General features: G+C 40.3%; 6 protein-coding genes and 1 long non-coding RNA gene across 23 annotated transcripts in view; 5 read left to right on the top strand and 2 right to left on the bottom strand.

Annotated features, from left to right (window-relative positions):
* TMEM71 (transmembrane protein 71) overlaps positions 1 to 185 on the top strand; it is a 14,996-nt gene extending 14,811 nt beyond the window's left edge. For both annotated transcript variants that reach the window (XR_010470809.1, XM_021298869.2), the window contains one exon: positions 1 to 185. This exon is cut by the window's left edge and continues 1,395 nt beyond it. The gene's annotated coding sequence lies outside the window, so the exon portion shown is untranslated.
* A 7,040-nt stretch (positions 186 to 7,225) lies between these two features.
* Positions 7,226 to 45,256, top strand: DNAAF11 (dynein axonemal assembly factor 11). The gene is made up of 12 exons (XM_065054436.1): positions 7,226 to 7,287; positions 10,551 to 10,718; positions 13,546 to 13,623; positions 15,739 to 15,911; positions 16,883 to 17,082; positions 18,232 to 18,423; positions 20,346 to 20,423; positions 22,596 to 22,661; positions 24,889 to 24,958; positions 27,074 to 27,169; positions 34,367 to 34,452; positions 44,652 to 45,256. Exons 1-12 carry the CDS (start codon positions 7,278 to 7,280, stop codon positions 44,836 to 44,838), a joined length of 1,404 nt encoding a protein of 467 aa, XP_064910508.1. The 5' UTR covers positions 7,226 to 7,277; the 3' UTR covers positions 44,839 to 45,256.
* A 46,194-nt stretch (positions 45,257 to 91,450) lies between these two features.
* Positions 91,451 to 306,418, top strand: KCNQ3 (potassium voltage-gated channel subfamily Q member 3). 2 transcript variants are annotated; one of them, XM_065050202.1, is made up of 16 exons: positions 91,451 to 92,124; positions 267,362 to 267,452; positions 268,825 to 268,951; positions 270,673 to 270,845; positions 272,781 to 272,936; positions 274,141 to 274,251; positions 275,450 to 275,545; positions 276,724 to 276,818; positions 278,504 to 278,530; positions 282,276 to 282,332; positions 289,746 to 289,933; positions 291,014 to 291,116; positions 293,447 to 293,578; positions 297,268 to 297,366; positions 298,902 to 298,986; positions 299,943 to 306,418. In XM_065050202.1, exons 1-16 carry the CDS (start codon positions 91,784 to 91,786, stop codon positions 300,675 to 300,677), a joined length of 2,616 nt encoding a protein of 871 aa, XP_064906274.1. In that variant the 5' UTR covers positions 91,451 to 91,783; the 3' UTR covers positions 300,678 to 306,418.
* Positions 306,419 to 309,545: 3,127 nt separating this feature from the next.
* Positions 309,546 to 329,518, top strand: HHLA1 (HHLA1 neighbor of OC90). 5 transcript variants are annotated; one of them, XM_065054433.1, is made up of 18 exons: positions 309,546 to 309,802; positions 310,023 to 310,085; positions 311,397 to 311,480; positions 314,304 to 314,407; positions 315,848 to 315,907; positions 317,019 to 317,099; positions 317,565 to 317,648; positions 317,742 to 317,822; positions 319,240 to 319,323; positions 319,890 to 319,946; positions 320,054 to 320,137; positions 321,284 to 321,376; positions 322,591 to 322,788; positions 323,448 to 323,519; positions 323,743 to 323,811; positions 328,463 to 328,619; positions 328,948 to 329,030; positions 329,238 to 329,518. In XM_065054433.1, exons 4-18 carry the CDS (start codon positions 314,332 to 314,334, stop codon positions 329,279 to 329,281), a joined length of 1,323 nt encoding a protein of 440 aa, XP_064910505.1. In that variant the 5' UTR covers positions 309,546 to 309,802; positions 310,023 to 310,085; positions 311,397 to 311,480; positions 314,304 to 314,331; the 3' UTR covers positions 329,282 to 329,518. The 5 variants fall into 5 exon arrangements, with proteins under 5 accessions (XP_064910505.1, XP_064910502.1, XP_064910507.1 ...); XM_065054430.1 differs by having other exon boundaries at positions 314,299 to 314,407; XM_065054435.1 differs by lacking the exon at positions 323,743 to 323,811.
* A 2,380-nt stretch (positions 329,519 to 331,898) lies between these two features.
* On the top strand, positions 331,899 to 355,174 carry OC90 (otoconin 90). 3 transcript variants are annotated; one of them, XM_065054427.1, is made up of 16 exons: positions 331,899 to 332,147; positions 333,304 to 333,399; positions 337,043 to 337,108; positions 337,322 to 337,381; positions 337,650 to 337,824; positions 341,308 to 341,420; positions 342,776 to 342,904; positions 344,359 to 344,400; positions 345,128 to 345,184; positions 347,742 to 347,792; positions 348,112 to 348,168; positions 350,063 to 350,212; positions 351,066 to 351,164; positions 351,941 to 352,115; positions 353,571 to 353,677; positions 354,487 to 355,174. In XM_065054427.1, exons 1-16 carry the CDS (start codon positions 332,120 to 332,122, stop codon positions 354,795 to 354,797), a joined length of 1,716 nt encoding a protein of 571 aa, XP_064910499.1. In that variant the 5' UTR covers positions 331,899 to 332,119; the 3' UTR covers positions 354,798 to 355,174. The 3 variants fall into 3 exon arrangements, with proteins under 3 accessions (XP_064910499.1, XP_064910501.1, XP_064910500.1); XM_065054429.1 differs by having other exon boundaries at positions 331,961 to 332,164; XM_065054428.1 differs by having other exon boundaries at positions 332,144 to 332,245.
* Positions 349,989 to 356,414, bottom strand: LOC110364972 (uncharacterized). The gene is made up of 3 exons (XR_002424105.2): positions 356,281 to 356,414; positions 351,030 to 351,152; positions 349,989 to 350,191 (listed from the first exon to the last, which is right to left on the bottom strand). It is a non-coding gene; the product is annotated as an uncharacterized LOC110364972 (long non-coding RNA).
* Positions 356,415 to 361,465: 5,051 nt separating this feature from the next.
* Positions 361,466 to 447,085, bottom strand: EFR3A (EFR3 homolog A). 9 transcript variants are annotated; one of them, XM_065054420.1, is made up of 26 exons: positions 446,841 to 447,070; positions 441,176 to 441,229; positions 436,202 to 436,291; positions 428,703 to 428,779; positions 426,775 to 426,902; positions 424,637 to 424,787; positions 408,711 to 408,832; positions 404,671 to 404,820; positions 398,293 to 398,430; positions 393,203 to 393,281; positions 392,175 to 392,310; positions 390,430 to 390,594; positions 386,689 to 386,800; positions 384,800 to 384,851; positions 383,068 to 383,240; positions 382,550 to 382,625; positions 379,626 to 379,787; positions 378,295 to 378,426; positions 377,717 to 377,784; positions 376,423 to 376,550; positions 371,036 to 371,124; positions 366,878 to 366,926; positions 365,822 to 365,925; positions 365,171 to 365,220; positions 364,341 to 364,435; positions 361,466 to 362,659 (listed from the first exon to the last, which is right to left on the bottom strand). In XM_065054420.1, the coding sequence occupies exons 3-26, from the start codon at positions 436,212 to 436,214 to the stop codon at positions 362,655 to 362,657; spliced, it is 2,454 nt and encodes an 817-aa protein (XP_064910492.1). In that variant the 5' UTR covers positions 436,215 to 436,291; positions 441,176 to 441,229; positions 446,841 to 447,070; the 3' UTR covers positions 361,466 to 362,654. The 9 variants fall into 9 exon arrangements, with proteins under 9 accessions (XP_064910492.1, XP_064910495.1, XP_064910496.1 ...); XM_065054423.1 differs by having other exon boundaries at positions 398,293 to 398,427; XM_065054424.1 differs by lacking the exon at positions 436,202 to 436,291 and having other exon boundaries at positions 446,841 to 447,085.
* Positions 447,086 to 472,500: the final 25,415 nt, after the last annotated feature.

Raw genomic sequence — 472,500 nt, 5'->3', positions numbered from 1 at the left:
TTAAATAATCTCCTGGAAGAATAATCTGGGAAATGAGTTCCTATACTGAGAGAAAAGTCTAAGATTGGAATTACCCTGCAGTCACTGAAACGATTATGCTGAAAACTAGAAAAACCTGAGTTTGCTGTAAACTAGTTAGTTCACCGTAAACTAGTTAAAATAAATAAATAGTTAAAAAAAGCTGATTCAGTTTGCCAAAAATTTGGTCTCAATTGATTAATCTGTCTGTGAGTAAATATGAACTGTAAATTAGAATTGTTGTGAACTGAAGAGGGGGCAGTTCTGGGGTAATTTGGCATTTGGAGTTCAAGGGCTGAAAAGAAGCTGCTTGGGCTCTGTTCAGATCTGCCCTCCATGATCTCCAGGGATGTTGAATTTATGATGTGTCGTGGTTGAGACGGACAAACGACATAGACCAGGTTCTTCCAGGATGAAAGTAGTAGATGCCATTTATTGCCACAAGTGCATTTTATACAGTTTTACCAATTCATGTGTCTCTTCATTATTGGTTACAAGTTGCAGCAGTAACATCTCATTGGCTAATTTTGATATCATCAATGTTACTCTTTTACTCCCTTCTCTCACACAGGTACATCCTTAACATCTCCGGATACTCCTTTACTCCCATCTTTCTCATGGGTAGGCCTTAATATCTTCGAGGCTAATTTCTGTTTCCATGCCCTCTGTCAGGGAATCCACGGACCCACCGTAGTCCCCCACAATGATGTTCTATTTCAATGACCAGACTGGCTGGTTTTGGCTGTTCCCTTCCATATATTCCAACAGATGTAAAAACAAGCCTTGCGTTGTGTCTCTAAAAAGAGACACAATAGTATATTCAGTCCTGTTGGATGAAAAATTAAAGCCAGGATCAGTCTGATGAAAAATTGAAGGCATCATTTTCTAACCTAAATGCTGAAATCCAGACTTTCAGAGGTAATTTGTATCTGCAGCTTCTGTTAATTAGAGTGTCAAGCTTAGGATAATCATGAACAGTAATCCTAGCAAAGTAAAAAACACTTGTTGATTAACGATTAACTGATGCATTTACAGAGAGGACAACTAGAATTTCATGTTTCTGTCCCCAGTGATTACACTCTTACTCCACTTTAATATAGCACCTTATTTAGAAAAAGAGAATAAAAAATGAATTTCAAGGTACGTGTTTATAACCCCCTCTACCTTATCTCATACCTTCCATTACTATCATTTTGTTGTCATTACACCTTGTCTTATATTATCCCATTTCTTGCTGTGTTCCACTGAACTTCAGGGCCACTCTTGAGTATATATCACACAGTGCTTAATGGTGCAAATGTTCATGTTGAGGGGAACAGTAGCACATGCAATGATATTTATAATATCCCTCATAATGTTCCTAGTCTGTGAGCAAGTTTGGTTTGCATTTATCCTGAAAGCATTACTCATAGAAGTCAAACTGCACAAAGATTAACATTTTTTAGTTAGAATTAGTTCTTTGATGTATTTTTTTGTGAATTACCTGCAGTGTTTTGTAAATCTCTGTGGACATGTTAATATACGCTGAGCAGAACTGTTCTTTAATTTTTCTATTATTTTTTTTACAGTTGCTCATGCTGCTTTTTTGTTTCCTTATCTCTGGCATGTACATATCAGTAAAGTTGTCCCTGTTTGCATTTCTTCCTGTTTTTGAGACTATTCTCAATAATTAAGATTATTATTAGGAATTGCATATATCCCAATGAATATTTGTGAGCTTATGTCCTGCCCTGTAGATTATGTGCCCTTTGGGAGAGGATTTATTGGTACTTTGGTGTGAACATGAAAATCTCATTTTCTTACAGTTATTATTAACACCATAGAATATAACAATAACAACAACAACAAAACCACTAATAATAATTTAGTAGGAAATAAACAGAAAGGTGGAGGTTCAGATTCTGAGTGGGTATCAATCAACTGATTTCCACCAGTTTAGACTCTGACCTGCAGCATTTTAACACCTAAGATTTGTCCACAGACATCAATTTGCTAGAGCTGTAGCACTTTACGTGAGTCTATAGTGATGGAGTGAACACATATTCAAATACTTTCAATGCACTGTAATAGAATCACACAGAATCACACAGAATCGACTGGGTTGGAAGAGACCTCAGAGATCATCGAGTCCAACCCTTGGTCCAACTCTAGTCCGTTTACTAGATCATGGCACTAAGTGCCATGTCCAATCTCAGTTTAAAAACCTCTAGGGACGGCGAGTCCACTACCTCCCTGGGCAGCCATTCCAATGCCTGACCACTCTCTCTGGAAAGAATTTCTTTCTAATATCCAGCCTAAATTTCCCCTGGTAGAGTTTAAGCCCATGCCCCCTTGTCCTATTGCTAACTGCCTGGGAGAAGAGACCAATCCCCACCTGGCTAGAACTTCCCTTCAGGTAGTTCTAGAGAGTGATGAGCTCACCTCTAAGCCTCCTCTTCTCTAGACTAAACAACCCCAGCTCCCTCAGCCTCTCCTCATAGGTCTTGTGTTCAAGTCCCTTCACCAGTCGTGTTGCTCTTCTCTGGACCCGCTCCAGCACTTCAATCTCTTTCCTGAACTGAGGGGCCCAGAACTGAACACAATACTCCAGGTGTGGCCTCACCAATGCAGAGTACAGGGGAAGGATCACTTCCCTTGTCCTGCTGACAAGGACATATATAAAGCTTATTTTATAAAGCTATAAAGCTTATTTTAGAAAGATATTTTATATTGCAATTAACAAATAGACTCATATTAAAGAGTTAAAGTGACTTTCTTCAGGGAAGGCATGCCGGATGGAACCCCTTTCTCTCCTTCCTCGAGTCCATTCTCCTGTTTATAATGTGGCTTATTACATTGTCTCTGTTGTGTACATTGCTTCAAGCTAAGAATTTGGGTTTGCGCTACTTAGAGCTCCTAGTACATAATTTGAGTGAAAAATAGCTGCATGAAAATAATTAACATAATATCAATGTGTGTAAATATAAAATTTCTATTTCATTTGAAAATAAATTAATGCAAAAGTCTCTTGAGAAGACGTACAACACCATATCTGCAAGTTCATCAAATTTTTGGGGTTTGGATTGTGTTGATGTTGTACAGGCTGCAAACATTTTGTTGCATGAAGCATATTGTAAGAGCAGCTCACACATAGGCCTCTGTGCTCCAAGCATAAATCATAGAATCATAGGATGGTTTGTGCTGGAAGGGACCTTCGAAGGTCACCTAGTTCCAACCCCCGGCAACGAGCAGGGACATCTTCAACTAGACCAGGTTGCTCAAAGCCCCATCCAGCCTGGTCTTGAATGTCTCCAGGGATGGGGCATCCACAGTTTCTCTGGGCAGCGTGTTCCAGTGTGTATGTGCTGGATTCATGAATTATCATTCTTTCACTTTCTACATAACAGAAAATTCTTCTGAGTGTATAAAATCCAAAATGCTGTTAAGACTAAAAACATTTGGGCTTATCTGAATTTATATGTGGTCAAAGTGAAGCTCAAAAAGGATTTTAATTTCTGAAGCTATGTCAGGGTTGAGTTCAATGTATCCCAAGGGCAATGAGACAATCTGGCAGACCTCTTAGCCTTTGAATTGAGCATATTAGAAGTCAGAAACTACAACGCACAACTTGGAGAGCCATATTGCAATGATATCCTGAGATTTTGAGACCCCAACTATCTTAGCACAACACCTCAGGTATGCAAGGATGGTATATCATGCCTTTTCACTATGTCATTATTCCCCAACAAAATTAAAGTCATGGATAACAGGCCTTGTCCTGAAAACCCTGCAGTTTTAAGGACAAGAAACCAATGTGATTATTCTGCTTCAGCACCTAACTTTGCTCCACGCGTGCTAGGCCACCAGGTTAGGACCAGGGTGTTCCAAACGCCAGCTCCCAATTTCTTCTCTCTGACTTACTGAATAGTTTAGCCCTGAGTCATAAACAAAGCTGTTATCCACCAGAGGAAAACAAATCACTCTGAGAGCTTTTCAGTCACTGGGATACAGAGAATACCTCTCTTATTCACCTCTCATGTGCGAAAGTACTTGCTCAAACAAGTAGTCCTACAGCCTGACTAAATTTGGCAAATCAGAAGTGTCCCATCCCAACAGATGGGAAGAGGGATGAGTTAACTCTAAGTGCGACACGCGCCCTGACTCAACAGATGGGATCAGGTGTGAGTTAACTCTGGGTTAATTCTGCGTGGTTATGTGAAATGAATGACAGACAATCACTCCAGGAGTCCAATTCAATTATGAGTTTAATAAAAGCAGCTGTTGGAATACTAGGTACAGCGATTAGTGGCTTGGCAAAAGTGTAACAGCAAAAGTCCTTCTGCAAATGGTGAATTGGCTTGTGCTGTCTGCACAAGCATCTACCTTGTCCTGCCAAAGTAACAAAACCCAGTCGTTTAAGGCATAACAAGGCCCTTTGTTCTGCTCATGATGGGGGGGAAGCACTTCAGGGTTGTCACAAAAACCTGCATAAATACTGGATATAAAAAACTGGTTTAAATCAGGACATACAGGTCCAAGACTTGGGAGTGAAGTTGAGCCAGAGGTGGGGAAATGTGTTTGTGCTTTTTTTTTCTGCTATTATTTCTCATTATCATACTCTCTTTAATTGTCAAGAAATTAAATTAATTTCCCCAAGTGTAATCTGTTTTGTCTGTAACGGTAATTGGCGAGTGATCACCTTGTCTTATCTCGATCCATGAGCTTTATGTCATATTTTCTCCCTGTGTCTTGTTGAGGGTGAGTGAGAGAGTGGCTGGGTGGGCAGCTGGTGGCCAGCCAGGCTCAACCCATCACACCTTAGTATGCAGCAACTTAATTCATTGAGGATTTTGGGTTTCTTTCTTCAGAACTATCATAGAGAATCTCTGCAGAAGGGATAAAAACCCCCATGTATTTAGCATAACAAAATAACATAGGTATTTCTGTGCTATACAATGTAGACACAGCAGTTAAAACACTGGACGCAGTAAGAACAAGATTTCTTCTTCTTTGTGTTGAAATTGATTACCTTGATGGTATGATTGAGCTATGGTCTCAAGTTAAAAGTTAAAAGCCCGAGTAAAAGGTGCAGCTATAAAAGTCATTTTTTGAAGGGGCCTGCAATTTAATATGAAATAAATAGGTAAGTAGCAGAAGGCCTTGTCAGTGGCCCTTCTTTAATCTCTGTGGCTCTGTGGAGTGACCATGGGCCACACCACAGTGGTACCATCCAACCAGCTACATAAAACATCCTTGCCCTCAGCGTGGATTTGTTCCTTAGCCAGTCAGATAGACCAAGACAAGTACTAGGGAGTTAAACTAAAGTGCATTAAGTACTTCTGCTCCTTTGTGCCTCATTATTTCCACAAAACTTAGTAGCTTTAACTCAATGACCCCTCTTTTCTCCTATTCTCCTACTCTCTAAATAGCAATACGATCAGAAAGTTGCACAGTGGCTGTGGAGAGTGCCACATGTTACATTAGATGTAAATGATTTAATGAATTAATTTTTTCACTTTGAAAAATTCCTACAGTCTTGTTTAAAATTATATGTGAATTTCCTGTTAGCAGAAGATCACCTTTAGGTTTGATTAGACTTTTAGGTTACTGAAGACCTATGTTAGCAAAGACATGTGAAATACATACTGACTTCCCTGATGTTTCCACATGGATTCGGTGACAATTGTGCCAGTTTCTGTTCTGTAACAGAAGTTTCAGAGTCATTGATGAGAACTGGTACAAGACTGTGATCAAGGCATGGTGTGGCAATGAACAGAACATCTAAACTTAAAAAGAAAAAAACAAGAGTTTAAACCTAAGTATGAAAAAACCCCCAACTGCATTATCTTGTGATCAAATGTACATTTTGTTGGAATATTTCTCTCACTGCTGAATTGGACTGAATTCAAACTGGTGATCAGCAGGTCAGGATAAGATGAAGGAATCCATAAAGCTCCTTAATGATGTCTTGAAATGCGTAGTCACATCCAGTTTCTCTGAGGTTTTAAGGTGCCTAAACTTCACCAGTTGGGGACTTAATTGGTATGTGAAGCAGTGCTGCATCATTATATTAACTGGAAAACAGAAAACGCCAGACATGAGACTTTCTGTAGCTGTTTGAACAGCTTCCTGAGGCCTCCACCCATCACTCTTACTCATTAGCTATGTTAGCAGGCAGCTCCACCAAAGTTGAAGTTATAGCAGAGTAATGGCAGGAGAGAATCCAGAGAAACCTGCAGGAAGGTCTAGTATCTGTGTTCACAGCATGAGAAATTTCATGCTGGTGTCTGAGCTGATCCATGAATTAAATATATATATTTAAGATGTATTCTGAGGTGACAACCTGAGGGGGAGAACTTCCCAGGTGGAAGGTGAATGACAGGAACATTCCCTGTGTGTAAACATCACAGGAACAGGTTGATTCCACAGGCTGTGCCGCTGTATGATGGAAAACACATTTTTAGCCCAAAATGTGTTAGGCAAACTAGCTGATGAATAAGCAGGAGAAGAGCTAAAATATCGTACAAGGGACAGGTGAAAGATACCTGCCTTTCATATATGATTGCCCAGGTAAAGAAAGGGGCCAGGAGCAGCTGGAGCAGTAGAAATCTTACTTCTGGATTATATGAAAGCCATCGAATCATAGAGTCATTTTGGCTGGAAAAGACCCTCAAGATCAAGTCCAACCAATAAAGTCCGACTTAATAATGTCAATAAATGATATCCCTAAGAACCACATCTATGCATCTTTTAAACACCTCCAGAGATGGTGATTCAACCACTTCCCTGGGCAGCCTGTTCCAATGCTTCACAACCTTTTCCATGAAGAAATTTTTCCTAATATCCAATCTAAACCATCCCTGGTGCAACTTGAGGCCGTTTTCTCTCATCCTATCACTTGTTATTTGTGGAAAGAGACCAACCCCCTCCATACTACAACCTCCTTTCAGGTAGTTGTAGACAGCGATAAGGTCTCCCCTCAGCCTCCTTTTCTCCAGGCTGAACAGCCCCAGTTCCCTCAGGCGCTCCTCGTCAGACTTGTGCTCCAGACTCTCCCCAGCCCCGTTGCCCTTTTGTTCCAGGGCAGGCACACAAGCGCTGCCGGCTGCTCTGGCGTAAGGACCAGCCGAAGCGGGTACAGAACAAGCACAAAACCCGACCGAACGCCGGGCCGTGCGGGCCCCGGGCGGGGAACCGGCCCTGCAGCCTCCCTGCCGTCCCGTTGCCATGGCAGCGCGGCGGCGTCCGGGGCCGGCGGCTGCGGGGAGCTGAGGGCGGCCATGGTGCGGAGTGAGTGTCGCCGAGAGCCGCTTTTCTCCCCTCCCCCGCACCTCTTCCCACCCCCGCACCCCCTCACTCCCCTCCAGGACCTGCCCCACTCCCTGACCGCCATGTTTCCTCTCCCCACATTTGCCCCCCTTCCCGCCATCCCCCCCCCGGCAACCCCTCTCCCCTCCTGCCTCCCTCATTCTCCTCACCTGCCTGGATTGTCTGTTTTCCCTCCTCCCTGCTAATAATAAACCATTTTATTTCACGGAGCCCCGCATAGAGGTGTGCTTGCCTCCCAAAACAGCCCAAGTGGGGATCCCCCGTGTGTGGGCAACCCCTGCGAGGGGGCGTGGAGGGGGTTGGTCTCTTCTCTCAAGTAGCAAGTGATAGAACAAGAGGAAATGGCCTCAAGTTGTGCCAGGAGAGGTTTAGATTGGATATTAGGAAAAAATTCTTCAAGAGAAGGGTTGTCAGGCATTGGAACAGGCTGCCCAGGGCAGCGGTGGAGTCACCAGTGGTTTAAAAGACGTATAGATGAGGTTCTTATGGACGTAGTTTAGTGCTAGAGTTAGTTTAGGTTATGATTGGACTCGATGATCCTGAGGGTCTCTTCCAGCTGAAATGATTCTATGATTCTGTGATTCTATTCCATGATTCTAGATGCTTTCATGGGATGTCTCATGTCTGGGCCCAGAGCTGACAGCATTGTCCTTTCCCTTCTGTTTTTTTCTACCTGACAATATGTGTATATATGTATATATGTATGCGTAGAAGTAGCCAATGCAGACGCTTTGTTGGAGCTATATAAAAACCCTGAACAAGGGTAAAATATCCTATACTATTACTCATGAAGCCACAATCTTTTAGCGGTAAAGCGATGTGATCTAAAAGACTGAGTGCTCACATTTATCACTCAGGAAAAAAAAAACTACTGAGGAATTCCTTTCCTCTATGGTCTTCTCTACAATCTGTTTTGATTGTAGATCATCACAGGGCTGCCAGTCCCTTGCTGGGCTCAAATATTGCTTTGGAAAGGGATTCCTTCGCTCTTCTTGGGGCTGGCAGGTGTCCTCTCCTGAAGGAGAACGGCTTCACCTCCTGAGCAGCGTGGTATGAATTTGAGTCTTAAAATGGTGGTTGAACACTTTTCTATAATGTAGGTTCCCCTGCTAGTTCTTGATACACCTGCAGCTGTTTATTCTTTCCATTTTGTTTAGTGCTTTCCTTCATACCTTCTCCTTTTTGAGTAAAACATGCCAGTTTTGGAAGCCCAGCTATAAGATCTTCAAGATTGGTTGTTGTCTCCAGCTGACTGATGCCACCCGTCTTCCTGCTGTGTTCATGGGCTCACAGGAGAAGTTGTGACCTCTCAGGCCACTGGTCCATTCTCCTGTTACTGCTCACAACATCAGATAATCTTATTAATGAGAAGTAATGTTACAACGTGTTCTGTCGATGTCCTGGAAAAACCTTTATTTAAAATTTATTGTTCTCTCTTGCATGTTTTGTTCCTTCATTCCTCTTAAATGAACTAGATAAGAAACAAAATGTCAAATATTCACTCAGCTTCTTACAGCTGGTCCCGAAAATAGGTCTCTAAAGCTCCACTGCAACTTCTATTGGGAATGATTGTCTCTGCTTTGCAAAATCTGTTAATGAGAGTGGACATTTTTGCATAATCACTGTAACAAACACTTCAATTTTCTTTTCATCAGCAAAGGGAAATCTGCCTGTAATAAAACTCTCTCCGGAATAGTTTGTATGACTTCCCTTTGTGCGAAAGATATAGAGCATCATGTTGTCTCCAGTGTGCATGTATGTGAATTGTGGAATATTGTTGTTTTCTTGCTTAAAAATATCTCTTTGCACTGGAAATACTGTCACTGAAAGATCTGCCACGTTAGTAAGCAGACCATTTTTTTTTTTTAATTTCCAGTAGATTTGCCAAGTAATTTATTAGAAATGCCAACATTTTCCATATTTTCTGTGAAGACTAAAATATTTAGTCAAAATTATTGCTTTTTTTTTTCTTTCTGTTTTTTCTATTATTTTAATCAGGTTTCATCAATGGGTTGTTGAAGGGAAGATGGCAGCAAACCAGCCCGATGTGGTTATGAAAGAGAGACACTTACCTTTCCTAATATGGTTTATGTGCAACCAGGATCATCTCTTAGATCAATATCAGCATTGCTGCTATATAATTCTGTAAATCATGTTAGATGAAACTCTGTTGAACAGGAAAGAGATTTAACCCTGGTAATCTGTAAACAATATAACATATGACAAATCAGTTTCACCTCTTTCCCAAGAGCTGTAGGAAGAAGAGCTGCACTGACACGTGTGGGTTGGGGTTTACTTATTTTTCTTCAGAATACTTTTGAAAGGCTTGCTAGTCTTTTTTTCTTTTTGGCTTTAACAATCATGAAAATACCTATGCTAATTCGATAAAACTCCAGGATTTTAATCAATAATCACTGCAGTTCACTGCTTGTCAAGGAGAGCAAAATGCTGGTGCTTTTTTGGTGCAGTGAGCTGGAAACAAAGTAATAGCATCCAGCTCAAGAGTGAGCACTGGGTCTCATAGAATTTCAGTACCTTCATTATTTAGAGCCTTTTCAGTGTTTGAAATATTTCCTGGTATTAAATATTACTATGGAATAGAGAGACCTGAACCCAATTCTCTGGTGTCTTTGGGCCACTGAAACTCCTTTGCTGGGCTTCTAATGAGCTGGTAGCACTTAAGAAATACTCAGGATTAAATTTCATTCTAACATAAACATTTATTGGCATGAATTAATTATGGCTTTGCCTCAAGCACTGAAAAAGTAAAAAATATCTGCCCACTTTCAGCATCCATCCTGCTTATTTCTCTGCACATGGTGCTGGTGGAAGAATATGATGGCATACTGTAGTTGATTCACTTTTTGTGAACATCTGGCATCAGGAAATAAAAGCAGAATACACTCCATTGCTTGTCTACATGAAATAATAGACACTGGATTAATTTCTGCAAAGGTTCTATCGCACTTTTATGGAAGACTCTGCAGTTTTTACATGGATTTTTCTAAATGTTACAGGTGACATGAGTGTGCTTCACAAATGATGTTTGCTGTGGCAGAATGGGCTGAAGTTACTTGGCGCTTGGTGTCTTTTCTAACACATTTTATTTCTGTTGGTGTATTTGGTATGGTGGAACAAAAGATTTTAATGATTTTGTAACTTGTTCATAAGTCAGATGGTGGAAAATGACTAAAGGGAGATTTGACGTCTAATGTTTCTTTCAGTCACCGAAGACCTTGTTAGAAGACGTGCAGAACATAATGACTGTGAGATATTTTCACTGGAGGAAATCTCTTTACATCAGCAGGAAATAGAAAAACTGGAGCATCTTGACAAATGGTGTCGAGATTTAAAAATTCTCTATCTTCAGAATAATCTAATTCCAAAAATTGGTAAGTGTTTTCTGGATATGTTTCTTTTAAATGGATTGACATGCATAATTTTGAAATCAGAAAAAAAGAAATTCTGTTAAACTTTAAGGGAATGTGGAGTGAGCAACGACAGAGAAGTTCCTTGTGGACCTGCTCCTACAAGGTTGCCTTTCCCTGTCTCTTTGGTACGTTTCTAAACAGCTCAGAAACTTGCAAGAGAAATTTTAAATGAAAAAGATAGTACTGAGATACAAGTCATTAGAATGTGAGTGTGGAACATCCTTTATTGATTAAAATCTCATAAGTCAAGATATAACCTAAATATCCTATCTTTTTGCCAAACAGGGCCAAACAGTTTTGGATATACTGTGGACTGTGATATCATAGGAGTAGCTCTCTTCATGCTCATTGTTAAATTTGTTTGTTATACAAATCTCTTAACAATGAAATAATTTTCATTCAGATAAAATGCTGTTATGCATAAAGTCTTAATGGTCTTCCAGCACCACAGGAGAGGTATAATTTCATATGGTCTGTGTTTTGTGGTGTAGCTTCATGTGTTTGCTGGGCTCCCTGCAGAGAGAGACACCAGGCCTTGGGCCCTAGTTTGTAGATGAAGAATGGAAAGTCAGAAGTGCTGAGGAATTATATTATCCTATTTCTTTTAAGTTCTTTAAAAGGAAAAAAAAACCTCTAAAATTTTAGGGTGAAATTCTGTGCTCAGGACTTGTAGGCAAAGGCTTTGCAATCTCTGGAGGGGCTCATCAGGGAACTCCTAGGGAATATCTGCACCAATAACATCTGCATTTCTTTGAGTGGAGGAATCTTCTCCCATAGAGAATAAGGCTTTTGAAACTGCTTTATGCTGTTTTGTCCCATCAAAAATGGGACAAAGTTGTTTTTCTCTCTTTTACTGTGCCCTTAGTAATGTACAAGACTTAACTAGTTGTTTTGTCAACACTCATACCTCCTCTAGATTAGCACAATATATCATATTACCATTCACATTATTGCTTTTTGGACACAAGATCTTTTCAGCAAACTCTTTTCCAAGACTTTCAATTTTTATCTAAGTGTAGGAGTTGGAAAAGTATACAACTTTCTAATTCATATATTCTTGTGTAACCTAACAGCTTTCCAAGATAATGCCTTAGTAAATAATGATAATGATAACAATAATAATCACCATGTAAGCAGTGAACAAAAGGGCTGCCAATAGGGGTTGTGTTACAAAGCACTGAATTTGAGAAGCAATTCCTCCACGTGAATACCAACATGTCCATGCAGAGCACACAGCAGTTCCAGGCACACTTCAAAATATCCTAGCACAATAGTTTGTATTGATTCTATTGGGATGTGTCTTTTTTCCTCTTAAAAAAGTGTTTATGCAACCCCCAAGATCTGACTTGCCTGCTAATCAGACAGCAAGTTGCGAGGTGCCCACTGTGTGAATGAGACCTGGTTCTTTTGTGTTCTATAAACGGAAGAAAACCCACAAGATGCCATTGGCTTCAACATTTGTCTTGCCGACATCTTCATGTGTGCAGGCACTGCCGGTACAGAAACACCATAAGTAAAATACACAACCAACCTAAGCTGCTCAGGTCCTTTCTGAGAAATTAATTTCATCGTGTTTGTGAATTATGAAGAAAATATTTCTCCAAAGTCTTAGCAAACTAAGTGGCAGGATTCATGTCACCAGACTTTTAGACACCAAAGTCTTAGACAGTTACCGTAGCCTCCCTTTATCACCAGTGTTGAAGAAAAGGCATGTTTTTGAGCATTATTTGGTTCACTGGTTCCAGACAGTCAAATTAAGATATGATAAACTGCACCTTGAAGAGCTCATTTACTGGTTATAGAGGAGCCTGGACGCCTAACTCGGGTGCAAACTTCATCTGCTCATATTCCTTTGTTTGTCGCAGCAGGGACAGTTTGTACAGCAGATAATCAGTGTGAATTGTGAATTAAAGTTTGGGATAAACTCTATGATTTTGTAGGACAGGTTTTCCTGTCAGATCTTCAAAACTTCTGGTGACTGGGGAGAAACTGGTGGACTGTAACATGAATTACACCATGTATTTTGTCTCAGATTTGTGTCTCTGACCTGTGCATCATGTATCTCAATGGTAGTTGCATTTTTCAGACATTTTTGGGACTGATGAAGAACATTGCTACCCTATTCCCTCTTTACCCCCTTTCTGTATTCAAGGGAGAAATTCTACCATTCTGACGCACCCCTACACATTGTGAACCTGCTGATTTCAATAGTTCATGGTGAAAATAATACAGATTAGATTCCAGATTAGGAGGAGGGGTATGTGTGTGTGTTTGTTGTTTTGTTCAGCCCGAAGCCATATAAATTCTTATTCGCACAACTTTTAAAAAGTGAGGGGAAAAAGTTACTTGTATTAACCCTGTGGATAAAAGATCTTTAAAAAATAAATATATACTAAAGAAGCCAATCTTTTCTGTATAAGTGAGTGTAAAACTCTAATTTTATAAAGCTTGAATAAGTATAGCCTGATCCTCTCAGAGTTTAATGACAAATGAAATGCTTTTTAGCCCACCATCACGCATTATGTGTTTTGTGTTTTATGGATTTGTAATAAAAACCAAGTGTTTATAACCTTCTTTATTTCTTTCTACATTTTTAAATTCTTGTTTTCGGATAACTCTTTGGCGTTTGTCTTTTCAGTAGTATTAAAATATTAATGCCCAGTATTTTGATACATGTTCTGATTTGTCCTTCCTGTTTTTCTCCCTTTTTTTTTAAAGTAAGCAAGTAAAATGGTAATGCCCTTTCCAGTGAAGAAAAGTGAAATAACAGACCTATGTTTTGTTGCAGAAAATGTGGGGAAACTGAAGAAGCTGGAATATTTAAATGTAGCTTTGAACAACATCGAACGAATTGAAAACCTGGAAGGTCAGATTTTAAACACAACATTTTGTCTTTTCACATTGAAACACATTGTTGTGACTTAGTGTAAAAGAGCGTGGAAACCAGTCCATATGTCCACTAGTAAAGGTGCTTTGTTGAAACTCAGAAAGAGCCTTTTTGTGTACAGCACTCCAACAAAATCACAGAATCACAGAATCGACTGGGTTGGAAAAGACCTCAGAGATCATCAAGTCCAACCCTTGGTCCAGCTCCACTCCATTGACTAGATCATGGCACTAAGTGCCATGGCCAATCTCAGTTTAAAAACCTCCAGACAAATGCTTCGTTTAGCAAATGCTTCCAACTGCTGCAGTTTAGTCATTGAACTGTGTTTTATTAACATTAACTGTGCTTTGCTGACATTAATTGTGTTTTGTTAACATTAACTGTGTTTTAACTCCCTTTTTCCTTACTCTCTCACCAGTGTTGGCAGCTCTAGTCTTTAATACTTTACAAAGCGGGAATCCAGATTTTTCATTAAATTGGTATTTCCTCACTGTAAAGATAAGATAATTTGTTGTCCAGGTTAGCTGGAGCAATGTGTTTTTCTATTTTAATGCTATGCAGGCTGCAAAAATTATCTCTTGTGTAATGTTCAGCAGCCACCTGCAGCAACCAAGTGTCACAGACAAGAAGGTTCTTCTCTGCACAGGTTGCATTGGCAGATTGGGGGGTTTTAGAGTCTTTCAGATGTTACTTTCCTTTGTCATTGCCTGAACTCATGTTTGCGTTTAATCCTTTATCCTGTCACTCTAATTACATGTGCAAAGATCTAGCGTTTTCCAAGACCAAAATCTAAGACTTAGAGCCACCCATAAACACATTCCATATTACTTGAATAATTTCTGACTTGATTTCTTTCTGTTTCTTGATTCTGATCAGGCCAGTTGCTGTATCTTTAAAATGTTCACCTTGACAAGGGAACAATTAAAACCAAAAGGCTTTTTGTTTGTTTGGTTTGGATTGGTTTTTTGTTGTTGTTGTTTAAGTCTACAACCTGATTCAAGAAGACGATTTCAAACAAATAACATAAATAAGCAATTAGTCTAAACACAAATTTGTAGAAGTTGAAGAAACGGGTAGCACATTACATGTCTGGCAATTCATTGAAAATCTTGCATCTGTTTTCATGCCAGTAAATGTTCTTCTGTCAGACTGCATTATTTATTACTGTGATTTGTTGTTTGCTAGGGAGCCAGAACCTCTGTGGATGAGGCTGGCAACAATTTGGATTATTTAAATCCCCTAATAAATCATTTTGAGTTGTCTATTTTCTTTCAGCTCCGTTATGCATAAAATACTTGCCAAATAAACCTGCGAAGGACAAGAAGTGGCTACAGTGATGAGCACCAAAGTTGAGCTTGCTCTTACCTAAACTTTTTTAACCTTAGAGTCAAGATTCTGATTCATAGTCAGATTATGATAAAAGGAGAGGCTGATAAATTTGGGATCCAGATTTCCCGGAGCATTTTGTTGGTTAAATTAGAGTGTCTGTTTATAATGAATTGTTTTGTTTAACAAACAATGTTTTTTCACTAGTATGTACAATTTAACCACTAATAAAGTATTTGCAATGATAGCTGAGTCCATAGTGTGGAAAACCTCATTTTGACTTGCAGTATATTTTTAGAAAACCTTGTCTCTACACTTGAATAATATTAGCTAAGGTTAACAGTACACAGAAATGAAACCCATAATTGATCCTGCTCTCCTGGAGAATTACACACTCTTTTTTAGCCATATGGTGAAGATTCAGTTAAGGAGGGGGAACATTTAATAGCTCATCTAGTACAGAAGCACTGATCACAAAGTTTTGATAGTGATAAAACCAATAATAGCTTTTTGATATTTTGTACTTTATTGAGGTTTTTTTTTTTTTTTTCTATAAATACTGTGAGCTCATAAACTGAAGTTGTGAGTCACTCTTTCACTTGTGGCTTGGAAAAGATGTATTCTGATAGGATGAAATTAGCATTTATATAGACAACAAATGCAGACTGTTTGATATCCGTGTGTGTGTGAGTTTGTGTGCACATTTATGGTGTATATCATGCGTACATTCATGTTCTGGACAAACTGAGTTACATTTCTTTCAAACAGGCTGTGAAGAACTGAAGAAACTTGACTTGACAGCAAATTTCATTGGTGAACTCTCCAGTATTGAGGCTCTAAAATGTAATATACATCTGAAGGAGCTGTTTCTAGTGGGTAACCCATGTACTGAATTTGAAGGTTATAGACAATTTGTGGTGGCAACGCTTCATCAGTTAAAAGTAAGATTTTTAAAATTGAATTTATATCCAAAACAATAACCAGCATTGTTCACTGAACATACTAATCGCAAATGAAATAAATGCCTGTGGCAGGAAAAGTTGGAACATTTCTCTTATTGTCCACAGGAAATTAAATTCTATTCTGAAGAATAAGTGGCAACAGTAAATAGTGTGATAATTAGTTCATTTTTTATTAAATCACATGTATTTGTTAACTTTTCTGTCATTTTCTTTGGAGATCCTTAAATAAAGCACTGAAAAAATAAACACACTGTACAGTTCTGACTTTCTTGTTATTTGTTTTTATATACACGATATATTTTAAAATTATTTTCATTATTGCATCAAGTTGGTACCATACCAACAGTATGTACCAAACCAACAGTGTAAGGCAGTAGAAAGACAGAAAACGATATAAAAATATACTATATTGCATTGACTGTAAATAGATACTTTGAGGTTTCCTGTAATGATGTACAGAGATAATTATTTCTTGCCATTGACACTGACAATCCCAGTCCTGAAATACACTCCCACAATTTCCCTTGGAGAAGCACAGACTCTTACTTATTAAGAGTCGATTCAACTCAACTAGTTGGCAGTAAGCTAACACATGAAAACAAATAGGTTTTTAATAGTCTCATGAGCTGAATCAAGGTCAGACAAACATCAGGAATGGCTGAAGGGACTCTCTCTGCTACATACTCTAATAAGACCAATGGCAATTTCTGGAAAATACAAAAGCAGCTCCCAGACACATGAAACCATTTTCAGATCTGAATACAAACTTACTATTAATTCTGTTTGATATAATATAACTTACATAGTGCTATGGAGGATGCAAAGGTGTATTTTTGATTTTCTAAAAAAAGTAATTTATCACAATTAACATACAGTTTAATGCTTGCATTGATTTGAATCTGTTTAAAATTTCTCATATATCTTTACTGATTTATTTTCCCTTTGGGAAGTGTTTGGATAGTAAAGAAATAGAAAGATCGGAGAGGATTCAAGCACTTCAAAACTATCCAGAAGTGAAGCAGAAAATCAGAGAACAGGAGCAAGTTTACCTTCTCAAACGGGCCAGAGAAAAAGATGAGGCTCAAAGGAGGATGCAAGAAAGAGAAGACAAGAAACAAAAACAAATGGAATCTAAGCTTGGATTTTACAGGTAAGAGTAAGCAACAACAGTTTGTGAGTAAACAACATTCTTCTCTTTCTCCATCAAGAACGTAGTTTTTCCTCATTAGATAGTTTATACAATTCCAATTAAATATTTTTGTTTGTCTTTTTCATTGATTCTAACAGAGTTATTTCTCCTCATGCATGTTACCTCTAAAGAAAAATATAATAATCTACAAACATAATTAATTAATTAATTACTGACCTGCAGATAGTACAATAGAATTTTTGTCCCAAAACTCCAAGCTAAACTGTCTGGGTGCCAAAACAGTGTAAATGACAACTTGTTTGAGGAGAACAGCTGCAAATTATTATTTAGGGTAATGTAGGGGTCCAGAGAAAGCACTTGTTCACCTGTAATTTCTTTTGCTTTAGCATTGCTAGATATGAAAACTGAAATGGAATATTGCAGATCTTTTGAGATGTAAAAGGAAGGAGTGCTGATATCTATGCTTTTTATACCAAATATCACTGAGGTTACCTAGAGACCAGAAAGATTTTTGTTTGGTGTCATCTTCCACTGCATTTGCCATCCATCTTATTTTTAATGTAGTAGAGTCTGAGTTCCATGCAGCTGGCTATGGAACTTTGTCCTCATAGATAACAGCTGTATCATAAATTTAGTTTTCTGTCTATATTGATAACGAATTTCTGAAGACTACAGTGTCTTTGGACTGGGGGGAAAATTATTCAAGTTCTAGGATGACACTGGAGGAGATGCCTAAATAAAATGTTGCTACCCTATACATTTCTAATCTACTGTTGGCTGCTGTTGGGAATACTTAAACATCACACGGACTGAGGGTTTTTTTTCACCTGGAAGCTGTGAATATATCTGAAAATTCTGCTCCTGAAAAAAAACTGTTGAACTACCCATCAGGATTTTCAGAGAGGCAAAACCATAGTATCACTTCTTAGTAAAGTCAATGGAAAATATTATGTCAAAATATGTTTTGTTGATTGATGAAAGAAGCAGAGCAGAGAATGTTGTCCAAATCTAGAAGATACTGTTCTTGGTAGCAATCATACAGCTATTAGTATTGGGTTAAAAAAAATATATTAATGGAAGAATTCATTAGCAAGTATTGTTACTTTTCCTTCTTTTCATTGGGATAATATTCCATGTGATCTTATGCAGCCCAGACTCCCCACAGAACAAAGAAAACCATCAGGCAGAAGGACACGGAGAACAAGAAACATGGAGAACAGTTGAAGATGAAGATGAAGAAGACAGAAGATTTTGGGAGGAGCCTACACCATATACTCCAGAATCGAGATTAGAAACTCACAGATATCTTGAAGAAAAACGGAGAGCTAAAGAAAATACAAGGTATGTTTTTGGTTTAATATACTCTATGAATTGAGGAAGGGGAAATTTTCAAAGGTGCAATGTAGAGGGAGGTGACTGCCTCACATTGAATGCTACTAAGAACTGGCAGCTTAAATCCCTGTTTCCCGTGCAAATATGCTTATAAAATTTAAATAAAATATGCAGATTATTCACTTTTCTAACATTTATTTATGATACCATTCATCTTGTTTTTCCTCAAATAGAGTTTTTAAATGTAATTTTTCAACTCAATTTTGTGGACTTCAGAAATTTCACGTTTCTGTTAGGTAACGAATATGCTTAATTTAGTTCAATGTCTGATATTCTTGCTAAAGGCATTTATCAGGACTGCAGGTTGCATTATATAAATGCCCTACAGGCCATCTTACAAAATTTTTGCACAAGTGACATTTCAGGCACCTTTTCTGTGTGTCTTAGATTTTTTTCATGTACTTTATAAAAAATATTAGTCCTGAGTATTAAAATTCTTCATATTATCTATGCTGTTAGACACAGCGAATGTGAAAATGTCAGGGCTCTGAAAAGCTTTTAAAACTTTCTGAAGTTGCCACTGGTTTTGCTGACCATGGAAAATTAATACAGACACAACCAAAAAAGTTTTATTACTGCTGGCTTATCAGTACCACAAGCATTGTAAGGAATGTCCTTTTTTTCTTTTTTTCCGGCCCTTTTTATATTTTTTTTTTTCTTTTCCTTGTGTAAAAGCCCTTGTACCAGATCACAGAATCACAGAATCGACTGGGTTGGAAAAGACCTCAGAGATCAAGTCCAACCCTTGGTCCAACTCCAGTCCATTGACTAGATCATGGCATTAAGTGTCATTTCCAATCTCAGTTTAAAAACCTCCAGGGACAGAGAGTCCGGCACCTCCCTGGGCAGCCATTCCAATGCCTGATCGCTCTCACTGTAAAGAATTCTTTCTAACAGCCAGCCTAAATTTCCCCTGGCAGAGTTGAGCCCATGCCCCCTTGTCCTATTGCTGACTGCACAATATATTACTAACTGCACGATATATTACTGGCTGTTCTATTTAAGACTTTTCTTTTTCATGTTGCTAAGATTCCTTACTCTTCCTTCCATTTATACAGGAAAATGCCAGTAACACAAATCTTAATGATCTTACAGTGATTTGCTTTGTTGTGGCAGACACATTTAAGGTAGTTTGTTTATTGCATTAAATCAAAGTCAGATATAGTTTCACTGCTGATAGCTGGATATTTGTAGTGAAGATTAAAGTCTCCATCAGTAATACGTATTATATTTTTTGAAGGAAGAACACAGCAAAAAATGTAATAGATGCATCAACAAATAATCTATATTTATGTACTTTAGTCATGTTGTATTCTATTTGGTGCTAATTGTAATCTTTTGATGATTAAAATTCTTTTTACTGGTGCAGAATAGTGACTAACAAACACGCTATTTAGAGATAAGCCAAGCATTTGTTCAGTAAAAGTAATTAAGTCACATGAATAAAAATTTCCTTTAGGATTGCTTGCATGTACATCAAATCAGTTAACAATAATGATACGTCATGATTAGTAGGACCATTCATAACCAGAAAAACATCCCATTGCATATGTTTAAGCAATCCGCTGACTTCTTAAGATACACCAAATAAATTTGATATATTTCTGTTTGATAATGGTCATTGTGACATGCAGAAGTTATTATCAATGTAAGATGTGATTTTACAAAGCATTTGCTCACCTTTAGATGATGCTTTTAATGTATGATTGGACACCTGATAGGACCTGTTTTGTTCCTGGAATAAGTTGTATTCCTAACATCAAATACCAGGTAATTCTTGCCTCTTGCCTTCTGCTGCTTCCTTTTTGCTGTCACACGTAAAAATACCAGAATGTGAAATTCTAAACCATTTTTCTTTCTGTTTTGTTAAGGGAATCAAAAAAGAGAGAGAAGCCTCCTCGGACATTGGTCACTGCAGAAGGAAAAGCTCTGAATGTGAATGTTCCTAAGTATGTAAGGTTAAGAGGTTAAACAGGGGAACTCCTTTATAGTTAATTTGGGCAACTATTTTAAGATGTGTGACCATACAAAGACACATGACAAATTCTTGTTGTATAGCTGGTGGAGAAACTGACTTCTAAAATTATATTCTGATGCTAGAAAAATAATTAGTTTTCAGTGAGTAATGTATTGAAGGCTATTTAATTGAACATCTTAGTTTCTGATGATTGAAGAACTTGGTTTTGCATAAAAGATACAAGATGTTTTATTCTTTTCCTTTCTATGGTAGGTCTCTCTTTGAGCATCTTGCTAAGAGTGGAAAATTTTAACCTGTTTGATTATTGAAGATAAATGTGTATGAGTAGCCACTTTAAATGTGGAAAACTACATCTAAATAATATTTCTGGACAAAGTCATTCTGTCCTCTCATGACAGATGTAAAACTGGCAGAACTGGGAAGATTCATTCACTTCTATGGCATGAAGTCCATTGTCACTGAATGAGGTCTCTAGTAACAGAGGCTGGTGATACCAGGAAGTCTCTTGTATTTTAACGTTGACAAAGGCACCTGGGTATTCAAGTGTTTTGGAATGAGTTTCCAGGGATATCAGCCATGCGTTACTGTTGGTTTCACTTGGACCAAGCTTTACTTTCCTAAAGGAAAACAGGAGATGAAGAGAGCAAACGTTGTTTCCTTAGAAATGGCTCCCCAAAGAGCCTCAAAAAGTGGCCTGTGGCCACTCACGTCTGCTCTCCTCTGCATAAGTTTTTCCATCTTTAGATTGATTTAGCTGTGTAATCAAAGCTAAGAACATGCTTATTGTTAGCATGATGAATGCTTTCTAAATCCTGGAAATTTATAAATCCATGTAAACTCAAGGAATTTGAAAACCAACATTACAGGATCAGTGCATAATATTCAGTTATAGAGGGAAAATTAAAGGTAGTGTCAGAAGAGCTCATGTTTATTCCATCTGTAGCAGAAGATACATACCAGTGTTGACTGAAAAAAATCTTACATAATTTTCTAGTTCAAAGGTGACAAGCCTGAAATAGTTCAAATCTTGTGTTAGTGGAATTTCATGATGCCTCCAAAAAGCAGAAACCTGTAGAATAAAGCTCTAGCTATGGATTTTTAGAAGGAGTACAGTCCACTAGAGTTCACTGTTTTTGTCACCTGAATTTTCTGGATTAGAATGCAGGCTGCAGATGTGCACACATAAAGCCAGATCGATGAGCAGTTTTTGTCATGGCTTCCTCAGGAATCTCAGAGCTCTCCAGTGCAATCTGGCAGTGTATTGGAGAGACAGAAATAAAGACATGCAAGCAGGCAGATGGTGTTCTCCCAAGTTTTTGTTTCAATGTGAAAGTACAATGTCCATAGCCATGTCCAAGCTTCTCTGAGGTTCTTTTGGAAGGTTAGCAAGAGGAATGGCTGCACCCTAATGAGAACAAACATGTGAAAAGTTTGAGTACATGAGCAGAACTTGTAAGACTAGACTGGATCTTCTTACGTAGTAGATGTTGTTTTCAATTTATAGTTGGTAAGATTCTTTCAGAGTTTTAAGGACTCGGCCAGTAGATCACAAATATGCAGCTAATACAACCTACAGGCTCATTTTTGGCAAATATTATAAAGCTTGTAGAATTGAGGATGCTGTGCAAATCAAGTTTAACTTTGGAAATGCACAGGCAGATATTTGTCCTCTAGGGAAATTAATTGCTACCAAGAAAGATGCAATTTTTTTAACGTATGATAAGGTTAGAATTACAAAGCTCCAGACTCTTCATGCTTTTTATGAACTGCTTTTTTCTTACTATTCTTATATCTTTTTAACAAGCAGATGTAATAGAGGAGACAGATTTCACCAGCAGATGTCTCTCTTTCTGCATCAGCAGACTGATTTTAATTTTAACCAACCTTCAGCAGTATTTTTTGTTTGTTTGTTTCTTGTGGTTGGGTGGGGAAAGCAGAGAACAAAAGTAAGAATGACTTTGATTCAGTTGCCAGTATTTCTTTCTGGGCATGAGGAAAATTGCTACTGTTCCTAAAATGATCATGTAACACACCATCTAAATGGTATTTGTATTAATCTACAATTGTTAGCAGTTGAATTTGAAGTATGTTTATTCACTCCAATTGTGTTCATCCTGGAGGTGTTTCTTGTCATTATTACCAGGCTTAATTTCTCTCTGAAAGATGATGAAGAAAACAACCAGCTGATCTTGGATCTTGCTGTCTACAGGTCAGTTTTTTTCTTCCTCTTAATTTTTACCACAGTGTTTCCAATATACTCCTCTCTGTAATAGGGACTTTTAAAGAGGAAAACAAATAATGTAAGGGGTTATTGAATCAGTCTTGAAGCCAGTGCCAAAGCTAAATAAACCAAAGACCCTTCAGAATGTTCTGTTACCCCTGAATGACTGTGTCCAACAGTTCTTCTTGGAACTGATGTTTTCTGCAGTCCACGGGCAGGTTTCCTCCACATGTGTCCTTTTATGCTTATGTAAAATCTTTTCCATTCTTCATTTTCGGATTAGGGTTGTAGGATATGGGGGTTTTGCCCATTCTCTGTCCCCAGCAGTGCTCTAGGGCAGTTCACCTCCCTCTAGTTAAATTCTTCTCCTCCCCAAGACAGAGTAACGGTAGCCTAGTCCTACTTTCTTTGCTTACTGGAAAGAGCCCATGGCCCAGCGCATTTCCCAAACTGTGCCAGGGCATTGCCTGGAAAAAAATGCCTGAACCAAGCCAAAATATGACAAGGAAACAACAATTTTATAGTATATACTGCTAAGCAGTACAGTGGCCTTGCCCACACTTCAGGAAGGGGCTGGAAACCCAGAAACTTACCTGTAACAGGAACTTAGAATAAAGCTTGAACTGCTTTTATAGCATGGAAACACTATTCAGGCCAGCTGTCCTTCCCTTAAAGCTCATTGATTTCCCTCAAAAGAGACCTGTTCCATGTTTCTAAATTATAAGAAGATTTTTTCAAATCTCTATTCAGGCATAATAAAATGTTGGATATGTTCACAGTATCACAGTATGTTTGGGATTGGAAGGGACCTCAAAAGATCATCTAGTCCAATCCCCCTGCCAAAGCAGGAACGTCTAGGTGAGGTCACACAGGAACGTGTCCAGGTGGGTTTGAATATCTCCAGAGAAGGAGACTCCACAACCTCCCTGGGCAGCCTGTTCCAGTGTCTGTCACCCTTACTGAGAAGAAGTTTTTTCTCAAATTTAAGCGGAACCTCTTGTGTTCCAGCTTGATCCCATTACCCCTTGTCCTATCATTGTTGGCCACCGAGAAGAGCCTGGCTCCATCCTCATGGCACTCACCCTTTATATATTTATAAACATTAATGAGGTCACCCCTTAGTCTCCTCTTCTCCAAGCTAAAGAGCCCCAGCTCCCTCAGCCTTTCTCCATAAGGGAGGTGCTCCACTCCCTTAATCATCTTGGTTGCCCTACGCTGGACCCTCTCCAGCAGTTCCCTGTCCTTCTGGAACTGAGGGGCCCAGAACTGGACACAATATTCCAGATGTGGTCTCACCAGGGCGGAGTAGAGGGGAAGGAGAACCTCTCTCGATCTACTAGCCACCCCCCTTCTAATACACCCCAGGATGCCATTGGCCTTCCTGGCCACAAGGGCACAGTGCTGGCTCATGGTCATCCTGTTGTCCACCAGGACCCCCAGGTCCCTTTCCCCTACACTGCTCTCTAATATGTAATTTCCCAACCTATACTGGAACCTGGGGTTGAATGTTGTGATGCTCTGTGCCTACTTGTAAGAAATGCAAACTAAAAAGTTTGAAAAATTCATCCGAGAAGTAATATTATAAAAGAAGGGAAACAGGGAATATGTGCTTGTGCATTCACTAGTAGGTCACAGGAACATGAGTGGATGTGTCATCTCATGAAGAGCAGATGTTAAAGTGGAGTATTTACACGTCACAAACGTTGTTTGACAGTAGTGAAATTTGAACTTACTGTGTCTTCCGTGAATGTAAAGTATTTCTATTCATTGTTTTCCAGAGAATTCTGTGAAAAAAAGAACTCTTCTTATAAATTTACTACTTAAGCCTTCAGAGAGAAAAGTAGTAAAATACTTCCACAATTTTAAATAGCAAATAGGTTAATTTTCATATTAATGTAAAGCACTAAACTAATAGAAGAAAAACCTTTTCCTTTTTCCAGAAAGGTTTTGAATTCTTGCAGTTATACAACAGCTGATGTGGTGGACTTGACTGAATTTAGATGTGATTCTAATTGACATTTGTGAACACACAGGAAGATCATGTTTTCTTCCAAAGACATTAAATCCTAATAATATTTCATATAACTTAATAAGTGAAATTGAAGCTTGTAGTTTATGAACGATGAAATCATCATTTAAGAGCTACATGGTCTGCACTGCTTATTCACTGGACTGTATTTTAGATTGATTAATTTATTTATATTTCCTTCTGAAGACATTTGGACTCTTCTCTGCTTGATGTTGATGTCCAGCCAACCTACATACGAGTCCTGGTGAAGGGAAAGGTCTGTATTTTCTTACTACATTGGTTTCAAATCAAGAGTTAATGCTTACCAGAGTTATTCAGTGGGCTCTGGATCTGGATCTGACTTTTACCAACCATGTGCACTTGTGCAGGAAAAATGCTCTTTCATACTTGCAGTATTTTGGACCACACATACACTGTGGAACTCCTAACCAGAAGATATGCAAAGCCTTCAATGAAACCTTGCTCTGTCTTTTTTGTTCTCTCCCTCTCTTTTCTTATTCCCCACACACAGTGCACCAGAATTCACTTAAGAACAGAGCTTGCTAGTTGCCCTAGGCTAGAATTTAGCAATTCATAATCTGGAATTTACAGCTGACAGAAACAAATGAATGTATACTCTTTTGAAAAGGCATTTAAAATGTCATTCCAGTTTTCTCTCTTCTCAGTGGTTTTAATTTTGTCATCAATTTTTTGAAAACTTCGAAATACTTAAACTGTAAACCAAAAATCCCTATTTTTTACTGTACCAACTGCATATGCAAAACTTCAGATTTCCTTTACTTCTGAAATAGTCTGGATAATCTTTCTCATTTAATTGCTAATATAAGTCAAGCATCATTTTATAACCTTCTTTAGAAATGTCACTTCAGGAATGACAGCAATTCAGGAATAAACATATGACTATACTTGTAAGTAAAAGCTGTTTAGCATGCTAATCATTTATTAGGATTAGTAATACTACATATAAAGTGAGAGGATTTAGACCTATACTCTCCTTAAGATCAAAGGCACATGCAAGACAACCAATCAGGCCCAGTCAGCATGGGTTTATGAAAGGCAGGTCCTGTTTGACCAACCTGATCTCCTTCTACGACAAGGTGACTCACTTAGTGGATGAGGGAACGGCTGTGGATGTTGTGTGCTTAGATGTCGGTAAAGCCTTTGACACCATATCCCACAGCATCCTCCTGGAGAAGCTGCAGCTTATGACCTGGATGGGTGTTCTCTGCGATGGATAAAAACTGGCTGGAGAGCCGGGCCTGAGGAATTGTGGTGAATGGAGCCAAATCCTGTTGGTGGCCAGTCATGAGTGGTGTTCCCCAGGGCTCAGTATTGGGGCCAGTTCTGTCTAATCTCTTTATCAATGATCTGGATGAGGGGATTGAGTGCACCCTCAGTAAGTTTGCAGATGACACCAGGTTGGGTGGGAGTGTTGATCTCCTGCAGGGTAGGAAGGTCATACAGAAGGGATCTGGACCAGCTGGATCAAGAGACTGAGGCCAGTTGTGTGAGGTTTAACAAGGCCGAGAGTCAGGCCCTCCATTTGGGTCACAACAACCCCACACAACATTACAGGCTTGGAGAAGAGTGGCTGGAAAATGCCTGGCAGAGAGGGATCTGGGGGTGTTGATTGTCAGTGGCTGAATGTGAGCCAGTGTGTGCCCAGGTGGCCAAAAAGGCCAACAGCATCCTTCCTGGCTTGTATCTGGAATAGTGTGACCAGCAGGACCAGGGCAGTGATTGTCCCCCTGTACTTGGCACTGGTGAGACCCCACCTTGAATCCTGTGTTCAGTTCTGGGTCCTTCACTACAGGAAATACATTGAGGTGCTGGAGAGAGTTCACAGGAGGGGACGAAGCTGGTGAGGGGCCTGGAGCACAAGTGTGATGAGAAGCAGTTGAGGGAACTGGGGCTGTTCAGCCTGGAGAAAAGGAGGCTGAGGGGAGACCTTATCACTGTCTACAACTACCTGAAAGGAGGTTGGAGCATGGAGGGGGTTGGTCTCTTCCCACAAATAACAAGTGATAGGACAAGAGGAAACGGCCTCAAGTTGCACCAGGGAAGGTTCAGATTGAATATTAGGAAAATCTTTTCCACCAAAAGGGTTGTGAAGCATTGGAACAGGCTGACCAGGGAAGCAGTTGGGTCACCATCCCTGGAAGTGTTTTAAAGACATGTAGATGAGGTTCTTAGGGACATGGTTTAGTGCCAGTATTAGGTTATGATTGGACTCAATGATCTTGAGGGGTCTATTCCAATCTAAATGATTCTATGATTCTATGATAGTGATGTTTCTGCATGTGTTCTGTCCAGATAAAATATATATATATATATTAGCATTATATACTTCAATCCCATTATTTTCTCATAGCCATTTCAGCTTGTTCTCCCTGAAGAAGTGAAGCCAGACAGCAGCTCTGCTAAAAGATCACAAACAACTGGTCATTTAGTTGTCAGCATGCCAAAGGTATGTAAAATAATCTGAGGAGATATCATACAAAGATACTTGAAATGTTGTGAGTACTTTGGGGAGGTTCTGAGATACAGGTAAAATCTGGCTGCCTAAAGTCTAGTCTTTCCCATCAGGACATATTTTCCAAAGAAGGAACATTCCAGAAAGACAATTTAATCATAGAGCCAAACCTGAGGATTTAAGACACTTTAAAGGAAGATTATGAAAATAGTATTCATAGAACTATTTGTATTTCCTTTATTTGCAACAAAACCAGCTTTTATATAAGAAAAGAAACTCTGCAAAATATGCGGTATTGTGCAAATGTGTAAGAAGATGGATTTTTTTAAATAACCGAAAATAAGCAACTTACCTACTTTATTTTTCCACCTGTGAAACAAAAAAATAAATAAATTTTTCAAAATTTATGTAGCATACATATGTATGAAGGTTATGTTTCCGTTGAAGGGCAAGGATGATCAAGTACTCTCACATCTCAGGTGATCAGAACAAGAGTTGCTTAATTCATTTTCCCTTCATGCTCTCCCTGGCTGGAAAGGATTCACAGACTGGCTGTACCAAGTATATGTAATCATAGAGCAAGAGGGTTGTGGCAACATGGTGTTTGAACTAAAAAATGCTGTGCAACAGTCCCTAGTACTTAAAGAACATGGGTAGAAGTGATATTCCTCTAGTATTCCTAACTCTGTGCTCTCCAGTCTCACCTGTGCTCTGATGTTTGCCTGCATGGAATCACACTGATCACAATTTGAATCAATTGAGCATTCTACTGGCAAGTAAAAGCAAATTGCTTTAAAGTGGGTTTTCTACTCTCTCTTTCCCTGCTCAGCCCAATTCTTGCAACGTAAACGAGAGCAAACTGTTGGGTATGTTCACTTCATTTCCTCTCCACCATTCATCTTCCCATGATTTCAGTAAATGTAGCTGGTACACTGGATACGTAAGTGACGTTTTGACTTGTGGGATAACATAATAAGCAGATGAGGTAGAATATAAGGTGGAATGAGCACATCTCCTACCCATTCCCACACTTCTTCCAAAAGAATAGAGAATAGAGAAGGAATGACCAGTAATGAGGAGCACTCAAAGACATGGAGGTCAGCTTGTCTTACTGAAGTACGCAATGAGGCAGGTAGCAGGTGAGCAACCAGCGGCCAGTGGAAGTTTAGGGGGCATTAGAGCTTAAATCCAGGGAAGATGCAGCAATGTGAACCAGAAAAGAAAGGGCAGAGGGAATCTGAGTGGCAAAGGTATCTTCAGGTTTGGGGCATAACTGGTGAGATGCTGGCAGAAACAGGAAGGCATTTAAGATGGGGCTTGATGTCATCTGGTGCAGGACTGGGCTCTTGGGCCTGCAGAAAGAACAGAAATTGAAGGGCTTGGAGCAGAAAAGGAGCTGGAAATTTTAGGAAGGCAGAGTTCTGGAGATGAAAATAGATTATATGGTGAGGTTCTGAGAGCTGTGGGAAACATTAATCAACTTCAGTACTGTGCCCTTACGCCATTATGCTTTTGGAGGGTTGGGCTCCTTTTAAAGCCTCTAGGACTACATGATATATTTTTGGCTTTCAGAAACAGGGTAACCCTGTCCAAGGATAGGGTTTTTCCATAGGAAAAAAAATAATTCTTGCCACTCTAGCCTTACCCTTCTGGCCTCAATGGAGTTCCTCTGCTATGTAGGAACAGTGCCACATGGTGCTATGACAGGCTGAGAGAGTTGAGGTTGTTCAGCCTGAAGGCGGCTCCATGGAGACCTTAATTGTGGCCTTTCAGCACTTAAAAGGAGCTTATAAGAAGGATCAGGACAGAATTTTTTGAAGGATGTGTTATGACAGGACAAGGGGTAATGATTTCAAACTATTATAAAAGAGGGGAGTTTCAGGCTAGACATGAGGAAGAAATCTTTTGCCAATGAGAGTGGTGAGACCCTGGCCCAGGTTGCCCAGAGAGGTGGTAGATGCCCCATCCCTGGAGACATTCAAGACCAGGCTGGATGGGGCTCTGAGCAACCTGATCTGGGTGAAGATGTCCCTGCTCATGGCAGGGGGTTGGACTAGATGAGCTTTGAAGGTCCCTTCCAACCCAAACTATTCTATGATTCTGTGATTCTAATCTACCAGAATATATCAATTACATAATTTTCTCCTGAAGGAAGAACCTTCAGCTGCTATTTAGGGTCATTTATTTCTCTTTGTGCTCTGATTTAATCCCAAGACTATGCATCTAGCAGCTTTAACTACTTTTGCAGCTTCTGGCTTTTTCCACTTGTGTTTTCTTCTAACGCTCCAGTCCCACCATCTATCTTTACCTACATGGACATCTTCTCATTAAATCACAACTGTCACTCTAGCATCAAGCACGCAGTTTCACCAGGAGTTTGAAGAATGCTTAAAATTGTACTAATTTGATTAAGAGTCGTATTTTGTTAACATTCAAAATTCACTCAGATGAGAATTTACGTGTTCCTAATTTTATTTCTTTGAAACTGAGGCCTTGACATTTGCTAATTGGATAATATTGTTTTAAAATGTTTCTAAACAGTTTTGTTTACTTTTTACTTGTTTTTTTTTTTTTTATATATATTTTAAGTACTATCGGTTTTCTGCTTTTATTACTCATGCATCTTGCTAGTCTCTTCATGGATGGTAAGTGTCTTAGAAGGTGTAAATATTTCAAAGAGTCTCTGGATATACTCAAAACTGTTCCCTGCCTAGAAAGTCATACCTGAATCAGCAAAACCAATATTATATCTTCATATTGTGATTGACAACAGCGTTTTTCTGTTATTAAGTTTCTATTTCACCTACATTTCACCTACCTTGATATTTTAGCTACACCTATATATTTTATCTAACCTGAGGGTCTGCAGCCTGTTTCATTTCAGGATGCTCAGGATGTCATGATTCACAGATATTTGTGAGACCTGAGGAGAGAGAAGCTCTATAGACTGAGTGGGTGTTCTACGCTTTGCCTTAGTTTGGTCAAAAACTCCTTGTGTATCTGGGACACAGAGAGATATGCGTGAATGAAATGCATAATCTAACATCTTCCTTGTCAATGAATCCAAAAATTTGCAGCTTTGCAGGTAAGGACCTGGGAGTCTTAGGGGACAGGAAGTTGAACATGAGCCAGCATTGTCGTCTTCTGCCAAAGAAGGCTAATAGTGTCCTGGGCTGCATTAGGAGTGTTGCCAACAGGCTGAGGGAGACAATCCTTCTCATGTGCTCAGTGTTAGTGAGACAGATCTGAAGTGCTGTGTCCGGTGCTGGACTCCCCAGTACAAGGGAGAGATGGACATACTGGAGAGAATCCAGCAAAGGGCTACATAGATGATTAAGGAGCTGGGATGGAGCCAGGCTCTTCTCGGTGACAGCTAACGGTAGGACAAGGACTAATGGGTTCAAATTGGAACACAAGAGGTTCCACTTAAAATTGAGAAGAAACTTCTTCTCAGTAAGGGTGACAGACACTGGAACAGGCTGCCCAGGAGGGTTGTGGAGTCTCCTACTCTGGAGACATTCAAAACCCGCCTGGACACCTTCCTGTGTAACCTCATCTGGGTGTTGCTGTTCTGGCAGGGGGATTGGACTGGATGAGCTTTTGAGGTCCCTTCCAATTCCTAACATTCTGTGATTCTGTGATCTCTCCTATGAGGAAGTGCTGAGAGATCTGGGACTGCTCAGCCTGGAGAACAGAAGACTTGAGGGGATGTTATCAACACATGCAAACACCTGAAGGGAGGGTGCAAAGAGGATGGAGCCAGACTCTTTTCAGTGGTGCCCAGTGACAAGACCAGAGGCACAAACTGAAACACAAGAGGTTCTCTCTGAACATCAAGAAACACTTTTTAACTGTGAGGGTGACTGAGCATTGGCACAGAGTGCCCAGGAAGGTTGTGGGGTCTCCATCCCTGGAGATACTCCAAAGCCACCTGGACATGGTCCTGGGCAACTGGCTGTATGTAGTTGGCCCTGCTTGATCAGGAGTTGGACCAGATGACCCCCAGCAGCCGCTTCCAGCCTCAACCACTTCATCAGTCTGTGATCCTGTGAACTTCATGGATTTGTGAACCAAAGATGGATTTGTGCTACTTCACATCAATTGCATGTAGCAGATAAAAACTTAACATTCTTTGTTCTGTATTACAGTCACAGAATCTATTCTCTTCCCCCAGGACTGAATTAGAGTGTGCAAATTATATTTTTGGGATACATATCCTTTTCAGATGCTCTCTTTCCATGCAGATTGTATTGGTATTAATAAGATGTAACCTAAGAAGCAAAGTATGATGAATGAAGATCAGTAACAACTGGAAGGTCAATAAATACTTTTCTTCCAGATCAATATGGCTGAGATTATCAACAATGTTTGAGAATACTAATAGAGATAATCAGCTTCATATGAATTCCTTTTAGTAAGATAATAAGAAAAAAGAGTTTCTGCAACTTCTTTCAGGCTGTATCATTGACAAGACGAATCTAGTGACTACATTGCACTATATTTAATCTTTTGTTTCTGATACACAATCATTTTAAAAATACAATTATTTGTGACTTGATAGATGGCCTAGCACATTCCTTCAGTAACTGAAATGTTAAAAATGCTATTAACTTAAAAATAGTCTGCTATAATATGCTTTTTGTAATATTATCCTGGAAAGACCTCTATCTTCTCAGTAACAGAACAGAAAGCTGGCTGGATTCAGTAAGGGGTTTTCACTTGCTTTAGTGAGTTTCTGATCAGATTACTAAATCTTTCACCATTCATCTTCCACCTGATTCATAGTTCCCTCGCCTTTAAAATGAAAAGCAAAAAGCCTCTTTACTTGCCTCTCCGATGACCTTGCCATACCCCATACATAGGAGATAATAAATTCCACATGAAGTAAAAGAAAGCAAATTATTTTCACCTTTTCTGAAAGTATTTTTCTTAAATGTACTATTTACTGCACAGCAAATCACTGCGGAATGGGTGTCTTTCTAAGGCAGAGCCTACCAACATTTTTTGGAAGGTCATCAGAACAAACTGAAGGACACAACATTCAGTGAAATGATATAGTGACACTTTAAAAGTGTAGTGTTTATACTGTAATAGTCATCTACACGAAGATTTTGTATGAATAAGGAATTGAGAGCGAGTATGTTGTACATGCTTCATTTTTTGGTAAAAATATTTGTGACATGAAGCTTTACAGACTTTGAACTTCTATGCTCTGGCAGTGTCATCTTTGTGGATAATGCGGGAAACTAAAACCTGAGAGTTTCTTTAGTAGACTTTGACCAAAACTGACATATTAAATCAGTGATTTTGTAAAATGTCATCAGTAGGTTACATCAGTAGCATTTTAATTAATGTCTTGGAAACAGGGTCAAAAACCAGTGTTATTAGCAAGCAGTTTTTATTTAGGGTTCTGACACATTCTGTGTCAAGTTTTAAAACTCCATTTTCTTTATTTTAGTGGATCAGAGAGCAAAATCTGGACTTTTTGATTAATTCTGTATTATATAAGCATTCACAAATGAATTTTGACAGCTTTTTGTTGCCTACGTCTTCAAAAGCATCTAGAAACATGAAGATCAATGAGAATTAGATTCCTTATTAATTTAAAACCAGGAGTGGTATATATTATCCACATCAGAGCAAAGGTTATTTTATAGAATTTCATTAATAATTCTCACTTATCTAGGTATGGTAAATACAGTAATATGTCATTACCATCAAAGGCATGTGGAGACATAGAGCTGTGGAACCCTAGAAATCTGTTCATCCTTCAGGATAAATGTGTTTCAGGGGAACTCTGTTACTGTGGAATTCCTGTTGCAGAAGAGGAAAGACATCATAGGAAAAAACTGTGACTGAAAAGATGACTCAGCTTAAAAATGTTTTCACATATTTATTTGATTTTCTCAAGTATGTTCCAGATTCTATTTAACACATCCACTTCTAGAATGCTCTGATAATGATCTTAAAAGAACTGTCCTTTTTGTCTTCTGATTAATGCAAATATTAGCTATAGTTTCATAGAATCACTTTCAGAAAGCTGTTTTACACTCATTTAGTCTGTCTTCTTGAATATCACAGGCTTTAAAATTCATACAGTTAGCTACTGAGCCCAAAGTTTTATAACTGGCCACAGTTAAAGCTGTGGCGGTTCTGTTTTCCAGAACAGTTCTCCTCACTTGATCAACGTCACTAAGAAATGGACAGTCAACTACTGGCTTGACAAAGATCACATACCATTGTGGAATATGGATTTGTGTTTCAAAACCAGGGAAAAAAAAGAGAGTATCACATAATTTTTTCTTGAACAGAGGCAGGAGGGCATCTTTTGAGTAAAAGAGCTCTTATGTCAACCAGTATTTGATAATTGATAGTGGATAATCTGCAAGGCAAATCCTATCCCTCCCCTAAGTTCCTGAATTGCTCCTTGTTGAGGAAGAATCTTCTGTTGATTGAAGAATCAGCAAATTTCATCACCAACTTTGATGGTGTGCTCTGAGGGTAAAGTAAAGAACATTAATCTCAAGAGGATGAAAGGAATGAGTTGTTGTTGTAAGAACAGAACACCAGAGGGCTCCTGAGGAGAGAGGGAAGGTCCAAAGAAACAAATTTTCCTTCACCTGAGTACATACAGAATCAGAGGGCATCAACCCCTTGACAATGAATTTCAGAAATGAATGACAGAAGCTACAGGATCTGTTTTATTTCTTGCAGATTTTAGAACGAAGACTTTAAGGAAGGGTCTGCAACAGACTACTTTCAAGTCAGTTGTACTAGGAAATAGTCAATAAAATTAACTATATGGTAGAGTTTTTGTTCTCCTCCTTTCTTTTCAAATCCTTAATGAGTCCCTCTCCCATGATGTTATTGAGAAGGGAATGTGTATTATTAACATAGTATTGCACTAGACAGCATGTACTTAATGACAAATATATGTATATATTAAAATACTGAAATAGATATATGTATACTTATATATATATTAGTATAATTCCATTCATATCTTTTGGTTAAAACTGTCTTGTACATGTGTTCCATGCTGAGTGTTAAAAATCTAACAGAAAGAGTAAATATCACAAGAGAAAATTTATCCAGACCCTCTTAATTCCTCTGGTATTGAGATATTCTTTAAATGCTTGTGAGCATAAATATCAACTATTGAGACTTACTTTTGTGTTTGTTTTATTTTAGGCTAAAGAAGTAATCTTGACTACGCAAAAAGTATCGACTTCAATTAAACATTCTGACTGCAATACATTGCAGAAAAATTCAAGAAGGTAATTATTTTTCGTTGTTCTCATTAGTTATCTTTTTGTCTGTGTGTTATTCACATGCCAGAATATACACTTCTTATTATGTTATTGTTGAAAGTATGAAAATATTGATTTGTAGAAAGCAAAACTATGACTAAAAGCTTTAGACTAATGGCTTGTCTGGTGCTGTTTATAAAGCGATCTGCTCCAATAGCAGAGCCAAAAAAGCACTTATTTCTACTGCTCACTTTGTGCCATCAGGTCATTCAGATTATTAAACTGGTATATGCTAAAACTAAAACACCACCTAAAAATTGCCTCTGCAGAGCTCCTTGCTATGCAACTTGAGTTGGAAAACCATTTAGAAAGCCACGATTTTGAATCTCTCTCATGAACGTATTTGCTCACTGGTGTAAATGTTGAGCTATTACAGTAATAAATAGGTTGAAAAAGCAATTCTACAACATTTTGTAACATAGATACATCCTAGTAAACGTGATGTAAACTCCAGCTCTTGAGTTATCATGGTTCATGGCTGCCAGAAACTAGAAAATATCAGTTATGCACTATATTTTGTTTTTACTCTTAGCAAGTGTTATTAGCCATTGTTGTAGATAGACACTAGGGTTGGTGGGCACTTGGCCTAAGTACAAATACTACGATATATCTTTTAATCTTTCCTTTTCCTCTTGCTATAGGGAATCATATTCACACCAAAATAAGATATAGTAACATCAAAGTTTGTTAAGCCGTGTATCTGTTTATATTTGAAATGTTGCATTTGTTTTCTTCTTTGATTTCATTGTGAATGTTGATAGAAAGGCTAAGATGTTACTGAAAAAAATAGCATTATGGATTGTCGGTATTCTCCTTGGTCATTCTTTTTAGTCTCCTTATTTAGGATACTGGCAAAATGGCTCTGCAAGAGTCAGTTGTCATTAATTCTGCTTTTTATTTCTTAGTTTTAATAAATATCAGTCATGACTTCTTTTCTTGAGTGATAGGGCAACTGCAAGAATTTGTTGAGATTCCCAATGAGCCACAAACACGACTCCTTCTCCTCAGGCAGCAGTGATTAAAGCAGTGCACCATCTTGATTGCTGAGTAATTCAAATATTTTTAAAAGGTCCAAGCCAAATGGTGGATACTTACTCTTCATGATATTTGAAATGGCAGTCAGGTGAAGTCCCTGATGACTGGAAAAAGGGAAATGTTGCACCCATTTTTTAAAAGGGGGTAGAAAGGAGGACCCCAAGAATTATCGACCTGTCAGCCTCACCTCTGTGCCTGGGAAAATCGTGGAATGGATCCTCCTAGGAGGAGGATCAAAGGAGCATTGAAAGGAGCATGACCAGCAGGTTGAGGGAAGTGATTCAGTCCCTTGACTCCACTCTAATGAGGTCCCACCTGGAATCCAGCCCTGGAGCATTTAATTCAGGAGCTGGGTCCAGAGGACAAAAATGACCCGAGGGCTGGAGCAGCTCTGCTATAAGGACAGGCTAAAAGAGTTGGGGTTGTTCAGCCTGGAGAAGAGAAGGCTCCAGGGAGACCACTTTTGACCTTTCAATACTAAAACGGAGATTATAAGAAAGATGGTGATAAACTTTTCAGTAAGCCCTGTTGCCGTAGGACAAGGGATAATGGTTTTAAAATAAAAAAATAGTAGATTGAGACTAGATAAAAGAAAGAAATTTTTCACCATGAGGGCATTGAAACCCTGGCCCAGGTTGCCCAGAGAGGTGGTGGATGCCCCATCCCTGGAGACATCCCAGGCCAGGCTGGATGGGGCTCTGAGCAACCTGATCTGGGCAAAGATGTCCAGGCTCATTGCAGGGGGTTGGACTGGATAAGCTTTGAAGGTCCCTTTCAACCCAAACTGTTCTATGATTCTATTCTGTGATTCTACTTTACAAAATGAATGTTGTTGGTTTGTTTGTTTGTTTGTTTGTTTTTCACACAGAAGTGCAGTTAATGCTTTAGACATATTAAAAGAAATCAGTTAAAAAAAAGTCTTATCTTTTTTTCAGGAGAAACTAGATCTTCCCTTTTTAGGTAACTGACATTATCTCTCTCCCAAATGAATTCTGCCAAACAGCAAAAGAGTTGGCAACTTGTGGATTAGGAATATATATTTCCTTAGAACCCTTTGTATACCTTTAGTTTTGGCTACACAGTAAATGTTTAAATAGAAGTAATAATGGGAACATGGATTTAATGGAAATAATGGTGTGAAATGGTCCACTTTCCTGCTAGCTGATGAACTTAAGATGCTCCATGGCATAGCAAAACTCCAATACTTCGGTTTTTATTACATTGCAGTTTTAAGTAATTATGAATAAGCTTACTGTGGATTTTCGCACAAATTTCACTGCTAAAATATTACAGAAATATATATCACCAAAGTAGAAGTAGGAAAAAAGTCGTTGAGTTACAGTTCTTACTAAATATAGTAATTTTTGACCTCTTCAGTTGAAAAGTCGCTGACTAGCCAGATGTTAAAAATTTGCTGAATAGTTGTCTCTTAGATTACAGAAGAACATTCATTACCGTGATTACACTTGACAGCTGCAGATGTCTTAGCTAAATGCTGTCAGACATAGAATCTGCTAAGCACTACATCTGTAGTGCTTTAAATCTCTTTAATTCTTGTTAGCTAGATTACATGATGATACTGTCGTTAGTTCTGCCACATAAGAGAGATTTCGTCTGTGACTGTATACAAAACTGCAGTTCAGACCTTCAAAAAGACAAGTTTTTATGGGAGGAATTTGACAGATTGATTTATGATATTTATAAAGCCTCTATTAATGTCATAGCTGAGTTTGCTGTTCTTTACTGTAACTGGCCTCAGAATTCATCTGTGAGATACAGAAGTTGAGCTCACCATGTGAGCGCAAGAGGAATTCAGATGTAGGTAGGAACTGACTTCTCTGAAGTTACACTGGAGTTATTAAGAGTAACAGTTACATGAAGTCAATAATCCTTGTCTCATACTCTCAGATTTAGACTATTCTTCCTTTAACATGTTGGAAAAGAAAAAGCATAAATAAAATTCAACATGTCTCTAAATGTAGATAAACACACACTTGAATTCTTCCAGTAAAGAAAGTTACATGGGAATATGTGAGAGACAGTTTTTTGGTTTTGTGGGGTTTTTTGTTTGTTTATTTGGCTGTTTTTTTGATTTGATTTGATTTGATTTTATTGTAGATCTTTAAATAGAGAGGTTGAGAATTACAGCAAGGTAATGGATTATTTTTAAGAGTCAAACGAACAGAGAAGCAATTTTTAGGGTACTTCACAAAGCAGAATTAAAAACAAATCAGCAAGTTCTGGTCTGTACACACCTTTTGTGTAGAAATAAGGAATCTAAGGTAGAGGTGATTTCTGTTTGAGTAGTTCAAGCATTGCAAATCTGGCTGCTATATGTGTCTTACTTGTCTTAGCTAAGTAAAATTGCACTGGTTGAGTAAGCCAGTAGGTGCTCTAGAAAATAATGTGTAATGCTTTAGGTTAGAAATCTGATTTACATTCAACTGGAATCAGGTCTTAGTGACAGTATATAATTTCTGGCTTTTTGGGGGCTAGTGTTTTTTTTTGTTGTTGTTTGGTTTGGGTTTTTTTCATTGTCTTTGTTTGGTTTTGCTTTTTTATTTTATTTTATTTTTTTTAAAATCTGGGTTCTTAACAGGAAAACAAAAAGAAGGATGCTGCTGGAATGTCCACCATCTGCTGCTACACCCATAAATGCTTTTGAATATGTTATTCAGTTTCAGCCACATTTCACTAGTTGGGAGAGACACTGAATATAAAAAAAATGCCTGCAAGTGATGTTGAACTTGAGGCCAAAATCTTGGATATTTTTAATCACTGTATTGGATTTTAAATACAACCTTTTCCTAGCGAATGTGTCGTCATAAGACTCATTGACAGAACTTCCTTTATGGTTTATAGTTTCACAAGGATAAACAAACATTAATTTACTTTTCTTGGAGAACTTATTATTTTTAGTTGAACTTTTCTCCATTTATTAAGAAGGAAAGGTTAAAGACTTATTGTTCAAAAAACTCTTTACATTTGTCTCACTTGAGATGTAGGAGTGTTGCTGAAGACAGGACATACTTCAAAGCTCTGGTTTACTGGATAATCCTGATTTAGGTTGGTTCATCTTGGTGGAGAAGATGCACTGAACAAATTTATGGGAAAAATTTGTAGATGTAAGGGTAAGAATCTTTCCTGGGGAGTGGGGAGTCCTAATTTGGATCCTTGAAAGAATCCTTGTGAAGTGTGGGAATACTCCCTTTCTATTAATTAATGGCTGAGAGTCTCTCCCAGTCTTACATTTCTACACACAGAGGGATAGAGGTGTGACAAGTTGGAAAGGAGGGAACTTCATGTTGCAAAGAAAAATACGGTACGAGAAAATGAGAAATTTCCTCAAGACTTGGAACAGGAGGTAAGATGAGGCCAGAAATCGAATGGAGCTGTAGGCAACCTCACCTGAAAGAACTGCAATAGGATTTACGTGGTCTTTCAAAACCCAGATTCACTTCTGTGTCTAAACCAAGCACAAATATTTTAACTTGAAGAAAGCTCAGTGCATCTGAAGTGTGGCCTGCATGAAAGATGAACTGATATGTGGAAAGATCACAAATGGCAAATCAGTTGTCAGTTCTACTGAGAGGTAATGTTTGCCTTCTATAAATACCTGGGAGATGCTGGTAAATCTTGAGAGCTGAATAGATTTGCAGAAATAATAGTTTCAGGCTACACAGTTTGTTAGCTGTCGTGAAGACACTGAGAATTTTTACAATACAAGTTACATTGTCTGGGAAAGGAGGAATCATAAGAACTTGGCTTCTTAACCAGAAAGTGGAGTCAGGTATGACTAAGCAACATATTAAGAAGGCTTTTTATTCATATTAAAGTATAGATCCATTTGCATTCTTTTGGAGGCCTGGAGTGAATCAAAGGAGAGGGTACACATCTCTAGCATTTGACTAATGAGGAGAATAAAAGGTGGGATCCTTTAGAAGTGATTTGAAAATGCATTTGCACGCACAGGCATCTGGTAATCCACAACTGTAATAAGGGCAAGAAGACTTCAGGAACGTGCCCTTCTGGAGAAAAGTATTTTCAAGAATACTCTTCAGTTAATTCTTGATCACTGCAATCTAAAGTAATGTCTGGTTGTCCATATGTGACATGGACAAAAGACCAAGGGCAGAGATGTACTTTAATGTCTCTTTGTAACATTCCACAACTTTATAAACAGTCTTAACACCTTGCTAGAGTGAAATGTATTTTCAGAGTAAACTTCCATAATGTTTAAACATTAGGGGCTCAGCTTGAACTGACAAATATAACAGTGCTTTTTATTTTCTACAAGTTATTCAAGGAGTGAAAATAAGATGGTATTATAGCCAGATCTAGAAATTCAGGGTCAATTTCCATATTGCAGGTATTGCAGCATATTTCTTGCTAATGAGCAGGGTGAGTTCGAAATTTACTTTACTGAAGTGCAAAAGAAGGCAAGGGATAGAACAGTGGAGTTGAAAATGTCACAGTGACTATGATTTTCTGTCTAACGTTTAGAAACTTAGATGCCAGTATTACATATGTGCTCAGACCGATGAATCCAATTTGCATGATGTTTTTTTCTTTTAGAACAGAACGACCTATGCATTGTCAGCCTTTTCTTTATCAGAACTTTTTACGAGTGATTTGTTAGTTCTTCTTGACTGTAGTTTAGTCCTTGAAAAATGAATTTGATTCTACCAGCCATTGTGCATTCCCATCTTCCCAATGATCCACTGATTCTGAAGACACCAATTATAGGTTCATTTCAGAGAGGCCACTTACATGCTGAAAGATCGCAGAATCACAGAATTGACTGGATTGGAAAAAACCTCAGAGATCATCAAGTCCAACCCTTGGTCCAACTCCAATCCATTGACTAGATCATGGCACTAAGTGCCATTTCCAATCTCAGTTTAAAATCCTCCAGGGACAGTGAGTCCACCATCTCCCTGGGCAGCCATTCCAATGCCTGACCACTCTCTCTGTAAAGAATTTCTTTCTAATATCCAGCCTAAATTTCCCCTGGCAGAGTTTAAGCCCATGCCCCCTTGTCCTATTGCTGACTGCCTGGGAGAAGAGACCAATCCCCACCTGGATAGAACTTCCCTTCAGGTAGTTCTAGAGAGTGATGAGCTCACCTCTAAGCCTCCTGTTCTCCAGACTAAACAACCCCAGCTCCCTCAGCCTCTCCCCATAGGTCTTGTGTTCAAGTCCCTTCACCAGTCGTGTTGCTCTTCTCTGGACCCGCTCCAGCACTTCAATGTCTTTCCTGAACTGAGGGGCCCAGAACTGAACACAATACTCCAGGTGTGGCCTCACCAATGCAGAGTACAGGGGAAGGATGTATTAATATACCAGATATATATAAAACCATGATTATTTGCTTAGATTACCTGGTAGATTTTTGTAAGCCTGTTTTCAAAAGTTGAGACCAAAGTATGGCAAGTGCCTGACGTTCATAATCAGTTTTTAATGTACGTAGATAAAGATTTGTCTTTCTCAAAGCTCTGAAAGAATGTAAAATTTCATATACTGGAATCACTCTATTTTCTTATTCATTGCTTTATTTTCTTATTCATTGCTTTATTTTCTTATTAATTTCTTATTCTTATAAGTACTTTTTCTAAGTTGATAATGACTTTTTTGCTGTTTCGTTCACAATTTTAGAAGACTGGAAAAAGTTCCTCTCCAAAGCTGTTGTTTGTAACTTATGAATATCTTTGGAAATTCTGATTCCAGAAAGGAAACTTTCAATCAAATGTCAAAACCATTATATTCTGGATCAAGCATATGAGAAATCTTTAGCAATCTAAATTTTATTGAAATTCAGAAGTTGAAACAGGGAAATATAACTGTCAAATCATTAAAATATCAAATATGGGTATTAAGAACTGTGTGAACAAAAGTGTAAATTGTAAAAAAAAAAATATCAAATTATCAGATATGTGCTCTGTCACACACCAGATTGTTCAGCAGGCTGCGGTAGTTAGGCAAAATGGAAAGACTGACCTTCTTTATTATGGAGTCTTTTAGTTTTCTTTTTTAAAAGCATTGTTGATCTATGTGGAGATAGAAATAGCCTTTCCAAGGGACTAAAAAAAAAGCCAGGAAAAAAAGAAAGGATTTAATCCACTATTATTTATTTTTGTACGGCGCTCTATTCTTTAGACCATAAATCTCACTTGAGCAGAGAACACTCAGCAGTAGCTAGCAGTGTGAAAAACTGTGAACTTCATTTTGTTTAAATGCCTGAAATTGAAATAATTTGCAAACATCGAGATTTCCAGATGTGCCGCAGCCAGTCCTGCAAGAAGTATTATTGTTTTCATCACTGTCATCTTACTGTTGCTCATGGAAGAGCTTCAGCAACAAGATTATTTTTATTCTACTAAGTAGAATTGCCTGGAAAAAATGTTTAGATGACTTAAAACTAATTCTTTTTTTTTTTTTTTTTCAAAAATGTTAGTCCTAATGTAATCAATACCCAGCTTCTTTTTGCGTAAATTACATTATGAGAGGGGCAGATTCTCAGCAGATGTGTTGTCACTGCACTGACTTCTGCATAACCAAGTCTCGTTGTCAGCCAACTGCTTGTATCATGGTAGCTGAGAAAGCACTATGGAGCTTTACTAAACAAGGATGGAATGTTTGATCCTGTGCATATAAGTACGTAAAAATCCACTTCCTTTCTGGAAAAACTTCACCTGAACTTGATTCTTGGTCTTTCATTGTCTGTTGTTAAGAGATACTTCTCGATAACATGTGCTGATTAAATTTGGAGAATGAACTGATGTATATAATCATAATATAATTAATTCCTGATGTATTGAAGTTTAGTCTGATACTAAGCAAGGAGACATTAAAACTCTATAGAGTTTATTGTATTTTCATGACTAGCGATTTGTACAATTTTAGAGCTGTTGAACAAACGTAAAATACCACTACTAATGAAAATACTTTAAATCAAGGAAAATATGTTCTAACATGTGAGAGAAGCACAGGCTGAGGGTAATTCATTTTCATATTTATGCCTTATTTTTGTTCTGAGGTGCTTCAGATTAGTGGTGACATTAAGAGTCTAGACAGTGTGCCCTCTTTGGGATCTCCATAACAGCTATGGATAAAGTGATTCCACGTCACAGCACATTTTATAAATTACACATAAAGCAAAAATATCTCTTACCTTTTGGAGACGAACATTTTCTAGAATGTTGCCACAAATTGAATCTACTTTTATTTCCTTAAACTGTATAGTATAGGAAAAAATTTAGCCTTATATATTAAAGAGCATTCAGGGTAAAGAAAAAGGAGTTTTCTTGTATCTGTCTTCATTACCGATAAAATTCTCCACCTAGTTGTTTTTGTTTGTGCCATTTTTTGGAAAAGGTTATTCTGATTATTAATTCAGGGTGTTTCTCTGGTCATTTTTCACTCCACAAAGTGATCAAATAATTTTTATAGCACAAGAAAAATCTAATGGCATAAGGAGAGAGGAGGAGAGGAGAAGGGAGATGGAGAGGTAGAGGGAAAGGGAGAGGGAGAAGAAGGAAGAGAAGGATTAGGAGGAGGAGGAGGAGGAGGAGGAGAAGGAGAAGGAGAAGGAGAAGGAGAAGGAGAAGGAGAAGGAGGAGAAGGAGAAGGAGAAGGAGAAGGAGAAGGAGAAGGAGAAGGAGAAGGAGAAGGAGAAGGAGAAGGAGAAGGAGAAGGAGAAGGAGAAGGAGAAGGAGAAGGAGAAGGAGAAGGAGAAGGAGAAGGAGAAGGAGAAGGAGAAGGAGAAGGAGAAGGAGAAGGAGAAGGAGAAGGAGAAGGAGAAGGAGAAGGAGAAGGAGGAGAAGGAGGAGGAGGAGGAACCTCCCATGAATCCCTCTACATCTCTTCTCTCCAGGACGGTGATCCCGCACACAGGTATGGGCTGGGACATCTGCTCAGATCTCATGGAGCCTTGATGGAGAGGCGCTGGCAGAATTCAGAAGCTGCTTGGCAAAACTGTCTTCATTTTAACAACTAAAGATGGTGTATTTTCATTTAAAAATCTTTTAATGTACTTCATTTTCATTACCTGTGTTGTCATAAAAAAATACATTATTTCATCCTGTGACTTTGCTACTTTTTTTGGTTATCTTAGTTCTAATGAGCCTTTCTAATCTCTGGGGTAAAAATGTAGTTTTCTCACAACTTTTAAGAGTGACACACTGTCTTTTGTAATGTTGAGCTTGGAACTTTGACCCAAAGTAGTACAAAATGAAAATTGGTATAGAGATGTACAAGTCATGTTGGAATTTGCAGAAATTAGAACATCCATTTCCATTTTGCCGTTTTTCATGTAAACAATTACAAATTACTTGAAAACAGGCTAGATTTTTTTTCTATTTAATTGTTGACCTCCTGTGTTAGAGAAGAACAGTGGCTTTAAATGCTACAAGACAGAAAGTATAAGAATATTTCAAATCTTTGGTCATAATTTGAAGTGGATAGGTTGCCTTAATGAGTGGCCTGTACATATTTCTAAGTGTGATCTAAAAGAATATCCTTAGCAGCAACAGAATCTGGAAATTCTGTTATAACTCCAGCCTTTCTTATAGATATACATATGTACTTCTTTTCATAATACAAATATGGTGAGGATTCATATTGCCAAAACATAAGAATTGGCTCATAAAAGAAAATAAGTTAATACAGTTACATTTACTCTCTAAATAAAAGTATTCCTGCTTTCCAAAGATGGACCTCTCGCACAGTCTGAAGGATCTGTGTTAAAAAGAACAGAAAAAGAACAAAAATCCAATTAGATTAAAAAAAAACCTGTCATACCAAAAGCCAACCATTTGTAATGTGATACCAGCAGTCACCATGTTCTGATAGAAAGCAAATTACAGATATCAAAAAATTAACTTTCGATGTTTGTAGGCCAAAGATTCTTTTGTAGAAAATGTTAGAGGTTTTATAATACATTTCTGTGTTTACACTGAGTTTTTTTATAACAATCCATTTTCAAGCTATAAGGACACTTAATTCTGGTTTAATTGGACTCAGTAACAACTCTTGCACTGAAGTCAACAGGTTTATAAACAGGCATCCAAAATAGTTATATTATCTTTGATACTGAAAAAAAGCTTTTTCCATTTGTTTGCCTCTTGTTGCAGGAGTGGACAAGTTGAGAAATTAGAAGTGGATCCTAGTAAATATTCATTCCCTGATGTGACAAAGATAATCCAAGAAAAGGAACTAGTTGGGCAGGGACCTATTAGGCTACAACCAGAGAAGATTACAAGGACTGAGAAGAGTTATGTTGATTTTGAAAATAATGAAGAAGTTCCTCCCTTAATTTGAAACACTGTTAAACATTCCCTTTATATGTGGCATGTATGTTTGACATGTTTCCATGACCCCATGTGAAAAGTAAGTATAATATAGCTGAAGTTGGAAATATTATTACCTTTCTTATCAATAACTTTGTTATGCCTGTGTTTTCTGCAGTGTTTTCTGTTATTGTTACCTTCCTTATGAATAACTTTGTTATGCCTGTGCTTTCTGTGTTTTTTTCTGTTACTATATTACTATAAAAATTCTTATTTTCTAGATTGTTTACTTAGTAAGTCTCAAATCAGAGTGGGAGCCATGTAAGTCGGACTTTGTCATTTCTTCAAAGAATTTACAGTCTAGCTTGAAAAATGACATATTACTGTAGAAAAGAAAGCACTTGTAACAAGATTTATGATACTTCTGACTAAACTGAAGAGAACAAAAATCTGCGTGTATCCCTTCAGTGTTTTCTTTTTCATGAGGACAACACTAAAAGAAAACAATGTATTCTGAGAGTGAGAGATGTTGCTCTAAGCCACCATGTACCAGTGAATTTTCCAGAGTAATGCAGAGCTCCTGGATTCTGGAGCTGGTATAGCAATGCCGCTCCTTGAAGATTTTGGGAGAGAATAATTTCAAATGCAGTATATCAGCTGTGGCACCACAGGGAAGCTGGGAGATATCAGCCAGATCATTTTTGTTCGTCTTCATGCAGCCTCTCTAAACGGCTCCAGCTTTTTCAGGATCCAATCAAAGAATCAAGACTCATTTTTAGCTGTTGGAGAAAAATAGCTTGAGCAGCTGTAGTGGGATGAGCTTCTTCTTCCCTGCCCTCCAGCCTATTTGTAGCAACCAGAAGCTCCATTAGCATATATTTTTCCCTCAGTTTCTGGACTGCCCCATGAGTCAAACAGGCAACATCAAAGAACAAATGTATACCGGGTTACATTAAAAAATTATTGCAATTTAGCAAGACCAATTTTCTTCTGTTTTTCTTTTTATTCCTGCCCTGATTTCCTGCAACAACAAGGCTTATGTAATTCTTAACTCAGTGAAAACCATCACTGAGTACTAAACAGGGATTCTCTTGATGCAACTGCTGTTGGGGAGAGACGACTCAGCCATTAGGTGTTCCAACAGGAGCCACTCGATTTATCAACATGTTGGTGACAACTCTTTGTGCAAATTGTCATTCTTGCCCAGGTGGTAGTTAAAGAAAGTAGGAGTCACGACGATAGGGTTCTGGGAACCTGGGGGAAAACTGAGGAGAGTGTGGGAAGTGTTTAGGAAATATGATTAGACCTTGAGTTACTATGGAAGGAAGAGGTGGACATGGAGAAGACAGTGGGATTTTGCAGAGGCATGGTCACAACATATATTTCTCAGTTGGGTGGTTGTTGAAATGGGGAATATGTAGGGGATGTATGACATAAAACCATAGGAAATCAAGCCTTGTTAGCTCTGTTGTTTACAAAACAGTGGATTTAAGGAGATATATGTGCTTGAAATCTCTTTGTCTCTTTTGACCTTTTACTTGGGCAATGAACATTCAACGCTATAGTAAAAAAATATAGATTTGGGCTTTTTTACAAATTTTAAGGCCACTGTAGTTTCAAAGAAACATCCAACAACAGCAACAAAAAGTGATCTATGACCTACATTACCTTGCTAATGGATTTAAAACTGGTTTTCTGTAAAGGAAGAATTTGTTTGGTCCTCCAGAAGGAAACTGCTACTGATTTAAACTGGCTTTTGCTTGCAGTCAAAAGGGACAGAGCAAGTGAATTCACCTCAGGTAGAATCAAAGAATATTTTGTGGTTAGATCTTGTTTTCATCCTTAAGGTAGAAAATTAATAAGCTGCATTTACAACGGAACCATTAAAACTCCATCTCAAATATGTTGTTTAAGTAGCAGTCTCGGTTCAGATTGTACCCATAATATCCCTCAGCACACAACCAAGTTCATGATACATTATTTGAAAGCTGTCTACCGAATTGTGAAAACCATTGTGCAAAAAACTCAGCAGTTAGAAAGAAAAACATTGCTATTAAATTCTGAGGTTTTTTAGCCTCTCTAAAGTGCTTTATGAGTCCCCACAGATGTTTAATGTAAGATAAAAATGAGTAGTTTTTCTTGAAGTGTACTGAAGAGAAGCAGAATATATCCATCTGTTTAGGCTGTTGGGCTGAACTGATGCATTTTCTTTGTTTGCAATTAGAAATGGATATAGGATAAAAAAATAAAGTTTCATACTAACTCTGCATATGATAAGAACTGAAAAGAAAATGTATATATCATAAAGACACAAACCAAAGTTGAGTTTGAGCATCGTCTGATCTATTGTAGTATCTTCTTGGATTTTTCTTGTGCACCAACTTGATTTTTTCCAATTCCAGAGTAAATTATTTCATAGTATAAGCCTCTCAACCCTGAAATCTATTTAATCAGCTCTACTCTGGTAATTGGAGTATAAAAACATCCACTTCTTTTGCAATATACTCCTAGTCGCTATAAATTCCTAATCATGTGGGCTAACTATGAAAAAGACAGTATTATGTTTTACTTTTTGGTGTCACTGAAGAGTTATATGACCATAAGGATGAATATGGATCTTTTTCTGGTTTTCACATCAAAGCGTCCACATTGGAGATGGTACATGGTGTCTGTGCCCAAGTGTTGGCATCAGGGGCTGCAGGGACCACTGTGTGGAGAGGCCGGGGCTGACCCATAGTGGACACAGCCGGTCCCAGATGGTTCCAATGGCCCCGCAGCCAAGACGGAAAACAAGCAACAGATAATGTCATTTTTAGCAGTCAGATGGGCAATTTCTGTTGTAATTCCTTTCAAGTCTACTTTCTTTTTTGTATGTGCGTAAATATGAATTTTGCTGACCCTGGGATGGGTGAAGAAAAAAGGCTCCGCAACCTTTTCAAAGATAAAAATCAGCCGATTTTGGCAGTAGATACAAAAATTTGCCTTCCCTAGTGTTATTGATTACTGTGGGGATTTCCCGATATTTCTAAAAAGCAAACATATTGAAGGCCTTCATCTTTTTCTTCATTGATTATTTCTGAAAATCTTGTAAGTACAATCCACCTTTCAGACATCCAGCCAATCTGGATGAACCTGTCAATAGTTTCAGAAGGTTGTGGAAAACAAGCATCCATACAGTCCAACCAAATAAGTTTATTTCATGTTTTGCTAAGCAAAGAGCTGTACAATTTGACCTTCGCTATCAAACCAAAGGATAATACAATTGGATCTTTCTCCATTTCAACTCAGTTCTCTTTTTCATTTGGTTTCTTAGCAGATATATAATGCTCTGTTTTGGGAAAGAAAGAGCAAGATATACTGAGATACAGTTACGTCCCATAGGAAAAACTAATAGCAGGTGCCAAAGACATTCAAACCCGCCTGGACACCTTCCTCTGTAACCTCATCTGGGTGTTTCTGCTCCAGCAGGGGGATTGGACTGGATGATCTTTCGAGGTCCCTTCCCATCTTTAACATTCTGTGATTCTGTGATTTGGAACTGCTGAAGAAAGAGTTATTTCACATGGTACTGTGATCTTGGGGTCCAATCTGAAAATGGAGTATATTCTGTGATTCAGCTTCAGTAAAATTCTCAGTGTGTGTATAGGCTGTGGAGAATAGAAGCAGAGGCTGAGCACAGAGGATCAAAGTGTACAAGCACAAGGTGATACCACAAGAGCATAAACACACTTCACAAAATATTATTGATCACTAGGATAATGCAACTTTGAGAAAAGAAGACATAAGAAAGAGGACAAAGAACATGGGACCAACATAGATAAAATATCCCTTGTATAGTGAAAATGCAAAGAAGATAACAAAAGAAACAAAAGAGAGTTAAATCCCCCGCAATGAAAAGATGAGCAAAGAAGGAAAAATAGCACCCGCATTGTCTCTCCCAGTGAAGGACCTGACAGCTGATAAACCGCTGTGCATCTGCAGCAGATTGCTCCTCCCTGCAGTAGGAATAAAAGTGCTGCTTTTTGATTTGCCACTTGCCTCATTCTGCCACTGCAGACTCAGCAATTGCATGTACAGCATTATCTCTTACTACGTAATTGGGTTAAGTAGATTAACGTTTCAGAGAACACTGTGTGCATATATATTGTGATATTTCACCTCTGACTAGATGACTGGATGAATTTAAGCAGTATGCAGTGGATGGATCTATTCGTCATCCAGTAGACAGGAGGTGGATGGGGTTAATGACAAATTCTAACATTACTGAGATGAAAAAGGATATACAGCAGTTCAGGAAAGCACATGGGTTTGCCACAAAATCTTCCTGTTGTTTTAAAACTGGGTGATGTGATGTAAGTTTTGGATTTCCACAGTCAGAACAAGAGACTTTTGTTGTTGATATGAAAGACAAAGGAGTCCAGTTGCTCCCAGGGCTGAGTAGATTCAAGTAGGTCCTAAAATAGCAAAAAACATGAGAGAATCTCTTAACTATTACAGTATAAAGCAACACTGCACTTACAATTACAGCTGTCTGGCAGAAGAACATGCACTAAAATAGCAAAGCTCGATTCAGGACTGCCTTTTGTCTTACAGTCATAGATGCTCCATGTGGATATCTGAATGTACCCTGTGTGGGTAACAGTATTGGACATGCAAAATGTGCTTTCCCATTGCATGTTTCAAATGATAATTCCCATAAGGGCAAACTAGAGAGTAGCAAATACATTTCTTACTGGTTAATGTATAGTGAAAGAAAGCCATAGGGTAGCCTGAGCATTATTATTTTTCAGAATTGTTGCTAAGGGCCTGTCACTGGGCACCACTGAAAAGATCCTGGCTCCATCCTCTTTGCACCCTCCCTTCAGCTATTTATATGAATTCATAAGATCCCCTTGATCCTTTTGTTTTCTAGGCTGAGCAGTCCCAGCTCTCTCAGTCCTTCTTCATAGGAGAGATGCTCCTGTCTCTTCATTGTCTTTATGGTCCTTCGGTGGACTTAAAAGATTGAAATTAGAAGGAATGAGGAAGGAAGGGAAATAATGATGTTCTCCACTAACCCAGCCATTGGAGATGTTACTTCTGTTCATGGTTTCCTGTAACATAAAGTGAGTTAGACAGACTGGACAGTTACTTCTGACTTACAAGCCCTTCCTGTACACTGCAACAACATAGCCCTTCCAAGGAGCAGAATCTCTAACAGAAAGTGTCCATGAAATCCACACATTCATTTGAAGAAATTCTACCCCTAGAGCTCCTCTATAGAAAAACCCTGACTTGATGGGAATCAGCCAGAAATCAAGAGTCAAAAGCCAACTCATTTAAGGAGATGGTGTATTACAGGACCAGCCCTCTACTTTGTCTAGACGTTAGCATAAGAACTAGTCCTTGGATGAGTTCAGATCTGCACACAGTGGCAATTTTTCCATATAGGTCACTGTATGAATGTATATCAACCTATAAGAGATTTCTTTTCCCCTATTTGACAACAGCTTTTCTACCATGAGGCATAGGGAACTCATAATGACCAAGTCCACACTGGGAGTTGTACTGCTGTTACTGGGAATAAAACTTTCAGTATAACACAGCTTTAGTGTCTGGGGTAAAAGTCTCTGAAGTTATAGTATATATTATATAAACAGAAACAACTTAAAGCTCCACGGTTTCAAACTATAAGCATCTTCCTCCTCAGAAACTTCACAGAAAATATGTGTGTAGAAGAGGAGACTGGTGAACATTTGGTTAGAAAGATGAGATTCAGTCAGGCTATGCTTTGACCCTTGTTTTTATGCTCTCAGTGCTAACCATCTGCAAGTCTACCGGCAGCATAATTATGCCTGTTTTACAGCGTACATAAATTAGTGTTGGCTCCTCTGGTTTTGCAACCAGGCAGGCAGCCATCTGACTTTTTAATTAAGGATTTCACTGAGAGTGATAATAAAGTTCCAATATGCTTCCACATTTAGATAGAAGTGCATCAGTAGTGTAACATTTTCAAAGAGAAAACATCCACAGAGATTTATCAGTCACCTGTGAAGCACAGCTGAAGTGAAGCATGACATCAGCTATGAAAGAAATCCAAGCTGTCTGTTCTGCACAGAAGTCCATTCTGCAGTGGAAATCCTCTAAGAGAATCAAGTCCATTTTATTCACTCATTTTATTTTTATTTCCATTAACCTGTATTAGACTTCTGAACATTTAAAGATGCTGATTTACATAGTTTTCAGAACTTTCTGTGTGCTTATCCTCAGCATCTAGTTACAGTTTCAGTTATTTAAATGCTTAAAAAAAAAAACCACCCTCCACTATGTGTATATTAAAAGCTGTATTAATCTCACTAAAACTACTTTTCATTATTCTAAATAAAAATATATATCTATTTAAATTTATGCTTATGGTTTAGCTCTATCTGGCAATTCATGCATGATACTAAGTCACTGTCAAATATTCTTAAAACTTTTCTAGGTGTGTCTCTAGTACAGGTCTATAATATTTTAGATAAATCACAGTATCACAGTATGTTTGGGATTGGAAGAGACCTCAAAAGATCATCTAGTCCAATCCCCCTGCTGGAGCACGAACGCCTAGGTGAGGTCACACAGGAACATGTCCAGGCAGGTCTTGAATGTCTCCAGCGAAGGAGACTCCACAACCTCCCTGGGCAGCCTGTTCCAGTGTCTGTCACCCTTACTGAGAAGAAGTTTCTTCTCAAATTTAAGTGGAACCTCTTGTGTTCCAGCTTGATCCCATTACCCCTTGTCCTATCATTGTTTGCCACCGAGAAGAGCCTGGCTCCATCCTCGTGGCACTCACCCTTTATATATTTATAAACATTGATAAGTCTCCTCTTCTCCAAACTAAAGAGCCCCAGCTCCCTCAGCCTTTCTTCATAAGGGAGGTGCTCCACTCCCTTAATCATCTTGGTTGCCCTACGCTGGACCCTCTCCAGCAGTTCCCTGTCCTTCTTGAACTGAGGGGCCCAGAACTGGACACAATATTCCAGATGTGGTCTCACCAGGGCAGAGTAGAGGGGAAGGAGGACCTCTCTCGATCTACTAACCACTCCCCTTCTAATACACCCCAGGATGCCATTGGCCTTCCTGCCCACAAGGGCACAGTGCTGGCTCATGGTCATCCTTTTGTCCACCAGGACAATCAATCAGACTTCCCCTTTCCACAAATCCTGATTTTCAGTCTGAACATTCTCAATGTGGTAGTGAAGTGTCAAAGGCTCCTGAGACATGTTAATGCGTACCTTATAGATGTGAACATGTCATCAGATTACTTTGTGTTAACTGTGCTGGGGTGATTTCTGTGGGGCTGAAGGTAATTTCTCACACTTTATCAGCTGTGGTGAGACACATAATTACATGCCTGTGATCTGTAAAGCAAATTCTCCCTCTTTATCAGTGTTTGACAGCAGACTCTTAACAACCTGGTTAATCAAAACCAGCTTATACTGATGGAATTAATGAGGCATCAAAAGGGTTTAATGACTAATGAAAGCTTTTCAAAGCCTGTTTCAAAGAGATTACTTCGTTTAATATTTGCTCATAAGTAGAGAGAAATGTTTGGCACGGAAGTCTTAGTTATTCAGTCAAATGAATTTCCCTGGGTCAGCTTGACCCTGATATCTCATCATTGAAAATCTTAGATCTAATTCATGTTCTTTTGATAGACAAAAAAGCTCTTCTTTCCCATTTTATTCATTCAGGATTCAGTGTAGAGGATTCAAGGACACCTGGCAAAATGACCATTGAAATCAGCTTGCGACTGAAGTAGAAGAGACTATTATTGAGAATAAACTGGATATAATACGTGAATCACAAGATTAAAGCAAATTACTACACATAGAGACAGAGAAGTCTACCTTTTGTATGAGGTGCTGAATTAGTTTCAGCACCTGTTAGCTCTTGAGATACCAGACCTTGAATTTATCACTCGGCCCTCATATCAGGAAAAAAAAATGCATATTTTGGTCAGATAGACCGAGATTCCAGGTTTCCCTCCTTGGCTGTACAGACTTTGGTATTCTATGACCTGGAGCTTCTCTCAGATTGGGAAAGAGGATCCAAAATACTGCTCAGTCTGTCGAAGGAATGAAAACCTGTGTATGAACACAAGTATAAGTGTTCTACCCAATGCGTGTGCGGCAAAATGATCTCACCACTTCTGTACTTCCTTGTGAACACTGGGTCATGACAATGGGTCTTTTCAGGTGGTTTTAGGAATCTGTTGCCTGCCATTGCAAACAAAGGCACAGCAGTGGAGACAAGCAGGAGACTCACTTCAAAAGTACCGGCCAGTTCTGAACTGAAACAGGCTCCATCAGTCCATTTCCAGGCTACTCTTGCTTGGGAATGTGGTGCTGTTTTGTACCTTTCATGTTGATTTTAAGATTCTTGTTTTATGTTCATTTGCCATTTGCTTTTGTGAAAGGAATTTGAGTAAACAGCTCGCTGTACAAAGTAACTCTTAAATTCTGCATATAACATGGTTTATTGCTAGGATCGACTTCACTTAAGGTAAATGCCTTTGCAATCAGAAATCCCCAGGAGTCAGATCCACAAGTCCTTTGCTTCAGGACCCCATATATCATACCCTGCAGTTTCCCAGGAGGATCCAAGCTTTACTGTTTTATCAAATCTCTCCTAGATTCCCAAGGAGGCGTGGAAGCTCAGCTTCATTGACACTGAAATTATTGGTTAACCAAGAGTCAAAAGATGTCCTCATTTCATGGGGGAGCACATGAAGAATTTTACATGAAGTGACATATATCAGTCACTCAATCCTACAGTGACAGAGCTGAGGATATAATTCAGGAGAGCATCACTTAAGGACAGGAGGCAGAAATACAGTGATAGATTTCTTGCGCCATTGAGCACAGCAATAGGTGTAAGGAAGGCCAGATGAAGCCTGTGTCAAAAATAACATGGTCAGCAGGACAAGGGAAGTGATCCTTCCCCTGTACTCTGCATTGGTGAGGCCACACCTGGAGTATTGTGTTCAGTTCTTGGCCCCTCAGTTCAGGAAAGACATTGAAGTGCTGGAGCGGGTCCAGAGAAGAGCAACAAGACTGGTGAAGGGACTTGAACACAAGCCCTATGGGGAGAGGCTGAGGGAGCTGGGGTTGTTTAGTCTGGAGAAGAGGAGGCTTAGAGGTGAGCTCATCACTCTCTAGAACTACCTGAAGGGAAGTTCTAGCCAGGTGGGGATTGGTCTCTTCTCCCAGGCAGTCAGCAATAGGACAAGGGGGCATGGGCTTTAACTCTGCCAGGGGAAATTTAGGCTGGATATTAGAAAGAAATTCTTTACAGAGAGAGTGGTGCAGTACCAAGCAGGACATGTCATATCTCAGCAAAATGCAGCAAGTGGCAACACAGCTGCCCCTCTGGAGGGCTGTGTGTGCCTGCTCCTCCATGCTTGCTCACCATTTTAGTGGAGGCAGGACTAAGCCTGTGGTTCTCTTGCATGCTCCAACTTAGCCCAGTTCCCTCTCTGTCATGCTGGGAGAGGAAAAATTCAATTTTGCATACCCTGCTGGCAAGTACTGACCCTGTTCTACACAAGAAATGTTGAAAATAGAGATCCTTCCCTGATACAATCTCAGCCAGCAACTGTAGGATATCCTGGCCTAGGGACTAACAATCCGTCTTTGATGGAGCACTCCTCCATGAATCTGTGTAGTTGTTATTTCACACGGGCTATGCTTATTAACCTCCATTCTGTATCCTGTGGCTACAAGCTTCATGCTTTAATTCTGCATCTTGTAAATACTGGCCTTTGTTTACTTTAAGCCTATCAACATTTCCTTGGGGATTCTTAGTTGCTTTGATTCTTTCTGTCATCTATCTCAGAACCTTTTCTACTTCTATTACATGCAGGAATGACTGGGAAAATATATAAGAAGTTTGCTGGTTTTACAGAGCACCATGTTATCTCTCACTTTCCTACAGATTCTTACTGGTCTCTTATCTTCTGAATACTGTCAAACACTGATCTCACGTATTTATTGAACTTTATTGATACCTGCACAGAGCTCAAAACTTGCTTCCTATACAAGAACCTGCCACTAGCTACTGATAGATCAAGCTGGTTTAGGTAGAGATATTTTCCCCTTTGTATTTTGTGACACTGAACTATCATTGAATTCAATCACCCAGACACTTGATATTTTCAGAAATCTTTGCGGTCTTCTTAGGCAGTTTGATATGCGACTACTGCAAGTCATTTTACCACCTCAAAATTTATCTAAGTGAATGCTATAATCTCATTGCTCTTCTCTTTTTCTGGACCATTTGAGGTGTTGAGCAGCAAAACGTAGAGCGCGGGCCTCTCTGAGGATCCACAGATAATCCTTCTCCATTGTGAAAACTGACCATTTATTCCTCCTGTTTCCTGTCTTTAAGAAATTCGTAATCCTTGATGTGACCTTCCTTCTTTTGCCGTGACATCTTAGCTCCCTTCTTAATCTTTCAACCTTGTCAAAAGCTTTTTGAAAAACTGAGTGCATTATATCAACTAGAACGTCCTTTTCCACATGCTCACAAAAAGTATTTCTACTTGAGTTAAAATATTGACAGTGAGACTATCAAGCAACTAGTGACTTCGGTTGCTCCCATTTGTTAGTATCTAATCTGAGATGCCTTTAGAGGGTAGTGATTTTTCACTTTTTCAATAAGTGCTGAGACCCTACCTGTTGGAAAGATAAAGGACTCAGCACTCCGATTCAATGTGAATCACGCAAAGCCATTTATTACAGAAGCAAGCCTCCTTATATATGCAACTAGTCTCTGATCACGCATCCATGCTCCAAGCATGCATTCACTAATTAGATATCATCTATGTTCATGAGCTGTCCATGCGCTGAAGTCTCACTGCTGATAGGTCCATTGATTTACATCATGTTGAGGCCTTGTTATTGTAGAACTGCTTCTCTCCCATGGCAGGTCCTGTTTTCAGCGTTCTAAGTTGGTCTTGAAATTCCTTTGGGCCTAGCTGGTTCAACAACAAATCTCCATCTAACAGAAACCCCTCCATACCTACCTTAAGTCATTCCCTTGAAGGCGTTTAAACTTGAACCTGTGGGATCATCAATTCTTGCTTAGAAACTTGGTTTACGGGGAAACACACAAACAGAAAATAGAATACTGTAGCATTTCTGATTATACTAAGGACAGAAGCTGTTGCAAACCAAAATGATAAGGAATTTGGAAACACGTCTCCCAAAAAGCACAAGAGACACTCCCTATCCAGGTTTTGTCAAATTAGATAAATTAAATGCACAAGAGTTTTCTCCTGTACAAGCAAATAAGATGAAAAAGGTACTATGACTTGCAGAGAAAGCAGAGGAGAGAGTGAGAGTCCTCCCCCTTCTGGAATGGCATGGAGGAGAATGCAGAACATGCTGAGATGCCAAAGGCACTAAAGTGTGAAAATCCTTCAAGCACTTTTGTCCATGTCCCTTCCTGACAGTGAATTGCTGGGATCTTTGCAGGACAGGTGCCAGGCACCTGCCATCTTCACTTCCACAGCGATCTGGCTGTAAAACCTTTATCAAAAATGTAATTTTCAATTGGAAGGGCATGCCAGCTTAAAAATCCTCCAACAGCTAGCAATGCAAATTTTTACTTTTACCTTTAGAAATGCGTTTCCAAGTTCTTTTTTTTTGTTTCCCAAAGGTAATGATCTCTTACTCTACACTAGCAATGGAAAGAGCTGAATGTTCTCTTGTTCCATTTAGACTTGAAAGAATGCATCATTTGCATGTAAATATTCTTTAGTAGATCTACTTTGTGCATCATTTGCATGCCTTTCACTCTATGACAATTAACAAATTAGTATCTGCATGTGATGTATTTTTCTGGGAAATGGTAAGAGGTTGGTGAGATGCTTTACCATATCCATCATATTCATTGGCATTTCAGGGAGAAGCAATTACCGTGGCTCCACTAAATTTATTACTGCACTCTTTTGGGGGATTCAGACCATGACAGTTTACCCTTGAATATTCTGATAGTGTAACATAGAAATATGGCTGAACATAAAAAATGCAAGAGTTTTTTAGTCTATAGTCAAGAAACTCATTGTGAATTCCATTATAAAGAATTTTGGAGTGACGCATGACCTCGGAGTCTAAATAAAGCCTTTCAAATGGAAGTAGCAAATTTATCAATGAACCTGAGAACATCAGTCAGGACAAAGTTGTGGTATTAATACAGGATTTGCAAACAGGTGTGAATCCTTCTTCCACTAAATCCTCATGAACTTGGGTAGTTTTTACTGGTCTCCTCCATTTGGGTATTTCAAGACAAGACAAACTGTGCAGTCAAGAATCCAACCACATGTCCATGTCTAAGTGTTGAAACCTTGGCAACAAGGACTCATATGAGCCCTTATAGTGGCTGTACATATAAATCCACTCATGCACCACTAATTGGTACTAAGGATGTATGTGTCAAACCCTGTGCAAGTGTGATAAGAAGGATAGGATAGGGTAGGATAGGATAGGATAGGATAGGATAGGATAGGATAGGATAGGATAGGATAGGATAGGATAGGATAGGATAGGATAGGGTGGGAGAGGGGAGGAGAGGTGAGAGAGGATGATTAATTTAACCCTTAATATGGCATAGAAAGGAGGGGACTGTTGAATTTCCTCTATAGGACACTATCTGCTTCTCTTGCCTTATCTACCCAGACAGCAGTGCTGCTGAAAGCTTTGTTTCTGTCACCACCACCCTGTAGCCATCCTTCAGGTCTGTGCAGGACTTCACTGTTTGCAGAGCTGCAGGTGTTTTGCGGGAGGGCACTCATGCAGAGCTTGCTGCAGGATGGATGCTCAGCCTTTCTGCAGCTCCAGCCTGATTCCTGGCATTGTTTTCAGACTCAGACAATGTGGCCTTGCTAAAAGTTTTGTCTTTGTTGCTCCTATTTTTTTTTTTTTTGACATGTACCCTGCAGCTTCCAGAGATCACTTATACCTGTCTCTTTCTCATTGGCTCCTTGCTACAGGAAAGACATTGAGTTGTTGGAGAGAGTTCAGAGAAGGGCAACAAAGCTGGTGAAGGGTCTGGAGTACAAGTCTTATGAGGAGCAGTTGAGGGAACTGGGGCTGTTTAGCCTGGAGAAAAGGAGGCTGAGGAGAGACCTTATCGCTGTCCGCAACTACCTGAAAGGAGTTTTTCACATGGAGGGGGTTGGTCTCTTTTTCCAAGTAGCAAGTGATAGGATGAGAAGAAATGGCCTCAAGTTGCATTAGGGGAGGTTCAGATTGGATATTAGGAAAAATTACTTCTTAGAAAGTGTTGTCAGACATTGGAACAGGCTGCCCAGGGCAGTGGTTTAATCACCATCCCTGGAGGTGTTTAAAAGACATGTTCTTAGGGACATGGTTTGTTGTCATCATTAGGTTGGTTGTTGGGCTTGATGATCTTGATGGTCTGTTTTAACCAAAACTGTTCTATGATTTTATCATTCACTGATTCTATAAACCTCAGAGGGCTGATGGAGGTACCTGGTCGTGGTCCTCACTCCCTCTGCTTCCTGTTTCAAAGTAGGAACATGTGGGTTAGGCAGCAAAGTTCCTGCTTGCAGTGACAATAGTAGAGAGCGCAGTAGTGCCCATACTATGGCTGTCTGACAAATTCATGTCTTCCACTGGGAAGTTTTCCTAGTTTGCTTTTAGATAAAATTCTGTCCATGAAATTGAATTTACAAAATTGCTGAAAAACAGAAGGGTTTGCATGGAATGAAAATAATGTCAACAGTTTATTAGGCTGCTTTTGAAAATATGACTTGTCCTTTATTTGCCCTCTAAGTCCATGTTTCTAGTATAAACACAGGTCTTTTCTAATTATGAGCTTGCTCTGCTTTTTCCTAGTTGTAGGATTTGATGTTTCGTTGACAGAAGGACCTGTTTTCATTCATTTGTTTTCTTTGGTATTTTTTGCTGTTTCTGGGATGAAGCTCATGCTCTCTACAGATAGTGGTGAGTCTGAGATCAAGACAAGTGTCGTAAGTGCTAAGAGACAGATTTGATGCTAAATGTGTCAGTAGAGTGCCAAAGCACATGAAAGTAGTGGTCGAGAAAGTGCTGGCTCCCACCCTGGGGAACATAAAATCTAAAGACTTGCTTTCTTGGGAAAGTGACTGCATGTAATCTGTGAATTGATGTCATCCTTGCTACTCCAAGCAAAATGTCATCTTGAGAGGTGAATACAGGCTATGTTTGAGACACAGTGCTTGATAATCAGCACAGAGTAGTTACTGAACTCACTACAGAAATTACTGATAAGTAACTTTTTTTCTTTTATAGGCAAGATAGGGGAGAAGAGATGCAAAAATATAGTCAGAATTAACTTTCTCTGCCCCACGTCCTGCTTCAGAACAAATCATGGCTCTTTCAGAGAAAAAAATAATGTAGTTTATCTCACTTAGATATAAGTGATGAGACTGAGGTCCCTAATAGTACTTGGAAAGACAAAGGATCTTCCAGAAAGTTTCCCTGTAGGGTGAGTAGGCTCCTAACCTGGACACTTGGATGGGAATACATGTCTAACTTCTTACACAGACAAATCCAAGTATTGTACAAGTGATTTTTTTTTTTTCCCTGGTATCTCCACACCATCTTTCCCATTATATAAAGTTTACTATGAAAATGTTTGGAGATCTCCATGCTGTACCACATGGCCAAAGACAAAAGAATTTTGAAGGAAATAAATTTTCCAAATTCTTCTTACAACTATAAAATGAACAGAAATGCATCAACTTTATCCATCTCCTTTGGACATTTCCACGTTTAACAAAGTGAGTTCTAATGCAGAAAAATGCTGATTATTCTTCTTCCCTATTCACTATCTTGTAACTTTGCGGGACGAGAAGAGATGGGCCAATATTGGAAATGACCTAGAAAACATTTACTTGTACCTATTGATCCAGCAAAGGAAGGTTTCATAATCAGCACAATGGTGTTTCTCTTCAACCAGCATTTTTTCCTCTGCATTTAAAAATACATTTCCAGGCTAACCTTTACTACGGGAACTTCACTGTTTGGAACAAAGCCAAGTGGTTTAAGGGACTGAAGCATAAACAGAAAGACCTCCATGCCCTGCTTGGTTCTGATACTACCTTTGTTTTGGGATTGTGAGTATGAAGAACAGGCTGCACCTCGTTGGAAGGATTGGATTTGGTCATCTTTCATGGAAAAATTCAGCAGGCATCTTCTACAAGAGTGTAGAGAACAGAATTGAGGCAGAATGGAGGATCTTGCTGGAAATGATTGTGACAGCCTGGAGGACAGCTGGAGCAATCATAGGAAGCCCTCCTTTAGACATACAGAGGATGTGGATGCACAGAAAGGTTTCAGATAGGTACGAGAAAGGGACTTAGGGAGAGCCGGGTGTGTTAGCAGCCTCCAGCTGTCTTGTGCTGCATTTCAGAAGTAGAATCCAGTTTTGATCAAACATTCATGGCTTCTACCAAGCCCCACTTCAGTGTCGACAACATCAGACTTCAAAGGTGACAGCTAGATTTCTGGTTTGGGGCTTGCATGAGTGTTCATACAGGAAAGATAAAGAAAGTCTGCAGCATCCCAGGCACTTGTTTGAAGACTTTTGACTGGTAGTAATGGAGGGGGCTTGGCAGGGGGTGCCTCATTTTGAGCTGTTCAGGCAATGGGAGTCAGCTGGCGAGTGACACTGGAAGGCTGAAGGCAAGTTATTCACAGCATGCAGTACTCAGCCATCCTGAGCACCCCTTGGTCTTTCATAAGAAGGGAGGATTTGCAGACAGTATTGGTGACATTAGCTCATAGAAAACAAAGCTTTGCTTGTTAAATGCATGACACATCACTTGTTTGTACATGCATTTAATTAGCACTGGATTTGAAGACATCTCTGGGGGGAGCCAGAGGGTAGGGGAGGCATCACAGTCTGCTTGTTTGTCACTTTTTCTTTGTCAAATCCATGTCATTTATGTTAAACGCCTTATTAGCCACAGCCTGACTTTCTGACATGCAAAAATACATCCCTTTGAAACTAAGCTGTCCGGATTATGTAAGACCCTAGACACATTTCTTCCAGCCTTGCAATGGATTAGTCTCTGTTACCAGCTCAGTGAATGCTGACATCTTTTTTGTTTGATAGCTCTACATATTTATTTGCTGAGCAAACTGAGATCCCATTTTTTTTTGCCCTCCGGGTGCAGCCTCAAGGTGCAGTCAAGCAGTAAAGCCTTTCAGTCAGGTATTTTGTGGAAGAATTTGAACTTGGTTATGTCTTCCATATATTCAGCCCAGTTCACCCTTGTTAGTTTAAAATCCAAAGAAGTCTTTACATTGTACCATTTTAATTGAACATCTGTATTTTTATGGGTTCAAACTGGAATGTAAGAGCTTCTACTTAAATTTGAGAAGAAACTTCTCAGTGAGGGTGACAGACACTGGAACAGGCTGCCCAGGGGGGTTGTGGAGTCTCCTTCTCTGGAGACATTCAAAACCCACCTGGACACCTTCCTGTGTAACCTCATCTGTGTGTTCCTGCTCTGGCAGGGGGATTGGACTGGTTGAGCTTTTGAGGTCCTTTCCAATCCCTGACATTCTGTGATTCTGTGATTTTTCAAGTGTCTCTTCCTACCTCAGCCAAATCTTACTTACATGAAAAGCAGTTTCAACAATCTTTGCATAGGCCACAGCACATCCTAAGAACTCTCCTGAAGAATTGCTGCGTACAGTGCAGCCTCATGTTGTGCCTATGAATGACCTAAACAAGGCTGCTTCACCAGTTTGTCTCCCCCTGTCTCAGTATCTTCTAAGGATGGAATATCTAATATGTGTAGTACCATTACTGACAGTCTAACAGAAATAAAAGATTTTGCAATCTATTTTCTGCTGGGAAACTGTAAAAGGACTTCACTGCTATAGAGAGCAGGCACTGCAAATCCCACTGAAAGCTGCATTTGCACAGGAGCCAGAGGAAGAGAGTACGAAGGAGCCAGATTGGGAGCATGAAAAATGGCACTTCAAAACGCCAGTCACCTTTGAGAACACAGGCCCACAGAGATGAAGGTCGTCCAGGAAAATGAGAGGTATGTCCTGTGAAAAATTCATCAGAAAGATGCAGACATGCTTGCAGAAGTTATTCATAGAGCTGTTGTAGTCAGGCCATGATGTTTAAAGGATGTGTACTTTGCCAACAGGACACATGAAGAGATCTGAAGGCCAATGGCATCCTGGGGTGTATTAGATGGGGGGCAGTTAGTAGGTCAAGAGAGGTTCTCCTTCCTCTCTGCTCTGGTGAGACCACACCTGGAATTTTGTGTCCAATTCTGGGCCCCTCAGTTCCAGAAGGACAGGGAACTGCTGGAGAGAGTCCAGCGTAGGGCAACAAAGATGATGAAGGGAGTGGAGCATCTCCCTTATGAGGAAAGGCTGAGGGAGCTGGGGCTCTTCAGCTTGGAGAAGAGGAGACTGAGGGGTGACCTCATTAATGTTTACAGATATATAAAAGGTGAGTGTCATGAGGATGGAGCCAGGCTCTTCTCAGTGACAACCAATGATAGGACAAGGGGTAATGGGTTCAAACTGGAACACAAAAGGTTCCACTTAAGTTTGAGTAGAAACTTCTTCTCAGTGAGGGTGACAGACACTGGAACAGGCTGCCCAGGGAGGTTGTGGAGTCTCTTACTCTGGAGGCATTCAAGACCTGCCTGGACACCTTCCTGTGTAACCACATCTGGGTGTTCCTGGTCCGGCAGGGGGATTGGACTGGATGATCTTTCGAGGTCCCTTCCAATCCCTGACATTCTGTGATTCTTTGATTCTGTGATCCCACTATCGGCATATCACTGGTAACACACTTCCCAGAAGCCTCCATCTGGGGATCTGTGAGTGCAGTCAAGTTGCATTAATTTATCCTCAGACTCTCTAGAAATAGAGCAGATCTGCTTCACTCCTATTCTAGTGCAAAGTTGGGCAAAATATCTCCCTGACTGTGGTGTTTTGCTTCCTTTGGATCAGTCTCAAAAGGAAGTAAAACAACAAAAATCAGCAAGCCTGAAGGAGCTCAGAAGCAGAGTGGTTATGGCTGATACCATCTTAAGCAGGCACATTTTTTGGTCATATGAAAGGCAGAGCTGACATTTCACCTCATGATATCAGTAAAAATTTTCAACTATTCCAGTGATTCTTCAGCTCAATGTAAATATTGTGCTAGTTCCAGATGTCTGGTTAGCACCAAATTGCTGAGTAAATAAAAAGCCTCAAAATAGAAAAAGAAATGAATGGAATATCAAGCACTGAAGAGACAAGGAATTCCAAAAGACAAGGTTGCTCTCAGAAAATCAGCTCTTTTCTAGTTCACGCATCTGGCTATCTTTATTCAGTCTTCCTTGTCTTTATAATGAAGGAGAGTAAGAACGAATATATGTATAATTAAAAGATAGGGCTGAATTTGCACTGAAATGAACCATCATCATTGTAGGAATTCCTGATTTTTGATGTGCCTAAAATATCTTCTTTGAACCATACTTGCTTTAATCTTATTTTTGATTTATTTATTTCTGAAAAATTATTTAAACTCCAGAGATGCCTTGAAAGAATCCACAGACAATTATATAGTCCTGCTTAATATTCAGAAGAAAGAGAAAAGAAACTGTTAAAACTATCCATGGTCTGTGCCAGAACTCCAAATGTCTTCTCTGAAAACTAATTACATCTTGGCATATGGAGTCCTGGCAAAAGTGTTGCAATAAAAATAGAGGACAAGAAAAGAATGAATTCTCTCCATTTAAAAAAATAATTCATAGAGCAAAACTCCTTGGTGTCCTGCTGCTTGCAAGCTGTTAACATAGAGCAGAAAGGAACGTTTCCTAATTTAGTATGGACTTTTATCTAAGAACTGCCAATTTTTCAGATGCTGGGGGAGAACTAGAGTAGCAGAGCTGTCCAAAATATCAGAGCTATAATTGTTTTGTCAGTCTCTACTGCCTATCAGCAGAGACACTGGCAAGTAATCCAATTAAATCAGGCATCTCTTATTTGGAGACTTGAACCCTAACAAGGAAATCCAGGCTTCAATGAAGGAAATGGGAGTTTGCCATGAGCTTTAGTGAAGCCAGGATTAAAAGAATTGGCCTTGATTTAAAAAGCATCAATGGGCAAGAAGGACATTTGAAGTATATGCTTAAAACTAAGCCATTATTTAAGTCCCACTGACTTTAATTTAGGTCATTATGTTGGAAGTGTAACCATCAGACACTTTGGGGAGATTCATCTCATCTACCTTTAGATTTCTACTGTGTAGGTGTCTGTCTCTCTCCTAGTCACTCTTTATACTTTCATAGTTGTGGAGAGAAATAAGCAGCTTAAAGATGTGAGTCATCTACTTCTAGTGTTTAATACAAAGTGCCCATTTCTCCAGATTAACTAGAAGAGGACTCTTGGGCTACATTTGTGCTGCTAATAATGTTGAATCTCCAGTCTCAGGCTGTGGAAATTGTTCTTGGTGCATTTTCTGCCTGGGCCCAAACAACATGTTCCCAAGTAGGCCCCAGACAGAACTGAGGAGCTGCCACAAGCCAGGGTTGCTCCCCATGGGCACTGTGGATGCAGATATTCTATTTCCAGGGGAAATAATTTGTACATACAGAAATGGGCAGTTGCCATTTATGACAAATAGCCAGAATATAGGTATGACCTAGAAGACTTGTTCCAGTTTAAAGGTGAGCTTTGGAGACATACACAGTCAGCCACATGAATGCCACTTGTACAGCTGAGAGTAGCTGAAATGTTTTTTTTCTTCCTCACACAACAATATTCTACAGCACAAAATTAAATCCTAAAATGGCAAGGGCAAACATGGCAATCAAGCAAATAGCACCATGTGATGTAAACCAAGATTAACAAGAAAGTACTGTCAGCAGCAACAGAACTGAATTTCCTTGAGTTTTGGTGCAGTCTTCATCCTCTCTGAGCCTGGCCTGGCAGCAGAAATCTAGAAAGTCTAGAAAACAAGTTCAATATATTGCGTTTACTGTGCAACCCTTGATCTGTGTTACTCAGAGCAAATGGGAACCTAATAATATGCTTAATGCATGTCTGTATGAGAACTTCCAGTGTTTGTTTTACTGCATCTGGCTTTTATACAATAACAATGCAATTAGTATTTTGACATTCATGTAGAAGGAAGGAGAGTCAAAGCTAATAGATACAGACCTGTCACTTGGTGACCGCACAGTCCTGAACATTTCTCAGATTTCATACACTCTGTGTTTTCTAGTGCTCAAGTATTTTTCTTCACAGATTTATTTAGAAGAAAGCTAATCTTGAAACACTTGTGATTTTGGGAATGTGTTCATGAAATTCAATTTGACATAGAATAGAGATGTTTACCTGACATAGAAAATAGAGTTTACCTAAGCCTATGAACAAAGTCAGCTTCAGTCATGCCAGTCCCAGATAAGTTTAGAAGAGTGTGATTTTTCTAGAATCTGAGTAGATATGCTATATAAAGGATAAAAACAACATTTGGAACATCCAAACAACAATTTAATGAGAGATGTTTTTCGGAATTAACCAAGAGATTGTAATCCCCATGCAAATGAAATAAAAAATGACAGGACTTAAATCATCAGGACTATGTAAGAATTTTAATTAGATTGCATCTTAATATATTTTACCTATGTTATTTTTCAGCAGGAGTCAGTTGGAAAAGATACTCCAGCATCTTTAAACTATTTTCATGACATATAATGGAAGTATATAATGCAAGTATATTATTTTTCATTTTAAAGCAAACAAAAAAATCAGTAAACTGTTACTGGCTGTGCTTCTAGTGATTAGACCAAGCTCTGTTAATGCTTGCTACTTGTCCTAGTTTAGGTTTTGATCTATTGAATTATTGCATGAGTTTCTAGATTCATTTAGGCTAATATTCAGAGGTAGAGTCATACCTGTTGTGCTTGAAATCAAGGAGGTATGTACTTTATTCAACTTAACATCTCCTGCATTAATAAAGATGGCATTATAACTAGGAACACCACCCTGGAGAGAACACCAAGGAACTAGTCCCATGTATTGATTACATACACACATAAAAATTATTTACATTTACTACAATTTTATCAAGATAATATGATTTCTACAGCTTCACCTTGTATTTCATTACTAACGACACTTGTAGCAAACAGTCAAAATATTCTCATTTATGCTGATCTTTTTTTTTAATTTGCTTTTCATTCAGCAAACCGAGTTGTACTAATCTGCCTCAGCAACAGGAACACTTGGGTCTATTAATAGAACTAGATGTTCAATGTTCAGCTGTCAAATGACGTTAAGCACATTTCTTATTCCAGAATTAAACAGTAATGAAAAGGAATAGAGGGTAAAATTTAATTAAAAAAAAAAATTAGATTTACACTAACAGAGTGACTGAAAATTATGAGATTTGTGAACATCTCATGAATACCTCATGGCTCCTCTCATGTTTGCAAAGAGTAGACAATAGGGAACCAATCAAAGTCAGAGAATAAAGTGTGTGTGAGATTCACAAGCCAGTGAACTGGGTTTAATGAGAACTGCATGTGGTCATTCAGGGAAAAGAAGGGTGGTCAGTGACGCTTCTGTAAGAACTTGCAGAACATACTGAGCAGGGTTTGAGTTCTGACAATCACACCCTGCAGTGACAGCCCTGGAGCCACTCTCCACATGGGGAGCCCACAGGCATTGCTGAAACATTTGCTGACAGTCTGTAAGCAGGTCCCTAAAGAGCTGACAGACAACCATGGGCCCTCTAATCCTGTGGGTAAAAGTGCATCAAGACCTTGTGAAACTGAAACTACACTGCCAGGAGCAGAAAAATGAAGCCAATGTTCAAATAAGAGAGTGTTTAGTGATAAATCAGATAAAGTCATCATCGTTTCAGGCTTTTAAACCATGGCTGAACGCCTTCCACTATAAAAATCATAGGTCAAGTTTCAGTTAAGTCATGGTATGTGCTGTGTCTTATGATATGATATTAACAACAGAACTATTGACCCCTTCCCTATCTACACATGGAGGTACTTACATTTTTTGAGTAAGATAATTTAAAGTTCCCTGTAATCTGAGTTTCATGCTTTGCCCTTCTATGTTACTTCCTTAACAGTGATTCGTCTTGAAGACCATCATGAACTTCATTGCTTGGCAGTGCAGACAAGTCCCACTGCTTGCAGATGTCCCTTCCATGGGCAGAGCAGGAGAGGAATAACTTGCATTTAAACAGGGAGAACTGGGTCTGTGGGTGAAAGTCATGTCAGTCACATTATGATTCTCTGGGAGCCATCAAGTCCTCCTACTGAAGTCCTCTTGGATTATTTAATCTAAAGACTGAGAGAACTGGTGTGAAAAGAAACGGGATCAGCACTGAGTGGCATGATCACAGGCCAGGGTTATGTGTCACTTGTGAGTTAAAACTTAGACTGTCAGTGAAGCTTAAAGGCATCTCATCTCCTTGAGAATAAAATTAGGGTTGCTGTGCATGGTGCTCGGAAATAGCACAATATGTAAATGCAATTAAACCAGTATCATTGATGACTCTGAGAGGCTGTGCCAGCAGAAGAAGACTGTGGCTGACTGAGTCCCCTCGTCCAATTCCCTTCTGGAGCAGCTACTCTCAAGGGAACGAGACGTGAACAGCTATAAAGATTATGGTCTTTTGCCCCTTAATGGCTGATGTGACTTTTAGGCTTCATCCCAGTGTGGCTCCACTGTCAAAATCTTCCTGTGCCCACCCTCCCACCATTGGATCAGCATCTGGTTCCCAGCACCACTGCACTATCCCCCAGAGTCACGGGAATTAAAGCACTGAAGGCACACAGAGACCTTTTGCAGTTCCCCAAGCTCAGAACAACTGTACCCATTTTTTTTCTCAGGTGTTTGCCCAACATGCCTTTAAAAGCAATATACAGTGCCATGCATTTTACCTGCTATCGGTTTAAGGCATCACTATTTTTTTGCCCACCAGAGTGCAGAAAATGCTGCTTTTCACCTCCTCAGCATGCTTTCCTGTGTGCCATGACTCCTAAAAGGTTCAGCTAAACTTTTCCACTGCTTCGCAGTTGATGCTTTCTCCAAAACACTGCCTTTCTTTGGGCATCTTGATCTAGATACTCTTTCTCTTTCCAAAAGCTGGTGTTGGAGTTAAACCTGATTTGAATTTGAAATATTATTTTTCATAAGGGCTGTGTAAACATATGTGGAAGGTAATCTCACCTCAGCTGAATTCAGCTACACTCACCTACCCGCAATTTTCTTCTGCCTAAAACTAGGCCTTTCTTTTGAAATAGTACCAGGAAGATGAGTAAAGTGTTTGTTATGTCAAAGAAGACGAAATCAAGGAGTAGGATGTTTTATTATAATTGCTAGCATTCAATCACTGCGTGGGAAACGGAGATTTCCAAAAACACAGGATTCAAGAGGATTCTATAGACATCCCAACTACTTGACAACCAGTACAGAAAAAAGGACAGCATGTGAAGGCAGCGATATTTTAATAGTAGGCCTTGCCAAAGATCCAGACTGAACTGTCCCACTTCAGAAATGTCTTTTTAGTACACAGAAAGAATATTAGAAAAATAGTTTAAATTAGGATGCTCTACTTCTATTGTACTCAGTTTTGGAAATGCACTGATAGCAATTGTGAGTACTAATGAGTTTACAGAGAAAACTGAAGAACTTGCAGGCATTTAGGGCGTTATTGATCATTGTTGATCCCAGATAGCTGACGGGCATCCAACAGGCACAAATGGCAGAGCCTTTACTAGCTAAAGTCCTCTTGGAAGTTAACAAAAAGAGCAGGAAATAACAAAATGGGACTTAGTGATAATGTAAGTGCATATATGTGGGGAGAAATAAATCAGCTGAAACACTGAATAGGAGACAGTGAGAAGGCTATAATTATGAAGAAGGCATAAGTGAACCACAAGAAGTGCAAAGCAGTAGGAATAAAACTTACACTTTTATAAAGAAGCCAGTACAATTTTGGACTGGAGATCCAGATTTCACTTACTCCAGGCTGCAAGGGAAGTAGTTGTGAAACAGCAGCTCCTAGCTTCTAGTATTTGCAGACTTTGGTCTCCATAATGTTCTCCTCCTTCCATTTACACATTTCAGGGCTCATAAGCCTATTTGCATTATCAAATATAAGTTCGCATCTCTCTGTTCAAAGCTAATGATATATTGATATCACTCTACTTTCAGGTTTCTTTGGGCATTTTTATTCTAATCCGTTCATGTGTAATGACGAACAGCCCTTTTGAAAGTTCTGCTAACATGCAATACAAATCTTTATGAAGCCTGTATAATTCAAGTTTACCACATTTAGCTGAAGTTTGAAGGACTTTGATGTTCACAAACCATTTTCAAAACACTCTCAGAAAGTTTCTTGTCTTTGGTGCCAGCCCTAATGGAGTTCTCATGTGTGTACTGAATATGCATAACTGTGGACTGAGCTTGATCTAATTTGACTTCTGCAGTGTGCAACACATTGAGAATGGCAAACATTGCTTTTTCTTTCTCATTGCTTATGCTCTTGTATTGCTTTAGTTCTCAGACTGAACTGCATTCAGAAAATTTAGGCAAGTTGAAATCAAGTAATAACATAATGCTAGGAAGATTTCAGCAGAAACAAGTGAGCTTTGGAGGAGAAAGCAATCACAGTGGGAGTAGATTGAATTTGGTGACTTAAAGGAAAAAATATGAAATAATTAGACAAATCCTAAATTAGCCTAGTCAGTCCTTACCCCTGTAGAAAAACTTCCAGTGATCTTCCAGTCAACTGTTTTAATAATGGACACTTAGAAGCATTTAGAACCCTAGTTTGCTTTTATTTCAGTAATCAGACACCTAAACTCCTTCTACGAAGTTGAGTTGAAAGAAAACATGATAACATCTCCTTCCATGTTAGTTTATATAGGAGATGATTCCCTGCAAAAAGCCTTTAGTTTGAGGAGTGCTGTCCTGGATGGACATGAAAGCACAGAGTCCTTGTCACAGTCTGTTTTGAAAGACTGGGAAGAATGTGTCGTATCTATTTTGATCCAAAGTTGAGTGATAAAAACAAATAATAAAAGCCAGTGATATGAGAAATCAAAACCTAAGCCTAGAAACAGGATTTGTCCAGGTTGAGCTGTCCACTTTACCTGTATGTGTGACAGTTATTCTGCATAGTATGAATTGTCACGGAGAGTCCTCGCAGGTTAATTTAAGGGACAACAGAGTCCAAAACAACTTTTATTAGACCGGCGAGGAACAGGGTTTTAGCCCTCCAAAGTGACTTAAATAAAGGTTCGGATATCAGCTGAGGAAAATTATTAAGGGGCAGCAACTGATACAACCAACAGGCGGTCCACAGCGTGCATACACGTGGCTTCACTCAAAAAAAATGCCGGAGCTGGCCCTGAGTCCCGGAGAAGTACACACTTGCCTAACATGGTGCGGGATTATTTTTAAAGAGATACACGCACTCGTAGTGAGTACGGGAAGTGTACACTCGCGATTCCATTAGGGTAAATTTATAATACACCCGCAATCCTGCGAGAGTTAATTTACTTACACGTGCAAGTGTGCACGGAATCCTACACGTGCTTACGTGGAAGCACGGGAGGAAAATACACTCGTGATTGTGCGAGGGGCTCTCGGCGGCCACTCGCGATTGTGCGAGGAAATAATTTATACACGTGCTCGTATTGGGCACAGAAAGTTACTCGTGCAAGTGTGCACGGAAGGAAAACACACTCGCGATTGTGCGAGGAAATAATTTAAAGTACGCGTGCAAATGTGCACGGAAAGTTACACGTGCATATGTGCACGGGAGGAAAATACACTCGCGATTGTGCGAGGATTAATTTTACACTCGTTCATATGGAGCACGGAAAGTTAAACGTGCATATGTGCACGAACAGTATAAATATACTCGCAATCCTGCGAGAAGTTTTACTTACACCCGTGGTGGCGAGGCAAGCGGGGTCCCCATCCCGGGGAGGGGGGCTCTAGGCGGCAGCATCTTGCTTGTGCTCCGAGAGACCCGCGACAATGGGCGGAGTCTCGACGAGAGTCCCGTTTTTATACTGGCTGATCAGATCTGACTGTAGGCATTCTAGAAGCTTCTCTGCACCCCCACACTGTCTGTGGGTGCCCCTGAAGCCTCCAAAGATCCTCCATGCTGGGCGTGGCTCAGTGTGCCTTGGCACTCCCTTCTCCTAATGGCCCTGGCCAGGGTGCTCTGGGGCCAAACAAAAGAAGCTGTTAGCCTCAAGTAGTAGAGAAAGAGGGAGATGTGCCCACTCCTTCCATACTGAAGGAGGGAGGGGGAGAGAGGGGGGGTTGCATTCTGCCACAATGAACAACCATGTATATATAAGCTTATATAGGTATATAGTCATATATATGTATTCCAAATCATCAACACGTCTGCCAACAAAACTAACCAAATACCGATACTACTGCAGCATTATCTGTTTCTTCTGCAGGCAGCCCAAGCACATCCCTGAATAATGTCTGTACCTGCCACTCATTAGTAACTTTGTTGATCGTAGCTGCAATATTTTTCTCCATTAGGGTAGTTCTGATATGACCTGTTATTCACAGGGCAAAGTGTGGTCCCTGTGCTAAAGAACATTGAAGGAGTATAAGTGTAATCACAGACATGTGTTGCCTGTTTGAGTCCTGGAGCTGACTAATAATTGTAAAGCCTAATGTTGAATGTAGAAGATAATACTAATAAAAACTCTGCTACTGATGGCATTGACAGGTGGGGCAGCTGGGGAGGTTCCACAAAGTGGGGCAAGAAAAGAAAGAGGCAAGGGAATCCAAGCCAATTTGGAAAAGAGGAAAAGGTGGGAAGATGTACTGCAAAGGATATTAAACATTATAGCAAGTGGAATATGTTGGAAATCACAAAGATATTTTCAGAGTTTTCTCACCTCAGGAATGCCTTATTCTGTCCTTGATCTTGGGGCAAATTTCGGCTTGACATCAGTAGGAGACTCTCTTGCTGTCTTTATCAGCCTGAGGGCTGTCACTAAAAAGGACTTTGCTGATCACTTCTCAGTGTCAATCACTATCCAAATCAACATAATTCCATTTAGAAATTGTACTCTTTCTGTTCATCCACTTTTACCCCCCTATTGATACATCAACTTAATGACGGCAGATTTTGCCAACTCTTCTAACCCAGAAAGACCATGGGCAGCAGTGATGCAGCTTCTCTCCGCTCTTCTGCTATTAATAATATACCTGATTTCCCAAAACGAGGGACCTGCAGAGAGCAGAAAGAATATAATTTCTGCTTTCCTTCTGTTTATGTTGCTAATGAAAGAAGTTCATGCACACATTCATTCTGGGACACAAACACCTCTTTTTTGAGAAATGAGACTGAGAGCATAGCTCATTTTTTCTGGGTAACTCATCAGTAAAGATAATCACACCTGTGGTCGAACCTCCAGGCTGCTGGCACCATTCCTCTGGGGGGTTTACGGGAAGGCAGGGGAAGCTGTGTGACAACTTTAATTAATGCAAGAGCCTGTGCATAACTCCCTGTCTGGGAAGGGGACCAGCTGCAACCAGAAGATGCTGAGAGAGACAAGTATGCAGAGTTAACCAGCATATATACAATGTATGTAGTACATATCATACAGCTGGTGGCACTTTGTCGAGGTCTTTTGGTCACAAAGTGGCCAAGTTAGATGGTTTCTATGCCCACACTAACGTGCTGCATCAGCCATGATAGTGGGAAGGCACAGGGGGACAGACTAAACCCCCTGAACCCCCAATTCTGCTCCCTACTAGGTAAATGCTTGCTTGAATCCTTTCTTTTGGCCCATGAGCATTACTTTTGCCTTTCTTCATCACTGTGATCCTGTCCCAGCTGATTTTGGGAAAGTGATTGTCTACAGTGCTCACAAAGGGCTTTGGGTTTATGCGGTGGAGACTCTTCCTAACAACAGAGGGAAAGTTGTGGCTGCAAATAATAATTTTTAAAAAAGCAGGTAATTCTATTTTCTACAAAGAATACAAAGAAGAAAAATTCCATGGAAACATTTCTCAAACTGTTTTCCTTCCACCTTCTAAAAAACATGAGAAATTTTTCTAAGAAATGCATTAGTCAAAAATATACATGAAAATAAATCACTGCTTAGTATGCAAGTGGCTGGAGCAGAGGAGTTCTGTCCTTCGCTGGAAATCTGAAGCTGGTATTGTACCCTAAATGGTACTGCTGGGTCCTGTGAACAGCTTCTGCCAACATCTAAGAGTGGTTGTTCCCTTTGGAAAACTGCTGGAAATGCACACCTGTGATAACCTAACCAGCCACTGAGTGTCATCTTCGCTCCACAAACCCAGCTGAAAAATTACTTGTCTGACAGAAACAAGAAAGGATGCTTGACCCTTAAGGAGAGCTCAGATATAACTGTTAGGACCCAGGCACAATCCTAGTAAACTGGAGAACTTTAATTAACACACCTGCTTTAATAACACAGCTCTCAGCCTCTGTGTTCTGCAGTTTCTCTCTGATGTAAGGTAGGTATTTGACCTCAAAGATCACCACTTCCTTCTGGAGGAGGAAAAGACTAAATTTCTTTCTGCTGTTGATTCTACTGACCACAGTTGTGTTAAACTAGGGGTGGATTTGACCCAGTGACTCACAGGTCTGAGCTAATGGGCACCGAAGCAGTGCTTTTCTGTCTTCCTCCTCATACTTAGTGGCTGGATCTCACAATGCAGCAACTGTTCTGTTTCCCTCTTAATTAATTGCAGTATGTAATTCTGATTTGGCCTTTTTTGTGTTGCAACAGATAGCCTGACTTGTATATTTTTCACTAAACATTGACCAAGGTTTTCTGTCCAAGGGTCAAATGCTACATCATTTGAACCAAGAGTCTTAATGACCATACCTCTCATAATGAACTCAGCCTCATTCTCAGCTTGTGCTAGATGGGCTTTTGGGGTGCTCCAAGTCTGTTCCCTGCCAGCTCATAGAATGCTGCCAGGACCTCAGGTACCTGCAACATATTTCATGGCTTGCAAGGAAACAAGCTGCACCTTTTCAAGTTACTCTCAAATGATTTGGGACTCTCGACAACCCCCAGCATGTGTCTCCCAGACTCTAGTTGTGGTTCTACATAGCCATGCACAAAGCCATTTTCAGCTGCACTGAGATGTTCAAGACCATTAGTCTGCTGACACCTTTGCTTTTGCTTAGCTGCAGGACTCTCAGCACCCTGGTTCTCTATTCCTAATCCCTCTACCATCTCAAAATGATCCTAGGCAGCACCTCCTCTTCCTTGCTGTATCAAGAGGTACAGCTGAGCACTGCTGCAGTAATCAAATTGTATTTATTGGTTTCTTGCTGCTATATATATAAGCTGTTAGGAAGTTTGAATTCCTGCTGGGGCAGATCAGGAAATCATTAGACTGAAGCAGAAGAAAATTAAATTCTAGACGGTACTGTTCTTCCTAAAGTGTACCATACGGATGCAGAAAAATGTGGAGATTCATACAAGAGGAGGATCCTTGATGACAGAGGAAATTGTCCCTCAAGAACTTTTGATGGATGGAAGAACAGAATCATGGCAGTGTCTGTGTGCATAACAGCCATTTCAGTTTGATCTGTGTATCTTCTGTGCTGATGTATAAAGAGTTACTGAGTTACAACAGCCAATTAACAGTATCTGGTTTACCCCAGCAATTTATCGTTGGCTAATTGTGGCAGAATGCAAACCCCCCTCCCTCCTTCAGTATGGCACATCTCCCTCTTTCTCTGCTACTTGAGGCTAACAGCTTCTTTTGTTTGGCCCTGAGCACCCTGGCTCCAGGGCCATTAGGAGAAGGGAGTGCTGAGCCGCTGGGCGCCTGCGGCCAGTGTAAGGCTTCAGGGGCACCCATAGCCAGTGTGGGGGTGCAGAGAAGCTTCTAGAGTGCCTACAGTCAGATCTAATCAGATAAAAACGGGACTCTCGTCGAGACTCCGCCCACTGTAGCGGGTCTCTTGGAGCACGAGCAAGATGCTGCCGTCGAGAGCCCCTCTCCCCGGGGTGGAGACTCCGCCTGCCTTGCCGCCACGGCTGTGAGTAAAACTTCTCGCAGGATTGCGAGTATATTTATACTTTTCGTGCACATATGCACGTATAACTTTCCGAACTCCATACGAGCGCATGTAAAATTAATCCTCGCAGAATCGCGGGTGTATTTTCCTCCTGTGCACATATGCACGTGTAACTTTCCGTGCACATTTGCATGCGTACTTTAAATTATTTCCTCGCACAATTGCGAGTGTATTTTCCTTCCGTGCACACTTGCACACATAACTTTCCGTGCCCAATATGAGCACGTGTATAAATTATTTCCTCGCACAATCGCGAGTGGCCACCGAGAGCCCCTCGCACAATCGCGAGTGTATTTTCTTCCCGTGCTTCCACATAAGCATGTGTAGGATTCCGTGCACACTTGCATGTGTAAGTAAATTAACACTCGCAGGATTGCAGGTGTATTATAAATTTACCCTAATGGAATCGAGACTGTACACTTCCCGTACTCACTATGAGTGCGTGTATCTCTTTAAAAATAATCCCGCACCGTGTTTAGGCAAGTGTGTACTTCTCCGGGACTCAGGGACGGCTCCAGCATTGTTTTGAGTGAAGCCATGTGCATGCACACTGTGGACCGCCTGTTGTATTAGTTGCTGCCTCTTAATAATTTTCCTCAACTGATATCCGAACCTTTATTTAAGTCACTTTTGGAGTGCTAAAACCCTGTTTCTCACTGGTTTAATGAAAGTTGGTTTTGGACCTTGTTGTCCCTTAAATTAACCTACGGGGTGCCTCCGTGACACTAATTAAAACCATAATCTCTGAACATCCAATGGGACTGCTGTTTTGCAAGAGGACAAATCTTGCCAAAATCTGAACAATGGTACCTGAAGGTGCCTGAGTTACAGGGCTTTCATTTCAGCCAGCTGGCAATGGACTTATCTCAAGAACATATCCCAGTGTCAAATATATTGGTCCAGTCTCGTAGACAGAGATCTTAAACATGAAGTCTGGCTTTAATTTCTAGGTCCTCTAATGACCAGTCTTCTCTCTTGTCTTGCTCACCATCCCAGTAAAACTTGTGAATAGTCATGTGCTTAAGAATTAAGTAACATTGTGTGTGCTGAAGATTTGAGCATGTCAGATCTGTAGTACAAGTCCTCAGGTCTTAACTGGGATGGAGGCAGTGACCTTGAAGTGTGACTTAAGAGAATGTTTTATTGAAGCAACCAAGAAAAACCTCCTTTCACCTTCAGAATGTAATTGTACAGTGACTGACTTTCAGTCAGGGAATATGTGAATGCCTTTTTGCATCCAGTCTCTTGGCAGGTTGCGATATCTGTATTTCACAAAATCACATAGTAGCTGAGGTTGGAAGGCACATCTGAAAATCATCTAGTCCAATTCCCTGCTCAAAACAGGGTCAACTACAGCGGATTGCCCAGGGCAATGTTCTGTCGGGTTTTGAGTATCTCCAAGGATCACAGAATCATAGAATCACTTCAGTTGGAAGAGACCCTCAAGATGGAGAGTACACAATGTCTCTGGGAAAAAATCCATGTTCAACCACTCTTACAGTGCAAAGTTTTTTTTCTTACTTTAAATACAATTTCCTGTACTGCCTGTTGCCTCCCTTGCTGTCACTGAACACCACTAAGGCTCTGGTTCCATCATCTTTACTCCCCTGAACAGGTATTTATACACATGGATGAGATCCCTCTGATCCTTTTCTGTTTCCTGCTGAATAGTCTGAGCTCTCTCAGCCTCTCTTTGTATGACAGATGTTCCAATCTCCTCATCACTTTTGCAGCCCTTCAACAGACTTGGTCCAGTATGCCCATGTCTCTTGTGTACTGGGAAGCCCACCACTGGACACAGCACACAGATGGGTCCCACCAGGGGTAACCATAATTAGATCATTTTTAAAGGCAAGACCTAGAGTCATGTCACTGATCCAACAGCTACAAGACAGAACAATCCAGTGTGGAGTTAAACACTACTTGCCTTTGCACCCAAGCTGTTTCCCCTGGAGCATTTTGTCATTATCTCTGATTACTTAGTTATAAAGATTTAAGGAATAAGGACAAAAACCCTGTCTTCTTGGTAAGCCTTAAATTGGTACAGAGCTTGCAATGCCGATATTAATAAAGGGCTGCAACAGTTCAGCTATTAATACATTTTCTCTGGCAGAGCTTAGCAGAATGTGATGAATTCTGGGTAGAGTATGTTATGCTAATTAGCATAAATATAGGAAAGACCTTTTTCCCTTCTGAATCTGAGAATACTCCAAATGAATACTGTAGTTAACATATGCACACAGGAACATAAGATTATATGTATCACTGGCAACATCATCTTATTAGCTACGAACATATGTTTTGTACAAGGAGAGGCTCTGGTTGTTAAAGGAAGGGCAGAATATTGGCAGACGAGGTGAGGAGAAGCACCAAGAGATGGAGCTCTTTGGATACGGTTCATAGAGACATCCTTGGAGACTTCTTAGAACAAAAACTGCCTGTTTCTATACAGTATATAGAACAATGTCTTCAGGGTCTTTTTTTAGGGAAAAAATGACCCATGTAGCTCTTCTCCATCATATTTATATTAGCTAATTAATGGAACTGCTTTTTTTCCTGCCTTCTAGTGAGAGCTATCCTGCAGAGGAAAAGGGGAAAAACCAAGCCACCAAAAGATATCTTTCTCCCCAGTATTCCAAGTATTCAGTTCTACATAAATGGACTGCCTTGCCTTAAATATTTCCCTGTATCATTCCCAATAATATAATATCCCCACAGGAATAAATGGTTATGGGTATTTTTTTCTTTAACTACTGCCTTGAAATGACAAATAGTGAAGCTTCCAACGCTTTTGTAATCAATTGACAGGATTGGCTGCTGTGTATGAAATTATGAAATATTTCTTTTAGAAAGATAACCAGGACCATGTCACAGTAGGAGCTACAGTAGGATAATGAAGCACAATTCTTCTAGCTACAATACCAAAACAAAACAAAATGCCAATGCTTCTTGAATCACACATAGTGCACAGACATAGTAGATATTGTTAAAGGTAAGGTCTTTATATCTTTCCCCTTTCTTTTAGTGTTCTTTTAAGCCAACAAGGAGTTCTCTGCTACTGTGGATACTCACACAAACCAGAGTTTGGCTCAAGCTTATTAATGACACTGATACAAACTGATATAACCACTGGAATCAAAAATAGGGATTTAATGAGAGTTTTGGATTTGATGGCATGCAGGGGCATAAGGTTGGGTTAAGGGTAATCTCACAGAAGTGCGAGGGTCTCTATCACACACTGCTAAAATTTGCTCCTCTTGGTACTGCACTGAATTTACTGCAGGTTTCAGTGAAACTTTTGTCAAGCATCTGGTGGAAAAGTCCATTAGGAATGGTGGAATTACGGTGGAAAAACCTCATGGAGAGGTTTTTCTATTTACGTGAGTTTGAATTGTGATTTCTCTATGAGTGCTTATGAACAATTTTATATATGAGACTAACGAGAGGAAATAGAAACAAATGGACAGCAGAAGTTCTTTTGATTTTTCACCCACAAACTGCCAGAAAAGTCTAGAGTTTTACATATTTTTTTAAGAATGAATGTTTCAATTTGACCTGTAGTGTGGTGCTGCATCATAAAAAATTAAGATGAATACAATATCTTCTATTATTCAGTATTACCTTGAAGATGCATCAAATGGAGTATGTTTTCCAAACACAGGATGGTCCGTCTGCTGTTACTTATGTTGCAGTAAATTCTCTGGGGGATACATTATATGACTCAGAATCAGTTTGAAATAACACAGTCCCACTTGGTTCCTGGTAATCACATCGGAGATGCACTTTGCACTATGCTATGTGCGGAACGTCTTGTCTTATTCAGATCCATCTTTTTAGCCTCTGTTTTCTTTCAAGTACACAAGGCACAAGGGTAGGACAACAAAAGTTCAAGTTTTGGTGAGACAGCATTTGTGACTGTGGTTCTAGCCTGTGTGTTTGCAGTAAAAGGAATACATGGATATATAGCTACACTATAAGCCTGACTGCTCCAGGTTTATCCTTTCTTTTCCAGGTTGAAGGAGGAAGGAAAGGGGAGGCAGAACTGAATGTAGCCAGTAAGACAAAAAATGCTAGAACTTTTTTGTTGTTTTTTAACTAAATCTTAGATAACTTTATTTACAAAATGCCTCTATTGCCTATTCTTGATCCAGTCACTACAGACTTTTATATTTGATACAGTATAAGTGTGATAAAGGCAAAAATAATCTCCAAATTATTTTGCAGATCAAATATCTGCTTATTAACAAAAGTGCAATGCCAATAGAGGTTGTCCAGTGAGGTGGTGGATGCCCCATCCCTGGAGACATCCCAGGCCAGGCTGGATGGGGCTCTGAGCAACCTGATCTGGGTGAAGATTTCCCTGCTTATGGCAGGGGGATTGGACTAGATGAATTTGAAGGTCCCTTCCAACCCAAACTATTTTATGATTCTATGATTCTACAACAATAAGTTGCAAAAGTCTTTGGCTATTAAGAAAGGTACTTCAGAGAACAAGTATTTCTCCTTCTGTCCCAGCAACATTTTATTGAATATGTCTATCTAGAAATATAATTAATGTCTTGAAGAGAGCCACAGACAGCTGCTCCAATCATATTCTCTATCATTTTGATTACTGGGATCCAAGCATAAGACCTGCAGTGCGTGGATGTAGTTTTTTGAGCTTCAGGGTGACTCCTACAGTCCTAAAATTAAGTAGTCTAAGCTCCCTAACAGTTTTTTGAATTTAATTGTTCAGAGGCACATGAGGGTTTTTTATATGTTATAGAGATGTCCTGAATATTGTACTTATTTTTTATTTACATATGTTTTCTGTCAACCAGATAAAGTTAAGATTTCCTCTGTCTTACTGGTGCATTGTAAACATTGGTTAAGTGAAGAGCTGGAAGTATTTAATTATTGTGATAATATGAGGCCATTATATCTCATTGATTGTAGGTAGCTGGCTCTAGGGAATGCACTCCATAAGCATCTGAAGTGCTTTCCAGATACTAATTATTGCCACATCATTCCCGTTTGAAGGTAGGGAAATTAAGGCATGGATCAGTAAGCTTTGGGGCTTTCAAACATGACAAATACCAGTCTAGATGCTGAAAACCCTACTGAAAATCTCTGCTTCATTACAGTATTTTATTATTTCTAAGCTTGCTGGGAATCTGTTGGGGAAATACAGAGGTATTCAAAAGACCTGAATGAGGCCTTTTGGTTTGGCTAAGTCATCCTCACCCTTAGATTTCAATCAGTTCTCTTTGTGCAGAGCTTCTGGTGGTTAATACAGCTTCTGCTGTGATTTAAGGACAAATGTTGGAAATTGTGGGCCAAGCAGTTTGCTCCTCACCATGCTGTGAGCTGCTGGGTGAGACCTGGGAATTCCAGACTCAGCCTCCCAAATCTCCTTCCCTTCCACCTTTCAGTCTCCAGCAGCACCAAGTCACACTTCTAGTCCAGCACAGCTGTGTCACAAACGGAAATGCCAAGCAGCAGCTGAGGCAGTGAGGAGGAACATGGGCTTCTCTCCAACGTGCGCAAATACGTAACGTCTCACTAGTGCATTTAAATTCATGCTCTTGTAGCTTCCTGGTGAGGACAAAAATATCTAGTGGTGCTGGCACTTTCCCTTTTAGCAAACACTGATACCTCCAAAGAATGAGGTCTTGACAGTCCGAAAGAATTAAGCCTCTTTTCAAGCAGAAAGATCAGCTACAGGTCAAGGAGCTGTACTGAGAATACCTTTAAACTGCTCTGTCACTTACCTCCATAATGAATTTCTGTGAGTTCTTTCTCCAAGGCTAGATATATTTAGAGTCTCCATGATACATCATTCTTTTAAGGGCAGAATGACTGGGCTAAGGTATGAGCAGATCAGCTGTAATTTGGCCTGAAAGTAGACAGTGATCTGGCAAAATGGATCCTCATCTGCAACTCTTCCACTTAGCTCTTTTTCCTGTAGTAAACCTGCCTTTGTTGACTAACTGGCCTCTGTGATGAACTCTGCTACATTCACAAGTGCCACCAGGACTCAAAGGAACAAGAAAACCTCCAGGAAGATAATTTAACACATTTAAATCTCATGAATTGGTGAGATTCAAACATAGGCTGCATGAGCCTGCTGAACTGGAGGCTGTAGTATTCTCCTCTGCAAGCAATAGTGAAGTCTTGGGATGGTCTCTGGTCCTTGCAAGGGACTGTAATTTCCAAGAACTCACATTGTGGCATTAAGAGAAAGTGGTCCTTTCCAAAGCAACCTGAAATCATATTCCCCCAAATGGACCAAACCTTTTAAGCATCATCTTTTTAACTTAATAGAGCAAGGACCAGCTTAGATAACCAAAAGCTACAGCTACAGCAGAGTCAGAAGTCATTTCTCTGAAGGCAGAATTTAGCTCGTTTCTGCACCATAGCACCCTGAACTCCAGCTGCTCAAGCAATGACTCTTGGTCATCATCAGTCTTTGGTGGGTGAGGTTTTGGGTATCTGAGATTGTTAAGATGGCACAACTACACCAATGGATTACATTACAAACTTGGGGAGAAAGAGGTGCCCCATTGGAAAGGAATAAAAGGTGGGTTTTGGATGCTGTCAAGTTGCTGAATGCAGAGCAATGCAGTAAAAAAAGTCATGCAAATTCAACTTCATCAAAGAACATAATGCGACTTCAACAGTACTGCAAACAATCTCAAGGCTTGGAAAGGACAGTGGGAGCAATTTGTTTCTGTCTGGTCAAAATACTACGTTTTGGCTTTGGCCAAATTTCTAATTTAATTACTATTGGTTTGAACCCCTGAAAGAGAACTTTGGAATGGTAAAACACACTCTTCAAATTAATCTTAATATGAAAATTTCTGACTCTGTCTAATCTTCTACAAAAGAGGTAAAAGTCCTCCACTTCATTTTATCCTTGTCATCATTTCCCTGCTAACATTTTCTGAGTTCGACCAAAAAAAGTTTCCCCTCAACTCAGCTTGAAGCTCCATCATGAACTCAAGAGGCTGAATCCATTAATCTCACAGTTCTTTTGTTCTTATAGTTTACTAGAAACGTCTACCAAAAAATGCAGCATCAGGATTCATCGTGAATCTGGGTATTAGAAACGATCTGCCTAACACAGAGAATCAAGCTGGAATTAAGTTTGAGTGCTCTTCAATTTGGCTTCAGTCTCTTACAAAACAATCTCCAGCTGCAGTCAATGTCCAAACATCTGCTGCTGTGAAAATGAGGTGGGACAGCTTAATGAACAGACAAACAAGCAAGGAAGAAATATTTTGTTTTTCATTAAAAAAACAGATAATAAAACTGATGTTTAGCTTGGGAGCCCAGGAGGCTATGAAATGCATCAAGTCTTCCCAGCTTACAGGCTCCACAAGTCAGAAAACAGACATTTGACTGACTGGGAATGGCCTGTTCAGTCCCTGCTGCTCGGTGATGCTGCCCTGGCCAGCGTGTCCTCAGTGTCCACCTTAAGGAGGAAGCGATGCCCTGGTGTAAACCTCCCTGAACCTCCAAGCATGAGGACTGCTCATATAATGAAGCTTTGAATAATTGTTTGCTTAGCCTTTAATGACTTCTTACCAAACATTTCATTTTGTTGTTTTTATTTTGTTAAATTGAAAAAGAATCAGCTTTCAAACAATTTTTAGTGGACAAAAAGTGATTTACTTTCTGTACCAAAACTTATTTCCAATAAAGAATAATAATAATAATAAAAAGAGCTTAACTTATCATGTATTGATAAAATAATTGCTTTCTCTTTTTTTAATCTGTTCATACCATTCAAAATAAAAGTCTGAGAGAGTCTCTATTGCTGAAGAATTTCCATGGATTTATAGTCCTAGGAAAGTTTTCAAGTGTCAGAGCACTATTCCCATATCTGGGATGTGTCCACTACTCAGCAAGCCCTGAACTAAATTACCGATGAAATAAATGACAGTAACTTTGGGGGCTGAAAGGAACCATCTGGTGGAGATGAGACTAACAGATGTGCTTTCATGGTTGGTACCTCATAAGAACTGCATTGCTATCTGCTTCTCTGTTCACCTGCTTATTAATAATGTAGCATTTCTGTTCCTGCAATGCTGAGGGATCCTATTCATCATGCCAGGTCCTGGGTAGTGCCAGGCTTTGTAGTCTCAAAGCACTAAAGCCCTAATGTTCCAGTGAACTCTGTGCACTGGCCTTGGAAGAAAATGAAACACAGGACCAAGTCCTAAGGAACCGAGAGAACATCTGCTCCCTGAATGGGACACAGAGTAATATTGATCCCAGCCACATGGGGAATACGTAATAGTAGGAAAAGAAAGCAAGGTCTTTCAAGTGCTACACCTATGTATTAGTTGCCGAATTAGCTCTTGTCCTGAACAGATGAATGCAAATCTTATTCTTTCCTACAGTGTCTTCTAGACATGCTTCCTCTGATCACAGTTACTTTGGATTTTCCATTGTGAAATCAAGCTAAGCAATAATATGATTTAAGGAGCACATTCATATTGTCACTGGATGGGTATCCTGGACTTGCCCAGACCCACATTTACAATGTTCCAACAACTGCAGCTTCCTGGGTAGGCAGAGGTTTGCTCCAAAGCAGAGCCTTGCAACCTTGTTATTACTACATCCTAATTAGCTCCTTTGAAGAAAAACAATGTTATTGGCAGTAGAAAAAGGATGCTTGATGGTGAAGGATCCCACATCATTCAAGGTGGGAGTTGTGGACATTTACTGTCCAGGAAACAAATATGCAATTTGGCAGATTTCTAGTGCATCGCTTGTTTGCTAAGCTACAAGCATTATGCTATAGCTGGGACCTGCAAAATGAGTATAGTCGTGCTATAGCTACTTACCTGGAGTTGATGTTGGTACTGTGCTGGTTGATCAACATTCATCTTTGTGCAATAAAGTGCAACTTTCTACAATCAATGGTAATCCATTTTTGGTACTGAAAACTAGCACACAGAAAGTGCTAATCATGAAATAGAAAGGCAATATTTGAGACCAACAGAAACCATAGATTGGGGAGCATCAGTCAAAGCAGATGTGTGTATTAGGGTAGGCTGTTTCAGCTGCAAACCAAGTAGAAAAAAAATCTGTGAGCTCCTGACATCGTGCAGCTCACTGTTGTCTTCAGCATCAAGAGACAGAATGGGCTGGAAAGATGTGCATGTCTGTGCAGAAGAATGTCTGCCCTGAGAGAAGCCATCTGAAAACTGGAGTATGTGTGTGGTGTGGACTTGAAGGCTTTTGTAGGTCACAGGGCAATTTCTTTCTGTGCTTGGGGAAGGTGATAAGTGGCATCACTGAAAGACGGGAGTGAATTCTTGCTGCCACCAAAGACAATGAACAAAAATCTTGCCCACAGGATCATTGCCAGCCTACAGGCTCTTTCAAAGGATCTTCTCTCAAGGGCTGCATGTGAAACAGGGATGGGATAGCTTTGCAAAACAGACCTGGGTTCCAGATATAGCTGACAGCTGTGAATCATAGTGGAGTTCTGGGTTAAATTCCTTAAAATTAAAATATGTATCAGGTACTTTGATCGGTCCTTTGTGTGGCTGGTGTGGGGGACTACGGTGGGTCCATGGATTCCCTGATGGAGGGCATGGGAACAGAAATTAGCCTTGAAGATATTAAGGCCTACCCGTGAGAAAGATGTGAGTAAAGGAGTATCCGGAGATGTTAAGGATGTACCTGTGTGAGAGAAGGGAGTAAAAGAGTAACATTGATGATATCAAAATTAGCCAATGAGATGTTACTGCTGTAACTTGTAACCAATAGTGAAGAGACACATGAATTGGTAAAACTGTATAAAAATGCACTTGTGGCAATAAATGGCATCTACTACTTTCATCCTGGAAGAACTTGGTCTATGTTGTTTGTCCATCTCAACCACGACAGGCTGGGTGTTCAGAAGTGAGAAATGAGGTAATATTTAATTGTGGAGTCTCCAGCCTTGGAGATATTCAACATCCATCTGGACATGGTCCTGGGCAACTGGTTCTGGGTGGTCCTGCTGGAGCAGGAGGGTTGCAGCAGGTGACCTCTAGAGGTTCTCTCCAACCTCAATCAGTCTGTGACTCTGTGGATCTGTGAGCCTGTGATCCTGTGAATATCTTCCTATCCAGCAGGGAGAACTCCAACTGAAGTTATCAGAAATCTACTCGAAAAGAACTATTGAGTGTTGTAAAGCAGACTGGACCATGATGCTTGACAGCCAACATCACTATTTCAATTTGTGTTATGCTTTCTACAACCACTTACGGGCCTGCTCAGAGCTGGTGGTGAATTTGTACAGTATTCAGTCATCCTCATGTTTTGCCAACAATGATGGAGCCCATGTCATGGAGAAACACAATTCAGGCACCAAAGACACTCAAAGCAAAGGCCTCTTTTGTCTTATTCCACTAGAAGGAATTGTCTTATTCCACTTGACTGAAGAATTTGCAGTGAAACAGTTTATAGCAATTATAAATTAATATTCAAATTTTTCTCCCATATGTAACCGCCCTTCCTCTCTCTTTTCTATTTCAAATCATGCCATGTGCCTATTTCTAGTCTGCATAAAATTAGAAGCATTGGATAAAGATTTCCAGAAAATACCCCAAAGATATATAGTTTACTAAGCCAGCCTGCTTCCTTGTTTAAAAGTAGACAGCATAAAGGAAACAAGTGGGTATGTTGCCTGCTAGACACATCATTGCTAACATGACTTCTTCAAGTCTGAAGGCAAAGAGCAAATTTGGTAGAAGGCCTTTGTAAAAGCAATTGCAGGCTGCACCTCCTTGTATCTCTAGAGTGACCTCGTTTGTTGTTGAATCTGCAGCATGATCAGATATCCACTACTGACATTTCAATTTGTTATTCTGATGCTAAGCAAAAATATCCAATTGATACACTCACTCTAACAGGGAGAGACTATATTACATTAGGCACAATCTGGAAGCTTAAAAACTATCTGAAAATAAATGGAAAAAATCATTTTGATAAGTAATGATTACTTTATATATTCCTCAGAGTTTCCAGATGTAGTGATGAGAGTTCAAACATCAGGATTTTGGGCTGATCCTGTGGTGTCCCAACACCTGGAAGTGAGACTCTCACCTTACTTTCATTCACTTACAGTCAGGAGGGAAAGTGAGAATTTCCAAGCGGCTTAGTAAAAGTTGTAAAACATTACATTAGATGAAGGAAAGTGAAAGACTAATGATGACCCTTCTTTATTTGCTTGCTTTCCTTCCCTGAAGAACCACATTATATTGTCAGGCAGCCCTTTGACTTTTAATATTACAGTGCTGCCATGCCTTGTATGCTAAAGGGACATGCCTGGAAATGAATCATGGTAATGCAGAACCAAAAGCCTGAAATGGTTTGCTCTGTTCAGCAGGTTGAGGAATAAAAAGGTTTAGGGCAAGTATATTTTTCAAGAAAGTCAAGGACTAGAAAGGTCAGAGCTTGCCAGAGCTAAAAGTCCAAGGTTTGGAGATGTTGATACAATGTACGAACCTTGCTGGCTGAAATTCCTCATTGTGTCTCAAAGACAAGGACTGTGCAGAATGATGGGACAAGATTATGGATGCACACGTGCTTTCTGAACTGTGCCATGGATTCAGTAAGGTGAGCAGGAGAGAATTACAGATGCTCTTTTGATTGGTTTGCAACGATCTTTTAATGGCATTGAGACGGTGTGAAGTTACAGTGTATTGATTTTCTTTTGTCCAAGCAGTAATTTGTAGTGGTGGAGATTTATTTCCCTCTTTATGTTTTCCATGAAGCTGGAAGGCAACGAGGCCACTGGCAGCTGGAGTTGATTTCCCATTCCTATGGGTGGCATGAGCAGCCACCTCTTGTGCTTAAATGATCGTTGAGTGCCGGGGGACTCAATGCTTAGGGAGAGCAGGGTTGGCATGGGTGATTTCAGAGGACTCATTCCCACCGCTGGCAGGCAGTGATATTGTCTGCCGGGTCAAAGCTGCTGCAGTTGCAGTCCGGGGAACATTTGGCCTGTCAGCTCTCAGACCAAGGGACCTGTCTTGGTAATGTTGTCTCTCAGGCTTTGAGGTTTCATGGACATCTTCATCCATCTTCCCTCAGCAGATTTAAAGAGTAGACACTGATTTCAGTCTCCTGACCAAGACTCTTGCATGTCCTGCTACCTGGCTTGGTTTCATGTAGCTTATGCAAAGATCTGGAAGCCAGGAGGTGACATTTTGATCACTTTGACCATCTGCAGATCACAGGCCATAACTTCAAGTTAAACTAGGCCATAGCATTTAAAAATAAAGACAAAGAGTGTTTCATGCCTGACTAGGCTGTTACACTGATTGACTGTTAGGCTTCATTTTGTGTTAGTTTAGCGGGCAGAAGCAATGACTGCAGCTTAGATTCCCTCAGTGCTAAGCCCTAAGAAACAAGCCCTAAAAAAAACCAGCTTGATGTGCAACTATAAGGAAGAAGGAGAACATGGATGCACAGAGGAGAGAGGAACTGCTTGAGTATATCTATGCTGCTGAACACTGAAATGAGCGCCCACGAGATAGGCTGGATGTTTGAACAAATTGGCTGTGGCAGCACAGAGCTGTGTCTGGGATAACAATTCCTTAAATCAACCCTCATGGGGATTCAGGTCTCTTTTACTGCTAGAAGCTACTGCTGCCTGAATTGCTTGGGGTATCAGTGTTGCCCTTTGTACTTACACTGCCTCTTTGGCATTCGTCAGTAGGTGCTTCCAGACTGTGCACAGGCACACTGGTTCTTCCTCAAAGCATTTGGAACTTCAGAGGAGAGAGCATAAGGGTGCTTGCTGGAGCTTCTACCAAAGGTTGAGTAGAGGCTGGTGTTAGAGACCAGCTAAAAATGCTATTAGATCTCGTCACCCTAAACGAGAAATGAGAAGCCTTGAAGCACTGCAAAAATTTTACTTGATAAGACAGAGGATCCAGGAGAAGGATAAAAAGAGAAGGGCAACAAAATTCAACACCACTTTCGTGCTTACACTGAAACTAAGATTCTACTTCTGTGAATATATAGCTTCACTCACTGTGTGCTGGGTCTTGTTATACAGAAGTCTTCTAGGTCAAGAGGTCCTCAGGCTTCAAATCATTGATCTCAAGAAATGACCCCTGAGGTTCTGCTCTTTAGCACCTTCTTCAAAGCATGTCCTACTAAAGTAGGACATGCCATTTTAAGGACAATTTCACTCACGCTATAGACAGTGTTGCTTTCTGTTCTGAATTCCTAGATAGTCCCCTGACTATTTTTTCAAGTGCCAAATCTCTGTTCCTCTGTCACTGAAGATCATGAGCATCTGTTTGTCCCTTTTGCTTCTAAAGTCTTTTGCAGAGTAACTGGTTTTCCATTTGCAGTTTTCCTTCTCATAAACATGATCCAGATGTTCCAACTGAATGTTCATGTGGCTCTACTAAAACACCCTCTATATGTTTGTGTGTGGTTTACCAGACACCCCTGCGCTTTGTCATCCACAAGAATCCAGCTGATCTGTGACTAAGCCAAGATAAAGCCATATTATCTTCACCGACAGATATAATCCCCTCCAGTTTTCCTCTGATTTTAGGCTATAACTTCTCCAACTGATCGAGTTTTGTGTTTCACAAGGGCCAGCATAATCTACTGGGACATACTTATCCCTGGACCCTCTGCACGCTCCCAGCAGAGGCTGTTACAGCCTCCTGGCTGCAAACTCCAGCTCGGCAGAGGCACTTGCTTTTGATTACAGACATCTCCAGTGTCAGCCAAGGAGGTGGATATCAAACCTGTGCACGTTGGGTGCTGCCAGCAACACATCATAAATAATAGTAATGGAGCATAATTGCTCATCAAGCCAAATCATAGCCTGGAGTGCTCCATCTGGCCAAACTCCCGTTGACGTCAGTGGGAGCTTTGCCAGCCGGTGTGCAGTAGGACTGGGGTCCCAAGCAGCGGTACCAGCACCGAGGTCCTGTTAGGGGCTGATTCAAAACCCCTTCTAACCTCTGGCTGGTTCTGCACTGATTTAGCAGACTTTAGCTAACTCTCCTTGTGTTACACTGCATCCCAGCCAGTACGGCTACATCTGCTGAACAGTTATCCCAGATGGAGCATGGAGGAGGAGAATTCCTGACACTGCGTGAAGGGATTTTGAATTTAGAGAGGAGATGGAAACTCTTTCCTGTTGTGTCTTAAAAGGTGTTTTGTATGGGGGTGATTTTGGACTTAAAAACATCAGAAAAGCCTGCCTTTTGCAGGATGCAACTGAAAAAACACCAACATGTAATTGATGTTGAAAAGTCTTGTGTCCCTAGTGCAAGGGCTATAAAAGCCAAACAATCTGATGTGCCGGTCTATCAATCACCCGTTGCTATTTGACATTACTACAACCCTTTGCAAGTAAAAATAATTTACTGCCCCACCCCTGTGAAGATTATTTACCATCCTCCTTTTGGTTTGAACATTTACTGTTGTGGTTCAAAACTGCAATGAACCGGGCAGCTATAAATTTTCTTTCCCTCCCCCTTCTCCTCCCACCTTTTCCTATGTAATGCTAGGATGAAGGTTAAGGCATAGGATGCTACCTAAAGTTAAGTGCTCTATTCTCAGTGCCCCATACATCCTTGCTAATGCTTATAGCTCCCCTGTGGCATTGGGAAGTATCATCACTATTGTTCTGAGGTAGAACAGGAGCTGGAGAGAGATAAATGGCCTAGTTATCAAAACTTCCTAGCCTCCCACAGCCCTCCCTGGGAATACAGCTATAAATGACATTCAAATGATGCTGATAGATGTTAACTGAGTGGGGAGCAGAACGCGTGCGCTGCCGGTGCTGTGCTCGGGCCAGCTGCTTCTTACTGATAGTGTCATGGAAATCTCGGCTAACCTGATGCTGGCTGCTGATGTGATAGCTGTGTGGGTGAGATACCTCACATCTGCTTGTGGAGAAATCCCTCGGTGTTGCAAAGATTCAAAATCAGATGGTTACTGAGATGTATTAATGCTGGAGCTTGCAAAGCTGAAGGCAGAGGTGTTTTTTCTTCTTTGACACAGAATCTGCACAATTTGGACCTTAAGAGGATCAAATATTGGAGGGGAAACAGCCCTTTTTCCACCCAGAGTGCAATGACAGAAGCGTCATCTTTGAGTGACCTGTGACATTTCTAATAGGGGTCTGTAGTCTGGTCCAAACTCTGCAGCCCTGTGGTGGGTCCAAAAATCACCTCCAGGATCACCCTTTCCATCTGCTGTGCTTCCTGGTGTGTGAAACAGGAGAGGGACTGCTCAGATCACAAATCCCTCGGGGAACGGAACAGGAGCAGCTGGAGTAGGTGGCAAATCTGCTTCTCCTATGAGTCTGGAAGGACTCTCAGCTGTCTTGGCATCTCTTCAGGAGATACCAGGAAAATTCCCCCATCTGGAGGTGGAGGAGGACCTCTCATGAAAACAACCAGGAATCTGTAGGGCTATGGTTTTTTGCCTTAAAAAAAATTATATATATTTTTTAAAAAATACATTTTATTTTACTCTCTGGCAAGAAAGGAAGGTTAGGTTAGATTAGACCCTTTGTATCCTCCCAAGGTGTAGCTATGCAAATGCTCAGCCCTGCAGGCAGGGCTTTACTCAAGAGCAGCTCTAAGAGGAGGGGGGATGTTTCTGGTGTGTTGTGGCAGAAATCCCAGGGCATCAAGTGTGCAAGGCATTCAAAAGCTGTATCTTCCCATCTTCGTTGCAATCAAAATCACATTCCTTCAGGACTTAGGTCCGAGATTGGGTTGGGGTGCTGGTACACACGCTGAGGAAGAGGAGGGGGAGTTCTCAGGTCCCCTCGGGACTGCAGCTGGGCTTGGTCCCCGACGCTGCTCCTTCTAGGAACCACTCAGGTGGGGACCGCAGCCCGGGCTGGGGCAGGAGCAGTTTGTCCCGCAAGACACCCGTGCAAAAAGCTGCTCTCCGGGGGGCCTGGGGGATGCCCGGGCGTGCTGCCCCCTAACCCCCCACCCTCCGCGGGCGGAGGCTCCGGCTCGGCTCGGCTCAGAGCGAACCGCATCGGCAGGCAGCGCCTCCAGCCGCCCACCCGCCGCCTCTCCCGGCATCCTTCATCCCCATCCTCCGCTCCTTCCTGCTCCGGCGGCGAAAGCAACCCCCCGCCGGGGGCCGGGGATGCCCTCCCCCTCCTCTCCCTCCCCTCCAACCGCAGCGGGGGAGGGGGGCTGTGATGCTGCAGGGGGATCCCCGGGTGTCGAGCGGGGTCTCCCCTTCCGCTGGCTGCCGGGATCTCCCCGCTCGGCGCCGGCGGCCCCAGCGGCAGCAGCTGAGGGTTGGCAACTCGGGGGGGCGTGTAGGGGGCAGCCCCGTGGCGGAGGGCCGGCGCCGGTGCCCCACGCACCGTGGATGACTAGACACCCGGGGCTGGGGGAGCGGGAGGGCGGGCGCCCGGCTATTTGCTGGCTGCATACAATGGGCCACTCCCTAACGTGAGGGCTTGGGGGGAGGCAGGAGCTGGGAGGAGGAGGAAGAGGAGGCGCGGGGGGGAAGGGGGGGAGGGAGGAAGGGGCTCGGGCATCGGGCTTGTAAATAAACTCCGCGATGATTTCCCTCCCTTGCGCCGGCCCAGGTGCCCGCTGCGCTCCTGCCTCCCCGCAGCCCGCGGCGAGGATGACCTGACGGGGATGTAACAGCCTCCCCCTACCCTACCTTTTTTTTTTTACCCCCCTCCCGCCACATATATATATATATATATATGTATATATATATGAACATATGAAGAAATAATTTCTGGGGGGAGGGGCGGGGAGCTCGGATCATGGCCTTGGGGCTCCCGGGGCTGCCGCCGCCGATTTGCAGCTCGCCTCCGGGGCCCGGCGGCGACCATGGGGCTGAAGGCGCGGCGCGGCGCGGCGGGCGGTAGCGCGGCCGGCGGGGCGGCGGCGGCGGCAGCGGGGCGGCGGGGGACGGCGAGCGGCGTTGGCGACCCCGAGCAGGGCTCGCTGGCCCTGGGCACCGGCGCCGACCGCGACGGGACGCTGCTGCTGGAGGGCGGTGGGAAGGAGGAGGGCGGCAAGCGGAGCCCGCCGGGGCTGGGGCTGCTGGCGAAGACCCCCCTGAGCCGGCCGGTGAAGCGGAACCACGCCAAGTACCGCCGCATCCAAACTTTGATCTACGACGCCCTGGAACGACCCCGCGGCTGGGCGCTGCTCTATCACGCCTTCGTGTGAGTACGCGGGCGCGCTGTCCCCCGCGGAGCGCGGAGCGGGAGCGCGGAGCGGGGCTCCCCCGGGGGCGCGTCCCGGAGCGGCGGGGTCTGCCCCGTAGGTTGCCCCGTGCAGACGCGCCCGGGGCCGCCGTTTTGCTTTATCATTCTCGCCGTAATGCGCTCCGGGGGGCTTGCTCCAGCAGCGGTGGGGATGGCAAGGATCTTGTTATGGTTTGATGCTGAGTGGTTTTATCTATTTTTTTTTTTTTTTTTTTTTGCGAACTGAGCAGCGTCTTTTAAATCTGTGTCTCTCTCTTGTATGTACGCCCGCGTTGCCTTGGAGCGGCGTGCCCGAGTCTGTGTGTCTTAGACCTGGAGAAGGGATGCCAGGAAGACCAGGCTCTGAACAGTTTTAAGGCTCGAAGTGCTTAAGGGGACACTGCCGGCTTCAGTTCAGCCTAGAGCGTTCGTGTGCGGTTCGATTAGCTGCTGTAAACCCCGAGTGTGCACTGTCTCTTTCAACAGCTGAAAGTGTCAAATGAAAACCAATCGGGTTTGGGTCCAGCAAGCATCACCCTGCAGTGTGTGAAACCTGAGCATTGCAGCACTGCTAACCAGAAAGTTAAACTGGCCACAAGCGAACTGAGACAAAACAAACTCGCTCTGTGGCCCAAAGGCTTTTCACATTCCTAAAATATTCTGATCCTTTAAGTTTTAGTAAATAAAATAAAAAATAAATCTGGTTACGACATATAGTGAAGTTGTCAGAGTCCTATCAAAATAAATGTGGTCTTCAGTGTTGTGAATGTGTTCGAAAAGCCAAGGGATTGTCAGTGATCATGATGCTACTGTTTTCCTTTAATGCTACAACATGTACAGAGTTCTATGTGACAGAGGATTTAAGCAGTGATTTCTGAAATTGGTTTATTTGCCAAAGACAAACAAAGTGCTCCAGGCTGCATGGGCTGTGAGCCTGGAGCTGGATCTTGGGCAGTCCTGATCACTGGTTTAGCCATTGCACTTGCAAACAAACACCTTGTGTTTATTAGTGTATGTAGGGCTGTGATTTTACCTTCAGGCAAATTTCTCGTTGATGTTTGCAGGGATTTAGCCGTGGGCGAGGAGTAAAAGACAGCATTCAGTACTGAAGTGCTGCTGTATACCACTCACTCCTTGCTGCTCCCCGCTTTTCAGTGGTTTCATTAAGTGTGTCTCGGGACACAAGTTCCTGCTTTCCAGCATCATTCTTGTGAAAATGTGGACATTGGGTGCTGTGACACTTTTTCCGCTCTTTCACCCTTTCGCCACAGGAAAACTTACGCTAGGCAGCAGGGAGCGACAGCATTTGGGCGTGTTATGCTGGGAAGACTCTTGGGTCTGAAGCTTGCTGTTCAGTCATGCTCAGTATTACATAATGCTGCTTTTTGTTGGGGAGAGCCATGTCTGGATGAAGGGGCACCCCATTCATCTTGCCTTGATTGGCTCACACACACTGCACAAGTGAGGCTGTAGCACATATCAGAGCGTTCCTGAGCACTTGACATCTCTCTGTTTGGGGACAGCTGTGGCAGCTGGGCCAAGTCCACGACTGTGCTCATGTCTAGATATAAACAATAGGACAGCGGATGAGTCTACAGAGGCTCAGGTGAGCCGAGAGATTCACATTTATTTACAATGGTATAAGAATGTCCAAGCTACAACATTCATTTTAGATTGCTCTCTAGATATGTGGTTAACCTTAAGATCCTTATGCGATATGGATCATAGAATGGGAAAAGAAATCAATATATTTGTAAGGTTGGATCCTTCTTAGCAGTGGATCTGATGCTTTATGTGGACAACTTGTCTTTGGTGCAAAACACTTTCAGGAATCCTTATCTTTAAGGGAAGTAAAATCCACAAGTCTAGTCTGCCACCCCAGAAGAGACACCCAGTCCCAGGACACGCAGGGGGCTCAGCAGTCCAAGGCTTCTGTTTGCCACACTGTGTTTCTGTTAAGTCTCGGCTCCTTCTGAAGCCAGTAGAAGTTGTGGGCTCTTACCTCGCCGAGGGATCGAATCTGACAAAATAAATCTGCTGAAAGTGATGGAAGAGCATGCTGAGTTCTCGCTGACAGGCTTCAGAGCTTGTTCCTGCAACTGGAGAATGAAGATCTTCTCGAGAGCAGAAGTGCAGTGGGGAAAAAGCACCTAAGCTGTTATCCAGAGTCTTTGTTCTTGCTTTGAAATGAATTGTGTTTTAACCTTTTTCCATCTGAAAAAGAGTCTTTGCAGGTGCTACTGTGACACTACATAGTGCCATCCTAGTGGTCCACCAGTGCTTCTTTTCACACTAAAACAGTTTCCTTTCCTTTCCTTTCCTTTCCTTTCCTTTCCTTTCCTTTCCTTTCCTTTCCTTTCCTTTCCTTTCCTTTCCTTTCCTTTCCTTTCCTTTCCTTTCCTTTCCTTTCCTTTCCTTTCCTTTCCTTTCCTTTCCTTTCCTTTCCTTTCCTTTCCTTTCCTTTCCTTTCCTTTCCTTTCCTTTCCTTTCCTTTCCTTTCCTTTCCTTTCCTTTCCCTAGGTGAGAGATTCCCATAAAATCTTACAAATGTGATACTGTTTTAATTCCGAAGAAAAGTCTCATTTATCCTAATGACAAGTCACACTGTCTGGGTCTTCTGAGTAACTTTGCAATAAATACTATGCAAACAAATTAAGAGTAACAAGGCTGCTCTGATATACAAAAATAACCCCAGAGAATAAACAGCTTAGGGTCAAAATGAATTGCAACAGATCCAAGCATTCAGAAGTGTTTAGGGAAGAACTGATGCAAAGGACTCTGGTATGTCTGGATTTAGGAGGTGGGAAGCTGGTGATGGAAGAGGGTTGGCAACTTTCAGGACACACTGAGGGTGTTGTGTGGAGGCAGAAAAGGGCTTTGTAAAGGTCTTTGCAGGAGCTTTGGATGCCAGGACTTTTAAAAGGGTGATACAGATGGGATCTCATTAAAACATACAGTGATGCCCATATGGCTGCAGAGGGGTCATGATGCTTTGGTATCTCACTCTTATAATGTGCACATAGATAAGGCTTGATGCAGTCCCCGCTGTAAACACTGACTTTGGTCTAGGTGGGGTTAGATCTACTGAAATGATTAAATCTACTGAAATACTTCAATGGAAATGCAAAAACATGACGAGGCCCCACCAAGCCCTAGGGACGAAGATCCAGGGGAGAAAGGGAGAAATTCCCTACCCTAATTTTAGTGTTTGGCTTTCATTGGCACTGATTTACAGCGAGTGACATGAGATATTTTTCTTGTGAATCTTCCTCCATCCTTGTTCTGCACAAGTGAGCTTGTCCAAGCCCATCCTTATAGCAAAGAGGAAGGTGATTCTGTCCTAAAGAAGCTGACTCTGTTTCCTTCACCATCTGAAAACATTTATTCTCTGGCAGCTCTACCAGACAGATTTACATAACACCCGTGAAATTCCCCTCTGCTAGAACACCAGGGTTCACAGACTTCTTGGCAATACGGCAATAACTTAATGATATAATTGGTAAGACGAAATTGATTTTTCCGTGAAAAATTTCACCTCTGTAAACTAAAACTCCTGCTGAACGTTTTCATTTAAAAATAATAATAATTAAAAAAAATGGTTTAAGCTTTGAAGTTTTTATTAGGAAATTTCTCTTGGGGGTTGCAGGTGAGGCTAAAATCTATCCCTGCTTTTTCTGAGCTGGTCTCCCTGTAGGTGTAACCACTGTTCCTGCGATGTGCTGTATTTTCCTTTGTGTTGAGCAGTGCAATATATTGCAGGAAACCCAGCAGTTGTGCCTCGTGGGATGTGTACTTTGGCCAGAAAGCCTGACTTGAGACCTGTTCATCTCCACGAGCCAACCAAACACTTCATTTATGCACAGAACTGAATTAAAAATTGAAAACAAGTAAGATTTTGTTTTTACAGTTTGTTTTTGATTATAAGCACAAAATATTTGGTGGCTAATGGATAGAGTCCAGAAGAGTAACAAAATACAGATCAACTTTGTAATCGCAATTTGTGGAAAATTTTCAACCTGACATGAAGAGAGACTGAAGGAGAGGTAGCTAGGAGATATTCTTATTTTCATATCATCCTCGGAAAAAAAAAAAAAAACCAAAAAAAACAGCCGCCTTTACTTTCATGGAAAAATAAGACTAGGAAACGCTTAGGATTAGATTTTCTTTTTTGGAAGAGTGCGCAATATCGACTGCATGGTGGAGAACACAATGGTGTACCTGCTGACGAGAGAGGGAAACCATGAGTAACACTTGAAACCCCTTCCTTCTTTGCCATACAATCTTATTTCAATATCAATTAATACCTGGAAGAGAAAGAGGAGGCACAGCCATATCATCCATCAAATCATTGGTATTTCTGGGAAGCACTGGCGAGCTCCTCTGTCATGGCTGAACGTGAGTGGGTTGTTTGCAGGAAAGATTGTCAAGGGACTAGGGAAACAGGTTGGAGGTCTGGGGACTTCATTTTCCTCTTTACCTTTTGGGACGTGCTGTGTAAGATGTGCTGATCCGCCAGCCTGTGTCAGCCATCTGGGGTGAGATGGGAACAGGCCCAGGGTGAAAAGAAAGACAATATGAATCCTTCCTTGGCCTGTTTGGCATAGACTTGTCTCTAAGTGAGTCCCCGGAGCAGCAGAGCAAGCCTGGTCCATTAGCAAGTGTCCTTTGCTTATGTGTTCGCCAATACGAGTTCTGTTTTAATTATTTATGTTAATTCATCGTAATGCATGGATAAATATTCTGCAGTATACTTTGTAAAAAATAATGAAGTCTTAGTCATTGGAGACCTCACTACACACTTCTGCTATTGCATCTCCGTTCAGGCTTGTGGAGTCCGCCATGGGTTTGTGTGCAGTTTAGCGAGACGTGACTGTAATCTCAGCTGCCGGGATCAGCCAACATCACAGGCTGTGGTCAGCGGCTGCCAAAAGCTGGGGTTTGCTGGCAGGAATGAGAAATGGCAGCAGAGCCTGGGGAGTCATCGAATGTCCTGAGTTGGAAGGGACCCACAAGGATCATTGCGTCCAATTCATGTCCCTGCATATGACAACCCCACAGTTCACACCATGTGTCTGAGGACGTTGTCCAGTCTCTTCTTGAACACTGTCAGGCTTGGGGCCGTGACACCTCCCTGGGGAGTCTGTTCCGGTGTCCAGCACCCTCTGGGTGAAGAACCTTTTCCTAGTGTCCAACCTACACGTCCCCTGGCACATCTTCCTCCCTGAATAATGTGAGTGGCTTGCAATTGCCAATTGTAGCTCCAGAGCCTCTTCAGCAGCTTGCAGGTGCCTAGCACTTGTTTAAGCACCTGAACTATGTCTGAAATCACAGACCTGGCACTTTGGTGGGAATAGGTATCTTTTCACCTCCTGCCTTATAACTCCTTGCTAGGGTATTGGTGCTAACAGTGAGATGCACTCCTGGAGCGGTTGCTCATGGGTTGGGTTAGTTCAGGCCATGTGCTCAGTGTTGCCGTGGCTACACTGCTAACTTGCTGAGTTTTGGTGCTGCTTACACCTGCTTGATGGGCTCACCTGTGCTTCAGTGTCCCCAGAAATCCTGGAGACCCAGGTTCCTGAGTGCCTTTCTGTGAGTGTAAACCCTTGCTCACACCGCATGAAGCAGCAATGGCAGCCTCATCTGGGTAAGTGGCAAGATGGTAAAATCCATAGAATCATTAAATCATTTAGGTTGGAGAAGACCTTTAAGATCATTGAGTCTAACTTTAAATCTAACACTGCCAGGTTCACCAGTAAACCATGTCCCTTAGTGCCACATTTACACATATTCACCACAGCCAGTGATGCGTGAGGGTAGAAGCATTGGTGGGAAGCATCAGTGCCACCAGTGACAGCAAACACATGGTGGCCAGTCTTTCAGTGCCATCAGCTGAGCCCAGGAGTAAGCCCCTCTGAAAAAATTCAGAACCCCTGATATAATTTCCATAAAAACAAACAGTCCCAAATTTCAACATTTTGAACAGAGATGATATACCAAAGCCCCTCCAGCAGCCAGAAAATCATGTTTTTCTTCTCTTTTGAGAAACTTGGTATGAAGATTAGTGCCTTGTCTGTGCTGACCTTGCAGTCCTGAAGGCGCCATTGGCAGTAAAACCCAGGATTAGATTTTTTGCAACATCTCCAGCACAACAGCGGAGAGTCTAGTTGACGGTATCAGTTTGTAAAAACCATCTCAGTTTCTTCTTGTTCCTCCCTTTACTCCTTGCAGCAAACTCGAGATCCTCATGGAGCTCAGCAGGGTCTGTGCACTTCCAGGTCAGCTGCCTGGCTGAGAGGCCATGTAGGTTTTACTTCTTGATTTAGTCTAAGATGGAGATTAGGGAGACATTTAAAAATTATCAGAGAGAGACTTTTCACTCCCATTTTTCTGGTTTCGGTGCACAATGTAGAAACATCCAAAATAAACCTAAATGAAAAAATAGTAAATAAAGACTACCCGTGTTAACAGCTGGATTAAAAAATAGTCACATACATAGAATGCCAGTTATATACCACTGTGTGCTTGAATGTGTACAAGTGAACATGAAGGTGTCCCAGCAGTTCCTACATCTCCCAAACATTACCCCAAAGGCTACTCACCCAACATCTTTCTGTTCTTTCTTTGAGGCTTCTCATCTTCAAATATGACTTGATTTAATCCACTTTATTTATGGGCTATCCAATGTACACACTTGTGTGTGTGTGTAGAGCACATTTTTGTGTCTCTTGAACAGCAGAAAGTCCTTTCCAGCATTGAGATGTACGTGCAGGCTCAGGTGATAGCACGTGTATTCAAGGACAAGGTATGAACTTCAGTAATTTAGATCTAATTTAACATCTGTAAGAAACTTTCCAGTAAAAATCAGTCAAGTGAGTGTTAAGATCGGTGACCTTTGCTACAGCCAGGCAGCTGAATGGCTGGGTACAACCATGATCAACCTTGCATGGTATAAATAAATGATAATGTTGACTCTTGTATTTAGCAATGCTATGTTCCCTTCTTGAGTGTGGAACTTTGCAGAAGGAATGGAGCCACAGAGACATTGCATCTGCTATTGCTTCTGGCAAATACTCTATTAAATAGGATAACTAAAATATTAATAGCTTTACAAGGAATATGGTCCACAAAAGCTGTTAAGTATATGCTGCCTTCTGTTTTAGGATGATAGTTGGGAAACTTAGCATTTTCTGTGGAAAGAGGGACATGCCCAGGGATATTTAGGTTCATAGTAACCTACTTTAGAAGAAGGCACTCTGGGAGAACTTTCAGGCTGTAAATCCCTAAATTGCCTTCCCCAGCTTTAAGCAAGCAAACAACTTAAAATCATGTTTGACTTGGAGAAAGGTCTCACTGATGTCATCAGGAACATATTCAAGGTGACACTGAGGTCATCCAAAGTAGAAGAGTGTGACTGAGATTTGGTGGAAAGTGGCATTAGATATCACCATATTCCTCTGCACAACCCACTTGCTGCTCTACTTGGGGTGTGAGAGATGCTCCTAATCTACAATTCTCCACAGGATCTGTCACAGACCTTCATTCCTTCCGTGTCTTAATAGTCACCTCTGATTATAGTCACCAGGATAAAATCTTGTCCTCCTTATAGATACTGCCTTTTGCTCATTTGCATGGGTTTTAAAAACCATGCTGAAGTGGAGTAGCACATCTCCAACACTTCTAAATCTCAGTTTAATGAGATGCTGAGACCCTGACATGAGAAACATCCAGTGTTTCTTAAGGTGCATGTGCTCTCACTCCCTTCTCCTACATGCATTAATCTTGACAAAGTCTTTCCTACTTTACTTTTTCTAGGTTGCTGGTACATGATGCTGGAGCATTACAGGTCCGTTGTATGGCAGCATCAGCAGAGGAATCCTAATCCCATCTAGGTCAGCTGTTAGCTTTTGCTTCCTTTGACTTTACAGACTTTATTTCATATTATGGGTACTTGCATCTTGTTTGTCCTCCCTGTTTTCAGAGTTGTTGCTGAGAGCTGTATGGCTGTGTTTTGTGTTCCTTTGTCAACCTGTATTAGCTTGTGATTGTTGTGTTGACTTTCCAGTGGTGTTGTTCCAATATCAGATGCTTTTCTTATTTCTTATTTTCTGTCCTCACTGGTGTTTTACTCACCTTCCAGATTAGAACCTCATAATTTTATTAACATTAAATGTAATTATTTTTATAGATCATTAAGGAAGCACTTAATAAGACCAGAACTAAGAAAATCCATTCAGCATTTCACTAAATAACAGCTTCCCTGCTTCCTGGTTAATATGATATCATTTGTTATGGCTTTATTTATAGCTCTGAAGCCAGTTTTTAATTTCATATAGTTTCTCCCAGTCATCTAAATTAATGCTAGAACTAAGATTTTACGAAACACTGCGTCTATGTCAAAACAGCAAATATTTCCCCATTTCGTTTTGTTCAAACCTGATTGTCGGACTATTTTTTTTTTAATTTATTCCAGTGATACATCTTTAATTGTTATCTTTCCCAACTCAAATTTTTCATGCTTTTGGCATGGCAAATGTGTATCTCATATAAAAAATAATTGAGTGTTCCTAACACTGTCCACCATTAGAGCAGAGCTAAAGCAATGCTGAAAGCTTAAATGCCACTGTCTATCCAAGCCCTAGTTCTTATATATTTTATAGGAGCCATTAGATTGGGCTTACACCTAAGTTCAGGTGAAGGATGGAAATGTTCATCCTAAACCAGAAGATTCTTCACAGGGTACTCTCTACTGACTGTAAATAAAGAGTTTCAAATCTTCTGTTTTGAAGGGGGATGGAGGAGGAACAAGTACAGCTGTTGAGGGACTGATAGTGAAATTCCCAAAGCACACAATGGGGAGCTGCCCACCAGGCTCTCGGCAGTGCAGCATCAGCTCTGCTTATCTTTGTTCCCCTCATGCCTCTCCATGAACTGCTCGGAGTGCTTATGAGGGGGCATTACACCCTGAGGATGGAATGTCAAGAGCCGCTGATTGAAATTGCAGGGGAATTAATTTAGAAAGGTAATTACACGAACTGGAATTTGCTCTTCTACCTTTGCTAACACTGCTGTTCTTGTGAGATGTGCTGGAGGAATTTGAATGCACACAACTGGCTGAAGCTCCTTGATCAGACCTCAGACACCATCTGTGCAGTGGCACTAGATGGGTAGGGCCACAGCTCAGGACCATCTTTGCACTGCAGGTATGGCAGCAGCTTTTTTTGTGTCTAGAGTAGTCATTAACTATGTCTGGACTAATTGACAAGGTTGTGCAGGGGATGTTTCCAGGCAGTGATACACACCGGCCAATAACACAACATCGCTGGATGATCCATGCCATGGTATTAGTCTGAGACAACCAAATGACTGGGCTCAGATCAGCGTTGTTGCAAACCTGGGACCATTCACAGTAACATTCTGCATGTGGTTGCCACTTTGGAGGCAACTGAGGCCAGTGGTAGGGACACTGGTCATGCCAGCTGGTCTCATGGACAGAGAGCAAGACTGGGCATCTTTGGGTTACTAGAACAGACATGATTGTTATATGTGAAGTCTTACCACTTTGAGGATATATCCTCCTAGGTCTATGTAAAAGTCACTTTGCTTTGGCATAAGAGCTTTCACTTAGATAAAGACCCAAGAAATCCTGCCCCATTGAAATAATATTAATTGCACTCTGTGTCTCAGATCACACATTTCATTTTCTTTATCCTTGCTTTTTCCTGTTCATGGGACTTTTTTGAGGGTTTTGCCTCTTCTTTTTCAACACTTTTTGTGCTGATCAAACTCCCATGGAGGTTCAAACACTTCATCCCCACATCTTGGCATATTAACAAAAGGATAACTTGTGGTACTAATACAGGAGGAATACAGGACCTCACTGATCATTCATTACTGAACTTTTCATGCTTTGTGTAAAACACAGAAGAAGATATTGCTAGTTGCATTGTTGCTGATATTTGGACATTTCTCCTGATTCTGTGTCCCTCTTTATTGTAGATGTCACTCCGTTACCTTGTCAGGTCCTGGGTGCAATGATACTGCACAGAGGTGGGACCTGACAGATGTATGTTCATGGCAGATTCTGCTCTCAGAATATGGCATTATCACATAGTATAATACATTCTCAAATACACTTCTCTCTTCAGTGCTAAATTAAAACAACAGTATGTCCCTGCTTTTCCTCAGAGCTCAAAATTCACAATGGGATCCATCCATCTAATGTCTTGACTGAGGTAGCTGTCTGGTCTCTTTTCAGAGCTGCGGAAGAAAAACAAGAGATAGGAATTTATGGAATGCAATTAATCTCATCCTAAAGATGATTCTTAAATAGGTGAGATTAATCACCTCTTGCAACATCTGAAATTTTCACAGACTACAAAGGAGACCTTGAGTGACTAACTTGAATTTAGGTATCTACAGTGAAAACATCTGAGGGATGGTAATCTCTTTGCCTGACCTGTGAGGCAAGACTTAAAGCCCCATTAAGATAACTAAATTTAGATATGTTCATGTACAGTTCTGTATGTGCAATAAGTATTTAAGTTCTCTTTATAGTCAGTGGAGATCTAGTCAATACAGTCAATAGATTTTATGGTGCAGTTCATCCAACCAGACGTAGAGGTCTGCATTACATGGAGATAAATCACAGCTTCTGCTCCATTGAGCAACACTCCATTATCAATAGCAGGAGCTGAGGTGACTTGATCTCTGGTAAATGTTTGCAGTACAAACCACTTGCAGACAGACAAGTCCTACTTTGAAATGTAAGAGGAATATGATTCTTATTATTACATAGGCTTTTATTAGTATTAGTTTCAACATAACATTCTAATTCCCTTTTCTCAAGAGTTGTACACACGTGACAGGCCTACAGTCATCCCTGACATTATCCCAAAGAAGAATATGATGGCATAATTGATGTCTTCATTTTCATTGTCCTACTTATGCTGCTGATTTCAGTAGCTTTAAGATTTTTCCCTGGTTCATAGAATCATAGAATCGCAGAATAGTTTGGGTTGGAAGGGACCTTTGAAGGTCATCTAGTCCAAACCCCTTGCAATGAGCAGGAGTCTTGAGTTTACCTTTCCACCTTGCCTCTGTTCTCTGGTTTGCTATGGGGTCTATCTCCTTGAGTCCTCCCTTAAATTTGCTCTCAATTTATAATCATAGCTGCAGTTAATCTTGTGGTCATACTCAAACCCAGACTTAACTACCTCTTGTGCCAAGACTCAAATCCAAGGGCTGTGACTGAAATTGTTTTCCCTCTATTTTTTTGTGTCAATGAACAGACAACACTGCTTTCTCAAAAGTGTCTTTTAGGGACCAGGAAACACTTTGTGAGTGGTTTGGACATTGTCTGTAACAAATATTGAAGGTCAGTTTGAATGGCCTGAGATGAATGGGGGCAATTGTGAGGGTCATTCATAAGCTTTGAGTGTTTCATATGTGTTATGGTTTCCTTTGCAAAACTGGAGACTTTATAGATATGTAAGCACCATTTAGTATTTTAGAGTGCATACTCACTTCCACACACCAGCTGAATCAGTAAACTGGCATAATTGAACATAATACTGAAATCATCAGAAAACTGTACACAATTTGAAAGCATGAAAATGCCCTGACAGAAGGAAGCATTTTTGGGTTGTGGTGTATTCCTGTAACAGCTGCTCGTTTGTGTTTTGCTTGTTTTTACAGAAATACTGAGCCAGCAACCTCTTTTAGTCATGTCAGTACAAATGTAGAGTAAATCTATTAAAGTTAAAAGAACAAATGGATTTGGCTGCTGTACCGTGAGCTTGTTCTGGACCCACTACAAAATCTTTTCATTTTTTACTGATATTCTGCTAGAGCGAGAGGCCAAAGTCAAGGTCCTGCACCTCTGGTGAGGTATTTCCCTGCCAAAGCAAACTTGCTGTCCCAGTAAGGTAAGACAGCTTGAGGAATGGGGGAAATAGGAGAGATGGAGATCCCCTGGCAAGATAAAAAGTGAGCACCAACCTGTCCCAGAGGTGACAGTACTCACACCATGGTGTTAATGTCTTGTTTCCTTTATTTCGGGAGCTGGATCATACAGGCATGGGTTTTTTTCCTTAAGAGGGGATTTTTTTCCTCCTCATAAATCACAGAAACATAGAACAGTTTGGGTTGGAAAGGACCATTAAAGATCATATAGTTTCAACCCCCTGTCATGGGCAGGAACCTTCCACTAGACCAGGACACCCAAAACTCATCCAGCCTGGCCTTGAACACTACCAGGGATGGGGGCATCCACAGCTTCTCTGGGCAGCCTGTTCCAGGGCCTCACCACCCTCACAGTGAATAATTTGTTCTTTATATCTAATCTGTATGTACCCACTTCTGGTCTAAATACAGTTATTTAGTTAACAAATACAGTGCAGATAAGCTGGAGAAGTTGTGCAAGCAAAGCACTGTCTTTACACTCATTTCTTGGTGTAGGTCATGTCTGATGTTGGGGCTGTAGGAAGGAGTTGACATTCACAACCATAAACCTGTTTGGTTTGGAAGGATTTAGAAGTCTCCAGTCCAATCTGCAGAGCAGAGGTAACTTCAAAGTCAAATCAGGTTGCTTGGTCTGTTTCCAGTTAGGTTTTGTGCATCTCCAAGATTCGAACTACTTCATATTGCAAGCAATTATAGATTTGTTTGCACTTCACAAAATATGTTATTCTATGCATTTCTCATAATGGGCAGACTTCTAGGCCCAGAGTGATGGAGACTCTCCTTCTCTCCTCACTCCAATCCTGAATTGCATGGACAGAACTGAGATGTAACATCTGGACAGAGGCGCTGGGCAGGCCAGCTTGCAGGAAAGCTGCTTGCTGCTGGGCTAAATAGCACCAGTGTTGTTTGTGTTTGGATTACTGACACTGGGAAATGCTGGCAATAATATTTAGTGTTATCAGTAGAGTTCATTGAAAATAAGAAATATTTCCCAATTACTTCTCATTTTTTTTACTGATGTTGTTGCAATCGGATATTTCAACCATTTTTTTTTTTTATCATTTAGAAGAATCATTCAATCTTCAGTAATTTATCCCTACTCTATGACTCCTCCTTACTTTTCCATCTCTTTTTCCGTGTCCCTTCCTCAGTTCCATCTTCTCTCCTTCCTCTGGTGGCACTCATCACCTCACTACTGAAGGCACCAATCAATGGATCATCGAGTTGTGCTTTCTGTGTGACCCATCATCCTTTCACACTTTATGTCACACGACAGTAGAGTGCAGTCTGACTTAAATTCAGTTGACCTAAGCACTGATAGCAGGTTGATGGAGCTGACATGACAATTTGTCTCTTACCCAGACATGCTTGTATCTACTTTTTGGTATTTTTTATACTTTTTATAACTTACTGGACTTTGACATTGAGTTAATTTATTTCAACATTAAGATTGTGCCTCTAATTCCCTCAGAACAGGGACTAAGTAGGAATTAATTTGTCTACATGGTGAAAGGTATTACTTTGTCTACATGGTGCAGGAATTATTTCTGAATCTCCTCATGTTTCATCATCGTTAGTGGTTTTTTTCATTAGTGTTTTTTTTTTTTTTTTTTGGTTGCACCGTGCCCCGAATTCGAATTTGACACCTGGTAATAAGGTACTTCTGCTGGACCAGTCTATGATTTTGGGCATCCCCGAAGTTAGAATCCCTATGCAAACAGTATCACTGTAGGAGCAGCTCTTAGAGTTGTTGTGATTCAGACCTACACAATTCTGAGTCACTGCTCCTGATCGCTGTTTGCTCTGGGGGTGATGGTGGTGTTAGGGAAAGAGTGATTTATTGATGACCTGTGCAGGTAACATTTCTTGTGGTGACTCAGCTGTTCTCTTCAGAAAGGTGCAATATGAAGTGGAGGTGGAGATCCATCTCTCTTACCAGAGAGAGTACAAACTGAGCTAATACGTGTCCCTTGAGTTTTTCCACATTCCTGGTCTCAGTAGTAGGAGGAAGGACTTTAGGAGCACCACTTACAGGCTAATCCAAGATCTGCATCCTACTTCACACACAGCCTGAACCACAACTGCAGCCATTGCTCCTAGAGTTGGGATAACACAAGGTCCTGCTCTGCAGGTCTATTTGTTACCAGTGTTGATAACCAAGAAAGATAAAGGATGGGATCTCCTGATGTAACAACAAACAGACAGCAACTTTCTCTAGCAAGTGAGCATACAGACAGGACTGAATACTATGTCTTACTGCCTGAATCATCACATTCCCCAGTAAATGGTAAGAGAACACAACATTATTCCCAGAGCAGGACATTATCACCTCCAAAGCAACATAGATCTGGAGACCACAGAGAAGTTCTTCTGTTATAATGCTTATAGTTTTCTGGAAAGAGTAACTCTAAAGAAACCATTATTACAATGAGTGAAGAAAAGACACTTTGGGGGGATGGAAACATGTCAATGCGCCTCTTCATTGGTGGTGCTTGTTTTCACTTATTCTATCATGAGTTGAATTCCAAGCAACTTGAAGTAGATAATGTGTTTATAAGCATTAATCTGGGTGCTCCATCGATGTTTGTTCCAGGCTATGAAGACTGGGAGTTTCTTTTACACTAGAGGGCTTTTTAATTGCATAAATTATGATATAGCAATGGTTGGGAGATGATGCAAGATAAATTCAGGCTATAGATAAGATCTAATGGGGAGCAGAGATCTGCTGGAAGAATTTTCACAAGAAATTCTCAATTTTCCACTTGTCATTTTTAAACCCAACTTGGAGAATTTTCCGAAAGACAGCTGTAGGTTTCAGCTTAGCTGCAAAATATGGGTTTAAATCATATTCTTTAGTGGTGCATATTCTTTAGTGGTGATTAAGCAGGACTTTGAGTTATGATTAGGAATATATTTTGGCTTTGTTTTGTTTTAATTTAGCAACACATAAGCAAACAAGTGATGAATTAACTCAGGAAAAAAGAGATTCACTTGTTTCTTAACTAGGTTGTTAACTTCATAATGTAACATAGCATAAGTAGTATTAACAGCAGTAATAGTTATTGGGGTGGGATTCTCAGGACTAAATGTAGATGTATTCCTTGCAAGAGTATAAACATAGCCAAGTCATTTCAATCACTTCAGTTGCCAGTATAGACCACTGCTTTAGGAGTATTGGTGAATATTCAACTCATTCTGAAGTAAATGATGACACTGATAAATCACACCTGATTACTAGAGATGATACCAAATAAATAGATAGCCCTTGGTTATAACAGAAGCTTCAATATGTGGCTTAGATGTAGTCATGTAACTTATAAACACTATCGTTAAATGAGATGAATCTCATTCTAATCACATTGTTAAAGGACTTGCGGGGATAATAATCTTACAAAGTGCTCTGGGCAGGAGGCTAAAACAGAGCCATCCTTTTTGGCCTTAAGATGACTGCCCAAAACATTAAAATCTCATACAGTCTCAAACACCTTTCTCCAAGCAGGTAAATAAATGAATGAAGAACATGCAATTTCTGCAGCATTGGAATCTGAATCAGTTTTGTACATAAACATTGTTATTGTGACTCGGGTTCACCTCGTATTCCTATGGGATCTGCTGATATTCCCCAGGTTCCACATGCATGCACAAACCAAAGCTTGAGCAGCATGGTTTTGCAGGACTTGGGGCAGAAATTGTTACTGGTTCCACTGGGCAATGCAGTCCCTACACTGATATCTAAATAATAATTGACAAAATGAGGGGATTGCTTTTTGTCTGGAAAGGGCCCCAAGTCAATGTTATCCTCTCCAGAGCACAAATATCTAGCTCTATGTCTTAGTTATTTTAAAAAGTAATTACAATATGGTAATTCATTCAGAGCTGTCAGCTCTGTTGAAGAGTGGGATGTAATTTTTGTGTGTCCATGTAGTCTTTTTGCCACTGATCCTGCAAGGAGAACAGATGGACCTATCTGGATTCTGCTTCTGCCTTGTCCAGAGGGAATAAAAAAAAACGGTCTTCAGCCTACTTGGTTTAAAAAAAAATAATGCACAGGGGGCAAAATAAGCAATAAAAATAAATTTGTTTTAGAGTGAGGTAAGAGCAGCAAGGGTGTGGGGAAGAAGCCAGCAGCCGTGAACACAATTTCAGTGATGATGACAAAACAGCAACCGAGCTGGAGAAGGAGGCAAAGGAGACGTTGGAACTAAAGCTGTAAAAGGGAGAAGGAAGGGGAGTAACTGTAACGAGAGATAAAACAGAAGGAGGAGGGGAATTAAGGCTACATCATCATGTAGATGAACCTTTGGAGCTACTTAATGAAGGTGCTGCTTTGTAGAGAGGAAACAACCTAATTGCCCTCCTGGTGCTTTGGTGCCTGTTTCAGGCAAGTTGCCTATTTTCCTCTAATAGCAAAGTGTCTTTGGTATAAAACCTGTTGCTGCTGTTGACCTACAGAGGAGACTCTGTGTGTTCTGGATGGACTGAGGACAAGCCCAAAACCTGGCCAGCAGCGAGGTGTCTTGGCCAGGTAGTGGTGGAAAATATTAATAGCTGTTTATTTCTTGAGCTACTGCTGCTCTGTGGGCAGCCAGGGGACCATGATTTCTGAGGTGTATCCATCTTCACACATGTCACGGTTGTCATCTTCACTTGGCAACACAGAGCTATGAGTTACACTCCAGTACCCGAACAGCAGGAGAAGAGATTTAAGAATCATTTGTTATTTTAGTGCAGAGCACAGCCCTCAGAGCTGAAATCCAAGGACAGGGTTCTTTGTGGCAATTTGGGACGGATCCTGGGGAAGTGAACGTCCCTACATACTCATGGTTTAACTTAAAATCCTGAAGAGGGTCTAAAGAATAAAGCGGGAGACTAAAGAAACAAGATATTTAGGGCATGTTAAATGTAACTTCATAGAGAAAAAAGAGGAATAGGTTAATCGACTCTTGAGCTATAAAAAGGGATGCCAACAAGACAAAAGACAGGTTGCATTCCTGCTTAAAGACTCTCCAGGAGCAACCTCGCTGTTACCTCAAATAACAACCATGCAGGAATATCTACAAAAAGAAAGCAAGCTTAGAGCTTTTACCCCTTGATTCAGAAGTATTTAGTAGTGTAGCCCTGGAGAGAGAGTATCTACCATTGATCCTGCATGGAAAAGCAGTGTCATGTCATGTCTTCATGTCAAACAAGGCCCAAAACCATGCCTGGTTTAGACATTGCTGATTGAAATGGCTACTTCTGAGAGGTTTTTGCTTTCCAATTAGATTGTGGGTCTTCAGGCTGGTACCACATTGTCAGGTATTCCAGATTTTCTTTGTAACAATGAAGCAAAAAATTTTACTTGTCTCTGTCTCTTTTTCATATATATATATATGTATGTATTTAATGGAAGCTGCCCCTGCCATGACATATCTTAGCTCCATAAGCTGGGAGTAAAGGGAAACAACAATAAACCTAAGAATTTGCAGCACTGTGAACGGCATGCAAGTGAGGTTATAATTTTAGCCATTCTGTCTGTTCTCACGGCCTGACAGTGCCTCTCCAATACGTTGCTTTACTTCTGTGACTCATTTGATGCTTTATCCTGCAACATGGTATCAAGGTGCAAGACCTTTTCTAATTCTCTCCTTCTGGTTTTATACCATCTGTAGGCTGCTCCTTCCATTTGGTACTTTGTTTTTTATTTGGTTTTTCTTTTATTTTAAGCTTCAGCAGGGGAATGTCACTGGTGTCATTCTGAGTCGGCAAATCCAACATAAGAAAAGGTTTTTAGTTGGAGATTAATGTTCATGCCATGGTGCCATGAGTCCATTCGGCGATGGACTCATGATGGTTCTTTTACCTTGATCTCAAAGTGCAAAAGTAAGGCAACCAAAATGCCAAGGGCTTATAATTCAATCAAACAGTGTTAATTTATTATTTTGCCTGTAAAGCAGCATGTGATAGTGAGAGAAAGAAAAAGGAAAAGGGAAAAGAAACAGGGAAAGAAAAAGAAAAGTGGGAATGAGGATTGGTCTACCACCAGGCGAGTTCCAGAGGCGTCCCTCTGGTCTCTGGTCCCATAGAGTCCTGTCATGGTTCGGGATCCTCTGGTGGGGAGAACTCAATGATGTCCAGTCAGGAACCATCTTTTATGCTTCTTCGCCCCACCTTGCTCCCAGACTCCGCCTTGGTTTCGCAACCCAGGCTTAAACTGCCCAGGCTCAAAAAGTCTTCGCCACTCTTGCCAGCGCTTGTCTGCGTTTGCATGGCCTGCATTCAGGGGTCTCTCTCTGGTCCATTGGGTGACCTCAGGACCCTTGGCAAGCTTCTGGGCATGCTCTTTTCCATTGGCCTTTGTTTGAGGGAGGAAGTGGGGGACAAGGCGTCAGTGAGGCTGCAGGTGAGAATCCATCTTCTGTACAGCAGCTACTGTCTCTGGGTCGGAGAGACCCATATAACAATCCCTTTTAGGAGGCTGGGGCTGGCTTGGCTGAAGCAGCAGGCAAAGTCCATACAGCAGCCATTGCTAGCAGTAGCCCTCCGGGTCAGAGAGACCTGTGGAACACAATACTTCTCCTCAGGCCTCTCTCCAAGTCATTGTCCATCTGTTCTTGATGGCAATGTTCAGGCAGATACTGTTCTTTGGACCGACTCTTACACATGGCATTCTTTTTAAGTTCCTGTAGAATTTTTAGCGGAGGTATGGAAAATATCAGCAGTGCACAGTCGTGTGATAAGCTGAAATAAATGGGACATGAATGTGATGGCAAAGGTTATGTCTGACATACCTATGAATGTATGTTTGAAATGACATAGGACCACACAGTCACTGCAGCTCATATTCCTATTTGAATGCAGTAAGTGCCTTTTTACTAACCCAGAAATTATTTATAAAGTATTTGTACACACTGTAGAACTACCTTCAGGGACAAGCAGAGAAGACAGATCTTTGGACTACGCAACATCATACCTCCCAGCGTACCCAGGCTCCTTCCAGCTCTTCTAGGTCCAACGACATTGCTTCCATCAAACCTCCAACCTTTTCCTGAGAAACTGGTGAGACTCAGACACACCTGAGCTCCTCAGCAAAGCGCAGTCCACCCTGCCCAGCTGTGTCTCTTGTGTTCTGTGTTGCGCATACACAGCATGGAAGATCTTTGCCTCAAGATATATCCAAGTTTGTATATAAAAAGACATGGTAAATGACTATGATTACCAGCTGGGTCAGACATAACTTAACAAGAAGACAATTATGATTATTGTAATAATCTGTAGTCTCAGTGCTCCATTATTACTAGTGTTTTATACGTGTGGCACAGACAAGCCTCTTGCAAGGGAAGACTGGAAGAAGCATAGTGCTGGATTTACTGATTCTCACAGACTGCTCCTTCCTTGCTCAGGAGACAGAGTGAAAAGAACAGTATGAAAAAAGTGCAGTAGTAAGTAAGAGAATTTGTATCACTGGTGGAAAAGAGAGTGGTATCTCTCCAGGGATAGCAATGGTTCAACATCAGTAAATATCCTCTGAGAACTGGGGTTTCAGCCCTTCATGATGTGTTCTGGGAAGACATTGGGACTGAGAAATCAGGGACCACTAGAGACACTGTTGCCTCTAACTGTCCTTGAAACACAACACAAAAAAGCCATCTGCAAAGCTGACATCCTTATTAGTCGAGTCTTCAGTTAGGCCATAGATTAAATGATTTTCTTAGGCTACTTCTGCTTTGTCACAGTTCCTGCATGGGTGGACTCCAAGCCCAGATGGGGCTCAGTGGTAGTGAAAGGTGTGGACACACAAACTCATTCCTTATGCTATATTTACTCTCAGGGAGAGAAGGCAAACCAGGCTGTCATGTTTCAGGGCTGCTAATTCAGCTTCTTTTATACCAATTCAACTTATCAGGGATGAAGGAGCAGTGGATCTCAGGACCTGGCTGTCCCACTCATAGTACTGGAGAGAGCGTGGTATAAAAGTGATGGCGTTCATCCAAGTACATATGTCAGTTTATGACCGACTCCTCATATGTGGTCATGTCACTGTCTGTACTCCTATGCAGCTGGCTGCTCACACACAGCGTGTGTCAGGTACAATATTTGTATCTAATACACCTGCTTGTTGGTGCCAGTGTGGTTTGTGTTTCTGACTGGTCTGGTGGTCCCACCCATCTGGATTCTCAAACCCTGTTTTCAGCCATGTTTCGCTCAGATTCTTATACAAGCTCCACATAGATTAGGCAGATTTGTTCCATTCACTTACCTGAACTCTGCTGTTCTCTTGTCTTTCCCTGGGCTGACTGACACTGGGGGACTGAAGAACTTAGGAAACGCAGCTTATATGCATCTTGTGCCCCCACCTGTGATCTGTCACTTCTCTGCCCTTCCTGGATTGCAGTGGCCCATCATTGATGGAAATGCAGAGGATTTAGGGAAGTGATTAAGAGGGGAGAATTGTATAACACTGAGATTTTCTTCCATTTCTGGGCTGCTGTGAGCTGGTGAGCAATACTATTTCATGGCAGCTGCTGCTGCATTTTGGGAGATGTATAGGCTAAATCCTATGCACAAATCTGAAAGTGGGCTGTGATCCTTCTGATGGGAAGTGCTCAGCTCATGTATGTTGTTTATGTTGTTGACTGATGCAGATGGGCTGTTGCTGGCTCTGTTTCTGGCAACTCCAGAAAGCAAAACCTGATTTTTGTGTGTCTGGATCAGCCCGTATGTGCTGCTGCTCTATGCAGAAGTGTGGACAGAATTTATACAAGTGCTGGATTCCACCTGTCTGTCTAGTTCTTGCAGGCAGCAACTGGCATCTTTTCAACAAGGAGGTCTTGTTAACTAGGGAGGAAAGCTACAGCAAGATGGACCAGAAGGGAAGGGAAGGCACTAGATTGATTTTGTAATTTCAATGGCCAAAACAGTGGAATGATGCTGATAATTGGGATACAGAGGGTCAATGGCTGAATTTTGCTAACTTTTCAGTAGTTAGGGGAGGAGGAGCAAGAAAGGAAAACAGAAGACCAGTTAATCAAAAGTAGGACTTCAATTAAAATGTTGGTGTTGCAGCAGTGACAAGAACCTAGTCACGGTCTGTGATCTCATTGGGCTAAAATCTGTTCAGACTCAGAATAACAATCTGGTCTTTGCCCCAAAGACCTTACAATTTCAGTGTAATAGAGGAATCAACAGTTGGATCCAGAGGAAGAGTGGTGAAACCAGAATCGCTGGCAGTACTCCCAGTGTGCCCACAGTATGAACTGTTAATAAATCTGTATATGGCACAGGAACTGGTAATTTGAAGAAAAGCTGTTAGATAAGTAAGTAGCTTCATGGATTTTTGCATCTTCCAGCTTATGTGAGTGCAACTAATGCGTTTGGGGTATGTGTAACAAAGATCTGACACGTGGTCGATGAGACCTGGCACAGATCTGGGAGAAATTGCTATTCCCAGCAAGAGGCAAGAGAAAGCACGGGGGATCATGACTCAGAGGCACGTTTCTCAGTCAAAATGGTCTCCTAGATCTTGAGCTCCCGCATCGGCGCTGAAGCTCAGCCCTTAATGGTGGAGCTTTCCTAAGGACAGCGTGTTGAGCTTTGCTAACATAGTGGAGTGCTGCTAGTGGGGCACTTCTGCTCCTCAGTCTTAGCTGTGAGACATAGGGAGGTTCTGGGGATGAACCTCGCAGGGCTCCAAAGAGCTCCCTTCAGTAATGTACAAATTAGCACTTTGTGCTCTAAGAGGCTTGTTGTGTCTCAGGAAAACAAACAAACAAACAAACAAACAATGAGCCCCAATACCTCTCGATTCAGCTACAGATGGTTTTTCCAGAAGGATCCTTGTCTAGTCTGTTAAAGCCTTAGAGGTTATCACTGACAACATAAATGAAAGGAAAACAAGTCAGCAGCTCTGAATAGCATGTTGAAGGGCTCTCAGAAGAAATGGTGGCATTGCCATGTATCATAAGCTGATATGGAAGTTGACTGGATCTTCTGGTGAAGATGAAGTGAACTAAGGAATAAACTTGCTGCAGAGAGGTCTGTAGTGCATAAACACACTAAACATGTTTCTGGTAAAGCCATAAGACATTCTGTGTCTCAGCATCTTTTGGTGTTGTGTCCTTTGGGTTTGTGGTCTGACTACCACAGGGAGAAGCAGAGGTTTGAAATCAGAATTATCGGTGTGCAACTAATTTTAGCAATGCTGATATGGCACACTAGTTTATTTAAAGCTCTGGCTAGAAAATTGCTGGTTGTGGGGGAATGAATAAAGAGAACTTATTCTGCAGACAACAGTTGAAAAAATATTAAAAATTAGCTGGATAAAATGTCTTTTGGATTTCCACAATTTCTTGTACCTTTCAGCTTAAAAAAGACCACAGACAACTCCCTCCAAAAAACCCCAAATGCTTTCAAGATACCGAAAGCTTTTATGCCACAATTCTGACTTGGCAAGCTGAAAAAGTACCAGGAGAACCCGTTCAGTTTATCTACATATGGCTTTAACTGGGAAGTGTAACTGTTTTAATGTTGCCATTGATTTACAGATGATTCTATTGGTGTTGAACAATGTAGATGGATAACACATATTATAAACAAGAAAAATCTGATTTCTTTTTTTTCTCCATTTTGTCATGTTAAGGCAATGCCATTAAAACAGCTATTATCCTCCATTGCTAAACATGATGTCAGTAAAAGTTTCCAGGATGATAATACAATGCTAATATCTCACCATGGATAGTAACTATCTAACTTATTTCCTGGTATATAATGTACAGGCACTGTCACTTATGAGGACAGCCCTGCAAGGCAGAGTCAGCCCTTCACGTCTCAGAAGGGAGACGTTTCCAGGTTGTCATCTCTCTTTATGCACTTCTTTTAATTAACTTTAGCCACCTATATGACTATTACAGTCACCTCTTGGGCCCCTTTCTGGCTGTGGGGGGTGCAGGAGAGATGATCACAGAATGGTTGGGGTTGGAAGTGACCTCTGGAGATCATCCAGTCCAACCCACCTGCTAAAGCAGGTTCACCAGAGCAGATCACACAGGAATGTGTCCAGGTGGGTTTGAATGCCTCCAGAAGAGACTCCACAACCTCTCTGGGCAGCCTGTTCCAGGCTCTGGCACCTTCAGAGTAAAGAAGCTTTTCTACATATTCAGATGGAACCTCCTGTGCTTCAGTCTGTGCCTGTTGCCCCTCACCCTGTCATTGGGCACCACTGAAAGGAGCCTGGTCTCATCTTCTTGACATCCACCCTTGAAATATTTATAAGCATTGATAAGATTCCCTCTCACCCTTCTGTCCTCCAGGCTGAACAGACCCAGCTTTCTTAGTCTTTCCTCATAAGAAAGATGCTCCGGACTCCTCATCATCTTCATATCCCACTGCTGGACTCCCTCCAGTAATTCCTTGTCTTACTTAAACTGGGGTGCCCAGAACTGGACACAGTGGTCCAGATGCAGACTCACCAGGGCAGAGTAGAGGGGGAGGAAGAACCTCGCTTGACCTGCTGGTCAGACTTTTCCACATGTCCCCCAGGTACCATGGCTGATCCGTAGCAGGGACACGGTCCCTCTGAGTGATGTCACCTTGTTGTGGCTCCTGTGCCTGCAATCCCACCGGCCCTCCACGGGCCTCTGGTGCAACCCAGGGCAGTGCTTCCTTATAAGCTTCTTCTGTTTGACAGGATACTTAATTTAATGAGATTGTTGCCAAGCTGAATGGGTGGTTATGTGAATAGTGAGCATTTGCTGTTTTGACCACAGGTGATATAAGCCTCCAAGGCAAAGAATATTTTACCCAGAATTTTTATTTTCTGCTTAAAGCTGTCATTGCTTTTTCAAACATAATGTTTTTTATACATTGATTTTTTCTAGATACAACATTTTGTTGGGCATGAGGTGTTTTGTTTAGAGGGGGATTTTTCCTTGTTCTTTAGACAGCGTAAATCCTTCGATATATGAGCACTTAAATTCAATGTAAGGCAGAATGTTTTTAACAAAATAGGTTGATAATCCAAATTTGCTAGACCACCTGGGGAACAGTGGTGAGTAAAAAATGTGGTTACCAGAGCTAGAGGAGAGCATGTAATGGAGCACATATCTTTTGCTATTGCGAATTGAGTGATTACTAGGCAGGTAGAGGCTGGAAACAATTGGCTATAATGGGTCTGTTGGGATTTTAATAAAACCTTTAAAGCAATTAGAATGCTTTTATTGAAAACAGATTTGGGCATCTTTTCTAAGGAGGTTTTAACTGTAACTGCTGTTTGAAATGTTAATTATGATTTTGTGAAATGTCTCTTTGCAGCAAGTGATATCAGTGTAGTGAGCTCTGCAGTCAGGACTGGATCCCACAGCAGAGAGGAGATCTGGTATCATCACCCCGTGCCTGTGAGATCCCTGGGCACAGGACTCCTCTCTGGTTTCTTCTTGCCCATGGCCATGTACGTTCTCCTTGAAATCCAGACAGCTCAGGAACTATTTGTAAACTCCTCCTGCAGACTCCCTGGGGTATCTACAGCATGTAGAGATGCAAGGGACCTGTGGGTATACTCTGTCATGTGAGGGACTATTTATAGCCAGGAAAGCTGCAAATGCAGGTATTGAGAATAAGCAGTTCATATAAAGATCAGTCAAAAATTCCAGTTTTCCTCTAGGTTATAAAGCAGCCTTTGTTAAAGCAGAAAAGCACAGTCTTTAACGTATATCTCTATCTTACTGGCATTGCCTGTACTTTACTGTTTGCAGAAAACACAGGGATATTTCTACAAAAGTTGGTTTCATAGCTATTTTTGCTAGCAGATATTTAATAGTTAAAAGTTGCAAAGGGATTTCCAAACAAATCTTTCTTTTGTGTGTGTTCTTAATTAGAAAAAAAAATCCCTTTAGACCTATAATGACTCTATTTTATCACTATTAAGCAATCACACTTTAAAAGGAATTTCAGCTCATTTGTTTATTGAATTTTGAATTACAGATGACTTGGCTATCTTTTAATAAATGTCTCTTAGTGATGCTCATTCTCAGTTTCAGTACAGATTGCAAGATACTTGCAGTGTTTCTTCCAGTCCTAATCACAAGAGCCCTTTTGTGATAATTATAGCAGCTTTTTACATATATGCTAATCTTTATTCTTTTTGCCTTTGGAAAGTTTAAGTTTCCAAGCAGTCACAGAGATGTATGTATAAGCCTTTCAAGATACACAAATGAGAAATGAATACTTTTTAAAAAAACTTTGATAAAAAAGAAATCATAATCCTCTTTTCTCCCAGAGACTCGGTTCTGATTTTGCCTGGGAAGTGTTGCTGCTGTTGTATCTTTCCAGAAGAGCAAAAAAGCAGAAGTTTTTTGAAACATAACAGGTTCAGAGTCTAAAAAAAAATGGTGTGGGTGAGATTACAAGTGCAGAAAGAGAAATAGCTGATGTGGTTAAGTGGAAAAAGTGACAAGTCTGTTCAGTATATATTGTGTGAGACAATATCCCATTTACTTGTGTGATATTATAGGAGCACCTGGAAAGGGTCCTGGTGAATTAGGATGACATGGGGCTGCATGTTCTACAGCCACAGGGTAAAACTGGATCCTTCCCTGGTGTGCTCTGCCTTCATTTGGATATCAGGGGAGACTTTATAGCCCTCAGACTCCCTTGGCAAGCTAACAACTGAAATATTGGGATGAAGGAGATTTTAATTTGTTTCTCTGAGGCAGCCAGCAATATAAGAATCCAGGACAGAAAGAAAATCTTTGCAGGGTCTGAGTTCTGTCCTCTTCTATCTGAGGCAAGCACATAATGTCATCTGTTCCTTAAACGAATAAAGTCTTTGTGAAAGCTAATTAGAGGCTGTCCGTACCAGACTCCGAACAGGACTGCAGTGCAGAACTGGACTGGCACTAGTTTTGAATGATGAGCTTAGGTATCAGAAGCAGCGGAGAATGGAGCTCTACAGGAGCCTTGAAGGAGACTGAGAAGGAACCAAAAAGGCTGAAATACTCAGCAAATTAACCCGAACTGAGGTCCATGCTTCTGTAGCCAGGCAGTTCCCAAGAGCGAGCAGTGTACAGAGAGCCTGGGCACATCTGCACATCACGGCCGGGTATGTGGATCCAGCTGGTTTGCTCCCACGGCTGCTATTTGAAGACTGTTCAAGGCTTTTGCTATTTTAGTGGTGCAAAACCTTTCAATTCCATATCTATATTTATGCACAGCCTGTGTATATTCATTTCTGTCTTTTGCCAATGCTGGTTTTCAGTTCAAACAGCATTTCTGCTTCCCCCAGTCCTCACTTTCCCAGCATAATTAAAGGGAGCAGTCATCTTCTATCTTAACAGCTTACTGAAGAGATAACTTTTCTGATTCTAAGAGGAAAAGGCACTAAAACCAACCTTGTGCCTTTTTTTGGGCCTTTTCACAATTTTTGCCACCTTGTTCAATAATATATGAACCAAAGTCAACCCAGCCAGACTCTTACTGTCTTGTGATTTATTGACATCTGGGTTTTTAAGTCCTCAATCAAGACTAGACTTATGATTTCTTAGGCAGGGCATAAGCACACACCACAAAGACTCTCCTTTCTCTTGCCCAGTTTATGAATATAACAAATAAGAGAGATAACAGAAATATTGGGCATAAGAGACACTGTTAATGGATGTACTCGCTTTTCTTCAAGGTTTTTTGAGAATAGTTAGTTAAATTTAAACTTCGGTTCTTTTTGTTCCCTTATGATTTATTGTAGGAGAAGTAATATAGCCAGGAGGAGTGCCTAAAAATATACATATTGCTTTTGTTCTTACTTTATACCTTAGAATATTGGAAATGTCAAAGCTAATCTTTGCTCCTCTGGTGGAGGCTCTGGCATGTGTTGGGGCCCAACTGCTGAAAACTCCTGAGATCTCCACCTAATTCTGTTATTTGAGTTCTGGGAAGCAGAGGCAGTGGCACTGAGGAGTACATTGGTGGCCAGTGTCTCCCTGAGACCCCACCTGTGTCTGCAGGAAAGCCTGCAGGTCTTGGTTCACTTGCTTTACAAAAGCAGGTTACAACATCCATTACCTACCAGTCCATTGAGCTGGTGCCAGTGAGTTTGGCTATCTGATTATCAGTTCCCTGTGAACTCCATATGAATTCTCATAATCTTCTCTATGAATTCCCATGATTTCCCTCATGAACTCCTCCAAACTGAAGATGTTCCAGGTATAATTCTGGTGATATTTTGCTCTTTGTTTCATCAATTTCTTTAACATCTTCTCTTTAGATACTTCTATGCTTGATTTCCACTTTTCCATATTGCTTAAAACAGATCAGTATTTCCTCTCAGTGATAACCTTAATGAGACAAATTCACTTTTTGTTTTAACTTCACACTGAAGGACACAATACATGGGGTTGTTCAGTGAAGATAAGCCCCAGATTTAAGAAAGGATCAGTTAAACAGATTATCTTTGTACAGACATCAGATTTATAGTCTTCCTTTACCATAAACTGCAGAATTAATCCCAGACATGGGCTAAGGTGTGACTGAGATTCACTGATGATTCATGGCCGGAACAATCTGTGTTTGTAGCTGTCAGTAGAGACAAAGTTGCTCTATGTTTGTGACAAGGCTGGGCACTGATTTTACTGCATTAATTTCAGACAGTGGAAATGCACTAATTACAGCCTCCTCCTTGATTTCTTCTTGTTCTTGTCACAAGGTAGTTGCAGAGGTGGGGAAAATACATAAATTATTTTGCATGAGCACTGAAGACTCCCATCAAAATTTAACAAGAGAAGTGCGACAGGTGATAAGAGCAATGCACAAAGGGGAAGCATCTGATGCTGCCACGTACAGCTTTTGTTTTTAAAGTTGTGCAGATAAATGATGACAAAGAGATCAGATAAAAATGACTGTGATTGACTAGCCCCTTTGTGTTAAGTTTGGAGCCAATGATTTGATGGAAAAGGAGGAGGAAGAAACCCCAAGTAACTAATAGGCATCCAAGATATTTTTATCTTTTTTTTTTTTTTCTTTATTAGAATCTAGTAGATTATTATCTTGTGTTATGAACAAGCTTCACTAGACTGGAGTGGAGAATGGAGTTTAGAAACATTAAAAAGCCACTGTAGTGTTGTAGGTCTGAGGAAAATATATGAAAAGTAACCTTTTCTCTCATCTGGAGTCCAGTTTTATTAAACCAGCTTGGCTGGTCATTTTTCCACTTTGGAAGGAAATGGACTTTGGGAGGAAGACTGTGTGACACCTGTGTGAAAAAAAGTATTCTACCTTTTTATAGCATTTGCCTGAACTCCCCACAATCTTTTCATTTTCTTCTGAACACCAGGATTAAATGTATTCTAGAGAATACAGACAGTTTCCCCTAACCTTAAAATACAAGACGGGGTGGGACCTTAGCAGGTCATCTAGTCAACTTCTAAACCAGCAATGAAAGCAGATCAACATATCTGTGCCATTTGTGGAAGGTATTTGCCCAACCTCTTCTTGAATATCTGAAATCTTGTTGAGTGAATAATGCCTTAGACCATCAACCTCTATTTCATTACCTTTCCTCTTTGACAGTTTTCCTCCACGTCTATTTGAAATCCATTTCTTCTTACCTTTGTCTCTATATTTGCTCACTTTTGTTTGATATCCCTCTTCTTATAAATAATACATCACCTGCTCCATTTTATTACTGCAGCAAGAGTTCCTGTTATGACCATAATCCATGAAGGATTTCCATCTGAATCACCTGATCTGGGCTCATGGTTGGTTTTGTAGCAGTGGCAGTTGATGTATTTTGTGGTGTTGATTTGTTCCCATTACTTCCTACCTACTGATCTGTGTATCACTGCAGACTTTACTGATAAAGGCAATCTAGCAGTGACCATAGTCATAAAAACAAAAGAAGTGCTAGATCAAGGACCAGTTCTTGGGAACTTCTAAAAAATGTCTTCCACTAACATCTATCTTTTGAGGTCTGTCAGGAAGCCAACCATAACCCATTTATTGTATGTTACTGCAAGTTTTTAAAGTCCAAGTGCTGTGTGGTACTAGGTCACATGTTTTTAAATACAAACACTATAATTAATTGATCAATTGTTTTTTAATCCCCCCAAAAAAGGATAATTTGAAAAATCCACTTGCCATGAGATCATGCTGAAAGGGTTTAATTACATTTTTCCTTCAAATTTTTTATTTATATAGTATAAAATTCAGCATTATATTATTGTCCCAGGATCAGAATCATCTTGGTTTGTAACTCCCTAGTTCATGCCTTTCATACTTTTCAATATTCAAATGATGTTGGTAGCCTTGCAGTCATCTGAAATTTTCTTTGTTTCCCAAAATTTGTTGAAATTAACTTTACTGGGAGTTCTTCATCTCTTAAAGGCTCTTGGTGCAAGATATGTGTCTGTTGTTTTTAAAAATGTTTAATTTTAGTAAATGCTACCTCACATCCCCTTTCCATCACAGATGGCAATCTTTCTGTTCCACCCTCGGTATAAAATTCCTGCTCATTTTGATATATAGACAAAAATATCCATCCTTTGAAAATTTCTACTTTTTCTACTTGCCTAAGAAAAATTTTACTGTGTGCCTCTAGCAGTAACTCACATTGAAAAATATGCTATAATTATTTCATTTCATTGTTTCCTTCATTTTCATTATCAGTCATGTGTTTTGTAATTTATATTAATTGCCATTTCCTTTCCATTTTCTGCCTGACTCTACAAATATATAAAAATTAATGCCTTATTGCCACTTACATATCCCATTTCAATATTTTAAGAAGACGATTTTTTTCCAGCAGAGCACTCCCATGTGTGGGGGATTCTGGCTTTCTGAGCCTCCAGCAGGAAATTTGAGAACAATTCCCACTACAGTCTTCTATTAGGATTTCTTGCTTTACAGAATCACAGAATGTTCTTCCAATCACAGGGATTGGAAGGGACCTCGAAAGATCATCCAGTCCAATCCCCCTGCCAAAGCAGGAACACCCAGGTGAGGTTACACAGGAATGTGTCCAGGTGGGTTTGAATATCTCCAGAGAAGGAGACTCCACAACCTCCCTGGGCAGCCTGTTCCAGTGTCTGTCACCCTTACTGAGAAGAAGTTTCTTCTCAAATTTAAGTGGAACCTCTTGTGTTCCAGTTTGTACCCATTACCCCTTGTCTTATCATTGTTTGCCACTGAGAAGAGCCTGGTTCCATCCTCATGACACTCACCGTTTATATATTTATAAACATTAATGAGGTCACCCCTCAGTCTCCTCTTCCCCAAGCTCCAGAGCCCCAGCTCCCTCAGCCTTTCCTCATAAGGGAGATGCTCCACTCCCTTCATCATCTTTGTTGCCCTACACTGGACCCTCTCCAGCAGTTCCCTGTCCTTCTGGAACTGAGGAGCCCAGAACTGGACACAATATTCCAGATGTGGTCTCACCAGGGCAGAGTAGAGGGGAAGGAGAACCTCTCTCGACCTGCTAACAACCCCTCTTCTAATACGCCCCAGGGTGACATTGGCCTTCCTGGCCACAAAGGCACAGTGCTGGCTCATGGTCATCCTGCTGTCCACCAGGAGCCCCAGGTCCCTTTCCCCTACACTGCTGTCTTTAAATTAGTGTCCCTGCCAGTGATGCTGATAATCTCACCTGGTTGGCAAAAGGTAGCCCTGTTAAAAATTCTTATACTGCTGGTGACTGTCATGTTCTGTTTGCACACAATAAATGTCATCAGATCATCATCATAATCATCAGTATCTAAGCAACCACTCATTTTTAGGTCATCAATTGATTTTTCTTTCTCCTTCTACATGAGGTCTAGTATTATGTTACACTATTCTAGGTGGAAGATTTCCTTTTTCAAGAAATTACCTGTTATTTTTAGAATATCTGGAGAAGTTTCATTACTGATTGCATTTGTCCAAAAAAGGGATCTCAAATGAGGTTACCTGTAACGAATTTTTCTGTGCAGGCTGATGCCTAAAGATCAGGTCCCTTAATCCTCTAGTGAGATTCAGAAACTGCTAACAGGTAGTATACAGTTCTCCTTCCTCATGTGGAAGTATCATCCAAAAGGCTGAAGTGACTTCTTTGTTGTCACTCAGTGAGTTGGTGGCAGATTTAAGAGAACTTACTCCTACCCTGTTACCATTCTACAGCTGGGAAATATCAGCATACTGAAGCCAGAGGTGGTGGAAGGTATCAAATACATATGTATATATATATATTTTTTTTTTTTTTTTCAGTGGGGTAAGATGCACCCATATCCTCAAGCAAGGCTCACCAAGCTGAAGGACTTTACTTTTGTTTGTTTCAAAAGATTTTATGTGCCCATTTCTCATTGCAGCACATAGCTCATTAGCTCTTTCTCATTACCTGGAAGGCACAGAGAAGGTGAACCTCATAAGCTTCCAATCTGAAAGTCTTCTTTTCAGCCTTCTGAACATCAAATACCTCTTTCAGGCAGCAGAGATTGTTGGAGAGGGGCCAGAGGAGGCCACCAATATGATCAGAGGGCAGGAACAGCTCTGCTATGAGGACAGGCTGAGAGAGCTGGGGTTGTTCAGATTGGAGAAGAGAAGGCTCCAGGGAGACCTTATTGTGGTGTTTCGGTACTTAAAAGGGGCCCATAAGAAAGATGGGGACAGACATTTTAGAAGGGCATGTTATGACAGGACAGGGGGTGATGGTTTTAAACTAGAAGAGGGAAGATTCAGGTTAGACATGAGGAAGAAATTTTTTACAATAAGGGCGGTAAAACACTGGCCCAGGTTGCCCAGAGTGGTGGTAGATGCCCCATCCCTGGAGACATCCCAGGCCAGGCTGGATGGGGCTCTGAGCAACCTGATCTGGGTGAAGATGTCCCTGCTTATGGCAGGGGGGTTGGACTGGATGACCTTTGAATGTCCATTCCAACCCAAACTATTCTGTGATTCTGGATACATTGTGGTGGTGCTTGTTTTCTTTGCAGAGCGCTCCTGCAGCAGCAAATTAGAGCTACTGCAGGCTGTTGAGCTATTTCACTCTCAGTAGCTTGGGTGAGTCTTCACATTTGATGCAATTTCTCATATGTTTGGTAAATATTCACCTAGGATATTATTTGGAAAAAGACACTCTTCCATGTGAGACATCAGGAAACCACCAAATTACTGAATACCGTGAGCTTTTGAGGCCTGAAGTCCAAAGATAAGTGTATCCGTAATAGAAGCTGGTACGTGACATGGGATAAAGTTCCAGAGCTGTTTTCTGATGCATCTTGAGACTGTTGGGGAAAGCTGGAAAGATGGATCTCTAGACTTGACTTCATGTAAACAGCATCAGGAGCACCTCCCAGGGGAGAGATTAACACCTTGAAGGAGCAACTCATCACATGCATGAGATGTTGCCTGGATTATGCTGTTGAAGCATCAGCCTTTCTGTTGACAACCAAGGCATCCTACCTGGTTTACTCATGCAACCCTTTTGCTTTTGGGCACTGTGACTTAATGAGTTGTCTGGTGGCAACCCAACTTGTAGGTCATGAAACATGTCCAAGGTCACACAGAAATTAATCGCAGACTTGCTAGTTAAACTTGGGTCTCTTGATCCAATTTAACACAATATAAGCCTGGAGTCTCTCTTTTACGCCTTTTTCTTTGCCCTGTCTGTGGTGTCTGGTTTGTATGTGTATGTGAATTTGCCACTCCATCTTATTCTTGGCACACTAGGGATGCAAAACCAGTTCTGCTCCTGAAACTCAAAAAAAAATAAAATATTTAGACTCACATTTTTTATTAGGTACTAATTAATATTATGGATAAGGGATTCTAGGGGATTTGGGGGGGAATGATTTTAAATAGGCAAATTATTTCATTTAGAAGTACATTCACTATACATAATAATGGATAGCTTTCTTATGGTGCTTTGCAACTTCAAAGTGCTTTGCAACTATTAATTAATTAACATGCATGCTCTTTTGGAGGTAGGAAACTAATTATTAACAGCTCTGTCTTGCATACAGGGAACTGAATGATAAACATTCATGTTATTTAAACAATTTAGCCATTGTATTGCATGCCTAATTTGTCTCTGCCAGTACCACTTCTTCATACATAATGTGGATTAATGCATATGGAAATGAATAAGTTAAATAGCTACATTCATACAATGCATGGTGATCAGCATGCGTAATTGTGTGCCCAGTGCTTTTTATCTTATGACTCCCTTAAAATGACAATCAGTCATTCTTTCTTGTGTTCCCTGAAAGTAATTTGATATTTATATTTGTCCCCAAATGGGAGATGAAAGATGACATGAGCCAAGAGGTGTCCAGGAGGGTGGTCCCTGATGCAGAAAAGTTCTGGAGCAAACCCTATATCACAGTGCGGAAAGAAGCTTAGACTGTCTGAAGCCAGCGGTGCACACAGTTACATATACGTTTGTGCCAAAAACTCCCAACACTGTCCCAACTAAGATGAAGGGAGAGGGATGAGTAAAAAATTCAGCCTCAATTTATTGGTGACAGACCAGAGACATGATGGCTCAGTCAACGCGCTGTGCCTGAGCTCCTGTCTCTACAGGTAGCCTAAGCTAATCCTTTTGTTAGCCTGTGTCAAAATCCTATCAGCCTTGTGGCAAACAAATCTCAGGGTAATTTTAGGGAGCCCTTGTCTCTGCCAAACATCAGTCAGGGGACAATGCTGTAAAGATGGATGGGACAGATGGTGCTGTTGGAAGAGGGGCTGAGCACCAGGCTTGTTCTCCAGCCAGGAAACTGTGCTCTTGTGGATCATTTGAGAAGGGTACACTTGTATTTCATCTCCCAGGACGACCAGGTCATCACCCAGGATGTGCAAAATGTAGACAGGCAGCAAACCCAGATTCAGGTTGTCCCTGCAGAGCAGCACCAGCAAAACTGGAGAAATTAAGTGACCTGCTCAGGGTCCAGCACTTAAACATTTTCACATGTTATTTAAGGCAGGTTTCTAATTTTCCCTTCAAACTGTTGTTCATTTGAGTTTTGAGATGCTGATGACGGGGGACAATTTGCATCATGGACATGAGCACATACACAGCTCATCCTGTAGTTCAATTGCCATGCGTGCCCTCCCACTGCCAGGAGCAGAAGGCAAAGTGTGCAACTTGTGATGAACTTATACCTCTTTGATGAGAAGAGAAGCTGCACTGTGAGATATAGGACTCGCTCAACAGAACAGAAAGGACATACGGAAAGCTGTGGAAAGCATCCTCAGGAGGGCACAAAAGGAGTGTGACAGCTGAGGGAGGAAAAGCAAGTGCTAAGTAAGCAGAAGCATTTACCAGGCTCAGAGACTTGGATAGCTTAAAAAAGGCAATGGGAATGAAGCACCTGGCAATGTGCTAGAGCCTGTGGGATCTTAAAAGAAGTGAATCTGTGCAGACCCTCCCCAGGCTCCCAGAGCACCCAGGCTGTGGGCTGGTGAGAAATCACCAACACAATCTTCTGATCTCTGCATGTGTTCCCGTAAGGCTATCTCTGCTAGAAGGTGGACTAACCTTATCTCAGCTCCTGACTGTTCAATTAACAGTTTACTTCATTTTCTATATTTGTCAGTCATCTGACTTCCTTGCTCATGGTCTTTTCTAACCCAGCATTGCCCGTTACCCTTTGGTCTCCCTTCACCTTCCCAGCAACTTCCACACTCTTTAACTCACCCCACAAAGAAACCCATGACTAGATATTCATGACACTTGGACAAAATTTGCAGCTCTCCTTGCAGCTCTCCTGTTCTCCCTCCCCCATATTTTTCTGCCTCTTCTGATGCTCTCAGCCCATTCTGGTGTACATTGCCCCATCCTCTGTTCATACAGCTCCAGGCACGCTTGTTTCTGATATGAGCTGATGTCTCCAGGCATTGCCTTCATAGTGATATTATTATCAATAATGATTGCATAGCTTTTTAATTTCTTGGTGCTTTTTTAACAAAACCTATGTTTAGCTCTTAATCCTGGTGTAGACAGTGTGTTCTTAACCATAATTGGCCTATTAAGTTATGGGTACAGCTGAGTAAATTTCATGCTTATAAAAATGTTTGAGCAGGCAATGCATTTAGCTGATGGCAGACTGGTATTTGTGTAGTTCCAGGAGAGTAAATAGGCCTATTCGGTGGCCATCATTATAGCATTATTTTCTCTCCCGCCTTCCTTCGCTCTCAATTTGATGCAAAGACCCAACCTCAAGCACAGTTGTGCTTCCCAGAGGGTATTAAATTTCTTCAGCTGCTCCTGAAATGAATGGCTCAGGGGATGTTCCTTATCCTTTAAAACCGGGCTCCAATTCCCAAAAAATAAGTCTGAAAGATTACGAGGCTGTTTCTAATGTTCATTTCCATTGCAACTGGTGGTGGTCAGTGTTCAGACTGATTTTAACGTTGCCTGCCCAGCCCATTTTGTGGACTGTACTGATGACACTCATTATCTAATTCATAAAGTGATACACACACCAAATAGGGGAGCATTTTGGTGTGCTGGGAAAAATCAAGGTTCCACATTTTTTGCTTCTAACCTTTATGCTTGGAATGACTTTATTGATTCTACTTTCCTCATCTTGTAAGTTGTTTACAAAACAGCCTTCTACAGGAAATACTTATTTTGAAGTCATTACAAAGACAGATACACCACCTGTAACCCTTAGGACAAGTTTATGTTCTTGTTGAGATTAGTGTTTGAATTCCAGCTTTGTAAAGCACTCAACTAGTGCTTCGCTTTCTTTCAGTTTTAGCAACTTAAGTTTTGTGAATGGACCTCTTCTAAACTTATGGGTAGGTTTAAAAGTAACCACATGCCTATAATCAATGTCTTCTAGGTCTGGGTCTTCAAAAAGTGGTCCCAGGTGTAAAGTGAGCAAGTGGTTCTTCCCAAGAAAATGCAGTCTTTCTATCTATTTGGGAAAAAACTTTAATTATTTAGGATTTCTTCTGTCTTGGTGCTCAAAATAAGATGATACAGGCAGAAGTGAAAGCATATACATGTACTAAAGTTTGTTAAAATAAGATTAGTAATGACACTCAATAGTGTAATTGTAAGAGACTGACACTGATGGAAGGTTTGTGGAGCTAATAGGATCCGGGCAGGTGCTAGCACTTTGGAATTACCCTTTGCAATTTGCAATGGAGATCAATAGCTTATTATTGATTATACCAAAGCAGTTGCTTGGTTTAGAGACACCAAGTACCAAACTGCAGACATACCATATTTTGCTTGGACAAATAAACTGAAATTAGGTTGTTTTGTCACGTAAAGTGCTTGTAAAAGAGTATGTTTTGGGCCCCTCATCATAAGAAGAACATGAAGGTACTAGAGAGAGCGCAGAGGAGGTGACAAAGCTGCTGAAGGGTCTGGAGCACAAGTCTGATGAGGAGCAGCTGAGGGAACTGGGGCTGTTCAGCCTGGAGAAAAGGAGGCTGAGGGGAGACCTTATCACTGTTTGCAACTACCTGAAAGGAGGTTGTAGCATGGAGGGGATTGGTCTCTTCTCCCAAGCAGCAAGTGATAGAATGAGAGGAAATGGCCTCAAGTTGTGCCAGGGGAGTTTTAGATTGGATATTAGGAAAAAAATTCTCCTCATAAAGGGTTGTCAGATGCTGGAAAAGGCTGCCCAGGGAAGTGATGGAGTCACCATCCCTGGAGGTGTTTAAAAGAAGTTTAGATGAGGTTCTTATGGACATGGTTTAGTGCTAGGGTTATGTTTAGGTTACGTTTAGACTCGATGATCCTGAGGGTCTTTTCCAACTGAAATGATTCTATGATTCTATGTGGAGCCTGAGAAACAATGAGAGAGGTGATCAATACCTCCAGAAAGAGGAAGACAGCTGGAAGGACAGTGAGCCTACATAAATAGCCAACAAATCAGGTAAATACATGACAGCATGAACAACATCTCTGCTGTAGGTTACACACACTTGATTTTATGGCTCCAGCATTCCCCAGCCTAGCACAGCCTTTTATGAGGATTCCCTCTGACTTTCACCATGTTGCACCAAAAGTGTAGCAATGACACTGACTGGCTTCAAACTTTTTGGCTTCCATTAGCACCCAAATGTTGTTTTACAAAGCATTTTTTTTTTTTTGCTTGAAGCTTTTTTCTCTCTTTCAACAGCTGATATGCCATCTCTACCAGTAAGTGGAGAAGTACCGCACTGCAGTAAAACTAGAATAGATGTGGGGAGTGAAGCCCTTGTGCACAGGGACAGGCAAAGTCATGTCAGCACAGTTTGAACTGAAGGAAAGGTCCATGTATTTGAAGTGTGAGTGATTAACTGCTAGGACAGATCAGCCGTGGAGGTGCATCCAAATGCTGGCTGCCAGCAAGTCTTTTCGCTGAGAACAGCTCTCTTTTTATTTTGCTTTACCAAAAATAACTGAATTGGATTCCAGAAAATTTGTGTGTTAATTTCTGCGTTATGCCACAAAATCAGGGCAAATGAACCTAATAGTCCCTCAGAGATTTTCCTGCATTCCTCCATTACAATCAATCAGTCTGGCCTCTCGCATCGTGCAGATCGGGGCTTTCACTGTAGAGATTTTCCAGCATCAAAGCAGTTGCTTCTGATCTCCAAATCAATGCTTCTGACTCTTCACGGAGACAGTTGGTGCTTGGAACAGAGTAATCCAGATCTCCCCACTCCCACACCCCTGCTGTGGTGCCACGTTCACTGTCCCTCATATAGTCCAGAGCTATAGGCAGCAGAGCAAACACACAGATCAGCTCTTCTGGCTCCAGGGAGCTGGTGGTTCCTCTTTGGCTGCACACACTTAGAAAAGCCAGGGTGAATTTTTCACGATGAATAATTTGAAGTGAGATTCATTGACCTCATTTTCTATATGCATCTCCTAGCAGAAAGTCGAAGCTAAAGTCATTTGTCATGGCTGAATGTAAATCCAAGAGGAGCAGATGGGGGTTTCCCCGCCATGTAGCTGTGCAGGCACCGTATGCATGAAAATGGAATGCCTGGGATAAGGCAGGCAAAACCTCCACAGAGGAATACATAGCTGTAGCTAAATTTTCCAAAATTGACGCTCTGAGTTTACTAGTGGGGCCTGGTTCACTTGGGAACCTAGTCTAGGTTTCAGTTAGCTAGGAGGCAATGCCTTCATCAATTAATTAAACTTGATTGTTTATGTTTTTCACTTTAAATGTTTATTGCTGTCCAATAAATTGTTTCTCCTTCTGGCATCTGCTGGTAGTAGCTTTGCAGCAGACCATGGAAAGGGCTGCGGACACTGCTCAGATTTTAGTTGACCAGCTGGTACTTATGATTCCCTTCATATCTGCATCACTAAAATATGCTGAAGAGATCTGGGTGTTTTTTAAGAGGGTGGAGGCTGCAGTGCCACATGGAGGATTGCTGAGTGTGTTTGAATGCTCAGTTAGAAACAGGACCAAAGTGGAGAACATCTTTCTTCTGCCATCATGTGTTCTTTGTGACCTTCAAAAGTCACTTCTTTGACTCAGAATGCAGTTGTTTGTGAAATGGGTGCAAAACAGTTGGTCTGGCTAGAAGTGTCTTTACACCTTTAACATCCAGTCTAATGTCTTTTCAAAAGATACATTGGAGCTCCATTTATGGACTCCATGAAGAAATTATTATCATATTGTTAACAATCCTTTACCAGTGTAGTCCTAATGGTGATAGAACAGTTTTCTGTTTTCCTGGGAAGCCCCAGTTATCTTCTTTTAGCTTTCATTACTGTGCATAACTGCGTAGCCTGCCAAAGAGCAATATCGATTCCAGCGCATCGAGCAGATCAGGGCTTTGTTTGTTGTGCAAATAGCAAAACAGCAGCAGTATTGCAGACAGTAGGAGCAAAGCGAGACAACGCTCTGTCTCAGGCATTTGAATTTATTCATTATGCCCAGTGTTTGCAATGCAGTGTGACGAGCTGCTGTAGTCTCAATGCATGTTTTCCGTATGAGCTTGAGGCTGCTTTATGTGGGGAGTTCTGGCTGTTCGCTGCAGGAGGCAGCGCTCGCTGGAGCGTGCCCTTGGAAAGGCTGACAGGAGCTCTTAAGGATTAATTATTTAGACACCCTCACAAGCATCTTCTCGCCAAAGCTAAAGATACATCTGTTTGTCATGGGCAGCCATAAATCTGTGACGAGAGCAGAGGGGTTTCCCTGTGACACAGCCCAGCCTGTTGCTCACTGCTGCAATGCTGCACAGCTTGAATTACAGGAAGGGTAAGAAAGGGAACACTCTCCCCATACCAGTCATTTGCTTCGGATCACTGTTACAATAGGATATATCACAATGTGAGTTTCAGATGAATTAAACTCTTGCATGATTAGACTGGGATTTTGCTGATCAAGCACAGGACTGAGGTCTGTTGTGGTTCTAAGCGAAAGGTGTTGGTACTGGTACTGTCACTTGTGCCACCTCTAAAATAGTTTGCACATACAGACAATGTCTTTTAATCTGAAAATAGACTCTAGTGGGGTTTGCAGCAGTTTAAGCCCTGTGCCGAGCCAGTGCAGACAACTGCATTATGGATTTTCCACTGATGTGGTCACATTGTAGGGAACTTCAACAATATAAAGATGGCCTGGATGCCTTAGGCAAATCATTTAGCATGCCTATCTCCTTCAGCTGTCAGATCAACAAGGTGCTACTTGTCTGTTTGGGTGAGGAAGGCTGCTTCATCATTTTAACGTTAGCTTTCACATAACACAAGGTTACAAAGAGAATTTCCTTGAGGTTACATTCCTCTGTTCTGGGTAGCTGTGAGATTTCTTATACCTTCCTCTGAACTCTTCCGTGGGAGACGAGATGCTGTAACTACGGAGACCTAAGGGCTGATCTGAACTAGCAGCTCCTCCTCTCCTGCTGGTCTGGGAATTAATGAATATTTTTTGCTTCATGTGCAAAGGTAAAGCAGAATGCGATGGTTAGGTGTTTCATCACTGAGCTTGTTTTATACTTCTTGGTATAAAACCTATTTTTGAACTGCCCAGTGCTGTATCAGCATTAAATTGCACAAGAGGAGGTTTAGATTGCATACTAGGAAAAACTTCACTGAAAGGGTTGTCAGGCACTGGAACAGGCTGCCCAGGGAAGTGTTTGAGTCACCATCACTGAAGGTGTTTAAAAGATATGTAGAAATGGTGCTTAGGGACGTTGTTTAGAGGTGGGCTTGGCAATGTTAGGTTAATGGTTGGACTCAATAATTTTAAAGGACTTTTCCAACCAAAATGATCCTATGGTTTTATTATACAGTGATATCAAGCCTGTTTGAAGAACTTCTAGTAGTAGTAGTAGTAGTAGTAGTAGTAATAACAATAATAATATTTTCAACTTCTTATATAACCCTCCTTTGCAAGGTTTCCCAAAGTGCTTTTCAAGGGACGTTAGTATATGACAGAAAGAGAACATGATTTTCCCCAGGTGCCTCCAAGCTCGTGTGGTGCAGGTAGGAGTGGAAGTAAATTTTTCAAGCTCTCTATGCTGAAGGCACCACCTCCCAGGACACCAGGTAATGTAGGTTAACTCTAGAAATTGAAACTAAGGATCTGTATTGCTTGTACAGGGAGTTTGGGCAGTTTGTGTAAGCTACAGTTTTGATAGGAAGAAAAAGGTTTTAGATGTGTCACCTGCAGGACCATGGCTTTTGGGAAAAGAGCAGAAGTCAGTCTAAGGTCTCTTTGCACATCTCAGTCTCTGTGCCCCAGTTTCTTTCCTTATTGCATGGGTACTTCCACAGCTTAAGTCATTAGCATCCTGGGTGGGAGGCATTAAGTAGAGGAATAATGACTCTAATGCCTGACTCAGTTTGAAATTGAGTGTCAGGAAATGGGTGTATTTTTATTGGGAAATAATGCATTCCTAGTCAAAGTTAATCTTAAGTAGGATTAAGTATGAGACCACATCCCCACCAGTACAAGGACAGTGCAGAGCAGACAGAGATCTCAGGCCTGCAAGGGTTGCTAGACCAAAAATGCCAGTAACTTTCAGGAATATATGCGGACTAAAAAAATGTCAGAGAAAGGATTGGGCTTAATCCTCATCCTAAGGATAAAAGCTTTATCCCAGAAACAAAGTACTTTCAAAGCAGAGGCTGTGAGTGAAAGAACTCCATTTGTTGCCATCCAAAAAGGGACTTTGCACAAAATTGAAGCCTTGAAGACATAACTATGAGTGAAATGGTAAAGTTCTCTATATCATGTCTAGAGATGGCTCCTCACAAGGGCTTGGATCCTCAACTTTGAGCTGCCAAAATGCACTCCATTTTGGCTTTAATTTAATGAGTAGAGAAATCATCAGTCTTATTTATGGAGACTGTGTTTTTTCTTTCAACATGGCCCAACAGGAATAGATTGAAGGTGTGGATTACAGGAAAAGAAGGATCCTTGTAGGTGAGAAGAGTGGCAACAGGCAAGGGAAGAGGGGCAACATATGGACAAGGCCAAGAGGGGTGCTTGGACCCAGACTATTGGCCGATACCTCACTTGGACTGTTACAATACACTAGTGTTTGGCCCAAAGGAGGGACACCTGAGCTGATGACGCTCTAGAGGAGAATCAACACCTTCTGGACATGATCAAAGTTAAGCAGGAGTTTAATCTCTTTGAGAAACGTGTTGCTGGAAAGAAACAGGGCTGAATTGCCTGTACTTGGACTGAGGTACTGGAATTCTTTTAGGGGATTTGACTCCAGGTACATTTTGATAAGAATAACTGAATACAACTTCCAGTCAGATCTTCCATTTTTCCCTTTTTGTTTAATACGCATGTCGGTACTTTGAATGTTGCATACTAAATGCCATGCACATGGCTTGTAAATACATAATGAGTCAGCAGTACTAGTCAATACATTGCAGACTTAATGCAGAACACTCTGTTTTTTTAAGAGCTGTTGCTTCTTCTTCTAGTAGCACATTCTGTTGAGATACATTTCCAGGCTGTTCACAGAAGAAGGCAAGAAGAGTAGATTTGAGAATTCTAATTTATTGGGAAGATAAACAGTTTATGGCTAGTATCTTATAGTTTCTTTCCCCATTCAACAGCAAAACACATAGGCCAGCTGTTGCTGTTTAGAACAAAAGAGGAAATAGTTTCTGGGAAGACTGAATAGATTATTTTTAAAACCATTTGGTTTTGATCTTTTAAAGAACAATGAATTTTGTTAAGGAATATTTTTGTTTATTTTATCTTTCTTTTTGTATTAGTATATTGCCAGTCCCTTCTTATGCATTATTAAAACAGATAACGAGATACAATTCTTGCTCTAGGGAATTTTCAGCTCTCACAAAGACTTTGCAGCCAAAGAAACTGCGGTTAACAAGACAGACAAATGGTGGAAGGAACGAAGGAAGGAAAACATTACTGTCTCCTGTCTTGAGGTGGGGACCTAGTTACAAGGACATGAAAGCTTTAGGTTAGCAAACTCTTAAATGCATGTAACGTGTGCTTAGAACCAGCCCACAAAGGAAATAAGGACATCTTTAAGTCCTGCTGACATTGAGTGGCTTCTTATACGGGCCGTGGAATCCAAATAGCAGTCAGACATGCATTTCTTAGTAAAAGAGATACTTTTAGACATCTGAACTTTAATGTTTTAAAATTAAGGCTGTGTTTAAACACACTCTTGAGCTGGGACTAGATTGGGTCAAAGATATTTGGGCAGGGATTAGATGGAAGTTGATGGGAGATTTCAAGTTGATACTGTTTCAGATAGTGACCTTGTGAGTTCTTCTGCTGGTATCTCTTATTTTCCAGGCTCATCTGCCAATAAAACTGGGAAGTGTCCATGTTACTGATGTTTTTATCCTTATCTAACATTTCCTGATACTCCTTTGTCCATGGAAGGATGCAGTTTCATAACTTTGAGATTTTAATCACCATTACTTTAAAATCTCTACCGGTGCGGGCAGTCTGAGATACCTTTCTCAGGTACGCAGGGAGCATGTCTGTCCATATCAAAAGATCTGTTTTTCAGAATAAAATAATTGCTTGTAGTCTTTTCTCCAAGCACCCAAAGTGTAGGTCCAGTTTACCAATCTTTTCGGCTTGTCAGTCCTGGATATGCATTCTGTCTACTCGCCTCTTTCAAAGCCTTTAAGTCTCTCTGAAAATGGCTCTGAAAAGGGTGGATTACTGGGTGTTAGCTTCCATCAAATAACAAAATTTCCTCTGAATCCTTTCTGCTTTTGCAATCGGAGTCTGCATCGGATTTTGCTTTTGTCATCGGGTCTGTAGGCTTCTTCCCTAAGCTTTTGTCTTCTACGTAAAGGATGTATCAGCTGCACTGTCTCTGCTATGGGACTGGCTGAGTCATTCCTGCATTCATAAATAGTCTTGGAGCTTCTGTGTATTGATAATATCTGTGTTCATCGATGACCATAGCTGGAGCCCCTGCATCTTTTTCCTACTGATCTTCTCCCTTGTCCCTTGCAGACGCTGCACAAAATGTCTGAATTTTTCCTCTCTATGCACTTGGAGGTCATAGAATCATAGAATATCCTGAGTTGGGAGGGACCACAAGGATCATTGAGTCCAGCTCCAGTCGCTGCACAGGACAACCCCACAGTTCACACCATGTGTCTGAGGACGTTGTCCAGTCTCTTCTTGAACACTGTCAGACTTGGGACTGTGACACCTCCCTGGGGAGCCTGTTTCAGTGTTCAGCACCCTCTGGGTGAAGAACCTTTTCCTAATATCCAACCTAAACCTCCCCTGGCACGTCTTCCTGCCATTCCCTCATGTTCTGTCGTTGGTCACTAGAGAGGACGTCTGACCTCTGAAGGATTTTCTTCTTCAGGGGATGGGACTATAGTGGTCCCTGTGTGAGACCCATGTCTAGTAAGATGACAGGGGAGTGTTGATAGTGCTAAACTGTCATTGGGAGGTGACATTGTAGTGGGGAAAATGCTCCACCTAAGAGGCATCTTCTGAACCTGAGGTCTTGTTACATGCTGTGCTCCCCACCTGCTACAAGCACGCCTCCTCTTGAGGTCTTTTCACTTACGTGCTGCAAATTGGTAAAGCACTTTTGCTTGTTCCATGGTATCTGGGGACAGAAGGAAGGTCATAACCATGTGTTGCAAGAATGTAAGGTACAGGCATCAGTTGGAGGAAACAGTTGTGTGAGCTCCATGCTTAGTGTCTCACCTGTAACAGATGTGGGGGAGCCTTGGGACAAAAGGTTTCCATTTTCTGCTCAGCCCCTCAGACCTGAGGCATCGAATGGACAATGCAACAAGACCTGTTCTGGGATGACAATGCTCTGCCGGTGCACATACCCCTCACAGTGCCCTTCGGGGCTCTGAGCAATGCAACTCTTGCTTGAGATCCATACTGATGCTTCCCTTGCTGTTGCTACCTCTGCAGCTCTGAGTTCAGCTCCTGCTGCCAGTGACAGTTCTGAAGTTCACTTGTCATCCCAGAGGAATCCATTCCTGGCATATCTCCCAGGATGTTGCTTGGGGAACAATGGTTTAGCTATCTTTCAAGCTTTGCCATTTGTATAGCTGCTCTTCATCTTGTTTTTTCACCCTATCACGCAGCTTGAGAGCTTGCATCATAGTATGTGCCTTGGGCTTGTGGCTGCTCTGTTAAGATCTTCAGTAGTTTTCACAGGCTTTTAGCTCCTGCTTTCTAGAGTTGTAATTAATTCCTAAAGATGGAGTAAGTAAGTGAAGAAAGTTAATTTCAATGTGTCCTTCCCAATAACCTCATTTGCAAGAAAATAGCTCAAATACTGTCATTATTCATTCTTTTATGCAATCAGCCAGCTGACTTTCTTCTGATTTCCCGGTCAACAATTTTATAACAGGATTGCTGAGTTCACCAAAGAGCTGTTTTATCACAGACTGCAGTCCAGGTGGTGGGTGTTGCTGTGTCACAAATAGGGGTAAGTTGTCATGATGACCAAAGAATAGGAATGGTGGAGAAGATGGTAAAGGACTAGAGTGAAGCTCCATCCTGCACTACTCCAGTGAATGCTGTTTGCTTGCTAATGAACATTTCCTACCTGCAGATCAGGCACCTGAGGAAATACTTGGTAATCAGTCATGGAGGTTTTGCTCTCTAGCTAAGTGACACCATTGCAATTAGTGATACTAAGCGTGAGCAAACTGGGTGTAGAGTGTGAAGAGAACTGGGCCAAGAGCAGTTCTTGCACAGAGCATCTGGGGCCAGGAGAGCCGGCAGTCGATAGGCAGCTTTTTGTTATTTTCCCAAGTGCAAGCACAGAGGTTTGTTTTCTCTCATTATTTACATAATTGTAGCACATATTTTGAGAAATGTCTTTCCCTCTCCCCCTCATTTTAATTAGCTTCTTGGTGGGAAATGCATAAGATTTCCCAATCTGCTGTCATATGACGTATGAAAGAGATAACCTCTGTATCTCAGTTCTCGTGTCTGCGTTTGAAGCTGCTTGCTGATTCCCATTCAGCCACAGATACAATTAATTCTTCGCATCTGACTGTAAATAGTGTTATGTCTGGTTGTTGCAAGGAGACAGGGAGCCCAATTAACACAGCCTTGACTATCAGCTAGTGTGCTTTCCAGACTCATTTCTATTTTGTGTTAAAAAGCTTAAAGCAAAGAGGAAAAATAGGAGCAGAAGAAATTTTAGACATGGTCTTGTCTCATTTAATATTAATTTGGTGAATACGGTATGATAAATATTCTTGAATTCATGAAACGATTCTTTCCCTTCTCAGTAATATGATGATGGTAATTACATGTGCAGAATGCAGTACAATACTTACAGGACTTCCTCCAGTGAATTAGTTTCAAAGTCATTTGCGGGGGATTCTTAGTCAATCAATAGATAACAGGGAGAATAAGATCCTGACTGTTGGAGCAGGAGAATATCAAGGAGGAAACTTATTTGGTAGACACTGCACTGTGTCCAATCTTAATAGAGTTTGTTCAAAAAAATAGAAAGATTTTGGTGAAGTGTAACAAGACATATTTGAGGTTTTCAGAATGTCCTTTTGAGAAACTGAGCTCAGAAGATGGAAATATTCAGTTTACACAGGGCAAGGTTGTCTTAAGCTCTTAAGTTCATTTAAGAGGAGTTAGCAGAGGACTACATGGGGAAGACATTGCTGAGAATGAATTGTTGTAGCAGAAATAAAACAAAACAAAAACCATAAACAAAAAAAAGAGCCAGTGGGTAGAAACTAAGGCAACTGCTATTAAAAATACACAGAAGAGCTATTTTGGCACTGAAACAACCTAGTGGATGTGATACTGGTAGGTTCTCCACTTGTTTTAAAGTCAGTTTAAAATTATTTGTCTTCCACAATGATATACAAAATGTCAAAGAGACGTTGTCTGCTTGAAGTGAGCTCTGTGGAGAGGAGCTATAGCCTGTGTGATACAGGAGGTCAGAATAACCTGTGTGACCATGAGGGTTCCCCCAAGGCTTAAAAGCTCCATGTATCTAAAATAATATTTTGTTTCTCCCGGAAAAGTGTGTTGTGACAGACCAAGGCAGCATTTTCAGTTGTGATGTCCTCAGGAAAACATCTCTGGAAATGGAAACTTCCTCCTTTTTCCTCTTTCTGTGTTTTCATGAATGAATCACGCAAGTTTTGGATCAAAGCATCTCCACTTTGGCCATTTATAAATCACTATTGTGTGAAAAAAAAAGAAAAGCCTGTGTAGCACATTCAGTTTGGAGCATTTAAGTTGCATATATTCCAATTTCCAAGGCTGATGCACAAACATAAGGGTCAAAAACTAAAGGTGGAATACTCAGTTTGCTCCACAGCAGCAGCCTGTTGACCTTGAGAAAGGACAGATGGTGGGTTTGCTCAGCCTGAGACTGTGCTTCTGTGTGTTATCATATGATTCGTGGATTTGCATCATTCATACTGAGGGACTTCAAACCTGGGGTTGATGTGTCCAAGGAGGATGGGGTGATGGAGCCAGTAAACTTGTGGGATCCCTTTCAGCTGAGGATCATCATCAGAAATGCCTGCGGTTTCATTACTCTGATTTTTGCTTCCCAGACCAAACATTTTTCAAGGCATGTGACAGGGGAATGTAGGCAAACATTGCCTACCTTTCAGCCTTTCTCAAACATTATGCAAATGTTCAGATATATTCAAATATCATAAACAAGACTGTTATTCCAGCAGTCCTACTGACTCTCCTGAGGACTCCAGGAAGGTTCCTGACACTCAAAATGAAGTTCCAGCACAGTGGCGGACCGGCATAAGGACCCAGAAGGAACCTCTAAGGCTTCAAGAAGCCAGGTCCCAAGTGCATAAGCATCACAAGACTTATAGAAGTCAGAAGATAACAAAATATGTGGCTATTCTCTAGGAGTATTTGAGTCATTAGGCTGTACTCTCTTCCTCTTTTCTGGAAACCGTGACATTAGCAACACAGGGCAGGTTAATCTCAAAACAAGTTTAATCCCCATATACTTTCCTTGCAATCAGAAATTATAAGATGTAATGAAAGGCGCTAATGTCACCTCTTTGGCATTGGCAAGAAGCTGTCTGTGCTGGAGGACCAGGCTCTTTAATTGTAATTTTAAGTCGCACAGACATTTTTCCATTTTGGACACATTCTGCATTTACAGCACGACCCTGAATACTCTCTGTTAAGTTTTGTGACACCGATAGACCTAGTGGGGATATTTCTGAAATGAGCAATTTTCATACAGCAGAAAAAAACAACATGTTACATGGAGCTTTTTATATCGAAGGTCATTCTAGGAATCAAATCTGTTTGGAACCTTTCCCAGCTGTAGGTGAAAACAGCAGCTTTCTGCAAGTTGGTTGCACAAAAGTGTTCTGTGCAGGAATGAAATAGTCCTGTTGTAACATCTGCTCCGCTTCCCCTTCCTTGTTTGAAAGCTTCTTGTTGAAGACTGGGAGCTGAGTGCCATTCTAGGTGCCATTTGTTGGGAGAGGGGGTAAGTGCATCCTTAATCACAGCTGAGTATCAGCAGCAGTATTACAAGAGAAAATATAAGTGTTTGAAAGTACAAATTGTTTTCTATGTACTGTCATTGTTAAATTCTTATCTGCCAATTGCTAATTATTTTTCTAGGCTTGTTAATTATTCCTCAGTCAACTAATAAATTTCATTTACCTGAGCAAGAGAACTGAATAAAGTGCATAATCCTCACAGATTTTATACCAGATGAAATCAGCACCTGAGCTGAAAAAGACAAAAACAAAACAAAACCAACCCGACCCAAAACATGAAAACTTGTTCACTATGGCAAGTTTCAGTGTTTTCATTTATTGAATAGGAAGTATCAAAAATAAGAACTACCAAGTTCCTGGACCAAACTGGAAAAGATTGTTGACTCATCATTGAGCATCTCAGATACTGCTTTGAAAATGATTTTTAGTTGAAACTGACATTCCTGAATTTAAATTTCTTTGGATAACTCAAGGAAAAAGCATTTGAGGGAAGAATAAACTGGTACCATATCAATTTCTTTTTGCTTGTGTTGGTGTTCCCAAAGCAAAAGTTGTATCTTAGCTTTCCTCTTAAGACCTTAAAAACTGGTCATGCAGAGTCCTACCAGTGCCCCCTGAGATGTCCCAAAGCCGGCCAAACCCCAGCTGAGGTTAAAGATGCCAAGTGATACATCATTACTGGTGTTGGGTTTCAAGCTGTGGTCAAGTGCTCAAAAATATGAACTTTGGCTGAAAAAAGCAAATCACAGAAATTAACTGAAACACCTCAACTGTGTATATTTTGCTGGCAGGAGGGAAACTTTCCCAGTGTGAACCAGTTCACTGATATATTATTTCCACATGGCTTGAGAGAGCCTGACAGAGATCTGTAGGGTGGAATTACTGTATTTATGTCTGAATGTTTACTCACACACACTGTCATATCGATTGCTTATGTCAACAAATATAATACACAGTATTCAATATCTCATTTTGGCATCCTCAGCTGATTGCAGCTGAGAGAGCAGTACTGAATATGTTTTTTTCTGAGTGAAGAAGGAGCACACAGCCAGGACATTGAAGTTCTGCTCTGGAGAAGCAAAGCCCAAAGAGCTCCTCAGAGACCAAAGTTGAGCCAACCTTAAGGGCTACTTCTACACTGCTGTTCCAGGAGAGTGGTCACCTGGGAATGAAGTGCAATACCAAGCTGTCTGACAATATAAATGTACTGAAAGCAGCCAACAGAACAAGAATGTTGAGTTTTCTGGAAGTGCATGCTGCTTTTTGCACGTCACTTGGGTGAAAGTAATACCCACCTTCCCCCCAGGCAGTGCCCACCTTCCTGCTCCAATCAGCCATGAATAGGACATTGTGAAGATGCAAACAGCTGCCTACACACGTCCTGTTCAAGATTTACAGTGTAAATCATTTACATATTTTAATAAATCAACAGATTAAACTCTTCTTCCCACCTCTTCCCAATGACTGACTCTTAGATCTAACAGCTCTGAGGTGATAGGGATAAAAACCTTAGTGTACGAAATGGAGGACTAAGTCTGAGATGTGACACAGGTGCCTCTTTTCCCTTTCTGCTTGGCTACCCTGCTCTCCTCAGTGCCTGTGAAACTCCCCAAATCTTAATATAAATATAGATGAGAAGAGTAAACAGAAGGTTCTTACTCATATCAACCAGAATACAGTGGAGGTACAGTGAAATCAAATAAAATCAAATCACTATATTTAAAATGAGCCTTCTTCCACTGTATTATTTATCCCTCAATATTTAGAGAATGTTTCCCTGAATATTTCTCCCATCCTTTGCTGGAGTGCCCCATGCCACCTGCCTCCCCATGTGAGAGACAGACACACAAATGGAGAGGCAAACCTTTGAAACATTGACATGGGACAAGTTATAGTGCAATGGGATGCAGACGGGAATGACTTAATTCAGGAAAAATTAGAAGGATGTGCTTGGAAGGTTGGGCACCAAAGAGCACTGCACAAATTCGGTGTGGGTTCATTCTTACTGAGCTATCCTGTTCGATCGAACGTTGATGTTTAAATACTCATACAGAGTCGCCCTTAATGCAAACCCAGAGGTCTTTGGGCACATTGACAAAAAAAAAATACAGTTAAAAAATATTGCCAGCCAAGCAGTTTGGCTGCACAGCACAGTTCAATACTCTTGACTTCGGCCTGGAAGAGCAGCTTTCACTGTCTAGCTCTGCCCCCCGCTGCTTGCTCCCCCAGAGCATGTCTTGGCTCATGCAGGGTAGGTGGGATACAGAACCTTCCTTTCCGGAACGCCTCTGATGTGCTGATGGAGAGAGCAGTGTGAGAGCACACAGAGGAGGCCTTTGCCCACTGCAGGGAGGTGGGAGGTGTTTGCTCAGCCCAAGGTGACTGTGCATCAGCCCTTGTTAATGCGCCCGTCTCATGTTTGCTGTGCTAGCTGCTGCTAGCTACTGCTGGCCAGCTTCTGCCTGGCTCAGGGTGAGTAGAACAGCATGATACCTAGTGGGAAGAACTATTGACAAAGCCATACCTTTTTTTGCTCACAGTCCTCTTCATGTTGCCTTTAACTAGTAAATTATGAATGCACAGCATCCTGCAAAACACCAACTGCAAGTTTTATTTAAACTCTGAGAGCAGATAACTTCCGTGCAGAGTAATTCAGACCAACAACCAGATAATATTTTTGTGTGCATTTCTGTCAGCTCTTTCGCTGCCTCCTTTTCTACTGTTTTTAAGGTGGTGGAGGACCTTATTGCTCTCTACAGCTACCTGAAAGGAGGTTGTAGCATGGAGGGTGTTGGTCTCTTCTCCCAAGTAGCAAGTGGTAGGATGAGAGGAAATGGCCTCAAGTTGCACCAGGGAAAGTTCATATTGGATATTAGGAAAAATTGCTCCACGGAAAGGGTTGTGAAGCAGTGGAACAGGCTGCCCAGGGAAGTGGTGGATTCACCATCCCTTGAGGTGTTTAAAAAGTGTTCAGATGAGGCTCTTAAGGACATGGTTTTAGTGACAGAGTTAGGTTATGGTTGAACTCAATGATCTTGAACGTCCCTTCCAACCTAAAAGATTCTATGATTCTATGACATGCCCTTCCTGACCCCAACCCTGCTTCCTTGCAAAACCAAGGAGGTAACTGCCTTTGACTGAAGTGGCAGCTGGAAGCGATGCTGCAAATGTTAATTAATGAGCTGAGTCTTGGCTGTCCGAAGAAGACGTCACCTGTTGTATTTTGGGGCAATGACATCAACAGGAGTGAGGTCCGTGTCCAGAGGGCTGGACTGCAGTGAGGCAGGAGCAGGATCTGGGGATGCAGAGCTCTCTCAGACCTTTCAGTCTCAATGAACAATCCCTCTCAGGTCCCTGGTGCCTTGAAAACCTCAGCTCTTCTCCTGGCTCTTAAATGTTGGGTAGTATGAGAAACAAGAGGCTCAATGAATACAGGAACCTGACTTTTTCCCAAAACATTTCTGCACCTCTGTATCCCCTGGTGACAGAAAGCATGACGGTCTCTTTTTTTAATCAGATATAGGCAGTACTGGTACGGATGTCTGTCATTAATACTAATTAGACACTACTGGTAAAATTTTGACCGTTGACCCCAGCTGCAAACCTACCACCAGACTACTTTAAATTTTCAACAAAACAAGCCATTTAAGAAAATGAATTAAGGAAATGTTTATTTTGCATGTTAAAAAAAAAAAAAAAAAAGAAAAAAGAAAAGAAAAAGGGTGCTACAACAGGATTTATAGCATCTTTATGAATGTGAGTTTAGTACTGGTAAGAAATGCTGCCTTTATGCCTAGGATATTCCGTTTCCCGTTCCTGCAGACATGTTTATATATGGAGAAACCGAGAGTTTTGGAAAATCCTGGTTTCTCACAAGAAACTCATTGAAATTTGGCAGCTAACTTCACAGATGCTGACAGCTCTGATTCTGCTGGAGATGGAGGGTTTGGCTGGACTTCCCTGGAGACAATTTCATTCCAGGAGTGGCAGGAGGCTGGAAGAGAACAGGCTGATGTTCCTCCTGGATGCCCCAAGGAGGAGAACTGGGGTGTGTGTGAGAGGCAACGGGACGGCACATCTGACTTGCAGAGCTGCTCATCACTTCCAGCTGCAACCAAAGTCAGTGAGAGCTGTGCTGTGGACTGATAAAAATTCCAAGAATAGAAAAAGGGAATGTGGTGTCCTTATTCCGAGACGTCAAAAATTAAATTGTTCTTTTGATCCTGTCCTCTGGGCCTCAGTTCCTCCCTCAATAAGATAAATCCAGGACTGCTCTGATGTCACAGCAGATTTATGAAAATAAATTTGTGTGTGTCTGTGAAGTTTGCAGGGGTGTGAGGAAACGAATAATCTTATTTTCCTAGCAGGGTTTTGAAGTGTGCAGCAAGGCTATACACAGTGCAGACACAGGGTGCAGACATAAGGAAACACAATTCAGAAGTTTGCTCGGTGTGCCTCATTCTTGTTGTGCATTGAGTGAGTTATGAAATCTGTAAAAATAATCACATATATTCATTTGTAATTAAAGGCTTCTTCATAATACATGAACACAGAGGAGGTAAATGAAGGTATGTGCATGTGCAATTATTGAATAACTTTCTAAACTACAGCATCTTGCTAAAGCAGCTAGAGGATCAGGCTAATTTAGGGAGTGATGGAGAAGATCTGCAATACTTTTCTGTGCAAAAGTGTTCTTATTCCCTAAAACATGATTTTATTTTCTTTACCAAGTCTCAGTGTTTTTACTTCATTTTTTTATTTTCTGGATTCAAGAAAGGGAATGGTTTTTCTTCAGGACAGAGACCATTTGTTGCTTTGCATTGATACATTACCTGACGCCAGGGGCACCATTCTTGGTTGTGTCTTGGTCCTACCCTATTAAACATGATAAATAATGTTCTAAGCTCCAGATTGCTGTGTGATTGCATGTTTAAGTATATATATATATATATATATATATATATAGATATATGAGTATGTATTTTATAAAGCCCTATTCTACATTTTTAAATTAGGCTTGGCTCCAGTAAAATGAAAAATATTATTATTTTTTCTATGGAAGTTTCTAATGAACCTATTCTCAGGATGTGTGTACAAAATTCAATAGTGAGGTCTTTCCAACATCTCGGAAGCTGAAAATATTTCTTTACATCCAATAAGGACCATTTAGATTTAGTTTCTCCTTCTGCATGAAGTTGCAATATTGGAGAAAACAAATAGAGGTGAATTCCACATAAATTGAATTTCACCATAGCTTTCAATTAAATTGGAGTTTTGTCTTAAGTGTAGGAAAGAGCATTTAGCTGTAAACATTATGCCTTTGTCTGCTACATTTCATTCTCTTGAGATGGTTCATCTGGATATTTTTAGCCTCACCTGTATTTTCTTATCTTTGGCTTCTGAAATTGGTGCTATTATGCAAAAGTGGTCATTGCCTTCCACTTCCCATGTCCAGAAACCTCTATAACACTGACATATGCCTGAAAGGGTAAATTAAGTAGGAAAGTGCACGTAAACACAGTGGAGAGAGCTGGACGCTTAATTCCTTCTAACGCTTTGTAATCCCCGTCTGTACAGAGCACAGCATGAAATCAGTCACTGCTTTCCCCTCCTCTCAGTGGATGTTGGAGAGTCAGTCTGTGTGCCCGACATGAGTATGAAATGTTACTGGTTTTCTGGACCATTTAAGAGCCCTGGGCAAGGTTATGTCAGCAGAAAAAGTCTGTGTTTGTCTGCAGTGACCTTCCCTGGATCTCTGAAGACATCACTGTGCTAAGTCTCCACTTCAGTGCAGATGAATTGGATGCAAATGCTGTCGTCTCACAAAAACTTCTCTTTGCTGCTGCAGCAACCCAATTCCAATGTGGACAATTTTCCACAGTGCCTTTAGTGTCTGGCATTCACATGTCAAGTCTTTTTCCAAAATAGCCAAAACAGAAACCTGAGAAAATCCTGCTTGGAAAGGTCAGTCATATGGGCAAGTTCTGGTGCACCATGTAGGTAGTTAGTGATTGCCAGTATGGGCCCAAGACCCACATACAAAAATAAGGAAAATTAGGATCATCTTTCCTCAGTCCTTGTAAGACATGGAACATATTTCATACAGGCAATTGTATTACATTACTCTGCATTCCTGTTTTCAAATCAGACACAGGAAGAGCAGCATATGGCAAAGAGGAAAATGACATTTAGATGTCTGACAATGCTCCTTAGATTTGTTGCAGTAGTGCCTAGTAACCTTGCTCAAGGATAAAGCCCCTATCTGCTGGGTGCTGTGCAAACCTTGCAAAATATATAACAATAACTCACAAGCCAAACATGACCAACAAGCAAAGCAGGTACCTGCAAGGTGAAGAGAACATGAGAAATTAAGTTAAGCAGAACTTTTTTCTGATTTTATTCTAGCTTATGAAAACAGGAGGTTCGGTAGAGGTAATTTTAGTCTTTATGTTGTATCATTGGATGCTAGGTTTTTCTTAGGTGCAGGACATGTCAAAACATCGACATTGTTCCAAAATATTCCTTTGCTTGGCTCAATAAAGCATTAGAAAGATAAGAAAAGTAGTAATAACATAATTGTGTTTTTTGAGTTCCAGAGGCCCCAAATCTAATAAGAGAGGAACACTGCACTGGGCCTTTGATCTGAAGTAGCTCCAACAAATAAGATCAGTTCACAGTAGACAGACCAGCATAAAAGAAAAACAAATATCCTGCAGGAAAACAAATTCTTGATCTTGGCAGAAATTATATTTATTAGAATTATTAGGGTTATGCACTTTGAGAAAATACAATATCAAAAGCAACTTTTCAGTCTGTGCAACTGTGGCTAGTGGAGAGATGCTGTTCCTATATCATACAAATGGGCTTGCTACAGATAAGACTATTTTTTTAAAACCTAATTAAAATATTAATGTTCCAACCATGAGATTATACTATAATGACAATTTAGACTGGTTCCTTAAAATGTCCACACATTGATATCACTGCTGTTTATTAAGGGATAATCCAGCAGGTTTTTAAGACATAAGTAATTACATATTCTTTCTCTAATACAGAGGTTGCTGAACTGGAATCAAGAAACCTCATTTTTGTCATTGAGTCTTTCAGTGTTTTGTTGAGTATTATAACTTATTAATTACCTCTTTGAGCCTTAGTTGGGATGTGGAGACTCATGAAAGCAGTTGTTTTCCAGACAAGGTGACACTGTCTCTAGAAGCTTCCAAGTGCAGCAGCTCAGAGTACTCTGTGTTATATGGACACCAGCAGGATGTTTTCCTCTACCAACCTAAAGAAGCATTTTTCTCCCAACCTGAAAATTATTCAGCCCCAAAGTGTTGGAACTTCAGAGGCCAGAGATCTTTGCGAGACTTGAGTTTTCAGAAGAAAAATCAAATTTTTCCCAGATCTCTTTTGCTTGTTTGAGAACCCAGTTTGACATCAAAAGGAGGTGTTGACAGAGAACTTTCTACCAGCTGTACCTCAGTCTCATTGGAAGAAACCGGTAGTTCCTGTGAACAGATGTGAAAGTAGAAAACAGGAATGAAGGGACAATAATCTTTGTGTGTTGTGCTGCCAAATCTGTGCGCCTCTCCTTCTCCTGCCTAGCAGGAGTATTTTGAGGCAGGTACATGTATGCTGAGAACAGAAAGATGAACGACTTCAGAGGTAGCAGATTTTTGCAAATTCTGTTGGGCTCACTCTCTATAGTTAAAAAAAAAAAAAATCTGATTAAATTGAAGCATTATTTATATTATCATTTTATACCTTTTTTCATTAGTAAATTCAAGGAGTTCTTAGGTTGGGTACATGGCTGAGATTGTTTTATTGGTTGTTTATTTCTATGAATAAAATCTAATTTAATGGGAGCATAAAATTTATTTTCTCACAGAGAGATTAATATGGCATAATATAGAATAGGTTTTGTCACGTGTAGCTATATTCAGTGCCACCATAACCCAATTTGGGATAAAATACAGAAGTACATCAGGGAACATCTGAACATCTGATTTTATAGCTTTTAAATTCAGTATAAGATAAACTCAGCTCTCTCGCTGAGAATGAAAGCCGTTGCAGGATAGAAAGATTTTGAAGAAAGAGCAAACCCATTATTCAATATGCAGAGTTCCAGACACAATGTTTTTCTTTAGATTCATTGTCTCTGTGTAATACTGCCTTTGAGAAAAGTTTTTGTTTGTTTGTTTTTTGTGTCTTTTGTTTGTTTGGTTGGTTTTTGTTTTTCTTTTATAATATGAAAAGAACTTCTCTGCAGTGGTATTATCACAGAATCGACTGGGTTGGAAAAGACCTCAGAGATCATCAAGTCCAACCCTTGGTCCAACTCCAGTCCATTGACTAGATCATGGCACTAAGTGCCGTGTCCAATCTCACTTTAAAAACCTCCAAGGACGGTGAGTCCACCACCTCCCTGGGCAGCCATTCCAATGCCTGACCACTCTCTCTGGAAAGAATTTCTTTCTAATATCCAGCCTAAATTTCCCCTGGCAGAGTTTAAGCCCATGCCCCCTTGTCCTATTGCTGACTGCCTGGGAGAAGAGACCAATCCACACCTGGCTAGAACTTCCCTTCAGGTAGTTCTAGAGAGTGATGAGGTCACCTCTAAGCCTCCTCTTCTCCAGACTAAACAACCCCAGCTCCCTCAGCCTCTCCCCATAGGTCTTGTGTTCAAGTCCCTTCCCCAGTCTTGTTGCTCTTCTCTGGACCCGCTCCAGCACTTCAATGTCTTCCCTGAACTGAGGGGCCCAGAACTGAACACAATACTCCAGGTGTGGCCTCACCAATGCAGAGTACAGGGGAAGGATCACTTCCCTTGTCCTGCTGACCATGCTATTTTTGGTACAGTATATATATATGTCTATATATATGTATATATTTTAATGCCAGGACCACCTAAATGAGATTTATTGACCATGTAACATGATACCGAGTAGTCAGAAAAAGGAACAGTAGAACTGAGTTGCAAACTATTTGCATTTTTCAGACAAGCCACATGTTATGGATGGCACTGTGACCCACACAGTGAATACTAATAAACTGTGGATTAACTTATTCCCAAAAGAACTGGATGCCAAGTTAAGCCTAGTTAAGACTAATTTTCCAAAACATATCAGAGGTAAACATTTAGGAGTCCATTCTAAACTCAGTATACCCAAAAACAAACCTCCTGTTTGTGGGGCCAAGGTTACGGAGCTCAGTGAAAAATATGTACACAGTTTCTGGAGGTTCCATCATAATATGAGGAGAAATTTCTCTACTTTGAGAGTGCCAGAGCCCTGGAACAGGCTGCTCAGAGAGGCTGTGGAGTCTCCTCTGGAGACATTCAAAAGCAACACAGACACACACAATCCTGTTCAACCTGATCTAGGTGAACCTGCATTAGCAGGTGGGTTGGACTAGATGATCTCCAGAGGTCCCTTCCAACCTCAATTGTTCTGTGATTCTATGTGATTCTGCAGAGAAAGCTTCTGCAAATCAAGTGCTTGGTTTCTTGTCTAAATCTGAATGAAATAATTTTGATAATTGTCATCCCAGTTTTGGTTTTCTTTCAGGACCAAAGCCATGACAGACCCCAAGTAGAAGCTATGGGCCTTGTTTTCCAATCCTTAGCCTAGTGGTAGCCCTCCTACCAGCCAAGAGGTGTTAACTTCTCCTCCACTTACCTATCTTAAACACATATTCTAAGTACTTGCTTTTAAGTAGAGCTCAATGTTTTTTCAGACTGCCTCATCATCAAAGGGAAAAATAACATCTCTGAGGAGAAATCTTTGTGAGGGAATGTTGTGTTAACTTTTTTTCCTGAACTAACAAATAGCCAACAGCTTCTTTTGTGCCTTTATGTATTTCTCTCTGGGCTTGTGCTACTTGCTCATGTGGGTGTAGCCTCAGAGTTTGTTTTGCCATTTGCTGGTACTCACACACTCATTTTATATCAGGGTCCTCATGCATATCGAACCTTTTATATTTTGATGTATGTTGACGTCTTTTCCAATTTAAGTAAATAATGAAGCCCATAGTGGCCTCTCAACACGTGCAATTGTAGAGAGGCTGAAAACAGAGACCAAGGCTCGAGACTCCAGGTTCGGTTATCAGAGATCTCTGAGAAACCTCAGGACGAGTTGCCACATCCTTAACCTCGGTCACACCCATGTCATTTATACCACAGAGCAGACATTTTGCAATATGCAAAGCAATGTGCATTGGCAGTATTCAGACACAGAGGTATGGAAGGGCGAATATACTGTCTTTGGATATCTGCACAGTAGGACTGTCACTATTTCAGGACTTGCCCCTGCATGGAAACCTTGATCAATGGCTTGAAAAGATTATTTTTTGATTTTTGTTATGTACTTTTAAATGAGTACAGCTTACTGCTGTATCTGTGATGTATCCAAAGATATGTTTTTCCCTGCAGATACCAAATGGAGAGAGAGAAATCATTGTACTAGGCTGGGAAGAGCATTCTGATGCAACTCGTAGTACAACAAAGTTAGGAGAGCTTTGTGGACCAGTGGCAGACAACAAACAAATGGCATTTGCAGTAGCATGAATATGAAGCTCATTATTTGTGAACTACCTATTTGATGACCAGTGTCTTGTCTAGTTTGTTGTAATGTCCATAAATAGTAATAGGAACATAAAAGGTTTCTATAGCAAACGGTGGAGTTGTCTTTGACACTGGAAATCACATTTGGGTGGCTAGTGCAGATCAGTTTGTCAAAACATTGTTTTAGTTGAGCCTGAAAGCAGATGAAAATTTGTTAAAAAATTATTTTTACAAAACAAGCAGGCAGCTGAAGTCACCACTGGGGCAGTGGGCTCTGCAAATAAACTTTTGTTGTCGTAAGTGATCTGAAGAGTTTAGAAAAGCATTTTCTTTCTACAGTTTTCTCCTTCATTTTATCTGGGGCTCTATGTGTCATCTGTGATCCCAGCTCCTGTTTCTTCTTTTTGGTTCCATTTCACGACCAGAAAAGAAAGGGCAAGACAAAGAGAAACGAGATGAAGAGGAAAAAAGATGTGTGATTAGTTTAACATTTTGTTGGAAACTTTTTCATTTTAATGAGGGCTTATTTTTGACACCCAAAGGAAATAGTTCATTTTTAACAACCTGTCGTGTACAGACTATTGCTTTCAACTTTGCCTGTGGAAAAAAAATTAAACTAAACTAAGGTACCTCCTTAATATGCAAATGCATATATCTAAATTTACAGTGCTTAAGATTAAAGGATGAAGGGACTCAAACTTACCAAAAAGAAAAATCTTGGATAACTTTGCAACTGGCCTTGATGTTGACTCCACTGGCCAAAGATACTGGTCGCACTGTTCAGCTCTCTGAGCCATCAGCGGTGTATGCAGCCCAGTCTTCAGCTGCACATCCAGAAGGACATGGCTCAAAGATCCTCAGACACTTTGGAGCATCTAGATGGCACTAACAGCCTATATTTAAACAACTGAACTGAGCCCCAGGGTATGATTCAGCTTCGCTCAGACATTTGGGTGTCTACAGTGTGCACTCGATGTCTACACTCTCATTTTGAATAGAGACCCAGGTCGGAAATTGTCCACACGCAAATATCTGATGTTATCTGAAATACCCTTGGGGCTTGGACTAGATGACCATTGAAGGTCCCTTCCAACCCAAACTATTCTGTGATTCTATGATCAGAAGCATCCCCGTGGGCCTGGCAGATACTAGTGTGGGTGAGCAGAACCGCTATGTAAACTCCCTTGCCTGTGCTGGGTTTCCACACATTTCTCCCAGACAGACACCTCTGCTGTAGTTGTTTCCATCAAGGCATCTCAGTCTGGAGCTGTCAGCCCCCCCGGGTGGCATCCGTGCTCCCACACCACACATGCTCAGCCAGGAACAGATGGGAAAACTGCTCATGGTGCATTTACTGCAAACCAGACCCTGTCCACCCAAGTGACAACTCGGTAAAATAACAATCTTGTCCTCTCTTTTCACAACTGTTCTTGAGAAATCATGAAGGAGGAGAGCCAGGATAGCACAGTGATGGACTCGCTGTGTTGTAAGGAAGGAACATCACTAGTGTCTTTAACCTGGTGGCCAGTAACAGCCAGCCATGGCTACGTGACTCCCATTAACTCGGACTACCTTTTATCACTGCAGCTACTCTGATTTTAGCAGGCAAACAGTTCATAATATTGATTTATAAAGGAAGAGGTCACAGGAAATCCTTAAACAACACAGTTCAGCTTATATATAACTAGGAGGCCAGGGCAATTTTTTTGGCACCTGCTCCCAGGCTACTTTTTAGACTGGTGAGTAGGTAAATCTGCATCATACTTCGAATTGCATTGAAGGAAGACTGCACTGAGCAATGATCCACTTGTAGGGACACTTACCTGAATCTCTGAACTGTATCAAGGCCAGCAGTTTCGGGATCACTTTTCCTAGATATAGGAAGACCTCTAGGTGAAAAGTGGAGAAAAGTTGATCTTTAAGTATCTCAGAAGCATTTGTCTTAGAAAACAAAGTTATTCTTATATTTGCAAGGAGGAAAAACAAACAAACCAACCAACCAACCAACCAACCAAATAAAAACACTTGGACACACTTGGGGCTTATAGAAAACCTTGAGAAATTGTGTAAAATGAGCACAGGGCACAATAGTTTTCAGCATTTTCTCCTACAATAGGTTGGAAAACTGAGGCATGGCACAACTACAAGTTTTCCCTGGAGGTCAGAGCAGGAGATGGTGATGTGAGCCTCACATGTGGGTCTTAACCTCAATCTGTTCTGTCCAGGGGTCAGGTTGAAGTAGGAGTGTGTTAAGACACTCTTCTCTAGTCAAGCCTGAATGAGTATGTCCAGTGAATTACTGAATCTCAGTTTAAACCTTTCCAATTAAATGTCCTTAGCGAGAAGGCAGGAGCACTGCAGATTAAGAGCCCTAGTGAAGGGAACTGCATTCCTTGACTCAGTGAGTGAAATAAAGTGAATGCCACCCCAGTTCTCCACTAAAATGGTGACAAGGAAGAGTAAAAAGCAACCTCAAGACTAATTTTCTGAGTTTATAACTGTGAAATATTGCACACTTAATATTTTTGTAACATCAGAACCCTCCGACACAGGGGAAGAATATATTATGACCCTCCTTACCACACTGTTCCTAATTTATACCCATCTGAGATTAGAGGCTCTAGAGGTTCATCATAAAAGTGCTGACCCAGCCACTTATGGGGCTGTGATAAATATTGCATGAGATATCCATACATGCAGAAATCTTTCTGGAATGTTAATCACTGCTAACTTAATGCTGTGGGATGTTTTACTACTTTGGAAATACTAAATGATTCATTAAGAAAGTCGATTTACTCTGAGCTTCGACCCAAACTTTTGGTAGGGTGAGAATGCAGAAAGGCAGAAGCTGCAGAGCTTCATTTTGAACCTGAGTTCTTTCAGGATAGGGCAGAGATCTGTTTTCCTCTTTTTTGTTCTGTTCCTTTTTCTGTCCCATAAACCTTCTATGGAGTTCCCAACCTAAAGAAGGGCTCATGTACCACTTAGAGCCACAGAGTGTGAACATTCACCCCTTTAATTAATCACTCTGGACCTCAGACACTCCAGCAGCACTTTCCTTAGTTACAAATCTTTACTCTTCTCGGTACTTTTTTCTTGCCCTGGCCTTAGGCCAAGACTTAGGCAACTTTCTTCTGAGTGAAGCCAAAGGCATGGTCCATATCAGCAAAAGCAAGCGTCTATTTTGGCATGTATGACACTCTAAACTTGCTGGCTGTACGACAAGCATTTCTTCAGCTAAAAGGGGAATTTAGAGACAAACCTTCACCTTTATAGCCATCAATCACAAACAATGTTATGTGCTTCCAGTTTAGATATTCCACTTTTAGTTAGATCACCCCACACCTGAGCTTCCTGTCTAATCAATCAAGAGAAACAGGTCTTTTGGGGAAGATTTCTCTCACGTTAAAATAGGGTAGAGAAGCTGTGAAAACTATGATATACATGCACCTGCTTCTCTTCACGATCTCTATAAAAAAAGTCAAGGCGATTTGCTCAGATACAGACTTTTATAGATAGAAAAGGTGATCTCATGCATTAGCATCAGGTTCAGCCATATGGACCACGGGAGATGCCCTAGAGCACTATGGTTGCCCTCAATTGCTCCCTCTGGAAGGCTCCGATCCTGTGCCATATCAGCCAATCCTGCAGATGTCTGAAAGCCCTTGGACATCTCCAGTGGCAACAGACATCCACATACGGGTATGTGAATTGAGTCCTTGGTGTGACTGATTTGTGTTCCTTCCCACACCTTGCAGGGTTTCTATTTAAAATAGAAAAATAATCCCTCTTGTCAATATTTTAAGAGAGAAGGAACTTATTTTTACAAGACCTTGCTGCAAATACTGGAAATTAGAATCAGAGCTGAACTTCTGAACTGTGATGTCCAGAAATGAGGTTTCTTTCTCCTCTTACTGGCAAGCAGATCTGCAGCTCCTGTAAGCCAGTTGCGACATTTGGTCTATAAGGGTTTTGACTGTTTGTTTCTGACTCGGCTTGTCACTGTGCAGATCACAGACATTTCAGCCTTCTCGTGGACCATGACTGACCTTCACGTGCTTTTTTTCCTTCCTTGGCTGTCTGTGTTTATTTGCTTCCCACAGTCTGATTTCCTTGAGCAGTGTGGAAACTTTCTCCTTCCTTTTATTACCAGCTCAGTGAGCAACATCTGACGAGCTGTGGGCATCTGCCAGCTGGAGCTGCTGGCACAGATCTCTGCTGGGCAGGTGTCTTCATTGCTCTTTCATGTAACAGCTGAAAACCTGTGTGCTGTAAGACATTCAAGGATTTATGGAAAATGGGGCTTTTAATATCTTTACATGGAAAAATGCCTTTGGTTTCAGACTACTCTAAAACTAACTTTAGTTTTTGATGGGAGATGATGAAACAGAATTTGGGTGTCTGTTGTAGAGTTTGTTTTCCAGCGGGGATTTTCTTTTGTTCCTAAACACTCTTATTAGCAAACTGTGTAATGAAAACAACTTGAGTTTATGACTACACCAGATTAGGAAACATACTGACCAGTAGGATGAACAGAGCTGATGGAATTGTATCTTTTTATAAAATGATCAGTGTAAATCACAATTTAGACTTAATTCTCCATACTGAGTGTAACTTGACCATAGACAACATAAGACATAGAACAGAATGCACCAATGTCCTATTATCTGATGTCGGAGAAATAAAATTTAAAGACAGCAATCAAGCCAGCTGTTTGAGAGATAAAAATACAGAAAAACTATGCTGCATTTTAAAAGTGTTGGAAACTCTGTTCCTTTTATGTCTTCCATTTTCCTGTCAATAGCTGTCATTTGAATTTTCTTAATATGCATCTGCATAGAAAAACTCATATATTAGGTTGACTTAAAAGAAAACTAACCTGGTAAACATCTTGCTGCAGGTTTTAAATGTTAATGAGCCAGAGTGAAATTCTTGCTGTGGGCAACCCACACATCTCTGAGACATGTAAACAGCAAGGAGGAAAGGGAATTACAGAGGATGGCACAAGGTGGTATAATTGTGTGTAACGGGCTGGAAATACTGAAGGGAAGGTGGAAGCAGATTACAGGGGACTGATTATGAGCTCTGGTATGATGAAGTTGTGGAGCTCTCTCTCGGTTTACTCGATCTGGTGTTGTTGCAATGGACAACAGAGGAGCCTGTAAAAGGACAAGAAGACTGTTAAGAAAAGGTTGTACAGCAGCAAACTACTATCTTTATAAAGCGAATTTATACATCTAGCCTTCTTTGGTCCCATCTCTGCCATGTGGCAGGCGTATGTCTGGCAGCCTGGAGAAAGGGGAGTGAGGAGCTGGTTCCTTCCATTGGAACAGTTCACTTCACCTGCTGCTCTCTGCCTCACTCCAAAACACACTGAACAAAGTTAATTGCTTATTCTTGCTCCTGAGGCCAAAACAGAACTAATGTTGCATGTAAAATGCCAGTGGTGACCATTGGATATTCAGTAAATTCACGATGTTGTCCATACACCAGAGATGTAAGTTACCTGTTTGAGGAGGAGCTATAGCTGAGGGCCTTTCTATACCAAGACAGCTTGATGAGCAGACCTTTCCTGATAAAAAAAAAGTGAAGCTGGTCAGCACTAACATTTCTTAAGGAGAGTCCTTGTTCCTTGAGATGTTTTGCTGTCATGAGGAGAAAGGAAATCAAGAAACTGTATGAATTTCATGTCAATGTGTTAAATAAGGAGAAATTGTAATTACTATTACTAGAGTAAAACAAAGTTATACTAGAGTAAAACGAAGTTATAAGTTGTGCCAGGGAAGGTTCAGATTGGTTATCAGGAAACATTTCTTCATGGGAACGGTTGTCAGGCATTGGAACAGGCTGCCCAGGGTAGTGGTTGAGTCACCATCCCTGGAAGTGTTTAAAAGGCTTATAGACGTGGCGCCTAGGGACGTTGGTTTAGTGACAGATTTAAGTTATGGTTGGACTTGATGATCTTGAGGATCTCTTTGAACCAAAATGATTCTATAAAATATTGTAAAGGACATCTTGAGTCTGAAGTCAGGTTACACTGGAATCTAAGTATTAATGTCACTCTAGAAGTAACTAAAGCTGTTACAGAAGTGATTTCCTGCTTGGAAAAGTCTGTGGGAAGCCAGACTTTCCTGCCTCTTATCAGAACTGACACAAAGCCTTTCAAAGAGGCAGTTTTCTCAGGTGATGGGATGATGATAAGAAAGAGGACTTGAAATTCTGCTTCCCGCTCTGGTTCAAATCATGGACCTGACCTCCAAGTTTTAATTTCTTAGTGAAAGCTGAAGAACCACAAAAGCAAGGTGAAAATAACCCTAAGCTAAACATAGGAGTTGTGGAACCATGTTATGAGTGGTAGGCATGTGTGACAGCATCTGGTGTTGATGGGGAGCAAAAGAGGCCACAGTAGCAAATGCTCAGCATCCCTTCTTTCTCTTCTTTGGGTGGAAAGTTATTATATATGCAAAGTGGAGCTATTCCCACCAAAAGCTGGAGAGACCAGGCGAGCCTGGCTCATGGAGGGGCTTACAGACCAATCTCTTTGTGCTGTCTCTCTCTGTTTTTTTCATTTTAATCAAATGTTTTGTTTCTGTTGAAATTGGTACAGGCATCCCTTAAAAACGCCTCCATTGTGAACAAATCTCATTTTCCTGCCAAAAGTCATTTTATGGGGACATGCTGGAAAATCCTTTTGTTTGCTGGCAATCCTTCCTTGTGGAAGACCATCTGCTTGTTTCTGTTAACAGAGCAGGTCTTGATTGCTCAAGGGGAATACACTGTACCAGCAAAGCCTGCCCAAATGGAAGTGCAAAAGCATAGGAAAGCCATCGGGGAGGCAGACAAAGATTCAGAGATGAAGATGATTTTTGGCTGCAAAAGTGTCTGGCTTTGCCTAGGGAATGACTCATGACATCATGACAGTGTGCACAGCAACACTTTCTCTTCTTAAAAACATTTTTGGCCACACTGGGCCTCATCACATCACCCTGTGCTGATTATTTGGGCTTTTGCTATTTGTCTTCCAAGTCAGGAGCTTCTGACTGACACCAAATTCATCCACTTCTGTACAAAGGGCTATGAGAAACACAACTGGACAGACAGGACTCTTGGGGAGAGAAAGAGATGGTTGATGCCATCTGTCAGGAAATCAGACAATAATGTACGGAACTGTGAATATTGCAGACCTATTGGCAGAAGTTTCAGATACAGACATCATACAGTCACCAACAGGCCTATGGCACCTAATGAGGTGATTTTATCACTGGGGCTGTTTAATTCCTTTCATCTAGTGCCTGCTCTTTATTTTCCTCTTCCCTCCCCTGTCTTTAGTCACAATAGCCAGAATTAATTTATTTCCTTTAATGCAGATGTTGTTGGTCTTGAGGAAAACTTATTTTACCTGCCTAGGTAATGAACGCTCTGTTAAGAGCTATGGTATTTTTAGGACTTTCTTGTATATATAATCATGCTTTACATTGCCGGGTATTTTATAGCACACCAGGTTTTCCAATGTTGTCAGACTCCCTTTATTTCTCTACTGACAAATAGGCATATATCTCATTCCCAGTGCTGATAAGCTTAGCTGCAGGAGCTACAAGAATGGAAATCAGAGAACAAACATGGCTTTTTCAGAACCAGTGATCCTAATTTCCATCCTCCTGCTAATGCTGGTAAAGAGGCTCTAGATATACACAGGGGAATTTGAAGAATTTATATTCCTGACAATCTAAAAGGAGTCACAGACAGCGGCAGCAGCTACCCTACATGTAACTCAGTGAGTGCTGGACTGCTTTGTTTCTTAGAGGAATTAGCTGAATGAATAAATAGCTGTCTACCCCTACGAAAATAAAGTTGAATATGCAATTAAAATGAAAGATTTTCCTCCTGAGGGTGTGGGGATCTGTTAGATAAAATTATAGGAGGACCAGATGCGAAAAGTACTGTTGTTTCACATCTTTAAAAATTAGGACAATTAAAAGAAGTGAAACATAAAGAGTCTGTCTTTAAAGGGGAATGCGTTTGTAGGCCTCCGTGCTAGTATCTGTATCATTAGGGAGAATGTAAGGACTAGCTAGTTATGTTATGTGGCAGATAGAAGACTAATTACAAAACATGCACTTGGATTTCCTTAATATAATAATGAGAGTTCATTAAACTGTGGCAGGGAACAGCAAGATCAGTGCTGCAATCTTATTATTATTTATTTCTATTACAGTGCTGCCTGTAGGAATGAAATGAAACAGGAACCCCTATTGTGCTAGGTGCTAGATAAGCACAAATTAGGTGATTGACTCCTGCAGTTTAAACACCGCTTTCTGTAGCCACCTCCTGTGGGGATTCAAATCCAGTTCTGATGATGTTGAAGGGGGAAACTTTTTCACTTGAACTTGAGGGAATTAATTTTCCATTAAATACATCAAAAGTTTCACCATATGAGCACTAGCAGAGTGATCATGTAGACTCGAGGATGTACATGAAAGTGCAGAAGCGTATGTTGCATTTGGTAAGCAGGATGGTAGCACAGGCATATGAACTGAACTATTCATAATCCCTGGGTGAAGAGGTTGGGTTATTGCAAGAACTGATTAATTCAGAAAAAAAAAAAAAAAGGAGATTGATAAATTCAAACTTCTTAGAGCTTCTATGTGTCCCAGAGACTTTGAAATATCCAGCATAGTGCCTGCATGGTGTTACCAGTTCCTGATCCTCTCTCATTTGTAGGAATAGGATTTGTTTGGCTTCCTGGAAAAGAGAGGGATTCAAACAAAGATGATCCCCTGACCAGCCAAATCGCAAGTGTTGGACAGGAGACTCACACGATTTTTCCCCGGCTCTGTCCTCTGCCTGGGCAGCACAATGCCATGTTCTCCCAGCTCTGTCACCTGTGAAAATACACAACATACAAATCTCACCTGTGGGGTCAGAAAAATATCAAGAAGTTTGCCTTCAACTGAGACATCTGTCAAGGGGAAAAATTTTGATTTGGATGGTATTTCCTTCCACTCAAATGCCGTATGTCTTGTAACCTTACTGATTTGCACTCTGTGATGCAGGTAACATAAATTAGTAAAGAAAAAAGGAAATCAAGACACATTTAGGTCATTTTTATCACCTGTATTTCTTCCTTCCCAATGAAGATTTGCAGCATTTGTTACATGTGCACTTTGCTAATATAAGAGTCTTCATTATCAGAAAAGGTCTACCAGCTCAGGATCCTTTTCCCAATACTTATCTGAACTGGATACTGAGAAAGAGATTCAGACTGGGATAACCATATGCTGCTATTTATCCAGCATAGTTTCCACGTTCACTGAGACTTCTGGCTCAGAAATTTCTGGAGGTAAAGCTGCCTTCTGGATTGTTTTCTTTGTAATGCCCATCTGGTTTGTCTTCCATTAATGTCTAGTTAAGTTTTGAAATCATATAATGGCTTCTATCTACAGTCTTTTTTTTTTTTTTTTTTTTTTTTTTTTAATTTAGCTGGATCTTGCTGTTTTTATGTAATTCATTTTATTTTGTTGGAAAAGACAGCTGGCACTTGTACACCCTTTCATTGTCTCATAGAATCATAGAATCATAGAATAGTTTGGGTTGGAAGGGACCTTCAAAGGCCATCTAGACCAACCCCTGCCGTGAACAGGGACCTCTTCATCCAGATCAGGTTGCTCAGAGCCCTGTCCAGCCTGGCCTGGGATGTCTCCAGGGATGGGGCATCTACCACCTCTCTGGGCAACCTGGGCCAATGTTTCATCACCCTCACTGTAAAAAATTTCTTCCTCCTGTCTAACCTGAATCTCCCCTCTTCTAGTTTAAAACAATCACCCCTTGCCTTGTTGTAACGTGCCCTTCTAAAAAGTCTGTCCCCATCTTTCTTGCGGCCCCTTTTAAGTACTGAAAAGCCACAACAAGGTCTCCCTGGAGCCTTCTCTTCTCCAGGCTGAACACCTCAACTCTCTCAGCCTGTCCATGCTGCCTATGACATCAGAGACTTTTTTCATATCAGTTATTTAATTTCTAGGCAAAGAAATTAAGAAGTTACTCAAATGGAGACTATAATTGCACTTTGGGGCAACCCTATGGTGGAATGAACTATGTTGGGGATCTTCTATATTTCCCATGGCAGTAATTGGAGTATATACATAATTGTTTTTACTTTTGAAAGTTTGTCTGCAGTCATCAGTTTCTTTGGTCAGGAACCAATATTAGCTTTCCAAAAGTCTTGAGTTGTCTGAAGATGCAGTGCTCTTTGATGGAAAAAGATTCACTTACCAAAACATAGATGTTTAGTATGAGAAGTTCTGGGTTATCCAAGATAACTACATAGGGTAGCAGAAATGAGAAAGGATCTGAAAGGGATCTAAACTTTCTGGAAACTGATCTGGACTTTCTCAAGGCCAGCAAAGATAACCTAGGACATGTCAGGTGATATTTACTGCCTACTTTTAGCCGAGTGTGTCTTCTCTATAGCACTGAAAGTTAACTCTTCTTTAGGAAGGTATTCAGATAAACAATTAGGCATCTCAGGCTTTCAGGTATCTCAGTTTAAGAAAGTTGTTGCCATGATTTTCATTTGCACACAATGATAATTTTTATCCTAATCTATATGAATAAAAAGACAGCTCCAGATGTGCTGTAAGCAACTGTTTAATGAATCCATATTGGGTTAGCATTACTGTCCTTTCTCTGGATGTTTTTGTGTGGCTTTATTTCTGTGTTTTAATCTTTATTTATGCATTTTTTAATTAGAAAATCCAATAGTTAAGAATTGGGGCATATGAAGATACAGCTATTTCATTTCCCGCTGTGATCTTGTTATATGTCCCAAATTAATTGATCTCAAGCCAAGTTAGAAGCCTTTAGGGATTAATCCTGGGTGTATTTGCAGGTCAGGCTGATAATTTAATGTGTATCAGCTGTACAAGGCTGCTGAGTCTTGCATTCGTTCTTGACATGTGGTGACAGGCATCCTTGTCCTGGCGAAATTCAATCACTAAAGACCCCATGATGCATTTTCCAAAAAAAGGAGGTTTGGGTCTGGATGGTCCAGTCCATATCCAAAGGCCTTGTAACTTCTGAAGTTACAGCCACACCTCTGGGACATGCTCTCATGCTTCAGTTCCAAGGCCAAATCCTCTGGGGCCAAGGGAACTCCTCTTCCAGCTGAAATGGAGACGCAACCATCCAGCCTAGCTGGGTTCTACAGATCATTGCACAGGGGCCATACACAAGTCCCTACAAATAAATAATCAAATAAACCAATGTGATCCTTGAGAAAGGTGCTTTTAAAAAGCACACATATGTCATTTTCTTACAGAAGACCTCGTGCTCCATTTTTATTGTTGTAGGAGTGAGAAGATGCTTACAGCAGCGATTTAGACTTTTATTTTTCTGTTGCTATGGAGGCATGAACCTTATGAACAATTCTCTCAGCTGCTTCTGTTTAGCTGGAAAGAACAAAGATGTGGACAGAAGACTTGGTTGGTTCGGTACCCGTTTACTCCTGGCACAGTGAAGAGGTACACAGGGCTGGGGGCTCCCACAGGTTCCCAGCCTTTTCAGTTTCTTAATCTCTTCCTTCACTTGCAGCCTGAGAAAAGGAAGCACACCGAAAAGGGTCATGAAACACAGCATAACTTCACAGCAGTTTTCCTATGGAGAGCTGCAATGAAATTTTTCACCTTTTCTTTCATGCTACCTCTGAAAACAAGGACAAAAGACCTGTTGGTTTTGGTGAAGCCAAGATTTTCACTGGCATTCTCCTGGCAGTGATTCTGTGTAGCACAACTAAGACATTTTGCAAGAAGAATGCATTGATACTATGCTATTTATATGTATGAAATATTAAACAAATAATAAGCTATATGTAGATGATTATAATATGTCAGTACTTAACTGTTGAAAGTAAGTGACACCCTTGGTCACAGACATAATGCAGAGATAAAGGCTTGAACATTCAAAAATATGATGTCCTTGTTTTCCCATAAGGAGAGAAGGCTCAGAGTAAAGTCCGTGGAGGCAAATCTTGCATCATGATTGTTACTGCTGTATCTGTTATACAACAATATAGTTATGCAGGGGAGGACTTGATTGCAAATATTATTTCCTGACGAGTAATTTTGCCTGGTATAATTCTGCTCAGCATATTCTTCTGAGTTCTGCCTTGGGTCAGATCTTCACGCCATTAAATAAACCGTAAGTACAAGTAACCTCCCCCTGCTCTCTGGCAAACATATGTAAAAATGACAACTGAAATTTCTAAGGAATTTATAGTCAGGTTCTCAACTGGATCACACCACCAGTTTGTACCAGCTGAGAACCTGACCTTAGCACTGTTTTTCTCATTGTGTTTTTTTTGTCACCTAGATTTGATTAGAAACTCCTTTCCTAAAGGCTCTCTAAACATATATTCTGTAATTCTATTTTAAATTCTCTGTGGAAGAATAATATGTCTAATTTAGCCCTGCAGAATGCAGCTAGAAGAATGCTCTTCAGTGCTGAAACACTTTGTAGAGCAACTTTAAAACACTTTATGGAGAGACACTAATGGAATTTTCCTCCTTTCTACCGAGCATTCTTGCTTCTAAAACTTCAAAAATATACCAGCCAGCATTATGCAGAACATGCATTACTTAAATTCAGGCATCTTTCCTTTCCTTCCCTTCCTCCACATAAAGCAATTTTCTTTTTAAATGTTTCAAAATTTGCAGCTGTGCTACTCTAGCAGGATGTTCTTAGCTACAGGAAACATACGAGCATCTGTATGCTTTCTGACTCAAATTGTTTTAATTCAATTTTAGTGTATACTTGACGTGATGAATTCAAGTCATGCAACTATTGAATAAGCATTGGGGAAGATGGATTGAGATGGCAAAAAGTAATGTGTCATCAAATGACACATTTTCTTCCACCCTATCTCAATGTCAAGGGCACGAAAGAAAGGGAATGAATTATCTTGAACAAAAATACTTAGAGACTCATATTCCAGTATCTATTGCATTGCTCCCAGTTTAAATTCAGAATGTCAAGGAAGCATTTGGATGCTGAACTCAGGCTCAAAGGGTTCTAGTAAATGGTAACCAGTCACTAGTGGGGTTCCACAGGGATCCATCTAAGGATGGACCTTTAACATCTTCATAAGTGACTTAGATGCAGGACTAAGTAATTTTACCAATGACACAATATCAGGAGGAGCTGTTGACACTCTCAAGGGCAGAGAAACCCTGCAGAGAGATCTAGACAAAGATGTGCCAGGGGAGGTTTAGGTTGGACATTGGGACAAGGTTCTTCAGCCAGAGGGTGCTGGACACTGGAACAGACTCCCCAGGGAGGTGTCACAGCCCCAAGTCTGACAGTGTTTGAGAAGTGTTTGTACAACACCCTCCAATATATGATGTGAATTTTGGGGTTGTCATATGCAGTGATAGGAGCTGTACTCGACAATCCTTGTGGGTCCCTTCCAACTCAGGCCATTCTATGATTCTGTGAACTGAAGATTTACAGGGAAGGAGTAGCAGCACCAGGGGAGAGGTGTGAAAAATTGAGCTCTTGGTGACCTCTCTGTAATGTTTTATACTAATTGAAGTTCCAAGTGTTGCATCCATCCAGGTTTTTTCTTAATAATATAGACGAATGACAATCCAACGACAAGAACACTTTCACTAGCCAGGGAAATCCCACAGTATGTTTGTTTTTCTGACACAAAATTTCCACTTGATCTTGGACTAATCACACAGCAGGGTTTGAGGTACAGTCGCAGGAGAGGTGGGGAGTTAATTAGTGCAGCTTAATGAACACTGTCATGGCCTGGTGACAGCTGGTCATGGTTGCGCTTCTGGCTGCCCCCAGCATGACCATGTCAGCTCCAGCCTCCAGGAAGTAGCTGGTAGCAGCAAAGTGGATGTTTTGTGCACTGTCACCACTGAACAGTCATCTGTGATGCTGTGGTAAACAGTAGCTGTGAATAATATGACAGAACAGATTATAATAGATTGTCAAAATAGTCACCCATTGGTTTAGAAATGAAACTGACAGAAATATAGTTAAATTCATCCTGATTTATTAATAACCGAACAGCACACTTCAGTTCCAGTAAGTGAAAAGGCAGACAAAAACATATTTCATCCTTTGAGGGACTGTGGTCTAAACTCTGGTTCAAGGAAGAGCCTGGTTATTTAATATTCTTCTTTAGTACCTAGCACTGCTATAAATCCTTTCTATGTTGGTTAGTTAAATGTTATTTTGTGTTCCTGATATATTGATCAAGAAACTAAATTAAATAGCTTCTGTTAGATTAGCATTTTCTTCTGGGAGCAGTTGAGCAGTGAAGGTTGCATGACCTGGAGATGTTGGGGACCCCTCTTTGGTTTGCAAAGGTAGACTTGGACTCATGATGGATCTATAGAGCCTGCCACGTGTGCCTCAAAATCAAAGCTTCCATGGAAAAGCTTCAGAAGAGGGAAAATACGGTAAGAGCATGAATCTGCACACAGTTTCAGCTTTCAGAGGGTTCAGGAAATCAGTCATGATACAGTAGGAACTACTGACTGATAGTAACGTATGAACACTGTCAAGAAACCTCATATCTCAACAGTTTTTTCCTCTATGAATTGCACCTGATTGCTTTTCTGAATATGATGAGGCTTCATTTGTGTTTTGCAAAATGCTTTGCAGTCCTTCTCGGAGATGTATTAAATGCCTGATATTTTTGGGACATACTGTTGCTTAGTAAAGCTTTGTCCTTCTGCTAACAACAGCTTTTGCTCATGGCCTCTATTCACCGACAGCAGAAGTGGCCGGATTCACATGTGTGCTTGGCTCAGATCATGTTTTCCCAGTGATTTTCATCCGTACCAGCTCCAGTTATTGTTTTGATCAAGACTCTTTATGCCCTTTGAATCTGTTGGGCTTTTTGTTTCATTCTATTTTGCTTTATCAACAGTGACTGACGGGAGTTTTGAACACAGCAAACATTTCACATTTTCTTTTGCCTGCTGCTGTTCCTCCATGTCCAGCCAGGAGACATTGTTGGGAAAGTACATCTGCCAAGATTCATGTGTACATGCAAACAATATCCAACTAAAGGGCTGCCCAAAACAGATCTTTTCAGTGTAGCTTTCAAGATATTTACTTCAATATGTGTGAATCAGGATATTACTTGAACTGAACATGTCACAAGTTTCTTCTCCCTTTGTCAATACTTCAACCGTATCTCATAAGCCAAATTTGTCACTCCACACAATTATTTTAAAGACATTTCCATATGTAAGGACAAATCCAGTTGTTCCATGTTGAAAATTAGTTGTTGTTATTTAAGAAAAAAACAGAAATAAAAAAAGCTAAATATCTCAGTATATCTTGTGTACTAGCAGATAACCAAGTTTATAAGAAAATCTGATTTTTGTCCAGAAAAGACACAGAAGAAAATTACAAACTTCTAACAGGGGAAAAAAAAAAAAAAAACAAGATTGAGTTCTTCAAAGTAGAATCAGAATTTTACATACATATTGCATTCAATAGACATGGATCTGAATTTTTTCAGATGGCTTTGGAAGTGTCATCCTCATAATATATGCTTTTTATTCATTAGGCTCTCTTTCAGGAAGAGTCATGTCTCAGGTACAGCATATTGCTGAAATATGTGATGTAATGATAGGAGAAAACAGATATAAATCATTATGAAGGAAGAGACTACGTTAGAATTGTGATGTTTTTGTAGCCAATGCTCTGGTCATACACTTTGTGACCTGCTTTGCCTCAAGCTACAACCCTTGCCTGTTGGCAACTCTCTTTGTGCCTTGGTCTAAGATAAGGAGGATGGAGAATGGCTCTCTGAGCACAAAGGGGAGACCTCATCAGGGTCTACATCTTCCTCACAAGGGGAGGAGGAAGGGCAGGCAGTAGAGAATTCTCATAGAAGTTCGCTGTTAAGATGCAAATCCATAGGCAAGAGGGCTCTGTTAAGTCCTTAAAATTTAAGTTATCTGCTAAGTTGAAAAAGAGGGACAAAATACACTTGAAGAGAAGTCATGTTAGTTGAAAGTCATGTTCTGTCAAATCAAAATGATTACTTTTTTTTAATTATTATTTTTTCCGAATGTCTGGAAGCTAAATACTGAAATATATCATGTACTCATCCAGGAGAGCCTTATACTCTGCAAAAGCTCTATTTAACAGCTTACAAAGTGATAACTTCTCTTCCCCTCGCTCTCTCTGGGGTTGCCGTGCTCTCAGATAACTTTCTCTACCTCCCATGATGATGTCAGCATCTCTTACATAGGGCAGCCATTTTGTCAAGATAAAATATATGGTATTTTAGCAGCACCATTGTGCTCTAAAGAAGTTCATAGCACTGTCTAGGAATCACCCCATCCCACTCTGCTTCAGCAACAACCATAAGTATAATGGGTGAAGTTGGGGAAACTGCTCAAGCACAGACCTGAGCTTGTCTCTTTGCTGTAGAAGAGTCATAGAATAGTTTGGGTTGGAAGGGACCTTCAAAGCTCATCCAGTCCAACCACCTGCCATGAGCAGGGACATCTTCAACCAGATCAGGTTGCTCAGAGCCCTGTCCAGCCTGGCCTTGAACGTTTCCAGGGATGGAGCATCTACAACCTCTCTGGGCAACCTGTTCAGTACTTTACTACTTTCATTGTAAAAAATTCTTCCTCATGTGTATCTTGGATCACCCTCCTTTTAGTTTAAAACCATCACCCCTTGTCCTGTCATAACATGCCCTTCTAAAAAGTCTCTCCCCATATTTTTGTAGGTTACTTTTAAGTACTGAAAGGCTGCAATAGGGTCTCCTTGGAGATGAGGTCCCATTTCCCTGCCTCAGCCTCCAACTCACCTTTCACACCAAGACACCTGCTCTTGTTGCTTCCCATCGCACCCCTCAGACCTCTGTCCTGTTTAACTCACTGCACCTGCAAAAATATATTTCCTTATTTTACTCATGTTCACATCTTATACAGATGGTTCAGTGTTTCCAGACTTCGATAGATGTCTCCGCTGGGTTGAGGTGCACAGAGGGATCCTCTCTGTTGCCCCATTTTAATTTTCTGACTTGAGAGAGTTAGTAATTCAAAGTCTGTATTTGAGTATTGTCTATCTGTGCTGAGTTCTTTGTTATTCAAAGGACTGTCCACAGGACATTTGAGAAAGCAATTTACCTCTGTGCAGTTTCTATCATGACCAGTTGCCCCATGTGTTTCTTGTCAGCTATTATACCAGATCAAGTCTCAAGGACTTTGCTGTTCCTATTAGTGGCAAATGCTGAAAAGTTGCCTCAATGCCATAACCTGATTTGCTGAGGAAAATGCTAAGAATTGTAGTCATGTGTATTACTGAGACCAGCCATCCTCTTTAATTTTATGAGGCAGTAGCATTTTGTTGTTAGCCTGTTTCATAAATGTGTTCATGCCAAGGACATTAGCTTGTTATAGGTTACAATAATTGATTTAAATACCTCTTAGCTTTTACAGAAGTAGAAAACAAACTTCTGGAAAGTCATATAGCATCAAGTAAAAATTGGGGACTTCAAAGGTTTTAGCCTTTCAGAGCCCTCTTCTGCTTGCAAGAAGGTTTTGTTGTTTTTTCTGCTAAGTAGCAATGGAAGTTAATCATAAAGAATACCAGAAAACAATGAGATAGCTTGTTTTCTTGCAGAACCATTAATAGGCATGAAGGTCCACCCTTACAATGAGACAAAAACCCCTCCAGGATGAAGTTTTAATGCCTAACAGTAACAAAGTTAAAAATAAAATGAAAAGCACCATCTGAGACTGAAAACATCGGTGGAGAGGACTCGAAGAGTCATAACAAGTGTCTCCCACAGAAAATACTGTCAAAGTCTGGAGCTTAAACCAACTCTGTCTGTAAGGAGCTCAGTTTTCAGAGTTGCTGATCTGAGCTTTCACCTGTAGCATTTGGCACCTACAACCAGTCCGACTGCTGGGCACCATCAGACCTGAGTATTTGGACACCTTGATCCTAAAGCTGTCACAGGGATTTTGTGTTGATGGCTAATATTGAACAATTATTTGAGTAAACCATTGCAGTGGAATTAAATCCCCAAATTTCCAGGGAATATGGGATATTTTTTTTTTTTTACATGAGTAGTTTCTTTCTGATCCTGGTAGTGCCTGCATATACTAGGCATTCCATTCTAGACATACGTTTGAACTCACCTCCCACATTTCCTTGTCAGTGACCAGGCACATGACAGCTGATGTGGCAGACATGCCCCATGCAGGGACATGGCATGCACTGGCTGATTGGCTTGTATCGTGTGCTGTATGGCCACCTGGTGGGTACATGCTCGTGCACTGCGATTTCAGCAGATAGATTCCCACTGCAGCTCTTCCTCACTGGAGTCATTCATGCACAGGATCACAGAACCATTTTGTTGGAAATGCTTGATGGGAAAGACCTTTACGATCATTAAGTGAATCGTTAACCTAGCATTGTCACTAAACCGTGTCCCTAAGAACCTAATGACATCTTTTAAACACCTCCAGGAATGGTGACTCCACCACTTCCCTGGGTGGCCTGTTGCAACACCTGACAACTCTTTCTGGGAAGAATTTTTTCATAATACCCAATCTCACCCTCCTGTGGTGCAACTTGAGGCCGTTTTCTCTCATCCTATCAGTTGTTACTTGGGAGAAGAGACCAACCCCCTCCGTGCTACAACCTCTTTTCAGGTAGTTGTAGACAACTATAAGATCTCCCCTCAGCCTCCTGTTCTCCAGGCTGAACAGTCCCAGTTCACTCAGCCGCTCCTTGTAGGACTTCAGCTACCCTTCTTGTTTGTGGACACTGGCTCTCAGGAAGCTTGTGGGAATTTCTGTGTTTAATATTTTCCTTCCCATCTTTAAACCTGTCAGAAATTAGAAGAGGGTTGAGATGCACTGGGAGAGAAGGGTGGAGGGGTGTCTGGCAGACATATAATATAATCTTTGTTTTCACATGAAAGCAGGCTAAGTTGTGGGGATATGCTAACAGCAACAGAGAGGCTGGTTTTGTTGTACAAGACCTAAGTACGGTTAAAAAGTAAAAATAAAATAAAACAAAAAAAATGTCTAAGTACTGGTGTGGGCATTTATTTTTTTCAGTCTTGTATACGCTTGTTTTTTGTATTTTTTATTTTCTATATTTCTATATTTATTTTTCTTTGTTTTTGTATTGTTCCTTGTCTTTAGTCCACTTTATGTTTAAGCTAAATAAGTTCATGGTGTCTCAGCTTTGCAGCAGTTGCATTGTTCCTTTATTTCAGTAGAAAACAGAGACACGAGTGCAAAAGATACCCAAAAGGACAGCACTGGACTTTGCTGTAGACATGAGTGCTGCTGCCTCACTGGTCTGAAGATACAAACCTGATTTACATATATGGCAAAAGGAGGATTTAATGTGAATAGAGCTGGTGAAAAAACTGCAATAATAAAAAGCATAAATGCAAAACTTCCCTCTAGTACCTTCAGAAGCAAAGTTAACAACATTAATGTGCTCCAGGCTATGGCTTTGCTTCAGAATCTATACAAGGGAACCACCTCTGCTGCCCTGGTGAAAGTAAAACTGAATGTCACCTTTAGATTTCTCTTGCCTCTCCCTCTTGACAGCTCTCAGGGTGGGCCTAACCCAGCTGTGCTTAGTTTGTAAAGCTTGACAACATCACCACTCAAGGTGCAAAGTTTTTAAGGTGCATTCATTTTTCATTTCAAATTCTGTCTCTCAAGCTATCTATATATAGTTCAGCATTTATGCTGCAAATAAAGCTGTAGCTGGTGAGGTGCACAGAAAATAAGAAATGATAAATGAGTTAACACTGAGTTTGTCACAAGGCCATTTGCTGCATGAATTAAAACACAAATTGGCCTATGGGTTTAGGGTTTAGCAGCCCTGATACAAAATATGTTAGTGCAGAAATCTGGTGATGGTATGTTTGAAGGTCTATTTTTCTTAAAGTTAGGCAACTTGGCTGTCCTCTCTCACACTCTGGCATAAAGTCAAAAGAATGAAGAACGCTGCACTTGTATGAGTGATGCTTTAGAAAGGGAGTGTCATACATGCATAAAATTAATCTCCTCAGGTCAGGGGAACTGTCTGCTTAGAAGTGTCTGTCCGTAAAGTGTTATACCCTAGTGGGCACACTTCCTGAGATATAATTTATTCTTATGTTTAAGGGTGCTCTTAGCTGGCCTTCTCTCCTTTTGGTAGTCACAACTGTCATTGCTGTTAATTAAAGTAATACCTGACTGCATGCTAGAGAGCAGGACCACACGCCATGAGAACAGTACATTCCTTCAGCTCTTTCTATCCTGAAAAATGGAAGACAGCCCAGACTTGTAGGAGAAAGGGTTTAATGCAGCAAAGTTCATGTACTAAATGCCAAATTAACCTCCATTATTATTGTAATTTGATGTGGTACATGCATGTTGCCCTTGGTTAAGAGGACAGCTTACCTTTCACTCCCTCTCTTGCAGGCTGCAGATGCCAGGTCTGAGTTCATGAGATCTCTGCTCCATCACAACATTCCTCCCTCTCACAGGCAAAGTGTCTGTAGGGCTGCACTTCTCAACCATGGTCTGTCTTCACTTGGTGACTAAAAGTCCTTTTCTTCCTTTCACAGCCTCTTCAAAACAGATCATTACCTTTTCATCCATAGCAAACTGAATAATGAGGAAAGGAGCATAGAACTCTGTGTATATTTGACTAATACAAACCATAAATGTCCTAATAAATTCTCATAAATCCCAGTCAGTGAAGTATCCTCCATCACAATGCATGAGGCAGTACATAGTGACACATTCTTACCTTTTCTTCTGCATCTTCCCGGGGCTCCATGTGCCTGCAGAGCATCCACCAACTCTAAAGCCTTTTCACCACAGGGCAGCTATGGTAAAGCATTCCCTATGATCCCTGCTGTAAGCATGGGAATAGAAAACTGTGAAGGGTAGCAAGTAGCTTTCTATGAACTACATCACCCCCTTATTTTGCAGGGATTTGTTGTTCATTTAACTTTATCATGTTACGTTTCTTTTATTTTTATTTAAATTTACTCAGCCATTTGAACACTGTGCACACAGGTAAATTAAAATGCTTGTAGTACTAATAAAAATATTATGCAGAACTTCCTCAATCTCCAGGCTGCCTGTTGAGTTGTGGAGTGTGTTACCAGTCATGGTTCATTTATCTTCCTTACCCTGCCATAAGGTCAGGGAATACCGCCTTTATCTTACAGATGGGAAACTGAAACAGAGTGAGTAAAGCCTTGATCTTCAAAGGCATGTAAGTGAAATGGGATCCAGAGGAAAGAAGGCATTTAAACTGTAAGCAGATTCTTAAATAACTTTGAATCTCTGGGCCTATGGGATTTCTCGAAGTCATGCAAGGAAGGCTGTGGATGAGCAGTGAGCTGAGCCCAAATTTCTGTATGCGTAGGCAAACATTTTGTAATGATCCCAGATTTCACTACATCCAGTTACGCACAGGCGAAGCTAAGTAGCTATTCAAGTGCTAAATATTCTTTTCTCCTGAGTGAACTCATGAGGATCTTTGCCCTTGTCAGCTGCAAATGTGGAGATTAAGCCCACAGAAAGAGGTGATTCTTTCTTATATGTCACCCTGAGAAGTTTCCTAAGAAGTAGATCAGAGAAAGAGGCTCTCCTGCCCTGCAAGACAGGTTTCAGCTGTGGTTTTTACCTCGTTTGGGTGTTTCATCTCTCTGAAAAATTGCCCAAATCTGTCAAAGATCTGAGATCTTACTGTCCCACAGTTCTGACTGTTAAACCTACTCCATCCTCTGCTGCTTCTACTTTGCTATAGTGATTTGCTTCAACCCATTCCCCGTGCTACTAAACAAGTGTCAAATCAGAGGTCCCAAAAGATTTGTCCACTTGGTTACTGATCCTTGACACTAGGATTTGTTTGTAAGCACTCAAAAGCAGAAAGACAACTGCTAGTGTTCTCAGACCCTCTCCTTTTAGTAACAAGACAGTGTAGAAGACGAAGGGAAGGAGCTCTGTCTCACCCCTGGAATGGCTGCATATTAGGATCATAGAATCATAGAATAGTTTGGGCTGGAAGGGACAATCAAAGCTCATCTAGACCAACCACCTGCAATGACATCTTCACCCAGATCAGGTTTCTCAGAGCCCCATCCAGCCTGGCCTTGGATGTCTCTAGGGATGGGACATCTACCACCTCTCTGGGCAACCTGGGCCAGTGTTTCACCATCCTCATTGTAAAAAATTTCTTCCTCATGTCAGCCTAGATCTCACTTCTTTTAGTTAAACACCATCACCCCTTGTCCTATTGCAACAGGTCCTGACAAAAAGTCTGTCCCCATCTTTCTTACAGACCCCTTTTAGGTACTGAAAGGCCACGATAAGGTCTCCCTGGAGCCGTCTCTTCTCCAGGCTGAATAACCCCAACTCTCTCAGCCTGTCCTCACAGGAGAGCTGCTCCAGCCCTCTGATAATTTTTGTGGTCTCCTCTGGACCCTCTCCAACAGGTCCATGTCCAGTAGGGCTGTGAATCCTATGACAAATAAGGCAGCAGACAACAACACTACGTGTTTAACCAGAGGACTGCCCATGCACACACCTAATTCTGATTCAGCATTAAATCATAACTTGATTTAAGACTGATAAATTGTACCTTGCCCAAAGTGGTCTTCTTTCATGGGCTGTACAGCACATGAGACTTTGATTTTTTTGTGAAGAAAGGTCAAGTGCTGGTATCTTCAGCTGAACTCTATGGGACAAGATTTATGGAGCTGAAGTTACTTTTGAGTTAAATACATGGAAAACAAGTTTTTCAGTTATAATTGTGATGTAACTGGACTGTGCCTGCATGTGCACATCTTCTGTACTTAAGACATTAGTTTCTGGAGCAGTCCAGGAGCTTGTTGGCTAGTCATTTGTGAAGATGAGATAATGAGCTGGTTTAAGACAACGGAGTGACTTGAAACTAGGGGTTAATTGAGCCTTCACTATTATGTCTTGACTGGTGGCTACAGGAGACGTTCCATTGGGAACTTTGGCCAGTTACAAAGATTTCCCCCAGTAGCTCCTGCTGTGCATATATGAGTTGCTTAACATCCTGTCTGGAATGACCAGACCAGAGATTCCCAGAAATAATCAAATAGTGCTTAGATAAGACACACGTAAATAGTAAACAGAAGATATTCCTACAGGTGCAGAATTGGTTATATGGGACATTCTTTTTAGTGTAGTTATTTAGTGTAGTTATTTAAGAGTATTTATGAATACACCATTAGCAGTAAATTACGTTCGCTGGGGTAGCCACAGGCCAGTTGGAATGTAGTAACTGAACAGAAAACCTGAAGATGTCACTGCAAGGAGACTTGCAAGAGAGTCCCATCGTCACTGGACAACAAGGAACTGCTCACGTTTGAAAGATCTGATCCCTCACATGAGTGCTACCCTGTGCCAAGATCCCAATAAGTTAGTTCTCCTTTTCAACAAACACTCTGTCCATGAATGTTTGTGCAACAAACTGTGGACAAAACGTTACAAAAATGTCAAGTCCTCATAAAGGTCAATCCACAGACATAGCAAACTGGGCTCTCCAAGTCAACACTGCATCTAACACATCTCTCTTAACCCCAGTTCTTCATATTTAAAATGAGGATATCAATATTTTTGAAGTCTTATGAAGATTATTCCCTCTTGAAGCACATAAGGACAATCACAATGCACTCAGAAAAAAAAGTGAATAATGAATTCAAAAGATGCAGAGTTTGAATGAGTCATGACAAAAATGGTACAGAGTTACCATTAAACAGTGGCATTAAATTGGAGTTTTGAAAAGCTACCTGGTCAGTGCACATAGTGTCTTATATGCAATGAATGAGGAAGGGGCCCAGTAGGAAAACAAAGCTGTGATTATGTAGCTAAAGTCTATCATAGTGCCCATGAACAATGAATATAGGATAAAAAGGAATGGAAGTTTCAATGGCTGTTCCATTTTTGGTATTTTCTTGACGGTTGAATGCTTTGACCTAAAAACTTGCTGTTGTGTCACATACATTTCTGGACATGAGTGGTAATAAAAATCAATTCATTAGGGCTAAAAAGCTCATTTGCAATATCCCCTTATAGCTTCTTGATGAAATAGTTTGTGTCCTATGAGACTAGATTTATAAGAAGTGGAACATTTCTTTTTCTTTTCATAAAACTTTACCATGACACATGCAATAACAAACACTGTGCTACTCCAGTATATGTTTGTGTTTACTCTGTTTGAGATTCCCCATCAGGCCTCACCACTGTTAATAATTCTGTCATCAAAGCTGAGATTGCCATGGGAAGCATATAGACGAAGTTAAACAAACAAAGTGAAGGACTAAAGAAAAACAAGCAACTTACATCATGGAAATCTGTGTCCCTGCAGTGTGCTAACAGCATACCAGCATATGGAAGAATTGCCAAGAAAGGAATTCGGGAACTTCAGAGATCCTTAGAGAAGAATCCAGATGGGTAGATATCACTAAAATACAGATTTTTTTTCTTGTGGTCCCGGATCACACCTTTTTCTGAGGTAATTTCTAGCTATCTTCAGTCATTGTGACTCTTCTCAGTCTTGATGCATTTCCTTTCGGGCCACTTTATGCTTCTAGAGTTACTTTATCAGGATTTTATCTGAGCTGGTATCTCTAGAATAGCTGAGGAAAAAAACATACCCCCCAAAAAAACCAACACAGAAAGTGGTGCTCATGTCAAGCTTGATTTTAGAATCAAGTGGACATACCTCAAGCAGGCAAGAATCAGGCTCACAGTCTATAGGTTGTTGTTATTGTGGGAAAAGGAGGAAACATCCCAGATATGTTAAGAAGCATCATGGCATTGCACAGTTCAGAATTAACGATGAGAGTTTAGTATCACTGGATTTCTCATGAGTTCCAGTTTGTCTTTGTTTCACAATTAATCCTGAAAGGAAGGGATGTATTGTCATTGCTGTGTAATTGTGCTATGGGTGTCCTTTCATTAAACTGTACAATGGCATCTGAGTACTCTTTTCATCATGTGGTAGGTGCTGTGTAAAAACACCAGTGAACCTGCTTTCAAGTAAAGAGATGGGATGTGCATTCCTGTGTGTGCAACACAGTGATAGCAGAAGGGCATCTAAAATAGAGGCACTTCTTTGCTTCAGGCTGTTTCTGACTGGTTTGTTCTCTGGTTTACCTCAGAGAAGGAGGCTACAGAGAAAGTAAAGAAGGTCAGATGTGTTGCAAGTGGTGTGCCCTTGCACAAGATCTCTCTGAGACTGGTGATGCTCTTTGCCCATCACCAATCACATACTGGCAGCAAGAGCTTGCTGGGGACCACTTCTTCCCCTGTTGCTGTGTTTAGCCCCAGCAGCTGGGTACATCTCATGTCCAGTCAAATTGTCTTCCAGAGATGCCTGGCTAGAGGTATATTTGCCTTTTGAAGTATTGTGTCTTTGGCTTGATCTTCTGGGTGATGTATCCAAGAGTTATGCTGAAATTCCAGCCAACACATAGATGTACCTGGCCCTGAGATGGGTGACCCTTGGTCTTTCCTCTGTCCTCTGAGAACGCCAATAGATTTGCTATCATTATATTGTATTAATTAATTCTCTCACACATCACCTAATATAAACTGACCTGCACTTATCCCAACTAGGCTTGCTTGTTAGGCTGAGTGCTGAGGAATGGGAAGGCTGTGTGCTAGGTGAGAAGACAAAGACTGGGCAGCTCCAGATGTTCAACGCTTCTTTGCATGTTGCCTCCTGGTGAGTGCAAGAAAAAGAATGAAGCCAAAGAGACCTAATTGTCTGACTTTACATTTTCCCGTCATCGTATGTCTAAGCAGGCTGAAGCCTGTTGGTTATAGCCAGAAGTCAGAACAAGATTCCTAGCTGGACCTTTGTGTTTTTGTTAGCTGCATGTGGTGGCTGAGCTGGTGTGTGAAATAAAGCAGTTTTCTCAGTTAGATTTTTATAAGATGATACTTTACAGGGAAAACTCTCCCATTTTAGTAATTTTCTTTGTCTGAGTGCAGGTGCCGACTGTCTCTAGGTAAATATTTCTTACCACAGGATCATTCAATTTTGTACGTGCCAGATTTTGAGATACAGTATACCAATACTGCTCAGTTGAAGCCATGAACTGTTCTGATTTATGTCAGAACCAGATACGTATTAGCTCAGGAAAAGTCGGGGGGAGTGGGGAGGAAGAAGAAAAGAAAAAAATAGGGAACAGGGAAAGTACAAACTAAAGGACAAACTCTGGCAGTTTGTTACCTTAATTAACTTCAATTTTTAATCATAGAATCTTATTTTGGCCTCATTTACAGTGGCATAGCTGGACTGTCCTGGCTTACAGGCGGTTATTAGAAAATCTCTGTCTAAGTTTGTTGAGGCTGATGAAAATGTTTGCCTTATTTTAAGAGAGCCTGACAGAAGACACAGCATCACCAAAAGGTTTCTAAGAAATATGGACCCTTATGAATACTTTCCTCCCACTGTGCAGGGGAGATGTCTCAACCGTTGTTGCCTTTGTTCCATCACGGCGCTCCTGTGGCAGCCTCAGCGCTGTCAGAGCCTTCTTGCAGGGAGGATTCCAGCTCCGGCAAGTGATTCCCGTTTCTTTTATTTTTAGCATCAAGATGTCTTTTATTCTGGCTGAAGGACAAAATCCCTTTTCACAGGGGCTGCTTGAACAGCAGAAATGAGTGGCTATTAAAAGAAGGCTTACTGTAAAATAGGATAATAACCTAGTTATTTTGCATTTCTAAGCTGTTCTTGCATTGATATTTCCTTTCTTGTGATGCACACCAATTAAAAGCCACTGAGCAATTTAAAACGCAGTCTGTGCAATAATCTGACAAAGAATCATGAGCTGTGAAATGAAAGATGTTGCATTAATGTGAAGTTCCATAGCAAATTCTTGCAAAGTAGACTTTATTCTGGACTGCTGCTACAAATGTCCTTTAAGTCTCTGAAATGTCTTGTATATTTTAATGCCTTTTGTGTACAAATAAACATAAGTGACACATTAGGTTTCAAGGACAGCTACTCTTCTTGCTGTCCTCTGAATGCTCCTTCAATGTGTTTCATATTTCTCCTTGCACAAAGGTACAAGGGCTGTGCAACGCTCTTTTATCCCTGATGCATTAGATCAGATTATTGACAATACATGAATATTCCTCCCGAGAGGTAGGGGTTGTTGTGTGGAGGGCAGAACGTTGACTTGGAATGAAAGTAGCAGGATATTCTCTTTCAATGCCTAATAGATACAGAATGGTGCATTTCAGTACCCTGAGGTTACTGCGAAGGTTGGGACAACCCTCAGTCAAGCTGCTCCACAAATACCCTCAGAAACCAGCCATAGCTGCCCTGTAGATTTGGATGCAAGAACAGAAGAGGACAGATGAAGCTTGTAAACAGAGAAGGCATGCATTATGCTAATTTGATTGTAGCTAATTAAAAAGGAATATCAGCTGATTGGATTACAGCGGATGGAGCAGAATGACCCTTTGTTCATGCCTGTGCTTGCCTCGGTAGGATTCTCTGGTCTCTCCAAGAGCGCTTCTGCATTAGCCTCATTCTTGTTTCTTTGCTTCTGCTTTCAGGGACAGATGCTCCCACGCAGTCTGCTCAGCAAAGCCACTTGCCAAACGCCTCGATAGCTCTTGTGCCAGCCTGGCCGTGGCTCTTGTCACTCTGCTGTCAGGCTCTGGGAGGGAGAAGCTGCCACAGCACGTTGTTGCTCTCTGACTCTTCTCAGCGGGTGTGCCAGCTAATTAGAGCTAATCTAATCTAATCGGAGCTTGGTCTAGAGAATAAAAAAAAGATATCCAGCACATATCAACACCATGATGAGTAGGGTCCTTATTTCTTCCATGTTGTTTGAAATCCTCAGTCTCCGTAAAGAGAATCTCTGCAAGTTTCTTATACAAATTTTAAAGAATAATTAGATATATTGATGACTGAGAGAGCTGGGGTTGTTCAGCCTGGAGAAGGCTCTGGGGACACCTTATTGTGGCCTTTCAGTACTTAAATAGGACCTATGAGAAAGATGAGGACAGAATTTTTAGCAGGTCCTGTAGTGACAGGACAAGGGGTGATGCTTTAAAAGTAAAGGATGGGAGATTCAGGCTAGACAAGCAGAAGATTTTTACAATGAGGGTGGTCCAGGTTGCCCAGAGAGGTGGTAGATGCCCCATCCCTGGAGACATCCCAGGCCAGGCTGGACCGGGCTCTGAACAAACTGATCTGGTTGAAGGTGTCCCTGGTTATTACAGGGGGCTGGACTGGATGAGCTTTGAAGATCCTTTCCAACCTAAACTATTCTATGATTCTATATTGTGTACTTACCAGATGTGAGACTTATTCAGGTAACAAAAGTAACAATATTAGAATATGCATTTGAGGACTAACCCTGACAAAGGCTGAAACAAAACCTCATATTCCTCCATATAAAACAAGAGGATGCCATAACACGGTCTTAGAGTGCTTGACCTGTGAAACCACAGCTCTGAGAAATGCAGTCTTAGGTGTATACTAATTCTGTTTCCTCTGGTGGGACTGATGTTATGATTTGTCGTGGTTCTGCATGTTTTAAATGCAGAGCAGAGTGACAGACACATAAGACTTCCAGAGCAAGCAGCAGCATTAGGAAGCCTGAAGAGAGAGTTGTATACATGCTGGGCAAGGAGAGAGGAGTGTGAAGTCTTTTTCTGTGAAGAGATGAGCCAAGTGAGTCTATTTCCAGATTTTCTAACTGGTCATGCCCCTTTCATTCTGTTAAGCAGACAAACATCAAATCACAGTGTTGACACTAGAAGCTGTTCAGTTCAATTATCATTTAAAAATAGGGTGACCGCCAGGCTTTCAAAGAGGGAAAGAGGAATTATATGAAAAAAAAAAAAACATATGGCACAGCTTATTTCCTAAGGAAACACCTCACAGCATTTCCTGGAGTGCAACCACACTATGGCTGATCCACTGTGCACAATCATTTGTTAAAAGCATTATTTTTACCTGATTTGGTGTCCCTATCCATTAAAGTCACAGAACATAAGTGGAGATATCGCATCGCATCGCATCACATCATCTCATCTCACCTGTCTTTAGTTCTCTGGTAGGTAGGTGGCCAGTCTGTGCTACTTGTCTAGGCTCATAGTATAACCATGGAGAGAGACCAATGCTTTTGGGGGACTGCGATCTCAAGGCAAGTGTCTAACACAGTTGAACATACTGTCTTATGGAGATGCCTTTTTCCATAAGCTGCAATTAATGATGTATAAGAAGATTTTTGTACATGCAGGTCAAAATTCCCTGACAAAATCTTTAGATATCTGTAATGTGGGTATCTGCTTCTAAGATTTAATTGGGGCTTTCATTACAGTCAATGTAGGTAAGCTGTGCCCTTTGTCTCATTTCCTCTTGAGGTCATCTCAACATGTATGAAGAGTATTTACATAACCTATAGATTACACAAATAATAAGAATAATTTAAGATTAATCTCACCCTAAATTCCATTGAACACCCTGTTTAGATGTCTGTTGTCTACAAGGAAGCCTTTAGTGACTTGCTCAGATACAGACGTCTACAGTTACAGATCTGCCTGTGGAGTAAGACGAATGCTAGTCACCAATCAGTCTGAATATTCTTATCAGACAAACTGTTGATCACCCTGTAGGGAAAGAGGTTGTAATACCCTTTTCCCATTGATGGGTAAAATGGTTGTCAGAGTACATGCAAAAATCAAGACTTGAGGATGCAAAACCATGATTTTTCGTATTTAGATCATGAATATAGTATTTATTACCTCTTAAGGCTACTACTTATCTAAATCTGCCTAGGAAGTTTACTTTTATGCAGGAGTCTGGAAATCCAGAAGAGCAGAAGGATCCCTTTTAATCATAAAAGATCAGGATCTGCTACTGAAGGAAAAGCTTGGATATAGTAAGAATTGAAGTGTGGCCCAAGAACTGTTAAGGGAATCTCAGTCAGCCTCCAGGATGCTACTGGTATTATGGTTAGAAATGCAAGACAGGTAATAACATTACTCCTTTGAATCATGGTGGATTAGAATGATAAGAGCATAACCCTGTTATCACAAAGTAGGGCAGACACAGTAGGAACTAGGACTATTTCGCAGTAGATCTTTGGCTGCCCTAGGAAAAGTGAATAGCAGCAGATTTTGCCATCAGAAAATAGGGCACTGTTACTGCAGGGAGTCATATGGCCTACCAATGGCCATTTTGTTTGAAAGATAAGTGGTCACTGATGTTGATCCAAACAGTCATGCAAACAAGGAAAACTATGGAAATCTGGACGGAAAGTAAGAAGATTTATTTTTAAAGTGTTTCTTGCTTTCTTTCTGCTTTTTTATTTTCTGTGTTTTGAAGAGGATATCCTTCAGCTCTCTGTTTTGTGTGTATTGATGCCTATTTCAGGTCAAAAATACCGTTTGGTTGCCAACCCAATGAATTGCTCGTTGCTTTGGTCCCTGGAGAGTTTTTCTGTCTAATCTGCAAGGTCATATTGAGAATTATTCCAGAAATACCTGTCTCTCTCTTCAGTGGGAAAGTGAAGATAGTGAAAAAAGGATTAATGTACAAAGCCTTGTTGTGCTGTTTTCTATTCTGCTCAATCTCTCATGGTCAGTAGTGCCAACAATGCTGCATGCTTTGGTTCCTGCTAGGTCTTCTCCAAGTTTGCTATTGTTTAGAGCTTTTACAGTCTATATAAAATGTACATCAGGTTAATACCCTCTGTTCTGAAATGAGGAGAAATGAACATGTCAAAACAGTTCACTTAGAAGTTTAAAGTCCGTAAATGCGTTGATTTCTTATTTTAAAGTTCAGCTGAAGGCAAGGACCTTGGGAGGATTACATTAGAAAAATAAAATAGTCTAGCATGAGCAGAATATTAAGGGATTCAGTTGCAAACCCTAACTCCATAAGAAAGATTGCTCTTCTTTCACTTGCTTACATTTTGCCAAGAAGCTGACACATCTAAATAATGTATTTTACTGGTGAATGCTGTAATTGAAAGAAGTTTAGATAAGAGTGGATTTTGGTGCATGAGTGTACACTAGATGACCCCTCAAAGACCTTTCCAGCATTATTTTTTATGGTTCTCCCTGTAGAATAAATTGAAAAGTATGTAAGAAATTTGACCGAAGATTCTCATAAACTCCCCAGTCTTCTGAAGTTCGTTTTCCTCACTGTGTCCATAGACATATAAACTTGGACCAAATCTAGAACCAGATTCCTCTGAAGCAGGGAGTGAGCTAGAATGTAGAACAGTTTAGCTGCCCAATGTGTATTTTCAACAACTATGAAAGTCCTCAAGTATGTGCCTGACATTATCCCTCTCAAACTTGGAAAAAGAATTTCCTACAATTCACTGGAAAGCAATGATGGATGTCATTATTTAATAATATTCAGCTTGAGATTATTTAGTTTAGCTTTTGGGTTTGTTTTTTGGGCGGCTTTTTTTCTATTTATATGTTTGGTTTTGGTTTTGTTGGTTTTTGTTTGGTTGGTTGGTTGCTTTTGGTTTTGTTTTGGTTTTGGGTGGGTTTTTTTTGTGGTTGAATTTTGGGGATGTTTTTTCTTCAGTTGAAATAGGTAAGATTACTTTGTAACATTTTATTTTATCCTCCTGGCTATGCCAACCAACCTGTTTGTCTTTACCTACCTCCCATCCAAACCTTGTAGTTTATTGCTTTTGAGAAATACTCCACAGGTTTTCCTCATAGTAAAGTTATTGTCACACAAAACTGCAAGGCCAGACATTGGGCAGGTCATAGAATTCAGTCTTTAGGATGTTGTGGCCTATGAATAAGCGACAGAAACATATTTTTTTCATAGTGTGATTAACAATTGCAGGAGGAGCTACATATTTCCACCTTCCTTGCAGACATTGCCTCACAGAGGGGTCAGACGCTGTGTTTTCCTTGAACATTTTGTGAGTTATGTGCCACGTTTCCAATGACAGAAGAATAATGCCCCCAAATGTCTGCAGCCATGAATCAATCATAGCTTCTCTACATTAATGGGTTATTGACTAAAAGAGCCTGGAGTTTCTATATGATTCATTTTGCCATTCTTGTGAGTGCTGTGTTTCAGTGTGTCAGTTGACCTACATACTAACCTGGGAAATTGCTCTACGAAAGACATTCAAAGTCAGATTTTGCCAAGTTTATGTTAATATATCTCCCTGTAGATTTTTATCATGCAGTTGATTAATTTATTATTAGAACATGTTATAGGCAGCACTGAGGTCATTCTTCTGCTTTGCATCTTGTGACCCATTTTGCCTTTCTTTTTTTTCAGCCATTTTTTTTCACTGTCTCTGATTAGTAGTTTCATCTTAGATTCATACAGTCTGCATTTGAAGAATACATATTAGGTCATCTAAGACAACTTTTGTCATTATTAAAGCGGCTGTGTAGGTAATAGATGGAGGCATCACCATAGGTGTTTCTATAGCAAGGAGATGTCGAAGCATTTGGCAGTAAATTTGCATAACGGGGCAAGGTTAATCAGATGGTTGTCCATCTTCTGCACTTCACTTGGTGCTTCTGTCTTGAATTAGTCACAGGGTGAAAGTTCATCTGAGTGTCTAAGTTGACCCATAATGTCATTCTGAGCTATCTTGTAGTGAATTTGAACACTAATTATGCAAAAAATGGCTGTCAAAATAAAAGAAGAACTCAGGGATTGGGGTAAAAATAGATGTAGTGAGTCATTAGATGTGGCTTTTCTGTGTGAGTCAGACACGTTTCTTGTCTGCCACACACTGAATCTGACTTTCACAGAGTGAACATGTCTCTACATGAGGGAGGTGATGATATTCTGCCTCATGCGTTACTACCAAAAGATGCCCCTAAATCAGCTAAATTCTCATCACAAATATCTTTATTCCTAGTGAAGGGGAAGGATGCAGAAAGGTCACAATTTGACTTTCAGATCTCCAATTACATCTGCAAGGCTGGCATTTGGTGCAGGTATGTGAGGATCATTTCACTTGCAAATCGAGCATATTTATTGATGGGTTTTCCTTATGTCTGCCTCTTTCATACATCTTCTTGTCCATCTCATTCAGACATTCTCAGAATAAAGACTACATTTACAGACTGAAGGGGCCTAAGAGAGTTATCCAAGACCAATTCCAGTGCTACCATTTCATACAACCCCTTCCTTAAAGATATCAAGCTCAATCTGAAAAGATTTTAGTTATTTCACCCTCAAAACTCCAAAAAGAATGTCAGTTTTGGAGCTTCACTGTCTGATGCTTTACTAACCTTTTTCTGCTACTCTTTTATTCCCTCTAGCTTTTGTCGGTGTTGGTTTAAGCTTTGAATGCTTCATCTCCTTCCCTACTACTTACTTACCTGATGAATCTAAAAACTTCTATTTAGCTAAACTGGGTAGGTTATTACCTGGCACTCTCTTCTTAGATGGGCCTCCATTCTTTTTCACATGCCAGTGATCTTTGACTCTATTTAACATGGAGTCCTTTTTTTGTACATCAGTGACCCTACTTAGTAGGGGCAACCATATCAGTTGTTAATTAGTTTGCAACCGGAACAAAAATTGAGAACTATTGCCTAATATAATATATTGAAACAGCTTCCAGAGCGAAAGTCTATACTCCTAAAGGAAAAAAAGAAACAGAGGGAAAACAATGTTTTTGAGACTCAGTGAAATTTTAGTAGTCTAGGGTGTTTATTCTGTTACCAATGCATGAATAGAATTAAGCAGTAGTAGTGATGTTCCTTGGCACTTCTATCTTCAATAACATTTGCTATCACTATCTAATTGTTCCTCACTGCACATCTGAAAAGTAAATATAGTTGATTTCTAAACAGAGACAACCTAATTATAACCTAAATGAGAAATTATTCTAATTGGGCTATTTAAAATAAAGAAATTTCAGAAAAATCTGTAGTGACAGAACATGAAAGAAAATGTTATGCTGAGCAAATGCATCCCAAAATAAAAAGAATGGTGGGCTCCTTCCCTGAAGTTTTAATTCTTTTCTTAAAATATTATAAAAAAACAAAAAACAAAAACCTCAAGAGTTATGAGATTTTTTTTTTAACATGACAGAACATCATTTTTCTCCATAACATTGCTGAAATGCATCAATATCAAAGTAATATTGGTGATGAGTGTATGATGCCATTATATGGGAAACCTGTACTTGATCCCAGTGCACCTTTTGACTCACCACTACTGTGCCTTTAGTCAGGCAAGACTTTCAGCCATCCTGTGCCTGACTATGGGTCCCTCCGTCCTCTTCATGCTGGTCATGGATTTTATTAATCAGCTGACAGCAGAGGCCATCTCAAAAGAGCAAGGAACAAGGAGGAATGGTGAGGTTCACTTTATCCAAATAAAGGATCTATGGATACCAGTCAAAGATGTTAATCAGAGACAGTACTGAGATCAGGTTTAGTAAACAATAGAAGCGTAGAGTTGGAAAACAATGCACTTAAATCAATGTGCTGGGAAGCAAGATTAACTGAGAATGAAGAAAGTGAGCCAATGGGATGTATAATATTTTTTGGCTTTTTTGTTTGAAATTATAAGAGTGATGACTAGAAAAGGGGCATATGGAGCAGAAAGAAGCAAAGTCATTATTTCCTCCATCTGCTGGACTCCGATAAACATCCCAATGTTATTGAACTTTCATATATTCAATTTAAGAGATGACTGGGCAAGTTGGATGTGTTTAGCTTTTTTCTCCTGAAGGTTGAACAGATCAAGGAATAGAGGTTATACTATCTTTCTTTATCTTATCCTGCCTTTCCATTTCTACGCTTACTTTTTCCCATATCTTCTTGCCATGTGCTTAAAAAAGGGATCATGCTCAGAGAACATTTGGCTGTGAACTCATCACCAAAAAGGCAGCTAAATAGCAATGCTCTACAATGACATAAGTTTGCCAGGTCTCCAGGTGGCCTGAAAGTATGTTGTGTCTGTCTTTCTCCTACAGTGAGCATATTTACAAGAGTTAGCACCAAATCAGAAATGGCAGGTTTTGTCTTTGCTGTTCTTTTCTTTCCCCTATGTGGATCCTGTTATTATTCTGTCCAAGGAAACTGCTTAGGAGCCAAGTAAGAGCAACAGAGCTCATTCACATCTTCTCTTACTTTTTCTTCCCTAAAAGTAGTCGTATTCAATGTCAAAGACTCTTCGTAGGAATTGCCTGTGGGAGAAGGAAATGAAGGATGTTGTTTTCCAAAGAAGTTTCAAAACCAAATGTTTGCTCATCTTTCCCCCTCCCTTTACTTCTCATCCTCCTCATTCTCCTGAGGGCCAACGTAAGTCTGACCCAAACTACCAGTCCCATGACAGGGCATGTCTGCAAATCGAGCCAGGTGATGGGCACACACATTGTCTGGTGACAAAAGAGAGGTTGTGACTATGGCCATGGGGAGAAGTGGACATTTCTGTGAAGTTCCCTTCCCCATTGCAGTCTCCAAGGCACTGGTGGCTCCAGACAAGGGGAAACTTCTCCTCCGGTTTTCATCCCTCCAGGTCAGCACCAGGAAATCAGCTGGTCACAGTTCTAACCCACCAGCTGCATGTGACATAGATCTTTGAGAAGTCTGTACAGTTAATGATTGCTTCTCTTCTGCTCTTTTCTACTTGAACAAGTAGTGACATAGGAGTCAAGAATATCCCAAAAAGGGTTTAGTTCAAGGGCAAACTGTTGAATTCTCACCATCTTAGCTCTTGTTTAATTCTTCTTCTTGCTGCCGTTCTTATCTCTCAGATCCATTGAAAAAGACCCTCCCAAACCGGAGATTTTCCAGCTTCAGTCTCCATCTCTCACAAGGCAACAAGGTGTAAACATAAGTTAATTGCCTGAAGAAACAAGAGAGATTCACAATGTGAAAGGCTGCTGCCTTAGAAGTAACAAGATTTCAGACCCACTGTGCTATCCCCTGCTTGTTGTGCCAATGGAGATGTTAATGTTTGCGATTAATGTGTTGTTGTCCAAGGCTTGCATGTCCCAGTTGGACTGTCCACAAATGTGACTCTGTCTCCCACTTTCTAGGGTGAAAACACAATTTCAGATCGAAAAAAAATACCTCTAAAACCAAGAAAGTACAAGTAATGTATTTTGCATCCCGAGGCAATCACCTGTGCACCGTCTTCTCCCCCGTTGAGAGTTTCACAAACCTGATCCAGTGTTACAAGAAGGAGAGAACTGACTCCACTGTGCTTTGCATCAGTGGCTGTGTAGGTCAGATGTATGTGGTTTCTGACATTACATATATCTGGAGCCTTCATCTGGCTGATGTCTTCTGGGGAAGATCAAAAAAAGGAACAGCCATAAACCACAAATCCAGAAAGGGGTACAAAGCTGTCTAAAAATGAGATTTTATAGGATTGTTTTTAACATGTACCTTTACATATTGCACAAATCTGAGAGGCACAACGTGCTGGTCAATCCTGAGCAGTAAATCATGGTGGTTTTTGGGAAACAGCGTGGGCCAGATGCACCTCCCTGCTTGCTCTCCTCTGACTCAAAGCTGGAATAAAAACCTGACCTGACATGAGAGCTGGGGCTGGAACATTTCGCCTGGTTAAGCTAGAAGGAGCATCTTTTCTACTGCTTCATCTCACCTTTTTATGACGTGTTATATATTTTGGTTGTCTTGAGCATTTTTCACAAGTGTGTGCTGGGAACCCGATTCTCTGACATGAATAAGCCCTTAGTAAATTGACTTTAACCCATTGTATTGACTCTGTCATTCTTACTCTTTATTGTTTTGAAGGCTTGAGTGTAGTCCCTCATCTCCTTAGCTGCATATGGCCATGTGATTTCCCTCTGCCTTTACCAAAAGCAAGTACAATATGAAACTCCTGTTCTCTATTTACACATATGCTCTGAGCCAGTATGGTTGGTCTCTTATTACATATTAAATGAAGCACTTGCTTGGCAACATCAGCCTGACAGAAGTTGTCGGCATTTGTGTGCTTGACAGTCGACCTTCAAGAAAATTGCTGTTATTTTGGATGCACTCAGTGCACCAGCACTGTTTACAGCAAGGGGAATTTTCAGAAGACACTGTTTCCAGATGAGCTGTTGTAGATTTGAGATGTGAGATCTCCCTTTCTTGCACACAAACTTCTTGTCTCACTGCAACTACTTATTGGTAATGTTCATATTTTTGCTAAGAGTATTGCATACATACAGGAGGCCAGTGAATCCCGAATTCACAGAAAAACATTCTGCTGTTCTGGTGAATTTTATTCCAGTGCAATGGAGAAATAAATTTCTCAACTTTATTGATACATAGGATGAAGCTTTCAAATACTGATGTGTAGGTTTAAAACCTCAAAAAACCCCTTGCAGGACATTTATTTTGAAATGGAAATAGAAGGGTGCGTTTCACAGTTATCTGCTGCATTCATTTGCACGTCACATACTTATTTTTGTGAGCATATCCACACACAGCATTCTGTATTATGCAGGAAATATAATAATAGCTAGACATTTAAATTTCATGGTATGTAACCATTTCTCCACTTTCAGTAAACTGGTTTTTTTTTTTTAAGTAGAAGTGTGTTTAAATCTTATCTTAGACATTAAGTCTGGATAAATTTGCCCTTAATGTTTTAAGCTAGAATGAGTGGTTATGTCTGCATTAATAAACTAAACAGAGTGAATGTGTGGGTTTACGAACTGTCCTAACTGTCCAGACTGTGCAATTGTTAGCATGCTCCTTGGCATGGCTGTAACCAGGGCGAATTCCTCAAAGGTCACATCTTGGGGAACAGTATAGGCAAGGATATTTCCCAGCAAGGAGTGGGGATGAGGCCACTCTGTGTCAGGGGGAAGAAAGCTGGCCACATGGGTGTAAGCCTAAACATGCCATGTTATGCCAAGGAACAACTAGAGTCTTGGTACTTTTATTTACTAATATAGATGTAGCCAGTGGATCCTCAGGGATTTTCTGATGGCAGCATCATCTCTGAACTTCTACTAATGAAAACCCTCCGAGATCATCAAAAGGACAAAATGGAGAGGGCAGCCAAAACACAAAGCACAGAGATGAGCTGCCTAAGTGGCTCCTGCAGAGACAGAGGCACTAATTAATGCCTCCTGGGTCTTAGAGAAGCTCTTTTCTGTGACTGGTAGAAAAAAAGGATGACTTCCAGACCCCACAACTTCACTGCTTTATTCCCTTGAACAGCAAGGAATGATTGTTTTGTCAACTATTCTTATGGACTATGTCTTGTTTCAGAGCAGCTTTGCAACTCCCTGCTAGAGTCAAGAGGAGTGAGGTGACTGAGCTCAGTGTCCAAAACTGAGGAGCCAAGAGGCTCAGCTTTGTGCCAGTGCTTCCAGAAGGGCTGGCTGGGGGTGAGGGCTGTCTTGCTGCTACCGGTAGGCAGCGTAGAGGTGAGAGGTGTTCCAGTTATTGCAGTGACTGGTGCTTGGCAGGTTGGACTATGTTTAGACAGATACTGCATGAAGAGCTGCTGAGTAGCAGAAACAAGTGCTCAGATGGGTCCCACCCAGGTGCTGGACATCTGAGGGAGCTCCAGCTGTCATCACTCAGAAGCAAAAATTGAGGGAGTGTTTCTCTGCAAGGACATTTCTGGCTACATCTGCACATGAATTTGTTTCTGTTGGACCAGACATGTAACTGTGATGGCAGATATTTATGACATGGATCTTTCAGTCTCTTTTTTTCATCTCTTCTACTTGCCAAAGTTTTAAATGTGCCAATTATGTTTCCAGTTGCAATCGTTGAGCTAATCTCATGCTCCCTGGAGTGGTGAAATCAGATGCTGGATACATTTCTGATCAAATAGAGCTTATGGCTTCAGCAAGAGTGGATGCCTACAACAAATAAAGAAAAATAAATCTGTACCTGGAAGTCCTAGCGGGCAACAGACTAAGCAAGCACAGCAGTGTGCCCTGGCAAAAGGGAAGGTTTGCAGCATAAAGGATTGTGTTAACAGAAGCATAACAAATAGATCAAAGGAAATTATTATTCCCCTTGAGCTGGCACTCGTTAGATCCTGTCTATTTTATTGTATCAATTGTCCAGGTTAGGGACCCAGTATAAGACGCTGGAAAAAGCCCCATGGGAAACCATCAAGATGAGAGAGGTTTGGAGCAAGTGTTGGGTGAGGAGAACCTGAAAGAACAGAGCTTGTTCATCCTGCAGAAAGGATGGCTTTAATGAGAGCCTTCTAGTACATAAGAGGAGATTAGCAAGGAGAAAAGTCAAGACTCTTTACTGAGGAGCAAAATGGGAGAAAGAGGCAGTGCTCATAAATTGGAAAAGTGAAGTTCACACTGAATAAAGGGATTTTTTTTTTTTTTTTTTTTTTTCTGTGAGGATAATGAAGCACTGGAACAGGTTGTACAGAAAGCTTGTATGATGTCTGTGCTTGGAGGTTTCCAAGACTCAACTGGACAATGTACCCACTCTGATTTTAGTGCTTTGAGCAGGAAATTGATCTAGAGACCTCCTAAGGTCTGGAGTACTTCCATAACACTATGTTTCTGCTGAGGTCACTATTTTAACTTGTGATTTAACCATGTCAGGTGTCTGCGTCATCTGTTACTGTTCTAGTGTCAGCTACATTCCCCAGGTTTCCAGTTTGTTTTTGCCTGTAACTTCAGGTGTAAGAGAAAGATTTTTTTTTTTTAAGTGATAATTGGTTAGAAGTGTATAAAATACACCAGTTTCCCTCTCTGACATAGCTCTGCATTCCCTTATTTCCAGTTTGTTCAAGTTTTTATGGATACTTATGCAATCATATGCATACACACACCCCTGCTCTCCCCACACATTGCCCAGGGGCACCTTCCTACCACCTCCCGCTGTCCTGTGGGTTCAGGACTGACCCAACTTGCTCCCTCCATCCTTCCCTCTCTGGAAGTCTCTAAATGGAGGCTGGGACATGAAAGCACCAGGAGAACAAGACAGGGTGTGAAGGAGAACCTCTAACCAAAGAGAAGAGGTATCAAAACTTCCTAAACCTCCGTGCCTTGTTTTCCCCTTTCAGTGTAAGCGGCTCCTCCATGGAGCCCAGCTGGGGGTCACGGTTTGCAGAATGCTGCTCTGGAGTGAGGTGCACCAGCTGTAGAAACGTTTTCATTTTGGTTTGCTGCTCTCAAAGACAACCAGCCTTATTCTCCCCTTAGCTAGACTGATAATAAGGACTAGGCAAAATTAGTCACTTTATTATTTCCGTATGTTTTCTCTCTGTTTTCTACCTTGATGTTGATGCCTCTGTTATGCTCAAGGAAATCAAATGGGTGTGCTTTAGGTAGCTTATCACATCTCATGTGATAAGTGCTGTGTACACTCTAGCCATGTACTTTGACCATGTTGTCTTGTTGAGAGCACATGGACAACAACATGTTTGTTTTCCTGAGCTGAGAGAGAGGCTCTGGTGTCCCCTTTGCTGTGGAGGTGACATGGCAAACATCATCTGCACAGAGAGGCTGAACCAACCTAGAGAGAAACAATGTCCAGACAGTTTTGAACATTGCACAAGAAAGGCAAGGAAAACAAATAAGATGAAGAGCACACTTAAGATATCTTTTTTTCCTGGCTTAGCTTGCCTTCCTTCCTCAACTCTGGCTATTCTTGGGCACACAGGTGCAGACTGGAGATGTCAGAAGTAACCCCATTTCAAATGGGAGCAATTTTAGGATTTTTTTCTGTCCCAGCATTATTCTATTTGGCAGTAGACAGTAGCACAGTGGTCCAAGCTCTTAGCTTAGGACTTGATTTGCATTTCTAGCACACAGGCATCAATTTTTAGCCATCACTGGATCCCTCAGGAACCTCTTATTTTCCTATTTATTTAGAAAACACAAACCACAAACGCTTCCACAGTACAAATGTAACTCATTCTAAATCTCTGCTAATTCCACAAGACACCAGTTTTACTAATTACCACCTTGATTAATTAAAGTGGAAATAATTCAAGATAGCTTTTGCTTCCGACAAGGAAGGTCATTTTAATTTGTTTGTTAACTGAGTTTGAATTACAAAACTTGTCAATATATTTCTATTAATCAAGCTCTTGTCGTTTATTGTCAAATTCCTTTCCTGATTACCTTTTCAATAGGAGCATATGGTCATGATTGTGATTTCAGCAATGATAGGGACTGTTATCTAAGGCCCATCCTCCTTTCTAAAGGATTCAGCAAACTGAAGTTCTTATTCTGCTACCTATTAGGGCAGGTTTTTAAATGAGTCCAGTCTCCTCAGTCCTCAGTTCAGCTCTAGTGTGTTTAGCTCTTTTTTAAAAAGATTATCTAAAACATGAGTTTATTTGGGGAGTTGAGGAGGATTGTCACCATCACATTGTTTCTGCGTATATACATTAAACCATGATAGTACAGATACATCCAGTGATGGGATCAACAATGTATGAGTATTTTAAGGTTCATCTATCCTGCCAATTCAGGCCTGAAAAAATGAGTTTAGTCCCTGGGAGTGCTGGTACAGCTCAACACCATTGCCAGCATGCCCTGAGTGGTCTGGAAGTATGTGTAGGGACAACAACATGCTTAATAACCAAGAGTAATCTGTTCTTATCGATGGTACTGGTGACACATACCTTCCTTACAAAAATTTAAAATGAATGGTCCAGTTGGGCCATTATCCATCTGATCCAAAGCTCCTTAATATCAGCTGGTCAGACTTCCATGGATATTTATGGGCTCTGGGTCTCACCAGTGTGTTTTATCATAAGACCGTGTTTTTTAAAGAGCAAAGTACTCCAGCAGTCTCTCCAGTGCTGCACTATGAGAGCACCAGGGTAGTAGTGGCATTTTGACAGCAAGTTCTGTTGAAGAATGTACTTTGATCACAGTGCTCAAAAGATGTGTTGGCTTTGGTCTTATCTCTCACTCTCTTCCACATAAGCCTGAAGTGAAGGGTTTAAAGCAGCCACCAGTGTCTGTTTAACAGGAATATTTTCTGAACTGACTTTTACAGGATTTTAAAAATTATTGTTAAACAGTGCGAATATCTTATTTGACAGGTCAACAGATTATTGGATTTTGACTTAAATATCAAAAGCCGCAATCCTTGGCATGTTTCAGCACGCTGGGGAAATGCTTGAAATTCACAGCAAATAAAATATTTAAGAGCCAATTACCTAATGTTCTACAGCGAAACTGATGGGAGGCGTGTTATAACCCAGCACTGCGCTTTAGCTGGATTTGTAGCTTCTCACTTCATGATCCCTTTTTACAGCATGTCTGTGGGAATACTCCAACAATGTCTTGGAGGCTTCAGCAAACCTGAGGGTATCTCAGACCACTCCATCTCTCTGTCCTCCTGCTTCCATGGAAATGTCCTCTGGTGGGGAAAGTGTACAAAGACTGGTCCACCAGGCTCTGTCTGTCTCACTCTTGCCATAGTCCAACAGGCCACTACTGTGGCCTCTGCCAGCAGCCTCCTCTTAGAAAACATCAGAGTCTAGTGACAAAACAGTGAAAGAAATGGGAAAATTCCCTGTTAGTTTCAGTTGTTCAAGGTCCACTGACTTTTACGAGCCTGGGAGAATTTACTTCAGCTGAGGATCTGCCTTAACGTTAGATTTTAACAATAAATCGTATCTTGAAGCCTGTTTCACTGATCTGTATGGGAAGTTTGCCATTGCCTCCAGTCCTTGGCAGCTGAACTGGAGTTCAGACACATTGGCCACAGTCCACAAAAGCACTCTTGCTGTGGACTCCCATTAATTTCAGCGGGACTCAAGCAGTGAAATGCCTTTGTGGATCTGGATCTTCATTCCAAAAATCCTGAAAATTTGAGGAAGTTTATTTTGTACACAATATCCTCAGAGACTGTGGATCATTCCATTTGTTTGTCAAAGCAAATCATTCTTTCACATTGCTAACATACAAATTAATGGAATCAATGGGTGCATAAATTCCTGCTGGTATCAGTCAAAAAGGTTTTTAGATGTCATTACTGACTCTTCTGTTATAAGCACAGAACTTGGGTTTTGGTATAAAAGGTGGATCAAACAGAAGAGCGGAGTGAGGCAAGGTGACGGATGAAGGGCCACCCCTGCAGGACACCTAGCCAGAACATCCAACAATATGTGCACTTCTGGAAGCTTCTTTTTAAAGATCATTCTTTCTTTTCGAGCCTGTGGTAAGTCATTTAGGTGAAATGACCAAAAGGATGAGGCTGAAACCCAGGACTCCTTGAAGTTAATTCCTACACAGCATTAGTAGTTGCTCTTATGCTAATAAGACCAGTGCCTTTGAATAAGTGCAACTTGCCATGTAGTGGGAGAGAATGTCTCTATGTCTCACGTATTTCTCAGCCACACATTCCTAATAAACTTGGTGCTTTTTGCTGATTTGTGACATATACAGAAATTTTCTCTGTGCAGCTGATCCCGCTGTGTAGTGAAGCAAGACCAGCAGAGTCATATCCAAATGGATGCATCAATGAAGGAAAGCAGGTTTCTGGATAAACTTGGCTGTAACTCAGGGCTTTACCCCAGACTCGTTACAGCCATCTTTACAGGGAGAAGTGCAAACAGAGTAGAGACCCCTGTTCATCATAGTCATTGCTGCATGAGCTCTCCCTGGTTTCTAGCCCTCAGTGTAGAAATGTCACAAACACCCCGGAGAAGGGCTATGAAGAATAGCGTTTTCTTTTCCTGGTTCAGCTAGCCCAGCTTAGGTCCTTCAGACTAAAGGAAGAGTGAAAGATACTCTGGATCATCCCAAATGACACTGGGTAAAACCCCAGGTGGACAACTGAAATGAGCCCATTGTGTTTAAGGGTCCCATTTTGCTTAAGTTTGTGGACAAGGCTCTGAGCAACCTGATGTAGTTGAAGATTTGTTCATTGCAGGGGTGTTGGGCTAGATGACCATTTAAGGTCCCTTCCAAGCCAAACCCAAACTATTCTATGATTCTATGATCCCTTTGTTGTCCATAGATATGCATTTAGTAAAGTCAATGCATCCTGGAGAGTAATGCAGGTGACCCTAGAGCGGACAGCTAGTGTCTGGAAAACTGGATCACTCCTTAGGCCCCATTGACTGTATTGACTGAATGCCTTTGCTGTAAAAAGAGCTTGAAATACCCATCATTCAGGCAGACACCTGTGTGGAGATATGTATATGTTTCTTTACCCTTAAACTGATTTCCACCCAAGGCACCATTGGCTTTTTCCCATGGAAGCAGGTTGAGTTCAAACCACAGGCAGAATTTCAGCTATCGGTCGAAGTCAAAACAAACTCATGTCAATGACTTCCCTTTCTTTGCAGAACAGGTATTTATACTGTGGTGCCCTATCTATAATCCCAAAATGAAAAAATCTCCCTCAGTCAACACATTTTTGTGCTAGGCTCTCATTTGATTTTAGTGCAAACACTTTTTTAGGGTGCACAATTTCTCTTTCGGAAGTGTTAAGTCAAGGAATAAGGACTTTCTGGAAGACTAGGTGAGACAATAACACCAACCAAAAAATGCACACAAAAGACACCATAGCCCACAACAAAGACTCACAAAAGAAGAAGAGATGGTGTTAGGGAGAGACTCTGGCAAAATAGGAAAATAGAGGGAGTATTTCGAGACGGATCTAGCCAGGGCAGGGAGAAACAAGAAAGTCTTAGATGAACTTAGAAGGAAATAAAGGTGAAATATTTTTATTTTCAGGACAGGGCAAAGCACCTCTTTAAACCTATTGGTACAACAATATAATATAACATTGAGTGATACCTGCTTTGAGTAAAACTGCTTGAACATGTATGCATAATGGCCTGGAAAACCATACGAGGAACAGTTCATTTTGAATGAAGTTATGTACTGAGTGAAATTAAAGAGCTGTCTGGCCAATTATTATTTTCGCTGTTACTTTAAACAACGGAGTAGGAAACCTGCTTTGGCAATTTTCATGTGTCACCAAGTGGGGACTGACCAAACACACTGGTGGGGGGAAGTCACATTCAAAATAAGTTGTCTGGGAGCTTTTTGAGAAAATGGCCAAATTACAGTGCAGTAGAGGTCACAGATATCACCCTTAGGCAAAGACATTCAACTACACAAATAAAGGTGGAGAGAAACAGATATGCAAGAGAAGTTCTGGAAATTAAAGTGGGTGAGAAGTTGATCTCATTGAAGTAAACAAAATTATAATCTTACAACAAGGGCAGACACAGCAGAACAGTAATCATCCCATGTTGTTCAGTGTTAGTAAGGCCTCAGTCTGAAGTTTTGTGAGCACCACATAATAAAATTTGGTCTACCTGGAGAAATCCCAGAGGAGAGCAATAAGATCAATTAGAGACATTGTGCTCAGGAACAAACTTTGGAAGATGGGCAGGACTGGGCTTGCTCAGTCTGGAGAAAACTGGCAGGTGTCAAGTAACAGTGTTCAATATATAACAGATTGCTGCAAAGGCAGTCCATTCTCCATGTTCATTCCACATGGGACATGATGCAGTGCAGGAATATCTCCAAGAGAAAACTTAGTTTAGAAAGTAGGAAAACATTTTTAGGTCTGAGTGTAGCTTAATAAGCAAAAAGAATCAGAGAATCATTAATGTAATCATTTTGGTTTCAAGAGACCCTTAAGATCATCAAGAATATGAGAGGCTGGGAAATACCTTCTGCAGGAGGTGCTAAGTTTGACAATCATCTGTCCAAAATAGATTATTCTAGCCTAGGACTGCCAGCTGTGTGCCCCCTCCAGCCCTATTTCACTCTGATTCTACAGGGCTGTGATGGAGGGATGGCGGAACAGCTTGCCACATGTTCATCAGTAGAACTTGACAGCCCATTAACATGACACAACCTCACATGCTGCCCAAGGATTTGCCTGTATACAGGAAATACAGTATGTAATTCTGCAAAGACCATGAAGCTTTAAGAAATTTGCATTTGCATTTCATCTTCTATTTTTTTTTTGTCTATTTGTAAGCACAGTGCTCCACACAGACCAATTCTGTTGTGTCCCACAGGCTGGTTTCCCACTGGTTAGTTGCCTCATGATTGATTATGACTGGCATTTCAGTCCTTTTGCAGGAAGTTGAAGGTAAACAGCTATAGGTATTTCTTGCAGCTTGCCGTGACTGAGGCAGACCTTGTTATCTGCAGCACAGGAACTGAATGAGGCTGTATTAGGGAATCAACCTGTACCAGCCCTTTCTTCGTCTCGCACAAGTTTAGCTCTGCTTGCCATTGCAGTGTGATGGCTAAAGGCAGTAGTCAGCCACCAACTCCCCAGCCATTCTTTGCCAGTCCACATATGGGACTGTCATGGTTTAACCCGAGCTAGCAATACAATCACAATAGCCTCCACCATACTGTGACCCATTATTTGAGGATAGGACACTGAAATGTATGTACTATATCTTCACCTTAGGGCACTGTAGTCTTGGTTGTGGCTGTGTAATGACAGGGAAGGTTGGGATTGTTATCAGTTTCCTTCTTGAGGCTAACTACTAACAAGCTAGATGGTCTGGGCATGCCCTCTGGAGAGGAGAATTTGAGTTGATGAACTGATTTGCTTTGGTCTGGGCTGACTTTCCTTCCTCAGTGAAGGTCTGTTTCCTAAAGAAACAAAATACTGTCTTGCAGCCACTGTGATGTTCAAAGGAAACTAAATGTATCTGTGCTGAACTCATTTTCACTACCTACCTTTGATCTCTTGGCTTCTGGAGCCAGGTGTTTCCAGCACCCCAGTAGCTGGGTGCCATCTTTTGCATGTGTTTTTACTATATAGTAAACTAAATAGTAAAAACAGTGATGTAGATCACCTGCTTTGAACCATTTACAGTTCTCCAAAGTAATGATTGCCTTTATGTTTGACACCAGTTAGCAACCCTACAGCCAGTCCCAACAGAGATCAGAGCTGTTTTGAACATGCTGAAGATATCCTTTTTAATTCAAAAAGCTTGCCCTTGAAGGTCATGCAGGAGTAGAGCCAGGAGATAATGTAGGCAAATATAGATGGATCAGTCGTGTGGATAGACACACCTTTGCTCCCAAGTATTGTTCCAGCATCTTTTTTAAACTTCATGTTCTCTGTGTCATCATAAATGACTATAGGTGATCAATGTTGCATTGAAAAAAAAAAAATAAAAAAATGACAGTGGTACTTACCTCAACTTCAGTGCCTAAATTCATATTTAGCAAATTGATAGGTGTTTTAAGGGTGTATGTACCAAATGAGCAACTTAACGTACCTCATAAGGGCTGTGCCAAGTTAGGCAGTAAATTACAGAGGGATTTTAGCATCCATTCAGCATGTAAGAGCATAAAGTACCTTTCGTTTTGCTTAAGTATGCCTGAAACACTCAGGTTTAGGTATCCAGGGTAAAAATCTTGGAACATAAAAAAGAAAGTATTTTAAATTCTTTTTTGTTTTTCTACTCATTTGGCTAACATCTCCATGTCTGCATGTATGTGTGTGAGCTGTAACGCTGAACGATGCAAGTACACTTTCCTAAGCAACAATGATTTGCTTTTCCAATGCAGCAATGAGCGATAGTGCTCCTGTTATGCCAAACATGAGGAAAGGAAAGCCAGTACAAACAGAACTCCACATTTTGAGAAGTACTTGTTTACGTTTTTTCAATGACAGGATAACTATTTTCTCTAGCTGTTTCTTTATATTTCATTCTCATACACCATTTTTAACTCAGCTTACATTTTTAACTAGTCAAGGACAGTCAAATGTCAGCTTGAACATTTAAAGACAGAATTAAGGCTAAGTAACTACAAAATGAGGAAGCTGAAGGATAGCAAGGAACAGAAAATGGAGATATGGATGCTAAGAACAACAAAGCACTTTGGTCTAAAAATTGATTATTCTTTAGAGGAAACTGCAGCTCTTGTTTGGTAGGCATTTTCTGTTCTTCTCAACTTGTTTATGATTGAATTTTTAGGGATGACGTTATTGAATCCAGAATTAGTGTAAAGAAATATAATTTAGCAGATGAAGTATACAAGCCAACAGCATGATGGAAGAACAAAACAAAGGACTTGACAGAAAAGAAGACCTGGCAATTCAAAGAACAGCACTCATTAGCTCAGTAGAATTTCATAAAGTGACTGCATGCAGTGGAGCTAATCCTATACACTCTCTGAAATTAAAGATAGGGTAAGAACCATTGAGAAATACCTTGTGCATGCTCTGAGGGGCCTTCATAGTTTACCTAAAACATACAAACTTACAAGTTTGAGTATTGGCCAATTTAACAACCTCAGAAGCATAAAAAGTTTCTGTTCTGACTCAAGTACAGTATGCAATTTAATTATTTTGCTATCTCTTGTCTCTCCAGCAGTTTCATTAGAAACTGTGTACATGGATCTGCCTTTGATTCACTTCCTAATGAGATAAGACAGAAAGGCTGAAAAACTAAATAAGCATCTGAATCTGAAATAAAATGAATAATTTCCCCAGATCACCTACATCCTCAATTTTTGTGTTGAACAGACAGTCCCTGACTGACAAGCATAATACACCCACAATCTTGAGCTCAGGACAGAAAGAGTGTCAAACATAAAGGCAATCGTTACTGTGGAGAACTGTAAATGGCCAAGGAACTCCAGTTCTTTAATAGTAAAGCTTCGGTGAGTTCGTTTCCAGCTGGTGTTTGCATGACCTTTCAGGGGTCCTTTCTTGGGCCACATTCATTGTTTAAAAAACATCTGGTGGTCAAGGTTGTCACAGGTCAGCAACTGAATTTTAACAGGTTTCCGTGAGATCCTGCACTGTGTCTTAAGCCTAAATCACCCCAACTGCAGTACTGTGGAGATCTCCGTGGTTCTATCTATGTTTTCTTTGTGGTCATCACCAGAGTGTTAAGGGTGCTCTTGATACTAAACCTGAACCAAACTGATGGTACAGGAATATGAGGGAGCCTGAAGTGACAATATTTGGCTTTCCTGTAGGCAGCAGATAATACTAGAATTTCTTGCAGACAATATATTTCTTGTGCACCATGGGAATGATACACTAGAATATGAATTTATTAAATTTCTTGGCTCACAGTTAGTCATTTGTGCAATTTTCATCGCAGCGCAATAGCATGGAGTCTTTAACAAAGCAAGATAGGTCAGTTGCCTCAATTTGTCAGAAAACGGTCTGAAAAATCTGTCAGGTCATCAGGACTTGTCTGTGACATGCAAGAGTCAAAGAACCAGACTATGTGGTGTTTAAAAAATGGCATAGCTGGTGATCCAGCCAGGACTAAAATGAAATTCACTTCTGTACCAGTCTTTCAGGACTTTCAGTGCATTTACCAAGGTAAATTTGGAGTCACCTCATAAAGTTTATACAGCTACATTAGTGACTATCAAGGGAGAGAATAACACAAGCCTCTTATTAGGCATCTAAGGCAAAGGGTTAGCAACTTCATGAACTGTTAGCAGCTTCATGTTTGTCAATCAGTAGATTTCCTGCTGTGTAAAAAATTGAAGCTTACTGACAGTAGCTTGTCTTTTCTCAATTAGCTTTTGTTACAAAAAAGCAGCCTGGTTGCAGAACAAAAATACCGTGAAAAAATCTTTGCTTCAGTAGTTATATGATTATGTGGGTATAAGACACTTAAGTAACTATTCCCCAATGCGGGGCTCACAAATGGCAGCTTCTTCTACAGTAAAGGGAGATGAAACCCCAGAAGTTGACACAGCCTTTTTAAAGAGACTGAAATTGCAATGAGAAATCTCTTTTCCCTTCCATCGACTGTTAATAGAGTGAAATTCACTTGGGTAATGTGGTTATCTACAACATAAACAGCCATATCTAAGTAAATATCCCTGTTTCCCCATTATATTCAGAGGAAGAACTGGTCAGTTAAATCAATGGAGTTTTGGATGCCATTTGCCTTCTCGTAAGCATCCTACATTTAGTCCCCATTTACTCGGTTTTTGATTCAGTACTGGAGGTGTGGACAAGAGCTCAGGTGTAACAGAGCTGGGACACCTAAGTTCTGTCAGCTGTATCCGTATTTCCCAACAGCATGGTAATAGGTATTTTAAACATTACATGACAACTGCAGGTACCTGTCCTCACAAATAAACCTGGCATGTCCAGCCTGTTCTTGAACGGTTTGTAGCTCTCCCAGATCTGGGGAGGAGCTTTTGTGTGTGTCAGCTCCATTATACTGTGACCCCCCGAGATCTACTGTAAGCGCAAAGGAATTTCAGACATTATTAGAAAGTCCTGCAATGGGCTAAGGCGGGTTTATTTCCCTTCACACTATGAGTTTATTGGCTTCAGGGTGAGCCGTGGGTGTAATTCTGAAAAGGTCATCAGCGTAGCAGGGAGAGTGAATCACTTTTATAGGCAAATAAAGGTTGACAGTGACTATGGAGTGATGCTTCCCATCTGTGAGGGAGGGTAGTGACCCTACATGTGTTGTTTTCATAGTGATTGATTCTGAATCCATCTTTACAATAGTGAACAGTAGCTGCAACTTTAAAGTGGTAGGAAAGTAGAAAGGGGAAGGTGGACAACAGAGTGGACCATAATGCTGCAAAGGCAGGTAGAAATCTCTTTTGGACTAATCCAGAGGGATCACGGATGTTAATAGGAAGATACAAACTAAAAAGTCCTTAGAGAAGAAATAGCCTGTATCTGATTCAGCTGCCCTTCTTCCTGACACACCAGACCAGTATGGTTACTGAGACTGAATCTGACCTTTAGACTTTGTCTGTGGCTAAAAGTGAATGACAGAAATACAAAAGAATTATATCTTTACAGTAGATCCAACAGGATCCAATATTTTTTTTTTTAATTTATTTTTTGTATTAATATTTGGTTCATCCTTCTAAATAGTTAAAAAGGTTAAATAAAAATAAGGAGGTGTCAACAGCATATTGCAAGCAGGAGCAGCATGTACTTTATACGCAGTACAATCCCATCACATTAGCAAATCTGTTGACCTCTTAGACTCTTAACGGTCATAGCCACTGACCAATCATTTATTGATAGTAATTAATCATTTATTATCTCTGCCTCAATGGTTTCTAAAGGTTCCAGTAATATAAATTGGTCTTTATTTCAAAATTCAATAATGCAGCTGAGCTTTACCTATAGTGCTCTCTTTGCCCAGCATTTAATATGTTTAAAATCCCCTCTGAGAAAAAAAAATCTGTGGAAAGTCATTAGAAGAGTGTTCTTTACCACAGAAATCCCGATTGCATGTATCTCTGTTAATTGAGCTACTTTTCTAGACAACGCAGTAATTATAGATCGTTCAAGAGTACTGAAGAACTTAACTGTTATTTTACCCTGACATTTTCTCAATCGGTGTGTGGTCTCAGCAGCGTAATAGGGGCTTCTCCCTTGAATCCCAGTTCACAGATATAAACCAGGTTGTCATGTCAGTGCTGGGAATCAACATTTTTTGCACAGATTAATTTAAACCATCCCTTCCCTCCACACAGGTGCAGACCAGCCAGACCATGCAGAGCAATGTGAGGGCCACAGCTGGGACCTTGCTCTGTGGTTGTGTGGCACCTGCCCTGGCCAGCACCTCTGTGTGTCCAAATAATAAAATAGGTGCAAAAAATATGCTCTTATTATTTTTATTTTTTAAGTTTCAAGATATGAGACTTGTAACTGTGTTTACAGGATGGGACTGTTATATTGTCAGGATGAGTGAAACATTTGGGTTGGCTTTTCATGTAAGATAAATCCAGTTTCTCTCATATGACCTGGTGGCAACTACAGAGACATGGTGGGACAGCACACATGACTGAAACGTGCTCATGGATGTCTATGTCCTTTTCAGGAAAGACAGGCCAGCCAGGTGTGGTGGTGGAGTTGCTCTTTACATGAGAGAGCACCTACAATGTATTCACTGTCCAGGTGCAGATGAGGAGCCAGTTGAGAGTCTGTGGGTGAGAATTAAGGGGCAGGCTGGCAGGGGTGATACTGTTGTGGGTGTCTATTACAGGCCACCCGATCAGGTGAGGAAGTTGATGAGACCTCTACAGGCAGCTGAGAGCAGCCTCACAGTCACAGGCCCTGGTTGTTGTGGGGGATTTTAACTTCCCTGATGTTTGTTGGAAGGACTACTCAATCAGCCAGCCACAGTCCAGGAGGTTCCTCCAGTGCCTTGACAATAACTTTCTGATGCAAAGAGTGGAGGAGCTGGTCAGGAGAGGTGCACTGCTGGATCTCATCCTCACTAACAAGGAGGGTCTGATTGAAGCGATAAAGGTTGAGGTCTGCCTTGGCTGCAGCAACCATGAGATGGTGGAGGAACAGAATAGCAAGCAGAATTGCAACCCTGGACTTCAGCAGAGCGAACTTCGGCTTTTTGAAACAACTGACAAGGACAACAGAAAGAGCTTTTTCAAATACATGGCAGATAAAACTAACACTAGAGGCAATGTGGGCCCACTGATGAATGGGGTGAGTACCCTGGTGGCAGAAGATACAGAGAAGGCAGAGTTACTGAATGCCTTCTTTGTCTCTGTCTACTCTGCCGGAAGCTGTCCTGGGGAGCCCTGTACTGCTGAGGCCCCAGAGGAAGGCAGGACAATGGAGGAGTTTGCCTTGGTTGATGAGGACTGGATTAGGGGGCAATTAAGTAATCTGGACATCCATAAATCCATGGTTCCGAATGGGTTGCACCCACAGGTGCTGAGGGAGCTGGCTGATGTCATTGCTAGACCGCTCTCCATCATCTTTGCTAACTCATGGGAAACGGGAGAGCTGCCTGAGGACTGGAGGAAAGCAAATGTCACTCCAGTCTTGTAAAAGGGCAAGAAGAAGGTCCTGGGTAACCATAAACTGGTCAGCCTCACCTCCATCTCTGGGAAAGTGATGGAACAACTTATCTTTGATGCCAGCTCAAGACATATCAAGGATAAGAGGGTCATTAGGGGCAGTCAACACGGCTTCACCAAGGGAAAGTCATGTTTGACCAACCTCATAGCCTTTTATGAGGACATAACAAGGTTGATAGATGATGGCAGAGCGGTGAACGTGATCTACCTTGACTTGAGTAAGGCATTTGACACAGTCTCCCACAGCATCCTTGCTCCTAAGCTGAGGGAGTGTGATCTGAACGATCGGGTAGTGAGGTAGACTGTGAACTGGCTGAAGGGAAGAAGACAGAGAGTCATGGTCAATGGTGCAGAGTCCAGTTGGAGGCCTGTATCTAGTGGAGTGCGTCAAGGGTCAGTACTGGGGCTGGTATTATTCAATATATTAATCAATTATTTGGATGAGGGAATAGAGTGCACTATCAGCAAGTTTGCTGATGACACCAAGCTGGGAGGAGTGGCTGACACACCAGAGGCTGTGCTGCCATCCAGAGACCTGGACAGGCTGGAGAGTTGGGTAGGGAAAAATATATTGAAATATAACAAAGGCAAGTGTAGAATCTTGCATCTGGGCAAGAACAACCCCAGGTTCCCATATAAGTTGGGAAATGACCTATTAGAGAGCAGTGTAGGGGAAAGGGACCTGGGGGTCCTGGTGGACAGCAGGATGACTGTGAGCCAGCACTATGCCCTTGTAGCCAGGAAGGCCAATGGCATCCTGGGGTGTATCAGAAAAGGGTGGTTAGTAGGTGAAGAGGGGTTCTCCTTCCCCTCTACTCTGCCCTGGTGAGACCACATGTGAAATATTGTGTCCAGTTCTGGGCTTCTCAGTTCAGGAAGGACAGGGAGCTGCTGGAGAGAGCCCAGCTCAGGGCAACAGAGATGATTAAGGGTGTGGAACATCTTCCTTGTGAGGAAAAGCTGAGGGAGCTGGGTCTCTTTAGTTTGGAGAAGAGGAGGCAGAGGGGTGACCTCATTAGTGTTTATAAATATGTAAAGGGTGAGTGTCAGGAGGATGGAGCCAGGCTCTTCTCAGTGACAACCAATGGTAGGACAAGGGGTAATTGGTGGGTGCAAACTGGAACACAAGAGGTTCCACTTAAATTTGAGAAGAAACTTTTTCATGGTGAGGGTGACAGACTCTGGAACAGGCTGCCCAGGGAGGTTGTGGAGTCTCCTTCTCTGGAGACATTCAAAACCTACCTGGACACCTTCCTGTGTAACCTCTTCTAGGTGTTCCTGCTCCAGCAGGGGGATTGGACTGGATGATCTTTTGAGGCCCGTTCCAATCTTTAACATTCTGTGATTCTGTGATGTCTACTGAAGGGAGTATTTGGAGCCCTGTGGTTTCGACCGGTGACTGGCAAAGGAACCAGAATCAGCATGTGCAGAATGTACGGCTTCCTGAGTTTGGGGGTGTCCTCTTTCATAGCTCAAACATATCATGGATGAACATTAGCAAAACATAAAAGTCAGATTAGTCTGAGTGCAGAAACAGGGTATGGGAACCAGATTTTACATTTTGAGCTTCCTGAAATGTTAAATGAGTGGGCTTTTGCAGTGATTAGATTTCCTTAGATTTCCAGGTCTAATAATTTATTTGATCATTAAAGCTGTTTTTCTTCCTAAGTTATATAATTCAGAATGTAATTTCTTCTGAAGAAAAGCCATCTGTTTATTTATGAATAAATAGTCACCTCTTAACCTATCAATATTGAATACTCATTAAAACACCAAGTGTATACTAGATGAGAGTTTTGAGGGAGAGAATAGATAAATTCAAATAATAACAAAATATTTTTCAAAGTCAATTAGATGGAGGCTGCAAAAGTCATTGTTACTTACCAGCATAGCTTCAAGTCTCTAACATCTGATACTTTTCCCATTAACACAAAGGAAAGACTCCCAAGTGGAACTCCAAACTCCAGCTGGGAATGGAAGCCTGACTAAGGACAGTGATGACTAAAGGTTATGGTTTTCTAATGGACTATATGATACGTGATGAACTGGACCCAAACTGCTAAGACTAAGCACACAGCATAGTTGGCAGTGGTAATGAACCAAGTTAGGAGGGATGTTTAAATCTGGATGTTGTCTGGGACCATTGTGAATATCTGAAAAATCTGTCTGTAACCTGTCAATCCCCTCAGCACTAGTGATGATCTTTCTAACACCAGGATTAAACTTAGTATGAGGAAGCTGTGCTATGACTCCCCGCACTCCCTACATACTCTGCTAGCATTTGTCCTGTACCATTTACTGATGTTTGCCTTGGTAGCATTAACTGCTGACTCTTTGTCCTTGAGAATTGCTGCAGTTCTTCAGAGGAGGACAAGGCAGAGACACAGCTGGGCCCAAGATCCTCCAGAGCTTCAACAAATCATTTTGTGATCAAGTGGATAAGCTATTTACTTGCAAAGGAGGCTGGAGAAGCTTGCAGAGCAATCATCTTGGCAGATGGGCCAGATCTCACACAGCTGCTATTGCTTTTTGAGCTAAGATCTTTCAGCCCTGTGGTAATCACATACTGCTTGAAATTACTTTGGAGCAGCTCTCAAGATGTTGCCGTCAAGGTTGTCATCTTAAAGAACAAGCCCAGACACAAGAGAAAGAAGCTGAAGTGAATCAGGCAATGGTGGAGGCTGAGTTCATTTCACTGAGCTTTTATAGTCATCCTGACCTCCATACATGTCCTCCATTTTCCACTTCTGTCTGCTGAGGAAAAAGCTATAGCCTTCCCCTTTTGAACTTTTTAAGTGGAGGGAAAGTTGGAAACACTTTTTTTTTTTAGCAGAAACAAGCCAAGCCCATCAATATTTTGACCAAAAAAGCCCACACTTAGCATTTCTCACTGTTCTTACCTGCCAGGTGATGAATCAAATCTCTGCTTGTCACTCATTTCAACACAGAGCTGATGACTTTTACCCACTCCACTGTTACACATGTGAAGGGCAGTGTAGAGATCTGAAATTTACTGCTGAAATTTCTAAGGTCAAAATAGGTGTGATTTAATTAATTACTCTAGCTACTGCCCTTTTAAGCTGCATTTTGGATAGGATGCTGTTGAGATACCCTTCTGGATCCCACTTTGTAGCGCTTTGCCCTTCACCTCTAAACGGTGATGTGCTTATAAGTGAGATCTGTCAGGTAAGTTGTAATGGTGCAAAGCAATTTTAAGAAAACTTCAAAATTATGTTTTCTAATCAGATTCTAATCAAAAGAACAAAAATAGTACCCTGAATCTGTGATGGTCTCTTAATTGTAATATTTTAGCTTAGAAATGAGAAAAAAAAAAAAGCGCCACTCTAATGAAATAATTTTGCTTCATTATACTTGATAATTTTGGCTTTGCAATAAAAAAAAAAATGTAGCAGTGTGTTTTGCAACTTTCTGGTACGAAAGATTAAAGGCTTCATGAATACATCTGTATGTAGCCTCATAGCAAGTTTCTGCTGATGAAAATCTCCCTGTTTTCAACCTGACAACCGAAAATATAATGGGTTCTGAAGCTGCCATTATGTTCCATCATGTCAATGATCCATAGATTAAGAACTGGCAAAATTGCACTGAAGAGCCCTAAAGGAGCTGTAATGGCCTATCTTGTCAGCAGCCAGACACTGTGGATTGAAGTGGGAGAGCACCGAACCACACAAACTCCCTCACAGCCCTGTGCTCTTTCACCTTTTTGTAAGCTGGGAGGCTTGTCAGCTTTTGGAAATATGATGCTCAGCAACTCTTGGTAAAAACTGGAGGTCTGTGTGTCAACACAAACTTCTTTTGTGGTCCAGCTAGGGGGAAAACTGTTGCTAAGAGTGGTGATATGTTCTCCATTGCAAGCGTGTTTGGTTCTGATCACTAAATCATTCCTTTGTTCTGATATGGGCTGTTAACCCTTCCTTGTTTAGATCAATGGGGTTGCCAACACCAGTCCCTGCTTGCCAGGTCCTTTAACCAGCTTGACCTAGGGCAGTTGTGTTCCTCATGGGGTCTACTGCATATGTGATGAAGAACAAGATGATCTCCAGTGCTTGATCCAAGCTTAGTCTGTATAGAACCAGTTCAAGTGTTTTTGCTGCTGTGATGGAAGTCTTGGCAAGTGCTGAGCAAGTGTCCTCCTAAATGCGAACTCCCTGCACCGCACTCCCAATGTGGTTTGTTTCATTTTGTTTTGTTTTTATCTGTTAGAGCTAGCAGCAGCACACTGCAAGGGAATGGGTTCTATGCATTTGTATGGCGATGCGTGTTCCCAGAATCACAGAATGGTTAGGGTTGGAAGGGACCTCTGAGGTTCATCTAGTCCAACCCACCTGCTAATGCAGGTTCACCTACATCAGGCTGAATAGGATTGTGTCCAGGTGGGTTCTGAATATCTCCAGAGGAGACTTCACAACCTCTCTGGGCAGCCTGTTCCAGGGCTCTGGCACTATCAAAGTAAAAAAGTTTCTCCTCATATTCAGATGGAACCTCCTGTGTTTCAGTCTGTGCTCGTTGCCCCTCATCCTGTTCTTAGGCACGACTGAAAGGAGTCTGGTCCCATCCTCTCGACACCCACTCTTGAGGTATTTGTAAACACTGATGAGATCTCTTCTCTTCTCTTCTCTTCTCTTCTCTTCTCTTCTCTTCTCTTCTCTTCTCTTCTCTTCTCTTCTCTTCTCTTCTCTTCTCTTCTCTTCTCTTCTCTTCTCTTCTCTCCTCTCCCTCTCCCTCTCCCTCTCCCTCTCCCTCTCCCTCTCCCTCTCCTCTCCCTCTCCCTCTCCCTCTCCCTCTCCCTCTCCTCTCCCTCTCCCTCTCCCCTCCCCTCCCCTCCCCTCCCTCCCCTCCCCTCCCCTCCCCTCCCCTCCCCTCCCCTCCCTCCCCTCCCCTCCCTTCCCCTCCCCTCCCCTCTCCTCTCCTCTCCTCTCCTCTCCCTCTCCTCTCCTCTCCTCTCCTCTCCTCTCCTCTCCTCTCCTCTCCTCTCCTCTCCTCTCCTCTCCTCTCCTCTCCTCTCCTCTCCTCTCCTCTCCTCTCCTCTCCTCTCCTCTCCTCTCCTCTCCTCTCCTCTCCTCTCCTCTCCTCTCCTCTCCTCTCCTCTCCTCTCCTCTCCTCTCCTCTCCTCTCCTCTCCTCTCCTCTCCTCTCCTCTCCTCTCCTCTCCTCTCCTCTGAACAGACTCTGCTCTCTTAGTCTTTCCTTATAAGAAAGATGCTCCAGACCTCTGATCATCTTTGTGGCTCTCCACTGGACTCCCTCCAGTATTTCCTTGTCCTTGTCCTTCACCTTCACAGTCCTTTGGGACTGCAGGAGACTGGAGAGGTCAGCAACTCTACAGGAGCTAATCCAGACCCTGCTGGGCTGGAGCTGAAAGCTGATAAGTCCTGCTGGACCCACGCTGACTCCATACTGAGACGGATGTCTTTGTAACCTGTGTCCATATCATGAATTCTTTCTTTTAACTCATTTATCAGAACCTACCCTGGATAACTGAGAGCTGGTCTATAAGCCAATAACCTCTCTGTCATGGCATTTGCAAGGCATTTTTAGATTTAACATAAGAAATTAGGTGAAATAGTAATTGTTCATTCAAATTTTTTAATGGGATCCACTTCAGACTTCTGCAATGAGACAACATTTAACCTTGGCCACTACTGACCTGGAGCAGATCCAGCCCAATGACCTATGTGGGAAAGCATCTATATCTGTTACTGAACATCTGAGCCAGATATTCCCCAGTGAGATGGATTTACAGCCCTTAATCCTGCAAATAAATCCAGAAAAGCAGAGTTTTATGATCTGTTTGGTACTTGCTGAAGCCTGTGAGGTTTCGATGAGAAGGGGCAAGGACCACAGTCAAAGCTTTCAGGAAGAAAAGTTTACACATGTCAAGTAAATTCAGAACACTGCAGAACATTATGCGATCCAGATCTCAGGGTTTTCAGGCACAGAAATTCAGGGCTATACATTGCAGCATTCAAGTTTTATCTGTGCCATTTATATCTTATTAAAAGCTTAAATCTGCCCTGTCTGACCTCATTCTCAAGCTAAGTTTGGCTTCTGGTCACATCTTCTTGCTCTATTTGCTCTTATGGATCAGGTTAACTGAGCCATGATCTCCTCTCCTCTCCTCTCCTCTCCTCTCCTCTCCTCTCCTCTCCTCTCCTCTCCTCTCCTCTCCTCTCCTCTCCTCTCCTCTCCTCTCCTCTCCTCTCCTCTCCTCTCCTCTCCTCTCCTCTCCTCTCCTCTCCTCTCCTCTCCTCTCCTCTCCTCTCCTCTCCTCTCCTCTCCTCTCCTCTCCTCTCCTCTCCTCTCCTCTCCTCTCCTCTCCTCTCCTCTCCTCTCCTCTCCTCTCCCTTTCTCCTCTCCCTTTCTCCTCTCCTCTTCTTCAGTATAAAAATTATTTCATTCTAGATTCACAGCAGCTACATTCATGATGTCTTTTTTTAATTTTCTAATTTGTGTGGCACTATTAAATTAATGCTACCTCCATTAATCTAGCACCACTTAGACTCTGCATTCCTTGGAGAAGACAAAAGAAAAATTTTAATTAAGAGTCACTCTACCATTAATCTATTTTTCCTCATATGCATAGGCATGAACTTCAAGATCTGAAAGGTTTCTCCAGAGCCTATTGCAGAGGGAGAGACACATTCTTCTGCAGTGGGAAATCCAGTCTACCTACCTTAATCATCTGTATCACTCCTTCATTTTGTTTGTATATTATTTCTAGTCAAAATTTTCTAACCAGCTTTAGATCTCTTTTTGGATTTTTGTGATAGATTAACATTTCCAATTTCTTTTTGTTTTCTCTCTTACAGCCCTCAGTTAGCTCCAGCGTGCCTTAGAAAACAATACACGTTTACTCCTCTTCACTTCTCTGAATCAAAATTATGTAGGAATTGCATAAGAGTGGTAACTATGGTTATAGTTACTTCACTCTGCAAGAAGGAATCTTACACAGTTTTCAGTACAAAAGGATTGAAACTTGGTTTTTATATTCAATCATTTGCTGCTATACTTTATAGACTCATACTACAAGTTTTTTCTCCATGGCTCCTTCTGTGAGACGATGCTAAAGCTACTGCCATCTAATTGTTACCAATTTGCAGCCTAAAATTTTCATGGCAAATATTTGCATTTCTCTTATTGTTGGGACAGAATACTCTCTTAAGCTTAACAGCTTCTTTTTCTTCTCAGTGTTTCTACCTGAATCATTATTTTCATCTCTTTTGTTCAGGGGGATTGAGGGTTTCTGGTATCAAACAATGCAGATTCTGTCATGTTGATGTTTATAACTTTCTGCAGTAAGACAGGCCATGTATGAAATGCCAGGACTACAGCGTTGATACAAAGAAATGGTTCTGAAATACTGTGGACATCTGTATTAGGTACATGCTCCTGTCTCTGCAAAGTATAAAAATTCATGTCTTTATCGTCTTCATCCCAACACAACCCTCATGTCCCCTCAATTTGGAACAAAGTGCATTGTCCACACCTTGCAGAAGGGAAAGTGAGGTGAAGTCTCAAGTCACAAAGGGAGTCAGTTTGCGATGGACCAGGCAGCCTCAGAACACAAAAGGCCTGGCTGCTGGAATATCTGCCTTCCCTTTTAAAAATTTTCCTAGTTGCTTAAGGGATTTGATTCTCAGACCTCATTAAATTAAATGGGATGAGGGCATCCAGACATCTGAAGTTGCTCTGAAAATCTCAGCTGTAAAAGACAGCTTATGAGGCCATTTCCTCCATATCTTACAAGCAGAAAAAGAAGATCCATTGTGAGTGAATGAGAGAAACCAGTACATCATAATAAATAAGAGAAATGGCTACTACTCTGTAATTCAATTGTAACTCCATATTAAATTTAATAATGCATACACTTTAACTTCATTTTGCTCTTATTAAGAGAAAAGAAATTGGCCCAGGCAAGCAAGCAAATAATTAAATAGAAATATTAAAATATGCATGAACAGTATGGAGCTTAAATGCGTTATCACTTCTAGAGCGGCAGACATGATTTAGAAGCTGAGTCCCTAAAAATGAAGCATTCTTCAAGCTTTTGAGAGCTCTCTAGGAATTCCAGTACCAGAAATGAGTTTTCACAGTGCCAGGATCTCCAGAGACATGAGGTTGCTTATTATTTCATGGACCCCAGCATGGACTATATTAAAATAAGGAACACTGAGGGGAAAGTCTACACTAAGTGACGGAAAAGGCTACAGAATAGCACTGGAAATACCTGAGCTGCTCTTAAATTAGTTACCCGGTATATAAACACCCTACTTCTTAGCAGGCTGAGGGGAGACACGCTGTTTTCCAACAAGTATGGGTAGCTGAAGGAGCAACTCTAAAACAAAACAAAAATCACTACACTGCCCTGTAGTGATTGCCCAATGGACCAGCCCCACCCAAGCAGATCAGGCCCAACATTCAGGTTCTGAAAATAGGGATGTCATGAAAATCACTGAGCCAAATTCCAGGGCTCTCTAAGGGCCTTCATGCTACAAGAAATTTGCCTGAAGAGCTTGAAGTGAGGCCAGTGGAGCTGATTTCAGCCAGTTTTTTCTTTATAAATACATCCAAACTTGACCTCTTTGGGGCCTTCTCACATGCACTGCCCAAAGATTTTCCAAACTCCACAGATCTCTTTTTCCACAGAGATATTCCTTCTTCAGCCAGCAAGTTTTCTCTCCCCACACTGGATGAAGAGAACAGACAAGAAAAAGACAGAGAGAGAAATTCCTACTTAATTTGACTGACCTCTCACTCATATGACTGTTTAATGCTTCCTTATTCTTTCAATAAAATCAATTTACAGTACATAAACATTATCTGTATGTTCCAGATTAAATAACTGCAAAAAAATTTAAATCTCGACATTGAAATGGCCAGAATTATCCTATTAAGGATAACCGAACATTATTATTTCTTGAATAGGCCTAAGTCATCTTTTATATTTAGAGCACAAGAAGTGCTATTGCAAGGCCAGGCAGGCAGGCAAGCTATAGAAGAGGAAACCTTTGTTTCTTCAGTGTTATCTCTGCGAAAGCTGTTCACCTTGATGGCAGAAAGAAGCTTTACAGTACCAATATTCCTCTCTATTTTATTTCCTCTTCTGGGGAACAATGCATTACATACCCATTCTACCTGCTGATTTCAAATCCATGTGGGAAAGAACATCCTTTTGAAACTTCCTCAAAACTATGACACTTTCTGCTTCAGAATAACTTCAGTTCTGCTGCCAGTGACTCTGCATGGTACACAAGAACTTGGGCTTAGCTACGTAAGTTTGCCTTTGGGTCTTGTTTCCCTAAGCATCAATATTTGTAGTTTTGTCCATGCTCATTTCTATCTGGAGGCATTTCTTTGCAGCACAGAAGGGCTAGAAGGTTTTATTTTAAATGCCAGGAAACAGGAGCACCAGAAATGAGTAACTACTACTGGCGTTTAGTGTTATAATATTAAATTGGGTAAGACGGGGTGCTTAAAAGGCAACCAACACAAATACCAAAAGCAGATCAGGCAAAACAAATACGCAAAAATAAGCCAATCTTACTTGATGCTTTTAGGAAACCTCCATAGCAGTCAGGGAAGAGTGAAAGTATTTATTAAACTAAATGCTACACAAAAGAGAGGAAAAATTGTATGAGTTTGGAGCATTACAGGTGAAACACATGGCTGTGTGAAAGACTTGCTTAGCAAGTGGAGCAAGAGGGCTAGCAAAGGTGCGGAGTTCTTTTAACAAGGAAGGAGCTGAGAAGTCTGATGACAGAGCCAGGCTGTACTGTACATTGTACGGTAAAGATGGAAGATGGATTTGGTTTCAAAAAAACCCATATGCGTCATATTTAGTAATGACAGAGACAAGCAGCATAGAGCTGACAAAGTGTTGTCTGCCAGTGCAGAATGACAGCATGGGCCAGACAAATGATCTGTGAGACTGTGGCTGTAACAATGAGTGAAGTTAAAATGCTTCTCACTCCTTTGCCCTGCTGGGTATAATGTTACTTTGCTTAGTGACATTGTGCTTTACTGCTGCAGGATGCTTAGTGGCTGTTTGCTACAGAGTGCAAAGGATCTGGGAATAAAATATAATCCTTGATTTAGTGCCAACCTCTATGGATCTCTTCAGATTTCCAAACAGGTGAACATTATCCATGGCAATACATGGCCTGAGCCTGAAATAAACCATGACATGACTTCATTTCTGACTTAGTCTTGCAGTGAGGACAAGCTAGATGAGAGTGACACAACTGAAGGCAAAAGAATAAAAACATAAAGGCATGGCTCCTGCACTTTGCAGCCAGCAAGAAGAACATACAGAAATCCTTTTTAGTAATCCCAGCAGGCACAATATTTTCCTGTACTTTATCACTCCAATGAGAAAATCAGGACAGTCACTTTGTGCTGGCAACATGCCTTGCTACCACCTGGGCCTGTGGCTGGCCCAAAATATCACGGTGTTTAAAGTGTTCTGCAGAAAAGCCAATATTTAAATGGACATAGGGTCAGATGCAAACCTCCCTGGAACAAATGGGACTATTACTATTTGTCTTAATGGGTTTTAGATCAAGGCAATGGGAAATAATTTATCCCACTGCCTTTTGAAACCTCCATTCAGAGGTTTATGGAGGTTCATTGATAAAAATGTCTGCAGAACTGGAATGCTGCTTCTCAAGGGATGCTTCTTTGTCACTGGTGAGAAGAGTTGAGTGTTCAGCTGTTACTGACCCATGTTGTTATTTTTGTACTAGACTTAACTTCTAGAATTTAGTAAAATGTCCTGCACTTGGGTCACAACAACCCCAGGCAGTGCTACCAACTCGGGGAAGAGTGGCTGGAAAGTGCTTGACAGAGATAGATCTGGGGATGCTGATTGACAGCGGCTAAACATGAGCCAGCATTGTGCCCAGGTGGCCAAAAAGGCTTGTATCAGGAATAGTGTGGCCAGCAGGACTAGAGAAGTGGTCGTTCCACTGTACTTGGCACTGGTGAGGCTGCACCTTGAATCCTGTGTTCAGTGTTGGGCCCCTCACTACAGGAAAGACATTGAAGTGCTGTAGAGAGTTCAGAGAAGGGCAACGAATCTGGTGAGGGGTCTGCAGCACAAGTCTGATGAGGAGCAGCTGAGGGAACTGGGGCTGTTCAGTCTGGAGAAAAGGAGGCTGAGGGGAGACCTTATCGCTGTTTGCAACTACCTGAAAGGAGGTTGTAGCATGGAGGGGGTTGGTCTCTTCTCCCAAGTAGCAAAGGATAGGACAAGAGGAAATGGCCTCAAGTTGCACCAGGGGAGGCTTAGATTGGATATTAGGAAAAACTGCTTCATGAAAAGGGTTGTCAGTTCTTGGAACAGGCTGCTCAGGGAACTGATTGAGCCACCGTCCCTGGAGGTGTTTAAAAGACATGTAGATGAGGTTCTTAGGGACATGGTTTAATGGTGGACTTGACAGGGTTAGGTTTGTGGTTGGACTCAAGGATCTTAAAGGTCTTTTCTAATCAAAATGATTTTATGATTCTATGTTTTTAATTTTTTGGGGACCTAGGTACTTCTACTTTCCAAGTGAAGCAGATGGGAATTAAGTAGTTATGGAAACATCTATAATTAGTACAAGTCAGCTAGGTGCATACAAACATAGGGAGCTAAAACTGTGTGATTTAAATATTTCCCATCTTCATAGCCTCACCACTATAGATCCAAAGATACAAAATTGACTAAGTCATGCTTGATCTATTGATTTAACATACTTTTCTGTGAGGCTGCTGGTAGAACAATGTGTCAAGTCTGGTCTTTAGAGCCAACAAGCAGGTATTTATTTTCTGAAGAAACTGGCAGTTTTTCTATTAAGGATGATTTTTTTTCTGTAGCATGTCATTATGAATCCAACCTTATCCCTGAAACTTGCAAAATACCTTTTTAAATAAGACAATATTTGAAAATATTACAGTTAATTGAAGTTAAAGAACATATTATCAAGAGATGCATACAGATATCTTCATGGGAGAATTAAAGTTATAATCATATACCATATTTTGCTGTGTATTCTGGAGTTGGAATGAAGGACGAAAAGTTTCTGGTTTCACCCATAAAAGTCATATGTCAGCACGTTACTGTGCCTTGGAAAAGGTAATAATATTAAAAAATGCACTGGAAACAGAAGTTCTGGTTTGTTTTGTTTTGTTTTGGTTTGGTTTGGTTTGGTTTGGTTTGGTTTGGTTTGGTTTGGTTTGGTTTGGTTTGGTTTGGTTTGGTTTGGTTTGGTTTGGTTTGTTTTTCAGGGGGGCATTTGTTTTAGTTTTAATCAGAACAACTTACCAAAATTGAAAGTTTCTTAGAGAAAAGTATAAATAACCATCACAGATGGCTTTAAAATAAGAGATTCCATTTCCATGATGCACAGTAAAGCCCATGATGACTTTTGTTGTCTCTGAAGTTCTGGAAGTAGCAAGACCTGAAATCAGTATATCTGGTAGCTGCACCAGTTTATAGTAACATAAATCAAAAGCTTGCTGAACTGTCCTTGTTCTGCATGTACGGGTTAAATGTGAGTCTGCTTCGCAGCCAGACAGACCTTGTTTCAGGATGTTTTCCTGACTTTTATTCAGTGTTTTTATCTCCCAGATATTATTTTCTGTGGGTTTTCATTCACTTTCCATGCTGTTTGTTTTCACTGGTGACCAGAAGACAGATAAGGTGCAGCTTCATGGTAAAATCTTGTTTGGATTTACACCGGATTTCACCAGCACAAGGCAGGAGCAGGACTGGGAGTCTGACCCACACAGAGATTTAACACTTTTCCCCACTGAGTCCCTGCCGCACCAGAGTAAGACAGTAAACAAATGCTTTTTTAGCAGTAAGCTCTGATTCTCCTCTTCTTCTCTTTCAGTTTGTGCTTTTCCAACAACTCCAGACATTGATTTCACAAGTGAAATGACAAGTACAACCCCATTCAACCCCACAAACATGTGGGACTGTTATAGTCCTGTTCCTGCTTCTCTGCAATGATTGCTGCAGGTCATCATCTTCGGTTTGTTTTTTATCTTTTCAGCTATTTCAGTAATTTCTTTGATTTAACACCTATTTTATGCTGAGGCTAACAGAAGAACCAGATCTGGAGGTCTTAGACTTTGCTATAATTTGCCTTCTTCTTCCTATAAGAAGCGGTGAAAAAGACAGCAGTGCAAATAGCAGTGTCCTTAAATCGCGCAAAGAATCATAATTTATGCTTCAGGTGTTAAAGGGAAATAGCATCATAGAACTAACTGTGATTCTGAAATAACAATATGGTTTAGCAGTCAATGAAATACTGAAATTGCAGCACTTTTACACTTGTGATTTTCAGATAAAGACGCTATCTTTCTCCTCACACATAACTGGATCCACAGCCCTTTTCACACCTGTAATACTGGGTAAGCTTTGTTAATACTCATAATTTCTTCCAAATAAGACTCTAGTAGAAGCTACTTGGCATTTTAGTATTTAGGAAAAGCAATCCAAGAATCGACCTTATAACAAATATCTGTATTTATCGTATTCTAAATGAAGGATTTTGTGAGGAAAACTTGGCGATTGGAGAGATCCCAAATTTTGGTCCCAGAAATCTTTCATTGCTTTGCTGTATTCGAGGCACACTCAGTAAAGGAATTATATCTGAGCAGCTGGATACTGCCTCCTGCTTTCTGTCAGAGCAGGGATACCTAGACAAAGCAATACAGAGAGGGATCGGCAATGATGAGTATTTAGCATCTGTGTGGTTTTGGGGAGCATAAACAACAAAAAAACCCATTTTGCATTCAACTGTATTAAGTAGGTTGCAACACTTTCAGGTGTTGACAGCTTAAGTTCAAATGTAACATAATTCAGATTAGAAAAGTTTGGCAGGTTCGTTCCAATACTTTGATGTACAGTGCAAGGTCACTTGTGCCTTACTCATTCCTTTGCATGTGCTGTATTTTGGAAGAAATATTCTATACAGAAAGCAATCAAAACTGGAAATACCTGTATTAAGATGGTAAATGAAATAAGTTTTAGACACTGTCATCCAAAAGCCAGCCATTTGCAGGCTGTGGGAGTTATATTTCAGGATGATATGGAGGGCAACTTGCTTCGATTTCAATTCTGTTATATGGTCTCATGTCACTCTGGGAACTGGACTAAGTATCCTGGATGGATCTTACACCTCATATTCAGACAAGTGGACATTCAAGTCCTATGTCTCTTGAGAAAAAGATTGGAAATCCAAAATACTGGTGGTTTACAGTGGATTGTATCAGGGATGTAGGATCTGTTCAGAGTAGTTTTCATTGCTTAAGTATGCAGCATGGAGCAATTAAAGCAAAGTGTCAATTTAAATGACCCATTTTATGGGGTTTGGGGGGGGGGAGATTTAGGCTTGAAAAGAACAAACAAACAAACACGTGAAAACATCCACAATAATAGCTGCAAAAGTTGAGCCCTGCACCAACAGTGATCCAAATGGAAATTAAGGCACTTAGAGTAACTAACAGAGTCCTTTACACTGATATGATGTAAAATCCCAGCCGCTCACATGAAGAGATTTCTAAGATACATGTTACTGTTCCGATTTCTTAACTAGTGTTTCTGGAGTTTACCAGTTGAAGGATAACTGATTCAAGCTTTAAAAAAATATTAGCTTGAGCTAACTAAATAAAAAGCATTTTCTTTTAAAATAGATTTATAATGGAAAAAGAAATAGACAACAAAGAGATAGTGGAGATCCTATGCATAAATATACTTTGATAGGTAGTAATCTTAAGGTGAAATCTTACAATCTTGTATAAATATTTTAAATGACCTCACTGTCAAATTGGCATCTTGCCAATTTAGTGCAGAAACTAAAGCAGCCAAAGAAGATATTAAGTAAAAGAAGATGACTCATTAGTCATTACCTCCCCAATGTATTTTTATTTGTATTAAGTTTTCCTAAACTGTCACAAATAATTGCTGTTATCCCAAAAGACCTACAACTGGACATTCAAAGTAAACACTTGCCTTCCATTTCTCAGTTTGCTTCTTCTTTCAGCTGCTTTTTGTACAAATATCTTTCCATCTGGAGAGTGCTAACTTTAGGTTTGCAAGCTCAAAGCCCACAGCAAGGATGGGTTTTTAAGGTGAAGCAGTATTTGAATTTAAATTGCTCACAGTCCCTAGAGGTAATAGCCTTATTCATCTTGTAACCATTTTGGCTGTGGTATCAGAGACATTATAATATGATACATAATATTCAGTCTGCAACACTAATAGGCACAGATATACTTTCCAAGTAATATTTTGCTCTTGCAGCAGTGTTAATAAAGCAACTGTGGAAGCTATAAATTGCAAGGGTGGAAGTTACAACTGTTCAATGTTCCAGGGAGGAATTTAAGGTAACCGTTAGAGTTCCACAACCCATCCGTCATTTATATAATCACATACAAAAAAAAAAAATAAAGGTGATATAAAACCCTGTTAATCTTGGGAGTGACTATTAGCCTTTGAATTAACTAGTAATATGTCTACTAGGCAAGTTTATCCACCTGGTGAGGCAGAAGACTGGGAAAACCAGATTTTTAGGGAAAGATTTAACGTATTTTGGATGCTCATTGCTTTATTGACAGAAACGCATTGCTTTTCTAGGGCAGAGAGACAAGACTGAGGTTCAGTTTGTGCATTCAAGGCTGCTGAGCTCTGGCTGGTGCTGGCTCATCCCTGTTCTCATCCCAATAACCGGCAGCTCCTGCCTTTCTCCACGGTGGTGTTGCTAGGTAGTTGCTAAGGCTGCTTTTGCTCCAAGCTAGATGATCTATCTGTTTTCTGCTCTAAACTGTGGAATTTGGGGATGGATTTTTCTCCCCAGTCTGAGGAGCTAGACCTGCCTGCTCCTACTGATACCTCCTCTCTGTGCCCCAGTAAAGGTCTGCACAGCTCTGACATCTCAAGTGGAAGCTCATATTAGAGCCAGAGGGCAGCAGGAGGTTCCCAGGGCACAAGAAGGGTTTTTCCTTGGGGATTCAACTCCTCAGTGTAAAGACTGGGATTTCTTCCTCTGAGAGCAGCCATCACAGGTCAGCATCAGAGTCCAAACACTGGTGTCATGCAATAGGAGGGACTGTCCTGCCTGAGTTTTCTTGGGGGTCATGGCTGATTTTGTTGCTCTAATGATTCATCCGTTTTTTCTAGTTATACCCAAAGAAGATTTCCTCAAGTCTTTTGTGCCACAGATGGTAGCTAATATTCCTTTAGTGATTAGTAGCATTTTTCTGCAAAGAATTTAGAGCAGTGCCAGGGCGGTCAGATCTATGTTCAACCCTAATGACAGTATTTATTCACTTTTTCTATTGCAAGGCATAGCCCTGAACTTGCATCTGCCTTATATAGGGACAAATGAAATGTGCAGAACACATATACATCTCGTAGTTCTGAAGTCCCAGTAGCAGTTTTGATAAAATGTAACCTGATAAATCGAATTCAAGAGATCGGGGATTAATTCTCCATTCAGCTGTTGCCAGTTCTTTGGCTGGATATCTACCAAATGAGCCTATCATTCAACAGCTCTATGCACTCTTGGTTAGCCTGCTTAATCCACTTTATATTTTGGTTCCTTCTCAGCAAAATAAGGCTAATACCTCATTACCTACCTTAGCAGAGGAGCCAAAACACATTACTGAACATGAACTCTTCAGATGTTTGGAGAGCTGTGATACACAGAGGAGGGAATCTGTAGTATTTTTCTTATTGAGCAAAGCAATATTTTAGAAAGGACTATTCAGTTATCAAATTTTATCTGGGAAGAAATATTTCACATGGCCAAACCATTTTTTATCATGTCAGTTCTTTATAGTCTTGTTCTAGGAATTCTTATCTTACAGAATTTTCTCTGTTCCACCTCTTAATATAGTTGATGTCCTGCTGGGTGATACAACACTTCTCCCCACTTCAAGTTTTCAGAATGGCTTTCATTCCCTAGTGAATTATCATAATATTTGGTGAAAACTAATAAGATGCAACAAAACAGAGATGCTCCCTCTGTACCTCCAGACACAAATTTGCAGTTTTTCCTTTATCTGTGATTGCCATAAAAGTTGATTCACTTGAAGTACAAGAAAGTAAGATTAAGCACCTATGTGAAAGGAAGGGAAATGAGGTGTTAGAAAGTTAGTACAGGGGCTTTTGACAGACATATGTAGGCTTTTTGCATATGGGCATTGTCTATTTTAGTTTCAAAATGTTTCCTTTACTGAACTCATTTCAGTTCCTTTACTGAGCTTCTTAAGGCTTGTTGTAAAGAGCTGGCTGGCAGAGCTCCAGCTTGCAGCTTCCAATCTACAAAACAGGTATAAGACCACCCCAGAAGGGACCTGGAGAGGTTACCTTGACAGTCTTTTGTCTGAAGGAAAGCTTAGCATTGCAGAAATTATTTTTCACCGGTCCTTACATGATTCCAGTGATGGAAATAGTCACTGTGAAACAGATCACTACTGGTATACAGGGTGTTTCAAAAAGATGGACCCAATTTGAAGTCACTATATCTCCACATCCATGAACTATCAACGTTTGTCTCGATGTTGTCTGTATAGCAGGTGGAGGGAACATAGAGCACTTATAAAAAGGTTACTAAACCCTGATAACTCATTAAACCATTTGTAAATTTTTGGGTAATTATAACATATTGGGTCCATCTTTATGAAACACCATGTATTCCTGGTATTGGATGTCCCTGGTGATGTGCAGTTGTTGTTTGCTGTCACCCTCTCTGTCATAACAATATCCACATATCTCCACCAAAATAATTTCTCTTTAGTATTATGCATGAGAAATGAGAAATCAAATCTGGGTACCAGGCCAGTCGCTTATATGCTGTGACCACTCTGAATAATGTTTATTAGATTCAGTAAGGACAGCACCAGCTTTAAATTAGGGGACCATCAGCCAGTAACAGCTTTTTAACACTTGCTATTGTAGGACAAATCTATAATCAAGTACTCAAGAAGGAAACATCAAAGGGGCATCGCTTTGGGATATAATGTATTGTTGGATATAGAACAAGTAAACTTAATGTATTGCTGCTGCTTCTGCTGGACCCTGGATCACTAGATACAACAACAGAGGAATAAGTTCCTTTGTTCATGGTTTACAAGTGAGAGTTGTTCCTTCTGCCATCTACCTTCTCAAATATTCCTCATATATTCCCAGTTTTGTCTCCCCACCCCAGGCATATCTCTCTCTCACATGTGTATCTGTACTAGATTCCACGCTCATCCTACAGAAGCATTCCCTGCCAATGGGTTGTTTTAGGGGGGTTGAGTCTTCTGAGTAAACTATTTGCACTGGGATTACTTCAGAAAGTATAGAGCTGTTACAGAAATTGGTCTGAAAAAAGAGTTCCTGTCATACTCAGATGTGAAATTATGGGTTAATAAGGAGAAAACAATAAAAATATACATAAAGGTATGTGAAGACTGAAGGAAGGGAGCGATTTTTGAGGCAGGAGAGGGGCAAAATTAGGGAGCAATTATGTGCCACTGAGAAATAAGGAATTTGAGCTGACTTGATTACACCAGAGTAGTTCAACAAAAGAAGCAATAGGAACTCTGCTTATCACATGCAGCTCAAATCTGACAAAACATGAGCTAGTGAATAACTTTGCCTCCTTGCCTGTTCAGCCAGAGTTCATTCTGTCTAAATTAAACCATATAAGGTGTGTGTGGCATGAACTATTTTGCTTCAAGTTCTTTATATTAGTCAGGGAAGAGATATAGGCACTTCTAGAGTTTAAGATAATGGACAGAAGTGGGCAGGTTTCTCAATAAATGGGCAGAATACCCATCCCAAGGTGCTTCTCTCTCCTCATTCGCTGTTAGAAGAGCCTAGGAAAACTGGTCATTTTGGAGGCAACCTCAAAAAATAGGGCCAATTTGCTAGTATGTCCCAGTGCTGTTGTATAATATCTCAAATCCTTACCCATCAGATGTGCATTTTCCTCATGAGAGAGGAAAATTTTATTAAAGCTCTTTTCCAGCAAGGTGATTTGTGAATGTTCAGGATGATTCAGCAAAGCACTTAATTACATGTCTCAGCCTATCCCTAATTAGCAGAGATATTAAATTCTTGTACAATTCTAAGCATATCCTTGAAGTTAACTCAGACACGTACCTAAACTAATGAGTATGCTGGTGGAAAGCAGGTGAGCTAAGCAAGTGCTTCAATGGCAGGCCATATAACTTGCCAAAAGACACACACGATATATCTGGTAAAGCCAGAAGCTGAATCTACAGGAGTTGATTTTCTCTATAATCACAAAACTATCTTTCCTAAATAAACTTCAGCCTCTTCCCCCTTCTGTTTTATGGTGTGAGTTTTCTCCATCTTCCTGATGTTGGAATATTGCTTTATGTATATTGCTGAGTGTTTTGTCATAAAGGATGTTTTGAAATATAGAAACTTGAAGTATCTTTGGGAATCTGTTTCTCTTCAATGAACTTTTTTGAACTTGACTGCCTTGTGTTTCACTCTGAGAACGGCTGACTCTCTGTTTCCCAGGCTTTTGGAGTTCACTTTTCAAGTGTGGGGAGGTCAGTATCATTGGCTTTTTTCCACTTTGAGAGCTTGAGTTTCTACAGGAGAGAACACAAATTGTTAATAGTGACAATTGCTCAATATCCTCTGTTGTTCTGATGGATGGCAGTATCCTTGCTCTGTGCCTCTTGGTACAGCAAAACACTTCAGCTTTAAAAATCTATTTTGTCTACTTGAATATACAAGTTTTGTAGTAATGAGCAGCCTTCATACCAAGGTCAAAACTGAATAATTGCCACTAAGCACATTTGTTAGTGAAGACAGGGCTGTGCTCTTTGATACCAGGATACAAATTTGGGTTATCCTGTGCTCTTGTTAGTTTTGTTCTTCACTGAAAACTTGCAGGAAACTTGGATGGATTTCCCAAGGGAGAACTACTCACCCTTCTTCTTTTGCCCTTCACATTGCCCAGGGCAGGGGACACAGTCTGGATTTTGTAATGGCACAGGCGCTGCCATCAACATTATCCAGATATACAAACAGTGTAGCTGGATCCAGCCCAGTGTTATGAATAGTTCTCAGACAGCTGAAACTTGACCAACTTTTATTTTATTTATGACATTTATTTTGTTCTAACCCATACACGGGCTGGTTACCTGTGACAGGTAGTAAGGATATCCTCCACCCTTGGTCTCCCAATCCTGGCAGATCACTTGGTTTCATAGAAAAAAAGTAATTGTCACCTTTCATGAAATAGTAGAGATTAATTATGACAAGAGATGTGATGATGCCCAGAACCACTCCAGTGTTCCTATAGGTGCTGGATGTCTTGTTCCAGAGTTTCATTCATGCAACCTGCATTAAACTGACTATCAGGTATATGGTTTGGAGGAAGTTTTCTCCATTTTGAATGATCAGAAGCTGTTGTGGGTTTGTTTGTTTGTTTGTTTGTTTGTTTGTTTGCTTGCTTGTTTGTTTTGGGGGGAGGGGGGTGGGTTGGTTGGTTGGTTTTGTTTGGTTGGTTTTGTTTGGTTGGTTTTGCATTTGTTACTTGTGTAGTTTGGGGTGTAATCCACTACCCAAGAAGAATATGGTATTTTCACTGAATGTTTTTGCAACTGAAGGAGTGAAGTCCTTAACCTCTCCTGTTCTCTCCTGCTATATTGTGTAGTTCTAGCAACTTTTGATCCTTTGTACTTTTGCATTGTTACTGTGTGTAAAGATGACTTGTGGAGCAGTTGTCTCCTGGGTACTTCTAGACAAAATGTCTCCATAGTTACCTGCAATTGTAAAGTCTGAGTACAGGCCCAGCTGATCTAATCCACTCTATGTTCCTGGTATACCTATACCTTTACACCTACAAGCAAATAAGCACATAGTTACTTTCAGAAGTACATCTGAACATACTTGCTTAAACTCTGCCACTCCAGCCTTAACCTTCATTTCTGCCTGGAGATGTCATTCTTGCATCCTGTTTTGTATAACTGTAGCATTGCTGTTATTGTCCTTCATGATGTGTTGTATAAAGGAAATCCTTACAGATTTTTAAACTATCCAGTCTTTTTACCTGTGCATGGATAAAATCTTAATATTGTACAAGCTAATCCTTGGTACATTTGCATTAAGTCACTGCATGGTGCTAGTTGTCACTTACAGCATTAGTTGCCCAGGCAAGTCATCCAAGATGAATTCTTTTAATAACAGGGTTTTAAGGCCAGAGATGTTTCTCAGATAATTTTATTATAATGCTTAATGAAATGAGACAATCTGCCAGGAAAACAAAGAGCACCACTCCACTGCTCCCGAGATCTGTGTAGCATGAGTGAGTTTGCATTTGAAATAGATCCTAATCACCTGGCACAAGTAGAAAATGTTCATAACTCTGGTTTTCATAGTAGCAAGTGTTCTAGAGACTTCTTAGTAACTTCACAGTCTGCTCTCTCTTTTTGGCCCATGCAGATGGATTATTTTCTGAGTCCTGCAGGCTGTGCTGCATCCATTGGGATGTGGCTCCTCAAGGGTGACATGATGAGGCTCCATACATTGGCACCTGTGTGCAAATCTAATGCAATGTATCATACTGGTGATTACCTCTGTTGCTTTCTTTCCTCAAACTGCAGTGAGGCTCACCATAAGCAAAGCTCTCTCAGTGTCCTGATGTTTTTCCTGCCTTTCCTCCCAATTATGAGGGTGATTTTTATGCAGAGAGGGATGTCTACCTTGCAGAAACCTGTTCTGCCTTTTTGATTTCCTCCTTTTTGTTTGTTTGGGGCTTTCTTTGAATAAAGATAATTCCTAATTGATTCAAAGTAGACCCAAACTCATAGAGATGGGGCAGGGGGTTAGAAGGCACAATTAGAATTTATCTACAATGACAGACAGTGAATGAAATTCAATGCATACCTCAAATGAAATAAATGAACCTCAAAAGTACTATGAAGATGAATTACTATAAAATTCCTTCAGGCTTAATAATTAAAGGTCTAATTAAAAGGACATTATTTGCCAGATATGTTGCTCCACTACCTTGTAAAATACATTAGGCTGGAGCTTCTTCAGCCTTAATGACCTTCCTTCCACCCTTTTCCTTTTCCTTTTCCTTTTCCTTTTCCTTTTCCTTTTCCTTTTCCTTTTCCTTTTCCTTTTCCTTTTCCTTTTCCTTCTCCTTCTCCTTCTCCTTCTCCTTCTCCTTCTCCTTCTCCTTCTCCTTCTCCTTTCTCTTTCATTTTTCCTTTCCCTTTCCTTTTCCCCTTTCCCTTTCCCTTTCCCTTTCCTTTCTCCTCTTAGTCCTCACCCTCTTCTCTCTCCCTTCCCTTTCTCCTTCACTCCCCTGGTCTCTCTCAGCAGCCTGGGCAGCAAACAAATTTGCTTTCTTTTAGATACAGAACTGTAGTTTCCAACCTGGGGTCTGCAGACCCCAAGGGCTGCTTATAAGGAGTGAAAAGTATGAAAGGAAACAAGGAAAAATAAGTTGAAGTATTAAATCCCTGAGTGATAACTATGTCTCTGAAAATAAAATTAGGTCTTCGCAAAGCAAAAAGGTTGGAAGCCACTGGGAAAGAAGGAATTATAACAAGAAAAAACATCAGTAGGGTTAGAAGGTCATTATGGGCAAATACATAGGGGAGGTAAACTTCAGAGGAAACCTGTTTGGTATTAATATGATCTTAGATCAAAGCAATAACATAGTACATGAGGTGTAGACAGTTATTGGAATTAAGCTTTTGAACCTTTTTAAGATTTTTCTCCCATTTTCTATTGCCACTAAAAAAAAATTGTCCAAGTTCCTTCTTGGAGTAAAATGACAAAAGTCCATTAATGAATTTGAACTTGAACATTAAGGCTCTGAAACACCATATCTTTGCTTAGGTAGGATCTTTCATTCTAGTGGATCTCAGAATGGCTTATAGACATGCATTTCGCTGGGCACAGGTGGCATCAGAAGCTGCATTTCATACAGCTGTAGCTGCCACAGCCATAAATAACTTAGCAAAAACCTTTAGATTTAGTTTTTTAAGAGCTTACCAAATGAGAATTTGTTTACAAAACACAGTACACTGCATGACTATGCCAGGTCTGGAAGCAAAGAATCCTCCATCAGGTAAAGGTACAAGGATGTAGAATAAAATTATTTATAACGTAAAGACTTAAGTATCATGCAATTAAAGCACACAAGTTTAAGTCAGAGGAATCTTTAAATGCTTATGCATGTAAAACTGTCCAGCACTTTTTGAATCAGGCCACAAATTTTGGAATTCTTTTTCTAGGGCACTGTGGTTTAATAGCAACTGCTCTGGAGAAAAGGTCTCAAGCTCTTAGCACAGATGGGTTGAAAGGACCACTCTTCCCAACAACAATAAAAAATCCCTCAGACAAAACCCCAGATTGTTTCACTGCAAATTTGGGCTAAACCAGGTGATGTGGAATCATTGCTTACTGCCTTTGTGCCCTTTCCCTTAGCAGCAGGTTAAATGCTGTCTGGCTTTAGCAGTCCAGGTTCTAAATTCTATTAGATTTGCAGCATATCAAAAGCATACTTCTTACAGAGGTATACCAGAAAGAAATCTCAGTTGGCATCACTCTGGTGTCATTGCATTGACTGAATTACTTTGCATTCATACAGTCCTATCTACAGTCACTTTCATTTAGAGCCATCACAGGTTTCATGTCAGTTAACCTTGTTTCCACCTCAGTGAACAGCCCTGCTACTTCTCGGTATGAATTAACCTGTGTTCTTTAAAATGAAGGGCACTGTGACAAAACTCATGGATAATTTTAACTATAGTTAGGCTAGAAAAGTCTCCAATAAGCTTTTGATCTCAGAGGTGAATTTATAGTGGTTATACCTCTGGGTCTCTTAGGAAGTGTAGGAGCAACTGAGGGAACTGGGGCTGTTTAGCATGAGACCTTATCACTGCCTACAACTGCCTGAAAGGAGGTTGTAGCATGGAGGGGGTTGGTCTCTTCTCCCAAGTAGCAAGTGATAGGAAAAGAGGAAACAGCCACTAGCTGTGCCAGGGGAGGTTCAGATTGGATATTAGGAAAAATTGCTTCACGAAAAGGGTTGTCAGTTCTTGGAACAGGCTGCCCAGGGAACTGATTGAGTCGCCATCCTTGGAGTTGTTTAAAAGATGTGTAGATGAGGTTCTTAGACACATGGTTTAGTGACAGAGTTAGGTAGGAGCTGGACGCGATGATCTTGAGGGTCTCTTCCAACCTAAATGATTCTGTGATTCTAAGTGGAGTTAAACATTGGGAAGGGATGGTAGGAAGATGAGGAAGGAAGATGAAGAGGAGCTGAGCTGCTTTCCTCATGCTCAGGAGCCACAGCAGTGGGCTGCCCTGCAAGGGAGGAGGTGTTGTGGACGTGTGGGAATGGTGATTGTAGACATGATGAGTACAGTTGCATTCCTCTGTTCACTCAGGTATGGCGGAGAGCTATTTCAAATTTTTCCCAATTTGCAGCCTGTTAGAGTCCTCAGTGACCCCAGGGCAAGTGTCTTGTACAGTTGTTGTGAGTTCCTTAGCCATGACACAAGCTATGGCTTTGGGGTGCATCATTCTCACAAGCAAAATGCAAGGAATGAAGCTGCTCCAGGCTTGCAGGCATGCCTCAGTGTTCTCACTCACAGAAGTAATGATGCCTTTGGATTTGTTCTTTTATTTAGTCAAGCACAATTTATGGCCCAGAAACTGGTCTTCTGTTTCACAGATACAGAACAGAGAACAGCTTCATGCCTGTTATTTAGTGTTTCTCTTGTGGAATCCTGATAACATAAGAGAAGACATTTCTTCAGCGTAAAAAACTATCATCTGCTTAGATTTCTGCCATTATTTGTCCACTCTTCCAGTGGTGTTAACAAGGTGGTGCGTATGGTCCCCAAAATAAATAAACCACTAAATTCTGAAATTTGAAACCAAAGAAAGTTACCAGCATTCTGAAGTTGGAGCTTTCATGTCTGATACTCTCAGACTTTTCTGTGTAGCAGTCACATAAACAGATTTTTTTTTCCTTTATTTTGCCAAAACCAGAGATTCTTGTGTAAGCATATGACTCAAGGAGCTGGGGCTTAAGAAAAGTGCTGAATATTATATTGTTGCAATTTGGCAAAAGACTTGCTTCTCCAAGCAATTGAGATCTACAAAGACGTTCAGCTATAGATTACCCAGAAAAATCCTCCTTAGACTAAGCATCCAAACAAATAGTTATGTGATTATTATTTTGGGACAACCTCAAAGTAGGATTTTCCTCCTTTTTCCCTTGCCCCCCTCATGCAGCGAGCACTCAGCTCTATCCAGCAATCAGTTCATTTCTTTACAGATTTCCCCAGCCATGAAGTGGGTTTCATAGCTCCCAGGGGCTACATATTCTCAGTTCTCTGCAGCAACTGAAATGTGAGCAATAAAATAAGTGTTGCATTTTCTGGAGCAGATTCTCAGTAGGTCTACAGAGTGATCAACATCTTTAGCTGCTTTCTATATCCTCAATATCTGTGTTAGGCAGAGCCTAAATTTGGAATTTGGGAACAGTTGCAGGGGGGTGTATTGCAGCCACACCTCCAACACTGCGGTGGCCCATTTCAGGGGACATTACACAGGATCATTTACACTTTGTGTTAATGATATTTTATTCTACCAGAGCAGCTGAAAAGCCCTTCATGCAATGGAGAATCAGCCTCCTTTCATGCACTTCCAGCACTGTTTCCAGATGCACAGCCAAAGACTTTGCCCACCCTCCCCACACAGACCCCAGTGACCACTCCAAGTGCCAAACTGGGGAGCCTTGTCACTCTGCAGACACTCATTTAATCACCTGCCATGCCTCTGTGTTCCCAAAATGGGAGGTTTTAGGATTCAAAGAGAGCTCACATCACTGCACTGTGGAGCCAGGACCCATCAAATCAGTTGCCAGCTGCTGCTGATTCACTAGGTGCCCAAGACAAGCAGCTTAACTCTCTTTTTCCTCTATTTTCAAAGGAACCACTTCTCAGCTGCACACCAGGGGGCTGTTGTGAGTTTGAATTAATTTGAGACTTCCAAATTAAAATTGCTGCAATACAGCAATTCATTTCACCCTGTGAGGAATATCTAAGATCCGCTGACTCTTCCTGTGGAGGCACCTGTTTCTCTCCAAAGCCGAGCTCAGCTAACTAGCTTAGACTTCCCAGCAAATTAAGCACTAACTCTGATGAGCCCTCTCTAAGTGTTAACTCCTTTGTTTGCAGGTCTTGAGAGCCCACAGACAGAAAACAGCACCCTAAATTGTGTCACAGGGGAAGGTAACTGAATACTGTGAACACTTCCTATTTCCAGCAAGCACAGGCATGCTGCTGTTCTATTTATGCTGTGACTTAAAAACATTAATTTGAGGATGTCATTAGGGGGTTAATGGAAGCATTATACTTAGAATGTCTCTCTGTAAGCTAGGCTAGACTCTTTACCTTACTGTGTGATCAAATTCATTGTTTTCCAGCTCCTGCTGTGATTGCCAACAGTGAGATTTGAGCAAATGAGCTGAGGATGTATTTATATCAGGACAATAACATGAGGGGGTTTGTGGAATGGCATGCTATGACAAGCTCAAGAAATAATGTAATTAAATTATTGTTTACAGAAAGAAGACTGACACTTCTGGGTAGATGATATTTTTAAACTTGTCTGAAAAGACACTAGAGTATGGAACATCCTTTAAAAACAGAAATTAGAGGTCAGCCACTGGATGAGAAATTAAGAATAGAGGAATTGCAACTCCAGATCTTCATTAGCATCACATACACACACACATACGCATGATTACAGCTCCTGCTTGTACAGATGTTAGACAGAGTGAGAGCATCTATATTTACGAAGGTATTTTTCACTTAAGGCTGTGTAAGCAACTGCTAAATTCATGTTTTCCCAGCTTTCAGGAGGTCAAATTTGCCTAAGCTTGACATTAGAAATGGGTGAAAGATATCACCATGCAGTCTCCACCCTATGAATGAGGGAATATATTGGTCAAGAGTTTGTTTTGTTCTGGTTTTCTGACATTTTTTAGGGAGGAGAGGGAGGAAAGTTTTCATTTTGGACTCAGTTTGTTGTCTGTGTGTAGGCATCTAGTAACATTTAAGATGCCCCAAAGTATTGTTGTGGGATGGTAAATAGGAAGCAGAGAAAATCCCCTGTGGGAGCTCAAAAGGCAACCACATCTGTGTAAATAAACCATGGCCTGGATCTCTACTAATCATAATGGAAATGTAGACACCCAGCCTACCTGTAGATTGAGAACACAGGTGTAGACATTTGTGTTTTGTCTCTGAATTAACCCTGCCCTGAAGTTTCTATTGTGTTTGTGATTATTATTTCAAAGGAAGAGTGTTCGTTTCCATAACTGAAACTCTCATTGCAGCTGAGTTACTACTGCGACCAGGTAAATAGTGTTGTGTGACTTTCATGGATGCGTCCTCACTGCCAGCCCTTCTGTTGTAGTGCAGTCGTGACACTGGGGAGGTGTGCTGTGATCACACATGAACATTGTGCGATGGTTCAATTTTGCTAACTCAGTGTACTACATCATAGACAACCTCCCAGACCTTGGCTGCCAACCCCCAAAAGCTTGACAACTTTATCTGATGGCATTTAGGCTGACTTGAAATATGTGCAAAGCTTAACCTGTCTCCAGAACCAAAGTAGAGAACCATCTCCACCACCATCTCCTGTTTGCATCCCGTTCCAGTTTCAGGAGAAACTTGGAGGCCACAAAAAATATGCTGTTTGCCATGCAATCACTGTTCCAGCTAATGCAGTCCAGACCCTTCAGCCCTGCTCTGCCTGCAGCAGCTGGAATCTCAAGTCCTTTATTCTTCTCCAGTCAGAATTCACCAAGACCATCTCCCAAACCATGAGTCTCCACCATAGGTCAGCCTGTGTCTTTCTTGACATATTGCATCCTTCTTACTGTCTCTTGACCTTGATTTCATCTCAGCAAACATTTGGATGTGTGACTTTGTCTTCCCAGTCTCAATTTGATTACCCTTTCAGTTTTCATGCTCAGGTTGCATTTTACTTACATGTAATAAAATAATCCTTGACTGAGTTAGAAAGATAAACCTTTTGGAAGGATTCCTTATTAGAGTCGGAGTTTAAATGGATATTATCAGGATGGAGAGATACAAAATTTCTAATACAGCAGTTGTGTATGTTGGATGAGTGCAGGGACTAGACTGGAAAATGTGTTACACTCCTAGTATTACTCCTACATAGCATATCCTATTGCTAGTTCTGGAAACAGAACATCTACATGGGCCATTGGTCTGAGGTAGCAAGACAATTCTTTGATATCTCTATTCCAGACTACTGTGTATTCAAGTAGGCCACGCAGCTCACCTGAAAAATGGAAAGGGAGAAAGTTTTCTACTTCCCAAATTGTAGTCGATGTGCCTTGTAAAGAGATACAGCAGAGAAAGAGGTTACTGCCTTTTCACTCACCTCAACTGATTTCTCACCTCCCACCTCGACCTGGAAATTACCATCCTGTCAAGTCTGCTAGAAAAGATGAAGTATGAAACATTCCCATCCTATTTCTATCAAAATGACCCACAATAGAGAAGACATTCCAGTTATTCTGAACAATCTAGCACCTTTCATCTTTCCTTCCCAAAAGAGAAGTAGATGTCATCAACTGGATAAAGACTGTTGTGACTGAGAAAACTCTGGGCAGGTTCAGATCCTCAAATCTGCACAAAACTCTGCTGCCATTAAGGAAAGAGGTTGGAAGAAGGTTGTGATGTGAAAATGAGAGAACCTCCCAACGAAATGCTTCTACTAGTGAAAGGTTTGCACACTACGTTTCAAAGAAATGTCAGCAAGTATAAAGCACATTGGTTAAACAGAGAGCCATTTCATTCTCAAACTAGAATAGAGCTGATGTCCTTTATGTACTAGGGAAGATGTGCAAAAATCAGGTCCAAAATTTAGTATATTTTCCTCTTTTTGTACATTATTAAGGAGGTTTTACAGAATGCTGCTGAATATGCCAAAAGGGAGTAGTGTTTTCCATTTGCTGTTTGCCTTTCAAATAGAAACCATGCTTTTATACTTGATTTCCCTAATTTTTAAGTTAAGAAAGGATCCTTCTGACCCACTAGTATAACCAGCTCTTATAATGACAGGAAGGCTCACAATGTCATTCTGTATTCATCAAAGAACTCTGTGAATTTTTTTTTTTTTTAGAGCAACTTTTTTTGGAAATAAATCAGATTTTATTTTTTAGAATATTCTGGGAAGTAAAATACAGCATAGTACTCCCAGTATAAAAGAAGCAAGTAGGAAATAAAGCTTTCTGTCCTTTAGAACCAAGATGCAGTTAATAATCTAAAACCTTTAGGTAATTTGTTTTGCTTCTGAATTGATGCTTTGGCCTCAGTAAATTTTCAGAAAACCATGCTCAGTTCACTGTCAGAAACTGGAACAGAGTCCACACGTCCTGACTCTCAACCCCGTATTAAATCCAAGGGAATCAGAATTGTCCCTGAGGAAAACTTAAATTAAAATTAATTTCTAATGCACTCTAAAGGCCACAGTCCTGTGGCTCTCTACATCACTGGATTATTACTGATGATCTGTTCCAGTTTGGAACAGAGACAAAATGACAATTATGCTTGCTAACGACTCTCAAAATAACCTGCCAGCTTTGAGGTGCTACAAGAAAATTCTCTTTCCAAAGATGATTACTGGCTGGAACCCTCAGGTTCTAGTCCCATTTCTCTGCATTTATCCCTTTGTGCGTAACTCTGATTTCTTATTTAAGTAATTTGTGAGCACAAGATCAAGCCAGAAACTTAAGCATAACATTAGAACATACTCTCCAACACCCACCAGATCAGCTGAATTCATAGCCTGGGTGAGGCCCTGGGACCACTATATGATATGCAAGGAAAGTTATATACTTAGGAGTAAGGTCTGTCACTGCAAGTAGATGAACATGTGAATTAGTAAAGAAAAAGTAAAGAGAAGTAAAGGCTAAATTCTGACATACTCTTGGAGCTGACTGTTTAGCACTGGACTAGAGAAACTGCTTTCATTTACAACTCAGCTATGAACCCCAGGTGGAGGAGAAGCTCTGACATAAAATCAGTTCTGGCTTTTTCCATAACACATGAGGTTTCCCATGGTCACAGCTCCTTTCACTTAGAAGCTCTTGGTTACAGCCCATATTTGGATCTGGAAGTTAAGTCAAATCCATCAGATCTTTTAAAAACTGACCATTGAATATCTTAAAGCTCAGCAACCCTGTTTGGTCTGAGTCAATCCTGAACATGCAGTGGCACCTGGAGTGCGATGAAATAAGAGAAAACTATGAAAGAAAGGATGGAATAGTTGAAAAACACACTAAAGCTCTGTGGAAATGCAGATTAACAGAGGAAAAGTATTCAAACAACAACTTCTGAAAGACACAGAAGCTAGAAAAAATTAAAAAAAAATAATAATTAAGTGTAGATCTGAAACTCTCAGTACTTTGAAGCAGTTTCCACTTAGTGCTCTGGTGGAATAGTCAGTATGTAAAACGGTGTTATAGAAACCTGCACTCTTGGTAGAAATGAAATGTGAGCAAGCAAGTTCTAAACTGATCGTACAAGAAGGGGAGAAGTATGGGTTCTCCAAGCCTGAAGAACTAAGTGACCACAGTGGGAAGAGAGGGGTGAGGGAGCCTAATCCTTCCTGTGGTGGGCTGACCCTCACTGGACCCAAGGTGCCCACCAAGCTGCTCTGTCCCTCCCCTCCTCAGCTGGACAGAGGGAGAAAAACATAATGAACTAAGGACAGGGAGACAATGCTTACCGACTACTGTCATAGGCAAAACAGACTGGACTTTATTTTTTATTTATTTAATTTATTACCAATCACATCAGAGTAGGGCTATGAGTAATAAAACCAACTCTTAAAACACCTTCCCTGACTCCTGCCTTCTTCCCAGGCTCAACTTCTCTCCAAATTTCTCTACCTCCTCCCTGAGAGCAGCATGGGGGGATGAGGAATGGGGTTTGGGTTCAGATCATCACTTCATCTCTCCTGCTCCTTCTTCCTCACACCCTTCCCCTGGTCTGGCATGGGGTCCCACTCACGCATCTCTATTCATCTCTGTTCCTTGATTAAAGACATTTGTTTACACGTCCACTTCTAGAATATAATCTTCAATGCAATCCTGCAACCAATACATCTAAATGTCTGTTCAACAGAAATCACTTGCCTGAGCTGTTCTGTTCCCTACACTCCTCTTTGTACTTTTCACTGCATTGAACACAAAGAAATAATTGTTCAAATTGCCTTTGTCTAACATTATACTGAGGATAACTGCAACTAAGATTCCACAGTGGTGGTGCTGGGAATGTGTCAAGAGACAGCCTGGGCAGATCGATCTTAATTACATACACAGAGCTCCATGAAACTGTTAAAGAGGTGAAAACTCCTAAAGTCAATCAGTAAAGAAGATTTTAATATCCTCAATGCAACTTGGAGAAGAGCTGCAGTTAAAAATAGGAAGTTCAGGTTAGTCTTGTATATGTAGCTGACATATTTCTTTACCACTTTACCAAATAGTTACTGAACCAGCAGAAGGTAATGCCACTTTAGCTTTTATTTTCCAAGCAGTGAGTTCATTATTGAAGGCTAGGGTTGGTTTTTTTTTGTTTTTTTTTTGTTGGTTTTTTTTTTTTTTTTTTTGGTTGGTTGGTTTTAGGTTGTGGTTTTGTTTGGGTTTCTTTGTTGTTTTTGGTTTGGTTGGTTGGTTTGTTTGGTTTTGCTTTTTGTTGTTGTTTGTTCATTTGGTTTGGTTTGGTTGGTTGGTTCGTTTTATAATACCAAATTGAGTGAATAGCAATGACTCAATTTAGAATAAATGAAAATAGATCTGTCCCTACAGATTTTCCTTGAGAAAAGAGGGGATCTTGTTACCAAAGCCTTTGGGACTGGGAACCTCAGTGGACTGACTGGTATAAACTTCACATTTCTTTTACTAAGTATATAGTGGGCTATAAAGAATTTGAACCACTAGAAAGTAAAAAATATATAACAAAGGGAAAATATATTAAAAAATGTAATAAAGGAAGTTATCACATCCAATATAGAAACAAATCTCAAAAAAATAAGGCTTTCACAGTGAGAAAACATCACACTTCTTGTCCCAGAATCCTGAAAAACTGGCATATTGATTGCCATGTGAGTGTTATTAGTAAATCTACCAAACTGATTGACAGCACGAGCATGGGGAATAGTCAGCATGTTACCTGCAGTCAGATGCTGAGAAGGTGATCTGTGCAAACACCTGCGGGCGGTCTGGCCTCAGCAGCATACAGGGCTGTGAGAGTTTCTTTTTTAAAAGAAAGAGGTAAACAGAAAATGTAACGTGACTGTGAAAGGGCAAATGGTCCTGTAGGATGCATCAGAGGTTATTGTTGCTGGAAAGGGAAAATATTGAAGCTAAGATACTACCATCCAAAATACCACAAGTCTGGGGTTTTTTTGAGGTCCATTGACTGATTACTTGTAGGGATTAAACAAAAGGCAGATCAGAAAATCAGCTTTGTTTTCCAGAGGCCTTCAGCCACTTGGACAGGATCCTCAGCTCCATTCAAAAATTTCTGGAAGGCCAAAGTCTGAGAAAACCACTGCCCATGTCTATTTCAGATTCTGGTCATCCATATGCAGAACAGAGAAGTTTGAAATAGGTCAGGTGTGGAGGCGGCCACGGGATAATGAAGCAAACAGAGATTATTTTCTTCTGAGGAGAGACAAACTGAATCAGCTTGTTTAACTTCAGCAAAGTGGGGGCTGCAGAAATGTCTGCTGCCTGTCAATACACCAGAGTGTGATCACCGGGGAGGCAAAAACAATTATTAAGCAGACAGGACAGTGTTGGCAGAACCAAATGTGAATATATTGCTCATTCTAGGCTGAAAACAAGAAGGGTTATGATTATTTGGGGAGTGAGATGCTGAGACACTTTCCCACTAGAAGCAGCAGAGGAGAAGGAAACACAGCAATGGAGATGGAGTCTGACATGCTTTTGCACAGGATTATGTGATGTCCTATGAAAGCAGGGATGTGGTGATTCAAGGGATCGATTTCCCTCAGGTGTTTTACATCCTGTAATTTGCCTCACTGCACACTAGTCTTTTAATCCCATAGCTTGTCAGATTGAAAAATCCTAGTACCATGAAGGTTAAGGCAGATGTTTTCTTACTATAGGATAAAAAATGTTCCCTGTGTGTTTGACTTCTAAGCTTCATGCAAAACTTCAAAGGCTACTTTTATATCTCCACAAAACACTACACCTCCCTGAGGTCCAAGAGACAACAAAGTTCAACCGGTGCAGTTGGTTGGGTGCCAGTGGTTATGATAACAGGTTACTGTAGCCTTACAAAGCATTGCTCAGCGAAAAGGATTTCATAGGTCTTTAAAATTTTATGGCACAATAAATCTATTAATAATGTGTTGTGCTTCACTCCATCGCCAGACCTATAGAAGGAATGATATCAGCTGAGAAATAAACGTGTCAGAATTCAGTTCTCCACAAAAGGGTATGTGGGCACCATCCATCCATGTGAATCTGATCTGTTACTGTGAGTACCAAGATTCAAACACATGGAGAACGAAATGTGCCTAGACTGCACTGTGGTTTGGGAGGACAGAAGTCCAGGGCAGGTTGTCTATTATAAACCGTGCCCTTCCTGGCTGCTGACTGATCACAGCTGATGAGGACTCCTGCTCCTCAGCAAAATGTAACATGTACATCCCAAAACCTTCTTGGGAAGTTGTTTCATAACCAGGTTAGAAACAGCAAGACAGAGCTAATCCATGCCACTCCAGAATGACTTGGATGTTGCCAGATGTCATATGCTGTGTAGCTGAGACCTCCTAAGCCCATTAGACCTGTTGTACATTCATACCTCCAGAAATCCTGCAAAGATGAAGTTATTCAGCCAGGTCCACCAGACCTGCCTCCCAGCTCAGTAGAAGAGATATGCTTGGTGCAGGGCAGAGAATAAATCGCAGACTAGATGTTAGCCAGTTCACCAGCCTCCTTCCAAGCTTCTCTTTGTATTGATGACATCAAGGATTCACTGTCACAGGTATAGCATAATCATAATATAAAAGCTACTCTCATCAAGTTTTTATTCTTACTTTTAGATAACAACTTACTGCTAAAAAGATAACAGCAACAATAACAGAAAATATGACTTAGGCAAATACATGCTTTTTAGAGCCTTTTTAGCATCCATTCACTTGAAAAAATAAACAGCGCTGTCCAGTTTTTAATTATTAGTGAAAATCAATCAGAAGCAACAAGCTTTTCTGTGCTACATTTGGACCTGACCTGTTAATGCATCAAAAAGCGGTGCTGTGCAGCTCCTTGTAGTAAATGAAGGACCATACTGCAGTCCCTCACACTCCTCCTTTGTGAGGGGTGTTTGTTTTTAGGGTTCTGATTTGCAGTCCAGTTATATACTGACAGATCAGTTTGTTCATAAAAGATGTTTATTTATTAACTTAAGTCATATTTTTCTGGGAACTTCTCTGAGACAACAATAATGATTTGTCTTGCTTTACTATTTCTCTAGCCTCATACTCGCAGAGGTAGGGAACTGTGGGTGAATACCTTGCAACTTTCCCATTTCTCAAGGTCAGTATCAAAATTTATAACTAGGTTTTAATTTGAAGCCATTAATTATTTCATCTCTCTTTTTCAGTTGTCTCCTTTCATATTTTGTTACCTTGCCCTTTCCTGGTGCAGCCTAACATCACCCTTTTGGTTTTGGCCTGCACAAAGCACTGAACAGATGTTTTCTTTGAGCTGTGCTCAGTCATATCTAGGCCCTTTCCCTCAGTAATTACAGTTAATTTTAGGAATTCTCAGTGAATATTAATAGTGGGAATGATTCCATCAAATATACATAACATTAGACTGAATGCTCTTTGACAATGCACTGCTCAGTTACGCAGATGCATTACATCATCCTGAAGTTGCATGTAATTTTCTTTACACTTAATTAGATTGAAAGAGAGTGCCAGCAGGACTGGGACAATTGACGACGGGTTCCTATAAATCCCTAAAGTACATTACACCATGCACTCAGAAATGTCTCTCTGCCTCATGTTCCCCTCTAATTTTGGGTAGTTTCCACATGTTTTATCATCTAGCGTGATGGAAAGGAGTTAATTGTTTTAAAAATAATAAAGATTTTCCTTAGCTCAGTTTCTCCTGTTTGACCCTGCAGTAAAAAAGCAGACCTGTCATGGTTATAGGCAGACCAAAACACTGCCTATAGCTATGTCATAGACTGTCATCATCACAAATTTAGCCTATGACTTCATTCCAGGGCCAGACAGGGGAGGGGAACAGGCAGCAAAGAAGAATGGCCATGATTAAGTACAAATCACCAGAGCAATTAGAGAACGTGACCAGACTGTAAAAAACACATGGAAACATCTCTCAGACCAATGGATTCAATTTTGTTTGTTTCTTTTTTTTCTTAGTTACAAGGCATGTTTTTGATGTTTTGCATCTTCTTGGTTCCTACTCTGTTTAAGGAAGATTGGCTGGATATAAAGAAGCTCTACAGAGGCAAAAGCCTGGTCTTTGTAGACAGGCTGTGTACCTCACAGCTGTATTGCTGCAACCCATGGTGGAGGTCAGAGAGACAATTCTCCAAGGCATATGGTGCTCGTAACAGGAGCACATCACTTTACCCTCTGACTTGGGCAAGCAACGCTTACTTACAGCTTTATCTCTTTATTGGCTCATTTGTTGAAATAAATCCCTGTTCTGTTTCAATTGGTTTCAGTTACCAAATCAGGCTCTCTCAGAGATGCGGTTCTCTGGCAGTCATGAAGAAATTTGCTCTATAAAGCCGGAATCATAATGTACATCAATTAGCCCTCTGGGTAACTCAGTCCAGACCATGCAGTCAGTCATTAAGCAGGACTGAATTCTGCACAAAGTCTTGTGAAAGCAGAACTCTGGTTAACATGATAAAAATTAGATTAGCGGTGGTTTAGATGAAAGAAGGAAAGACTTGCTGTAAGGTATGAGAGAGAAGCTCAGGAATTATATAGTGCAGGGATCTCCTGCAAAACAGATCGAGGCAGACCATCCGACCATCACCTGCTGTCACATTTTTCTGTGGATCTGTGTTCGAGGAGTCAGCCACAGACCATACAAATCAGCCTAGCAAGACACTCTGTAGTATTGTCATTCTCAAGAGCCATGCAGACAATATGACTGGAAGCTAAGACATCAGCCAACCTCATGTCCAATATCTCCTGTCACATAAGTGCAATCAAATGTGCTATTGAGTGAGAAGAGTAACCGTATGTTTTGAAATCGAGGCTAGTTACTTTAAAGTCATATTTGCTAAGTTCTCGTAATGTGACAGAGGATGCTCACATGGGGGTCATGGACCGGACAAAACTTCCCTCACATCGATGGACATCTACCCATGCTAGACAAATTGCAGGTAGCTTATTAGGACATTATCATGTGACAGGATGTATCAGCTTTCTGGATGTGTGTGGACATATATGACCTGACAGTGGAGGGCTTGAGGTTCAGGGTCTCCAGGTGCCTCTGCAAGATGTTTCATGCATCAATTTGGGCAACATTTAGGGTCCCATAGGTACCCAGGTCCATATTTCTTCTTGTGAAACATGCAACTATTGCTACGCATAGTCCTTTTTAAATCATGTAACCATTCAAGGAGGCAGTCACAATCATGCTCATCTCAAAAGTGAAGAGAAATAAGTCTGATGGCCCAGAGCTGTAAAACTCTGCCCAGTAAAGGGCATGTGGCTGCATTCAACTTGTGTGCATTAAGTTATATCTTTTCCTTTCTCTTAAATATTAATAGTGATCCTTTAGCACCTCTCATCTAAGGATCCCAAAGCAGTTGACAAGTATAAATTGCCAAAGCTTTACAATACTCAGAAGGGGAGACTAAGTGCTGCATCCTTTCAACACTCAGGCAAAAGGAGGTGAACTGACTTGTCAGGGGTCAGACAGTGATCAGAAAGGGAGCTGGAATGTGGTACCAGGAGTTATCATTCTGCTGCTGCTGCTGAGTATACACAAGAACTGGCAGCCGGGGAGTTGCCTGAACAATGTTTACTACAGCTGGTGCTGAGTCTCACAGCCCCTTATCTCAATGCATGGTGTCCTCCAGAGCTGAAGCACACGATCTCAGTCCATATGCTCTGGTTCTGGGAACATCCCAGAGAGATTCTACAGGTGCTGCAGAAAGGCTTGTCTGGGCTGGTGAATGCAGAGAATGATTTTAAACAGTGGGTGAGTTCAGTATGAAAGGGGAATAGGCACTGTTGGACTCTTTCTGCATTTCCAGTAACTTCTTTAGGGGAGTTTCTCTGTTGCCATGGTACTTCCAGATAGGAAGAGTTGTTAGGGTTTTCTGGAGATACTCTGTATTGTTAAAAATAGCAACAATGTTTCTTGATATCATCTTAAGTTGCTGAAATTGCAAACATTTCATTTGGTCTTCAGTGTGGATAAATCATAGGGTTTCCATTTCACAGATGAGTAAACCAAGGCTAAAGAAGTGCATCTGTAGCAGAACTAAGAACAGAAAACCCTTCACTGACATTGGACAGCCTTCCTTTATTGGCTACAGTGAAGCTTTTTTAAACTATGATAAAAATCTGAAATACTCTCCACTGATCCATCCAGAAAATACTTGTCACTGAGCTGCTTCCCTAGGTTATTAGCAATTATAAATGAATCTGCCAACGCATTACACAGGAGACTAACAGCAAAGTCACTGCCTAAAAGGCAGCACAATAAAGATCATTACCATAATTGCCAGCCTAACCAAAGCTATTACCAAAGCCAAAGCCATGGCTGAAATCATTGATGACTCCACGGTTCAGAAGTTGCTGCTCTAAGTTAACATGCTTTATTTCACAACTGTAGAGGGTTACAAGTGTACACATGGCCAGTTACCATGCCCAGCTGAAAGGCAGTAACCTTATATACAATGATGCTTTGATTGCTTTGGCTTAAGGGCTTAGTCTGCTGGCCTGAATTTTGACTGTGTAAAAATATCCTTAGTCTACCATTTTTTTTTTCTCATTGTTGATGGAGTTTGTTCATGTGCCATATATAAACCAGGCAGTGGCTGCTTTCCTCCTGCTGCCAAATGGGCACTGGGAATGGGTCCTCACTCTCTGTGTTGTCCCAAAATAAATTCTGCCTCAGTCAGCCATAAATCAGTAGATGATCTCTGTGGCACAGTGGCTTCATGTTGCTTACCCTACTCTTATACAGTGCAGGGCACGGTGCCACAATCCAGCTGCTAAGATATGAATAAACTACCAGGAATAATTTACAGAGATATTTAAATACTGCTGACTTAGGGGAAATAAAATCACTGAGGCACTGAACAATGCTGGCAGGCTTGAAGCCAAAATCACATTTGTTTTTGTTCTGCTCTGACATGGGATGTAATTGGGTTACAGCTACAGCTTTGAAATATATATGTGCGGGTTTTTTTAAGGTGGAGAACACAAAAGCATTTCTGACGGTGTCCGGTAGAGTGTGAACAACACTAATTGTTCATCAAGAGTCGGATACCTTCTAGACACTCAGACAGGCAGACATGATTAATATGAACTCTAGAAAGATATTAATGAAAAAAATCCCAAACTAAAGCAAAACAAAACAACACCACATTTGGATTAAGTAATAAAGAAAACATTATAATATCTAGAATGTATAAACAGATATTGTGTCCACTGAAGGTGTCTGGATGCTCTAGTGATGGGTGCCTCAAATTCTGAGAGGGAAACATGGATGAAAAGCACTTCAGCTCCCACACAAGACCACCACAGCTGTTCCTCCTGCAGGAAATATCCCTCTGCTGTGACCTGGGACCCTCTCAGTGAGTCCTCCCAGATCTTGTGCCCCACACCAGAGCAGAGGTGTTGGCTGCTGGTGCGGCTCTGGAGAGCTGAACTCTCCCTGAGGTGAGCCAGGGAGCAAGAGATGGCTGAAACAGAAAACAGAGGTGAGACTGGGAAATTAATTTCTGTGGTTAAAATCCCTTGGCCTTTGCAGTTTTAGGAATGGATTTTGAGCACAGTTGCAAATGTATTTTGGGTTGTCTGATTTGGAAACTCATGGTTTTGCCAAGTGTCACGTATCCCCGCTCATTGTCTGAAAGAGCCAAGTCAGGTCCAGGTGTATCACCTCTTGGAATCCATCCATCACTGCAAGTGACAGCTCTGGTGGATTTCACATTGACATTTACTTGGCTCCTGCAATCTTACCATTAACACACTTGTGGTGCCTCCCTGAGAGAAACACAGGGCATCAAAAATGCCTTTAAATCATCTGTTTCAGTCATAAAATTTTATTAGCAAAGGATGAATTTCCATCACCAGGGGACACTAGGCCTTTCTTCACAGCTACATTGTGCCCTTGGTCCTCCAGCCTGACAGACAGGGCTGCCTGGTGGCACTTCTGTTAACCTTGCAAGCACTTGCAAAAGGTGTTGGATTCCTACCTTCCCCTGCATGGCTATTATTTATTAATGTATTAGACTTTCCTTCGCTATATATTCTTGGGTTTAGCTTGAAATGAGATATAAAGACATTCAGCCTGTTCATCTAGGCACTGAAAGTCGATAAAAACCAGTAACCTGAAGAGGGAGAAGTTGCACATTATAGGGTCTGAATCTTAGCCCACCACTGCAGACAGTGTTATCTTTCCCAGTAGAATCAGAACAGCAATTATTCCAAGAGAACTGGTCGGTGAGGGTAGACTTCATCCTTTTAAGTGTTTAATTTCTCAGAGCCAGAAGGCGGTATTTTAAAATGAAAGGTAATTGGATAAATATTTAAAGCAGACCAGGAAGGATTCATTTTGATGCTTTGAAGATGGCAGCGCAGTTTTGCTAAGGTGAAAAAGGAGTTGCTATGAGAGCTGTCTTGGCTTTTTTGTTGCCCCGGTAAAAACACGTTGTTGTTTTGTTTTCTAGGACAAACTTTGTATCTCTTTGTAATGTAAAGAACAGTGTGTTCTCAGAGTGGAAAGCAGCAAGCAACAAGATGAAAAAAACAGTGGACAGTTACAAGATAAATTTCAAAATCTTTTGGCACTGGCAAACATCAGAGTCAAAACCACTATTTTACCTTTTGTGTATACCCCAGGAGAATGTTTTCTCCTTTGGTGTGTTGAATCCGTGTGTTTGCTCATGTATTAAAATTGCTGCTTGGTCTGCAGCATAAAGATAACATAAAATGAATCCTAAATATCCCATATAGGTTTACAGGCTGAGATGCTCTCTGAAGCTGTCATCACTTCTGGGTTGTGGTTGTGATGGGGTGTGATGTTTTATGCTCCGCAGCTTCTGGACAAAGCCACGGCTAAAGGGATTTAGAGAAGCTGACAGCAGATGTAGGCTGGGAGACTGCTGGAGAGACATGCTGTAAGTGATGAGGAATTGCCAAGGCAGAGAAAAACAGTGCAGAGGGACAAGATAAAAAATGTGGGTATCACCTCATGGAGTCTATCTTGCCTTGCTGTGTCAAAAGCTTGGCTAGGGACTGGGACTTGCAGGGGCCTGGAGACCAACATGAGAAGGCCCCAGGCTCTCATGGAGAAGAGGAGAGTGAGCAAACCACAGCTCTCACACAGACAGAAACTGTTCTCATTCCTTCACCAAGGTCACAGAAGCCACTGTGGAGTTGTTTTACTTCTGTATTCATAATACAAAAAACAAGTGGTAAGACTCAAGAAAGGATGGCTGGTTATCTTTGAAGTGGTCCTGGATAACCAAGAGTAACTCATCTTCCCTTGTGATGACATTACCTGGGAGACTTTTGCTAGCACCCCCCTTTACATACCCACGTCCTGATAGCTCACAGCACTGTAGAAATGAATGTTTGCCCAGCCAGATCTCTCTTCCTGCTTTGACATGACGCTGTATGTACCAGAGGTGGGTTCTACCCCATAGCTCAGGAAGGTAAATACTTCTGGAAGTGGGACGCATGTGTTGGCAGCAGTTCTGGTCATCAAAATGGGCTGTGCTGACAGACACCCCTTGGGCCATGTGGCATTTGGGAAAGGAGCAGGGAGGGAAAGGGGTCCTTGCTCTCCCCGTATGTACACCTCCCCCTTACGCTGTGAAACAGCGGCTGTTTTATTGCAAGATTTCATTTGTGATTAATGAGTTATTATCAGCACTGCTAGAAAATCCACCGGAGTTGTTTGTCATGAGGTAGCATTCATTTCCTGCACAATTCCTGCTTTTGGCCATCATGTTTGGCTGAAATCGGACACTGAGGTGACAAGCACTGGGAAGCAATGGTCGGTTTCAATTTAGGTTGTATAAAGAGACCAATTACTCTGTAAACACATCTGTGTGTGTTTGGTATTGATAGGATTAGCACAAGGTAATTCATATTCCAAGACTGTAGAGTAGCTCCAGATTAAAGAATATGTCCTGCAAAGGAAATTACCAAGACATTGTTTGTTAATAACACTGAACACACTTTTTTTTTTCCTTTTTTAAATTAATTTTGAATATCAGCCTCACACTTCAGTGCTGTCTCAACAAGCTATTACACCTCACTTAATTAAAGTTTTGTTAGCAGACTGGCTTCTTGAAGTTTCCAGGAGATATTGAACCTGTAGCCTGTGTAAATTTGTATTTCCTGAAGTCTTATCTTTCAGCTGAACTCTAGATTAGTGCTGCATGCTGGAGTTAACTGCGTAACTCAGGGAAAGCAGCATTACATATGGTCTGGCATCACCTAGGAGAATTATGAAGATATCAGAATGCATTGCTTGGGTTATTATTAACACAGTTCCAATAGATATTTCCTGGTAGAAACGTTCACCTTCACAGAAGCACAAACATTGCACCCTTCTGCTGTTTTGGGTCCTGCCTCTGTGAACTGTTTCAAGATTATGGGAATCACAAGAGCACTGTGAGGCTGCATGTGAAGTTACATCTCAGCTCCCTCTCTGCAAAAATAAATTCCTGAGACCTAATGCTTTTGGAATGCTTACAGACAGACACGAGACTGATACAAGAAAGCAAAAAGCCATAATTTTAAGAAATGTGATTAGAGTCAATCAGATTCTTTGAATTATCTTGACAATATCTCATAACAGAGGACAGTGTGACTGTAGAGTTTCTGGCGTATTTTCATGTGGGTGACACTTGCCCACAATTTCAGTTCCTCCTTCAGGTTTTTCCCTTGTCATCAACAGGCAAACTTTATAACAATGGGCACGGTAGGTAACCTTCTGTCTGATTTTTGTCAAGCTGTGGAAAGCAGCAGGACAGGCACCATACAGAGGTTTGGTAGAGTCTTCATCAGTGGTAGAGTTTAAAACAGTTTGACCATGGACATGTAGAATAAATGCAATTGTTTCATTTTGACACCAGGCTATGGTCTTGACAAGTCTTGGGAAATGGGAGAGGTGCCCGAGGATTGGAGGAAAGCAAATATCACTCCAGTCTTCAAAAAGGGCAAGAAGGACGCAGGTAATTATAGACCGGTCAGCCTCACCTCTGTCCCTGGGAAAGTAATGGAACAGCTTATCCTTGGTGCCATCTCAAGGCATATCCCCAGCGGGACCTGGACAGGCTGGAGAGTTGGGCGGGGAATAACCTAATGAAATTTAACAAGGGAAAGTGTAGAGTCCTGCATGTGGGCAGGAACAACCCCAGGTTCCAGTATAGGTTGGGAAATTACATATTAGAGAGCAGTGTAGGAGAAAGGGACCTGGGGGTCCTGGTGGACAACAGGATGACCATGAGCCAGCACTGTGCCCTTGTGGCCAGGAAGGCCAATGGCATCCTGGGATGTATTACAAGAGGAGTGGTTAGTAGATCGAGAGAGGTTCTCCTTCCCCTTTACTCTGCCCTGGTGAGACCACATCTGGAATATTGTGTTCAGTTCTGGGCCTCTCAGTTCAGGAAGGACAGGGAACTGATGGAGAGGGTCAGTTGTAGGGCAACAAAGATGATTAAAGGAGTGGAGCACCTCCCTTATGAAGAAAGGCTCAGGGAGCTGGGTCTCTTTAGCTTGGAGAAGAGTAGACTGAGGGGTGACCTTATTAATGTTTATAAATATATAAAGGGTGAGTGCCACGAGGATGGAGCCAGGCTCTTCTCGGTGGCAAACAATGATAGGACAAGGGGTAATGGGATCAAGCTGGAACACAAGAGGTTCCACTTAAATTTGAGAAGAAACTTCTTCTCAGTGAGGGTGACAGACACTGGAACAGGCTGCCCAGGGAGGTTGTGGAGTCTCCTTCTCTGGAGACATTCAAGACCCGCCTGGACATGTTCCTGTGTAACCTCACCTAGGCGTTCCTGCTCCAGCAGGGGGATTGGACTAAATGATCTTTTGAGGTCCCTTCCAATCCCAAACATACTGTGATACTGTGAGAAACTAGTGGCTCATTCTGAATGTAGACATGTATGCTGGACATACATCACTCCTCTGTATTGTTCTTCCTTTCTTCCATCATTACATACAAGATGGTAGAGATGTGACTCAACTTAGGTGACACCTCTCACCATAAATGCTTGCATTAAAGTTAACAGGATTACAGAGTCACCAAAACACTGAGCCTGTGTAAAGGTGCCTGCCACTTTCTCGTTTGAAAGAGTTTTCAGGTCCCCTTAGCAACTGGATTTTGCACATACAACAAGGTGTTTTTAATGAGTGATAGTCATCAGACATTGATCCCCATGCTGAAGAGTTAACATTAATGCCCTCTTCATGCTGCAGCTGTTATTCAGAGATTTGCTCACATTATATAAGTAGATTGAACGATCCTCTTACATGTTTCTCTTCAAAATATCCTTGAGGGTGAATTTCCTTCAGAACTAATTTGTTATTTATTTTCCCCTCAGACAAGTTTAGCTTTGAAAACAGTTTCAAATCAGCGCTGATATGGATGGAAAACTTTACTCCATTAGTTTGTGGTGGTGTGGCACCTCACAAACCCATGAAATGATCCCCACTTTTCTTGTTTATTGAATCACTGCTTTCTAAATTAAAATGAAGCCTTTTCCAGTCACAAATAGATTTTTTCAGCAGCCAGTGGCCTCATTCATTCTTAAGCCACGGTAAAGACCTCCATTCTATTGCCAGTCAAGTCCAGAGCTTGACTTAGCCAAAAATATCCACAAACCTCCCATTTTCCTAAAAATGTTATTTCTCCAGTTTAAGGTAAAACATCCTTCCTAGACTTTAACTGTTGATTGTGTCTTAGAATGACAAATGCAGGGGTATTTTTTAAAGACACAGTTAATGATGGCAGGGAGGAAAGAGAAGGATGCAATTTCATGTTCTCCTAACAAGGGGCAAGGAAGCATCTGAGGTTTGAAATGGCTTTGAAATTATGCCTTCTTAAGACAGTATGTTTGAAAGTCTGCTCATCACAGGCTGAGTGGGAGAAGGATCCTGTCATTCGTGATCGCTGATAACTTGTTTGCCAGATCAAAATTAAGAATAACCTTTCACCACCAGTTGTAGCACAGCCATCATCCTTTCTGCTTTCTCAGTGGGTACCAATGAGATTACAGTCAGTTTGCACATGACAAACTAAAAATAAGCCCAGCAGTCTGTTAAAATTTAACTCCCCCAAAGCATTACATCCTAACAGGCTCTACAGCCTAGTACAGTTCAGCTGATCAATGGGAGGTGAATCATACATCTTATTTTTTTTCAAAGCTTTCCAAAAACTCAATCAGAAAAGAATTGTGTTGTGAACAGGGAATGATGTATGGTGTTGTAATACCAAGCACAGATTGCATGGTAAAGTCTTTGCAGGATGAAAGCCCCGGGCTTTAAAAACTGCAATGGTACAATTCAAACCTAATTCTTTCTCCTAATAAAACCTTAGCTAAATCCTGTCTGCTTCCAAGCCTTTCATTGCTTTAGCAGGTTTCTCCTATTTTGTACCTATCTGTCTGTTGGAAAACACATGAAAATACAGCATTAGCTAAAGGGCACCTCAATTTGCCATCTGTATTCCAACTTATTACAATGTAAAGCTTTTCTCTACAGTTGTAAGTTTTCTCTTTAAATTACTCTTTAATGCTTCTCTCATTCACCAGAGACATAGATACTCAAAATGGGGTAAAAATTATTGAGCTGACAGCAGATAGGCTGGAAAAAAAATAAAAAAGAGAAAACATCAAAGAAAAATATTCAGCAGCTTTGAACATCTTGAGTTTAGTGCATAGTGACAGTATGTTTGGGGCCATCTTCCCCAAAGAGGGAAATCACCAGACATCAGAAGTGCGTAGGTCATTGAAGCATGGAGCTTTTGACACAAAAGTATTTGGCGATGGGCTTTCCTGTCTGACTGTCACCATTTCTCTGCGCCCACTGTCTTTCACCACAGACCTGCGTCTTCTCTTTCTCTCTTGGGTTCATGCTTTGAGCTCTCATCTTTTACTATTAAAGTCACTGAGAGTTTTGCCAGTAATTTCTGTAAGCATAAGATCAAGCTCTTACTTGCCTTTCACACTCTTTCTTAAGTTTCTGAAATGTTTCTTTCTAGGCTTCATTCCCCAAAGCACAGATGTTCTTTCTGTCTTTTTTTTTTTTTCTGGCTCAAGATTAGAAACACTTCAGAAAAGCAGTGAATAATTTGACTTGTCAGATTTCTTCAAGCGTTTTGGGAAATCCTCTTTAGGATAGGAGTGATGATCAAGCTAGTTCAGATTTTCCAGCTCTCCTGGAAATAGAAAACTAATGTCTGTAGGATGTTCAGTTGCCAGAAAATAAATTCAGATACATATGCACATGCTCATTCCCATGTACAAACCTGCCTATAAATAATTAGGTATTCATGTTATAAATAAATAAATATCTTCTGTTTGCTCATGTCTAAGCCTTGTGAACAATTCTTGCAGTTAAAGCTGCTAGATTAAAGCTTCCTGACTCCAGAATGCTGCTATACCAAGCAGATGTATCCTGCAGTACTTCCCACTGGCATGCTGCATATAGAGAAGAACACTCATGTAACACTTTCTATAAATATAGCAGCCAACATACACTCCGGAGATGTCATAAGGGTTCCAAAGTTAAGTTTACTTTGAGGTTGTGAGCTTAAATCAGAAGTAAAAATGTTGTAAAAGATGTTATAATGATTGAATATACTTTCCACATTTAACATCTTCACAGCTCTATTTAATTTCCTGCAATATTTTTAGTTCACATAAAAAGATGTTCTCCGTATTCATCAAAAGATATTTTAATCTTGACTTGGGGAAAATGAAGCTACTGATTTCTGCTTCCTTTATTTAGTACTTTTAATTTGACATTGTGCTCCCACATCAGCTTCTTGTCACTGTTCAGGGAACCAGGGAGAAGAACTGGGTCAGTGGAAGTGTAGGAAGTGTAGAATGATGGAGTAAGGAGACAGATGTGCATTTTTCTGATTTAATGTCAATGTCCTATCTGCTTCATGTACTGGAGTTACAATCCCTCCTGCACCTCTTTGCTGGAGTTATCAGGCTCTTGACTATAAAGATAGGGTACTCTTTTTATTTAGAATAGACCAGCAGCTTCAATCACATGCAACCACATAAAATTGTGTATTCTTTGGGTAATATCAGACACTATCTACTTCTGCCCTGCATTCACCAAAATAATGACAAAGTCATATCTATGATGAGCCTGAAGCATTTAAAAAAAATACCTAAAAGTCAAGTGTCTCAACTGTAACGTACACGAGGAAAAGTCAGACTGTAATCACTTACTGCTATAGCAAAATAACTCCCAGAAAAGGCAAATAAATGGGCAATGCCTCATGCTCTGAGGAAAAGAAAATAAAATATCCAGGCCTAAGCCAATACTCAGTGTCAGAGTGATGTGAAGATCTAGCCCTTCCTGATGCCAAATCTGACGCTTGGCTTAACTCAGTTTGTGGAAGTAAGATACACAAAGTATGACATCCTGTGTATTGAAGACTTTCTGGATTTTATGACACTTCTGTTCAAACTATCATTGCTTTCCTTAACTGGTGGCCTTTGTATATGCACTGCACTTAAGAAACAAAAAATATTACTATGGGACAGGTTTCAGTGGGATGTAGAGATACCTGAACCAGTTTTCACTTGGCTATGACAATAATGGAAGCAGATTAACTGTGACAGCACAGGATTTTGTACTGTCAGATTAAATCATAGCACTAATTAATTGGGTTTTAGCATGGAAAATGAACCCATTCTACTCCAGCTGCATTTACCTTAATACCCTATCTAGCTTGATTAGTACTATCATTTTAGTAGTAGAACATCCTAGAATTAAGTTAGAGGTACTAACAAGTAGCAGTAATCACTTGGCTTGCAGTTTGACCAGATCTGTATCTCCAGTTTCAGGTTAAGGTTGTAAGGCTGTGCATACAGAAACATGTCCTGTAGGGCTGAGGGCAGGGTAAAATTAAGGTGGATAAAAAATTGCACAAGGGCCAGCAATGTGTGCTTGCAGTCCAGAAAACCAACAATATGCTTGGCTGCGTTAAAAGGAGCATGACCACCAGGTCGAGAGAGGTGATTCTGCCCCTTTGCTCCGCTCTGGTGAGACCCCACCTGGAGTCCTACGTTCAGCTCTGGGGTCCTCAGTACAAGAAAGGCTTGGACCTGTTGGAGTGAGTCCATTTTGTGTCTTTCTGGAGTTAATGTTAATATTAATATTAATCACTTCTGACTATCTGGTCTCTGGAACACCTCCTTCCCTTCCTTGGTCCTTGACCTTGGTGTCTGCCAGCCTGTTTCTCTCACATATTCTCACTTCTCTCTTTCAGCTGCAGTTGTGCAGCAGTTTTTCCCCAAAAAACGTTTTCCTAGAAACGCTACTATCATCACTAATGGGCTCAGCTTTGGACAGTGGTGGGTCCATCTTGGAGCCAGCTGGCATTGGATCTATCAGACATGGGGCAAGCTTCTGGCACCTTCTCACAGAAGCCATCCCTGTAGGCTGCCGCTACCAAAACCTTGCCACACAAACCCAACACAGCAGGCGGAAGGACAAGACACCGTGCTGATGCATATTGATTCTAAAAGGTCATTAGGATATAGGAACTGGTCAATCCCAATAGTTTTCAGGTGATACATTTGTGAAGCTAAGTCTGGTCTGGAATTTGTATGTGCAAATCCTATATAACATATCTATACTTCATTTGTTCCTAGCTGGAAATGGGGAATAAAGGAAACTCACTCATGCAAAAAATGTCTGACCTGATGCACTGACATCTTATCAATTAGGAACATTAACTGAAGCAATTGTTAGTATGAGCCTAATATATCCAGCTTGTTGTACTGAGAGAGCACATGGAGAGAAGCCAATAACCCCTGAATTCAATCTGATTTTAGCTGTTGTTTCTTGTTTCTTCTTCTATCATTTATGTCATGAAGTTTGGGTCTGTGGGACTGACTGATAGGAATTGCTACTAAATCAGCCTATGAAGTCATTGCTGGATCTGATGTCTGCAATACAAACCCTGTTTTTGAGCTGATAATGGAAAGGTTAATGGTATAATAAAGAATTAATAGGCAGACACATTCAATTTACTCCTTGATCTGTAAAACAGGGAACTAACGATTAGTGCCAGAGGTAAATAAAATAAAAATAAAATATACGAAACCAAACCAAAAACCACAAACAAACCAACAAACAAACCAACAAACAAAACCAAATGAACAAAAAAACACAAACAAAACCAAACCAAAACACAACAGCAAAAGCAAAACCAAACACGCAAAAATCCAGCCAACTTTCAGGAACTGAATAAAAATGTGTATGTGACAGTATCCTCCAGCAAAAAGAATTTCCACATATTAAAAAATGACAGAAAAATAAAGCTGACCTTGGGAGTTTAATAAATAGAGCAAGGTAGAAAGATGCAACTGAATGTACAAGGTGATTGCTGCGTTATTAACTTCTGCTGTTCAGGTCCAAGGGAAAAACTCTTCCTGCTTTAGTGCACGTCTTGTAGAAGGAGAATGATACAAAATTCCTGGCAGAAATATTTAGATGTGAAAGATTTCCCATGCTTTTTTATCTTTCTTTCCTTCTGTGAAGGAAGAACACAGTGAGCCATGCTGGAGGAAGGAGCGTGAGTTCCCTCAAGAGTCTAAAGCATGAAATATTTCTTAGCCTATCCCATAACTCCAATAATGGTGTGTGCAGAAATTAATTACATGCTTTCTATTATGGATGTATTGAATCATTGTGTCAGATAACCAACATCCACAGCCACATTACAGCTGTTTAGTGCACACTTAAGGTGGGCACCTTGGGATACATCTTATAACCTTACAAGTTGAGTGTAGATGCGCACTTACTTATAAAATGTCGCAGTGACTGAAATAATGCTCATACTTTAATGTGAAGTATTCAACTTGAAAACCTTTCAAATTTTGTTGTTGTGAGCAATTAACTTTATCATCAGACTTACCACATCACCCTCAGAATTCAAATAACTTGAAAACTAATAGATATTTTTACTAGGTGAGGTGGGATTGCAGTGTTTGAACTTTTCTCTAACGATAACATTAACTTAATAGGAGTAACTAAGCTTTAGTTCTTTAGAAACTATTACTTTGATAGTTGTCTTGGCTCTGGAAAAACACTATAAAACACGCACCCTCAAAGGTAAAAATGATGGGGGGGAAGTATTTCTAAGGACATCTCATTATTAATTTTGTCTTAATCTCATTTTTTTTCAATATTCAGTTTTGCAAATATTTGAGTGTCAAACATGTGCGGTTACACTGGTAACACAGAATAAGAAAATGCAATCCTTTTTTTCGTATTGTTAAATACTATATTTGAAGACTTGCGCCCTGAGGCCAAATGGAAATCTTTCTTCCTTTTTGCTTTTTTATCATTCCCAACAGTGCGAGGGAATGTTAGGTTTGATTCGTGGCCAGTTGTCTGATATTGTGAGTGAGATTCATCTGACCTAGTCACCTAAGGCTCTTTTTTCCAGTTCGAGGAGTAGGCACTTCTAATACATAGTTCCTCCTAAAGTTGATACCTAAAATAGAGCAGATGAATCGTGCTTTCAAGGCCCCCAGTTTCCCCCACCACTTTAAAGCAAGCCAGGCACATTGAGATGCAGACACTTGCGCTGGCAATGTCTGAAATAAGTCGAGGTGAATCCCAGCCTGTTTTTCACATGCATATGGCCTGATTTTGATTCAATCAAAATGCAGGCAGAAGTCTTAACTGACAGAAGGATAAGGCTGAGCTCCAGTGCTCACTGAAGCCAATGAAAATGTTCTCATTGATTTAAAGGCACTTTGGATTAGCCTGTAAGAAAAAAACTAAGAAGAGAGGGATGTTGAAGGAGCAATCTTGTCCTGATCCTTAATTTCCTATTTAAAAAAGTATGGACTGCTTTGAGTATACACCAGACTTCTGAGCCTTTGTAGGGCTTCTGCTGCTGGTAAGCAATGGAAAAATCAATATACAATTGGTTGTGAGCATCTTGATCAAGACTACTCATAAGTCATTGAAACATCATTGGAACAGTTAGAACCTATGACCTAAATAATTAATCAATGTGCAGAACAACTTCAAACCATGCTATATCAGATACAAATATACAGGCAATGCTATAGATAACCAAGGCTAATATCCATATATAATCAGAGCACTGAGATACTGGATTGTGTGATTCATTCAGTACATCTTTCACCCAGGAAAGGGTTTCTGCCTCATGCTCACTGACTAATGTTTTCTCTAGTCACACTGGTAATTTTGCCATGCCATCCCTGGAGATGTCCTGATGGGACGTGGAGGGAGAAAAATCTGACCTTCCACACACTTTACATGTCTGTGTCAACCATCACAGTAGTGTGGAAGGTCAATAAAAAAGCCCAAACCTGACACTCATCCCCCTGCAGCACTGAAATTTACAGGGAAACAGAAAATCTCTGCACGTCTGATGCAAAGCTTCCCCGTCATCCCAATATTTGGGACTGGCAGAGGCACTGCAAGCTGTGAGCGCAGCATCAGTGGTGTTGCTTTCTGACCCAGGCTTTCTGCTTTTCTTCACCTAGATGAGATGAGGTTCAATTCAGGCATCCAAACACCTGAAGCCTGGAGGGCAGGTCAGCTCACTGGATGAGCTTTATTGGCTGGCTGGCTCATCAGATGTCATGCTCTAACTGAAAATGGATTTAACTCTCCACTTTTACAGATTCATTACAACACTGAGATTCCAGCCCCTTTCTGCATTGATGCCACAACAGAAGAAGGTGGCAAAACTCAAATTAGAAACATGAATTCCTGTTTCCATGGATGTAGAATGAGAATAGGAAAGTTATGTCAAAAAAAACCCAAAACCTTCCTTCAGTAAAAAAAACAGTCGCTTCATTTAGGAGAGAACCAAAGATTTATATTCTTTGAGGATACAAATATGAGAGTTTGTATCCTGCTTAGTACAGCCTTAATTGCTTTGCTAGATTGTATTCTGCATGCAGAACTTCTCATTACTGCAAATTGGGTTTTATTTTTCTAAATGTACTTACATATGCTGAATTTTGTGCTGTTTCAAATTACTTACTCGACTAAAAAGAGCTCTTTCTTCAAAGAAAAACAACCAAAAATTTTCCCTTCCACAATACTTTTTTTCCCCTGAAGGTTTGATAGCACTGTCTTTGTTTGAAACTGTCAGGTTAAACAGGGATAATGTAACCTGAGATATTAACGAGTCATTTGAGCAAAAGGACCATCATACATTGTGTTGAGAAGCATTGTTGCAGATGCTGGTGAAACACTTCATTAATTACATTGGGCAGGTCTCGCAAAGGCTGATAACTTCCTACAAAAACTTCAACTTCAGACTTCAAATGACATATCACATGCTTACAGATGATCATTCTGAATTTTGAATGCTGATTAATTGCTTTTGGTAATGCAAAGCAGCAGAAATACTTTAAAACAGTGTCAAATTTACATAGGTACAAATACCATGTGCTGTTGTTTATTTGTGTAAATCAGAGTTCTGAGGACACAATGACCTCTAAAGAGCTTATCCAAAGTTCACCTTCAAGAAGGATGTGATTCATTTGCTATGCTAATGCAACTCATAATTTACTAATGAATGCAAACCGGAGGTGACAAAGAAGCACACAGAATTTATCTGTATTGTGTGCTTTGTCTGTTCCTGTGTTGGCCTTAGCAGCTGTGTTAGCACCACAGTTTTGCAGCCCACTGGGAGCTGAACACCCTTCAATGCTCTTTCCTGTTGAGGTGCAAATCCTACTCACAGAATCACAGAATCCCAAAATGCTAGGTATCGGAAGGGACCTCAAAGTATTATCTAGTCCAATCCCCCTGCTGGAGCAGGAACACCCAGATGAGGTTACACAGGAAGGTGTCCAGGTGGGTTTTGAATGTCTCCAGAGAAGGAGACTCCACAACCTCCCTGGGCAGCCTGTTCCAGTGTCTGTCACCCTCACAGTGAAGAAGTTTCTTCTCATATTCAAGTGGAACCTCTTGTGTTCCAGTTTGAACCCATTACCCCTTGTCCTACCATTGGTTGTCACCAAGAAGGGCTTGGCTCCGTCCTCATGGCATTCAACCTTTATATATTTGTAAACACTAATGAGGTCACCCCTCAGTCTCCTCTTCTCCAAGCTAAAGCGCCCCAGCTCCCTCAGCCTTTCCTCATAAGGGAGATGCTCCACTCCATCATCTTTGTTGCCCTGTGCTGGACTCTCTCCAGCAGTTCCCTGCCCTTCTGGAACTGAGGGGCCCAGAACTGGACACAATATCCCAGATGTGGTCTCACCAGGGCAGAGTAGAGGAGCAGAAAAACCTCTCTCGACCTACTAACCACCCCTTTCTAATCCACCCCAGGTACCATTGGCCTTCCTGGCCACAAGGTCACAGTGCTGGCTCACGGTCATCCTGTTGTCCACCAGGACCCCCAGGTCCCTTTCCCCTACACTGCTCTCTAATAGGTCATTCCCCAACTTATACGGGAACCTGGGGTTGTTCCTGGCCAGATGCAGGACTCTACACTTGCCCTCGTTATATTTCATTAATTTTTTCCCTGCCCAGCTCTCCAGCCTGTCCAGGTCTCTGGATGGCAGCACAGCCTCTGGCGTGTCAGCCACTCCTCCCAGCTTGGTGTCATCAGCAAACTTGCTGACAGTGCACTCTAGTCCATCATCTAAGTCATTGACGAGTATATTGAATATATTGAATAGTACTCGTCTATTCTATTCTATTCTATTCTATGCTATGCTATGCTATGCTATGCTATGCTATGCTATGCTATGCTATGCTATGCTATGCTATGCTTTGCTATGCTATGCTATTCTATTCTATTCTATTCTATTCTATTCTATTCTATTCTATTCTATAACACAGCCTCTGTAAGCACCTTTGCTGAACCACGTTAAAGTTACTGACACACTCTCATTAATTTGAAGATGAGATATTGAAAAACCACTGTTGTAAAGGGATTTATCTCTAAGCAATTGGTTATTCCCCTCACATTTCTATCCAGACCACATATCTTGTCTGATATTTTAGGGCTGAAATCTTCTCTGTCCTTCCTCTCTCTTCTCAACAAATTGTTAAAAAAAAATCTTCCCAATGTTCATATAGAACTATGAAATCAAAGAAGCCCTCGGACCACAAACAATTTGAAATTGGGTCCATCTTTTTGAAACACCGTTTGTTTTGAAATGCAGGTGTTAAAGGGCAGAAGACCTGTGGCAGTGGTTTGACTGATGTGCCGCTGAGTTACAAGGAGTGGTTTCATTTCTACACTGCGAGAGAGGGCACAGCAGTGAGCATCTGGCCAGCTGGGGAAGGTATGATTAGGAGACAATGCTGCTCAGGTTGAGATCCAAAAGGCATTTTCATCCATGTGACACTGTGTTCAGCGCTAGGACTCTCAGTTGGTATAATGGAGCCATTGAGAATTTAGTCGTGTGCTCCTAGTGCACCATGAGACACCATGGGGGATCTTCCATACCCATATAGGGCTGGAAAATATGTTACAGAACCTCTGTGACATCTGTGCCCCTGTGGAGAAGCAGCTAGAGAGTGAAGCTGCACCAGGACATCCACCATTATCTGATCAAAACCCATTCCTCATGTGGGATTCTGACTGATATAAGGTGCCTACATCGATATTTTTTTAAATGGCTATTTTTGTGTGACATCTGACCTAATGTAAAGACATCCCCATTTTTTCATTGTAGAAAGACATGAGGAAACTGGGGCTGTTTAGCCTTGAGAAAAGGAGACTGAGGGGAGATCTTATTGCTCTCTACGACTACCTGAAAGGAAGTTGTAGCATACAGGGTTTTGGTATAGGACAAGAGGAAACGGCCTCAAGTTGTGCCAGGGATGTTTTAAATTGGATATTAGGAAAAGATTCTTAACCGAAAGGATTGTCAGACATTGGAACGGGCTGCCTGGGGAGGTGGTGGAGTCACCAGAGATGTTTAAAGACGTGTAGAAAAGGTTCTTAGGGACATGGTTCAGTGCTAGAGTTAGGTTGTGGTCAGACTCAATGATCCTGAGGGTCTCTTCCAACCAAAATGATTCCATGATTCTATATTCAAGAATATTCTTCATTCAGCACTCAGTGGCCTTCCCCTTAGCCTCCTGCTAATGCCATTTTGTGGGGTACAGGCAATGGGCCACAGCTGTGTAGCCTTTTTGTCTGACTCATCCTCAATGCCAAAGTACAGCCTGTTTATCTGTGGAGCATGAAGGAAAAATTAAGAGTCTGATGTAAGAAAAGGTTTATAGGGACAGCATCAAGTCAAACTGGACTCAAAATCTGGTTTAATCTGTAGGGAGGTTTGATCTGTCTATTGACATAGTATTTGGCTGTGTTGATTTGTGTATCCCCAAGAAAAGCATTCTTCCATACCACCACTGTTTATTTGATCCACAGTTGCTGTAACATGAGTTTAACCGTTGCATCTTTTAGCACAGATCCTTTCTCTTCTTCTTTTCTCCCTGTGAATAAAGTACTTTGCATTCTGCACAGTGAAAAATCCTTTCCTGACTGATTGTTGTGCACTAGATTTGCAGCACCTCTGGATATACGAATGGGTCATAGGCTACTGACCTTTTTAAGGAAAACTGATGTGCAGTGTTGTCACACAGAATAAGATGCAGTGATGACTCTGCACTCTTCACACAATGCAGAAAAGATCTCTCTCCCAATCTAGCTGTAATACTTCACACTTTCAGCTGGGAAAATCCTGAGTCAAGTTCCTTGTTACACAGACAACATTGCAACCATCTCAGGTGCAAAATGGTAAAGATCTCTGTAGAGTTAATGCCATAAAATTCAGGAAGAGGCTTTTAAAGTGTTAATGTTTGTCTTTTGTAATCCAGAGATTCCACTCAATCTGCCAGAATTGAGCCATATATCTGATTCCAGAGGAGCTGCATTATCAGGCTTCCATTGCCCATAATGGAAAACCCACTAAACTCTTACTTGGACTTGGAGTGCACTGCCAGTGCTCTTGTGGGGTGCAGGTTCTGTGCAGCCATCGATCTTTTCTTTACACTATTACAAATCTTTGACCATGGAAGAAAGTTCATTGGGTATGGCACCATGGCACCAAGTTCTTGTGTTCGCGCAGAAAGGTGAGCATGTGATGAAGTTTTAGATGGCACAGGCAAAGAAGATAGAGTCCAAATTGGACATCGCTTTTTCACTTGGCAATCTCACCTGTCTGAAAGTGCTAGGTTAGGCTGGGAGTATTGGTATTGCTTCTAAAACTATGTTCTTTTGCAATGTAGGGTCAAAAATATGAAAAACAAAACAAAACAAAACAACAACAAAACACAACAAAAACACACACAAAACAAACAGCAAAAACAAACAAAATCTCTAACAAAACTCCCCCATGGGTCAAAGTCTTGGGTGAAGAGTAAAGATTCACTTTTCAGTTCCTTTTAAGAATCTGGCCAGTTACCAAATTAATATCACTTCCCTACCTAGAAATCCTGTGTTAGAGACTACAGTGGCTATTTCTGTACAGTACTCTCATACTAATATCAGACATTTACTTTCAGATATATCACTTTCAGAGGACCTAATATATTTGATGTGAGAAAAGGAGATTTGGTCAGGTGGGATAAAGGGTGGGTAGGCTATTTGACTGGGTTTTGTTGTTTTGTTTTGTTTTCCTTCTCCTACAATCTTTTCATCTTCATTGATTTCAAGTGGAATGGTAGAAAACAGCCCAACCATGTGTTGTGTCAAGGCAAAAGTCATGATGGTGGGTTCCGAAGTTTCATCCATTTGCATTCCTTGGAGCTCCCTAAAAATTTGCTTAGAGGACATAACACATTCCTCTCCTCTTTTCTAAAGAAAGTGGAAGAATGTCTGGGATGATCAGTTCATGTCTGTGTGAGAGATCCTAATTCTTGGGTAACCCTGAGATTTTGCCATGTTTGAATCTTTCATCTCTCTGAACACAACAATGTTCATGATGCTTAGAAAGCATCCTGCAAATTCCTATTCAGGATGCTTAAGTGTTGATGTGTATGATTAATGCTCTTACCTTAGACTCTTTATATACTCTAAATTCACTTTACTTCTTTACAGGGTTTGTTGAAGGCTAGGCACTTGGCTATTGAATTACAGACTGACTTTCAAATGTCCTACACTTTTCTTCCACAAAATTTAGCAGAAACTAATATACAAATCTTAAAGTTTATCTGCAAATGGCTTCACAAAGATTTTTTTACATCCTTTGGATAAAGTCCTCTTAGAAGCATTTCTGAAACTTATATTATTTGCTATTAGGTAATGCGGTTTGGGTCTGTGCTGCTCCTGCTTTGCCGTGCTACAAGATCCACCATGTTTCATAGTCTATGAGTCTCAACTCAATCAGCAGCATGCTGCCAGCCATAGATAAGGCCATGGACAGGCATAGTAGCCATGGCAGATAAAAGCCCCAAGCAATAGTTCAGTCCAATGTCATTCACTTAATGCAAAAATAGAATTCAAAACCACTAACAGAGCAACTCAGAATATTTAGTTGCAACAGTCCAAAGTTTTTTCATCCTTGTTCAAGCCACAGGACAGGAGACACCTAACTGTTTGGTAGCTAATGCTGTCATTGCCTACTCTTCACTTCTGCAGTTTGTCCCCCAAACACTGCTGTGATAACATGTCTGGGCCTCTTCTTGTAACATATGTATGCAAGGTCTTTCAGAGTGTCTTTAAAACTTGTCTCAGAAGATGAAACCAGGATCTTGGTAGGTGAGTCCTGTATCCCAAACTGAGAAAAATCAGGCAAGAAAATGTGGTGCTCTGGGCTTTCTTATTTCGCAATCTTATGCCAGCAAACCTGGGAAATGTGTCAGGCCTTTCTTCCAAAATGTTCCATAGAGCAGAAAATCCAGGATGATGGTGTTCAAACTGTCTGATATTGCTGACCCAAAATATTTTGTACCAGCATGCCAGATGCCCTAAGGAAGCTGGCAAGAGTGGTACACAGGGCACTGGAGCAAGTTTTGAGGAGTGGACCTGAAAAAAAAGCAACAAGAGGAGGAGACCTTAACCAGGCTTTTGGCTTGTAGGTGGAGGACAGGAGAAAGGAACCACCTGATTTAGAAGCTATTCTTTTGCACCTTTCATTACCTGCTGTGAAGCACAGTTTTCCACTCTCAGATCTTGCATTTTAAAAGCTTTCCAAACTTATGGAAGCAGTAGTGAAGCCAGTTTGTGGGAATTCCTGCCAATGCAGGAGACAAGGTCATAACAAACAGGTTTGGCATGAGTGACCATTTAGGGCTTTTCTGGTTCAGTCTCCAGCTGTGAGAGGGACAAGGGTTCTTACTTCTGCTGCCAATGGACTAGTGTTATTCTGGGCTACCACTTCATCACCTGCCAGACCAGCTGCTGTGCCAGTGAGAGTAAAGATGTTTTGGAGATTTCTCCTTCCTAGAGTATCCTCCAGCACCTTCTAGAGCACCCTGCGCTATCTCTGCCAGTGCAAGAGTGCAATTCAGCTTACCGAGTGTGGCATTTCTACCCTGTCCTTGCTGTAGATGACATTAGGCCAGGGACTCCTGCGTGGAGCTGTGGATGTGCTCATGAGCTCTGCGGAATCTACAGATGCACAGGAGGGACCTTGGAACATCCCAACCTGAAACACTTGCTGCTTTTTCCCTTTCTCCTCCAGGACCTCTGCTGAGTTTCTCAGTGCACTTTCCCGCTCCCCTCTGCAGGGTGCACATTTGTAGCCTCTCAAAGTTTTCCGATCTTTTCCATCACCTTTCTCTTGGTACTGATCTTTGTAAGAGTAGCTAGCCTATTTCTTGGAATAGGAGAGATATAAGAATCTAAATATTAAACAGTAAATATTCCCAAGTCTGTGCAAGTCAGGCATGCATTCCTCTCTCTGAAGAGCTGTTCTCAAATATTTGGTAATGTCTTTTTTTAGTGTTAAAAATCCCAACTCCAGCCTCTCATTAGCAACCATGAAACGATCAGTGCAAGATACTGCAGATGTTCTGTGAAAAATGAAGTTTGGATGCAGAGTAAAAGGTGGTGGGTAGGAATATACAGGAAATGAAAGAACTGTGAGAAAAGATGCATTTTTAATCCTTATGGGCAAAGGCCAGTAGTTGAAGAAAATAAGGTTGTTCCAATGTGAAATTTGGGAAAGTGTGTAGAAACCATGGTTTTAGGAGCATATTGCATTGAGAACCATAAACTAAAAATTCAGCAAAACATTGCCAGATTTTCCTAATCTTAGAGAATGTCATTAGCATTTACCAGGTGGAAGAACAGAATGAAATTAGAACACAAGTTTTAAGAGAAAACAAGAAAGGACCAAATGGAGCAAAAAAGAAAAATTACAGATTCATATGAACATTTAGAAACAGAAGAAATTACAATGGTGCACAAGAAATGGTATTGAAGAACTGAGAGCAAACATAAGTCTATTCACTGTCACACTGGAGGGGAATCCTTACTAGTAATTGTTCAAAACATTTTGCTGTCCAGAGCCTAGATTATTATTTTGAAAGCAGGATCCTCAACCACACATAGATGTGATACCTAAATTTACAGCAAGGGATTTCAGAGAAACCCAGTCATGTATGAAATGGGCTGGTATGGCTGGTAGGCTAATCCTTTCAGGAGTAAAAATATATAAATCCTATTAAAAGGTGGTGTTTGTAATTGTATGCAAAACAGGGCTGAACATAATGGATGACATTCACCTAATTTACAGAACAAACTTCTCCAGAGGAGCTGCTCACTACAGTGTTTCCTTACAGTTAGACAGAATAAATTGTGCCTGTTGGTGCTTGAGATCAATTTGATCTGTTTACCTTAAAACAAGATGAATTGTACATTTGAAGCACATGTTCATCTCTATTAACTGTAAAACTAATTCAAGACTTAAAATTCTGTCACAGAGGACAAAAATTTGCCAAAATGATGCCAGACGCAAATACTTTTTTGGACTGGCTATGATGTATCTATTCCTAATAACAGATTCAAAAGGACTGCTATATTTTGGAATAGGTTATAAGCAAATTACTCTGTGATCTACTACAATTTTGAAGCAAGAGATAGTGATCAGGATCCATGAGGAGCACCTATATATGGAAGAAACATTAAAATTCTGCATTATATTGGCTTTAAATGAAAGCAGATATAGAAGAAAAAATCAAAGAACATGAAAAATGAAAAGAAATCAAAATTCACCAAACAAAACAGTCTGTGTTCATCTAAGAAACATTGCATTGATGATCTTGCATAGTCATAGTTGCTTTTTTTTCCTGGAAAAAATATGTGTTGTTTTTGGAATGCACCAAAATAGCATGATTTGAAAATATAAGTGTTAAACATTTGATTTCCAATAACATGAACATTTATTTATTAGAATTGCATATTAGTTTAACAGTGACAAAAGAGCACAGCCATTTGTTTGTCTGGAACTTATGGATAAAATAATCAGGATTTTAGGCATAATGCTACAAATTGGTACAATGTCGTGGGCTGTGAAAAAATATGCAAAATGATAGAAAGGATTAAAAACTGAAGAACTAGATTTAGATGCTCAAATCTGATTTACAGTCTTGAAGTCTGAACTGCCACCAACTGAAACACTGTTCAGTTGGAAGCTCAGGCTTAAGAGAACTCAATTTTCATTACTAAACCTTGACTTATACCCTATTTTTCCCTTCTAACCCTTGGTGCTCTGTGTCCCATGGATAGTATCGTTACAACTCTCAGTTTCTGACTTTCTCCCTTTCTCCCTGTCCCATGAATCCCCAAGCCAGTGTCCATCTCCACTCTGTTCTTCCTCTGTCATTTCAGTAGTTTCTTTCCCTGTGATTTGCCTGTTAAGATTTTACAGTCAGGCTCAACCACTGGACTTACACTGTTGCCTCAAAAAGATGAAATTAGACAGTATAGATTCAGTTATTGTCCTGTTGCCATAGGACAACATAGACTCATCAACTGTCAAGCGAATAAGAGTCTTTATGTTTGAAAGGCCACAATATGGGCATAGGTGCTACATATACCCATAATATGGCCATAAATAACAAGGTGAAGATCTTTGTCATCTTTGATAAGCAAGGGGGCTTGATGAAAAAAACATAACACCTGTATAGCATCTTCCATAGAAAGAGGACACAAGAAAACTTTCATGTTTTATAAACACTGAGATCCGAAACAGAAGAGGCTACAGGGAAATCAGTGGGTTGCGTAGCATCAGTGGAGATTAAAATTCATGACGTGCTTTGAACGCGGTTGTCATTTCAGATGCTAAGGGAAGATTGCTGGGATGTGATTTGATTAACTTGCAGTGGGTGTTTATCCTTTGGAAACAGTGAGGTAGGAGGACAGGTGACCTGTCCAAGATGGATTGTGGTTATGCGTCCCAACACAGACTTCTCATCCCTGCACACCCCAGACTCCTGCAGCAAGGAGCAGGGGCTCTGTGGGCTGTGTGTTTTTTGGGACTGTGGTTCCTGTTCAGGGGTTGGACCTTTGAGGCACTTCTGGGCTGCATCCATGCAGGTCCTGCACCTGGGGATTCAGACATTCCCTGCCTGGATTTGCCCTCAAAATTATTCATGGTGACTTGTGATCTTCAGTCTCATCCTCTCACCCTATTTTTGCCTTTTTTTTTTTTGTCCTGCAAGATCTTTTGTTTTCATGGATGGGTGCTCACTTTGGAGTGTGGGCTGTGACACACAGAATGCTCAAGCTAGCAGCATCCCTTGTCTGCTAATGCCAACATTTGGGTTATTTTAGTGACCAAGGAAAAGTCTTTTCACCACTGTGAGACTCCTTTTCCTGCATATCAAATACATGGGTGAGATCACCTGTGTTGAGTTTGATTCATGGGGAAGGAGAACAGGAGGGAAAGCAGTATTCCCTTGCTCTATAGAGCACGAATACCCTCTAGTGGTAAAACCGCAGGCATTTCTAGGTAAAAGATGACAATTACACTACTGACTTAACTTCTGTCTTTCTCTTGGATAAAAATTTGTACATCATCTTTAATTGACAGTGCTGTTCTGTTGAATGATATTGTAAATTCACTCCTTTAGTTTAAGTAGCTGATGATGTAATTCCCTTGAACTGTTTTCAGTGTGTTTCACTTTTCATTAAATCATTTAAATGATACCCGTGAGCTGATGAGTGACTGAATTTTTGCATGGTATAAAGAAATCGCTGTAATGGAAAGCATCAAGTAGCAGTAGCTCAAGGCTTTAAATGGAGAATTAGTGATGGTGCCTCTGTAGTGTCTGGGATGTGGGAGATCATAGGTGATTTATGGCTAATTGAAAGCATCATGTTGTCTCAGCTAAGTTCTCAGCCGTTCTCAGTCCAGGGCTCCTGGACTGGGGTTCTTGGGAAGCCAATGAGCCACTGGCTCCATAATTGCAAGGTAGGGACAGCAACGAATGGTGTGACAAAGCAAGCTTGAAGATGCGGCAGGAACATCACAGAATTACAAAATTAACTGTTGAATGTCTTGAACAACAGGAGTGTGGCTATACAGAGATGGTAAAAGCCACATTCTGGATCCAAAGGCTGCTTCCTATCAATCACATAATGCTTGGCTGGTGAGTGGATGAAGGGGAAACTCATCAAAGAAATCTAGAGTTGTTTAGCATAAGCAAACATGTAGCATGGAGGGTGTTGGGCTCTTCTCCCAAGTAGCAAGTGATAGGACAAGAGAAAATGGCCTCAAGTTGCACCAGGGAAGGTTCAGATTGGATATTGAAACAACTTATTCACTGAAGTGGTTATCAAGCATTGGAACAGGCTGCCCAGGCAAGTGGTGGAGTCACCATCCCTGGAGGGGTTTAAAAGGTGTTTAGACAAGGTTCTTAGGGACATGTTTTAGTGCTAAAGTTAGGCTAGGTTATGGTTGGACTCGATGTTCTTGAGGGTCTCTTCCAACTGAAACGATTCTATGATTCTCTAAACACATTTGCTTCTGTTCTAACCTCGTTTGAAATGGCCTATCTGAAATCTTCCTGGCATAGGAAACTTCAGTCTCAACAGCTAATGTTAGGAAACTCACAGCAAATTTATCCTTTGGGGGTTGCTGGGAAACATTTCACTGTTGCCTGTTCCTTGCATGGAGGGTGCCAGTTGGTGGTGTTTGGAGGAAATTCCCTCCAAAAGTTGGCAGGACCTATCTGAAGCTCACTTCTCTCTTATTTCAGCTGCAAAAATATTGCAAATTCTCAGAACACCCTCCCTTAGCTCTAAGTTTTCCCAGACGTGAAGGGAGCAAAACCCCAAGACAGGTGAGAGGACACATGTCTCTGAGCCGAGGCCCTGGCCCCACAGCCCTTGCTCTCTGCCTCCGCAGTGCAGGCTGTGGACTCTGCTCATTTCACACAGTGAAACATGCAGGAGTTTCATTCAGCAAGAAATAAAATCACACTTTAGGTATCAGATTGAAATTCAAATCATGTAGCACACACTAAACACAGTTTGTTTCTCAACAAGCTTTCTTCCCTGGATGATTTCAGTACCCAATGCCTATAATTTCTTTGATGTACCCCAGCTATGAAAGCAAGGGATCCAGAGCTTTTATAGAGAGACATACCAGTTTATTCACTAAGCTCTGAAATATTTCCATGGCCACCTGCCCCTCTGTTTCTGTGAATGAGGTTTTGGACACACGAAGTACCGGATCATGAGCTTTCCTCACTCTGCTTCACAATAATAACTTATGAGACTCCCTTGATTTTCCTTACCTCTTTATGTGTAAAAGATTTTAAATAGCTTGAACCTAGAAACAGTTTTTCACAGAAGATCAACATGACTTTATATTGGACTGAATTGGATTTGCCAGCAGTGGGAGTTAAATTTTCTGTCAGATCTCTGTGTTCTGGAACCTCACAGGCAGCCATTAGCACAGGGCCAGTGATTTATCACCCTCTGCTTTTCCTGGAGAGCAGAACTTTACTCTGTTGTTTCTCTTTCAAACCCTTTCATCTTTTCATCTGCTTAGAAGGGAGTGCAAAAGAGAAGGAAAATAGAGATGCAGTGCAGTTTTCAAGGGAAGGTTTGTCCTGGTGCTGCATTGTAGTGAAGAGTTTACTGTTTCTCAGGATGTGCCAGGTAGATATATTCCACTGCAAACTCAGTCACATTTTGTGAAGCACACAGCACATCAGTTTGGAATAGATCTCCTGAGCATTATAGTCCTCTGCCATACCTTACATTCCCTTCCCAAAATGCAGTATGACCCATTTGCTTCCTGAAGAATGCAAACAAGTTAACTAATGATGTCTGTCCCAGGACTATTTGGGATCTTGCCATGATTTCTTGACTGCAAGACCCCTGTCCAGGTTGAGAACCCTTGATCTCCATGAGAGCCCACCTCACTGTTCACCAATAGGAAGCCGCCATCCCCTGAAGGTCTCTACCCAGGATTTTATAGGCAATATCTCCAATGCAAGTGCAGAAAGGGGTAACAATGCTGTGTTTTTTCTTTTTATTTCATTCCAGGTTTCTGATTGTCTTGGGGTGTTTGATCTTAGCTGTCCTGACAACTTTCAAGGAGTATGAAACTGTTTCGGGAGACTGGCTCCTCTTGCTGGTAAGTGGACTGTGGCTGCTGTGTCATCCTGGTAATGTCCTTGCATTGAAATCAGCCCCATCAGCAGTGATCGAAACTTACTCCCAACTTTGCAGGCAATAAGATTTCTTCTTCTGGTCCTGGAGCAGTTGTCATAGACTCACAGCAAATATATTCCTTTCTCTGCATTTCCAGCATGCTTGTTTTGTAAATGCTGGAGTTCATGCTCAAGGCTGCCACTTGGCAGAAGAAGAAAAAAAATAGGGAAAAAACTCTCACTACATATAAATGTGGCATATTTATCGTTTTATGAAAATGACCCCAATAAAGAGCTTCCCCAGCTCCCTTAGCTATCATGAAGTAGCACAACTTCTTGCTTAGCCTGGCCTTGTAGAAAAGCATCCCTAGGGAAACTACACAGAAAGAGTATTTCTGGGATCTCACTTTCCATTTCCTCTTGTACCCCTAGAGACATGTAGATCTGAGCAAAACCTGAGTGCCAAAATGAATGAAAGGTGAATATCCCTTGCATGTTCCTTCTCAAAAAGTGCCTGTATGAAAACAGACTCATCTCCTAGGGAAGATGAAACTTGCTTTTTGTCCCTATTACCCTTCTTAGACCCATCTTTTCACATTTCTAAAAGCCTGAGGTTATTTTTCCTTCTCCTCGGCTTGCTTTTATGTGGCTCTCAGTGGTTTTCAGAGGTGCCTAGCAGCTGTGGGTATGAGCATCAGGAAAAATCCCCCTTTCCTCTTTGTCAGCTATTCACAGAGAGGAAAAGTAACTGTGTGCCCCACGCTGCCCTTGTCTATCTCCACTGAGCACCTCAGAGGAGATCTCTCCTCCCCTTTCCCTCCTCATGCTTAGGAGAGTTCTTGAGCAAGGTGGAAAATTCCATTCTCCCATGCACCAGAAATTTAAGGGAATAATAGATGTTTTAAATTTGTCTTTTATATACACTGTATCCTGTCACTGTCTCTGTAGATATGGCTGCGTGAACAAGCTGCTGGTGGGTAACCCCTGATGTGGGTATATAGTGCACTGAGGACTTCGCAGTCACCACTCACAGGTGTCTTCTCATTTTGTGAGAAAAAAAGGGGGCTTTTATGAAGTAATTGCCCTTCCATCAAGGCAGGGTGAGCACTTCTCATCTACTCAACAGCAGGGGGACATCCCTTCTGCAGACTTAGTAGGCTACAAAGCTATGTGCCACTCTGCCTTGCCTCTTTCGTCAACCTATATTGTCCTCCTCACTTTCTCACTCTCTCTCTTTTTTCTCTCACATACACCAACCCTTGCACCTCATCTCTTTCCTTCAGCTATATCCTTGTGTCCAGAATTATCGCAAAACTTGTTACAAGTCTAACAATGTAGTTTATGTCTTTGATACAGGAAACTTTTGCCATTTTCATCTTTGGAGCAGAGTTTGCCTTAAGAATCTGGGCTGCTGGGTGTTGCTGTCGCTACAAAGGATGGAGGGGGAGACTCAAATTTGCCAGGAAGCCTTTATGCATGCTGGGTAAGCACATTCTCTTTACTACTGTTTTCCACATTAAGTCCTTTTCCCTCTGAGTCAGTCTGAGGGGATGTCCAAGAACCAGTGAATGGCAGCACAAAGAACACTGGAATCAGATCTGCCCTTCGTGCTATGAGCTGTGTCCTGCTTGGAGTTGGTATTTAAAGTAGCCGGTAAAAGCGATTCATTCAAGAGACAGTTGGGTGGCTGGCCAGTGAGAAAAGAAATGGATCCTTTTCAAAGAGATTTTTCTCGTCCTGAGTGTCACTGCATTTTTATTAAGCTCATCCCCAAATACACTGCTTCTGCCTTCGGTTCCAAACCACTTCAGATCCCACTGCTGTGGGATCTTTCCCAGAACACTTTCATATCCAAATGCTGTGTTTTACGTTTGTAATGTTGGTCTGCATTTGCAAACAAGTATCTTTGTGATTTCACCTATGTTATCTTTCAGGCTTGGAAGGCATTGCCAACAACTATCATAAAACTACTCATTATTCATGTTTGAATCCCATCCTAAAACTCTCCATTATGTCCACAATCCAACTAACCACCATTTAGGAGTTCACTGCACTCTGAGCACCTCTCATGCACATCCACATTCACTGTATCCAGGACTCTCTGGTTTATTTTGGTGGTCTCCAGGCCAAGCACTGCTTTTTGTTCTTCATTCGCGCAGCACATAGCACTATGGGAGCCATGGTGTTGCAGTTACATGAATACCTGTCACCTTCTTCCCTCTCCCTCCTTTTGTTCATCTTATGGGTTTAAATGGTAGACAAAATTGTAACAAATTTTCATTGTCCGTCTCTGCTATCCTCAATTTGATGGTTTGCCTTTGGGTGCTACTGTTGTATAAAGACTTATGTGGTATTTCTACTAGCATTGTAAAGGCTAAGCAAGTGGGATTGACTGTCTCATACCTTCTAATTAAAAGTGCCATCTCATTTCTGAGAATGAATCTTCATGGATATTTGGGTAAAGAACAGAAAAGATTCCATTTGATTTATTGATATAATCTATTGGTTGTCACTGGCACAAATTTGTTTTGAGAATGATTGAAAGTGAATGAATCTGAAACCCACCCAGTGCCACTGTTTTTGGCTGGAAATACAATATGAACACCATTTAAAGAGTGAATGCCTAGAGAACATTTGAAACCCCTCTTTGGAAGCACTTCTTGCTTTTCTATGTAGGGGGGAAACAAGGAAAAACAAACAGAAAACAAGAAGCAATGTCATTTACATTTCAGACTTCCTCGGCTGATCAGCAAATTGGCACTGCGGGCACTCACAGAAAACAGTACTGGCTTTGAGATTTTAATGGGGAAATTCAGCCAAAAGAAAAACAACACTAGATGCATCATCAAAACTGAATTTCTTATCTGCTGACCTATAAGTCTGCTTTCAAAATGTTGTTCCTGTGGACAGATTAATTTAGGGTTGTTTTTCTGTCAGCACTGTTTCTGTGCATTCCTAAGCTGGCTCAGCCAGTGCCTCAAGTCCAGAGCATTGATCTGTGCACAGATTATGAGTCTCCCTCGTGGGTTCTGTGCACGATGCCGACTGTGCAGCAGGTGCAGAGATCTGTTTAATTGGCAAGAGAAGGCATTTTCAGGCAGCTTTACAATTTGCCCAGGGAAACTTGCAGCACAACCAGATGGGATTAAGAAGCAGGTGATGGGACCACTTTTATTAGCAGGCATTGTTCTTTTTGCCTTGCAGATATCTTTGTGCTGATTGCTTCAGTGCCTGTGGTTGCTGTTGGGAACCAAGGCAATGTTCTGGCCACATCCCTCAGAAGCCTCCGCTTCCTTCAGATCCTGCGGATGCTCCGAATGGACAGGCGGGGTGGTACATGGAAACTTTTGGGATCAGCCATTTGTGCACATAGCAAAGTAAGTAAAGAACCTCCAGGGCTTAACTGGGGCTTTGGGAAGAGATGTTGAAGGGCAGGAGAGGGGATGCACAGCTACAACAATGCCTTGGGATTATGCCAGTAGTTCAAGCAATGGTTTCATCCTTTCAACTTTATTCCCTCTTCCATACTCTGAACCATTTTTGCCCCTAGTTTTACATTTCCCTACCCAATAGTGGTGCTGGGAAGTTATGACAGTGTTGATTCACACAGTCATCACAACAGGGATTTTGCCTTTAGACTGAAGAGAGCAGTGACATCCCTTCAATAGTGATGTATGTTGAAATCTTTGACAGAAACGCCTCTGTATTTGCGACACAGTTCTAGTGGCTTCTCAGGCTTGCCTGATCAACAGGTGGAACAGAACTCTAGAGGAGTGAAAAGAGACTGGTTAGCAGAACTGTGTTTTTGGAGGGAGCTACTGATACAACTTCTCTTTGGAAGCATGGGCCAGACTATGCAAAGCTGTACACAATGTAAACCCTGACAAGGAAAATTTCTAAAATCTTTACTCAGTCTAACTTGATGCAATAGTCTGACACATCCTGTCTCACACCAGACAGATACTTTGTGTTCTGGCATGGCCACCAAACATTACTGCAAGTCTAAAACTATCTGCATAAAAATCCTCTAGGTGAGATTTCTTATCTGCACTGGGTGTAGAAAAACTGCATATACTCTGTGCTGTGTACTGCTTTTTCTTATCCATGAATGACATTCTTGACATTTTAGGGGTTTTTGAAAATTAAAATGCCAGCTGGCAAAGCTGACTTCACTTCCTTGTAGTGGCTGATGAGGTTACCCACCCTGCTTCATTTCACACCAACTTCTGTTTCTTCCCCATATAAATGTACTGTGAGGCAGGTAACATGTCAAAAACGTTTCTCAGCAAACTAAGATCACAGAAGAGGTCTATGAGCCAAAGACACTATTTATAAATTTTTCAAGGCTTCATTGTGTAGGATTTCATTCAAAGGTTCCTTGTCTGATTCCCCACTATCTTCTTTGGACCTCAGCTGACTGATGGAGATAAGAAGGGATTGTGAGAACTTTGCTCCACTGAAGAACTGAAGAACTTCTTCACTGAAGAACTTTGCTTCACTAGATAAACAATTTTGATAACAAGGTTAACCAATAGATTTCCTTCTGTGGTTGCACTACCGAAATTAGCCAAGAGAGTTGACTTAATTATGAAATTCTCAGCTACAGCTTTTTTTTCTTTTTCCATTTCAAGTGCAGTTCTCAGAAAATGAAATGAAGTGGATTATTGATTTTTTTTTTACCCACTTTTCAATATGTTCACCAACAATGTTTCTGCTTTGGCTGGATTTTAACTTAGGTTGCTGATCTCCCACCTCATTGAGAGTAGCCACACACTCCACTTTAGTCAGTCTCTAAAATAAGGGAGCTCAGGTTTTGTTTTCACACAGGTGGTTTTCAAACTCTGTTCTTATCACACTAATTAATAGTGAAACCATAATTCCTGGTGAAACCTGCTTTCATGTTCCTAAAGAGAAGGAACTGCATCCTGCAGCCTTAGCTCCCTGGAGGTAGGGAGAGGGCAGAGCTGATGATTTGCCTGCCAAGATTGACCAAGCCTCGGGGCAGCAGGAATGGGAAGAGTCAAGGTCAGAGCCAGTGCCCTGCAGCACCCTAGGCCATGGGTGCAGCTAAGCCTTTAACCCAGCTTTATTCCCCTACTACTGCAGATTGCTCCAAGCTGTTCCCAAGGAAGATGCCGTGTAAGGCCTAATTCTTATAAATCTCTGCATTATTTCCCAGCAAGTGCTGAGCTGGCCTGGTCACGGACAGCTCTGCTGTTATCCTCAGTGCTTCTGTCTTCTCCTGGAGTTTACTCTACCACCGTATTGAGACTTTTTTCAGTCCCTCTATTGTCCATCTGTTTATTTTGCAGGAACTTATCACAGCTTGGTACATCGGGTTCCTGACACTCATCCTATCCTCGTTTCTTGTTTATCTGGTTGAAAAAGATGTTCCTGAAAAGGATGCTAATGGGGTGGAGATGAAGGAAGAGTTTGAAACCTATGCAGATGCACTGTGGTGGGGGCTGGTGAGTCAAAAAATACCTTATCCTGTTCTTAAAAACTTTATATCCAAGAAGAGATAAAGTATTGATGTTAGGGATTACAGTATAAGTGCTGCTAAATTTCTGTGAGGAGCACGTTACTGGTATAACATTACCAAAGTAGGGATGTCCTTACAACCAATTACTAGATGTATATCTCTGTTGATTTTCAGTCAGAAAAAGACCCTGAGGTGTTTAAACCAGAGCTGGCCAGACTGGAAGGTGCTGTTGATTCTCTTAAGCAACAAGGGGCCTTGCAGAGTGATCTAGATAGATTGGAGCATTAGGCAATGTTTAATGGGATTAAATTTAACAAGACAAAAATGTCTCTGGGATCTTATGTCTTGCATGCATTCCCCAAGAAACGTGCCATTGGTAGTACTGAGCTAGAGGGACCTTTGATACATCTGTTCTTGTCTCTTCTGATGAAGAGATGAGTAGCTGGTTTGTGCCACTGTTCAGGTGATCACAAAATATGCCTGCCACCTGGTAGACAAAATTCATGTTGCTTTACTAGCAACAGTTAGGTCAGCCTATATCATTCTGTGACTATTATACAATTCAGCAGTATATTTTTTTATTAATGCAGTTCACTCCTAAATGGTGAGATCCCTCTTTCCCTCCCATCTTTATTTATCAAAAGATCCTAAGTGTTGCATGGAACACCCGGATATTTTCATATCCTTGTCTAATAGGACATTCAGGTAAAGTCTTACTGGTGAGAAAATGTACACAGTTAGAAATTAGCAATTCTGCAGCAAAGGAGTAGGTTTTCACAAAGTCACCTTTGCTTAATGAAGACTGGGACTTCAGGGAGAGGTAGTCCTGATGTGTTGTTAAAGCTCTGTAAGCTTTTAATCAACAAGTCCCGTTCCTAACTGTGCAGTAATGATGGGCAGGAGGTGCACTCTGCATGCAACATCGCATGGAGTTCCCTTTCAACAAAGACATCCTAGAGAGGCAGCTGTTTTAAGACTAAATCCACTGTCCACGGTGCAATGTTTCTGGACTACCATGCCATTAAAAAAAAATTAAAAAATCAGTTAACCCATTGTCAAAATCCTCTTTTAAGAAGCTGTGCATGAACACCCATAGAGCTAAGTGCGTTATGCAAGTTTCATGGCAACATTTAAAGCAGAACTGCTGGCTTTGTTTTTCTTATGGGATGTTGTGGTCATTCTACCCACAGATCACCCTCGCCACGATTGGATATGGTGACAAGACCCCCAAAACATGGGAGGGACGACTGATTGCAGCTACATTTTCTCTCATTGGAGTGTCTTTCTTTGCTCTTCCTGCAGTAAGTACCTTCCCCCTCCTCTGTTAGCCACAGCCCAATGCTCTGGGCTTGTAAAAGGAAGGTAGAATGATCAACATTCTCAGTACACTCAAAATCCCTTTTTAAGTAGTAATTCAAACACTTGAGCTATACTACACAAATAAATCAAATTCTTTTCTTCCTAACTCCCCATAAAGACTATTGGGAATAATGTCATTCCAACGCTCCTTGAATCATATGTGGGCATTGTCTGAGACAGCGCTAATCGTCACACATCAAAATTAATCCAGCAGGTGAACAGTCTGGGAAATCACAGGGCAGTTCTTGAACCTATATCCTGGCCTGGGCTAGTTTACTGGTGTTGACATAGCCACACAAAATGTATTTTTAAAGGATTTCGGGGCCATTGTTTAACAATTAGGGTTGGGCCCATATTACCCAGTTTTAAACACTTGCAAGCTAGACATCTACATTTGAGTGACCATTACAGACCAGTGGTTGTCCTTTTTAACCAATGCAGCTCTACAGAACATTTCATCTCACCTGTTTCCCTTTCTTCCTGGAGGAGATCTTTGACGCCTTCATTGAAGTGCTGTTTCTTCCCACTAAAATGAAAGGCAATTTAGATAACAGGTGACAGTACAGGTATTTTTGATCTAGCCAGGCTAATCCTACTCTGACTGCTTAATAAATGATCTCTAAATTGCTTTTGAAAGTGTATTTATTCTCTTGTGTTATACGGGCCAAATACGTGTCTTGTCTGCAAAGTCCTCAGGTAAGAATGAGGCAAGATCTGAGTGAGATGAGCCAAATAGCAAGAGAAGCCATCCAAGTCCAGAGTTTAGGATACATTTCCTTTAGACTGAGACTTGTAAAGAATTTCACAGAGGATGGGAACTCCCACACACCCAAATCCAGAGTATGGGTATCATAGCTTTTTTATCATAGAAGCATAGTTTCAGTCTACCCTGGGTGGAAAGTAATGCACCACACAGACACCTCCACTTTGGAAAGGCAGTAGACATTGAAGAAGCTGGTTGAGGACCATAAAAGGCTTTGGTATGGCCATTAAAATCTCGTGTCTCATGAGCGGTGTGATGGAAAAGACATGCTGTACTGCCATATCCACCTCCACCTACAGACCTGCTTCTTCTCATCACTAATCCATTTTTTTCTGAGTAAGAAATGTCAAACATCTTGCATCACTCTATGCTTTCAGGGCATTTTGGGCTCAGGGCTGGCATTGAAGGTCCAGGAACAACATCGTCAAAAACATTTTGAGAAAAGAAGAAAGCCAGCAGCCGAACTCATTCAGGTTTGCAACCACTTATCCTGTCCTTGAAAAAGTGTTGTGTATGAAGACTGCTACATCATGTTAACAAAGACCCTCACTTCCCCTCTGTCCAAATTCTCATTTCCTATTGCAGGACATGAGAAGCTATGTTTGATGCCACAAAATCACAGAAAAAAAGCTGCCAGAAACATATACTTTCCAAAATCCAGGTTTTGTCAGTTCCCTGGAGAGAGTGATTTGATATGCAAAGTGATGTTGTTATTGCTATGAAAACAGCAATAGAAGTAACACAATAGGCAGTGACTGCTTCAGTCAAGGCAAACAACTGTAAAAACTGAAACACACCCTGAATCTTCTGTTATGTTACTGGACAATCAGAGGATTCAATGGAAAGAGACTCCTTAGCTCACTTGAGCTTCAGTTATGGCCTTTGTTACAAATTCAGAAAATTAAGATTAAAATTACTAGTCTGGGGGCTGACAAATTTGACAGAAGTTGCTCTTAGTAGGCATGGAGCACGCTGTGACAGCAGTGAAGCAAATGGCATCGATTCCACAGAGGCACAGAGAAAGTTTCTGTGATATCAGATGGAAGTGTTGGTTCTCAGGAGTGCTCAGGACCAAACCAGCCCTCAGGAGAAACAGGCTGAGGGGCATATCATGCTGTTCTCTTTCAAAATGCTCCTTGGCAAACAGAAGTGGCTGCAGGGATGAGTGGTGAATTGAACTCAGCTTTTAAATTGAAGCATCTACGCTTTGTGGGTAGATAATTTAGCTACAGTAATTTTTTAGGTATGCGCTTAGAGAATTTTGACTGAATCTCAGTGCTGAACCAGAAATTTGCATAGTAAAATTTCCTCTGATGGTACATTAGAGAGTAAACTAGCTTAAGCACTTCCAGAAATATTGGACAAGTCCAGCAGTGCTTGAAGCTCTCATAGACATACCAGACAAGAGAATAAAACCAGTTTAACCCAATGTGATGTCTTGTTGATGTCAGTGGTTCTTTCTCATGTCCTGTCTCCTTTAATAGCCCTCCCAGATCATAATCCAGTGTAAATAATTTCACCATACAATGACACTTATTTGGTGTGGCTGATTAGTAGTTAATTTCCAAATAGTCATTCAGGTGCATTATGTTCTTTGAAACAACCTGGCTGCTTACCTCACACTAATGATTTCCTCTCCCTTCTAATTCAGGCTGCCTGGAGATACTATGCTACTAACCCCAACAGGATTGATCTAGTTGCTACCTGGAGGTTTTATGAATCAATTGTGTCATTTCCATTTTTCAGGTAAGTGCATTATCCACTTCTCCATCATCATTTTATGTGAAATATAAGTCAGGACAGGATACGTAGACTTCATATATATCAATGAGGCTGTTGTAGGTAGCAGAGAGTTGCCTGTTAACTTTCTGGGTGAGAGTGAAAAACATGGGTTTTGGCTTCTGGATCCATTTCTTCTCCTTTCCCCCCGTGGGCTATATTAAGGGCACACAGATAACTCCATCAGGAGCTCTCATTTTGGCGTTAAACAAAAGAGAAGGTTGTCTCACCGTCAGCTTCCCTTTGTAAGACTCTGGAGTTTATTGTCCTGGAAATCTCAATTTCTCCATCTGTAATTTTGATCCTGATAAAGTTTAAGCCCTGGATTTCACAGGCACCTGTACTTCTTACACGCTCTATGATACACTTGTGAATTTTAAGAGACAGGCTACGCTTAAAATTCTTATTCTTCTCTCTAATTCAACTGGCCTGAGAACAGTGTTATTGACAGGGGTGGCCAGGGCATGTGAAGATAACTAATGCCTGTTAAATGCTTGTTTTTTGGCAATACCAATTACTGTAGGGGATAATTCAGTGGAGCACAGCCAAAGCACACTTTAAACTGTCTCTCACTGAAACTATTAACTGGAGGTTCACAAGAAAACTTTGCTAGGCAGCTGGGGTCATGGTTTTATTTTAATACCACTTTTGAGTTCTGTGGAAAGCTTTCCATACATAAAGACATTCAGACTTCATGGACACTCCTGTCTTTACAGGTGTGAGTCTGTCTGATCCTCACTTTCCTTGCCTGTCAAACAGGCACTTTCCTCACCTTGAGGTCTTAATTTTTTAAAATGTTGGCACTAAGTAAGCCAAGACTTTCAGCTATAGACTATCAGTTTCCAATAATGTGCATTACTTCTCCAAGTTTATACTTTAAACTTTCAGTCTGAAAAAAGTGCCCTCAAACTACTGCTCAACTCAGTCTCCACATTTAAGTTGTGTACAATGAGCTAATACTGCGGCTCCAGCTGTTGTTCAAAACTGACTTGCATAAACATTTCAGGCTCCTGCCTTCATCAATTACAAATATTAACTTTTCCTTTTTCTTTTTTTTTTTTTTAATTCACAATATATTTCTTTAGGATTGATTTCATATAGGCCAAAAAGGAAATCTCTAAGAAAAAATACAACAAGCATTTAATTAAGGCTCAGTACCTTTCCTTTTCTTTATACCTTCTCACTCTCTATCTATTTCCACATTATCCATCACAGAGTGATTTCTAGATGGTTTTTTTGACCTCAGGTTTTGTTCAGAGAATAATTCTCAGGCTTTCCTGGAGTCTGGACTGATTACTGTGATTTCAAGCTTGTTCATTGTGTGTAGGTTATTCTGTGATTCAAATGCAAACTGAAATTTAATAGGTGTTTTGCAAATAAAGACCTGGCAGAGAGGGCAAGGGTTCATTGCTCACCAAAGACTGGATTGCCAGTCTAAGCAGCAAGGGCTGTTTTCAGGAACCTATATCACTTTCTTTGCTTTACTTTGGTTGCAAATGTGGCTTTTATTCTGCTGTTAGTTACAGTCACAAAACAAAAGAGGTATATAAACCATTAGCAATATATTAGTGATTCTGTTTTAAAAAATCTACTGAATTTATGTAATTTTTCTCTCCTTGCTTTCTTGTAATGCTTCCTCTCTTCTACAAAAGGAAAGAGCAATTGGATGGTACTGCCAGGTATGTAGCTGCCATTATTGTAGCCTTGTTTTAATCCAGTTATTGGAGGATGCAGGTTAAATGGTTCTTTGTGGATTCATGAGCTGTTAACCAAAACATGCTACTAACACCACAGGTAGCCATCAAAACTGATTAACCAATCCATTTCCTAATTTCTTGCTTTTTTTCCCAATTTAACAACACAGCTGAAATGCTAATTGTACAAAGACAGTGTTGCTTGCTGATTGTATGTAAACAGCTTTATTGTTTGTAATTATTAATCATGGTCTAGATTTCTGATCCATGTCATAGAGCTAAGGTTAGCATCCACATTGTTCTGGGGTGAATTCAAAGTTCTGTTTCATGTTATTGCTCAACCGTCCTGCACAGACTAATGTTGCAGGGTAAGGAATCAAGTCGATTCACCATGTGCAAAGATTTCATGGCGATAAATACTAAGGTGGAAGGCTAAAATGGGTCAGCAGGATAGTCAATCTGTCTGGCAGTACTAAAAAAGCTACATTGGTGTTGAGGCCTTGGTCCCACCCCTGCTGAAACAGATGGGGAAATACCCAGCTACTTGGGGGAGTTTACAAGCAAAGAGAATGAAAAAGCCATCAATCCTAATACTGGTCAGTCACTGAAGGCTACAGCAGAGTGGTTCTTGTCAGTCAATCTGCAAGGTCTCAAATGGAAATCATACATTCATAAGCCCCTCCAGCTAAGTTGAAGATTCAAAAGCATATAAAATAATTCAACACCTTAGGTCAAAAATGTGAAATACTTAATGCTAATCTGCTATCAACAGATCACCCACAATGAAAGTCAATGCCAATTAAAGGATAAATAGTTCCACAGACTCACACTGAAGCTATTTCTATTTGCATCCCTATGTACAGCACAGAGAAAAAGGTCAAGAACAGTAGCAAAATTTGAAAGCTGTTAGTCAGAGGACAGGCCTCAGTTCCAACACCTGGCCTGATTAAGAGTTCTGTTTTTCTTTTTGCTCTTTAAACATTTCATACAACACATGACAGCTTCGATATAGGAAGCTGAAAAAAAACAGATCCACACTTGTTCTCCTATGAATTTGGGGTTCAAACCTCCTCTAAACAGAAAATAAAAACCTATCCCAAGTTTTCTTACAGTAGAGACAAGTGTTATAGTGTTGAATCATTAGGAAAAGATGATTTCCACCTCCTGCCACCATCATCATGAGCTAACCTGCTCCTCTTCAAAGACTGTCTGGATGAGAGTTACCTATTTTGTGAACTCTCATGAACCTGAACTACTATACATCCATGACACTGCTTGGGCTAAGCAGTGATGAGCAAGCTCAGTTCCATTCTTGTAGATGTGTAGAGATTTTAGCCATCTCCAGGGTTGGCAGACACCTAATTTTGGCCTTTAATATGTAGGAGGAAGCTTAGGACATTAAATCCTTTTGCGTATGTAACTTCATACCTTGAGCCAAAACGTGTTCTGACTTAGATACAGCAGCAGATTAAAATTAGGCAAGTGAATGCTGCAGTTTGCTGTTTGTCACAGCCCCCCGAGAGAAGCTCCTGCACCTGCAGTGTCAAAACAGTTTGTGGAGCAGCTTCTGAGTTGCTTTATCTTTCAGACCAGTAGAAGGAATCATGTAATCTTGATGTGCTAGTTTAAAAACTGAAAAGTATGACTCACAGCTCCAAATCTTTAAAATTGTAGTCCCAGGGCCCCTCATTCTGGCTGGATATATCTCGCTTTTATGTTGTTACATATGTAAAACCCTCCAGCAAAATCATCAGTAAACCTGTATTGGAGTCTTCCTGTTAGTAAGAATGTGTTTATGGAAATAAGGATTCAATAAGAGGGTTTGGAAACCCTCCAGGTAAACAGGCAAATGATGGTACTTGTGGGAGCATCCATTGACTTCAGTAGACATGGGACTGAGCCATAAAATCTGGTTGTTTTGACAGTCTCACCTCCCTTCTCTCATAAAACTCGTTATTTACAGACCAGATAATTAAAAAAAAAAAAAAGAAAAAAATTTATCTTTCTCCTGCAGTGATTTAGCACAGAAAGTATTACTCGCACTCCACTGCAGTCCGCATTTAAGGCTGTATTTAAATAAATGAGCAATAAGGGAGTATGGTCCTAGTGGAGAGATCAGCCCATAAGTGCACTCAGTCTCTAGGTTCTTGCATCAGTTAAGTACTTAATGGGAAAGATGTAGTAATAAACCGCATTGTCTGAACAGTGGTTGAAAAAGGAGAGAGAATCATTGGTCCAAAGCTTTCCCAGAAGAGTCAGAAAATTTAACTGGTTAATAAACTAAAAATGAGGCCTGACTGTCTGAAAATTCGGGGAAGGATAGCACTTTAAGCAGCAAGGTTTCTGCTCTGTGGTGCAAAAGCTGTTTAGGAACTCCACAGTGGCAGAGTGGAACTCTGCGACAGATTCTTCTAGGTTCCCTGCTTGGAAGCAGGAGCTGTTATCACCACAAGGTCACAGCCAGATGCAGCCCCTCGTTCTTAGACCTCTTGGGAAAAACACAGGAGAGACAACAGAATGGAAGAGGCCATTTCAGAAGTTGGATCTCAAGGCAAGGATTCAGGGAAGGACTTGGGGTAGTAGAAAGCAAATAAAAGTGGCAGCAGCCCAAGGCTCATCACACTTTTATGGAAAGCTCCCTTTAAACTACACTGTGAAGATGTGAGATATGATGAAGAGCATGCTGGATCCCCTTGAGCTAGACAGTAAGCTGGGTCATGAAAGCAGTGAAGTGGTACATATGATGCTGTTAAGAGCATTTCCCTTACATGCCCTTTATAGTCCCCAAAAGCAGGAGGAACTGGGACTGTGTTGTTCATTGCTCACTGGTGGGGAGTTGACTGACTTCATACCAGAGATGCTACTGGCTTTTTCTTCCTTAATCTATGCCTTAAACTGCCAGCATGTGAAATCTCAGATAGCAATTGCTCTTCTGTATGTATTGCAAAGGCTTTTCATCTGTTTAGCTCCCAAGAGGGAAGATCTATGAGAAAAATGTTAATGCTTATTTCTACTGGAATGCAGCAAATCACTCAGAGGTGCTTGACTTATATATCCCAGCCTTTTGGATGGGCCTTTGTTTGATGGACATATCATTTATTTTGGACCAACTTTTTATGTCTGTGTTTGAGGAAGGAATAGTGGAACTGATTTTTCAGCACTGTTGTTAGCAGATGTTCCACTGATTTCCACCTGTTGAAGAATTTTGAATCGCTTGTATGTACAGTCACTTTAGCAAAGGATTTTGAACTTCTAGGGTCTTTCTCCTAATCAGCTTGGTCCACCAGTAGAACTAGACATCAGGAGAGCATGTTAATTCCTAGATCTATTATTATGTGATAGCGGAAAAGTCATTTATCCCTGTTTCCTTATCTCTACAAGATGAATAATATTTCCCTGCCATTAGAAAGTTGGTTAGATTTTTTTAAGTGCAGAATCAATACTAGTCCTTCCTATTATGAGAGTATGAAAGAATGCATATAACATGGTGCATTTTTGTATTGCAAGCAGTAAGAGTATAATGAAAATGAAATAATATTTTGCAAGGTGGAAAAATTCACTGTCAGCATTTCTTCTTAATGCATCTGCCCAAAACAAGAAGAGGGAAAAAGCCACTCTGATCTGCACACTACATTAACTACAAATGAAAGGCTATTCCCGTTCTTTTTCATAGAGCTTTTCATGAGTAATCATTAACGTCTCATCTTAATAACTTTTCTTCACTTTACAGTAATGTCATTTTTAGTAGGGAGTCATTCCTTGGATCAAGCCTCACCAGAAAACTTAGGTATATACATTCAAGTAACAATTGAGTCTTACTCTTTTCATATTTCTTGCATGCCATTCTCTGCCTGCACTTTCTGTTTTTACTACAGTAATTCATCTAACCACTGTAAAAAGTAAGGGGAGATGAGACTGAAAAGCTATTTAAGCATAAAAAAGTTGCATGTCCTTTCAGATAGTTCATTGTTCTGCTGTTCAGAAAACGTGGGATCTAATCCTGACTCTGCCAATGATCTGCTTAGAAACAAATGTTTTTCTCTGTTTTCATAGAATGCGAATGATACTTACTCTGCAAATCATTTAGAAATTTACTGCAAGAAAAATATACCTTAAGAGCTAAATGCCATGTAGCCCCAACCTTGCCAACACAAATTCATGCAAGTCACTTTGCATTTCAGTTCAGTGAGACAACATCTCTGCCTGTGTATTTACAGGTTTTGGTTCAGCAAATGGAAAACAAGTGGATGCTTTTGATCACCTGAATAAAGCTAGTGACATGCTTAAATACCTTGCTGAACTGTGACCTAAGATGTAGAGCAAGAACTTTATCTTCCTGCAAAGAAACACGGAAATAATTTGTAGCATTTCAGGAATTTGAAAGACACATCATCAGAAATACTAATATTTTGACTAAATTGTCAAGCATGTTCTTCTATTCCACACAAACATCTTGCTGTCATTCAACTTTAGCTCTTTGTTCTCATTCCCACTTCATTCCACAAACGTGAAATCATCAACACACAACTCAGCTTTCCTAGCACGAGCTCTTCAGCTTCTGGAGAGCTGCTAGTGAAACACTCCATTTTTTCACTGGATGATTAGCCCACGCAAAATAGTCAAGACACATGGATTTTTTAGTTTGGTTTGTTTTCTAGTGGGTGACACATGGAGATACATTCACTGCAAAGTAAAGACTGGGTCGACGTCCACATGGTTTCTACTTACGTTACTGGCTGTATCCATTGGTGAAAGATATCCATCCTGTTTTCATCAATAACTGAACTTGGATTATTCTCCCCATGGATTTGCTTGCCATTGCTTATTTTTACCCATTTCCAATCACTTTAGAAAGTGTGGATGAGAAGACGGGCCAAGCAAAGGCCCTTAGTGTGCATAAGTGCTCTTTCTGAAGGACATAAAAGCTGAGCTCAGTTTAGGACCTGTGTACATATTTCTGGGCAAATAATCTGGATGGCAAGTGAGTTTGGATTTAGAGTGATGACTACAACTACATACCAATGAGGACATACAGCACCAAAGCCTGTGGAAATTGTTTGGCTAAAGAGGGTGTTTCCACCTCAGACATCAGAAACCTGCAAATTTAGACCTCAAGATTCAGGGTGAATGTGGCTTTTTAAATTAAGACATTAGTTGTCAAGAAGTTAGTCAATTATTTTGAAACTGAATATTTTTGTTAGTTCCTCTTTATAGAAAAGAATGTCACCTGATTTCCTTAAAAGGGCAAGTAGATTGGCCAAAGTTCAGAAGTACCTTGGAAGTGCAGAATGCACTTTGTTTTAGATTAAGAAAACACATCAGCTTTGCAAGATCAGCTGAAGGTATTCAGTGAAGGATTTATGACTGTCCTTATAATATTAGTTTCATGCTAATTTCTACTGGGACTAGTTCAAAAGAGAATACTTCTGGAAATCTCATTCAGAATGTTTTCTTGCCCAAAGCTAAGTTCATCCATATAAGCACAGCTGATAATGTAGTAAAATATTGGAGGCATGACTGCCTTTTACTACCAGTTACTTGAGAACAACTGAATTTAATGATTAGCTAAACTGGAAAAATATGGAAAAAATACCTGATTATTTTTACTCCTTGTTTGGTGAAAGTGGTAAATGCATGGAAAAGGGCTGTGTTTGTTTCAATGTCAGCATTAATTCATTATTTTTCTTCTCATACATGTACCATTTGTTTATGAAATGCCAACATTAGGCAAAGCACAGAGAGGAGAGTACCTGGTTTGCATGATGGGATGTAACTACATTATTTCCTTGCATGACTCTTTCTGGAAAAAGTATTTCTAGTTCAGTGGTTCCCACTCTTTACTGTGAGCAAAGGTAAAAAAACATCTGCTGCAGAAGTCACCCATCTCTGATATGTCCAGCCACCATATTCATCTCTCAGATGTTTGAAAATAATTCCCAGTGCTGTTGGGGAGAAAGAATCTGAGAGCTGAATTGTTGTTTAGCCAGGAAGCTTTACAGCCAAACTGTCTGCACTGCTTCTGCCTTCCTCTTTTTATGGTGATCTGTATCTACCACAGAATTAAGGTGTTCTAGTGCTGGGACTCTGCTTCAAAGACAAAGGTGTTAGGAAAATTTTTATTCCAGCACAAGGGAGAGGATGCAATAGCATGCAAGACAAGTAATGATGGTGTATCCAGGCTAGTCCAAGAAAATACTCAGCACTTTTATCGGCATGTTTGGGATGCATTTGAATCCTCCCATTTTCTGGAATTGTGCTGGAAGTCAGGAATCACACTTTATTGAATGTGGGGAAGCCAAATGAAGTGGGATAGCTGTCCCAAGGGGAGGAAGAGCACCCAGCATCAGTAGGAGGAGTCTGAAAGACAAGCAGCAGTACATGAACCTGTGGGTGGGAACCACTGTCCTAACCACTCTCATGAAGGATGATGTGATCTGCGCATGCTTCATACTCGGAGACTGAGCCATGCGCATGCTAGTTTATGGAAGGAGATTGTGTTATGAGAACAAACGCTTCCTAAGTCTTTTTAAAAAGCACAATGAAAACAAAAACCCCAGCAGACCCAGATTTCATGGCTTGGAAATGAGAATAAAGTCCATTTTTTCTCTGATGACAGCTAGTCATTATCTGGAAAGAAGCTTGGGTTTTGTTTTATTTTGTTTTGTATACAACATACTGTTGTATTTTATTATGTGAAGCTGATGAATTATTTTCTGATGAGTCTACTGCTCTGGCTGCCTGGATATGAACACAATTGTCTATATTTATTGCACAAATGTACTGTTATGAATCTGAATGTTACTTTAAGGGTTAATCATCAGGATTCAATTGATGTGGAAGGTTTCAGCTTAGGTAACTTTAGCTTAGACTAGAGACATGCTTTTTAAATGTTTTCTCCTCGGGATCTTTCTGTAGTCAATAACAAGAGACAAGTTCCCCCAGCTTTAAACTCATCCTGGAGTGAAAAGAAGCTGAACTTTACCCTGTAGGCTGCTAACTTCCCACTGACTATAGATAGGAGTCTAAAGATTAACCTCTAGACAAGACATTTAACTTTTTGAACAACTTAAGACAGATCAGATGAGTTTTAGCTCCTGAACCTAAGATGCTCAAGGAACAGTCTTAGGACAACAGTTTATTCCTAAACTGATACTGACCCTTTCCTGCAGGTCTGATCCCTACAGGTCCTTGCAATGCACTTTATGCCTCTTTTTCTTTTGGTAAGGAAGGCAGCTGTTACAGGAGTTTTGGGGGACAAATTTTGAGAGAGCTGGATGTGTTTTTTGAAGGACTATGGAAGTTTCTGGAGAGAAAGTGAGAGGCTACATGTAATGACAACTCTTTTCTTCTAATATAGTATTAAACTCATTTTATAAAAAACAGGAATCCTCTCTCACACCTATTTTTCTGCTTTATCATTCAGGTTCTCTGCCTTAAACAAATTCTTCTCTTGAGAGCTTCTCTATAGTGTTACTAAACCAAATCTTGTGACATTTAATATGTTGCTAGAAGCCAATATGTAGTATGTGATTACTTCTTGCCTTTGAGGAAATCACCTCATCACTGGAAATCTAGCAGTTTCACTGCTAGATTTCATCCTTCTAGGAACTTCTTTCTTATCCTGGAAAGTCCTTCTGGAAGCCCTTGAAGGAAGTCGTTCAGTCTTGAAATCCTGAAAAATAGGTGGACTACAGTCTCCCTTTCATTTAGGGTTCATCTATCATTGGTGACCTGCTAATCCCCCACCAGGAAAAGCTGATCTCTAGTTGTATATAATTTTTTTTCAGACCTAGGGAAATACATCTTCATTTTATTATCACTGAATAGATCTACCAATCCTAAAACTACTTCAGTTTCTTCCTTCTTATAGCTTATTTCACAGTCTCCTTCAGTCTACAAAGATCATTATCATACCAAGCATGCTTTATTGCTCTGTCTTTTTTTTCTTCACACTGAAGATGTTACAAGCTCACTTTCTCTAACATCTTTTAACACTCAGCTAGATTTCTGGTGCATTTCTTTGCATTAAAAACCTTTTCAGTGATGTGCCAAAATTCCAGACTCCACCATCCTTCTCAAAATTAATTCCTCCTTCAAACTTTGGTTTTATTACTATTGAGACATGAGAACTTCTTTTCCCTACTTTACCACCAAAAAAACACAGACAACACATTCAGTTGACTTTTAATTCCTCACCTTTATTTTTTATTTTATTTCAAAACATGCCCACTAGCTGTTGTCTTCTCCTGTATATATTTTTACTGTATACGCTAGATAAGTGCTTGAAGAATCCAGATTTCACAGAAATAAATACCATGGAGTTGAGACATCTATCTTGTAAAGAACTACTGCTGTCAGACATGGCCTCTGAAAGAATAGAAAAGTTATAGTGATGCAGAAAGATCTCACAGGATTCTCCCTGTCTTAGTTAGAACAAAACCCACTTGTTGGGATCTGCACTCACTATCACTTCAGCCTTTAGAGCAGCTTGGTGGATCAAAGTTTCAACCCAAAAGCTAGTACTACGGAAAATATTTTTTAAACAAGTGCTTGAGACTGAACATAGAATCACAAAATCATTTTGGTTGGAAAAGACCTTTAAGATCCTTGAGTACAACCATAAAGCTAACACTTCCCTAAGTCATGTCCCTAAATACCTCATCTACACATCTTTTAAACACCTTCAGGGATGGTGACTCCACCACTGCCCTGGGCAGCCTGTTCCAATATTTCCTAATATCCAATCTAAACCTCTACTGGTACAACCTGAGGCCATTTCCTCTTGTTCTATCCCTTGTTACTTGGTAAAAGAGACCAACCCCCTCCATACTACAACCTCCTTTCAGGTAGTTGTAGACAGTGATAAGGTCTTCCCTCAGCCTCCCTTTCTCCATGCTGAACAGCCCCAGTTCCCTCAACTGCTCCTCATAGGACTTGTTTACTAGAGCCTTCACCAGCTTAATTGCCCTGCATATTCTGTGGTGACTAATTTGCCACAGATATCAATAAGCAACATCTCATATTTTTCTACTGGGTTTTTTTCTCCATATGTGTCTGCACTTTGTATATTTCCTCCCCCGCCATGAATTCATCAAGAAATTACATTACAGCAAAGTCTGAGTAAAATTAATAACATTTATTTAGACTGTTTTAATTCTTCACTCAAATTCATGCTTTTCTCACCTCACATCATTGATTTCAGGCCTGGCAATGCTTCTGTTTCAGAACTTGCTATGTGTCTCCATATTCACACAAGTCCTTCTTAGTTGCTACTTCCATACTTACACACACATGCACTTTATACTTGCAATGACTGAACACGTGTTTGAATGTATTAGGCTGCAGAAATTGCATTCACAAGTACGGTCATGTTATCAAGAATAAAATTCAGAAGGCCTGAAAAAACATCCTACGCAAAGATGTAGTACTTCCATCTTCTGTGACAGGGAAGCCCATATTTCATTACCTTATAGGTCAAAGATACATCAATCAGAAACAGATAGTAGAGATGAGGGCCTCTGTAATTCATATTAAAAAAAAAAACAAAACAACAATAGCTGTGATCTTCAATGCCTCAGGTCAGATAAGAACTTTTTATGCTGCAAATTGCAATATTCCTACTAGAGTCAATACTCTTGTGAAAGCTACAACATCATCACATGTGTGTTTATTCATCTCACCTTTATCATCTTAAGAGTAATGTCCTAAGAACTTGCATTGTGGTGGGATACTACCACAGACAGAGCTCTGAGACAGAAATAGATCCTTCTTTCAAAGAGGTGCACCAGTGACACCAGAGATCCTAGAACACAAGAATAAACAATCTGAAGAAGACTACTCCTTAAATAGAGAATAAATAGTTCTGTGAATGAGACCCTTTACTTGAAAGGTCCGCATGCAAAGTCCATCTTTGTCCACTATGTCCTTGCACAGTGGAGCATCCTCACGCTTGCCTCTCTTGCCAGCAAATTTAGTTCAGCTGAGCACACTGCACAGATACCTCCACATATCTATGAAATCTCTGTCTTCTGGTCCCCAGTGATGTTCATCCTTCAATCCTGCTCCCACCTGAGGCTCTCAGGAACCAGATAACTTCGGTGCCTTCTTCTCTTCCCTCATTCAATCTGCCTACCCCAGTGTTCTGCATAGAAGTGCTTCTTGACCATGTGTATACAATTCACCTCTCCCCAGATGCATCCCACACTTCAATGGCCAGGAACGGGTGAAAAGGCAGGTGCTTTTCCCATGGCCTAGCCCCACATTTTTTAAGCAAATGTGCAATCAACAAATATTTAAGCAGCAAAGTGAACAAGCAAATAAAATATTTATGCCATCAATCACCCATGAAGTGTTCAGAGCATATTTAATCCAATACACCCATCAGCAAAATCCTTTTGTATTGCACTTTTCAGTGTATAAGTAATTGCCTTTAAGATTGTTACAGTCATCAGGCTGTCAGAAGGGTTACTGATACTGGTGAGATGGCAGGTAGATGCAATTCTAGCTAGGTGTTCTCACTGAAGGAAAAATGTCTTTGGTCAGTAAATCTAGAAGAGGACAGTGCAAGGAACCATCAGAAGAATTATATCTGTCATTTTATTAAAATTTCATAGGTCACCTCAATTTCTAGAATAGTGGGAGATGACTGAAAGTGAATGGTGAAGAGAACTGGATACTTGGCCCTACCATGTACCTGCTAATGGCTTGGCAATACCTTTGTAGTGTTTTCCTGATAATTTATTTGATTCACAGCACATCTGACTTTCTTTTACTGCTGGCTATGCACATGAGTTACTCATTTAATAGTCTGTCAAAGTTAAAGAAAGCACTGAACAGGGAAGGCCAAGCACCGTGGTCATTAGACAGTATAACTGCCTAAGTAGTGGTGTTTCTCTTCTTAACAATAAATCTAATGCTTCAGGCATGCCACTGGAGCTGAAGCACTGTGATACATTATGTAGAGAGGATAGCAAGACCCTCTGGTAACATTTTCAACATTGATACAAAAAATGTTAATAAAAAGCAGTTAATTATCTGTGGAGCTTAGCTGTTGCTTATAACGACATTGATGTATTATGGTAGCCCCAGCAGTGTCCTTGTGTACAAAACATTTCTTTAGCCCATTATGTACTTAAAGCATCATAAAAACAAGTGGAAATTGTACAAAGGAGGAAAATGATTACTTTTGCTTATTTTGTAGCCAAAAGCTGGGTCTCTTGGATCGGGTTCGTGGTACCAATACTAAAGGAAAGCTATTTACCCCTCTGAATGTAGATGCCATTGAAGAAAGTCCTTCAAAAGAGCCTAAGAATGTTGTCTTGAATAATAAGGAGCGTTTTCGCACTGCATTCCGAATGAAAGCGTACGCTTTTTGGCAAAGCTCAGAAGGTAGTCCATCTGTGTTGATTTATTTCTATCCATCCCCCATTTTCCTTTTTTGCTCTGTGTCTTCTGTTGAAGGTTTGTGACTTTTCAAGGCCATGCATGGCCCATCCCTTGTTTTATATGTCATATTTGTGGAAGCTCCAGGAAACAAATGCTGGAGTCCAGACAACACAATGCTTGAAATAAGACACTGGCTCTCCAAAACCCAGCAAATGATGTGGGATATAGCCAGTGATGGAATCAATCTATTTGAGCGGGAACAAGAAGGCATGCTGGAAAGTGAATCTATAATATATCCCCAAAAAAAGCACATGCTATGTTAATGTAGCTCCTTGCTAGACTGCATCCAGTCCTGCACTAGCCTGTGTCCAGGTACCAGAAATACCTTCTCACCGCAATCTCTTAAAACTTGTTTTATTAAGTCAAGAGCTGTTTCCTTCCCACGCCCCCTGAGACTGCTGCCCCTCAGCTGATGTCCATTGGGTGTTCACGCAACACAAGAGGGTGTTTTTCCTCTCAGCTTCCCTAGGCATACATTTTCCTCTTGTTGTCTATAGTGTCTCAAGGATTTCTAAAGAACAATTTCACCTTTATTGTGCCAGCTGGCATCAGTGCATGCTGGGCGGACTACCATGGGTGTAGTTTGAGTGTTCACACCAGGAAATTATTTATCCTCTTCCACAAAGATACGTGAGATCCAAGTAGTGTAAGTGGGATGGCAACTTGGCCTGTGTTTTCTGCACCTGCTTTAGCCTTACATAAAATAATCTTTGTGAAGATTTGTAATTATAAAAGCTCCTAAAAGTGGGAACTTCTAAATCCATTGGAAAGGAAGAAAAGCTCCCAAGTTTCAGAAATTCTGGAATCTGAAAGGAGATCCCTCAAATAATTAATCTTACAGTTGTCCCAGCAGAATTATAAAATCCTTTTCATAACCTGACCAGAGAAAGAAGAACCTGCAAGAGAGGTTCCTTTACTAAATTACACTTACATTATGTAGTGCCTTATGTAGTCAGCGAGACCTTCCTCTATATATTGTGTGGTCAGATGTTCATACAGGCTCTTTTTTGACCTCATTTGTAGATGCAGGAACAGGAGAACCCATAGCAGAAGAAAGAGGCGATAGTAGCGACTTCCTTATGGAAGATATGATACCCACATTCAAGACAGCCATCCGAGCTGTCAGGTAAATGTCTCTGATACTCCTCAATGCTTTCCTTTGCTCTGAATGCTTGTGTTTCAGGAAATCACATTACTATCTTGCTACATGTTGATTCATTGTTACTGTTACTGCTTTTAAAAAATATAATAGATGAGCTAATTCTAGATGTGCTGAAAAGCATGAGACAGACCCTGTCTAAAGTACTCTGAAAATATGCAGGAAGGAAATTTTTTCAGTAACATTAACCATGTAATTTTTGCAAGATACTCCATAAATATGTTTATTATAAAATAAGATTGTATACAGATCCTCATTAAAATATGCTATATAATATCTTGCTCAATTTAGTGACTGTAGTATTATGCAAAACTGGAATTTTCACTTCATAACAAACTCTGATCTGACTCAACTCTTTTTTATTCAGAATTCTATGAGTGTGCAATATACTTTCCAGCTGTCATATTTTAATAGACGCTGAGTCTCCATTTCAGCAGTCTTCAGCTTGTGACATGTGTCATCTCTATTTGCGTATGACAAGAGATATTCCCTAGGGTTAGAAAACTACTAGTAAGGCTTGATGATGTGTTTAGCACATCAAGCACGTAGAATTCATCCACTGACGCTGTTGCTCCTCTGATCAGTATTTTTTACTCTCTTCTCCTGAAAAAATGTCCCCATAGGAAAACGCTCTGCTTTCAGTGAAATTGCTTTTTATTCCAGAAGTTGCTAAGTTCTGGGCCAGGTACTACTACTTTCCAAGTGAAAAATTGCAAGTCTAGAGTGCCCTAAAATTATCTTCTCAGAAAAGCTTCACAGAAGACGATTATAAGTGTATTAGTATATACTTACATGTATAGAACCATATAATATATTCTTCTAGTTCTTTTCCAATTGATTGCAGGAGAACCAGTCAGAAAAAGCTCCAAGTTTTCTGAAGCCTGCTGGAAGCCACGTTCCACAGGCTTTGCTCATATTACCCATGTCTGCTTCCCTAATACAGGAAGTTTGTCCTCCACAGTTTTCCTTTTTCTTTCCCTGATACCTGCTGGCTTTTAAACACAGATGATACATCTGTGCTGATTTCCAGCCCCACCTCCATGGGACATGCTATTTTACCTTTATAAAAATTCCTTTCCCATATCGTGTCCCAGTCTAATTAACTCATGCAATTTCCCTTTAAACTCAATCAGGTTTGGGTTTTTTTTTCTTCCTCTTGTATAGTTTACTGCAAACCTGAATGTTAATGGTAGTAATTCTTTCAGACAAAACCGCTTAATGGGTTTTCAGGGTCATGATCAAGGAGATTTTAAATTGAAATTGCTAACAGCATAATTCCTATTTTTCATTTATTCTTTTTTTTAAAGTATAGTTTCTGTGTTAACATATATCACTTGGCTATAATAGGCATAGGTATAATTTTGAAATCTTGAAAGATTTATAAGCAACAGAGTTAAAAAGTCAAAAGCCCATAAAAAGTCATAATAGAGTTACCATTACCAAGTGAATGCTTATACAGATTTTTTAAAAATTTTAAAAAAACACCAACTCTGAATAAAAAACAGATCAGAATCTTAACAGATGTCAGCAATTCCCAAAGTCAGACCAGTAAGAACATGGAGACTCTACTGAGAAAGCAAATCCTCAGATCTGGCCAGCACTGGTCTTTGTTATAAGAATTCTGTTATTAATTACTAGGGCATTTTATAATAATAGTAATCATATTTATTATTAATCAATTTATTATTATTGCTGTTGTTGTTGTTATTATTATTATTATTACAAAAATGACAATAATGTTATTCTGCTGTTTTTTCAAGAAAATTCAGACAGTTCTAACGCTTTTTATTTTCTCCACAACTTGAACTGCTTCTGACTTCTTAACTTCTACATTAGTAGCTAATTAACATTTCCTATCCAAAAGTTTCCCAGGTGCAAAATGAAAACCAAGCTGAAAATGATTCAGCATTCTATATACTTCAAATGAGCTTTATAATGGCTGAAGCAGAAAAAAGAAGTTTCAGCTTCACAGCTTCAAAATCTCCTGTGACTTGCTCAAAATCAAATTCCACAAATGATTTTGTAGCTTTGAACCATTTCTAGTTATGGTGATAGCACTGAAAAAGACATTTTGTGTGCATAATTCATTTTAGCCTATTATATGCAAATTATATACACTGCTAAATACAGATGTGGTATGATATTAGAGATTCTCTGATTATGTTTTATTGCCTTGTTTTGAAATAACATGCTCAATTTCCAAACCTCCAGCGCATTTATCAATTATTCCATAAAACTGCAAGTTATCATTATGGAATTTATATAAGATGTTAGTAATTTTTCTGTTTATTATGCAGAATACTACAGTTTCGTCTCTATAAAAAAAAATTCAAGGAGACTTTGAGGCCTTACGATGTAAAGGATGTGATAGAGCAATACTCAGCAGGGCATCTTGATATGCTTTCCAGAATAAAATATCTTCAGGCAAGGTAAGAATCCTTTGGTAAAGGTGGAAATTGTATAGCTGGCAAAATACAAGCATAATCGACATATTATATTTGCTTACAAGACCATCCAGAAGCTTTGTCTTTGCATAGTATAGCTGGTCAAGAAGAAAGCCTTTTCCCCAAAGAATAAAGGCAAGTGAGCAGCTAGCAGCAGAAGACACCACTGGCTCGTATTTAGAACACGTACATTGGAGTAAAAAGTTCTGTGGATTTTCTTGACCATTGCCTTATTCGATTAGGGCTGTTTCTTTCTTTCTCCCTTTTTTGTGGGTGATAAATAAAAGCAATAGTTGCTCAACATAGAGCATTTATTTGGGCTGTATTCTCTGCTGACCTGTGCCTGGTGAAACATGTCATCGAAGAGCAAAAACACATCAGCAAAAAACCTTTTACATCTTCTTCGCTTAGCTGTAAATTGACCTATATGAAAAAAAAAAATAGGAATTTCAGACCTTTATGACTGTTCAGGTGCAATCTGAACCCACAGTTGTTTTCTCACAGGAGTGGTTCATCCTGATATGCTTTTGAGGCATGCCTACAAAAATTTGTGCTGCTTGCATCTTGAGTCATGGGTGCAGGTCACAGCTTGAGCTAGTAACCTTGTCTGAGGTTGACCGCACATGTTTATATGCATGTAAGTGTATTATAATAGTTCAGTCTCAGCACAGCACTGTTCACATTTCATCAGCCCCACCCCAGTCACTGAACAAAATGTCATGTAGAGATACCCTTGATTTCTCTCAAGAATGGGCTGAGCAAGTGCAACTCTTGCTGCACATTTGGACCTTATCTAGACTTGCCTTGACTTCTCAAGGCTTCTCTGGTTCTTCTGCTAAACTTCATAATTTCTTAATTCAAAGTGCTTTTCCATGTACTGGGCTATCTCATTTTCATGTATATAACATGTCTGGTTCCTGTCTCAGTATTATTTTTCTAGAAAAGCTGCTCTCTTTAATTATATACCATGAACCACCACTGTTACTCTATAAAATGAGCTCTGCATTACATGAGCTTAAGTTTCAATGCAGAAATATCTTTTTGAACTCAGAAAGTTCAGGAAGGCTCTGCATCTATGGTGGGGTCTACACACACCTTATACTGGACATCCTTCCTTTACCTCAGACTGAAGTGTTTGGTGATTTTGGACAACAGAGCACCTCTCAGATATCTGCTGGGCTCCTAGCAGCAGTAAAGGTGTCCGGTGTGATTAGGCCCATGTCACACAGTGGTTATGGCAGAACTTTGTGGGAGGAAGACACATCCCAGGTCAGTCAGGGCAAGAATCACAGCACAGATTCAGCACTGCCATGTTCAGATCAGCGATGCTCTGTCCCAGTATAAAAAATCACCAGTAGCATAAAAATTACAAAATTTCAACAACCATTTTGCCCATATACAGGGAAGAACTTTTTAGAAGTCTTTGGAGAAAAAGCATAATTCTGGCAAACCATGTGAGATTCCCGTTGTAGTCAACATAATTAATGGCCTTGATGGCACAATTCATCCCCTGCTTAAAACAAATGCCTTCATTTTATCAGTTGAATCTCCCTTACTCTCCCCAAAATTTTCTTCACTGCTTGACTAGATCTCCACTGATTGTAGTCAGACAAAACCAGGCAGGTGAGACCTACTCATTGTGTCTATGAATAGCAAGATGCCATAGGAGTTTGATGAGGCATTGATTGATTGATGGCCCAGCAATGCTTGGGTGCCCAGCAAATATCTAGCTAGCTTTATGAGGTTGCCTTGAGTTTTTTAAGTTCCACTTTCAAAACTCTGTTGGGCTCTGTCACAGAGGCATCCTGAGGTTAGTTTAAGGAACAACAGGGTCCAAAACAACTTTTATTAAACGTGTGAGAAAGAGGGTTTTAGCACTCCAAAAGTGACTTAAATACAGGTTCAGATATCAGTTGAGGAAAATTATTAAGGGGCAGCAACTAATACAACAGGCGGTCCACAGTGTGCATGCACGTGGCTTCACCCAAAACAATGCTGGAGCCGTCCCTGAGTCTGGGAGGAATACACACTTGCCTGAACACAGTGTGGGATTATTTTTAAAGAGATACACGTACTCGTAGTGAGTACAGAAAGTTAGTACAATCGCGATTGTGCGAGGGTAAATTTATAATACACTCACAATCCTGCGAGGGTTAATTTACTTACACATGCAAATGTGCACGGAATATTACACGTGTTTATGTGGAAGCACGGGAGGAAAATACACTCATGATTGTGCGAGGAAATAATTTATACACATGCTTGTATTGAGCATGGAAAGTTACACGTGCTTGTATTAAGCACGGAAAGTACGTGTGCAAATGTGCACGGAAAGTTACACGTGCAAATGCGGAAGCACAGGAGGAAAATACACCTGCGATTATGCGAGGATTAATTTTACACGTGTTCATATTGAACACGGAAATTTACACATGCACATGTGCACGGAAAGTATAAATACACTCACAGTCCTGTGAGAAGTTTTACTCACACCCGTGGCGGAAAGGCAAGCGGAGTCCCCATCCCGGGGGGCCTCTCAGCAGCAGCATCTTGCTCATGCTCCGAGAGACCCGCGACAATGGACGACATCTCAACGAAACTCCCGTTTTTTATATTGGCTGATCTGATCTGACTGTAGGCATTCCAGAAGATTCTCTGCACCCCCACACTGGCTGTGGGTGCCCCTGAAGCCTCCAAACATCCCCCACACTGGCCGCAGGTGCCCAGCAGCTCAGTGGCGCCTCAGCACTCCCTTCTCCTAATGGCCCTGGCCAGGGTGCTCTGGGGCCAAACAAGAGAAGCTGTTAGCCTCAAACAGCAGAGAGAGAGGGAGATGTGCCTGCTCCTTCCATACTGAAGGAGGGAGGGGGAGAGAGGGGGGTTTGCATCCTGCCACAGGCTCCATGAAGCCATGCAATGCACCTGCATGGATTGTCTCATAATACAAATAACTGCTCTGTGAACTTAAGCTGCCTGATATCTGGTCAGTTTGGTGTGTGGGCTGAATGATCAGAGGCTTGCTTGCACCTGAACAGTTGGATATGCCAAATGAAAGAATATATTGACATAGTAAAAGAGTACAATTGAATAGGCTGGAGCCTTCCAAACAATCCTTTTGGTTTTGTTCCAAAAAAAATGTCAAGTAGGATTCCTTATAAAACTTCATTTATAGTTCTATACTCAAACCAGATGAATAATTAGTAAAGATTTTAAAATTACTGATATTTAGGCACAAGAAGTGCTAAAAAGTCATTGGTTTAGTAAGGGTATCAGGAATTGCCACCTTTTGCCAAATTCAGATTTTCAGTGTCCAACACAAAACCTTATGGGTTTCTCTTGACATTTTTAGGAGCAGCTGTTATTTGAGCTTTTTTGGCAATCACATTAATTAGTTCCATTGAAGGAAATGAAGTCATGTGTTTCAAATGTCAGAGTTTGGAAACAGCTAGATAATTACTTTATTACCATTAAATTACCAGGTAATTACAGTTCAATGTATTGATTGTGAACCCAGAACAGAACAAACACGTCATGACCCTCAATATATTATGAAACCAAAACATGGTTCCCTTTTGAATCTTTGCTGTAGTTTGCTGCAGAGTCGCATAGTATTTTCTATCATGTTTTAGCATTTAGAGATGGATTTATGCAGTTGCACTTTTCTTTTTTTTCAGAGTAGATATGATTTTTACACCTGGACCTCCATCTACTCCCAAGCATAAGAAATCCCAAAAGGGAGGAGCTTTTTCTTACCCTTCACAGCAGTCTCCCAGGTGAATTTTTTATGCTTAGTATTTTTCACAGATCAAAAACAGAAATAAAAAGTTCATTCATGCCAATAAGTATGTCCTTCATCCAGCCAGTGCACTGTTATAGTGATGATACTGAGACGATATTTTGCTACGACACATACATGTGTAATTGTTGAGACAGAAAGATACTGGGTTCCCTAAGAACAGTGTATGATGGAAATCCAAGCTTAATGGCTTCTCATCATCTATCTCAGCTTCTCCATGGTTTCGAAATGTGGGTTTATGTGAAATACATACATTTGGTTGCCAATGTGCTGAATTTCTAACATTCAACTAGTAAACCCAGCTAAAAACTCAATAAAAATCACCCATAATTCCAGTTATTTTCCTGAAGTTAATAAAGTTTAATTTTAACACCCCCTTGCCCCCAAATGGCAAGCACAGAATTTTAATTTTAATAATGTTACTTTTAAATCAATGATTGGTGAGAAATATTGAAAGTAAATTGCAATACCAGGTTTCTGGGTGTGAAAATTACAGCACATTATTGTATCGCTGCATTCCTGATAGCAAGAATTGAATAACAAATTACATTTCTTCTGGTATTTACAACTATCAATCTGTCAATAAATACCACACAAGACCATCAACAATCTGTCCCAAAAGCTGTTATGGTTGCTTAAAAGAAAAATAATCCTATAGAAATTAAATTACCTTAGCTCTACATGGTTTATCCACCCAGTGAAAAGTCTAAAAGCATGTGAATGTGGAGACAGAGACCTATATGTATGGAAGAGGCAATGCTCATTTGGGAAAAAAAGGAGATTGCAAAACCTGAATGAGCCCTTATTATCAGTAACCCCATGTATATAATCTGACATGTTTTATAATTTCTGCTTTAGTAAGAGACATTCACAGCTATATCTTTAATTTTGGTAGAAAGAGAAGAACAGGACCTGTTAAAACAAAAGTTTTATGGGTATATTTGTTCTGAGTCATGTTAAAGAACAAGTGTTTAGAAATTGTTTTTCTAGACTTTGACATAGTCTATGGAAAAGTATAGAAAAGCATAGTTGTATAAATGTAATTTTATGACTGTATAAATAGTCCTAAAATTACATTTGGCCCTTTGAAGGCAACTGTGAGGCTGATGTGGCCCCCGGTGAAAATGAGTTTGACACCCCTGCACTATCTTAGACTATTTCAACATTTTTCACAAACCTGAAACTATTCCACCAATTTTGAGATTAATTTCACTTTCATTCTGAATTTTTTGTTCATTTTTGTTTTTCCTGCATCTTTATCTTAGGTTTTTAACCAAAATAATTTTAAATTAAAAATCAGGAATATATTTTTTAGAAACGCATTGGAATCACATTGAATAGACTTTCAATCCGCTTTTTACAATAAAAAACTACATTCAGCTTTTTCTTAAATCTTATTCTAAGGAGCTATATGAAGATACCACCAAGATGTTACTTCTGTTTTCTGGTATAAATTACTTACTGTGATACACAGAAAAAATGAACACTAATAGAGTTGTTAATTCTTTATAGAAATGATCCATATGTAGCCAAAGCATCTACAGCAGACACTGAAGACCAAAGTATGATGGGCAAATTTGTTAAAGTTGAACGGCAGGTATGTAATTTCATGGCATTGATGCAGGGTGAGGCATTTGTACAGAAATTATGAAGCTGAAATAAATTCTGTATGAATATTTTTCTGACCTAAGCAGATCTGTACAGTTGATGAGCAAGACTAACACAGAATTTGTACTAATGATCACAAAATTATGCTGTAAGTTTTCAATTAAAGACTCTAATTAATTGGGAAGTGTGCATTTTGAAACCTGTTGAATGAAAATCATATATGGCAGCAAGACCCAAACCATTATGTTTAGATGGGACTTTTTTACTCCCTTAAATTCTATACTCATCACATCTGGCATTTTGCTGTGAGCACCACCTTCTTTTGCAGATCCTGGCACTGAAAGGTATTGCTTCCACAGGTATTTGGTGCCCTCTTTGTTCATCCAAACCTGTTGCTTAGCAAGTCAAGACACTCTTTTTTTTAAATACGTAACTAAGTAACATGGAGGCTTGTGGCATTGATTCACAGTAATTCTTTTCATATAATGCAAATGTTCAGTCACAAAGTACAATGAAAAGAGAAAGAGAATTAGTCCTGATATTTAACTCCGTAGGACTATTAAAAAGTTAGACAATAGGTCTGTATACAAAGATAATTCCATCTGTTGTATTTTGGTGATAACGATTTGTCATATGGTATCAAGACTTTGGTCATAACATTGTAGACTGCTGTTGGGTGCTGGACTGCCAAATATCCAGCAATTGCTTAGATTTTATTTGTCACAGTTCATAGTGACTGATCTTCTTAATCCAAGGCAATTAGAGGATAAACTGACATCTACTGCAGTCCAGCTTCCACTGGAAAGTCATGTTTATCCTATAATTGCCTTCATGACCAGTAACGATGACAGCACACCATTGCTGGGGTTAGCGCACCTATGGAAGCACTGACTCTTGTGTTGAACAACTGACTTGAAACAATCTCACAACATTGGTATTTTTCAGGTTAATGACATGGGGAAGAAACTGGATTTTCTTGTTGATATGCATATGCATCATATGGAACAGCTCCAAATACAAGTCACTGAGATAAGTCCATTGAAAGAAACTGCTTCTCCTGCAAAGGAGAAGAGAGAAGAAAACAAATATTCTGAATTAAAAACAATAATATATAAATACACTGGGCAATGCCATGAAACTCCTTACAATTTCCAGCAAGTTCCAGTCAACAAAGTCAGTCCATATGGTTTCTCCGCACATGGTCATATGACTCATTCACAACCTTTATCAATAGGTGGGCAAAACTCTGGTAAAGTGCAAGCCACACCTTCCTCAACTTCATATGCAGAAAGGCCAACAGTTTTGCCTATATTCACTTTAATGGACTCCCAGATCAGCTACCACTCTCAAGGAGACCTACAAAGCCCTTACTCAGATAAGGTGTCTCCAAGGCAGAGAAGGAGCTTAACAAGAGACAGTGATACTCCATTATCCCTTCTCTCCGTCAACCATGAGGAACTTGAGCGCTCCCCAAGTGGCTTTAGTATCTCCCAAGACAGAGACGACTTCCCGTTTGGCCCCAATGGGGGATCAGCGTGGATGAGAGAAAAACGCTACCTGGCAGAGGGGGAAACGGACACAGACACCGACCCTTTTACACCGAGTGGCTCCATGCCTTTGTCTTCTACAGGAGATGGGATTTCAGATTCAATATGGACCCCTTCAAATAAGCCAGTTTAAAAGTGCGTGTGGGGGCAGTCACTGGTTGACTTCTCCATGTAATGTAAGCATACTTTGTATATCTCACTTACTCTACACCCAAAGCTTACTAGTTCAAAACACCAATTGCTGCATAAGATGCATGTGATATTAGTGCTAGTCATTCTGCACCATTTCATACACTTTACTAATGCAGTTTTTTTCATGCTACCAAAACTAAGGAGCTTAGTTTTGAGCATGGTTTGCATGACTTTACCCTATATAAATGGTACAGCTGATTTCTTCTATGATACATATCTATCTGATACTCTTCAATACAACAATGGTGAATTGTTAACAGGTGAGATATGGTGGTCCTTGCTACATTTTGTAAACGGAGCAGCAAAGTAAAAATATTTTCAGGAGCAATATCCCTTTGTGGAAGCATAATGTCTGAATCTATTTTCCAGTATAAGTAAATCAGTCTCTAACCAACCTAGCCAAGAACACCTAATCTTCAAAGCGGGGAAAAAGCTGAGTCAAAGTAAATAACCTTACTGAAATGGTTTTGTGAACTAAATGTTTCTCATGTGATCTATTATACAACTAACCATGAAATACAATGTCAAAATGAAATTAGGGGTAGAATTTGAAATTATTAAAGCCACCTCCTGGGACTAGTGATGGTTATTTATTTATTGTAAAATGTAAATATAAATTTCTCAAACCAGTTTGAAAATCTCCATTAGTGTTTACAAAATTGCTCAAAGCATTACTTCAACGCTATTTCATAGAAAATCTTTTGCTCAACCCATTTGTTACTTATGGGGCCAAATTTTCTTTCTGTTGCAAAACTGATGTTGTTCAGTGCAGGAAACTCCAGGTTTCTACACTCCACTCTTTTACTGATATATGTTCCGCTAAGTAAACTACATAATGTAACTTTGCCTCAGTTTCCCAATCTGTTAATTTGGAATTATACTTCTATACAAATATACAGGTTGTAAGGCTCAATTCACTGTTTGCCAAGTCCTTTGAGTTCCTCACACGTGTCACTGTTCTGTTCCCTGGGAGTTCCACAATGTGGATACTGCCCAGATCTGTTTCTCTCTTTATTGTTTCTCTTGGAAATAGACTGCTCCAAATCCATAAACGTGTGCTACATTTGAGATCAATGTACAAATAAATAACTCCCATTCTTGTCACCTGTCCCTGAGCAGCAGAGGGATAAGTATGCTCCGTGGGCATCAGCCAAGTATTTTTTCACGTGAACTGGAAATCATGTTGAGGAAGAGAGAGAACAACCCAGTGGGAACAGGGCAGAAACTAATCAAAGATCTCACCACCACAGTGAGAATGTACTATCCGTACAGCTAGTGAAACCAAGTCATCTGATGTCAATCCAGGTATCCAGGTGTCCATTTTATGTTGTTTGATGGCTATGCACTCTTTACGGCTGGTGGAAAACTGATCAGTACAGCTGGTGAGCACAGGGTACAAGGACCAAAGCACACAACAGATTGAGGGTGAGATTCATCTCATTTTTAAATCAGTTATTGACAAGAACTAAACTTCTACTGATTTCAAAGGGAGTAGAGAGTGACTTGTCAAATGATCAGAGACACCCACAGTCAGTGGGAAGGTTCTCACGCCTACCCCACTGATCCAAGCCTCTCTACCATGGCTCACATCCACCTCCTGTTGAGAGTTATCCCTGTCACTCCACACAATGAGTGCTTCACCACGGCTGGAGCACTGACCAACAAAGACACAAGGATTTGTCCCATGTAAGATGTTAGAAAGTGAACTTTCTGCAGTGATTGCTTGTGTTATACTAAAGCTGCACAACTGAGCATTGTTGGCACATCCAGTCAGAGCATGAGGAAATTAAACACTTGACTGGGATGCCCCTGTGTAAGTGGGCATTGCACAGGCCTGGACAGGGTGCTCTTCAATGGAAGATATCTTGCTGGCTTTTGTCCACTGTAGTAAACTTCATATTTGATTCCTCAGTATCACTGACATCTCATAACAAGTCATTCCACTCAGGGAGCTTCTATTCTCTTCCAGATGTAGGTAGTGTCCTCATCTTATTGTTTATTCTCTAGTTAAAGAGACATCAAAAGGCTTATGATCTTTGAAGAGAAGGCTCTGGCGAGACCTTATTGCAGCCTTTCAGTACTTAAAAGGGACTGATAAGAAAGATGGGGACAGACATTTTAGCAGGGCTTGTTGCAATAGGACAAGGGGTGACGATTTTCAACTAAAGGAGGGAAGATTCAGGCCAGACGTGAGGAAAAAATTTTTTACAATGAGGATGATGAAACACTGGCCCAGGCTGCCCAGAGACGTGGTAGATGTCCCATCCCTGGAGACATTCAAGGACAGGCTGGATGGGGCTCTGAGCAACCTGATCTGGGTGAAGATGTCCCTGCTCATTGCAGGGGGGGTGGACTAGATGAGCTCTGAAGCTTCCTTCCAACCCAAACTATTCCATGATTCTATGATACTTACTTCATCTGCTTCTTCAGCTGTATCATGGAACATTCTTCTGAAATGGATCTTCAGGGAGAACAAATTGCTATAGTTACTCGAGTAAATAGTGCAGACCAGTTACAATCTCTGAAGACTGAGCTGAATACATAGAGCTGTTCTCAGGCCATTAATATGATGACATGAGGTACAATTTTAGTAATTCCTTAATTGACAAGACAGCCATTGACCTGAAAGATAATCTGAATTCTTGGAAGTACCTGTATTGCACCTGCCTCAGGCTTTCTGATACTTGTCTGTGGCAGTTCCTAAGATTTAACCCTCTCATGATGAATGAAAAAGAATGAAAAAGTATTTTAACATTGCTAGATGACTTCTGAAATCATTGCAAGTATATGCTAAAACACGCCTGCTTCACTTTTCTTGTACGTCAAGTGGCTGGCATTCCTACTGATTTCATTTAAGTTCAGCCCTTTTTAAAATGCTTTCTACATCTGAGCAATTGAGGCAGCCAAAACCCAAGTGTAATCTGAGAAATTTCTTTGTGAATGTCTTTGACAGTGGCTATGCCAGGCAGTTCTTTGCCTAATTCACCCTCAAAATCCTTAGTTCAGGTTTCTAATCTCTCCCATGCCAGGTTATATAAAAGGTAATATTTTCTCCGTATTAAACCTGGCTGAAAAATCCATAAATCATCTCATTATAAAGGTATGTGCATTCCAAGAGAAAAACCCAAACATGGGCTGAGATTTGGATGAATCTTCACCTGCACACAGAGTGCAGCCCCAGAGAAAGCGGGATTTGGGGCGCCCTGCGTTGGGAACACTGAACAGCTGAACTGTCTTTGAGTTTGTTTCATCAATGGGTTGTAAGCACCAATTTACAATGTGCAGTTTAAAAACCCCAGATCAAGTATCTGTAGCTGCATCATGAAGTATCTAATGATGTGCTAATTAGCCAGATAAGATCTGCCTCTTGAAAGGCACTGATGGTAAACTCAGCAAGACCCTCTGCTGTGGACATCTCTGGATTCTCTGGAAGAGACCAAAGAAGAAGATCAAGGAAGCTTGATTGGCTTATCTTAATATTTATTATTTTCTAATACACTTCTTTGTACTGAAGCCGGTCATTGGTCTGTTCAGACGGGCGATGTGCTTAGCAGTTTTCTGGCTCTTACATCATCTGGATTAAAAAGAGGGTGTGCAGCAGTTCTGCTCTCTGTGGTGACATTAGGCACATGCCAAGTTGTTACCAGCCAGGTGAGATCTGGAGACCATCCCTGATCTGGGATGTGCACACAACATCATACTTCAAGTTGAGTTTAGGAAGTGAATCAAACGTGGAACTGCAATTTACATTCCTGCCATAGATACCTGACAAAACCAAGTATCTGTGATTATTGACCCCAGCAACAACTGCTGTTGTTGCCCTGTTTTGCAGAGCAGGTTCACCGCATACAAAGAATCCATTATTCACAATTTCATTTGAGAGAGACATCTGGGTCAATACTACTCTTCATCCTAGGAATGAATTAGATTTATCCCTTCTTCCACTTGCATGTGACATTACAGTTTAACAGCTATCAATTTGTTTGGGTCAGCATCTAATCTGACACTTTGTTTACATATAGTTAATATTAAAGAGAATTAACCATTGGAACCCCCTCTTCACTGACTCTTAACTCCTATGAGTGACCAAGGATTCATTCCAAGCCCTGAGATGTTTTTCATAATCAGAAAGTTTGAGGCTTACGTCTGTTTACCTTGAAGTGAGGAAGAAACCTTCTCAAACTGATGCACTGGGAGCAAGAATGGGTTCTAATCTGCCTTTATTTATGAATTTCCTTGTGAAAGACAGAACTGACCTGGAGACATTTTTCTTAGCTACCTTTTTACACTGATTTTTCAGACACTCCCAAATGACATACATCTGGAAGTTTTTGAAAAGGTGAATCTGTATTTACATTGTATATCTCTCTCTGCAGCATTGTTATTAATCAAGCTTTCTCACTTTAGATTCAAACTGGGAATATTTCATTAAGACAGAAGTGAATGTTTAGCTAAAGTATGCAGGTATAGAAAATGCAGTTTATGGTCCATTTAAGGAGTTGGTTCTTTAAAAGAAAATCTAGTCAGGTAATGGCTGTTGTCCTTGACTTGGCTTTTCTCTGCACTGAATTAATCCATCTGGCTCCTATCAAAACAAAAGGGAATTCAGCACATGGAGAGATTGATTGAAAAGTCCCTAAAGTGACTTTGGCTATATTTGCTCTGTTCTTATCTGGAACTTTGCTGCATTGTTATGGTTCAGAGTGGAAATAGTTTTAAATTTTTCTGCTTCAAACTGTGGCCCAGCAGCATGGCAAACTAATTCCCACCTGAACACATACATAGCAGGACTGCTGATTTGTGGCCTTCAGCCAAGTGCCGTGGTCCATTCAGTTCACAAGATCACAGCTTAAAGCAATGAGGAGATGCAGATTAATGAGTAAACTCAGCCCTGCTGGGAGCCCAGTTGTCTCAGGGGTGTCACATCAGCTTGTGTAAGAACTGACTTTGCCCTGGTTAGTGCAGAGCCCATGAGAAAGAGCTGGATCTTGGGTCCTTGCACCCCACAGCCCCCACCACTAAGCTTCAGGTGCCTCAATTTTCGATAGCACCTCACAAATTTGGAGTGATATCACTTTTTCAGGAACCCAGATGAATGTGGGTGTTCGCTTTTGAAGACCAGTTTCAGAGATGCAGGGGAAAAGGGGCTGTTTTCAAGTGATTTTCTCTGGGCACTGTGGGAATGAAGGTCCTGGGTATCACTAATGCTTCTGATTATTTAGGCTGTAAGATTTGATCCTTCCCAATTCAGCTTTTAGTAGCTTCCTTCTAAAGTTAAGTGAAGCAAAATACTGGAAGTGGGATCCTATTTCCATCCTATAGAATACGCTGAGACTGAAGGTTACATAGCCAACTGCATTTTGTTTTCTAGTTATGGCATCTTATTATTACTGGTATTTGTGCCTTGCTCACTGAAATTTTCTCCATGCTACAAAGATGCTTTTCAGATTCTGGCTGACAAGGGAACACAACTTTTATACAAGTGGCCTTTAGTGCTCTTTATAATATTATTTATTGTAATTTTTAAACTGTATGTGTAATTTATATTCTGGCACTGTCCAATATTTGAACAACTTTAATATGTTTATTTCAATATATTATGCAAACAATACTTCTTAACTGATTTTTTATGTTCTGTCTTTAAAAACTGCACCACTTATTAATAAATAGAAATTTCAATTATTACGTGGAGGAATTTGTTTTCATTTAAATCATTATATATGCACACACATTCAAGGACCACAGTGTCAAATGTGTCCCTAGCAAAGAATTCCCTTGGGTTCAGTTTTCCACACAGCTCTGAAGATTATATATAACATTAACATTTTCTTTATTCCATACATTTCTTTCTAGGCAAACACAAAGGTACATGTATGTAACATGCAGAGAAGGAAACAGAACAATCGGGAGTGCACCAGAGATGAACTGTTTTTGAGATTCAGTATATTCCCTGTAGTTCCCATTTTGCTTTATAGAGAGGAAAACAGAGCTATGCAATGACTGTGACAGCAATTGTGCTCACTGCTTTTCTGGAGAAACATTTATTAATAACTTATGGTGAATGTTTGGTGTCGGAACTCTGCAAAGAAATGTTGCAATGGCTTTGTTCTCTTCAGGACTGTCCAATGAGTGTACCTCAGTAAATATTCTGCTCTAATAACCCAGGCAGCTCATCTGCCTCTGCTTTAATTTTTCACATTGTGACACACCAACAACATTGTTGAGTAATGTAGCACCCAGCTACTCAGTTCTCACACACTTAATGCAACTTCCATGGGGCAAACAACAGCAATCTTCAGCTGATGAAATTCTGGGTGTCCCTGGTGCAGAAACCTTGGCCCATTTAAACAAGTGAAACAAAATTCTGGTGACAGAAAATAAAGTGTTTCTGAGAAGCATCGTCTTTCTAATTTTCCACCTGAGGTAAGTTTCTGACAAGGAATATGGCAAAAACATCTTGTAGTCCTTTTCCACATCAGCTGTGATGACTTATATATTCATAATTATATGCAGAAGTATAGAACCTTGTAAAAGAAAGTAAAAAAAAAAAAAAAAAACAAAACATTATTACATGGAGAGAATTGTCCTTAATTCAATTTCCACAAAAATAAATAAAATAGAAGAATATTGCTAACATCTGAAATGAAATTCAGATGACAAGAAACTGTATAGAACTAGAACATTTTTCAATAAGATACACTAAATATCTTTTAAAATTTTAATGGCAGAGGATTCAAGGAGAAGTGTTGAGTTATAACCAGGCTTCTTCAAAAAAGAAGTGTAATTTACACAGTTGATATTTTCTAAACAAAATTTATGAAACAGTTACTCAAAGATGCTTTCATGGAAGCGTATGCTGTAGTATAAGAAAGTGTATGACAAGAGGAAATTTCAATCCTCTGGAACAAGCTTGAATTAAGTCTTCTAGTTTGTTCTCTTTTTAAAAGCAGAGCTTCATTCTTTATTGCACATTAGCATCTGATGAGAGAGAGGTGCAGCTGGACTGTCGTTTCTTCCTGGGCATATAAGACAGGCAGGTTTACAAGATGCTGTGGGCACTGAAGAATTCCATGCACTGCAGCCCATCTTTTAGGGCAGAGATCGTTTATAGCCCAGCCAGGGCTGTGGGCCGTACCTGAAGACGCTGGGACAGAGCGGGTGGGAGGAGATGCTGGTTGCTGGCTCTGGCTCAGGTCACCAGAACATACAGCCAGAGCCCTTGTAGTTGCTCACGCACATTGCAGATGCTACTTGTGTTTAAAAGGCTTAAGAAAAAAGCCACAAGAAGCAGCGTAGTGCTTCCACACTGTGTTTTCAGCCTGCAGAGAGATCAAGCATCAACATTCAGACTTTGTTTCCTCCCTCTTTCCCAGAACTTCATGCCCCGCTGTCCTGGTTCTTACAGATAAATCACAGGCACTTGGCTTGAATATGTGTTTATTTGAATTGCAGTAGCAGGGTCTTACCCTGTGTAGCCATCAGCAAATGAATGCATTTACTCAGTAATTTATAAGAATTACGTGTCTATACTGTGTTACTAAGAAGATGTTAAAAATTACTTATTTTCTTGTTCTGGATTTTGGGATGCCAGTTATCAACACAGTGCTGTCACACAAAGAGTTGCTGGAAAAAGGAGGCACGTAAAGACTATACTCCTGAGAAAGCTGCTTGCTCAGAGTGATGCTCTGAGTGAGAACACGCCATTGTCCCCAAGAGTCAAAGTTGAGGCTGAACAATATCCCCCTCCCCGGTCATGTGAGCATCATTCTGCACCTGAGGAAAGTTAAAATTACAGAGTCCCAGGGTAGTGCACAGCATGAGGTAAAACCTGCTGAAAGTCAAATTATCCTCATAGCCAAACATCAAACGGTTGGAACTGAGCCCAGCGCACACATTTCCCTGGCTATACCTGGTTTTGTCAGCTGTTACAGAGAGGACTTTCATCCCAGCCTTCCTGATGAGATTTTGAGCAACTGGTAATTAAACCAGTAAAAGTAAGCCTTGTCAAGGAAGAGATCTTTCCATACTCTTTGAGCTGCAGCATTTAGTCACAAGTCATGAAAGTTTTCCTTTTATCACACTAGTGACTTCCACATAGAATTAGATTATTTTAGATGCAACGACATCCCACTGGATAATGTTTTTTTCATGAAAGGCAGAGTGAAACAAAACAAAGATTGTGTATGTGTGTGCACACACGTGCAAGCATCATATTTACCAGCTGTTTATACCTTTTATTCCATGGAGTGATTATGAATCCTGTTGGGCTTCCTGTCTCTAATTGCTACAAGGTTTTGAATTAATTCACATGCTGAGGTGTTTGGTGGCTCATTCTGAAACTACTAAATGGATGATTATCTGGTTTTAACAGTGTTGCATCTAAATTCACTGATTTTAGAGGAATCTCTTACAGTCCATGAGAATAAATGGGAGCAGAATTTCACCCACTGCTTCCAATAGCAATCGTGTCTTGGGTAATACTGGACATCACTCATCATCACCAAAACTGCCCTAGAACGTTGTTGTGAACAGATCTCCCTTCCTCACCACTTAACCAGAATACCTGGCAATTTTCTGTTTTAACTGACATTTTCTTCCTTTTGATTTTCTACATTTAAGATACACTTCGGGGTTTTTTTCTCTGTTGTCTCCACAATGCCCTTTGTTTAATTCTCTTCTCCAAGGATGAGCTAAAACTTTACCAAAGGGGCTCCACCTGCCCTACCTCTTGCCATCAAAGGTGATATTTGCCTCATTGCAGTAAGATGAGCTGTCCCTTTAAAAGGGAAAAAAATCCTTTCTGCTCCTCAGTTCCATCATTACTGCCAAAAAGAGACTTCCAATCCTCACCTGACCTGCCACAGAGCCTTTCCACTTTATGTGCTTATGATTGTGTTACCTCTAGTTAGTCCTTGTGAGATTAGGATAACAATTTCACAGGATTTTAAAGCAAGATTATCAAGCCTATCTACTCAAAGTCTTTCACAAAGTGATTATTAAGACCTGCTGATAACCTCCAGTTTTATATAGGATCTGAAGATAATAATCTTCTTAAAGAGAAACCAGGTAAGATGGTATTAACTATTCAATTTCTCAGTGGTTTCATGTGTACTTGGAAGGAAGCTTTTCAACTGTACTCTTAATGTTCTGTGGGAATGTAGCAAAACGATTTTTGCTCAAATTCACATACAATACACCTGAATTTAAAATGTAGTTGTAGCAGTGTAGTCAGGCATATAAGTGTAACACAGACATGTTTTCATATTAACATGGAATATTTCTTTAGACCTGGTGTATCATGGTGTGCTTAAAATGAGAGATGACCTTTAAATGCTGGAACTGAATGAAGGTAAGTAAATTAATACTCAAGGACTTTACTTTCATTAATTATTTCTTTTGTTTCTTAACTTCTGTTTTGCTCTGTTTAGCATGAAGACACAGAAAAGCTATTCAATATCAGATTGTTCTCTGTACAGGAAAAACAAAAAGAATTCAGACTTCCTGATTACCTGCCACATTAAAATTAGTTCAAATGAATCATAACTACTAAACATGTTGGTTTAAGATTCCTGTTAATTCAGAAACACAAAGAGGTATTTAATAAGAAGTATTCATGAGGGTATAAAGGTAATGTGAACTGGATTAAAACCTCCAGTTCAGCAGTTCAGAGAACTCTGAATCAACAGATTGACGTAAAATGAATTCTACTAACATCATTAAGCTTAAAATAAACACAAGAGGAGGATCATCTTATCCAGTAGAGGTGAAGAAGGATTTGTAAATAAAGGCTTGCCCTGCAGCCTGTATCAGACAAATGTTTGGTAGGAAAATATTAATGAGAGTCGCTTTATGGGGTGGTTGTGTGGCACCTTTTCCCTTAGTGCCTGTGTATTGTGCTGTGCTTTGAAATGGAAATTTTTAGTGATGTTGAGCTCAAGTACAATGAGCATTTCATATTTGCAATCTGGACACATATTTTAGTTATCACAGTAGCGTCACTTATGCTGGCTAACAAAAGAGATACAGTTACAAAGTAATAATGACTTGTCTCTGATTGATAGATAAAAATTAGATGTCAGTTAACCAGAGTAACAGAAAAGTGGTGTGTATCATAAGAGTTATTATTACTAATATCTACATTGTTGAGAGATAGGATGTTTCAGGCAGCAATTTTAGGAGTATTTGTCACAGATGGTTTTGAAATTTAATAGGACAGCATTAATGTTTAGAGACGTAATGCTGGGAAAAGATTTTGGAAAACAGCTAAAATCTAACGCTTTTAATTTACATCAGTTTCTACTTATTGATGAGTATGGGCAGTCCTGCCTAGGGTCGATGTTCTTAGTATTGAGGTTTCTTTTCAAGCAGCTTGTACTGGCCAGAGAACACCACAGTGCTAGATCTGACATTCACAGAAAACAAGCCCTCCCATGAATGGAAAATTTTCCATGATTTTATGCCAGTATTACTTAATATTTCTTTGTTAGAAGTAGAACAAGATATGGCCTATTGTGATCCATCTTTCCAGGTTCTATTTGCATGTTATCCCAATCATTAGATGTTTGGCATGATTGAGTCTGTAGCCTGTAATCACACCTCAATTAAATGAGGGGTGTTATGGCCATGCTAATGCCTGCTCTGAATCCCTGCTGCAAATCAGCATCGTATGCGGAGAAAATTGCGTGTGTTGGTTAGTCTGGAGGAGCAGCCCAGCGGGGAGGACAGCAGGGAGCTGCAAATTCAGGTCAGTGAGAAAGCATCTCTCAATGTGCATGGGATGCTTTGTATCTCATTCTCTTTCTGTTTTGTAACTGCTTTTACAGCTCTTTTCTTCCTTCTCTCTCTCTCTCCCCTGAGGTGCTTTGGTAAAACAGCTCCTTCATTTTGTCAATCTTATTGCACCTTCTCTCTCTGTTGGGAACATGCTTTCTCCCTAGCCCCTGTCCCAGCATGCTGGACAAAGTCCTCTGTAAGGTTATTTCCCCTATCTTGCATAATGAACACCTCTAGGCCAGTTTAAATAAATCAGTAACAAAGTTAGATCCCTGACAGGAAATTATCTACAGGCTATCAACACTTCTACATGTGAACCTTTGTAGAACAACTGTGCTTGCACATCAGTCTGTGAAATACTCTTACACCGAATATTTGGTATTAGTCCAAGTGTCATTCACTGGTGACCCAGGAGAGTCCACATTCCTCAAAGCAGCAGGTCCTGGAAACCAAGTCTCCCTGCTTTGGCACAAGCAATGACCAGTGATCTGTAGGGGCACACTGAAAATGAGGTAGGGGCTGCCCTCTTCTTCCACCTCATAGGTCTGGGTCTTTGACTTGCCATGCAACCAAAACCCTCATGAGGGCCAGAAATTTGGGCCCTTTTGCCAGTCTGGGCTGCAGAGTCTCTCCATCTGACCAGCCTTGTGCCACAGGAACAGTCTGGTGGCAGCTCTGCTGTTGGCCATGTTTCATGTTGGTGTCTCGGGTGCACGCAGAGACAGAGCTGTCTGTGCAGCCTGATGACACCCTGTGTGCTAGGAACAGGTCATGAAGAACATGCTCGGGAGGGGTTTGTGGCCCATAAAACGCTGAACTGTCCTCATGAAACACAGCTCATTCTAAAATAGAACTTCCAGAGATAAGGGGGCAGTCACTTCTCATAGTACATGAATAAAAATTCATGACGTTCTATTAAAAATCAGCAAAGCACCCCGCCTCAGTCAAACACAACCCAACAGTTTCCCCTTGACAAGACACTTAATGAACTGGGTCTACCAGCCACTATAGCCTTCCTGCTCCAAAACACGTGTAATTACAAACTTCACCTTGACATGTTCACCCCATTCCACAACCTCAACTGGTCCCAGAGCCTGCTCTCCCCAACAGCCACCTCCCTGTGCCTCTGCAAAGCACCAGTTCTTCATATTCAACACCACTGAGGAGAACCTTTCACTGATTCTTCTCCATTACATTCAGTCAAACCAAAGAGGAAAAAACTAACAACAAAAAAAAAAAGGGAAAATTGAGCAGAATCCAGAGTCATGGATTACTTTTACACTTACTTCAGTGCAGATTACATCACCACTGCTTCCAGAGCATAGGAATGTGAACTGGCTTGGGCTACCATGCTACAGTCTCCACTAACTACAGACTCCACAGATCCATAGGAAAAGCTCCCAGTAAGCTTCATAATACCAGACAGTGAAAGCAGGTGTGGCCTTGCTTAGGTGTCAGGCCCTTTGATTCTCATGCAATTACATTCAGGGTCTGGAGTCTAACTGTTGGTCAGACCCCAAATATTGTTGCAAGGAGAGCCAAGCTTAGGATGTTTGGTGCTAGGCTGGTCTATGGGACTGTGGACTCTGTCCATCCATAATTAGTCCAGCTCCCAGAAAGGTGATGGAGGTTGAAGTCTAGGGGGTGAGATTTGGACGTGGCTTTCTCTCTGCCTCAGCCTTGCTCTTCTGCACATGCTACGCAGAAACCACAGATGAATATAGGCTTGAGGTCAAGTAAAAAAGACTAGGCAGATGGACTAAAAAACTTCTCAGGGTTTTGTTTGAATCAGCAGAGCTGATACTTTAATGCTCTTGACTCGACAGATGAGCAAATTTAGACATTTCAAACACAGTAATGCTTGGTATCATTTCATGATCCCAAGGAAGAATCTCTTCAGAATTGTTAAGTACAAACGAGCTGCTATCAGAATGTGTTAATTATCTAGTGATTTAAATATGAGAAAGATTTTAAACATGATAATGGTTTGGTAATCAAACAGTATTATCTTCAAAATAATGGTTTGCTGTGTACTCACAGGATTAGCTACTCCAAGAGGATATGAGAAAACATTTTTGAACTTTTTTTTTGCTATTTTTCATACATTCCTTCATTTTCTGACAATTACACAGCTATTTGGTATGTTCTGATTTTACAAAAACAGGGGGAAGCATGTAAAGGAGCACGGATTTGCCTTCTTTTTTCTGGCGATGTCTAATTTAATCTTGGAAACTTGGAAAACAGGTCATTGTCTGGAAGGCAGAACACCATTAATCCCTCCCAAGCAGCCAGGCAAGACAGCACAGGAAACAGCTCCAGGACAATAATTACCTATAGAAATACAAGACTAGCTAGGGATGACTAGGCAAGCAACATCTGCAGTCAAAGGAGCTCTCTTGATATCTGGTCTGAAACTGAACATAAGCAAATTTTGTCTTGTTTCAACAGAAAGGTTTCAGGCATCTGATGTGTCAGTGTCCTTTGGGTACAAGTCGTCCTGACAGAGAAGAGGATTGTGTTGATGACCATATCAAGTCCCACCAAAGACACAGTTACATAGAACTGAAGAATCAAGAGTTACATACTAAACTCATGACACACACACACATACATAGAAAATACCAATCGTGTAATTTCTGATTCTCTGTCATTTACATGACCAGTATTTTCTCAGCATCCCAGAGAGCTAATATTTTTCTCATGATCACATCATTCTGGGACAAGGGTTGGACAAAACTGCACAATACCACAAACTTTAACACCACCAAAACAGTATTTCTTTCTCCTAGAGCAGCTTAAACTGCTGGAAGTTGGAGTCCACAATGCAGTGGTTCTGCTGGCACATGCCAGTGAAGATGAGCCTGGGATTTCTGTGTCTCTTTCTCGTTTGCAACACAGGTGAGGACAATGGTTTGGTGCTCCCCAGGGAATAACCCACATGTCTCTTTCCCACTTGTTTCCATAGCCCCATTCCCACATCTGTTTCAGGCTTGTTTCCTTCTTCCTGCATAGGCAAAGCTGATGGGCTGGAGCTCCAGGGCTGGTGACATGTAACAGGGCAGACCAAATAGTGGTAAAGCTCTGCTCTTGGCTCCCATGCCATGTATATGGAGTCAGAAGGGTTTATATAGAAGGAGAGAGAAGGGTTAGAAGAACTCCTGCCACCTAGATTGTCAGTCTGAATTTAGCTCATACTATGTGAGTCTTGTTAATACAGCTGGCTAGCACTGCATGAAGTGTCATTATTTACAGGACTTTTACCATGTTTTCTCTATAGGGAATTTTTCTTTTATATATATGTGTAAAGAGAAAATTTATAAATTCTCATAATAAAGAGAAATGCATCCACAGATTGCCATTTATACAAGTCATAGATTTTGGTACGAATAAGGACAAACATCAGTTTAGGTACAAACAACCAGACCATGCAGTCACATCTCCTCTTCCATTTGCTTCTTCCAGTCTACAGATTTCTTCTTGCTGAAGAGGAAACGAAACGCAGGTTTTCCAGTCCCTGGTGAGAGCTCTGCCCATTAGGTTATAACACAGAGTAGAACATTAGCACCATGGGGATAAAGTCTCCTCATCCCAGCTCCAAGGAGAGGATTCCTCTCTGGGAAGCTCGGATGAATCAAGCTGAAGATTCAGAGGGGTAGGAGAGTTTAGCATTTGCTACCACTGGCTCATCTGGGGAGTCTTACGGATTGCTCTTTGGAGACACTCAGGTCTCCACTGATGAGATAGGGAGCCCAAGAACCAAACTTCTGGACTTCTCTGTGGTGTCTAAATCATTACTCTGCACCTCGTCCTTATCAGTCACCAAGGAAAACCCAGGAATGAAGTCTCATCTCCTGAGCCCAGCTCCAACTCATTCCTCCCGTGGCACAGTCCTTGAGAAGAGAACTCAAGTGAATGACTGCTCTGGGTAACAAACATGCACACAGCCTATGAAGATTTGTGTAGATTTGTCCTTATTATACCATGTACTTTGCAGTCAGTCTTGCGTGCAAGCCTATTGCAGGCCTCTACAACAGTTTGCTACTATTTTATTTTCTTTTGATTCTTGAGTTAAGGGGTAAGCTCTGATATTTAATCTGTTTTCTTTCCTTAGCTGCCAGCTAAAGACCTGGCAAGTCCTTTAGGACATCCTTATCCTTAGGTGCTTGATCAGCTGCTGTCATGAATACTCAGTGGTCTGCTTAGCAGTGCTGATGTCCATTGGTTTCTGAGATAAAAAGAATGACAGCAGCAAAGTAACCCGGGTGGCGAGCTCAACAGAGAGCTGTTTGGTAGCTCAGCAGCGAAAACTGTTTCTCAGTCTCTTTCTTCGCTTCGCAGCTTCATGCATAAGAAGAGAAAATAAGAAAGAGAAGCAAGTGGCAGTGCTGGCTACAGCAGGTAACAAGAAACATGTTAGGAGACCCTGTGTGAGTCTGTCAATGGAAGTGGGAGGTGTTGTGCTGGACACAGAGGTGGTGGCAGACGGGACCTTCTCCTGCAGACCCTTTGAGCCCCAACCCACCACCTGCTGCAAGGGTTCCTCGCTCAGCACAGGGCTTACCCAGGTCCCTGGATGGGTAGTTTAACCTCCATCCTTCCAGGAAGCTAAAATGTGGTTTTCTCTTTTTCAGTTCTCTACTTCACAAATCTTCATTCCCTTTTGTCTTCCCTTTCGTACGCTGTGGTCAAGTCCTGCTTCCAGACCTGGGGTATAGCTTGGTTTTGAATTGGTTAAAAATCATTCTGATGTCACTGGAAAACTGTATTTCTCCCCAAATTCAATTTCATTCTCGTCTTGGTTTTCTGTGCTTCTTTTTTTGTCCTGCTCTGTTTTTTCTCTCTCTGTCATACACATACAGACCTTTCTCCTGACACACACAGAGATACCACACAGCTCTGCTTCTGCATGACTTTGTGGGAGGGAAGCAATACAAAATATTTGGAAATTTTGACTTGGCAAAAACCAAATAAGCAATGTCATCAGAAAGAAAATACATTAAAATAAAAAGTGCGATCGAGCTGCAGTGAGTTTACTCTGTCATAGCGGTATAGCCATAAAGATAGCTGAAAAAAAAATCCTCTGTTTTCATCCTAATTCTATGTATTATTGGGGAAGGGGGAATATTACACAAGTACTTTCTCCTCCGTGATCTGCAAAGTGAGATTTGCTGCAATTTTGTCAGTAAATGCACATTGCGTAGCACGAGAGGGCACCAAGACGTCAGGGCTGGCTGCAGCTCCCTGGCAGCCTTGCTCAAGGGAAAGGATGACATAGAGCCCAATCTAAATTTTGGGCTACCATTGCATTGCTCACTTTATCTTGTTATTTTCCAGACTCCTCTCTGCACTCTTGGAATATTTATTTTCTAACCACAGGTTTATCAGTGCACCCCAATACGTAATCTGTTCATTTTGTTTTCCCCCTTCTGGAAGCTTTTTGCCATGTATAAGCAGGGGATTTATGGCCATTTCCTTGCAGCCAGCTGCTCAGAACCCCTCTCTTTTTCAGAACTGCCTGCAAAGTCTGTGGATCTGTCTGCTATCAACCTGACAGAGCTGGTGAACAGTATGCTGAACACTGTGCTCAGAGGTAATGTAACAAGGCCTGGCAGGTCACACAGGCCGTCAGCCCAGTGGTCAGCGATATAAAGGACTAACAATGTTAGGAGAAGCCATAAATGCATGATGTCTGCTGTCTGCCTCCAGAATTTATTCTAGGAGCAAGATACCCTTGTGCCTTTATAATACAGATAGTTGTCTGCCCCAAATAATTTAGAAATTAGTGTGTGTTTATATATAGACACAACCTAATTGCTTATGAGATGCCTTTAGAGAGCACTTTATGATCCAGTGTAGGTTTGAATTAAAAAAAAAAAAAAAAAAAAAAAAATACAAATGATCCTTCCCTCAGAGGAAATGAGAAAGAATTGAGGCTTGGGCAGCTGTATAGTAAGAGCACTTCAGGTCTCTTTTAGAAATTAAATGAGCAGAGTCAAAACATGCTGTTCTGATAATTTGTTCCAACCACTAATAGCATGGGCACATGTTTCTGCAGGTACCAAAAAACTCTTCTCTTTGCTGAGCGTCACATCTTACAGCTCATTTGCTTTCCACAAAGTGTCAGTCACCATTTATAACAGTGAGTGTCTCGGTGCTTTGCTCCAGGCAGGAGCATTTTCTTTCACACAGCCTGTGCATCAAGATACTGATTTTTCTCCATCTCTCCTTGCAGTTTCTAATGTGAAAAATGTTGACCCTGACAAGTTCCCTATGCACTGCTACTGTTTGAACAACGTGACAAATGATTTGACAGGTGGGTACACAAAAGAGGTTGGTCAATTGCATGTGCTTAAGATGAATTATTTCCCCTGGAGCTGCAAGCTGTAGCCTGGTTTCTGCAGAGTCCATTCTTCAGAGCAGCATTGCCACGTGGAGGTCAACAGCCATTACTCACCATGAGTGGCTGCTCTGAACCTTGGGGGAGACTTGAAGAACTCAGTCTTAGGCAGCTGCACCAGGGTGGCCAGTAGGGGATGGAACCATCAGTCAAGTGAACAACGTGGTTTGCTCAGAAAAAAGACCTTCCTTTCCTCCTCAGAGTACAAAGAGCAGTGTGGGAGAGACAACCTAGCAATGGTACATTACTTTGGCCACTTTCACTCTCCTATGATAACACATGGGAGATGAACAAATGGCTTCTCTGTACCAATAGACTCTCGTAACTTCAACGAGGTCAACATGAGTGAAAAGAAGGATTAACATCTTCGCAGAGCTGTAAAATGCTGTTGGGCAAATCCTTCACATATAATGGGCTGGATTAGATGATCTCCAGAGGTCCCTTCCAACCTCAATCATTCTGTGATTCTCTAATCCTTATTCACATCCTTGATCTCACAGTATTTAATATTCAAGGATGGACCCGAACACTCAGGTTCTATGGCTGGTTAACATAAGATATCAAGAGTAGCTCAGCAGCTTCAGAATCAGAACCCATACCTTCTAAGCTCTGGTGATGACCACACACGTGAACCACAATGGCTTTCATGTTTTTTTTCTGGACCCACACACCTCGCAAGCTTTATTGCATGATGACCCAGTATGCCTTGGAGGATAATGGAGCAACTTTAATTCTTCTGCCTCAAGTCCAGAAGATCTTGGTGATTAGACCATCCTCACAAGTAGCTGAAATTGAAGGCCCAACACAAGGAGCTTGTCTGTTGTTCCTAAGTGAGAACGGTGGCCTGATACTGCTAGAACCTGTTATGAAAAAGTCTTAACACTACCACCACTAGCCATTTTTGAGCTGACAACACCATATTAGTCTGTCTGAAGCAGAGCTCAGAGGAGGCAGTCAGATACCTCCTGGAAGGTCCTATATGGCAGATAGATAGTCTGCTTAAGCACAGAAAGAGAACCAAAGCTTGCAGGCTTTGCCTGCACTAAGTAGTATGTTACTTTAAATTGTTCTCTTGAACAGATAAATTCCATTTAAGTTTACTTTCAGGTGCATCGTTGTTGCTTTGGATATCACCTTTGAAATATACTTCTGCAGAGTATTTCAGTAGCTTCTTATGTCCACTCCCATTGAGGAAAACTTTTAAACTTCTATATATTTTAAGCATTGTCACATAAAAGCTTATATTCAAAATATGATGACATATAAAATGATTTTTTTCTCAGATGGTGGAATATGTGTTTTCAGTCATAAACTTGTCTATTTTCTTGTCTAGATTTTACAGCTTTACTTGTCGATATTATTGGAAACTCCACAAGTTATCTCACCGAAATTTTCAAATCCACTTCTATTCTCTCAGGTTTGCATTTCCCCTTAAAATTTTTCATTGTTTTATTTGTCTGATTTACTCCTGGCATGGAAACAAGCATAGAAATGAGTACAAAAGCCTATTGCTCTTACTCAGCAGCATTTTTCTTGCAAAGGATGGTCTGCAGTTGTAAACAAAGTCTCTTTAGAGAAACAAGATACATATACAGCGTGTATATATGTAATAGAGAGACATACATGTTGCTATGAGCAGTTATGTTTTCTTTGAAAGTCTGGTGAATCATTAATAAATACTGGTATTTTAGGAAAATATGATCCCCAAAGAACATGTACTGTATTGTCTGAGTATTTTTTTCCATGTGAAAATGCTTGTAATTTAGAATTTTAATTAGGTGGAAGCCTTTCGCCTGGAAACATTAGCATTTGTATTTGGTGCTGGTTCAAGATTTTTGTCAACAATGAGATCAGAAGGAAAATTCTCGGCCAGCTGTAGCAGCCACATAGCATTTTGTGTTTGTGTTTTCAACTGTTTAAGATAATATCGTATAATGAAAACTGGTTACAATGATCTGGTTTACATTTTTTTTTGCTTTTCAGTGCGTCAGAGCAATGATTCAGATTGTATCTACATCTGTGTGATGACAGGACAGACAGGTAAATGTTGAAACCATTCTGTCCCAAAATACTGCCCTATTTATTCTCATGATGATTTATAACAGAAACAAGCCTTTATTGATATTTGCAAGCATTTCTATTTGCAGGGCGAAATCTGTCTGACTTTTGGGAAATAATGGAGAAGTCTCCTGTTATTAATTACACATTTTCTAGTAACACATCTGACCTGGGTAAGTACATCCAGGAGAATAAAAGGAAACAGCAACAACAATGAAAACCACCTTCAGGTAGCACTTGCAATGAAAACTCCATCTTAATAACATAAAAATATTTTAAAATGTATTTTTTATTTTTTGTTATTGCTTATATATTTATATATTATGATATATTTTATTACCATTAAAATATAACAATGTTACATAGTTATAAGTGTAAGATAATATTTATATTATAAGTAAAATTTACAAACTTTTAAGTTATTAGCTACAAGGTCTTGTAGTGGAGGAATGACTAAAACCTCCTTGGATGAGAGCTTTTACAGAATTCAACACTGGACTGAGGAGGCTCCCTGATGGTTTTAATGTAAACAGGTACCTCCCTTAAATCTCAGCACAAATTATCTCCTACCTTTACATTAGTCACCTTTAGGAAGGAGTTGAATAAATTCAGCCAGTGTGCTGAGTGGCTACTGCACCCAGAACTAGTTTGCCAGGTTGAGACTGAGGGGTGACCTCATTAATGTTTACAGATATATAAAGGGTGAGTGTCAGGAGGATGGAGCCAGGCTCTTCTCAGTGACAACCAATGATAGGACAAGGGGTATTGGGTTCAAACTGGAACACAAGAGGTTCCACTTAAATTTGAGAAGAAACTTCTCAGTGAGGGTGACAGTCACTGGAACAGGCTGCCCAGGGGGGTTGTGGAGTCTCCTACTCTGGAGACATTCAAAACCCACCTGGACACGTTCCTGTGTAACCTCATCTGGGTGTTCCTGCTCCGGTAGGGGGATTGGACTGGATGAGCTTTCGAGGTCCCTTCCAATCCCTGACATTCTGTGATTCTGTGTGATTCTGTGAGTTGCAATTCAGATACTCAATTCTTATTGTTTTCCATGACTATTTCTCATTTCCAATGTTTGATTAAAACAAGAAGACAGTGAAATCAGCGGCAAGTTTACCTGTGCTGAAAGCTGTAGGATGCTTGTCCCTTTTTTAAAAAAAACCCAAAACACTAACATTTAAAGAATCTGCCAGAAATGACTCTAGTTAAAAAAAGACATCTGTTTCAATTATACCAGAACCTGATTTATTTCCTTTTTATCACACAATATGCAATGGATAGTCAGCATACTAACCTCATCTTCTCATACTTCAAAGATCTAGACTCGATTATTTCAAGTTTCACAAAATTACAAGAGGACCCCAATAAAACAGTGGATCCATCAGCAGAACATGTGTGGACATTGAAAAGTGAGCAAGTATTGCCAGACATAAATTTATATTCTCCTTGATTAATATCTGCACAAACGTTTATGTATGTTTATTGCACTGCACTGTAATGTTGAACTACGGTTAGAGAGTAAGATAAAAGTTTGTCCTAAACAGCAGAAGATCAGTTAAGTAATGCACAGAATAACTGCAGGATAGGAAAATTTTTGTAAAAAGACCTCTTTTTTTAACATTTTATAAGAAAAAAACAAGTTTACTAAGTAGGTAGAGAGTAAAAACAAACAAACAAACAAACAAAAAAAGAGCTTGTTTTTTTAAACCAAGAAAAAGATTGTTCAGATTGTTTCCTCCCCTTTCTTATTGTAAATTTTTCGTTTTCTTTTCTCTGACTTCAGATGATGTTTAGTTGCAAGTACCTTAACATTCCATTAGCTTCAGTGCATTTAGCTTTGCCACAAGGCTACAAAATAGAAATGTGCTAGTGTGCCTCATTTTTGAAAACAGAAAAACCATCTTCACACTTGCTTCCATGTATTATACTTGGAGCAAAGAGAAATACAGAATTTTACCTTGTACATTCTCATCACTACAGCTGCATCTGTCTGCAACAAAACTTCGGTATTTCCCCTAGTCAGTCTGCTGTCTTTTATTAAGCTCTTTTATTTTGCTCAACTGCATACCAACCTTTGTTACCTCATCCAGCCCCAAGTGTCATTCCTGACACAAAATGTCATCAGTTCTCAAATTCCAGTATCTGCCCTCCAGTACCTGCCTCCTCCCCTTCAGACAGACAAGCGCTTTCATCTCTTTTCTCTGTAATGAAGCACTTTAGAATTAATTTATGTGAAGGGAAAAAAAAAAAAAAAAAGGAAGAAACCCAACACTTTGAAGGAACATTTGACAGTTTCTTTTTCTCTTTATGAAAACTTGCACATTGAAATGTTCTCAATTAAAATTTCACACTTTATTGTCACTCCCCATGTTTTTCTGGAAAGAAAAAAAACCCACAAACATAATTTTTAAAATTAAATGGAAAGGTGGCCACTCACCTGCCAGGAGAGGCATTTGAGGAGCAGAAGAGATTTTCTGGGTGCATTTTAGATATTATTGATACATATTATATAGATATTTAGATTATTGTTGTCCCCCCGTGTGTTACACTTGCTACTGCCATGGAGCACTGGTATCCATAGTGTGTTGCTGGTGCCCTCTCTCTGTCTCTTCTGCTTCTCCAGCTACCAGGATCCCTCTTGCCCAGAAAGGGAAGGAAAACCCCATCACGAGGTTCCCACCATGGCCAAAGACAGTTGGAGCAAAAGGATCGGCGTTGCCACCACCGCATGTGAATGCTCCCAGACCACGAGGGACAGCTGGGCACCCTTCGACTGCTGGAGGCACCTCAATCCCATCACCAGCCCCACAGCCCAGCCCCAGTGAGTACGGTGGGGAGAAGTGACCCCTGTTTTACCTCACTAGTGGTGGGGTTTGGCCAAGAGCTGAAACCACATCTCTGATGTTGAGGTTGGGAGGCCCTTCAAGGACACCCACTCTGGGTCACAAGTGTTTTGTTGTAGACGTGATAAAATTGGTTATAGTGTCCATCTGTAGTTTAGAATTATAGAATCATTTTGGTTGGAAGAGACCCTTAAGATCACCATGTCCAACCATAACCTAATCTAGCACTAAGACATGTCCCTAAGAGCCTCATCTATACATCTTTTAAACACGTCCAGGGATGTACCCACAGTTTCTTACTCTTTGGGGAAAAACTTGCTTCTAATAGACACTTCTGCCACTCAGGTATTCCCTCACATTTTTCTCCAAATTTGGTGAGCAGACCTGTGGGTAAGCAATAGAGATCTTATATATACCTTCTTTCAATCCTTCCTTTCCCAAGCCCTTAAACTTTTCAAGATCTAGCAAAGCACAGATTTTGTGTTTGCCTTTTCATCTTGACATTTTTATATGCCACTGGAAGTACGGGGTGAGGGACTCTGGCTGTTGAGCTGTCTCACATATGGCAGTTCTCAGTGGGCAGATAAATAACAAATATCCTGAATGACACAAAACATACGCCTTTCTGTCCCTCTAGCTGATGTGTATGAATTTTGGATGCAGACACTGTCTCCTCCAGAAACCATCAAACTGATGCAAACAGAGCCAGGTGAGACTGATCTGGGATAACAACCATGTCAGTTGGAACATTTATGAAATAGAAAATAATATATATATAAATACGTGACTGTGAATATATTTATTCATCAATGTTTACGTGTTTATCAGTAGTCTGTGACTCTAGCCTTTTTTTTTTTTATTTGTTATTCTTTCAATCAACCTTTTTTTTTTAATAAGATGTCAAGGAAGTTTTATTCTTTTCCCTCCTTCAGATTTGCCTTCAGTACAGTCTACACCACCTTACAGGCCTGGTGTGACACTGAAACTTTACTCAGCTACCAGTAAGTAGTGGCACCTCATGCAGCAAAAATAGTAGTATGTTTGAAAGTATATCAACATGCAGATATTACCATACAGAAACAAAATGTATCTTTAAATTACGTGATATCTTCTGTATGTGAAATGCCAAAATGTAGAATGGACTGTGATCATAGTTGTTTGCAACTCATTCACAATCACACATTCAAAATATAAATTATACTGCGGTGATGAAATTAATATGTGGATTTGTTATTGGAGAACCTTAAAATTTATTTATGCCAAAAGAAAACATCGTGCTTTAAATCTCCCTGTTGGTACAAATAAAATTTTTAAGTTAGTCCATACTACATGAAACCTCCAAAACTGCCCAGAATTTACAATACTGCAAACTTCATCCTCAGCTAAAGAAGGATCATTATCAACTAGATCTTCAGGAAAGCTCATTTCTTCCTTTTAAGCACCCAGATAAAGAGGTAGAAATTAAGAGTTAATATAAGATTATGTGCCACTTCACTTAAAAGTATCATATGCTCATGTTGGCAATAAAATTATATTTACGTATAAGTGTTTAGTAAGGGATTACATGCTTTGAAAAACTGGACCCAATTCGATGCCAGGAGAGGAGTCTGAACTCTGGGGGAGTCCAGCACCTACTCTGGATGCTGAGCATGTGTGTGTGTCTGAGTCCAGGCTCCCTACACTCCCATGTGCAGAGTGGGAGAATTGCTCAGTGGTACAATGGGAATAAATCTCAGCCACACATTCCAGTCTTGAGGATGGAAGATGACTTAGTTCAGTTCCAGATACCATCATCACAGATACCGTTATCCTCCCTGTTAACCTGGTAGCAAAGGAAATAAATTTGAGGGATATGCTGCTGTATACGTTCCAGCTTTGATACTCAAATGGAAAGCACATCAGTATTATTATGACTTCATATTGCTGTTATATATGAAGGGAAAATCCAGACTGCCTGTCCTGAGATCCAGATAAAACCTATGTGACTATATTCCAGTCCAGGATTGTGATTATCTGCTCTTTAGTGTAGCATAATCTCCCCTCCCCTCCCCTCCCCTCCCCTCCCCTCCCCTCCCCTCCCCTCCCCTCCCCTCCCCTCCCCTCCCCTCCCCTCCCCTCCCCTCCCCTCCCCTCCCCTCCCCTCCCTTTCCCTCTCTTTCTCCTTTCTCCTTTTTTTTTTCCTCCCATATTATTAGAAAAGAAAGCCTTTGAGAGCATACAGCTCAGTGGGGCATCCATTTTCAGAAGTTAATAATGTCATCATCAGAGTTAGAAATACTGACAATGAAAAGCAAAGTTTGACAACAGCATCAAGTGATCATACAAACACAAGTCTTGCAGAAAAGCAATGTCAGGGAAGAGGTGGAGGAAGATATTGCCTGGGAGGCCAGAGAATGCCATGTCTCTATGGAGACATGGTTGCAAGGAGAAGATCTGCTGGTGCTGAGTCAAGGAGCAGTTCTTGATATAGGAGGCTTTTCAAATCATGGAGGTAGGAAGTCAAATATCTTTTTTTTTTATTTTTCTCTCATTTTACTTCTGTTTAAAGAGCCCAAAATACCAGAGTCCTCATCTTACCCCCCATCACAAACACTGGTTGCGTGATGAAATTGAACCAATACCATATCACATTAATATAGTTTGACTACTTGACAATCTTGGTGATACAAAAATAAGAATTCAAGATGAACTAGGTCTTCTTATCTTGATTTGGAGCAAAGAAACATTCTATGGTAATTCTTGTTCATCAAAAATTCTGCACAAACCTGAAGTCCTCTGCATGTCTTGTTTGCTTTGGGTGAGTTTGACTTGAGGATTAAATAACAGCCAGTAAATGGTAAGTTGCTGGAGTGTGTGACTGGACGTGTAGTGTGCACAGGCCAGAGTTTGTTCATGTGCCAATTGCTGTCTGATGAGCAACACTATAGAGCCTGGAGAACCTAGGACTGGGAACCATCCTGTTTTGAAAAGGATGAAAAACATGGATTTCAATGATATCAGGGAATGGAAAGTCACTAAAAGCCTCTGTATCAGAAACCATGAAGCTGTCCACCTGCATATATCAAGCATGTGTTTGGGGAAATAAATAAAAGAAATAAAAGAAATAGTGGGCTCACAAAGCAATGAAGGACACCCACAAATCTTTGAAGACAGAGACATTATTCCAAGAACCACAAAAGTGGATGCCAACTGATAAAATATACAAGTGTGCATGTTAGAGCCTGCAGGAAGGGATATTGTAGCTCTGAATTATTCACAGTAGCTGTAACATTGCTTTTCACTGGCAGCAAAATTTAAGCTCAGTGTCAGAGAGATGTGATATTGAGTTAATAATGGAAAGGGTTGTTTACGGCAGCAAGAACTGGTCCCTTATCTACCCGTGACAGTAATGTAGTAATTTCAAACAGACAAGAGCAAAGCTCTGCATAGGGAGCTGTGATTCCTGCCTTTTCTGGCCTGTTTTGACTGACTGTTTCGTAGGAAAAAAAAATTCTCAGACAAGATAGTTCTCAAATAAATTTCTGCTTTTAATTCCTTTTTGAATGTCAATCCAAATCTGTAGGAACTTATGAACTGAATGAAAAAAAACCCCACACTTCACAGTAGAAATTTATTACAGAAGAGATACAAAGTAAAATTAAATAGAACATTAATCAAAAGAGAACTTTAGCATTAAATAAATGCAGTAATATGTAAATGCCACATTAATTTAAAATTGATCGTCAAAAACGAAAACCAAAATAATTTGTTTAACCTTCAGCCTTTTAATTTGACTTCTCTTTCCCACATAGAGGATTCCAAATTTAAAATTCAGTAATTCCATTTACATCTAGATAAAGCTGAATTTCTGCTGGCAAAACTCACAGTTTGAGGGAAGCATTTAACACCTGTTAGGCAGGATAACGAGGACCCACTTTAGTGGAGACTGAGATTCATTGGAGGGTGGACTTTAGCAAGTTTTAGTTATTCACAGTAAATCCAGCATCCCCTTTCATGGACAACTTTTATTAAAACTTCATTGTCATATGTTTTGATGTCTGGTTATTAACATGAAGACTGTTTATTAAAGCAAGAAATCATTCATTTTTAATTGCCAACAAGTGGAAAAAAAAAATCAAGGTGTGTTAAAGGCAAGTGACAGGATGAGGATAAAGGGCCTCAAGTTGCACCAGGGGAGATTCAGATTGAATAACAGGAAAAAATTCTTCACGGAAAGGGTTGTCAGGCATTGGAACAGGCTGCCCAGGGCAGTGGTGGAGTCAGTATCCCTGGAGGTGTTTAAAAGGAGTTTAGATGAGGTTCTTCGGGACATAGTTTAATGCCAGAGTTCAGTTATGGTTGGACTCAATGATCCTGTGTGTCTTTTCCAACCAGAATGATCCTATGAAAAGTTGTTAAGTGGACCAAGCCTATCGACTTTTATGCAAACCTGCTAAGATTAAGAGAAATGGGTCTTCCTCTTGCCCATCCCTAACCAGTTATGCCTCGTATTTACGTAGGGCTTTTGACACAACTGGTTTTAAGAGGGGTCTGTGAGTCTGGGAGCTGCGAGTGTCTGCCCATTCCTCCTCCATGACTCCTGCTACCTTGGGCAAGTGCTGTCAGAAGAGAAATACTTTCATAGCGATCTCTCTCAGGTTGGCAGTGCTTTTATTTTCCTCCTGCCCACGAATGCCATTCTATATTAAACTTCTTGTCAGCACTAGGCGGGCTCCAGCTTGTTTCAGCAGGACTTAATTAGTCCAAATTTAACCTCTGCAACCTCTCCTATCGCATAACATAAGCTGGCCCAAAACTATGAAGCACGTGAGATGTATGAACCTGGAAATTCAATTACGCTGTTTAAGGCGATTATACTCTGCAGGGAAGGCAGTTTATTTCCACATGGCCGAAGCCTGTTACCAGTTACACAAATGGAAAAGCCAGGCGACAGTCACACTGCAGCCGCTTTTGCTCTTCACATTTGGGCCTTTCCACCCCAACAGGTGCCTGTGAAGGGACCACCTGCATCATGCAAAATGTGCCCTCTCACATTGAGGCCCTTGGATGGACAGAGAGAAAGCCATAACCTGTTCATAAATCATCTTTGTTTTGTTAATAAGGTTAAAAAAAAGAGAGAGCAGTGGGAGTCTGGTTTTTAGCTCAGTCATATTTAATCTAGGATGCAGATGCAGATAGTGGGTGTAGGAAAGCATGCAGAACTGGAAGTGACTTTTGCATTAAAGTAGCATATGCATAAAGAAAAGATCAAATATAATAAAGGCACAGCACTGTCCTTTGTCTTGCTGCTTTGCACTGTGGAAAATCAATGCTAGAGTGGTAACTAATCTTCCACCTGAAGAGGTAACAATACATAAATTACATTTTTAGAGTCATTCCCTACATTTGTGATAAATAAAAGCAATATGGGTTTAAGGAACTAACCAGTGATGATAAATAATAATAAATTTAACAGAATATTTGCCCTTTCACTGAACAAACTGCCGGGCTGTGTGTTGTTTTCTTTTCAATTTTCTGCCTCATGCAAATTTCATTTATGATACCTACACGAGCTTATTAATCTGCATGTTTCTCATAGCCCAGATAAGGCATTGTAAGAAATTTAATGGGGCAAGTTTTTGAACTAGTTCAGAGTTGTATTTTTTTTCCTAGGGTGTCCACAGGTGATCCTCAAAGAGTCCCGTGTGACCTCACCTCCCGTCACCCTTATGATGCAAAAGATCAATCCTTGTGTGATGGAGCTGTGCAGGTTTTTCCAGCTGTGCCTCTGTGTTGGTCAAAGAAGATATTCCAGAAAGGAAGCCATGAGGTAAAATCCAGCACAAGTTTTTTTTTTCTCTCTCTCTGCTTAAAATACTCCATAGGGCTTTTTCAAATGACAATTTTCAATCACCAGCACTTATTTTTGAGTCTATGACTAATGACAGACCCAAATGGGTCCCCAGGGCAAAGATCAACACCTGACCTGGCTTCCAGTATTCAAACTCAAATTAATTTTTCCAAATATCTAATGACATAAGTGAGATCATCATCTAGGTTTTTATTTCTGTGTTCAATATTAGCTATATGATATGCACATAGATATGCTTATGAAAGACAACAAGCTACTACTCTCCTAACTTTAACTACATCTTTAGGTACTGTGTTGAATACTATTCCTGGTTCTTGAAAAATGCAAGTTATGTCTGTGAAAGGGTCAAAAGAGTTGCTTACTCCCACAGTAAGTATATTTTCTCTATTTCTACATACCTTATTATGAAACTATAAGAAGAGATTTTACTTCCCCACAGAGTATGTGTTGCCTTTTGTCAGATAGCTATTTCATCTGATACGGATTTTTTAAGGGATTTAAAAAAACTTACTTAACCTTCATTTATATTTGTCTCATAAAACCTTTTCTAACTGAAGTTTTCTTGTGTTCTTGCAGCATTAAAACAAAAATGCCTTAAAAACATCTGTACAGCCATCTAGATCACTGAAGAATTTTACTGTAAATTAGAAGACTGGTGGCAGTTTTAGTTGACTCATTTTTCAGTGTAAAGATGAGGATACAATGTGTTCTTTGCAAATATTTGTAACAAGACAAGCTATTAACCAGATGTTAACCTAGAAATGTGTCTTCCTCCATGGCATTTTAAAAATGTGTAAAAACAGATGCATTTTATACAAGTGGTGAAACTGCAATAAAAGTATTGAAAGGCTTTAAAATTGTATTATATAAAGGATATTTATATGATTGGCTAGTGAATGCAAATATCGTATTCTAGTTTGATTTAAAATTAAATAATTGAAATGAACAAACACAAAATAATTTAAAACTAACCTGAAATAATGCAAACAAGAGGGTTTTTTTAGCTGCTCTTAGGCACAGGGGGGATTATCCACTATTCCAATTAAGAGTCTCTCATTACTTTGGCAATTCATCTAGTGCAGAGGTCAACCAAGGAAACGTTCACACCTCTTGTACTCTCACTCTGTGATATATTTGTAGTGAGCTCATCGAGATTCATGCCTCACCTTATATGCACCTGTGGTGAATTAAAAACCAGTTCTAAAAAAAGGAAATAATCCTGTGTTCAGTTTTGAGCCTCTCACTACAAGAAAGATGTTGAGGTGCTGGAGATAGAGCAGAGAAGGGCAACAAAGCTGATCAAGGGTCTGGAGCACAAGTGTGATGAGGAGCAGCTGAGGCAACTGGGGCTGTTCAGCCTGGAGAAAAGGAGGCTGAGGGGAGACCTTATCACTGTCTACAACTACCTGAAAGGAGGTTGTAGCATGGAGGGTGTTGGTCTCTTTCTCCTACGTAACAAGTGATAGAACAAGAGGAAATGGCCTCAGGTTGCAACAGGGATGGTTTAGATTGGACTTTAGGAAAAATTTCTTCACAGAAAGGGTTGTCAAGCATTGGAACAGGCTGCCCAGGGAAGTGGTTGAGTTGCCATCCCTGGAGGTATTTAAAAGACACGTATATGAGGCTCTCAGGGACGTGGTTTAGTGGCACTTGGCAGTGTAAGGTAGACTCAATGATCTTAAAGGTCTTTTCCAAGTGAAATTATTCTATTATTCATTGAGTAGCCAAAAAAATTGCATGAACCTTTATTTTGTAAACTGCAGCAATAAGATGCTGCTATCAACCCAAAGTACATTGTCAAGTCATTAATATTTAAAACAAAGAGTATTTGCACTAGAGCTGGTGCACATTGATGTTCCACTGAAAAAATATGTGTTCAAAATAATAAAAAGACAAAGATAAAAGTGGGAGAGTTGAGCAAGATAGATTGGAATAGCATCAATTACAATGGATATTGTGAGTTAGGCCAGTGGAAGAAGTAGGAATATTGATACAGTAAATGTATAAACTGAGATTATTAAATATAGCCATGGTACTTTAACGCTCTGGAGAACTCACACTGTAGCACCTTTCCTCACCCAAGGCAGGATCAGTTCTGTTGTGAAAAGCTGGGTGAATTACACCATTATGCAACTGTTGTTTTAAATCTCACAAAAACATCTTAAAGCCTGAAGGCATGATTTGAAGAAAATAAATCTATGTTGTTTCTTACGTTTTTATCACCAAGTTTTCTGAGAACTCAGGAAGAAAGACATGAAAACAAGAACATAAGGGAAGAAAAAAAATATTAAAGTCTGTTTGGCTTTCTGGGTTTTTTTTTAGATTTGAATTAAAAGACAACATCAAAAGAAAGATAGTTTTGGAAAAAGCTTTATTTTTCAAAGATCATTTTATTATTTAAATGAATTTAATCAGCTCTGGATTGTAGCACCAAGCTCTCTCAGCACCACCTCATATGAGAGATGCTCTAGTTCCTTAGTTATCTTTGTGGCCCTTCTTTGGACTGTCTCTAGTTTGTCCATGTCTGCCTCGTACTGAGGAGCCCAAAACCAGACATGGTGCTCCAGGTGTACCAGCCATTCCTTGCAGTGTCATCTGCAGACTTGTTGAGGGTGCACTGTGCCCCAGCACCAAGATCTTTAATTAAGATGTTAAGCAAGACTGAACCCAGTATTAACCACTGGTGGACAACTCTAGTCACTGACCTAAAACTTCACTTGGCGCCACTGATCATGAGGCTCTGGGACACTCAGCCAGTTTTCAATCCACTTCACTGGGCCCATCCAGCCCATATATCATCAGCTTTCCTAGGAGAATTTTAAGGGGGACAGTGTCAAAGGCCTTTCTGAAGCCAATGTAGTTCACACAACCTTGGAGGAGCCAAGCCTTTTAACCACGTAAGTATTTTTACAATTCCGAATTTGTCAGATTTCTCACTTCTCCATGCTAAAACTCAGTGGAGAGTTTTCCTTTGTTGATGGCATCTTTGAAGGGTAGTTGTGTCTGACCCTCACAGAAAGTTCACCTTCCTGATGAGAAGAAGCCTTCCCAAAGCTCATTGACTCAACCTTCCCCTGGATTTCACTCAGCTTTGGATCAAAGCCACCATGGACAGACGGGAGCAGACATCTCAGCCCTGAGGAATGCCAGTGTTAAAAGCTGTATAAATTTTCACTCATCTTTCATCACTGAACACTACCTTTTGCTAAACTATTAAAGCCACATTCATATGCCCCAGAGATTTAGTGAGCGATTAAGAACAATGAGATGATTGTTATTTAATTACAGCCAAGAGTATTAGGGAAAGTTACTATACGGTGAATTCACCTGCAGAATAGACTTCTCAGTATAGACCCTTTACATGGCTGGAGCTATATTACTAAGATACACTGTGGTACACTGTGGATATAATGACTCTAAGGAATCTCATGGAAGGATTAATTAATTAATGTTGAAGTATGTTTGATAAAGGAAGTGATCACATGGGCGAGTTATATATCAAAGTGAGTATAAATAACTTAGCACTGACTTTGGTGAAATCCATTTGTCCTCCATCCAACTGTTTTTGAATAATATCCCTCAAGGTAAGCTTTTCTAGATGTACTCTATAATATGGGAATCAGGAAGAAAACAATGTAGAATGAGCTATTTGGGACTGTGGAGTTGTAGACTAATGTGCAGGTAAGAGATTTGGGTAGTAGACTACAGATAGTTAGAGCTGTTAGACTTATAACCTCACTTCGTGAAGAAATATTGCAAGACTTTTTAATATAAATGAATGTAATATTTGACCTTGTATCTAGGGAAGCGTATAATGAACAGTAGATACATATTTGAAAACTGATAAATAAACGTTCATTTATTTGTCTGTAAAAAATTACATGCCTGACTTTGAAAATAATTCTAAATTTAAGGTAAACTGTAACTGTAGTTCAAACAAATCTATTTTCTGTCATTTAATGAATAGTAGTGCAAGGCTTTTACCTTCAGAATAAATCTTTATACACATTTCTGTAAGGACAAGCACATCTAGAACCTGAAGCTCTCCAAACACAGTGTTTATGGTTAGGAAAATCTTTGATATGTCAGATCAGCCTCAACACTCATTAGAGAAAATTTTTGGCTACAAAATAGGAGTGATTTTTGTGATGTGAAGCGATCTCCTATAATGGATTGCAGATTAACTGGCTTCAGTAGAAGTAATCCCAGAATGTCTCTTCATTTACACAGTGTTTCACAATATCTGCATTTAAACATAATGTGAAGAATTATTTAAACATCCTGTTAGATAAAGTAAGCTGTGAAAATTGGTTGAAAGACAAAGGAAACTTGAAGTATACCATTTTATTGGTAGATGGACTTTCCCTGTCTATGACGCTTTGGTGGAGCCTGTTGACTCATCTCAAGCAATGTCAAAATAAATATTTTTAGTCAAGTGTAAAGAGGGCATTGATAAAATCTGGAGCATGTATAAGGCTCATATTTACTGTAATATGTGTGCTTACTATGATAAGGGTAAAAATTGCATTGCATCAAGCAGAAATATGGCTGGGCTACAAAAAAATTGTTTTCTAAGCTGATATCTTCTCACTCTCAGATTCAAGAGATAACACTCTGCCTAATATTTTACTTAACTCACCAGGCATACCAGTCCACTGTGTGACTTTTTATTTTCTTTGGATTAAATCAAAAATGATTGTAATTCTGCTGGTGTCTATGTCAATGATCTTGTGTAGCGGTAAGTGGTCAAGTATTTTTACTATTATTTGACATTTATTCCTAAATACTGTTTTAGCTACGTGTATTTGGAAACAACCATTTAGAAGCAGACCTTCTGTCCCCTCCAACCTAATTGTTCAACACCCAAACTACAGAGTAGTTAAAAAACATGTTTTTCTCAGGACTTGTAGTGAAGGATAGAAATATTTAGTGGGGTTACAAATATAACAAAGAAATTGCATCTTCCTTTCTGCTAGCAGCTGGTCATTACTTAAGTCATTTAAACTAAAAAAGTCACAAATTACATTTAAGAGATTCTACTCACTAAATACATGTGTATTGTCTAAATTCTCCAAACCATTCAGTGCATCCTGAAATATAACTCGTGTTCACCTAAAGCTCCTCTTTCAAATTTTGCTTTGAATAGGCTTCTTGTCTTCATATGACTCTTTGGATTTTATCGTTATGGATGAATGAGCTTCTCAGTGACAGGGATGGGCAAACATTTCAAACTTCTGCAGCCCGTGCACTGTGTAGGAATGCCATTAAAAGTAGCAGTGGGTAGGTGACGACAAGAGCTCTTAGAAGGTTTAACGCCATTTCTGGTGACTCCATGGGGTTATTTCTAATGGGAAAAGAAATCTCAGTACCTTGGCATAGACAAAACTCTGCACTGACCTACTTTAACTTCACCACTTGCCTCTCTTCTAAGGGGCTGCATGTGTTATAAGTCATTGAAGAAACAGGTCTATCACAAAACTCGTGGGCTAAAACATATTGGTGTTGAACTATAGGACTCCTTCTATGTGAATAGAAATCAGTAATAACATCATCATTTCCTGCTGGAGTGATAGAGAATGTCAAAATACCTACACTATTTACTCATAAAAAATAAAGAGCGATTCAGTACCCAGATGTAAAGAGCACTATAGATATCAATAATATTTAGTGCACTCAGAAATACTTGGATACTCATAATTTTTTCTGACATAATGTTTGAATGAGATTTCCCCAAAACCTCAAAAGGCCTTCCCACAGTTTTAGATTATTTTCCCCCAGCTAAGCACAATCTGAGCACAAAGATTTAAAATGTTACCATTTTTAGGTTTAGAAAGGGTTATTGATTTATATTTATGTGGGATCTATTCTGCTGATCTCTGCTTTGAGACTGAAGCAAATATCTGTGCATGAACAGGCATTTTTGTAAGGAGCTGATGTGATTTACCTTGAATAAATCAAGTAGGTTGGATTTGCTGCACCCTGACTTTTCCTGGCACGATCAAGACTTCTGCTCCCTGAGAATTACAGTGGCTGCATCCATGCCCTAGATTATGACATTTTAATTAGCCATGATTGCAAAAAACAACTGGAGGTGCACTGATGCTTTTGACGGGTTTTTTTCAGATAACATTTCAGAAAACCGTTGTCAGGGTAGCAACATCACAGACACAGTCCAGAAATATTTTTATATGCATCTGAACAAATTCTGTGGCTAAGGAAAACAACGTAAAGCCCAAGAACTGCTGTATCATACAAGTCTCCTCAGGACACATGCCAAGTCACTTGCAGGTTTTAGAGTAAGGCAAGAGAAGTTGACCTCCCGAGGGTCTTCTGAGGCTTGAAGGACTGATTTTTGCGCTGCAATCTTCCACTGGTTATACAGGGAACGATATAGGACTGATAGCCCTGAAAAACATAACTGCAAAATAAGAAAAGAGAATAATTCATCCAGAAAGCATTTTCTCTTTGTCTCTCCCCCCACAATTTGAACAAAATTAAGTACTCTTGTTAGCAAACATTGGTTCACTGATCTTAGTGACAACTAGAAATATCGTTCTTCACAATGAAAGGATTAGAAGAGCCAAAGGTTTACCAAGCTGCTGGTAGAGATTTTTTCTCCAGGGGAACTTCAAACATTTATGTGTTAATTGGGTGTGTGCAAATTAAATTTGCTGAGAAGAACTAGGTGCAAGTGAAGGATGCTGAAACAATCACAACTTCCAGTGATTCTGTGATGTGGCTTTATCAATTCTCTCCTCTGCCTTATTTCAATCCAAAGGGATTTTCATGTTTTCCAAAATTTTGCTGAAAGGGCTATTTATCAACAGACACCAAGCCTGAGCCATGGTGTTATGCAATGTGTCAAAACCTGGCTCAAGATGCAGTAGTAATGTGTCAAAACCTGGCTCTAGTAATATTCTTGATAGAATATTACTTGGGGGAAGGATGCTTGTGACTGCAGAGGAAATACAAGGCTTTAAGCTAGAAAACAAAGGGCAGGTTTTCTTTAGTAAGCATGTGTATGAGTATATAGCAGTCAATGCAATTTATTTTGCAAGGCACATCATTATTTCACTTGAATTTGAATTTCTCATAGCTATCAAGCTTTCAACAGACTTGTTCCAGTTCTGTGAAAAGACCAGCCTTTGTTGAGAAACCTTTCCTGGTGTTTAGAAAGTAGTCTGTTTCCCTCAGACCTGCTGCAGTGAAGGACACTTCTGATGGATTGCAGTTCATCTGAAAGATTTCATTGTGACCAAGACTTTCAGGAAAAGAATAACATAAGAGGAAGCACCTCTTCCTACCTCCCTCAATCCCATACCCATATTCTGCCACTAAACGTAACAAATGAGTTGCTGGAGGTGTATGACTGTTATCATGAACATCTTGTTCACTCTACAAAAGTTGTAGGCATTCTGAGAAGGCTAATAATCTAAACCAAAGTCTGAGTTTTTTCTTAATATTTTGCTAAACATAAAGTCTTATATTTAAAACACCCACTACTTGGCTTTACTCTTACACCCCTATTTATCACAGGAAAATGCAACAGATTAGCAAGAGAATTGTCAGCTCTTTCTCAGAGAAAATGGACAGCTTTCCCAATGTCAGTTGTTCTGAGACATAAGCTATGTCATTAATTTAACAGTACCTTTTTCTTCCATTTTTAGATCTTTGAGCCAATATATATCCTTGACTTGTTATCATTAAAAAAAAAAATCAAGTTTAAATAAATCCAAAGAAACATATTCTCTCCTAAATTTGTGCAGAATGTAAGAACAAGGAAAAAATGGGAAGGGAGAGAACAAGTGTCAGATTTTGCCCCAATTCAGGACATGGGAAATGGAAAAAATAAAGATGTGAAAAATATACCACAGCATCTTCAAAAGAAAACAAACAAACAAACAAAAACAAACATAAAAAGCTTTAGAAATAGTGATAGGAGAGGTAATAAGGCTTTAGGCAATATAGACTCAGAACTCTTCACCAAGATCTGAGGGCACATGGTTACAGAGTAGAAACATTTGGGACAATGCAACTAGCTGGGCAACTAAACCAATTTTATACAATTCTACTGAATTATTTCAGTGAGCGTTACTGTTCAGAAGAGCAAAAGAACACCAGAGTTACCATATCCTCACTAGCAATTCCTCAAGTTAACAGAGGACTGACTTTTAAGCAGAAGACTGTGTGACTTCCCATCACATTCCTGATGTGTTCCTGGGTGCAGAAGGAGTTAAGCAAGTGTTTCACAACTTTGATATATCAGTTTGTTAGTGTAGGAAAGTATTTAAAAGGCCTGCGGTGTGTGTGTCATAATGAAGTATATGTTGTTGTCATTTTTTTTTCAATATTTTTCTTTTTAAATTTGTTTGCTGAGGTAGGTGGCCAAGAATTGAAGCCACCAGCATTTCTGCCAGAGCTTCTTGACACACCTGAAAGAATCTTGAGTAAGAATGGTTTAAGCTTTACTTTCTATTATATTGCATGGCAGTGGGGAATCAGCTGTACTCCAGGGAATGCGCTTTTAGCAAATAGCTAAATAACTCTGACCTCAGACTGATTTGACAAATGAAGAAAGATTGGGGACAGTCTGGGAACAGTTCTTGTCACATTCTATTTTTAAAAGAAGTGTGTTGGGCTTTTTTTTATTTTTCATTTAGACAATGCCACATTCTTCAATGGAGTTTTTCAAAATGTGGAAAGTGTCACCTTATTCTTTGGTAAGTATGTTTTCCAGTTGTACTTGAGCACTGAATAGAAATCCCATGGAGTTTGTTTTTATATACTGAAAAGGAATGGGCATTTTTTAAGCTGTAAATTTCTCCAATGACTACCACAATACTAAATACAGCTGAGTGTCAAGAATTGCTCAATGCTCCCATGTTAATGCCTTGTTTAGGCTCCGCATTCTCATGAACATCACCCATGTATGACACACACACAGTTCACCTCTGTTTACCATGTATTTTATGGCTGTTCTCTTTCCAGACTGCCTGGGTTCTCACTTCACGTGGTTACAGTCCATCTTCACTAACTTCCCTGCGCTGCTCAACTTTGTGAACAAAATGAAGTGCCGTACTGGTTTTTGTCCCAGGGATTTTGAAGACTATGGTTGCTCTTGCCGGTTTGAGATGGAAGGACTCCCCGTGGATGAAGCTGATAAGTAAGTCTTATCCATGAGATGTTGTCTTCTGCCCTGACTTGCTTCTTTTTCCTCATAGCTAAAGAGTCTCTATTTCCCAGTGCTACGATGTAGAGGAACACTCCCATCCTAGAGATAAAAGCAGAGTCCCAGCTTACTAAATTGTTGGCATTGGGAACTGTGTAATACATCAGTAATGTAAGTAAATAGTGGACTTTAATGGAAATGTTGGCATTCGGAGGCATATAAGCATCAAGAGGATCAGGTTAGAGCTCAGAATGACTTCAAGTCATAGGATATTAACTAAATAACAGCAGATAGGATGTTAACTAAGTCTTGCCCCAAATACCTGTGTGCATGCTGAGGTCATATGCCAGCAGAGGACCGGGCACAGAGAACAATGCAGCTTGATGGCTCTTCCCAGTACCACACACCAGGAATGAACCCATCCAAACTCCAGTCTGTGCTTTGGAGGGAAACTGCCCCAGATCCTGATTGGGCTTGTGAGAAAAGATGTAATCTCAGGACAATCAAATGGCTGTTCAGGAGGTGGGAAAACAAATTCAAAGAGAATCAAGATCCATTCATTTCTAAATAGAAAAGAAGTATTTTCCAATAATGTAGTGTAATAATTACCTGAGTGAAGAGAGCAATGGTTCAGAAAGGGCTAATGCCTGTAGCTAGGTGGAAATTAATCCATCCCCTTTCTATCATGAGATGGCTGGGAAAATCAAGATCTAACCCTGCTACTGGAAGCCATGGGACTTATGGTGAAATGTTTTCTGAACAATCATGATGAGATGCTAAATGAGAGATCAAGTCAGTTCAATGGATTGACACCTGAAGAGCTGAAACCCTGGGCTTTTGTTTCACTCAGCTTCATTTTAATGCAGAGCAGCACAAATACAGAAACAACAGAACAATCTATCAGCTGGTTTGTCCTGAGAAAAGGCTGCAGAGTAATTTTGTGTTTTCAAATTGGTTAGCAGTCTTGCGGTGAGGTTTCCTTAGCAGCATGGCAACCCCACTCTGGTTTGTATTAAATGGAAACAAATTATTACTTTGCCACTGACACTGATTTCAGAAAACCTCCAAACAGGTGGCTTCTACGTGTTTTTCCCAGACGTGGTTCCCACAGTTTTGCAATTTTTCCAGAATTTTATTTCTTAGAAACTAGTTTTGCAAACCTTGGATTTTGTCGCTGCCATTTCCGTTCCATGAAAAAGGGTTGAGCATCTAGCTCACTGTAGTTTTTTAAGGCATTGGAAAATGTTTGTGCCCATAAGGTCAACCTTTTCCCAGAGTAGCCAGTTGTCACACCTAAATTAGGAGCCTAGTCTATCTCCATAGTCCATGGGAAAAGATAAGCATGTCCAGAGGACAACCTATATCTTACACTGTTCTCCTTGCAAAGGGAAGGTAAGTACATTTTGTGGTTAACTGTTGCATAAGTACTAATGTAATTGTGGTGCTCTAAACAAGCAAGAACTGCAGGATGTTTGTATTAAACTAATTACACAGCTAGAGAAGCTTTCAGGTGTGGGCTCCTCACTAGACCTCAGGCAGAGACAAGAGTGGGTCTTGAGACATTTCATGATCTATGTGTTTAAAACCCTGCTCCTGATGGAGCTTACAAACTTCAGCCTCAACTCTGAAACAAGGCACAGTACCGTTAGTGGTGTGGAGCGACCATCAGGGCCTTTCTGTTGGATGTTATTTGCCCCCACCTTTGTTCAATACATTCCTGTGGCTTCCTAGTCCAGGTTACAGCAGGGAGCAGAACCACTAACAGGCAGCAGAGACACTGGAGTGCAAGAAATTGGGCTTTAAAGCTTCATCAGAACAAGTGGGGAAAGGAACGCTTTGATGTTTTTCAACATTTCCTGGGAAACAAACGAAAACTCACCTCCTCTACAGCTGAACAGCAATAAATTCAGCCAACAGCTGCACACTTCGTGTAGTATCTTCATGCAGTTAATCACTCCCTGCTTCCAACCTGCCCACAGCCTGCTAGGATGATGTTGTTTGTGAGCTCTGATCTGGCAAACCTGAGCAAATCTCATCACTGATGTCCTTCACCAAATGAAAAGTCTGATTGCAGTTAGGATTTGGACCACTTCCCTGGTTGTGAGGACAAATTAATTATTTTAAGTATTCACATAATAAGTGATTAAATATTAAATGCTTCTTAAACATAGGAAGGGGGAAAGTGAATGAGTATCCTAGAAGGGAGCCTGCAAAGGGCAGGTGTTTTCTCCTGATCTAATCAGTGCAGGATTGCTCCTGTCTGCTGGTGGGTTCAGTGCACGAGCAGGGCTGTGGGTGATGTGTAATAACATGTTCACTGTTTCTTTAATGAAAAACCCACATGAGCTTCATTAAAATCAGTTCCTTACACTGTGTATCACAAGTTAAACCTTCCTGGCAGCAGGTGCTTTCTTTGAGTGCCCCCATCTTTGTATTTGGCACAGTCAAGACCAACGGCAATTCAATAACAGACCTATGTCCTGAGCCCATTTCTTTGAAATTAGGTTATTTCTATCTAATTCTAACAGCAAACCCCTGGTTAATTTATGTAATAATTTTATATGGAGTAAGTGATGACTGTTTTACTAGTGTTTTACTGTTTTCATTTACAGCAGATGTCAGTGCACACAGATGTTGCTGTAATATAGAAGTAGCTGTCTTGCCTGTTCAAAAACAATTGAAGAGAGGATTGCTGAAGAGCTTGTTGTTTTATTTGACTTTCCATTGCTATTCATAGGCAACATGGCCATGCAGGCATTCGGGGTTTGCATGACAGCAGGGGTGAAGGGAAACACAAGGTTTCTAACTGCCTTTGTTGTGTGATGGTAGGAGAAAGCTGCGTTACTCTGGTGTGAGAAATGTGTTTCATGGCCACTTCCCTTGGCTAAGTGGTGCATTTTGATCCTGAATGTTGCATAGAAGAGAAGGTACAAGAAGCAGAGTATAACACCACACGTGTTTATACAGTCCTGATGAGACGCAGGAGTTCATGAGGCGTTGCAGAGACATCAACCCTCCACACATTCTGGGTCCTGCATAGTTCTCCAAATCTGCAGTGAGAAATGCTGTGGAAGGGCTGGGGCCAAGACCTCCAGCGCGGGGCTGTGTGGCAGTTTGGCAGTGGGATAACGTGGCTATGGGTGGGTATGTGGGCACTAACAGTGGTTTTCTCATTTAAACTGCCTGTAGAGTCCTTGTAACAACTTGGGTGCCACGGCAGGAGAGATATGTGTGGTCTCCCACAGCATACAGATCTGCTCCCACCACCAAGTTTTGTACCCAGCTGTACTTATCCCACTAGACTGGCTCAGGGAAAAGCAGTACTCAGCCTTTCTTGTGTCTAGGGACCACACCGAGTATCCCTTTTTCTCTTTTGGTATCTTTTATCTTCTTGTGTAAGACTGACATGAAAGCATTGCAGTCTCATCTTGAACTGAAACTAAATATTGTGAACTTAGTTTTATTCCATTTCTTAAGCTGCTGTTTCCAGCACCGTAAATGCTACGAGGAAGCAATTGAGATGGAGTGCGCATGGGACCCATCAAAGATTTCTACAGACATCAGCTGTTCTACTGAAAACCTGTCCTGTGGTAAGATTAACCTATTGCAAGAGCGTAACACTGGAACCTTACCATAACCAAGAAGTTTGTTCTGGTCTATTTATCAAAAGTCCAACATTAATTAAGCAGAAACCACCTCCACATATGGATTTTTTAAGGGATTAAGTGTTCTGCTCAGCAATGAATGGAAATGTAGATCCATGGAGGCAACAAGGCCCAACTGGGCAGGAAAACTGAAGTCAAATAACTAGAAACTTGCCAAGGCTCCTCCACCAAGGAGCCTTTTGCTGAGGTTTTCCTGACTTTGCAGGACCACTGAGCATTGCTTGAGATATTTCCAGACATCAAAAATACAGTGGATGGCGGGGAAAGACCTGAAAAACTATTCCCTTCTGAAACTTCTAAGCCTGATTTTTATATACTTGGAAGAATCAAATTCTTTGTTCACAGGGTCATATACACTTCTCAGACACAGCAGTATCACCAATGAGGGCAAAGATTGTACTGTTATGGAGCTTTTCCATGTAAATCTCATACAGTCCTGGCAAGCATGAAGTGGGGCTCTTTAATGCCTCATCGATTTGTATATAATTTCTCAGAAAGTGTTGGCTCTCAGAGAAGACCACATGCTAGACAATGATTTGAGGATACCAGCAAAGGGGAGCAAAATGCCCAAATCAATACTCTGGCCGCTTGTTTAAGCAACAACCATCCAATTTCCTTCCTTGTTTCAAATTGAAACCAATTTTGCATTTTAGGTCAGTATATAAAGATCCAAGGGTATTTAAACATGAGCGGTGTTTTTCTAGCTCTTTCCATGCTTAGTAATTGGAAAACATTTTGTTCAAACTAAAAAAAGAAAAAGAAAAAAAAAGAATAGTCCCTGTCGAAAATGTGAAATATAAGTGTGACAGGTCTGAAAGGTCAATGTTTTTCAAAACCCTGAAAGGCAGAAGGTTTTGAAGTGGGAAATTAGTATTTCCTCTGAAAAAGTTTCATATCCTTTATAAGGAGCAAAACACATCTTACATGAAGGTCTTGGCTTGTGGACTATGACTTCTAGAGGGTAGGAGGAATATTGTAATGAAGTCTGTGAGCTGTCAAACTTGGTATCAACTGGATTAAGTTTTCCCTGGAAAAGCTAGACACAGCAAAGCCCCAGCACAGGCAAGAAGTCTGTAGCTAGCTGTGCCAGGCTACATTGGATGGCTTTTCAAAAACAAACTGTTTGGAACTATGAAACTTGAATGCATTTAACGTAAAGAAGCACAGCACAAATGAGCTTGCACTAATGAATGTAGATACAAATGTTACATGGAAGAAAAAGCAGGAGGTGGAAAACATATTTCAATAGTACCTTGTCTGGATTTTTGTTTTATTTCCAGAGTCTGGGGATCCCTGTGAACAATTCCTCTGCAACTGTGACAAAGATGCCATTGAATGCTTTGTGAACGCACATATTAACTCTTCCTTGAATGGGCTGGATGTTTCCTTCTGCCCATCTCCTGTTACAGGTAATAATAAAGATCTGATCGACTGCCTCCTCCTGCCAGTTTTTCTGCTGGCATCAAATTTGACCCAAGGAGAATGAAGCAGTAGCTGGGTGCTCATCTGCACTAATTCTGGCAGTCTGTTCTATTCCCCATTTGGTGCGTCCTTTTCATTTACTCAAGTGAACACCAAGAGAGAAGAAGGTGGACTAATTGCTCTACTGGAGTAAGTCCAGGAGAGGTTATTGAGCTGGTGAGGTGTCTGGAGCACATGATGAAAGAGGAGGAGGCCCAGGGGAGATCTTTTTGCTGTCCTCAGTGCCCAGTGGAGCATGTAGAGAAGACGGAGCCAGACTCTTCCTGGAGCTACGTGAGATCAAGACAGGAGTTCAGAGACAAAAATTCCATCTAGACATGAAGAAACTTTCTTTCAGGAGGCTTCTGCCAACCTTGTGAGGCTCTTGCCAGCCTAAGTGATGGGGTGATACTTGGGATGAAGTCACTAGCAGGAAAGCCAAAATGCCAAAACATTGTTAGTTCAAATCTTCCCTTAAATCATGGAAAATATACCTGTAAAAGCAAAAATACTCTGCTGTTACTTGGCTTCCATCTTGAAAGCCAATATGCTCTCTAAAGATGAAAGGGTTATTTATCTCCACTGTCATACACCGATTTCTGCTCTGTAGCTGAAATTACAGCCTTGTAAAACTGACCACCTGTCCTGTGGCAACAGGGTTGGATTAAAAACTTAATTCATATGGATTGCAGTCAGAGCACAGAATGGGGGGAGAACCCTTGAACTGCTCAGCTGAGACAAACCTGAAAAACAATGCTAGCTTTTCTAATCCCTTGGATCATAATCACACACCCCAGTGCTAAGTACAGATATACACATCTATAAAATGCCACAGGAAAGTTAGCACCAAAGCCAGAAAACTTTCTTGTGTAAGCCAGTAATCTTTCACTGGGATCAGATGGCTCTCATATAAAGTGTTGCAGTTCCAACACATTACAAATAAAGGGGAAATTGTTAGGTGTTAACAAGAAAATCATGCTGGTTTTACCACTGCTGACAAAGATAGATTCAATTTTAGCTCATTGAATAGCTCCACTAATTTTAGGCTCCTGATTATATTACTTAATGGGAAAAAAAAAAATCCTTTGAATGAAATATTTTTATTTGGTTTTCACTCGTATTATTATCTTTCCATGTAGCTGCTCTGTGCAGTTCAAGCTTTGAAAAAAGTAAATAATAATAATAATAATAATACTATCTGACAGATTTCTAGGAAAAGGATTTTGGTAGATTCTTAGTCACAGAGAAATATCTGAATCAAATGGGGATACATTTACCTAAACCTTCGCTTTAATAGGAATAAGGTAAATTAACTCCTAATTTGTTGTTGTACTATTTAGATTAAGCAGTGACAAACACCCTTCTCACACCTTAATCTATCAGAGAGCTTTCTTCTTTTCAGAAACAACCAGCCAGAGGGAGACGACGACACTTCACATGGAGGGTATGTCCTTATCGCTGTAATTCTTTGACTGGAATACATTAAAATAAATTTGTACTCAGAAGAGGAAAAAAAGCCTAATAAGCTAAAGTACCATTTTTTGTGATAAGCTTTTACACGGGTGCATAGGAAAATTTCAGCCAAATGACTCTTTGTTGTGAGAAAAAAATCATAAGAGAAACCTGGATCCCACTTAGAAATAAGAAGAAACACAATAAAAGCATTTTTAATGTATTTTGAAATGGATCCCTTTCTATTTTGCATGCACATTTAAGGCCCTTCTTCAGCAAGATTCCTAGCTAAGCATCTGGATTTAAGTTTATGTTTGAATGTTTAATTCTTGTCCTCATATCTTCAATAAAAGCCACATATTTAAGTACCTGTTGAAACAGAATTTTAATAATGCTGATTGCTAGCCAGTTTCTCTCATTTAGGTTGAAAGTCTGTGATAGAGATTGAGGGCTCTTTTATTGTATACTGTTCATTGCTGAGTAGAATTTAGTATCAGCAGTGAATAAATACTAAGGCAGAATTTTAATACTGTTACCATAATTATTGATATTTAGCATTCTATTTACTATATTTGTCTCATATAATAACCTTACAAAAAGGATAATAGCAGTAGTATTTAGAAATAAGTTCCAGTCTGATGACTTTGATAATGTTATGCCAACATTCTGTCTAATGAGCATCAAGACTCTCTGTGGTAAGGATCGTTTTATTTTTGCAGAATTCCTTCATCATGGGATGGTCAAAACACTGGCTGCAACTGCATCCATGGAAGAAGGTTTGCAACTTATAGTGCAAACAGCATTGTTTCCAGCTCCCAAAAGCTGAAAGAATAAAATACAAATATCAGCTGTTTGCTTTCTTCCTGTTCTTCTAAAAAGACTGGTATAAAAGTAGATGTAGTGTTTTGGTGATTGAATTAAAGACTGAATGAGAAGGTGCAATTTTGTGCAATGAGCTCACTCAGCCAGTGTTTACAGTAAGTATTCCAAGGGTTAAGAATGAGCACTCTGTAACAAAACCTATTTTATTCAAAATAGACCTTTTTTAATTTGTTTTTTTTTCCCACAGGAACAGAGGTGAGCCATTTGGCAGAGACGTGCTGTGTGGGTGCCAACTGCTGGACCCACAGCCAATTGCATTATTTACTGTCTTTAGAGAAACATTTAATTACACAAGATCAAGTGGTAGCATGAGGAAAATTTGAGCTTAGTTTGCTGCACATAAGCCAGTAGTTCGGTGATTTACTTGCAGTGCAGAGATCCAGGTTGGAGTTCTCACTTTGGTGCCTTCTAGGTGAGCTCCTAAATCACAAGGACAAGTGATTCTTCTGACAATCGCTTTTTCTGCTACAATCAATGTCTATCTTATTTAGGAATGCATGCTTGCAAAACCTCATTGCTGCAGCACCAGAAAACTGTTCTCTTCCTACCTGCATGTGTGCACGACCACACAAGAGGTCATGGAGAGAAGTCATCCAAAGCCCTGGATGGCTCAGAAGGACACACCTAGTAAGTGAGGGCCAAGTCATACAGTAATTAAATGGGGAAGGAGACCAGTCTTGGACAATCCACTGTCCAGTTTAGCTGATGCACTATTATAGTGTGGACCCATCACAAGCGAAGCCACACTGCCATGTAGAGAGACCTCCTATCTGCCAAGGACACAAGACCTTTTATCAGGGTTTGTTATGACAGGACAAGGGGTGACGATTTTCAACTAAAGGAGGGAAGATTCAGGCCAGACATGAGGAAGAAATTTTTTACAATGAGGATGGTGAAACACTGGCCCAGGCTGCCCAGAGACGTGGTAGATGCCCCATCCCTGGAGACATTCAAGGACAGGCTGGAAGGGGCTCTGAGCAACCTGATCTGGGTGAAGATGTCCCTGCTCATTGCAGGGGGTTGGACTAGATGAGCTCTGAAGCTTCCTTCCAACCCAAACTATCCTATAATTCTATGAATGTGCACTGTATCAGGGGATGGGTGTGACTAAACCACTGCTCAACTCAGAGAAACTCAGGAGTTATTTTGTAGGGGTGGGGAGAGGTGGAAAGCTCCACTTTTTGGGAACTCAGGAACTTGGTTTCAAGCAGTAGTGTGCTCCTCTGTGTTTCTCAAAGTAAGTCATTGCCCTAAGTGTGAACCTCGAATAATGCAAAACCACATGGAAATATTTTTCTTTGTTTTCTCCTTCTTCTTTTTTGTGTTTTTGTTTTGTTTTGTTTTCAGAAACAACATTTCAGACTTTAACAGTTTATTATTATTATTATTAATATTTTTTTAAGTGCCACAGGCATGGGGGTGTCTATCTGAAAAGTATGCTGAGTGTATCAGGGTGGTGAGGTTTTTTTACCAGATATTTCTTGTTTTCATGTAACAACAGCTCCAGTATTGGTTCATGTTTTTGTAGCTGCTTCTGGGAGGCTCGGTAATACAAAACTGACAACTCCTAAAGGAGTGAGTGCACCTGTGTTTTGTACATATGTGACAATCCTTTACTTCTTGAAAAAATGATCATGATTACTCATGCTCTCCAAAGAGCGTCATCATAAGGCTCGAAATACTGCCAACCGACAAAAACCTGTATTAGCAACTGTAGAAAGCTGAAAATGTATCACGTAACATATTCAGTCAGATTTTTAAGGAAATATTTGGAGAACCATTTACCATTTAACCGTCTGCTTCCCCATTTAAACCCAGAGGAGCTTCACCATTGACAGCTGTGGGAACTGTACTAAGTCAAAAGCTCAGTTCTACTCAGAAACTCATTCGAAGGTGAAGACGTTCCTCCTCACATCACAACATCCTAACAATAGACCAAAAGATGCAGGATGACTTTTTGTATATAATGTATGCTTATAATTTATCAAAATGTAGCTGGTGATAAATGAAAATAAGTTTATCAGGTAAATAAATAAATAAGAGGTTAGGAAAGTATTTAGGCTTGTAGCTGCCTGTCCACACTTGACTTTCAACATAGGCAAATACAAGGTGTTCACAAGAAATGTGGCATCATTCTGTGCACAACAGTGAGATTCTAGACTTGTCTTTAAAGTATTTGCCTCTCAAATGGATTTATTATTGAATTTACCATATTTATGCTGCCCCTTTGTTAGTGTAAAGCACATTATTTGAACACAGCAGTGAGATTATTTGATCAGTGTCACTTTGTCTACAACAATCACTGCACTGCTGAGAAAAAGGCCAATCTCTATATCTGAAATGCCTGAGTCTTCCTGTTTTGCTGAAAAATCTCTCTTTAGCAGCTCGACTTTTCATAAGAGTCTGTGCTGACAACTTGTTTTCTGAGCCTACATTTTCTGTCTTCAACAGTGATTTCTTTCGAGCCCAGTGAGATGGTCCTGGGGACTTCCAAAGCCAGAGGTAAGAGTCTCATTATTCTTTTGTTGATGAATCAGGCACTTCTGGCTCCAAGTGAAATGAGATTTTGGTTTGTGAAGCTCAGTGGTGTCACAGGCAAAAAAACCACAGCTTAGCATTTCTGGAAAATATCTCTAGTCCTTCTGCTGACTTGCATATCAGCAAACCCCCCCTGTTTCTCCTAATTACCTTCCTTATAAAACAGGGCTAATAGTGATGTTTGGTTAAGCTTTATGATGTTTTCAGTATAAGTCACTCCAGAAATGGATTGCAGACATACAGCAGGTAGATCACTGCCACAATGCCACTGTCTTTCATACAGGTACCACAAGTGACCACAGAGGTACAGCTCCTGCTCCCCCCGTCCCCTCGATAAAAGGTCAGTGACTCTGACTTTCCTTTTCCTTTGACTGACACAGCAGTGCTGCGTCTAAAAGCGTCACGGTTAAAACCCCATGCATGGCGACAGGGACCTTGGAGAATCAAATTTAGATCAGGGTCAGATAGCAGAAACACAAACAATAAAACCAGACTGAGAAATATTAGCTGTTCATTGCCTCCGGCTATTCATTTGCCCTCCCCATGCAAGTATTTCTGAAAGCCTCTTCACATAAGGTTTTCCAATATAATGGTTAGTCCTTTAAATTACATTCATAACATCTGCTGCCAGAAGTGTTCATTTTGATTTTGCCTCTCCTCTATTATACAGAATTTAATGGAATTCTTTCCCAGTCTAACATTTACATCAGCTTTTGCAGTTGTTATCGCTTTGAGTGCAGCCCCACCGGTGGCTACAGCGAGAAGTGGAGCACTTTGGTAGAACTGCAAGTTTTCAGTGGCCCCTTTTTTTTTAGAAAGGATTGTCCAGGCAGACTAAAATGCACCAGAAAAATGTCAAAGAACACCGAATATGGGGAGCAGAAAGTAGTCACTTTTTAACCCTGATGACACTGTCTGGACAGGACCCATGTCTCCCACCCCAACACAAAAATCCAGCATTGCTGCACTAGAGAGTGATCAAAAATCACTAAATGTTCTCCTCTGTTAACCTGAATGTATCAGGAAATCTGTGTGTGGGTCTGCATTGCTCCTGGAAGATTATTTGTAATATCTGTGCTTAGCCAAGTGCAGAATTTCCCAAACTCCAGTCTTATTTCCTACATCTAACAGGAATCGCTTTCATTTCAACACATCACTGTCAAAGCGGCATAAAATGTGCACCTTGCTGAGCTGTTAAAACTAATGTGTTGCTATTGATCCCATTCTGCAGCCTTTAATGGGCTTCCTCGTGTTCTTAGCAGTCCTTTCATTTTTCTTTATCTATTCTTTTATCCTATGACAGGTTATTTTCAATACATAATAAAACCAGAACTTCAGAGGGACAAATTTAATAGATTTGAGTTTAATCCAATTAATAAGTTCAGCCAAGGAATTTAAAAGGAAAGGCTTTAAAATGTGGAAACACATGTTGACTGGTATTTTCAAAATATTCTGTTTGTTAAATGCCACATTCCTCATATTGACATTTTGAAAAAAAAAATGAAACTATTTGATTTCCATTTAATAACAGTGTTTTCATTTATGGGTTATTTTATATTAAAAAGGATTAAAAAATGAAATAAAAAAGTTAAGCAATCCTCAAATCAAACAAAACATTCCTGCTCAAGAATAAAGCTTCAGATAATCTAAAACTAAATACCAATTTAACTTTTAGGATAAAGAATCTCCTTAAAATTATGTTTCTATTCATCCCTGATGTATTTTCCCTTTAATATTTGCTTGGTTACAATGAAGTAAATCCTTAGTTGCCAAACTCAGCATCAGTTAAATAATTTTCTACCTTCCTTGTTGCTGTCAGTTTTGGTACCTCATGTGAATGGACACTTTATTTTTTATCAGTTTACTCTCAAATGTCATGTCACTTGCACTTATCTCTCAGGACAGCTGACTAATCAGCAACCCATATGATTTTCCGCAATGGGCACAGCTGTTTATCTCAGCATGTCATATATATATATATAACAAAGTAATCAGTAGTTGTACCGGTTCTTTTTAATCAGAATCTTTTATTTTGAAGGGCAAGAAGTGTGAAGAAATTACCAGTGTGGGTACTCTTTGCTTTTCCAGTCTTCATTTTGGTTTCTTTCTTCTCTATGAACATCAGTGCACACGAGTTCTGCCTGAGGATATTTCTCTGACCTGTTATCTAAAATGAAAATCTTGCTGTTGGTTGCTCCATGTCTTCTTCCACTATCCTCTTTCTGCTTATTCAGAAGGGAATGGATTTATGGAAGTCGTGGTCCCAGTGGAAGAGAGAACCACCTCCCCAGCTTCCTTCCTGCGAGATACCAACTCAATGCAAGTCAAAACTGTCCCCACTGAGAACACTTCTGCCAGCACATCTGCAAGGACAAAGGGAAAAGGCAAGCAAAAATGGAATTACACCTATTCTAACTTACAGGACTCCCCTACTCCTGTGCACAGCTATCTGAGTATTCAGCATTTCTCATAGATATGTAGAATAACATCATCTTCACACTAAATCACAGAATCACAGAATGTTAGAGATTGGAAGGGACCTCGAAAGCTCATCCAGTTCAATCCCCCCACTGGAGCAGAAACACCCAGATGAGGTTACACAGGGAGATGTCCAGGTGGGTTTGAATGTCTGCAGCATAGGAGACTCCACAACCTCCCTGGGCAGCTTGTTCCAGGTTTCGTCACCTTCACTGAGAAGATGTTTCTTCTCATCTTTAAGTGGAACCTCCTGTGTTCCAGTTTATACCCACTGACCCTTGTCTTATCATTGGTTGTCACCAAGAAGAGCCTGGCTCCATCCTCATGACACTCAACCTTCACATATTTATAAACATTAATGAGGTCACCCCTCAGTTTCCTCTTCTCCAAGCTAAAGAGCACCAGCTCCCTCAGCCTTTCCTCAAAAGGGAGATGCTCCACTCCCTTCATCATCTTTGTTGCTCTGTGCTGGACTCTCTCCAGCAGTTCCCTGTCCTGCTGGAACTGAGGGGCATCTGGATAGATTACATAGAATACAGGGTGCACAACACTGAGTGCACTGGAAAGGACAGTTCACTATCAAACACTGGCCAGGAAAGCTTAACTAACCGTTAGCGAATGATCTTCCAGCTATGAATCAAACAAATATTAGAAAACTGCCAACTGATTGTGGTTCAGAATACATACTTTTGGACACAATACTGAAAGAAAAGTTTGTTCTACCTTTGCAAGTCTAACCTATCCATATGTCATCTCCAGAGACAAGTCCTGCAAGTGGTGGCCAGAGCACAACTTCTTCTGGAATCATCCTGGAGCTGGTACCGCCTGACAGGGAACCCAATGAACCTGCAGTAAAAGGTAAATGAAGTTGTTTTGTTTTGTTTTCAGTTATATCTAATAAAATATTCAGGTACCTCTATATTAGGAGGTAAATGTATACTATGTATAGAGACTATATTTATTCTAAACCAGTTAGACAAGCACATATCGGTTGGTGTTTATAAGAACAGGAGTTGCCATCATCTGCAAAAGCTTCCAACAGTTTAACCTCTTCCACTAATGTGTTATCATTAACACTTACAGAAATTATTTATTATTAGGTTATAAGTACACTTTTCCTATAGTATAAGATCTAAAATGAGCTCAGTGAATGTCTCCTCTTGTGTTTTGAGTTACTTTATATTACAAGCAGCAGAAGCAACAAAAGGAACTCCCCCTGCTCCTCACTCTGACATTTTGCCAAGGTCTTGCCGGAGTCAACCTCTTCTCACCATTCCTGATTCTGTTCCAGCTCTGGCCCAGAGTTCACAGAGATCCCAAGACATTTCAGACCTGCCCCTGCTGTAAAATCCACACTCATGGACTGTCCCATCTTTTTAGGCTCCCCAATGAAGAGCAGCAGTCCCAGAGCAGGAACAACGCAGACATGAAGAATCAACTTGGCTTTCTGTCAAACTGGAAAATCTGATTGTAAAATACCAGCTGCTGTCGTGCTCTATAGTATTCTAAGAAACACAGTCCATAAATGCTGTCTTTAAAAGCTTCTGATAGCTCTAAAAATACTTCTAAAATTGCAAGAGAGCCCCCAACCAGTGAAAACATGATGTGTCAAACAGTATTTTTTTGCTTTACAGTATGTGAGCGATTAACCTTTCTGCAAGACAGAGGAAATGGAAGAGTGAAAAGGGAGCTGCCCCAGCTGGGAGAAATGCTCTTCTGCTTAACCGAGCGATGCCCAGAGGAATTTGAGTCTTATGGTTGCTACTGTGGCCAAGAAGGAAGAGGTTATCCTACTGATGCACTGGACAGGTGTGGGCCCTTCTAGAATCTGCCGCTAGCTGTGGGTGTTAGTGGGGTGCCTATGGATGAGCAAAGACCAATATATCTTTTGTTGGGCCTTGTATAGCTATGTATCTGTATTTAGGCCATGCTTTGGAAAAAAAAATATATATATATACACATAATACATAAAGCATGAAATTACAGAATCACAGAATGTCAGGGATTGGAAGGGACCTCAAAAGAACATCCAGTCCAATCCCCCTGCCAGAGCAGGAACACCCAGATAAGGTTACACAGGAAGGTGTCCAGGCAGGTTTTGAATGTCTCCAGAGAAGGAGACTCCACAACTCCCCTGGGCAGCCTGTTCCAGTGTCTGTCACCCTCACTGAGAAGAAGTTCCTTCTCAAATTTAAGTGGAACCTCTTGTGTTCCAGTTTGAACCCATTACCCCTTGTCTATCAGTGGTTCTCACCGAGAAGAGCCTGGCTCCATCCTCCTGACACTCATCCTTTATATATTTGTAAACATTAATTTAATTACTCTAATGTCACTGAAACACATGGTTGGACTCAATGCCTTTTCCAACCTAAATGATTATTGCATTAACGTTTTGGAGAGGACTTTATAACTTAATTAAAATATGAAAGGAGAACAATGATACGTAAATGGAGCAGAAGGAAGAGTATGTGGAAATAGATGAGGACAAGGGTTGCCATAAACTTGGCTAGGGGTGGTTTGGAAAGTGATTTATGAAGACTTAACATCTACCTGTGCCGCACTGTCCTTCAGAAGAGAGGAAACCTCGAGTGAAGTATCGCCTGAGCTGCAGCCAATAGACCTGTCATAGACAAGTCTGTGCTGTCACAGCACGGCTGACAGAGGAGGAATTCTGGAGTAATGCAGAGAATTCAACTAAAGTAAAGAAATCTCCTCTGAGAGTCTCGCATTTGCAACTAAAAAATCTCTCCCTGTGTGGAGGTTCATAATAGTTGGGGCCACAACAGGTCTAAGTACAGCACTTTGAATACAGCGCTCACAATCTTCCTACACTTGCACACAAATAGGACTGTCTAAGCATGATCAAGTGCACTAGATGTAAGTTAGTCAAGTGTCTGGCTATTGTGATGCAGTTTTCAGATTTTCAGCCAACAATATCCGGACACTTAAGGGCACTTCTCACAGAGGATTAGGTCACAGTTGCAATTATATGTCTTTAAATTAAAACAAAGAACCCTGAAAAACTGCAGCGTTGTTAAACATATAATACCAAAGAAATTGGGAAGAAGGTAGTGAATGTAAGAACATGTATAGGAGGAGAATATGAACAGCATGGAGTGTTTTTCTTCTTCTTTATGGAAAAGATTTTTGCATTATATGAAAACAAAAGTGTCTCAGTTTTAATGGGCACTAAAAATAATGAGCAAGATCTCCGAGATGCAGGAAGAATAAGTATTTTTTATTTACATCTACTCTTTATTTTAGGTGCTGCTTCTCTCACCACTGTTGTATGGAACAAGTTATGAAACTTGGATGTCACACAGAAAGAAGTCCAAGATCTGAAGTTGTATGTTTTGATCACAAGCCAAAATGTAAGTTTGGGTTTGAGAGCCTGTCAAAGTATTATAGACTGAATGCCCCCATGCCTGTGACCTGCTAGAGCTGAGTATGGAGACAGAAAAAAATGGCTTACAAAATCTTAGTTTACTATAAAGCTGAGATTTTTTTCCTAGTTGAGATAAAGGTTATTACACCACTGTGTATGATGTGACCAGGGCAGGCTGAGAAATCACAGAATCACAGAATGTCAGGGATCAGAAGGGACCTCAAAAGATCATCCAGTCCAATCCCCCTGCCAGAGCAGGAACACCCAGATGAGGTTACACAGGAAGGTGTCCAGATGTGTTTTGAATGTCTCCAGAGTAAGAGACTCCACAACCTCCCTGGGCAGCCTGTTCCAGTGTCTGTCACCCTCACTGAGAAGAAGTTTCTTCTCAAATATAAGTGGAACCTCTTGTGTTCCAGTTTGAACCCATTACCCCTTGTCCTATCATTGGTTGTCACCGAGAGGAGCCTGGCTCCATCCTCCTGACACTCACCCTTTGTGTATTTGTAAACATTAATAAGGTCACCCCTCAGTCTCATCTTCTCCAAACTAAAGAGACAGAAGTCAGTTGGTGGTGCTTTTACATTCACACATTCAACCAAAGCCGGTTGGACCCTCAGCAGCCCAGCACCTTGGTGTCGGGCTTATATTTACGCGATTAAAGGTGAATTGGGAGACTACAATTCAATGCAGATTTGAAAACTTTAATTTTCAAAAGCTTACTTACCCATGGCAAATTACACATTGACTGATTGTAACTGCTTTCAAGTACTAATTTTGCAAGTTATTTTTAAGGTATTGGCTGGAGCATGTGTGAGAAACTACTGTGTGCTTGCGACAGGACCGCAGCCGAGTGCATGGCTTCTGCGTTCTACAACGAAAGCCTGAAGTTTCCACGTGGGCAAAAGTGCCAAGAGGAGAAAATCTTATGCCAAAGTGACCCTTCTGAAAGGCCTGAGGTTGGCACAGAAATAGCTGCGGGGATTTCCAGCTCCGAGGAGAGCAGTGAGGAGGAAGGTCCACTGTGGAGCGTACTAAGAAGAGGGAAGAGAGAGACACACCGTCCCGTTGGAAACTCCAGAACCAGGCAACGTGAAGGGAGATAAGCAAACACCACCTGGCACGTGAGAAACAGCATGGAGACAATCACAGCCGGCCACTGCGTAGCTTACTCCTCCTTATTACTCTACACGCTGCCTTAGACTTTCAGCAAATAAATGACATAATCATAGACTAGGTATTAAATGTTAGGCTGTATAACCCCTTACCGTAGTGAAGTCAGCACTGTGGATCATCTATTTAGGTCAGATATTACCTTAAATAATTATTTGACAGTGTTCTGTATAATTTCATTCGATTTCTATATAAAAGCTGTTCTAATCGAAGACTGACTTTTTAACTGGGTAGTTGGTTCCGACTGGATCTTGCTGATGGTGATGAAGTATTTCAGTTTTTTAATTAAACCAATCTGCAACTATTCCAACTCCTTTTGTGGACATTCTTACTTTACTGAGCTTATCAAGAAACACCCAAAAGAAAAGCTAAGGTAATCACACAAAAATTAGTTCCTTCTTCCCTTCTTATTTAATTGCAGTTTTCAACCTGCAGAGTTTCTGCTGGTCAATCAGATCACGACAGCAAAAGACACATTCCTTGCCCCAAAGCTGTGTACTATGCATGGTTATCTCCGGTTTTGAGAGACTTCAGGATGCTAAAGGGAATAAATTTAAAAGTTCTGCTTCCTGGAATCAACTAAAACTAATGTGTTCTGAACTATGCAATGTAAAGCTGGAATAACGCTTTTTGCTTTTTACTGAACCCAAGTTTCTTTGCTTTTTAAGTTCTTCACTCATGAGGTTCACCACTTATCAGACAACAGCAGTATAAAAGGATGTGTACATCCTTTTACTTGATAAGGTGCTAATTTAGACTATGTTTTGATCATAAAACATTGCCATAAGAAATAAAATTACTAAAGCATCACTACTAATAACAAAACCAACCACCATCAACAAAAAAACCCAGCTAGGATCAAAATCATTAGCAACCTTCTTACTCTGATACAAAAGATGCACACAAAGGTATAATCTTTATATGTCTTTTTCATTATGTTTTAGTTGTATAGCACACAACAGTGCAAATACATGGCTTAAACCCAGAAGGCGACCTGCCCACATGGTATATGACATATTATTAAACAGGATTACTGGTATTTCCACACTTCCACCGAGCATGTATTTGGAAAATCAAAACCACACTAATCAGGTATTTCTTCTGTAAACACATCTAATTGTAAGACTGAAGGTTTGATTTGCTGATCAAAAGCAATCATATCATTTTAACTTGATTGGCCCCTTTGTGCTGACCTTCCATGACTGACTTTGTGAGAGAAACAAAGACCAACAACCTGCCACCCCAAACGCCTTTGAGTTCAGAGTTCAGGTTCAGTTCTGCACTACATCGCAGCAGAACTTCCCAGGCATCTCAGAAACTAGAACCAGAAATCAGAACAAGGTAGTTTTACTTTCCACTTAGGGTATCTTCGGTTGTTAACCATGGCAGAATGCAGAAACTCGGGTACTGCCTTACCTGAGAGACTTGGATTCTGAGTTGTGCAATTCTGAGCCTGCAAACCTACAGTAGGGTGAAAAAAAAATGACATTGGTGTCAAAGTTTATCTGCTTTGCATGTTGTTCGTGATAAGTTCAAGTGTCATGTAGAGAAGTCAGATTTGTTTGTGTGACCCTCAACATCCAGAAACAAATTATTAATTGATTTGATGATCAAGTCATACCTGTCTCACTTTTTCAGGGAACTAGAAAGGTCTCTACGAATTCTCACAATGCTTCAGTGTGCTTAATAAAGGCATACTTGTAATAGTTACTGTCAACTGGAAAAATATATGAAAAAGCAATATAATGATTTAACAAAATGTTTTTATTAAAAAGACTCCAAATTTCCCCCATTTTTAGCCCTCTCTTGGAACAAAAGATTTGAACACCATGTAACCGTGTCCTGTCCCGCTCAGTGGGATGAGGGCAGAGTTAACTTTTAAATACTCTGCATGGTAACCGGGAGTCATGCCAAGTACTCAAGAGGTTCAATTAAATCATGAATTCACTTAAACCCAGCAGAACTACAGTGAATAGGGGCTTGGCAAAAGTTTGTAACTATATCACAAAATTTAACAAGACTTCAACAACAAAACTCACAATTAAGTTACGTGCTCAGAATAAAGTTAGAGAGAGAGAAACAAGAGATAAAGATACCATAAGAAAAATCAGATTTCACCACTCCAACGGTCCATTGATCCAGTGATGATTTCTGTAGCTCTTTTGGTGGTGGGTGAGGTGAAACTTCACACTAGTGTCCCTAGTGAGAAGTTTTTTATACTTTAGTTCATTTAAATGTGAGATAGAAGGCAGTTCCTCTCCTCCCTCTGATCGCTCCTCATGCTAATTAATGAAATCGTTCTAGAAATGGGTCGGTGGTCCCAGAAGTGAGTTGGTTGGTCCTCTGAGGGTAGCTGGTGATTCGTTATTTCACCCAGGTGGTCAGTGATCACCGAATGACCCTTCCTGTGTTCCAGCACAATTAATGGGGGCTCAAGGGAAAGATAATGAGGCCTTTGAATAGGGAGGCCTCAAGGAAGAGGCACTTTTATTGCAAAGACTTTATTTCATAGACTGAAACCAGTCTTTGATTCTTACCCATAGGCTTTCAACCTACTCGTGGCTATTCTTCAGAGGCAACTCTTCACAGTCTGTCCATTTCTTGATGCAAAGGACAAGCCCTCCACCTTCCTTTCCTGTCACTTCTGAACAGCTTGTAACCATCAATCACTGTTGGTTTTCACAGGTGTGGGGGCAGCCACAGTTGCTCTGGTAACACCAGGGTATAATCAGCATCTCTTACAAGAGCTGTGGCTCCCGGGGGATGTCTCCACTGCCCTGGTGTTTCCCTGGGTCACAAAACCCCCATGCATGCCCTTGCAAAAAGCCTTAAGAAAGATAAGGACAAACTTTTTGATAGGGCCTGCAGTGACAGGGCAACAGGTAATGGTTTTAAACTGAAAGAAGGGAGATTTCAACTATATATAAGGAAGAAATTTTTTACAATGAGGATGGTGAAACACTGGCCCAGGTTGCCCAGAGAGGTGGTAGATGCCCCATCCCTGGAGACATCTCAGGCCAGGCTGGATGGGGCTCTGAGCAACCTGATCTGGGTGAAGATGTCCCTGCTCATGGCAGGGGTTGAACTGGATGAGCTTTGAAGGTCCCTTCCAACCCAAACTGTTCTATGACTTTATGATTCACTAACATTTCTCAGAACAAAACCTGTTGCTATAAACTCTTTAGTAGTCCAATTGCTCTGAAAGGTCTGCTTTTCTTCTCTATTCCCTGTTCTACAGGCTTGAACTCCGTCACAAAAGTATTCCTATGCTTTATCCTAATGCTGAACACAGAAACACTTCCCACATTCTTCCAAATCATGAGGCAAGTAACTAAACCACATTATTTGATCTGCTTGTGAAAAGTGAACGGTGTGAAAACAGCAGGTGAAAATACCAGTGAATGCTCTTGGATGAGCAGCTCATACTCTATAAACCTCTGGCTGCCCCTTCAGTATTTTTCCTCCATTAAACTGCAAAGGAGTAGAACAGTGCAGAAAACAAAGAACAAAATAGAAACAAAACAAAATAAAACATAAGTGAGAAATTCTATCTGTAGACAAGACTGTAATTAACTTTTTTATTTCCTCCCACACATTATGCTGTTCAGAAAGAAGGCATTTCGGTATTTAAGCAAAATGCTACAACTCTGCAAAATGCCCATTTTTGTCCAGTGCTGAGGATGAGATCTGCATTACTCGTTTCAGAATTGCGATGTTCATCAGCCTTTTAGCATAGTGATGAAAAACTATTTTATGTTTCACAGCATTCATAAATAAAAATGGTAATTAAGAAGCCAGATAGTAATTAGGAGGAATGGGAAAAACTGTGAATTACGTGCATTGCTGCTTAATACTAACACAAGATCATTTTTCTGATTGACGACAGCAGTGCTGCTCCACTGAAACCTGCATTTAAAATATACATTTAAGAAAAACCCTGCCCATTTCTGTTAATTATTAGAAACCAGTATTACATTCATGGTTATGCAAATACCACATGCATATATTCACTCTGAGATCCGCTGAATTTTCCGACCGCAGTGATAGAGATGGAACATTTCAATTGATCAAGTAGCACAGGAATTATAATATAAATGTGCTGTTATTCAGGCAATGCCGTCATTACTTACTTTGTTTCTTTTTTCAGTATCTTGTATTTCAGGAAGAATTTAACACCTAAGCTGTTCTGTAGAGTAATTACTATCATATGAATGGTGTTGATAAAGACAAGTCTTAATCTAGCTATGATTAGCCATATTTATTCATTCTGAGAGATTGCTGCTAAATAATGAAAAATAAGCAGAACAAGATGAGACATTTAGCACAACCTTTTTATTCTCTCATTATCACAGGCTATTAACACTATATTAACACAGGCTAATTAACACCATATTTTTCTAAGATTTGAAGCACATCTGGCCAAAACTTAGTTGCTGCCCCAAATCGAACAACTAAGCTATTAATCACTAACCTGAAAAGAATTCCTATTTCATTAGATACTGATTTATTTTGACTTTTTAAGCAATTATTCTCTGCTTGTGAGTTGATAAAGTATTAAAGATGTGGGAAGATGACTTCATAAATGACTTGACGTAATTTAAGAAGACAAGAACTCTGCAAACCAGCCCTGCTCAGGTGTACTGGTTGTCTTGATCATTAAAACTGAGAGCAATGAATGATTTAAGTCATTCAAATAATAGCAACACTGTGAAGAAAGCAAAACCTTTCAGAAAAAACTCTCCCAGTGCCCAGAAAGCGGCTTTTAAAGCGTCATCTTTGTCATGTCTCACAAGCGCGCTGGCTGCTACTTCTGTCCCTCCTTCTCTGGTCCCATCTGGTAGCTCAGGTGACAGAATCTCTTAGTGACCTCGATACCTTCTGTGGCAGAATGCAAACCCCCCTCTCTCCCCCTCCCTCCTTCAGTATGGAAGGACTAGGCACATCTCCCTCTCTCTCTGCTACTTGAGGCTAACAGCTTCTTTTGTTTGGCCCCAGAGCACCCTGGCCAGGGCCATTAGGAGAAGGGAGTGCCGAGGCGCCAGTGAGCCGCTGGGCACCTGCGGCCAGTGTGGGGGATGTTTGGAGGCTTCAGGGGCACCCACAGCCAGTGTGGGAGTGCAGAGAAGCTTCTAGAATGCCTACAGTCAGATCTGATCAGCCAGTATAAAAATGGGACTCTCGTCGAGATGCCGCCCATTGTCGCCGGGTCTCTCGGAGCACGAGCAAGATGCTGCTGCTGAGAGCCCCCCTCCCCGGGATGGAGACTCCGCTTGCCTTGCTGTCACGGGTGTGAGTAAAACTTCTCACAGGATTGCGAGTGTATTTATACCTTTCGTGCACAAGCACGTGTACTTTCCGTGCACATTTGCATGTGTAACTTTCCGTGCTCAATACGAGCACGTGTATAAATTATTTCCTCGCACAATCGTGAGTGTATTTTCCTTCCGTGCTTCCACATAAACACGTGTAATATTCCGTGCACATTTGCATGTGTAAGTAAACTAACCCTCACATGATTGCAAGTGTGTTATAAATTAACCCTCGCACAATCGCGAGTGTACACGTACTTGTAGTGAGTACGGGAAGTGTATCTCTTTAAAAATAATCCCGCACCGTGTTCAGGCAAGTGTGTCCTTCTCCGGGACTCAGGGCCGGCTCCAGCATTGTTTTGAGTGAAGCCACGTGCATGCACTCTGTAGACTGCCTGTTGTATTAGTTGCTGCCCCTTAATAATTTTCGTCAACTGATATCTGAACCTGTATTTAAGTCACTTTTGGAGTGCTAAAACCCTGTTTCTCACCGGTTTAACAAAAGAACAAAAGTTGTTTTGGACCCTGTTGTCCCTTAAACTAACCTCGGGGTGCCTCCGTGACACCTTCTCTTTAGATAGGATTTAAAATAATCTCCCAATTATAGCTACTATTTTCTCCCCTGTTTATTTCAAAGTATCCGACATCCTGCTCAAACCATCGCAAGCAACAAAAAAAGGATTGACGACCACACATCATAATAGGAGGTTCTGAGATTCATGATGGGGAAGAGAGAAGCTGAGAGGGGATCTTATCAGTGCTTATAAATATCTCAAGGGTGGGTGTCAAGAGGATGGACCAGACTCCTTTCAGTGTTGACCAACGACAGGATGAGGGGTAACAGGCACAAGCTGGAGCACAGGAGGTTCCATCTGAACATGGGGAGAAAGCTCTTTGCTGTGAGGTACCAGAGCCCTGGAACAGGCTGCCCAGAGAGGCTGTGGAGTCTCCTTCTCTGGAGACATTCAAACCCACCTGGACACATTGCTGTGTGATCTGCTCTGGGGAACCTGCTTTAGCAGGTGGGTTGGACTGGATGATCTCCAGAGGTCCCTTCCAATCCCAACCATTCTGTGATAAGCCACAGATTATATAAAGAAGGCACTTGATCTCTAAAATCTCCTAAATATATATGAAGTTTTAAGTAATGTCTACTAAAATTATGATCAGAGGAACAAGCGAAAAAAAGACAATATAATCCTCTTTATATTATGATATATACGAGCTAGTAGTAGTTTAATAATGCTCCAGTGTTGTAACATTTGCAAAAAATTAACTGACACCTTAGAAAATACTTTAAATTTTGATTTATTTTATTGCTTAAATATCAATTGCACAGTGTATTCTTACATTTATTGAAACTGGTTCATTACGTACAGTACAGAATATATGACCATCAGAACAACAGACAAATCAGCCCCACTGATTTTGGAAAACAGGCTGTTCCTACCTTTCAAAATTAACAAGGATTTAATTGACTTCAAAGTGACCCACTACCAAAAGCCGTAATTTTTCAAAATGACATAATGGGAAAGAAAATCCAAAGTAAATGCTAGAACACACTTAAAGAGCTGGATATCAATTTTTAACCATTGTGACAGTGCCCAGTGTGTTGCAGATAACACAAGGCCAGTATGCACATGGAGCTTTTAAGTTCTGCAACTTGTCACAAGAACATGAAGAGGTAAGTGAAACGAAGCAGCTTTATACTGTACAACAGCATTCTTAACTCATTTGGTTTCATTCATCAGCTACATATTATAATAGTTACCAAAACAATCCATTTTACACTCACTCCCATCTCCCAGCTGTCAAGAAAGGCCGGAGTGAACCCATCATCAACTTACAGAGTCCCTGAATTTCCAGAAAGGAAGAAATGAAATACCATGTGAACACACGGAGTGTTTCAAGCTCTTCATTCCCAGCACAACACCTGCACAACACCTGCATTTCCCAAACAAAGCTCATTTGAACAGTGAAAACATGGAAACCCACCATTAGCATAAAAGAAAAATACTTCATAAACAGAAGAGAAAATGAAACGCTGAATCTAGTTATTTTCTCATGCAGCATTCATGCAACAGATTCTAAACAGAAATAATCCTGTATTTACAGCAAGGTCTCCATACTGCAAGAGTGCAAGCGAAAATACATTCTCATTTCTCTTACATACTTATTTTCTTTTTGTACAAAAGTGCACAGTGATAATCTTAAAAAAATGACAGAGTGGATAAGTGTTTCACATTGTACCCCTAGGTAAGATTTACTGATTAAAAAATTACACTTTCTAGATAGGCCACAAAACTATTATGTCTTACCTTAAAAAAACAAAACCCAAAAAGTGAAAACTAAAAGCTAGAGTCCTATTTTATGTGTAGGCTGTGGTCTGATCAGGCTGATACGCTGCAGCAGTAAAAATCACAACGGAATGCTGTAGATAAGGGGCTGTTTCGTCATCCACTAACAGCTGTGATTGCACTGTTAAACTGAAAAGAAGGTCTCAATTACCTTTTGAGTTTTGTGAATGCTTTCTGAAAGTCTCAGCACGTTATCTCATAGGTTTAAGTAGCTGGTTTTTCCATGATGTTATGTCGCATCAAGCTTCTAAAAGTCGTTCAGTGGAATACTGTATTACAGCTCAGATATTAAAATCTGGTTTACAGTGGGTTTGCAAATGCTCAAGACAAAATGAGCTGATCTGATAACCATTCTGATCTCAGAATTACGCAAAGATTAATTTAGGTTGGGACTTCTGAAGGTCATTTAACCCGAGCTCCCGCTCAAAGTGGGGCCGGCTGAAGTGAGATCACGTTGTTCATGGCTTGATCAGTGTTTATCTGAACTGCTGCCTCACTTCAATGTCTTACATTTATTGTAGATATTTGAGAACATCCATTCATGTTCGTGCTGCGTCCATCAGATTCAGATTAAGGAACTTCTTACTATTCATCAATGAATGTTGCTTTTTATTTTGCCTGTAGAATTTAGTGAGTCATAAAGACAGTCTTGACAATTATCATCAAAAGCTCAATGATTTACGATGTCAATTTTACTTTATTTACATACTCAGATACATAAACCTATGAAAGATACCACACTTTCCTTATTTCTAGAAAGGTTTGAGAAATGAAACAAAAACGAACACAGATGCATCTCTAAAAATGCTTTTGCTTGAAAACGTATGTAATAAATTCTTGGTCGTTACATGGTTTCATCCAGTTTTCTTTCAATCTCTAAAATATCATTAAAAAGCTGTAATAAACTAGAGAGACATACCTCATAGAATATATCTGTAATTTCTGTATTTATGATTTAAAATGCCCTCATTTTCTGCTATACTAAATATATCTCTTGTGTATTTATACTAAAGCAGACAGTAAAATACTACTGTATTTTCAAAAGTACAGTCTGTAAACCATACATCTTAAGACATAAAAAATATTGCACAATTCAGTGCTTCAAGAGGAGATTCCTCTTCTCTTATGCAAAGCAGTTAACTTTTAGCAAGAAACACAGGACATATACGGGGCGTACACATCTAAAAAGCATGTTATGTGATGCATCAAAAAAATAATTATCAAGTGTCCATTAATTCATTTACCATATTTGAACACATGTAACATATTGTTTGTTTTCTATATATGTCAAAATAAACAAGCTGACAAGCTATGACAGCATGAAAAATAGGGAGCTCAGGCTCCGCTGGTTACACTTGTTAAGATGAAGCAAGGCAAAAGCATTCTATGCAGATATATAATTGAGGTGGACAGGAGAAAAAAAGACAACAAACAAACAAACACTTTAAGAGGTTCTTCAGTTACGATGCCTCAAATTAAAGGAATTTAGAGAAATACAATTCCTAGAGTAACTGAAATATTCATCTGTATGGCAAGACAAGTTTTGAATCTGACTTTTACACGTACTCAAATATGAAAATGAAGAAACATATGAAAAAAATAGCTTCAAATATACTACAGAAAACAAAAACCAATTCAGGACAGTCTCATGAGTTTAGCAAGACCAATGCGGATTTGGCTCATGTCCACTGCTATTTTAAAGTTAGGTTAGATGAAATACACAATAAAATTTGAAAACTCATCTTGTTCTTTCTATTGTACTCTACTCTAAATAATGTCCAGCAGATTTCAGAAGACACTTAATACACACAAAGATCTGGAAACTTCATCTCATAGACTGGAACAGATTGGTAATGAGCATGTCCAGCAGTAATGGTCATCGTTCCTGAGGGGCTAGGCGGAGGACTGTGTGAGAAGAACAATCAATATAGATAATTTATTATTATATAGACTTCTTTTTGATAGCTTGATGAACAAATAGCTGAGAAACAAGAGTACAAGAGTAAACTACCCTCCCGCTTCTCATAACCCGTATTTTACCCTATCTCTGAGATGCTAATGACATAATCATGTCGATCATCAACTTCACTGATGTCACAGAACTACAAAAATGAATTTTATTACCAACAAACACTAATCATACTGCACAACACTCTGTAATTAGGTCATGTGCTATTTTGGGTATTAATTTTCTAATTACTTTCCCAAAGAGATACAGCAATGGAAAACCAGCTGCATTCTCATATACTACTGCTATACATAGAAATAATGTAAGAATACTGTGACATGGTTTCTGGATATTCTCCACTATCTAAAAAGATTTAAAACAGTAACAAGAAAATCAACATGACTGTTTTAGGTGAAGATTACTATTTTTCAGTGTACTGGTTTTGGTTGGGATAGAGTTAATCTTCTCTACAGTAGCTTGTGTGGTGCCTTGTTTTGGATTTGTGATCAAAACAGTGTGGCTGTGTGGGGCTTAGATGCCTACCAGGGTTTAACCACAACCTTCACTTGAGACTATTATTTTCTGCCTACTAGATGTGTTTACAAACACTTTGACATGACCACATGAAAGCAGTCACAGTTGCTTTAAAGCTCGTTTTTCATTCATCATATTCCTCTTGTATGAAGCCTTACCGAATGGTGAGTTCCAGTATCTGCGCGAGTCTATCATGAAGCAAGTTTGCCTAGGAAAAAAAGAATAAAATTGAATTATTAACGTCTATATATCAAACCATGTTAAAATGATTGGGCCAGGCCATACACAGTGACTGTTTTCCACACCACCACATGGCAAATTTAGGCAGCATTTCCTATCTTGATTTCTTTTCTCACTACTGCAAGGATTTTGAGCTGTGAAGACGTGTGAGATTGAGTCAGCCTGCCTTGGACTACAAGGAATTATATAGCAAATTTGGCTGTTGGAAATAGGAGTTTAACAAAACTGAAATACACCTCAAATTCAAAACATAATGGGGTAAATACTGCTCCAGTTATCCAGGATGAAATAGGAACAGACCATGAATCTAGATTTTACAGATAGTAAGGAAACCATTAAGATGAGGAATGTATGGGATTTCCGCTCCTTTTCAAATTATCTAGGATCAATCAAAAGCACACGTCAAATAACTGAAACTTCCCAACACTGATGCTGAAGACAAAGAACTGAATTTATTTAGAAGTAACAGAAGCAACAACATGATAACCTAAACCACCTTTAGCCAGCACATCCCCATTAATGCTTTTACTGGTATTTTCAAGGCTGTGTAACATTTTCCAGAAACTCACTTTGGTTTCACATTGTGCTGCGATTTCTTCAAATGGAGCTTTTTGGAACTTTTCAATCACAAGGCGCCTTTTTTCTTTTTCCTGTTCTTCAAGTCCATTGTTATCTTAAAAAAAGAAAAAAGACAAATGTAGTCTTTGTCTACGAAGTATAAGTGATACCAAACTTTAAATGTGCACTGCAGAAGCAAACAAGCACTGTATTTGAAGTGATGCAACCATAATAAAGCGTGATCTGTCATTGCTTCTAAAGCAAAACGTAGATACAATTTCAGGGAGCTCGTTTGAGGACCACGGTGCATTTTCTGTTAGAATTTGGGAAAAGTGAGTTAAAGCTCCATAAGCTGAGTGAACCTACAACCAGCTGGAACTCTCCAGCATTGAATGAATTTAAGTACCTCAGTTTTTAGGCAGGTTTGTAAAACTGTCAGATTGGATTATAATTTAAAATGTCAGTGTGTTTAAAACGTTAAAGTCTAATCCACACTTTGACAGGATTTTGGTGGACTGAAGAGTGTTAATTAGCAATTACTTAAAATGCTATGAAATAAGGAAACCGGATAACTCTGAGTTGTTGTATGTGGGTCAATAGTCATAAAAACATTCTTTTAAACAAATCAGATATATGTGTATCAATACAGTAACTAAAAAACTGAGTCTTCTTTAAACCCACAATGTGTACCTTCATGATCTATTTTCTGAATGCACTGAAGATGTGAAAAATCTTAATAAATAAAAAATATTTAAGTTGCTTTAAACACTCAATGGAATTTGAAATTCTACATTATTTATAGCTTGGCCTGTAAGGGCAAATTTAATAGATGACAGGCACTTCCAGATGCTTTTCATTCAGGCACAATAGCTTCAGAAAATGAACAGCCTAAAACTATCAAGATACCATTTCAGAAATCTAGAAATAACTGAAGTTTTAGATAAATTTACTAGCTGAATAGAAACAATTGTTATATTTTAATTGTTCTTCTGGAAATCCCTTTTTCTGTAGCAATTCCACAGTAATCTAGAACTATGCTGCATAAACACAATAGTAATAAATCTTACCAATTGCTTTCTTCAAAGCTTCAAAGGTGATTTCTTCAGTATTATCAACCTAAATAAAAAGAAACAAAACCCCTTAAACCTCGCATATAGCAAGCTCCTAAAAAAAATAAGGAATATGATAAATATGGAAGGCTGAAATGGCTGCAGAGTGTTTTCTGTCTTATCAGTTTCTAATAGGTTTATCTGGTGCTTCTGTAACATCCAACAGATCACTAATTCATGTTTTCAAGCCACTGCCAATTAGTGAGGAAATTTTTATCAAATGAAATCAAGGAAAACTTTCCAAATGCTGGTCAAGCTGCTCTACGGCACCAGAGCTTTGGAAAAGGACTTGAAGTTTGGCAGAACACTCCTCTGGGTCAGGAATATGCTGCGGTGTTTCTACACTGTTAAGCCTTAGTACTGGTTCGTAGACAGCTGTTGTGAATAATAACAACTGCTTCCTGAGACTAGTTGAGCTACCAGCAAAGTGATATTAAAATACAAGATGGTTGCGGAGAGTGTGAAATGGTTCTGGCCTTAAGCTGACTTCATGCCAGTAAGAACTTCAAATAATCTGGTGCTTAAGTTATGAACATGGGAGCTAAAGGGCTCTTCATAACAAACTATGTCTGATGCACTGAGAAAATGTGTTCATTTAGCACTATGAATATCCATGTGCTGCTGCAGATGTACTTCATTAAGAATTGCTTGAGGCTGCAAAATCACTGAAGATGCAGGAATATTTATCTGAAGAGCTCCAGCTCATGGATCTTTGTGTTTCAATTCTTTATAGACATAGAGTTTCTATATCAATAAGTACATTTAACGTGAAACCGGAGTGGTAATATTAGGGTAGAGTGCTTAGATGGCAGAACAGTGTTCAGCTAAATGTAACATGGTTTCTGCCTTCAAAACTAACTAAAATTCAACAGGCAGCACTCTTATTTTTCCTTAGAAACACTACTTGTTTAGAATGGTCTAATATGACTTAAGATGAAAGATCTATAAGGTAGCAAGAAGTTATTTCACTTAATTCATAAGACTTTGAATTAATTAAGTTTTTTAATGCATTGACTTGACCTGCTGTAAATGGAAAGGCCAGAGGAAGTAGCCGTTTCCTTTTTACAACAGTGTTATTTCAGGAGATGGAGCTGTAAATGATACTTTTCTGACAGATTTTACTAAATTAGCATCATATTCTCTACCTCTGAATATGAACAGCACGACTCCCTTTATGTCAAATATTTGCGGATAGGCCTAGAGATAAAGAGTATTCAGGTTTTGAAATAACACCTTTTATAGCATTTGTACTGGGTAAATATTACCTGTTTATGAGAGCCTTTCAGACTTCTAATTAACAACCATAGCAGTTGCTGCTATTAGCCAGCATTATATTTGGTTATTCATATCACAGAAGCACTGGCTGCTTTTACAAGTGCTTTCATCTTATAAATGCAGATAACTATGGAATAAACCACCTTCCTGAACAGGATTCACCAACTGTTTTGCCACAACAAACAACTTTGATTGTGCCGACAAAAGAATTGCATTGCTATTATATACAATAATAGATATTTTATGGATAAACGCTCTTCTACTTCAGGCAGTGTAGAAATGATACCATACTTCATTAATCCTAAAGCTTCCATTAATTGTTTGTCCTCTCAATCATAAAGCCTTATGCTCTTTTTTCTTGCAGTTGAATTGTGCTGAAGTTGTGGATTATGTTTTACTTACTAATCCACGTAGCAAGAGAATCAGACTTAACATCCTTGTGGACTGTTTTTCTTAATTTCCTTCTTTTCAACTACATTCAGTGCATCATGTTATGTTGCAAGTGGCCAAAACCACACGTTATGAGGGAAGAAAAATTATCAAAATTAACAGAGCACCATTACTGAAGGAACAGGCTGCCAGGGAGGTAGTGGAGTCACCATCCCTGGAGTTGTTGAAGAAACATGTAGATGTGGTGCTTAAGGACATGGTTTAGTGATGGACTTGGCAGTGTTGGGTTAATGGTTGGACTTGATGATCTTAAGGGTCTTTTCTAACCAAAATGATCCTATGAAAGTTTTTCAGATGTTCATGATTTATGTATCAAGGTGCATCACATTGGTTTCCTCTTTGCATTGCAAACATACATAAAAGAGGAATACTTTGCTTCATGTGTTTCTCATTAGTGAAATTATTGTTTTTAAGAGAGACAAATAGGAATTCATTAACCAATACACTGCACCACATTAAACTGAGAACCCATATGAAGATTTTGATCTATCTACAACTGCTATATCCTGCTCAAAAAATGTCTAAAGATCTGTGCTTAACATAACATCAGCAGAATCATTTGAAATCTGAAATGGGAACTTCTCTCAACTCTACTTTCAAGAGAGATGTTCAATCACATATCACATACAATACATTAAATTAAAGGATACTAATGGTAAACACCCACATTCCTATTAGAAGCATTTACTTTCTTCAGAAAGTTAAGGATTGTGATAATCTGGCTTATTTTTCAAACACTTTTTTATTCTTTCTCCTCAAACTTTATCTAGTTTATCTGCATTCTTGCTAAAGCACAATACCAAGAAGTGAACACAGAATATCGTCCGTAGTATCATCAGCACAAAGCAGAATGGAATAATAACAATAATAATGATGCAAAACATAAATCACTTCTGTCAGTGAATTTTTAATTGAGGCTTGCCCCTTTGCAATAGTTTAATACTGCACTTTTAACTAAAATGCAGCTTGACTTTGTCCACACATTCTGTTCCATGTCCCCAGCTGGCTTGTGCTTTAAGCTGTTCAAGGTAGGATTTACTTGCAGGAACAAACACCTCAGTTTCAACAGCTAATCCCCAGCACAGCCTGCAGAAATCCAACTCATAAAATTCAGCAGAACCGTGAAAAAGGTTCAGTAGAAATGGAAACTGAGCTTAAGAAATACCTCAAATGAAGCGTCAAAAGATGTGGGATAATTTTAATTACAGTGCAGTCTTACTGAGGGATAATTAGCCTCAGATCCTGTGCCCCACACATGAACTTTTTGTTGCTACCTTACCCTTCCTGGCTCTTTAAAGCACTGTGTGTTAAACTCTCGGCGTAAGTGGCCTGTCTAGTCTTTACCTGCCCCTCTCAAAGACAGCAGGTCTCACAGAATCACAGAATGTCAGGGATTGGAAGGGACCTCGAAAGATCACCCAGTCCAATCCCCCTGCCGGAGCAGGAACACCCAGATGAGGTTACACAGGAAGGTGTCCAGGCAGGTCTTGAATACCTCCAGAGTAGGAGACTCCACAACCGCCCTGGGCAGCCTGTTCCAGTGTCTGTCACCCTCACTGAGAAGAAGTTTCTTCTTAAATTTAAGTGGAACCTCTTGTGTTCCAGTTTGACCCCATTACCTCTTGTCCTACCACTGGTTGTCACCAAGAAGAGCCTGGTTCCATCCTCGTGACACTCACCCTTTATATATATCTGTAAACATTAATGAGGTCACCCCTCAGTCTCCTCCAAGCTAAAGAGCCCCAGCTCCCTCAGCCTTTCCTCATAGGGGAGATGCTCCACTCCCTTCATCATCTTCGTTGCCCTGTGCTGGACTCTCTCCAGCAGTTCCCTGTCCTGCTGGAACTGAGGGGCCCAGAACTGGACACAATATTCCAGGTGTGGTCTCCCCAGGGCAGAGTAGAGGGGCAGGAGAACCTCTCTTGACCTACTAACCACCCCCCTTCTAATACACCCCAGGATGCCATTGGCCTTCCAGTCTCCCTCCAGACTCTTATCTCTCAGCCCCATACTGATGAACAAGACTCTCAGATACTTCAAATGATGCAGAGATACAGATGAAGGAATTTATTTGATCTTTCAAAATGCAAAGAAAATATTCTAGAATATTTAAGAAAGAAATATTACTTGTTTGGCATATAAATGTATTGCTTCCCCATATTCTGCAGTACTATCTGTAAAACACTGACAAAATACTTTACATTTTTATACAGCATGATCAGTACCAGTGTCTTTGACAACCTATTTCTACAGATATAGGAGTTAAAAAAAAATCAAAACCCCAAAGAACTTAACATTGCTAGATCAATTAGGTATTAGACTGCCTGGGAAAACTTCTTTGCATTCCCCTCTCTGAAGATGCTGCTTTAAAATATCCTGTGATTTTCATACCTTATCCTCTGTGTTGTTGCCAGGCAGAATATCCACCTGAATAGATACCGTGTCCACAATGCTCTTCCTCCTGGAGAGTCTGTCCTCGTCTACAAGAAAAACAACCTTTTCTATAACACTTGAAACATGATCAATCACATTTATGGACATCAGATGCACATTTGTTTCTATATGTCTATTTAGCTCAAGATAATCTACTTTATCATTTGGATTCTTGTGAAAAATTATCAGTTACTGCTCTAAATTATTAAATATGAAGGAAAACAACCTTTTTATTGTCCCTTCCCTCTCTCATCCCAGATCTTGCCAATTTTCCCTTGAATACCCAGAATGGAAAAGGATGAGATGAGATCTTATACAAACACACATTAAATAACAGCGCGTTATGATACATCGCTGCAGAGTAATTAAAAAAACCCTAAACTTATTTTTTTGGTTGTGAAATTCAAAGATTAAGGAGTTAATCTGAAAGTACTCTGAAGCAGAAAAGGGCTCTTGGAAGACTGACAGAAGAAAAAACCATTTCTGAATAGAAATGAACAACAATCCTCCTTTATCCTTGTTGCCGAAAGTACCATATTCAGCGAGTCTAAAAATCTATTCAGAGGAGAAAATTCTCTCAATTTCTAACTCCCTACAAACATTTTAGCAAGTCTAAGAAGTTGTCTTAACAAGACTAGCTGTGCTGATACTAAAAGGCACAGAGCAATTTCATTAATGCATAAGCAGATTATGATCAAATGATCCATCAGTTGATGCATCTTCGTTTTGTGACTGCATCCCTGAGACAATACACCAATAATCCTTTCTTCTTTTTGTCATTTAATATATTAACATAAGATCAAAACAAAACAACAAAACTACTTTTACAGGTGTGTCATGAGGGTTCTTGGACAAATGGAGGTGATGAATTGTGATGTCACATTTTAGACTTTAGCCTAGATCAAGCCATTATTATTCGCTGACTTGCAGTGCATAGATAGAAGCACCTACGGGCACTTGATACTAAGATAAGGACTGTAAAAGTCCTTTACCATGAGCTAATTTATGCTCGTTCTTCTGCAGCCTTTGTTTAAACCACTTCCAGCAAAGCGCTTTTGCAGTGCAAATATTGAGCATGAACAAACAGAATTCATTCCAGCACAGCTGAACATATTCAGCTTTTAAAAACCAAGAAATAACTTTCAGCAATCATACAAATGAAACGTCATTTTAAGATCAAGAGGCAGTGAAAGAACAAGATTAGTGAAAAACACCTGAATTTGCGCTATCTTTGCCAGGTTCTCAGAGTCCCTGAGCATTTGAAGTGGCATTTTGAAGGATTTACTTAATTTTTAATCCCTGATGGCTCATTGGTACACAGTGCAATGCATACAGAGTCTGAGGAAAGCATCTTAGTCCTCAAGGGTAAACACAAGACAAAACTACATCTTTGCTGCCATCTTGCTGCTCTCTCTATAACTGACGTGCAAACACCAGGAGATAAATTTTTGGGACTACTTTGGATAGAATTCATTTTTATAATGGATGCCTCATTATACTTGCCTAATAAAAATGCCCATTCTTCTCTAATTTCAACATACTGAGCAGGTAAAAAATTGTAAAAATTGCAATTTTTTTTCTGTTATATAATACAAAGATTGTCTCCACACTCACAAAGGAGCCCAGAGGCACCAGAGCAGTGGTGAAGCCCCAATACCCACTGCCCCAAGTCCTACACATCAGGGGTGTCCCAAAACTCTTGGCCCCATGGTCTGGGAGTGGCACCCACCCCATGGCGCAATGGGAGAAGCTCTCTGGGTCACCTCACTGGTGGGATGCAGGGGAAGAGCATCTTGGAATTGCACAAGGCTTACTATGGGGTGCTTAGGGGATGAGCCAAGGGTGGGGAAAAGGAGGACTGAGATGGTTTGGGGAGGAGCAAGGGATAAGGGGCTAAAGGCATCAGACCAGGAGGACCAGGCCAACTGTGAGAAAGGCTCTGGGGCCTGGGGGATTGACTGAGACCCATTTACCAGCACCTGGACTGGGGCTGTGGGCCTTGGGGACTCATATGCCCAGGTGCCAGTGACTGGGGTGACTGGGAACCAGAGCCAGGTGGTGGGATGCACACAGAATGTATGCACGTATATATGTCCCACTAATACAGCTTTATCCTGAACACCCAATGAGTGAGACTCAATCAACGTTCTGCGAAAAGCCATGAGCTTCTTCCAACTTTCTACCAAGTTCTTGTAATTTCACTGAAAGAGCAAGTGTGCTGGTTTGACTGAAGAGAGTTTAACTTTGTTTGTGCAGTTAGAAACCTTTCTTTTCCATAGCTAGCATCCTCACTATTCAGACCTAGTTTGAGAACAAGCAGATAACACCTCAGAACAGAGTTAATGTTTTTAATTGCTCCGGTCTGAGCACCAAGGACGCTCTGATTGCTCTGACCACAGGTGTGAGGCATCAGGGAAGGGGGGCATGGATGGGGCAGAGCTTGACTGACACCCAGACTGAGTATTCCATCCCATTAGCACCATTTAAGGAGAGCTGGGATTTGTGACATTCCGTTTTGGCTCTTACAATCTCTCTGGCTCTTCTCCTCACTTTCTCTTTGGGGCGCAGCCAGGGGAGTTTTTGGTGCAGGACGTTTAGTTTGGCTTTTTGACATTTTGCAGAGGCCTCTGAGCCTTTCTGCCTTTTTTTCCTCCCTTTTCTCTCTCTTTGGGATCAGCTGTGGGACCAGATTCTGTTTCCTAGGACTGGCTGCTCAGCGTGGTCATGAGGAATTGCCTTGAGTATCTTTTATTTCTATTTTAGATACATATTTACTAGTAGTGTATTAGTATTTTGTTATTTTATTAAACTGTGTTTATCTCAATCCAAGTTTCTCCCCTTTTGATTCTCTCCCCTATTGGGGTGGCTGGGGGAAGGTGTGAGTGAGTGACTCTATCGTGGTTGTATTGCTAGCTCGGGTTAAACCACGACAGCAAGTTAGTACCATGACAAAAACTATACCCATAGCCCTACTACCTGCTCTGGATATTAAACCAGGAAGCTACCATATTGTAGAGCTCCGAATCAAGAGTAAACACACAGGCAAACCTTGCAGCAGCTAACATTGCTACAGGTATATCAAGGAGCTAAATAAAAACAAGCGGAAGGAAACACTAAGTACAACACAGTTTCTGGCCTAGAGGTCTAAAGGCCTTCTAAAAGTGAATTGATTTTGGACTGCACACATCCCATACACACACCACAGCTAGCAGGGGAGCAGGCTCATCTACAACTCATTTTTACCTTTTGACTTGTGTCTGTATTTATGAGGTTTTTTGCCTGATGGAAACAGAGTTACATCAAAACCATATATATGTGTATAGACAAAAAAAAGAATAAATATACATTTAAATTATCAGCCTCCCTCCTACCCCAAATAAGGAAGAGAACAGGATACAAAAAGCTGCAAATATGAATGACTTTCAGACTGAAAAAAGTACCAAAAACAGAAACACAGACAGTATGATGGTTTTATGTCTGAGTCAATGTTAAGCATTACATCATTAATGTTCAGAAATACTAGAAATGAGTAGGATAAAATCTGGCTTTTTGGGTTTATCCATAACTTTCACAGCAGTATTAAAAAAATCCAGATCCATCTTTTACTAAAATTATTGTTCTATTTTGAAAAACTATAGCATTATAATATGATAGAAATTCAATAATAGCAGGAATTAAACATTTAAGTCAAAACAAAAAGTTTTAGAATTCAAAAATATTCACTTTGGTCCTGATTTAAATAAAAACTTTGGAAGCCAAACATCTCACAGATCAGAGATTAAAGATCCTAATTAGACATGATAAGAGACATGAAATCAGTTTTGGTTACTGCTCTTTGCAAAAGATTACAACACAAAATCCCCTTACACATCTGATTCATATGCTCTAAGGTTTAACATCAAATTCGGCCATTTCTCATCACCTGAAGAGGCAGTTAATCATATACTTGCAGCTAAACCTGCTTAACCTTATCAGAACTTACATATCTGCCTGTGTAGGAATGTGTTTTTATGACAGTACCCAAGAAAACCCCAGCAAGGTTATTTGGGTACAAATACATCTCATGTTCTAACATACATTTCCAACTTTTTCATTCCATCTCATTCATTCACTCAAAGACAGTGAAAACTGAAAACATAACACTTCCTTGCTTGCTACCTACCTCTTCTGACAATGCTAAAATATAATGCTAACCGGTTTTTTGGACGCCAGAAGAAATAATCTGTCAAGTATAGCAACATTTTCCTTTTTAGAAGATGACAACCAGGAGCAGAAAACCCAGACATCGCTGCTGTGTCTCTGAATATCTCACTATCTCGCCTGCAAGCACATGGGACAAAACCACATCTCTGTTCCAGAGAACCCATTCCCTCCCAGACTTGAGAGCAGGCAGTGATTTCTCTGAACTGTATTGCAAGTGTGACAGATCTGGCATTTACTATCCATATATATTATGTGTCATTCTGTGTGTGAGCTAAAAAACATAGGAATCAGATTTTCCTGTTCGGGACTTTTTTGAGAAATAAAAGTCATGCTTCAGACTGGGCTGTCCTATAGTCTATTATAATAACAACCAGTAATGTACAGCCACAAAACACGGATGGTTAGTAAAACAAATGCTTCAAAACAATTTTTTTTCAGTAAGTTGCTCGATTGGCTGTTGAAAATATATTAAAAGCAGAAAACACAGCATGTCACATACTAAGCTAGACATTCACACACTATTCATGCATCCTGGGTAGCAGAAAGTCCCACAAATCTTCCTCAAGAATATGTTCATTGTGTTACTTTACACTGAGCTAGCATAGGTAGCTAATTACTGAAAAGATAACATTCTTCATTAAATTAACATCTGCTCATGGAGAATTTGACTAAGGCAAATAACAAAACTCAGCACAAGGCCATGGGGCAACAGGATATATTTCATCCAGTGAATATCTAAAAAGGATAAAGTACGCTGACTTGTAGAATCCTTCCTCACCTGCTAACTCAAATTAATAGAGAAAAACACTAATAATCACTACTGCCTTCTTAGGTATTTTTTTTGAAAGCAAAGACTTAATGAAAAAGACTCAAAGTGGGTTCGAGATTTTTCTGCCTCACCTCCCTAATTTAAGTGAAAAAATAAATCTGGAAAGGACACAAAGTTGAAACTTCTTAGCAATAATACTGCAGCTAATACAAAAATAAAACCAAACCCTAAAAACCATATTGAGCAAACAAAATTATATTATGATTAAATTTTGTTGCCAAGTACTAACACTGCATTTCATTGGTACACAACACATTAAAAAGGCTTTCTTAATAACTAGTTTTTAGTAGTTTTGCAACTAATCATCACTTACCTGTTACCTGGGGTACATATGGAACTGACAATCTTTCCACACTGTATCCACTGCCTCCTAATGATTCTGCAATCTTGTTTGTCAGGAAAAACAAATTTTTTTCATGCTTCTCTAAGGATTTTGGAAGACTGTCAAAATACATATTTGAAGTTACTATCTACCAGTAGAAATTTGCTCATTAAGTAAAATATTTTCCCAATGTCTGCAAGCAACCAAAAAAGGTCAATGGTAATGATTCGATTAAATAAAACTCGCTTAGTTTTTTTCAGGAATGGATAAACACCCCAAAATGAGTTCATTGAGTACCTCTGCAATATTTTAAATGACATTAACACTTCTTGGTTATCTGAAATATGTTTCTCACCTGTTTTGCTACATCTTGAGAGATATGGTCTCTGTTACATGGAAAAAACTGCAAAGTATTTGCCATTTGCCAGCAGTGTGCCCTCATGGCAAGAAGGCTAGTGGCGTCCTGACCAGCAGGTGGAGGAAGGAGATCCTTCCCCTCTACTCAGCACTAGTAGGACCACACCTGGAGTATTAAGACAAGTGCTGGACTACCCAGGACAGGAGAGACGTGGACTTATGGTCAAGAGTGCAACAAAGCGCCACTAGGGTGGATTAAGGGACTGGAACATGTCTTGAACGAAGAAAGACACAGAGAGCTGGGATGCTTCAAAACGGAGAAAAGAAGGGAGATATTATCAATGTGTACAACTACCTTAAGGGAGGGAGGGTAGAAAGACAACAGACCCAGTCCCTTGTCAGTGGTGCCCAGTGACAGAACCAGAAGCAATGGGTGCAAACTGAAACACAGGAGGTTCTGTCTGAACATCAGGAAACACTTTTGTACTGTGAGGGTGACCGAGCACTGACACAGGCTGCCAAGGTTGGTTCTGGAGTCTCCATCCCTGCAGATATTCCAAAGCCATCTGGACATGGTCCTGGACAGCCTTGCTCTACGTGACCCAGCTTGAGCAGGGTGGTTGTACCAGGTGGACTCCAGAGGTTCCTTCCAGCCTCACCCACTCTGTGATTCAGTGGAAATGCATTTTGCTGTGGTAACACTTAATATGAAGCATCGTATTGTGCAGATGTGAGTCCCTTGGATTACAATAAAAAAAGTCTGAAAAACAGACTTTTTGCATATACACAAAGCTTTGTGGTGTTCTGCCTATCCAGTACACTATTAAAGGCTGAATGATTTTTCCCATATGCAACATATTTCAATGTGATTTTTAATAGTAAAATAAGTACTTCACTGTTCATTAAGTCACATTCTACACCTACTTACTTGCATTTGTCTTTGAAAATTGTTTCTGGCAGAAAATAAGATGCTTCCAAACTTCGAGTTTCAATCACCTGAAAAACAACCAAGACAAATGGAGTAGTTCCATAGTTATTTTCTCCAATGACCAAGTTGCTTAAAGAGGTTCTACTGTATCAGATTCTGTATCACTAACTGCTACCTCAGCACAAACGACGCCCTTAGAATTTCTTTTAACCACAGAAAGAGATCGTGGCACTCACCCTTTAAGACTAAAAATCTGGTTCTCATGGGCTCGTGCATGTCAGTACTGTTTCACTAAGTCCGGTGAGGTTGTAAAGTCTTCTACCAGATGGGGATTTAGCCCATTATACATGTTACTATAAACAAAATAAAAATGCTATGCCTTGAGAGATGAACGTTCTGTGTATAATTTTAGGAGTCAGCAAGTAATGCCATCAGAGATTGAAGACAAAGAGCAATGTGGGTGGACACAAAGACAGGAAACCAATACCACAAGTTATTATTTGACAGAAGTTATTTACCCATTTTACAGTCGAATGTGTGTTGTTCTAAAGGACTTAAACAACTTAATCACATGTTACCTTGCTGACATGCTGACAAAAGGCAGGAACTGCAATCATCTGACTCAGAAAGTTCAGATATGCTGCAACCAATGCCATGACACCACAACGATTAAACATGGGCAGATTATCCTCGTTGATGATGGCAAGGTCCTGAAATACAAAGGACAGCATTATAATCTCAAGAGTTAAGAGGCTGTTCCAAATATATGGAAGTCAAAATTATTATTAGCAACACTAGCTGACATATGACAAGTATCTGGTATTACTTAGCATTTTAAAATCTCAGTCTTTTAGCTCACCCCTCAGTCAGGTATATATTGATCTGAAGTTAGAGAGCTTGGAGGATTCAACCCCTACAAAGATAAATAAATCCATTGAACTCAAACTTCTGTTTCTCAGAAAGAGTACAGGTTAATGACTGGCAGTCTCTTCTCCTTACCACCTGCTCATCACAACTTTATTTTATGAAGAAAGTATTTTAATAATAAAAAATCACTCTTGTGAATCACAGATACAGTACCATAAAGGGAATTATTTAATGCTTATTCACATTTCTATGTTTATTTAGATTGTATTATTTTTGTTCTAATAAAAAGAATCATGACATTTTTATCAAGTAAGGATTTGGTTCAGTGACATATTTTAAAATTAAGATAGTGCATTTCAGAGGTTTCACGTTAGGGTTATTCCCTATCAGGCTAATGACAGAGAGAGAACTGGGAATACAGGATGCAATAGCATCAAATTTCCATGGCCCATGCGAGCACTGGTTTTTTGAATGATTAAATTTCAACACAGATAAACCTACTAAGTTACACAGTTTCACTGAGGACTGTATATAAGTATGAATGATCTTTGATCCTGTAAAGGAAATGTTAAGGAATAAAGCTTGGCAACACACTGATAGAATTTTACGCTAAGATAAGATTAATTAGCTGACTTCAAAAAATATTTCCAACCAATCAATTAACCAAAGGCTTTCTCTCAAGGTGAGGACAGTCCATATATTTTATATGGAACACTAAAGCAAGATTACAGGTTATAAAATTACCCTGTCAATCTGATAATGAATATATCAGTGATTCTAGGGAGTGTTTCAACAAATTTCCACATCTGCCTGTTTCCTGAAGTGAACATGCTGTAGAAGTTTGTAACAAATTTGATTAGCTGAAGCTTCCTTATTAATAAATGTTATGTATAAAGTGCACTCCTTAATGGACCAATCAAATTAGGACTGAATGGTGCAATTTCCCATTTTAAGATCGATATGGAAACAAAAAAAGTTACCCTCATCTCCAGTAACAGATATAAATTGTCAGTCAATGAACTCAACACCAATTCACTCATACCTGCAAAGCAATAGCTAATCGAATGAGGTCAATAACCACTTCTTCATTGGCTAATTCAATTGTGATCAGAGCCAGAGATGTGAACAGCAGTTCAAAGTTTTTTTGGACATTGTCTTCTTCTTTACAGCCCAAGTAGATGTGTCTGTACAACTGCTGACCATGCTATAAAAGACAAGAGGTAAAACAAGTATCAGAACCACAGAATAATTTAGGTCAGAAAGGATATTTAAAGGTTCTCTAGTCTAACTCCCTACTCCAGACAGAGTCAACTTTGATGTTAGATCATTTTAGACAGAGAATTAAAAAAAAATTATATGTATGTATACACATACATACACAAACAAGTCCACAGTTAATCAAGAAGACCACTAGTGAACTACTTTAATAGGAACTTCTGTGTAAATATAGTACTGTTCCATTTTACGTAGAAAGGCACAGATGGGGAGGAAGATGATACAGAGAACTGCACATAAAAACTGCACCATGTGTCAGACGCTGGCATCTATTTGCTATTGAAATTCTCAGAAAGAAAATTGTCCATTTATGAAAAGGAGAGAGTAAAAAGTAGATCCTGAAACATTCTCAAGATTGTTAAAGTAAGTAACTAAGGAGTGTCAAGGGTTCTGCTTAAGACGACATCAAATGTGTTTGTTAAGCAAGTCTTCTTAAAAAGCAAATTGAGGAAAAAATCTATTATTTCAACACAAAAAAATGAAAACATAGAAAGGTACACTAAGAAGCAGGTTTTGTGTGAAACACATGACTCAGTGCATCCCAGCATCCTTAATCTGCAGAGGATACAGGTCTGTATCAGTTGACACAGTTAATTTTCAAGATATAAAGGACTGATGCTCTATCTCTGGAAGTATTAGTTCAGCTTTAAAAGGAGAAAGAAATCTCATTTTTAACATCTGTTTTTCAAGCAGGATGTATTCACTTAAGAAATAATGAAGGTGCTGCTCCTTATTAGACCTTATAAGGTCTTCTTATTACTTCTAAAATCATAGTTGTTCAAATATATATTTAGAAAAGATAGGTACAGAGCTATTAGCAAAGCATAGAAGTTTCTATGGAAGAAGAGCAGTAAAGGTTAGTTGTTTAAAGAAACTGTATTTGGAAAATAAAAGTAATGAAATTATTCATCCGACTGATAAAGAATTGCACCTAGATATGAAAATAAATTATTAGGTGGATCTTCTTGACATGTATCTTTCTAGAAGACTGCGAAACACAAGTTCATTTCCTTGTAAAGAATTGACAGAAATAAACCTCCTGGCTTTGAGAAGGTGGACTAAGATGAAGAGAGTCTTGTGTCCATGCTTTAATTTAATCTAATTTTAGGTACTGAAATTCGTAAGTATGATACACAATTGCCTTAGGATCCCCATCTAACGTCAACCAAGCAGAGATGGTCATTCAGATCTTAATGAACTTGTGGAGGTGCTTCCCCCCTCTCCTTTGACAACAGGAGGAATCCATAAGGACCAGGCTGCCAACATACACATCTGCTCTAGGTGAGTAACATTAGGTTTATGATATGCACCTGAAACAGTATCACATAGATAATTATTGAATGACTTCATTACACAGAGTTAATACACTTTTTTAGAAGAGTCTATAAATCTCTTCTGGACCTGAGAAGAGTCTCTTTTCCTCTCCTGCTCTCTTTTTCAGAGGACGGTGTTAACAATTCAAATATTTAGTTTGACAATAAAAATGTTAATCTAGCAAAATCAGTAAATACACCTCACCTAAGATTTAAAGTAGTTTGGATATTAAATTGATTAATTAAAATTTAATTCAGTTTTTACAAAGATACATTACTAATAATTGCCAAAGTTGGAGCATTCTTTACATTTGTGTTATTCCAGTATTAACCAAAACAGGTATGGCAAGGAATAGAAGCTGTACCAACTTAGCAAGGACATCCATCTTGCAATGTTACTTGAAACTTGCACAACTCTATTTTGCATAGTATAGTATATGTAGTATTTTTGCCTCTGGACAAGTTAAACTGCAATTCTTCTGATTTTTATAATTAGAATATTAACTGAAGTCAACGCTCTGAAGACACACATTTTTTATTTCACAGCTAAAAAAACCCAGCATGGAACAGCTGCGAGAAATGAATGTATTTTTTCAGGCAGATAACAGTGGTAAATGTGCTAAAGCCTGCTTGAGCTGACCTCACTCATTTTTTTTTTTTTACAAACATACTTACACAGTTTAACTATACTCAGAAATAACAGAACACACTAATAACTATGTGCATTTTTTCCACATGGAAAATAAGGTCTTTATTATAAAGAATTAATTTCACTCAACATAAGTGTTCCTGCTCTGGCAGGGGGATTGGACTGGATGATCTTTTGAGGTCCCTTCCAATCCCTGACATTCTGTGATTCTGTGTTAAGCATTATCTAAAAAAAGATACCTCATTTTCTTTAGAACCAAACATACTCAGAAGCCAAAGAACACAATGTCCTGTAAAACCAACCTTTTAAGAAGGTTCATTTTTTCTTCAAAGTTAACTTCCCCTGGCATCTTTACTTAACACATAAGACACAATTTCCTGTACTAAGACTTTATAAATAAAAGATTACCTGAAAATATAACAACAGAAAAGCCACACAATTGCAAAACTACTACTGAGCATAAATGAAATGCTGCATAGGCATCTAACTATAGGTAGATCTTTTCAGAATCATGGGGGTTTTCCCTGAAGATATAAATGAAAATTTTATCCCATGGAGCCACCTCTTGAATATCTAGAGCACTGAAGTCAATGTTACCTGAAATCAAGTCATTTGATGGTGATCTTTACAGCTTGTTGCAAAAACACAGTTGTAGAAGAGAAACAAAGCAACTGGTTCAGTTACTTTATCTTCTCTCTAAATAGAAAGTTAGCTCTTTCAATCTATTACCTTTTTCATGAAGCTCACGTCTTGCCTTGAAATTTTGTCTCGTTTTATCTTTAGATCGGAAACATCTGGTATTATTCTACAAAGCAAACAAAAATGTCATTTCAGCAAAAAGAAGTTTAAAAGGAAGAGGATATGAAATATATGAACTATTCAAACGAATCCTGAAGCAATTTCCATTTTAATTATATGCATGTTTAACAATGATATTCAAATTTCAGTCGAAGAGGAAGAACCATAAGCAGAATTATGACAGCTACATATTTTTTTCTCTATATAAAATACCATAATGTGGCTTCCACAGTTAAACTAGCAGATATTTGGCATGGTTATTTAAGGTATCATGCATTGAGGTTTACCTGTAAAACTCTTGCCATCGAAAAATCACACTGAGCACTGTGCCTTTATTAGAAAAGCACATCAACATTTCATATTAGGAAAATATTTAAAAATCAACAGTACTCATCATTCAGGTACTAAGCTAGAATTTAAAGTAGGCCAAAGCAAACAAAGAGAATTACCGTATCCCTCGGAGCTTTGCTCTGTTGTCGTGCCGATCAATCAGATTATGCAGGATTTCCAACACCAGCTGCCGGAGCTCCGAGTCTTCCATGAGGGAAGGAGACAACAGCGGGTCCAGAAATGGGGGAGGAAGCGCGTTCGTGATCGTTGTTGCTTTGTATCCCGAAGTCACCTGTTCATCATTGGAAGTAAAATTAGTGTGTCATTATGGCATTTTAAGAATGACTTGCAGATGTCGCTCGATTTTTAGTGGGCACGATTTGGCATCCGAAAAGTGGATTAAAATTCAAGTTTTTTAGAAAAATGGCCATGAAAAGTTGCAGGGCATAAAATGAAGATGGCAACGATTCCAACAGAGACTTTTTAATTTCAGGAATTGTTCTTTTGTACTATTATTTTTTGTAAAGAACACATGATGTACAGTGCTCAGTTCAGTACACAGAACAGGCAGGGTTCAGCAGTTTCTAGTTCATTATTACGTGTGCAGACCACACTCTATACACCACAGCAAAAGCTTTGCTCTGAACACAAATTCCTTCCCACATTTCTTCCACAATATTTATCAATGTCTGAGTAATTCGTTAAGCATCAAAACATTCACTTTCACATCTTTGTGCCATGATGGGATTTTACTTCTATTCTAAAAGAGGATCCAAACCAAAAATAAGTGTCAAGAATGTTAAATTCCTTCCACATGCACAATTGAAATCCCTTAAAGCATACTTATAGGTTATGCAGTGCCCCAAATAATTACACTTCTTACCGACTTCAATGAAGAAGTTTTGAGATGGAAAAATGAACAGTTCAGGCATAGCTGAGTCTATATTTAACAAAGACAATGTGCAAAATGAACCCCTGAGGTCCTTTCTAAGATGTTTGCTGTCCTTAAATCGCAACTGTGAATGCTCAGCTCTTCCGCAAGCCAGAAACTAGGATTTTACATTCTGACTAGCAAGGAACGGTTTAACTGATTTGCCTGACACCACATACAAATTTCATATCAAAGCAGGATAGAAACTAATTTTCCAGGAAGGCATTCTACTGCTTTAGTCATGAAATCATTCTTTATGCTATTGCCCGTGCTTCAGTCACTGAACAGTTTTCAGCTTGTGCAACAAAACAGGCCAGGATTCTACAGGCAAGAGCCTCCTTTACTACCTACCTCTGATTCTTACCATGAGGATGCACTTCCAGAAAAAACTCTCGGAATGTTTACAGTTGACAAATGTATTTGTGATAAAATATTTATTTATACCTTACCAGAAACTTGGGAATAACGAGAATGGCAAGAACGACGGTGCCTGAGGCTCTAAGGGCTGGGCGGTAGGCCTCCATTCCTATGGTTTCAAAAATATTATCTGTTCTACTAATTACAGTTTTTCTGGTCTAAGAGACAAAAGTGATTTCACTTTGATGATGGCAGCATTGCCAGCAGAACTAGTCAACTCAACATACTCTTTGATGTCCTTTTGGATCTGCAGATCCAGTGACAACTGATATTCACTGAAGTGCTCTAGGAGATGGAGGAAGATTTCTTGAGCTGCTTGTAGTGTACATTGGGAAAACACTGTCACAATTTTACCCATTTGAACTGGTATTACATAGATGAACTATGTAATATGATGGTAGGTTTAATTTCATAATACACAGTAGTAATACTATACTTATACATACAAAATTATAAATAAAGTGATACATTGTGTGGTTATATACTGAACACAGAAGGCTCACCATAAGTAAAGATCGCAGTAACATGATTTGAATCCTCCTAGTTCCCAAATCTCTACAATTGGAAAAAAGTTGAAAGTCAGTTTCTCTGCATGTCTTCAAAGTATTATTCTACTCCAAACATCATTGTAACAACAGTGTTTTTGACAAGCAAATACAGCAGTCTTGGAAGGGATGCTGGAGAACCACAAAGAAGAGGCAAATGTCTCCAACAGAGGTGTAATAAGAAAATGGTTTTGAAAGTGACATTTATAGAAATGCTTAAAAAGCAAAGCACATAAAACTGAAATAACAACGAATTATATATATATGAAGCAGATATAAATCTTCACGTTTCTTTCAAAATTCTTTTTGTATCTGAGATGCTCAACCGCTAGATGCTTGACTTAATTTTCACAAGCATCACCCAGAATTTCTTCTGAATTAAAATGTGATTGAGTCGTTTAAGAAACCAGGACACTTCTTGTTTACATCAGGCCCCTAATATTTGAGACTGAAAAGAAGTTATCTGCAACATCAGCAAGAAAACTGACAGAACCCTCAGTTCTCAGATCACAGGAAGGTACATGGAACACCACTTAGCCTGTTCTTCATCTCTTCGCATTTCGCACCTGCTGGTACTAAAAGAACTGAAATACCCATTGGTATATAGTCACATATGCGCTGTTCCAGCAAGATAAAAGTGCACTTGGAATAAATTGCTCCATTCAAAGAGACTCTTTCAAGAAAATAATAAAGGTACAAACCCTTTTGTTCACCATATAGTGTAAGGAAAGAGAAAACCTCTTCACACAAGATGGCCCCTACATAACCATGGAAACTTCCAGCTTCACAGGCTGTAATTCTGGCTACATCCAGGTGGCAGTGTCATCCAAATGTCTTGTGTAGCACAGAGTAAATCAAGTAACACAAGACTGTATCAGCAGGCAGAAAGTCTGCTTTATTCAGAATGACATATGCACATCATACTAACATACTACTCAGTCCCATGTTTACGAAGAATCCCATAAAGGAAAATTGTATATATAAAAACCAAATGCCAACCCACAACTGGTATTTCAAGTACAGAACTCCAAATGGATCCATGTTTCCTTCTTAATGGGCAATAACTGCCTGCACAGATGGATTTCTATTGTCCGTGGAACACTACTGCCCATATTGAAGGGACACAATACTACATGAACAATTATTAAGTCAAGAGAATGACCGTGACTTCCTACTTAAACTAGCAGGGGAGATCAGACATACCTGGTACAAAGTATCCATACACACCTGGAAATAGCTGCAACCTTTTCAGTGACCTTCCCCATATTGAGGAAAATCAGCCTTTAAACATAATTATTCATGTTACAGGGAAAAGTTATTACTTCAGAGGATGGCAGCTTTTAATTTATTACAGGAGTGTGCCCACCTATAGCTGTTTCCTATTTCTAAACAAACAAGCAAAACCTAAACCAAAAGAAATTCACTGGAATTTCTGCAGTTTATTTCTTAACCTGAAGTTAGCTTGTACAGAATGAAGAAAAAACAAAAACACATATATAAATTATGCAGTTATTTGAAAAAATGTAGTCATAATTCAACTTCCCTCATTCACAAAAGCACATACAAGAAGTTACAGAATCAACTACTATTAAGTAGATAATTTCAGAAACATTTGTATGGATGTGGAGAGAATAAAATCAGATATTTTCTGATCAGTAATGTCCTAGGAGATTTATTTCATATTGCTGACACTGTAACTGCCTTGATTCTGCATGGTATTTAATATAGCTCCTAATGACAGAGAATTTGCATTTCACCTTTCTTATCTATTTTTAAAACTTTTTAATGTATCAGGATTCTAAAACCTAAATTTTTAATTCGAAATTTAAAAAGTAGTATATACCAACCCAAGATGACTGGTATCCAGTGACTGTGAAGTCCCGAAAACAGGTACTTTTCCCATAATGAACATCATAATCTCTGACCTCTGGTAATCTGGCAGATTGCTTCCAAAAAATCCTAAATAAAATGGAATGAAACCACAGAAGGAAAGAGATAAAGGTTCCTTCCCATTATAAGAAAAGCCTTATAAATACAAGGAACACATTTACAAGGTCAAAACAGATGAAGAATCAGAATCATTTCAGTGGGAAAGGACCTCAGGATCATTGAATCCAACCATAACTGAACTCTAGCACTAAACCACGTCCCTAAGAACCTTGTCTAAATGCCTTTTAAACACCTCCAAGAATAAAATTATTATTTGTTTTAGGGCATAATACTCTCATGTTCATCTCTGCTGAATGGCTTTACAGAGTCTTTTCATGACACCCACTTTCTTCTTCGTATCCTAAAACTTCCTAATTTTATCCTCCTTTAAATGTTAAATATGTGGCATCTGTTAATTTGTAACTAGTGAGGAATAGGAAGTGTTTTTCACGGAACAGAGTGTTGTTACTTTTGTCTGTTCTTAAGTCACCACTAAATATTACTGGTGTGCAAACAGAAATCTCAGAGCTACACAAGCATGACGCGACTGTTACTTAGAAGCTGCTGGGACAAGCAGCTCCGGTGCTGGCACGCGGGGTGGGAAGAGCCCTGTGACTGGGGCTGGATTGTACGGTGCTTGGAGCTGGCAGCGGCACAGTTCAGAAAAAGCAAAACAAAAGTGGATGCTGTTGTGGGAGTCTACTACTGATCATGCAGCCAGGATGACAACACCGATGAATTGTTCTTCAAGGAATCAATGGCCCTTGTCTTCACAGCTGATTCTAACTTTCCAGACATCACAGAATGTCAGGGACTGGAAGGGACCTCAAAAGATCACCTAGTCCAATCCCCCTGCCGGAGCAGAAACGCCTAGGTGAGATTACACAGGAAGGCATCCAGGTAGGTTTTGAATGTCTGCAGAGCAGGAGACTCCACAACCCCCCTGGGCAGCCTGTTCCAGTGTCTGTCACCCTCACTGAGAAGAAGTTTCTTCTCAAATTTAAGTGGAACCTCTTGTGTTCCTGTTTGAACCCATTACCCCTTGTCTTACCATTGGTTGCCACCGAGAAGAGCCTGGCTCCATCCTCGTGACATTCACCCTTTATACATTTGTAAACATTAATAAGGTCACCCCTCAGTCTCCTCCAAGCTAAAGAGCCCCAGCTCCCTCAGCCTTTCCTTATAAAGGAGATGTTCCACTCCCTTAATCATCTTCATTGCCCTTCGCTGCACTCTCTCCAGCAGTTCCCTTTACTTCTTGAACTGAGGGGCCCAGAACTGGGAATATCATACAGCAGACACAAACAGGTCCAGGAAGTTTCTGAAGCACGTTGAAGACAACTTCTTGGTGTAGGTACTAAAGGGGACAGCTAGGAAAGGTGCCCTCCTACATTTGTTGTCTGTAAACAGAGAACTCATGGGTCAAGTGGTGATTGGTGGCTACCTTAGTCACAGTGACCACAAAGGAGTTGAGTTTCAAATCGTTGGAAATAGAAGAAAAACTGCCAGCTAAATTTCAGCCCTGGAAATGGGGAAAGCACATTGCAGCTGCTGAAGGAGTGAGTTAGTAAGGTCACCTGGGAATCTGCTTTTGAAGGTACTGGGGTCCATGAATGCAGGTCATGTTTTCAGAGTCATTTATTAAGAGTGCTAGAGCAGGCTGTTTCTAAAGCGCCAGAAGTCAAACAAGCAAGGCAGAAGGCTTGCTTGGCTGAGCAGGGACCTGCTTCTAGAACTTAGGCAGAAAATAAAAGTGTATGGACAATGGAAGGAAAGGCAGGCAACTAAGGACTACAGAGATGCTGTTTGCCACTGTAGGGAGAAAATTTGTGTGGCCAAAGCTCAATTAGAATTCAAACTGGCCAGCACTGTGAAGGACGAGAAAAATGGCTTTTTAATATACGTTAACAGCAAAAGAAGGATCAGTGATAACATTGGTCCTTTGCTTGATTAGAACATTTACCTCACAAGTAGGGATAGACAAAGTAAACACATATGATGCTTTGTTCACCTCTGTCTTCAACACCAATGATCGGCCCTGAGATCCCCAGAGTCCTGTGCTGGAAGATGTGACTGTGGGGATGATCAAGTCCCGGCTGACTCTGAACTTGATCAATACTTGCTGCTCCAGCTGGATGCACATAAGTCTCTATGGGATCTGATGGGATTCATCCCAGGCTACTGCAATAGCTGGCCAATGCCACCACAGGATCTCTTTAATTATTTTTCAATGGTCTTGGGAGTGTGAAGAGGTCCCAGTTGACTGGAAGGTGATTGTTCCACTCTACACCACACTGGTGCAGCCCCACCTCAAGTACCCTGTGCAGTTTTGGGCACCTCAACATAAGAAGCCATGAAACAGAGGAAGGTGACAAAGATGGTGAAAGACCCCAAAGGCAAGACTTAGGATGAATATGTGAGGTCACTCAGATTGTTCAGCTTGAAGAAGAGATGGCTGAGGGGTGACAGTCTACAGCTTCCTCATGGGGGGAAGCAGATGGGGAGGTGCTGATCTCCCCTCTCTGGTGACCACAGACAGGACACAAAGAAATGGAATGAAGCTGCATCAGGGGAAGTTCAGATTGGACATAGGAAAAGGTTCTTCACTGAGAGGGTGGTCGGTCACCAGAAGAGACTCCCCAGGGAAGTGTTCACAGCACGAAGCCTATCAGAGTTCAAGGAGGTCTACATGACGGTCTTAAGTCCTATGTCTTAGTTTTAGGCAGTCCTGCCAGGAGCCAGATGTGATGATCCTGTGGGTCTAGTCTAGTCTAATGTAGTCTATTCTATGGGTCTATTCTATTCCATGGGTCTACTCCACTCTACTCTATTCCTGTGCACTAGTAAAAATGTAACTTTGATAAAAATGAAGCTTTACTTTAAAAGGTTGAGTTGTGGGCTCTTTAGAGTATTTTTTGGGGGTGGGAATTAACATCTTAATTTGGAGTTTTACTGCAACAGGGAGAAATAATCTATTTCATATTTGCTATTGCTCCAGAAATCTTCAAGGCACAAGTAAAGGTACAGATTAATGAATGATATTTAAGTTACATTCCCCCTTATTCTTAAGTAAAGGAATACACATTGTAAATGCACAGGAATATATATAGCTACCATAAGGAGAAAATCTGAAAAAAGGGGAGAGGCTATTGTAATTAAATCATTTACAGACATTTCAGAATTGTGTTTTAAAAGTACTTCAGTTAAGTCATGGTAGCACAACTGGCCATTAGGTGTCATTGTTGCTGCTATGTTTTTAATATTGGCTTCTCCACATTTCCAAGTAGTACTGACTAAAACAGATTACTGTATACGATTGCTTGCAATACGATTTTCATAAAAGGACTAATATTAGTTCAGTACCAAAGGTACAGAATGAAGTCTGTATTTCAAAGGCCCTATAATAATACAACCAACAAAACTCCACCAGCATTTTTAATTTTCATTGAGGTTCTTGGCTATCTGCTCAGTTAACAATTAAAAGAACAGTTTTTCAGAAGTCAAACCTGTAAAATGAGCCTGACATGTAACAAGTACAATCAGATATACTACACTTGCCATTATTCCTTTTTGATTCAAGCTGTTTTAATACCATCTCATTGAGGAAAGGGGAGAAGGGGAGGAATTTTAAGTGAGCCTTTGTTACTATCATTACTCACCAATTGTTTGAATAATAGCATTCTGGACAATCCTCTCATCACTTTCCTTGGAGCTTGTGCTGAAAGAAGCACTTCCTGCTGAACTGCGTCTGTCACCCAGCTCAAAGTCAACACTGATGCGCAAGTGCTTCAACAAGGTATTAAAAACCTCCAGAACTGTTGGGCCTGGAAACAACACATAACAATTATTGCACCTGCCAAGGGAAAGACGCCTTAAGAAAGCTGTTTCAGTCCCTTTTCAGAAGAAATCAGATTACGCTGACAAGAACAAGTGAAATACACTGAAGGATGCAGCCTCAGGACAAACTTTTGAAATGTGTCTGCTCTCTGATATTTTAGAAATTATTCTGGAATCAGGAAATGCAGTCAGATAAAAACGCGTAATCCATTACTATCAATTTGCACGGGGTATTGCTGGGACGGAGCTAACTTGCTTCTTAGCAGCCTGGGTGGTGCTGTCTTTCAGATTTCTGATTAAAATAGTGTTGACAACACGTCAGTGTTTCAGCTGTCACTGAAGTGCTAGCAAGCATCAAGGCTTTTTCTTTTCCCTCCCCTGTCCCTACAGAGAACAGGCTGGAGTGTGCAAGAAACTGGGTGGAAACACCGAATGGGACAGCTGACCCAGTGACCAAAGAGATACTCCATGCCATATCATGTCACGCTCAGCAATAAAAGGAAAGGAGGAGGAAGGGCGGCACTTGTTCATATGGCATTTGTCTTCCCAAGTAACCATTACGCGTGTTGAGGTCCTGCTTTCCAAGAAGCGGCTAAACACCTGCGTGTCAAAGGAGGTACTGAATAAATTCCTTTGCTTTCCTTGTGCAAACAGCTTTCGTTTCACTCATTAAACTTGTCTTTATCCTGAACCGTGAGACTTCTCACCTTCTACCTTCTCCCTATGGGAAAGGGAAGTGAACAAATGGCTGTCAGCTGGAGTCAACCCACCACGCAGGTTTTGCATAGAAAATATGAGTGGTTGCTGAAATTAAGCATCAATAATGGGTTAGACTGCAAGTCTTGCACCTGAATTTCAGTTATTTCAAAATCTGCTACGAAAATCCAGTTCTATATACTAAATCAAATAGTGAACTCTTGTTGTAACACAGTAAGACTTCACCAATCCGTGCGAGTAAGCGGGTCTTGTATAAAAGACAGGCTCAGACTGAAGTTAATGAAGCAAAGCAATAATGTCTCATCAGGAGACCAAAGAAAAACAACAGCAGAGCACATGTGTGTATGCACCTTTGTAACTACTCTTATTTCAAGGAACTACGCTACTTTAAGTGACATAATTCAACTTATTTCAGCTGCTTCACAGTTACTAAGGCAAAAATTTTCAAAGGCCATTCTATTCTTGAGTCCCATGTTACCACTCATCTCACAGCAGCTGTATCACAAACTGACAGTGCTCTTGATGTTTTTTAGTCATACACAGTTTTCATGGACTTTGTGACTTCTCAGCAAACAGAAATTTCTGCCTTTTCACAAGGCTCTAAAAATACATCTACTCATTTTTTCAATGCAAAGGATTATGAAACAGTCAAACTACCAAGTAACTACATTTGAGTAACAGTAAACCAAGGAATATTTCAAGCATTTTATCAGCACGAAGGAGATAAAATTAATAAATACAAAACCTTCTCAAAACATATTCTTTCATTGAGCCTGAAAACAGAGCAAAAATGAGCACCACCGTTCAATTCTATCCTTTGATCTGATGCCTTTAATTTAAGAAGACTTACCTATTGATCCTTTAGCTGCTATTGCAACTGCTTCCAAAAGAACCTGAATAATCCCAGCACGAACTCGTGGTGAGTCCCTTTTGCGAACATCAAGGTGTCCAAGAATTTCTTGTATTACATGATGGGAATACTGTGCCTATTAAAAAACAAACAGAACTAAAGGCTTCATCTGTGACTTCCATAAGAATAAACTCATGCACCATTCATATACAGTCATGACCATGTTCCTACTCTAAAATAATGTGATTCATAAATTCACCTAAAGTTCAATCAATTAATGATTAAATACAGATTTAAAAAAACTACCATGACAGATGAAGCCACATGGGTCCATCCAGCTCAGTATACAAAAGCTGACAGTATTAAAATATCCAGGAACACCAACAAGAACAGAGGAAGTGAGAAGTGGTACCTCATTCAGCAAACCTTACAAAAAAGTGCCACCTATATAAATGCTGAGAAAACTCAACTTTCTTTCACAAACCTGGAATTTTACGACTTTATCGCTTAGGTGTCTGTGCTTGAGGCAAACCAAGAATCAGACTTAGATTGTGTTTACGACAGACAACAGAGGTTGTCCGCTAGTAAAAAAATCAATTAACACAATACGGTTCTATGTTAAGTTGGTTTCTTGGGTTGTAGAAACAGAACAGATGTATTGGCACGGAGAAATGATGACATTAAGAGAGATTTATTTATCAAGCACAATGTTAGATCAGTATGCCTATCATTGTCCTTGTTCTGGAGCTTCCTGAAGGGCTTTCCATTGAGATTTCCTTAATATATTATTCCTTCTAGAACTGTACAGTAATTGAAAGTATATCAGATAACTTCTGATCACAAACCACAATTAGGTTATTATTTGAAAAGTTTAAAGAATAAGGCTAACAAGTTATAGAAAGGGATCTTTCGGATTCTTTGACTTCATCTACTGTCTATTGCTGTTGTGATGAGGTGAGAATTTAAACCTGTCTCATACGCTCGAAACATGTACATGAGGAAAAAAAAAAACCTGGAGAAAATCCTACCTGTATAGAATACATGATTATTTTGAAGCAGGAAACAGCAAATTCATTGGGATCCCATAGTCTATGATGGTCTAAATGCCTGTAACGAAAAATTAAGAGATCTGAAATAATTACATTCCACAGATACAATAAATGGCACCTGACGGTTTTTTTCATGATTCACCTCAAAGGGGTTATTTCCTTACACAAAGCTTCTAAACAATCACTTATTAGCTAGGTGAGAAAACTAGAACTTCAGAAAAGCATCTGTTTTCAAAGTTTAGGATGTGATCACAATTCTTTTGGCTGTAACAAACTCCTGGTCCTCTAGCTTCAGGAATTTAAGGAACAGCTATAACAAAGATATACAGCTAAGAATATACTGTTTCCATACAAAGTGCATGGATAAAAACCACTGTGACATTATATGCTTGTTTACATGAATAAGACACACTAAATAGGATGGTTATATCGTAATACCTTGTCAAAGTTCTACTCTAAATAAGATAAAGAATTTGTTTTGAATCAGGAGCTACAAAATAATTATGACTGAATGTTACATCCGGAATAGAGACTCTAAGAACCATTGTCATTTTCACAGTGGTTTCATGAATAATGTATATGGAAAATGAAAGTGAGCTACTCTTTGTGTATATACCACGTTATCACTCTGAAGCAGATCAACATTTTCTGTAAGAAATATTAAAACAGAATCAGAAAAATAAATCAATCAGTTTCTATTTAAAAGGGATAGGAACCACTGATTAAACACTTTGCAAATTTTAAGCAAAAACTAGAAACTGTGCTAAAGCACTATGCTGAAAGAGATGAACACAGCACATATCAGATTTTCCAAAAAGAAGACCTGGGTACTGGAAAAACATGACAAAAATAAATGACTTTTTAAATCTAAAATATTGATACAACTAATTGGGATGCCTTTTTATTGGAGTGATTTATGTAAGAGAAAAAAATCGCACCGCACACACAAACCAAAAAGACCCCAAAACAAAACCAAACCAAACCCCAAAAAACTAAACCCAACCAACCAACAAGCAACCAACACAACAACTTCCTTACATAAACTGAATTTAGGCAGTGTTTCTAAATAGGGGACTCAGCTACAGAATCACTACTTGTCTGCCCTTTCCCAAAGAAGGTAGCAAACATATAAATATGCTTCAAATAACACATTTGCAAGCATACAGGTGAAGGAGTCAGTACCCTGAACACAAGAGGACGACTGGATGCTTCATCATTGCCTGGAGTCTGGAGGTCTCCATTAACTCATGGGCAGCTGCTCCCAGCCCACTGAGTGCAAAGGTCTCCTTCAAGGTTGATTAAACCAGTTGGCATAAAGCTGCCCTCTTCTGCGCCCTAAATTATCTTGCAGGCCATTTTGCTGAGCTAAAACAACATACTGCCATTTTGACACATTACTCACCTTTCATAGAAATCCCTACAGGAAAGAATTTCAGGAATTTTAAAAGTGTTTGGCAAGATAGCAGCATATTTGCATCACTAAATATTAAACTGTTGGGGACAGCTGCCTTTCTTGTGCACATTCCAAACACCCAGGTATATTTAATCCTGCCTCGGGGCAGAAAGACAGAAAATTACTTCTTTAAATCCTTCAAGGCTTAGAGGCTCATAATACATTTATTCATGTCTCCTTTCTCCCTAATATCATTCCAGTACAGTACATCATTTCTTGTACATGATAGCTCATTTTAGCTAACCTATTTTCTTTTGGTCTCATCGAATACAAAATCATACTCTCCACTATCTTCTCCTGATTGGAACTGATCCTTTAATCTTCCAGGGTAGCATGCGCTCTCTGTTATCCTTGACAGCTCCTCTTTACCTGCCCCAAAGATTCATTCAGGCAGATTATGGTCAACTAAATCTTAGATCAAGTTGTTTTGTTTTGTTTCTACACTTTCCTTTCAAAACAAGACATACAAATCTTCAGGTAGCTGAACTGATGGGAAGACAGCAGGGGGAAGAGGACAGCTTAGGTTAATGTCTTCTGTAATAGCTCAATGAGCGGCATATTTTATATATGGGAATCTTCCTCCTAAGGAAAACAATATAGATTGCTGTAGGTGACATATTTTATTTGTCACAATGCAGGTAGTCGATTTAATGTAGTTATGTTTTTGTAAAAGGTGGTAAATGGTATTTTCAGCTTGGCACACTTAGTTCAGTTAAAATCAAATCACATCTTGCCTATTTTATTTTCCATTTGTATATCTATTAATAAAGAAAACCTAAATAAGATTGCAAAACATTTTATTGCTGGATTAACAAATGCCAAACTCTGCCTTCCATTAAGAATTGCTGCATATATGGAATAAACGTGCACAGTTAGGTTTCTCAAATTAAAAGCAGCAGCACTGGTGAAAATCACTACTTTATGGAGTAAGATCCCCCAAAAGTCTCTGAATTCACTCATATCGTCACACAGGTCAGCAATTCTTACAGTACAAAATGATAAATTGATACTAATGATTAGAAAGCAGAACTGAGGCATGTATGGGATGATATAAAACAATCTCATCATGCATCGCGTTTGCTGAAAGAATCTTAAACACCAGTCTTTTGATATTGAAAACCATTGCACAGATGATGTGATAACTCACAAGAATGGAGATGCGGTGAGATTAATAGGGTGTAACTTGCTATACTTGTGAAGTTGTTTATATTCACTAGATTTCTGTATCTTTCTGGATCTGCCCAATGTATTCACCATTGCAAATTCATGCTAAGTCTGAATAGCTTGTGACTGTTGACGCAAAATACACATTTTTATTTCATACCATATTAATATAAAATTTTTGACTTTCATTAAGCAGTTTGCCAGATTGATCTGTCAGATGTAATTAAAAACGAGAATCTGAGAGTTTCTCACTACTAAATGTAGAGACACTTATAAGCATGGAGATTTTCTGCCAAAGGCAAGGACAATTAAGGTCAATTCAAACCCACACCAGGAGACGAGCCAGATTTCAACTATCAGATTTTAATCCCTCCATCTTTCAATGTATTCTGATTCAGGATGCAAGCAGCACTATTTTCTCCATTTTGCAAGGAAGCGATAGCGTGTTAACTGATATTCCAACGCCACAAGCCTTCAAGTGGGGCACTGAACCTGCATCTTCAGTGCCAGCGCTGTAGTAAAGTGGCCTCATCTTTTATTTCCAGAGCTTTCTTTAAGGCTGTGGAATTGTTGAAAACTGTTAGGAAAAACTGTATTCTAATCAAGTCAGGTTTTTCAATCAAATAAAGTGCAACGGACCCACTATCTCAAACCTTCATTGTACCAGTTCTGCTCATTCATGGTGAAGGTGATTAGATAGAGCACTCCCTTTTTGTTTAGGAAAAGCAGATGAGAAATTGCATTTTCCACATTTCTTGTTCTTCGAAAATACTAAGCCTTTACAGCAGTTATTTATAAAAAGTAAATTTATTTGGCCATTTTTCCTCAAAACGGAACACAGAAACGATGACCACAAAGACTCTCTATTCATAGAAGAGAGAATATATTTTGAATAACTGGTCATTATCTACTGATTTCAGCATACAAATGCAGCATGTAGCACACAAAGGTGCACAAAGACTCAAGCAGTTTTTCAGTATCATACTGAGTAAGAAAATAAATTAAGCTGGAAATTATATTTTGAATACATAAAGCTTTGAATCTGTCACGGGAAATGCAAGTATGACACCTTTTCAACTCCCAAACCAAGTGTTAGATCTATTCTAGGGAACTGGGAATTATTTGTAGCAAACTTCCCTGATACCAAAATTATTTAGAAGACTGAAGTAACGGCACACACTGATAAAAGTTTTCAAATAAGCCTCTAAAAGGAACTTAGAAATGGTAAGATAGCAGCTACAATACAGTTCCAAACAGTCCGCTCAGACTGTGTAGCACCAAAACATTCATTTTATTTCAGTATTTTGGAGAAATACAAATTTTAAAAGTAGCAAAGGATCAAAGTTTTTTAATAAAACACAGGACTTTGCAACCATTAAACTCTTATCAGATTGATACGATAGGTGCACATGGAAGTAAAACAACAGCACGGTTCTCTGCATTTAATGCTTTGGGGTGAAAAACAAGGGGCTATGAAAGTTTTCTGGTTTGAATATCTACTTTAACTTCTTTTTGCATTTCTGTTCTTACTTAGCAGTAGTAACTTAAAAATGGCTTTCAGTAGCCTGAAAGCCTTTCAGTGTATGAATGGAATATTTAGCTTTTGTGGGAAGAACCAGGTCGTCCAAGAGAAGATACTCCCCTAACAGGCATCTTGAAAATCTACAAGGAACAAGCAGCTCCTCCTCGTCACCAGGAAAAGCCACAGTTTCAAAGCAGTATCAGAGTCCAGAGCTTCCTGTAAAGATTCCTCCCGAGAACACACCTACTTTGTAGACACCAGCAGAGGTGAGAGAAGCAGATGTAAGTTATTGTCTCAATGCCTGTAGCTTTTTTCACATCTTATTTTTTAAGGAAGTAACTGGGACACAATGCGGAGAACTGCAAACGCTGGACTTGAGAGTTGATACATCAGCTGTAATTTGTACTGTGTACAATTTATGTATAACGTGCATGCGGTGTGCACATCTCCTATTCACTACTAAAAGAGCTGTTGAAGATATTCCTCACAGAATATCAAAACAGGTCTTGGAAGAAAACTGCAAGAAAATAGAAATCTTAATTTTATGCATTCATCTTTGCACAATATTCCTTTGTGCTACTTGTATTTTTCTTGGCTTGTCTCTTCACTGACTGCATCTAGGAGTCATCTATGGGCCGTGAATATTTTGAGTAAAGAGTCTCATATTCAAAAGGCCAGCTAGGGCGATAACCCAACCAAATCATTATATTGTACTTCTAAAATCAGTAAAACGTGAGACACATTTCTATATAACTATCTTCAACTCAACAGACTGGCAATAAAAGAGAATAAAAGAAGGGCAATTTTTTGAAGAAAGATTAGTAACTGTTAATAGAATCCTTTGGCCTGAAAAGGAGGAATTTAATGTAACAAACATAAGATGAAATTTAAAAACAATGTCTTAAGGCCTTCAATGAATTTTCAACTTACGCGAAAACTGGTCTGACTGCATTGTTCATATTTCCATAGGTTGCTCGTCCTAGTAGTTCTCTGAAACAATTCTCAGCCAGCAGAGCAGGATTCTCCTCTTTCTCTCCTCCTGTAGGAGAGGATGGAGGGCCTATTCTGCTGAAATAAGACAAAAATATATAGATTTTACTACTGATTAATATACAGCTTCCTTGATTTACAATGTTCATGAGTCACACTCTTTATCTAGGCAAGAAGCACTACATAGCTTCATCTGCTCACTCAGTACTGACCACTGGGGGTAATGGGAACAAGCTGGAACACAAGAGGTTCCGCTTTGAGAAGAAACTTCTTCTCAGTGAGGGTGACAGACACTGGAACAGGCTGCCCAGGGAGGTTGTGGAGTCTCCTTCGCTGGAGACATTCAAAACCCACCTGGACATGTTCCTGTGCGACCTCACCTAGGCGTTCCTGCTCCAGCAGGGGGATTGAACTAGATGATCTTTTGAGGTCCCTTCCAATCCCAAACATACTGTGATACTGTGATACATGTATTAGTAAATACAGATATGGCTGCTAATACTGATTCGACTTGTTGACCCCTACATTTTGACAAACTATTACCCATTTCTAATAACGAAGGAAGGCCACGAAGCCATGCAAAAAGTTAGGCAGAATCTTAGTCACTTTGTTCAGACTAATGATCTCATTCACCTGCCCACTACTGTGTGGGCGAGCGTTAAATAAAACTCTAATACTTCTGCAAGAAACAGATGGCTTGTGAGTTGAAAAAGATTCTGATTGAACTAATTAGAACGTTATCACCCACATAGGTACCTCTGACTTGAGGTGTACAAGTTAGTCACCTAACTGACTGTCTCCCAACATCACTATGGAGAGGATTGTACAGGGTGTTGGCAACAGGGGCTGCAGGGGCCTCTGTGAGGAGAGACAATTGTCAAGAAATTAAATGAATTTTCCTTAAGTTGAGTCTGTTTTCCTGTGACAGTAACCAGTGGGTGATCTCCCTGGCTTCATCTCCACCGATGAGCTGCTTCATCTGATTTTCTTCCCCCTTCTGTTGAAGGGGAGAAGAGTGAAAGAGCATTTGGCTTTTACCAAGGCTAATCCACCACAAGGGCTGAAAAGATCACAATGTCTGCATTGGTACATACAAACCTCTAATTTGTAACCTTATTAAAATGTAACACTTTGTAGTATTCTTCACCTCTGTATCACTGGGCAACCGGACTCCCATAATTATCATATAGTATGTTACTAATAACTAGGAGAGCAAAAACAAAACAAAACACCCCCTAAAACAAAACAAACCCACAAAAAACAAACAAACAAACCCCATAAAAACAAAGTCAAAACCAAATTACAATGACAATAAAAACAACACCACCTTTCAGATTTGGAAATATATTTTTATATGTAGGTATTGACGTTAATCTCCCCATACTGTATTTATAAAGGTGGCCCTTGCTGAAGGAGGAATCTTCTTTCCCTAAAAGCATTACTCTGAAAAAGAAACAGGGCAACTGATTTCTTCAGTCTCAGAAAACAGTAACAATGAAAAAGTACAGACTGTCAAACTTTGAATCAGATAAGTACACCATGAAAAGCGTTAAACCGTGGAAATGTTGCTGAGGAATTTGTCCTTTAACAAGAAGATTACAGTTATTTCAATCACAGAAATGTACTATTGACAGTAAAGAACAACAACAAAAAAATTGATGACACAATGGGAGGGATAGAAAAAATACCTTGGAATAACTAAATATCTAAATCAGCACCTGCACAGTAAAAAGTGAAAGGTGGAACCTTGCCAGAAATCACTGGTTTCTCAGTCCTCATGTTTGATGCAGACCTTTGTAATGTTTCTTTTGTTCATTTTTGGGCTGTTTTTGTGGGTTTGGTTTGCTTTGGGGTTTTTTTGCCTTTGGCCAAAGTCACGTCCTTTTCAGCAAACAGTAACCTGAATTACTAGAGCAAATTAAAGGCATTTGAAATGTATTTCTGAATGGAAGTGCTTTCTACGTCACACCATTAGGCTGTTACTAACATTTCATTTAAATTGAGCAGCAGACAGGGGGGAGACTGAGGAAGGAAGAAAGAAGGAAAATAGTTCCCCAAAGGTGCAATATTACCCATCACAAAATACTGCACCTATAGGTGGCAAGTATTTTGTTGCACAAAACATGTTATAGAAAGTTTGGATTCATGCATCTGCATTAACATGATGCAAAAACGCATTAGGAGATTTATTTTAGTTTGCAGAAATCACTACACTAAAACATTAATCATACTTGCAGTTCTGCAATGGAAGCTTGTACATGAAATCTGCTTAAAAGCATCCACTAAGAGCATCACCTTTAGTTAATGTTCGCTCTTCAGCATCATTAAACCATAGCTTTAGAGCATTATAAAAAGTCAAATGCTGAAATGTCACTAGTCAAACGAACACATAACATCATAGTTGTAATATCTCCGATAGCAGAAGATCTTCCAGTGTTTCAAGACTACTGTAATCTAAAAGTTGCAATATCAAAATCCCGTTGCCTCTGGTAACAACAGTTTTTCAGGAGTTACCATAACATTGCTAGACTGTCAGATTTTAGTAATAAAAAAGCCCCAGGCACCCTGTTATATAAGTAAGGAAAACCAGTTTTACAAATGCCCAATGATCAGAAATTTAAAAGGCATGACAATTTGTATATAATCCACCATAAGTACCACAAAATTGCAGCTTTATCCAAGCGCTGTGCCCCTCAACCTCCCTGCTTTTCTTTTCTCTACCACCAGACTCTGATCCAGACAGACAGACGTCCCTCTCAGCACAGAGCAGGTACAAACCACAGCACAGACTGTCATTCTCATCACTGTTTTGACACAAATTCCCCAGAACGCAGCAGCGTGACAAAGGTGGGTGGGTGAGAAAAATCAGGCTGCAGAACACACACACTGACTTAGTCTGGCTGGAAGAATTCTAGTTAAAATGCAGTAAAAATAAGTTATATTTTAAGCATTTGTACAGGCAATTCAACAGAAGGCGACTTGTTAGCTTTGCTTGGAGTCTTATTTTAGAATAAAGGAATGAGTTGCAACCCAGTCTTCCTAGTCTAAAATGTTAGACTGCATCAGAATGTTTAAAATTATCTCCTGTTGTCTGCAGCAATAATGTTTTTGTTTTGAACTCTAACATCACCTACCTCTAAGTTTTTCTTACTAGGTTCCTCAGCATTACCAGATGAAAGACAATGAATATAAAACTACTCTTAACTTTTTATTTTTAAAGGAAAGCTTTGTGCAGCCTCCCAAGTTCCTAAATAGAAACGAACAACTCATACTCATTTGGTTTCGTTGACTTGGTTTTTAGACAAAAATCAGAAAACCTCTGACAAATCCAACTGCAACACTTACCAAAAAAAATTACTACTATTCCTCTGCATCCAGACTTTCTCTACTGCCTATCACAAGTCCAGAGAAGTCAAACACGAAATGCATTTTGCAATGAAATGGGCAAGAACTAGTCCCTGTAACTGCTCCACCAACTTTCCTGTGGGTCATCTCTATTGGAAAAGGTGGCAACAAGGATCTGGAAGAAAGGACATTTGGAAGTAGTTTCCACAGCAAACATTTAATCAAAGGCTTAAACTGGCTCAGAACAACTCAACATCTCATGCATGAGACTTCTTTAATACCACAAAACCAGGATTGGCCAACACGATGGGACACATGAACTAAAATTCAACCACTGCTTGTGAGGAGAGCAGCTACAGGAATGTTTGACTATGATTCACTCACCCTGAGAAAGAAATACATTCTAACCTAACCTCTAAAACAGAATGTATATAACATTACAGATATATTTGAAGGATTTGAAGTCAAGTCTACAAGTGTTAGACTGTCCTTCTGCCTTAAATAAGGCTGGTACCTTATCATGAAAAAATGTCACACACTAAAAGAAAACACTGTTTTAAGGTCCAATTTCCTTCAACCCTTCCCCATTTTAGAGGTGCACATATATTGACATACGTGACTGACTCTTCTGAATTTCCTTCAAGAAACCTCAAAGCAGGGAGGGAGATTCTTTCAGTCAATGCCTTATTCTATCCCGAACTATGTATGGCAATTATTTTGTAATATAGAACCGTAGTGAAGTACAACTAAGAAAAAAAACAACAATCTGATTTTCAAATGTTACAGTTGTGAATTTGCCTGATAGTCACACAACTAGAACGTGCATTCAGATATAAAGACAAGTGACAACATCCACAAACACAGTAATCTTTTAAAAATGTTTAAATATTAAATTCTTAACTCCAAAAAGTGTCTCATCTGACACATACTCAGAAGAATCTTGAATTACTCTATTAAGGTTCCACAAGTAAACGTTATACTGCCCTTTAAGGTAAGCTTTACCTATATGTACTTCAGTTCTAACCAAAAATGATTATTTTCTATGGATTTAGGTTGGGCCTATTTTCTGGAATTTCTCAAATAATGCTTTGATTCCATCTGCCAGAACAATATGCTTCTTACTCCTACTCTTCAAGATGCCTCTGTTTGTGCTCCACAAATATGAAGTCACATATAAAAGAAGATGAGAAATTCTTTGTAACATTATTTAAGGCCAGCAGATCAACAATTTACAAGTATTGTTTTCAGCTTTTCTGTCATGTGCATCACACAAGGCCCCTACTTGCCACTTGGAAAATCATTAGTCTTTTCTTCTGTTGAATGTGAACTATAGGAAAAGTTTCAAGCAGCCAGTTCAGCTATTTAATTAACAGTTGTTTTTTAACAGATTGGTTTTGCTACCACCACTACTGCATTGCTCAACAAATGATAAAAATGAGTCGTGCAGTACATATAAACTGATCTGCTGCAAGTGGTTGATCCAAATCCTATTTCAGTCAGTTTTTACATCAGTAGTTAGTTTAATTTCACTGTATAAAGTATATGCTTGAGGGCATGATAGAGAGTAACAAAAGAAAGGGCCGACCTGCATGATGAAGCCCTCTAAGAGTGAGCAAAGGCCAACAAGGCTCTCCTTGTTCAAACGGCACTTTCAGAAACCTTTGTCTCTTATTCCAATAACTCTTCAGATATAAAATCCATCTAGATATTTCTGTACATACTGTATGGGCCTTTGGCTATATGCAGTAAATATATGAAGAGTAGACAGATAATTATTAGTGATTTAGTCTGAAAACTTACTTTAGAGAACAGACAGGTACGGACAGTTCAAAATAAGAAACACAAGGCTGAGGAATGGGAAAAAAAAACAACAAACCAACAAATCAAAAAAGAGAAACCTGACAGATTCAGTAAGCTGAGTGACACGTGACAGCACATAAAGCATGTTGTTATAGGAAGGCTGCTGAGAATACTGACCAAGCAAGTTTTGAAGCAACAAGGGTTGGAGCTGAAACTATCACCTAAGCTTGTTTGCATGGCTGAAGTTGGTTTTGTGGAACTTTCCCAGTGCTAGCAATAAACACTTCTTAAACCTACATAGTGTTTAGCCACAAATACAGACATCGTCCAAAAAAAAAAGTAACTTTTCAACTGTACAAGAGGGCATGGGCTTTAACTCTGCCAGGGGAAATTTAGGCTGGATATTAGAAGGAAATTCTTTCCAGAGAGAGTGGTCAGGCATTGGAATGGCTGCCCAGGGAGGTGCTGGACTCACCATCCCTGGAGGATTTTAAACTGAGATTGGACATGGCACTTAGTGCCATGATCTAGTAAACGGACTGGAGTCGGACCAAGGGTTGGACTTGATGATCTCTGAGGTCTTTTCCAACCCAGTCGATTCTGTGATTCTGTAAGGTGACTGGCATTTTCCCAATATCAATTATCACAGAGATGTCCTTTTAAGGCGCACCTGGCAGGTAGGATTCCCAGGAGCCATTGGAAACCGAAGAAGAGAAAAGCGTATACATATAAAGAAGTTTTAAATCCTCACCTTAAGTAATGTTGCAAACTGGACAGACAGTTGTTACTAATGGCTAAATAAGAAATCAAAACCTCAGTTTTTAAGAAATGTAACTAGCAAAATCATTGGAGTAACCTACAAAGCTGTGCTTGTTGATCTCTCTACCTAACATTACAAAATTGAGTTTGCAATTTTTAAAAAGTCTAAATATGGATATACAATTTCTGGAGCAATTTTTACACCAATAGAATCTAGAATAAGTGAAATGTAGGGAGTTCAAAACACTTAAATAAAAGCAATACTAAGAGCAGTCAGTGCAATCAGTTTTGAAAAGACTCAGGTAGTAAACGTCAGTAGTTATTTCCAATAAAAAGCAAAGAAAAAGGTATCTCTCATAAAACCTAAGTCCAAGGATTGCTTAAAAACATGCCAGTGACCAGGAATGAAAATACCTGTCAATATCTTCTATTTTGTGCATGTTAAACAGCAGCGATGGTACTATCTTGTCCATGTGCTGAGGTTCCCATATGGTTGCTCGAAGCTCATCATTAACTGTTTTTCGAACCACTCCCTGGATGCCCCTGATTCCAGCAATTCGGATCCTAAGGAAGGAAAAAAAGGAGTTACTGAAAAGGAGAAACACAGCTCCTCCCAGTCTGGCTGTTTGTTTGTGCAAGATTCACAAGATGGAAAGTAAAGGATATTTCTATCAGCTTAAGCCTGATGCAGAAAAGGAACAAAAAGAACTACCACTCTTATCCTAAAACTGTTTGAACAAAATGTACTGAGCAACAGCAATAAAATAAGAAAAAAAAAATATCATTTCTAAAAAATGACAGTCTCACAGTTAGATATTTTCATTATTTTGTTAAACAAAAATCACAAATCATAGAATGGTTTGGGTTGGAAAGAAGACGTTGAAGATCATCCACTTCCAACCCCCTGTCACGGGCAGGGACACCTTCCACTAGACCAGGTTGCTCAAAGCCCCATCCAGCCTGGTCTTGGACACTTCCAGGTATGGGGCATCCACAGCTTGTCTGGGCAACCTGTTCCAGGGCCTCGCTACCCTCACAGTGAAGAAAAGTATTTTGCAGGAGAATCTCTGCAACGAAATGAATGGCAAAATATTATTTTTTGACATGGTAATAGTAAATCAGCCATTATAATAAATGGTAGCAATAGAATTTTACCTAATGAAAACAACTAGAACGGTGGTACAGCCACCAAGTGAAATCAGCACAAGCTTTACTAATATTTGCAATTATTTCTCTTAAAATACATTCCTCTTTTTTTAAATCCTAATTTTTGTATGGACAACACATAACTAGCTAAACTAACTCTAAAATTTGTTTAGATTTGCATTTGTAAATACATAAATCTGTAGCCTTGCTGTTTTCCAGCTATTTCTGAACAAAGCTACGTGCATTCAATATGGATCCAATACCATTCTAGACCTTCTAAGACAGTTTTAATAGGGTTACATACAAAACAGGGATGAAGAGGGATGCACAAACAGCTAGAAAAGCCCTTGCTTTTGCTGCACCGCAACTACAGTGCAGTATCCAATATTAAGTTTTCAATATTAAGGATTTAAGATTAACATTTAAGACACGGAGCTTCCAAAATTCCATCACTGAAACATTTTTTGATCTTTTTAATTATTTGTCCTTAAGGTCATCAAGTTTTGCTGACACTGTGGCTCTAGATACATTAAATAACAGCACCAGCCTCCCCTGCTGCAAGGGAAATCTCACCAGGTGAGATTTAGTTTCAGACTTGGAACTCTACATTATCTGACTTCATGTGCAGGTGATGCTCAATCTCCCAATCAAGCCAGTCAGTTCTGTGGAACCTCAAGCTACGCCAGTGAACAGCAAATCCAGATCACACAGAAACACACTGAGTGGTTGGGGTTGGAAGGGACCTCTGGAGATCTTCTGGTCCAACCCACCTGCTAAAGCAGGTTCACCAGAGGAGATCACACAGGAAGGTGTCCAGGTTGGTTTGAATGTCTCCAGAGGAGACTCCATGACCTCTCTGGGAAGCCTGTTCTAGTGCTCTGGCACCATCAAAGGAAAGAAGTTTACCCTCATATTCAGAAGAAACCTCCTATGCTTCAGCCTGTACCCGTTGCCCCTCATCCTACTGTTGGGCACTGCTGAAAGGAGTCTGGTCCCATCCTCTTGAGATATTTATAAATACTGATGAGATTCCCTCTCAGCTTCTCCAGGCTGAACAGACCCAGCTCTCCCAGTCTCTCCTCATAAGAAAGGTGCTCTAGGGCCCTCATAATCTTTGTAGCACACCGCTGGACTCCCTCTAGTAATTCCTTATTCTCCTTAAACTGGGAAGCCAGAACTGGATGCAGTACTCCAGATGCAGCCTCACCAGGGGATGTCCAGCTTTGGATCAGCTGAAGGACTCCCTACCCCCCAGCAATGGTACCAACTGCTTGTGATATCTGCATTTAGAACTGTAATCTGCAATCACAGCTCATCTGTTTCGTTGAATTACCTCGGTACCTACAGCAAACCTGGTAAACCAGCTCCAAGAACGATTGCTGTTCATAAAGGTCTCTTTCTAAAGAGATACATTCAAACTGTCCAGGATGATACGGAAAAAACCAACATTCCTATACATTTGGTTATCTGAGTAAAAATATTGGTTCACATGGAGGAAAGAGACTACATTTTTATGTACTGGAGTGCCACTATCATTAATTTCATGTTCTTACCATTGTACGATAGATTGAAAAATGAAGGTCAAAGTACTGATGAAGGTGCAGCATCAAATTTCAACACATAAAAGAAAAGTTTCACTCCTCTGAAGAAGGCTCAGGTAGATACTAAAGCGGAGATTACATTCAAATCAAGCTCAGGTATAGTCTTATGTCACTAGGATAGAATTCCTCCCTAAGGGTACGTCAACATTGCAAACTGAAGCACAGGTAACGCTGCAGGCTGACAATTCGAAGAGCAAAAGATTAGCACTGTTCTTTTACTCCTACAGCAATCACTGCTTTGAGGTATTTTACCTTGGGGTATCTTTATGTGTGGTAGATCATACTAGATAAATGAATCAGGGATGTGCTAGTCTCTTAATTCACTCCATGTTCTAGTTCATGACCAATATAACCTCTCATCTGCAAGAGGCAATAAAAGTGAAAGCAGTACTAAAAGTCATGGGCTGAGCTTCATATCCTGTTCCCTTATGAAATGTTTTACAGTAAGTGAACAGTTTAACATTTCTGGTTTAGTTTCACCAAGCCTAAAAGGGCAAAAATCTGAAAAAGCTCATTAAAACATTTATGAATACTATTTGCGACCATCAGCTCCAGGTAAATATATGGCACCTGAGAGAAGCCCAAGTTCCGAGGTAGGTGCACACACGGGCTTCACTTGTGACACCTGCTTAAAGAGTTTCCATCCCCTGTGCTCCCTCAATACAACTTACCATCCCTTCATTTCCTCCCCAAACAATTCACGGCGTCATCCTGTAAAACCATTCATGGGAATAATCTTCCTAAAGGGAAAGGGGTAGGACAGGGGGGAAAGTACAAAGGAATGAGGTGGATTTAATCCTAACCTTTTAGGGACAATGTTTACTGCAGAACCCTACACATAGCAACACAGCAACAAGTAAGATGGCAGCAAATTACAAAAACCAAGGAGGAAGCAACCAGGACACTAAAGGAGGAAGGAGTTCTTTGTTTTGTTTTCCTAAGTGCTTTATGCAGCATTCATTCTTTTTGAAAATACAGTTCGGAGATTTTTAAAGCTGCAAATTTTAAGAAAAAACTGTATGCACTGCAGCTAATATAACAGCAGTACACCCAAAGGGTTGAATAAATGTTCAGCACATGGATTTTTCATAGTTGGCTGAACAATTTAATGCACAGAAATAGAAGGGGTGAGTACAATAGAGATGCAAACCATATAATCTGAAAAGCCTCGAGTTTTCTAAAATGCTCAGGAGTAAAATTGTGATTGACAATCCATATAAAGAACATATCACTAGGGGGAGCTGAAGTAAAAAAAATTGTGGTGCTTACATAACTGTAAAGATTTGAAGTACTAATTCATGAAGGCATTTCAGTTTCACACACAGTACCATACTGCAGACATCTAAGAAAACTCCGTTTTAATGAGTAATTCTCAAATAGCAGATTCAAAATCTGCTCTTGTTATTTGTATAAGTAGCCCCATTAATTTCTCAAATGCAACTTGCACACATTTACAGTAATAAGTAGTGCCTTTCTGGAGCGAATCAATGCAATCCAGCAGGTATTATTCAGGTAAAATGTCACTTAAATATTCTAGGAGTTCTAGCCACCTAAGATTTGCAATATTCAGTGCTATATAAAACATCAGACGATCATTTTCTTCCTATGGTATGAACTGTTCCATCAAATATCATAATAAAAGCTGCGTTACAGACTACATTAATGTGTTAAGATCATTTTCTATAATACATACAGAACAGCACTTACTCATTTTGTATTTCTGGATCGTGGTCACACGAATGACACATGGCACTGAATCGAGACACAAAGAAGTCATAGCGTCTGTGATACGAAGGTGTGTCTTCCTCAATGTTGGCAAATTTGACAAACTGGAAAATGAAATACATTAAAAACCCTTTTGATAACAACTTCCCAAAACAGAATAACAAATACTAAGCTTCATTTAAGAGGTAACATAAAACACTGCATTAGGAAAGAATCCAGATTTGACAATACTTAAATATTTAGAGATGAAAGAGTTAAATTAGAGAGTTTTCTTTTTAAAGCCTTTCCACTAGAACTTCATCTCGATTATGAAAGGGCGCAACTGTGTGAAATACAAGATCCTATGAATTACAGAAACATCTAACACTTCAACAGTGAGTGTCATCAATTCACAGAACCACAGAATGGTTGGGGTTGGAAGGGACCTCTGGAGATCATCTGGTCCAACCCACCTGCTAAAGCAGGTTCACCAGAGCAGATCACACAGGAATGTGTCCAGGTGGGTTTGAATGTCTCCAGAGAAGGAGACTCCACAACCTCTCTGGGCAGCCTGTTCCAGGGCTCTGGCACCTCAAAGTAAAGTAGTTTCTCTTCCTGTTGTTGGACAGCACTGGTCCCACCCGCTTGACACCCACCCTTGAGATATTTACAAGCATACATAACATCACCTCTCAGCCTTCTCTTCTAAACAGACTCAGATCTCTCAGCCTTTCTTACAAAGATGCTCCAGTCCCCTAATGATCTTTGTAGCCCTCTGCTGGAGTCCCTCCAGTAGTTTCTTTTTTCTCTTGGACTGGGGAGCCCAGAACTGGACACAGTACTCCAGATGTGGCCTCACCAGGGCAGAGTAGAGGGGGTGGATAACCTCTGCTGGTCACTCTCTTCTTAATGCACCCCAGGATGTCATTTGCCTTCTGGGCCACAGGGCACATTGTTGACTCATGGTCAATCTGTTGTCCACCAGGACTCCCAGGTCCTTCTCTGCCATGCTGCTTTCCAGCAGGTCAACCCCCAACCTGTACTGGTACATGGGGTTGCTCCTCCACAGGTGCAGGACCCTACACTTGCCTTTGTTGAACTTCATTAGGTTCCTCTCCACCCAACTCTCCAGCCTGTCCAGATCTCACTGGATGGCAGCACAGCCTTCTGGTGTGTCAGCCACTCCTTCCAGTTTTGTATCATCAGCAAACTCGCTGATACACTTAACAGAATCACAGAATCATTTAGGTTGGGAAAGACCCTCAAGATCATTGAGTCTAACCATTAACCTAACACTGCCTGGTCCACCACTAACCATGTCCCTAAGAACCTCATCTACACGTCTTTTAAACACTTACAGGGATGGTGTCCCAATGCCTGACAACCATTTTGGTGAAGAAATTTTTCCTAATACCCAATCTAAACCACCTCTGGTGCAACTCGAGGCCATTTCTTCTCATCCTATCACTTGTTACTTTGGAGAAGAGACCAACACGCACCTCGCTGCAACCTCCTTTCAGGTAGTTGTAGAGTGCAATCCAAGCAATCACACAGTTCACTGTCACTAGCAGGTTAACTATTAGTATTCTGACTTATCAAAATTCAGGGGAAATAAACTTGGAGGCATTCTGCCAATTGTATCTTTACGGAAAGGAAAAAGGAGTCAGGGAATTATAACCCAGTTGACTTTGCTCACAGAAACACATTCTGGAAAAAAAAAATCCAATTTGCAAACATGTACAAAGTAACAGAAGGGTAAGTAACAGTCAACACGGATTTGTCAAGAAGAAATCACATCAACCCAGCCTAAATTATTCCTATGACAAGGAAACAGATTTTATGAATCCAGATGAAGCAGCACCTGTCATATCTTAACTTCAGTGATAGTGTTGACAAAAAAATACACCAAATTCTCAAAGGGAAGCTAAAAAAAAATCCCCACTGTTAAAAGAATACTCCCTATAAGATAGATGCAAAAGGGTTTAGAAAAAAAATGTAGAAAAATGTGTAAAACATCAAAATACAATAATGTATTGAGTGAACTTCTGAAGAGGCCTGTCTGGAATACAGTAGTATTTGAGTTTCACTACAGACTTGGATGACAGAGTGGGCTTGTCAAATTTGCCAACACTGTCCAGAGCTTTAGGCACACTTCATGCCTGGAAATAGGACCTGAAAAATCAAAGTAGCCATTTAGGAATAACAAATGAAAAATACCAGTTTAATACAGCTGTACAAATACAAGCCAGATACAGGAAAATGCAGAAAAGAAACTTAAAGTTATAATAAACTGCACATTCAACAATGATGTCATAAACTCAGGAAAAAGAAAACAATATGTTGTGATACATCTGAATTACCCATGACACCTATGGAGAAATTTCTGCCATCTAATTGGCACTAATAAGCCCTTCAATTAAGTACTGCATCCAGTTGAAGCATCGCAGCTGAAGATGGTGATTAACTGGTACAGACCTTCAATTATTCAATGGATGAACAAAGCTTTAGATAAACACCTGTTACAAAGGACCGAAAGACATTACATTATCTAGTCTAGAGCTGCCTAAAAGACATAGCTCTGCAATGTACAGAAGACAGCTATAAAAAGCAAAGAATAAATTGTTTTCTTTGTCCAATAGTAATAGGAAAAGCAATCATGGGCTTACTCTGAAGCAAAGGCTACTCATGTTAGATATTAAAAAAAACAAACAAAATGCTGACATACATAACGAACTTCTGGATTCTCCATCACTGACAATCCACATAGGGATGAAAAAAAGAATTAGAAAAGGTTGTCAGGAGAGGTGTAACATGATGCCAGTTCTGCCCAGAAGCAGCGATGTCCCATTAAGATCCCTAGTATCTAGTGGCATCCCTCAAGGGTCAGAACAGGAAACAGTACTATTCAATATATTCATCGATGACTTGGATGAGGGAACAGAGTGCACTGTCAGCAAGTTTGCTGATGACACCAAGCTGGGAGGAGCGGCTGACAGGCCAGAGGCTGTGCTGCCATCCAGAGTCCTGGACAGGCTGGAGAGCTGAGCGGGGAAAAATGTAATGAAATATAACAAGGGCAAGTGTAGAGTCTTGCATCTGGGCAGGAACAACCCCAGGTTCCAGTATAAGTTGGGGAATGACCTATTAGAGAGCAGCGTAGGGGAAAGGGACCTGGGGGTCCTGGGGACAGCAGGGTGACCATGAGCCAGCACTGGGCCCTTGTGGCCAGGAAGCCAATGGTACCTGGGGTGGATTAGAAGGGGGATGGTCGGTAGGTCCAGAGCAGTTCTCCTGCCCCTCTGCTCTGCCCTGGTGAGACCACACCTGGAATATTGTGTCCAGTTCTGGGCCCTCAGTTCCAGAAGGACAGGGAACTGCTGGAGAAGGTCCAGCGCAGGGCAACGAAGATGATTAAGGGAGGGGAGCATCTCCCTTATGAGGAAAGGCTGAGGGAGCTGGGGGTCTTTAGTTTGGAGAAGACGGAGTGGTGACCTCATTAATGTTGATAAATACATAAAGGGTGAGCGTCACAAGGATGGAGCCAGGCTCTTCTCAGTGACAAACAATGATAGGACAAGGGGTAATGAGTTCAAGCTGGAACACAAGAGGTTCCACTTAAATTTGAGAAGAAACTTCTTCTCAGTGAGGGTGACAGACACTGGAACAGGCTGCCCAGGGAGGTTGTGGAGTCTCCTACTCTGCAGACATTCAAAACCTGCCTGGACACCTTCCTGTGTAACCTCATCTGGGTGTTCCTGCTCCGGCAGGGGGATTGGACTGGATGAGCTTTCGAGGTCCCTTCCAATCCCTGACATTCTGTGATTCTATGATTTCCCACCCCTGTATTCTTAATTCTTCTTACCAACTGCTAAGCACAGGCTGAGGCATTTTTTGTCGACTTTCTGAGATGCAGAATCTGCTTTTGTCAGCGCATTACCCACATACACCTAGACAAGCCCAAAGCACTTTAGTGTAACCTACAGCATACTGATTTGTGGATGTTTTGAGGTAGTTTTATTGCTGAAAGCGAAAGCTGCGCATTTCAGAAAAAACACCACTTTTTCTATTTTTTTTTTAGTATTTTTTCTGTTTTATCTAGAACACTTATCCCTTTCAACTGCACTATCACTTCACCCACTGAACACTACAGGCGCATCTGAAAATGATACAGCTTGTAAAACTAAGTTCTCAGACATTACTGAAAATGGAACAAAATTGTATAACATGCATCCATTTTATATGCCCTTCTGTATCCCGCATAGTTGGTGATAACAAAGTGATATACAGTAAAAAAAAAAATAAATAAAATTATTGTCTACTGCCACAGTTTGAAAGACCATCCACAATCACAAACCTTTTTATTTTTCAATATAACAAGTAATAAAAATGATAAATTTCTGTTCCAAGAGACCTTGGAAAATGCTTTACATGTCTTATGTCTCATTGATTTGTTTCATGGAGTTGTTAGTTACAAAACAGAAATAGGTTTTCTACAGTTTTTGGAAGACAGGAGCCTAATTATACTTACAATTTAATAAAGCATAAAGTCCGGGGTTATAAAGAAAATAAAACCAGACATTCAAGTGTTGAAGTCTGCAACTGATTTACTCCGCAAACTTCCATAAAAGAATGTAAAAGAATGGAAGCAAAAAGTTTCAAGAACACTGAACACTATGGAAGTGGCTGTGAGAATATTAACTCATCTAGCATTTCATATTAGCATATTATCTAAATTACTAAATTATTTGATTGACAGGATCTTCCAACACAAAAACTTAATATAACCCTAATAACTGTTTTGCTAGAAGAAAGATTTATTGTCCCAAGAAATTGCTTTGCAAGAATAAATGATAAATTGAGGCCAAAAAAGAGCCAGGGACTCTTATTCTGGACAGTTCCTCGGATCAGCTGACTGAAGCCAGCTCTGCCGGAGCCGGGAGCGAAATCTCGAAGCTACAGAGGTAAGAGAGGGTAAAGAGAGGGGTTTCTGGTCGCGTTTTCGATTCCGCTACCCGGGAGTCCCCGGCAGCCCTTGCGGAACCGGCTGACGTGGCGCGACCGTTACCACGGTGACGCGGGAGATTTAAAAGCGGCTGTAACTCGAGACAAGCACTCAGTTCCTCGGATCAGCTGACTGAAGCCAGCTCTGCCGGAGCCGGGAGCGAAATCTCGAAGCTACAGAGGTAAGAGAGGGTAAAGAGAGGGGTTTCTGGTCGCGTTTTCGATTCCGCTACCCGGGAGTCCCCGGCAGCCCTTGCGGAACCGGCTGACGTGGAGCGACCGTTACCACGGTGACGGAAGTCACACCCCTCCCCCTTGCTTTGAAAAAGCCTCTTGGAGGGCAGCGACACGTCGCTGCCCACCAGGCGCTGGAAGGTGAAGTGCTTGTGAGGCAGGTGAGCACCACCCACACGGTGCTGCAGCAGCGACTGGGGCTGCTTGTGCAGTGGGGCTCAGAGGTTCTGTCACTCCTCGCTGTTAGACCTCTCACTTGCTGCTGGTGACACAGACTGGGGTGTGGCAGGGCAAGTAGACTGGACACAACTAGCTCTTGTAGGTGAGTTTGTCCGGGGTTACATTTGTTTTCTTGTCCCCAATTTAGCTAAGGGTAGCAATGGTTTCTAGAAAAAGGAAAGCTGTTGCTGCCGTTAATACAAAGAGTGTGTCTACACAGACACTACCTGCCAAGAAGGATGCAGCCACCCAGGCTTCTGGCTGCGCAGAGTGTCTGTGCCTGGCATTAGTATCCGAGGATGGTATGGGAGACACCTGTGTACGATGTGACCAGGTGAATGACTTACTGTGCCTAGTGGCAGAGCTTAAGGAAGAGGTGGAGAGACTAAGGAGCATTAGGGAGAGTGAAAAAGAAATAGACTGGTGGGGTCAGGCTCTTTTGACTCCTAAGGGTGTGCAACAGGAGATGGCAAAGCCTTGTCCCTCCTGCCATAAGGCGGATACAGCAGATCTAATTAATGGGGGGGAATGGAAACAGGTCCCTGATCGGAGAGGTAAAAGAACCCTCTCTCGAACCCCATCACCACCCTTGGTGCCCCTAACAAATAGATATGAGGCCCTGGACCCTGAAAATCAGGCAGAGGATAGCCAAGAGGATCCACCTGGAGAGCCCTCTGGATGGACCTCATCAACAAAAAGAATCATAACTGCAGCTGTAAGAGGAAAAAAAAAAAGAAGAGTGGTAGTAGTCGGCGACTCTCTTCTGAGGGGAACAGAGGGCCCTATATGTCGCCCAGACCCATCCCACAGGGAGGTCTGCTGCCTTCCTGGGGCCAGGGTGAGGGACATTAATAGAAGACTTCCAGGGCTAATTCAGCCCTCAGACTACTATCCCCTGTTAGTAGTCCAAGCTGGCAGCGAGGACATCAACAGAAGAAGTATCAAGATAATTAAAAAGGACTTTAAAGCACTGGGTCAGTCAGTTCATGGGACGGGAGCACAAGTGATATTTGCCTCAGTTCCTGTGCTAGCTGGGATGGATGAGGAACTAAATAAAGAGAGGAGCAGAAAAGCCCATCTCATCAACAGGTGGCTTAAGGATTGGTGTCACCGTCAAAATTTTGGGTTTTTTGACCATGGGCCAAGCTTCGTGGTACCCAGTCTCCTCAAATCAGATGGGCTTCATCCTTCTAGGGGGAGCAAGAGGACTATAGCCCATAAGTTGGCAGGGCTGATCAGGAGGGCTTTAAACTAGGTTTGAAGGGGGAAGGGATTGAAACTGGGCTCTCCAAAAATCAGCCTACGGATGGAAAGCCCAAATTAAGAGGGAAATCAGCAGCCCACTTGAAGTGCATGTACACTAATGCACGCAGTATGGGCAACAAACAAGAGGAGCTGGAAGCCATCGTGCAGCAGGAAAGCTATGACATAGTTGCCATCACAGAAACATGGTGGGATGACTCATATGACTGGAGTGCTGCTATGTGTGGCTACAAGCTCTTCAGAAAAGATAGGCAGGGTAGGAGAGGTGGAGGGGTGGCTTTATATGTTAGAGAGTCACTCGACTCTGTTAAACTTGAGGTCAGCAGTGACAAGGTTGAGTGCCTGTGGACCAGAGTCAGGGGGAAGTCCAACAAGGCTGACATCCTCGTGGGTGTCTGTTACAGACCACCCAACCAGGACGATGAAGGAGATGAATTATTCTACAAGCAGCTGGCAGATGTCTCAAAATCGACGGCCCTTGTTCTTGTGGGTGACTTTAACCTGCCAGATATCTGCTGGGAGCTCAATACTGCACAGAAGAGGCAGTCTAGGAAGTTCCTAGAGTGTATAGAGGACAATTTCCTTCATCAGCTGGTAAATGAGCCCACCAGGGGCAAGACCCCGCTAGACCTACTGTTTACAAACAGAGAAGGGCTGGTGGGAGATGTGGTGGTTGGAGGCCGCCTGGGGCATAGCGACCATGAAATAATAGAATTTTCAATACTCAGAGATGCAGGGAGAACCATTAACAAAACCTCTACGCTGGACTTCCGGAGGGCAGATTTTTGCCTATTCAGAAGTCTAGTTCAGAGCATACCCTGGGAAACAATGCTTAAAAACAAGGGGGCCCAGGAGGGTTGGACATTCTTCAAGCAGGTGGTTTTGAGTGCACAGGAACAGGCTATACCAGTGTGCCGAAAGGCTAGCCGGCGGGGAAGACAACCGGCTTGGCTAAACAGGGAGATTTTGAATGAAATCAGAAATAAAAAGAGACTTTACCGACTGTGGAAAAAAGGGCTGGCTACTTATGAAGAATTTATGGAAATAGCTAGATCATGCAGAAAAAAGATCAGGGAAACAAAAGTGCAATTTGAAGTTAACTTGGCCAATTCTGTCAGGGATAATAAAAAGTCCTTCTTCAAATATGTTAATAACAAAAGGAGGGGCAAGGAAAACCTCCATTCTCTGTTGGACTCTGAAGGAAATATAGTTAACAAAGATGAGGAGAAAGCTGAGGTACTTAATACCTACTTTACCTCAGTTTTTACCAGTAATACAGGTGGCCCTCAGGACAACTCATCTCTGGAGGTGGTTGGTAGAGATAGGAAGCCAAATAGGCCCCTTGTATTCCAGGAGGACATAGTTGGTGATTTACTGAGCCATCTGGATCCTCACAAGTCTATGGGACCAGATGGGATCCATCCTAGGGTGATGAGGGAGCTAGCAGAAGAACTTGCCAAGCCGCTCTCCATCATCTTCCAACAGTCCTGGCTCACTGGGGAGGTCCCATATGATTGGAAATTGGCCAACGTTACCCCAGTCCACAAAAAGGGCTGCAGAGCTGACCCTGGCAACTACAGGCCTGTCAGCCTGACCTCGGTGCCTGGCAGGATTATGGAGCAGATCATCCTGAATGGAATCACACAGCACCTTCAGGATGGACAAGCGATCAGACCCAGCCAGCATGGGTTTAGGAGGGGCAGGTCCTGTCTGACCAACCTGATCTCCTTCTATGATCAGGTGACTCACCTGGTGGATGAGGGGAAAGCTGTGGATGTGGTCTATCTGGACTTCAGCAAGGCCTTTGACACTGTCTCCCATAATATACTCTTGCAAAAGCTGGTAGCCCATGGCTTGGACAAGTGTACTCTACGCTGGGTTAAGAACTGGCTGGAGGGCCGGGCCCAGAGAGTGCTGGTGAATGGGGCTGCATCCAGCTGGCGGCCAGTCACTAGTGGTGTTCCCCAGGGGTCAGTGTTGGGTCCAGTCCTGTTTAACATCTTTATTGATGATTTAGACGAGGGGATTGAGACCATCATCAGCAAATTTGCTGATGACACCAAGTTGGGAGGGAGTGTCGACCTGCTGGAAGGCAGGAGGGCTCTGCAGAGGGATCTGGATAGACTGGAAAAATGGGCTGATTCCAATGGGATGAAGTTCAATAAGGCCAAATGCCGGGTGCTGCACTTTGGTCACAACAACCCCCTGCAGCGCTACAGGCTGGGTGCAGAGTGGCTGGAGAGCAGTCAGACAGAAAGGGACCTGGGGGTGCTAATTGACAGGAAGCTCAACATGAGCCAACAGTGTGCCCAGGTGGCCAAGAAGGCCAACGGTATCCTGTCCTGTATCAAAAACAGCGTGGTCAGCAGGACAAGGGAAGTGATCCTTCCCCTGTACTCTGCATTGGTGAGGCCACACCTGGAGTATTGTGTTCAGTTCTGGGCCCCTCAGTTCAGGAAAGACATTGAAGTGCTGGAGCGGGTCCAGAGAAGAGCAACACGACTGGTGAAGGGACTTGAACATAAGACCTATGAGGAGAGGCTGAGGGAGCTGGGGTTGTTTAGTCTGGAGAAGAGGAGGCTTAGAGGTGACCTCATCACACTCTATAACTACCTGAAGGGAAGTTATAGCCAGGTGGGGATTGGTCTCTTCTCCCAGGCAGTTAGCAATAGGACAAGGGGGCATGGGCTTAAACTCTACCAGGGGAAATTTAGGCTGGATATTAGAAAGAAATTCTTTACAGAGAGAGTGATCAGGCATTGGAATGGCCTGCCCAGGGAGGTAGTGGACTCGCCGTCCCTGGAGGTTTTTAAACTGAGATTGGACATGGCACTTAGTGCCATGATCTAGTAAACGGACTAGAGTTGGACCAAGGGTTGGACTCGATGATCTCTGAGGTCTCTTCCAACCGAGTCGATTCTGTGATTCTGTGATTCTGTGTGACATTTCTCCTACCTCATGATCTGTAAATTTGTAGCAGGGAAGCAAGTACCCAGGAGTTACACTTCTCCCAATGGCACTCGCTGTAAAATGTCCAGAAAGGGCAATTTATTTTTATTTCCTCATGTGTATAACGCAACAATTTCACTCACTGAACATCAAGCATTTCTGAAGCATATTCCAGGATTAGCATTCACATGACTGAACATTGAGGCCACAGGAAAGCTGTGGTAAAAGCTGCACTGTCCTTCCATAAAGTATAAAATTCCATTTCATTACAGCAATTTAAAGTTTTTACAGTACACCTTAGTCTATACGTTCTCCTCGATTAGCAGTGGTGCTCTTAAGCTGTTATTTTTGTTAAATTAAGACTCCTAAGCATCTAAGATATTTTCAAGCATAATTCAAATATAAATATTATTCAACCTAAAAAAAGACAAAACTCTTATGAAAGCCCAAGTACTTGCTTGGGATACACTTACAAAGTTTTTTTTTAAAGTAAACATGTCATTCAGATATAGTAAATGCTTGCGATTACCAACTGGTAATTTATGGAAGTTTTACCAGTACATGCGCCTTCTATATTTGTACAAAACAGAAGGCACAAGAAAGAACAAAAAAGAGGAGACTAAGGGGGGACCTTATAAATGTTTATAAATATATAAAGGGTGAGTGCCATGAGGATGGAGCCAGGCTCTTCTCGGTGGCAAACAATGATAGGACAAGGGGTAATGGGATCAAGCTGGAACACAAGAGGTTCCACTTAAATTTGAGAAGAAACTTCTTCTCAGTGAGGGTGACAAACACTGGAACAGGCTGCCCAGGGGAGTTGTGGAGTCTCCTTCTCTGCAGACATTCAAAACCCGCCTGGACATGTTCCTGTGCGACCTCACCTGGGCGTTCGTGCTCCAGCAGGGGGATTGGACTAGATGATCTTTTGAGGTCCCTTCCAATCCCAAACATACTGTGATACTGTGAACTTACATTGGTAATGTCGTATTTCCATTAATTTTTAAACTAAAATAATTCGATCAGTATAAAAACATACAAATCTATCATGACATTAAGAAGGAACATATTATCTATTCAGAAGATGTTTGTTCCAGACTGAGTCAAGCAAGTTGGATCATATTACCAAGGACAGAGAGACTGTGAGTCCTGCAAGTAAATCATGCAAGTTCTTAAATTAAATTCCTAAGGACATAATTTCTTATATACATTTATGCTGTCTTATCACTCTTACATGGCAAGTATAGTTGGAGAAAGATTATAACTTTTAATGGACCCTGGATATCTTTAAAGAAGGGCAGGTTTTGGCAGCAATACAAGAGCAGACAATCAGCAGGCATTGTGTTTATGTTTGAGTTTTGCTATTTAAACTATCTCCCTGTAAAATCAGAAACCTGGATCTGAGCAGTGACTTTTTTATATCTGAGCTCCCAGTCTGCAACGTTCTCACGTTTCAAATGTACAAAAGGGGGTGCTGATACTGAAAGTTACCCTATTTTATAGATAAAGCTACTGCATTTCATTATTAGGAAACTATCACATAGGAAGACATGATATCCTATAAACCACACAGAATCACAGAATCGACTGGAAAAGACCTCAGAGATCATCAAGCCCAACCCTTGGTCCAACTCCAGTCCGTTTACCAGATCATGGCACTAAGTGCCATGTCCAATCTCAGTTTAAAAACCTCCAGGGATGGTGAGTCCAGCACCTCCCTGGGCAGCCATTCCAATGCCTGACCACTCTCTCCGTAACGAATTGCTTTCTAATCTCCAGCCTAAATTTCCCCTGGCAGAGTTTAAGCCCATGGCCCCTTGTCCTATTGCTGACTGCCTGGGAGAAGAGACCAATCCCCACCTGGCTAGAACTTCCCTTCAGGTAGTTCTAGAGAGTGATGAGCTCACCTCTAAGCCTCCTCTTCTCCAGACTAAACAAGCCCAGCTCCCTCAGCCTCTCCCCATAGGTCTTGTGTTCAAGTCCCTTCACCAGTCTTGTTGCTCTAATACAGCATTAATGACAAGAGTGTGAATGTATGTAAGCACATCACCAACCAAATGCAAAAAGGACAAACACTTCAACTTTTCTAAATAGAAAAGTTTCAAACGCTGGTCTCATACATTAACTTTACAAACACAGTATTTAAATTATCTCAATAAATAACCACAAGATTGGTTCCAGCAGTAGGAACTGGAGATTTAGTCACCTGAAACTTCTCACTTTGAGTTTTGTCGGAATGGGATGGATAGTTTCATGTTCTATTTTGCATCATGCTACTTGGATAAATATTATCCTGAACGCTACGCGGGCAGTTGTGTAACTGCCTAAAGTGATTTACTCAGCATCACTCAAATTCTAATAGATGCAGACATAGAATTTAGAAGATAATTTAATAACCAACAAGATGAGAAAGAGTGGTTTTTTGTAATTCTGTCTCTCTATACCTTCAACTCCTCTGAAAAAAAAGATAGAGTAGGTATCCTAGAGATTAAATAGTACTGCTGTACAGAAAATCACTATTAGCATATAATTCCGTATTGGTAATAGAACGAAAAAAGCATCTTGTAATAAAGATAAGCTTCCATCAGATACTTCCAGATTAGCATGCTGCAGACAAGCAAGATAAACAAGTACTCTGCTGGGAATATTAATTCTGACATTTCACACTCTTGACATTTTGTACTATTTTTACATATACATGCACTTCAGTTGTGCCAAACCCAACTGCTTTTATAAGCCAACACATATGAAAACCTTGTTCTTACATCAGGCAGTGACTGGCCACTTTTCCACCTGTGATACTGCTTGTCTTCTTTTAAATAACATATGGCTGTCACTGCTAGTATCATTATTTCACTGGTCCCAAGAAGAAACTGCCCTTCTAAAATGAAGTGTCCTATCAACTAAAGGACGTATTTGTGGCAAAGAATTTAAAATGTGGTTATACTGGGTTCTACAAATATCTGCTGTTTTTCAGATGAAAAACTAATATTTTACTATCAAAATACAAAGAAGAATTCACCCCATCAGCATTCCAAATTAGCTTAAAATGCTTTGTATTCAACTGAGTTTTGTCAACACAGTTTAAAACAAAATTTGTACTAAATTACAGACCCTATTGTTTTTGACCAGCTGCTCACTAAAGAAATTTTCCGGACTCTCTCCAAAGAAAAATAGTCAGAAAATTATTTTTATTTTTTTTTAAAATTATCTCTTGTACCAAAAAATATTTGACCAAAAGTTCAAACATTTTAAAGCTTTTCATATCTAAACAGGAAGAACAAGGATAATTAATTCATTCTGTCCTAGTAATATAACAATTATGGATGTAAGAAACACATTGAATTATTTGTACACGACAGGTAGAGATGTTTCATACGTTATTCAGTTACTGAAACTCTGCAAAATGGTAAGAGAGACAAATTCGTATTGCCATAAGTTTCTAAGTAAAAGCTTATTGCAATCAACCCTCAGATTCCGTAACACTTGAGCCAAGGAAATCTCACTTTTTCCCACCACACTTTTTCAGTTTCCTCACCAGCATATGCTACCCTAGCACGTGGTTAATAAAAATACCTTCCATGACACAAAAAACCACTTTGAACTTCATAGACATTGCCAATTTGAAATCTGTTTATATATATATATATATATATATATATATTTTTAAACCTATTCAGCATAGCCGGTATTGAATTTCATCTGTTTCCAAGTATCCATCTATACAACTAGACTTAGAATTTTTATTAAAAATAACCACAAAAAACAACGTTGCTGCCACAGGAAGTAAGCTAACATAACTCACAAATACAACATAGAAAAAGTCCTAAGAATTAACTATATGTAACCTGAATATCAGGCATAAAAGTATATAAATGAAAAGCAATGATTTAACTCAAACACCAATATTCAACATTTGCTTTTTAGAAGTAAATCTACTTAAAAAGTGAAATTTAACTTGAGAAAAAGAATTCAAGACAAACAACTGAATGAAACTTTTAGGATTTTTTAAGATATAGAGCACCAAGCTGAATAAGTTCTGCATCCAAAACCAGATATTTGGAAGTCAGGGAGAAAAAAAAAACCTTGGATGACAGTGGGAGCTTCCAGATCTTTCCAAGACTTTAAAGTAGTCTGAGTCATTCAGTACAGATTTGTTTCATTTGAAACCCTGACTTCCGAGAAAAAGAGTCCCCACAGATGAAGCAAAATTTGCTTGTGAGGCTGAAAAAAATCCTACAACTCAAGTGAGACAGTTGAATCTTACAAGAAAGACATCGCTGCCTTTGTATCCCAGCGAAGCTTTGAAAGTCAGCTCTGGGATGCAAAATAATCAAGATCTACTTATAGCCACAGCCAGACTCCGTTCAAGCGCAAGCAGACTGTACATTTATATTGGCCTGAAACTGAGTTTAACCTAAAAATATGATGGAAACGTTTCCAAAAGCTGCCTGATTTTTGCCCGTTTAAAGACATTCACTTCATATACAATTTATGCTTCTTTTACAGACAATACTAGTTCCTGCTCCAAAGTGGTACCATCAGAATAATTACAGCACATGAAACATTATTCAGTCACTCTACCATCTTAACTCTTTTTGGGTTCTTTGTTTGTTTATTATTTCCTTCAGAAGGAGAAGAAATACTAAGAGAGGCTTAAACATGACAGTAAACTTTCTCCATCTCTAACAAGATATATTGAAGAACACAGTAGGTCAGTGTCCTTGGTAACAGCCAAGCTGTCAGTGCCAATACACTTTGTTCGTCTTGAGTCAACACAAAAAGACCTTTATTTTGTCTTCACTGACTATAGGAGGCAGCGAGGGAAATCAGCATAATTAGGCTAAAATTAGCCTTTGGAATACTGTTGAACAGCCATATAGATTCACTCTCCTCACAGAATTTGACATGTTATTTACAAAAAATTATCATTTTGGTTACTGAGTTTAACAACAGACAAACACAAATTATCTCTTAATTTAGGAAGTCCATTAATCTGCTTTGCTCATGAAAGACTTCATTAGGAACTGACAGGGACATCAAATGAGTTCTGTTCAATAACATTCGTTTGGAAGTGATGTACATGAAAGTAGAGGCTGGCACTAACTGTTGGGCACGAAGGATTCTAAATAACTGGAAAACTATTTCCCTAAGAGGTCTCGCCCTGGCATTATTATACAAACTAATCAAAAGAAGTAGGGTGTTCTGGCTCAAAGATATTAAAATAAATAAATAGATATATTGATATATTTGCCTCTCAGTACCCTCAGTAAATCTGCCCTGTTAGTTTAGGGCACAAGGGGACACTCTTTCCCTACATGAGAGGAAGAATTCTACATTCCACCATAATAAGAAATTCTACTCCAGAGTAGCATCACACTGCTTCGCCCTCTTATCTCCCTGAACTGCAACTCCATTTAATCCCATCAACTGGGAATCATGCCCAAAGGAAAGCAGCAGTTTGACAGAATCCACAAACATCCCCCACCCTGCTAACAGCGGCAATGTACACAAGCATTACTCTTAAAATTACACGTAAAAGCAACCGCTCTAAGTGAAAACAGTCCATATCTCAAACCTGGAATTTATGACATTCCTATTGTACCAGCTGGGAAAAACAATGGTTAGAAGGTAAGTATGACAAAGGTATAATACTGTTTGCAGCCATCACTCTACTTGGAAAACTAGAGCTCCAAACGTTTTTGGAGATCTCCAAATTTCCATTTTGACACTTTTAGTTATATCCTTCAAGTCTGGATCTGAATCCTGAAACACTGAAGTTAATAAGATGGTGATGTTGTCATACTTCAAGCCGTTGTCTCCTGGCTGCTTTTCAGCTCACAGGAATCTTTCAGTGTAGTGTCGGTGCTGTGGAGCAGGATGTTATTTCCTCCTCACACCACCACTCTCATTGCTGCAGAGAAAGAAACCAGTGTTTTACCTATACCATGGCTCCCAGAGGTCTGTTTAAAGATTCCAAATATGAACCCAAGAACAGCTTTCCTGTTCCTTCTGGAGAAAGTTATTTCTGCAGGCAATGAGCCCAGCCATAAAAGAATTTCAGAGACTGAAAGGAAACAGTTTTTCTGCCTCCAGCTGGTATCTGTTCTGTGGTTGGGACCAAATGCTATGGGCCCTGCAACATCCAGGATCTTCTCAATTCATGCGAACCAGCAGATCACTTTGTGACTTCTGAAACTACTTTCCCATTGCAAATAAGCAAAGACTTATTCTGATTCGATTTAGCATCTGAGCTTACTCACAGAATTAGTTCCAAGAACTTGCAGCTTTGGTTCGCCTGATTCCAGAAGCTTGGCCACCATGTGAAGGAAACTTTCCACAAACGGTTTTATGCTTTGAGAATGGCAAGCCATTAGAAGCTGGTCCAATGCCTCCATGGCAATCAAAACATACCTGTAAATTAATTACAGAGACTCACATAAAGATGTACTACACTTATCATTACCTCAACTAGTTCAATTTACGTTCTTATTACTACAAAAATTAGAAAAGAAGGAATGGAAGGCACATATTCCCCATTGCCTAAAAATGGAAGTTATTGCTATTTCCTACATTCATATTTTTTCTTTTTTGGGGGAGGGGCGGTACATGGAATTGAGCGTTTTTAGAAAGGATGTCCTAATACTTGGTAAGAGTGAATACAGTTCAATTTTCTTTCCTAGCACATTTTATTTTCAATTATAAATCCCAGCTTTCTAGTCTACTGATCCTCTGTCTACCTAAATCCCAGTACAGAAAGCCAGCGACTTACTCATGCTCCTGCACAGTCTGATAACATGCTAAGTAAATGAAAAGAGTAAAGAAAGCAGTGACCAAAATTAATTACCCTCAAAAATGGCCATATACTCATTCTATAAAGTTATAAAAATAGCTTTTGACACCATGAAGGCCAAAAGTGATGGCCTGTGATGGATGTTGCCTTTCTTTTCCAACTTCTGCCATTTCTTAGACCCAATATTTTCCTATTCCATTTCCTTATTCTTTAAAATCTTTTCGTTCTTTAATTTGACTTTCTTTAAAATTTCTAGCTCAAATAGCACTCAGAGTATGACAGAGTTTTAAAGTTCCCATTCAAATACAATTTAGTCAAAAGATATCCCCTCTTCCCAACACCCTGAATGACACTGAAAGGTACATTGGGTTTACATGGCAAGGTTTTGGTAGCAAGGGGGCTGCCGAGGTGGCTGCTGTGAGAAGACCCCAGGAGCTGTCCCCATGTCAGACAGAGCCACCTCCAGCCGGCTCCAAGACGGACCCACCGCTTCCCAAAGCTGAGCCTCTCGCTGACACTGGTAGCGCCCATGAAGGACCTCAGGGGAGCAGAAACCCACACTGCAGCCCACACAGGACCTCATGCTGGAGCAGGTGGATGTGCCCTGAAGGAACCTACAGCCCATGGAAAGGCCCTGCTAGAGCAGGTTCCTGGCAAGAGCTGTGGTCCCGTGGAGAGGAGCCCACACAGGAGCAGAACTGCTGGTGGGACCTGTGATTTGGGCGGAACCCATGCTGCAGCAGTGTGTTTCTGAAGGACTGCACCCTGTGGAAAGCACCCATGCCGAAGCAGTTCTTGAAGGGATGTCTCCCATGGGAGGCACCCAATGCTGGAGCAGGGGAAGAGTGTGTGGAGGAAGGAGCAGCAGAGACAAGATCATGGAAACACAGAATCATTTCAGTTGGAAGAGACCGTCAGGATCATCGAGTCCAACCATAACCTAACCTAACTCTATCACTAAACCATGTCCCTAAGGACCTCGTCTAAACTTCTTTTAAACACCTCCAGGGATGGTGATTCAACCACTTCCCAGGGCAGCCTGTTCCAATGCCTGACAACCCTTTCCATGAAGAATATTTTCCTAATATCCAACCTAAACCTCCCCTGGTACAACTTGAGGCCATTTCCTCTTGTCCTATCACTTGCTACTTGGGAGAAGAGACCAACACCCTCCATGCTACAACATCCTTTCTGGTAGAAGATGTTACGAGCTGACCACATCCACCATTCCCCATCTACTGCTCACCGTGGGAGGTTGAGGAGTCAGAAGTGAAGTTGAACCTAGGAAGAAGAGCGGCTGGAGGGATGGTGATTTTAGCTTTGTTTTTATTTCTCCCTATCTTACTCTGCTATTAATCGGCAATAAATTAATCTTCCCCAAGATGTGTTTTTTGCCCATGATGGTAACTGCTGAGTGATCTCCCTCTCCTTATCTTCACCCTTGAGCTTTTAAAGAGTGAGAGAGCGGCTGGGTGGGCACCTGCAGTGTAAGTTAAGTCGCCACAGAGGGACTGGGTCTGTCTTGCCTCCTAAACTTGATCAGAACAAACAAGACAAAACGCCACTACATGTTGGCATCTATTTTAATGCTGTGACTTATTTTCTTACCCATAGCGATGTCTGACGACATCTCTGCTCAGTCTCTCTGCCAGGTAAGCACCAATTCGATCCAGCTTTTCTGGTGCAGAAACCGCATAGAAAGTCAGCTTCTCCATATCAGCTTTAACAAGCCCATCCTAAAAACAGACACACAGAATAAAAAGTTCAGAGGAAGTATAATGCTTTTGAAGTTTTTCTCCTTTTGTCTATTCAACATTTGAAGATGGGAGCCATACAGATGGGAATAAACTAGTGAAAAAAAAATACAACAAACACTTTTGAGCAAAACTGTCATCAGCTCAGCTGCAAAAATCAGCAACAAAAAATTAAGTAAAATATTTTTTTAAAGAAATGAAGCAACTATCGTCCCATCTGTTTCTTTTTTTGGGGGTGGGGCATGGGGAAAAAAGAAGGTATTTAGTGAGACACGTCACCAATTCTAAAACACTCTTCTTCCCCTGCTAATACAATGTATTTTTTTTCCCTTTCCTCCAAAAAATATATATACGATGCATAATTTTGACACTAGATACAAAAAAGATTGCACTTTCAATATTTTTAAGTGCAGTTTGAATATCTTATTTCTTCGGTGGCACATCTCGGACAAGACTGACACACAGGGTACACGAAGGTTAATTGTTAGAAATGATCAACACATTAGTTCCAATGTAAACTGTGATTTGGATCTCCTCAGATGAGGTTAGAGTTATAACTATCAGGTAAGAAGGATAAAGCTTTTTGTCTTTTGTTTGCTGGTTTGTTATTTGTTGTTGGTGTTTTTGTTTGTTTTGTTTTTTTCTAGCTGTTCACAAAAACATTGTGTTTTTCAAATAAATGACTTTGAAGCTTTTAACACACTCATTAATAATGAATGCATTTTATCAAGCAAGCCCTCTCCTACTTTAAAAAAGTGAAACACCATGGAGGGCTCGTGTCCCACACTGAACCAATGAATAATAACAAAGGCAGAGTCTAAGGAAGGGTCAGCTCAAAGCTACTGAGATCAAAGCTTAAAACTACAACTGTAGCAATTCTGCCTGATTCAAACAAGGAAATTAAAACAAATAAATCTATAAAACCATATTGTTCCATGCTTTCAGCACACTAGATACACAGAAAACATTTCCTTTCAAGCCAGTAACACACAATTATATAGTAACCAGCTCTCAATAACAACACATTTTAAAGAAAAGCCCACATACTTTGTAAGATATAAGCCAAACATTATAAAAATACAGACTGTTCTGCTTACTTCTACTATGATACAAGGCAATAAAATTTGGTGAAGCATTTAAAACAATACAGCAGCAGAAACACAAGCTCTTGATCAGTCTGAACCATCACATCGTTATGTAGAGATGTAGGTGTTACTGAAAGGTAACAGAGAAGTTGTTTCTTCTCACAGAGAGTAAGAGGCAAGGCTGTCCCAGTGAAAAGAAAATCTATATGAATAACCGGAGAAATTAAAAAATAACAATAAAAAATCCTTTTGAATCACAACAGTCTACCAGAACTATACAAACTTACACAGTCAATACATCAGGAGTTAGAAAATTAATATCTTGTAGAAAAAGAGAAAATGTTCACACCTGGAACCATAACGAAACAAGTTTTTGTGGTTCTAAGTAGTTATGAAGTGCTACCTCTGCTGCAGAATACCCTGTTTAATTAAATCTCTATTTCTCTGAACATAACATATTAATTCTACTCTTCAGTATGCACAGCCCTGCTTTGAAAAGCTAATTAGACTAGATGATCCGTAGAAGTCCCTTTCCAGCTAAATTATTCTGCTAATCTCTATGAAAGCCATGAAATGTTAAACAGAATTTACTGTAAAGTGTGAAAATAGAAAAGATTTTTTTTAATGCCTATAGCATTAGTAATTAACCAAATATTTTCAAATGTCAATCCCTTAAAATTTTAAAGTCATCACTTACTTTTGGATCTTCAGGAAATATGTTGTCTACCAGACGCTTGTAGCGAGGTCGCAAAGCAGCACAGCAACAGCAAACTCCTGCGGAGAGATTCACCCAACAGAATTGGAATTCAGTTTTAGGAACTACAGGATTTTCATTTGAAGTGACTGGCTGACAAGCAAAGAGGAAAAAGATACGGTGAATTCAGATGCTTCTTACTATCAGCAATAAAGCAAAATTAAGGTAACAGAAAATGACTGAGAAGTCAAATAAGGAAAACTACTATTATAAGGTAATACATTAGAAAATATGCAAACGTCTTGGGTACTAGAAATGCCCCTGTCATGCGGTCATACTTAAAACATGCAGAAAATAGCAAGAAATTTCAAAATTTAATAATATTAAACCAAAGGCTACTTCATTTGCTGTTTTATCTTCATTCTGAATGATCACATCAAAACATATCTAAACATGTATTACATTTACTCTTCTACAAAAAGTCAACTATGAAATCTTCTGTTTTCAGGCACCCATGTAAAGCAATATAAAGAACAATAAACAAAACAAGTTCTCCCTGCATTATCCCACCATTTTACTGGGCATTGGACAAAAGACAGTCACAAAGCGAAGAAAGGTATTTTCCTGATCTCATTTCCACTCTATTAGTAATACTGTATTCATATGAAGATAATCAGATCAATACATGTAACCTGTAATTTTATTGATTTCTAAAGTCATACTGCCTTCTCTAAGAAGACAGACAACTACAAAGTATAGTCGTGTTTGTCTTGTTTGGGGTTCTTTTGTGTATGTGTGTGGTTTGTTGGTTCGTGTTGTTGTTTTTCTAGTATTCAGAACTACTAGAACTTTGGAATCATTCCAGTTTACTTGAAATACAATCTCAGGGAAAAAAAAAAATGTTAAAAAATGTTTCCAACAATCTGTCCAATTGTTTTATCAGTGCAGATTTATTCCCAAGGCATTTAAATGTTTTGACACATAAGGTTTTAAATGTTTTAGTCAATGTATTATCAAACTAAGTCACTGGTCAGGCCTCCCATAAACATTAAAGCAGCTCTGATGTCACTAAGCTGGAAATAATATACTGAATAACAACCCAGCCAGTACGCATGCAGTTCAGTGGCGTCTGGTCTTTCAAATCTCAGTACCTACAGCATTCAGAGCAGCTAAATATCTTAAAAATACCTTATGAAAGGTGTCCACATATGTACTCCAAAGAAATCATAAATCACTTTGCTAAAAATAGTAAAAGCTGCAAAAACTTTTACTGCAAACCATAATAGGGAAAAGAATAAAGGATATCTTAGTAATTTTGATGATTGCAATTTATCTGCAATTGCTTCAAGATGTGAAGAAGTATTAGACAAACACATCAGGATTTGTATTTATTAAGGTCTCAAGTAAGCTTAGTTGTTTTTACCCATATTTAACAGACCATCTGAGAGATTCCCAATGACTTCCCCTGCTGTACTTGTTTTTATTACAAGACTTTTCCTGGTTGGACACTGTCCCTCTATTCCACCTGTTTTCAGATATTACTTGTCTTTTGGACAAATAAAATGAATTGTGCTCATAGTCTGACAATTTAACTCTTGCAATTTATTTAAACAATCAATACAGATTTATCTATGACTTTAAAAGCACATTTTAACTCTAAGTTCCCCTCAGTAGTCTTCTGACTCAATTCATCGATCATAGAGTCATATATCACCACTAAGACCAACACAGAGTTACAACTCCAATACGTAAATACAAAAGCAAAAATCATGCAAGGAATAAACAACTGACATATTGAGAATATTTGTTACTACTTTTAAGTTCTTTATTTGACTACTTCTGTTGACATCTCCTACTCAAAGAAGTCTAACCAATGAAAGCTGCAGGTCCCAAGTAGCTAAAATCAAAGTTATTTTATATGCCACTGGAAAATGTAGGTTTCAGAAGCGGTTAAATCCTACTAGAATTAAACCAGATGTAATTCAGATAGTTGCACAAATACAATCTATTGACAGCAATGTTGTGTGACATTTTAAATGTCAGTAAAATCTTAATAAGGAAGAAGTACCTCATTAGAGCCCAGTATATAATTCAGTATTCAGAAATTCCAGTGACAAGATCTAATATTGTTGAAGTCCCTTGAGTTAAGTGTGCAGCTCCGCATCCGGCTCAACACTCTTGGTACTTGTGTTTTCTTACTTGATTTTCTGCCTTTTGGACCAGTAACATCGGTCAAGAGTAAACGGTATGTTTGACTACTGACAACAAAATATTCTTACAATAACTGTAGTAAATATTTCATTAGAGCTATCTGTAGAAAATACTGTAAAATACTGTGGGCAAGACAGAGGCAATTAAAACCACTTCCAGAGTTACTTCTCCCTCTTTAAGTGAGAGGAGAGAAAATCCTTGCAAAGAACTCCAATTTCAGTTTTCAAACAGTGTTTCAGAATTGTGGTAATTGCATAAATTGAACACAAAGCCTGGATACAGTCACTCCTTTGAGAAGGATGAAATATCAGATAACTGCACCAGCTCATTCTGACAGCCTCACCAGACGGCTCCAGTAAATGGAAACTCAATAGTGCTCAAAAGCTCCTCTTCAAATTTATGGCACACTGAATTTTGGCATTACAAAACCAGCCTAATAATAAGGGTATTACATAAGATTTAAACATTTTTCTATTCTTCCCATCTTGATTTTCAGTTGAATATTTACATTGTTATATATTTAATTATAGCACGGTTTCAATTAAAAAAAAAAGAACATTTTTTTCAAACAGTTTCCTATCATCAAAATACAAAGCTAAAAGCAGCATTTATTTTAATGTCATTAAAAGAATTTTCTAAATTAAAAAGAACATGCAAGTATTAGAAAGCTAATGTATTAAGCCTCCAAAGATATTTTGAGTAAAGAAATTAAAGCATAACACTATCAGGAAAAAAATAAGTGATAAAGAACACAGGGAAAAAAAGAAAACCAAAAGCAAAAAGCAAAACAATTAACAGTCATAAGACACACTGTAGGAAAATTATTTATCATTGCTCGGTGTTTTGATATAGCCATGAAATATTAATAAAAACATAGGAACAGAGTTTAAAATAAAACGTATAAATACAAAATAAATCAAGCCTTAACATACATTAAAAATATTTAACTTAAAAACTAAAATTAAATCTAGGAACATTTCACTAAATAGACCAGAAAAAAATGAATGTTTTAAAAGACGGAGAGAAGCTGAGCAATTGAAAATGGATTCTCTACTTCTTGGATACAAATTTAACCCAGAAAGAAGCTGAACCAAATAAACAGATTCTTTTCACACAACTAAGCTGTTTTGTAGGTCTACAGAATGCAGTCACTAAGCCAGGTAAAAAGAACCTGTTCTAGTTTATGCAGGTTTATCGCCAAAAAATCCTGTGACAACTTCCTTTTAATGTCAGGCAAAATTTGCAGTTTAATGGTCTCCCCCTTGAAGGCGTCTTTATGTCACTTTATACAAGTAAATATGAAGGTTGAAGTGGTAGGTACAGAGAAGTTCACACTGTTACATGATAGTCAACATAAAAGGTATAAACAATACTTATTATTTACTTAAACAATAGTGGGATTTTCCAAGTTTAAACATGGAGGTTCTCTTCTGCCAAAGGAATCTCGTAACCTGCATTTTACATGTTAAATCTGTACATATTTCCCAGCTGGAACTTCTTTTTATGCACATTCATTCTACACAATAGCAGGAAGAAGGAACAGTCCACATTATCAGCAAATGGTAATTTCACCTACCCAAACACATACACGGTCTTGGCTCAAAAGGAGAATTATAATCATAGGCTTTTTCTTGCTCAACAGTTGGAACCTGGACGTACTGCCTCATCCTGGCGGTGATTTCACGCCCTGGTCCTCTCTCCTTTTTCAGATATTCCCTCTCTCAAACTAGCACAGCAGCAGTTCCTCCCCGCGAGGGCTCTGCGATACTGTCAGCTTATCTGATTAGCTCTGTGACATCTACAGAAAGCCACCAGACACGTGAAAAACTTCAGGATCAAATTCTGTTAACAAGGCCAGGCACGAGAAAAAAAGAATTAAAAGATGCATCGTCAATGTGTCATTCGCAGCTCATCGAATGAAACTGCATAGAGCCCGTTTCATTCCTTCGACCTCCTCAGAACATGCAGGTTATTATTTCTATGACTGGAAGCAAAAAATCAGAATGTTTTCATAATGTCCCAAACTTGGATATAGACATGCACATCTTTATTGTGTATCTTCCAAGACGCATTAAAAAAAACCCTTGTTCTGTGAAAGAATAGTATAATTAACATAAGTTTGAATTTACAGACGACTAATGAGTGCTTTGCTATCAAGAAACGGAGGACTATTAAAATTACATTTGGTTATTCAATGTACTTAACTATAACTATGTAAAAATTAAGTACTTCACTTCTATATGTTAAACTTTCATTTTACTTTTTTTTCCTATAGCTGAGATAAGAAATATAAACAGAAGTAAATTTGTTTCAAATATCCAGAGAAAAGTTCAAAAAAATAACAATTCAACCACTACATTAACTATACCTGGTTAGTTTTGAACTGTTAATATTAAGGTGATGCCTTTAATTCAGAACTACAACTATTTTCAAGGACATTCTCTTTGCACTATTAAAAGAAAAAAAAAAAAATCAAATATTTTGGAACAAGACAATTATTCTGGCCAGGGATTTAATTAAAAATATTCTTCAACCTGCTATAAAAAGAACAAGTGCTGTAAGGACGCTCTCATCAGCCACTGCAATGTCCCTGTAACACACTCCCCGAGGGAGCAGAGGACTCATCACTTCCATGGGATGAAGCCCCATCCCCCAGACACCCCCCTTCTCCCCCACCTCTCACCCCAGGGCTATTTTTGACTCCTGTGCAGCTGCTTTCTGGCAGCAAAGAAAATATCCAACACAGAGATGAAATTTCTGTCTCGAGAACACTGTCTTCATCTTGATGTCAACCACGAGAGCAAAATCCCAGTAACAGCCAACGTGGAAAATTCCATCCACTACACAGGTTTGGTAGTTTTACATTTATTTTTTTTAAATATTTTGTTGCTCAGTTAACTCGAAACAAATAAAAAATGAACAACTTTCTCCCTAGAATCCATTCTTACAGTAAAGCTGTAAAGCTAATTCTAAAGCTAGTTGTGACACGATACAACTTCAAGGTGTGTTCTTCTACACTGGAATCAACATAGAGAGATGCAGAACACGCTACAGCAAAAGGCATGCAAAAATAATTTGAATGTAAGCTTTTTGTGAAAACTAGAAATGACAATGCACGTCAAGCTACTAGTAAGAAGCAGAAAAAAAACAAAACAAAATAAAACACACACAACCTAGTCAAATAAGGCTTACCACTAAGCTTCTTCAATGAAGTATTCTTTTCAGAAGCATTAGCAATTAAAACAAATCCCCAGGGAAGATAATATCTTTGGGATGGTGCCGTTTAAAGACTCCTAATCCATTAAAAGGAAGTTTTCTATTACATGCAGCCTCCGGTTGCGTCCTTTTTCACTAGTCCCACCCCTGCAGTGTTTCCATACTGTCTCTTCTTTCTCCCACCTTTGTTGTTCTCACACAGTAACTTTGTTTTACTTGCTCATTTCTGTTCCTTTCAACACCGCCTCCTCCTTTCCGACTCTGAGATAGTACCAGCACTCTCTATTTTTAATACCACATTAAGAATTTCTAAAATTAATCTGGTTCCAGTAAAAGAAGCTCTACGGCTTATTATGAATTTTGTTTCTTAGTTCTTGCCCTTACTTATCTTTTCTCTATTAAGGTGGCTGTAACAAGGTCATTTACTTCTCATCACTAAAGCAATACAAAACCAGAATGTTGTCACTCCAACTTCAGAAGACACCTGAAAGGACACATCAACATAAATCTCCTTGACCCCTCTCTATCACAGCAGGCACTGATGACCTGCTCACGGTAAAAAAATTAGGTAAAAATCCAACTTTCGTTCCTGATCTCAATGTTGTGTTCACAGCCAGGAAACAAGTTCTAGGTGATAAAGCCAGTAGAGAAAATTAAAAGAGGGTTTGTGTCATAATACTCCTATTTCTAAACAAATATAAGGGTGTTGTGCAAATCAGTGAAAAACAGGGACATAAGCAACTCACTGGACTGAAGGAGAAATGGAGAGAAAAAGAGGCTCATAGTGCTTTGCTTAACCTCTGGAGCACATGAACTGGCATTATTCCTCCACCCAGACAAGTAGTGGAACATCGAGCAGATTCATGACGGACAAAATACCCACCACACTTAAAGGCCTCATCCAATAAGACACTGAGATGGAAGGATATCTCCTACTGACTATTTAATTCAGAATAAAAAAATAGGAGGATTGACATTATCACAGCAGCACCCTTCTACTCTCACTACCCAACACAAATACTTTGATCTGTCTCTCGTGGTCCAAATGCCTGGCAGGTCCAAGTGAAGGGAGTCTCCCCAGCACAGGGATGATGAACCTGGCACAGAAATAAGCTCCCAGTACCAGACAATCCTGTTCAAAACCTGGCTTTCCCTTGACCCTAACCTATCCTCTAAGCCAAATGAGCAATTTTCAGAATACTGCATCCTTGAACACTTCACAGGTGCAGGGAGCAGCATATAACATGGAAGACCATCCTACAGAAGATGCTACAGCACCTCAGGATTGAGCTGTTCCAGTCCTCTGATCATTTCTATGGCCTTGTCTGGCCCCTCTCCAACAGGTCCATGTTTTTCCTGTGCTTAGGACCCCAGAGCTGAATGCAGGACTCCAGGTAGGGTCTCATCAGCGCAGGGCAGAGGGGCAGAATCACCTCCCTCGACCTGCTGGCCACACTCCTTTTGATGCAGCCTAAGATACGATTTGCCTTCTGGACTGTGAGTGCACATTGCCGGCTCATGTCCAGCTTTTCATCCACCAGTACCCCAAGTCCTTCTCTGCAAGGTTGCTCTCAATCCCTTCATCCCCCAGCCTGTATGGATACTGGGGGTTGCCCTGACCCAGGTGCAGGACCTTGTGCTTGGCCTTGTTGAACCTCATGAGCTTCACATGGCTCCATTTCTCAAGCCTGTCCAGGTCCCCCTGGATGGCACTCCTTGCCTCAGGAGTGTCAACTGCAAGATGCATCTTGAATGATGTAACTTTCTATAAACGTAATGGCACTCTTTGAAAGCCAAGAGTCATCTACCACAACTCCCATCTTCAGCAACTCACCTGATTCCCCAGAGAGCCACTGGGGATGCCAGCAGTCAATGATGGGAAAGAAAGTCCACATACCATGTCAGGTCAGTGCCAACATGTTTTCAAATGTCATTTACCCTGCTCTTTCCACGGAGACACATCTTTAATCTCCTAATGAAAAACTTATCCCCCTCGCAAAAAATTCAGTTTTTCTTTGTTGTCATGCATAAAAAAATAGGAGACTTGCATGCATAACCAGCAGAAGCCTTCTTACCCTTTCGTCCCATGATTGAGAAATCAATAGCAAACAATGCTGCACGTGAAGGTTAATCGACTGAGAGGAAAACCAGTTGCAAAGCGATCTCTGTAAATAACAATGATAGCCATATTTTAATAAAACCTGAAAAAAACCTGTTAAGCTACATTTTAACATCCAGTAAACTGTCCATGTGTAGTTTAAACGCACATAAAGGCCTGGATATGGACAGAATTAAGTCCGATCTAAAGCACTGGATTTCCTATATTACACGCCCAGTTTGTGTGCACATAAATGACAGCAGCTAAAAAAATAAATGCTTCAGGTTTTGACAGGACTGTTCATTTCTTGGCTATACGGAAGTGGAAGGAATGTAAGGAGGAATGATGTCAACGATCTAACCAGATGTGATTTGCAATGTGTTAATAGGAGTGATTTTCACTTTCTATGGAAATGCTCCTAAATATTAACTTTCTCAAATGCAGATAGAATGATGTGTGCATAGAGAGAATAGCTAACAGGAAACAACAAAACACTGGCTCAAAATTAACAAGTCTTAAAGAAATCCATGGAGATTCATTAGAGAATACCGAAGCAACCACCTCACCGGCACACAAAGTTGTTTATGGTATCATCAGTGAAACAAACAGATGTACAAGGAGCTGCAGCTTTCCAGCTACACATTTCTGTTTTTCTTCGTTTATTAAAAGGATATACTGAGACAAGTTCCTACTTTTTCAATTTAGAAAAGAAAAATCACCTCAAAATCATATGAAATAAAACTAAGTGTTTGCACATTTAAAGCATTTATTGTATATTATTACGTAAATAATCCATTATACATTTTGTGACCACAGTTTTACAATAGTTACAGGTATTGTGAAATACAATTATTTTCCTTTATTGGCAAACGGCAAACTGCCAAAGGCAGCCCAAACCACGACATTCCCCTGGCAGCTGTTTTTCAAGTTGCTGTATTGGTTAAGTCAGTAGTTCAGAGATAGATTTGATATAGGGCTCCTGCATCTCTCATCCTCTAAGGTACTAGAATGAAGCAACAGATAATTAACAGATAATCCCTCATGTACCTCTTCTGTAACAGCCAAAATATTAAAATTGTATAGATTATAATGCATGTATTTTAAAACTATTCTATGCAGTCAACAATACTGTCAGAAAACTAATAGGATTTCTACTGCATATAAAAGAAATTAAAGTGATTATGAAAAAAGCTTCATTAAGTGCAAGGCCCCATTTAGGGTTTTAAAGTATCAAGGGTACATGAGAAACGTACTCCACATGGGGGGAAAAAAGTATGTTAGATAGAAAGAGTGGAGAAAGTTATTAATTCGAACTATGGCTTAATTTTCATTATAAACATGAGAAAGCGTAGCCCATGAAATATTTACGAAGATAGATTTGATAATACATCTCCAGCCACCATCGGTATTTTCAAACTGTATCTCGGAGTGAAATAAATCATCTTTTCTCATTAACAATCTTGCTATTAATTACTTTATATTGTATAGAGAATAAAAAAATGGAATTGCAAAAGACAAATAAACGAATTTCCCAAAATTGTTGTGAGGGAAGAAACCCAAAAGGAGGAGATTATCTGTTTCTTAAAATGTGTTAAGAACATTAAATACCAGCTAAGAATTCACTCATTCCAAATTCCATTTCAAACGCTGTTTGCCTTCCTACACTTGGCTAGGAAGCTCTATTCAAAAGAAAATTTTAATTTTAAAAGTGTGGGGTGGTTTTGGTTGGTTTGAGTTTTTTTTCTTTCTTTTTGGATTGGGGAGGAGGGGTGGATTGTTTGCTTAAGGACCATGAAGCAACTGAACTGAAAGCAGCAACATCCAGGAACAAAGACAATTCCTATTCAGTTGTTCTACCTTCTGTTTATTTTCATCTCACACAAACTAGAGAAGCCACCAGTACACACCAAATGCAGACTCATCTCTGCAAAGACAACTGGCAAAAACCTACATAGTGTCTGGAAAGCTAAGGGAACAAAATGATCTGTAGTTTAATGAGAAGCAATCAGTGCATTGAGCACACTTGGAGACACAGCCTGAAGTTACCAAAACAGTCACAAGTCTTCCAAATCATGGAAGATGTTCCACATAACTGATATATGCATCTCTTAGATCAATGGTCTCTTTCTAACTGGCAAATATTTGACAGAATGGCATAGGGGATGTTCATGTTACCGAGTTTCACAGTAGTAACTCAAAGGAAGAATGTGGGAGACTTGTATTTGTCAAATTCTCACCTGCATCACACATAATTTTTTAGTCCAAGTAATTTCATTTTAGTATAAGATACGCCTCTAAGTTAAATATTAAATTGAAGTCAGGGAATATAGCCAGTAAGTAGATCAGCTGTTTCTGAAGAACCTCATTATCTACAAAACTATGTTTGAAGCATCTGATTAAGTGTGAATATCTGGAACACAATGTCCAAAGAGAAAAGTGTCTTAAACAAATGTTTTGATATAAGATTTAGCTATGCTTTTTTCCTTAACAGAAGCATTTGTAACATTTCAATCCAAATGCAGCCAAAAAAAGACCTATCAAAACCACCCATGTTCCATAACAGATAACAAATTATTGAATAGGGAAACTGACAGCACACTTGTGACAAACGAAAAACATATACTGCCTGTACTGCAAAGGCTATCTGGTTACAAATTCTTTGGGTTTGTTTTTAAATAAAAGGACTAATCAATCTTTTAATTCACAGCTTCCTTGTCATAAGGCACAGCTAAATCAGTTAATAAAATAGCTGTGGCTCAAATTCATCTAGTCCTACCATATTATAAAAGCAGTGAGAAAACACATTTGCTTTCCCAACATTTCAGAGCTCACATTTCAACTTCAGATGAAGACACCATGCTACAGACTGGATATTTTGCCATGCCAAAGACTAAGTGCTTAAGCTTTGGTGAGCAGAGAGAATTTTTTCTATTTATGGGCTATTACTGTACTCAGACTAAATCCTTAACATGATTTCATTAAGGAAACAATGCAGTACTATATCCCCATATTCTTAAATGGGATCACTAAAGAGTAACATCAACAGAAAATTTCATAATCTAATACATAATAACTACTGCAGAAACCAGCAGACATGACTGAGATATGGTTAAATTAGAAGAACATGACCTTTGGTTAACTGTCTGTGTTCATTTCTCTCCATCTCAACAACACATTCCAGTTCTGACCACATATGCCTATTTTTTTGGACAGCTAATATTCAAGGAGTATATTATCCTGTGAACGTTTCAACCTACAGTAACTTCAAGACTGACTTCCACAGTGTCTCTGGGAACAGCTGAAGTCCCCAGAAAGACTCATGAAGTCTCCTTGCCCAGTCTTTCCAAAATACTAGTATCTTGGCCTCTCCCGACCTTCCAAACCACCACTTTTAGACCTAGACATTCTCTAACTACTGTACAGAGAAAAATATTACCAGGAACCAATACAGAGACTCAAGAAAGCAAGCAGGACAACATGGGAAGAGGAAACTGGTCAATATGACCCAAGAACTCCACCAAACTTCCCTTTTAACTAGATACTATTATTCCACTTTGTTTACAAAGAATTCATGACAGAAAACATTTTTGGAAAAAATTTCACACTAACAGCCTTTTCCACATTTTATTCCAAAAGATGTTTAATGCACTTGATGTGTGGGCTGAGAGAACTCCATGTGAAAAAAAATCCCTGCCTTTACAAACAACTGAGCTTTTCCGATTTCAAGGACAAACACTTTAACAAAATAACACTAAATAGTAGCAACCTGTTTCATCAATATGGTCTGAAAGGAATCCTGTGGAGTCTGTAAAGAAGCCTAAATTATCAGGCAGATGCTTTCGCCATCACATGCAACAAAACCGAAGTCTTGAACACTGTCCCTATGCACATCAATAAATAGTAAAACTAAATGCAAAATGATGCTTGCTTGCATTAAAATCTAACCATACTTCCTCATCACCACAATTTTTGGAAGAAAAATGTTAAGAAAGTACTGTTATTTCGTTACAATTGCAATATACACGCATCTGTTAGGTTGCCTTCCCATCATACACTTTAAAAAGTCATCTAATATACACAGAAAGGAAATAAATGGCTGCGTAGTTCTGTATTTTCACAGTTACAGAACAGCCATTTGTAGAAGTGTGATCATGTAACACAAAACCTAGAATTACTGTAAGACCTTTTTAAGTACCCAGTAGTCAAAGCTTACAAGAAATGCTCAAACATTTCCTCATGAAATTAAACATTTCTGGAACTCATTACAAATCTATAACGAAAGGGCACTCAATATGATTGGTACTGTAACTTTATGAAGTTTGCTTTAGCCAAAGACTGTTCCTAGTAATTTTATTAGAGACCATCCAGAATTTTTCTAAATATATAAATGTAAAAAATAGTTAGAATTAACACCATTATAATACATTTCATAACTTGAGTCTTTGTGTTAGAGAAATCTGCTACTCTTCAAGGTAAATAATAATTTCTTAGAAACAACTGCCTCAAAAATCTCATTTACCTTAGAATGTTAAAATTTTAAGTCTTATCAATTTATATCTTAAATAGTAATACTATCGTCTGTAAACAATATTTGTAATTTTCCAAAGATGGGATTATAGCTATATCAGAATATCTTTTTATTTTCTGAATACAACTATTTCAGTGCATACCTAAGATCACAAAATTCATCAAAATTAAACTGTGAACTTCTTATTGAAAAGGAAAAGGCAGAGCCCAAGCTACATTCCTTTGAAAAATATACGGAAGTTTACAAAGGCAGAGGCTGGATAATATTGAGATCTTAAATATCTTAAAAATGACAGTAAGTATCATGCCTTTTTTTTTTTTTTTCCATTTAAATTTTGGTAGAATTTTTAACCCCCAAAGACAATATTGTAGTAGTAAACACCCCTAAATACCGTCTTAACGTACTTAAAGTAACAATACTTACTGCCAGGCATTGTTAATCAGGGATCAGTCTTCAATTTTGCAAAAACAAAATAAGCTATAAAGAAAAGAAAAAAAACAAGTCAAAACAAAAGCTTTAGATAACTTATGTCCAAATATACGTAGAAATTAACGCAGAAAGAGCCAAAGTCACTTTCTTCAGCTCCAACATCGTAAGAGGCTGTTACCACAGAAACACAGATATCATTTTATCTGACCAGACTACATGTAGGTTTTGCCAGTTCTTGAAATTTAGTCATTCTGTTCTTGTATTTGATGCCTGAATAAACATTTTGCTTTATACTTACTGGGATGAGGTTTTGAATGTTGTACAGCCGTACGTGATACTTCCACTTCTAATGCAAATCACAGCAGATCTCTATTAAAATGCCTGTGAAAGGTTTCTATTCTATCCAAAGAAAAATGATGCTGAAAACTCTGTGTGTGGTACTTTCTAGGACATTTTTCTCAAAGAATCAAAAAATATAATTTTAGATCAGAGAGCAAACTACAACAAACAATAGATACTCAAAGGATTTTTGATGCATTTACGTATTTTCATACAATTAACTGACGTTACAACAATCTATTTTGGGGATAAAATAGCCCAATCTACTATTCAATTAATTAGTATTAAAATGCAAATCATTTGAAGATTTTTCTATATTAAACCATGGCATCTGGGTTTTATTAACTGCCAAATGCAACGTCCCTGCAAATGTACCTTTTCAGAAATAATAAAAAAAAACCTCAGGTAAGAGACTGTTACTGTTTTCATAGAAAAAATTTTAAAAATTAATTTTAAAAAAATCCAGCTAATAGCTGTTTATATATCAACACTAAAAACTATAATCCCAGACACTGATAAAGTGAGAATAAATCTTTTATTTGTTCACAAAATATGTTTTAATGATCATACACTAAAGCAATGCTCAGAGTTGCTAAAAATAAACTTTATTCTCATTGCATATGTATTTCAATCAAAGGTACAAATTTGCTGATAGCAACCCTGATTAAAAATAGTGCTTCAAATTAATTTATTTAAAATATCCTATCCTATTTGAAGGCTGTATGTACCTCTCCAAGGACAGAGTTAGAAGTAGCATAATTTCATAAAAGGAAAAATGTGCTGTGGATTGTGATGTTCATGGAAAAGTGAAATCTCTAAATTAGAGTGAAGTTAAGAATTTACCTGAGAGATTACAGAAGACAGATTTACTCACATATTACACAGTGTGTTTGGGATTGGAAGGGACCTCAGAAGATCATCTAGTCCAATTCCCCTGCTGGAGCAGGAACGTCTAGGTGAGGTCACACAGGAACTTGTCCAGGTGGGTTTTGAATGTCTCCAGAGAAGGAGACTCCACAACCCCCCTGGGCAGCCTGTTCCAGTGTTTGTCACCCTCACTGAGAAGAAGTTTCTTCTCAAATTTAAGTGGAACCTCCTGTGTTCCAGCTTGATCCCATTACCCCTTGTCCTATCTTTGTTTGTCACCAAGAAGAGCCTGGCTCCATCCTCATGACATTCAACCTTTATATACTTATAGACATTAATAAGGTCCCCCCTTAGCCTCCTCTTCTCCAAACTAAAGAGCCCCAGCTCCCTCAGCCTTTCCTCATAAGGGAGATGCTCCACTCCCTTCAGCATCTTGGTTGCCCTCCGCTGGACTCTCTCCAGCAGTTCCCTGTCCTTCTTGAACTGAGGGGCCCAGAACCGGACACAATACTCCAGATGGGGTCTCACCAGGGCGGAGTAGAGGGGAAGGAGAACCTCTCCCAATCTACTAACCACATATTAGAACATAAAAGTGCAAAGAGCCTGATAAGATGTTCAAGGAAATGCCAGAGACTCAGAGCATTTTACTGACCACCACTACCTATCAGGAACACAAGAGATTTTTCTAGAACATCATCACTGTTTCTGCTAGTAAAGTAAACTAACTTTAAAAGATATCAATGCATAAATTACTAGAAGAGTGGTATAAGCAACTAAGACAAGTGTTCAAACTGAAGATTTTTTAAGTAGTTCACTGGCTTTCTAATCATGTTATGATCTGTAACAAGACTAAAAATTTAATATGAAGGTAGCCTGGCTTCTACATGCAGAACAGACCACACAATTTCCTCCCTATAAAGTGTTCAATCACAGACTCGTTGGGCCTAGGGCAAAGTTTAGTGCACAGATACTGATAACTGTTCCAGTAGAAAAGAACTAAAATAAAATAAGAAGCTTCCCACCATGAGCCTGCTGTTGTTTGTCACTGAATTAAATTTTACGTATCAAGAGAGGGGACAAAAAAAAAAATCCCAAATTTGATGAAGTAGAACTCAGCTACAATTAGAAAAAGGGATATGGCAAATCACGAGATATAATTTAGTTTCTCTAAATGGTCTAATACTTACTGTTTAACATACTGGACGTCATTTTGTGATATTTGACAGATCACCAAAAGCAAGTTATGGATATTATGTACCTATACAATGTCTCGTACACCAAAGCAACTGACTCCTGGATTTTAAAGAGGTAAATCAGAATCATGTCTACTCTTTTGCGGGGGACTAAAAGTTACTTTGTTTTCCTAAGGATATAATACTAATTCTAAACACAATTATCATCAAAGTATGATGCTAGTGGATGTACCTTAAAAGGCAGATCAACACTTGTATGACCCATAAGGGTCATTTTTCTTAACAAAAGCTTTCAGTTTAGTTTTAAGGAGATTACACATAATTTGTTTAGGATAGGAAATCCAAGGTTAATTTATTGTTCTATCAAATTCAAGCAGTACTAACATGGGAATAAATATACACTTTGTTCTACTTACTGGTTCCGATCATGTTCTTTCCAGTTACATGCTTACATATGTTTTTGTCATTACTTTAAATAACCTAGGATCTGGAACTAAAAGCTAGTTTACAAGCAGAAACTACTTTTTATTATCACAAGATTCCATCAATGGCGCTGAAAGACAAACAGAACAGCAGACATCTTTTTCCTGCCTGTCTTAAAACAGAACTCTAAAAAAGATACAAAATGGAAATACAGGTATATATCCTAATGCTAAACATAAACAGATGTTAGCATACCTAAGGTTTTGTATTTTCTTTTAATAAATCCATCATTATGTCATCCTTTTATGTAACACTATAATTTGTGAATTTGATTTTGAGTATTCAAAATGAAATTGACAGCTGGGTGCCTATCCATTCCTCCAAATTAAGCCAACAAATAGTTCAGGTTTAAGTATCCCTGAAAATCAGGCAACCCAGGCTGGGTTGGCATGAGCTGAAAAATTAAAAATACACTGCACATAAAGTTTGTACTTCACTTGATTTCCCCACTCATATTTCTTATTTGAAAAATTCATCAACGTCTTTAGATCTGAAAGCAGGAAAATGGGCAGTACAATGCAAGATTAATAAGTCATATGGTCATTCCTAAATATAGACAGGCTCCAACTACAATTCCCAGAATCTAAAAACATGTAATACAAGATGGATTTACAAAGCACGGTGCAATTCTCTGAAAGTATCTGATTGTAGTTTGAAGAGCCGGGCTATATTAGAGAGGATAACCGGTTCTGTCATCCAGGAGAGCTCAGCTCAACAGGCACATCTCAAAGGACATTTGTCCTGCCTCACCTCAAAGAATTCAGCCTTGAGCAGATGGTCTTAGGACAAGAAAACCTTGCACATTAGATAAGTATTCCTTAGCAAGCCTTCCAACTACCTCAAAGGCTAGTTCAAGTCAGTGTCCATTTCACTGGTAAAATTAAAAGCAATGTTCCTATGTATAGGTACACAAGTTTCCAGTGGTGGGTTAAAATTCATCAAATAGTTTTTGTTCTATTCCCTATAGAAAAAATCATTCGTTTTTACTTAAAAAAAGAAATCTAATATATTCAAAATCAAATATATTTAAAGTTGGTTTAAAATAACAGGGTGATTTTACAAGAATTACTTCATTACAGAGTCTGGCTTGGCAGTTAAATGTCACTGATACCAAACAAAGCTGTTCATAACCTGCACATTTTACAATTTAGATTTCATAATTAGAAGTGCAATCCCTTTTCTTTACACTTGAATTTCCAAGTCTGATTAGTATTCTAATATCTCCTTCCACTTGCATGTTATATAAAGTTTGTTTATTCTTTTCCCCTGCAGAAGTAGAGAAGTTACTGTTCATCATTAACTGCAAATATTTTCATTAACAGGATGCCAAACTCGAATCTCTAATTTTAAAACAGTTGTTTAATTACAAACTATATTCTGATTCCTATTTTTTTTAGTTTTGTCCTTAATCAGAAATTAATCCCATTCTATAAGCATTTTTAGACAAATATTAGAAGTGTTATCAAAAGGCTTAAACAAAACTTGTGCATAAGACTTCACGCATATCAAAGCACTACAATCAAGAATCAACTCCAAACCATAAATTTCTCAAGGAAATTTGACCACACGTTTAAGAGCATCCACGCACTGTCTTCCAGCATGATTCCCTGATTACTAAAGTTAATCAAGAAAGATTTCTAATTATTTTGAATGCACTACAAAGGCTTCAGGAAGTAGGATATCACCTGTATCTTTCCAAAGCCTTGGCTGTTACCCTTGTTTTAGCTTACCTACTCAAACTGCTCAGCAAACATCTGACGTAGCTTTACAAAGTACAAAATCGAGGCTAGCAAAACTGATTTTGATGTAGGAATTGAAACTCTGATTCTAAGTTACAGGCTCTTCTACAAGTTCTCCAACAGAGCACAGAGATCTCTCAGTCCACACCAGGATCTTTTCCTCCCAGTATCTCAAAGTACCATGGGACACCTCCCTGGACATATTAAGCTTAATGAAGGAGAAGTTGTATTATAATTAGTTCTCTAATATCATTTGTGAACCTACACCTCAATTATCTAAAGTATGGCTCTGCGCCGCACAATTAACTTCCAAGTAAAAGATGAAGCTCACAGAGCAGCTTTTTGTTCTAAGTTTGAATGTTGTTTGGTTAATATTTTCATAGAATCACAGAATGTTAGGGATGGGAGGGACCTCGAAAGATCATTCAGTCCAATCCCCCTGCCGGAGCAGGAACATCCAGATGAGGTTACACAGGAAGGTGTCCAGGCGGTTTGAATGTCTGCAGAGGAGACTCCACAAGCCCCTGGGCAGCCTGTTCCAGTGTTCTGTCACCCTCACCGTGAACAACTTTCTTTTTTTCATTTGCAATACCTCGCTGTGTTATGGTCTATTGGAAGAAAAACAGCTCAGGGCAACCCCAAAGCCACAGTCCCCCGTGCTTCGCTGCTCTCACACCGCTGCCACACGGATGTCTGACGACACACGGACAACAGGGCTCTGACTTATCGCCTCAAGCAAGGCCTCTGCACCACCCACCCTCTCCTGGGACAGGCAGGGGATCCCGCTCGCTACTGCAGCCCCCCGGGAGAGCTTTTGTGCGGGAACCGTGCTGACAGGGTACAGGGCGCCGGGCTGAGCCCGCGTCCCGCGGCTCCTTCTCCCGCCCCCCGGAGCGCTCCCGCTGCCGCGGGCCGGCCCGCGCCTCCCGCCGCTCCGCAGCTCTCCCGACCGCGGAGAGCGGGGAAGGGGGCGGGAGAACGGGAAAAGGGGACGGCTGCGAAAGACAAGAGAGCGCTGCCTGGCTGCCCCACACTCACCTCAGCCACCGCTCCGACTCGCTTTAGCAGCCGCCATTTTCCCCCTACCCCCCCATTAATTTTTGGGGGGGCGCAATGCACGCCGGGAGTTGTAGTTCTGTCAGGAGCTGCGCCGAGTCCACTCTCCGCCCATCTCTTCCCACACACAAGCAGCGACAAAGGCTCAGGGCGGCAGAACGAGCACCCCGGGCACGACTCGGCCCTGGGGCAAAGGGCGGCCCAGGCAGCGCGGAGCGGGGCGGGGCGGGGCAGCTCCGCGGGCGGACACAACTCCCGACATCCTTTGCGGCCCAGGCTCGCCGGCGCCCGCAGTCAGGGGGCCAGGGCCGGCGCGGCCCCGCCCCATTCTTCAGCCCCCGCCCCATTCCACAGGCCCCGCCCCCGCCCTCTCATTCCCGCCTTCCCTAGGTCACATGCCCAGCGCCTTTCCGCTTCGGGGCGTGGGGGCCGTGACAGGGCCGGGGAGCTTGTGGTGGAGAGTCCGGGGCACAGTGGCCTTGCCCGGATGAGCTGAAGCTCTGAAGGGGAGCCTCTTTCACAGAATCACAGAATGTTAAGAATTAGAAGGGACCTCGAAAGATCATCTCCTCCAATCCCTCCACCAGAGCATGAACACCCAGATGAGGTTACACAGGAGGAAGTCCAGGCGGGTTTTGAATGTCTGCAGAGAAGGAGACTCCACAACCTCCCTGGGCAGTTTGTTCCAGTGCTTCGTCACCCTCATTATGAAGAAGCTTTTTCTCAAATACTAAATGAAACCTCCTGTGTTCCAGTTTATACCCATTGCTACTTGTCTTATCATTGGTTGTCACCGAGAAGAGCCTGGCTCCATCCTCATGGCACTCACCCTTTATAAATTTATAAGCATTCGTGAGGCCACCCCTCAGTCTCCTCTTCTCCAAGCTCAAGAGCCCCAGCTCCCTCAGCCTTTCCTCACACGGGAGATGCTCCAGTCCCTTCAGCATCTTCGTTGCCCTGCGCTGGACTCTCTCCAGCAGTTCCCTGTCCTGCTGGAACTGAGGGGCCCAGAACTGGACACAATATTCCAGGTGTGGTCTCACCAGGGCAGAGTAGAGGGAAAAGAGAACCTCTCTCGACCCGCTAACCACCCTCCTTCTCAGGGAGATTTGGCCATGTTGCCGCTACACCGTTCATGTTCCTGGCGGGTGATGTGTGTGTGGAAAGGCGGTGCTCTCTGAAGCACGGCTGAGAGGGAGAGGGCGTTTCCTTGTTTAAACAACCCTAAGTCAAAGTTGTACCCTACACCAGAGTGATGGCAGGAGATTTTTGGCTCGTTTCTGTTTAAGCCATTATTAGTCAGAACTGGACAGCAGGGGAGGAGCTGTGGTTGTGCTGCGGTTACTCAGGGACTGAAGGAAGGGCCGGGCTGGACACACTGTGCTCCGTGGCTTGACAGACCAGCATTCAACAGTGTACAGACATTACAAATAACCAAATGGAAATCACGTGAAACAGCTGCTGATCCAAGGCAGCATAATCTCTTAATCCGTTCTCCCCAAAATAATATTACCAGCTTCAAAAGCTGGTATATTTGAAGCCTGATTTTCTAGACATGCAAGGGGAAATCTGAAAAGTATGTTCTCTGTTGTAAATAGTTCCTTCTGAAGGAACACATGCCAGTTCAGCTCTCAGGTGGATGAGTCTAAAATACTCTCCATGTTTGAGTCTATGTATTTCACTGACTACAGGTCAGTGGTGAAATGGTGAAATGTATGGTGAAAAAGTAGCATTTCATTTCCTTATGCTTTTTGAATCTCTTTTCCTTTCTTTCACTAACAGTAGAAGAAGGATCAGTGTTCTTGACTTGTGTTCCTTGAAAATAATCCCTGACACTGTGAAACTGGGGAGGTGAGATGTCTCCATGTCTCTCAGTTTTCAGCAGTATTGAAAACATGTTCATTTGGGAAAACTGGCAAGGCTATCACATGTGGGTGCAACTGGGGGAGCTATAAGAATAAACTGAAGCCCTTCTTATTTGTTTATATGATTTCTGAAATACATCTTATGGTTTTGAACTCTTTGGGCCAAAAATAATGAAAATAATAACAAAAAGTGAACAGTCTACCCTCCTGATAAGAGGAACAAAAATTTTTTAGAAGTCCCTGAGCATAATGTAGCAAAACTAGGCATAATATAACAGAAACCTAAGAGAGAAACAATCACAGAACCACAGAATAGTTGGGGTTGGAAGGGACCTCTGGAGATCATCCAGTCCAACCCACCTGCTATAGCGGGTTCACCAGAGCAGATCACACAGGAATGTGTCCAGGTGGGTTTGAATGTCTCCAGAGAAGGAGACTCCACAGCCTCTCTGGGCAGCCTGGTCCAGGGCTCTGGCACCTCAAAGTAAAGAAGTTTCTCCTCATATTCTGATGGAGTCTCCTGTGCTTCAGTCTGTGTCCATTGCCCCTCATCCTATCATTGGGCACCACTGTAAAGGGTCTGGTCCATCCTCTTGACAAACACCATGGAGATATTTATAAACACTGATGAGATCCCCTCTCAGCTTCTTTTTTCCAGGCTGAACAGACCCAGCTCTCTCGGTCTCTCTTCATAAAAAAGGTGCTTTAGGCCCCTCATCATCTTCATAGCCTGCCGCTGGACTCCCTCCAGTAATTCCTTATCCTCCTTGAACTGGGGAACCCAGAACTGGATTCAGTGGCTCTAACTGGATGCAATATCTCTATAGACACTGGACATAAGGCAAAGCGGGATGTCCTCTTGGCTTGCAAGCTGGGAAAATTGAATGTTAGACTAAATGATGAATGAGCTACATGACTTTTGCTGAGTAGTAGCACAAAATGACAATGTGCATACTCAAAAAATTAGATCAAGGATCTGACACCAGAGGGGCACCAGGCTGGGAAGGCACCGTGGACCACTGGAGACCCTTGATGAAGACTCTGGAATACCAAAGATGGACTTACAGCAGGGATTATGTAAATAATTTATGTTTAATGCATTAACTAAATGGTAGAAACAAATGAATATGCAATAGGTAAATGTAATAAATACCAAGACATGTAAATCACGCACGTGCTCAGTTAGAGTAACAGTCCTCTGAGTGTCCGGCACACTGCAATACAAGTGCCTGCTTTTTAACACTTTCAAAACAGTGTTAAGGGGTCTTTTTGCCAAATTTTTGTAATCATTCCATAGAAATAGATATTGAGTCACTGCCTGTAAAGTGTAACGTGTTAGGAATAGACTGCAGTTTATTATTGTTTAAGCCAACAACAGTCAGCACCGAGATATTCCATATAGCTATATTTGCCCTTTGTCTTTCAATTATAGCTGGTGATAATAGCCCTTTTAGTACTTGGAAATGTAGGAGAAAGTTTTAATAAAGTTTTCGTCATCCAAAAATACAAATATATTAGGGTGTCAACACATCATGTCAGATGCAGCTTCAAGTTCAGATCATTCTTCTGCTGATCAGCCCTAGGCAGCCTGCTCTCTTTATTGAAGTGTTGCGTTCAAGCTATTTGTCTCATTTTTCTATTAGCTGTGTGTAAAGGAGTGCAAGCTCCAACGTGCTTGTCATGCCGTATGGTTTCAGGAAAATGTGAGCAAATAGTGCAGTCACGGGTTCCTACTAGTCGTGTGAATGAGACAAGCAGCAAGCCAGGCTGGTGTTCATTCAGGCACTGCTCAAATACTGAAACACAATAGTCTGAGTAACGTGTCCTGATTGCTCTATATTTCTTTAGGTTTAAGAAACACTAAAACAATTTAAAATTGAAGTTTCTGTTGTCCCATGTTACAGCTCCTGTGTCTGTGATAAATATATTTTATTCTCTGTGGGTTTTTAAAATGTTTTCCTCCATTTTTATTGCATTACAAACATTTATGAATATGAAGTAGACTTACAAAGCTCAAATCATAAAATAAATAGTGTTGGGATTGAGGTTTGTTTGAAGAGAGCTGATACGTTTTAAAGCAGGCCCTTTTATGACATTGTTACATAAAACATGTGGTATCTAATATTCAATAAAAGTCAGTAAAGCCCTTAGCATAATTGTAGTGCTGTTGTTTAAAACAACTGTTTTCCTAATTCAATTTCCAAACAGAGCAGACAGCTGTACTCTATGAATATGTATGTGTTGATCTCTGCGATTCTTTGTATATTATGTAATGGGTAGCAAATTTAATTGTAGAACACAAAGATTTTCCATTTAGTGAGGACATCGGTAGAGTATCCAGCCACCTTTCTGTCCAACACCAATTTTTCATTTATTGTCAAGGAAAGATGGACCTGATCCTTTAGCCACCTCTAGGGTGGCAATCAAACTACCCAGTAAGATTAAGAAAAAGTTTAATTACACACATATGAAATTGCTGCATGGCTAATTTGCAGCCAAACTGTCTTTTTTTTTGGGGGGAAGGGTGTGTTTCTTTGTTTTTGTTTGCTTTTGTTTTGTTTTGTTTTGTTTTTTAACTGATAATCATGCAAAAGCACAGCTTTTAGAGCTTTTACTCTAGAAATATGTAAGGTGTACAATAGAAAAGTCCTGGGTTTTGGCCGGTAATAAAATGTGAGTTACATTAGTAATTTGGCAGTAGCAATTCTATGTTTTCTAATTAGGTTACTAATACACATAAAAGTACAATCAAATGTTCAGTGTCTGCAGCAAGTGACAGAAAGCACTTTAGTTTGAAATGCTATTAGAGGCTGGAAATGGTAACAGGAATAGTTAACCTAAGGGTATGAGCTCTCTGCAGGGAGTTTTAAGGAAAAAGAAAAGAAAAAAGTAAAAAATCCCAAAGCAATTAAGTTACCCCAATGCAGGAGTGGCAGAAAGTTAATGTTACTTTTATACCTGCGTAGGAAAAGTACAGTTAAGTTTAAATTGTTGTTGGTAGAAAAAAGTAGATAGGGAAACATACATTGTTCATCAACAGAAATGAGTAAAGACTGGATTGGTGAGTGATTTACAGCTGCTCACCACCACGTTGTAAAAATCCATTATGGCAATTATTTTTGGCTTTGAATAGTGAGAAAACAGCACTTTTGATAACAATAACTCCATGGCTTGCTCAGCCAGCAGTAAAGAAAACCATTCATGGGCATTTCATTGTGTAACTTTTATCTTTATCAGTTGCCAATAAAATCATAGTTTTGTCAATCCTTATTTGGTGGTATGTTTTCCCAACCTCATGTGTATGTGCTTGAATGGGTGCTAATTGCAATATTTTATGAACATCCCAATGTAGGTGTTGATGGAAGATGTTTCTACCAAGCATAGTTAGATTGCAAAGAGCAGAACCTCAGGGCCTGCGTTCAGGTGTTTACCCCATCATCGCTCATTTTGGCAGGAGGCACCGTGGATGCAAAGTGATGGTCTGAAAGCCGAGCAGAGAGCTCACGCCGGTTCAGCCCCTCAAACTGTTGGTTCCTGGAAGATTTTTTCCCCCCAATCTCTTCTCAAATGAGAGTTGTCAGTGACAGCTGTACTCACTAGGAAGACAGCTGTCGGGGCACAGCAAAAATAGATTTGAATGATTACATTTGTTTTTAGAAATTCTCAGAAAGTGCTGAGCAGACACTGTCAGAAAAGTTCATGTCTTGCAGATGTCTCAGAGCAAGAATCATAAAATTGCATCCAAAATCCCCAAATACTTTTCTAAAATATGGCCATATATACTTGGAAAATAAATTCCACTTCAAAATTAAAGGATTCTGCTGGAGAAACTGGCAGCTCATGGCTTGGACAGGCATGATCTTCACTGGGTAAAAACCTGGTGGGATGGCCGGGCCCAAAGAGTTGTGGTGAACGGAGCAAAATCTAGTTGGCAGCTGGTCATGACTGGTGTCCCCAGGGCTCAGTATTGGTGCCAGTTCTCTTTAATCTCTTTATCAGTGATCTGGATGAGGGGATTGGGTGCACCCTCAGTATGTTTGCAGATGACACCAAGTTGGGTGGGAGTGTTGATCTGCTGAAGGGTAGGAAGGCCATTCAGAGGGATCTGGACCAGCTGGATCATTGAGCTGAGTCCAATTGTATGAGGTTTAACAAGGCCAAGTGCCGGGTCCTGCACTTGAGTCACAACAACCCCAGGCAGTGCTACAGGTTTGGGTAAGAGTGGCTGAAAAGTGCCTGGGGAAAAAGGACCTGGGGGTGTTGATTGACAGCAGCTGAACATGAACCAGCAGTGTGCCCAGGTGGCCAAAAAGGCCAACAGCATCCTGGAATTCTATCAGGAATAGTGTGGCCAGCAGGACCAGGGCAGTGATTGTCCCCCTGTACTTGGCACTGGTGAGACCCCACCTTGAATCCTGTGTTCAGTTTTGGGCCCCTCACTACAGGAAAGACATTGAGGTGCTGGAGAGAGTTCAGAGAAGGGCAATGAAGCTGGTGAGGGGTCTGGAGCACAAGTGTGATGAGGAGCAGCTGAGGGAGCTGGGGCTGTTCAGCCTGGAGAAAAGGAGGCTGAGGGGAGACCTTATCACTGTCTACAACTACCCGAAAGGAGGTTGTAGCATGAAGGGGGTTGGTCTCTTCCTCCAAGTAGCAAGTGATAGGATGAGAGGAAATGGCCTCAAGTTGCACCAGGGGAGGTTGAGATTGGATATTATGAAAAATTTCTTCTCAGAAGGGATTGTCAGGTGTTGGAACAGGCTGCCCAGGGAACTGGTTGAATCACCATCCCTGGAGGTGTTGAAAAGGCACATAGATGAGGTTCTTAGGGACATGTTTTAGTGATGGAATTGGCAGTATTAGGTTAATGGTTGGACACAATGATCTTAAAGGTCTTTTCCAACAAAACGTATTATTCTGTGTTAATATGATTCTATGTTAATATTACAGAATCCTCATGTGTTAATAAAAGTTTTCGTATGATGTATATATGCACAGATGTGTGTATTTGAAGACAAATAATAGTTCATGATTCACAGATGGTTTATTTTAAGTCATTAATTGTCCTAAATTTAAAGAGACTTTACAAGAATTTTATTCAGAGAAGGAGACATTCTTATTTCATTGGATTACATACTTTTCATCCTTTCCTCTGGAACCAGGAGTGTCTACAGTTATAATTTTTCTGGCAGGCTGGAGCAATTTTGATAGATTTCTTTGTAGGGTTGGTAGTGTTTCTATGAAGTAAATGTGTTCATAATACCACATTAAATGAGGTCTGTGTTATTAAAATTTGACTTACTTGTCCTGCTGGGGTCAGAAGGGGAAGGAAGTGCAGAACTTCCATCAATACAGAGTAGGTGGCACTGTGATGTCTCAAATACCATCTGTGAAACTCAGATTTCTTGAAGTGTTACCTGAAAAGAGAAATGGCTACATATATGGGTCCTGACTGATCATACCACAGGTTTTCATCCTCCAAATCAGGGGCATTATGAATTAGTCAAGTTCCCAACCCATTCCACTGAGCTGCTGATGGACCTCAGCGTATTCTCTATCTCTTCATTTGAAGCATTCTCTTCCCTCTGCTGTGTAATAGGAAAATAATGTCAAAATTGTTGATTACCATAACATCCAAAAATAGCATCTAATTATTCTCTTCCATTTTCAATCTCAGCTAGCTGCTTGGGGCTTTTTTTGTTTGTTTGTTTTGAGAATCAATTAAAACCGTGTATAAAAGAAAGCTTGTGCTCCAGTTTTCCTGCAAAGGATATTTATTCTGTATCATTTAAAATAGTGATAACAAATAATGTGTGTTATGTTCCCTGCAATTTATATTTGTTTCTTCTTCCTTGGTTTCTAAGACTTTTGCAATCAGACTGGTCAGTCCATAATAACTTCGGAGCCAACAGCCAATTTCAGCCACAGATGAGCACAAATGCAAGTCTTACAGGTAAAACTTCTGGTGAAAATCTGTAGAAGATGAGGCAAAAGTAAACTGAATTAGTGACCTCACGGAGAGCAAAAAGCATCATATGAACTCAACAGTTTTTTATGTCGCTCAGGCGTGTTGTGCACACAAGCTACAGATACAGCCAACAACTCAGCACAGATACAACACTGAGCCAGGCCTGACGTGTTCTTCTTTCCTCGCAGGTGGCAGTGAGAGAATGTGGAGGGGCTCCTAAAAGTGTCATGATGAAAATAAGAGAGGAGTTGGGATTATTACACTGGAGGTACAGGTAGATGGGATGCAAAGCCATGGGAAATCAGGCTTCACTAGTTCCACTGATAACAGCAAAAACAATTATTTATGTTTTTCCCTTTAATACCTTCTGTAGAAAGACATATCACATCTATTAAAATAACCAAATAAGTTTCTAAAGGACCTGTGGGTGAGAGCCTCTGCTGAGCAAAAAAAAAAGGGCTTAATTTCCTATCACAGTGGGCCAGATTCTCAGCTTGTATGAACTGGCAGGATTAATCTGAAATGAATTGAGTTGTGCTGACTTAATGCCAATTGGCCTACTGTTCCAGGATGTTAAAAATACTTCCAAGCAAATACAGAAAATAAACAAAAACTTAAGCAGGAATATGTTTAGGGAAAATGGGCATAAAATTACAATATGAGAAGCTGTTACATTGTAATAGGAGATGGTAGGGAGGTAAAATGTTAACTGTTTTAAGGTCTAAGAGGAAAACTAATTAGGAGATTCATCACTTTTTATCCCAAAACATTTCTCAGTTTTCTTTACCCTGTTATGGGAAATGGCGCGGGTTTGGGAAGAAGACCCAGACTGGAATAAAACCCTGAAGAATGGGATGCAAGGAGGAGACTGGACTGTGAGAAGGAGTCGACTTGGTGAAACGTGGAGCCGCGTTAGGAGATGGGAGCCTGGGAATCACTCTTGGCTGAAACACAGAGGATCATCTGTGCTCACCGCAGCATCTCTCTCCTGTTCTGGGAGCAGACTGCAAGGCACAGGATTCCCACCACCCCTCTGCTGTTGCCGATCTCTGTGAGAAATGCTGCTTAACTGGAAATACTGGCGTTAGAGGAAGCTAACAAATAACTTGGTTCAACTCACATACTTTCATTTCTTAAAAAACAAAAAATCTGCCCCAACTGCAGGGAAGTCCAGAACCTTTTGTTCTGCTAGTTTATAAGGTTTTAACCCTTTCTGTCTTTTTAGGTCAATTCTGAAATAATGCTGTATGGAGCAAAGCCCCTGGTAGACTTCATTGTGAATGTAATAATATAGTTCCAACTTTTTTAAAAATTTATTTTTTCCAGTCATAATTATTTGTAATGTATATCAGATTTGCATTTTTCTGAAAATACTCAATGTGGGAAATACATAAATAGATCAGCGAACTCTGTTTAAGAAATGCCAGAAGATGGCGTGTGCCTACTTAATTTGCTCCGTCAGATTCAAGCACAGTTTTGCACTGCAGATCCCTGATCATCTGCATTTGCTTCCACTTGGACTTCTGCCACGTTTAGGTACATACCAATTAGTGTTTACCAAATTAGGAACTATTCTCTAATTTGTTTGCTCATCACCTTTCAATGTGTGTCCCGGTGGAGCATTTGTTACCTCTTCAGATTTTACTTTTGAAACTTAATTTCCTTGTGGACTTTTGCCTCAATGCTCCTCGATACTTATCTGAGTTCCTCAAAAAATGCAACATGTTACTTTGCTTTAAAGAGCACCTTTTTGATATGAGTAGGTAAGACACTTTACCTCATTTGAACTGAGGCACAGAGAGATTAAGGATTGAGATATAGAGTTTGCAATGAAGAAAACCTGTTTGTTGGGGTTTGTTTGGTTGATTGGTTGGTTTTGTTTTCCTAGAGTGTTTGTTTAGAAGGGAATTGCTACTGCTACACAAAGCAGCCCCTTGCAGAAGCGGTCACTGCTCCTACCCACCCACTCCCAGTATCTCCAGTGGTTTGCCATTCCAGTCCTGACTTCTAAGGTCTAAAGTCCATCTTTTCCTTTTTTAATCCCTCCACAGCAACATGGGTGGAGAGAAGTGGATGTTGTTGCTTCTTTCCTGGAAAAATACTAAAAAAAGTAGTTGCTAAGGGTAAGATTGAGTTTGTGGGTTATGGGAGAGGTGAGGAGTCCCATAGTTAGGGGAACTAAAGCAAGAGGAGGGAGACTGAGCGTGGGAGATGGTGGGAGAGGGGAAGGGTAAGTGGAGGCAAAGACCCTGTGCTCTTCTCTATCTCAACATCCTCCAGAGCTGTGCTGGCATCACTCATTATCCCTCACCAAAAGCCCACCCAAATTCATCTGCTTGCCTCACAGCCAGCTCCTAAACCCAGGGTCTTCCCAGCCCCTGTGTGTATTTCATGTGTTTTTCTTCAGTCATCTCCTGCCAGCTTTCCTCTTACCCATCTGCCACCGACATTGCAACTGCCACCATGCTGAGTGTTGACTACAGAGCTGGAAAGCTCAATAAAAGCCACCATCACCAAAGACATACATTAGAGAGTATTTCTCAACTTTACCATCATTATTTTTTCCTTTCCTTTCCTTTCCTTTCCTTTCCTTTCCTTTCCTTTCCTTTCCTTTCCTTTCCTTTCCTTTCCTTTCCTTTCCTTTCCTTTCCTTTCCTTTCCTTTCCTTTCCTTTCCTTTCCTTTCCTTTCCTTTCCTTTCCTTTCCTTTCCTTTCCTTTCCTTTCCTTTCCTTTCCTTTCCTTCTTCCCTTCCCTTCCCTTCCCTTCCCTTCCCTTCCCTTCCCTTCCCTTCCTTTCCCTTCCCTTCCCTTCCCTTCCCTTCCCTTCCCTTCCCTTCCCTTCCCTTCCCTTCCCTTCCCTTCCCTTCCCTTCCCTTCCCTTCCCTTCCCTTCCCTTCCCTTCCCTTCCCTTCCCCTTTCCCCTTTCCCCTTTCCCCTTTCCCCTTTTCCCGTGCATTTAGTTATGCTAATATGCCAAGTTCATAAATAGAGAAGTGTGATAAAGCTGTTGCTTTATCTAGTTTATGTTGGATTCAGCAGCCTGGGAAGAGATCATGCCCTGACATGACACCTGTGACTATCAAAACCTGAAATCAGTTTCAGATTTGCTCTTAAGTTTGTCAGCTGGTCCTGCCAGCTTAGAACCTGATTCTTTAAGCTTTATGTCCTTCGTTAAGGATTCACATGAGGTATCACACTGAAGACAAAATTCCTTAGGGCCAAATCTGATCAAAAGGTGGCAGCCAGTAAGGCCAGCATTTCCAAATGTAGGTTACTGCTGTCAGTGAGGTAGATTGATGCTGTCATTTGTATTCTTTTTCTTTAGGCTCTGGAATTTATTAATCTTGCCCAAAATGATCTAGAACTTGTGCAACCAAGTTCAGTGTCCTGTCACTTCTTAATCCCCTAAAACTCATTGCTGTTCTCTGGGATCAAGTGGGATTCTCAAATTCATCTGACTGTTCCAAGGTAATCAGAATGCCCAATGACAGAGTGAAAGACGGAGTATGTATTTAAGTAGTATGTCATCTGACTAAAAAACCCTGAAACACAGAGAAAATCTTAAGAGAACACAGTGTTAAAATGCAGCTTTTTGTCATTGCTGACTTCTAAAACCACTTCAAGAAATGCTATTCAGAAAATCACTGACAGGGTTGATTTCTGATGTCAGTTCTGGGCCATATGGGAGTTCACTGAAGTAAGCAAGATTGTATACATGTGAATGAACAAAATTTAGCTCAGAGTTGTTCATCTACCATGATTGCTATGCAGAAAATATTATGTTGTTTGACCATATTCTGTCCTTTATGGAATCATAGAAACGTTTTGGTTGGAAATATCTTGGTACGATTTTGAGAGAAGAGCAAATATGACATTTATACTGTGTTTAGCACATTTGAGGAAACTCGTTAAAGTTTTAAATAGAAAAATATCTATAGCCCTTTCTACTCAATCTTGTCTCTACTGAATAGGTAATTACTGAGATTAAACAAGCATCTCTAAATTGCTTATGTATTCCAATTGCTTCTATTTTCTGCTGGCTTTATGAATGTCCTTCTAAAGAAAGCATGAAAGAGATTTTGTTTTTAATAGCCTGAAGAAGAAATCACTTTCATTTCAGGAATAACAAGTTGCTGTTTCTGAGGACTGAAAGCTTTGTTTTGCAATACTTGAACTGGTTTCCACTTCAAAGTTTCTGAAGCAAGAGATCTTGTGTGTCTTCTTAATCTTCTGAATTAAAATCCTCGTAGTACTGAATACAATAGAACAAACAAACACAAATTCTAGTGGAGTTAAAATAATAATGTGAGTCCTTTCTCCCAGCAAAAAGTCATTGATGAAAGGAATTGCTGTGCCTGATCCTCAAACCCAGTTCCCAACTCCTGCAGCAGTAACAGCAGTTAATTTTTTAAATCGTAGTGTTGGAGATGCTCTTTCCATAATCTAAGACTCTATATAAGGAGAAATAATGATCCTGCTGAAAGATATTCCTTTGACTTTAGCAGAACAATGATTTCATTCACAAATTGATATCACGCAAATGTGAACAGAACTAAGCACAGGTCTTAGGTTTGCTAATTTCCGTTTCTTGCACAGTTTTCCAAGAGGAAATGATGCATTTTATTCATGACCGTTCATTCACAAACCACAAAAAAAGGTGCAAAAATACTACACAATATTGGTCGTACTCATGCATAAATTGTGAGTACCACATTTAACGCCTTTTATCCAGAGCAGCTGGACAGATTTTACGAATATAGACTCTGCAAGAATCTCTTCCTATTTACTTGGCTTCCAGTCATTCCTGGGGTGCCTCGCACATGGTTATAAAGTTACTTAAATTGTAAATTGGTCAGTGAGTAAAAGGCAGTAGATTTGAGTCTTTTGTGGTGTTTTTGTGTGAAGAACAGAAAAAGACAAACATCTCATTGCTTTATTTATGAAGTATTGTTTACAGCCTGCTGGTATATGGAGAGAAAGCAAATAGGTGCAGCAACTGGAAGCACCATTCCTTGTTTGTCACATGAATGGGTTTTGAATGCAGTATAGACTTTATGTAATGTTTTGAATCTTTAGAAGAAAGGAACTGAATAAGTGAAAGTCTCTACTTCTATCTCAAAGGACTCCTAGAAGTAGTATATCTTGTGTAGCTATTGCAATATCGTGTAGTCTTCTTACCTTCAGTTTATGGAAGGATAACTGGCTTACTCTAATGGCAGTGTTCTATTTCTTTCCACTAAAATGGTTTTATTATTCTGATAACTGGATAGAATTGGCTGATGAAAGTGGTGTCTAACTGGGAAATTTATTACTGTGTGCTATTTCTTTACTATAGATACGCAATGTTTTGTATGCATTGTTAAAATGTCTGGTTTCAAGACAAAATAGACTTTAATTAATACCAAACATATGATGTGGCAGAAGTCTGTGAAGAAAAATGCAATTCATCTGGAGCTAAAGGTTCCTTCTCAGGACCTTATTAAAATCTTTCATAACATTATGGAAAGGCCTGTTTAAAATGTTCCTGTGGCATCAAGATACGGGAGTGGGACTCTATCACATAATCACTCAAGGGGTGATTGTACATAATAAAGCCAAAGTGAGATGCCTCTGATTTTTCATTTGTTTTCGTTTTACAAATATTAATCAAATCTTTAGAACTTCAAATCTGTTCCATAGACAGATCTGTCAGGTTCACCTCTTTCCCTCCCTTATTCCTTCCCACCTTCCCTTTTCTGTGTGTCAGGATACCTTCTCCAGAAACGGTGATGACATTCACTTTGCAACTGGAAAATAATTCCATGATATGTTGCTTCAACATGACTAATTGTGAATGAGAGTGCTATCTCCTGATGGTTTTTGAAAACTGAAAAGCTGATCTGACAAGGGATAAGGCTTGACAGAATGGAAGTTCTGTCTTGCACTCAGCTGGCCTTTCATGTTATGGTCGATGGATCTTGTGTTCCATATTCTAGTGTAAGGAGAAAATTGGTGAAACAGAACATTTCTCACTTATGCCTAATATTAAAATTATGGACGTTTTTTAAAAAATCAGTCATTTTAAACAAACCACAACTATAAACATCTGTACTCCAGAGAAACTCATGGCTACAACCAAAACATACTGTGCCATGATGTATTTCTGACCTGTTTTGATAATTTTCTTCAGAAGTCTTCCAACTATAGATATACTTACAAATAAATCAGTCCAGGTTTAGCGTCCTCAGGCATAGGATCAAGCTGTTGGTTGTTCCTGCTCATAGTTGTTCTGCATAACCCACCAGATTTATTAATATCTCATTTAGAGTTTAAGCCATTTTCAGTATGATTTACACTGGCAGTGCTGTTGCCTGCAAATGCAGGAGCTCATTTTGGATAGTGTTTGAAGAATTCATAGCTTTGGATGTCTGATCTGACTTCTGTCAGGGAATCTAAGTATGGTCCGACCCCACACAGGCAGGTTCTGGGCTCGGGCATCATCCTTCCACGGCTTCGGCATTTCTCCCTTGGCATTGCTCTCTATTTATAAAAAATGCAGGGAGAAAAATCCTTAGTTGATAACTCCTGCTCGCGTACCTGATTGTTAAGTAAAAGGCAACTGTGTGAAACATGTTTTTATTATATTAACAATAAAATGCTTAATGGCAAGATCAAAAACAAACTATGTACATTTTTTTTGCATTGTATAGAAAGCAGAACACTAACCTGTCCTGCATCATCTCCTACTATCTTTAGACAGATGTTTGTCATTGACCACAAAGTTCTGATGTGATTACTCAGTCGCTTTCATGTTGCATCTACCTGTTGGCTTCAAAGATACTTCAGCATTCCGCATATTCTTGTACACTCTTTCAAAGCGTAGGTAGAAAACATTGCTGTCGCATAATCAAAACCATCCTGAAGGACTTTGTCTCCTTATTTGACCTTTCTAGAGGCAGAGGCTTGTGTAAACCCCTCTTCCCTCTCAGCTCTGGTGCTGTACCTGAACAAGAGACTTGCTGCTCCCAACCTCATCAGTCCCACTCCAGAGAGAAGTGGTCCGTAAAATTACACCTTTCCACTTGGCTTGCAACAGATCATCTTTTTACTCTCTGCAAACTTCTTAAAGTGAAAGGAGTGATAAACATAAATGAAGGAACAGTTTTTCCCAGGAACTCTGTATAGGAACAAGAAGCAACTTTGCTTAGAAGTCAAAATAATGTGAGGTAGTAACCTGTATTTGAAGCAAGTTGAAATTAAGAAAAACAAAACAAAAACTGTTGTTTGGCAATTATCTTGGCTTCATCCTTAATTTTACTTCGCAAAGGAGACTGAAAAACTGAAGGGGTCTGAAACTTCCTTAACAGAGTCCATCAGCCTCTCACCTTCAGCCTCTCAGGCTTGTGTTGGGGAGTTTCAAAATGGCTCTCCAAAGCAAGTGAAAGTGATGTGGTGGGGTTTTTGTGGTTTCTTCATCTGAGGTTGCTTCTTTTCTCCCATAGCACTCATTAGCAATGGATTTATGTGACTGCATGTCTGACTTGAGCTTGAAGAATATTTGCCCAAAACTCTCCTCATCTTTGAAATGCTTAACAGATAAAATTTCTGATCAGAATAGCTTGAAAAAGTCTTTTCTATAATTCTGAGAATAGATTACCTTGACATCAGTAACTAAACTGGGTGAAGTTAAGGCAGAGACAAGGTAGGGGCCAGGAGATGAGGTAAAGGTTGGTGGAGAACTTCAGGACTAGGAGTAATTTCTCAATGCTGCTTTCTCGTTGTTGTCTCAGCCGCAGCATCTCCTCCCAGCTATGTCCCCACTTGTGATGGCTGTCTGGAAAGTCACCTACTCACATTCCCACCCCGTGCCTTGCTGAGGAAGAACAGCTGACAGATCAGGAGATGAGTATCTCAGCTGAACAGTCACACTATTTAGATGATGTGGTGGTTGAATTCCTCAGTGGCTGTCAACTAGTGAGGAAAGAATTGAGGGCAGTTACTGATGTCACCCAAGCTGCTATATTGTCCCTTCAAATTCAGAATTATGAACAGCTCAAAAAGGCCACCTATTACACAGCTTTTCCCCTAACATGTGAAGTCCCCTTAAGGTTCAAGCTGATTCAGCATAGTGAAGGATGTGCAAACTAGCTGTGTGTTTATAAAATAAATTGGTTTAGACTCATTGTCACATCTGCTGAGGTGAACAGGGCTTTTTAATATAGATGGTAAGCAGTACATGATTCCTTATGTACAGTACCCTAAACTCTAAGTTCAATGTTATGTGAGATGTTCTAGAGTTAAAGAAGATTCCCTTACACTGACAACCTCTGTCTTTGGAGAGAGCCCAAGTAAGATGGAGCTGGGGTGAGAGGAGCATAAATTATGAAGAGGACATTAGCACCATTCTTTTATCATCCACTTCTGCTGATCCTGCAAAAGCCTTTCTTCATCTCCATCAGCAGGTTTCAGTCAGTAAGGCCATTCTCCACGGTTCTTCTTACACCTTCCAGGGACAACTATTTGGTGGAGTAGGGAAGTGCAGGAAGGGACAGACAGGAGACGGTGCCTGCAGGCTGTGAGGTGGATGCGGAACTGGGAGACAAAAAGCAAGAAAGAGTTTCTGGTCTTTGAATACTTCCATTTCACAGCATGAATCACTGGTGGTTTTTGCCCACAAGGAAAAAAACCTGAAATTTCCAAAACAATTACGGGATAACACGAGCTCCCTCCCTGCCATAGATTCTGCTTTTGCCAGGGCTGACCCACTTCTGTTCTTCCTTTGGTGAGACAGTATCTCACTAGAATAACAATGTGGTTCAGTTCATACACAACGTCCCTTGCCATTGCTCAGATTCAGAGTATAATTCAGTTATAAATATAGCTATTAATTTCAGGATCTCTAGGGATACGCTGAGACATTGGTGCCTAGCTCCTGTGATACACGATGTATCTTACGCAGTCAAATTGCAAAAACATTTTTATACATTCTCCAGTTCTGATTAATAAATGTATCTGCAGGAAATAAAGTTTATATCTGAACATTTTGTTGCAGATTTACCTTTCCTGTCAAATGTGTTGGCTGGCTGAAAAATAGTTTGTGTGAACTACTCTTGTCATAAATAAATACATTCTTCATGAGCAAGGACTCAGGACTTGGACTCTACCCTTGCCCTACAAGACACTTCATCTGTTCTCCTGGTCCCCATATTTGAAATGGGATCAATAATGGTTCCATCCTCTATGAAGAACATTCACTTCCACTGGTGCAAAGCAATTGTATTGGAACAAGATGTTCTGATAATATTGCAAACTGGCCATCCTCCCACTTGCTGCCTTGGCCTGTTGCAGCACACATAGTATCAGTAATCCAAGCACTAAACATGTATTAATCTGTTCTGCTTGTCCTCCTGCTTCTCCCAAACCATGATGCTGGCTTAACCATCATAAGAATTAAGCAATAGTAACAATAATTGGATTTATTCACATCTGAAATATTGTGTCCAGTTCTGGGCTCCTCAGTTCCAGAAGGACAGGGAACTGCTGGAGAGGGTCCAGCACAGGGCAACCAAGATGATTAAGGGAGTGGATCATCTCCCATGTGAGGAAAGGCTGAGGGAGCTGGGTCTCTTTAGTTTGGAGGAGACTGAGGGCTGATCTCATATGTTTACAAATATATAAAGGGTGAGTGTCACAAGGATGGAGCCAGGCTCTTCTCGGTGACAAACAATGGTAAGACAAGGGGTAATGGGTTGAAACTGGAACACAGGAGGTTCCACTTAAATTTGAGAATAAACTTCTTCTCAGTGAGGGTGACAGACACTGGAACAGGCTGCCCAGGGGGGTTGTGGAGTCTCCTTCTCTGCAGACATTCAAACCCGCCTGGACACCTTCCTGTGTAACCTCATCTGGGTGTTCCTGCTCCAGCAGGGGAATTGGACTGGATGATCTTTTGAGGTCCTTTCAAATTCCTAACGTTCTGTGATTCTGTGATTCTGTGATTGTTCTTGTTTCCTTCAGATTTTGAGATGTAAGGTTACGCTTGTGCCTCATTTGAAGCTTTTTTGTGTGACAATCAGAGACTTAGCTTATTATGTGCAACTTTATTTCTAAAATATAGTAGTCAGGTCTTTGCCACACAAATAAAATACCACGAGTTGCCCAAAGTCACAGTACCTGGTGCACAGCCTGCTTTTCACAGCACTCTAATTTTACCTTACATTATTTCTAGTTTTGTATTTAATGTAAAATTGTAGTTCTTGAAGGTCCTCTCCTCCTCATTTTGGTTGAATTCTCATTTTCTGAATTGCTATGTTCCCTTTGCAACCTGAATTCAGTTCCCCTCAAGAGGATGGGGAGTGAGAGAGCGGCTGGGCGGGTGTCTGGCAGCCCAGCACATGACTGAAGAGGTTTTGCATCTTGGAATTTGGTCCTGAACTTTAATCTTGATATCTAGAAGACTTCACATATTAATTACAGCAGCGCAGACAAGCTTAATAAAACAAAACAACACACTTTTCCAGAAACAGCATGTATTGCAAAACTAAATTACAAACTGTAGGAAACATAGTTTGTAGCACAAATTACACCCTGTAATGCACGTTGCTTCACTTCACCCTCAATGGAATACTTTAATAAACCAATTAAAGTACTTTATGAAATAGTATACTAATGAAATCAGAATCACATCTGTAAATGTCCTGGGTAGACACTAATCTTAAAGTAGGCACAGACAAAAAAATGTTATATTCATGTCCTTTGATGATTAATCTGATCTGAAAACAATTCATGTGAAACCGAATCAGCTACAAGTTAAATCAGCTTCTTTCTGTAGGGGATCTGCAGTCCACTCAGTTTAATTTCATACACTGTTGGCAAGTTTATCTTGTTTCTTTGTATCTGAATAAGAAAAACTGGGGTGAAAGAAGAATCTTCTTCCTTAGTTTCTTCTTGGCAAGTTCCACACCTGGTAATTTCTCAAGCTTTCAGAGGTCACCTTGAATTTATAAGCACAACTGATGTGAAGTACAAGTGAAAATCAGCTGGTGCACGCTTTTTACTGCACAAATCTCCCTGTGAGAGTGGATATGAATACTTCTGACAACAGTGGAGCAAACAGTATTGTAATGCTCTTGGAGAGAAGTCAATGGTTTGACTGTAACAACTGTGTTGTAGGTGGAGAGCACTTGCTTCCCACCCCTTTCTGAACCAGCACTGAGCATCAGGGAGAATTAACTGTAAAATGAACATACAGCACCACCTCTTGATGGGATTGCTTTCTGCAATGTGATCGTTTTAGGCCTCCTCTCCTCCCTGCCCCCTGGTAAGTGGGAACAAGTAACATAGTGTGATGGATCTGTAAAAGTCCAGTTATTCTGCTGTCCCTGAAGGCTGCAGAGTCAGTCTGCCCACACAAGTCCTGTAAAGTGTTTGCATTTAAAACCCTCATGTTGGACATGTCCACTTTGTGCAAAATGCCAGCTGGAGACCTCTGCATGTCAACCTCCCAGGGGCTCTCCAGATATGCCAGGACACCTGTGGTGGTTTAACTCTGGCCAGCAACTAAGCCCCACACAACCGCTCGCTCTCTCCCCACCAGTGGGATGGGGGAGAGAAACAGAAGAGTAAAAGTGAGAAAGCTCATTAATTGAGGTGAAGACAGTTTAATAGGTAAAGCGAAAGCCACACACACAAGCGAAGCAAAACAAGGAATTCATTCATTAATTCTCAGCAGCAGGTGGGTGTTCAGCCATCTCCAGGACAGCTGGGCTCCGTTCACGTGTAGTGGTTACCTGGGAAGACAAATGCCACCACTCTGAACATCCTTCCCTTTTCCCCACAGCTTTTATTTCTGAGCATGGTACCATATGTTATGGGATGTCTCTTTGGGCAGCCGGGGTCTGCTGTCCCAGCCATGTCCCCTCCCAGCTTCTTGTGCACCCCCACTCACTGGTGGGGTGGGTGGGAAGCAGAAAAGTCCTTGACGCTGTGCAAGTGATGCTCAGCAGAAACTAAAATGTCCCTGGGTTATCAACACGGTTGTGGCCACAAATCCAAAACAAACATCATAGGAGCTGTAGCCCTATCCCAGCCAAAACCTGCACTGCATTTTAAATGAAACTGGGACTGAGCAACTGAGTCAGTTCCTCTACTGAGAGAGTTCCTCTACTGAGAGGTGGGAACCCACTTAAACAAGGAGGGGGATGTAGCAGGGATAGGAATATCTTAAATTTGATCTGCTACCAACAAAACAGTAATATGGGTGGCAGCCTTGCGTGGAGCTGTATTTTTTATATAATTCAGTTACCCTGATAAAGTAATTTGATATTAGCCCACTTTATATGATTTTTTTGGTTGAATTTCACTACTTTGGTATATAAGTCCTTAGTTTGGACTGGACTGTTCCTCAGTAGATATTAAAGGAACAAAACCACTTCTCAGTAAATAGGAGCCTTTGTTAGAGAACCATTAAAGTCTGTTAGTATCTAAAAAGTAAAAAAGAAAAAAGTCAGCATGGATCCATAGTAATCCAGGCACCTACAAATGTAAATAACCTAAAAGGCCTGAAAACATTCAGAAATTTACAGAGATTATGTGAGAATATCTTATAGCTCTTGTATATTTTTATGTAATTTTGTCAAGGACTAGTTCTCTTTGAGCAGCAAAGGTTAACAGACTGGCTGGCATAAATAGGTATTTTGAGGCAATTTGCTGGTCTCATACACTTTCAAATTGCTTAGCTGTCTTGGATAAAATAAAGGAAAACACAATATGAGGCAGTATCTATAAATAATCCAAAATGTGCAGATTAAGAAGAAAACTGATTAGTGTATGGGTCATTTATTTCACAAAGAAACATGAGCTCAGAGATTTGAGAACTCAATGCTTGAGATAATTCAACATGCTATCTGACTAGATCCTCACAACAATGTTATTTTGCCGAGAAAGTCCTAGTGGCAACAGATATTTCGGAGTAACAAATTCTATGCTGACTTTCATTTCAGGAACAGAATAAAAGAATATTTACTGTCAGTACAGAGCCTACCATGGGGAAAAGGTAAATACATGCTTTCAGTCAGCATGAAATCTATGGTATAATCATAATTTTATTCTGTTACTGAAACATATGACACTGCAGCAATTCAAAATTCTTTGCATGTTGTCCATCACATTACCATCTTGTGCAGATAACATCATAAAGTGCCACAGGCTGATTTATGCTTTAGAGGTAAACAGTAGTTTAGAGTATATGTACCAAACTTTTGGTCACTGTCTCAAAAAAATGAATCACTTTGTCATTTTTATTTTGTAGGCTATTAAAAACTCTGACAGCTAATTAGAATGGAAAAATGTAGCTTCATTATGCACTGAATTGAGCTGCATAACAACGCAGTATCAAAGGGATCCGGAGAAGAACAGATGCGTTAAATAAGTAACGCCAAACTTGAAAGTTTCTAAAAAGTGCACATAAATAATTAATCTCAAAGAGGAATGCAAAAAAAATTAGAAGTAACTAGAATCTTGTGAACATGTGCAGCCCTTATGCAATCAAAACTCCCACAGAAACATGAAGTTTCTCTATGAAAGAAGAGAGGACTGCAGGGCTTAGGAGATGAGATTAGCTGAAGGAAGAACGAGCATTTTATTAAAAATGATCCAATCTGAAAAACTGTTTGTTGAATTGAAGCAGTAATCTAATCCTTGCTAATAGACATAATTATTTTCTGATCTTGTTTTTCTCCCCATTGGAACAAATACAAGAACAGTGATTTGCAAAGGAAGATGATACCAAAAGAAGCTGCTATTTTTACTTCTGTAAGTTCACTTGACTGATTTAAAATGGATCCACACTTTAACCATAACTTCAACTATAATCTTCATTTTGTTTGCATAAAGCAAAGGTGTGGGATGGAAGTAAGAGTGATCTGAATGACTTTTCCTCTGCTTCCCAGCTCCAGGGAACAGAGAACAACAGGGCTGTGCAAAGGTGATGTGCTCAGGCAATGTGCACTCTGGGTGTTGGGGGGCAGCTGAAGACCAAGAGCTGATGTGCTCTTGAGAGACAGAACAGGCCCCTACTACTCATCCAGTTCTAGGTATTCTCCGTTTCTGCTCTAGTATGTGTTTCTACACTTAAATTACAGCCATGTTTCAATTTTCCCAGAACAGCTCCAGCAAGTCCATCAGAAGACAAAAGTCAGTTGAAGGAAGAAGGCTTAAAGTGCCAAAGATCATTGAACAGTTTGGGTTGGAAGGGACTTTAATGATTATCTTTAAAGATCATCCAGTTCCGGCCCCCGTGCCATGGGCAGGGACACCTTCCACTAGACCAGGTTGCTCAAAGCCACATCCAACCTGGTCTTGAACACTCCCAGCGATGGGGCATCCACAGCTTCTCTGGGCTGCCTGTTCCAGTGCATCACGGTAAAAAATTTCTTCTTTATATCTAATCTAAATCTCCTCTCTTTCACTTTAAACCGTCACTCTGTGTCCTATCACTACATGCCCTTGTAAAAAGTCCCTCTTCAGCATTCTTATAGGTCACCTTTACGTACTGGAAGGCTGCTATAAGGTCTCCCCAGAACCTTCTTGTCTCCAGGCTGAACAACCCCAGCTCTCTCAGCCTGACCTCATAGGAGAGATGCTCCAGGCTTCTCATCATCTTTGTGGCCTCCTCTGGACTTTCTCCAAAAGGTCCACATCATTCTTTTGTTGGGGGCCCCAGGGCTGTACACAGTAATATAGCTGGGGATCTCACAAAAGCAGAGTTGAGGGGTAGAATCACCTCCCTAGGCCTGCTGGCCACACTTCTGATGCAGCCAAGGACATGGTTGGCTTTCTGGGCTGCAAGCACGCGTTGCCGGCTCATGTTGAGCTTCTTATCAACCAATGCCCCCAAATCCTTCTCCTCAGGGCTGCTCTCAATTCTGCTCTCCATTCTCCACCCAGCCTCTATTTGTGCTTGGGATTGCCCTGATCCATGTGCAAGACCTTGCACTTGGCCTTGTTGAACTTCATAAGGTTCATGCAGGCCCACCTTTCAAGCTCATTAAGGTCCTTCTGGATGGCATCCCTTCCTTCCAGTGTGTTGACCGCACAACACAGCTTGGTGGCATCAGCAAACTTGCAAACTTGCTGAGGGTGCATGAGATCCCACTGTCCATGTTGCCAGCAAAGATGCTGAACACTGGTCCCAATACTGACCCCTGAGGAGCTTCACTCACCACTGGTCTGCATTTGGACATCAAGGCACTGATCAGCCAATCCCTTATTCACCAAGTGGACCATGAGTCAAATCCATGTCTCTCCAATTTAGAGACAAGAATGTCGTGTTGGACAGTGTCAAATGCTTTTAGTCTGTTTGCCATGGGGGTAGATGAGCGCAAGCTCACTGACTCTTCAGAAATCCTCCAGATCTAGTTTGCTGAATGTAGGAGCAATAGGATATACAAAAGAACCTGAACAAAGTTCAGTTTATGTAAAAATCACAAGAGTTTTCGAAGGGGAATACTAAAATTATTTCCCTTCATTGTTTTACAGGAATACATAGAAATCTAAGTGGCCTTAAATTTCAGTAGGAGCCACCTAGTTATCATCTCATAAAAAATGCTGTTCTTCATTAACGTTTGAGTATTTAGAAAACCTCTAAAGGCTTTTGTGTTTAGAAGTGCAAAATAAATTGTATAGTGTCAGCAGTCTCAGGCAAAATGAAGCTTTCAAGGAGGCATAATGGCAGAGAATATCGTGGTATTGAAATTACTGGGCCATAAAGGATGAAACTCCGAACAAGTGAACAAAAAACATAACCCATGAAGAAAACTCCCAGAGCAAAGTACAGTTATTTCATCCCATTAAGGGACTCGACTTCTTTTCTAATTTTTGAAACAGATGGTATGACAAGATTGGCAATGCTCTGCAGCGTGAGCATAATCTAACTCATTCAAAGCTGAGCTGAAAATAACAAAATGAAACTCAGCATGGAAAAAGACTCAAGCTAACACATGCGTGGGGAAAGAAATTCAAAACAAAGAGATGCAAACAACATGAAACCTGGAAAGCAAGTGTGCTAAAAGAGGCCAAGAAACGCGTGGCAGGCGGGTGGTGTCCACTCAACCAGGAGAGGGGTTTTAGCTACTCAGAATTTAATTATCCAAACTGGAACATGCCTGGGATGCTGGGACTTACACTTCTACACTTAGCTTAGAGATGAGCAATTGCATGGCTTTTAGTGATGGGAACTCACTGGAGCTTGAGTGTCTATGCCTTTTCCAAAAATTTCCATACCTTCTTCACAGCAGACATGATGCACCGTATTTTATGGTTCAGAAAATCCGTAAAACTTGTTGTCAGTATTGCAGATGGCTCTTTTTCCTCAGCCCTCCAGGGAAGGTCTGATTCAGCTCCACAGTGCCACCTTCTGAACCACCAGCACTGAGTGCTGCATATTCGGATATTTGTCATTAACATATAAATATTCACCAGGTCCAGCAAGACCAGACAAAATGACAGAACCACCTTTCTCTGACCAAAGTGCTTGTGAGGTTCTGTGTCTTACCTGATTCCTTTTATATTTACGTGTTCATAGCAGTAGTTAAACACTTACCATACATTTCCACAATATGTTCACAGAATCACAGAATGTTAGGGATTGGAAGGGACCTAACTAGTTATTTATAATAGTTCAGCATATCCTTGATTTATTTTCACGTGGGTGAAAAATGAAGTTAATTATAACTCATTCAGCAACTAGATGGCTGTGAGCAATTCCAGTTCACAAGTCTCAGGACTTGTGCGTTTTGTCCTTTTATTGTTTGCTTCTGTAACACCTTGTATACTTTTCATAATGGTCTTTTGTGGCTATGAATGCATAGGTTCAAAAAACATTCTGCTGTTAAATTACTTCTTAAAAAGAATCAGAGAGATACTTCATAAAATGTTTAATTTTCCCTTCATGTTTCAATTTTTTTTTTCTTTTGAATCAATAGTGTTTTGGTCTACTAGCTTAAATTTAACATGGATTATTTGGAAATAAAGACCAGGCTGATCCAGTTTTTCATTAAAATAAGTTCACTGAAATCAATGCAGAAACACTGGTAAATGCTCCAGAGTGCACAGTGGTTTCCCAATGGGTTCTGAAGGAATCTTGCCTCCTGTTCCCCTTCCCAGCCACTTTGTGCACAACTAACTCAGGTGCTTTCCTTGCTTCTTTCTGTAACATGTGTCGTCTTCTCTGTGCAAAATGTTTATAATGAAAATTTTTTAAAAAGCAAAAAACCAGGATGTTTTCCAAGTTGGCTTTAATGTCACCAAATCACAGTATCACAGTATGTTTGGAATTGGAAGGGACCTCAAAAGATCATCTAGTCCAATCCCCCTGCTGGAGCAGGAACACCCAGATGAGGTTACACAGGAACATGTCCAGGCAGGTTTTGAATGTCTCCAGAGAAGGAGACTCCACAACCCCCCTGGGCAGCCTGTTCCAGTGTCTGTCACCCTCACTGAGAAGAAGTTTCTTCTCAAATTTAAGTGGAACCTCTTGTGTTCCAGCTTGATCCCATTACCCCTTGTCCTATCATTGTTTGCCACCGAGAAGAGCCTGGCTCCATCCTCATGGCACTCACCCTTTACCTGCTTTAATACAGAAAGAGAAAATTACGGCCATTTTGGGAAATTCTATGCTTTGTTTCCTTACGGACTGGCTAGATGTCTGGGTCTGTGCACCTCCAGTTTTGGCCAGCAAAATCAGAGGTGAAAAGGTGAACAAATAGTAGGATAGTCATAATGGATTTTTGTATCATACAGTTTTATGCATTTCACTTTTGTTTTCTTAAGCCAA

The sequence above is a fragment of the Columba livia genome, chromosome 2, assembly GCF_036013475.1.
Source record: "Columba livia isolate bColLiv1 breed racing homer chromosome 2, bColLiv1.pat.W.v2, whole genome shotgun sequence".
In the NCBI taxonomy this organism is placed as follows: domain Eukaryota; kingdom Metazoa; phylum Chordata; class Aves; order Columbiformes; family Columbidae; genus Columba; species Columba livia.
Note: the sequence above shows the minus strand (reverse complement) of the source record. Positions and strands in the feature narration are given on the sequence as shown.

Coding starts and splice junctions, on each gene's coding strand:
- OC90 (XM_065054427.1), top strand. CDS start 332,120: ATGTTTGATAAAGGAAGTGATCACATGG. Junction 333,400..337,042: donor GTCAATGATCTTGTGTAGCG/GTAAGTGGTCAA, acceptor TTGCTGAGGTAG/GTGGCCAAGAATTGAAGCCA. Junction 352,116..353,570: donor CCTACTGATGCACTGGACAG/GTGTGGGCCCTT, acceptor TCTTTATTTTAG/GTGCTGCTTCTCTCACCACT.
- EFR3A (XM_021298883.2), bottom strand. Junction 398,431..404,670: donor AAAATAGAAGATATTGACAG/GTATTTTCATTC, acceptor GTCTTATTTCAG/CAGAATAGGCCCTCCATCCT. Junction 378,427..379,625: donor GATTAGCTATTGCTTTGCAG/GTATGAGTGAAT, acceptor TTTGTATTTCAG/GACCTTGCCATCATCAACGA.
- KCNQ3 (XM_065050202.1), top strand. CDS start 91,784: ATGGGGCTGAAGGCGCGGCGCGGCGCGGCGGGCGGTAGCGCGGCCGGC. Junction 274,252..275,449: donor CTTTCTTTGCTCTTCCTGCA/GTAAGTACCTTC, acceptor CTATGCTTTCAG/GGCATTTTGGGCTCAGGGCT. Junction 278,531..282,275: donor CAATTGGATGGTACTGCCAG/GTATGTAGCTGC, acceptor TTCACTTTACAG/TAATGTCATTTTTAGTAGGG.
- DNAAF11 (XM_065054436.1), top strand. Junction 18,424..20,345: donor AGAGCTAAAGAAAATACAAG/GTATGTTTTTGG, acceptor TGTTTTGTTAAG/GGAATCAAAAAAGAGAGAGA. Junction 20,424..22,595: donor CTGAATGTGAATGTTCCTAA/GTATGTAAGGTT, acceptor CATTATTACCAG/GCTTAATTTCTCTCTGAAAG.
- HHLA1 (XM_065054430.1), top strand. Junction 315,908..317,018: donor GGCAGTGCTGGCTACAGCAG/GTAACAAGAAAC, acceptor TCTCTTTTTCAG/AACTGCCTGCAAAGTCTGTG. Junction 321,377..322,590: donor ACATGTGTGGACATTGAAAA/GTGAGCAAGTAT, acceptor CTGCTTCTCCAG/CTACCAGGATCCCTCTTGCC.